General features: G+C 38.6%; 5 protein-coding genes, 1 long non-coding RNA gene and 2 pseudogenes across 17 annotated transcripts; 5 read left to right on the top strand and 3 right to left on the bottom strand.

Annotated features, from left to right (window-relative positions):
• Positions 1-48,743: 48,743 nt before the first annotated feature.
• Positions 48,744-174,479, bottom strand: LOC117312133 (uncharacterized). Its single transcript, XM_073804636.1, has 12 exons — positions 174,321-174,479; positions 173,418-174,015; positions 170,063-170,173; positions 168,575-168,726; positions 159,245-159,377; positions 158,213-158,317; positions 156,274-156,351; positions 151,855-152,029; positions 150,368-150,475; positions 139,557-139,837; positions 54,050-54,162; positions 48,744-49,334 (listed from the first exon to the last, which is right to left on the bottom strand). The coding sequence occupies exons 1-3, from the start codon at positions 174,477-174,479 to the stop codon at positions 170,133-170,135; spliced, it is 798 nt and encodes a 265-aa protein (XP_073660737.1). The 3' UTR covers positions 48,744-49,334; positions 54,050-54,162; positions 139,557-139,837; positions 150,368-150,475; positions 151,855-152,029; positions 156,274-156,351; positions 158,213-158,317; positions 159,245-159,377; positions 168,575-168,726; positions 170,063-170,132.
• Positions 84,567-85,358, top strand: LOC101322476 (ER membrane protein complex subunit 3 pseudogene; annotated as a pseudogene).
• Positions 112,507-114,019, top strand: LOC117312087 (sperm-associated antigen 17 pseudogene; annotated as a pseudogene).
• Positions 173,936-254,398, top strand: GOLIM4 (golgi integral membrane protein 4). Of its 11 annotated transcripts, none has more exons than XM_073803879.1 (18): positions 173,936-174,122; positions 186,467-186,706; positions 216,723-216,797; positions 218,355-218,468; positions 219,551-219,600; positions 221,251-221,304; positions 222,626-222,776; positions 226,714-226,796; positions 227,624-227,707; positions 231,115-231,273; positions 233,451-233,783; positions 235,654-235,895; positions 236,591-236,670; positions 238,568-238,671; positions 241,852-242,019; positions 242,346-242,414; positions 252,260-252,340; positions 252,681-254,398. In XM_073803879.1, exons 1-18 carry the CDS (start codon positions 173,936-173,938, stop codon positions 252,828-252,830), a joined length of 2,424 nt encoding a protein of 807 aa, XP_073659980.1. In that variant the 3' UTR covers positions 252,831-254,398. The 11 variants fall into 11 exon arrangements, with proteins under 11 accessions (XP_073659980.1, XP_073659978.1, XP_073659979.1 ...); XM_073803877.1 differs by having other exon boundaries at positions 238,568-238,677; XM_073803878.1 differs by having other exon boundaries at positions 236,591-236,673.
• Positions 254,399-263,685: 9,287 nt separating this feature from the next.
• LOC117312217 (uncharacterized) lies at positions 263,686-497,569 on the top strand. The gene is made up of 6 exons (XR_004526492.2): positions 263,686-264,237; positions 358,423-358,502; positions 389,880-390,048; positions 476,689-476,863; positions 481,616-481,718; positions 497,527-497,569. It is a non-coding gene; the product is annotated as an uncharacterized lncRNA (long non-coding RNA).
• LOC101330771 (acidic leucine-rich nuclear phosphoprotein 32-related protein-like) lies at positions 348,909-375,037 on the bottom strand. Its single transcript, XM_073803883.1, has 7 exons — positions 374,843-375,037; positions 367,163-367,307; positions 363,793-363,886; positions 358,369-358,484; positions 355,786-355,907; positions 352,374-352,571; positions 348,909-349,078 (listed from the first exon to the last, which is right to left on the bottom strand). Exons 1-7 carry the CDS (start codon positions 374,866-374,868, stop codon positions 348,967-348,969), a joined length of 813 nt encoding a protein of 270 aa, XP_073659984.1. The 5' UTR covers positions 374,869-375,037; the 3' UTR covers positions 348,909-348,966.
• SERPINI1 (serpin family I member 1) lies at positions 439,615-508,048 on the bottom strand. Its single transcript, XM_004313927.4, has 9 exons — positions 507,564-508,048; positions 467,174-467,441; positions 465,522-465,752; positions 463,242-463,436; positions 461,329-461,533; positions 454,907-455,004; positions 441,766-441,852; positions 440,298-440,387; positions 439,615-439,939 (listed from the first exon to the last, which is right to left on the bottom strand). The coding sequence occupies exons 2-9, from the start codon at positions 467,421-467,423 to the stop codon at positions 439,863-439,865; spliced, it is 1,233 nt and encodes a 410-aa protein (XP_004313975.3). The 5' UTR covers positions 467,424-467,441; positions 507,564-508,048; the 3' UTR covers positions 439,615-439,862.
• An 81-nt stretch (positions 508,049-508,129) lies between these two features.
• On the top strand, positions 508,130-547,653 carry PDCD10 (programmed cell death 10). 2 transcript variants are annotated; one of them, XM_073803882.1, is made up of 9 exons: positions 508,130-508,575; positions 508,953-509,117; positions 524,497-524,707; positions 532,076-532,129; positions 536,887-537,004; positions 538,178-538,304; positions 543,669-543,747; positions 544,050-544,132; positions 547,167-547,653. In XM_073803882.1, exons 3-9 carry the CDS (start codon positions 524,612-524,614, stop codon positions 547,246-547,248), a joined length of 639 nt encoding a protein of 212 aa, XP_073659983.1. In that variant the 5' UTR covers positions 508,130-508,575; positions 508,953-509,117; positions 524,497-524,611; the 3' UTR covers positions 547,249-547,653. The 2 variants fall into 2 exon arrangements, with proteins under 2 accessions (XP_073659983.1, XP_004313973.1); XM_004313925.3 differs by lacking the exon at positions 508,953-509,117.
• The last annotated feature ends 29,063 nt before the right edge of the window (positions 547,654-576,716 follow it).

The following is a 576,716-nucleotide window of genomic DNA, read 5'->3' as shown; positions in this document are numbered from 1 at the left end:
TTATATTATTATAGATGGTTTATTACCAGAAGCAATCTAAGCAAAACTCCATCAGATAGATGTTACAATTTGTATTTATTTCTCCCAGCACTAAATGATTCTTCAATTTCAGAACTATCATTAATTTCTTATAAATGCAAATCTTTATTTCTTATTTTAATCTACGATGATTTCTCTGACTCTCCAGAAGATTAACTTTTACACAAAATATTCAAATAGCAATTATAAATGATACTTTGTTTTCCCTGGTCAATCTATTAGCTATTACACATAAACTATTTAAAAGGAATGGGTGGTCTCTATTGATCAGGGATATAATGGACTAATAATGTAGTCCTCCTTCCTTTTAAATGACCCCCTCACAACTCTAAATCCAATCATTAAGGAAAACCTTTTCAGTGCTTGTGACTATCTTTAAATTGTTTTGCCTACCTCCTTAATCCTCTACTTTTATTATATTTTCTTTCAGAATCTCTGCGAAGACCTAAGTCACCACATTGACCTTAATGAAGAGAAAGCTGCAGCCATTTATTCTTCACTTATTTTTTACTGCCGTCTCAAAGCAGAAACACTTGTGAATCTTTACCTGATGATACATACTCGAGAGCAAAGGAGGCAAACAGCTCTGACCATACTCCAGGATCATGTGTTTTCCTGCTGTTAGTCCATCCTCACCTGAACCTGGCCTCCCAAGCCCAGTGCAGTAGCCAAAGCTCCACTAAAATCATCCAGAAATCGGGGCTTCCCTGGTGGTGCAGTGGTTGAGAGTCCGCCCGCCGATGCAGGGGACACGGGTGCGTGCCCCGGTCCGGGAAGATCCCACATGCCGCGGAGCGGCTGGGCCCGTGAGCCATGGCCGCTGAGCCTGCGCGTCCGGAGCCTGTGCTCCGCCGCGGGAGCGGCCACAGCAGTGAGAGGCCCGCGTACCGGAAAAAAAAAAAAATCATCCAGAAATTGAGGACTTCACTAGAGCAAATTCTCCACCATTCAAAACCTCCCAGCCCTATATCCTCTAAAAATTAGAAGACAGAGAAATAGAATCTTCAGAATTCCAAGCTAACCAGCCTTGAGTTCTATCTGTCAGGTCTATCAGGCTGACATCCTCCCTGGCCTAAGCAGCATTCATCATCACCATTTTGTCTTCACTGCTAATCTCTTTAGCTTAAGATGGGAGGTCCCTTATGAATATGCTATTGATTCTACACAGAAAAACACTGGTTGATTTAGATCCTGTGTCTTCTTTCTCTAAAAAACAAAAAAACTAGTGCTAAACACATGTTCAACATCAAGTTACTGATAGTGACATCAACAGCTCAAAAATAATGGAAATCACACTGCTTTGAAGATACCGTGATGAAGAATTCATGAACTCACTCCACAAAATTCCCTCGAGCATCCACAATGTGTGACCAGTTGTGTCAGGGCTCTGTGATACAGTCAGAAGTGAACTGTCCTTGAAGCCAATGAAACTTAACCTTCAGGGCCTCTCACTAGCCTGGGCTGCTTCCAGCCCTGGAAGAAGTTTAATATTTTCACATTGGCATAACTTTTTGTAAAAGTTGCAAATATAAGAGATATTTGTACTCGTTAGGAGGGCCTCCCAGATTTTATGTCTCAGGCTACATAAAAACTGGGATTTACCCCTGATATCCAAGGAAAAGTTACACAGCTTTTCCATAGGCTAGGTGTTACATGGGTCATTCATTTACTAACTGGAAAACACAAAGGGCACCAAAGTGTATCCAAATAAATGTCTGATATAAAGCCTTACTTGAAAGAGGCAAAGCTAAATTAAAGTCATTTCTCCCTGTCATGTCTGGGTCAGATAAACTTCCTTTCAGGAACTTGGATGTCTTCTGTGAAATCTTTCTTGTACAGGTTAAAAGAGTTCAGCCTTCTCTCTTCAAAGATAATTGGCCTTACTAGTCACCATCCTTTTGTTTATCAAAATTAAATTAAGGTCAGTATTACGGTACTAAAGCAATATATTACTTAGACTGGGGATATGGGATGGGAGGAAATAGAGACGATTGATAATGATCTTCAATTATCAATGATGCCACCTTTCTAAGGTCAAAAAGTCTAAGACAAAGATGAGGTAAGTTTCAGATAAAGGTTTTATAATAGATTTTTTTAATTGAAAAACTATTTGAATAAGTTATGAGGAAAGCTATTGTCTCCCTTCCTGAAAATACTTAAACACAGATTTTCTGATCTTCCACAGAATCATGAATATTCCAAAGGAGAATCCATCCTCCAATAGGTGTTTTTTCCTTCCAATTTACATATTTTTTGATTTTTTAATTTTATTTTTTTACATCTTTATTGGAGTATAATTGCTTTACAATGGTGTGTTAGTTTCTGCTTTATAACAAAGTGAATCACTTATATATATACATATGTTCCCATATCTCTTCCCTCTTGCGTCTCCCTCCCTCCCACCCTCCCTATCCCACCCCTCTAGGTGGTCACAAAGCACCTAGCTGATCTCCCTGTGCTATGCGGCTGCTTCCCACTAGCTATCTATTTTACGTTTGGTAATGTATATATGTCCATGCCACTCTCTCGCTTTGTAACAGCTTACCCTTCCCCCTCCCCATATCCTCAAGTCCATTCTCTAGCACCAATTTACATTTTTAAAAAGTAATCATAGTTTTACGCAGTAAAGGAAGCTCCTAGATTAGTGGTTCTCAAAATGTGGTCTCTGCACCAGCTGCACCAGCAATACCTGGGACTTGCTAGAAATGCAAATTCTTGGGTCCCACCTTGATGTACTGAATCAGAAATTCCTGAGGTGGAGCCCTGCAATCTGTGTTTTAACCAGCCTTCCAGGCAATTCGCATGCATGCTACAGTTTGAGAATCACACCCTAGAGACCTACTGAAGATCGACCAGATCAGTAGCACACATACCCTTTCCCTACGGTCATAAGAGAACTAGCTAACTTCCAGCAATTAAAGAATTTTATTTTACTCTAAAAGGTCTAAAAAGGTCAAAAGCCAGATCCAGTTTTGTCCACAGTGGCAGATTCACAATGTTGTACAATTTGCAGTCATGAAATATACATTTCATTCACACATGTCCAGCAACAATCTCAGTTGTAGCTCCACATCCCCAGTGATCCTCCAGCTGTGACAAAGAGCTGATCATCTCTGGAATCTGACAAATACCAAAGGTGGAGAATCACTGCTCAGTGAATCTATCCCATTTCAGAGTCTCAGGAACTGCTGCTATAATCCCGAAACTGCCTCTAAAGATCATTGGAGGAATAATAAAACGGGTAACACCCCAAGTCAAGTTCCTGGTTTACTGGATTATAAACGAGATAAAATGTTGAACTGAGGAGAAAGTAGTATGTAAAGAGGACTATTAAAAAAACAGCACACTGTAGAAACAGCAGGGAAAAAATGACAGTCATGTATTTGTTCAGGTTTCAAAACACAAGTAATAGCATGAGAAGCTTTGCATAAACACAAGTTATGTGCAAAATTCTGCTTTTGATAAAAGGTGATAGTAAGTAGGTAAATGCAATATGTAATCATTCAACAATCATTCATTAGGACTCACTACTGAACTCCCATGGCTGGACAAAAAGCATAACCCCACCTCTAACTCCAAGGCTTATATTAATCTCCTTACAAATCTACCTCTCTGTATATTGTTTCCTCAGGATAAGGACCATTTCTATTAGTCTTTATATCCATAGTATTCTGCACAGTATCTGATACACGGTTGGTGCTTAATAAATATATATTAAATCAAGAAGTATCTGCGATCGGTCATCCAACACAGAAGGACACGGATTTTCTGGACCACCATGGGCCTAGGGATCTTGCATAGACTCCGTAGTCAGTTCAGATGTGAAGGACCTTCCCTCAAACAAGGCTCCAAGAGTTCTCCTGAACTAAGGGTAGTTTTGGGGCTCCAAAGAAATAATCAGTAAGAGAACCAAGTCATTGTTGGGGGAGGGACACTTTAACATTCCCTTCCCCCACAACGTCCACAAGACTCCCCAGAACTATCCCAAATAAAAACATATAAGCCATAGGTCTGGGATAAACACCTTGTCTCCCTTTCCAAACGTGCTGCCACGCTAACCATTCATACACCTGAGTCCTGGGGCCCCACAGTCTGGCATAAATGCATTCAGAGAGGACAGAAAAGACTGTTGAATATACAAGCCTGCTGTCCGACTAAAGATGCTCTTGGAATGTTTTCTCTTCTCCCAACTCTGTTTCGATCCCACAAGTCCACCACATTCAGGTCATATCAGGTCCTAACTTGTTATTCTGCTTGAACTTGGATCCCAAGACATGTGCCAATTAACTCGTGTTTCCCGTTTCTGACCATGTCCAGGCAGCCCTCCAAGAACCTGTGTGCCAGCCAGCTGCCACGAGCAACTGCCCTCCCAGTCTGCCCCATCAGGCACAGAGCAGAAGTTCCTCCCAGGTCACTCCCTGGCCATCCACACTCTGAGGGATGACATCAGAGGAGAGGGAAGCCTTGGCATGGAGCCCGATCAGGTTCAATGACAGGCCTCTTCTCTATGTCCCCCTCAGAACTATTGTGAAAGTGAGCAATGATCTTAAACTGAATCACACTAAAAAACTGTGCAGCCAAATCTAAAAAGTGTAATCGCAACCAAATATATACAATACCCTTAATATAAATAAGCATTAAAAAGACTAGAAGAACTTGAAACCAAATGCTAACAATAGTTTTCTCCAGCTTGTAGGATTATGTCTTTTTGTTTGTTTGTTTTTTATACTTCCTTTATTTATTTTACAGATTCTCTATGGTGAGAGTACATATATAACTTAAAAAATTATCATTTTAAAAAATGCAAAGGGGTTTCCCTGGTGGCGCAGTGGTTGGGAGTCCGCCGCCGATGCAGGGGACGCGGGTTCGTGCCCCGGTCCGGGAGGATCCCGCGTGCCGCGGAGCGGCTGGGTCTGTGAGCCATGGCCGCTGAGCCTGCGCCTCCAGAGCCCGTGCTCCGCGGCGGGAGAGGCCACAGCAGTGAGAGGCCCGCGTACCGCAAAAAAAAAAAAAAAAAATGCAAGGGCTGAGTCTTAAGTTCAGTCTTTAAGGAAGTATGAGTCAGACAGGCTGTGAAAGATTTTTATCTGTTTTAGAATGATTAACAACAAAAAAATAGGGAAAAAGTCAATATGATATAAATATCTTTTTCAAAAATAACCATCCCAAATACTTAACAGTGTATGTGATTTGCTCTAGATGCATATGCATTTTTAATATACTTACATTGTTTATCTTCACTCTAAGGAAGTCCAGGGTTGCTCAATAATAGACCTAATCACTCTAATATTGAGACATTGGCAGGAATTGATTACTGAACATCAAATTTTTTCCAAATATGCAACCCTCAGTCTTAGATTATTTTTTACAGTCCCTCCCATGTGGGCTTTTCTCTCTTCTCCCCAGACTGGATCACTAAAGCCTTGTGGAAAGGTGGGAGAAGAGGATGGAGAAGAGAACTACCACTAAGCATCTAGAATATACTAGCACTGTGCTAGATACTTTAGACACATGATCACGGTACTACTAGAAGGATCTAGAACACAGATTTAATATCTGTTCAAATGAAACTCCCTAAACAGCTAGCTCCTCTACACTTCTAGTCTCCTATGCTTTAGGGTAGAAATCTCTCTCTTTTTTAAACCAAGTGTGCCTGATTCTGTGCCCAATGTGTGAGAAATACTAGTAGGAAAAAAAGGAAAGAAGGGAGGGAGAAAGAGAGGGAGGGGAGGGATGGAGAGAGCAAAGGAGTGAGGGAAGGAGGGAAGAGAGAGAGAAAGGGAGACATCTGTGATGCCTGATTTATATGAATATAGCAAATAAATGCATGTATGTGTATGTGTGTATATATATATAAACTAAATGCATCAGCCGTGAATGGATTTAATGTTATTCAGTCCTTTTTTAAACAACGGTCAGAGAATGAAGAGAGACTCCACTCAAAGGCCAATTTTAAAGTGCAGACAAACTAGGATTCCTGGCCACTACTCTTTCACAGAGCAATTGCTAAGCAGAAAACATACTGGTACTATCATTTATTTCCTTATGAAACCCTCTTCTACAATTCTTACCCACAGTGATCACTGCCTTTCCTGAATTCTTACTTCACTTAGGGCCTAACTTATATTACGAAGCAGTCCATTACATACTATTCCTGGCTTCTCTTGTTCTTTCTTTTCTCGTGTTTTAATGTTCTCTTTCCTACAACATTACACAGTCATTGAGGACAGAGGCCACATCTTGGCATCTTCCATCACGTCCAGCTCCTAGACATCTACCTAGGTACCCAACAAATTGTCACGTGAGCCCTAGCCCTATAATTGTCCCCTCCTAAATGTCCCATGGCACACTGTTTCTCCCACTGTCAACACATGTATGACACTAAGCCTTGTCTGTCAGCTGTTTGGGCATAAGTCTGTCTGTTCATGATGCTTTAAACACCTTAAAAGGGCAGAATCAGTGCCTTATTCATTTCTGCAGGCTCCTCTGGGCTTCACAGTGCAACTGGTGCATCATAGGGACTCGATATATATTGATTGGCTTAAATAGATTAAGGATGGAATTCTGATGTATCCTCAAATCAGCAATGGATAAGCCGGATTTCCCAAGGACCAAAGGGAGGTCAGAGATTCACCATCCCCTTTCGTGGGATTTTTTTTTTAATATTAATCACACATTTTAAAAAGCCACATAGTTTACTAGAAGAAGCACAAATGTTGGGGTCAGACAGCCCTAGGTGAAATTAGAGCTGCCAACACTTTCCTTTTTAGTATTCTCATTTTCAAACGTTCACTTTGGCAGCAAAAGTCCTTTCTGGATCTTTAAGTTTGTAATTACCCTTTAATTAATTACCCTTTGTAATTAATCTTTAATTACATGAATTAAGGATTGTAACAATTTAAGAAATTAATGAAAAAAAACTTGAAAAAATTGTTCTACTTGTTCTTCCCCTGCTCAGCCACCTCAAATAACCACTGTCAGCCATCTAGTATGTTCAGTTCTCTTTCTTTTTATCTGTATCAATATACATGTGTCTGTGTGTCTGTGTGTATATATAGCCACACATTCTTTTTTTGCATTTTTACAGAAATAGGTCCATATTAAATACATATTGTTGTGTTACATTTTTACACTTAATTTTTATCTATTTCAATGTTCAACGCCAATTTACAGTTTTTCTCGCATTTTAATAGCACTGATGCTTTGTAGTTAGGTGCCTTTGGAAGGATGATAGAGGCTCTGGGCCTCAGTTTCCGCATCAGTAAACTGGAAATAGTATCTTCTTCAGAGATGGGGTAAAGATTAAATAAAATAATGTTTGCAAGACTTGTGGTTGCCAAGGGGAAGGGGGGTAGGGGAGGGAAGGATTGGGAGTTTGGGATTAGCTGATGCAAACTATTATACATAGGATGGATAAACAAGGTCCCACTGTATAGCACAGGGAACTATATTCAATATCCCATGATAAACCATAATGGAAATAAATATGAAAAAGAATGTATATATACGTATAACAGAATCACTCTGCTGTACAGCAGAAATTAACACAACAGTGTGAATCAACTATACTTTGATAAAATTTTTAAAAATTTAAAAAAAGTAATGTTTGCAAATCAATTGCTACACAATTGGTGCTGAATAAAATATAACTATTGTTGTTGCTATTATTATTACCTTTGAATCATAGCAATTAGACTGAGAAATTCCTAGCTTCTTTCAGTGCTGATCCGTAGTGGGATTTTAGGGAATGAACAGGAGAACAAAAACTGCACTATCCTCAATGTCCTAATTCACTGTTTGCAGGAGGACTTCCTTCCCTCACTTACCAAACAGGAAGTCACTGGGCTCCGTGGGAATTTAGATTTGCTCCTGGTGCCTCTGTTCCCTCAGGGCTACAGAAGTGTAAAGGTGAAGAGAAATATCTCCCTCCTAATCGCCCTCCAGGGAATCAGCCACACGAGTTCACCTTTTCATTAACCAGAGCCTAATATACAAAGACCTGCTCACAGCGGTAGCGGCTTGACAGTAAATTGTGACAAAAAACAATACCCACTGGCAGCACCAGTCTACAGCTGTTCTCCCTTCCGCATCTGCCTTCCTGCCACAAGAAGTTGAGCCCTGCACGTCTAAGAGAGCATCTCAATACGTACATTTTAAATCAGATCTGAACTGCTGATCAAAACTGTTTGAAGTTTTCCAGATGCAAGAACATTTATTCTACAGCACTTCTAAAAATAAGGGGGAGAAAAGCCCAGAGCCTGTCAAAGTTAATTAGATTCATACAAAAAGCTTAACAGTCCCATGCAATGTTTTTACTCTATTACATATAAATGTACAATAATTCCGTGAACACTGCGTTTAATATTTTAATTAAGGTTATGCTTTGTATAAATATCAACTCATCATTTACTGTGGCTACAGTCCTATTTAAATGAAGTCAATTTGACAGTACATTCATGAAAAAGAGAGCCTTTTAAGAGTTTTGCTCTTATGTGGCCTAGAATACTAATGGAGGTTAATTGTCAAAACAAGCTCAGCAGACTTCAGAATTATCTTCACATTTTAGCGACAGAACAACGTAACCACATTTTTATGTGACCTGCTGACCTAATACCGTGAATAACATAATGGCTATTATAAATCCCCATGTCTGCTTCCTGAAAACTAGAGAGCTCTCCTTTTTAATATTTACATTTTGCGGCTGCCCTTTAAACAGACACCCTTTAACTACTGTATTTGCGATTCAGATGATCAGATAATTAGATGTAAGATTAGATGCAGTCTGTGCCTCTGCAAATCACTACTTGGTGTGTAACAGAAAATATCAAATTAAGTTTTCAGAGGCAGGGAAATTTCAAGTCTGCAGTCATTTTAATTCCATCTGAGGCAAGGATACAATTTATTACTGTATTCAGAATTCATGTTCTCTTTTTCCAAAACACCTATTTTAATTAGAGAACAGAGACCTGAAAGAGGAGAAATAGGAAAAAAAGGCCTTCTAGTGCCCCACAGGGATCACTCTCTACTCCTAGAGACAGTACCTGTTCTGAAGTCAGCAGTTGCCCTGGGTGAATATCAAAAGATTAGATTCAGTGAGCCTTTTCCTATCAAGTGGCTCTCAGGGCCTGCCAAAGAGCAGTAAGGCATCTCCCGTCTGGCAAATACCCACACTGCTTTTCTTCTCTTTGCTACTGGTTTTTCATATTCAAATTTCACAAATCACTGTCTTCCAAAATGATCTAGTAGTTTGTCTCATCAAATACACGAAGACGCAAAAAAAATCTCATATTGCCAACTATATGTACTTTTTATAAATAGAAGAGAATTTTTAACAGAATAGAAACAGGACGTAAAAATAGAGAAACTAGAAAACAGATGGTAACAAAAGATACCAGTATTTATCCCTGGGTGCTATTAACAGGGAAGTGCAAAATAATCAGCCCATTTTGGATTCTTTTAACATTTTGGAATAAAATAAATTCTTAGAGCTTCTACTGAAGTCACAGGTCCTTTAAAGATAGGGGATGGGTGCGTGGTGTTTAAAATTTCTAGTTCACAACTGCCGGATGAGAAATCCAAAGCTGGAATCCTCCACTAAGGTATGACCACGATAAATCTGACCCGGAAATCATTTGAAGGCTTCACTTCATCTAGGAATGATGTTATTTGAAAGTTGGGGTTAAATTAATTTAAAAAGTCACTCTATTTGTTCATTCAACAAATATTTTTGAAATGCAGGAAAGCTTTCAAAAATGAATTATCTGCAATGTAATTCCTAGGGAAAAGAAATCTCCATAAATAACAAGAGGGCAGGAATAGCTTGTCATAAACTTTTTTAATATTCCTCTGATCTCTGAATATAAGGGAGACATGCTAACATCTTCAAGGGAACCTGAGAGAGAAATCTGGTTCAAACTAGAACCAGAACCAATGACCTTGACCCCGTTTATTACCTGATGCATAACTAAAACAGACCACACTTTGCATATCCACTTCTAAGTTTAGCTTCTGCTGGACAGAGACCTTAACCCACCATTTTTCTCTTTTGCACTCACACGGGTGGTTCTATTATCTTTAACTGTGTGCTAATTATTTCCGAAGTATGCATAGATCCTATTCCCCAAACTAGATGGTGAGCAATTAAAAGGCAAGGGGATGTCGTTTGCATGTTTTTATTTCCCTTCATTACTTTACGTTGAGCAGAGCAGGCACAAAGCAGAGGCTTCATGCAAGGGACAGAAGGGAGGATGGGAGGGAAGAAAGAAAAGCAGGCAGAAGAGAAGCAGGTTTTGATTCCAAGGACTTGCTTATCAATATCCTTTCTGTCTCTCTAGTTTTTATCAATGGCCTCAACATTCTACTAAGCATCCTCCCATCTTTGGTTCTCTCTGCATTCCCCCTTTTCACCTACCCAGGTCTTTCTCACAGTTTCTCCCTCATGACTCTTGTCATTTTCATTTCCTTACCTAGGATAAGCCATCATTCCTTTGCCTAAACTAACTCAGTTGCTGCCTAACTGGTCTTCCTGTCTTCTCTCTCCTTCAAGGTTATGGTGCTCTTTCCTCCTCAAAAGCCTTTGTTGGCTTTCAGAAAACACCACACATTAGATGTAGAGCTTCTCTGTACTACCAACCACTGTTCTCTGCTCCTAGGACGCCTGTCTCCCTCTGCTTGCATATCTCCATCCGTCAAAGCCTCCATCTCCCCTCCAAGGCCCAGCCCAAATGCCATCCCTCCAGGAAAGCCTTGTGTGTTCTCACAGAGCCCACACTCATTGCTGCCAGCTCTCAGCTCTGGTAGAAATGCCTTGTACCTCCCAGGGGCCCTTATGGTGTCTGCTACCGTCAAATCTCCCTGAGGATCCTGCAAGCTCCTTTTGAAAAATGCATCACATCTTTGGAACCCATGCAGACCTTAGTAGTCTGCTTAGTAAACATTTGTCTAATGACACCCACATGCACTCGGAACCTCAGAGCACACACTCAGCACCAAAAATCACAATACTGATGAAGGAATCATAATTTAAGAATTGATTGTAGGAGACCATTGATATTATTCTTCTCCTTGAAAGCCCATAAATATCTCAGCCAATTCACAATCTATCACTATTTAATATTCTTCAGAGAAAGTAATTCAAATGTTTTAAATAAAGAGCTATTTACATTTTATACATATTTTCCAGACACCAAACCAAAACATTTCTACAAGCACATAACTGTTTGCTATAAACATAGCAAGCTAACATTTTAATTCCTCTCCCTTTTTCTCGATCCTTTTTTCACAGTGTGTTTTTCTTGTCTAGACAGTTCCTTCTGTGCCTCTTTTATATTCTGATGTGCATTAGCACCCCGACTCTTCCGCCATCCCTGAGATGATGTTTTTTCAGCCTAGGAGTGATTCTTTGCTCTTCCTCTTTCTTTCCGTCAAGTCCCGAAAATTCTTTGTAACCATAGCTTGTGTACTTCTTTCACATGACTTTTTTCCCACTGCTCTCTAAAGACTCTTACTGTAATGCATTCAGGGGTCAGAGGTACCTGTAACTCCTCCGCCCCACTTCTAGGCCTGCAACATCTCTTGGGTAACACTTTCCAGTGTTTAACTATCCTACCAGAATATTATTCCTTATAACCAATCTAAATCTCTCACACTGTAGTCTGCAGTTTAAAGACATTTTCTCCTCCTTTTCTAACCTTGGTGGATGTGGCGCACGGTAATTTTCCTCTGCATAATTAGCAGGGGGGAGTTCAAAGTATGTCCCAAGAAACTCTTTTGATATTATTTTTGTTTTCTCTTGGACAATATTGCCTTTTCTATTGTTTATCTGCTAGAAAGAATATGTTAACTTCTGTCTCTGCGAATGACGTCCTATTTCTTTTACCCTGTCTGCACAGTTATCTTGTCTAAGCTGATGGTTCCTGTACTAAAAGTCTATGAAGGATCGAAAGATTCACCTTAAAGCTTGGTGAACTGTGGTTGCTAATCCACCCTCCACACAGCATGGTAGTATGGCCAACTCTCCTTAAGATATGTGTGATCTTAATGAAGAAACGGAGAAATCCAAAACAGCTTATTAGCTTAGAGGATTTACATGTATTACCAGCACATCTGAGGTGTCCAATTAACACTGTGTTCTCATATAATATACCAACCAAGCCCTACTAGAGAGTTCAGTCACCTGAGTCTAGAGATTCAGTCCCAGACAACCCTGGACACTGTACTGGCCTCATGAAATGTCCTCATTAGATGGGAGAAGATTAGAGGATGCACTCCTTGAAGAGCACCATGGAGGATCTATAATCAGGTGTAGAAGCTTTCTTGCCTTATTTCCTCCAACAAGACATGGCTACACAAGAATCCTTTTGGAACAGTGGATCATTCAACTCTCTTCCCTCAAATTTGAGGAACAAGGAAAAGTTAACCAGAGCTGGAATTTTCCCCAACAGATTATTTGGAATAGAGTAAGAAGGGACTTTGCTGATGACACCCACAAATTTAAAAAGCAAACAAACCAATAAAAGCCCTTCATGGGCAGTCAAAGATCTGCTTATAGCTCCTGAGATCCACTAGAATGGACTACATGTTCTATTCACTTGCTGTGTCTTGATCACAATAGCCCTCGAGGATGAGCCCCTGTTGTTATCTATCCATCATCCCAATAAATAACAAGGCCAGTCTGATAGACTTAAGCTTCTGAAAAATAACCTGACTTATCTTCTGCAACTAAGCAAAGAGGTCACTCCCCAGCTTAATGTTGCTCTCATGCACCAAACTGCCCTCTCACCTCGTTGGGAATGTCCATTCAAGTTAGGAGCCCTGATGTTCACACCACCACGTCACTTACTCCACCTGATTGGCACTTAAGTCCAAAGTACCAACTGGGACTTCCCTGGTGACACAGTGGTTAAGAATCCTCCTGCCAACGCAGGGGACACAGGTTCGAGCCCTGGTCCGGGAATATCCCACATGCCGTGGAGCAACTAAGCCCGTGCGCCACAACTACTGAGCCTGTGCTCTAGAGCCCACGAGCCACAACAACTGAGCCCATGTGCCGTAACTACTGAAGCCCATGCACTGCTCTAGGGCCCATGTCCATAAACACTGAGACCGCGTGCTGCATCTACTGAAGCCCACGTGCCTAGAGCCCGTGCTCCACAACAAGAGAAGCCACCATGATGAGAAGCCCACGCACCGCAACAAAGACCCAACGCAGCCAAATAAAAAATTTTTTTAATAAAACAATAAAAAATAAATTACCTACTGAACACTTACTTAGCAGCCTAATTCCCCTTCATTTTTCAATCCAATGACACATGTAAAAAACTTCTGTACATGTTTGTATTTTCATAACCAACCCCAGACATACTGCTTGCCATTTCATAAAAACATTTAGAGAAAAATAAAAGATTTCATGATTTCTCCAAAGTTAATAAAGCAAAGGATGTTCCAATGAAGTAATTATTTTCTACTTACTTGCCACATAACTTTTCCTTCATAATTGTTGAAGGACAACAATTTTCAACATAATTGTTGAAGGACAACAATTTAAATTATATATACATATATATTTATATGTATATATACATGTACACACACACATAAACACACACACATATGTATCAAGAGCCCTGAAAATTTGACTCAGGAACTCCACTTCCCAGAATTTACTCTCAAGAAATTATGAGACTTCCACTCAAAAGGTGAGACTTCCACTCAAAAGGTGAGTTACAAAGATGTTCATCATATTTTGTAACTGTAATAACTCAAAATACCAATGATACGGAGAGATTAATACATTATAGTATAACTACAAGATAAAATAGCTTGCAGCCCTAAAAAAATTTTTTTAAATAATATTTGACTCAGGGAAATGCTTATGATTAAAGTTAAGTAAAAGCAACAGATACAAAGCAATGGTTAAAAGGGATACTGATTTAAAAGAAAGAAAAAGATACATGTTCTTTACTCTGCATGAAGATTCTAGGTGGAAAGTCACTCACCCCAATATTAACAATTGCTATCTCTAGGAAGCAGGTTTACAGGGGATTTATAATTTCTTATTTATATTTTTATATACTTCAACTGGTAAATAGTGAATGTGTTTTATTAATTTTAATCACACATTTCTCTACTTCCTTAACCCTTCACACTCTAGGATCCCTGCAACTGTTTATACCTAGATTCTAGGACACTACACATGGAGTTTGTCCAGGACAGTCCCTTCCATTTTTGCTTATTGTCTTGTCATTAACTACTTCCATATTCAAAGGGGTCCTGGTTTACATAATAAATTAACGGTGACCCTATCCTAACTGAGTTTTTAGGATTAGGGATATAAAAGGTTCCAGGAGGGGTAAAAGACTCTAATATACAACAGTCTTATGTCTAAAGATATGCTAAAGCCCTATTCCAAGTATAGAGGGAGGGATTGAGAGAGAAAGGCTTCATCTCTATTTATCTGTATTTCTCCATTTCCTAAGAGATTAAAGATAGCTTTTTATCTCCCTTGAATTGTCCTTAACACTAAGGGCAGGGACTAGGTGTGACCTAAGCTATCGATACATGATAGCAGTATAGACACCCAGTTATTGATGCTTCTGCAAAACTTGCATTTTTTTTAACATTGGAAGAATGAGGGCTTTCAAAGCAGAACAAATACTCTCTACTGGTATGTGGAGCATGGCTGCTGTGTTTTAGTGTCTCAAGTTTGTTGTAAATAATCAGATAAATTGCATGCAGTCTCAATTTCCACAGAAATTAGAAAAGTAATTATTATCCTGTATGTTGATACATGGTTTTATTTTCATTCTTCTAGTTTGGTCGAGGAACCTAGAATCCTAGGTTGGTCTAGAAATATATAATTTGTTCTGTTTTCTAGCCAAAGTTAAGGTTAATAGGTTATAGATCAGTATTAATTACTCTAAAACTAAAATCAGTATCTGCAGAAATTTTTCTTCAAAAGGCAATTGGAATTTGTTTGTCTGTTTCCCCTTTTCCGCACCCCTTTCAGGAGGTAATCTGTGCAACTAATCATTTGGCTAGATCTTCAGAAAAAGTTCTTATTAAAATAAACCAATCCATGAGAGCTTCTTTTGTATTTTTTTATTGCCAGGATGACTAACTAAACCAATATCACTATGACCATGCAACATGCTGGTAGTTTTCCAAATTTTTAAACAAAATAATTTATTTTATTGTTTGTCGCATAGTCTTTTCCAAAGACCCCACGTGTAAAAATAACTAAAGCTGAAACTGCTTAATTTTACCCTTCAAGTCTTTCTCTTCCTTCACCACCCCCTGCCACCCAACCAAGTGCCCTGGCACCTCCCATGAACTCCGAGCTTCAAGATTTGGTGGAGAAATAAATTATGGTTTTCCTCATAGTGGGCTGACTTAACTAACTTCCAAGCTGATTTTTAAAGCATACTGGTCTTGCTAAAATTCCCAACCGGAGAAATGACTTGAAAAACACTACTGAAGGATATACAGTCAATCTCTAAACTACATCTTGGATCAAGTCAGACTACATGAAGTTCACATACATAGAGCAGATTAGCTTAGCCTTTCATAATAGTGCCTTTGCTGAACAGACATTTAATAATAACTTTTAGACTTTTTTCCTAAGGTTGTTTTAAGAAAGAGCATTTGCATCAAAACGTATTGTTGAAGGAATTGCCTATTAAATCAATACTCATTATTTATGGTCCCATGTGAAAAATGTCTTTTAAAAATCAGCACTAAGGAAAAATTCCCCTGAGGAACCTATTTACTTTCTAGTCTGGGATAACGACAGTGACACAATGGATCACATCTCCTTTGTCGTCTTGGCTGCCAAGAACCTCAGAGCTCAATCTAAAGCTCAGTGGTAACATATAACGTTAGATCCTAGGTCCCATGCTTGGGCTCTGCTGTGCCACAGTGCCAACTTTCTACTTTTATTTACATTTTATTTCTTTCATTATTGGTATTCTAATTGTAAACTCCTTCAAATTCCTGATGCAACAAAAAATGTTCATGAGCCATTAATTAACACTGTAATTGTATGAGTACAAATCTGCAAATCCAGCTAACGGTATTATAATCAAGTCCATCATGTGCACAACCTTATCATTAGGTTTTGTTGGATGGCTTTTGAAAATACCATTTATTTCTTAATTGTCTTCAGAAATATCTCCAAGCTTCCAAGATGATTACCAAAAATGGTTCTATCATAACCTACACACATTCTCTCAAGAATCTGGAATGTAATTAGTCTAGGATTAAAAACCTCAAACTGGGGCTTTCTTACTATCTCCTGACATCTTGAGATTCAATTCCCCTTCAACTATCGTTCTACCCTTTCTAATGTGAAGACCATTCTCCTCTTTTAATGGTAAGACTAATCTCATAAAGATCATTTAGTGCTTACTCTGTACCAGGCACTGTTCTAAGTATCTTAGTACCTAACTAAATTCTCTTACCTAGTTTTACCTGGTTTTAGAGAGGAGAACCCTACAGCCAAGTGAAATAAACTATCTTACCCAGCGTCACACAGTAGTAAGTGGCCAAGCCACGATCTGAACCCAGGTGGACTAACCCCAGAATTCATGCTCTTAACCACTATTCCATACTGCTTCTCTTGAATAGGATGTAAAAAAACAAGCTTGAATTCTGCTGTAAGGGATTAAGTGAAATATTAATAAGAAAGTTCCAATAGCTTGACTTATTATATTTTGGAAGGAGGATACCAGGAAGAGTTCTGAAAATAACTTTAATGGCTTCCAGCATTTCATTTCCTTAAGCAGTCTTAAGTGTGAGGCTGCCTGAAGATAAGAATGGGGAAGACATTCTAAAGGTTCCTTCTTACTCAGTCACTATAATTTTTATACTTTTGGATGAAAAGAGTTTTATGCAAATCATGGGCAATTGCCAAGCCTCTGTTTTTTTGTTTTTTTCTTTTGCGGTACGCAGGCCTCTCCCGTTGCGGAGCACAGGCTCCGGACACGCAGGCTCAGCGGCCGTGGCTCACGGGCCCAGCCGCTCCGCGGCATGTAGGATCCTCCCGGACCGGGGCACGAACCCGTGTCCCCTGCATCGGCAAGCGGACTCTCAACCACTGCGCCACCAGGGAAGCCCCAAGCCTCTGTTTCTTCAACTCTAGTCCTGTATAATTTTTGAAAATAAGCAAGTATGGTTACTATAGCAGACGATAAAATATTATTACCATTCAGATGATATTTCTGTGCAAGGGTAGGGGTGGCAATAAAAGGCAATAAAATGGGGGAAGGCCATTCTCAAGAGATAAAACTCTTTTGAACATATTTACTGCAACCAGGGAAAATAGACCAACACCCAAAGGAATATGGGAAACTTTACACTACATTTAAGCACAAGCACATTTTCTACTTCTTAATTTAAAAAAGGAAAGGACAGCATTAAAATGCGCATACATATAAATAAGCCATTTATTTACTCCTACTAATTAACATCTCTTGAGATCTCCAGGATCTCTTAACTTCTCTAGGGCCTCTCTCAAAGGATGTTCTCAGGGCAGGAGAACCAATGATTCAAAAACTTGCTGAGTCCAGAGGGAGAAATGTCAGAGAAGAAAAGACACCCTAAAAACAAACATGTTAATTAAAAACATGAGATAAACACCAGCATCTTCCACCTCTACCCACTACCCCTGGGAGGCCAGGGAAAATAGTCTTCCTGCTTAAAACTTTTAAAGGGCCAAATTAGTATGAATTCTCTAGAAACAGTTAACATTTGCTCCACGGTCATTACCACCAAGAAAGGCAGCTCCTAAAATGAGAACTAAAGAGCAGGAGTAGAAATTTCCAATTGCTCAGATTTAAAATATACGAGACTAAATGAGTGTCACCCCCCCGCCTCCACAAAGAGGGTCTGGAAATTCCCTTGGTTACTTCCAGTGGAAAAGAAGGAATAAACTAAGATAGGTGCGAGGCATCCAAGAGGAAATGACCGAGGATGGGAGAAGCCCAGTCAGGAACAGAGGAGGCTGGGTGAGGCAGTGATTCAGTTAGCCACCGGAACACGGTCTTGGTAGAGATATGGCTCTTGCTGGTTGAGAACTGAAAGTGATGAGGTTCAGGACACATTGCCCCAAAGTATAGTATCTTGGCGTATTGAATATTTTAAGCTGAAGAAGTTTGAGAAAAGAGCAGAAGCAAGAAGGTTCTCTGACCTTAACCCTCCACCTTCCCTTCACCCCCGAAGCAGGTCTTAAGACCCTCCTGTGACAGGCACCCTCCCTATACCTAGAGGAAAAATGAACATCCAAGATGCCAACATGCCAAGTTGGAGACTTTGAGAAGAATCTAAAGGAAACAGCCTCACTAAGTTACCACATTTTGTTATACTTATCTGCTACTCTGTCTTACCATATCTTTCCACAAATGTCCGCTCTTCATCAAACTTAGCATAAAAACACTCAGGTTTATCATTTCTTTGGGTCTTCATTTCCCTATGAAGGCTGCTGAATCACATAAAACTGATATTAAGTAAGTGTGTATGCTTTAGTCCTGTTAATCGTTGTTAGTCTCATCTTCAGACCCAGCCAAGGACCCTAAGAGTCAAGGAAAACTTTTTCCTCTTCTACAAAAGTATGGGGAAGGAGAAAAGAATAGGAAAGAGAAGAATGAATGAGGATAGGAAAAAATGAAAGTGGAAAGAAAATTAAAGTTGAACAAATTAAGTCAAAGAAAAACTTTTTATGGTACCATTTTGGCTTTCTCATTAATTTTCCTTATAATAGATATATATTTTTTAAGTGTCAAAGAAGCAATATTACAAGTTTACTATAATCTTAAGGCATGGTCTTGGGATGCAGACAATGCTGGGATCAGGTCCAAACTCTCTCACTGAGTAGCTGTGTGACCTTGACAAGTTACTTAACAGCACTGATCTGCAAAATGCTGATAATAAGAGTAATTAGATGACTACTATTTTCCATAAATCTATTTTCATATACATATTTGTGAAAAATATAACAGTAAGTTATCTACAATTTTACCTGTGTAAAATAACGTTTCACCTAGCATCATATCAAAGCAGTTTCCACATTGCTAAGACCTCATACACGTAACTTTCAATGCCTCCCAAATTCTGTCAAGTAGATGCATCCCGTCCTATAGGCTTCTTTCAGCTCCTTTCTCTAAACTAGGCAGTTATGAACATCTTCATGCTGATGTCGTTTCCCCATATTTTACGTTATTCCTTTAGATGAGAAGAGCTTCTCTATAAAAGAGCACTGATTCAACAAAGGGTATGAACGCTATTCTTTAACAACAAGAAAAGGAAGTAGAAATCCAGTTCTGCCCTTACTAATCTAGAGAGTCTGATTACACTAGTATTCCTAATTATCAAGATCTGTAACCAGTTTCAACTGATGACATTTTGTCATCCTTACAGAGGCTCCTATGTTCTTCAAAAACTATCTTGAGTGAATTCCAGATTCTAGATCAATAGTTAATTCACGCACGTTCCCAGCATTCTCACCCTAGCTTCACAGATTAACATACTTGCACATACACAGCACGAGGCTATCCAGTCAATATGAAGTGAAACACTGCAGCTCAGGGTATTCAGCCAAAATGCAACTATGAGATGTTTGCCGTGGCAGCTTGTGTATTATTTAATCGAGATCTTTATGGCAACTTTTCCATTATGGTTTTTGATAAGTACAATCAATAAGAATATGTACACAGATCGATCATCTAACTACTTTGAATTGTCTGGAAACTTGGTTGAAGTGCAAAGAAAACTAAGAACTATAATCAGTGTAATTGGTAATGCTGGAGGGAAATCAGACTTGGATGTTTTAAGTATGCAGGTGTGACACATGACTTCCCATCTATTCTCTACCGTCCCTGCAGGCCTGCTGGATTAATTTTAAGTCGAAAGTTCACCTGGTATTTTTAAGGAAGCCGTTACTTCCCATATTAATATCTGCTCCTTCATATTACTAATAGTTATCTGCAAAGATTACTTCTACCTCCTGTCATATATATAAATCTCATACTAATAGCTTCTTGGGTAAATAACATTGGGAGGGTTTTACTCTGGGTTTAACCACAAACCTTTGAAAGGTCATGATAGGCAAGATAGAAACCAAAACAAGAACATAAAACCAATTTCTAAGTTTATGAAATACTTGTGTCCATCTGGATTTTGCACAGGATCTTTTTTTTTTTTTTTTTTTGCGCTCTATGCGGACCCCTCACTGTTGTGGCCTCTCCCGCTGTGGAGCACAGGCTCCGGACGCGCAGGCTCAGCGGCCATGGCTCACGGGCCCAGCCGCTCCACGGCATGTGGGATCTTCCCGGACCAGGGCGCGAACCTGTGTCCCCTGCATCGGCAGGCGGACTCCCAACCACTGCGCCACCAGGCAAGCCCTGATTATCTATTTTAGAGCACTTCAAGTTACTCAGTGAGATAGAGAGGTATAATCCCATTTTACAGATGAAAGAAATAAAACATAAAATGTGATTTAACATGCATTTGAGTCTTATTAAGCCATACATGAGAGCATTTTGGAATAGGAAAAAAAAAATGAACCAAACAATAGATAAATCATTTTTGCAGATACCATGAATGGAGAACATAAGTCAGAGTCCTACATACTCTTACTGAGATAAAAGTCTCCTATTCTGGAAAGAACACTGTATAGTGGAAGACGTCCAGGATTTGGAATTCAAAGTTTCTGTGTGGACTCCATAATTCATCTGTGTGACTTTGTCAAGTTCACAGTTATCCTAACCTCTTTGAAGATTCCTTGTCTATAAAACAGGATTATATCTCTTTATCTCACTGTGTTTTGTGATAATTAATAACATTTGTGAAAGCATTTGTTCAATTATAAAGAAATTCATGAATTCTAATTATGAATGTTGTTTCTTTCACCTTCTCCAAATGTCAGTAGCATTTCCACTTCAGAAATCAGCGTTTCCTACATCTTCTCACTGTCCAGCTCTGCGCGGATGGTTCACAAACATAACACAATTTTCCTTTGTCCCCAACTCCTGCTTTATTCGATGGAGATTAACAAACACCAGTTTTATCCACGCAGTAGATGCTTTCTATGGATTTATAGGTTGAATTGTGAATTCTTTCTATGGATTTGTTTTCCTCAAACATTTCAAAACACTAGGCACAGAGAGTTAAGATAAAAATTCCAAACTTTAAGGCATTCCCCCATCTGATGAAGGAGATATCTAAATAAAAATACATTTACCCAAAAATTTGATCGTGAATAAGTATGCAAGCTAGTACTATGGGCACCTAGAAAACAAAGCATTTGAACTTTACCTAGAGGTCTCAGAGGCTTCGCAAAGAAGACCCTTAAAGCAGCGGTCCCCAGCATTTTGGGCATCAGGGACCGGTTTCCTGGAAGACAATTTTTCCACGGACCTTGGCGGGGGGCGGGGGGAATGAATGAGGCTGTTGGGATGAAGCTCTGCTCGCTCGCCCACCGCTCACCTCCTGCTGTGCAGCCTGGCTCCTAACAGGCCGCGGACCCATACTGGTCCCTGGCCCGGAGGTTGGGGACCCCTGCCTTAAAGGATGAGTCCCAAATGTTCCCATTCAAAATGGCCTTGTCACACTACTTCAGAATATTTCATGATTAGAAATAATTATGTGAATTTAAACAATCTCTACCCTCATAAAGGCTAAAGGTCTTTAAGCTTAAGTCTCCTAAAAAGCACATGTTGCCACCTACACCAAGGACTACCAGGAAAGAGGCAACAGGCATTTGTACAGAGTTAAACATTCCTCCACCCAAGGAGGCAAAGTGATATCTGTAGCTTGGGCTTTAAGACTAGACAGAGCCACTTTTTTGCTCTCTCTTCACAGGTTTTACATTTTGACCTCGGATTTTCAAGTGCCGCCTTTTCTGATACAGTCAAACCTCACACCTACATTCCTCCCTCATTTCATTTCTCCTCAAAGGCAAAACGGTGAAATATGAAGTGACGTGTTACTCTGTGATAAACAATTACACACAGAGAGAAAAGTGAGGGCAAAGTGCATGCACATCCTAACAAACCTGTGTACCAACCACCCAGGTCACGGTCATCACCCCAGAACTACCCCTAATACCCTTTCATAAGACCTTCCCCCCTCTCTAGAGCAATAGTTATCCTGACTTTATGGTAATTACTTCCTTGTATATCTTTACAGTTTCATCAGCTTGTTATGCATCCCTAAACACTGTAGTTCAGTTTTGCTTTTGAATTTTCTATAATTGTAAATCAGGAGAAAAATGAAGAGACCAGACAGATAAGCTCCATACTGAGATGCTTTCGTGATGCTATGAAGTACCAGTTTCCTTCCATCCCACCCCATCATGTTCTCCAAGCAGACTGATGTCAGAACTTATTGTCTGGGGTATAGCACATGAATAGCTTGCAGAGTTTTAAAACAGTAAAAGAGGATGGTTTTAGAGGGAAAAAAATGACTAAAACAGAGCCAGTCTTAACATCTAACCTTCAGGTTGTACAACTTTGGGAAACTGATGTAACCTCACTGAAGTTGAGTTTTGCCATCAGAAAAACAGGAGAATAATGGTGAGTGACTAGCAAGGTGCCTGGCATATCATAGGTTCTCCCTAAACATGTGTACCTTTCAGCCAAAGCCACCAGAGGTCGACTCTAGCATTACACTGACCACCTTCCTCCTTCCTCTACTGTAAGCTCCCTGTGGAACAGCATCCGCTTCCTACTCGTCTTTGCATTCTAGTGGCTGGTGTTAGGGGTGATGCCCCACTCTTTGGGGATTCGCATGTTGTCATCACTTGAATAGGGACAGTACAGCTATTTCCAAAAGCAATGGATACTACTGTGGAGCATGTGCAAAGCAATATAGCAATAACATGAATATTAATATGACTTTTTTTTTTTTTTTGCGGTACGCGGGCCTCTCACTGTTGTGGCCTCTCCCGTTGCAGAGCACAGGCTCCGGACGCGCAGGCTCAGCAGCCATGGCTCACGGGCCCAGCCGCTCCGCGGCATGTGGGACCTTCCCAGACCAGGTCACGAACCCATGTCCCCTGCATCGGCAGGCAGACTCTCAACCACTGCGCCACCAGGGAAGCCCGACATTATTAATTTTTTATTTGTTCAACAAGTACTTGTTAGCAACTACTGCATGCTAGATACTTTTTCAAATGCTGGGGATATAGCAGCAAACAAAACAGGCAAAATACCTTGCCTTCATGAAGCTTACATCCTAATGCAGGAAATGGACAATAAATATTGAATGAATAAGATAAGCAAAATATATAGTTTCTGAGATAGTTGTAAGTGCTATGAAAAATGTGGAATAAGGAAAGGGGGAGAGGAATGGTCAAGATCTTGGGGAGTTGGAAGCTTTACTGAGAAAGTGACACTTAATTTTTCATTAAAAGAGGTGAAAAAGGAAACTTTGAATAGAGCTATAATCACATAAAGTAACCTCCCCCTTCCTCAGCATTTTAGTTTATTTGTCCCTATGGGAATGAGACAGTGGAGACACACAGTAAATGTGAATGAAATGTTACACCACACACTCCACAATTCACCTAACAAAGGTGTATATTTCACTTTATTTAATAAAAATAGATGAAAAGATTCTATTCTTTCCTTCTCCAAATGGAGGAAGCAACCACAGACACACACACACACACACACACACACACACACACACACACACACACAGAGTGTTGCAGTGTCTAGGGACCTAAAATACACTAATTTTCAAAATCTGATAATCCGGTTCCCATAGCAACCATAAATCAGTCTTTTGAGGGACACAGAGGAAGGATATTCTGGCTGGAAACAACATTCTTTGACCACTGAGAAAAATGAAAACAAAGTCCAATCATAACAAACCAAGACGGCATTATTTTAAAGGTCCCAAGTTTCTTCTCTTTGACTTTAATGCTAAAACAGGCAGGCGTCCATCCGCATGCTCAGGAAATCTTGAATTCCAAGGAGGCGCTGAGCAGTGCCGCCTGGCCAGCTGCCAGGGAGACTCCGGAGGCGCTGTGATTGCCTATCGACCCTGTGCCCGCCTCCCGTCCTCACAGGGTGGGTCAGTGGTGAGTTTGTACCAGGCACTGGCCATGCTCCTCGGGGCAATCCCATTTCCTGACAAATGCAGCACGATGCATTTTCACAGCACCCTTCATCTCTTTCAGAATTCAAACGCACATCAACAGAGCTGTATTTCCACACACTCCACTGCAAATAATTGCTAGAAAGCCTTCGCACAAGATTCGAGTCTCTCCGGATTTGCTCAGGAACAATTAACTCTACTAAGGCAATGTGAATGTCTCCTGCTATGTTACCCCAAACAAAATACTGGAAACTTCAAACATTTGTTAGTATTCACCAACTGGCAATAAAAATGAAATAGACAAAATCAGGGCTAACATTGCTAGAACAGCTTCTAGGACTTAACCCCGTTTGCTTCGGCCAGTCACAAACAGCACTTTGTAGCTCTTTATTGTTAAGCGTAGAATTTACCCAATTCACTGGGTTTAAAAGAGCATTCATCAAAGGAAAGTTAGAGTTCAATCTAATTTTTTCAAACACTCCCTTCTAAAATTCCTTGACACAAATTCATTGAGTTCTCTCCAGGGATATACCTTCTGCATCTCTTCGTTAGCTTTCCAGCTGCTGTCCTCTGAGATGTATCCCTTTGAAAATTCAGTTCATTTCATTACATCATGATGATCCTTCTCACGTGAGCCTCCTTGCAGGAATTTTCAAGGAATTGCTCATCCCAGCATCTCCTGTTCTTTAACAAACTGATTTCTTCTTCCAGTCCACTCCTTCCTCCATTCACATTTCCAGTGCAGTAGTCTCAACAGGTAACTTCCCAACAGACCACCCTGATTCTAGTTTCTCCCTTGTCTTCTCTGTGCCCGAATCCATCTTACATATGGTCCTCAGAGTCCTTTCCCACAAATTCCGTTTTATCTCTGCATTCTGAGAACAGCAGCCTCCGGGGGCATCCTTCTCCCACTTCTGCCCTTAGAGAGCAGGAGACAGAAGATCAGCATCACTGTTGCCCGATACCACTTAATTAGCTGGATGAAGAGCACCCCCCATATTCTAGCCTAACCAAACTTCTCTCAGGTTCTGGAAAGTACCAGACTCTTTCATAACTCCACACATGCTGGTTCCTTTACTTTGAAAGCTCTTCCCCCCTGCTCCCTGCACCCGGCTAATCCCAACCTATCTTCCAGCTCAGTCTTGCCATCACTTCCTCAGGGAGATGCCCTGACCTCTCTGCACAGAACTGTGGGCCTCTACTCTCCCTACAGGAGCGTGACTGTTTGTTTCAGTGCTGGTCTCCCTTACAGGAATGCAATCTTTTTGGGGCACGCACTCCACCTCTCCTGACCCCATTGCAATCCCAGCCCATAGCATATTGTCTGACACACAGTAGGTGCTCAATGCATAGTTTTGAATGAATGAATGAAACAAGTAAGCTTTCTGTTATCTAGCTTCATGTTCTTTTCAATACACTGCTGTGCCTTTGAAAGAGAAAGTATCCAAATGGAAGGTGTTACCAGTGGTCATGTAGGGAACAGCTTGGTCAGCATGACTGCAGGGGGTTTTCCTCACTCAGGAGGCTCCTGCACGGTGGTCTGACCTGCTGAAGAAACTCCTGAGATGATCTCATATACTTCAGGTCAACACCCAGGGGTCCTACTACCCCTAACCCAGACCACTACTCTCAGCAGAGGTTCTTAGCCATGAGAAGGCAGAGTCCCTCCAATGCCTTACTTCATCGTCAGCCGGAACACAAGGATGTTAGAGTTCTGGCCATCTACCTTCATACACAGCGTAAGACCAGAGTTCCTTGAGAGTATACTCAGCTTACGACACAGTGCCAGACACAAAAAATACTGAGGGAAATCTGATGCATAAATAAGGGGTTCCTTTAATTCAATGCTCAGTCCTCTCCCCATCCTAGTTCTTTCTTAACTAATATGCTTTAGATTCACCCATACTTTACTTCTGTTTTTAAACATTTTAATTAATTAATTGATTGATTGATTGATTGATTTTTGGCCGTGCTGGGTCTTCGTTGCTGTGCGCGGGCTTTCTCTAGTTGCGGCGAGTGGGGGCTACTCTTCTTTGCGGTGCGCGGGCTTCTCATTGCGGTGGCTTCTCTCGTTGCGGAGCACAGGCTCTAGAGCGCAGGCTCAGTAGTTGTGGCGCACGGGCTTAGTTGCTCTGAGGCATGTGGGATCTTCCGGATCAGGGCTCAAACCAGTGTCCCCTGCATTGGCAGGTGGATTCTTAACCACTGCGCCACCAGGGAAGTCCCCTCACCCATACTTTAAAACAACCATAAATATTCACTCGACTCTCTATCTCCCCCTGACCACCATCCTTATTCTTTGGCTTCAATCAAGCCCCTTAGAAAAGTGGTCTCGACTTGCTCACTCCACTCTCAGCTTCCATTCATTCCTCAGGCCAGGATCAAGATCTGGACCCCAACACACCAAGGCCACCAGCAAACTCTTGTAACAAAAAAACAAAGGATACTTTCTAGCTCTTACGTGGCTTGTCTTTCCCGTAACATTAATACGACTCATCTTCCTCTGGTCCACCTTAATTTTTATGACCCCCTCCCCCCTCACAGATGTCCTCCCCTACCCTTCTGACAATACCTATTCTGTATTCTTCACTAACTTTTTGGTTTTTTTGGCCAAATTTCCCTTAATCATTATAATGTTAGAGTAAAGCCACAGCTATCGAATTTTTTTTTTACTACAAGCCAGTCTACTACATATACTTTAATATATTAACTCTTTATGACTCACAACTACCCTATGACTGAAATATGTGTCATCTCCATATTATGGATGAGGAAACTGAAGGACAGAGAGAATAGGTAACTTGCCCTAGTAACTGGTGGAACTAGGATTTGAACCCAGAGGCAGAGCCCACACCCTTATTCTATGCTGATCCTTTCAATGATGGTGGTCCTCTAGGACCCCTCTGAATCCACAGACACTTCCTGAGTGAGCCTACCCCGCTCCCTGGTTTCACACTTGTATTCCCAGATAACCCCAAATCGATTGTTCTAGTCCACAGCTGTCTCTCATCTCAAGCTCCACACAGCCAGCTGCCTGCTGAGCACATTCAAAACAAACTCATCATCTTTGACCTGCCCTCTCAACCTGCTTCATTCTCTGCATTCTTCACTTGGAGAAGACACCACTGTGCACCCGGTCACCTACCCTGGAGATGATGATGTCACCCTCTCTCCCACCCACTCCCTTGCCTCCCACATCCAACAATCAGCAAGTTAATCAGTTCAACTACTTTCTCTCCAGCACCTTAGTTCAGATCTTGATCATTTCTTATCACAACTGAGAGCCTCTTCATACAGCTGCCAGAGTGATTTCTCAAAACCACAGCTGTTCTTCTCAAGGCTCCACTGACAATATACTCAGTGACTCCTCATTCCTTTAGGATAAAATTCCACCTCCTCAGCATGGCATACAATGCCTCTTTGATAGGCCATGGCCAATTCTCAAGCTTTGTTCCGCCTTAGATCCTAATCCCTATAACCCTAAACACAGCATGTTTGTTCTGTAGTCCCCAAAACCTTTTATACATGAAACATACTCTACCTGAAACATACTTCATCACCCTCCTTCCCGTCATCACTCACCTACCTTCTCACTCTCAAGACACTTCACGCAGGCATCTCTATGGCCAAAGAAGCTGGACCATGTGCTTCTATAGCCCCCAAGCTCACTTCTCTCCTTGCACCTATCATACTGAATGGCAATTACCTTCTTATTTGCTTTTTTACATTAGACTGGACTTCTCTAGAGGAGTACAGAGGAAACATCCTATACCTCTTTGCATTAAATAAGCATCTAAGGCAAGGACGCACACAAAGTAGGTGCTCGATAAATCTTTGTCAAATGAAATAGCAAATGAAAACACAGTTTTTGGAAGCTGGTCCTGCCCCTCCCCCTGAATTAAGTAGGCTGATGGGTACAAAGCTAACTGCATCTCAAGTGAAAGAAGCAGATGGCTTTAAATTACATCAGCTCCAGTCAGGGAATGTATACTCTTCCTTTCAAAACACTCTTAAATTATCACTCTCATTATTGATCCTTTTTTCTTTACTGAAAAAAAAAGGTTACTTTAAAAGGTTTAATCTAAATAGAGGAGAACAATGAGAGCTCTGTGGCATGAAGATAACTCAAGTACATCAGTGCTTCACTGATATAGCATAATTAAGAAATGAACTGATTCACATGAAATAATTTTCTGGATTAAGATGCATTTTTCCTTAAAGCATCAAATAAATGTTTCAGGTTCTTTTTTAATCCTTTCTGGAAGAAAATCATTCTCAAATATATTATATACCTCTCTACTTTCATAATCAAAGAACATTTTAAAAAACGCTCATACGATAGTGAGGACAATATTAAAAAGTAAAGCATGGTCCCATTTTGTTAAAACATAAACATACATATTTATATTTACATTTGTATTTATATTGTGTAGCTTTTTCAAAATGTTAACAGTGGATATCTCTGGTTGTGAGACTATGAAAGATTTTTATTTTGTTACCTCATCTGTAGATTCTAATCTTTTCTCCATGAAATGTATACGTTATATAATAAAATTAGAGACGTCAAAACAATTAGGACTACATTGAACTTAACATTTTATTGACAAGATAAATCTACCATGATCAAGTTCCATATTTACTCATTGGTACACTAAATAAAGTGAACAGGATGCCTTACCTAACCTAATCCAGAATATAATGCTTTCAGAGATCTCGAGAATATATTCTAGTTTTTTTCGGCTCCTCTTACTATCAGTCTACAGGCATATCTTCTTTTTTACTATCAATTCCTGCTTCTAGAAGTCCTCTCTTCCTCTTTTCAAATATGTTATTTGTAAATCTGCAAAAGTCATTTGAAAAATAGAGTGATTCTTACTTGAGAACTTGAAGTTTAAAATCCAGCATTTTCTGAATAGAGACTTTGTGACATCAGTTTGCACTTTGTATTTACTGTACTAGTTAAGTATACGTTTGGGCTTTGGAATGTAGTTCAGTTTCTAGCTCCAGAGCAACTAGCTATGTGACCTTGGACAAGCTACTCAACTTTTCTGAGCCTCAGTTTTCTCATTTGTAACTAGGGAAAGCAATACAATTGCATATGTTTTCTGTAAAGGCTAAATGAGATGATGAGGTAAAGTACCCCACAGAGTTAAAACAAATAACAAGTGGGGCTTCCCTGGTGGCACAGCGGTTGAGAGTCCGCCTGCCGATGCAGGGGACACGGGTTCGTGGCCCGGTCCGGGAGGATCCCACTGAGCCATGGCCGCTGAGCCTGTGCGTCCGGAGTCTGTGCTCCGCAACGGGAGAGGCCACAACAGTGAGAGGTCCGCGTACAGTGAAAAAAAAAACAAAAACAAAAACAAGTACCCAATATGGGTTAGCTGTTGTTATTCGTGTTACTATTATTATTCACTTCCTGATTCTCAATTATTTTCCAGGCAGATAGGCTGCCAGAAAATTGAGTTCTAGGTAAGCAAAATAGTTCTACCTGTAACCAACTGGTTACAGAAGTAAGAGTCACCTAAAAGCCAAGTCAGGTTAATCTCATCCTTTGGAGTAGGAAAAAATGCGATAAATTTGTTATTTAGCAATTTAAAGCTAGTAGATTAAATGTTAAGACTCTAATTCTGAGTTAGTAACTATAGGTCTGAAGAAGCCATGTTTATGGCCTCCTTGTTCCTGAATATGGTTATGTCAGTTAATCGTGAGCCAGATTACAAGACTGAAGCCCATGAGGCGAAGCTACCTCTTCCCCCTTGCTCTGGGATGCTTCCAGAACCTTAAACAAAGGACACTGCCTGCATCTTTTTTTTTGGACCATCAGTGGAATAAATCATAGCAACCCAGATAGAGCACACAATGACATGTTTTTAATGAAATACAAATGAACCATAAAGGTTCTTATCAGAAATAATTTTGTGGCACTGGTGGCCTCAACAGTAGTCTTACGAAGTTGTCTTCAAGTGGCTCTGGTCAGTAATATACGTCAGGTCAGAAAACTATTTCAGAAGCAAGTTGAATTTTTTTAAGTATTTATCCTGAGAAAAAAGTAATAGATGTTCATTATAGAAAAACTGGCAAAAACTGAGAACTGTAGATGAGGGGATAAAAATTATCCATAATTCACCACCAAGAGATAAAACACTATTAAAACATTTTGATGCATTTCCCTCCTTTTGTGCTTATTGTCTTTATATTTATACATTTCTGTATAAAATCATGTTGTTACATTTGTATCCTGCTTCTTTTTTGACTTATAATATAAGCATTTTATAGAACGTTAAAATTCTTTGTAAACATCATTTTTAATAGCTGCATAAATGTTCCACCGTAATGGATACACCATAATTTACCTTACTGTTTCCTCGCTGTTGGACATTTAGGCCATTTCCACTTTTTTTGCTAACACACAGAAATTTTAAAGATGGTTTTCAAAAGAAAACAAGTTTCCTTTCGTAGGCAAATGAAGTACACAATGAAACAGACAGTGATGATATGTTCGTGTAATAGATTTCACTGCTAGCCTCCGGTTCAATCAGAATAGGCATTTATCTTTCCTTCAAGCAATAATTAATTTTAATTCAGAGTTTCCATTCCTAGCTGCTTTCTCACAAATATGTTTTCCATCTCACACAACTGCAAAGGCTCAGCCATAAAGCTCACATTTTTGACAGCTGGCATTTAATTTGTCTGTAGGTCAAAAGCCCTACTATCTCTTGTTGCCACACAGAACAGAGGCAGGAAGCCTCACCTGCAATCCTGCCCATGTGTAGCCCCCCCTCCCTTGTGAGACTATTTATCTCCTCTTCATGTTCAATTCTTGGCCAGTCTGTCAGATGTAAAAGTGTCTTCGTTGGGCTTCTGGGGTCCTTTAGAATTAACTTTTCTTCCAGGCCCTTAGGTTCTCCTGAAGTATCTGTCTCCACGGGCACCAGAACCCCCTACCAAGGGACTCTACCCCACCTTAAGAGGACCCCTATTTTCTTCAGAACGGGCTTCTTTCCTGCTAGGCTAGAAAGTCATGCTAGAAACATAAGTGCCCCACCTACGCTACCAGATGAAGAGCTTAAACTCTGAGATAATTGAAGTAGTCAGCAAGAAGCGAAGCCTTGGGGAGGCCATTAATAATGCAACATGTGGTCATGCAGATTCTACATACAAAAGAGAATAGCACAAGCATATTTAATTTGAAATGCAAGGACTACAGCAAAGTGAGTTAGGAATTTTGGTTGACTCTCCTTGGAAACTAAGAGCTTACCAGAGTCTAAACAGCTATGGATCTATCACAAATGCAATCTCAAAAATGTAGCGGCTTGTTGGAGTCAAAATAAGGACTTCACAGAACCAAATAAAATTTATGAAGAAAGTGAAATAGGAAAGTTTGTGAGGCAGAGGAGAGCAAAAGACTCCAAAGTCCACTTCTATTAATATCAATCTAGTACTAGGGGATCCAGCAGACTGATCCTAGCCAGACCACCTTACCTTTCAAAAGACCAGTTCACCCTCTGGAAGTAGACATCATAAAAAGTAACCAAGGGCTTCCCTGGTGGCGTACTGGTTGAGAGTCCGCCTGCCGATGCAGGGGACATAGGTTCGTGCCCCGGTCCGGGAAGATCCCACATGCCGCGGAGCGGCTGGGCCTGTGAGCCATGGCCGCTGAGCCTGCACGTCCGGAGAGAGAGGCCACAACAGTGAGAGGCCCGCGCACCGCAAAAAAAAAAAAGTAACCAAGAGTAGGACCAAAGAAGTTTTATCCTTACTTCACAGAGAATAAAATTGGAATGAATAAAATATCTAAATTGTAGAAATGGGTTTTGCTTTGCCTTATCGCTATCCCTAAATAATGATTTTTCAACATTAGAGGCATGGTACAACTGCACAGAGTTTGTTGTTCAGATGAAATAAAATGAAACAATGTAGAAAACCCTTGTCATGTTGCCTGGCATGGAGATCCTGCTCAATGGATTCCATTGTTTCTGCTTCTTTCATACAGAAGCAATGGGCTTAAGAGAATAACAATAAAACTCATTTTCATGCATTACCCTTAAAGGACTATCTAATCTCTATTTTCTGATTATTAAAATGGGAAATTTTTTCTTTCTTTCTTTCTTTCTTTTTTTTAATTTTTGGCTACACCATGCAGCATGCAGGATCCTATTTCCCTGACCAGGGATTGAACCCGTGCCCCCCACATTGGGAGCATGGGAGCATGGAGTCTTAACCACTGGACCACCAGGGAAGTCCCTGGGAACATTTTTCAATGATAAAATCTGCTTTTTTTTTTTTTTTTTTTACTTTTGACAAAGTATATTATAAAATGTTGGGATTTCAGATAAAAAACATCCATTAACATTATGATAATGTTCTTTTTTACTCTGGGGAACAGAAGAAGCTGAACCTTCCTTCTTTACACCACCCAACATCCAGAATTTAAACAAACAAAAATAGGTGGGTACTTCTTTGCTTAAAATCAATTCCTCATTTTATAAAAGAATGGTATGAATAAAAAAACTTCTAAAAATTTAAATTATCCTGTGAAAATCAGTATGTTCTTCAAATATCATATTTACAAATATAGGTTAGAAGTATCTGAATTTCTTGAGGCCAAATTGCTTTGGAGTTCAGAATTTTTCAGATTCTAGAAAGGCAGTATGGTACATATGTGCCCAGAAGTGTCTAGAGTCACACCCTAACCAAACCCATTAATATTTATTTAAAGAAACTTGAGGATTCTCATATTGAATAAAATAAAGTCTATAATTAGACTCACATCAGCTCGGTGTAGGTTTTGCCACCAAATTAGTTTATGACAAATAACAGCAACAACCAAAAAAGTACCTGCCAATATTTAGAGCTTTTTGGATTTCAAAATTATGGATAAGTGATAATGAAAATATTTTTTATTTCAACATACACTGTCAGGTAAACCAGACTAGTGTGTAAATGTAAGATGGGTAAGTAATTTAAGACATAAAAAGGGCAGCTTGTGTGCTGATATCATGCAGACAAAATCTACTGGAAATAGAAATAACTTTTAGGAAAACTACAAGACAAAAGAAGAAATGGTGAAACCGAAGCACGTACCTCCTAAAGCAAAAGAATTTCAAGAGCCTCTAGTGCAGATTTGGCCTGTAAAAGTATCACCTTGGCGTAAGATTTCTTAAAATCTACTCTACTCTACCACCACTAACCAAAATCTTCTGGCAGTGAGTCTGAAGCCATTTTTTTTTTTTTTTTTAATAAACAACAGAAATTTATTTCCTACAGTTCTGGAGGCTGGAAGTCCAAGGTCAGGGTGGCAGCAGGGTCTGGTGAGGGCCCTTTTCCAGGCTGCAGACTTCTCGTGAAGCCATTTTTTGAAGGCGAAAAAGAGTACTTGGAAACTGAACACACAGTGTGGGCAAAGCCCATAGGATTCACTTCCAGAAACTGACAATCACACAAACCTAGTTCACCTCACTCTTCAGGTTTATAAACACACAAAAATCACATGGTAAAAAGGATAAATGAACACATGCTCCCTCTTATTACTGTTTTTGTATAATCTGCATCCTAATATTACTGCCAAACCCCAGGATTAAGAATAGATCCTTAGGGCTTCCCTGGTGGCGCAGTGGTTGAGAGTCCGTCTGCCGATGCAGGGGACGCGGGTTCGTGCCCTGGTCCGGGAGGATCCCACGTGCCGCAGAGCGGCTGGGCCCGTGGGCCATGGCCGGTGGGCCTGCGCGTCCGGAGACTGTGCGCCGCAGCGGGAGGGGCCACAACGGTAAGAGGCCCGTGTACCGCAAAAAAAAAAAAAAAGAATAGATCCTTAGCATCCCAAATGATCTTGGATCTTCCTGGTGTTTAATGCACTTTGATGGTGTAAGGCTTCTGGATCCCCTTGATGTTAGACTTTATATCTCTCCATCTCAGTTTTCTCTTAGAAAATCAAATATTTTATCTCTATAAGCAAATGAGAGTGTTTCACTATTATCAACCAGAAACATTCTTTAGAGAAAAAGGATCCTTTAACTACATCTTATCAGGGAAGGCTTAACATACAATAAAGCCAAACAGAAAAAATAATGTCTTGGGCAGACATTTCCCTACATTTAAGGGACCAATGTTAAATAATCATATATAACAAATCACATTAGGGACATATTTTAAGGCTGGTTAATCCTTGAAGAACAGGTAGTGGTTTGACCAAAAAGTTCGTTCATGTTTTTCCGTAAAATGGTATGGAAAAGCACGAATGAACTTCTTGGCCAGCCCAATATCTCTTGGAACATCTGTTTTAACAGATAAAGGAGAAACTAGAGACCAGAGATGTTATAGTCTCACCCAGCTAATAAGTAGCACAGCCAGAACAAGAACTCCCAATGCTTACCAATAAGTTTGGGGTACCTTTTTATCTACAAGGGTGCAATAGAGGGGCTGCAGAAACAGATTATCTGTGACCAGTTTAAATCCAAGAAACAATTACTGGGCTCACACTTTGCCCTCGATGAAATTAAAATCTAGCTGCAGAATTAACATGGCCAACTAAATAAAAACTGACAGAAGACACTCAACAGGACTTTAGGAGACCCTAGGATTCAGATGAGGGAGAAGGGGGGAGACTTTTCTGGTGGGGTTGAAATGGGACAATGCAACAACTTACTGGGAGCACACCTGGCCACGACAAAGAATCCCTCAGTTGTTCAGTGAGCCAAAACTATATTTAGAGCCTTCACAACCATCCTAGGTCATTACAGTAGACTATGAACTTACTGGTCCCTTAAATTTTAATGAACCTGAGCCCTTTTAAAGGTGGCACTCACAGCAACTTTAGCTGTGAAACAATTAAAAGGTTAATGGTGTTTCTACTATAAATAGATTTATGAAAGGAGAATGCTGACTGAGTCATTTCCTGGTCCCAACTTGCTACTGTCAGTTGAATTCAAGCAAGATGTGCTTTACAAGAGATTTAAGGCATACCTTTTAATGGCTGCTGCCTATTGTGTTTCCTATTTCAAAATTCATTTCATATTGCATATAACATGCCTAAAGCCCAGTACAAATACTATTCTGTTATCACATAATAGGCCAGTGTGTATTGCTGTGTCTTGAGTTTCTACTTGTTTTATTTTACATGTGGTATTTCAGTCCATTGAAAGGAAACCCGTGTTCATTTTTGCTCATCCTGATACAGAGAGAGTTCAAAAGTTCAAAAGATAAGAAGTGGTTCTCAGCATGAACAAACCGTGAAAGGCATTAGAAAATAAATTTTTGATGTCAAGATACATTCCCAGTTTATTCACGCTGAGAACAGTTTTCTTATCTTTGGGACTTTGTAAGCTAGGACAGCCAAAATTTGTTTAAACTCCACAATAAATAAAAAAAGCAATACAATTTGACTGTTATGCTATTGTCAGATACCTTTGTCTATAAATCAAACCCTTTACAGTATAATGAAAATCTGGAAGTACTTCAAATAAGATTAGTGCTTTAAGCTCCAGAGGAAAAAAAAATTCAAAATTAGGTTGCCTTTCTCCTGATCCTGCTCAGAATCCACTACGGTAAACCATGAAAATAGTGCTCTTAATAATTCAGAGAAACCACACCTCAAGTCTCCTCGGATGGCCTCTTCCCTCAAGAGTAAAAGCCACTAAAGCTCAGAGTTACTGTCGATTCTTAATTAACCATATCAGTGAGGAAGAACACTTCACACCACTGAAAACTGTCCGCTGAAGAGTGACAGAAAACATTTCCCAGATCATGAGTTGACAAGCCACATAATTTATGTACCAGGAGCTGACTTTACAAACAGTTGGCTGGAAAAGTCTTTACTTATTCCGAACATGTCCTCCTCATTATCACAGGGTTATCAAATAGATTTCTTCAAGAAAACTAGAGAGCTTCACGCCAAATACGAATGACAGCTCAGATTGCTGGGACAGACGGAGAGTCAGCTAATCATATCTGAGGGACCTGGAAGTTATCTGTGAAATAGATGACTTTTGTGCTGGGAAGTTCATTGAGAGTAAAGGAAAGTGTGGAGAACACTGGGGGCCTCTGGGGGGTACCCTGGTGAGGGGAGAGTTCCAAGGGCATGGGAGCAATGATGGCAACACCATTTAACCACAGTATCTGTCACCCCATGGAAGATACTCCGCCCTTCCAACAGCCTCTGAGGCCTTGCCGTGCTCTGCTCTCTTCCTGTAATGGATGCTCTTCTGCTTTGATTCCTACCTCGCCTTCAAATGCCGCCGCTTCCATGAAGCTTTCCATGATTTCCTCTCATGAGTTTGGTTTCTCCTTCCTTTTTAATTACATTCATACTTTGGTCTAAGTCCTTTATGGTACTTAACTATCCCACAACAAAGAACACAGTTTTAGAAGTTGCTTGGGGATGGGGACTTTATCTTGCCCATCTTGACAATCTCCACAGAACCAAGGAAAATGCCTTGGCGATTGTGAGTTGATCTTAAAGTATGCCCCATCTGTAATTAATGCTGCTGGAATAGGACAGCAGGAAGTCCTTTGTCCTGTCATGTCTGGCAATGGGAATAGTGAGGCTGAGAATGATGGCAGACACTAGTCCAGCACAAACTCAGACACATGCAACCACTCTCCAGGAGTCTCCACTTCTGGTCACCATAACCGCAAGTGACGGCTGCCACAGGTAAGCTCTCAACTAAAACAAGGTCTTCCATCAAGTGTGTCTGGGTAACTCTAAGTCAATTACTTTTCAGTAGCGACAGCCTCACTTTCCATGTTCCTCTTTTGTTTAACGTTCTTGAGGCCTTCCATGGCATTTACACTCCCTTTTTCCTTCATCTCAGGCAGTTTCTTAATCTCCTCCTTGGGTCCTTTTTCATCTGTCCTCCTGTCATATATTACAATTCCCCAGGTTCCTTCTTCGGTAATCTTTTCTCCTCACGTTTTATACATATTTGTCTCCTGCTACTTCAACACCCAAATATAGCTCTAGCCCAGGCCATTTTCCTAGCCTCAGGCCCTTCTGTGGAGCTTCCCCAGAATGTCTCCATCTGAGATCCCACAGACACATAAGTGCCCACAGCGTCACTGCCGAACTCACCTTCTTCTTGCCTTTCCTGTGTTTCTGATTTTCTCTGTTACCCAGAGGTCACCTCAAGTCTTCTTTCTCTCTCATTCCATTTCTTCCACACATTCACCAACTTTTCTTTGGAATCTGTCCCCTCTTTTCATCACCACCACTATTCCCTTTGTTAATAAGACTCATACCACTTCTCCCTCTACTACTGAAGGAACCTCCTAATTAGACTCCCTACCTCTGGCCTCTCCCCTCTCCAGGCCATTCTTCATTCAATAAACACAAATCTGACTAGGTCCCTCCCCTGCTTTCAGTCAGTCACTTCCTGGCTCCTCCCTGGTCTACTGCTAAATCCAAAGCTCTCAGTTTGATATGTAAGGTCCTTCCTGAGCTCTAACCCCTCTCAGCTGCCCTAAACCCATTTTCTACTGTGGCTCCTTTTATATTCTTCCCTCCAGACATACCATTAAGAAAATGATTTATGGTTTTTCTTAAAGGAGAGGAGACCTCCTTCTTCCTGCACATGCTCTTCTCACCAACTAGAACCCACCAGCACCACCTTTATCACCTATCTAACCTTTACTCAATGAATCAGCTTAAGAAAAATACACTCTTGAAAACCTACACTGAGGCCCTGGATTCTTTCTTCCCTCCAACTAGGTTATATGTTCCATCTCTGCAACGTTTTTTTCTTTTGACAGGTTCTAGTCTGTTCATTGATCTCCCCCCAGGTCTATGAGTGGCTCAAGGACAGAGCGTCACCTTATCCTCTCTGTATCTCCAAAGCCCAGCAAAGTAGTTGACATTGACCAACTATTTGTTAAATGGAAGTAACAAGAAAAAAAATCAGCTACACATTAAGCAACTAGGTTAGTGATTTGATTTCAGCTTCAGTGGAGGAAAGACAGATACTTGGGATTTGAACATAGCCCCTTGAGTCAGCTCATTAAACCTCTGTGTTCATCTAGTTCCAGAGTTTCCCACCTATTGAAAAAGAATTGGAAAAACAAGTGCTGGATTTAGCAAAAGAGAACAAAACTAGATTTAAGCTTTAGCAAAGCTCACGATGTTGAAATTGGGAAGAAAAACGTTAGGGGTGTTGGGAGACAATTCTTCAAGGTCTCTTACATTTCTTCATACCTTGTGAAGATGCTTTGATGGCTTTTGTTCTAGAAGGATGTCTGTATATAGCAAACAGCTTTGGAAGATTTAGAGAGTGTGTCCTGCCAGGGCTGAGGACAGAGTTGTTTCCTGAGCAGGATAATAAAGACGATGTCTCCCTCTAAGGGCAAAAGTTGGGCAAGGTTGCTAACAGCCCCCTTATAAGGTTGGAGATTTTTTAAGGCCCAGGTTCCTCAGCTGCGACATAAATCCACTATGTACACAGTATCCATTTGGGCCACTCCTCATTGCCCCATGGAATTGGGGGTGGGGGGGATGGAAGCCTATGCAAACATGAAGCTCACACTACCTGCTCTGGCTTGATTAATAAAGTCTTTTGTCTCTGACCAGGAGCCTCATATCTTCTGTCAGCAGCCATGTACTGTGGCAAACTAACTTGTTACCTTGAAGGTAGAGTAAAATCTTACACACTTCAGAGTTCCTGACAAGGAGAAGGGAACTAAAGGAAATTTTTTTAACTATTTGATAAATGTTTATGAAATTGAATACTACCAGAAAGATAAAATCTTAAATAGAGTATAATTAAGAGCAAGTTAAGAGCAAGAATCTACAGTCAAACAGTCTGGGTTCATAGCCTAGCTTTTAAAATTATTAACAATATAAACTCTCCTGAGCTTTATACCTTTATATGCAATTTCTCCAGAAAACCTTAACTTCTCTAGATCTCAATTTCCTCATTATAAAATGTGGATACCAGTATTACCCTCTGATAGGGTTGTTGTGAGGATTAAATGAGTTAAAATATGGAAAGTACTTAAATTGTTCCTGGCATTTAATAAATGCTATTTAAGAATAATATTCTGATGCTCGAACTTTACTCCATGGACAATCAAAGTTTTTAAGAAAGGAAATGATGCTAGTAAGTCTTTGCTTTAGAAACCAACTTTGATGAAAGTTAAACCATATATATAATAAAAATAAAGAGGATCCAGAGAATATGAAACAGAAGACTAACCAAGAGATGACTATAGCAGCCTATGAGTAAAAATAGCTTGGCTGGGCTTTAGTGCTGGCAATGGGGAAGAGAACTAATTCAAGAGATATTTCATTGCTGGTGTTTCTAGAATTTTGGTACCCGATAGGAATATAAAAATTAATTTCTAGTTATCCAATTGTCATATAAAAAGACCTTTCCATAATCATCCCACCTAAAGCTCATAATATAACTACAAGGTAAAGTGGGAGAAAAGTGACAGATAAAGGATTTCAAATACGAAGGGAGGGGAAGATGAGGGAAGTACCTCAGAGGGACAGAACGTTGATAACTAGAGATTATCTAAGGACATTTTGAGTCTGAACCCCACGGTGATGATAAATCTATCGTTGAAAATGCAAGTATGTAGCTCCGAAGAGAACGGGGCTAGATGTACAGATCTGGGTCTCACCAGAATAGAACATATGATAGAAGCCAGTGGAAAGGAAGCGATAAACCAGGTAAAGTATATAGAACGGGAAGAGGAATGAGGATAGAAGGTGAGAGAAAGCAGGGGCCGGTGCAGGAGAACTACAGATGATACGGAGTGTACAAAGGAAAGGAACAAGTGCAGCAGTGGAGAAGTGGGAAACAGGAATAGGCAGTAATACCACATACTACGGGAAAATGAGGGTAGGGTGAGTCCTGGAAAAAAAGGCAGCCTCTGAGAAGGAACTTCAGCCAGACTGCAGTGGTTTAAATGATCAATGATAAGATCACTGATAAGCATCAAAGAGCTGTTCTTGAGAAATTGAAGATGAAGGAGAGAAGCAAGGTCAAAACAGATCCACATATAGACACAAACATATAAACATGGAACAGAAAGAGATGTAGATAAGGTGACTTGGACACATTGGGGAGAAGAGAAAAAAATAGTAGAAAGCAAAGAGTTGGCAATAAAAGAAAGAAAAGAGATGACTAATATAGAAAAATTTTAAAGGTGGGATGTGGAACATATAGGGAAGGGATTACCTTGAAGAAAGTAGAAAGTTATTCCCATGAGACACCTAAGAAAGAAGTAAAGATACAGAAAACAACATTGAAGCTGAGAACAGGGAGCCTGACAAAATATTATATATTAAATAATATAATGTCAATCTCATCGATAAAGTATGGGTTGAAGTCGACTGCTAAAACTACATGGCCGAGGTGAGGCTCAGGTCCACTAGAAGCAATAGGAGAAAGAGTAAACTACTGCTAAATATAAGCAGGAGGGTCTGGGAGGCTGGTAATTTGAGACCCTAGGAAGCCTAGAAAGGAGAGGTCAAGGGCAGAGGGACCATCACAAGTAACAGTGATTATGAACAAGTCTCTGGGGTTGGAATGGGTCCAAAGCCCATCCCGCCACTTCTCAGCTGTGAAACTTCAGACAAGTTACTTAACCTCTCTCTCTGCCTCAGTGTCCTTATCTGAAAAATAGAGATGATAGTATTATCTACCTCAGAGGATTGTTGTTAGGATGAAAGATATCAATAAATACAAATTACTAGAAATAATGCCTTGCCCATGGAGAGAACACCCAGCCTTCTCTCCTTCACTTTATACTCAGTGTGGCTGACTTCATGAAAAAGGAAAATATTTTTGAACTAAATTACACTGAGTAAATGACAGACCACAGACCAGTCTTAAATTATTTGTAAATTTAAAAGTGGACTGTTATTAGCCCCAGACGTCTCTAATTGGCTCAATTTCAGGCTTTCTCAGAAGTAAAACACAAAACCAAAATAAAACAAATTCCAGCATGGTGTGATTCTGAATTATTAAACCTTTTTACCTTTCTCTACTTCTAAATTTATTCATTATTTGAAAATCTAAATCTCTGCCACTCTGACCACAAGTTTCTACATCAGCTACAGAAGGCTGAGGTTAAACAGTTCTACAGGCATGTGTTGGATGTGAGGGTCGAGTGGATAAACTGTATCAGATCAGGCACATTTTGGATTTGTATGTCAACCTGTATTGGATACCTACATTAGGGAATGGATGTGCGCTGTCTTAAACAGTTTAGGAGACTGTTGAGTCACAAAGTGACCATACCTTTTTAAAATCCCCCCCAAGTGTCAGAGAATGCCAAGTATCTCAAGTCCCGGGAGCTTCAGCTACTGGATCTGCCTTTATAGACTTCTGCCTGTGTGATATCTGTCTGCAACACTCTCATGTTTACTACATCCATCATGTTGTATACAATAATTATGCAAGTGTTTACAAGAGAGCATCACAAAGGATAAATTTAATAGAGTGTATTACAGCCAGTCATTTTCCTTTGATGTCTCAAAGATGTGGAGTAGAGTTTATTTCCATCTATTTAATCCTTGAGAAAACATTTGCAGAGTACCATTAACATAAGTAAACTCTTCAATACCCCTTTATCAAAATGCTATCACCGGGACTTCCCTGGTGGCGCAGTGGCTAAGAATCCGCCTACCAATGCAGGGGACACAGGTTCAATCCCTGGTCCTGGAAAAGTCCACATGCCTCGGAGCAACTAAGCCCATGCGCCACAACTACTGAGCCCGCATGCCACAACTACTGAAGCCCACGTGCCTAGAGCCGGTGCTCCGCAACAAGAGAAACCACCGCAATGAGAAGCCCGCGCACCGCAACGAAGAGTAGCCCCCGCTGGCTGCAACTAGAGAAAGCCCGCGTGCAGCAACAAAGACCCAACGCAGCCAAAACTTAATTTTTTTTTAAATGCCATCACCGGTTACAACTCTCCAATTCGTAATATACTTGCCATGGATAGCTTTCCCTATTCCACGATTCCCAGTTTAAGCCGAGCCCATTGCTTTAAGTGTTTTAAGTGTCTACAGCCATGAGAGAGCAGGAAATTTCTTATGAAGAGTCTCAGTGAGGAGAAAAAGCAGATCTTCCTTGTGTGGAACGATCTTACCCACCGCAGGACAATCAGCACCCCAACCCGCCTCCATACCCAGCACCAAATGCCAACAGAACCCTATAGCTTTCACAACAGTCAAAAAAGCCCCACAGGTTCCTCAATACGCACTAGGTAGAAGGTACTAGCCAGCCTCCCACTGAGAACCCCCGGCACTGATTACAAAGAACTTCTTAGAAACACTGGCTGGGCCTAGGTGTTCTGAAAGGGATGATATTTGTTAAGAACTCCAGCACTGGAATTCAAACTACCTGGATCCAAATCTCACAAACTCTTGGAGTGTGAACGTAACCTGACTGTGTCTCTTTCTTCATCATAAACGGAGATGATAATGATGCCTACCTTGTAGGGCTATTTCCAGGATAATATGAAATAATACATGTAAAGTAGTTAGAAATTTGCCTAGCATCTAACTAAGAATTCAAAAAGATTAAGTATTCATTACCTGTGATTTCCAACGTGGAATTACATAGGAGGTACGTAGGCGCTCTTTGTGAAATACTGACTTTATGAATCTGCCTAACCTTAGTTATACGGGGTTTCCTAAAAGTGATAAGACAAGGTTATCAGATCAATTATCATTAGAGTTGGAGGACCTGTAAGTCATACATTACATCTTTTGCTTCATTAGTAAAATCTCCTTTGAAAAGGAGCTTACCTGTGGAGTAATGTACCGTAATACAATGCATTACGTTTAGGCTGACTGTTATTTAGCTGCACAGTCATTTCCTCTTTTCAGTTGTCACCCCGGCTCCAAAATCTGCTCAAGTACAAGATCAGCTACACAAAATTTTTACCTGTGTTAATGACCTATAAGTGCCAGTCAGTAGGATGATGTGTTCTCATTAGTGGTCCTCATCTCATTAGAAGCCTGCTCTCACTGATAATGGACCTCAGAGGTCAATAAAAATCTCAGGAAGAATTCTCTTTAATTTAATAGATGGACAGGTGTGTGGAAGCCAAGTGCTATACATGGTTTTATTGCACATGCCTACAACGATTGCAAAGGCATCTGCAGAAACCTAGCACTAAATCCCAACATGGTTCCTGCTGAAGAAACCATTAACTCTAATACCAGGGTTTCCCATCCAGATTTCAGAAAGTACTAAGAGTCATCAGAATGATCTCAATAACTCCAAAAAAGAGCATCTCTATTAAACACCCAAGAATTTATATTGGTTTTAATATCCAATCTCATCTCACCTGATAAATGAATGAGCTGCAGCAGCAGTGTCCTTTAAAAAAAAATGCAATGTCATCCTTCCAGCCTTTTCAACAAAAGTATCAATACTGAAACATGAGTTAAAATATCTAAGCAATATGAAAAGTGAGGTGGTATTTCAGTTGTTTTTCAGTGTCCCTCCCCCAAAGGAATTTTTCTGTTTCATGTGCATGGGCCAGCCAGGGTCCTAATAGGCCAGCCAGGGTCCACTTCAATAACAGCGCTTGTAAAAGTAAGAGCATGGCTAGCCAGCAAGCATGCTAAAAAAGCAGGTGCTAAAAAGTGGAGGTTTATGCATGTACAAGATACCCAAAGTAAGATGTGTTTCCTGAGATGAACTGGAGAGGAAACGCCTATTCAGATAAACAAGACACATCTTATCAATGTAAAATAAATCACCTACCCAGAAATTTCTTGCATTTCTGCCGAAAAACGTATTTACAAACTATGTAGGCAAGTTGTTCTGCGATACCACCTCACTGTGGCCATGTCTCAAGATTTATGGTTAGTGACATTTGCAGTAACCAGGTAGTAAATCGAATCTCACATGAGAAGAATGAAATATGGAAATGTAAAGTGAATCCAAGAATAGTATTTTTTTGACAAGAAAAAGTCAAGACCCAGAAAGGTATGGATGGCCTTGTGTACTCCTCTAAACCATTTTTCTACTATAAAGCATTCACATTTCAGAAAATCAAAGATGAAGCAAAGAAGTAGCAAAGACGTTTAAAGGTTCAAAATACCCTGGCGTCTATTCATAACCGCTCAGGAGCAGAAAGGAAAATCAGTTAAATTTGGCTTCTCTCTCAGATAGTTCGATGATGATCCCATGATGCTACAGAATTTAATGCAAACTTCTTCCGCCGGTCAAGGCGACCGGGCAATTGGGAAAGATTCACACTTCCCCTGAGCTTCTCACTACAGCTCACACAGGGACCAAGAACGAGTATCTCCTCCCTTCTTCACTTCTAATCTGCAAATGAAACCATGACCCACCCTCAGAGGATGCGTTTCAGTCATCTTCCTACTCTTTAGTTCTCTCCTAACCGGGCTGGCATCTAAGTGGCTGCGCATTCAGCCCTTGACATTCTCTCTTCCCCAGCTCCTCACTTCGGCGAATGAGCCGGGGTTCGCCTCTCGTCAAACCTGTGGAATAATCCACTCCTTCGGACTCGGAGATACTTCTCAAAAAAAAAAAAAAAAAAAAGACTCTCTCTCTCTCTCTCTCTCTCTCTCTATATATATATAAACTTTGGTCTCTAGAAAGGGCATGTCAAGTAACGATTTCATTCAAAACCCTTTCAGAAAGTGGAACTTATTATTAGCCAGTTACTCTTCCAAACAGGAAATTAACACACACACACACACAATTTGCGGGAAAATTCTGTCAGGCGCTGAGAAAGTATGTCAGGTGGAAAGCACCCAGCCCCCCCGGGTCTTCGTCTCTGACCCGAGGACCCGTTGAGGACAGCGTTCCCGCCGCGCTCTGCCTGGGACTGCTCGCCGACCCCGCCCGGTGCCCGCCTGCCCCTCCTGCCCTCCATCCCTTCCGGGAGGGAACGGCTGCGGCCGCCAGGGCTGCGGCAGGTCTGGGGTCGGCGGAGGCATACGGGGCCGGCTCTCCCCCCACGTCCCGGAGCGCGCGGGCGCCACTTACATGCCCGGACGGAGATGAAGGGCTCTGCCTGGCGGCCAGCCGGCGGCCACCCAAGCTCACCAGAGCCACACCAGAGCCACAGTCGCCAGGTCACCTCCGCCGGGCGGAGCTGCTCCAGCCGCCACGCCGACTGCGCGCCGCGCGCCACTCCGGCTCCGCAAGTCCGAGCCCCGCGCAGAAGTTGAGCTCGCTGGGCGGGCAGAAGTTGGTGTGCGGGCTCGCGGGTCCAACGAGATGCGTCTCCCTGCGGAGGGCGCGAAAGCAGCTCGGCCCCACTAGGCATCACCCGCGACGCGGAGAGCGCAGGCGGAGCGCCTTGGCGACTCCCCGAGGCGCCCGGGGCCGCCGAGATGCGCGCCCCTGCTCCGCCGGGAGCGACTGGCAACCTGCGAGCCCAGCAGCCCCGCAGCTTCCTCAGCCTCGGTGCCATGGAAACGCGCTCGCCGCCCTCCGGGCCCGGCCCCTCCGGAGCGCTTAAAGAGACAGCCCCGCCGCCACCGCGGCTCGACTAGCTGTTGGGCGCCCCCCACCCCCGCGCCCTCCTCACCCGCTCCTCTCTCCCGCGCCGCCAGGAGGAGGCGCGGCGGGGGCTGGACGCTGGGGGCTGGAGGGGCAGCTAAGAAGATATTTAGGGGGCTCTGCTCAATCCTCCCGCCTAACCCTGCTACCTACCTCTTCCTACCCACCCACCCAAGACACACACCCAAACCTCGCCAAAGAGACGAAGCGGCTCTGGCTTCCCCTCACACACCAACCTGCTCAGAACCAAGCCAGCTGTACATCTGCCACAAACAGAGACCAAAGGAAGGCCGACTTTTGATTCTTGCTTGCTCCGCTCGCTCCCAACCCGAGTCTTGGGAGTCGGTCAGAACACAGGCCCGGGAGGGGGGCGCGGGTGGGGGCGAGGTCGGTTTGAAGTAGGAACCAAACAGCAGTTGATTGAGTCAAATCTCCTGCCAAATCGACAGTTGCAGGGCACATCGTCGGCTCATCCAGAAATCCTCGTTACTCCAAATGGGATCATCTCCCTTCAGTTTATTTGGCCACCGTCTATCTCACCCCCTTCAGGCACCAGAGTTATGAGAAGGAGCCAACCCTTTTCCAAACCTACTCCCTCCTTTCCTTCAAACCAGCTCCTCTTCCCCCAAATTTGCTGAGGAGCAGTCAGTTGCGAGCCCCCAGAGCCCTTCCAGAAGGGAACGGCGTCTGCTCGGAACGGGAGGCATAGGCTGCGGTGCTGGCCCGCCTGCCTGGGACGCATAGCCAAGCGCCGCGCGGTCGCCAGCAGCTCCGGCCCGAAGAGATGCCTCTGCCCGGCGCCAGCTGCTGTCTGGAAGACCACAAACCTCTGGAGTCTGATTCGTGAAAATAAAAATCTATGGTGCATTGTGCCCTCCAACAAGGACAGCCCGGCTCCGAAGCCATAATCTGTTCAGCCCTGCAGGAAACAGATCAATCTGCAGCGGGACAACTTTGTTCTCTGATTCCTAAACTTACCAAAAGTGGCTCTCCAATGACTCACTCATGGTCAAACATTTAAAGTGGTACCACCTGATTTCCTCAATCCTAGGAGCCTTAAAAGGATCTACCCCAAATGGTGTTTGGGGCTTCCCTTTGCCCTTCATAGCTGAATTAACCATCTGGCTCTTAGTTTCAGTCTTCTGAGCCATTGTTCTCCCTTCTTTTCTTTCTTCTTTTTCTGCAACTAAAGAAGCAACTGGGCATTTACAGGGGAGACTGGGGAACAAACTTTTGGGGTTTCTATGAAAAGAAAGAAAAAGATGAGGGTGCGCTAGAACCATTCCACTCCTGAATTATTTCGCATTCTGTGACTTTGCCCTCCTTGATTTGGGGAGCTGGAGCTCACACCACCCTGCAGTCTTCTCTATTTCTCCTAGACATATTTATTCTTTTTACTTTTTCTTAAATTGAAGTTAAAGTGAAAAATCATAAATATACAACTAGATGATATCTCTATCTTTTGACAGATGTCTTTAACAAACAGAATTTTGAAGCAATTTGCACAATAGAAATCATTATTTGAACCCCTTATTTTATAAAACAGGGATTCATTCTTTCTTTTTTTTCTAAATGCTTGTTATACATGAACCAAACCTTCTCCAATCACGGAGCGGATTTCGGGAAAGTGCTGACATCTGTTGTAGAAATGCATTGTCACTCGGCTAACTCTTAATTAGTTCTGATAATGACATGCCCAGCATGGGTCGCTGAAACACATCGATAATTTTAACATCTATTTTTAACTCTTAGTTTTAACTCCTCCTGAACCTCTTTGTCACCTTTGTTACCAAGTGACAAAGTTGAATGCTTAATTTCACATCCTCTTCTTTCTCCTCTCCCTCTTCTAGTGAGGTGCTAATGAACAGTGAAATGACCAAGGGCAGGCAGGGCACAGTGAGGGCGGAAATAAAGAAAAGGAAACTGGTAATTCACAGTAATGGTGATTCCTGAACTGTGTGTACTAACTACATAAGGTGAGGCTGTTTTTCTTCCCTTCTGGATGTAAGTAGAGGTGAAAAGATTAACTCTTCCCATTGATGCAACTTTTAGTTTGTCTTTGGATGAAACCTAAAGACTCCGGGTTATTTCAATATAGTTTGATCTTAATTGTTTTAATGAAAATGTATAGCACACCCAAAGATGACAGTATAGCTTAACTGTACCCTGAAATTCATATGATTTGCTAAGCCTTTCTTTGCTTCTGGAATAGTTTTAACTCCGTAGGGCTCTATCTTCAACTAATCTCATTCTCTCCTGGAGTGTAAAAAGTTTCTAGTCATTTTTTTTCTTTATATTACAGAAAGCCTTGCATAAATAATAGACCTTCGTTATTACAAGGCTAAATTTTATGTAAGCCACAGCTGAAACTCAGAACTATTTTAAGAGCTAAAGAATAATGGGGAAATACAGGAATGTATGTAAATTATCTGATTGCATGGTTGTTTAATAAAGGGCATGCTTAGTTTGGGTACAGGGGAAGTGAATCAGTAAGTTGAAAATCCCAAATTAGAAAAATTTCCTTTTATGTACATTAGTTTAAAACCATGTTTATTATAGATGAATATTTAAAAGCACTTCGGATGTGACGCTAAATGTGATTAGTGTATATTTCATAAAGTGAGGTTGATTTCGAATTATTGTAGCATGGATAATAATATAACACAATGCCATGTAAGCAATTACCATTAAATGAAATATACTCTTCCAGCATAGGGATTTAAAATTTTCCATGAACTGGGAAGCCCTAATTTGAACTCAGCTCTCCTTCTGCAGTCTGTTCATACAATTTTAAAATAACTGGTAATTTGGTTTTATTGGCTGGTTATGCTATTCTCTTAAAAAAGGGTGCATTATGAAACCTGTTAGTTACAGTCTTACACAGTAAAAAAGCAATGCAGTTTGGTTTGGGGATGCTATGAACACACAACATGAAGCCAGATACAGACAAAACCATTCATTCAGCGTTTATTGCCCAACATGAAAGAAATTTTAAAATTTAACAAAGCAAGGGAATGAGCCACATACACAAAGAATCAACTTTTTAAATCAAGAGAGAGAGAAGTTTTGTGATGATGGCATCCGTTGCTCAGACATAAATTTCATGGAGGAAAAAAACAGACACATCATGAATTGGGTTTTATTTTTGTGAATGGTATTTTACACTGCCAACCTGAACAGGTTTTTAAAAATGGGTTTGATATAGCAGACAAATGTTCTCTCTGAGAAGAGCCCAAAGGATTTGGGGGAACCTCCGGTGGGAATGCCACATGCTACCCCACTCTCTCCAGACCTGCATCAAAGGAGTGATAAATCTAACTAGCTTCTCCCTTGTAAGGAGGAGCTGGGGTAAGCCAATTTCACGCTTTATATATGCTCGTTGTAAAAAGGAATGCTTACCTAAAAAGAAATATATTCTGACCAGATGTTCCAAAATCTTCCTCAGCTGCTGCTTGAAGCTTTACAGTCCCCGCATACTTTATCTTCTCGTCTATCTTCTTCTAATTGAGAAATTGTTGATCCATGCAGTTCGACAGGCAGGCTGCTGCAAAAACCTTCCTGCCAAAGCTTTTCAGCCCTGCTCTCCTGCACACAAAAACTTCCAGTGTCTGTATGGGGACAGGAAAAGAGAACAGGCCACTTCATCTGGCAGGTGTTGTGGGTGGAAAGAGGAGGAGGTCAGAAAGCAGTTCTTCAAAGGACAGATTCTGTCACCTGAAAGTGTAATAAATTGCCATTATAGAAATGCCTACAAGCACTAATGAGCCATGTACATTGAAATCTTGATGTCAGGCAAAATAGAATGAAACTCACCCAGGAACCAACTGGGATTGTCACACCAAGATGTGAATAATCATTCTTGCTTTGGTTTCATCTGCCACTAAATTTTGTCCCTACAAACCAACAGCTCTCTTTTTAAGGAAAGTGATAAATTTAGCATAAAACTCCTAAGATATCTGTCTAGTGATTAATACATAATTTCTCAGTACTGTGCTACTCATTGGCCGTAAAGACTTGACCAATCAGATGGGCGTTATAATAGAATTACCAACTCCAGAATTATGTATATTTATTAGAACATAATTAGAAGATCAGCCCAGATAAACATTTGACTTGTACTTTTTTGGAAACTGTACTTTACACAGCTAATTTCGTGTGTGTGTGTATGTTAAAAAAAAAAAAACATGTAACATTAAATTTATCTCTTAACCATTTTTAAATATACAGTTCAACATTGTTAAGTATATTCGCGTGGTTGTGCAATAGATTTCTAGAACTTTTTCACCTTGCAAAACTTAAACTCTATTCCCATTAAACAGGAATTCCCCCTTCACCTCTCTGCTCAGCCCTTGGCAAACAACTTTCTACTTTGTTTCTATGCTTTTGACTACTTTAGCCACTTCATGAGTAGAATCATACAGGTTTTGTCCTTTTATGACTGGCTTATTTCACTTAGCATAATGTCCTCAGGATTCATCCATGTTGTAGCATGTGACAGATTTCCTTCTTTTTTAAGGTTGCATAATATTCCATTATAGGTATATGCCACATTTTGTTTATCCATTCATCTGTTGATGGACATTTGGGTTACTTCCACCTCTTGGCTATTGTGCATAATGTTGCAATGAATGTGGGTGTGCACGTATCTCTGCAAGATCCTGCTTTAAATTCTTTTCGGATATATACTCAGAAGTGGGATTGCTGGATCATATGGTAATTCTATTTTTGGTTTTTGGGGAAACCTCTATACTGTTATCCATAACAGTTGCACCTTTTTATACTTCCACCAACAGCGCACAAGAGTTCCAATTTCTCTACATCCTCGCCAACACTTATCTTCTATTCTTTTGACAGTCACCATCCTAACGGGTGTGAGATGATATCTCATTGTAACTTTTATTGCATTTCTCTTACAATTTGGGATGCTGAGCATTTTTTCATGTGTTTGTTGGCCATTTGTATATCTTCCTTAAAGAACTGTCTGTTAAATCCTTTGCCCATTTTTTATCAAGTAATTTGTTTTTGTTGTTGAATTGTAGAAGTTCCTTATATGTTTTAGATATTAACCCCTTATCAGATATAGGACTTGCAAAGATTTCCTCCCATTCCTTAGGTTGCCTTTCATTCTGTTGATTGTTTCCTATGATGCACAGAAATTCTTAAGCCTGATGTAGTCCCCTTTGTCTATTTTTATTTTTGTTGCCTGTGCGTTTGGCATCATGCCCAAGAAATCACTGCCAAATGTAATGCCTTAAAGTTTTCCCCCTTTGTTTTCTTCTAGGACTTTTATAGTTTTAGGTCTTATGTTTAGGTCTTTAATCGGTTCTGAGTGAATTTTTGTGTATGATGTGAGATAAGGGTTTAACTTCAGTCTCTTGCATGTGGATATTCAGTTTTCCTAGCACCGTTTGGTGAAGAGGCTGCCCTTTCCCCATTGTGTAGTTACGGCATCCTCGTCAAAATTGTTTGGCCATATGTGCAAGGGTTTACATCTGGGTTTTCTATTCTATTCCATTGGTCTATATATCTGTCTTCTTGCCAGAACCATACCATCTTCATTACTGTTGGTTTGTAGTATATTTTGAAGTCAGGAAATGTGAGGACTCCAACTTTGTTCTTTTTCAAGATTGCTTTGACTATCTGGGGTGACTTAAAGCTAATTTTTGTATGTAAAGAGCTTCTTTACTATTATTTGCATAAATCCCACTTTTCCTAACATTTTTTTTTTCTGTCAAAGAAGAAAAAGTGAATACAAAAATCCCTTCCCTGGAAGCTTTTATTCTGAATTCCAATTTTTAATGTCTGAATGCCTTGGGTAACTGATCAAATCCTAACAGCCACTGTCAATGCCTCAACAACTAACCATGCTAATGTTGACTAGATCTAATCCTAAAGAACACACAGATGGAGCAACACAGCCTGCTGCGTGCTTCATAGTGGGTCCAGTTATTTAGGCCCTGGCTGCAATAAGCTACTCATACTGTGCCATTAGCTCACCTTTTATAAACTAAGCATTCACAACCAGGAAAGATCAAAATCAATCATTGATAGTATAGAATTTTCCATTCCTCTCCAACTCAATATGGATAAACCAGAGGAGGGTTTCACAAGAATGAATCACTGAGCATAGTAGTGACACATGAACCTCAGTGTAAATAAGGAAAAAATATCCCCCTAAGGAAAAATTCTCAAAGCTAATATGGTCTTGAGCCTATCCATTTAAACCCCACATAAGAAGATAGGAAACGTTGTCGGCTATTCTCTGGAAGGATAAGCCCAAGTTATAGCTGAGGCTCTAAATCACCAACCCAAAGCTAGTGTATTTGAAAGTTCACTATCCTCCACTTTCATACAAACACAGTACACGCTTGCTCCTGGAACATTTTCTGTAGTTTTGACTGTGTGTTTTCTGAAGCATATGAGACAGACAGCTTCAGCTACGGTGCTATGGTATACAAAGTGCAGTCAGCACACTATCAAGAAAGTGAAAAGACAACCCACAGAATGGGACAAAATATTTGCAAATCACATATCTGATAAGGAACTGGTAGCCAGTATATATAAATAATGCTCACCACGCAACAATAAAAATGGGGAAATGATTTGAATAGACATTTCTTGAAGAAGATGCATAAATATCCAATAAGCACATTGAAAAGATGCTCAATATCATTAGCCACTAAGGAAATGCAGTTCAAAACCACAATGAGGTACAGCTTCACTCCTACTAGGATGGTCATAATCAAAGAGACAGTAACAAGTATTGACAATGACGTGGAGAAATTTAAACCCTCACACGTTGCTGGTGGGAATGTAAAACCGTGAAGCCACTTTGGAAATAGTTTGGTAGTTCCTCCAAACATTAAACACAGAGTTACGAGATGACCCAGCAATTCCACTGTAGGAGGATGAGAAACATATGTCCACACAAAAACTTGTACAAGAATATTTGTAACGGTGTTACTTATAAAAGCCAAAAAATGGAAAGAACATAAATGTCCATTAGTTGATGAACAGATAAACAAAATGTGGCATATCCATACATCATAATATTATTCAGTCATAAAAAGGAATGGAGTATTGATATATTCTACAATGTGGATGAACCTTGAAAACCTTATGCTAAGTGAAAGAAGCCAGATACAAAAGGCCACGTACTTATTTATGATTCCATCTATATGAAAAGTACAGAATAGAAAAATCCATAGAAACAGAATGTAAATTAGTGGTTACCAGGAGCTGGGAGACAGTGGGAAATAGAGAGTGTTCATGGGTACAGGGTTTCTTTCTGGAGTAATGAAAACACTCTGAAATTAGGTAGTGGTGACGGTTGTATAACTTTGTGAAAACATGAAAAAGCACTGAGTTGTACACTTATTCAAAGGGTAAATTTTATGACAGGTGAATTATATATATTTTTTAAGTGCTGTTTGCTGACCGGTGCCAAACTGCAACGTGTTTCATACTCGTCCCTGACGAGATGAGAAGCTTTTGCCAGAATGAAAGTAGACTGCATCACTAAGTGCACTATTTAGTTCAGCTGATATATTTTAATGGCAAGACTTTCCCAGTGAAGTATGCAGTCCATTGATTTCCTTCTGAGGTAGGCTTGGGACCAGGTAATGAAGAGTTCACAGATCAGCTACTTTGAGTAAAGCTGCTGTAAGCTGCACGCCTGACTTCAAGAATGTGCCTGCCAACGGTTACATGACACACTGAGGAATGAATGAAGACATTCACAACTTCTGAGAGAAACCGTTCCAAACCCATGTCCTATGTATCAACTGCATGTGGTAACAAAACTTCCGTTCATCATGCCTCTATATGTGAGGCAATGAGTCCCATAAGAGAATTGAAGAAGGGGAAAGAGTGGAGGTTGGAAACTGGAGGGAGAAGGGAGGGTGGAGGCGGAGGAGAAGAAGGTAAATAAATAATAAGGCAGGTGCTACACGCACAAAGAGTTTACTTTCTTCTATGGAAGTCAGACATGTGACTTGTCCTATGTGATTAGTATAACAAGTAGCAATAAAATATAGAGGAGACGGCTTCCCTGGTGGCACCGTGGTTGAGAGTCCGCCTACCGATGCAGGGGACGTGGGTTCGTGCCCCAGTCCGGGAAGATCCCACATGCCGCGGAGCGCCTGGGCCCGTGAGCCATGGCCGCTGAGCCTGCGCGTCCGCAGCCTGTGCTCCGCAACGGGAGAGGCCACAACAGTGAGAGGCCTGCGTGCCGCAAAAAAAAAAAACAAAAACAAAATATAGAGGAGAAAGGGGTTAGTTTGAGGGAGGATATGCTTTGTATATGATCTGCAAAGCCTTCCAGAGGATGTATACGGGGTAGGTGATAAAAGATGATTAGGAGATCAGCAGGCACATACTTCTGAATACAAAAGACTAGAACCAGAGTAAATTAAACCAGAAGTCCTTACATATAAATTGGTGTTTGTCAAAGTGTGGCTTCCGAGCCAGCAGCATCAGCATTGCTTGGGATCTTGTTGGAAATAGTTCTCAGGTCCATCCCCGAACTACTGAATCAGCCAGTCTGGAGGTGAGCAATAGCAATTCGTTTTAACGAGCCCTTCAAATGATTCTGATGCACACTAAAGCTTGACAACCACTGTTTTAGATAAACGTAGCAACTAGTTTAAAAAATAGATGCTCTGTCCTGAAAAAAATATAGTGTTTCAGTTTAATACAGTGAATTGATCATAATATTTTACATCTGTTCCCTCCCCAAATTTTACTAAATGAAGAGTAAAGAAATGTTTTTAGTTACTATCCTCCAATACGAACGAGAGAGGAGACAACTAGTCAACTATTTCAAGAAGAGTTTGGAAGATAGAAGCCTGATGCAGGATTACTAACTGCATTGGTAGATAGAAGTCACGAAAGTTACAAGGTAGGTGCCTGTAAAAGGCAATGCCTAGGAGGAGAGAAGTGAGCTAGTTCCCCAGAGAGAACATCTGAGAAATCTGGTGCTTGAAGAAACCTGGAAGGAGTGAGTGATGCCTAAAATGAGGGGTATGCTTGTAAAATATATTGGGTAGTTGATGTTCCCTCTCCTTAGACCCCTCAAGACCCAGGTGATGTATTCTCTGAAAAAATTGAATTACAGGGGTTTATCCTTGACACAGTGGAAAACAGAGGTTGGCAGAGGGCTAACGCAAGAGCACTAGGTGGAACGTCCACAGAATAAACTGAAGCCCTCTCATGGCCCTTCTCACCTGTGGTCCCAGAAAACCTATATCCAACTGTATATCATGCACCATGCAGGAGGTTGGAGGACTGTTTTCTCGAGACCCCAGTAAAAAGGTCAGTGATTGATAATCTTCCAGTTAAGTCTACCACTTGACTACACCCACCCACAAAAGCAGAACTTCTTTCTAATAATCTTTGTAGTGCTTACTCTTAAACATAATCAGCTAAGGGTCACCAGATATAAAGAAAGCTTCCAGTATGTAGAGACCACATGAAAATAACAGATAAAAGAAACCTGAAAGAAAAGGAAAAAAATCCCCTGCCTCCCAAATTATAAATATTATCTTAAGAAAGTGGATATATTACATTCACATACACAAAAAAGTGTTTTGCTATGGAAAAGGAACACTGTGAGAAATATCTTTTTGAAATTAAAAATAGGATAACTGCAGTGAAAAAACATTCCATAGAAAGGTTAGAGAAAATCAAGGAAATCTCTCAGAAGGTAAAAAGAGGGACAGACGGACAGAGGCAGGGAGGAAGAGAGAGAAACTAGGAAATAAAAGGAAATAAAATGAGTGGATTAATCCAGGAGAAGCAGAAAGAGAGGAGAAGAGAAAACAAAGGTGAGGAATCATCAAACAAAAAAGCTTAAGAACCGGAAGACGTGAATCTCCAGATGGACCAAGTACACAGAGTTTGTGGGACAACAACTCACAGTGATGCATCATCTTGAAATTCCACAACAGCAGAGACAGAGAAAAAATTCTAAAAGGGACAGAGATAGTACAATACGAAGGACATCATTCAGAATAGCATTGGGCTTCTGAAAACAAATACCAAGTGATATAAAATAGGGGAATAATAACCTCAAAGTTTTGAGGGAAATGGTTTTCAACCTACAATTCCATACTAGTCTGAACTATCAATCAAGTTTAAGAGAAAGACATTTCAGATATACAAAAGCTCAAAAAAACTGACCACTCACATATACTTTCATAGGAAGCTAGTGGAGGATATATCCCAGCAAAATGAGGACGTGAGCTAAGAAAGGAAAATACGGAAACCAGAAAATATGGAAAAGAGTATTCTCAGGAAGGTGACAAAGGGAAGTTTTACAACCCAAACTGTGAGCCAAAATTAAAAAGCCTCCTACAGCCAGCGAGTAAGTAGAGAATATAGGAAAAATCTCTGGAAGATAAAAGGGGAGGAGGGTCATTTAATGTGTTTGGGAGTTACAGAAATGATTTCTAGGCATTAGAACACTTGGGGAGAAAACTAACTACTGATCAATGAGCAAAAAACACAAGAAAATTATTAACTGAAGGAAAAACAAAGTTTACTGAGAAAGTAAATATCCTGACATTATTTGGTGTAGTTGCAAACAATATGCCATCTATAAAATAATGCAAATATTGACACAGATTTGTGAAACAACTACTGAAGGCATAGTGGAAAGCAAGGTTTGGAGTGAGGTATAATGGATCCAAAATAGGGAGGAAGTCCATAAATACTGCCTAATATGATACATTAAGAAATAATAGAATAGGCTACTCTATCAGATAGATGTATATGTATGGAAAAATAGGAGAATGTTATAGAACAGAAAGAGAAAGGAGAGGCAGGCTATTGTGTAGTGTGATCAGGCCTTTTCTATGTAGATATCTGCATTCTTAGAAGGAGGCAGTCACACCCAACCTGAGGGACCAATATTACAGATAGAAGTAAGAGCAAGTGTTAAGAATTTGAGACAAGAATAAACTTAGTGTGTTCTAGAAAGGCAAGAAGACTGGTAAGCATTGAATGAGGTCAACAGTATGGGGAACAGTAGATGAAACATATCCAAATGGGAGGAAAAGCATTGGAGCTTCATGACCTGCTGTGTCTAAGAAGATTCCATGATTCAAAGAAAAACAAAGCAATACCATACCTGTTTATTTTAGTTCACGGATTTCTCCTGCCCTGCATTCTTTATCCTACCTTCTTTACCACTTTAGTACCATCAACCATTAACACCACCGGGCCCTGTAATTGTAGTAAACACTCAGAGGGAAGTTCTTTTGACTAATATATCTGAATCTTTTGCATGTCTGGGAATTAGTTTATTACCACATAAATCATGGCCTCTCTGTTTCTCTACTCCATTTTGCATTTCTCAATGTCATATTCATCATCCCAAGTTCCTATTTGCATTTGAAATAGTAGTAACCTACAAGATTTCACATTTTCTGAAAATACAAGACTCTTGTGTAGAGATTATAATGAGGCTGGCTGGGCAATGTTCTATTATTAGTAAGAATTGTGATTTTTAGAGTTGTGGGTTAATTGCTAATAACTGTATGCAGTGTTTTCCCTCAAGATGTTTTCTATTACAGTAATTAACTGAGCAGCTGGGAGAGCAGACATTAACCATTTGTCTTCACAGTAGCCCTCACTGGGGACTCTCCCCAAACCTCTGCACATGACTTTATTTGCTGTTTGATGGATAATGTAAGAGGGAACCATAAAAGATATAGGATCTTCATACTTTGGAATGAATATCCAATTTTAAACAATTTTTTCTTGTTGAAGGGATTCTTTCTCACACCTGTGATGAATAGATTACAAGAAACATAGAATGTATTTTAGATATATGGATTTATTTGACTAGTTTTTATGTGCCTATTTCTCTTCGTATCCTCACATAATGAAATTTTGTCACAGAGATTGTGTCAGAAGCCTCAGCTACACTGAAGACACCATTGGTTTATCTGTTTACAAATTAGATTGGACCAGTGAAAGCTGGCTGATACTGAAGAAATCTGTTAAGAGCCACCTTGCCTGATAGCCCTGTTCTTTTTCATGACACATGAATTCCCATTTGATTATCAATGCGGGATCCTGATTTTAGTATCCTGAATCTCCCTCTGGGACTCTCGGCGCTTCCTTGTGTGAATTCCTGTTTACTGTGTGATGTGGCCCTGCTCTCAAGACTATATGCCAATCTGATGCTTGACCCCAGGTTCTCCCAAGCAACTCTGCTGTTGTCTGGACTCCATCAATGCCAAGTTATTTTCTACATCATGCCTTTTGTTAATGCAAAGATATTCTTCTGTTTTGTTTTGTTTTTGTTTTTTATAGATAGGGAACATTTTATTTAACATTTTTTTAATGAAATGTCCCAAACCACAAGCAGAGACTAAGTACAAAAATAAATAAATAAAGCTGTGCTTTTAGGAAATCGTTAAGTATATAATAATTTTTTGTCTTCTCTCTCATTGAATAAAACAATACATTTACTACTGTTCAGATCTCATTGCTTTTTTACCTTGTTTTTCCAGAAGCTACAATTTTCTTTCTTCTTAAAATGACTCCATTTCTTTAAATCCAGAAAAGCTCTGGCTTTATACTGTCTTAAGTATTTGGTTGTAAGAGCCTCAATAGAAAGAATGCTATCTGACTTATATTAATTCCACAGAAGTCACACAAACAAGAGTAGCCAGGCCCCCTGGCAAATGAGGCAGAGGCCACAGCTTTCCTTCTCCTTCCGGAAGGATACGGGACCCTGACCTCTATGCTGTGGTCGCTGGAGGCTCAGCATAACTTACTGGGGCCACTCCCTCAGTGTCAGTGCTCAAAAGAGAGATCCACCTGCTAATTAGAGACCACGTCCTGGGCCTGAATTCTGCAAGTCTCAAAGGCCCACCTGGTACTAGGAAGAGTATCATACACTGAGGGTTTGAACCTAACACATCTGGAGGATAATGGGAGGGAAACTTCCACACAGACTTAAATAGTGGAAATCCCACAAGAGCCTGGGCCACTGGCTGGAATGACCCTGGAGACTGGATGATGAGACACTCAGAGTCGGGTAGAACTTGGACTCTGGTTACAGAGACATTCAAGAGGGCAAATTGCAAAGTAGTTAGAGGCAAGAGATCAGATAGAGAAGTGTAAGACTGTGGTCTCAGGGCCAGCAAGAGCTTCAAAAAAGGTAAAGCAGTAACCTGGGTGCCCTCATGGAAGTGGAGTTGCTCTGATGACTTGGTTGCGGATGAGGGAGCTCTGAGTCACTCTGCCTCTTCTTTTAGAAAATCTTGACTCCATAAGCTGGTTCTCTCTGTACATCATTCAAACCTAAATGATGCTATCTTCTTACTTTTTTATAAACAGTGCCTTGCAATGAAATGCTTTAATCAATCCTTTTTGATTTACTGGTTGGTTGAACCAATTTTGGAAAAGCCCTGCAAAACACGAATTAAAATACAAGTTGAATTTAGAAAATATCAACTTGCATATTCCAAAGAAGATAAGCCCTTCTTAACTCAACCTCACAATTTTTCCTCATTGCAAACTCCTTCTCAATACACTCATAGCAATAGCTAATATTGGAAGGCCAAACAAACAAAATCTGCAACATTTTCTGTCCACTTAAAATGAATTTCATATGCTAAAAATTTTTTCATATTAATATCCAAGTGTTTCAATTTTACTCTCCACTTCCTCCATCTAAATTTATTGTGAGCTCCTTAAGATGAGAAATATCTTATTTATATCCTTCAGAGTACCAGACTGTATCAGGTGAGGTCATGTTGAGTGATTGAAGTGTTTTACCTAAAACTAACGTTTTCTTAAGGCCAGCCTAGAGAACCATTTAACAAATGAGCTGATTTATACTGCCATTATTATGTTAGTTAACAGATAAAAAAAAGGATGCATAAGATAATAGCAATGCCTCTCTGGGCTAAAATATAAACACCATCCCACTTAAGAAATGAGAACCAAGGACAAGTCTTGGCATTTATTGAGTCCTTCATAAAACAAGAAAACACATGAGATTTTGCTATAATTCAAGAGCCATTCTTGTCAGTGCCTTCAAGGATAGAAATTAAGCTATATTAAAGCTTGTCTTGGCTCAATTATAGAATGAAAGTGAGGCATCTATGTCATGGTTCCAGGACAGGTTTCAAATCAGTTTGGATTCAGCGGCTTGGTTCTTATTAGGACTTCAGGGGACAGCCAAGAATTACATTTAATTCATTATCTTGTTCTGAAAGTGCTACAGTGGCTGCTACACAAATTGAAAGCAGCATTTACACGGGCTAATACCTACGGTAACGTTCCAATTTATCTTTTGGGCATTATCACCTCCCAGTGTCCCTCTTTGAAAGTTTGACATGTGCCCTGAATTCTCATTTTGTAGGATGATAGATATTCACCCTGAAGAGAACACTGAAGAACCATGTTAAAATGCTAAGAATGCTACCTGAAATGCATTTTCTTAAAATTTGAAAATAGCTACAGTCTTGTGGCAGAAATGGTGTTACATATATACTTGCCTTCTAGGCAGTCTAATCTTTCTGGGCGGAAGCTGTGGCATTATTGATTTAATTCATTGCTGTTGGACTCATGTCCAGCAGCCTGGTGTAGTTTCACAGTGGAATTATTGGTTCCCTTTGAGAAATATTCAAAACCACTGATTTTTGTTTTCCATTGTTCTTAAAAAGAGAAAAAAAATAGACACTATGTTTGTCTCTGTGATGTGAAAGTAAATATAACCTGTTGAAATTCAAGATAGGAAAATGTTTCTTTAGGAAACTAGGAGGGATGATACAGGAAGAAATGTTGCCCACATACAGAGTGGTATCTAATAGTTCATTGATCTCATTGTTTAGCATCCCCTTTTAGAGTGTGCATTAACAAAAACCCTGCATGGATATTAAATTGACAGTATAATCTTAGAGTGTTTTATGTAACTAGACACTAGCAATAGCGAATACTGTATTGACTCCCAGATTTCAGGCAATGGAACTTCAAGCGACTCATATTGATGCTTTATATTGACATAAAAACTTTCTTCCAAAAAGTACAAAGCACTTTCTTAAAATTGCCTTATTGGGTTTTGTAACAACTCAGCAATGCACAGTATCTGAGACCACGGTGTGTTGAGCTGAGATAATACCTTAAGTTTCCTGATTTCTAATTTAGTATTTCAAACATTTAATCATTAGACATTCTTTCAGTTTCCAACAATGCCAAAAATTATGCATTCTATACAAGACTTGAGAAAGGTTTTACTTCAGAGATGATCCTTTTAGAGTCCACAAACCAGTAAGTAAAAGTTTAAAAATCAATTGTAAGAATTCAAGTGACTTCTTCTTTCAGCCAAGGATGTAAGTCTATTATATTCCATCCCAAAGAAGAATAACACAAATGTTAAGGAGAGATGAACAAAATAAATATTTTCCAATAACTACACAAAATATTCCAAAAGTGTAGCACATTCTCCACTAATTCAAAATGCTTGACTAATCTTTTAGCTGCAGAAACATTTCACCAGACTTTAAAAAAGCTAAGAATCAGCCATATTAGGAAGTATTTAGGATCATTTTGATATAGATAGCAATTGGAAAAGTAGTTCTTTCTTTTGGAAGGTAATCATGTCATACTTTCTTATAACATTATTTCTAGCCTTTGACTTAACAACATGCAGTGTCTAAATTATAAAATCTGCCACCAGATGTAATGAATGCATCCAGAAATGAACACTAAAAGAACAAACTCTATATACAGGTGCAAGGTAAAGGGAGACTTGGAGGTTCAAAAGCAAGGTATTTGAGTCAAGACCTCAACCATTAATTTGCCTTCTTATTTTGTTGAGTTTAATACGATAAGCTGAGGTCTAACCAAATGCACTGCCCTCCTCTGCTCTTCTAGAATACACGTTCCCTTATTGCCCTCTTATTCACTTGGTCTTTTAAAGATATTTACATCAATGGGGAGGAAAAACCCTTTCCTAGAGCTGGCAGCTGACGGTTAGCATCTCACTGAAATTTCACACAGAGGAGCATTAAGCAAGTTCTTTTACCTTCAATTTTTTTTTTTTTTTTTGCGTTACGCGGGCCTCTCACTGTTGTGGCCTCTCCCGTTGCGGAGCACAGGCTCCGGACGCGCAGGCTCAGTGGCCATGGCTCACGGGCCCAGCCGCTCCGCGGCATGTGGGATCTTCCCGGACCGGGGCACGCACCCGTGTCCCCTGCATCGGCGGGCGGACTCTCAACCACTGCACCACCAGGGAAGCCCTTACCTTCAATTTTGATAAGATGCATGATAGCTTCACCAACCCCTGCCATTACAATTTTGTTTACCCTTTGGACTAAAACACAGCAAAGAAGAAAAATGCATACATTTCGTTTAGGTTCAAATGACCTCACACTAGCACAATCATGTGCCATCTTTGCCTTTTCTAGATTCCATACACTTTTTCTTTCATTTGGAACAACAGTGTGTTTGGTTAATAACCACACTGTTTTCTGCTGTTAAGTGAACTGAAGTACCATTAACACATATTAAAGTACCATTGATTCCATTAGTGCCGACAAGCACTAAATCCCAATTTCTTTTTTAAATAAGCATTTAGACAAATGCAGATGTCCTTTATGAACAAGTAACATACTGAGCAACCCTTACTGCAAGAGTTTAATATATGAAGGATGTCTTAAAGAACAAGTTAGCATCTTAAGGAGCTGAAACGCTAGCACTTGGGTACCATGAAGGACAAGTGAAGGAATTAATATGAATTTTCTACACATACAGGAATCTATCCGAAGGGCCATTTTTTTCTCTCTCAGATTAGAGTCATAATCACTCTTGACCTTCATATGTCTCTGCATTTGTATACTGTGACACAGATAATACCACAGTAGTGAAGACACGCAAGCTATAGAGTACAATAGACCAATTTATGAATGAAGAGCCTAAGCCCAGGAAATGGGCATGGCTTAGATGAGCTCTTACTCTGCGGTTTAATCCTGGTCCCCATGATTAGATGCCCCCACAGAATAGCAGAGCACTTTCAACTCGAAAGAATCTCACAAGGAAGATAATTATGTGCCTGGCCATTAGGCCTTCTTGAAAGATGTGCCCATTCTAGGAAGCTTTTCCGTACCCAGAGAACTTAGAAATTTTCAGCATAAACCTTAGAGCCAAATTTGCAGCAAAAACAAGTATGTTTCATCTTTTGTATTAATCTCACCCCTAAGCACTGTTCCCCTTTTTCTCTTTGTTTTTCATCTCTTCTTTACCTATATCTAGTATGGACTGTGCTATTTGTATGTATTCCTTGAAATCTGTTTTTTAATATTTTTTTTGAAATAAAGATGAAGATAAAGATACAACAATGAGAGATATTAGCTGGTTGTGCTTGCTCCTGAATTTGCATATTCTGGAACAGTGCCTGAAGGAAAGGAGATGCTCAGTAAACATTTGTTGAATAAATGAAAAAAATGGTAGATGACAGATAAGTAGAGATGGATGGATGTATAGATAGATAGATAGATAGATAGATAGATAGGTAAAACCGGTAGGAAGCCAGGAGGGAAGGAAGGGTAGAAGGGAATGCCCGTGCATTTAGGTAGATGTACGGGCTCACAGCTGTGGAGATTCTATCCTACTTAAATGAGTTTGACAGAGTGGAGGGAGGATGGAAGCAGTAGAACACTGAATGAAATAGCTATGCAAAGTGAGCAAGTAGCCTTCTGCAGTTCTGTGGTTGCTAGACACAAGACTCTCTGTCAGAAACAAGGGCCTTTATTACTCACAGCAAAAGCAATAGCAAACATATCAGTATGTATGTGCTGGTTCCCTAAGCTCCAAATTCCACAGGGCTATACAGAGAGTCAGATAGAACTTGAACACGGAGTGGAGTGTGTCACAGGAGATGAACAACAAGCTTAGGGAATCCATCACTTTTATAGCAAGCACTTTTATATGGTCTAGAAGGAGAGCAGATGTGTCGTAGGACCTGTGATTCATTACCTTGCTTTCCAAGATTGCCACTTTTAGGATTCCCAGTCCAGGAAGATGAATAAAAAGGGCAGAGGCATAATGGAAGATACACCTGCTACAGTACGTAGTTTCAGAGATAAAATTGTGTTGAGCTACAATGTATGATCAAGAGATAAGCTGTGATTGTGTGTGCCATCGGAGCTAGAAGACATGCTGAGAGGTGATTGGCCAAATAGATGAATAATAGCAGAAAGTTATCAGCACATTCATCATACGGAATAGCCTTAGACAACTTGGAATACAGAGTAATGTCTCCACTCAAAAAAAAACAAAGTGTGTATTATGGATGATTTGTACACAGACATAGGCACATATGGAACGCATTGGAGTGTTACGTAGAGTGTGACAAGAGGTGCTGGCCTGGAGTGACAGGGGAGTGAGGGAGTGTCTTCGGGTATAATTGGTAGGTTGCTTCATTGGAAAACACTGAAGCTAAAGTTGAGTTTATTTCCTGGTTGTTCAAAGGAATGGTTCCATTGTAAAGGTTGGGGGAGTGAAGGTAAAGTTTGGGCATCTATGTCCACAAAGTAATGTTCTCTCACCAGACCTCTCTGGTGCCTCATGTGAGCTTTCTGCAGGAGGTTTTGCACTAAACCCCTCCCTGGACTCTCACTTCAAGGTTTTCAAGGTTGTCAGTATCTGCCTCCGTTCTTAAAGAAGCTTTGAAAATATTCTGAGTATATTCTCTTTAGGAAAAAAAATGTGCCTCACTATGTTTGATTTTGACATGTAACTACTTTCTGAAGGATTTTGTTGGACAGTGGGGAGGCTGGAAAAGGAGACACAATAATGAAATTTAAAAAGAACACCTTTTTATCTCTCAGGGTTTTAGTGGTTTGGGTTCATCTCCTGAAATTCTAACTTCTTTTTGATATCCAAATCTTAATTTCAATTCATTGTCTTATCAAAAACAAAACAGAGACCATGCTCTTTCAGCTGAGGGATAAGCAGCAGGCTAAATGAATTTCTCTGCATACTTCCCTTGAAGTTTTTGTGGTCTCTAGTTAATACCTTGCTATTCAGCTTGCTTCAAACAAACAAACAAACAAACAAAACCCCCTCAAAACTCCTATAGCTTCACACAGAAATTCAGGTGGAGTAACCGAAAAACTTTTACTACAAATCTTCCAGATTTGTATTTCTACACAGGTTTTTCTAGGTCCAGGATGCATCTGTCAGCACATTTACTTTTTTACTTCCGTGGGCTGCACGTGTCATTTCCATCACTGTAGGTATGGGGGGGGGGCACATCCTAAGTGAGTTATAAGGGTCTCCCAGACTGTGCCTCTGTTCCTCGCTACTAACTTACTAGAACTGCATGAACCAAGCAGTTGTTTGGGTTTGAATTTTAAGATAAAATAATTACAAATCTCCAAGACATTCCACAGATACAATTTGATAAATATGCCCATGTTTGTTTACAATATGTTAGATGACTTCGTTCATTTAGCTGTAAATAAATAAATCTAATAGTAAAAATTCCAGAAAGAAGCAAACAAGAAGCTAATTATTATCCGTAGCACAAAATTAGGCTTCTTACTTCACTCATAAGTCTGCTTTTATCTTGAATCTCACTGAAAAGAGCCTTGAATGTCTTCACATGGCTGTAGACCTGGTGATCATTCTGTCCGGCATGGCTTTACTTCTACTTAGCCAAGGGGTGCAAGGTCTTAAATTACTTTAATTTGTTTAAGTTTCAGAGCGTCTTCTTTCAAGTTATCCTCCAACTGAAACACCCTGAAGTGGAATGTCTCAGACAACAGGGTGAACACCTTCAAAAGTGCATGAAGTAAGAAAGGAGTAAACGTCTGTATTTTCCACTTATACTTTTTCTAATTAATTATTGATAAATAACAAGCTCAGATAATAAACTACACAAAAGTTTGCTCCATACTTACTTAAGGGGAAAAAAATCTATAATAAGGCAAAAAAAAAAAAACCTACGTCTACTTCTCTTTCTTTTTTAAAATTTTTATTGGAGTATAGTTGCTTTACAATGTTGTGTTAGTTTCTACTGCACAGCAAAGTGAATCAGCTATACGTATACACATATCCCCTCTCTTTTGGATTTCCTTCCCATTTAGGTCACCACAGAGCACTAAGTAGAGTTCCCTGTGCTATACAGTAGGTTCTCATTAGTTATCTACTTTATACATGCAGTATAAATAGTGTACATATGGGTACATATAGTGTATCAATAGTGTATATATGTCTAATTCTCAAACATGCTGGTCAGAGGCCAGAGTGGCAAAAATCAGTGAAAATTAAGTCTTTCATTTCTTTACATAGGACAGTCTCAACTGACTATTTTCTTATTAACCCCTATGCAAAACTGAAGAAGGTAATAGTCATATGATGACCCTTTCTATAATAGGTTTGGTCTCCATCCAATGGATAGGCTTTCGAAGGCCACCAAAACCAGTTAAACAATTGCTGAACTACAAAAATGAGCCTGCTACTCAGGGGGAGCCACGGGGATATGGGCCAGCAGGAGGCAGGGAATGTATCTCTTGCTCGAGCTCTCTCCCTGTCTCTGGCTGCTTGGAGTTATATGCAAAGGCCAGACTTTGAGCATCCCTCTGTTTTCACAGTGCTTTCTCTGGTATAGGGTTCCTCAACCTTGACACTATTGACATTCTGGGCAGGATAATACTTTATTGTATGGATCTGTGTAACAGCATCCCTGGGCTTTACCCACTAGAAGTCAATAGCATCTCATAAGTCATGACTATCTAAAATGTTTCCAGACATTGCCAAATGTACCCTAAGAGGAAAAATCCCCTCCCTTCCCCCACTTCCACCCCTACCACTGAGACCAACTGAGAGCTACTCTGTCCAGGTTTATTAACAGTTTCCTCCCATTGCCCCTTCAGTCCTAGGGGTAGTAACACACCCCTCATTGCCAACACTGCAGTGCCTCTCTATCCCTGGTTGGTTCCCTTTGCTTTGTAAATAGCCCTTTTGTAAAAATTCTCCTCAGTTGCCTCATCTGAGTGTATTATGTGTTTGCTACTGGGATTCTGACTGATATACTCTCCATCCTCCTCCAATCCCACTAATCTACTTACTGTCCACCCCAGAAAACGTGTTCACTTTCTTTGAGTTCTTATACAAGTCCTGCTTATAAGAGAAACGAAGGCAGCATTAATTGAGAGCCCACTACCTGTCAAATACGGTGCTGGTGCTTACATATTGTGGTAAACATTAGTGGTTGACTGTGTCACCAGCATCCATTTTCTCCTTCCAAAAAGTACCTTAATTTGGGTTCAAGTACCCACCCCTCCCACATATGACCCAGGTGCTTCAGGCAGAGCTGGCCCTTCTGCTAGCTTCAGAGACTGATTATTCTAAGGATAATCCCTTTGTCCCTGAAGTGACGGGCACAGGAACCCAGGCCTTGAGCAGTCAGTGCACTGCATTAATTGAGAGTTTGACTCAAAAATGAGCATGTGTTACAATTTGGTCAAATGAGACAAGAAGAGAACTTTGATGGGAGTTCTGGGAAAGATATTTCCTCACTCCGAAGATAGAATCACCAAAAATGTCCTCTTTTTCTCTGAATTTTCTTTGTCTAGGACTCTTGCAGCCATCAGTACAGCTATGAAGAAGTCAGCATGGGCAGGAGGTCAAAGTCAGAGAATTACAAAAGATTAAAAAAAAACAAAAACAGGGCTATCAATTCAACCATAATTGATCATTGCCAAGTTTCTGGACTTTCTCAATTATGTTTCCTATATATTAAAATTTTATTCATCTTGAAGAGCATCTGAGTTGGGTCGTCTGCCACTTGTAGCTAAAAGCCTCTTGGCCGAGACATTCATTCAATTCATTCAACTGAGACATTCATTCAATTCATTCAACAGTTGCTTATAGACCAGTATAAGCACTCACTATAGACCAGGTCCAGTTCTGCAATGACCCAAAGAGACCAAAATTAATGAGTAGAGTTATGTAGTTAATTTTTATATTGCTCTAAGAGCTAGATGTAAGTGTCTGAGGCTGAGAGAAGAATTCTCAGCTGAGAGGTGTTAAATGACTTGTTTAAGGAGAACAAACTAGAGAGTGTTGGAACCAGATGAGGTCTGTCTGACCACATGGTCTTTCTAGTCCACGCCTCTCAGTGTGAATCATCCACGTTAAACCATTCAGCTGCCACTTACTCTAGACCAGTGTGCATTCAGAACAGACATAGTTAGATAACCCAGGAGTCTGGAGCAGTTTCCATGAGTTCAGGGGAGAACTAAAATAGCTGTGGAGTTGCCCTCCCCTAAGGACTTGACCCAACCTTGGTTCTCACTGATTCAGAGCTCTCTGAGTCCTGTCTATATTCTCCACTTCATAGCATCAGAGTAAGCCAATGGCTCTCAACCTTCTGCTTTCTTGTAGGGGCCAAGAGAACATCTGCAGCCTTTCCAAGTCACATGGAACTTTACACAATTATTACAAGCAGGACACAAACGTCCTGCTTCCACTTTTACTCTATTCCTACGTTTCAACGGGAGACCAGAGTACAGCTCTGCTTTCAGATTTCCTCTCAAAATGGCTGCCACTGCCCCAGATGTCCTCCGGGGTATTCAATCCAGAGAAAGAACGGCATTGCAGCCATGTCTCACCAATTACCTCCCCTCATTTGTGTGTGTGTGTGTGTGTGTGGCACGCAGGCCTCTCACCGTTGTGGCCTCTCCCATTGCGGAGCACAGGCTGCGGACGCGCAGGCTCAGCGGCCATAGCTCACGGGCCCCGCCGCTCCGCCGCATGTGGGATATTCCTGGACCGGGGCACGAACCCGTGTCCCTTGCATCGCCAGGCAGACTCTCAACCACTACGCCACCAGGGAAGCCCCCACCTCCCCTCATTTTGTAGCCTTTTCTCCTTCCCTTTCCTACATGAGATGAAAGGGGCCGGCTTTACACATCTTTGGGTTTGTCAAGTGTTTTTCTATTTCACATCCCCGACTTTGACCTTTGCTGGGACCACAGGGCGGACCGTGTGCAGAGAGAAAAGCAACTTTTCTGATAATATTCCTCATGAAGCATTCTAAAAATATTTCCCTCATATCATTACAAATGCCAAAATACTGACGAAGTGGAATTGTTTCCAAAATAAAATGAGGTTGTATAAATGCTGTTGATAAAATGTAAGGGACCGGGCTTCCCTGGTGGCGCAGTGGTTGAGAGTCCGCCTGCCGATGCAAGGGACACGGGTTCCTGACCTGGCCCGCGAAGATCCCACATGCCGCGGAGCGGCGGGGCCCGTGAGCCATGGCCGCTGAGCCTGCACGTCCGGAGGCTGTGCTCCGCAACGGGAGAGGCCACAACAGTGAGAGGCCTGCATACCTCAAAAAAAAAACACCATAAAACGTAAGCTCTCACAGTATCATTGTTAAGTCACAAAGGAAACAGTCACTTAGCCCTGTATTCCAACTCCAATATATTTCTGTACTGAAAACAAATTATGAAATTTAAAGATGCCAACTATATACTGCTATAGTCTGGAGTAAGAAACCACTCGATAGATTATATCAGTAAGTTATTAGTAAATCTTTGACTCATCGAATTACACTTTAGAGTGAGATGCTCTTATGGGTTCTCAGTCAGTGGCTCTCGGCCCTGGCTGTACAACAATCATATGGGGAGTATTGAAATCACACTAATGTCAGGCCCTTCAAACTAATGAGAATTAAGGGTTCCTTCTTGAGAAGAATGATATCACATGAAAGAAATAAAAGAATCTAAGAGTTATCAGTATACAATTTTAACTTTTAAAGTTAGAGCTCCTCTGGAAAATCAGGACCTCCACATAGGTGAGTAAACTACAGTAAAAAACCTGAGGTCACTTGGCCAGGCTATAATCTTATTTTGGGGGCTGGAAAAATAAAAAGTGATTCTATCTAGACATAGTTTCATTCTTAGAGAAAGAAATATGAAGACTTTGCCAGATTTGTCCAAAGTTTTCCTCTATAACTCACATTCTACATTTCTTGGATTCCACCAGGACTGTCAAAGGCAGTGACGGTGTCCCTGCCGGAATCTCTGCCCTCTGACTCAGGCATCTCGGCATCAACACACACTTCTCTGCCCCTCACCCAAATGAAGGCACTACTTCAGACAAGTGTGAAGTAGTTTCAGTTCCTCCTCACACTTAGATTGGCCTAACACATGAGCTGATCAAAAACACAGATGCCTGAGATAGAAATAGCCCTGTCTCCCTGGCTCCCAGGGCCAGAGATAAATGGAGTGGAGGCCAAAGCATCAAAGGAGGTGCTGTTGGAACCAGCATCCCAGCAGCAAAATGAATTATCGCTGCCATCCAAAACGTGTCCAAAAGAAACCAGAGCTTAAGGGGAAAGGAAGCAGGTTTTTTTTATCCCGTGACGCCATAGATGGTGGTGAAAACAGCTGTGCTTCCTCCCCTTAGAAAGTCATTTTAGCATTAGATTTTCCCTAAGGAGGAAGCAGATGGAGAGAAGCTTGACTTGCACATATGTGACTGCTGCTGGCTTTCTTACTGCTGTTACTGACCCCAGATTATATGGAGAAACAGGGCTTTGGAGGAGGGAAAAGATGATTATTCAAGAGGCTCTTTTCAGACCTACTGACCTAAAGCTCCAAGGTGCATTAATATTAGGGGTTAACTGTGTATTCTTTGAAACTCTTCTAAAGATGGTGGCAATAGGCTATCACTTTGTGTGAAATGATGATACCTCCTGATTCCCTAATAAACATGACAGGCATGACAGGTGTAATAGGCAAGGTAGCTACAAAGATGAATAGCATAGAGTTCCTGGCCGCAGAGAGGTTATAGTCAGGTTTTCTGGCAGCACAATGAATTGAATTATAGGCTATGTTTTGGCATAATAACCAGCATATTTTCTTTTTGCAGACGGAGTATTTCTCACCCTCACATTATCCTACAGAGAAGCACCAAGTCTGTGCTGTGCATATTACTGAGAAGAGTGACATAATTGGGTGAAAAAAGCAAAGAAGAAAAAAAGTCTTCCTTCTTTCTGACTTTGCTTCCAAAGATTTAAGCCTAAAGGACATAGTGAGCTCCTATAATGGATAAAATATTTGCTTCAAAGATAAAGATTCTCCTTTTCTTTCAGGGAGGAGAGATGAAAGGGGAAAGGATGAGGGCAGAGAGTTTAATGAGAAAGGGAAGAGAGGGCCAAATCCACTAAAGCCATGTGAACTGAAATATATTTCCAGCAAAGGGCAACTATGGCATTGTTCAGGCATCTGGGAGATGAATGGGAGCTGAATTTTCATCCTCAGACTACCAGGCCTGCAAAACATTCCACACTCTCAAGATAATGCTAACAGTTCCTGCCACTGGTAACTGCATCTGTAGAGAATTTCGCTTCATGGGCAACCAGCACTGTGTCAAGAGGAAACACAGCAGTTGACATCTGTCCCAATCCAGAGACTTAGCTTTTACCCTTCTTATGTGCGTCACATAAACATACCTTTGCTACATCCCAGAGAATGAGAGTGGGCACTGGTACCCAGCAGGGATTTAAGGAACCATAGGAAGTTTTTACACCTACTGTTTAGCAATACTTGGAAAAATCTGGTCAAAATCCTTACTCCCCTGAGTAAGGAGACTAGTAAATATATGCCATTATAGGCATTACAGAGAGAATGATATAAGCATGAGTAGAGTAGAATGGGAAAGAAAAAGAAAGGGTCATCCATGTTTCTGGGACAAGAAAAGGAACCACTTCTTTGAGGAAGTGACACTGGGCCCCAGTCTAGAAAGATGAGTGGGTAGAGGCCCTCCAGGTGGAGAGTGAAGCAAGAAGAGCATAGAATCCAGACCAGTAGAAGAGCCAGAAAGTTGTATGAAATAAAACTCAAAAGAAGGAACATGGAAGTAGGGGTAAATCACATCAAACACATCCGAAAATTCCTAAGAATCTATTGGACATGAAAAGTGTCCTTTAGACTTAGCCATTAAGCACTGGATTTAGCCATAGGAGAGCACTGGTGACTCTTGTCAGAGCAATGTCAGTAGATGGCGAGGTTGGAAGATAGACTGTGCTGTACTGAAGAGTGAATGAGAGGAGACTGAACAGTGCACATGAAGAGCAGTGGTTCTCCAAGTGCATCCCCTGTACCAGCAGCATCAGTATCACCTGGCAACTTGTTACAAATGGAAATTCTCACACATACACACATATTCCCCAGCCAGTAATCTGGGGTTCACAAGCCCTCCAGATGACTCTGATACTTCCTAGGGTTTGAGAACCACTGATTCCTGTGAGGAACTTGAAGTGGTTATTTAATAATAGTGAGGAGGAATTTATACTAAGTCTTTACTTAAGAATATGGGGTGGGAATAAATTAAGAGTTTGGGGTTAGCAGGTACGAGCTACTATATATAGAACAGGTAAACAGCAAGGTCCTACTGTATAGCACAGGGAACTATATTCAATATCCTGTAATAAATCATAATGGAAAAGAATATGAAAAAGAATATATATATATATATATATATACATGTATAACTGAATCACCTTGCTGTACACCAGAAACTAACACAACATTGTAAATCAACTATACTTCAATTAAAAATTTTTTAAAAAGAATATGGGGGGTGAAACTTATATTAAGATCATCCTGATAACCAGTGAAATACTTCTTAATGATTTTTCATAACGGTTAAGGAAGCTCATCCAAAAGATGAGATCAAGATGAGATCAGTAATAGGTACATAAACGCAGGAAATTCCTAAGAACAGATAACTGAGGAGTTAAGGGACCCACCCCAAATCCAGGCAAGGTGACTCAGGGGAATTTCCAGATGGCAGACCTAAAATTTATTTGATTAAAGGTAACTGATGTTTGTCCTTTCTGGAAACAAGGATCTGAGGGTCCATATAAAGCTTTCTAGGCAGAATGGAGGGGCAGGGAGAGTGTGGGATGGTGGGGATTACTGGTAAGGAGATGGAGGAGAGCAGTAGTCCAGATGGTGGGGGTGGAGGAGAAGTGAGTGGTGATGAAGCCAAACTAGCAAGAGCTGAAGCAAGGACAGAACAGCTGAACGGCACTAATCAGTGTTAGGAGGGCCCCTACATTGTGGTCTGAGTCAAGGTCACCAGCCTAGAGCACCTGAGACAACTTAAGTCTACTCTGGGCATCTGGGCTGGCTCTAGCATCATGTTCTGATTGCCCAGGACCCTATAGTTCCTACCTAAATGGCTCCAAGTTTGCCACACTAGTCTGTACTGTCTCTTCCCTGGGTCTCACCTCCCAAAGCCAGGCAGAGGAATGGCCGGTGGGTGGCTGTTTGCTGGTGGAACGGATGAACTTGTGCTTGTGTCAGTTGAGGTGTTCACAACATACATGTGAGATGCTTGGCAGGCCATGGAAAGATCCAGGGATGAAAAGAGATGGGTCAGAGGCTGGCGAGCATAGGCATGGAGGCTGGGAGCCATGAAACTGGCTCCTCCCCACAAGGAAAGTGAAGAATTCTAATCCTAACCTGGCCTTCTAGATTATAACAAAGGTACATTTGTCAAGGTAGGAACATTTGTCAAGGTAGGAAGACAGAACATATTTTGATCAATCATATATTAATTTATTACTCCTAAACATTTACATGGTACGTGGGCCCCGATTAGTACCCCCGTCTCAGCCCCACACGGTTAGGGGTGGGCCTGCTAATACCAGGGATGGTTAGTCATAGATATTCTTGTGATAAGAAATATTTTCTATTATAAATTAGTATATTGGCCTTCTTACTTGTAAAGAAATCCCTAATGGGTCTCTTGATTGTGACCCACTTCCTCAGCATCTAGTCAATTGAGTCCCCTAGTCCTGTGTCCTTGAGAATGAGATCCAAACCACGGGCATCATATAAGACAATGGCACCCATGTGCTTTGCCTAAGTGCTGGCTGACATCTTGAACGACATTGATCTTGTCTATAACTAGGGTAAGAAAGAAGGGCAGAAAAGAGGGATAAACTAAAGGAGAGCTGAAGCCAGATACAAAGAACTCTTCTTCCTAACACATAAAAAAGAAAAATGCCAGCCATTACTCAGCCTCATTTTTAAGGTTTTAGAATTAATGGTGAAAAACAAAAGTTCTGCTGCATCAATCTGGAAAAAGCTGTTATCAAGTACTAAGTGTCCCTTAAATAAAATTATGGAAAATTGGAATAGAAATTCAATATATTGCACTCATATATATATATAGTATTCATATATATTTAGGAGGCATAAAAGGAATGTGTTAGTATCTACCTGAACTCTAAAAATTAAGAATATCCTACTGAAACCATTTCTTTACTGCCTACCAGAGACCACTTAAAGTGACTAAAGCTGACAACATCTGTGGGAACTGTAGTGCTGTTAAGGCCGAGTGCATGTGGAATTGCCCCAGGGCTGAGGCAGGGGGCAGTGGAGATCAGTGACAACTCCTGCCAGCAGAGGCAGATCATCTGCACTGTTCTCCTCTGCAGACTCTCCAAGCTGAGATTGTTTTAAATGGGAATTGTTTATCATAACGGTAGAAAATTTTAATACTTTTCAAAGCCGAAAGGAAGCAGTTAGAACTTGTAACATGTCAGAAGAGTACATTGGTCTCTGGCACACACAGCTTGAAAACACAATTTTTCCATCTGAGCGAAAACTCACAAGGAGTATTTTAGACCACAGCTCAGTTTCTCACAGATAAATATTTGGGCACTAGCGGCTACAGATTGATGGAATACCATCCCTATTTGTCAACTCTAATTTTTAGAAAGATCCCAAATATTAGCTACTCTACCCTGTGCCAATTTCATTTGAGACAGTAAGCAGAGAGTAGAGAAAAAAAAAGTAACAAATAGGAAAGGGGAAAAAAAGTATAGGCAATATAGTAACACTAATAATATCTCACACTTGGATATAAAGATTCTCCATTTAAAGGATCTTTACATAAGTCTGTTATTTGTTTGTTACAACTAGTGCATGAGGTTGATATTACTACATTCATTTTACTGAAATAAAAAAATCTGCACCCAGAGTTAAATGACTTGTCCAAGATCACACAGAACAGCTGTGTGAAGATAGAGGCACAATCAGTGAAATACTTTCCAGGCCTGCAGTCATGAGATTAATGGTGATGATACTTAGCATGGTTTGATGGATTGTTATGGGTTGGGCATTATAACATTTAATCTTGCAAAGCAATGGGATAGGGATAGTCAATGTCTCAATTCCACAGACATGGGGATAGAGGCTAAGTAACTGAGTCACCCAAGCAGCAAAGAGTCAAGAAGCCAGAACTGGCCTGTTCTGCCTGCCTTTATTCATCATTACCGCCCCATGTGCGGTGCAGATAGGTGAAATTCACCTACCTATCTTTGGTTTTCAAACATTATGAAGGAACAAGTCACGGTCATCTTTTTCTTTTCCTTCATGTTAGTATTCTTTCCTGTGCCTCTACCTTTATTCCACACAAGTCAACCTCTAACCCTTTTAAAATAAAAAATAGCTTTCTTGGTGCACTTGGGCCAAACATCAACCTCTTCAACATTCCCGGCTAGAATTTTCAACCATCCATCCATTGCTCTACATTTCCCTCCAAGATCTTTTCTTTATACCCTAAGCAGTTAAATATGGAATCTTTTTAGAAATGCATTTTCCTATTCCGCTCTACATATACTCTGCAGAAAAGTCAGTGTAAGGTAGAGACTGCCGGTCACCTACCAATATCTCTAAGTCTTTCCTTCTTCCATACAAATAGAGAACTGGTTTCGTGACCAGCTAAAAGCTGTATTTCCAAGCATTCTCAAGATAGGGATGGTCATCAGACACAGTTTGGGTGAAGAAAATGTAAGCAGATGCCTGGAGATATCTAGAAGAGCTTTGCTTTGCTGATAAAGACACCACCCTTTCTCCATGTGGCTTTGTTCCTCCTCCACTTGTAATGCTCAGGAAAGGCTAGAGATCAAACATCTGGGATTCATGAGGTGACCAGGCGGATAAAAGTCATAAGCCAAAAATGGAGGAGCAGAAAGAGAGAAAGCATCTAGATTCTGATGTTAATGAGAGCCACTGTAAAAGTCCTGGCTGGCTGATCCTGGTCTATTTTCTATGAGAGAAAAAGAAACCTTCATTTGGATAATCGACTATGATCCCTTTTATGCAGTTGAAAATTATCTGACACAGTGTGTTAATGCTCAGATAATAGTGTAGCCACACCGGTACAACAACAACAAGAACAAATCTAATAGCAACGAAATCAACAGCAATTATGTCAGAAGAGTACACACTGTGGTCTCAGGGGTGTGAGTTTAGACTCCAAAAATGAGAAATCAAAGCAGATTCCTAAGGGTATGTGGGAAAAAGAGACATTTATTTATTTATTTATATTTACTAGGTCTTTCTTGGAGTATAATTGCTTCACAACACTGTGTTAGTTTCTGTTGTACACCAAAGTGAATCAGCCATATGCATACATATGTCCGCATATCCCCTCCCTCTTGAGCCTCCCTTCCACCCTCCCTATCTCACCCCTCTAGGTGGTCACAGAGCACCGAGCTGATCTCCCTGTGCTATGCGGCTGCTTCCCACTAGCTATCTATTTTACATTTGGTAGTGTATATATGTCGATGCTACTCAAAAAGAAACATTTATTGACAGAGATATAATGAATAGAGAAAACAAAGGGACATTACAAGAAAACACAAGTGTTAAAAAATGATGTAAAGTATACAACAAACATGTCTATTTTATTCCTACGTAATTTTCCTATGCATGTTTAAGGCCATAGAGGACTAAAGCAAATATCAATAAGCTAAATTCTCTGGGAAGAACTCTGCTTAAAGGCAAAATTATGAATTTTGGAAATGCTTCCACTGATGCCCTTAATTTCTTTCCTACTTCCCTACTGATTTCTGATAACCTCAGCCCCCTCCAAAACCTCATGACTTCTGATGTATCAATAGTATCTTAAATGTGTGTCCTCTGGCTCGGCCAAGGAAAACACCCAAAACTCATTTGTTCCATTTTTCAAACCTTCGGGACTCTGCACTTTCCTAGGAAGGACATGGATATCCTAAAGCTCCCTAATATATTAATTAGAAAATATGCCCCCATCCTCCACTTGTGTAAAATATCCATGAACACTTAACACGTGACTAATCACAGGAGTTTCAAGGCACCCCAATGAGGCTTCCAGTTCCCATTTTAAGTGACCCTCTGTAGACAGCTGCCTATTCCCATTTGCAGAGCCAGCCCTGTCGCCAAAGGAAGCCATCATGCAGGTGATGATGTGACAAAATAGCATCTATCACTGACCCCTGTCCCATGGGCAAACTCCTTCAGGATACCCCAAAGTTGCCCTTTCCTGAACTTTTCCTTCTGAGCTCTGCATGGGTCTCTGGTGGCCACTGCGTAACTGCAAAACGCTCTTACTTTGGTCTTTTAGCATCTAATCCTAAGCTTAGAAAATCAGAATTTTCTATAATTCAATGCACCATTTTCCTTCACTGACTTTTGCATCGTGTTAGTTATTACACTTGTTTTTGAGTCCCTTAGGATGTATGGATTAAAATGACTATGAGAGGAACTTTCATTTCTATTTAATTGTAAGTTACTGGTCATACAAGTGGCCTAGGTAATTGTTCACATGAGGTATTAAAAAAAAATCCATACTGTATTTTCCCAGACCTAAGCAGATCTGTATGATTTTCTCTTACTTTGATATGCACTTCTTTTTCACACAGACCCTGAACTAAATGACCTTGCCACTCTAGTTTAAAGCTCTAACTGGGAAAAGAGTTTTTTGCTCTTGAGGTTCTTTTGTGACTTTAGCCTTTATTTTTTCAATTGATTAATGGATGAGAATTTTGAACATTCATTTAAAGTCCCTATGATGGATGATTTTAAAAAATCAAATAATTCTAATTCCATATGGTTCTTCTTAATGACTCTTTATAACTGCAGCTATTTTATCCATTGTTCCCACTTCTTTCTCCCTTCCGAGAATGAAATTCAGCATTTGCTAAAGCAAACTACCCGATGAACAATTACACTTAACGTGTATTTTCTCTTTTTCTGTCTCATAGTGTATTGAAGTTATGGATTCAGACAGAATCTCTTTGTAAATGTGGACAGCAGGCTGCACTCTGTCTTTTCGTGCTGTCATATTCCTTTGTTGATATCTCTGTTTTAAGATGAGTTTGCCCCATGCATCACCAATTGTCTTTTGTTTTCACGCTGCAGGGAAGACTGGGCTAATCCATATGTCACTATGAAACTTCAGGCCTCTCTGTTTGACAGGTAGCAAGGCTGACAGCAATCTATTGAAAATGCATTTCAGACTATCACTTATTCAGTCTAATTTACTCTTAATAAAATGACTTTGAAGACAAGGGGTCCACTCTGTGTTGGTTTGCTTCTTTCAGGCAATTGCATTTTGAGAAAGATGCATTGACAGTTTTCACAAATATAAAATGATGAAATTCCTTTAGGAATAAAACAAGATAGCTTCACAATAAGTAGCCTCTTTTAGCCTAAGTGATCCCAAAGCACTCTGGGAACTGTGGACATTCAGATGACTCCCTAGGGTAGGGAAGCATCTAGACATTCCTCCAAGCTTTAGAGCAAGACACATTCTATTCTGTGCAGTGGAAAAACACAGCACCACCCCCCATGCACACACACCTTTGCAAAACAAGGAATATTTATGTACTCTATGTATATATATGTGCATGTTACAATTGCTGGCCAGCCAAATTTGACAAAAGAGTATACATACGAAATATTATAAAAATATATACACAAAACTGAGTTAACATCAAATTATTTCTTAACATGTCTTCCTTTTAAAAATTCACTTCCTGCTGTGCATTTATTCATAGATCATTTCTTTTGCCTCCAAAGAAGAATCAAAATAGTAAATTTTAACATCTATTGTTTCTTTACCCATTTTCCATCCCCTGGCAAAGTCTTTAATCACTCAGTACCCAGATCTCCAAATTTGAAAGCACAAATCCTTATAGATATTTCCTCATATGAAGTTTTGACTAAATTTGGCCAGATAGACATTTGATCACCCAGTAAAAAATGTTAATTTATAAGGGGTGTGGTATTTTTTAAGCCACTGAAATATTACTAACAACAACAAACAACCCTCAAAGTCTCTTAAACTGTCATCAACAACATAATTGTTAATTATGTTGATTGAAGAAAACACTATCCCACAGTTAGAAGATAATACCAAGAAGATATGTTCATTTCATTAACTGTTTTAATCATTTAAATGGTCACTCATACTATTTTTGCTATATTAATGATAGCTAAATGTTGAAACGGAAAAAAATTACAGTTACATTTTAAAACTAGAGAAAATGGTTAATTTTACTCTTCTGTTTAACTAGGATGCTGGATGCATACATTTGTTTTCACTTAATCTTAATTATTACTTTGGGAAGAGGGAGCTATTGTATTTCTATTCTTGACATGATGTTCTGTAACAAGGAAAGCTTTAGCACTAAGAAAAGGACAGTGAAGGAAACACAAGTGAAAATGACAGTGTCCCTGAAAATATTCATGTTCCTCATTTTGTAATGTCCATCATAGTCTTTTATCCAGAATCTAAAGAGCAGAAAATAAAAAATAAAGATTGTTTACTGAGAAAGGTGTTCTCTCTCTCTCTCTCTCTCTCTCTCTCTCTCTCTCTCTCCCCCCCTCTCCTCTCCCTCTCTCTCTCCCTCTCTCTCTCTCCCCCTCTCCCTCTCTGTCTCCTCTCTCTCTCTCTCTCTCTCTCTCTCTCCCTCTCCCTCTCCCCCTCCCCCTCTCCCTCTCCCTCTCTCTCTCCCCCCCCCCTCTCCCCCCTCCCTCTCTCTCTCTCTCTCCTCTCTCTCCCTTTCTCTCTCTCTCCCTCTCTCTTTCTCTCTTTCTCTCTCTCTCTCTCTCTCTCTCTCTCTCGACAAAATCCAAAACCAAATATTCTGGGAGGTTCGAGTGGGAATTTTAATTTCTGTTGAACTGGCACCTGGGGCTCTGCTTTATCATCTCGTAGTAGTGAAACCTTCGGGCTTTCTTGAAGGTGTACTGAGGGCCGAACACTTGGAATATAATGTTTTGGTGCCATCTGGTGGATAGTTTTCAGGTTAGCAGCTTCACTTGAGAATCATGAATTGTTTCCGAGGAAGGACAGAGGGAAGGACCAGAGGAAGGAAGGAAGGAATTATTCATCTCCACTAGTCATATAATGTGGATCCCTCCATAAGACATGCTGGGAACTACTGGGAAGGAGGTGGAGAGGAGGTGGCAAGCAAGACATGGGCAGAGGGGAGCCAGTGATGATAAAACCAAACCAGCAAGAGTGAAGCGAGATAGGAGCAGCTGGACAGCCCTTATCAGCACCAGGAGGGGTCGCACGTCGTATTCTGAGTTGAGGTAACAAGCCTAGAGCACCTGAGCTATCTGAGGTCTACTCTGGGCAGCCAGGCTGGCTCTGGGATCTGCAGGAGGGAGAGGTTGAATCTGAGGGGCTATAGGGCATGTCCAGTGAACAACTGGACAGCAGCCCTTGACTGTCAGTCTGTGATGACCCAGTTTTCATACAGGATAGGAACTGAGCCAGGAATGGGGAAATTAGCGGTAGGGTACTGGTGGGATAAAGTGTAAGTCAAAGCTAAAACTCCATTACCAAAAATCTTTGAGATCTGAAAGGTGATTTAACTCAAAATTCATGGTCTTCCCTGCTACTCTCAACCCAATCCTTAACAAAACAAAACAAAACAAAACTATTGCTAGCCTTCCTTTTTTCAATGATTGCAAACCATCCAGTTTCCAAATCAGAAACATAGAGTCTGCTTAATGCCACCCCTGTTTCTCACCCCTCATATGGAGTCAATCCCAAAGTCCTGTTGATTTCACCCCTTAAACGTCTCTTGAATCCCCCCATCTCCCTTCATCACTGCCACCCCCTGGTTTAAGCAATGCCTCTCTTACCTGGCTGACTGAATAATCTACTTCTTCCAACTACTTCCACTTCTCTCGCTTCCAATCTGTTCCCCACAGGGCAGCTAGGGTTGTATGTTCAAAATGAAATCTGAGCATGGGGCCACCCCTGCTTAAAATGCTTCATTTTAAAAGTCAGAACCCCTTGCCTTTAGGATAAATATCTAGCTCGAACATGTACAGCAAGACTCTGCATGACCAGGCCCCCACCTTTCCAGTCTTGCTCTGTACATTGCCCCACTCCGGTATGCTCAGATTTAGCCACTCAGGCCTTTATAGCCCATTCTTCTTCCTACCACAGGACTTTTGCATATGCTGCTCCTATTGCCTGGGCACTCCTCTCTTCCCACTTCATCTAGTTAACTCTCATTTAGCTTTCAGAACTTGGTTCAAAGTCACTAATTCTCCCCTGGCCTTTCAAATCAAAGCTCCCACTTTAAGCTGTAATAGCTCAAATTTCCATTCATTTAGGTAAAAGTCACACTTGCAATTTTAATCTTAGAAACTATTTAAATATCTATCTCCCTCCCACCTGGAGAATATAATTCCCATGAGGGCAGAGACTGCATATATTTTGGTTCACCATTATATATCCTGGGACTAACACAGTCCCTGGATTAATAACAACTTGATAAAAAAAAAAAGAGAGAAAGAAGGGAGGGAGGAAGGGAAGAAGAAGAAAGGAATGGCAGGAAATTATTAGAAGTATTATATAGTGAAAAACAGTAAGTTTTTCAAAGATTGATGTACAAAATTAAAATTTTTCTTATGCAGTCCATCCTGAACCTTCTTTATGATCCAACGTGTATTATGAATGCCACCTATAACCCCTAACAACTAAGGGCCCTGCATAATGCAGTAGTTAGGCATGGTCCTGCCCAGGTCAGACAGCCAGATCTAATCCCATGTCCTGCCCTCTCCAGCTGGAAGAACTCAGGCCACTACCCTCACCTCTCTAAGGCTCAATGTCCTTATGCATAACAGAGGGATACTCACAGTACTTGCCTCACAAACTTGAGAAGAATAAATGAAGTAGTCCAAATGAAGCACGCAGGAAATCCTCAGTCAATACTAGCTTTAACTTTTACCTGTAATCAACCTCTGCTGTAACACACTGTCACTCATGAGTATTAGCTCCAGACACATTTCTTTTGCCTCTGGTTTCCCACTCCTTCCCCTTCCCACCATCTGGGCCTATCATGGTAAAACCCTCTTCAAATTCCAAGGCTTAATTCAAATGCTGCCTCCTTTCAGGAAGCCTTCAATGCCCCTTTCATAAAAATCCACATATATTTAGTTAATGAATCCTATGTTGGCCCATTCATACTTTGTAAACTCATGTATGGTACTTACAATAGGTACATGGGAAAAGCATCAAATTGTCAAATTTTCATTTAAAGAAACATTCTTAAAATGTATCTATAAAAACAATGTATCTATAGTATAAGGTGCCTAATTTGGAACTAGATAAATATGTCTTTTCATACAATCCTCTCAAACCTGTTATTTCCAACTGTGGTAATAATAATGACATTTTTAAAAACACTTACCATGTGCCAGCATGGAGCTGTTTTAAAACCTATCCCAGAGGACTGTCTGGGGAAGTAACAGGACAGAAGGCAATAGAGTCTGCTCTGTGGACCTCCAGAAGAAAAAAGAAAAAGAAAAGAAAACGGGGACTGAGGGAGTGAGGGAGAAAGTGGCAACTGGAAGACAAGGTACGGCTTGTACTGGTAAGTTCTCATGGGGGCACCGAAGGATATATAAAATGGCCAAGGAGTCATCCATACTTAACTGCCAGGCCCAGTGTGCACAATGCCATCTTACAGCAGTAGCAAACAAGGGAGAGCTTTCCTTCCCTCCTTTCCCATCTTTCAGATGAAAGCGAGGAGAAGATTGAACTATAAATCAAATTTGGAGTTTTTACTGGTATGTGGGATCAGACCATATTCAGAATTAAGATTATGTTTGCAACCTTGAAATCTGAAAAAGGTCTTAATATCTAAAATGAAGTCGAAAATTCATCCATCAGCCTGTGTTTTCAACCAGCAGCAGAAGAAGGACTTCTCTTCTAAATAAATTTTAAAAGGATAGTAGGAAGTTAAAATAAGGATGATTTCTAATTGTATCTCATGAATCTTGCTTGTTCATCATACCAGATATACACATATTATTTACTTTAATTCTCATAATACTGAAGTAGGCTTAGTATTATTAAGTACCATTCCCTGTTTTTTTGTGTTTTTTTTTTGCGGTACGCGGGCCTCTCACTGCTGTGGCCTCTCCCGTTGCGGAGCACAGGCTCCGGACGCGCAGGCTCAGCGGCCATGGCTCACGGGCCCAGCCGCTCCGCGGCATGTGGGATCTTCCCGGACCGGGGCACGAACCCGTGTTCCCTGCATCGGCAGGTGGACTCTCAACCACTGCGCCACCAGGGAAGCCCCCATTCCCATTTTAAACATGAAGAAACTGATGCATTGAGAGTTTACATGTTTCCTCAAGACTCACAGCAAATAAATGTGTGATTCACGGTCTGAACTCAGTAATTGAAACCAGGTTATGTTAAACCACTCTGCTATAGGCACCTCGATAAAATACTATCTTATGCAAGGAATTAAGCATTTTAAGTTTATTTTTTATATCCATAGTTCCTTGTCTTCCCTTAAAACGGGATTCTACACCAAAGTTCATCTTATTGGCTGACTGAAATTTTTGGAGGCTTCCCTGGAAATCTCAGTGCCTGGGATCCCACCTCCCTAGGGCACCATGAAGTCATCTCTCTCCTCTCCATCAACCAGAGGCTGCTATGAGGCTGTGGGTAAAGATCTCTATTTCTATAGAGCGCACAAAATTATCTTCCTTTCTGAACCCAGGAAAATCCCTTTTTTTGTCTCGGCGAACCTATCTCTTCATCTAGTTCTCTTCTCCCAAGTAGGCTGGGGCCGGTAGTTCTTTGTACCAAAAGTTGGATTTCCTTTAGAAATTTGGACGTCTGGCTTCTCTGGGCTCACAAAACGAAACAAATCTGGGGCAGCGCAGCAGATGCCTTCTTTATGCAAACCACATGCCCTCCACTCACCACAGAGCCATCCAGCTCACTCCTCCCATCACTTTATCTGCCAGACCCTTCTAAGTGTTTGGATTTGTTCATCTTGGCTTAGACTTTTGGAAACAAAATCCAGGAAGGTTTGCTGTGACTTCTTTGGGGAGTGTCACAATCCTCCTTGGAAGGGATGAAGCAGAATAAACGACCTGACTTTCTGGATGACAGGGAGAAAAGATTCAGGGCAAGAGAGGGGGGAAAAAAGTCTCAACATTTCTTCTACCTGCTACTTCTCCCTAGTAAAGGAAATGTACTTTCCTTCTTGTACTGCTGTGTTTCCTTTATGAAATGCACACCTGCACCCAGTGAAACGCAATGGCTATATTCAGCGTTGGGCAGCATAAAAAGCAGGTCTTCAGTAAATGTTTCCTGAATCAAGTGCCCCAGTAGATTAGTACAAAAGTATTTAAGATCGGCATCCATGCCTAAACACAGACAAGAATTTGTTCGATAAATGTTCTCTGTATCCAGACTCCCACAGTGCTAACAAGTTTGCCAACTCCCATCCTTTGCAGTTGCCAGGTATACAAATGAGAAAGACAGATTTGATCTGTGGGTAAATAATTAGTTCTCTGGGCCCTAGAACATTATTAATGTGTCATCTATACAGATCAAATCCACACAAAGTAACAAAGGATTCGGAGGAGTTTTGTGGGTAAATTCAGTAACCTGGCATTTCCTCTGGGTAAAGATGCTCCTGACTTGTCAATAAAATAAGGGCTTGCGGGCTGCCCAGTGGTCCCGGGCTCGCCTGGCTGAGGGGCGTGAGAAGGCTGGGAGGCGAACTCGACGAGAAGCCCCACGCCCCAGTGAAAATCAACTCGGCTACAGCAAGCCGGGAGCTGGCTCTCTGTGAGGATGGAAGGGCCCGAGCTGCTACTCGACTCCAACATCCGCCTCTGGGTGGTCCTGCCCATCGTTATCATCACCTTCTTCGTGGGCATGATTCACCACTACGTGTCCATCCTGCTGCAGAGCGACAAGAAGCTCACCCAGGAACAAGTCTCCGACAGTCAAGCCCTCATTCGAAGCAGAGGCCTCAGGGAAAATGGAAAATACATTCCCAAACAGTCTCTCCTGGCACAAACACATTACTTCAACAACCCAGAGGATGGATTTTTCCAAAAAAACTAAAAGGAAGGATGTGCCTCCTTCTCCTGTGAATGACCCCCCTCCCCGCTATGCTCATAGACATGATGAAAGGCAAAGCCACATGTGTCCTCCCTATGATTCTTATTGGTGGATGGCTCAACATGACGTTTTCAGGCTTTGTCACAACCAAGGTCCCGTTTCCACTGACCCTGCCTTTTAAGCCCATGCTACAGCAAGGAATTAAACTACTCACATTAGATGCCTCCTGGGTGAGTTCTGAATCCTGGTATTTCCTCAATGTCTTTGGGCTTCGGGGCATTTACTCTCTGATTTGGGGCCAAGATAATGTTGCTGACCAATCGCGGATGATGCAGGAACAGATGACTGGAGCAGCCATGGCCATGCCCGCAGACACCAACAAAGCTTTTAAGACGGTGGGAAGCTTTGGAGCCGACCGACCACCAGTGGGCACTAGATGGCGTCAAAGAGGAGCTCGTGGCTGAAGACCTCCACTTTGAAGGCATGTTCAAAAAGGAATTACAGACCTCTATTTTTTGAAGACCAAGCAGGGTTTAGCTGTGTCAGGAACTCAGAGTAGCGCTTAACCTTGTAACTTTTGTTTTGAGCTGGAGCCTCTCGGAATAAAAAGGGGGATGCGCGAGCTGGCGGGTGTGCAGCAAGGATTGTTCTTGTCTGAGCCGGCTTCCCCTTTATGTTTGAAACCAGAGGAAACATGAGGAGTGTGTGCTGGGTGACTTGCCCAGAAACAGCTATTTTTGAAATACTTTAAATTTCCCTTCTGGTGACTCGAGTAATAAAAGTAAGACAGAGGGGGGAAACTCAAGCTAGTGATAATGTATAAAACTCAGCAAAAATTCAGAAATTTCATAAAAAGTGTTGTCAATTAAACCTAATTATTATGTACCGTCATTCTGACTTCTAAACCATAGTAAACTCCTGTTTTTTTGGGATCCAGAAAGAAAAAGAAAGGCTCTGGTCTTCGGTTACATTTCCCACGTAATTCAATGTATGCATATATGACCCAAGAAAGAGAAAATGATAGAAAGGAAATGCCGAAAACAACGAGCGCTCTATAATATGAAGAAGTTTCAGAGGATCCATTGCCCTCACAGTTAATTATAGGCTGCCTCTCCAAGAATCCTCTCTAATGCTGGCTTTTGCTACCAGTCTAGCTCAGCTGAGCAATACACTGCCAGCTCTCCAAACCACCTTCCTTCTTCCTTTTTTACTTTTTTCCACAGGACAAAAATACTTCAAGGATTAAATCATATGTGGCCTTTAAGAACAAATACTAGACCCATTATGTTTTCAGATCTCACTTGCTGTTTGGAAGCCCAGATTTTTACCATAGTAGTTGTACTGGCTTATCATCCGGGTTTGGTAAATACAGTAGTAGGTAATGATAATAACTGGCATTCATTGATTATCTATCAAGTGCTAAATATTTTGCACGTGTTTTAAATATTATATCACCAAGTCTCACAACAACTCCTGGGATCAAATCTCAAAAAGGCAAAGTGACTTGTTCCAAGTCTCACAGTAATTGAACTATGAGTTAAAAGCAACTCCTCTGCTTTTACCTCATGGTCCAATCCACATAGTATCCCTGAACCCAAGGCCTCCACGGGAGTCTTTAAAACACTCTACGGAGGCACAGAGAAGAGTTCCGGCATTATGGCTTTTGATTAAGGGATAGGAAGAAGATACTTTGTTCCTATACTTGCTTGAAGGAAGAAATGAAATCTGAAATGCAAGATCCGTAGGATTCATGGCAAAAAAGCAGTTTGAGTCAGGGAAGGCAACCCAATTACCTCTGATGTTAGCCTGAAGCCACGCCCTTGACTGAGGCTGGAAGTACACATAAGGTGCTTTCGTCTAATCATTTTAAAGTACTTAATTAGCATCGCCTAATTACACATTTTAGCATACATGACCCGTCTTTCATTTTATCTTAACTCAGAAACAAGAATTACTGAGGTCAGGGCTTCCCTGGTGGCGCAGTGGTTGAGAGTCCGCCTGCCGATGCAGGGGACATGGGTTCGTGCCCTGGTCCGGGAGGATCCCACATGCCGTGGAGCGGCTGGGCCCATGAGCCATGGCCGCTGAGCCTGCGCGTTCTGTGCTCTGCAACAGGAGAGGCCACAGCAGTGAGAGGCCCACGTACCGCAAAAAAAAAAAAAAAAAAAAAAAAAAAAAAAAAAAAAATTACTGAGGTCTTCTGAGAACAGAAAAGAAAAAGAAAAGAAAATGAGATCCAAATTTTTTAAAATAACAGTTACAAAATGTCTTACTCAGAAAAGAGAGATTTATCATTATGTATGTGTAGGGATACTTTAAGCCTCAGAATAGGGAGAAAAGTGTCTAGGTTGAGATTCAAATGCAGGTTCTCTAAGTATTTCAAAGTTTGGACTGTGGTCTCTGGAGATACATGGCAGGTAGGTTGTTCTTTCACATGCAAATCTAGGTTAGGCCATCAGATTTCCTGAATTGAGATTGAAAGGAGAATGAAGCTGGGGAAAAATGGGAAACTTTGGGCCAGATAAACAGTTGTTTCTCCTCAGACTAGAAAAAAAGTAATAGAAAAGAATTTCTCGAAATGGGCATCTCTTACCACTTGTATCAGGTCACCTGGGAGTGCTTATTAAAAATACAGCTGCCTAAATACTAACAGGCACAAAAGGGGAAATCGACAGTAACACATTCATAGTAGGGGACTTTAACACCCCACTTTCACCCATGGACAGATCATCCAAAATGTAAATAAATAAGGAAACACAAGCTTTAAATGATACATTAAACAAGATGGACTTAATTGATATTTATAGGACACTCCATCCAAAAACAACAGAATACACATTTTTCTCAAGTGCTCATGGAACATTCTCCAGGACAGATCATATCTTGGGTCACAAATCAAGCCTTGGTAAATTTAAGAAAATTGAAATTGTATCAAGTATCTTTTCTGACCACAACGCCATGAGACTAGATATCAATTACAGGAAAAGATCTGTAAAAAATACAAACACATGGAGGCTAAACAATACACTACTTAATAACGAAGTGATCACTGAAGAAATCAAAGAGGAAATAAAAAAATACCTAGAAACAAATGACAATGGAGACACGACGACCCAAAACCTATGGGATGCAGCAAAAGCAGTTCTAAGAGGGAAGTTTATAGCAATACAAGCACACCTTAAGAAGCAGGAAGCATCTCGAATAAACAACCTAACCTTGCACCTAAAGCAATTAGAGAAAGAAGAACAAAAAAACCCCAAAGTTAGCAGAAGGAAAGAAATCATAAACATCAGATCAGAAATAAATGAAAAAGAAATGAAGGAAACAATAGCAAAGATCAATAAAACTAAAAGCTGGTTCTTTGAGAAGATAAAAAAATAGATAAACCATTAGCCAGACTCATCAAGAAAAAAAGGGAGAAGATTCAAATCAATAGAATTAGAAATGAAAAAGGAAAAGTAACAACTGACACTGCAAAACTAAAACAGATCATGAGAGATTACTACAAGCAACTCTATGCCAATAAAATGGACAACCTGGAAGAAATGGACAAATTCTTAGAAAAGCACAAACTTCCAAGATTGAATCAGGAAGAAATAGAAAATATGAACAGACCAATCACAAGCACTGAAATTGAAACTGTGATTAAAAATCTTCCAACAAACAAAAGCCCAGGACCAGATGGCTTCACAGGCAAATTCTATCAAACATTTACAGAAGAGCTAACACCTATCCTTCTCAAACTCTTCCAAAATATAGCAGAGGGAGGAACACTCCCAAACTCAGTCTACAAGGCCACCATCACCCTGATACCAACACCAGACAAAGATGTCACAAAGAAAGTAAACTACAGGTCAATATCACTGATGAACATAGATGCAAAAATCCTCAACAAAATACTAGCAAACAGAATCCAACAGCACATTAAAAGGATCATACATCATGATCAAGTGGGGTTCATTCCGGGAATGCAAGGATTCATCATATACGCAAATCTATCAATGTGATAAACCATATTAACAAATTGAAGGAGAAAAACCATATGATCATCTCAATAGATGCAGAGAAAGCTTTTGACAAAATTCAACACCAATTTATGATAAAAACCCTGCAGAAAGTAGGCATAGAGGGAACTTTCCTCAACATAATAAAGGCCATATATGACATGCCCACAGCCAACATCATCCTCAATGGTGAAAAACTGAAACCATATCCACTAAGATCAGCAACGAGACAAGGTTGCTCACTCTCACCACTCTTATTCAACATAGTTTTGGAAGTTTTAGCCACAGCAATCAGAGAAGAAAAGGAAATAAAAGGAATCCAAATCGCAAAAGAAGAAGTAAAGCTGTCACTGTCTGCAGATGACATGATACTATACATAGAGAATCCTAAAGATGGTACCAGAAAACTACTAGAGATAATCAATGAATTTGGTAAAGTTGCAGGATACAAAATTAATGCACAGAATTCTCTTGCATTCCTATACACTAATAATGAAGAATCTGAAAGAGAAATTAAGGAAACACTCCCGTTTACCATGGCAACAAAAAGAATAAAATACCTAGGAATAAACCTACCTAAGGAGACAAAAGACCTGTATGCAGAAAATTATAAGACACGGATGAAAGAAATTAAAGATGATACAAATAGATGGAGCGATATACCATGTTCTTGGATGGGAAGGATCAACATTGTGAAAATGACTCTACTACCCAAAGCAATCTATAGATTCAATGCAATCCCTATCAAACTACCACTGGCATTTTTCACAGAACTAGAACAAAAAATTTCACAATTTGTATGGAAACACAAAAGACCCCGAATAGTCAAAGCAATCTTGAGAAAGAAAAATGGAGCTGGAGGAATCAGGCTCCCTGACTTCAGACTATCCTACAAAGCTACAGTAATCAAGACAGTATGGTAGTGGCACAAAAACAGAAATATAGATGAATGGAACAGGGTAGAAAGCCCAGAGATAAACCCACACACATATGGTCACCTTATCTTTGATAAAGGAGGCAAGAATATACATTGGGAAAAGACAACCTCTTCAATAAGTGGTGCTGGGAAAACTGGACAGGTACATGTAAAAGTATGAGATTAGATCACTCGCTAATACCATACACAAAAATAAGCTCAAAATGGATTAAAAACCTAAATGTAAGGCCAGAAACTATCAAACTCTTAGAGGAAAACATAGGCAGAACACCCTATGACATAAATCACAGCAAGATCCTTTCTGACCCACCTCCTAGAGTAATGGAAATAAAAACAAAAATAAACAAATGGGACCTAATGAAACTTCAAAGCTTTTGCACAGCAAAGGAAACCATAAAAGACAACCCTCAGAATGGGAGAAAATATTTTCAAATGAAGCAACTGACAAAGGATTAATCTCCAAAATTTACAAGCAGCTCATGCAGCTCAATAACAAAAAAACAAACAACCCAATCCAAAAATGGGCAGAAGACCTAAACAGACATTTCTCCAAAGAAGATATACAGACTGCCAACAAACACATGAAAGAATGCTCAACATCATTAATCATTAGAGAAATGCAAATCAAAACTACAATGAGATATCATCTCACACCAGTCAGAATGGCCATCATCAAAAAATCTAGAAACAATAAATGCTGGAGAGGGTGTGGAGAAAAGGGAACACTCTTGCACTGCTGGTGGGAATGTGAATTGGTTCAGCCACTATGGAGAACAGTATGGAGGTTCCTTAAAAAACTACAAATAGAACTACCATATGACCCAGCAATCCCACTACTGGGCATATACCCTGAGAAAACCATACTTCAAAAAGAGTCATGTACCAAAATGTTCATTGCAGCTCTATTTACAATAGCCCGGAGATGGAAACAACCTAAGTGCCCATCATCGGATGAGTGGATAAAGAAGATGTGGCTCATATATACAATGGAATATTACTCAGCCATAAAAAGAAACGAAATTGAGCTATTTGTAATGAGGTGGATAGACCTAGAGTCTGTCATACAGAGTGAAGTCAGTCAGAAAGAGAAAGACAAATATCGTATGCTAACATATATATATGGAATTTAAGGAAAAAAATGTCATGAAGAACCTAAGGGTAAGACAGGAATAAAGACACAGACCTACTGGAGAACGGACTTGAGGATATAGGGAGGGGGAAGGGTGAGTTGTGACAAAGTGAGAGAGAGGCATGGACATATATACACTAACAAACGTAAGGTAGATAGCTAGTGGGAAGCAGCCTCATAGCACAGGGAGATCAGCTCGGTGCTTTGTGACCACCTAGAGGGGTGGGATAGGGAGGGTGGGAGGGAGGGAGGCGCAAGAGGGAAGAGATACAGGAACATATGTATATGTATAGCTGATTCACTTTGTTATAAAGCAGAAACTAACACACCATTGTAAAGCAATTATACCCCAATAAAAATGTTAAAAAAAAAAATACAGCTGCCTAAGCTCCATCTTCAATGTTCTATATCCGGATCTCTGGGGGAGGGGCCTATGAAACAAAATTCTTAACCAGAACCTCCCTAGTGATTCTAATGCACAGTAAATTCTGAGAATCTCTGGTATAGAGAATATTTAGAACATTTATTGACTAGAATGGCTTGTCTCAAACCATATTTTGATAAATGGCAAAAATTAGTGTTGGTGATAACTCATGTTAAAATCAATTTTTGAAATATACATATCAGAAAAACACTGAACAGTTATTTGTCATCATTACATGATTGTCATTACATGACAATCTCCCCCATAAGGAACAGTGTGCAACATAAGAGAACACAAGGAAAGCTCATGAACAAAATCATGTGCGCGTAGATATGAAGAGTTGGATGTGCCGAGTTTTGATTAGACACAATTTGCTAACTACCCATTGCATTCTATCCATCCGTTTTTATTTGATTATGTTTGGTTATGCATTTGAATGAACCAGTCCCAATCCTAGCGCTAAGGCCAAAAATAATGGTCAGTATCTGTAGAGCAATTCTCATTCTCATGTAAATCTCATGCTTCACACCCATGAGATTACGTAATTTCCACAACCCGCGGAGGTGGATTTCATCATTAGCCCCATTTTACAGATGAAGAAGCTAGGAATTAGACAAGTTAAATAATTTGGACATGCTCACGCAGCCTAAGGAACTGTAGAGCTTGCACTCAAATCCAGTTCTGCCGACTCTAGCCTTAAGATGAACTTCCTCCTAAAAATAATTTCTCCCTCCTCTCTACCCCATTTCTCACTCTGAGCCATATATCACTGTGGAAATTCCACCAACCAGAATTCTTTTCTGGGGGGAATGGTATTGCTAATCAAACACCAGAATTCTTCCTTCTCATTAAAACACTGATTGGCCAGGGATGCTAGCTGTCGGTCCTTCATACCTTACTGTGCGTGAGTCATCAGCGGGTCCTGCACCACTTGCTGAACTAGATGAAAGGGAAGTGCACTGAGGGGCAGAGGATGGAGGCGTGGTCACGGGGGCACTGCCTTGCTCAGGGAGGGGTGGCAGAATAAAACCCTCTTACTCCTGAGGAAAGTTTGCAGGTCCTGACTGCTTGGGGTCCAGGGAAACGAGGTGAGAATCTGTAAATGTGCCTCCTGTGATTTGCCTAGGTCCTATTTGCGTGAAAGTAATGTTCTACTTTCAAACAATGTTTAAAGGACTTGGGCTTGAGACCTAGCTCTGCCATATTGCAAGTTGGTAAAGTTGGGCAAATCTGTCCCTATTGTTGGAACCCTCACTTGGGAGTCATGTTTTTTAAGGTCTGGGCCTGTTTTTAACAGTCTTAGGGGAGCACATGGCCCCATAATATGTAAGATACCATGGGAGTAGGCTAGCCTTATCTTAAGCCTGACTCATTTTTATGGAAACTTTCACTAAGATTTTATTGATGAGAACCCAACCTACTTTTTCAAGATTGTCCCTCATAGCTACCTAATCTTATCTCTCCTGTGTCTCTGCCAGTTGCCACATCCTATATTCCAAAATGAACAGTAGTAAGTAGAAGCTTCTGACATTTGCCTTTTCAAAACCTCATCTTTCTAACCTCCACAGCATATAATGTTATCAAAAACAAAACAAAATTTTAAAAAATACATAGCCTAAAACCAATCTCAGCTTTTTTCAAATTATTTAGTTTTTATATAAGACACAGGAAATGTGGTTCCCTTCAAGGGCCATAAAAGGATATAGCTAAGGAAAATACAGAATATAGTACTAGTAGTCTAAAGAATTAGTGGAGAATATAGAAGATCTCAAGTTTTAGGGTCAGATGGCCTGGGTTGAACCCTGTTTAACCATTTACTAGATGTACACTTGGGTAAATTACTACCTCCACACTTCAGTTTCCATGTCTGTATTATATACCCACTTAGGGTACTATGATGATTAAATGTGCTAATTAAACGTTTTTTAATAAAGCTTACAAGTAAGCTTTATACTAGTAAGAACTCAATAGAGTAAGAACTAAAGTAAGAACTCAGTAGGTGGTGGCTAATACTATTAAGAGATATAAGCAAAGGACAAACAGCAATATTTCTTTCTCTTATCCGTCCCAGAGTTACATATCTTTACCCACTTACCAGGAAGAATTATAGAATACTCATAATAGTCTCCTTTCTCTACATGTCTTCTTATGAGACCGTGGGTAATCAAATGATCCATTTCAAAAAAAATGAGACAATAGGAATAAAATTATCCTAGCAAGCTCATCTAATCTTTCTCAATTTCCTTTTCCATAAAAAGGAGCAGGAACACCTACCAGTGTTTTATAGATAAACTTAGTTCACATATGCAAAAATGCTTCATAAATTACACGATACAGTATAAGTTATTTATTATTTGGGATAGAAGTGGCTGAAGATATAGGACATGGTTTTTTGTTTGTTTGTTTGTTTTTTGCGGTACGCGGGCCTCTCACTGCTGTGGCTTCTCCCGTTGCGGAGCACAGGCTCCGGACGCGCAGGTTCAGCGGCCATGGCTTATGGGCCCAGCCACTCCGCGGCATGTGGGATCTTCCCGGACCGGGGCACGAACCCATGTCCCCTGCATCGGCAGGTGGACTCTCAACCACTGCGCCACCAGGGAAGCCCATAGGACGTGGTTTCAAATATGAGAACAAAGCACACTGAATAACTGCCTCATCACAAAGTGGCATTTTCTGTATAATTTTATCCTTATTAATAACTCAAGGCTAACCTACATCACCTTTTTTAAAAAAACTTACCAATGGCAATGATAAATTATGAGATTAAAAATATATTAACCACTGGGAAAGAAGAATTATCACCACAGGGTCTCATTTCTTTATAATATAGTTTCCCAGGTATGTTTGATGAAGAGAAAATCAGTCACCTGCCAGCACCTATATCAGCATTCTGGAATAGACCTTTGACCAACATCCTTCCCCCAAGAGACAACAGCTCCTGAATTACATTCCACAATTAGTACTTAAAGATAACATGGACATTTGCTTAGCTTTTAATATTTAGATGAAAAAATTTCTGTCAAAGGGGTATTTTACTAGCACCAATTTGAAATCTTATTTATTTAATTATGTTTTACAATATAATGAAATCTGGCAAAGTGAGCAGTTCTACAGAAGAATGTATTTTCATCTTATGTTTTTACCTAAAAAAACCCAAAAAACCCACAAACCTAATACTAAATAAACCTCCTTCTAGAAAGGCTATCTTGTGTCTGTGTAGAGCCCAGGTGGGCTAGGTCCCTGACTAGGTCTTCACTAGGACTCACTTTGCCAGGCTGATGAGAATATTATAGACTGTACTTAAAACTTGAATGTTTATGTATCACAGTTTATTTATTGAAGGAGGTGAAATATTTTTAAACTCTCACTCTCGTTTTATAGAGGGCACAATTTTCCTTGGAGAGAAAGACTGTTACTAGCATGAAAATTAAAAGGTGTGATGATTTAAAAATAGCACAGTGGTGAAAAGAGCAAATTCTAGGGTCCCACTGCCAGGGTCTGAATCAGGCTCTGCATGCAATAGCTGTGTGACTTTAGGCGACTTTCTGAACCACTCTGTGCCTTGGCTCTCCCATCTTTAAACTCTTGTAGCATGTATACACAAACCCTTGTAGCATGTCATAGACTTAATCCTTAAGCTGAGTGGTTAAAGATAAAGAACACCAAGGGCAACAGTGAGAATTTATACACAAGCATGAACTCTTTGTGCAACCAATTCAACATGATACTTTTCCTTTCCACTAAGAAGGCAATAGCTTATTCAGCTTTGCTCAGTGTAGGCTTTTTAGTTAGTGTCTAATATTAGAGCTAGAGTAATTTCTTTTAGGAGAGAAGTGAAAGTCATTACCATGTGGTAGCATGTTTTAGTGGTGTTTATATACACAGTGTTTGCTCCTGCAAGCAGGTTAACAAAGCTGTTTTCTTCCTGTTGGTTTCAAGAACGTCTACACTGAAAGAACTGTGAGCATTTATATGTTGTCTTCTGTGGGCCCTGTACTCTCTGAGAATTACGTTTTACATTTCACAGGTAATCCTTCCTTCAAGGGGGGTAAACTCCTGCCCATGGACCAAATCGAGCTCACTGCCTATTTTTATATAGCCTACGAACTAAGTATGATTTTTATTAAATGGGTAGGGGAAAAAAATCTAAACAATAATGTTTCATGACACATGAAAATTACCATTTTGGTATTCATAAAAAAGTGTTATTATTCCTTTACATATTGTCTATTGTCCTGGGTGCTTTTGTGCTACAACAGCAGAGTTGAGTAGTTAGGACAGAAGTCATACGGCCACAAAGCCTAAACTATTTAGTGTCTGGCCCTTTAAGAAAATGTTGCTGACACCCCCCCCCCCACACCATTTAGCCTAAATCTATCCTAGAAAGAAAGGAAGATTGGCACTCTAACAAGATCATAGCCAAGGTTTTCCTAAGTAGAAGATAAGCTGGTATTTATCTGATGACTGTAGAATAATCTGCTTCAAGAGAGAAGGTAAAGAGGACCAGTTCTTCGCCAACTGAGAACTTCCACTTGATTTTGCATCATAAGAATTTTCCCCAAACTGTCTTCCTTACAGTGGTAATTTGATCCTAATTATACAAAATGGGGACTTGCGTTGGTTATTCCATCATAATATCACAAAGACAGCAAGTCAGAAATTCAGGCAATAAAGAGCAAATCCAAGCCCGCCCCATATCCCAGGCAATTGATGACATGTTAAATGTCTGCCAGGTTCCAACCTCTTCTGGGAAAGTGGTGTAGAGAATCCCTCCCCTAGGAAGAATTGCCACGATGGGAACCGTTTAACATTCATCAAGTCACCTTCTACTCTGTTCCAGGCATTACTCTGAATTCTGAGGCTACAGGGATGATCAGAAAAGCAATGACCCTGTTTTCATGGAACTTAAAATGCAATAGAGGCAACAAACAATAAACAAATGAATAAATAAGAAAAGGCTGAAAAGTGCTATAAAAACGCAGGGTATAAAATACTGTATGATTCTGCTTACATGAGGTATCTAGAATAGGCAAATTCAGAGAGACTGAAAGAGAATAGTGGTTGCCGGGGACTGGGGGGAGGTGGGAATGGGGAGTTTATATTTAGTGGATAGAGAGTTTCAGTTTTGCAAAATGAAAAGAGTTCTGGAGATGGATGGTGGTGATGGCTGTACAACAATATGAATGTACTTAAAACCACTGAACTGTACATTTAAAAATAGTTAAAATGGTAAATTTTATGCTATTTGTATTGTACCACAATTTTTTAAATTGGGAAAAAAAACACTAGAGATAAAGAGATGGCCTAAAAGGGGAGGGGGAAAAAAGACAGGTCTCCTACAGAAAAAAAAAAAAAAAAAGCACATTCAGTTTCTCATCAGAACACCAGATACTAGAAAATAATGAAGAAAAAATCTATTCAAAATTCTGTGTTAAAATTATTTTCAACTTAAACTTCTATACTCAAATTATTAACTAACTGTGAAGGTGGAAGAAAGTCATTTTCAGGCAAACACATGCACAGGGAGAGTGATGGTGGCTGGCCAAGTGGCTGCTGCTCATGTTAATGTACTTTCAGCTTAAAAAAACATTTAGAATAGGTGATTTATTCACATGCTTTAAAAAAATCAGAATTTATAAAAAGATATATGGTAAATCTCCCCTTCCAATGCTCACCTCCATTTTCTCAGGTGTTCTCACTGCTCCTTCCCAGATGGAACCACTGTTGTTGGATTCTCATGTAACTTCCAGAGTATCACTATGCATGCATAAACACATCTGAATATAGATTATTTCTTTTTCTTCCCTTCCTTTAAATGCTTGGTTTAAAAGGGGTAATTAGGTATGGCCTGAGTAGCAGGAAGATTGAACCAGATGAAGAGGAGAACATTCCAGGGAGAGAAAAGAGAGAGAGAGACCAGAGGCTCCAGGACAGAAATTGGTGTCTTGTATCTAAGGATCAGAAGGAAGGTCAAAGTGATGGATGCAGAGTGGATGAGGGAGGGTGTGGCAGAAGAAAAGGAAGAAAAGGAAGAAGAATACATCATTCCCCCTAGAATAATAGTGCATAGCTGTCCAACCCTGTCTTCAATGAGAAACTATCTACCATGGTAGCCATCCCTGCCCATTATGTGCCATTATGATAGTTGGACCTCAAAAAGAGGATCCCATGGACCCCAACTTGTTCCAGGAAATAGCCACCTCCAGAACACCCCTGCTCCCAACACTAAACACATCTTCCTCTTTAGAAATGTCCCTGGGTGGCTCACTTGCCCCCTGAAGCCAACCAAGGAATTATGAGTGTGCCTGGAGTCCAAGCAGCAAGTCCTCCTCACTTGCAAAAATCCCACCTCCAGAGAGTGTTTCCAGTCAGAGACTGTGTTTCCTCTCTTTACCCTGTAAACGTATTCTCCTTTCTACCACCTTAGAACTCCTGCCGAAATGAAAGCAATGACAGATGGGTTCCCTTGCCCAGTTTATGAATCAACAGCCTTTGCTCATTTTGTCTCTGATGCAGTTTTGTCTTTGACATCATGAAACAGTTCCACCTTGAGCCTAAGTTCAGGGTCCTATCTTACCCCACCTCCCAAGATGAAGAGGGAAGAGGGGAGAGAGAAATCAGAAGATGCTTTTTTATTTTATTTTATTTTATTTTAGTATTCTGTGTTTCTTAAACTCTACTATCTCCCAATACTATTTCCAAATATTTATTTTATTTTAGTCCCAAATTTGGCATTTAGAGAGTTCATTTTTTTTTCAGACTGAAAAACTCTATTTTGTCCAATGCATACATAGACATAAACTCATGTAAGTTTCCAAGCTTTACTTAAATAGTTTTCTGATGTGGTTTCCATAAAGCAATACTATGACTCAGTGTTCATATTTAGAGAAATGATGATGATTTCTTTTAAAATTCTAATTATAGTTTAAATGATCTAATTGCTATTCAAAATTAGACACATTATATGCCCAATTCAACATACTTCTTTAAAATATTGCCAAGGATTAAAATAAATTATAATGTACAGTGCATAATTTCACCTTAATTACGTATTTCTGTGATTAGTTTCCAGATTCACATTTCTGTTATCTTTGTAAACCATCTTCCTTCTCCACCATAATTCTTGCTTGATAAAGGGGTAATGCTGAAAAGATGAGACTCTTAAATTTTTAAAATGTTTTTTATTATTAAGTAATGGGTACTTATAAAAATTTAAAACAGTATGGAAGTGGGTAAGTAGGAGGTAACATTTGTCCCTGTCCCCATGAATTCTACTGCCATTAAGTAATCAAGATATGATATGTGTGTGTATTAAATTAAAATCAAGAGTGAGACTGGGAAGAGTTTAGCCAACTGTAAAATTAGAGGGCACACAGAATACACAAACCACCCTCATTTCTGACACCAACTGCAAGTTTGTGGGGATCCCAGAACCACCCTCAGTTTTGACAATTTCTAGATGGACTCACAGAACTCACTGGAAAATGTTATACTCACAGTTACAGTTTATTACAGGGAAAGAATACAGATGAAAGTCAGTCAACAGAGGAAGCACACAGGGTGGAGTCCAGGGAAGTACCAAACATGGGGCTCCCACTGTCCTCTCCCCATGGAGTCAGGGCACATTACTTTCCTGGCACCAATATGCGACAAAACACATGGAGTGCTGCCAAAAAGGGAAAGTCAGCCAGGTCTCAGTGTCCAGAGTTTTTACTGGGGCTCCATTACATAGATATGATTGATGGGCTCACTGCCCATGTGGTTGTCTGACCCAGCATAATTCTAAATGACATTGCTGGGTTTTCTAGTGTGGCTGGCTCCACCCTAAGACTATCTGGGTATAGCCAGTGCCCACTATGTAGCATAGTGTTAGACTATCTGGTGAACCAAGGCCCAGGAAAATAAAGACACTTTTTTCAGGCCTGTAATTCCAAGGGCTTAGTGATTACCTCCCAGAAGCCAAGGTCAAAGGCCAGAATGCTTTTTGAGCAAGGTTAAATTCTTTACTACACAGGCTTCCTAGTGGGAAAAAAAAAAAAAATTAGAGGAGCAAAGCATCCAAACTGATTATTTTCAATTAATTTCAGACATTATTTAATGATGTCCCTTAAAGGAGAGAACCAGTAACTGTCTTCTTGCCACCATACAGAGTGTAAGGGATAGTTGGGGAGAACATATTTATTTGTTTTATTCTTTTCCTCTTTGTCATAATAGGTCTCTATTTCATTTGATTCCCTTTCTCTCCTGCTCCACTTCCACTACTGTCAGTTCCGATTACTACGATTAGTCACTCTGAGGTAGGGATCACCTGTAGAAATACCCACAGAGGTGAGTAAAGGAGTGAAGCTCCCATTTGATAGTGGTTCAGCGTTGATATACTTCATTTACATATTAAACACAAAAGAATATCCTTCTTTTCCATAAAGGAAATGGGTTTCCTCACTTTTCCACTAACCCCTCCTTTCTTCTTGAATGGTTTAGCTCTCTCAGCAAATATTTTATTTTCTTGCTTTTGATGGAGCTCGCAGAGAAATAGCTCTCTGCTACAATACAGTCAAAAGCTAGGGCATGTAGAATCTTGGCCCTGACTTTTACTCTCAGACTCAAGTCAACAATTCAGGGTTTGGGCTTCCCTGGTGGCGCAGTGGTTGGGAGTCTGCCTGCCGACGCAGAGGACACGGGTTCGTGCCCCAGTCTGGGAAGATCCCACGTGCCGCAGAGCGGCTGGGCCCGTGAGCCATGGCCGCTGAGCCTGAGCGTCCGGAGCCTGTGCTCCGTGACGGGAGAGGCCACAGCAGTGAGAGGCCCGCATACCGCAAAAAATAAAAATAAAATTCAGGGTTTGGCAATGCGGTCCCTAAAGCACATATTCTCATCTAAAGCTTAGCTCTAGCTGACAGTTACAACAGTGAGAATCAGAGAGCAGTTTCCCAAGAAAGGTAGAAAATCTGAAATCACTCCATTCATTCATCTATGTGAAATTCACATAGCATAAAATTAACCATTTTGAAGTGAACAGTGGCTTTGAGTACTTTCACAATGCTGTGCAGTCACTACCTCTATCTAGTTCTGAAACATTTCCATCACTCCAAAATAAAGCACCATACCCATTAAGCAATCACTCCCTGTTCCTCCTCCTTACAGCCACTAAAAACCACCAATCTGCTTTCTATTTCTACAGACTTATGTACGCCAGATATCTCATATACATGGAATCATATAGTATGTGATCTTTTGTGTCTGGCTCCTAAAATTACTCAATGTTAAATGTGGTCACAATACCAGAAAACAATGAACAACAACACTGGGTTAGATAAACCAAACACGTGTGAGGGAGAGTATGGCCCACTTGCTGCTAGTTAATAGCCTCTGCCCTGATACAAAGAGTGATAGAAGAGGGCTTCCCTGGTGGCGTAATGGTTGAGAGTCCGCCTGCCGATGCAGGGGACGCGGGTTCGTGCCCAGGTCCGGGCAGATCCCACATGCCGCGGAGTGGCTGGGCCCATGAGCCATGGCCGCTGAGACTGCACGTCCGGAGCCTGTGCTCCACAATGAGAGAGGCCACAACAGTGAGAGGCCCGCGTACCGCAAAAAAAAAAAAAAAAAAAAGTGATAGAAGGGACCATAGCTAGACATTGATTAAGAAGAAGGAGCCTGGAAAAAGATGTTCTCTAGGAGGACAAGTTATTAAGCTAGGTCACCAACGATTCACAAATCCGGTCAAGAACAATCAAGGACACAGAGTTCAGTAGAGAGAGCCTGTTAGAATCATGGTTTAGACAGCCAAGCCAAGTACAGTGTTCTAGAAAGTCCTGGAAAGTAAAGAATTCAGGAACTTTATTTGCAACAACTTTGTGTCTGTGTCGGGGGGTGCTGGAGACACAGTTTGAGGCCAGTGAATCCCCTCAATCAGAATGCATAGGTTAAACAAAGCTTTTAAAAGGTGTTTTAAAGCACGTTATACGACCTCAAGGTTGTTGACCTGGTCATCTCATGCCAATCAGTAGCTCTGATTGTCAATCATGTAGACTCCAGACTTGAAAAGCATGCAGGATAAAAAGGGAAGATTATGGGGTAAAATAGAAATGTTAGGGATGATGCCAGTTGGAACTCAATGTGAAGCACAGCCTTGCTTTGATACTTAACATTTTAGTCTCAGTTTCTCCAACAGAAAAATGAGTGTAATTACCCATTGTGCTGGATTGTTGTTAGAATGATGCATATTGTCTATGCAATATATGGTGCAAAATGAAAGGCAGTAGGTATGAATTATTATAATAATGAGACTGATATTGATGAACAATTTAAACCACTAATTTTAGGATAGACATTTGCTCTCGGACTTCCTCTCTGTTCCCTGCTGCGTGCAGGTGAAACATCATACACAGGTAAGGCAGTTCCTCAAAGGGCTGAGTAGGTCGTCATTATAAGGATAGAAATGCATCTTACAAAAGGATATGAAGCAACTGTACCACTAGTTCAGGGGAATGGTCATGGGTTTTTTAATTAAATCTAAAGTAATTTTACTCATTGGAAAGGATGACAGATGGACAGTGTGACCCCCTGTAATCCTTTTTAGCTGTGGAAATGGCAGTTGGTTGGAGGGATTAGGCCTGTCAGTGTCACACTGCCAACTGGACAGATCTCAAATTTAGAAGGACAACTCTTGTGACAGACTAAGTAGGTCAAATTTTTGTGGCTTTTCTATAAAGTCCTCTCTGCCAAACAGAAGGTGAAGATTCAGGGGCGCTTGTTGGTTTGACAAAATTTAGATTTAACTTTTTCAAATTCCTTTAGTAATTATGTCAAATTTTAATGGTAATAGAGAATTAAATCAACATGTCCAGAGTACAAACAATATCTTGGTCTATTTTAAAGCAATTTTGCATCATAAAGAAAGAGATTTAAGACATGATACCAAGTCTCAACTATTATATAATCTTACATCATGTATTTTTTTTGAAAAATGCAGTGTGCTCTGTATAATGTGGAAATGAAGGGTAGGACCATCTTTCACTCCTTAAAATTCTATTTTATGATTAGCTTTGTGTACATTAATGATAAAAGTCTAACATCCTTTTCAGAAATTGCGTCTAGTGAGTTAAGGAGAAAAACGTCTGATTTCTAGAAATCAATATATCAAAGAAAAGAAAATCAGGTCTGAAACTGTCATTTCTCTCTCAAAAAAGGAAACCCATGGATTTGTCACGTGCAGTCCTTTCTTTAGGGATTTCTGTGGTCCTTGGGTGGATGTTGACAAGATGGATGTAGCACCTACAGGACAGATTGGGACCCAGTAATTTTAAGAAGCAGGGATCTTAAGGTGAGCCAGTTTCTGTTAGATCCTCAGCCTCAAGAAATTTATATGGCTATTGACTGGGCAGGGGTAGAAGCAAAACTGCGGGGAGTAAATTCCTAGTTTCTGATTGATTAACTGATTGATTGCTTGATTAGGCTAGGACTAGCAGGGGAGCAGGAAGCAGAAATTATTTAAACAAGTATTTCCAAAAATATAGCACTTACTACAGGCATTAAACAGGTAAAATTAGATCACATAATACATGTACATTAATAATTTTAATTAACCTCTCTATGACAAACGACACTGATTTTCTGTTTATATTGGTGATACATAATTTTGTTTTACATTTACTAGGCTAAGTGAAAAAAGTTTTATAAAACATGACAAAAATTATGAAGGTTGTATATGAATGACTGGTTTGTGAGACATTTATTTCAACTTAAATAGCAGATATCTTTTTTTTTTTTTTTTTTTTTTCGGTACGCGGGCCTCTCACTGCTGTGGCCTCTCCCATTGCGGAGCACAGGCTCCGGACGCGCAGGCTCAGCGGCCATGGCTCACAGGCCCAGCCGCTCCGCGGCATGTGGGATCTTCCCAGACCGGGGCACGAACCCGTGTCCTCTGCATCGGCAGGTGGACTCTCAACCACTGTGCCACCAGGGAAGCCCCAGATATCTTGTTTAACTGAAGCATGTCTAACCTTAAGAGGCACTGGGCATGTGAACTGACATTCCGAGATTCTGGGGTAAAAACCTGTCAGAACCACTGGATTTGGGGGGAGGTTGATTGGGATTTTTATCTTTGTGTATTTTAATTTTTATATCCTATGAATATAGCCCAAAAGATAATAAACAGAAAAAGATATCATTTTCCCAATATCCAGGATGAAGATGAATCAGAAAACACCAGTACAACTTGATGCCTTTGAATATTAGCTAGAATGAGATATAATAGAAGTCAGCTACCATAGCACATGGTAGATACAGCTACCATGGTAAATAGATATCTGTATCTACCAAACTGATATTTTGGTATTTGCTTAACAAATTTACACATTATGAACTGAGAATTATATCTACAGTAATATAAAATCAATTCCCAATTAAATACTATGTTTAATCTAATTCAATTATGTTAATCTTATTTCAAAAATGAATTCATGTGATGGCTTGAGATACAAACAATAGAACAGAATATTTAAAAGGTGGCTGAGGACACTGGCATAAAGGAAAGATGACATGAGTGGGGTGATGTACAGCTTGCATGCGGTGTGGTCCATGCTGGAAGCGGACTGCAAAGTTGGGTCTGAGCTTCCTAACAGCCAAAACAAGTACAACTGTATAATTAGTTACAGCAGGGGTGGCAAACTATGGCCCTTTGGCCAAATTCTATCTGCCAGCTGATTTTGTAAATAAACTTTCACTGGAACACAGCTGTGCTCATTTGTTTCTGTATTGTCTATAGCTCTTTGTGGGTTACAATGGCAGAACTGAGTAGCTACAACAGAGACAGTACCGCCTGCAAAGATGAAAATAGTTGAACTCTGGTCTTTAAGAAGAAGTTTGCCAACCCCTGAGTTACAATATTACAGTATCTAAGACATTTTTTAAAAATTCCCTGGCTCAGTGAATTTTTTAAAAACCTGTTTTTCATTATTAAAAGCCATTGATATTGATTAAAATTTTAATAAAATTGATATGATATTTTTGCCATGAAATTTACGTTTATTTTTCCATACCAATGGCTTAGTCTTAAAAGGGACTGCCTCCACAGGCCCAGATCTAAAACAAATCCGTTACCTAACAGTTATCCTTTACACAGAATTTTCAACTACAGTCTTCCACCTTTTAAGCTGCATCACATTAATCATTAATTTCAGAGGAAAGGAAATCTCTTATTGAAGGACATTTCCTTCTGCTCAGTCTTAAGGACAGATCAACAGCAACAGTCATATGATGAATTTAGGGCAATACACTGGAAGAAAAGGATGAGAATGTCAATAAAGCTTCTTTTAAAATCTTTCTATCTACTTGGACTTCAGAGAAGGCAGAAAGAGAGAGTAAAGTTCACAGTTCTAGCTGTGAATATGTGAAGTGTCCCTTCTTAGTTCTGACTTCTAGAAAACTAAATTTGAAGCCCACTTTACTACCTGAGCATACTTTTCTGATCCAAGAGTGGACCTGACATAGGCTGGATGGTCAGATTCTCTCTCCAGAGAATTGAGAAGAGACTGGGATGCTGGCGCTGAGACACATCGGCAGTGGCATCCAGAAAAAGGAGCCTCAAGCTTAAACACTGAAACTTCCCTGATGCCCGCCTCACTGAAGCCTGGTTGTTCAGATCTTCCTTAGATCCTGATCCTTTCCTAATGTCTGTTACTTGTATCCAAAGGAACTTTATTTAACTTGCCCAGATGGTACATTTTCAAATACTTAAGGGTATTTATCATATCCCTCTAAACTTCCCTTCTCCACATAAAACATAATTAATCTTTTCTTCAAAATTATTCTCCTGGGGGAGAAAAATCCCAACCGTCTAAAGAAATGAATTTTTTAAAATAGACCTTAATCCCAAATCCAGACCCCAGCCTCTTTAAAATCTTGTGTGGAGAACTGAACACAATGCTTCAGGCATTGTGTGATTAGCAAAGAGAAGGACAAGACTATCACCTCCTTTATTCTAAACACTTTACTTCTCTTAATGCAGCCATAGGTCATATTTACTTTTTTTGATAGCTACATCATACTACTGACCTTACATTTAACTAAATCAAACTTGTTTTTATCATTAAAGCTGATACTCAATTTTGTTATTTTTTAATCCAAATATATAAGTGTGTATTTATCCCTAGCATATTTGATCCTATTAATATACTCATTTTTCCAGTTTGCCAAGACAACTTTGGATTAGTAATAACTAATTATATAGTTTCTGTGTGATAGAAAACATGTTAAGCATTTTATATCTTTTATATTATTGCATTTTTTCACAACAATCTTACTGGAAATGTGTTTATTTGTTCCCAGCTTCCACCACTCTCTACCCCCTCACACTTGGAAAGAAAAACATAACTCTTTTGATTGAAGTTAATTTTCTTAGTGGAGGTGAACAGCAATCTTACCATAATGGAATTATATAAATAACTGTATATTAAATAAATAAATAAGCTTCATGAAAAATGTGTCCATACTATGTAAATAGATAAGAACAGGTAGGAAGGTCATAATTAAAAAGATAATGAGATGCCAAAGGAAGAAGAAATAACTGATAAGCTGGACTTCATTAAAATTAAAAATTTTATGCTGCTAAAGACAGTGTCAAGATAACTTAGACAAGCTACAAACTGGGAGAAAATATTTGCAAAAGACACATCTGATAAAAGGCTGTTATCCAAAATATGCAAAGAACTCTTAAGAACTCAACAATAAAGAAAACAACCTGATTAAAAAATTAACCAAAAACCTTAACAGACACCTCACCAAATATCTACATAGGACACATAAGCATTTGAAAAAATCCATACCATGTCTCATCAAGGAAATGAAAATTAAAACTATGAGATACCATTACATGCCTATTAGAATGGCCAAAATCCTGAGCACTGACAATACCAAATGCTGACAAGGATACGGAGCAACAGGAACTCTCACACATTGCTGGTTGGAATGCAAAATAGTATGGTCACTTTGAAGATAGTTCGGTGTTTTCTTACAAATCTAAACATATAATTTTATCATATCATCCAGCAATTGTGATCCTTGGTATCTACTCAAAGGAGCTGAAAACTTATGTCCACACAAAAACCTGCACATAGATGTTGATAGCAGCTTTATTGATAATTACCTGAACATGGAAGCAAGCAAGATGCCCTTCAGTCGGTGAATGGATAAACTGTGTGTATATATATATATATATATATATATATATATATATATAGACAATGGAATATTATTCAGCGCTAAAAAGAAAAGAGCTATCAAACCATGAAAAGACATGGAGGGAACTTAAATCATATTACTAAGTGAAAGAAGCCAATATGAAAAGGATATATACTGTATGATTCCAACTACATGACATTCTGAAAAAGGTAAAACTATGGAGACAGTAAAAAGATCAGTAGTTGCTAGGGATTGGGGAGAGGGAAGGGTGAATAGGCAGACCACAGAGGACTTTCAGGGCAGTGAAAATATTCTGTATGATACTATAATGATAGATACATGTCATTATACATTTGTCCAAACTAATAGACCAAGAGTGAACCCTAAGATAAACTATAGACTTCGGGTGATTTTGATATGTCAATGTAGGCTCACCAGTTGTAACAAATGTTTGACTCAGGTGGGTAATGTTGATAAAGGGGGTAGCTATGTGTGTATGGGGACAGGGAGTATATGAAAAATCACTATACCTTCCTCTCAGTTTTGCTGTGACCCTAAAAATGCTCCAAAAATGAGGTACTTTTTATTAAAAAAAGAAAGGTAACGAGATTAAGAGAGGTTAGGTGACTTGGCCAAAGTTACAGAGCCAGCAAGTGGTGAAGCTGATCTTTAAAACTGAGTCTGACTCCAAATCCCATGCATCTAACTACTACTATGTTCTGGTGCCTCCAAAGTTTAGCCAAACAATTGCTTCCTAGATGTCAGTTTTCTTAATCGTTAAGTTTTCTAAGAAGATTTTCTATATATTCATTTATATCATTGATTTAAAAAAATACTATATAGAATAGAGCCCAGTGGCAAGCTTCTAGAAACCCTGTCTAAAGCTGACGTCTTTATTTTAATCAGTACCCCTGGGTACATTAAATTCATTTATTGAACTATTATCTACTCTGCATTTCACAAACTTTTCCATAAGGATGAAATAATTCTTTTTTTTTTTTGAAATAATTCTTTTCCAAACCCTTCTTTACATCGAGTTACATTACACCTGCTATTTTTCCTTGATAGAACAATCAAATTATCTGCCAAAAAGAAGTTGTATAACCTTTCTGGAAACCAATTTAAAAGTATATACCAAGGCTCACAAAAACCATCTTATAAAATCTCCCTTCAGGAATATATACCAAGAAAATAATCCAACATTATGTGCATAAATCTTTTTCTGGATTTTACATTCTTTTATATTTCTTCTATTTCTGTGTTATTTATAAAGGTTAAAAAAGCAAACATAAAAATAGAATTATAAATTACATTATAGCACAAAATGAGCTACTATACAGACTTTTAAACAATGATTTTGAAAAATATATATGGACATGGGCAAAATGTTCATGATAAGACAAATGAAAAATAAGAATGCAAATAGTATAATCTAATTTTATAAGTATATTTAACATGTATAAATAATGGTATTATATGTATGTGTAATAACTAAATAGACTTTCCTATGCTTCATTAGTTTGTAGATCTAATATATATATATTATATATATATATATATATATATAATATATATATACACAAATTTGTATTACCTAGTCTCCTACAAAATTGTCCCTGAGTATTTCTGAGAGTAACCTGGAAGTGTACATGAATATGTTCACTTTAACTACCACTATGCACTCCTTCACAATGTTTTCTTTGGGACTGCCCTACTGAGAACTGAAGTTTCTGCCAGGAATTGCCACCATTACCTTTTATCAGACACTATTCCCAAATGACTAAATAATGCTCAAAAAAAGAAAAGCTGTACCCAACAGCCGCAAAGGATAATAAGTTTCACCTTCCCCAAAATGTTCTAGATGCCTGTTTTCATGTATTATTTTCATGATGGTTTGCTGATTGTCTGGAACCTACAGCTCAGACTATTGGAAGACTTAGCAAATCACTGAATCCCAAAAACGTTTGAACTCTCAGATATTTGACAAAGATTGTGACCTATATTTTCTCAGGATTTACGCTCAGCACTTGTTTGGACACTGAGCATCTCATGTATTTCATGGCATCAGTCAAGGAACAGTGTTGAGATTATATCACCAAGACATTTGTTCATTTGCCTGCAAGATATTTCTAAGATAATTATATCATCTATTCAAGCTTGTTCTTCCCAATAATTCACATCACTAATCATTTTTTCCATGAACCATTGGAAAGTAGTAGCTGGAATCACATCTTTTAAATTTTGGTCGAGCCCCATAGGAACGATGAGTACCATCTTGACCTTCTCTTTCTTAGCCATAAAGATATGAAATATTATTCTGCTCTGTACAGTTGTATAGGTTGTACACTGCTCAACAGAAGCAGCACAGTATCTAAGGGAGTATCATTTACATCCTAGTCACTATAGATTTACATAAAATGTTTCATTATAAATAACTACACAATGGAAGTTATTATATATTGTTTTAAGAAGTACAATATCTCATAGAAGGAAGTGACTTTGTCTAATTTGCAAAAAGGCATTGCACAGACCTTCAACAGCCCTAGGACTGATTGTAGTCACTTTTAAGTCCAACTTGGAATGGCCCTAGCTAACACTTGAGTAACGAAGAGAGACTGGGTTTATGTTGAATGACTCCACTAACTGAAACAGAGAGGGAAAGGAAGAAAAGGATAAACTACACTTCAGCATTGGAAATATGAGACTGGAACTCAGTAGAAAAGTAAAGTGTGCAAGTCTAGGGAGTTGAATTTGTGAGAGTGAATGAGACTACCCAGACGATGGGCAAGAATATACTCAGGAATAAGAAAATCAACAACTTGCCCCAAAGAGACAGAAAGGGAAAAATGTAGTGAGAAACACAAATAGAGAATGGTCAGGATATTAAGAGGACTAGAAGAAAAAGTATCATAGAAACAAAGGGAAACTCTTAAGAGAAATAGGCAATCAATACTATCAAGAGTAAAGGTGAGTCAAGGAAAATAAGGATTGGAAAGAGGTCATTAGCTTCCATAAATACAAGGTCTTTGGTAGCTTCAGCAAGAGTAGATTCTATGGAGGGATTGGTGTGGAAATTAGATTGCAGTGAGTGAGGGAGGAATAAAAAGTGAGTAACTAGTGGTAATAAATGTAGCCTAGATTCTTAAGAAATCTGGTTTTGAATGAAGAGAGATTATTATTTCAAATGCAAGTTCTCATGGAAAAAATGCTACATTAGAGGTTAATTTTCTAGGTCAGCCTACAGCACTTATCTAGTTCATAATAAAATGCAGAAACTGCAGATTTATGATTCAAGCTGGAGGAGAGAAATGCTGTTGCAACACTTGTAATAAAACAAAACCAGAATAATAAATCTTAACAATAAACTGTTTTCTATGTGTCTTGAATGCTGGTAGGTGGGGAAGATATATTTAATTAAAGAATTATGACTTCGCAGATATTTTTATGTAAGGATTCTGATATGGACTTCCAGAAGATCTTAAGGTCTTAAAGTTTTTTTCACTGTGTTTAATTTCAGTTCTAAACAAATGATCATGCTTTACTTTGATTCTTTGTCACTGGCATTAGTTCCATAGTTTCCAGCTCTATTTGTCTCAAGATAGACTGTCTAAAGCCAGTCTCAAGATTAGTGTGGAGAACAGAAGTCTCTGTGACTCAAAGGCATTTATTTTTTTAAGGAGCTTCCTATCCAAGGTGACCAAATCTTGAAACAGCCTAGATTCCAATTTTTACTTAGAAAGAAAAGGGTAGAAAAAGCAAAATGGTGCAAGATGGGGTCAAAATTGCAAGTGAAGGAAGAGTGAGAAGAAAAGGGGCAGCATTCAATTGACCAAGAAATTAATTTTCCAGAATAGATGTCTATTAATAAGATAATAAGAGTCTCATAAGCTCTTACCATGCTGCTGCAATAAGATATTATACTTCAACTGACCATTGGGTAAAATGAAAAGTGATGAAACCTAGCTACCTCTATTGTCATGGAGAGAAAAGTCAACTGGCAAGGGTAACTTCTTGGATCTTAATGGTTTGTAAGCTACCGGAAAACTGGACTCTTTGAAGACAAAACTGAGTGTGGTAGTATTTGGAAGACTATAAATATGAGACATTACAAAAAAAAAAAGAGTTGACCAAAGTAAATTATTTAAAATCTGCAATTACTGTACTACTGTTAAGGATCTCAACTTGAAAGCATTTAATGGGCCTGAAGATATTAACATCAACAGTTGCTATAGAATATATAATAAGAAATATTAAAGTAACAATTTAGAAGAGTCTGTCTTACTTCCCCTATCCTTCTCCCCACGCCATCTTCTCTCCCCCCACAAACAAACCCTCCAGTCTCAGATCCCTCACAGATGAATTCTACTTAATATTTAAGAAATAGATAATACCAGTTCTACACAAACTCTCAGAAAATAAAAGAGGAGGAAACACTTCTCAACTCATTTTATAAGGTCTGCATTATCCTAATCTTAAAACTTAATAAACGCATGATAAAAAAATTTATGCACCCATATCCTCATGAAAATAGATGTAAAAATCTTCAACAAAATATTAACAAATGGAATTCAGCAATATATAAAAAGATAATATAGCTTGACAACTGGCATCTTTCCCAGGAATGCACAATATTAACAAACTAAAAATGGAAAATCTTATGATCATATTAATAGATACAGAAAAAGCATTTATAAAATATAAGCCTATTTCTGATTTAAAATTCCCACCAAACTAAGAACGAAAGGGAACTTTCTTAATCTAACATAATATTTAATAGTGAAAGAGTAAAGATTTTTTTCTCTAAGATTGGGAACACGGCAAGGATATTCACTCTACCCTTACATTCAGCATTATACCCAGGGTCCTCGGCAGTATTATAAGGCAAGAAAAAGAGCTAAATGGCCTATAAACTGGAAAGGAAGAAGTAAAACTGTCATTATTCACAGGCACCATGATTGTCTATGTAGGAAATCTTAAGTCATCTACAAAAAAACTGCTAGAACTAATAAATGAATTTGACAAGGTTGCAGGACACAAGCTCAGTAAATAAATCAATTATAATCTATATACTAACAAAGAACAATTGGAAACTGAAATTTTAAAATTTTGCAGTAGCATCAAAAATATAAAATACTTAGAGGTATATTAACAATAATGTGCAGAACACATACATTGAAAATTACAAAACATTGCTAGTAGAAATAAAAGAATCCCTAAGTAAGTGGGGAGATACCAATTTTGTTAAGGTGTCAATTCCCCCTAAATTGATCGGTAGATTTAGCACAATCTTAAACAAAATTGTAGCAGGCTCTTTGTTGTTGAACTTGACTAGTTCATTTTATAAGTAATGTGAAAATAAAATGAAGAACAAAGTTGAAGGACTTTCACTGATGTAAAGATAGAAATATAGATCAATGGAACAGGAAAACAATGTCCATAAATGGATCCACAGACATATGGACAATTGATTTTTGAAAAATATTTGAAGGCAACGCAAAAGGTAAAGGATAAAACTTTCAACAAGTGGTGCTGGAACAACTAGATAGCCATAAGCCAAAAATCAACCTTGATTGTTACTTCACAACATATACAAAAATTATAGTAAAATTTATCATAACCTAAACATAAGAGCTACAACTATCAAACTTCTAAAAGAAAACATAAAAGAAAATCTTTGAGGCACTGGTTTAGGCAAAGATTTCCTACTTGAGACTCAACAAGCATAAATCACAAAAGCCAAAAAAAAATCAATAATTTGAACTTCATCAAAATTTTTAAAACTCTTACTTTTTATATTATTTTTTTCTTCCAGTTTTATTGAGATGCAGTTGACATACAGTGCTGTATAAGTTTAAGGTGAACAGCAGGATTTTACTTACACACATTATAAAATGATCACCACAATAAATTTAGTGAATGTCCATTTTCTCATATAGATACAAAATAAAAGGGAAAAAAAGTGAGAGTAGGATGGAGAGACGGGAGTTGGGAAGATGTCACCAGGCAGGCCCCCACAAACTGTTGCTGTAACCCCTGGAAAGAAGAAAACACAACAAGATGAAGAGCTGCATGCTCCAGCTCCACCACCACCACCAGTGGCTTCCTTCATCACAAATGAAGTAGACATGCGATATTACAATGATTTGCTGAATCTAATTCCAGAAGAATTCATTTCTGTGCCCTTGATACTGCATTGTATGCTGGAACAGGTTGTGGCAAGTGAAGAAGACCTTGTCCCACGGAGTCTGGCAGAGCCGCCTCCCAGAACAGATGGGCTGGACCACAGAATTGCAGCTCCCATCATGTCCATCCTGCCCTCTCTCTGTCTGACAGAGAGGGAGAAAAAGAATCTCCATGAAATATTCTTATCTGAAGAGGAAAATGAAAGCAAACCAGTGCCCAGAGGCCCTCTCCTACTGAACTATCACGATGCCCTCGCCCACAAGAAATATGTGCTAAAGGACCTAAAGAATTTTGACCTGGTTCAAGTTGAGCAGAAGATGCAGTCTAAGTTGCCACTGTGGGAATTCCTTGAATTCCTTCTGCCCTCCGCCATGGAACAGCACAAAACGTCTAGCTACAATTCATGAGCTCATGCACTTTTGTACAAGTGAAGTTTTGAGCTGGAATGAAGTAGAACGAGCCTTCAAAGTGTTTACTTTTGAGAGCCTGAAACTCTCTGAGGTTGATGAAGAAGGGAAACTGAAGCATTCTAGAATGATGTATGGGACAGATTCTGAGATGTTCAACATACCATGGGACAACCCTGCCAGCTTTGTTAAACAGATAAGGCAAAAGTACATCATGAAAATGAATACCCAAGAGACCAGACATCAAACAGATAGTGGAATCAAAGACAGAATTTTATTTCTGGATCAGAATTGGTCAACATCTATGCCAGATGATGAGATCAACAAAGAACCTTCCAATCCTAGTCATCCTGATACTAACAATATGAAGTATCCTGACCTGGATAATAGGAAATCCTTAGACTCTGATTACAGAGAACCATCAGCGCAGAACAGCTTGAAGTCGCAGCTCCAACCTGAGCCTTTGAAGCAGACCGTGAACAATGAGATCAAAGATAAAGCGGTCACAAATGCTGATCCTCTTGAAAAGAAACCCAAGAAGATGACTGTGGAAGCAGAGTTACAGGACATAAAGAAAATGCAGCAACACAATCTAATGGACTGGAGTTTTACTGAACATTTTAAGCCAGAAGTTCTGCTTCAGGTTCTTCAAGAAGCCAATCAGCAATACAGGTGTATTGATTCTTATTACCACACCCAGGATAACTCTTTACTGTTGGTCTTTCCTAATCCAATGAATTTGCAACGTCTGCACTGTGAACATTGGAACATTGCTCTTCCCTGTAATGTTGGATTCAGGAATTATTTGGAACTTGTTGCAAAATCCATTCAAGATTGGATCATAAAAGAAGAAGCTGTATATCAGGAAGCTAAATGGCTGAGGAAATCAGTAGGACCAAGAATGAGCTGGAAATAAAATCTTCTGCTGGTACCAAAGTTTCTTCTACTAGCAAAATTTATTCTATTAAAAAATCTAAAACTAAGTAACCAGTTGAACTTATACATAAGTCCAAAGACATTCTATTTATTAATTTAATCAAGACAGTGAACATTTCAGGATTAAAAAGAGTTGTCCACAAAATTTCTGTGACTCTCACTTTCCCTAAAAAATAGAATAGCTGCATTCTAAATATGATGAAAATATTTGTTGTATATTGATTGATACTTGGCTTATATTGACCATACTTCCTGCCAGATCTGAAAGATTCAATCTATTCAGATCCAGTGTGATGCTGAGAAATGCCAAATGTCTTTATTTTGCTGGGATTGATAGGTTCGCCTAAGTTTTGTTGGCAATACATGAGTTAGATTCAGAGTCAGTATGTCTCCATAAGAATCATTATGGCTTCCGAAGTGAGATTAAAACAAGACCTTCCTTAGAAGAGTAAACAAAATAGTCCCGAGACTAACTGGGAGTTAGAATTTAAAAATGAAGGAAAAACGGATTATTGGGGGCCTGTGACATGGACTCGACAGGATGTTGGATCAATAGATATTTTCATTTTTGTTGTTGTCAATTTTCATGGCTTTGATGCTGTCGGTCAGAGAGAAGAGGGTGAGAAAAAGAGGAAGGATACTTGATAAATAGTGAAATGTTGAGGTAATTCATCTGGAAAATAAAGATATTTCACTGGGTTCATAAAAAAAAGAAAAGAAAAAATATTTCCCTTGTGATGAGAACTCTTAGGATTTACTCTCTTAACAAATTTTATATAGACATACAACAGTGTTAATTATATTAATCACATAGTACATTACATTCCTAGTACTTATTTATCTTATAATTGGAAGTTTGTACCTTATTGACTATATTCCCTATACTGTACATTGTGGCCCCATGATTCATTTATTTTTAACTGGAAGTTTGCTCCTCTTAATTTCCCTCACCTATTTCACTCATCCCTCTCCCTCCCCTCTGGCAGCCAACTCTCTTTTTGCAGATAACATGATTGTCTAGAGCTAATAAATGAGTTTAGCAAGGTCATAGGATACAAGATAAACACACAAAAAAATCAATTACACATCTAACAAAGAACATGCAAGAAACAAAATTAAAAACACAATACCATTTGTAATTGCCCCAAAGAAAATGAAATACTTAAGTATATACTTAAAACATATAGAGAATCTATGTGCTGAAAATTACAAAATGCTGATGAAAGAAATCAAGGACCTAAACAAATGACATACCGTGTTCATGAATTAGAAGATTCAGTATAGTATAGATGTCAGTTATACTCAAATTGACCTATAGGTTTGATGCAATTCCTACTAAGATCCTAGCACATATTCCCATAGACTTAGACAAGATTATTCTAAAATTTATATGGAAAAGCACATGCCTAGAATTGCTAAAGCAATCTTGACAAAGAAGAATAAAGTGCAAGGAATCACTCTATTCAATATTAAGGTATACCATATAGCTACAATAATCAAGACAATGTGGTATTGGTGGAGAGGTAGCCATATAGATCAGTGGAGCACAACAGAGAGCCCAGAAATAGACCCATACAAATATTTTTAACTGATTTTTGACTAGTTTGTTTTCTGTATCTGAGAGTCTGCTTCTTTTTGGTTATACTCACTAGTTTGTTGTATTTTTTAGATTCCACATATAAGTGATATGATAAGGTATTTGTCTTTCTCTGTCTGATTTATTTCACTTAGCATAATGCCCTCCAAGTCCATCCATGTTGCTGCAAATGGCAAAATTTCATTCTTTTTTATGACAGAGTAGTATTCCATTGCATATATAAACCACATCTTATTTATCCAATCATCAGTTGATGGACACTTAGGTTGCTTCCATACCTTGGCAATTGTAAATAATGCTGCTGTGAATATTAGGGTGTGTGTATCTTTTCAAATTAGTGTTTCTGATTTACTTTGGATACATACCCAGGAGTGGAATTGCTGGATCAATTAATATATTCTCATGGGGTAAAAACTGGGGTAAGAAACTCACATTGCACACCAGACTGCAGCTTATCACCCTACAGAGTCATTCTCTGAAATACTTAAGGGCAAGAAACAAGTGAATAGAGACTTAATTTCCAGACATATTTCTTAAAGGCACCAACCTAGTTATTCCTCCCACTCTTCACCTCCACATTCAGGGTCAACATGTTTGGTTAGGCAAGACTACTCCCTACACCAATGCACTCAGACAAGAGGTGGGATGAAATCTAGACTACGCTCTATTCCTCAAGCTGTGTACCCAGGTGTTGCCTCTTCCTGTAGGAGCTGCCTTTGTCTCATTTTCACATGGGTGTTGTTTGGGCTGGAGGAGATTGGGGCTGCCAAATAAAGTTAGTTCCACCACCCAGTGTCCCTTAAATTGACCAAGTCTTCTCTAGCGCTCCAAGTCAGCATCATGTCTTCACTTACCCAGACCACTGAGACAGCCTTCTATTTGCAATGCATACATACAAAATTATTTAGCGCAACATACAAAACATTTTGCAAAGTGGCCTCATCTCCCTTTGCTGTCCAACATGCAGCCTACGACCTAGTCACACAGGGCTATTTAACCATAATGTGCTCTTCTGTGCTTCAAGAAAATGGGGCAGAGGAAGCCCAAGGGAGATCTGGAGAATCTGAGGTCAAAGGGACCTGTGACCCAGTTCCTAGATAAAACCAAGGGAAGAGGCTTCAAGATGCCAGCGTAAAAATGTATGTTCGTGTATCTAAGCAGATAGGGCAGTAGACAGCCCTACAGGAGCAGCAGAATGTCTGAGAAGGTAGCGGAAGTAGATGAGAAAGAGACAGACTCGAAGAAACCTATGTACAGAAACAAGCAGATTTTTTTTTTTCCAGCAGTGACTTATGAGGGCCAATGTCCAAACAGCAGACACACAAAACCATCTCAGCAGAAGACAGCAATGCAGAGCGCTAAATGCAGAGGTCTCACTGCAATTAAACCCTAGAGCTCAGACCCAACCAGGGCAAGGGGTGTAGGGGCACTAAAGTGACGAAGGTTAAGTTCTCATCACCAAATGAAATGGAGGTTGAATACAGATATTGATTATGTTATAGAAAAATAAAGTGGGAATTCTTGGACATCTGGGTTTGTGGGCTTAATTGAAAATCATTACTACGTGATTCCTAGAACTTATTAATGTGCCTGGTACATAGCAGGTCCTCAATGATTGTTATTGAAAGAGTGAATAAATCTCATAATAATTATGTTAAGCCACCTCCAAGTTCTGAAATCCTGTTGTGGTTCATTTTCTCCGAATCCTCCAGTTTCCCACTAGGTGGCGTCCATTATCTGGAGTTCTTTCTTTCCTGGTTGCTACGGGGTTCTTTCTCCCCAGTGACCCACGGTTTCTTGTTTGCAGTTGGCCAACGTCTTTTACTTCACTAGACTGGTACATTTTCTTCTTCTGCAGAACTAGTGGGTTTTTTCCCTTTAATCTTTCCCAGGCTGCCTCTCTAACTGCTGAGGGGAAAGACTGAAGAATTTAGCTTCAGCTCGTTTAAATACCAGAGCAGATGCAGTAAACACGTCCATTTCACTTTCTTAAAAATGTCCTTTGGACATAGATTTTGTAGTATTTTTCTCCCTTCTGCATGTATTTATCAGGTTTGTCTCACTTTTAAGCTCTTCATCCCTATTTCTTCATCAGAAGTAATATTCTATTTTAACTTAATTTTTTTTTTAAGTTTTCTATTTAGAACTGTTTGAATTTTGGACAAGAACATAAGAAAACAGTTATGAGAAATTCCAAAGAAACTAGACAATCCTAATTAGAAAACAAGATTCTTGAAATGTAATTAAAATTTTTTGAATATTATATTTTTACCCTCCGAAAAACAAAACTGAGAGAAAAATCTCAGTTACTTGAAGGGGAATAAATGAAGGACTAGAAAGATCAGTGAAAAATCTTGGAAAAAGTAGAGAGAACAAAATAAAGCTTAAATATGTTGAATTCTTCTGGCCTGGACCCTGGTAGAACATACAGGTTATATCACTTAATTGTCAATGAGCTTTGTGGAATCTTGTAGTTTCTGAGGATTCTTGTCCTCATTCTAATCTACACACTCCGCTGAGGCATCATCCCAGGCAATTTTTGTCACCCACAGATTCCAATGCCTGAAGGCCATTCCCTGCTGACTCGAGCCATCTCTCGATCCCAGAACTTACTCCCCAGAAACAGACAACCTAGTACATCTCCACCTGGATATCTCCCATGGAACTGAAATTCAATAGGCTCAAAGCTTGACTCCATCACCATCGCCCTCTGTAGTCCTGTCTGGGTAATGACACCACCATCCACTCAAGACAGAAACTTAGGAATTCCCCTCAAATCTTCCTTTTCCCCACCTCATATCTAGTCAATCAATCAGCCAGTTCCGTCATTTGTATCTACCCTACATCTCTTCTTTGCATCCTTTCCACTCTGTTCCTAATATCTTTCTTTTGGTTTAATATTCATCAACTCTCACTAGGAGTAATGCTGCAAGCTCTTAAATTTCTCTGCCTCACCACCCTCCAACTGCTCATCCACTGTCCCCAGATTGTTCTTTCCAAAACATAAATGTGATCATGCAGCTAACTCCTCTGCTTAAAACCCTGTTCTATCCCTAGAATAAAAGCCCAAAGCCCCGAGTCAGCCCTTGCCTCCTATAATATCATCTACCACTGCTCCTGACCTGAACCCTGCATTCCAGCCTTCAAAACAACTTACATTCACAAAGAGGCCCTACTCTTTCATGTCCTGTGCTTTTATTAATGCTCACGTTACATCCTTTCTCCGGAATGTCCTCTTTCCTTCTTCTCCCATATTTATTTAGAAAACTCCTGATCATTCTTCAACATCCCCTCAATTGATCATTTCTTTCTCTGTTCCATCCTGGTATCTGGCATATAAATCTACTACAGTGCCATTATATTATAATGTCAATACTGTGAGTTCCCTGATAGGAGGGACTGCTCCTTATTTTTGTGTTGTCTAGTGACAAGCACTGTGCCTGGTCCTACTCAGAATATCTCAAACAATGAAAGAATGAGGAGGCAGGATATTAATGATCATAATTTACTGACTGCTTAATGAGACAAGCACTGTGCTCAAACTTTACAAACATTATCTCATTTAATTCTACAGCCCAATGAGGTAAGTTCGATAATTATTCTATTTTGCTGATGATAAGTTTTAGGAAGTTAAAAGATATATGCAAAATCAATATATGCAAAGGAAGGGCTCAGATTCTTTGTTTTGTTTCCTGACCAGAGCTCAAACTCTTAACCTCAAATGTAGGCCTCTTCCCCAAGGACTGAACACAGGAAATACTATTCTGACTGTCAAAAAACTTTTTAAAGTCATGGATTATGCAAGCTAGTCACTTGAGAGTTTTATACTGATTCCAAGAAAAAAGTAAGAGTGACTCTCAAGCATGGTTTGTGAACACTTCGTGAGGGAAGTCTTACTAATGCCCTTGGGCATTACCAGGAAGAAGGATGGTTTCTCTAAGAACAAGTAATCCCAAAGCAACTTCCTTCCCTTCTGGAAGACAGGATTACTTGACAGGAAAACCAGGGAACTAGAGTCGGTGTGTGGGGGCGTATGACTCCCCAGCATCCTCCCCAGCCCTGCCCCACTGCATAGCAGTCATGCCGTTCTGGGTGTTGACCGAAGCTTCAGGGATAAGCACCATTAGGTCTAAACCAGTGTTTCTCTAAGCCCTGGTGTGTAGGACCACCATCTGCAGTGCTTGATAAAAATTAATTTCCCATTTCCATGCCTAGAGATTCTGAATCAGTAGGTTTGGTGCCAAGGAATCTGCCCCCAGTGGAATCTGATAGACCACAGCCACACTTCAGAAATGTGTGCGCAAACCAACCATGAGTGCCCATCCTTTTGCCAATGGGTTAAGACAATCAGAATCAGGTTTTATCCTGGTAATGGTCACCGGTCTCCGTGTAGGGGCTAGGGTGACCAGCTGTCCCTGCTAGCCCAGGATCTTCCTGGTTTTAGCACCAAAAGTCCCATATCCTGGGACTTTTTTTTATTCTATCCCTAGAATAAAAGCCCAAAGCCGCACTCCCAAGCACATCAGGATTGCTGGTCACTCTAAAGGTCACATAGGAGGTTGTCCTAGTCAAACTGAAAGAACAGTCTTCTATTCACACTTTCTCCCCTTTCCACCCTCCCTCTGGACACAGACAAGGAAGCACACTCTCCCCACTGCTGTTGGCAGTCAGCGTATATCCACAGAGGAAACTGGCCTGAGGACAAGACATGGGAGAAGGTAAACTACAAACAGCAGAACAGAGTCTCAGCCCTGGTTGTGCTGGGCCTGGAGTCTTCCCTACCTCTGTGCACTAATAAATGTTCTTATTGTTTATTCCAGGCTGACTCAGAGTTTCACCCTTGCAGGCAAAAACCTCCTAACCGATGCAGTTTGGCAAATTATGATGTTAGGAAGAAATATGACCAAGTCCCTTTCAGACAAAATGAAGATCTGAACTAAAAAACAACACATAGGGTAAATCTGTCACTTTTGAATGTGCATAAGGAATTCCTCTGGGTTCTGTCTTATTGAAAGTTATAGGGGAAATGTGTGAAAACCTGAATCAGTATGTAAAATATTCTCTGAAAGTTGATACCATGGCCTAAATCTAACAAGATTAAATTTAATAGCCATAATTGTAAAGCCCTACTTTTAGGCCCAAAACGGTAATTAATTTCACAAGTACAACATGGCAGAAACATGACTTAGGAGCAGCGCGTGTGAAAGATTTAGGGATTTTGGTCGACTGTAAGCTCAATATAAGCCCAAGGTGTGATGTGTTTGCCAAAGATGCTAATTCGATTGCAGGCTGCCTTACTGGAAGTGTAACAAAGATTTCCCCCAGGCCACACCAGCCTCAGTAACTTTTTATAGAACAGGGCTTTTCTGCTTCTCCAACCACCTGTGTTCTCCTGTTCGGCCCATGAGAATTCTAGATGCCCTCCCCCGACCAAGTCTTTCTGGGACGTTTTTAGAATCTTATTGTAAACTTGTCCCCCTGCTTTCTTTTTGGACATTATTTCTTTTTGGACAGCCTGGATTAATCTGGCTGTCTGCTTTTTACATTCTCGTGTTTAAGCTACTAATCGCTGAAGAGAATCAGATATATGACAGCACTACGAACTCTTCTCGGTATCCCCAGCCAGGCCCTCTGCACTGTTCAGCAATCTTTCATGAGCCCCAGACAGAGCTGTGTCCTATTCCCCATTAATTTTCCCTCCTCTCCTCAAGACACACACCTCACCTCTCCCGGGGATGGCCTAGCCTCTCTCTTCATGAAAACGTAACCTGCATTAAGATAGCCCTTGCTTTCATCGGCTCCCTCAGGACTTCAGCCCCATGATTTCCTGGACAACCGCATGGGGTGTCCACCCCAAACTGAGAGATACAGAGACCTGTAGAGGCCAATAAGCATCTCAAACCGGCATCTTCTGAGCATCTCCACGTGTTCCACGAACCCGTTTGTCCCAGGGCTTCTGTCATTGCAGGGCCACGAACCAAAGTGCCGGCAGGGGTCCTCTAGGTGCCAAGTAAGGCTGTGTCCAACTAACACTGCCAGCTGGTGCCCCCGTATCTCAAGAAGAAGAGCTCCTTCAGCTTGCTGCTAAAAAACAGAGGAGCTGGAAGTGAATGCCTTTTCTCTTTTCCCATTCCCACCTTCACTCTCCCCTCCCCCACACCCACCAGGGGCAAAAAACACTTCTTCATCATTTCACCAAATAAAAAACTCTTCTGGAAACTGACTCATATAACTGACTGCTCCAGAGTCTGTTCCCGAATTTACCCATCGTTCCTAGGCGTGCCTCAGCCCAGCCACGAACACAACCCAGGCCCAAGATTAGTCTCCTGCCCTGGATAACTAGAGGCCAGTGAACAGAAAGTCAAGTTCCTGACTGCACCTTGGAGCCTCCCACCTCAGCGGATAGGGCTCTCCCTGGCTTCGCCACCGCTCTGTGTGTGACACCTCTCACCTCTTCAGAGCTTGTTTCTCTCCAGAATCTTCACCTTCTCTCTCTGGACTTTTTCTTTTTTGGGATCTAGACATCCTCAAGTCTTTCCAACCCCTCCAGAAATAATAAAACAAGAAATTAAAAAAAAAAACCTCTTGACTCAGTAGCACAAACTAATAAAAATGTGTCCCAGAGTAGAATCTCATATGAATCCTCCTCCATAAATGAGCTCACATCTTTCTTTCTTCTTTGAGTATTGCTAGTGGGATTGGCTAAGCAGGGACAGTCTTTCGATGGAGGGGGTGTTGGGGGAAGGACAGAGGGCTCGATGTGAGGAGTACAGTGAAGTGAACAGACAGAGAGGCCCAGGGTACGTTTTCCTGCTTCTCCTCCTTCTTCAGTGCTGGAGTTGGGTCGCAGAAGAAGAGAACGTAAGCTCAGTCTCCGGAGCCTGAGTGCCCCCAGGCAGGTGGGCACTGAGCGATCCCAGCTTGGCCAGCCCCTTCTGTGTGTTCCTGTGGTGGCTCAGCACTGACACATCTTTGTTCCCTTTAGTTCCTGCTCCTGGGCCTCCACAGAAGGCCACCCTCACCCCAGCAAGGACCCTGATTCGTAGCCTCTCTGCCATCAGCTTAGTTTTTCCAGTGTCACTATGTTGTAGCCCCCATTAGCTTTTGCCCAACTTTCCAATGTCCCCCAACCCTTCTCTCCTCAACCAATTTTGTGTTCCACCGCCACCCCAATCTATGGAAACCTTTCTCACTGAGGTCCCTGATGACCACCTTGTTGCCTAATTCAGTGAATGTTGTCTGGGGCCTTTATTCTTGAATTCTCTACAATATTCAATGCTGGCTTTATTCATCTTTTCTCGAAACTTTTCTTACTTGGCTCCCATGAAATCACTTGCTTTAGTCCCTCTTTCTCCCTCCCAGGTCATTTAATCTCAGACTCCTGAGTTGTCATCTCTTATTTCCGTAAGTATTAGTGTTTCCAAAGACTCTGGTCTTTTCCCTGTATCCTACTCTCTTCCCCCCCGATCCTTGAGTGATTGTACCCAACCCCGTGGTCTCAACAACCACCTACAGACCACCAACTTCCAAAGCTACATCTTTTATCAATCTCTCATCTGAGTTACGAAGCCATTTCCCCCCTAAATATATGTTAGAGGCTTCAAATTGAACCCCAAATCATGCTTCCTCCACCCCAGCCCTAGGCCTTCTCCTCCTGTGATCTGAACCGGTGTTAATGATACTGTGTTCAAGACCTGGGTGCCTTCTGCAACTCCTCTGTTTCTGCCACTCACCCACATTTCTTCTGTGGGTTAAAACCTCATGTCTTCTCTAAAGGTTCAAGTTCCACTGACTGAGTTTAATGCCTTTATCACTGTCTAGATGATGGTGATATACTCCTAAAATGTCTCCTTACCTCTATCTAATGCCCTACCCTCTCCCCACTACCTGGCTATTCTCACTATTACCAGTTAACATTTTTTCTAATGATATGATCATCTCATTCTCTTGCTTCAAGTCCTTTAGTAGTGGCTTCTCACAGACTCCAAGACAAATGCCAAATCCTTTATCAGGAACTGTAAGGCTATTATCATCTGCTATTGCTTCCCTTTCCAGCCTATTTATTTATCAGCACTCCCCAGCTCGGTCCTCATGCTATAGCAAAAAGAAGTTACAGTTCTCAGTACCATGAGAATTATCTAGTACCATGAATGAATAAATAAGTCATTGAATTGGAGAAAAAGCCTTCTTCCTTGCCTTAAAAAACATCAGCTTAACCCCAAACATCCTTGTTAATTGCATACCTGTATGTTTCTCCCAACACTAGATTGTGTGGTCACTAAAGGCAGTAGTGGGTTTTTTTTTTTTTTTCATATTTCTCTCTCTCACGCATAGCCTGGCCTGTTGTACTGTTCAATAAATGGATAGAAGCAAAAACAAAAGAGAGAGAAAAAGGGAGAAAAATGAGTGAGAGAAATAGAAAAGGCGGAAGTGCAAGAGAAAGAAAGAAGAGAAAATGGAAGTGAAAAAGAGAAGAAAGAAAGGAAGGGAGGAAGGGGAAAAGGGAGGAAAGAAAGAAGGAAGGAAGGATGGGAAGGATGGGAAGGAAGGAAGGAAGGAAGGAAGGGAGGGAGGGAGGAAGGAAAGACAGGCTGTCCTTAAATAAGGGCACTATTTTACAGTTGCTTTCAAATCATATTCTGGTCTTGGCCTGACTCTGTTTTACAAACACACGAAGCCCCTAAAGCTTACCATATAATTTTTTAAGTCACGCAACCTTATAAGAGAATTTCTGTTTGAAACACAGAAAGAATACTTTGCCTTAAGCATCTAAGAATCTTTTTGGAAAGTAAGCATCTAAGCATTTGCAGACATCAGGGGATTTTTTTGAAGAAAAGGAGAAAAGGAATTGAGCAGCATCATTAGCTTTGTGTCTCATTAATATCTAAACCAGGTATATCTTTAGCAAACAGGAGAGAGAATATTAAATTTCCCCTGCCTTCTAATTGACTATTCTAAGTACCCTAGACTCCCAATCTAGGCAGAATGAGGAGCCTGGAGTAAGAACTCCTGCAAGATTAAATAAGGTTAGATTCCCTTCCTCCAGGTTCCTCATCTATAACTCACACCATGTAAGAGCCCTTTCCTTTTGTCTCAGGAGCTTCACCTTTCCTCCAGCTGATATGTGGGGCATAGGGCATCCTGGATAATGGGGAACGGATTTGAGTGCCAAAGTGTCCGGGAAAATCCCCCATTGCTAAAAGGCCTGTCATTAGATGTCACCAGCTCATATAAAGATCAGAGGAACTTCCCAGGAGAAATTCCATGGACTACGGTGAAAATTCTTGGGATCAAGATAATGCATTCTCTCTCCCAACAGCACTCATGTAATTTGGGAGCTCATAAGCTGATGTTGGGAGGAAAAATATTACATGTTTGACCTCTAAAGGCCTTGGCCAGAAATGTATACTTTCAAGAGGTTTGATTTGTTCATTGCTTATCTCTTGCTTATGAGGAAGAAATAGAGCTGAATGCTCACAAATGGCTCAGTGAACTACAATCAAATGGGATGAAACATGGCTGCAAACGGCATGAAGTGAGTGACTCAAGTCAAGGAGGGGAATGGTTGGCAGGAGCCAGGGTGTCTTCACTGGGATGGAGAGGGCTTTGGACTTGACTCTGTAGGCAGTGAGAAACTACTCATGGCTGAGATATTAAGCTCAAAAGTGAAAGAGATCTAATTTTAGGAAGGGGATTCTGGCAGCAAGTAGAAGAAAGAGAATGAAGACCAGGAGATCAGTTAGGAGGTTTTGGCAATAATCCAAAGTAGGTATAATAGAGTCCAAATTTAAGCAGCAAAAATGAAGAGTGGTGGTGAAAAGCTGAATGAGAGAAAGGGGGAAATTAAGTAAGAGAAATAGTCATGGTAGTAGGAGACCTTTTCCCGTACTTCACCTGACTCCAACCAAGTTGTCTAATTTCATTAGCTGCTCCCCAACCTTACAAGCATGTAGGGGAGCACATCTTTTCTACTCTCTACAAATCTCTGCATTTAAAGCAGAACTTCTCACCAGCATTGCCCATTAGCAGCATCTTTCGAACCTTTTAACATTAATGATTCCTGGGCACTGTGCCACTTTCTCTCCTTGTTGTCAGTTCGGTTGGGTACTCTTGGTCAGCAAAATCACTGCTTTAAAATGAAATCACATCAACAAATATGTGCTCCAGACATTAAAAAGATGAACACTCCTTAACTCTTCAGGAGCCTTGCCACACCATGCCTTTTTAAATTGTCCCAATACAAAAATAAGCAACATATTTGCCTGTTCAAATATGTGAAATGCACTTCCTGTTCTGTGGTTATTTATGGTATTCTGTTGACTGCTTATGACACATTTTCTTTTGGATATAATTGAAATAAGAATCAGTGAAGAATAATGAAAAACAGAAACTTGCCAGATTACTAAAATGATTTCATATAAAATAACACACTTATTCAGTTACTCTCCCACCTGATGCCTGTCAGAATTACATCTGGTGAGTGTTAAACTCTGGGGCCTGTCTCTAGAGATTCTTATCCAAAAGGATTAGAGAAGGAGCCAGAAACTGAATTGTATTTAGCTTCCCCAGGTACTTCTGATGTGGGTGGCTCACAGGCCATGCTTTGGGAAACATGCATTCTCTGTCTTGTACTTGGTTCATAGTGTATCAGTAAAAGGTGTCCAACTTTTGCTTCATCTACAAAGATTTCTGACTCCTCCCTCACTGAATCCAGGTATCATTAGTTTGGAAATCAGCCTCCTCAAAACCATAAAGAGACTGATATCAGTGAGCACCATGGTGGCATGAAAAGCTCTTTTTATCCCTCTCCTCTTCAATCTACGACATGTGAAGGATCCAGAATCCAACAGAGATTCCTCTGCCCAGCCCACCAGGACACCAGAGAGGTCCACACATCCGTACACCTGAAGGTGGGTGGACTGAAATGCATGGACGAGGCAGACTGGGGAAGCAGTGCAGGCAGTGCCCAGAAGCCCAGCCTCCTGACCGCAGTGGCTGAGCTGCAGCCCCAGAGAACCCAGTAGCAGGAGAGGAAGAGGCACATGTTACTCCAGCCTCCTGGCTACATCAGAACCTGTGAGCACAGTGAGCTGGGCAGTGCAAGCAGCAGGGCCCATGACCCTGGTTCCTCCAGCTGGGGTACCACTTTCAACTCCAGTCCTCCACCACTGCCACTGCTGGCAGCACCCACAAACCCAACAACCCCAGATGTGGTAGAGGTACTGGTGACCCTGACTCTTCCCCCACCCTTCCCCTCCCCTTGCCATGGCATCAATGCCCTCAATCTAGGTGACCCTGGGTGCAGTGGAAGCTCCCGCCATCCCAGTGTCCCCAGCTGCAAAGCCAGCAACAGTAGTGACACTAGCAGCTGCAAGGCACCAGTGACCCAGAGGTACAGGCAATGATAATGATGACACCAGTGACACCTCTGGCAGAGGCAGTAGAAGGTGGAAAGTGCCAGTTCTCTAATATAGCCAGAGGCAGTTCAGGTAAGAGAAATCAAAACTTTGTGCTATAATGCCACCTGCTGAAAATCAAAAGAAAGGTTTTAATTACCAACCAGTTGAGTTGTTAGAATCAAAATTTTAAAAGCTTTATCTAAATAAGGACGGTGTTTGCTGTTTCAAATGTACCAATTGAGGAACAACTCATCAAGCACCATGAAAAACCATGGTAACATAGTTATCACAAAAAGAAAACGACAGTTCTCCAGAAATCAAGCTTAAAGTCACAGAATACTGCAATCTGACTGAAAGAAAATTCAAAATAGCTGTCATAAAGAAACTCAGTGAGCTACAAGAAAACTAAGAAAGGCAGTTCAGTGAGCTCAGGAGTAAAATTAATGCACAGAAGGAACACTTTACTGGAATGAGCTCTTAAAAAAAAAAAAAAAACACCAGAATTTCTGGAGCAGAATAACCCAATAAATGAGTTGAAGAATGCATTAGAAAGCATTGGAGAGAGGACCTTCAAGATGGTGGAGGAGTAACACATGGAGATCACCTTCCTCCCCACAAATACATCAAAAATACATCTACATGTGGAACAGCTCCTACAGAACACCTACTGTACGCTGGCAGAAGACCTCAGATTTCCCAAAAGGCAAGAAACTCCCCAGGTACCGGTCTGTGTGGCTGACAGGGTCTTGGTGCTCTGGCCGGGTGTCAGGCCTGAGCCACTGAGGAGGGAGAGCCAAGTTCAGGACATTGGTCTACCAGAGACCTCCCGGCCCCTTGTAATATCAGTTGGCGAGAGCCCTACCAGTGATCTCCGTCTCAACGCTAAGACCCAGCTCCACTCAACATCCAGCAAGCTCCAGTGCTGGACACCCCATGCCAAACAACCAGCAAGACAGGAACACAACCCCACCCATTAGCAGAGAGGCTGCCTAAAGTCATAATAAGATCATAGACACCCCAAAACCCACCATCGGATGCGGTCCTGCCCACCAGTAAGACAAGATCCAGCCTGATCCATCAGAACACAGGCAAGGGAGGGTGGGAGGGGGAAGCAAGATGGAGGAAATATGGAGATATATGTATACATATAGCTGATTCACTTTGTTATAACACACCACTGTAAAGCAACTATACTTTAATAAAGATGTTAAAAAAAAAAAAAAAAAGAACAGAGGCAACAGTCCCCTCCAGCAGGAAGCCTACACAAGGCACTGAACCAACCTTACCCAATGGGGGCAGACAGCAAAAACAACAGGAACTATGAACTTGCAGGCTCTGAAAAGGAGACCCCAAACACAAAAAGTTAAGCAAAATGAGAAGACAGAGAAATACACAGTAGATGAAGGAGCAAGGTAAAAATCCACCAGACCAAACAAATGAAGAGGAAATAGGCAGACTACCTGAAAAAGAATTCAGAGTAATGACAGTAAAGATGATCCAAAATCTTGGAAATAGAATGGAGAAAATACAAGAAACATTTAACAAGGACCTAGAAGAACTAAAGAGCAAACAAACAATGATGAACAACACAATAAAGGAAATTAAGAATTCTCTACAAGGAATCAATAGCAGAATAGCTGAGGCAGAAGAACGGATAAGTGACCTGGAAGATAAAATAGTGGAAATTACTGCAGAGCAGAAAAAAGAGAAAAGAATGAAAAGAACTGAGGACAGTCTCAGAGACTTCTGGGACAACATTAAATGCACCAATATTTGAATTATAGGGATCCCAGAAAAAGAAGAGAAAAAGAAAGGGACTGAGAAAATATTCGAGGAAATTATAGTTGAAAATTTCCCTAATATGGGAAAGGAAATAGTCAATCAAGCCCAGGAAGCACATAATAGGAACATACATATTGATAATTACCTTAAATGTAAATGGATTAAATTGTCCAACCAAAAGACATAGACTAGCTGAATGGATACAAAAACAAGACCCATATACATGTTGTCTACAAGAGACCCACTTCAGACCTAGGGACATATACAGACTGAAAGTGAGGGGTGGAAACAGAGATTCCATGCATATGGAAACCAAAAGAAAGCTGGAGTAGCAATTCTCATATCATACAAAATAGACTTTAAAATAAAGACTATTACAAGAAACAAAGAAGGACACTACATAATGATCAAGGAATCAAGCCAAGAAGATATAACAATTGTAAATATTTATGCATGCAATATAGGAGCACCTCAAAACATAAGGCAAATGCTAACAGCCATTAAAGGGGAAATTGACAGTAACATAATAATAGTAGGGAGCTTTAACACCCCACTTTCACCAATGGACAGATCATCTAAAATGAAAATAAATAAGGAAACACAGCTTTAAATGACACATTAAACAAGATGGACTTAATTGATATTTATAGGACATTCCATCCAAACACAACAGAATACACTTTCTTCTCAAGTGCTCATGGAACATTCTTCAGGATAGATCATATCTTGGGTCACAAATCAAGCCTTGGTAAATTTAAGAAAATTGAAACCTTATCAAGTAACTTTTCTGACCATAATGTTATAAAACTAGATATCAATTACAGGGAAAAAAATGTAAAAAATACAAACACATGGAGGCTAAACAATACACTACTAAATAACCAAGAGATCACTGAAGAAAACAAAGAGGATATCAAAGAATACCTAGAAACAAGTGACAATGAAAACACAATGAACCAAAAGCTATGGGATGCAGCAAAAGTAGTTCTAAGAGGGAAGATTATAGCAATACAATCCTCCCTCAAGAAATGAGAAACATCTCAAATAAACAACCTAATATTACATCTAAAGCACTTAGAGAAAGAAGAACAAAAAAAGCAAAGATCTATAAAACTGAAAGCTGGTTCTTTGAGAAGATAAACAAAATTGATGAACCATTAGCCAGACTCATCAAGAAAAAAAGGGAAAAGACTCAAATCAATAGAATTAGAAATGAAAAGGGAGAAGTAGCAACTGACACTGCAGAAATACAAAGCATCATAAAAGACTACTACAAGCAACTCTATGCCAATAAAATGGACAACCTGGAAGAAATGGACAAATTCTTAGAAAAGCACAACCTTCTGAGACTGAACCAGGAAGAAATAGAAAATATAACAGACCAATCACAAGCCCTGAAACTGAAACTGTGATTAAAAGTCTTCCAACAGACAAAAGCCCAGGACCAGATGGCTTCACAGGCAAATTCTATCAAACGTTTAGAGAAGAGCTAACACCTATCCTTCTCAAACTCTTCCAAAATATAGTAGAGGGAGGAACACTCCCAAACTCATTCTAAGAGGCCACCATCACCCTGATACCAAAACCAGACAAAGATGTCACAAAAGAAGAAAACTATGGGCCAATATCACTGATGAACATAGAAGCAAAAATCTTCAACAAAATACTAGCAAACAGAATCCAACAGCACATTAAAAGGACCATACACCATGATCAAGTGGGGTTTATCCCGGGAATGCGAGGATTCTTCAATATACGCAAATCAATCAATGTGCTACACCATATTAACAAACTAAAGAATGAAAACCATATGATCATCTCAACAGATGCAGAAAAAGCTTTCAACAAAATTCAACACCCATTTATGATAAAAACCCTGCAGAAAGTACGCATAGAGGGAAATTACCTCAACATAATAAAGGCCGTATATGACAAACCCACAGCTAACATTGTTCTCAATGCTGAAAAACTGAAACTATTTCCACCAAGATCAGGAACAAGACAAGGTTGCCCACTCTCACTCCTATTATTGAACATAGTTTTGGAAGTTTTAGCCACAGAAATCAGAGAAGAAAAAGAAACAAAAGGAACCCAAATCGGAAAAGAAGAAGTAAAACTGTCACTGTTTGCAGATGACATGATACTATATATAGAGAACCCTAAAGATGGTACCAGAAAACTACTAGAGCTAATCAATGAATTTGGTAAAGTAGCAGGATACAAAATTAATACACAGAAATCTCTTGTATTCCTATACACTAATAATGAAGAATCTGAAAGAGAAATTAAGGAAACACTCCCATTTACCATGGCAACAAAAAGAATAAAATACCTAGGAATAAACATACCTAAGGAGACAAAAGACCTGTATGCAGAAAATTATAAGACACTGATGAAAGAAATTAAAGATGATACAAACAGATGGAGAGATATACCATGGTCTTGGATTGGAAGACTCCACATTGTGAAAATGACTATACTGCCCAAAGCAATCTACAGATTCAGTGGAATCCATATCAAACTACCAATGGAATTTTTCACAGAACCAGAACAAAAAATTGTACAATTTGTATGGAAACACAAAAGACCCTGAATAGCCAAAGCAATCTTGAGAAAGAAAAACAGAACTGGAGGAATCAGGCTCCCTGACTCCAGACTAAACTACAAAGCTACAGTAATAAAGACAGTATGGTACTGGCACAAAAACAGAAATATAGATCAATGGAACAGGATAGAAAGCCCAGAGATAAACCCACACACATATGGTCACTTTATCTTTGATAAAGGAAGCAAGAATGTACAATGGAGAAAAGACAGCCTCTTCAATAAGTGGTGCTGGGAAAACTGGACAGCTACATGTAAAAGAATGAAATTAGAACACTTCCTAACACCATACACAAAAATAAACTCAAAATGGACTCAAGACCTAAATGTGAGTCCAGACACTATAAAACTCTTAGAGGAAAACATAGGCAGAACACTCTATGACATAAATCACAGCAAAATCCTTTTTGACCCACCTGCTAGAGAAAGGGAAATAAAAATAAAAATAAACAAATGAGACCTAATGAAACTTAAAAACTTTTGCACAGCAAAGGAAACCATAAACAAGACGAAAAGACAGCCCTCAGAATGGGAGAAAATATTTGCAAACGAAGCAACTGACAAAGGATTAATCTTCAAAATATACAAGGAACTCATACAGCTCAATATCAAAAAAAGAACAACCCAATCCAAAAATGGGCAGAAGACCTAAATAGACATTTCTCCACAGTAGATATACAGATTGCCGACAAATACATGAAAGGATGCTCAACATCACTAATCATTAGAGAAATGCAAATCAAAACTACAATGAGGTATCACCTCACACCAGTCAGAATGGCCATCATCAAAAAATCTACAAACCATAAATGCTGGATAGGGTGTAGAGAAAGAGGAACCCTCTTGCACTGTTGGTGGGAATGTAAATTGATACAGCCGCTATGGAGAACAGTATGGAGGTTCCTTAAAAAGTAAAAATAGAACTACCATATGACCCAGCAATCTCACCACTGGGCATATACCCTGAGAAAACCATACTTCAAAAAGAGTCATGTACCAAAATGTTCATTGCAGCTCTATTTACAATAGCCAGGACATGGAAACAACCTAAGTGTCCATCAACAGATGAATGGATAAAGAAGATGTGGCACATATATACAATGGAACATTACTCAACCATAAAAAGAAACGAAATTGAGTTATTTGTAGTGAGTTGGATGGACCTAGAGTCTTTCGTACAGAGTGAAGTAAGTCAGAAAGAGAAAAACAAATACCACATGCTAACACATATATATGGAATGTAAAAAAAGAAAAAGGTTTTGAAGAACCTGGGGGCAGGACAGGAATAAAGATGCAGACATAGAGAATGGACTTGAGGACACGGGTAGCGGGAAGTGTAAGCTGGGATGAAGTGAGAGAGTGGCATGGACATATATACACTACCAAATGTGAAATAAATAGCTAGTGGGAAGCAGCTGCATAGCACAGGGAAATCAGCTCAGTGCTTTGTGACCACCTAGAGGGGTGGGATAGGGAGGGTGGGAGAGAGGCTCCAGAGGGAGGGCATATGGGGATATATGTATACATATAGCTGATTCACTTTGTGATGCAGCAGAAACTAACACACCACTGTAAAGCAATTATACTCCAATAAAGATGTTAAAAACAAACAAACAAAAAAAAAAACATTGGAAATAGAGCAGACCATATGGAAGAGAATTAGTGAGCTCAAAGATAGAAATATAGAAATGATTCAGGTAAAAGAGGAGAGAGAACTATGATTTTGAAAAGTGAAGAAATTCTACAAGAACTATCCAACTCCATTACGAAAGGCAACAGAAGGATAATGGGAATCCCTGAAGGAGAGGAGAGGGAGAAGGGAGAGAGTTTATGTAAAGAAATAACAGTTAAAAACTTCCCAAACCTCATGAATTAACTAGATTTACAAGTCCATGAAGCTAAGAGATCATCTAATTTTCTAAATGCAAAAAATAACCTTCTCTAAGACATATTATATTAAAGCTGTTAAAAGTTATTGATAAAGACTTTTCAGTTTGGGTGGGGGGGGAGGCAGTAACCTACAAAGGAATCCTATTAGGCCATTAGCAGATTTCTCAGCAGAGACTCTACATGCCAGGAGAGAGTGGAATGACACATCCAAATATTGAAAGATGTAAACTATCAGACAAGAATACTCTCTCCAGCAGTTATCCTTCAGATATGAAGGAGAAATAAAGGCTTTCTCAGACAGACAAAGGCTGAGTTCATCCCCACTAGACCTGTCTTATAAGAAATGTTGAAAGGAGATTTTCTATGGGAAATGAAAAGGTAAAAGTACACAAAACTATTAGTAAGTTGATAAATAGACAGAATCAGGAAACTGCAATTCTATATCAGAATAGATTGTTAAACACATAATTATAGCATAAAAGATAAAGGGAAAGAGGCAGTAAAAATTCTTTAATTTGGTAACAAATGCACAATATAAAAAGGGATAATTTGAGACAACAAAAACTTAAAGGGGGAAGAGTTAAAAGACAGAGCCCATTTGCCAAATGAAGATATGATACTATCTGCAGAAAAGGGACTATTTTATCTATGAGATATTTTATACAAACCTCATGGTAACCACAAAACATGAATTTAGAGCACAGACACAAAACATAAAAAGAGGAAACTGAGAAAAACATCATGAGAACCACCAAACTAGAAAGGCGGACAGAAACACAAGGAAAAAGAAACAATGGAGATATGGAGCAACCAGAAAACAAAAGATAAAATGACAGTACTAAGTCCTCACTTATCAGTAATCACCCTAAATGTAAATGGCTTGAATTCACCAATCAAAAGACACAGAATGGCTGTTTGGATTAAAAACAAGGCCCACCTATATGCTGCCTCTAGGAGACTCATCTCAGCTCCAAAGACAAACATAGGGTCAAAGTAAAGAGATAGAAGATGATACTCCAAGCAAATGGCAGCCAAAAGAAAACAGGTATATCCATACTCAGACAAAATACATGTCAAGCCAAAACAGGTAACACGAGACAAAAGTGGACATTACACAATGATAAAGGGGACAACCCATCAAGAAGCCATAACATTTATGAATACATATGCACCTAACATGAGAGCACCAAAATACATAAAGCAATTGTTAATAGACCTAAAGGGAGAAATTGACAGCAACACAATAATAATAGAGGACTTTAACACCCCACTTACATCAATGAATAGATCATCCAGACAGAAAGTCAACAAGGAAACAGCAGCCTTACGTGAAACATTATACCAGATGAACTTAATAGATTTATATAGAACATTCCATCCAAATGGAGCAAAGCACACATCCTTCTCAAGCACACATGGAACTTTCTCAAGAATAGACCATATGTTGGGACACAAAACAAGTCTCAAATTTAATAAGATTGATATCATATCAGGCACCATTTCTGATCACAATAATATGAAACTACAAATCAATTACAAGAAGAAAGCTGGACATTACACAAGTACATGGAGACTAGACAACATGCTATTGAACTATTGGGTCAATGAAGAAACCAAAAGAGATATTAAAAAAAATACCTGAAGACAAATAAAAATGAAAACATGATATACCAAAAATCTATGGGATACAGCAAGCAGTAGTACTTAGAAGGAAGTTTATAACAACAGGTTAACCTCAAGAAATAAGAAAAATCTCAAATAAACAATCTAACCTTAAACTAGAGGAACTACAAAAAGAAGAACAAATGAAGCCCAGTGTCAGTAGAAGGAAGGAAAAAATAAAAATCACAATGGAAATAGATGAAATAGCGACTAAAAAGACAACAGAAAACATCAATGAAACTCACAGCTGGTTCTTTAAAAAAAATAAACAAAATTGTCATAGCGTAAGCTAGACTTACTAAGAAAAGAAGGGACCCAGATAATAAAATCAAAAAAAAAAGAGGAGAAATTACAAAGGATACCACAGAAATACAAAAGATTATAAGAGAATACTATGAACAGCTATATGCCCACAAATTGGACAACCTAGAAGAATGGATGAATTCTTATAATCAACCAACCTCTGACGACTAATTCATGAAGAAATAGAAAATCTGAATAGATCAATCATTAGGAGATTGAAATAGTAATCCAAACCTTACCAAAAAACAGAAGTTCAGAACCAGATGCCTTCACAGGTGAATTCTACCAAACATTCAAAGAAGATTTAATACATTATTCTTTTCAAACTCTTCCAAAAAAATTGAAGATGAGAGAACACTTCTTAACTCACTTTATGATTTATAACAAAATCAAACAAAGAGAGCATGAAAAAAGAAAATTCAGGCCAATATCTCTGATGAATATAGATGCAAAAACCTCAACAAAATATTAGCAAACTAAATACAACAATATATTAAAAGGATCATACACCATGATCAAGTGGGATTTATTCCAGGTTTCAATATCTACAAATCAGTTAATGTGATATACCACATTAACAAAACAAAGAATGAAAATCTTATGATCATCACAATAGAGGCACTGATGCATTTATGATAAAAATTCTCAATAAAGTGGGTACAGAAGAAATATATCTCAACCTAATAAAGGCCATATATGACAAACCCAAAGCTAACATCACACTCAAATGAAAAATTGAAAGCTATTTCTCCAAGATCAGAAACAAGATAAGGATGCCCACTCTCACCACTTTTACTCAACATAGTATTGGAAGTCCTAGCCACAGAAATTAATCAAGAAAAAGAAATAAAATGCATCTAAATTGGAAAGGAAGAAGCAAAACTCACTATCAGCAGATGACATGATTTTACATAAAGAAAATACCTAAAGACCCCCACCAATAAACTATTAAAAATAATAAACTAATACAGTAAAGTTGCAGGGTACAAAGTCAATCTGCAAAAATCTGTTGCATTTCTATACAATAACAATGAACTAGCTGAAAGATAAATAAAGAAAACAATCCCATTTACAGTCACAGCAAAAATAATAAAATACCAAGAATAAATTTAGCCAAGGAGGTGAAAGACCTGTACACCAAAAATTATAAGACACTGTTGAAAGGAACTGAATAAGACACAAATAAATGGAAAGATTTTCTGTGCTCATGGATTGGAATAATTAACATTGTTAAAATGTCCATATTACCTGAAGCAATCTACAGATTCAATGCAATCCCTATTAAAATCCCAACAACATTTTTCACAGAAGTAGAACAAAAAATCCTAAAATTTGTATGGAATGATAAAAGACCCTGAATAGCCAAAGCAATCTTTAAAATAAAGAACAAAGCTGAAAGTACACTTCCTGCTTTCAAATTATACTATGAAGCTATAGTAATAAAAACAGCATGGTATTGGAAGAAAAACAGACACACAGATCAGTGGAACAGAACTGAAAGCCCAGAAATGAACCACACATATATGGATAATCAATTTATGACAAAGGAGCAAAGAACATACAATGGAGAAAGGACAGTCTCTTCCATAAATGGTGTTGGGAAAACTAGACAGCCACATGCACAAGAACAAAACTAGACCACAATCTTATACAATACACAAAAATTAACTCAACATGGATTAAAGACTTCAGTGTCAGACCTGAAACCACAAAACTCCTAGAGGAAAGCATAGGCAGTATACTCTGACATTGGTCTTAGCAATGTCTTTCTAGATATGTCTCCTCAGGCAAGGGAAACAAAAGCAAAAATAAACAAATGCGACTACATTAAAATAAAAAGCTTCTGCAGAGAAAAGGAAGCCATCAACAAAACAAAAAGACAACTTACTGAATGAAGATTTTTGCAAATCATATATCTGATAAGGTGTTGATATCCAAAATATATAAAGAACTCAAACAATCCAACTAAAAATGCACAGAGGATCTGATTAGACATTTTTCCAAAGAAGACATACAGATGGCCAACAGGCACATGGAAAGATGTTAATCATCACTAATTATTAGGGAAATGATAATCAAAACCACCATGAGATATTTCTTAACACACGTTAGAATGGCTATTATCAAAAAGTCAAGAAACAGGGGCTTCCCTGGTGGTGCAGTGGTTGAGAGTCCGCCTGCCGATGCAGGGGACACGGGTTCATGCCCCGGTCCGGGAAGATCCCACATGCCGCGGAGCGGCTGGGCCCGTGAGCCATGGCCGCTGAGCTTGCGCGTCTGGAGCCTGTGCTCTGCAATGGGAGAGGCCACAACAGTAAGAGGCCCATGTACAGCAAAAAAAAAAAAAAAGTCAAGAAATAACAAGTGTTGGCAAGGATGTGGAGAGAAGGATGCCCTTATACACTGTTGATGGGAATGTAAATTGGTTCAGCCACTATGAAAAACAGTACGGAGATTCCTCAAAAATTAATAATACAACTACCGTATGACGCAGCTAGTTCACTTTTGGGTATTTATTCAAAGAATAAGAAAACACTAACTTGAAAAGATATATGCACACCTATGTTTACTGAAGCATTGTTTACAATAGCCAAGATATGGAAACAACCTAAGTGCCCATCAACAGTTGAATGGATATAGATAGATAGGTGTTGTATATACATATACACACACACACACACAATGCTACTTAGCCATAATAAAGATAAAATCTTGCCTTTTGCAGCAACAGGGATGGACCTTGAGGGTATTATGCTAAAGTCAGATGGAAAAAGACAAATGCTGTATGATTTCATTCATATGAGGAATATAAAAATAAAATAAATAAATGAACAAACAAAATAAAACCAAATACATAGATACAGAGAGAATATAGTGGTTGCTAGAGGGTAAGGGGAATGGTGGGGGAGGGTGAAATGGGTAAAGGGGTTCAACTATATAGAGATAGATGGAAACTAAGCTTTTGGTGGTGAGCACACTATAGTGTATACAGAATATCTAAATATCTAAATATTTAAATATTTAAATAAATATCTAAAATAAATATCTAAATATCATATTGTACATATGAAACATAACATTTAAACCAATGTTACCTCAATTTAAAAAACTGTAAAAGAAAATCTTTTGATATTCTATTTATTTGGGGGAGAAAATTATGACGTCTTATACTGTGGGTAGGGCTGCACGCTAGTTATAGAGACTGGGTGCATCTGTTCTCAGGCAGCTCTAATGCTAACTTTTCTGAGAGTGGGCTGGCTCTGGCCCCAACATGTGGTGAGTTACAGAAAAAGCACTCCATGCTCACGGGGGGTCACACGAATACGGCATCTACCGTCAGACTTAGTCCAGGATCCAAGGGGTAACAAGTTGCGATTCATGACAAGGGTGGGTCTGAAGTCCAGGGCCGAAAGCTGGGTCAGGAACCAGATGAAATGGTCAGAAGATCCAGAGAGTAAAGAGGGAAACCAAGCACAAAAGAACTATAATAGCCTTGTGTGGACCCTAGAGTCATCTGCAGAACATAAACAAACAAAGAAACGAATGTCCAGATCTCCTCCCAGACTAACAAAATCAGTAACTCTGGAGGTGGAGCCATGAATATGCATTCTGAAAGTTCTCCAGGTAATTCTATGTGAAGCCAAGTTTGAGATTCACTCCTCTAAATATCTCCTTTCTCTGAATAACTTGTGGCCCTGAATGATGATGTTCATTGGCCTAGTTGCAAATGAAAAGGCTCAAATTCTAGTGCCTTTGGTTAATACCTATTAATCTTTCAAGACTCAGCTCCAATACTATGTCTGTAATAATGTCTTCCCTGATTCCCAACCCAACCTCTTTGTTGCTCTGTGCTCTATTATACACAGTATATATATATATATATATATATATATATATATATATATATATGGTTCTATCATAGCACCTATAAATCTCATGCACTTTATTTGTCTCTTCCATTTGGCTCCCAGGGGATATGATTTATGTGTCTTTGTATCCCCAGCCCACGTGGCATATAGTCTGGCACGTGACAGACCCTCAAAAAATGTTTATTGAATTCTTAAGAATTTATTTATTCTTAAATACATATTTAACCGCCATGTAACTTATTTTCAACAATTACAAAAGGAAGAGATTGAACTGCATTGTCTCTAAATCTTTATCCCTTTGAGATCTAAAATTCCTGATTGTTTTCCTCCCTATATCACACAAAAAGTATATATATGATCCCAGAAATAATGCTTGAGGCTTGTGTTTCCCAAACTTTACATGCTACTTACCTGGGGATCTTCTTAAAATGCAAATTAAAATTTGGTAGGTCTGGGGTGAGGTTGAGATGCTGCATTTTTCATAAGCTCCCAGGTGATGTCGGTGCATCTGGTGAGTAGCACAATTTTAGGAGATGGAGACTGGTCATAGCCCTTACTGGTGTGTTCACATCATACATTAGAAGGCAGATAAGGTTCTCCTCAGCACCAGACTCCCTGGGTTCAGATCCTGGCCCTGACACTTCTGTGAGACAAGGAATCATCTTAGCATATTTGCACCTCAACTTCCTCATCTGTAACACAGGGACAATGATAGAGTTTTTGTGAAAATAATGACATGATTCATGCAATCCTTATAATGGTGCTTCACACATAGTAAACACAACACATGTGAACTCTACACTTTCACTCCTTTTCAGTCTGCTTGTTTCAGCAGTGATCAGTTCTATAGGCTCAGGAGCCCTGATATTTTTTAATCTTGAAAACAGTAGAGAGAAAATATTTTCCCTTCCTTACATTGAGAAGGTAAATACATCCACACACCCAGAAAGGATCAGAAGAGAGAAGAAAATTTAACTTGTCATTCTCCAGTAACATCATTCTCTGTCTTTTTACTCCATCGCTGCCCCAGTTGCAGCATTGAAAACATTGTGACATTTTACCATTTCAGAAAAGGTAAAATGCAGGGATTAAGATCCATGATAAAAAGAAATTTTGGCCAGAATATATGAACTGACAGTCAGTACAGCATAAATATCAGCACACACACACACACACTTTTTTTTTTTTGCGGTACGCGGGCCTCTCACTGTTGTTGGCCTCTCCCGTTGCGGAGCACAGGCTCCGGACACACAGGCTCAGCGGCCATGGCTCACAGGCCTAGCCACTCCGCGGCATGTGGGATCTCCCCGGACCGGGGCACGAACCCGTGTCGCCTGCATCGGCAGGCGGACTCTCAACCACCGCACCACCAGGGAAGCCCACAAAGACACTTTTAATAGCAAGAGGCAAAGCTCATTTCCTGACACTAAGGTATAATTTAATAGCAAGCATAGGGCTCAGTTTCAGAGATGGAGGAAAGAATCAGAGAGAGAAAAGTAAAGGACAACAAAAACAGAAAATCTGACATTAGTAGCCCTCTGTCAGCATAAAAGGGAGAAAGAGAAAAGGAAGAAAGAGGTTCACAGCAATCATTATTGAGTCCTTACTATGTGCCAAGTGCTTCAGTATATGAGTTTTAAAAAAACAGTAACACTCTCCGTGGAAGATGTTAGGAACCTCATTTTAGAGATGAGGGACTTGGTGTAGGAGGGTTACACCTGCCAGACCTAGATTTGGCAGAGCTGAGATTTGAAACTGCTGCTGGTGGATACTCTACGACTCTAGTTAGTCCCATCTCCTGAAACAAACTTTGAAAGAATCTCCAGATCTGGGCTTTCTCAAGTTTAAATCAAGTTTAAGGTCACATAATAAATCACAAGCTAGGACAAAATGAAGTAGGAATGAATACATAAAACAGCTGAAATTATGCCAAAGATAACATTCCACCTTTTAATAGCTTTCACCAAGAGTAAGTCCTGGGACCCAAACAAGTTAGTCAAACTTGTTACCTACCAGTCGGGTCAGCTTAGTTTACATTTCCCCTGGATTCCAGCCAGGTGCAGAATGGTATGCACTGTCCCTTCTTTTGCTTTAAGGTATATTTGGAGAAGAATGTCTGCCCTGCTGAGTGGTCCAAAGTACAAGACTCACCAGTAACTTGTATTCTGCCCCTGGCTTCTTCTTGTATTGAAACAGAGGCTGTTTGGTTGCCGGCACTGCTTTGATTGGTGTAAATTCCATGGGGCCTCTGAGCCCTTGTTAAGTGAAGGAGGTTAACTCAGTGGCATTAAGAGAAATGCCAGGTTAATTCAGGGTCTTGAAAGATGGCTGATTTACACCCAGAGTTTAGTTAACCTAAAGTTCAGCCTATTTACTTATTTCTAAGCAAAACAGAATAGAGAGCCTGCCCTATTGGTTTGATCTCTATCTCACTGTGAGTCAAGATCCTTTTTATATCCTGATTTATATACATTCACTGATTATATTACCTGCTTTTAATGCTGAACCTAACATGTTGCTTTTGGTTTTCACTACATTGAAAAAAAAAAACTTAGCCCTAGTTAAGACTTTCAGAGAGTCTATTTTTCATGCTTAGAAAAGTACAATTATTTCTTATTCAATTATAAGCTCCTGGATTAGAAGAAAGTCACTAATAGTGATACTGTTAAGGGGATCTAATAACTTGAACAATATTTCATCATTTAGGGGTCTCCTAAATAGTAAACTATTCAAATCTTTTCACTTTAACTTTTTTTTCCCACAGAATATATGAATAAAAGGAAAATAAGTTAGTCATATTCTATAATAATTAGTATGTCAGGAATTTCAACAGGCTGTAAAGAAGTACTTGAAATGGAAAATGACTGCAAATTCCAGGGTTTCTTTTTTTAACATATCCTAGGAATAAGGTATTCTAATGTATAGAGGATTATTGTCTATATTATATAGAGATTAAATATTGTCAAAGAATTACAATTTTCTAGATACTGAAGTGCCTTGGAAAATATAAATAATTTAATCTTTCTTTGATAAGTCAGAGGGTATTTAAAAATCTTACACATTTTTGGGGTCACAATAATAAATACCAATTATCACATTCTAACCTATTACTGCCAAAACACAAATGTCATTATTAAGAGAAATGCCAGGTTAATAGAGTGGCCAATAAACCATATTTTACTGTAACACACAATATTTTTTTTTAACACACAATATTTTGGAAGATGTGTCCACTCTTTGTATTTTCATTTAAACTGTATTATTAAGAAATAACTATTTTAGTGGTCATGAACCTCCACACTTTAGAACTAATCAAATGCAATTGCATATGATTTCTTGCCTCCTGCATGTCGTCATTACAAAAGGGGGATTTGGGGACTTTCCTGGCGGTCCTGTGGTTAAGATTCCATGCTTCCACTTCAGGGGGCATGGTACGATCCCTGGTCAGGGAACTAAGATCCCACATGCTGTGTAGTGCAGCCAAAACAAAAACGGCGGGGTAGGGGGAGGATTTGGCATGACAAATATATTCCTTATTCCTTACTAAAACCCATGTGACATGAAGAGCCAAACCAGTTATGAGCCACGTTTCAAATACACAAATGCAAATCTTAGAGATTCAACAATTTCTCATAAATCAATTCTCAACCTAAGGAGAGAAAACTTCCCATTCAACTTATAACTTGTAAGGAATCAACCAATTTTTCTATAGAAACTGGAAACAAACAGGTATACTTTTAAAATTATTTTAAGTCATTATGACTCCTGAGAGAAATGTGCTTTTGCAATATTACAAAAGGAACCTCAACTTTCTCATTTGGAGGATTTGGAGGATTTACCTGGTAACTAATATTGATATATTGACTATAAAATGCAGCTATTTTGTAAATGGACTGCATTAATGCAACCGGTAGCATTCACTGAATGCAATAAACATCCACCAAACTTTAAAACAGAAATAGTGACTGGAACATGCTCATCCATTATTTTCACAATAAAAACAGACATAGTCTTAACATTTCAGTCATAGAGAGATTTCTAAAATGTTAAATGCTTTTGTAATAAAAAATAATTGGGTGGGGGCTTCCCTGGTGGCACAGTGGTTGAGAGTCCGCCTGCCGATGCAGGGGACACGGGTTCGTGCCCCGGTCTGGGAGGATCCCACATGCCGCGGAGCGGCTGGGCCCGTGAGCCATGGCCGCTGAGCCTGCGCATCCGGAGCCTGTGCTCCGCAACGGGAGAGGCCACGACAGTGAGAGGCCCACGTACCGCAACAAAAATAAATAAATAATAATTGGGTGGGAAGCTGTTTTGAGGGTGGAGAATAATAAAAACATTCTGCACGTCAAATGGATCAAAGGGAAAAAGTCTTGAAAACCACAGCCTCTTAATTATGGAACAATGATAAAAAAAAAACCAGAATTGCTACATAATCATGGAAGAACTTCATGAAACCAGTTATCTGGGAAGTAGTTCTATAACTGTGCTCTCAGCAAGGTCTTCACAATTTATACAAATGTACTGGTTATAGTTCCACATCCCCATTGTCATCTACACTACTTATTTCTATCTTAGCTTCCTGAAGCCAATCTTCAAAATATATATATTTAAAAGTATGTTTATAATTTCAAACATCATCTTCTAAGAATATAATAATGTTTATATAACCAACTTAAAAAGATGTATTAGTTAACCAAAAGTTAAAAATAAAGCATATTAATATTACAATTTTTTTCCCTATTCTTAGTTTTATTTTTGAATAAGCAAGTCATTCACATACTATAAGATTTAGAAGTTAATAATATTTTACAAACTTCTATATATTGTTGAGAGACATGACTATGCCCCAAGCAAGTCCTAAAAATAGTAAACTTCCACTAATATCCTGTCTTGCTTTTCTTCCACATCCTGTTATAATATTTTAGCCCTCTAGTTTTAATTCTGCATCTGTATCTTCAGTATTTTGAGGCACTGCTTTAGCCAATATGCAGAATTTCATTATGACATGCTTTATAAACTGTGTAGCATTTAAATTTATATTTACAGACTTTATGCCATCTCTAGGAACTAAAATGGCTATCAAAATAAATTGCTTCTCCATCTCATCTGTGGCTAGAAGCCAACAGAATAGATAATACAGCTCTACCACATTTGCTGATTTGTTTGGTATTTGGCGTACGATAGCTTGAAAAGTTAATTACTTTTCATGAGTAGATGACTAAACTCTAGATTGTCAGCTCCTATGTTATGGGAATACTTGCATAGGAGAACAAGTATTCAGTACTGGGGCACAAAAAATTTGATAGAAAAAAGCATCACGTACAGAGGTTATTATAATACATTGTTATTAGGGTTAAAATAGAAATGCGAGCCCAATGCTGGGTCAGCTCCACAGTGCTCTATTCCTCTCATATATCTCAGACCTGCTTCTATTACATTGCACCCAAGGAAGAAGGTAAGATACTACCCAAATAATTGAGAAATTATTAATAATTATAAATATGCTAAGTAAAGTAGAAGTGTATTTGGGAGTTCATAACTGAGAAAAACTCATCTGGTATGCCAGTGAAATTTAAAACAAGACCTGAAGGGAATGTAGGACAAAAGAAAATAGGGGAGAGAGGAATGTTCTAGGCAAAAAAAAAACCAGCCTGTGCAAAGGCCCTCAGGCAGGAAGAAAGGGCCCTGAGAAGCTACCTAGGAGCCTACGGCCTAGCATGTCCTCAGCACAATACACAGGGCTTCATTTAGAACCTAAAGAAGTGAAATGCAATGAAAACGTACCGTGTGCCTATCAGGGAATTTGACCACAGAGTCCGGGGCTGAGGTTTGACTAAACCTCTGGGTCTGGTCTTAATGAGTTTCGGTGGCGGTGGGGGGTTATACTCTCTTCAATCCCATAATCTTTGGGAGAGGTGACAGAGCTAAAATCTCCTGCATTCTTTCCCTAATAATAGGGTTTTATGAGCGGACATCTGGGGGAGAGTGAGGTCAGTCCCACTTGCTTCATGTTTGAGAAGTCAGAGGTGCTAGAACATCATGTTTAATGATGCAATCATTGATGATCAATTCCTTGATTAACTGTCTTGATATTAAGATTAAAACAAACTGAAGGAGAGCTACCTTCTAAATAGGAACAGAAAGCCTAAGAATAGAATGAAAGACAAATAAAGCAGCTATTCAAAGTCCTAAGTTGTCCAAACTTCCAATTAATTAAATGTGACAGAAAAAGTCATGGCAATGCTGCTACAGTTATTTATTTTTAATTTGTGTCTCCTACACTCCCAAAATCAATGGAAAAATCTCTAACGGCTGCACTGGTGTGATTACAGCAGAAAGCAGTTTCTAATTTTGAGTTCCTGCTTCTTATTATTCAGACAAGCTTTGGAATTTTTCTCCACAACTTCAATCTTGGTTGCTGCCCTGTTACTTAGCCAACATTGCATGATTTTAATTGAGTATGGCTGTATCTAAGAGGGAAAGGGCACCAACTTTGAAAAGCAAACATACCAGCATGGCTCAAGATTGCTAGCTGTTCTGCTGGCTGATACAAAATTTCTACAAATGTTGGAAACTGAATCACTATGGAATCAAAGTCCCCATTAAAATGCTCTATTTATCATGCTGAATCAATAGGATGCAATAAGTTAATACTGGTTTCCCAATGCAATGAATCATGAAATATTTTGAGGTTATATATTTAATTTCTTGTTCAGTTGAATTGTGAGTTTATCCAATGACTGCATAAGCACTCAATTAGCCTACTATTCTGCGTCCAGAATTCCTGGGACACTCTCCAACACATTTTTCTCTCCCATCAAAATAGTTTATTACTAGGAGGTTATATAACCTAACAGCTTAAGTGATTATTGAAACAAATTTCTTCTTTATGGAATTTAAAATATAAAAATATTTAAATTACAAAAACCTTTTCTTTTCTATAAATAGGTCAGCACCAGTCGCAACTCCAGTACTGTTAACAATAACAACAGTGACAAACAAACCTATATTGCACGGGATTCAAGACCTTGCTACTGCAAAGCCCTTCTCTCATTCTTCTTTGCCAATGGGATCCCATTTTGGGGGGCTTGCCCAAAAATTTGTTAAAAGAACAAAAAGGGAAAGAGAGGGGTGGGGGAGGAAGGAGGGAGATGGAGGAAGAGCAAGAAAGAAGGAAGGAAGGAAAGAAGGGAGGGAGGGAGGGAGGGAGGAAGGGAGGGAGGGAGGGAGGGAGGGAAGGAGAGAAGGAAGGAAGGAAGGAAGGAGAGAGAGAAGGAAAACAGACTTTTCCTTCCTGCCTGGCGCCCAGAAGTGGAGGCTGGCTATGAAGCAGCCATCCTGCAACACTGAGAGGAAACCTCCTATTACAGAAGACTGAAACAAGATGATCCGTGTCTTTGATGATTCCTTTTGAGCAGCTGTGCATCAGTTCTGGACTGCCTCCTCCCAAATTTCTTATTATCTGAGAAAAAAGTAACCCCTTTATGGTCAGGGAAGAGTGGCCAGGATTTGTGACATAGCTAAAAGAAATCCTCACTGGTAAAATACCACTCTACGTGTCCAGTGTGGTTGGGTTACACAAGTCCAGCAAGCATCATTTATTTGTATCCTACACCAGGGGTCTCCAACCCCCAGGGCACAGACGGGTGCCGGTCCGTGGCCTGTTAGAAACCAGGCCGCACAGCAGGAGGTGAGTGGCAGGTGAGTGAAGCTTCAGGAGGTGAGTGGCAGGTGAGTGAGCAAAGCTTCATCTGTTTTTACAGCCACTCCCCTTCGCTCGCATTACTGCCTGAGCTCAGCCTCCTGTCAGATCAGTGGCGGCATCACATTCTCACAGGAGCACGAACCCTAAGCATGTGAGGAATCTAGGTTGTGTTCTTCTCATGGGAATCTAATGCCTGATGATTTGAGGTAGAGATGAGGCGGTGATGCTAGCACTGGGGAGCAGCTGCAAATACAGATCATCATTAGCAAAGAGGTTTGACTGCACAGAGACCATAATAAATCAATTGCTTGCAGACTCATATCAAAAGCCTATCAGTGAGTGGCAAGTGAAAACAAGCTCAGGGCTCCCATTGATTCTGCATTATGGTGAGTTGTATAATTATTTCATTATATATTACAATGTAATAATAATAGAAATAAAGTGCACAATAAATGTAATGTGCTTGAATCATCCAGAAACCATCCCCCTCACCCCCAGGTCCGTGGAAAAACTGTCTTCCACGAAACCGGTCCCTGGTGCCAAAATGGTTGGGGACCGCTGTCCTATACAACCGCATGGCCCTATAGCTGTCAGATGCTAAGCATGTTCTGAGGATTCAAAAATTAGTGAAATATGGATTCTGCCTTTCAGAAGCTTACAACCTACTGAGACAAATTTGTAAACAGATAGTTACAAAATAATGTTACCTGTGAAGTCAGGGTCTCATAAAGGGTGTTCCCTGGGACAGCACTCAAGTTAAAAAATGGTCTGTCATCATATCAGTTTGGGAAATGTACTACATCTTCCCAATGTACTCTGGCATATTAAAGCCTCCGAGGAGTACTGTAAATAGCCTGTACAGCCATTTAACTTTCTTTGACCTACTGTTTCCTAAAACTATTTAATAATAAGACCCTTTCCCCCCACCCTAAGCAGTACCTCCTATTATCCCACAGACTAGTTTAAAAAACACACTTGAGGAAATGTTGCACTAAGTGATTTAATAAAGTTATAACCGTAGTCCTATGGCAAGTGTTACTTGTGGAAATAATTCAACCATATTTAAATTAGTCACATATTAGTCCCTTTTTTAAAAAATCATCTGTTGTGGTTTGAATTGTGTTCTCCTGAAAGACATGCTGACATCCTAACCCCTGGTACCTGTGTATGTGATCTAACTTGGAAATAGGGTCTGTGGAGATGTAATTAAGATACAAGTTAAGATGAGGTCATACTGGATTAGAGTGGGCTCTAAATCCAACCACTGGTGTCCTTATAAGAAGAACAAAGGATACCAGACGCATAGAATAGAAAGCCGTGTAAAGACAAAGGTAGAAATTGGAGAGATACAGCTGCAAACCAAGGAACGCCAAGGAATGCTGTCAACCACCAGAAGCGAGGAGACAGCCCTAGAACAGATCCTCCCTCTGAGCTCCCAAGAAAGACCCAAGCCGTCTGACACCTTGATTCGTACTTATGGCCCCCAGAACTGTGAGAAACTAAATTTCTATTGTTATAAGCCACCTAGTTTGTGGTACTTTGTTTCCTCAGCGCTAGGAAACTAACATACAATCATACTTCCTATTTGGCTTCTATCAATTCTATTTGTTTGATAAATTTGTCTTTGTATTTTCTCCGCAGTCTAGCGGCTGGATTGGGAAAAAGGAAGGGCTTGAAGTCCAAAAGAGTTTGAGCCCTGACTCAACTTATTTTGAACTCTGAATTTAGGCAAGTCACTCAGATGTTCCGATTCTCGGTTTTCTCAACTATGAAATAGGGATAGAAACTTTCATTCATTCATCAAGTCATCCATTCCTTTGGCAAGTACTGATTCAACAGATACTGTCTGCTAAGCACTGTGTAAGGCACACAGATAGATATTAAATAAGCAATTACTAAATTCTGCAAAGGTAAATCAGGTGTTAAGGGAGGGCATAATTTGACCACATAAGCTAACCTTGAGGTGGTTATGAGGATTCGATGAGAAGTACGTGAATGTGCTTTATAATCCGTACTTTAAATATAAACAAAGGTATTATTATAAGTATATAATAATATAAGTAGGATCAGATGGATTAAAGACAATGGGTATCTCTGTTCCCTCTGGTCAAACTGGTAAATATTAAGTAAAAAAAAAAATGTGTTGGTGGGATTTCAGAGGACTGGCAGGAGAAACTGTTGGAGATCATAAGAGGGAATCAAAGTATTTGAGAGATTTGTGAATTTATTCATCATTCATTCAGCAAAACAGACCTGGTCATGCTCCTCATGGAGTTTAGCCAAAGCCCACCAATCATGTATTGCAATTAAGTGAGATGGTTGATAATTGATCCTTTTTTCTTCCAAAAGGAGATAAAATGGATGTTCATGTTGACTCATTAAGTGGTATACATATAGGAAATAATATCAGTATATCAATAACAGGAAGGTAAAGTAGCTATTGGTGTTACATTGGGAAAATGTGTAATAGAACAGAACAGAATAAATTGTCTTATATCAAACATCTCTGAAGTCAGGCAGCTAAATATCTGAAAGTTCAAGTCACTGGTACCTGCATGATGATGGTGCAAAAATCTCCTCAGTAAGCATGTCAGGGGTCGTCGTCTGATTTCTTTTGGAATCAGCCAGCCACTGGAAAGACTCCCCCCTTGGCATCCAGAACACGTGACTCTCCCACTCTCATAAAGTAAGTAGCCAAGAGTTTTCCATGCAAGCACAAGTACTGTCCTATTAAAACTTTATGAACTGACATACAGTCGTCTTTCAGAAACCAGTCATGCAGTTACTCTATATGAAAATTCCCAACACAAAGGTTCATCCTCTAAATAAAGATGATACTGGAGTACAGGAAGAGTCACAGAGCTGGGGCTCTGGATACATACACTGACCACCTCAATCTACTGGCCCAACCCTCGGACTTTCCAGCTCAAGGGTCAATAATTTATCTTTCACTTTGTCCCCACAAAGTTAAAAAAAGAACACACGAACAAATACTAAAACAATGATAATATGTGTTGGTGTAAATAAATACACAAAAGTTTATATTCCTACCTATTTCAAAAAAGGCTTTGGAGCTGGTTTTTTTTTAATACTTTTGATAATAAAATACTTAATTCTGCTATCACAGGACTTATATTAAGTCCTATAATATATTATAGGTTTTATTAAGAATATTAAGTTTTTAATATCACATATAAAAGTTTTAATATTATAACTAACATTTTTTCATGTTAATTCATGGTATAAATTTCTTAAAAAACTCATATTGGATTTCTTTCATCTATTCAAGATTCAAAGAAGAGTAACCATAGCTCCAAGCCTTGCCAGCAATAATTCAAAATAAACTACCTAATCAGCAAGAAGAGATTTGTTTCATGGACTCTGAGGGAATTCTAGTTAACAAGGCTCATACGCCTAATGGGCATCAAAAAATTGTGAGGAAAATATAGCAGCATGAATAGCATTTTAGTTATAATTATATCTACCTTAAAATATCTCAATTATATTTATTAATTACCCTAAGATCATCCATCCTTCTGAAGCTTTTCTGCTATCGTATATTCTGGCCTCTAGATCCTCTTCTTTAACACTTCCATGGCGCTTCTCATAGGGTTGACTGGTCCAGCTGAAATTGAAGTGGGCAAATGGGGTTTGAATATGGGAAAGATATGATTGAACAACAAGAGACAATTTGAGAGCCTGAACATTCTACTCAGAGATGGCAAGTGTGTGTAAGAGAATATGGACATTTAGAGAAATCGCAAGGAATCACAACAGGATCTAGAAGGATCTAGAGACATGTGTATATACATATACACACACATATATACATTCAGCTAAGAGGCAAAATATGATATCTAATTACTGTTTCAAACCTCTAACTTCAGTTATAAAATGTTAGTGTTGAAAAGGTATAAGAGGTAATCTATATACCTCATTTTTCTCAGTTTACAGTCGTCTTAGTCATTTCAGGCTGCTATAACAAACTACCATAAACTGGTCGCTTAAACAACAAACATTTCTCATAGTCCCGGAGACTGGGAAGTCCAAGATCAAGGCACCTACAGATCCAGTTCTGGTGAGAGCCCACATCGCATTTGCAAAAGGCTGCCTTCTCACTGTCCTTGCAGGGCAGAGAGAGAAGGCTCTGTTGTCTCTTCCTCTTCTTATAAGGGCACCAACACTATCAGATTAGGACCTCACCCTGATGACCTTAATGAGCCTCCTCACAGTCCCTATCTCCAAATACAGTCACGAGGGGGGTTATGGGCACAACTTATGAATTTGAGGGGATACACACATTCAGTCCATAGCAACAGGTGTGTAACCAAGACCAGAAAAGGTGAAATTGCTTGTTCAAGGTCACAGAGTACGCAGTTGGTTGGAGGTGGGCAAGCGAAAACCTGAATAGCCCATGGTTAGGACAGGAGCCTAGACATCACTGAGCTTGGAGAAGAGGGACTGACCTGGAAAGATTATGCTCCTGGAGAAAATCCTCCCCTTCTCTTTCCTTTTCTCCCTTCCATGGTCTACGTGCTCCTCTCAAACTACATCACCAGCCACTTAATTTCACTCCACATTGTACTTACTGATAGTGCAAGGGTTCATATTTGTTTGTTTTTTTTTACTGGAAACTAGCACATCAACTAACAGTAAATCTCAGCAATTTTTTACTCATCTGTGTATGTCCAACAATTATGAAGACACGCTCTTTTATTTATTTGATTGCGTGATGAGAATCTAGAGGTTTTTCATTTGCTTTTTTTTCCTCCTGTGCATTAAAATTGTGCACTCTTCAAGGGGAAACATAACTGAGAATGTATATGAACAAACTAAAGTTTGATTTAAACACTACCATTAGTTTTCTTCTATCGACTACTCATAGCTGTTTTTTTTTTTAAAGTAAGTAATTTTTGAACTCAGTATCATCAATATAATAAAATAAAGGCACAGGGCTGGCGTGTTTTGTGGCCCTTCAGCCTGAAAGGTGTCTTGTCTTCTTACTTTTTCTCCTGAGGCTCAGTCTTTGAAGAGAACAAAGTAGTTCTGGAGTTTCTCTTCCTTCCCCAGAGTCATTATCTGAAGAGCAAAGAAAATAAAGCAGAATGTTGCTTCACCAAGGCACTCCTCAATCTTTCATGCTTATTTCGTCTTGTGATAGTGGTGGCGTTGTTCCAGGCTACGGGGAAAATAGGCTCTTACATTAAGTGCTTAAGCAAAGAGTAATTTATTAATACTAACACAGATGAGTACATAGGCGCTAAAAGAAATAAACAAAAGGAAGAAGCCCTTTAGGCATGCTTGCAACAGTAAAGCACTATTCCCTCAAGGGCCACCCTAAGAAACAGTATTTTCTATCAGGCCCTTGTCTCTAAAATTTCACACCTTCTACTGCTTTTTCTCAGTGCCCCAGTTTATTCCTAGGTGAACTAGGCAGTCTCTGGTCAGTCACAACAGAAGATTAGAATTAGAAGTATGTAAAATAGGTTATTTACTGCCTCACCTCAAAATGACATAATTGCTCCCTGAAGATTATCAAATTTAACACTGGTTTAGTTTTTCAGCTTGCAATACAAATTCAATATAGAAATGCCTATCTGGTGATTCATATCTCATCAATCACCAAGGAGAGAAAATTAGCCCAGCTATTTTTTTCTCAGATGTCGGACAACTATAATTTCCACACAAAATTTTCTATTTCAACACATTTTAAGTGGAAATCTTTCTAAAATGCGTAAGAAGTTTTCACAACTCTACCAATAGGGTAAATACAACATAATTTAAGTTGTTACTAATCTCAGGATTATCCAAGTGGGTCCTAGTCTTCCAGATTAAGACACTACTTTGTCAAAGAGCAACATGGCCTCTCTTAAGTGAACTGCAGCAAGCCAGGCAGCTGCTAGGTAGAAAGGACTCCTATGAGTCTAGGCCAGTGGTTATCAGATACTTGGCACCAGGACCTTCAACTGACATGACTATTCTCAGAAGTTCTGGGAAAGATTCCTATTTAACTCCTCCAGAGCAAAGACTTGGCATGAGACCACAGCTACCCCAGAGTTACAGATGGGGCTGTCTCGTGATTCTGTGGGAAATTTGCTTCTTTACTTGGCACGTGCTGCACAGTATGTCATTTTCTGCCCACAGTTTGGTGAAAAGAGAACTCCTCGAAGCTCCTCTTTAAGCATGTACATGCAATGCAAAAGCTAGGGTTCTGAGTGCCAAGTATAACTGAATAAAGGACGAAGGAATAAAATCGTCTATTCTCTAAAAGTACCTTGCGTAATACAACCCAAAGAATGCGCTCTACCTTCAAGCCTATGGCTAGTTCAAATAAATGTAGTCATCACTACCCTTGAATTAAATGGATAATAAAAGGTTATAAACATGTTGTAAAATAATTCAAACTCAGTCATAGCAATGATTTTTCTATGTTTTGGGCAAAGGGTTAATCTCTGAAGAATACCAATAGTATAAATGGTTAAAATACCTATAAGAAAGATACTAATTCAAACCCCTTCGCCTACTTGGATATAGTTTTGTTGACAGATGTTGACAGAGATACTTAAGAAAACATTATGAACAAAAAGATGTATAAATGTTATAGTTAAAGTATAATTCATACACTTCCTTTCCCAAGTTTCTTCATTATACGCTAGCTTCAATTTTTTTTTAATAGTAGGTGTATTTTACAATACTTTGATCCTCTTCAATATTCTGGCATGACTCCCTTCTTCCTAATGAAGCCCATATTTTAGCATTCTTAAGTTTATATATTACAAATGTAAGAGTCAGGTCTCTCAGTTGCAAAATAACAGAAACCCTCCCAATTCAAAGTGGCTTAGTTCCTAAATGGGGAATTTATTGACTCATATAAACGGCCAGTCCAGGGATGCAGCAAACCTCAAATATAAAAGGATTTATGGGCTCAAAGAATTTCATTACAGTTCTCTCTCTCCATCTCTGTACTCTTTCTATATTTCTTTGTCTTCATTATTTAAGGAGATATTTTCCCCTTGGCAGTCAAGAAAGGCACCAGCAGCCTCAGGTCACAAACTCCAGGAAAGGAAACCATTGGCTCTTCTTGGGTTTCATAAAGTCATACCAGATACAGAAACAAAAGCATAGTTTCCTAATGGAACTCAAAGACAAAAGAAGCATGCTGGACAGTAAAATAAAAAACCCTACGAAATTACACTGCAAATTACAAATTAACTTTTTAAGACTCTACAGACAAACATAAGGGTTAGCTTTATCATTTTTAAATTTTAGCGAAAATATCAAATCAACAAGCAAATATTATATGACTGTGTATTATGCTTAAGGGATATAAATGTTATAAAAGTCAAAGTTTCAACCACTGAAGAATCATAGTCTAGTTGGTGGTTGACAAAATTTGATGCATGACAAACGAATGAATGGAAGATGGGATTTTAACCAAGTGCTAAATATTACAGCACATATTATAACCTTAATATTAATTCAGGAAAGAAAGGATGATTGTGGAGTAGAACAATCATTGAAAGTTTATAGAGATGGTGAAAACTATTTTATTTCATAAAAGATGGATTGTCATTGTTGGAAGAGGGTGGGAAAGAGTGAGGGTTGAAGGAAAAAGAATGAAATGGCTCCGAGGTGGGCATTCATATATGTAGAGACCTGATGGTAGACAACAGCCCACTCATAATGGAGAATTCATGTTGAGGATAAGGTAAGATGGTTACAGAGAAGTTAGCTGACGGAAGATTTTAAATACTGGGTTTGAATTTGAACTAGTTATAATTTCTCGATATGTAGGTTTACAGAAGAATAGAGAGGGAAATCCAGCTGCAGGTCATGATATAATTGGAGTTCAGAGGTTGGAATAATATTTCTGCTCTGAGACAGGGGCCGTCGCTTCCATTTATGCAGGTTGTAAGCTGTACAACGCTAGTGGGCACCAACCACGTTGCAGTGTGAACGGTGCTTCTGGAAGTTGGGAAATACACTACCCTTATAAAAATATACGGTCCATCTAGATGACTTCAAGAAACAAAACATATCAATTTGAAGGGTTAGATGATAGGTAGAAGTTACAGAGAAGGTTGAAGAGAAAAGTGGAGACCAGATTATGGAGTGCCTTGAATTCCAGGCTAAGAAATACAAACTTTATTCTGCGTTTAATGCAGGGAAATTGGGGAGCTATTGCAGGATTTTGACTAGAATAGTGAAGTAGCAATCAGTGTTTGAGGAAAATTAAATTTAGGCTACAGGTCCAGGATTGATTCAAGGGGGCAGAAATTAGCAAAATAGAGAACTATGAAAAGATCATTAGAGCAGTGCAGGAAAAAACTGGACCATAAGATAGAAAGCAAAGGAGATCTTTGGGAGGTATTTTAAAAAGAAAAAAAAGATAAAAAGAAAGAAAGGCAAGAAAGTGGAATTTTGTGAACCTCTTACAAAAGAAACATATGCCCTGGGACATATTATTATTATTTAGGTAGAGAATAAAGAACAGAAATTACGTTTCTTTCAAATCGCTCCCAGTGACTTTACTGTTGGCAGTTATATAGTTCTTTAGAGTTTACACAGTAATTTCAAATATATTATTCCATTTGGATAAAGATATTTTTTGAAATCATGAAACTAAGCACTGTCCTAAGCTTATATATAAAGGTAACATCTAAACTACAGAAATTTTTATCCATCACCTATGATAGAATGCAATTTAATATTGCAATGACAAACTTCCATGTGTTTATTTGGACCAGAAAAGAATGGACAGTAATACCAGCATGTCTGAAACCAAACTTTCCATGTACTCTGGATCTTATTTCTTTCTGATCTCATTCTCCTTCAGGGACCTTGTTCCCTGTCTCTCCTCTTCCCATCCCTGATCTTCCCTTCAGCATTTTAGAAAAATATTCTTTAACATATTTCCATTCTGAGTCATCTCTTCACTTTCCATCAATCTAAGCTGCTGACAGCGTAAGTGTATGTTTCATGTCTCTACCTCCTCTGCATTGGCACTTCTCAATCCATCCCACCTCTGTAAGGTTTTCTCCCTGGAGATAACACAAACCTCCTATTTGCTATTTTTGTTGGACGTTTTTCAGTATTTACCATATTTGACCTCTTGGCAGTGGATGATAGTTTTCCTCTTCTTCATTCTTGAAACTCCTGCCTTGGGTTCCTGGTCTCATTCTGTTATCTTGCCTCTGTGACTTTGACTTTCTCCTGTCCTTTCATATTTATAATCCTCCAGGGTTCCATCCTTCACCCTCTACCCTTTCTTTTTATACACACTTTCTCTGGGGAATTTCATCCTCTCCTTCTAAAGCTTATATACTGACCACTGTCAATTCTGTATCTCCAATCCAAATCCAAAGCAGTATATTTACAATTGGATGACCCATATATGCTCCACAAAACATGTCCAGCACTAACCTTCTCACTGGTACCTCAAGTCTGTCCTTCTTTCCATACTCTTTTCAGAAATTATGGACCCACTGTTCACACAGGGATCTAAGGTAGAACACAGAGAACTGTCTTTGATTCCTTTCTTCTTCATCCTCCATGTGATGGTTAATTATATGTGTAACAAAATTGGACCACAGGGTGCACAGATTTTGATTAAATATTATTTCTGGGTGTGTCTGTGAGGGTGTTTCTGGATGACGTTAAAATTTAAATTGGTAGTCTGAATAAAGTAGATTGAGCAAAACTACTTTCTATGGGGCTGCATGTTTGCCATCCTTCCTGAAATTATATTGATTTTTCATAGGAATTCTTCCTAATGACACTCTTGAACACAAATCCGTTTTTCAAGGTCCCTTTCTGAGGATTCCAAGTTAGAACAACAAGTTTTAATGGCTGGTTAATATTTTTATATACCATTTATACCAGAATTTAACTATTTCCCAATAGTTCAGTGTTTAGATTGTTTCTATTTTTTTCTACAATAACTAGCTTTGTAATGATTATGTTTGTATGCAAAAATGTTCTCATGTGTTCTAGATTGCTTTCCATGGATATATTCCTAGAAGGGAAATTACTAAATCAAAAGGCATGAAGGCATATTTTACAGTGCTTGATCTATCTGTATTGCTTTCAAAAATATTTTTACCACAATATGCCAATCTTAATGTAAACATTTTAAAAAACTTATTTTATTAGTTATGAGATTATTAGCATTGTTTTCATTTCTTTGATCGCTGAGATTAAATATTTTCTTACATATTTACTGGTTGTTTACCTTCTGTTTATAAACTTTGCAATTTTAAATTATCCTAGTGTTTTTTAACAATATACATATAATTATATAACTTAAAGTTGTTAAATCTATGTCATTCATGCAATTATTTAATCTATGCAAATATTCTGTTTGCTTTTAAGTTTTTAAAAATTGCTTAAAATACAATAGTTTTGATTTTTGAGTAATCCAATCTATTTGTTTTCCTTTGTGATTTCTTCTAATGCTTCCCTACTCAGAAAGTTGTCCTGCAATTAAAATCAGATAAATTTTACCTTACATTTTTTTCTCGAATTTTTTCTCTCTTTCCTATGTCTCTCTTTAACATTTATCTTGTGAATCCCTCTGTTATTTACTTTGACACATGGCAGAGATCGAAAATAGATTCCATCTTGTGTGCCAAGTTTATTCACTCACTCAATAAAAATATATTCAATGTTTACTATGTACCAGGCACAGTGTTAGGCACCATTGTTAGAGGCAAATGTTGAGAGGGATACTGAAGTCACATTTGAAGTCACTCAGTGGGAGAGTGCACTTAACTGATTGCCAATGGGAGAGAGAAGAGGGAGGGGAAATGTGTGGCCCCGTAGCCTAGTGCTAGGGATTTTGCCCTCTTTTTGCATGTTGTGCTATCAACTCACTCCTTGTAGAGAAACAGATCTTATGATCAGGGGATATGCTCAATAATGTTAAAAACTGCAAATGAGTCAAAAGCATAATATCCTGAAAAGAATAAATAGGTTTTCAGGAGTAAGTAAAAATATCTGCTCCCCCCCACCCCACTGCTTCATTTAATCACTCAAAAGTAGTAAGATATAACAAATTACCTTTTCTATAAGTATTTTAACATGGTTATAATCAATTGTTTGTACAATTTTATGCTCTACCTTTTCCATTTAACATTATAAAATATTTGCATATGCCATAAGCTTCTTAGTAAACATAATATCTGATAGTGATACCTAACAGGTTTCAATGGACAAATTACTCTTTTCAAAGCAGAGTTAGTTTCTTTTCTTAAATAAGTAGACATTTTTACAGGTTCTCTACTTGAGATATTATCAGACAACCATGCCCATTTTTTCAGGTGTACACATTTAATCCAAGTGAATTAATATAAGCACACACTACCTTACGTCCTCAAGCAAATTTCTTTTTCCTTTAGCCAGGCAGTGTTTTCAATTTTCTTCTTTCTGGTAACTCTGAAGACCGTTCATTCCATAATTTATTGAGCCTCTAAAATGCAAAATGATCTATAATAGGGCACTGCCTTAAGAAATCATGTTCCATATATTCTAATATATTTAAATGTAGCCCTTTACATTCTTAACCTACTCCTCTCTACTAGCTCCTTTCTAAAATTTTTAAGTGTACGGTAATCCAAAAACAAAACTCCAAACTCCAAAACCAAACTTCTTCTCAACCTAATTTCTTCCTCAAACTCCACCCAATCTATCTTCCTTCTCAGCCAAACATAACAAAAGCAGAGTCCACTCTTACTATTTCTCTTCCCTTAATTATCTATCACCCATTTATTCCCCAAGTACTGCAATCTTCCACCCCACCCCTAATCAGTTAACTTTACTTGATCTCTCTGTAACTCAATCAGAAAGACTCCCCTCTCTCTTCAAAGTACTCTCTTCCCAACACCTTTGCTTTCACTGTTACTTCTCTCACATACCTTGTTCTTAATCACCAATTCCTCCTTTTATCTCACTAGCCTTTGAATGTACAGTGGAAGCCCTTAACTCCAGGTAACTAATTCACAGGATTAGAGGAGACTCTTCCTCTCTCTGTAAATGGGTTCCTTCCCCACCACACTTCAGGGCTGAAGGCTCCTGGCACAAAAAAGTGAACCTCCAATCCATCTGTGTATACTTACTGACCTATATGCTCAGTCAGTAGAGACAAATAGTTTATTCTAAAAACTGTTTATGCAATTACACTTGCTGTTTTTATTATGTAATTTAATCAAATGTTATATAAACTAATGAGATATGAGAGTAAAAAAAGAGTTGTTTCTATGAAAATTAATATGAGTGGTCTGGAAAAGCTTCATAATGGTTGGTAGCTTCAAGAAAATTTGCAGTCAAATTAGGTGAAAAACAAGGCCAAGAAAAATATTTTTCAAATCTAGACATATTTTACATTGAGTGACCTTACCATGCATGTGTCTTTAAGCTCTTGCACCATTCAACAAAGCTAAAACTGGAATCTGAATGATGCTCTATGGCTTAACAGACGAAGGTGAGCTCCAACCAACAATAGATCCACACACAAAGCAAAAACCTTGACCCTGCATCAAGAGAGAATTAAAGGAAAGTAGATTTATGTGTTTTAAGATGTTTATGCATCACTTATTTTTCCCAGCTGTAACTGACTCTATTGATTAACCTGTCCCAGTTGCCTTGTCTAAGAGGCATTCGTTAGAAATATCTTGATTACATCACGAGGCCTCTGCTTTCCTTGCTTTGCGTCTCCTTGAGAAATTTAATTTCCAACCAGAGCTTCAGTTGAGCCTTTAGACAAATAACACCACAGCTGCAAGCTCTTCACAGAAGGGTCCAAGATTCATTCATCATCACATCTTCACCTTCTGCTGCCCTCACTGCATTGTGTCTTGCACATAGTAACTACTTCAAAAATTATTGAGATTTAAAGCATAATGAAAACGTTAGTCCATAAGTTACAACCCAAGAATTAGAAATCTGGTTGAAATTGGTGTATTACAAGAAAACTCCTCTGTTTTGAAGTCATAATTTACCCCCTCTCAACAATTAAAGGAAAGAAACTCAATCGATAATTATAATCGGAAAACTATCAGTTTTAATTGGGTAGCTGAAGCTAATTTTAAAAATCAACTACAGTTTTCCAGAAATGTACAAACAAATTTGGTGGACAATGACAAGTACCACTACAGCTTTCAATTTTATCTAAATGAAGGCTAAAGTTTTGCTAATCTCTTGAATCCTGTGGGTTTATTCTCTCTGAAGCAATTTCCTCTAAGCTAGATAGGACAGATATGATTATCTCTTCCATTTGACAAATGAGAGAATTAATGGTTCCTGACTTACCCTTGACCTTATAGATAGTTTGTGACTTAAATGGGATTTGTACCCAGGCATTAGGCATCTTGAGTCACCTTTTAATTTTTCCTAAGCTCCTTCATAATTGGGCAGGAGAATCAGGAAGTAAATAGTGAAAAGCCAAACTTTTCTATCCACAATTATCACTCCTCTTTTTACCAGGCTGTCTAGGATTATGCCTTTAGAGTTCAGTCCTTTAACACATTTTCCCACAAAATTCTTGGGAGGAATAATAAGTTAATAATTCATTCTTTAACATCTTTCTATTAATTAATATATCCAATTTGCTTTCCTTCGATTAAGTAATTACCTGAGGAAAAGGAAAGGAAAGTAATGGGTATTTTGAGAAAGACTTTGTTTCTTTTTTTTTTGCATTTTTAAAAATTGAGGTTTCTTGTCCCATTTCTTTTCAAACCCTTATCCTGATCTCCTGTTGAAGATGGAGCCATCTTTGGCTTCCAGGCATCATTCTCCATCTAAGATCAACAATGTGCTTACTACAAAGAAAGCTAATGTTAATTGAAACTGTTTTTTGTTTCATTTTTTTCTTGCTATTTACATTTTGCCTATACCTGTTTGTGACTATCATTCTGTCCCTAGTCCATGAATGTTTTTCTCATGCTTTCAACAGGAAACTCTCATCATCATAATACAATTCCTAGTCACATATCGCCTTTTTTCTGGCATTCCTTTAATCCAACTCTTCCCCATCTCATAAACCTAAATTTACTTATCACTTGTGCTAGAATAACAAATACATCACACAAGCCAAACTTAATTAGCATATTTTCTGAAATTATGTGATGTTGAATGAAAAATTCTGCTAACGCACATAAAAATTAGTATAACTATTCAGACTACGAAGTTGTTTATACGCTGTCTCAGAAATAGCATTCCTGCGAATTTATCCTTAAAAAATATAATTAGCAGATGTGAAAACAAACAAAAAACCAAATACAGCATTTATAAAATACTCACTGTTAATTATTTTTCAAAAAAGCTATCCAAATGTCCAAATATAGGAGACCAGCTAAGTACATGTTACATCATTGAATAGGATAGATAGGTAGACATTTAAAAGTATAATGATTAAGACTATATAGGAAACCAAAATATTATAAATGTGGTGGTAATTAAAAAGCATTATATAAAACAATATGCTGTTTTATAATTTTAATTAAATAAAATATAACTATGCAGATCAGAAATAGATGGTAACACGCAAAAGTGGAAATAGTTGCTGTGCTAAATGAAGGAGTTGTTAGTGAAAATTTTTTTCAGAAATTATTATTGTCGCTACTTTGTATTCTGTTTGCTTGACTTTTAGCTTTATTAATATTTTCAATTAATAAACAGTGTTAATTTCATGTAAAATTTTGAGGTTTAATTGACATATAATATTATATTAGGTTCACGTGTACAACATAATGATGTTATATTTATATATACTGTGAAATGGTCACTGCAATAAGTCTAATTATCATCCATCACCATACAAAGTTACAAACTTTTTTTTCTTCGTTTGATGAGAACGTTTAAGATTTATTCCCTTTGTGATTTTCAAATAAATAATACAATATTGACTACAGTCATCATACTGTACATTATATCCCCATGACTTATTTATTTTATAACTGCAAGTTTGTACCTCTTTATCCTCTTTACTCATTTGCCTCACCTGCCACCCACTTCTGCTCTGGCAGCTACCAATCTGTTCTCTGTATTATGAGTTTGGTTTTTTTTTCTGTTTTGTTTGTTCATTTGTTTTATTTCTTAGAGTCCATGTGTAAGTGAAATCACGTGGTATTTGTCTTTCTCTGTCTGGTTTATTTCACTTAGCCTAATACCCTCAAGGTCCATCAATGTTGTCACAAATGGCAAGTTTTCATTCTTTGTTAGGGCTTAGTAGTATTCCATTGCATATGATACCACATCTTCTTTATCCATTCATCTATCAATGCACACTTAGATTATTTCCATATCTTGGCTATTATAAATAATACTGCAATTACAGTGGGGTTGCAGAGATATTTTGAGTTAATGTTTTTATTTCCTTTGGACAAATACCCATGAGTGGAATTGCTGGATCATATGGTAGTTCTATTTTTAACTTTTTGAGGAACCTCCAAACTGTTTTCCATAGTGGCTGCACCAATTTACATTCCACCAACAGTACACAAGCGTCCCTTTTCTCCACATCCTCACCAATACTTGCTATTTCTTGTCTTTTTGATAAAGCCATTGTAACAGGTGTAGGATGGTATCTTATTGTGATTTTGATGTGCATTTCCCTGATGATTAGTGATGTTCAGCATCTTTTCATGTGCCTGTTGCCCATCTGTATGTCTTCTTTGGAAAAGTGTCTGTTCTGGTCCTCTGCCCATTTTTTAATTGGATTTTCTTCTGCTCTTGACTTGTATGAGTTCCTTATATATTTTCAATATTAACCTCTTATCATATATATGATTGGCAAATACTTTCTCCCATTCCATAGGTTGCCTTTTTCTTTTGTTGATGGTGTCCTTTACTGGGCAGAAACTTTTTAGTTTGATGTAGTTCCACTTGTTTATTTTTGCTTATGTTGCCTTTGCTTTTGGAGTCATACCCAAAAAATCACCGCCAAAACCAATGTCACTTATGTTTTCTTCTAGAAGGTTTATGGTTTCAGGTCTTACATTCGAATCTTTAATCCATTTTGACCTAATTCCTGTATATGGTGTAAGATAGTGATCTAGTTTCATACTTTTGTGTGTTGCTGTCCAATTTTCCCAACACCATTACTTAAGAAACTGTTTTTCCCCATTGTGTATCCTTAGTCCTTTGTCACAAATTAATTTATCATATATGCATGGGTTTATGTCTGAGGTCTCTATTCTGTTCTATTGATCTATGTATCTGTTTATATGCCAATACCGTACTGCTTTGATTACTATAGCTTTGCAATACAGTTTGAAATCAGGGAGCATGGTGCCTCCAGCTTTGTTCTTGTTTCTCAAGATTGCTTTGGCTATCTCGGATCTTTTGTAGTCCATACAAATTTTACAATTGCTCTATTTCTGTAAAAAGTGCCATGGGGGCTTCCCTGGTGGCGCAGTGGTTGAGAGTCTGCCTGCCAATGCAGGGGACATGGGTTCGTGCCCCTGTCCGGGAAGATCCCACATGCCGCGGAGCAGCTGGGCCTGTGAGCCATGGCCACTGAGCCTGCGAGTCCAGAGCCTGTGCTCCACAACAGGAGAGGCCACAACAGTGAGAGGCCCATGTACCGCAAAAAAAAAAAAAAAAAAAAAAAAAAAGTGCCATGGAATTTTGATAGAGATTGCAATGAATCTGTAGATAGCTTTGGGTAATACAGACATTTTAACAATGTTAAATGTTAACATCGTTAACATTTTTATCTTTATTTTTATCTATTCTTATCTTTTTGGTTAACTTTATTTGTAGGTATTCAGTGCAATCGTAAATGGTACTATTTTCTTAATTTCTCTTTCTGATAACTCATTTTAGAGTATAGAAATGCAACCAATATTTGTATACTGATTTTGTTCTCTGTAACTTAGCTGGATTTGCTTATTAGTTCTAACAGTTTTTTTGGTAGAGTCTTCAGGGTTTTCTACATATAAAATCATGTCATCCACAAATAGTGACAGTTTTACCTCTTCCTTTCCAGTATGGATGCCTTTTATTTCCTTTTCTAACCTAATTGCTGTGACTAGGACTTCCAATATTATGTTGAATAAAAGTGGCAACAGTGGGCACACTTCTCTTGTTATGGATTTTAGAGCTGAAAGCTTTTCACCTTTCAGTATGATGTTAGCTGTGGGCTTGCCATGTGTATGTTTAGGAACGTTCCCTCTATACCTACTTTATTGAGACTGATTTTTTTAACCATAAATGGGTTTTGAATTTTGTCAAATGCTTTTTCTGCATCTATTGAGATGATCATATGATTTTTATCCTCCATTTTGTATCATGTTGATTGATTTGCAGATGTTGAATCATTCTTGCATCCCTGGAATAAATCCCACTTGATCATGATGTATGATCCTTTTTATGTATTGTTGAATTCAGTTTGCTAGTATTTTGTTGAAGATGTTTACATCTATGTTCATCAGGCATATTGGCCTATAATTTTCTTCCTTTGTGGTGTCCTTGTTCATTTTAGGTATCAGAGTAATGCTGGCCTTGTAAAATGATTTTGGAAACATTCCCTCCTATTCAATTTTTTCAAAGAATTTGAGAAGGATAGGTATTAAATCTTTTTTGAATGTTTGGTAGAATTCATCAGTGAAACTGCCTAGTCCTGGACTTTGTTTTTTGAAAGGTTTTTGATTACTGTTTCATTCTCCTTACTAGTAATCAATCTATTCAGATCTTCTATTTCTTCATGATTCAGTCTTGGAAGATTGTATGTTTCTAGGAATTTATCCATTTCTTCTAGGTTGTCCATTTTAATGGCATATAGTTGCTTGTAGTAGTTTCTTATGATCCTTTGTTTATTGTGGTATCATTTGTAATTTCTCATCTTTCATTTTTGATTTTATTTATTTTGGCCCTATTTTTTTTCTTAGTGAGTCTTGCTAAAGGTTTGTCAATTTTGTTTATCTTTTCAAAGAACCAGCTTTTAGTTTTACTGATTTTTTAAAATTGTCTTTTTAGTTTCTGTTTAATTTATTTCTGCTCTAATCTTTATTATTTCCTTCCTTCTACTAACTTTGGGCTTCATTTGTTTTTCTTTTTCTAGTTCCTTTAGGTATAAAGTTGTTCATTTATTTGAGATTTTTGTTAGCTGAGGTAGGTCTGTATCACTATGAACTTCCCTCTTAGAACTGCTTTTGCTGCATTACATAGATTTTAGTATGTTGTATTTCCATATTCATTTGTCTTAAGGTATTTTTTTAAGTTTCTCCTTTGATCTCTTCATTGACGTATTGGTTGTTCAGTAGCATGTTGTTTAATCTCCACATATTTGTGAGTTTTTGCACTTTTCTCCTTGTAATTGGTTTCTGCTTTCAAATTATTATGGTTGGAAAAAATGCTTGAAATGATCTTCTTAAATCTATTGAGACTTGTTTTGTGGCCTAAAATATAATCTATCCTAAAGAGTGTTCCATGTACATTTGAGAAGAATATGCACTTTGCTGCTTTTGGATGAAATGTTCTCTATACATCTATTAAATTCATCTGGTCTAATGTGTCATTTAAGGCAAATGTTTCCTTATAGATTATCAGCCTGGATGATCTATCCATCGATATAAGGGGGTATTAAAGTCCTCTATTCTTATTGTATTGCTGTCAATTTTGCCCTTTAGGTTTGTTAATATTTACTTTATATATTTAGGTGCTCTGATTTAGGTGCATAAATATTTACATATGTTATATCTTCTTATTCAATTGACCACTTTATCATTATGCAATGCCCATCTTTGTCTTTCAGTACAGCCTTTCTTTTAAACTCTATTTTGTCTGATGTAATTATAGCTACCCCAGCTTTCTTTTAGTTTCCATTTGCATAAAACATCTTTTTCCATCTGTTAACTTTGAGTCTGTGTGTCCTTACATCTGAAATGAGTCACTTGTAGGCAGCAGTTAGATGGATCTTTTTTTGTTTTTTAATCATTCAGCCACTTTGTGCTTTGATTGGAGCATTTGGTCCATTTATATTTAAAGTAATTATTGATAGTTATGTACTTATTGCCATTTTGTTAATTGTTTTCTATTTTGAAGTTCCTCTCTGTTTTGTTCTTCTTCTTTTGCTCTATTCCTTTGTGGTTGGATGACTTTCTTTAGTGTTATGCTAAGATTCCTTTCTAATTTTTTTGTGTGTATAGGTTTTTTACTTTGAGGCTCACATATGACAGCCTGTGCTTGTGTATGCGTGTGTATATACTGATATATATATATATATATATATATATATATATATATATATCAGTCTTTCATAAGTTGATAGCAAGTTTGAACATATTCTAAAACTCCACATTTTTACTCTCTTCCAACACATTTTGTTTTTGATGTCACATTTCACTGTATATCCCTTAACTAATTATTGTAGTTATTGTTATTGTTATAACTTTTCTCTTTTAAACGTCATACTAGCTTTATATGATTAATCTACTATCTTTACTATATATTTACCTTTACCAGTGAGAGTTTTACTTTCACATGTTTTCTTGTTATGAATTAGTGCCCTTTCTTTTCAGCTTAAAGAATCCCCTTTAAAAGTTCTTGTAAGGTCAGTTTAGTGATTATTAACTCCTTTAGCTTTGCTTGTCTGAAAAACTCTGTCTCTCCTTCAATTCTGGATGATAAATTTGCTGGGTAAGGTATTCTGCTTGGAAGTTTTTTTATTTCAGCACTTTGAATATATCATGCTACTCTCTTCTGGCCTGCAAAGTTTCTGCTGAAAAATCTGCTGATAGTCTTATGGGGGTTTCCTTGGATGTAATAAGTATTTTTATCTTTATCATTAACTTACGATATCTTAATTATAATGTGTCTTGGTGTGGATTTCTTTGGTTTCATCTTATTTGGAACTCTCTGTGATTCCTAGACCAGCATATCTGTTTCCTTCCCCAGGTTAAGGAAGTTTTCAACAATTATTTTTTTCAAATAAGTTTTCTGCCCCCTTTCTCTCTCTCTCTTCTCCTTCTCCAACCCCTATAATGCAAATGTTATTCCACTTGATGTTGTCCCATAGGTCCATTAGGCTATCTTCAATTTTTAAATTTCTTTCTTTTTTGGGGAGGGTGCTGCTCCATTTAAGTTAGTTCCACTACCCTGTCTTCCAGGTTGCTGTTTCTGTTCTTTGCTTCATCTAGTCAGCTGTTGAAGCCCTCTAGTGTACTTTTTCAGTTCGGTTGTTGTTTTCTTCAGTTTTGTGACTTCTGTTTGGTACTTCCTTACATTTTCTGTCTCTTTGTTGAAGTTCTCACTGTTGTTGTTCTCATCCATTCTTCCCTCCAGTTTGGTGAGCATTTTTATGACCAGTACTTTGAACTCTTTATCAGGTAGATTACTTATCTCCATTTCAGTCCTTTTTCTGAGGTTTTATCTTATTATTTCTTTTGGAACATATTCCTCTGTTTCCTCATTTTGCTTGGTTTTTATGTATTAGGTACAACAACTACCTTTCCCAGTCTTAAGGATTGGCCTTGTATAGGAGACGAACCTTTCTAGCTCAACCTTGTCCTAGCTCTTGGTTTTCTCTCAAACATTTTGATTGTCTGAGTAGCCTTATTTATTCTTGATAGGTCCCATTTGTTGAGCATGTGTGGAAAGGAGAAATCTCAGTCAGCCTGTTGGAAGCCAGACACTCAGGCAGCATTTTTTAAAGTATGCCAACATACACAGTCTTATGAATGGCACCTCATTCGTAAGCCCTGCTGGCCTCCAGACCAGGTGATCTGGAAGTGTCCCATGGGTTACAGTTGCAAAAATTGGGGCTTTAGATGAGTGTATAAGCTCCTTTCTGGGACGTACTAGTGAGCTGTAGTGAGGCCAAGGGAGAACGGAAAGATGGCTCCTCCTGCCTCATTCCTGAGAGCTCCTCTGTAGCCTCTAGATGTGTGGCAAACATGAAGCCTGACCCACAAGCTGACGCTCTGGGACAAGTAAACAGGCCTTTTTCACAGGCAGACTTGGGGTGTGTTTCAGTCTGATGTCTGTGCAGTGCCCTGGGACTGGTAGCCTGCCAAGAACTGTCTCTCCAATTGTTTCAGTCCTGTGGGGCCCAGAAATGCAAGCTCCAGCTACCAGAGCCAGGCAATCAAGGATCGTTTCCTGTGTGAATCACGTCTGCCTACAGCTTTAGCGAGGCAGCAGGGGAGTGCAGGGTCAAGGCATGCCCACCAGCTTTATCGAGGCAGTGAGAGAGCACAGGGTTGGGGAGCACCCACTGTTTTTTGCAAGGGAGTGGGAGAGCATTGGCAAGGGACACACCCTCAGGCTTTAGTGGGGAAGCTGCAGAGGGCTGTGATTGCACATGCCTGTGGTGCTAGCAAGGTAGAGGGAGGGTGCAAAAACAGAGAGTGGGGGCTCAGGCCCCTGACCCTAATGCTTTAAGATTAGCAAATGAACCTCCTTCACATTCAGCCTACAAGCTTTTCAAGTTGCTGCTTTTGCGCTGGGTCCCTGGGAACGTTAGTTTGCACACAAGCCCTTTAAGAGTGGAATCTCAGTTCCCTACAGCCCTTTGGGTCTCCTGGATGTAAGCCCCATTTGTTTTCACAGCCAGACGTTTGGGGGGCTCTTCTCTCTGGTGCAGGTCCCAGGGGTTAGGGTGCCTGATGTGGTGCATGAGCACTTCATTTCTCAGGGAAAAGCTCCATATTTGTGAGATCCCTACAGATTGGGGCTCTCTGTGCAGGGGGTGGGGTTTCTGGTGAGAATGTATCTCTCCCTCTCCTACCTGTCTCGATGTGGCTCTTTTATCCTTTGTTGTGGAGGAGCTGTTCAGCTAGTTTTCAAGTCTTTTTCAGAGGGACTTGTTCCATATGTGTGTCCATGGGAGGAGGCGAATTCAAGATCTTCTACACAGCCATCTTGAACTTTCTCTCAAGACTGTGGAAGGATTATTTTAGATTAGTATACTTTGTCTTCAAGAAGGAAAGTCCAATGTATTATATGTACATGGGTGGGTGGTGAGGAGTGAAGGGCACAGTCAAAGGCAAGGATTCTGGGAAACTAAAGGCAATCATTAGGATGTTGGATGCCAGGATTTGGAGTTGAACTAGAGAAGGAGCAGAATAACACAAGACAAATGTTTCTATTTCACAATTTTAATTTAAGCTGAACTTAATCCTGAGGTAACTTGATTCTTCTTATTTGAAAATTTGCTTTACTTTATTTCTAAGTAAAAACATTGATAGTCTCTTTATTTTGACTCAAAATGTTCCTGGAAACTAGAGCATAAAGAATGTTTATGAAGCAAGTTATGATTTCCTTTAGGAACAGTTCTGAAACTGAATATAGAATATCTGACCCAGGACTCAGCATTAGATACATCATAAATATGACCGGCCATGTCTCATGACGATTAAGAAATTACTATAAATACCTACATATAACATATAAAATTAAAATACCAATTCTAGAAAATGGTCATGGATAAACCAAACACCTCTTTAATACAAAGGACTCCAACAAACTATACGTTTAGAGGGGAACATTTAAAGATGTATGTTTCATTGGCCACTGATCTTTTCTGTGGTCCATCTGCTTATCTGAAGTGTCTGAGTTACTGAAGGCAGTGAGCTAGTGAAAAGCTGCCTGAACCAGGCAGCAGCAGATTTGGGAAGTTCGCTTCACTTCTGAGTCTCACAGTCCCTTTCCATTCATTCTAACATTCTATGGAACTAAACTACTTTCTAAAATTAATATGTTAGCTATAATAAACATTAAGCAACAAATTCAAAATAATTTCTTGTGCCATCTTAGAATTTGGAAGACTTTAGGGTATGTTGGAGGGTCCTGCTTTAGAAGGTTACAGAAGTTTGAAATGATAATTTCTGTTTCTTTAGCTACACATCGGTGGCAAGTAGAACCTTCTAAATCATTTTCCTCCATTATCAGAGTGCGTTCACAAAGTATTTACCAGTGGTGCTGATGGTGTGGTTTCTGTTATTGAAAAGCATTTTACTTTTCATCTAATCATCTACTTTCCCCTTTACTCTCCTCTAACTCCTTAAATAGTTCAAAGTTACCCACGTGGCAGCTTAGAGACAGACCAAAGCAAGGCACCAAGACACATTGAGTGGGGTTTCAATTGCTTTGTTAAGCGTTTAGCCACAGGCTTACCTTGTTAATCTGCTAACAATTGCCACCAAGTCATTAGCAAAATCTTGTAAAAAGGAGTTATAAAAACATCTCTCACAGAATCCTCAAAAAGACAGAATACCTTGAATGTAGCTTCCTTTACCCCTTGAAACAGGCAGGTATAGGTGGCATGCAGGAAGCCTGTGTGCTAATTAGGTGATAGCCAAAAGGCAGAGATAAAGAGTGAAGTTTCCTATAGAGAAAAAAAGATAGTTGATTTCAGCAATTTTCACATGAAAAGGTTAAAACTCATTTATTAATACCGAAACGCCATTTAAAATTTTATTTACTTATTTTTAATTGAGTATAATTGACATACAGCATCATATTAGTTTCAGAGGTACAATATAATGATTTTATATATGCATTTATTTGAAATGAGCACTACAATGTCTAGTTAACATCCATCACCACACCTAGTTATATATTTTTAAAATATTATTTAAAATTCATCATCTTAAGTGTTGATTTCTCTTGCAAATTAAAAAATATTGAATTCAATTTGTAAAGAGATTTAAATGAAAAATTTGCTCTAGGATCCTGAACATTATTAATTTAAAGTCATCTATTTTTATAAATTGGCTGTATCTCTTGACTATAATTTTCTTGCCTTCCCCTATTTGGAAAATGAACAAATTTTGTTAGAATGACAAATTTACTAAAACTGGAGAGAATACTAAGGTTCCCAAATGTTGCCTTAGCCCTTCTCAAATGTAAGATCTTGAATCTGTTTAATTTCTTCCTGTCTTAGGAATAAAACATTAAACTGGTGAAATTCCTCAAGATTTACAATTTTTAAATTTTACATACTATATTGTTAAATATATGGCATATAGAAATATAATTATATAATACTATTTTTTAAATGCTAGAAACAAAAATAAGATAGAACTTACAACAGAGCTAGCAAGACCAGAATGAATAGCTCATCTATTACAAGCTCTGCCCAAAGGCAATGTCATGTAAATTCAATTTATAGACGTTGAATAGCTTCCCCAATGTTGGCCTTTGAAAAGCATTACACTGATACTTTCAAGAAACTAGCAGCACACTCCAACCTGAAAAAGTAATACTATGAAGACGCTGCCATTAGTGATTTTATGTACTTCTACATACCCTTCTTGAATTTGAAATAATGGATAAGTTCAGTAATAATTTTTGTTCTCTTTCAAATTTTATGACTTCAATATTGAGTTGTGTTTTATGACCTACACTTATTATATTCTGTAGAGTCAGCCAGCAGCTTTAGGCAAAGAATACCTTCAGAGTCTGAAATCAGACTTTGGGAAGAAATCAGAGGTTTAAAATGAGTAATCATGTATTTTGGAAGCATAGGAATTTTCCAAAGATTTTGAAAAACAACCAAATACTGCATACTGTGTAATATATGAGCAATAATTTCCCAATCCTCTAGACAGCTTCTTTTTCTTTTGTGGCTAGGATAATTATCTATTCATGTACGGGCAAGGATTGTTGCTATAAAACTTAACTTCTTCCAGAGCAGTTTTGGTAGTTTTTTTTTGGAGGAAGAGTTTGCTTAGCAAATTGTACACTGACAACGGTGAGGAATTTTTAGTTACGAGGAATTCTGACAAGGTCACAGGAATTATCCAGTCTCAGTTTCCAGTCTTGAGTCACATTGAAAGAGTGAAATTTAAACAGTGGTAAATTCAATAACAAGTAACGTTACATAATATTTACATGACAGGACAAAAACTAAAACTTCAGACCTTTTTCTCTTTAAATTAGGTTCTCACGCTAATGGACCAGATATAATTTGTTTATATAACTTGCTTAAAAAGAATGAGAACCTGGCTTCTATAGGAGAAAGAGATCAAAAGAGGAAGATTCTGACCTGGGTTATAATCCTGTTGCGCTCCTAGCTTTCAAGAAGGTCTTAGAGCTATCACAGTACTTTGATAAGCTTTGCTTTCTTTATTTACCAATATGTGAGCCAAATATTTAACCTGGCTGTGATGAGATAGTAAATGAAAGCATTTAAAAAATATAATGTAAGTTATTTATTAGGGAAAAGCACATGCCAGGCACATTTAGTTTTCATGGTAATATAAACGTCACAGGCTGGCTAGGTTGTAAATTTGGTTACTTTTATGGCTTTTAACACTAAAAAATTTCTGTACCAGGGGCTGTCTTTAAGTTGTATTTGTGGCTAAACAGATCTACCCTCATTTTGAGTACTCACTGGCCATTATTAATAGTGATAACTAAAATCTGGTTGAAGTATCTTAAAAAGTATGCAGTATGTGATAAATTCCATGACATGACTGAGGCATTTGACAAATATTTACTTTTTTAGAATTTAGGTCAAGAGCAGAAACAAAATTATAATTTATGCATAACCTCAATTTTTTTCCCTCAAGTACATAGAAAGAACAAATGTACTACGGATTTTCTTTGAAGAGGTTTGTAGTTACTATGTTTGTTTTACTTGTTTTTACATAGGGAAACTTTGTTGGCCTTTAAAATGTAACTTAGCAGTGTAACTGATGTATTTTTGCCAACAATAAAACAAATACATATGACAAAATAAATGCATACTTATTTCAGCCCGTAAGATTTGTTTTAAAATTATTTTATTTGCAGACAGGGGAAACATATGAGATCATTTCTTTCCCCTCTGCCAAAGACAAGCTGATTTCCCCAACCCACGTGTACAGTTGAGCAGTAAGTCTAGCATGCTAGCGCGCTCGAGTCTCCGGACTTGTGTCTTGCCATCTATGGGGACACACGCATCCGTGATAGTGCACTGGATGAGGCAAGACTCAGTAGGCAAGGCATCTCCGGTTCACGAGAAAATTGTGCTGACCGTGTAGCTATCCCGTGTGCCTGCCGCATCTGCCCACTGGACAGGGAAAGAAAGGGTGCTTGGTGTAGTGTACACAGCTGTTCCTATCCACTCTCTCCCACTTTATACACTGTACTCCTCTCCCCACGTGCGTTCCAAGGGCAGGATCACAAACACACACACACCCGTATCTCTCCCAGCCGTCACCCGGGACGCGTCTCCCGCGCACTCCGATCTCGCCGCCGCTGGCTCCGCGGCCTCTCCCAGCCACCAGCACTCCACATGGGCGTAACCCCGCGCCAGGCGGCCGCGCGGCCCACGGAGGCCCTAGCCGGCCCCCGCGTTCGAGGGAAGGCGCGGCCCCGGGGTCGGACGGACAAAGCGGGCGTCCAATCGAGCCCGGCACTGCCTCCCCGAAGGGAGGGAGGGGCGGCCCTGACGGGCCCAATGAGCGGGGAGCCCGAGTGGGACTTCCTCCCGGAATCCCGTTGGCCAGAATAGCTGGGCCGTGGGTGACACGTAAGTTAAGTGGGAGGCGGCGGCGGCCGAGGCTCCGCAGCCCCGTCAGTGACACCGGCCCGCCGTCCCCCCAAACCCGGCCGGGGCAGCCGGCCCCCACCCAACTACTCACCCCCGCGGGCCGCGCGCTGAGGCGCCGCCTGGAGCCCGGCTCCCTTTGTTGGGCGCGCACCCCCTCCTTTTGGTGGCAACAAAGTCGCGCAGTGGGAGCTGCCGCGAGGGGGCGGGGAGCGGCAGGGGCGGGACTCCGAGCGCCGCCGGGGGCAGCCGGGCCAAAAAGTGGGGAGGAGGGAACAAGGCAGGCGGCATCTGCGGACCGGCGCGAGGACAGCCCGCTCAGAAGTATGCGGAGGGCCCCCTCCCGGGCCCAGGCACTCAAGGAGAGTCAGCCTCGCCAAAGTTTGGCGGCGGTGGCTGCCCCGGCGGCGTCGATGGCTGCACGCCCCGCGGCGCGCGGAGGCTGAGCGGGCGCCACTTACCCTCCGGCCCAGCTTTTGTGTCTCGCGTCTCCTCCTCATGCTGCGTCCGGCCACCTCCTGCCGTGGCCGCTGCTGAGGCGCCCGCTCGGGCCGAGGGGAGGAAGGGACGGCGGCGGCGGGGACGGCCGCGGCGCGGGGTCCCGACGGGACTATGGGAAACGGGATGTGCTCCCGAAAGCAGAAGCGGATCTTCCAGACGCTGCTACTGCTGACCGTGGTGTTCGGCTTTCTCTATGGCGCGATGCTCTACTACGAGCTGCAGACACAGCTGCGGAAAGCCGAAGCGGTGGCACTCAAGTACCAGCAGCACCAGGAGTCCCTTTCCGCCCAGTTACAAGGTACGGTTAACGGGACGCGCGCGGCCGGTGGCCAACTTTGCCCCGCGCCTCCCGCCCTGACTGGAAAAGTGGTTTTGATGAGCTGTTGGCACCGCGGGCACCACCTCTGACCTTCAGGGACATCAGAGGCAAGCCCCGCCGGACCCCGGAGTGTCAGAGATGACACATCCGCATCCTCCCGCTTCCTCCGGTGGTTACATTTGAAATTGGCAGCGCCAGCCCAGGTTCCACTGGGCGATGGATGGGCGGGTACACACTGAGTCTTTTACCCCAGCCCTTGTCAAAGGCCCGGCTGCAACCCGGGCAGACAGACCAGGATCCCTGCCTCCGCTCCTGCCAGCCCATCCGGAGGGGCATGGTTTCCTGGTTTCTAGGCATTTGCTTTCCACTTGACGTTGTCAGTAGCCTAAGAAATGGGGAGTTTGGCCGAGATTTCTCAAACTGCTGTTTCTTCAAGGGAAATTAAGCCATGACCTGGTGGTCCAAACTAATGGCCCAGTCGAATGGAGCCTAGACCTGCTAGTTGCTTATCTCTGTTAACTCAGTAGTGTGACTTTAGAGATGTTGGATGTGTTGGAAAAGGCCACGCTACTGTTCACCATACTGCAGGTATGTTTTTGGAAAAAGAAAAAAAAAAACTTTATTAAACTGAGTAACTTTCAGTTTGTCCCGGAGAGGTGCAAGAGGAGAAACCTGGTTTTTCACTTTGCCAGACACACAGCAAACACAACGTGAGCAATACCTGCAGAAAGACGGAAAGCTCCTATATTTCTATTTTAGAATCCCATTTAACTTAAATTTCAGGAACATAAATGATGCATGACTGCAAAGTAAGCACCATGTGGCCTTGTTAAGAGCAGAGTCATCCTTTACATATTTTTTGAAAACTTTTTCTTATACTTGTGGTTAGTTTTCAACACTTATGCAGTCCTCTCCCCACCAAAAAAAGTAATAATAGTAAAGGGCTCTGAGTAGTGAAAAGTTGACAGTCCTTGCTGATCATGCAAATATAGCTTATTTCATATTTCTAGGAAGATACAAGCTGCATGGATAGTTTCTGTCATTGTATATTTATACAAATATAAAACAGATACCTTTTCGTTGCTTTAGCTGTTTTGAATGTTTTCTGATTCTTGGTCTTATTTGCTTTTCCCAACTTAGAAACAAAGGAAGTATTTTTAGCTTACTGAAGCTGTATAGCCACAGGCAATGAAAATACATGAGCTGGGCTTTGTTCAAAAGGAAAATCTGTTTTGATTCAGTCTTACTTTAAAAATGTTTTTCTTTAAAACTTGTTGAAATTTACCCATGAGTTATTGTTGGTATGCAAAATATGGATATTTATTTATTTACTTGTTTACGTAGAAGACACCAGCGGCAGTTAGACCAAGGGAAAAACTTGCCATCCAGTAGTACAATGGCAGGACTGGATTTTCACACACGTGACTGGAAGGGTGTATATGGTGGATTATGCAAGGTTGGTGCCTTGTTCTCTTAGTTCAGGAGACTCATGAGAGCAGGTGCTGTCACATTCACCAATACATCCTCAGCACTGCACAGTGCCTGACACTCAGGAGGGGGTCAATGTATATATTTATTCAGTCAACAAACAAAGTTTAACTGTGATGAGAAAACTAGTTCCAATCACTTTTGTCTGCTTTCTCAGACTTCACTTCCTTGTCTGCTTTTTGAAAAAAACCAAGTAACAACAATGAAATATTTTGCCCAAGTAGCACATTTGCTTAAACTCCCAGTGCTGGAACTCATTGACTGAGGAGGCCCTGATTTCTGAGTCATGGCCTTTATTTGCAGTATTCCATTTAGAAAATCCATCTCAGTTTTTTTTTCCCCTTTTATTTGCCTTCTTTTGGTGGTGGTAGTGGGGGAGAGGGGTGGTAAGTGGTAATACAAGACCATTAAAATACACAACATTTGCTTTGCTGCAGGAGATGAAAAAAAATGTTGTAGCTAGTTTGAACAAGTGGCCTTACAGTCCATTTTTTAATTTAGTGTTTTGCCATTTCCTCTTGAATTGTGGTGCTGCACAGTTGCAATATGATTATGTGTGAAGAATGATTTCCCAAGCAGGCTACAGTTTCTTCTTCTTCTTTTTTTTTTTTTTTTACAATTCTTATTTTTTCACAATTCTGTTCTGTAGCATTTATTTTGGATTTCACATCTGCAGGCCATTTAATGAAGATTTTCTGATGGTACGCAGCTTTTGCTTCCCTTTTCCAATGACAAATGACATTTTACTCAGCGGTGCTATGTACACATATAGATTTGTTTTTAGGACATTAAACTCTCCATTCTTAAGACTTGTTTCGTTATGTGAGGTCTCTTGACCTGGCTTGGATTAAAATCAGAGTTAATTATGAGTGTCCTTTTTTTTAAAAAATGCCTCTTGAAAAATGTTAAGTAATTTGGCCATGTAATCTGAAGGTATACATTTGTTAAATGAACATATTTAGGTCATCTTCAGTTTAATAATGGATTGTCACCAGACATTATTCTGAAAGTAGGTTATGTCTAACTCCAAGTGTATTTTGGAGTAGAACAGTTCCATAAATAGGAAATGGCAGGGGTTACATGGGGAAAGTTCCAGACTTTGGCAATGCTCCGTCCACTAAAAACAAATGTCTGTGTCTGCCAGCCTCTCTATCTTCCATCCATAGTGTTTCTTAATTATATTGAGGAGTGGGGCAGAGGTTACCTCTGGTGGCAGAGGCAGTAGTAACAACCTTTGACCAGCGCAGTGTTTAGTTAACTTAAAATTTTTTTAAAAAAACTGCTTTGGGGACTTCCCTGGCAATCCAGTGGTTAAGTCTTGGAGCTTCCACTGCAGGGGGCACGGGTTAGATCCCTGGTCAGGAAACTAAGATCCCACGTTCCTCGCCAAGCAGCCAAAAACAAAACAAAACAAAACAAAAAAAGCAAAAATGCTTTTGGGGCCATGCTCCATTTTCTGTGTCTATAAACAGTGGTTCTCAGCTTTGACTGCCCATTAGAATTACCTGGGGGCAACTCCCAGTTCAATTAAGTCGCAATCTATGGGGTGGAACCCACCTGGCAATCTCCCCAGGTGAATGCAATGTGCAGCTGAGGTCGAGAACCACAGCTCTGTAATCTTAAGACTCAGCTGATTCGCACATTTACTTAGCTGGCTTGGCTGCAAAGACATTTGAGGCTTTTTTCTTTTACCCCAAGCATGTGATTCAAATTCTAGCCCTGCAACTTTTTGCGTGATCTTGGGCCTCATTTTTCTTATTTATGTAATGGAGATTAGAGTGACCTATTTTATAAAATACTGTGAGGATAAAATAATTAATACCTGTGAAGCTCCTAGCACATACCTAGCACATAGTAGGTACCGCTCATTCAACATTAGCTGTTATCATAGCAGTCCCTGTTTGAGATATTTGATCATTTTCTCTTCCCAGGGTTGCCATGGGTAAAATTTTGAAATTGGCAGAATTTGTTTTTATAATTAGCTCCTTTTTTGTTGTACCTAAATGAACATCAAAGAAAATAGGCAGACTGGAATAAATCCAAGTACTTTACTCTGGATAAGGGACCCTCCCTGACAATTTAAATTTAGAATTCAAGTCTGGTTACTAATTAACTCTCTTTTTATATCATGTCAGATTAGGAGAGGGTGTGATTGCCAGAGGTAGGCAGTAACCTTGTGCAATAAGATCTGGGAGAGGGATGTAACTATTTAAATTTTGGGGGGGGCAAACAGTCCCTCATTCTTTTTTTTTAACATCTTTATTGGGGTATAATTGCTTTACAATGGTGTGTTAGTTTCTACTTTATAATAAAGTGAATCAGTTATACATATACATATGTTCCCATATCTCTTCCCTCTTGCGTCTCCCTCCCTCCCACAGTCCCTCATTCTTAAAACATTGTATTATATTATTGCAGTGCTCTTGGTCTTCCCAGTGATGAGCAGAAACCATCAAGAAAAGGTTCATAGGGCTTCCCTGGTGGTACAGTGGTTGAGAGTCCGCCTGCCGATGCAGGGGACACGGGTTCGTGCCCCGGTCCGGGAAGATCCCACGTGCCACGGAGCGGCTGGGCCCGTGAGCCATGGCCGCTGAGCCTGCGCGTCCGGAGCCTGTGCTCTGCAATGGGAGAGGCCACAACAGTGAGAGGCCCGCGTACTGCAAAAAAAAAAAAAAAAAAAAGAAAAAAGAAAAGGTTCATATGATGTCTTCTATGCTCCTATTCCAGATAAGTGTATTACAGTTATTTAAAACAAACACGTTTGGTGCTTCTAAGGGTGACATGGTTATTCAAGTTAGTTGTCCTTTGCATTATGTTCCCTTGAGACATAGAATGGCCCATTTGCCTGAGCATGAAAACATATTGTATCTGGTTTCTTCTTTGTTTTCAACCTACCCTGAATTTGCTTTTTAAAAAAAAAAAAAAATGTTCTCCTTCAGCTCAGGACCAGGCTTTTAAAAAATTCTCTCATCTCCAGTGCTAAGTGCTTGGCATATACTGTAGTAGGTGATCAATAAATATATAGGTCTATACCTATATATTCATTGGCTCTCTGCCAATGAATGTGCTTCTATATGGTGAGCAGTGAAATGTAGTAGATGTGGGCTGAGGAGTCAGAGCTCTTGGATTTGATGTCTTGCTATATATATATATGTATATTTTTTTTACCAGCTGGGTGATCTTGGGTTACTTAACATCTCTGTGATTTGCTTTCATCATATGTAATAATCAGGATAATGGTGTTTATAATAGTTTGTCATAGGATCAGTAGTGTTAGCGGGTGTACAGTGCTTAGAAGGGTGATACTTGCATTTTGGAATACTGGGGAACTTCATGTACAACAGAGTGGTTCACAGACCTCAGTAATTTAGCCCCACGGGTATAGGCAATGCGTAGTAGGGATACTCATTTTCAAGTGCAAAGTTAGGACACACAAACATCAATTAGATGTTGTCTATTAAATGGACATTTTCACTGAAGTACACACATCGTGCAGTTAAAAGGTGAAATTTATCAAGCTGTTTTTGTTTAATTCTGTTCTATTTTAAAAATGGAACAGACATAAAAACTCTTTATGTAAAACCCTGCCTTAAGATTTATTTCCTGAATAAAAGATAAAAGCTTCTAGATAACTTTTGAAAATATGACTCAGTTAAACATTCTGTTAAATATATGTGACATGCACGAATATGTGTGACTCCACACACTGTACCTGCCTTAGTCGGCCCTGTAAATTGGAACTCGCCAATATTGGTTCACCAGGGAGGAGAATTGCTCAGTATCTGTGAGCCTTTTGTTTAAGTCTGAGGTAGAAGACCCAGGCATGTTATACAGTTCACTACATCCAAGTAGATTGGAAAACTTACCTTGACCTTTTAAAATTCCCTCCTGCCTTACCAAGAGCTGGGACAGGAGACCAGGTTTTAGAGACTTAAGGAATGAGTGAATTGGAGTTTGAGAATGACGACTGAAGCCGGGAGGACCAAAATGCAAATGACTTGAGAGAAACTAGAAGACGTGAGAGAGAGAGAAGGGGACTAACATCAGTTTATGACATTTCAAAGCATTGGGGATGATTCTTGCCCACATCTGCATGTCCTAAAAAGAAAGAAACAGGGACTAGCGAAGGGGGAGTGGGTTTGGCATCAGATACTGTTAGAATGCAACTCTGGTGTTTACCAATGGAGTGACCTTGAGCAGGCAGGTAACCCCTCTGAACTTCGCTTTCTTCCTAGTTCGCTGGGGATATTTTGCACACTTGCATGCACTAGAAATAATACATCTAATGTGACTAGCACAAATCCCAGAGCGCATCACTATGACATTTACTAGGTAACCAGGACTGCTGTTGCAAGATTAATATTGGGCTACTTTTTATTTTGCCCACCGTGTATTACATCTAGTAGGTAATAGAGTCATTATCTGTGGTCTAATTGTGGCTCTTTTCAGAGCCATATGCCCACCTTGGCTGAAACTTTTACTTGATTAAAGACACTCTCACTCTGTCTTTTCTACTATATTGAGCCTCTTTTGGTAAGAAAGGACTTGAGAACGCTTTGCATGGTAGCAGCTAAGAGTTCCTGTTTTTCATTTTGACAAATAAGTGTTCTTATTTTATCACTGAGGGCAAAATGTTTTTGCTACTTTTGCCAGTCAGTGGTTTATGGGTTTTGTAGCTTTGTTTGGAAGTGAAATATGTATAACTTTACTGTAAAATAAAAATGGCCAACTGTATTTTTTCTTTCGAGCCACTCTTATTTGAAACAAATTTATTTTGATAGAAATTTGAAAATTTCCTTGAAAGAATTAAATGATGTTAAATACATACCATTTATTGAGTGTCTGCCACATTCAGGTGCTGGGCTTAAGCACTTACATGCATTTTCTCACTTAACCCTGACTGAGCACTTTGGTGTGAAGGAGTAGTCTGCGGCTCAGAGGGGTAAATTAAGTTGCCAGTGTCAAGGTCGAATCTAATGAATCTGCACTTGGAACCCCAATGTGATTTCCTAGCCTGTGTTCTTTCCACAGTACTCCATTGCCCTCAAAATTATTTTAGTGTCTCTGTGACAGTATTAAAGGTTTTGAGAAAGTGGGTTAGGTGGGTCATGTGAGGATTCAAGATAAAATTTAGAATCAGAAGTAACAGGTGTGATTATTTGATGCAGCATTTCCAGAGTGTAGGACATTTGGTGCTGTTGAAAAAGGTGATTTTAGTTGATACTGGAGTTGATTTTAGGTGATCTGCAGATGCTGCATAAAATAACATCAAATCACATGAGAAACTTCTGCCCTTTTGAATTCCCTTTCAGTGTTTTCTTGACAGTCAAGGAGAAACTCTCAGTTTGATACTAGAGCCTCTCTCCTAGATATAGTTGCTCATTTGTTTTCAGAGAGCCGACTTCAGGCAGCCAACAGCCTGACAGCTAGACTTTAATAATTGTTTTGTTGTTTTATTGTATTTAAATTTTACGGTTACTACCCATTAATGGCACATTAAGTCAGATGTTTCATTTACAAAGTAGTAGTATAAAGTTTCCTTTTTAGAAGTTTATGTTAGGGTAAAAAGTGAACATCTGGCCACCCATTGTACCTATGCAGGTTTTGCATGTATAAAATAAGAACTCATGTTATGAGTACCTGCATGTCTGACGTTCAAGAACGCATCACTTGGTGATACAGACACTGAATTTTACAGTTAAGAAAACAATCCTGAAGAGGATGAATCACTTAGCATATGTCTCAAGCTAAGCCCAGAGCCTACATACGCTGATTTCCAGAACAGCGGAGCACTCCTCACTGCGCTCAGCTGCGTCTGCAGACTGGCAGCACCCTCCTCTTGGTCTGAGCAGCATGGGTGTTGCTATTTTTAAACAATGCTATGTATTTCTGAATGGCACACTTGTGTTCTTTGTTTTTATTGGCCTGTGGGTGCTTTTCCAGAGGACATGCCAGACATTGCCCCACACTAATAAGGCTCACTAAATAGGCTCATAGCCTGGAGGGACATGGGCATGAAATAAATTGCTCGTTATAATAGTATGACATTTAAAAAATATTGCTTTAGCTATTTTTCACATATAAAATGTCACAATATGATACGTAGTGAATAGAAAAGTGAAAGATGTGCTGTCATTCTGAAGGATGAGGCATTTTAGAACATTTGAATGACACCATGTCCTTTCCTTTGAGAGTAAGTGAACTTAAGAAAAATATATAATCATTTTAGGAGAGTCAAACATTCTATTTCCCATTTCACCTCTCATTTAAAGCCCTTCTTTAAGTGGAATTTTTGTAAAAAAAAAAAAAATTCTACAAATCAAGGTATGTAAGAGAACTTTGACGTGTTTGTATGCTCTAGACAATAGCTATGATACTATAAAATAAGTATTCTAAATGTAGATTAATATTGGACAGCTGATAAATTGCTTGATTAGTTTGGTTAGTGTAGAACAGTTTATCAAGTTTTACGTTAGTGGGATTTAATATTGTAACTATGCTTCCTACTGCAATAATCTCTCAACCTATTAACAAACATTTAGAGGTAATTTTTAAAAGGACTTTATATCCTTTTTAAAGGTTTGATTCTGTAAAACACATTAAATAGTACTGATGTCAAACATCACTTTTATTAGAAGATGAAAACTATATCCTCTTTACTAGATAGGTGAGTATCAGCTCAAAATCCAGAAGTCATCTAAGTTTTATCCGGGTGTGGGTGTGGCGCCTTGGATATAGTTCCTCAGGTACAACTTCTCAAGTATAGTTCCTCTTCATTGGTAGATCTGTGAAACTAAACCTCAACATATAAGCAACATACAACAGTGGGGCAGGCATACGATACCTACATATTCTTATTCAAAATAGCGGAAAGTGCAAGGTGTGTAGGAGTTGCTGGTCCATGAAAATTCTGAAATCCAGTTAGGCAAATGTTCCTCAACTAGGTCCAGGCCTGGGAATAATTCTCCATGGTTCTTGATTCTACCCTATGGACTACTGAGTCATCCTTCCTTTTTTCATGAAAGGTACCATGTGTTGGCAGCTGAGTTTTCTGTCTGCTTCCTGCCTGTAGAATTTGGGGGATCTATGGCCTTTCTTCATTTAGGACCATCTCCATTCCTTCCAGTCCAAACTGGCAGTGTATCTGCTGGTAAAATCCTCTCAAAATTTTTGTGGGTCTCCTGTGAAACTTGTTGAGGTTTACTCTGTTAGACAAAAAACCACACCCATCTTGGAGATGATTCCTTCTCTACCTTGAGTTTCTGCAGAGGCAAGGGAGAGACAATGCCCTTTAACTTACCAAAGGCCTGTTGAGAGTATCTGTGAGTCACACCCTTAAAGTTGTAGGAGATCCTGTGGTCTGATTGAATAGTACTCTGAGATGCCACGTTTCCCAGGTCTTACCAAAAGGATTTCAGAAGCTGCACCGTTGATCTCATTTTAGACCATGTTTTCTCAGACAGTTCCCTAGAAATGATCTTTGCTTGGAAACTGCTTCTTAACTTTAGCATTGTTTGCTGTCTAGAGAGACTGAGGATTTTCAAAACCTTCAGGTCCTGCTTCCTTTTTTGTTTGGTAGTCCCTCCCCCGATTTATATTCTCATAGTTTGCTATAAACAGCAAGAAGAAGGAACCAGGTAGCATCTTCAGTACTTTGCTGGGAAAGCTCCTTAACTAAATCACCCAGTTCATTTGGCACTTTGTAAACGTCTCATATAAATGCATGGGTCTGCAGGTCATGTAGCTACACATGAGTGTCGTATTGTTAAACCTTTTGCCACTGTGTAATTTCTAGTTTCCAATAAGATTTTCCTCACCTTCATTCATACCCTTAATAGAAATCTCTTCAAAGTCCAAAATTCTGTGAACAATGTGTCCAAGGCACTTTACGCTGTCACTGGCACTCTTCTTAGGCCCACTACATGGTTCCAAAGCCTCTACCACCTTTTAGGTTTTTGTCATGGCAGCACCCCACTTCTAAAATCTGGATTAGTTATCCTGTTGCATAGCAAATTACCCCCAAACTGAATCAGCTCAGAATGAAAAATATTATCTCACAGTGTTTGCTGGAAAGGAATCGACTTAGCTGGGTGATTCTCTGAAGATCTCTGTCTCACGACGTTGCAGTCAAACTGGTGATCAGGGTTGTAGTCATCTCAAAATTTGACCGGGACTGAAGGATCTGCTTCAGAATTCACTCACGTGGTTGTTGGCAGGCCTCAGAAGATCCAATTCCAATCTCACTCATCCAGGCCTTTCTGAAGGCCCATGATTCCAACCTGGAACTTAAAACATAATAGCTGGCTTCCCTCGGGGCAAGAGATCCAAGAGAAAGCTAGAGAGAGAGTGTGTATGAACCCAAGATGAAAGTGAAAGTATTTTAATAACCTAATCTTGAAGGTGATAACTCATCACTTTCTGCCATATTCTGTTCATTAGAATCTAATCACCAAGTCCAGCCTGTGCTCAAGGGCAAGAATAACAGAAAGTAAGGATCACCTGGGGCCATCTTAGTAGCTGCCTCCCACAAGGTGAGAACGACATTGTCATTGTTGGCATTCTTCGAGCACTTGCTATGTGCCAGGCACTGTTCTAAATTATATTTTTGGAATATCCAACATAATACTTTGGTAAAAATGTTCTACTATATATTAAAATGTGATTTACCATTTAATTTGACATATATTAGTGAGAAGTGGCATTTGAAGTCATGGAACTACAGAGGGAAGTTATCTGCTGTTTAAACCATCTGACCTGGAAGAATTAAAATTAAAAGAGATTTCCAGGTATCTCTCTGAAGTATAAACCTAACTAGGAGGCTGTTAGGGGAAATCCCAAAGTGGAAGCCATCCTGTCCTTGGGAAGTTTCAAAATCCATTGACAATTTGTGAAAATTTCCTACTCCTACAAGTGACTGTATTTCTTTGGCAAGTAGATGGGAATGCAGTGCAGTGTGTTTGTTCAAACAGTATTTTCATTTGCTTCTGAACGTTCCTTCTGGTTTCATATAGCCTGCAGTCCTTGGTGAAGACCTCATTATTTGATGATCAGAAGATATATTTTTTAATGGAGTTCAACTGGTCTTAGAAAGATAAATATCATTGATTTAAAGAAAGAGCATTCATTGCATGACTAGTAATTTCAACTTGTTCATTCATCCCTATTTTGAAAGTCAGGTTTTAAATATTGCAATACATGAGGTATTCTTTTGTGATGTCGATAAAATAAAAAATAGAGCATATGAGCATATTATGAAAAAGTCATTAAATGTTTTATGAACAATTGTAATTTCAAATTCACAGTATGGCCTCACTCTTCCAAACATACTTTAATAATTAGAGATACATGAGATGAATATTTCTGTTTTCCATTTGGCTTCCATTGTACTTTCCTAAACATATTTCTGTAAGAAATTAGATCAGGAAGTGGGTAGAGAATATTTTGTCAAAATGTTTGAGGCCATACTTGATTCACAGATCAGGGAGAGTTCTGTTCTTGTCAGTGAGAAGTTGCTGTTGAATTTCTAGGAAATCAGTGATTCTCTTCCTGCTCTCCTGCTATCTATGTGGGTGCCAGATTGCTGCCGTGATCCTCTCTGTTAGGCTAGGTTGCTGGGGACTTCTCTTGGTGATACTCTCAGTGATTGTAAGTCCCTTGGGACATGTGGTCTCTGTTATCTGTCCCCAAAACCAAAATGGGAAAATTCCCTACGTGTTCTACAGTATAGTTCTAACATGTGCAGTGTGGTTCTTAGGGACACTTAACAGGCTGCATATTGTCTTTGTCTCGTTTACCTTTTGCTCCCTGGGTTGGTCAGGGTCCATATGGATTAAGCTAGCAGATGCTCTTTTCTGTTGAAACTGCCCAAGGAAGCAGTAGCTTCTAACCCAGTTAGCTAGAATGATGGTATTTGTGAACACATGTGAGACCCCTTTTTTAGCCCCCGAGAAGTGTTCATCTGAGGGTCCCACGGTAGCAATACTTTGAGCAGAGACCGAGCCTTTAAAGAAAGACTGCTTTGTTTTTATTTCAGGCCTCCAGCTGTTCTCAAAACTGCCTCCTACCTGGCAACAGCTCAGTCTAAGACCACGTCGTGTGTCTTGTTTGTGACCCTCTCTTCCCTGAGGGTGGCATTTTCAATTTGGGATCTGTGGGGTCTATGAATTTTCTGAAAATTTATGTCAATTTTGTATAAGTGCCTTTTTCCAAGACAGACTCTATAGCTTTTATCAGATCCTCAAAGCATCAGTGACCTGAAAAAGGTTAAGAACCCCTGCTTTCGGGCAAATTCCCCTTTCTGGGGTTTTTTAAAGTCCATCTTGGAATTTGACCTCCCCTGGTTCCACGCCATGAACCCTCTAGAAAGTGGCCAGGTTTGTAATGGAGTCATCAGTGCTGAGTGCTATTCCTCTAAAGCCCAAACCCACTCCACCTCCCTCACATGTAAGAATCCTGATTAGAGATTTAAATGACATCTAATAAATTGCATTCCTAGAATCCACTAGTAATTGCTTAGTAAATAATAAATAAAAATGTCTTGCTATCACATGAGGCATTTATGCTTTTCAAATTGCTTTGTATTCATGATATCATTTGGTCCTGAAAACCTGTGATGTTGAGTAAAGCAATATGCAATATTATTACCATTTTGAATCTGGGGAAACAGAAGTCACACAGCAAGACAGTGACACACTTGGGATTAATGCTCAAATTGCTTGAATCCTAACTCAGGACTCTTACTAATTCTCAGTTTCCGAGGCTCCCTCACCCTGGAACTAAAAGGAGGTTTTGACAGCACCTGTTCCAAAACAGAGTTTTTTACTTTGCCTCCTCAGAGTTAAGAGTATTCCCAGATGGTGACGCAGCTGGACTTGAGAACTGGCCTCCTTGGGGTCCACTGCCATCCCCCACCACTTCCCATCTCCGTGTCCTCGGAAGGTGCTGCTGGCTGCTCACGCCACCACTTGCTGCTTCACCTCTGCAGCTTTCTACTGTCACCAGCATGTTCACCGTGTCCCTCTCTGCGTCTCATGCCCTGAAGGATGGAGGCAGGCTCCACAGGATTGGATCCCAGGGTAATAAGAGTGATAGTCAGTGTGGTGAACTTGGCTTCACCGCCCTTCCCATCTCTCTCCGGCACATTGTCCTTGATCCAAAATTAGGGGCTTGGGCTGTCCCTAACCTTCAGATGATTCTTTCTCAGACGCCTCCGCAACCTGGGGTGTAGACATGGCACGGGCCCACACCGGCATCCTGCTAACTTTCACCACAGGCTCTGTAGCTTCACCTTGACTTCACAGGGGGGCTTTGAAGCTCACCACTCAACTGATTCTCCAGCTGTGTTTTTTAGTTTCCAGATGTAGAAGCCAAATCACTCCTAAATAAATCACAGATTGGAAAAACAGGAAAGAAGCTTTGTAGAACCCAGGTTGCAAAGAGCAGCATATGGATATGTTTTGGTTTGGCCCACACAGTGCTCGGAAAAATTTCACGGTAGTTGTCTACATGGAAAAAGAAAGATATTTTATGTGAGCATCCGGATTTCCAACTTTGTCTGAAAAGTCATAGGATCCCTCGGCACTGCGCTGCATTCCTGCGTGGCTTGTGTTTTGAGTGGGGCATGTGGGCTTCCGTTGGCAGACACTTCCGCTGGGAATTCTTCCTCTTGAATACCTCCTTTAGTTTATCAATGAAGAAAGCGAACCTCAGAGAGATCGAATGACTTGACAACTGTGCTGTCCAGTGTGGTAGCCACTGGTCCTGTGTGGCAGAAGCACTTAAAGTGCAGTTAGTGTGTGACTGAGGAATGGAATTTCATTTTTTTTTTTTTTTTTTTTTTTTTTGCGGTACGCGGGCCTCTCACTGCTGTGGCCTCTCCCGTTGCGGAGCACAGGCTCCGGACATGCAGGCTCAGCGGCCATGGCTCACGGGCCCAGCCGCTCCGCGGCATGTGGGATCCTCCCGGACCGGGGCACGAACCCGCGTCCCCTGCATCGGCAGGCGGACTCTCAACCACTGTGCCACCAGGGAAGCCCTGGAATTTCATATTTTAACTAATTTAAACTTAAAATTTTTAGCCAAAGCATTGTGAAATATTTTTCTGTTAAACACAGCTTTATTGCCTTGGTGGCACTACATTTCGATGAAGTCTTGGGTCTCATTAGATCTTATTGGTGTATTGCAGTGCATATATACTCCCTACCTTTTAAAATGTGGCTGCTAGAAATCTAACAATTACAAGCGTGGTTCACGGTGTATTTCTGTTGGACAGTGTTGACCTGACAGAGCTCACACAGCTTGTTGGTGGAAAGTCTGGAATTTGTCAGCAGATATCCACGGTTCTAACCATTCTTTTTCTCTATTACTACACTCTTGCCCAACTTTCCTTCTAATTCTCAAAACCTTTTCATTATACCAGACAATCTCATAAACCCCTGTAGGAGTTTATTTTGCCTCATTTTTGCATAATACAGAAATGATTTTATGTAAATGACAATTTAGCTTTGTGTATTATCAATGATCATATAATAAAGGTAATTTTAAAGATAATATAATTAATATTCATGATATATAAAGACTAAAATTACTTTTCTTATTTTAAGTGACACTGACCGTTTAGTTGTCTCTGAATTATTTGCCTAAGAAAACAATTTTCAACACATTCAAAATAACATTGTATTTGATTTTCGACATAGATGTATATTAAAATGTAGTCTAAAATTAGTTACATATTGTAGCCCTAAAACTAGACAAAATTACTTTTAGACTTAATATATTGCATTCCTATATTTGACATGAGAAGAAAGAAATCAAACACTTCACAAATAAAACAATGGGCATGTGAATAGCCCAATCAAGTCTAACGTTTACTTTCTTTTTTTACATTTTAGTTATTGTGAATTGTGACATACATAAAAGTGTACAAGTTGTAAGCAAGGCAGTTTGATGAATTTTCACAAACACCTTTGTATAATCAGCAACCTGATCAAAACACATAACAATACCAGCACCCCGGAAATTTCCTTGAGCCCCTTTCAGTCACTAACTGTCCCCCACCCCCTAAGGATAATTGCTGTGAATTGATTTTGCCTGTTTTTTTACTTTACATAAATGAAATCAAACAATATATAATCTTGTTTCTGACTTCTTTTTCTTTCTTTTTTAATATTTATTTATTTTATTTATTTATTTGGTTGTGCCGGGTCTTAGTTGCGGCAGGCGGGCTCCTTAGTTGTGGCTCGCGGGCTCCTTAGTTGCAGCATGTGGGCTCCTTAGTTGTGGCATGCAAACTCTTAGTTGTGGCATGCATGTGGGATCTAGTTCCCTGACCAGGGATCGAACCTGGGCCCCCTGCATTGGGAGCGTGCAGTCTTAACCACTGCACCACTAGGGAGGTCACCTGACTTCTTTTTCTTAACGTTGTTTGTGAGATTCATCCAAGCTATTACATGTAGTTATAGATTGTTCACTTCTTTTAGTGTGCCGTCTTATATGTCTATCACAATTTATCCATTCTACTATTGATAAGCATTTGAGTAATAGATCTGCTGCTATGAATGCTCTAGTTCCTTTTGACTTCTTTTTTTTTTAAGGGCTAGCGACTTCTTGATGTGCTTGATGACTATTTTGAGTAAGATAATGCAACTTAAGGACTATTTTGAGTGCATTTGCAAAATTGTTATTTTATTATTTCCCTTCTACTAGTGAGTGCTAATTTAATATCCTTATGCATCCTGTCTGTATGCACTGGACTATTATCAGTGCAAATGTAAAAATATGAGCAAAAATAAAAACAACTAAAACCTAACATTCAAAATGCAAGTATTGGTGTCATTGCTCCGCCAAGGATAAGGATAAGCTGCCCAAGGGTCCGTCCAGATGTGAGCTGACTTGTCTGTTCTCTATTCACCATCATTCGTGCTCTTTTGATACATTCTTTTCCCATTTGTGTTGTGTAAAAGGGTCATTTTTAAAGTAATTATTTTATTTAAAAAGTAGAAATTACAATAGGCCTGATTACCGCCTTTTGCTAACTTACTGAAACAGGTTCACAATCCCCCTGATTTGGGAACACTGCCTCTCACTGGAAGGGTCCAGAGGATAACTGAGCATCTGGGAGCAATGTTACAGAGTTAACTCAAGTATCTGGTGGGTGGTTGAACTAGCGTTAAGAATCTTGTTTTTATATTCTGTGATGCTAGCTTTAGTGCACAATAATGAAAATAAGAATTATTTGTAGTGACTCATGCTCAGCAAATTATTAATATACAGTTTTCACACTGTATATTAGTTTTGCCTTATTATATATAAATGGCTAAAAAGGCAATGACGTTCTTGGAAGTGATTCATGAAAAGCTCATTGCTTTTATAACTTAATTGAATCGTGTTAGGCTACAGTTTGTCTTCATACAAATTATGACAGAAAAAAATAATAAAAGATTTGTGTAAACAAAAATCTACCCTACTTTTTAAAAGAATAGATTTCTAAATCACTTAGCATAAAAAGGAAAAACATCCTCCTAGCCACAGAATTAACAGATGATTCCTATCTTGTGATTCAGGCAGACCCTAAAAGTATTAGTATTCAAAATTAATAAAACTGTACTTACTAAACTCTTCTTTAATTGAAGATTTTTACTAATTTATACTGGTTCCTCCTCCTAACACTACTTAGTTCACACCTGTGAGGTTTTGAAGGGAAGCTATTCAGGAACTGCTCAAAAAACCAGATGAGCGGTTCTGGAGTATTTCAGATTGTTAGGGAGATGGGTTACTTTCATTTCACTTAGAGAACTGCTTGGTAAATTGTAGACACATCTGAGGTTACATAATTATAACTTGAGTTTGTTAAAATATAGTTTATTTGGTATATCATAGTTTATTTCTGAAAATTAAACTTCATAGAATGTCTTTCCATGACAACTTTTTCTTTAAAAATTCCTTTATTAAAAAGATTTCTGATTCTGTTTTCTGGAATAGAAGATAGTCAAAGAAAATTACTATTATTAGGATAGGTAATCCAAGGAGGTGTGGTTTGATGCAACTAATGTTACATGAGTAGCCATATAAAGATACTGAGCATTGATATATTTTTGTTTTGTAACAATTTCAAAATCTCAGTTCCTTAAAAGAACAAGCATATTCATGGTCACAGGTCTGTAGTTTGTTTGTGATTTGACCATTGTGGACTGGGCTTGCCTGGGAGTGATTTGTCTGGATCTAGGCGTAGACAAGCTTGGAACTGGCTCACTGTCATTTCTATTATCCCATTGACCAGATAAGACACGTGGTCAATGCCAACATTGATGGATTGGGGCGTGGAAGAACACTCTGCGCACAGCTAGGCACTACTGCCTATGTGGCAGGGTGTGAGTATATAATTACAGTAGTGAGGGGTGAAAAATTAGGAGTGATGACCCTATGTACCATAGTCAATTTCAAAATTGGTACAGTGTGAGATAAAAGAAGAAAGCTTCCTTCATTTGAAGAATTATTTTACAGTGATTTGACGTAGACTTTTAAAAAGGTTAACATAATTTTAGTCATATTTGAGTTTTCTTGGCAAAAGGAATGAGTTCATGATGAAAAGGCATGTAGCCTAAGTTATAAACAAAAGGCAACGAATATATATTTTCTTTAATCAACAAACTTTTTCTGAAGCACCTGCTGTCCACAGGCTTTCTTGGGGGATATAATAATTTTACAGGGGCTGCCATTAAGAGATAGAATGTAATTGAAGTATCCTTTAAAGCTGAAGGCTTTTCTGTCGGATTTTTATGACTGCTCTTTCAGTGACATAGAATAAGTAGAACTTCTCCACTGAAGTATTTCAACATTTAATATGCTGATTTTAGCAGCAAAAGAAGATGTGATCAAATACAGGATTTAATTTAATACATTGATTTATGTGGGTTAAGAAAAAACTAGAACAATATAGAACATGGACCCATGGATAGGCTTGGACATTTAAATTTTTTTGTAGACTTCTCATGAATATGCAAGTAATGCTTGGTTTTTTAAAAATATCCATTATATATTCACTGGGATTCTTTTCTTTAAAAAAATTAAATGAAAAAATTATTCCAGGGCTTCCCTGGTGGCACAGTGGTTAAGAATCCACCTGCCAGTGCAGGGGACACAGGTTCGAGCCCTGGTCCAGGAAGATCCCACATGCCGTGGAGCAACCAAGCCCATGTGCCACAACTGCTGAGCCTGCACTCTAGAGCCCACGAGCCACAAATACTGAGCCCACGCACTGCAACTACTGAAGCCCGTGTGCCCAGAGCCCGGGCTCCGCAACAAGAGAAGCCAGCGCAATGAAGAGTAACCCCCTGCTCGCCACAACTAGAGAAAGCCCGCGTGCAGCAACGAAGACCCAAGGCACCAAAAATAAATAAACTTAAAAAATTATGCCATTAGTATTTACTTGAAGGTTCTAGTGCCTACTACAGCAGCTATATATTTTTATACCCAAGGTCTTGGGGAAAAAATATGGAAAATTTAGAGAGATGGGTGCCCTGTCTTTTTGTCAGTATTTCTGTCTTTTTAAAGATTTATCTAATTTTAAGCATTTCTTTAAAACACCCTTATTTTTCAAGTTGCATATTTATTAATTCCTCCATTTAATGTGAGATGTATATATATGTATATATATGTAGTATGTATGTGTGTGTATGACTAGTAAGTTAAGAATTGGTCTTCTGTAGTAAGATAATCCTAATAATAATTTGTTTATATTTTTACTTTTTAAAGCTTGATTCTTCATGTCTCGGCTTGAGAATATCAGAACTTTTTTTTTTTTTACCAAAAAAGGGAAGCCGAAGGCTGGTCCCCAGGTACAAAAATACGGCCTTGATTTGGAAATAAATATTTCCTGTGAGTCGTCCTGACATGCTTTTTGTGCATACAATGGAAGCAGCAGTAAGAAAGGCAGGTTTGTTCGACAAATTACTTCTGTACTTTTTGTGAACAGTGCCTGCTCAGAAAATTTTCAGAGTAGGAACATGTAGATTCTTGTTAAGCCCCAGTAAGTAAAACTCTAATACTCTATGAAACCAGTGAATAATTGGCCAGTTACCATGTATTTGTTCTTTAACTTAAAGAAATACTTCCTGTCTTTAACTTTGTCCCTTTGGAAATATGTTGATGTGGAAAGAAAATCTGACTTTATTTTTGGTTTTTCTTATCTCTGTTTTATTACTTAATTTTTTTTAAACTCTGCTAGTTGATTGCTTAAATACTTTTTTTTTTAAACACTCTGGTTGGCACCAGTTGGACCAGATGCCAAAGAGAACATTTCTACTGACTGCTTAATTATTTTGTAAAGGGAAGAGTCTTACCAGGCCCCCACAGCATTTTAACTGCACGAAATTACGATTTTTAACCATCACACCAAGAATTATGTCTTGAATTTTGAGTTGTGTCTCATTCAATCATATCTAATTTCCCCTCCTTCTAGGTCTGTTCTGGTGTTATCCAGGTGACTCAAAAACCTATTGGCATGGTGTAGACTACGTGGATGCTTTTTATATAGTTGTGTTGACTCCACTTTGAAAATACATTTCCTGAATCTTACCAATCTGTGATATTTGTATTTCTAACATCCTAGTCTGATTACCTGTCATCTCTTGACTGGGCTAGTTGCAGTAAGCTCCTGCTTGGTTTTCTTGCTTCCACCCTTACCTCCCACATAGTAGCTCAGTAGTCTATAAAGATTATTCATTGTAAAACATAGGGTAGGTAATGTTATTTCCTATCTCTCTTTAAGGAAAATTTCACTTTTCTCTTACCGCTTGGTTGTGCTTCACCAACAAGTTTCCAACCACATGGGCCTTTTAGCTGTTGCAGTGACACCCCAAGCTCACAGCCTTCTCAGAGTCTTTAAACCTGCTATTCTCTCTACCTGGAATCTTCTTCCCTAAGATCTCTTCATCATTGACTGACTCCCTTTTATTCAGGCCTCAGCTCAGATGCCAACTCCTACAAAGGCAGCAGTGTTAGCTGTCTATTGCTGCGTAACAAATTACCCCGAACTTAGCACTTTCAAGTAACAAACATATGTAACCATTAACTGTTTCACATAGTTTCCTGAGGGTCATGAATCTAGGAGCAGCTTGGCTGGACAGTTCTGGCTCAGGGTCTCTCATGAGGCTGTACTCAAGCTGTTGGCTGGGCTACAGTCGACTCAGGATGGGCTGGGGGAGGATCCACTTCCAAACTCGTTCACATGGTTGCTGGCAGGCTTCAGTTTCTCACTGTTGGTCAGATACCTCTGTTTCACTACAGAACGCCCCTCCATAGATTGCCTGAGTGTCCTCATGATGTGGCATCCCCCACAGAGTAAGGGATCTAACAGAGGAAGAGCCCAACACAGAAGCCAGGCTTTTATAATTGAATCCACTTGCACTGGATGCTGTCAATCACGAGACCAACCCTGGTACAGTATAGGAGGGGAGTGCACAAGAGTATGAGTACCAGGTGGTATGGGGATCATAGGGAACCATCTGGAAGGCTGGCTACTACAGCAGCCCATGGGAATTTCACTGGTTACTTTTGAGAAGCCCGCATCTTTCATATTTTTTACCTCTGAACAATCTTTAGAAGTCATAGCTGCGTATCTTCCTTGATATAAGGGAATAAGCTGAAAAATGATGATAGTTCATTCACCTAAGTACTCTCTATCCCATTATCCTACATTATTATCTTATTTGCACCAATGACTATCTGAAATCCCATATTGTATCTCCTTGTTAATTGTATCTTGTTTGTCTGTCTTCTCTATGAGAGTATGAGACCTTGAATTCAGAAAAACGGGTATTTCATGTCCACTATTTTAATCCTTGGGCTTAGAACAATGCCTGAAATGTAGTAGATCATTTTGTGATAAATGAACACATAGGTTACCTTTTCAACCATTTCGTATGGAAGTTGTTTCTACAGGCATCCCTGTATTCTAAAACTGAGTGTACTGAACATAAATTTCATTAGTTTAAGTAATATTTGCTGAGTTTACCTTATGTAGAAGGCACTGTGCTAGATACTCTGCAGTTACAAATGAAATAATCTTACCCGCAAATGGTCTTTACCTCCAAGGAGTCCTTTAAGTAAGGAAGGGTATGTGTCATATGAGAACAAGTGAAATAACAAAGTAAAGAATGAGTAAAATAAAGAAGAGGGAAAAAATTGCAGTGCGAGAGGCAGGGTGAGAATTGGAGGAGGCTTCACGATAGAAGGCCCTCTTGATGTCTTAAGGTCAGTATGTTATTTTGTCCTGTAATATTGTGTTTCTTTTAGCATTCTCAGAATGTAAGAAGGAAAGAAACCATATTTCCTGAACAACTAAAAAGTCAGGAAGCCTGGTCTACAAGAGTATTATAGATATGGTAAATTGTTTAGTTATGTATTTTTAAAGATCACCTTGCTGAAATGACTAAAAATAAAGGAAATCATGTTTCATAATGTGTGGTTGTCATCATATATAGAGCAGTTGCCCATACTTTAAATAGCCTTCAATCAGTGTATCTTTGCAATTAGTTCTCCAAGTAACAATTGTATTCTTGTATTGTATAGTATTCTTCACTGTTACCAGCTTCTTATGGTAGTCATTCTGTCTCCCTCGTCTTAAAAGTTGCTTCATCTAGGGCTTCCCTGGTGGCGCGGTGGTTGAGAGTCCGCCTGCCGATGCAGGGGACACGGGTTCGTGCCCCGGTCTGGGAAGATCCCACATGCTGCGGAGCAGCTGGGCCCGTGAGCCATGGCCGCTGAGCCTGCGCGTCCGGAGCCCGTGCTCCGCAACGGGAGACGCCACAGCAGTGAGAGGCCCGCGTACCGCAAAAAAAAAAAAAAAAAAAAAGTTGCTTCATCTAATTTTGCTGTGGACTTGAAAGCCCAGTAACCACGCTTGATAGAATTATGTATAATAAGAATAAACGAGACTATGAAAGAGTTTTCAAGTAATTAAGTTTTAAGGGAGGTTTTCTTTTTAGTTTAGCTCTTTGTGGCTCATTTTTTCATCTTTCTGGTACTCATCTGTGTTTTAACAACTTCTCTTAATAGACAAGATGCTATTTTACTTACGTTTGCTGTTGAACTTTTTGTCTCTGTTCAATATATCACAGTTGGCTTTGAAGTCAGACTGACTCATAAGTCTGCCAAATTTTAGTTTTACGTCCTTAAATTGTTGTATATTTCTGAGTCTGATTTTTAAAAAGTTGTATCTTACAGTGTCGATGTAAAGAGTAAATATGTTAAAGGCCTAGAACGTTACTGGCATGGATTTTCTTCCGTCCTCTCTTCCTTCCCCAGTCATCCCCACCAGGTTGAATGGGCTTCACACTCTACCACCTGGTGCCTGGCAACAAATGCCTTGGTAAGCAGCATCTATATGCATGCCACTTTGACAAGGGTGTCCTAGCTTATACCCAGTGGTGTAGAGCTAGACTCGGAGGACCAGTCCTGCAGACAGCTTTCTTTCCTAAGATTGTCAGCACAACTTGGGGAGCAATCCAAGATTGAGTTTCATGGCAGACTGGTACCAGTACCTTGGCCCTATGGAAAATTCACAGTCCAAGATTGACTGTAAAATTAAACTGACTCTCTAAGTATCCTTTAGAGATTTGATACCCTGAAGCAGGTATTAGCTGCTACATGGTATTTCACTCCCTGCCTGGGGTTTACAGCAGTGGAATTCAGAGGCAGCTCAGCCCTTGAGAAGTATAAGGCCGTGGGGCTTTCATGGGGGGATGTATCAGTCCCTGTACATACTCAGAGTTAACAAAACAGTCAGAGCAAGGAATTTTTTAATTAAGTTCTACGACATCCATGTAATTACTTACATTTTTCCACTCCCTCACATATTTTCTCAGTTTATCTACCCTTGTGACTCATTCAGTAGCAAAAGCAGTGAAATCAGCATTCTCTTCTAGTCATCAAGCAAAATGGGTCATCTCCCTGGCCTGCTGGATTGTCTGGTGTGCCCCAGAGAATCTCATTTCAGTTTAGGCCTCTTCCTGCTGCTCTATTTCCTTGTTTCCTCTTGGGTGGTTTCCACTGACCGTCAGGAGCTTCTCACCATGACAGGTTTCTTCACTCCAGGTTGCTCCCTTCTGAATGTTGCATTTCTTGCATTTATTCATCGTTCATGCCTTGAGAGTCCTGCCAAGATTCTGCCCTTTTCTTGCTTTAAATTCAACTGAAATTCACTGAGTACCTATTTTGTACCATACATAGAAATAGGCCCTAATATTTACATTATGGAATAGAAGAGTGAGGTTCAGAAAGGTTTTGTGTTCAGAATGACAAAGGTGGTATATGAGAGAAGGAATTTGAATGAAAATCTGCCCACTCTAAATTCAGTTTTCTTTCCAATTTAGCACAACTCCCATTTTCTCTAGGTGTGCCAGGGCACTGAGAAACTCTGATGATGTGAGCTGGAAGGCTTCATTAGGTCATGCTTAAGTCTGTGCCGCTGGCCATCATCCCTCTGCTGACGCAGGAGGCTGCTGTAAGCACATGTGGCAGATGTGCCCTGGGCACCATTATCTGGGTCCACCTTGAGTCTGTAATGCCAGCTCCTGGCCTGTAGGATGAAGAGAAAGCTGCTGTTTTCAGTGTTGATTTTTTTTTTTTTTTTTTTTTTTTTTAAGAACTGGGCTTAAAAGTAGATTTAACAATTTAGGGTAAAAAAACCTCCACTCACTAAGAGGAGCGAACTTATTAAATGTAAAGAAGTCGGGGAACTCCCTGACCTCAATTTTTTCAGAGTATGGTTTTAATCTTTAATCGGAAAGGTGTTATATTGAATAGATAAGCTTTCCCTTTCAGGTTATAAAGCCATGTGCCTCTGTCTAGGCAGGCCGCAGAAACTGTTTTCTTTTTTTAAATTACTTCTTTAATAACCCTAATGAAAATGAAGGTTGTTTCCGTGAGTTGAAAATTAGGCCATTATTGATTAATTTTATCATTGGAAGAGAATATTAAAAATAATTCATTTTGAGTTTTATAATGTGTTTTTAGAGGTCCTTTGAATCTGTATTTGATGAGGCAGACGATTACGTCAGAGACTTTAATGAAGCTACAGTGTGAACACCCAACTCAAGAAGATGAGGAAACTATGCACTTTCCCAAAATTTGGAATGAGTGTAGACCAGGGTTCAACTCTGGACTCCATAATTAAATACTTGGATGATCTTTGACAGGTTACCTAGCCACTCAGCCTGTTTCATTGCCTGTTTGAACAAAGATTATACTTGCTCTCTGAAGTTATGAGTCTAATGAAAACATCTATTCTGTGCCTGGTACGCAGTAGATGTTTTGAAAAAGGTAGTCAGCTCCACCCCACTTTAATTAGTTGATAAATTACGACTTCTAGAAAAACAAATTAAAATACTCGCCTTACTGGTGGTGAGTTAGTAACTTCATCTTTCTACACAAAGGCTTCATAGTTGAAAACTAGCTATATTACATCAAAGTTTTCATATAACACCAACTTAGAGCTTTATGTCCTATTTTTATTTTCTAATGACACCCTTTTAAGATCTCCATTAGGGAAAGTAAGTTTAGCATATTAAAAGACATGATGCTTTTAACAGGCATTCTTATTTCTCTCATGAAGCATATTTTGGAACGATCTTCGAAAGGCTGCTGCTTCAATCGTTAATTCATTTTACTCAGAGACTGTGAACATCAAAGCAATAAAATTCAGTTAAGTGGAAGAGTCAGGAAATAGAATATTCTGGTGAATTCAGTTGTCAGTGCTAAATAAAAAACATATTACCTTCTCCACCCATGTGTTTTCTGGTGTCTGTATTTAAATCATTCTATTGAATTTGAGGTTGTATTGAAAACTCTGTACCAAGTTATTTTTCTGGTAAAAGAGAAATCAATTAAAGAAAATACTTTTTGTTTCATGTTATATTATTGAAAAGCATTTCAAACTGTATTAGTTGCTTTACTTCATTGTTAAGAATGGCCATCATTAAAAACAACAGTTCTCCTCTAGGGATGAAAATGTAGATCAGATATGAAGGTTCAACTAGATGTATATTGTCCCTTGGCCATGGCAATGAATTTATCAATAGATTTTGATCTTTCCCTTTCTTTTAGAACATGAATACAATAAAAAAATTCCACTTAAGTTATGGTAAAATGAGCATTAATATAATTAATTATTATGATATAAACTTAAGAGTAGTTTATGGTTGTGTAGAAATTTGAAAAGTGCAGAAAAAATTTTGAGACAAAGTCACTCATAATTCTTAACAACCAGCACAGTCTCTAAAGTTTTAGTGTTTAGTCTTTATTTATAGAATCAAAGACAAATGGATGTGCAGTTTTCTTTGACTAGTTTAAGCTTTTTAAAATCTGTTTAACTTGATGTTTTGCTTTATCTAGTCATATTTCCACTTTAAGTTTTAGAACAATTTACAAACGGATGAAAAGAACAGAAATGAAACTTCTCTTCGTGGCTTAAAAAATCTGTCCTTAATCAATATTGCATTGGGGAAACAGAAAAAAAAATAACAGATTATTTTTAAACGGTTTTCAGTCTGCAAGAAGTTGACATGTAAAATAGTAAATCAGGTACCTGCTTTCAGAATTCGGGAAAAAAGTTTCTCTGAAAAATAGAACCATTCAGAAGCCAAATTTTAAGAGGTTTTTTTCCACTTATTTTCTGACTTGGAGTATTGAAAGAAAAGTTTTAATCACAGTAATTTTTTGTTGGCTTGCTTTCAGGTCTTTCCATCACAATAAGGAATGTAAGCCTAACAGAAAAACGCAGCCATGAATTATCAATATTTTCTTTATCTTACATGGGGTAATTTCTGATAATTGACTTTGTAAGGAAAATCTTGTGAAAATTCTTTCAATTCTATAATACAGTATTATCAGATACATATTTTCATCAGATATATATCATACATAGTGATACTTTATAAACTCATTTAAATTCAGAGTGAGAAATTAAGCTCATAATAACATCTTTTATTTCTTAGTTATGAAGTTAAGGAATTAAAAAGTTATTTTTGTATATTCCTAGTGAAACACCAGGCCAGAAAATATTAATGTGCTCTTGTTAGATTATCTATGTTCTTTTCAAATTCATGAACTCTGAAAGACAAAATGATGGAAATACTCCCTTTTTGCACCTCAGATAAATATCATGTATATTTGGCATGTTGATAATGTAGAATTGTCCTTTCTGCCTTACAGGAATCGGTAAGGGCCTAATTTTCCCCCTCAAATGCCTGTGTTGTTTTCTCTCATGCTTTTAGTATGGGGATGATTTACTGAGTTCTGACAGTACATTGGCAACAATGTTTAGATCAGAGGGTTTTTTTGTTTTGGGGATTTTTTTTTGGTTTTTTATATCGTGTGCTTGTGTGTGTGTGTGTGTGTGTGTGTGTGTGTTTGATAGCCTCAGAAGAAAAACTTTAATAACTGTTTAGTGCTATTTTTTTGTTTGCCTACATATACTGCTAAATGTATTTATGCTTAATGTGTATTTCTAGGTTTATTGTTTTGGATCAAGAGCTACAATTCCTAATTGATAAATTTGTGGTGTTGAAGGGATAGACTACTTGGGTACTGTAGTTTTTATTTCGGCATTGAGTAAGTAACAAAATAGCACAAAATTATCTTCATTAAAAGTAGAACTCAAAAGTGGGTCCTTAAAAATGTTAAAAAATTTACCTAGTGAGTCCCCAAGATGCTAAAGCAAAGATGAAAGAACCAAGCATGAATATTAACTAAAAATTGTCCCAATTCTCCTATGATAATTCATATTCAGCAGTAATTACAAAAAAACCCACAACATTTCTTTTATCTGTATACTTAAATTCATACAGCTTTATGGTGGGGTGATGGGCATGTTGTATCAATGATTTAAAGGTGAATTTACAGATAATAATTTCTTTCTCACAATCTCTTGAATGGCAATCAAAAAATTACCGTAATAAATGGATTCCTTTTCTTATGAAGTATCTCCCCAGAAATTCAGAATAATGGAACAAGAGTACACTAAATCACTAAAAAGTTTAATGCTTCTTAAGTAAATGTCTTTTCAGTACTGAGCTAATGGCTAAAGAAAGGTCACTGGATCGTCTAATGAATAGATAGGAGTAATTTCTAATTAGCACCTGTTCCGCCACAAATTACGTGTGAATTGGGTGTAAAAAAGCTCTTTGTATATAAATTGTAAAGGACTATAAAAGCATAGTTTTGCTACCAAAAGTGGGTTTTTTTAAAGGACACTGTTTTCCCCTGAATATATTAACACTCATCTGCAAATGTATTTAACCTCTTAGTGACAGGTTTATCTACAAGGTGATAAAGAATAGAACCGAGATCTTTAGTGGAATAACTGTTTGCTCTTCCAGAGAAATTCTGATTTACACTTTGTCAATGGGGAAATAGCATAGCATCAGAGGTGAAGTGTTTATTATGCTAATGAATCTTGTTTTAAGTTATGGTTATAATTAGTTTTATTCTATATTGCTTGAAAATCAAAATGTAGTGTAATAATAAATGTCAGCTACCCTTGTCCAAATTACTATAAATATCGAATTGTTGGAATCTGGAACCAGTGAGGTTATTCTGTGCCTGCACTTCCTGTTTTCACCCACCTCCCAATTACTTGCAGCTGTCAAAATAATTTTAATCATTTTCAGATACTTTGCAGAAGAAAAGGGACTTAAGCCCTTCAGCCAAAAAAGATGTTGCCCCTCCTCTTCTGGTCTTCTTTTATAACCCCGCTGGGTCCCCCTAGTCTAGTCAGGCCAGCATTCTTTCTGAGCATCACTATTATGCTGTAAGATCTTAAACATTTATCCAGGTCATTCCACAGTTCTGATTCTGTGTCCTTGCTTGTTAAACCACATCAGAGAATCAGAGAATCTTAGAGCTGGAGGAAGCCTCAGAAATCAGTTGCTAAGCCCCTTTATTTTACCAGTGATGAAATGTATGACATTAAATAAATACCTTTCAGATTAAAAATTAAACCCAAATCTCTGGACTTCTAGCCTTTGGCCTGTTCCACCAGGAAATGTTGCCTGCAGATATGTGCAAGTAGACACATGCAAAAATCTGCCTATTCCAAAGAATACCTGATATTTGCATTCTCCCACCTCTGTGTCCAGGCTGTTCACCACATATGCTTGGTTATGCCCTAGTATGGGAAAGAGCAAATTGAAACATGAATCAGGCAGGGAAAAAAAGGGGCAAGCATGCTCCTTAGACCTGTTTGCAATGGGAGTAGCAATTGTAATTGTATGCACTTTACTGCTTTTATTAGTCATTCAGTATCAAAGTTCATTCAGTATCAAAGAAGGATAATGTGTCTGTATCTTTTAGAGTTGTACCTGTAGAAAAGGAGAGCCCTACCATAGAACACCTTAAGTATGACACAGGGTCTTAGTTTATATATAATGGTTTTCAACTTATTGAAAATCATAGGTGACAGATAAATCTGAAATAGTACTCTTTTGTCAAAAACTTTTTCCTAAAAAATCAGCCTTTCCCAGCATTCTGCTAAATTGAATCTTTCTTAATCAAATGTATTTATATTTTTTAAAGATTTTTTTTTTGATATGGACCATTTTTAAAGTCTTTATTGAATTTTGTTACAATATTGATTCTGTTTTATGTTTTGGTTTTTTGGCCATGAGACATGTGGGATCTTAGCTCCCCGACCAGGGATCAAACCCACGCCCCCTGCATTGGAAGGTGAAGTCATAATCACTGGATGGCCAGCGAAGTCCCTAGGTTTATTTTACTGAGAATATACAAATCCACTTTGAAATGATTAGTGTATCGCTGATGCCACCTACTCTTCTCCTTTGCTTTAAATATGCATATTTAGGATTTTAGCATTGGAAGGACCTTGACGACTCAGATGTCCAACTACCTCATTTTATTGCTGAGGAAACAGAATTTGAAAGGTGAAGTTTCTTAGATGTGAGCACAGAACTGGTTAGTGTCTGGTAGCATGGAGCTCAGGAATCTTGGCTCAGGCCACTGTTATTTCCCCTAAATTACTTGAAAAATTCTCATTAAATTGTCTCTTGGCTCCATCTGTTTCTGGCTGTTTCTCTGTCAGTCTGTCTCTTTTTTCCTTCTCTCTCTTTTTTTCTTCTTCCAGGCTAATCCATCTCAGTTCTTCGTAAGTCATTTTCAGTGGCTTTAATGTGAATACTAACTATGGAACGGGTTGAAAAGAAAAACTGGAAGTTTAACTCTAATTAGAATGCTGGTATCATCAAAGATTTTTTTCTTTCTTTTAGCATCCAGTTATATATGCACCTTTCTACAGATCTGGACTGTCTGTTGATTTTACTCTGCTTTCAAAGATCCCCATGTGCTTTGTCAATTTAAACAATATAGATATTAGATATATTGTCTCTACCTTTCATAGAAAACCTTTAGAGGTTGCCAATGAATTCCTATGCTTATATTGGTATAAGTCAGCTGTATCACATTTAAAGTTTCTTAAAGCTGGACTCTTAGGAATCCATCTTGATATGTAACCAATTACAAGTTTTATATGTAAATTTTGTGAAATAATTGGTATGAAGAGTACACTGTTAACGTCACGTGCTGATTATCGTGGATCAGTCATTTAATAAACCATCAGCAGAGGTATCCACTTTGTACCAGACCCAAGGCTAGGTGACAATCTGCACAGATTTGACTCTCTCATAAGTAATTCCACAAAGTCGTAGGAGTGACAAATCTGTATGTTAAGTATTATAATAAGACCACGGATAGGGATTTGCTTAGGCCCCCATGGAAGAATAGACGTGGGGCATCCATACTGCCTGGAGAAGCCTCTGGACCACAGTGAAGGTGGACGCTGATCTCACATGTCGGGTTTCGCATCGTGGATGACTGTTTACGTGATGGAGGCCGATACAATCGCAGTACCTCAAGGGCTACTCACCAGAATTTCACAAAACCCTCTGTGTCCTCCTCATGTCACATCATCATCAGAAGTCTCCTGCTGGCACCCTAAAATCCACACGTCCTGATACGTAATATACCCTTTCTTGTTTTTGTTTTTGTTTTTTTGCGGTACGCGGGCCTCTCACTGTTGTGGCCTCTCCCGTTGCGGAGCACAGGCTCCAGACGCGCAGGCTCAGCGGCCATGGCTCACGGGCCCAGCCGCCCCGCGGCATGTGGGATCCTCCCGGACCGGGGCACGAACCCGTGTCCCCTGCATTGGCAGGCGGACTCTCAACCACTGCGCCACCAGGGAAGTCCTACCCTTTCTTAAAGGATGAAGAAAAGATAATATTTTTATTTGACCTTGGAGGGTCTCAATCAGTGAGCTCAGCCTTTTACTCTTAAGGTCTTTGACGGGCCGTGCAGTGAGTGGAGATTAAAATATGACTGTTGCCCCGAATCAGGCAGTGCCCAGGATTTCAATGCAGGAGACATTCTTATTTAGAGTCACATATGATCTTAGCAAACTGAAAATATTCATTGTTCTGTAGCAAATATAAGGAAAGAAAAGAAATCATACCTAATTATACTCCTCTCTCAAAAGAGAGCTTAAAATGTCCAAAAATGGAAAGAGAATGCAGGATATCACTAAGAATTTTAATCAAACTGGTGAAGCAGGTTTTAGACATCTGGTGTTGACTTTGTCCCCACAGTATCTTACCTTCTTAAGTTCCCTCAGTGGTAACTGGTATAGGTAGTTAAGCAGTTTAGTTGTGGGACAAAAAAAATATGTCAGGAAGCGTACGACGTGGCTGTGGAGGGTAGGCTGGCATTTACCTCAAAGGGGTCCTTGTGTTGGGTCTTCTTAGACTTGTAAGTGATAATGAAATAGACCTTCCCAGCAGTGACCTTCTAGCTACTAGCAACTTGAGTGTTTCTTAGATTACTCTTCCTACTTCCCTGCACTATCTTGGTATCCCTCTCAAGCATTAAACGTGTCCAACGTGGGATGCAGGGTGCATGATGCCCTGCCCCCACCCACAGAGCTCCCACTGTCCTTCTTGGTCCTGGACCCTCCTTTCACGCAGTAGCATAAACCGGAAATCTTTGCACCATCCTTGGATCCACTTTCGTAACGTACTTTGAGTCAGTCACTGAGGCGTTTTGCATTTATTGCTTAAATACATTTTGCTTCTGTTCCTTCCCCTCCCTCCATCAATGATTACGGCATCTACTTGAATATTATAAAGCTAGATTCCCTTACCCCTGCAAAAGTACTCCTCAGAAAAGAGGGGGTCTTGTACTGGAGTGAGCATAAAGCCTCTGCTATTTCTGGGAGCCCTCCCAGTTGCTTCATTTTAAACCGCAGAGCGCTGTGTGAAGGAGACACATTGGCCCAAAATGGCCTCGTTTAATGCGACTAGATATTTATGAAGGGCACCTGACAAAAATCTTCTTTTTTGGTTTTAAAGGATGTGGCAGCATTTAAGATAGTGTGGGTATTTATTCCCAGGAATGTGATCTCACAATGGTAAATGCAAAATATCTTTATAAATAAGCCTTTTCACTACCCTCCCCCCACCACTGCAAAAACAAAAGAAAACAAAAACACCCCCAATACGTTCAGGAGTTAGGGCTACCGAAAGCATGAATCTGCACCTCCAAGACAAATGGAGATGTCAGCTATCCTAATTTTTACCAAATATAGGTGACTTAGGACATTTCCAGTGACCGCATCAGACAGAGATTCCACTAATGCTGTATTCCAGTGAAGATGGGTATGCTTCAGAAAACTGTCAGAGGACTAAGATGCTGACCTGAGGTGATGCAGACGCAGATGTCAGACATGCCTGTGAAGAGTTTGAATCAAATTGGGGAGACGCGGATGGAGGGACAAAAGTGACCTATCTAAATGTTTTATATTTCACTATTAATTTCACTTATGTAACTGAAAATAACAAGGACCGTGATCTTATGTAAACACTTGTACATTCAGAAAAGTACATGAATCTTAAGTATGGAGCTCAGTGAATTCTCACAAAGCAGACTGTGGAATCAGACCAGGAATCAGACAGTTACCAGCACCCAAAAATGCGCCCTCCTGCGCTCTTCCAGGAACTGCCTGTCCACCTACCACTGCCAATAGGCACGGTGTGAACAGGTGTGTCCTCCTCTCGCCACGGAATAGTTTCGCTTATTTTTGAATTTTCTGTAAGTAGACTCATTCAGTAAGCGCCACTTTGCTGTCTGGCTTCTTGTCTCAACATTATGTTTGTGAAACTCACATGTGGCTTCATTCGGTTTCTCCACGTTGCTGAGTGGTATTTCATTTTATGAACAACCACACCTTATCCATTCTCCGGGGATAGATGTTTGTGTTGTTTCCAGTTGGGGAGTGTCGTGAAGAGTCTCGTTCTTCCGAGTCTCCTCTGTGACTTCTGGTGACCGCATGCCAGCATTTGCTTGGGTACCTATGTAGGAGTGGGATTATAGACCACACAGGATACCCCTCATCAGCTCCGACGGGTGCTGGCAAACAGGTTTCTGAAGTGGTTGTACCAAGCTCCACGCACATCAACAAGGTAGGAGGGCGCCTTTCTGCATATTCTTGCCAGCTTGGTACTTTCTGTCTTTTTTATTGTAGTCATTTTGATGGGAGAATAGTGGTATTACGTTATGATTTTAACTTGATTTTCCTGATGACTTAACCCAGCTGACCACTTTTTCAAATATCTAACCACCATTAGGATATCCTTAAGTGTCTGTTCATATTCTTTTTCACTCCCCACTCATTTTCACTTCTCTAAAATTTTGTATATTCCAGTTGGAAAAGAAATCAACTTTTTTTTTAATTGGATTATCTTATTGGCAAAACTGGAGATCATCTTATATTGGGGCAATATGGAAGTCATTGAGGTGACCTCTTAACTGATCCATCACCTTCTGCTCTCTCTCAGATGCTCTACTCCGTCTTCCGTACTACTACCCATAAAGTTATTTTCTATATGCAGATCTGATCAAGTCAATTGTAGCCCTATCCCACTCATTCTCTCCCCTCCCTGATTACCTACCTTCCTGTCGACGCTGTGCTAAACAGAGTGTTTCCAGAACCCGCCTTTGAAAGGTCATGGGGAGGAGGAGTTGGGCGGGTTCGAGGCACACTTGCTAAATATTCAGATTATCAAGGCTCTTCCCTGGAAATTCTGATTCAGTAGCTTCCAGTGGGGTCAGGAATCTGTGTGATGAACAAGCACTCCAGGTTTCTCTTATTTTCAGGGAAGTTTGAGGAATACTACAAACAGGTTGATTTTGGTTTTGCCTCAGTGCTCTTACATGTTCTCTGTCCACTGTCTGGGTTATTCTCCTCCATTGGAAGGAAACATCCTCACAAACGTTGCCTCTGGGAATCCAGATTGACTCCTACAGGCTGAGTAAATCACTCTGTAGTCAATGAAGTCTTACCCCCGGTCTTCCTCATAAACCTAGTCCACGGTGGCCTTCCCCATCTCAGCTGATTGCATGCACTGGTTTTACCTTCAGTTTAAATTCAGAATCGGCTGCAGCTTGCACACGGTCCTATTCTCCCGTTACACTCGGGTCTGCGTGACTGCACATGCCTGCTACTAGCTAGCTTTCCCGCTTGCATCTTGCACCCATGTGGTCAGAGTGATCATTATTTTAAAATCTAAGTTAACATCACATGTTCCTGCTCAGAACGCTCCAGTGGCTCCCCATTTCTCTCAGAGTAAAAGCCAAGTCTTCATGAGGTCCTACAAGACCCATCGCCATCTGCCCCCTTCCCCACCTTCACCCTTTGACCTTCTAGGCTCACTCTGCCTCAGTTATTCTGGCCTCCCTGCTTTTCTTAGAACATCCCAGGTATGGTTGCACTGTAGGGCTTTTGCACTTCCTGTTCTATCTATCTGGAACACTTGACCTGAGGCGACTGTAGTACTAACTCCTTCACCACGTTTTTCAAGTGTTGGCTCAAACGTCTCCTCAGTGAATCCTGTCTTGACCACCCTATTTAAAAGTGAAACGTGATCCATCCTTCCCACAACTCCAATCTCTTATACTCTGTTCTTTTCTCCCCGTGGCATTCACTAACTTCTAGTGTACTCTTAATTATGTTTATCATTTACATCTTTCTGCAGAATATGAGTTCCCCGAAGGCAATATTTTCTACTGTTGTGCTCACAATATATTCTCAAATATCAGAACAATGCCTGGCGTATAATAAATGCTCAGTGAATATTTGTTTGATTTGTGGATTGTAATATTCAGGATGCAATAGAGAAGAGGCCTTACATAGTATCTCTTTATAAGCCAGGTTTTTTATGAAGCCATTTCCAAGATATGTTGCATACCTTCACATTTTGAAATGAAAACTTGACACTGGCAGTTTGGATGAAGATGGGGTTGCTTGTGTATTGCTTCATTGGTTTGAAGGAGAAGCCAATTGCAGCCCAGCTCATGCTCCCTGAGTTGTGTGTATTCTCTGAGATACAGGTTTATACAACAGGGTTGATACTTGAGTCCTGGATTTTAGGTTTTTCTCTAAAACATGCCAGCAAAGATGCTGGCATTACTTGAAGTGTCCATAGAAGCAGGTTTCCATGAAGAAATCAGGTAACTTAAGAAATGTCTTTTACGTTTGGATCAAGCACATCGATTTTGAAAAGTTTATGCATAAATTCTTAGTTCCATTATAGAACCAATGTGCTTTTGCCTATTTTAGCCCATCTGAAGAGCATTCTTATATACCCTTGCATCAGTTTTGGGTGACCAGAAACCTAATCCTCTCTCTCATGCATTATTTCTTGAAATGCTGTGATGCAGTCCACCTGAAATCTGATTGCTAGATAAGCATATTACTCTAGAGGGTCTATGTATATACATCTGATGTTAGAATAACTTTTACTTCTCTTACTGTGAATTCCTAAGTTTCTAATATATACACATATGTACTTATTCATGCCTTTGAGAATGTAACTTTTACTTTGTTGAGTCCCGTATTTTCATGGGACAGGAGGATAATTTTTCTCTTAGCTTACCAAGAGATTATATGTAAAAATCTGCTGGCTCAGCAGGCCATTCTGTCATCCTGGCTTACCTAACCTTTGGTGATCTCTAATTGTCTTCTTACTGTTTTTACTGTCTTAGCCTCCTCTCACAACCCAAATTTGTTGACTAGAAGCTTTTTATAAGAGTAATGCCTGTACTTTAGTGTCTCCCAGGGGGCCTGGAATACTGCTGGTGCTATGATAGCTCTGAGCAGCTAAGAGTAGAATTATTTCATGAGGAGTGAATAGATTTCCTCTAATAGTAAGAATGATTATTAGTAGCTCACCACTTGAAAGAATGCCAAGAAGAAGACTTGTGTGAAGACATATATCTTAAGTCAGCTAATATAATACTTGTTTGAAAAAGCCAAATCTCAATTAGATAGTGTCATGAGGGAAAGCCTTTGTATAGTTTTATCCAAAATAAGAAAGGCAGTTAGGCACCAATTCAAATCATGTTTAAAATTCCATTTAAATGACTTCATAAACTGTATGCATTAGCAAACTTAAAAATAGACACTTTATGAACTATTATAGGAACTTTAGTGTGCAGTAAAAAAATAAATACAGCAGGGGCTTCCCTGGTGGCGCAGTGGTTGAGAGTCTGCCTGCCGATGCAGGGGACGCGGGTTCATGCCCCGGTCCGGGAAGATCCCACATGCCGCGGAGCGGCTGGGCCCGTGAGCCATGGCCGCTGAGCCTGCGCGTCCGGAGCCTGTGCTCCGCAACGGGAGAGGCCACAACAGTGAGAGGCCCGCGTACCACAAAAAAAAAAAACAAAAAAACAGCAATTGCCACGAAGTAGAAAAATACCTAATCAGACTGTCCCTTTTTTCCTCTCAGCATTCTGAAAACTTCTATATTTCAGGGCTCTGATTTAACTAATGCTAATCTTATGAGCCTATACATCAACAGATAAATTTATATTTAATCTCTATTCTGTCATCTGTCTATTCTCTGGGATATGTGAGTACTAATGAGCCAACAAATATGGAAATTCAGTTAAAAATGCTGGGACTTAAAGGATGGCAGGCAAATGAGGAAGAGAATGAAATATCTTCTAAATGCATTCATTTATTTCTCAAGTATTATTGAATACCACTAGATATTAGGAGCTGGGTGATTGGAACTGAAGTGGTAGTAAGGGCTGGGAATATAGAAGAGAAGGAAAGAGGAGCTAGCCAATCCCAGCCTTCATGGCACACATAGTTCATTCATTCATTCATTCATTATCTGTTGAATGCCTGTAACTCACTGTAACAGGGATACAACACTGAAATAAATCAAACGAGAAATTCTTGCCCTGACTGAGCTTATATTCTAGTGAGATAGAAAGGCAATAAATAAGGCCCCCAAAAGTAAAAAAAAATTAATAGAAAGAGTTAAGGACTAAGGAGAAAAATGAAGTGGGGAGGGAGCCTGGAAGTGTTGAGGGTGGGAAGCAGGTGGCAGTCTTAGGTTGTCCAGGAAAGGATCTGATGAGAAGGTATCTTTCTAGTAAAGACCTGAGGGAAGTGAGGGAGCTAGTCACACAGATGCCTGGAGGAGGAGCAGCGGGGCTGCCAGGAAGAGGCAGTGTGAGGTGCTGAAGTGAGAGCTCGCCTCGCATGTTCGGGGGATGCTGAGGAGGCCGCTGTGGCTGGAGCAGGATGGACGATGGGGTGAAGCCTCGTGAGGGCTGTGGGTTTCGCTCAAGTCGTGAAGGGAGGCCATTGGGAGGTTTTGCCCCAGGCCTGCGATGTGACCAAGGGAACTAACCATAATTCAAATTCAGCCATCAATGGTCAAGCAGACCGGAAAGGTTGAATTGTACTGGAAGTTGTAAAACCGGAAGGGGGTGAGAAGCCAAAGCTGGACTTAATGGTTTAGGAGTTACCTGTGAGAAAAACGCTCCATGAGTCAGGAGGATGGGGCAGACTTGGTGGAAAGAGTGGGGTGGAGACACCAAAGTAGAGCCTTAGGGGTGCCTTTGCCCACTCACGGGGGCTGCAGGGGGATCCAGTGTGATCCTCAAAATGGTAATAGGTGTCCCCCTTCTTTTGTCTTTTTACTTGTTTTATATGGGTTGTTTTCTAAGAAGATCTTTGGTATTCTTTCTCAGACTTCTTATGAGGTGAAATGATGAAAGAAGGAAGGAAAGATAATTGGAAAACTGTATCTATGATGTTGTCTTCATGTTAATTACCAGCTCATTGTGCAGCGGAGGAGGTGGGTGGGCAAGTGGCTGGCCTCCAGCCCACTTCTGGCCAGTTAGAACCACAGTTGAGAACTGTTCGTAAAGACATAATAAATATCTACGATTTTAGGCCTAAAAAACCAAAATAAAGCAAAACCTCAAGAGTATTATCTTCTGAGAACTATAGTGATTTCAATTTATTTTCCGTTTTTGTCATCGCTCTTGCTATCCTACTTAAGTATCTTCAGCCACAATTATCAAAACACTAATTTGTTCATTTCAAGTTTTATCACCTGTAAAATGATAAAGGTACTCGCAAATCAATGTTTTCACAAGTTGAATTGTGTGCCTTTCATACCAAGACTCGGTTGTGTGTTTTGTTTTTAAAGATAAAACCCTGTGTTGTCGTCGGGACTGAAAGCAAAATTTCACAGGCTGTTGCTTCTGCCAAAGAAACCTTGCCCTCTCTTGGCTTAAGGTGTTAAAACACTTAGCAGTGTTTTCTGTCTAATTTTATTTATTTTTATTTTTTATTTTTTGCGGTACACGGGCCTCTCACTGCTGTGGCCTCTCCCGTTGCGGAGCACAGGCTCCGGATGCACAGGCCCAGCGGCCATGGCTCACAGACCCAGCTGCTCCGCGGCATGTGGGATCTTCCCGGACTGGGGCACGAAGCTGTGTTCCCTGCATCAGCAGGCGGACTCTCAACCACTGCACCACCAGGGAAGCCCTTCTGTCTAATTTTAAACTGTTGTTTTCTAATTCTGAATTGGAGCAGTTTGTCATAGATGAAATGTCATAGATATATATTTTACCCCTAAGTGGATGCCTGCACCTAATTTCTCTGTGCCTTTTGGATGGAAGTCAGAGTTAAAGTGGAAAATTACTGTCGGAAGCTGGCATATTTTTAAACTCTTGAGTGAGTTAAGGGGGGAATAAAAACTCTTTCCACCCTTGACTGCATGGAAAATATTAAACTCCTTGTCAGTAAGCAGGGGAGATGATGAGTATTGTGGATTTTCATCCTTCTCTCACGAGTTCTTATGATTCACATCCTATCCCTGTTGTAGTGTTGGTCTGCATTAACGATCTTGAATGCTGAGACTGAACCATTATTTTTATACTTATTTTTTCTTTAACCTGATGGGTGCTTTGAGAATATTAATTATACACCTTTTTTGTTGCAAAGGATCTAGCAGTTTGGCTTCATCTTGACTGATGCCCTTGACTTCCGAGTATAAATAGAAAAAGAGATAGGTGACAGGGATTGATTAGCAATCCTCCTTCTGAGCAAAGCAGTAAACCTATCTAGATAAATAACCAGCCCCAAAGCCTGGAGAATGCATGCTAAAGAATTAAGGGTAGCGTGTGTGTGTGTGTGTGTGTGTGTGTGTGTGTGTGTGTGTGTGTGTGTGTGTGTGTGTTTAATTGATAGGGAAATTTTCTAGAAGAGCCACAAGAACACAAAGATTCTATCTGGTCCATTTTGCTGTTCTTCAATTGTTATTAGAAAATAGGCTTATAGGTTTTACTAAGCTATTAGAATGATTATTCGCAACCTCCCCCCTTTTTAAGGGAATTTTTTTTTTTTTAAGTAACAGGAAACTGAGATCAGTATTTCATTGCTGTTTCAAGTCTCTCTCTCAATGTATATGTGTATTACTTTGTTATTATTAGACTTTAATTGTAGGGTTGAAAGAGCTCAGGGAATCACCTGATTGATTCTCTGGCACTTTGAAGCCATCACAGATAGCTGAAAAAATATTTTAGTATTTTTCTGGCACTTATTCTGTGCCTTGCCGTGTTTGAAGCACTTCACATCAATTAACTCATTTAGCCCCGACATCCACCCAGAGGGATGGGCACTGTTTTTATTCCCATGTACCATATAAAGAAACTGAAGCACAAAGAAGTTCGGCAACTCTCCCCATAAGGAATGAATCTGGGACTTGAACCCAGACACCAGAGTCTGTGCTCTCGACCTTTACGTACCGCCTGCCTCTTTCCTTCTCCCATTCCTTCTAGAGTTGCTAATTCTAAGGGTTAATTTTTACTCTCACTTTCCTTTACCTAACGTGGTTTCCTCAGCCTATAGTTTAAGGTTCCTTTTCGGTTTGGGTGTTTTGTTTTTTTTTTCCTTTTTCTGAGCACTTCTCCAGCTTTCCGTCAGTCACTGCTGCTCCATTCTCTCACCTTCCTCCTCGGTGATGTTCTCAACCCTCAAACCATTTCTGAATTCTTAGGTTATATGTCAGGACTAGAAGCTGGTGGCTGTCATAATGACCAGTTCTGAGTAAGATAATATTAATAGTACAGTTACCTCACGGTTCCTCACATATAGCCTCTATTCCTGTTTACCACATCTTTTTTCTGCTGCATTTGCAAAAGCACGTTATTCATGCCTTAGGTCATGCTATGAGTGATGCCATTTTATGGATTCATGAATAGTCTCAGATTTCCCAAGACCTTCGGATGTGGACTGTAATCCATAAACATGCTCTCCTCTTTGTGGACATCGTATAGCATCTCTTTAGGTGATCTAGGAAAGTTTCTAACTGTGTGTCCTAGGATCTTCTAGCTCTTGAGACACGTTGCTCTTAAGATGTCGAATGTCTAAATCCCCATGATACATACAACTGTCAAAGACAGTTTGGTCGATGGGGACTTTGGACCAGCCGGTGGCACGTTATCCTCCTGGCTGAATCGCAGGGAAGAGAGTAAAGCACGGAGCACCGTCTCCCCTGCCCCCCACATAGAGCGCTCCTCACTCCAGTCCCCACACCCGCTCTCCGCTAGGTGGAATCTAGTGGACCCTCCGCCCTTATTGAGGATGAAATCCTGCAGGTGAGTTTTCTGCTGCCTAAACCAAAGGTAAGCGTTCCGCGGTCAGCCACTGCTGCTCCATTCTCTCATGACGTGCCACGTGACGTTGAGTGACCGCTGCCACATTTTATTAAGTCAGGAAGGATTTCACAGGATTACAAGTTGTACCTACAACGTTTGCCGCCATCCTTACCCTTCTGTGACAATAATTAACATCTAGAGTCTGAGGTGGCGGCGGATGGTGGGAAGCAGCCCCCCACATGTGTTTTCTTGGCTGTGCTTCTGCTGGGTTTTGTTGTTGTTGTTATCTCGGGTGTTGCTAGGCTGGATTGTCTCCCCATAAAGGTCCTGACCTCCCTTCAGGAGCCCCCTAGACTCAGGACCCCTGCTGCCACTTTTGACTCCATTAGAGCAAGATCTTGACTACTTTGCCTGTTGACCCTTCTTTGAAAGTGATGTACATGCTTGCTGAAATTGTCCCGTTAGTGCACCCAGATTCCCTGTTACCCGGCATGTTTATGTTCCTGTGACCTTCTTCCCAGACCATGGGAACTTTGGCCAGTGGATTGGAGATGAGGGAGTGTTGTTCCTTCCAGCTGGGGAGCTTAGGTGTTCCCATGGCATCCTGTTCTTGCCTGTGTATATCATGATCACACCGTAATTTATCTATTCCCCTGCGAGCCTCCACTACCTGGCGGAAATTCTCAGACTATGGGCAGGCAGTTCTGGGTCTGGCTTGGTGAGGCTCCCCAGCTCTAGTCTTTGTTTTCCCTCCCTCGTTCCAAATGTCATTCAAGATGGTAGTGTTAGTACCAATCCAAGGAACCTCTTGGTGTTAATAGGCTTTCAGGAATTGGCCGAGAGACTTATCTACTGTACACCTATATGGTTGAAAAAAGTCTAATTTCTCAACAGTGGACTTGGAGCCAAGCTTTTTGGAGCACAGCTGCCTTTAGTCCAGTTCCAACACCTCTGTGTCTTTGTCCCTGTGATGTCTTCCAGCAGTGCCCTTCTCCTGTGGGGCTCCCATCTACCAAATCGTTCTTCACTCCCAAAGCCAGCCAAGAGATTGTCACCTCTGAGAATCTCCCCTCACTCCTCTCCCATCCAGAGCTCACCCCTCTCTTTCACTGGGCTTTTAGTATGCCAAATGCATTTGGCTCTAATTATTTAAAATTACCTAATCTATCTCCTGTGTTGGACTAGAGCTTCTTGAGGCCAAGGCCCATGTCTATTCATTTTGCATTTCTGCTCCTAATAGGGTGCCGGGTACATCGCAGCAGCTCAATAACTGGGGAGTTGGATTAGATCCCTTTGTAACAATAGCACTGGGGGAGTGGGAGGGATCATCTGGTGAACGGAATAGGAACCCAAGTGGAGAAAGGGAATGGAGCAGCTCATTATTTCGATGACTAATGGGAGGCTGAATTGAGGGGAAAGATGAGTTTGGGGCAGGCATGCCATCAGGGGATGACACCATACCAGTTTGGCTGGTGGCAGGCCTTCTAGGAGTTCTGGGCTGAGATGTTAGCAGAGGTGTGAGGAGAGCTAAGGGCTGTGGGAGTCGTAGATGGAGCCCTGGGAATGGCAGGTTTCTATGGGACACCAAGATGAGAGATGCGGTGTTGGGAGAAGGGGAAGGACCCTGGAGGTGATGGGTGTGTTGGAAGGAGGACAGAGATAGCTGGTAACTGGCAGGGGTGGCAGTGGGGAAGGGGCGGGGGGAGGGACGGGGCAGGGGGTCCAGCAGCAACAAGCAGATGTCAGGGAGGGGAGTTGCTGCGACCATGGCAACTCTAGGCGGCCGGCAGTGTCGGGCAGCTGTTGCACTGGACGGACAGTCAGCGGCTGGTGATTGACTTGTATCTTAGGTAGTCATGGGGAGCTAGGGCTGGTAACAGAACCAAGTGACAGGCTTGGCTGAGCTTGCAGGGAATGAGATCATTTGGGACCGTAATGCTGAACAAACAGGATTAAAGGGCGCGTCAGAAACGTAACTTTGTTCTCTCCTTCTCTCCCCTATTCCAACCACTCCGCGGAGCTGGGTTTTCTGTCCCTGCATGAAATCTAAGACAGACTTCACTACTTTACAGCTTCTCTCAGATCAAAGAAAGAAAAAAATCTTTCGGTAACTTTTAACCATAAACACAGTCTTGGTTTAGTAAGGATCGTGTCTGGTCTAGTCCAGTGCAGTAATACAAATTTTTTTCATTTAAAGGTAAAGCTTTTCCCACTCTTGCAGCTCCCGTTTGCTGTAGATGTGAAGCCTGTAGTGTGGGAGAGAGTCCCGATGGGCTTCTGCCTATTTTCCCCCTAACACATCTGCTCTCTCTCCTGCACTCCACGGGCAACTGCAGCTACTTCAGAGTAGATGGGGGAGGTGGGGTTGGTAAAGTGCAGGAAGGTCCTACAGCAGGACATCAGTTTGCCTTGGGTTTCCTGCCATGGCAGATGTAAACCTGACTTGTTCCTTTGTGGGCACTTGTATAGGTTCTTTAGTGGGGAGAGTCTCTCCCTCCTTCATCTCTGTGGCTATCTTACCTAAGTTTTTCCTGACATGGCGGAATCCACCCCTTCTTTCAGCAAGCCTTAGTATGCTGCTGAGGTTTCCTCACCCACCCAGGCATCTTTCACTGAGACTCACGCAGCTCATGTTGACTTGGCAGTACTTATGGGATATCTGGGTGGAAATCCTCTCCTAGCACCTGAGAGAGAGGTGGGAGTTGGACACACAGATGTGAGGGTAAGTGCCGTGTAGATGTTGGCTGAAGTCGTGAGCGTGGACACGCTTGTCCGGGAAGAGACCTGGAGCCTCACACAGACTCATGTTCCAGAAGCATGAGGACAAGAAGGTGGAAGCCTCTTCCAGAGTGTTGGTTTTACAGAGGGGCAGACTGCATAGGAGTCAGCCCAGTATTAATGCCTCTTATCGTGTCCATCTTTTACCAAGAATGTGGAACTTAAAATGCATACGTTTTAATTTTAATTGTGAAAGGACTCTAAACTGTCTTCTTCCTGTTTTGAAAATTGATGTTAATTTTACCTTAGAATTTCTAATTCTTTGAAGATAAGTTTTAACTTTTTTTTTTCCAGTTGTGTATGAACACAGATCAAGATTAGAGAAATCCTTGCAAAAGGAAAGACTTGAACATAAGAAAGCAAAGGAAGGTAAATAAATAATGTAATTCGTGTTCTGTGTTTCTATCATACTCTTCTTTGAAGCATCACGTACTTGCTTTACTATTTTTTTGCTAAGAAATTTTTCAGATCACCCAAAGTCAGTTTCATTTGGTGGATGGAGAAGGAGATACCAAGCAATATGCTATACATTGCGACAAAATAATTCCTGCTCAAGACTAGATTTAGAATCTTTCATTCAGTTGGTGCCACTTTGAGGTCATTCATATATTGGTTATATGTATTGCTTCGGAAATAACACACAGTTTTTCTTTGAATATTATCAATGCATACGTTACTAACACCTGACTTCCGTCCACAGGCATCCAGGAAAAGTAACAGCATGTGTTGTCCAGAATATGACAAACGTTATATAAACGTATACGTATACATGTACATTTAGAACGTAATGAATTGATCTTATTGTACAATGTCTTTTAGGTTATACACCTGTTTTCATCTTGTGGTAAAGGCTTTATTGGCACAACTGATTGGTTTGGTTTGAAAAATCAACATTTAGCACAGGTATTAGGCAATGCTGTTGATTTTTATCAGAGTTTTTCTATAAAGCATGGAGCTTATACAGGTTGTGGTTTGAAATTAGCTGCATTCTTTTTTTTTTTTTTTACATCTTTATTGGAGTATAATTGCTTTACAATGGTGTGTTGGTTTCTGCTTTATAACAAAGTGAATCAGTTATGCATATACATATGTTCCCATATCTCTTCCCGCTTGCGTCTCCCTCCCTCCCACCCTCCCTATCCCACCCCTCCAGGCGGTCACAAAGCACCGAGCTGATCTCCCTGTGCTATGCGGCTGCTTCCCACTAGCTATCTACCTTACGTTTGGTAGTGTATAGATGTCCATGCCTCTCTCTCGCTTTGTCACAGCTTACCCTTCCTCCTCCCCATATCCTCAAGTCCATTCTCTAGTAGGTTTGTGTCTTTATTCCTGTCTTACCCCTACGTTCTTCATGACATTTTTTTTTAATTCCATATATATGTGTTAGCATACGGTATTTGTCTTTCTCTTTCTGACTTACTTCACTCTGTATGACAGACTCTAGGTCTATCCACTTCATTACAAATAGCTCAATTTTGTTTCTTTTTATGGCTGAGTAATATTCCATTGTATATATGTGCCACATCTTCTTTATCCATTCATCCGACGATGGACACTTAGGTTGTTTCCATCTCTGGGCTATTGTAAATAGAGCTGCAATGAACATTCTGGTACATGACTCTTTTTGAATTATGGTTTTCTCAGGGTATATGCCCAGTAGTGGGATTGCTGGGTCATATGGTATTTCTATTTGTAGTTTTTTAAGGAACCTCCATACTGCTCTCCATAGTGGCTGTACCAATTCACATTCCCACCAGCAGTGCAAGAGTGTTTCCTTTCCTCCACACCCTCTCCAGCATTTATTGTTTCTAGATTTTTTGATGATGGCCATTCTGACTGGTGTGAGATGATATCTCATTGTAGTTTTGATTTGCATTTCTCTAATGATTAATGATGTTGAGCGTTCTTTCATGTGTTTGTTGGCAGTCTGTATATCTTCTTTGGAGAAATATGGTCACCTTATCTTTGATAAAGGAGGCAGGAATGTACAGTGGAGAAAGGACAGCCTCTTCAATAAGTGGTGCTGGGAAGACTGGACAGGTACATGTAAAAGTATGAGATTAGATCACTCCCTAACACCATATACAAAAATAAGCTCAAAATGGATTAAAGACCTAAATGTAAGGCCAGAAACTATCAAACTCTTAGAGGAAAACATAGGCAGAAGACTCTATGACATAAATCACAGCAAGATCCTTTTTGACCCGCCTCCTAGAGAAATGGAAATAAAAACAAAAATAAACAAATGGGACCTAATGAAACTTCAAAGCTTTTGCACAGCAAAGGAAACCATAAACAAGACGAAAAGACAACCCTCAGAATGGGAGAAAATATTTGCAAATGAAGCAACTGACAAAGGATTAATCTCCAAAATTTATAAGCAGTTCATGCAGCTCAATAACAAAAAAACAAACAACCCAATCCAAAAATGGGCAGAAGACCTAAATAGACATTTCTCCTGCATTCTATTTTTATTTATTCATCTTTTTGGTAAATCTTGAGATTGAAGTGAGATGTTCCGTCTGATTACCTTGGTGTGAGGTAGAAGGAGGGAGAACAGAGGAGGGCAGTGTGGGCTAGGATGTTTTACTGAGATGTTTCAGATCATTAAAATGCTTTGATAGGATTTGGATTTCCCTTGTCTTCAAAAGCAGAGTGATTTTATAGAGCCATCTAGTGGATAATAAAGCCTTAAGAGCATTAAAGATGGTTTCCACGGCTTGATTTCCTTTTCAGGTCCTGAATGATTTTCGTGTGCCATCTAGTGGCTGGCAATAAACCATCTCTGTCCTTAGGTGCACTTCATGTTTTTTTTCTCCTTCATTTCAAGGACAGTTCATCACCAAGTACACATTCTAAATGCACTTTTAATCAGTTGGTTATAGTGTGTATTTTGTTGATACAAGATTCACAACTTAAAGGTAAAGAGGAAAATTATATAACAGTTTTTTTCAACTCGTGCTAAAGCATTAAAAGACAAAGTATATAAGTCACCAAGTAGATTGTCTTAAACCTGAAACATTTTTTAGGTCTGAGTAAAGTACGCCTATGTTCTTTTAGATGTCTAAAAATGCCACAGTGAATTAACTTATACTCTATTTTCTCCATTTTGTATTTTCTAGATTTTCTGGTTTATAAATTAGAAGCACAAGAAACACTAAATAAGGGAAGGGTGAGTTTTTTTTTTTTTTCTCCCTTAATTTTTTATTTCACGAAACTTGCAAGAGGGGCAAATATGGTCGCAAAACCTTTTACTCTGTTGATCACTAGGACTGAAGGGCTGAAATACATTTCCGTCCTTCCCGCCCTCCCTTCCTCTCTCCTTTCCTTCCTTCCTTGCCAAGAGATTCTCAGAGGAAGATCTAAAAACTGCTGTTTTAAAACCTACCTTCCTTTGTTTATCACATTACTGTGATAGTGATAAATTGGAAATAGCCTTAATGTTCAACCATAAACATAATCTCTTCATAAAGAGATTATTTTTATTCACTTATTTATTCATTTGTAGTCTCTCTTTTCTATAGAATGTGATATTTATTTTAATTTGCCTTTGCAGGACGTTACTGTTACTTGCATAGACATTGCTGTGTAATGTCTGACACGGTACCTGGCCTAGAGTTCCCATGTTCAAAAACATTTGTGGAACGAATGAATATATAAATGATATTGCCAGTTTAAAAAGTTTTTAAGTCCAAATTAACTGGAGAAAAACAAGTTTTTCTCTTACTCTAAGAAAAATATGTGAGCATTGGTTGCATAAAGCATTGGCGTTTTGGGGTATTAAAACTGAGAAGAGTCTGTTCCTTGAATAACTAGGAGGCTGTCAGCTTTCGACTCTTACCTGCTTTTAAAAGCCCTAGCCAGAACTGTGTGTATTCTGTTGTGCATTTTGTAATGCAATTTATTACAAATTAAAATGGTAAAGTGATAAAATAAAATGATAAAGCAAAAATGCAGTTCATTTTAGAAGCTGCAAGAATATGAAAGAAAGAAAGAATTGAGGCTGTGCTTATACCGGTGACGGGTAAAGCAAGGAGTGTGGCACATAAGATAGAACAACACAGCAGTCTGGGGAGAGAAAAGTTTCAGGTGGTTTGTGGTTTGCACACTCACTGGTTATGGTTGCCCAGGGCTGGACTTGTGTGAGGTCCAAATGTGAAGATGCTCCACTGGCACACAGAGACACACTGCTGGAGCACGTGCTTCAGCCATAGGTGTAGGCTCAAGTTTTGGTCCTGGCTCTGCTACTAAAGGAAATGTTTGCCCTGGCCTGTTCCTTAGCCTTTCTGTTTCTCACTCTGTGAGTTGGATTCTAGTTGGGGTAAAGTCACGTATGTAGAATTTCTTACCCGCTGAAGCTCGAGGCAGGAAGGTGCCTTTTCTCTCCCTTCCCGGAAGCCATGCGAAGCTTGTGAGGCCTGGTTTATCTCCTGTTCCCCTTGGAGCACCGGGCACGATATATCAGCCATGTGCGGTGCTGCATCTCAGGACAAGTTCCCCTGTGCCTCTGGCCTCAGTTTTTCTTCTCCATATGAGAGTGGAAGTAAATCACCTCCAAGGGCCCTGTCAAGCTGCTGTTTCATAATTCCATGTCCTGATTTTTCATTATTAAAGTCTAGCAAACTTAGAGGAATGTGAAAACTTCATTTCTGCTATTAAGTAAAGAGATGGCCTCAGAATTGTCCTGTTTCGAGCTTAGAGTTCATTTTCACTTAACACAAGTGAAATGAGTGAAATCCTTCCATTAAGACCTTTAAGCTCTGGTTAGCAAAAGAGCCAAATTTGTTATTTTTGTGTTAACTGTTTGCTTTTCAATTTACAGCAAGATTCTAATAGCAGGTACAGCGCGTTGAATGTCCAACATCAGATGTTAAAGGTGAGTAATTTAAAGCTGTTCTTCGTAAGTGAATCAAAGGATTAACTAAGTAACTTAAGTGATCAAGGAAAGTTTACAGAAAGTTGATTTGTGTTGTGATATGGTATATTAAAGTCATTTCTGGCTAAAAGTGATATATAATTATAATGCTCCATCATGTTTATCACCTGATTTCAAAGAACATATTTAGCTCATTACACATTTTTTATAAATCAGGCTCTCTGGTCACCTAATTTTTAACTTTGTTCTCTATCTTTTAAGGATTTTTGTTTGTTTTTTAAATCTAATTTCTCAGAGTCGTTTTTCTTAGAGATTTTCTTCTATCTTAGTCGCGCTGGAGGCAGTAGAAGTATTAAAATGCTGCCTTCCTGTTACTAATGTGCAATAAATGTTCTGCCTACCACAGGAGCACACTTTATGTTTAAAGATTCTCCTTCCTTGGTTCTTGGATAAAACTCATTATTGTGTCAGGAAAATTGAAAAAAAGAGAGAGAGAGAGAGATGCATTATTTCTGTTCAGGCCAGAAGAGATGAGCAGCAGACATTATGCCACCCTGCACAGCAGGGAAAAAAACCACGCCACTGTCTTCAGCCCCTACCCCCCAGCTTTTTGTTTGGTGTTGTGTTTTCTCCTATATCAGTAGGGCATATGCTTTTTATTGAAACCGGCATCTTTCCTATTATCAAGAAAGCAATACATGAATTAAAGCAGACCACCCTTTCATATTAAGCATTTGGAGACTGTAGAATTTATCTAGATTGTGATTACAGTGTTATAATCAGGAGTAGTGTAAGTAAGAATCATTCTATAAACAGTCGATTTATTACTTCCCCCAAACGGAAAAAAGTCTTTTTCCCCGCCCCCCTTCTTTAAACTGGGTTACCAGGAAGGCTGAAAATCAAAGAAAGGAAATAAAAAATGTTGCTGGGAAAACATCGGATTGAAAGAGGCAGTCTAGAGTATCCATGGAGGGGTAATTTTTTCGTTAGCTTTACCCTGTTTCCACAGTAACTTGAGTCCCTGGGAATTTCCCCAAATCCCTTCCTTTTCCATCTCTCATGCAAACTGCCAACTTCTTGTTTTTCCCGTTAATGTTAAAAATTCAGGAGAAAATTATTTTTGGCCATGATCCCAAACTATTCATTTGGAATGGAAGGGAAATGGAAGGGAGCTGCACAAATTCAAAGCAGTCTGAGGAAAACGAAGCCTGCTTCTTCATTTGTGCTGACTTTCTGGCAAGAGAAAGACTACGCTATTGAGAGACAGATTCTGATATAATTTAGAGAATGTACATCCCTGCTAAAGTTTTCATCTTTGCAGAGTCAACATGAGGAGCTAAAGAAACAGCACAGCGACTTGGAAGAGGAACACCGCAGGCAAGGAGAAGACTTCAGTAGGACATTTAATGACCACAAGCAGCGATACCTGCAGCTTCAGCAAGAGAAAGAACAAGAGCTTTCTAAGCTAAAAGGTATTTGGAAACCTAATTAGTCAGTGTGCATGGAAATGAATACTCATATTAACGTTTGAATAGAACAATAGACTTTTGTTTTATTTTGTTTGTTGCTTGCTGATTGATTACCTTACATGTGGTCCTTTACCAGTTACTTCTTACTTCTTTATGAAGTTTCACACTTATCTCTTTGGGTTTGTTTAGGGAAACAGAATAGAATACTTAGTGTTTCTCAACGGGGCACATTGGCCATGTTGGGCAAGACAGTTCTCTTTTTAAGTGTGTTGTGAGACATTTAGCATCTCTGACCCCACCCACAAAATGCCATCAGTGCTCCCCAGTTACAGTGATGCATTTCCAGATCTCCACAGGGGCATAAAGACTCCCTGTTGATCGGTAATAGTAGCTTCAAAAAGCTCAGGCTCTGGAGTCAGACTGCCCTGGTGAATCTTGGCCTCTTCAATGACTAGTTTATATATGACCACAGGCAAGTTGTGTAGCGTAAACCGTCCTCATCTGTAAAAGCGGGATATTCATAAAAAGTATCAACCTTGTAGAGTTGGGATGAGGATTACATTATGCAGAGCACCTAGAACAGTTACTGGTACGTGGTAGACCTTCAATCTATATTAACCACCACCAGCATCAGCATCAGGTATTTTCATAGTAATGTGGAACAAAATATATCACTTCTGAGTACATGTGAGTTCTGGAAAAGGGCAATAGCATATTCTACAATCATCTATCCAGGTACTAAATAAGTCTGAAGTGTGAGATTTGGTTTAAAAACATACATGGTGCTTGCAGAAACACGGGTGAAATCCTGGTGCTTGCAAAAACACGGGTGAAATCCTGGTGCTTTGCAAAAACATGGGTGAAGAACAATTTCCTGGTTTTATATAAAATGTCATCATAGAAAGAAACCATGTGAAGGGTCCTTTGGATTTTCTATACTTATTTTTTGCAATGTTTTGTCTCGAAGTGTTCCAAAATAATAGGCTAAAAACAGTATTCCAAAATAATAGGAATACTTTGTTAAGTATTCCAAAAAGGCACCTGGGAGTTAAATAGCCACTGAGGCAGTTTACAAAGGGTTGAGATGGTCTTGATGGAGCCAGATGTCAGCAGAATGATACCCAAGAGATGTAGACATGTAGGGGCCTTGGCTTGTTGGTGGTGAGCTGGGTGGTGAGGAGTCAGTAAGGTAGCAAAATAGAGAAAGGAAGAGACTAAACACTGAAAGCCCTTACAAAGGTGGTAAAAGGAAGAGAGAACCAGAAGACTCCAGTGCGCAGACAGCACTTGCCACCCTGGGGATGCTACACCTTTGTGTGGTGAAGGAGGACATTTGACTTGTAGGATCCACTGTTCAGCATTTTCAAACCTGAGCCAAGCTGAGGAAATATATTTAATTATATTGTTATGAAGGAGATCCATTAAGGAGTGAGAAGTAAAGTTTTCTAGGTGTCTGACCTTGGCATGCTTTACATAATTTAGTTCATTCAATTTTAGTAATAGCCCTAAAAGGCATATTATCTTGTGTCTACTCTATAGTTACTCCTTTCTTTGAAACCAAGTCCATGTATAGTAAAATGTTAACAAGAAATCAGAACCATGGAAAATACTTGTCTGTGAGTTCTGCATACTCAGATAGTTCAAGCCTGATGGCCTGGAACCCAGAACAAAAGTAGAAATACAGCAAGTGATAGGGCTCTTGTCATCAGAAGAGAGAATCTACCAATACCTTGGTGGGTGAGGGAGCGATAGAGAGAGACAGATGGAGACAGAGGGCAAGAGAGAGAGAGAACGGTATTTTTGATATCAATTAACTTTTGGAAGAAGTTTCTCAGAGAGACTTCAAACAACTTAATGTGACAGTGCCTTTGACGACACTTTGATAAGTGATTTTCACATCAGCACTTTTGTTTGATTATGGTCCCTGATAGTAAATTAAAGATAGATGCATCATGGTAGACGCGGGTCTGTAGCGGCAAACCTATGACGTGTGTAGTCCGAGTAGTCTTTGGCAGGTTACTATGACACGAGGAGGGAGTTTAGAATTTAGAATATGGATAGCTATGAGCTGATAGCATATATAAACTTAGATGATTATTCTTCCCATTATCGTTATAATAATAGCTGACACTGAACAAATGTTTTCCATGTGCCAGTACTGGGGGAAATTCTTTGTACAGGTATCTTATTTAAGTCTCATAACAACCTGCAAGGTAGGCATTATATTTAGTCTAATTTAACAAGTGAAGAAATTGAGGCCTGCTAAAGTTAGGTAACTTGCTCAGGGTCGCACAGCAAAGGCACAGGAGACACCGTCATTAAGGTTATAAACTGAATTCCTTTAAAAGTCAGCCAAGTTCGGGTATTTCAAGTGCATGTGTGCCTGTGTGTAGACTGAGGGCCCATCCAGCCGATGACACACTTGTGGTCCTCTTCAATTGCCACAGTGTCCCGTTTTTGTTTTGTTTTGTTTTGTTTTTTTTGCTGTACGCAGGCCTCTCACTGTTGTGGCCTCTCCCGTTGCGGAGCGCAGGCTCAGCGGCCATGGCTCACAGGCCCAGCCGCTCCGTGGCATGTGGGATCTTCCCAGACCGGGGCATGAACCCGCGTCCCCTGCATCGGCAGGTGGACTCTCAACCACTGCGCCACCAGGGAAGCCCCCGCAGTGTCCTGTTTTGACCTTTGAGAAAATCCAGTATGACATGTAGGTGGACAACCCAACCACTGGCCACATTTCCCACCTTGTTCTTGATCTCTCCCCAAACCCAATCACGAAGCCAGTGCCCGGGGATCAAGCAGGGACGCTAGTGGAGTGAAAGTGGATAGAAAGTATGAGGCGGGATGGTGACTGGAACTTTCCTTCTGTGCTGAGGGCCACCCTGGAGACATAAAGGTCTGCCTGCAGCAAGTGGCTGCCACTTTGGGGACGGTTTGCCCAACACAGTGCAGGTCCACACCTGCTGCTGTCCCAGCATAATTCTTAACAGCACCCCTTTCACTCTCAACAGTATCTCCCGTTGGAGATGAGTCATTATGGTCACGCAGCCACCATTTAACTTCTGCTGAGTGCTGTCACATGAGAACTGGCCTAATGTTGCCAGAATCTTATTAGACCCAGATTCTGGATTTTTAAATGGTGACAGCTCTTCAAATGTGGAAGACACTCTGTGTAGGCCAACACTGCAGGGGCCAAAAAAAATGTTTGCGTGTTGTATTTAGCCCAAGCGCTGCCAGTTCATACCATCCAGATATTGAAAATGTGGGAAAATTAGCAAGAGGTTGTTCCCCGAACAGTGGAGCTTGTGGTTCAGGAGGTTTTAAGACTTCACTCTGATTGCTACAGTCTCACATGGTAGCCCTGGAAAGAACTGTCCTATAGCTATTGGAGGGAGAATTTGGATCCGTCAAGAACTCAATGGTGGGAGAAAGAAAATATATTTAGAAGTTTTGAGCAGATGGGGTGTCTCTCTGTCTCTTGTTTATTTCTTGAGTTGCTTTTGTAACTGAAATACCTTTTGGGGACTGTGGAAATTATTCATGCTATGAGAAATGTGGTTTTGCTTTTTGATAGCCCTGTTTTTAATTTGTGAAGAGATCAAAATCTTAGATGACCCCTACCCATTACATTTCATTCCTAAGGGTTTGCTTATTAACAGAAACATTTCATTTTTAGCACAGGACTAATTAACAATCCTTAGCTTCTACGACGTGTAGCTTGTTTAAATGTATTGAAACCACTGAACCAGATTGTATTGGGTTGTCCAGCTGAATCCATGCCACATCCCAAAATGGTATAGGTTTTGTTGATTTGGAATATGGTACTGTCAAAGGTCAAAACAATCCTAGAAAAAGTTATGTGAGGCTTTAGATGTGAAAATAATAGAATCAAGAGCCCAAAAGGCCCAGGGCTTTACGCATGATTTCCCTTTTTCTAAAATAGAATCTGTGTACAATTTGAGAGAAGAGAACAGACAGCTGAGGAGAGCGCATCAGGACATGCACACACAGCTGCAAGATGTCAAGGTAAAAAAAACACCCAGCATTTGACTGTTTAGTGTTTGCCTGCTTTACTTTGTAGAGTGACCTTAAAAGTCGTTCCCTACTTGACATGCTTTACAATGCGCACTGTTATTTTGGGCTTTGCATAAACCAGACCAGGCCCAATACTTTTACCACTTCTGTATCATAAGCTAAACGATGGTCTGGAAATCCCAACATTTCCATTAGTACTGAAATGATTCTTTTGCTAGATGGTTCAATCTTAATAAGCTTTTTTTTTTTTTTTGGCAATACAGAAATACCTTTAATATCTTAAGTGAAAAATAAGTACGTGAAGTAGAATTCAGGCTATTATGATAGCTATACACAATTACGTAGAGAAGACCGAAAGGAAACATATAAAATCGTTTGTAACTTATTTAAGGATAGTGGGATTATATATTTCCCCATCTATTTTTCAAATATTCTGCACTATTGTTATAATGTTTTTATAATAAAAATGTTAATTCAAATATTATTAATAATATTTTTCACTTATTTCCAGTATGGCTGTAACGTTACAGGTTTTTAGATTAATAAGCTTTTTATTTACAAAGGTTTATTAATAACAGGTATTTTTCTTTGTGTGTTGATTTCACTGTAAGTGATTGTGATATTTCGGTAGCACATTTTAGATTGTGGAATACATTAATCATAGTCTTCCCTCTACAAAGATTTTGGAACTTAACAAATACTGCACAAACAAACAAACCAGCAAGCAAGCAGCATCTGGGTGCTCATGCCACTGTCTGCCCAAGAGGAGTTTGTCCTAGAATGTTAAAACTCAACCTGTAAAATTCTTTTCTGTGTAGCAACAGCATAAGAATTTACTCTCCGAGCATGAACAACTTGTAGTGACTTTGGAAGACCACAAGAGTGCACTAGCTGCTGCACAGGTTAGAAGGGTAGCGGCCTCTCTGGGTTCTTTTTAAGTCTGCTTAACATTTCTGAATTCCTCTGTGCGTGTAGTCTCTTAAAGGCCAGGCTTCACTGAGTTCCTTAGGACAGAGCTTTCCTGATCCTGAAGATCATGCATGCTTTCAAAACTCGATCAAGAGAATATTAAATAAACCTTTGATTTTTTTTTTTTTTTGCACTGGCAGTGTGGTGCATATTACTTTTTCTACCCTCCTCCAGCCCCTGCATGCAGTAGTCTAATACTTGTTTCAGTCACAGAAATTATCCCACATATGTGGTCTTTTGCCACCGTGTGACCTGTATTGACGCTTGCTATATAATCTGTAGGATTTTATGATGCTAGCTACCTAAATAAATTATTGTCAAGCTCTATATTTTATTCCTCCCTCCCTTGCTCCCAGCTTTACAGCCCGCACACACTGCTTTGGGGACTAGGCTTATGTGTTGTTTGGTCAAATTACAGGAAATAAGAAGAGCTCTCAAGTCAATAGAGAAGGAAAACGAGAGTCGTAAGCTTCATTTGTTCAAAGCCTAGAACAGTCCTCGGCACAAGGCAGGCCCTCAGTAGACACTTAATGAATGAACAAGTGAACAAATACAAGTGTTGGAGAGCTTATTAAAGTAATATCACATTGAGTGTTATACAGCTTTCTAGTCGAAGCAAAGAAATAAGAATGGCTAGTTTAGTTGCTGTGTCTTCTTAATCACCGGTCTTCACTTTTCTTCTCTTGGAAGAATTAAAAGAAAAGGGCAAAGGAAAACCAACTATCTGTGCTTACCAGGAGACCATGTATTATCTTTTGTCTTTATAAAATTATTAATAGAATCATATGCTGGGCCCTGATTCGTCTCAGAGGCTGTGGCATCTGTGTCTCTGGGACCCTTTTTCAAGGCAGTCATTGATTATCTCCTTACAAAACTGTAGCTGTGTGGTAATTTTTTTCCATGGGTATAAATTAAATTGACTTTAGAGGATATTATTACATTCAAAACCTTCTTTATAAAATTTTTTACCAAGTATTATTATTTTCTGTGAGGCTGCTTTTCATACTGAAAAATGTGACAAACCAATTTGAATATTCTATGTACTATAATAGCCATAAATATTAGACTAAGCAACAATTTGAAAATTCAGAAAAATATAAGTAAAATAGTTCATTTAATGACCAAAGCCAGATTCTGTCGTAAGCATCCTGGGAGTATTGCCGACAAGGTTTTGCAACAGAAAAAATATTTTTATTTAACTTACCTATAATTTTCTATTTCTTTCAATAGCTTTTTGGTTCTTTTGGGTGGGGCCTCCAAGTTTCTCCTGCTCTTTTACCCCCGTATTAAAACTTTCCCCAGATCTGCTCAGAAAACAACTGCTATTTCAGGCATCTACGTCTCTCATGTAAATCATCTTACGAGATTCTGTCTTGACAACCTGATTTTTTTTTCTTTTTTTTTTGCGGTACGCGGGCCCCTCACTGTTGTGGCCTCTGCCTTTGCGGAGCACTGGCTCCGGACGCGCAGGCTCAGTGGCCATGGCTCACGGGCCCAGCTGCTCCGCGGCATGCGAGACCTTCCCGGGCTGGGGCACGAACCCGTGTCCCCTGCATCGGCAGGCGGACTCTCAACCACTGCGCCACCAGGGAAGCCCGACAACCTGATTTTTTAAATGGAATAATTAAGGGCGGGAGAAAGCAGGAACACAGTAGAATTTGAGAGTTTACAATTTATCAGGGATTATCATAATAACTTTATGTACAGAATTTTATTTACTATTCACAACCTACTGAGTTATATAATACTGTATCCTTTTTATATCTAAATAAAGTAAGGTCAAAAAGGAGTACTGTAGCTGGCCCCAAACCATTGCCCAGAACCAAGCTGGAAGCCTAGGGACATCAAAGTCACACTTAACTCTTCAGCTGGAATTTGTGGAGACTCCCTGTATCACAGTTACCTGGGCCGTGCTCCAGACCTACTGAATCATCATTTCTAGGGTGGGGGGTCCAGGAGCCTGCATTTTTAACATGATCCTTCCATAATTTAACATGAATCTTAATGCACGCTAGTATTTGAGAACCACAGCATTGCTGCCTTCAAAGGTTATGTATCTAGGAGGAGGAGAAAGAAAAAAAGACTAGAATATTTATCTTATTAAAAGTATCATTGTGTGGATGTCATCTTTTTTTCTTTGACCTCCAAAGTTGGTTTGCAAATGTTTTGGTAGATTTCTGGGCTAAGGGCCATTGTTAGCCGTTTGGCACGCCTTTGTTCAAATGATAAAGAAGCACTCCCCTGAGACAGATTTAGCAAGCAGACTTCTTCACCTCTGTGTGAATTAGAAAAAGGCAGAAAGGGGGTGGGAGAGCACTGTACAGGTGCACAGCTGTGGCCGCAGGAGCACGACTCACCAGCCTCGACTCCCCGTCTGCTGTGCACACTGAGGGCGGCGGCCCTGGCCAGCAGGCTCTTTCTTTCAGAAGAGATTTCTGGGTTCTTTGTGTTCATGGAAGTGTGTGTTTACACACACAGTATTTCTGTTTTAGGGTTACGGTTTTGGTGCGTATGATGAGCTAAGTATAGTCTCTTGGTTTTCCTACTTAAAGTGTTTAATTTTTTCCATCTTTCTAGCTTCTTGTATTAAAAATATCACACACACACACACATACACCCTATCACATATACACACGGGTACACACATATGAGTATATGAGTATATTCTAGACCTATGCCTTCATTAGTGCCTTTGTTGCTCTAGAAGAAAAGGACATTCAGAATTGAAGAATAAAAATCCAGCCTCATTTCATGCCTATGCTATTGCTTTCCAAAACTGCAGAGCACAATACAGGAAGCGTTCTGGAGAGGAAGGGACCCTTTGTGAGCACGTATTGACTGGAAGAAGAGGGTGGCCTGAGTGATTTTACATATATATTCAGTTACTTATTTGAAGCCTATGGTTCTTTTCTGCTGAAAAGTGTTACTCAGACCATATTGGTAAAAGATAATCTGCACTTATATTTACATAATTGTGCAATTTTAAAATAGAGTTTAATGTCATAAAACTGATTGCATAGCTGTCTTACTTTTAATAATGATATTTAGACTAGAAATTTATATATAAAAATCCTGACTTAGTTTAATGTAGCATGGGAAACTAACATCTGTCTTAGATACTTTTTCTCTGTTCCCTTGAACTCTAATTTGCATGTGCTTATAAATGGTTGAGCATGTCCAAGTAAGTATAGCTAATGCATGGAAACAGTCTGCGTATTCTTCCTTTCTTGCATTTAGGTATAATATTTTTGTCCAGTCTTCCAGTGAACCATCTATGAATGATATCCTTTTCCCTCCTCAAATTGTGCAATTTGCATCCAATTGTGCAATTTGTATGCAGACTCAAGTTGCAGAATATAAACAACTGAAAGACACTCTGAATAGGATTCCAAGCTTTCGAAAACCAGAACGAACAGAGCAGCAGAATATTACCCAGGTGGCACATTCTCCACAAGGTGACAGCGCAACAAGGGACAAGTTACCTGGAGAGCCTCGGGAGGTAAGAGGCATGAACTGGTCATCTGTGGTCAGGTCGCTTTCCCTGTCAAGCTGTCCTCAGGTGAACTGCTCTAAATATTGCCAGCTCTAACTGCAGAACACCGGTTCTCACATTTTAGCATATATCAGAGTCCCTAGCAGGGCTGTTAAAACAGGAATAACTGGGCCCCAGCCCACAGTTTACAGTTCAGTGAATTTGGGGTGAGGCCTGAGGATTTGCATTTCTAGCTGATTTTGCTGGGCTGGGGACGCACACTTTGAGAACTGCTGTTCTGTTTCCTGGAAAAGACTGAACTAGTTTTGTCTTTCTTCATGTGGGTATATTTGTTTGAAAGGAGCTGTCATGTCTGAATATTTTAGGGGTTTTTTTGGGGGGGGGTAGAGTGAGAAGGTTAAATGATCATGAGGATATTATATGACAGTCAGCCCACTTAAGTATTAAAGCTGATAATATATTTGAACTCGATGCTGTACTTGGTCCATACAAAATATGTCAAAGTTTGTATTATATAGCCTTCATACAACTACAAGAGTATAAGTGCTAGTCACAGAATCTATTTTTTGTATTCCTGTTCTTCATAAAATTAAGCCTTGTTGCTTAAGAATATCTCCCAAGTGAAACATCAAAAGTGGTGTCGCCCATATGATTAATTCTTACAGAGTTGTTTATGCAATCACACCTGTAATAAAAATGGCAAGTATGATTATCTTTCCCCCGACAAAGTCGTTTTAAACAGTGAATGTTTGAGAAGACTTTCCCCAACTCACCTTCTCATCACCTTATGGGAATAATTAAGTTGAAGTGAGTGGACTTCGTTTGAATCTTCAGTCTGAGCAAAGCATTCCTTCACAGGTTCTGTATCCCCCTGGATGCTTGTTCTTTGTCTGGGTCTTACGTTGCTCCTAACTTAAGAAAACACAACCAGAGCCCTGGTGTGGAAATTGGTTCTATTCTCTATCTAAGTTTAACTACCAGTTTACTGGATTAAGCTTTTAAAGACTCAGACTTTTTAGTTCTTCCATCTGGGAGGTGGAGATAATAGTCATCTGCTCTAACCTTTCTCACAGGGATGTTGTGGCGATAAGTGACAGGTGTTGGAAAGCACTTAGGGCCCTTCAGAGAAATATTTCCTGTAAAGCCAGGGCAGTATCGATTCAAACTTGTCAGGTATGCAAGGACTTGGTAAAATGTACACCTCCAAAAGCCGTCCTCAGATGTCTGAGAAAGGACTTTTTCCCTTGGCTTATTTGTTTACGTATACAATCCAGTTTCTAAGTTATGTTTCTGCTAATTTAAGAACAGGGCTTCACATTTATTTCAATTATGGGACAGCAACCTGACCAAAGAAAGTATTCTTTCTGCTAAAGAAGGTTGGTGGGAGGGAGGATAGTGACACATTTTCCTATTGATATTATACCATCTCTCTTTTGCCTCTCTTTTCTAAGTAATGAAGACCGTATAGAAATCTCTGAAACTTGCAGAGAAAACTGATTTAAATCAACCAGTTTTAGAAGAGGAGTTCTCTGTGAAAAGACACATCTTTTTTTTCTTCAGAGTTTTCTGTGTTAATAATATAAAGTACTCACAAAAGACTTCCTCTGGTTTACAAAGAAATACCACTTTAATACGTCAGAAATGTTTAATTGTACCTGATTTAATGGGCACTATTATAGCCAACATATGGGTGTCCATTAGTAATGGCATTCTTTTTTTTATATTTGCTAACAGAAAACAAAGCTAGCTCATCCTCTACTTGATCTTATCCTTTTCTTTTCATATAATTATTGAAAACAAAATTTACCTTGAAGAAAATTACGTATTTGATCACTTGAAGTATGAGGGTTTTTCCCTTTTTATTCTAAGGGAGAACAGGAGTTAGATTGCTTTTGAGGGTAGGGTCTACTGAGATGTGGTCACTTATAGGCTTTACTTTTAGGTTATTTACGGTATTCTTTCCACGATGAAATTTTGCTTACGTTGTCTCTATTTTGTAGGTGAGATCACACAGTGAGAAGAGTTAAGTGACTCCACTGCAGCCATACTTTTCAGTCAGGACTCTATATTTCTAGACTCCAGGATTTTGCTTATGTTGTAACCCCGTAGACATGGTAATAAAGAGATTCTATCACTGCTTTCGAAATAGAAGAGTGTCATTTCCAGTGATGTGCTTGGCCTAGGTGTCCCGAAATAGCGAAGTGTGGCAGAACCATGAAGCAGTCCCTGGAAGAACGGAGGAAACAGAACCTTACCCTCCCACCCAGAAGGAGGCAGGATTCCAGGCGCCCGCAGAACTGACCCGGCGAGAAGCGGGCCGCGAGGAGCCCGAGGGGCGGCCGGTGGAGGAGGAGCACAGGAGGGCCCTGGAGGAAGAGGCGATGGAGCAGGTCGGGCAGGCCGAGCACCTCGCGGAGGAGCACGACCCATCGCTGGAGGAGCAGCGGCATCGGGAGTGGGCGGAACGGCGTGAGCGGAAGGAAGCCAGGCTCCTGGAAGGGCAGGCTCGCGCTGGGGTACGAGGTCATCCAGCCAGTTGCCTGGGATAAGGGGTGCGCCTTTGTGTCTACGTGCAGTTGACCCTTGAGCAGGGCAGGTTTGAACCTCATGGGTTCACTCCTACCAGGATTTTTTCAGTAGTAAACACTGCAAGATCCGCGGTTAGTAGAACCTGCACGTGGGGAACTGCCCAGAGGAGCCCCTATAGGGAGGGAGGCTATGGAGGAACCCTATATACAGGGGGCCGACTGAAAGCTGTAAGAAGATTCTCCACTGCACGGAGGGTCAGCGCCCCAGCCTCCCACGCTGTTCAAGGGTCAGCTGTGTTAAGGAAAAAGCCCTCGTGTATAACAGTCTATAAAATAAAATTGGGGTGATCTTGCTAAATGTTACATGTACCTATTTAAATGTTCTTTTGTGATGTTAGTAGCATAGCTACCTTATCCCAGAAAGACGGTTGGGGAAAAGAGAAGGTGCTATGCGTGTGTGTACGTATTGTCTTTGTCAAGAGTGCGCAGTGAGAGAGACTCAGTCACACCCCTTTAACAGAGTAGGAGAGTAGATGGGCACCTCATCCCGCACCTTCCAGTCTGTGCTCGAGCCCCGTGGGCATCTTGAGGCCGAGAAGTGACGCATTTTCTGTGATCAAGGGTACTTTTCTCCCTGTTCACTTACTTACTGTCAAATCCTGTGTTGGCTTTTGCACGCTCACCTTCAGGGTGGTTAGCAAGTCATCAGAAAGCTGACTTAAGGACATGCCACTAGGTGAGTGAGTGTGTTTAACCAGTCTCTGCTCAGGCTCCACCACTGAGCACTCCCCTCTCACATAAGTAAGACCCATAAAAACATCCATTATTATTATAAATGAGACTTAAAAGAACTGAAAGCAACCCTGAGTGCAGCCAGGTGTACCTTCCTTACACAACCTCGAAGGCGATACCTGACGGTAGGCTACCTGGCCCTTACGTGGACGCTGGTCACCTTTTATTTATAGCTCTGAAGCTTTGTTTGGCCTCGAACGTTCCAAGACTTCAAGCCGCTAGAGGCTTTGGCTGGGCACGTGTGAAGGCCCCCCTGCGGGTGCACTCTTAAATTGTTGCAAAGGTGGCATGAAGAAGCCTCTCTCCCAGTCTTGGGTCCTTCGTAGCTTTCCTCAAAGGTAATTCCCCACTAGGTTTAATTTCCCTCAACCATGCACCCTGTTTCCTTTGGTGAGAACTGTGTGGACTTGTATTAGTTGGGAGAGGGGGGCGGAGGAGGGAGTGGTAGACGGCTTAATGGAAGCAGAGTTTAAGAATTCCTGTATCAGGTTTTCCTTTAATCAGAAAGTTCTCTCTTCTCATCCATTTTTGGTTTCTTTGAAGAAAAACGGTTCTCTGCTTTTCCACCCTAATCTGAAATTTGACTTGTTTTGGCTCCGCTTAGCCTGAGATTAGTATATGCACTGCGAGAGTTAATTAGCTTCCCTAGGTCTTTAGGCTTCATGGGAAAGCCTTAGCCTCAGCCTCAGCTCACAAATCGCCCCATTTAGTCTGAGGTTATTACGTGCCCACATATACCAGAGCCTTCTGAGCATAAATTTAATTAGGGTTGAAACATTTCTTCTGTTGCGTCCTCCTCCATTTGAGAGGGAGCACATTAAAAATCTGCCTTAATGCCAACAAATGGAGAAGACCAGTTGCTGAAAGAAGCCAAGGGTGATTCAGAGCGGTGGGAGACAGGAGTGGAGTCCAGCCGCGGGGTGGCTTTGGACCATTATGACAGTTGACCTGACAGATAGGTGTTCACAAACCAGCTCTGCCTTCTGCGCGTGTCGCGCGAAAGGGACGAAGGGAGGACCCAGGGGACCCGACAGTTCTTGCTCTGCAGCGACTCTCTGTTCCCCAGGTGTATCCCTCGGGCAAGCCGGTCGCCAAATTCCAGTCGCCGTATGAGGAGCAGCAGAGGCTGGCAGTGCGGCGGGTGGAGGAGGCCCAGCGGCCGAAGGAGCGCCACGAGGCCCCGCCCCAGCAGAGGCTGCAGGGGCCCTTGCCGCACCAGCACCAGCCGCAGCTCCTCGCCAGGGAGACGGCCCAGCAGAGGCAGGCTGGGCTCGCCGAGGGCCGGCCGCAGCGCCCGGAGCAGACACGGTAGCCTCCTGATGGGCCTAGGCAGCCCGCCTCTGGCGTTCACAAGCAGGATAGAGACGGCTTCCTGTATTTGTTACCCGTGAACTTGAGGGGCTCCTGTTGCTCGTGTAGCTGAGGCAGAACCACTACCTGAAAACTACATTCCAAACATTGAATTTTCAGAATAATCAACATTTTTTTCCCCTGCTTAAAAATGACAGTGTAGGGCTTCCCTGGTGGCGCAGTGGTTGAGAGTCCGCCTGCCGATGCAGGGGACACGGGTTCGTGCCCCGGTCCGGGAAGATCCCACATGCTGCCTAGCGGCTGGGCCCGTGAGCCATGGCCGCTGAGCCTGCGCGTCCGGAGCCTGTGCTCCGCAATGGGAGAGGCCACAACAGTGAGAGGCCCGCGTACCGCCAAAAAAAAAAAAAAAAAAAAAAAAAAGACAGTGTATGTCTCAAAATAACTTATCAGGTTTTGTGCTAACTTCATTTTATTTTATCATTTGAAAGGTATTTTATCTTTTATAAGGCATGTTTTGAAAGTGTCTGGAATCTTTATTAAACCTAATTGGATAAGTTTAAGAAATATTTTTATGGCTTTTCAAAAAGTGTCGAAAAATTCATTGATAACTCTCTTTAAAGATAAATGACTTACGTCAAACTGTGCTACTTAATTTGTGTCCCTGAGGTGATGATTGTTTGTTTCCCTTGCAGGCAGCAAGCTCGTTATGATGCTGTAGATAATGATGTTGTTCAGGGAGCAGAGGACCAGGGCGTCCAGGAAGAGGAAGGAGGTGGTGAGCTTCTTAGATGATGAATGTTTTAATAAAACTGCTTGGTAATATATAATATCAACTCAGAGTTATATGTGTATCTGCATACTCTCTGAAAGTAGAGCGTTCCTGTGAAACCTTTTGTAAATTGAAATGGTGTAAAGCAAAGAAGCAATTACCATAGGACACATCTTGCTAAGGGATACACAGAGTAAATCGAGGTAAATCGAGCGCAGGTGCTCACAGGCACAGTTCAGAGCTCTGGGGGCTGATGCTGAGCCGCTGAGTGTAGGTCCTGGGGAAGGAGCTGGATGGACGATGCCACTCTCACTGCTCTGCTCTGGGTGTGTACGGTCTCCACGAGACTCTCTCTCTCTCTCTCTCTCTCTCTCTCTCTCTCTCTCTCTCTCTCTCTCTCTCTCTCGCTGCAGAACCAACACTAGTCGCTATTTTTGCTTTTCACCTTTTTCCATAAAATTGGAAATCCTCTTCCGAATTCTTTCGGTTACCCAAAACAGGTACTAATGTAGGTCTTTCGGAAAAGTGAGGTGACATAAAACGAACTTTCAAAAAGCGGAGGATACCTGTACGTACTACCATCTGTCTTTTGTTGTTGTTGGTATGCTTTTCTTAATCCTCCCAAACAGTTCACATTGGTAGCCTAAATCACGCAAGATAATCCGTTTGTTCTCTGACATTTTAGAGAGGAAATGGTAGCTTAAGCATTTTGTATGCTAAGTACTTATTTCTAACACATTGTCATAGGACTGTTATACTTTGGGAAACTTCTACATTTTCTTCTTACCTTGGAGGTGTTTAGATTATTGCCTTGAAAGTTTTTCAAATTAAGTCAGTAGTAGCTTTCATTTGCAGGGCGCATCTATGTGTCATTTATCAAATACCGCTTACTGTGATGATAGGACTAGACAGTAACCGTTTCCCTGGCAACACTAACACTTAGCTCTGTATCCTTTCCTAAAGAATCTAAAGGAAGGTGATTACCCAAACTCCCTCTACAGCCTGTTCTGATATTTTATAGCCCTTATCGTCAAGACGTTGTTTTCCTTATGTCCCCCCATGCAGCACTTTAAGCTTTTTTGTTCCATTATCAGTAAGACTAGAGAACCATTTGTTCTCTCTTTTATTTAATGGATCCCTTGGTGCGCTTGAAACCTGATGGAAAGTCACCTGCATCTTTATTTTCTACAGGCTGAATACTCTCCCTATACTTAACCTTTCCTCTTGCATCTTACCGAAAGAAGTTATTTGTTCCTCTCTTTGTGTGCTCTTATCTATCAATACATTCTCTTAGTTGAAATAATTTTGTTCAAAATGTAGCAAGTAAATGTGTGTGTGAGTATAAGCATGCAGTGCTTGTGGCATCATCATTACCGCCAATTCAGAGAACACAGGACGACGGGCTGAATTTGTTTTTTTAGCTCCACAAATGGGGTTGTTATTTCTTTCATTTCCTGAAATAGCATCAGTTTCTTCTTTCAGTGGCTTGCCATTTTCTCTGACATTACCAAAAATTAGTTGATAATTTTAGCGATGTCCAATTGACTGGGCTTTATCTTATCAAGAAAGTTTTGATCGTTGTTTTTGGCATAATGGGGGGGGAAAATGCCGCTTTTGTTGTAAACATTTGTTTTGGGAGAGTTAGAATGGTGTCACTTACCCACACTGTCTCTGTAGACACAAGGCCTTTCCACACTATCTCTGTAGACACAAGGCCTGGGGAAAGGGCATAACTTTTCCAGAAAAGCTGAAACATACACCTTATCTCGAGCTAACCTAGCTGGAGGAGAGAGCGGGTGAAGTGGTCTGCAGGAAAGCCCGCTGGTGACTTTGCTTTGCTTTCAAAGGGAGAATCCTGTCTGGTTTGTTTGGACTGATATTAGTTCCTTTGATTTGCTAGCCTATGAGAGAGACAACCAGCACCAAGACGAGGCAGAAGAAGACCCAGAGAATGGACATGAGCTTCAAGAACAAGGGCCCCACGAAGCTGACCCAGAATCCGAGGCAGGTGTAAGTGTCCTCTCTTCCGGTCGTGACACTTGGGAACTCACAAGGCAGAAAGGAAACGTGAAGGTTTACCTGACACCGTGACTCTGGCTCCAGATATGTCTGTTATTTCATCAGCACAGAAGGAAGGTGGCTTACACAATTATATGATATGAGCAATGTTGTTAACTGTAAACCATGGGGGGTGTGTGTGATGAGAATGGGTTAAAGGTTGCTCTGGGAAAACATCCAAGGAGTTTCCCTCTGGGGACTTTCAGATTAGTCAAATTAAAATAGAAAAGCAAAAAAGAGGCATTGAAATATGTAGTAGCTCTGAAAGATGAAAAAGAAAAAAAAAAAAAAAAGCAAGTGTGGGAGTTGGAGAGAGAACCAGAGAAAGGAGATTAACCACTATGAAGCATGTTGAGCAGTCTGCTAGGGTGTGAATGTGTGTCATGTGACTCTCTGTAATCTCCCAACAGTCCAGTGACTATTTTAATAAATACACAGATAGGATTGTGAGGTTTGAGAAATGAAAGAAAAAAATTTCCCAGACACCATGTTGCTATAGAAAAGTTAGAATATTAGCAGTTAGAGATATAGTAACCAGAAATGTTCTTTTTGTTTACTCAAAAAGGACCAAGACTCCCAATTCAGTTGGGTGGTCTGTGGCCTTGGCCTTGCCTGCAAATGAGTGTGTCCTTATGCTTATGTGTAGGTGATTTTCACAGTGTAAAATCCTAGCTCTCCTGTCATCTTTTGCTAGGAATTCCACCACCATGTTAATAAAATTCAGTCTGTGCTATCCTGTGGGCCCTGCCTGTCCATATTCTTCCTTGATAAACATTGAGAAGGTCTTCCTGACAGATGCTTGAAGCCACCCTGATGGAAACAGCTTTTGCACATAACTTGCACTGAGCGGTGGCAGAACACATTTACCCACCAGCCCCTGAATTGGCATTTCTCAGAGTATGCTCCAGGGAACCCTAGCCCTGAAATATTTTCAGGAAAGAGCAAGAGCTATAGATAGCAGGAGAGTGTGAGAGCGTCAGAGGATGTGAAAGAGCAAGAGAGTGTCCATGAGAGAGCAAGAAAGCGAGTGTGCAAATGCCTGAGAGCATCCTGAGAGCAATGGAGGGGACAGAGGAAGGGTGGGTGTTCCAGTCACTGACTTTGGGAAACGCTGTGTGTTTCGATTGCTTACCTGACTGCATAATTCTTTACTCTCCTTTCATCAGTTGACTTGCTCTAGATAACACGCTGGGAAACGCTGGCCTTTCTACCATGCCTTCTCTTAATTAGAAATTATTAGTCTGCTTGTCCCTCTCTTTGTCTCATACTTTATCCATTTATTTTTAAAGTAAAAACATTTTTGTCCAGCTTTACTGAGATTTAATTGATCATCTAACTATTTTTTGAACGTAACAACTGTGCCTATTAAACGTTTTTTACTACTTGGTTAGAGTTGGAACTAATGTGTACATTTTCACGTACTTTTGCAAAAGACATCTTGTACTTTTTTTCTGAAGAAAATGTGTTACATTTTTCCTATATTTCCACACAGTTTATTGATAACGTACAACAAGTGATCCATATAACAAGATTGTGGAGTAATTGGAGTTTAGTGTGAAGGTTATGATTTGTCACATTCCCAAGAAAAGTGTGATTTTGCTCTTGAACAAAGTACATAGCCAGGGATGTGCAGATAATACATCAGCTGAGACTGCAGCGAGCTCTTGTACATGGTCAAGGCTCTGAGGTGAATTGAAGTAGAATTTTGTGGTCTGGAGACTGAATCTCACTCTGAGGCTTTACCGTCTCTGGGAAGCATTTGCTGCTTCAGTGAAGTGCCCTATTGATGACCCTGGTGTGATCAGGGAAGCTCTTGCAAGCATCGCCATTTCTGCCCAGCTCAGGCTCTAAGATCTGAATCTTTATGAGGGCATATGTTATTTTGAAAGGTGCTTTGGGAACATAAGTGGGACATCCAGATAGTTCTAAAGTTGATAATGTGAAGGGCATTCACTGAACACAATAACAGAATCACTACTTGAGAGGTGGGGTGGGGAGGGGGAGGTATTTTTCAAAATATATTGCCGGAGGCTGGGTTAGCCCAGTCCCTTTTCTCCTGTCTCTTGCCAGTGCAGCCTCTCTCAGCTTCATGGTAGTGTTCATTATAAAGACATGTGGGGGCTTCCCTGGTGGCGCAGTGGTTGAGAGGCGGCCTGCCGATGCAGGGGACACAGGTTCGTGCCCCGGTCCGGGAAGATCCCACGTGCCACGGAGTGGCTGGGCCCGTGAGCCATGGCCGCTGAGCCTGCGCGTCCGGAGCCTGTGCTCTGCAATGGGAGAGGCCACAACAGTGAGAGGCCCGTGTACCGCAAAAACAAAAACAAAAACGCACCTATTTGGGCTTCCCTGGTGGCGCAGTGGTTGAGAGTCCGCCTGCTGATGCAGGGGACACGGGTTCGTGCCCCGGTCCGGGAGGATCCCACATGCCGCGGAGCGGCTGGGCCCGTGAGCCATGGCCGCTGAGCCTGCGCGTCCGGAGCCTGTGCTCCGCAACGGGAGAGGCCACAACAGTGAGAGGCCCGCGTGCCGAAAAAAGTAAAAATAAAAAAATAAATAAATGTGATCCACACTAGAACGTGATCGTCTACTTGTGAATTAGCCTCCTCTTGTCTCCTCGTGGGCCCTCTTCTTGGGTCCTTTCTGGTGTGGGCTTCCTCTCTCCTCAGCTGCTTTTCACTCACTTACATGTAACAGCTGGTTTTGCAAAGGATAACTCGTCTGTCAAAAAAATCAACATACCAGTGAAAGAAGTTACTATTTGCCTATCTAAATCTCTCGTTTTAATTATTTCTCCTACTTGGTCCTTTGGCTTTCATTAACTGTTTTTCTTGTCATCTAGTTATGTTCATATTCCTTGTGATAATTAGAGTTTTGAGAACTATTTTGGAATCGCTTGCAGGAAAGAAATGCTATTTGAACTTAATTCTGACGCATCAGTCTCTGACACATAAAGCAGAGGCTTTATCTTTTGACAGTGGGACGAATACTTGTGAGTCTTGGCAAGGATAGATCTGAACAATCTGGTGAAGGACAATTTCATTTTCTGCCAGTGTCTGGCCTTTCAAATGAAATTAAACTTGATCCTGGAATTTGAAGTGGTGGTTGCTTTTCATTAAAATTTTACAGAGGGCAGCTGTAGAGGACATAAACCCAGCAGACGACCCTAATAATCAAGGGGAGGATGAATTTGAGGAAGCCGGGCAAGTGAGGGAAGAAAACTTGCCAGATGAAAATGAAGAGCAGAAACAAAGTCACCAAAAGCAAGGGAATGCAGAAATGGAGGAGCATTTGGTGGTAAGCAGATGCCATGAAGGAGGGTGGTTTTAACTCGGGTATTTCAACAATGCCTGGTTTTACGCAAAAGGGTAGCCATAACCTCATGGACAGGAGGTTCACCTCTTTGGGTTTTTGGGGGGGTCATCATGTGAAATGCCCACCCTCAGAGAGAGCGGGTGATGGGCATCCTGGGCTTTGTGTTGAGAATGGTTAGTCATCATTTCCTGGCCCCTGATGCATTGAAAGTGTAATGTTCATGGTGGCCTGCCTGTTCTTTGTCCCAGAGGACTGGACAACCCATCTCCAGTGTTCGGTAACCTGAGCCTCCCCTTTTGTTTCAACAGATGGCAGGAAATCCAGACCAGCAGGAGGACAATGTGGATGACCAGTACCAGGAAGAGGGAGAAGAGGAGGTAGGAAGGGGGAGGGCAGGAGGCCAGACTGTTTGGGGCCTCACGCTCGCCTGCAACAAACCTCGGCCGCGCGGGCTTCTGTAGAAAGGTTCAGAGAGCCGTAGGCTGGGTAAGGAAGGGTGGTTTCAAGGGGAAACGGACCAAGGCTGTGGAGACATTTGGTTAGAAGATAGCAAAAATGTGGTGATAAAATCCTCCTCTCTGGTTTACCCTAGAAATTTTGAATTGAGAAGACACTTGGCCTTCCAGAAATGGCGAACTTAGGTTTATGTGATCTTTGTAAGAATATTTTCTCCTGTCTCTTTCCCTCACAAGAAAGAAAAGCAAAGCTCTGCACACTGAGGGTCTGGACTATCCCCAGAGACTTTCCCTATAGACATGTCACAGTGCCTGTGTCACAGGGGCACCCCCAGACACTTAAAAAATTGTATAGCCTCTCCTTTTAGCCTCTGCCCTTCTAAGAATTTAGCATCTTAATCAAGTTTAACAAAGAAGCAAAGGAAAAATATGTAAGGAGCTCTGTTGAGTAAAATGCACTTGGGTGGAATTTCTTAGCATTTCATTTTAGTTTGCTTCTTACTGTAAACCTCTGGCATATCGTTGTTAATTAGGTTTATAGAGCATCTGCCTTGGTGCCACAATCATGTAATTGACTGATGAACGCTGTTGGTTGTAGCTGGTTAGTCACGGCGGGGTACTGTATGGACCGCTGAAGCTCAGTTCTCGGGAATATGATACGGATGAGGCCAAGGCCCCATGTTCAGTCTCTCTCTGGACCAGCAAACGGACCAGCAGATTAAAGCCCTGGTTCAGAGGCACCTCTCAGCCAGGCCTCTTGCAGATGTGTGGCTCTGACCCTAAGGGGAACGGCAGGAGAGGTCGGACAAATGGCAGCCTGAACAAACCCCCCCAACCCCTGAGAGCCTGCTCGGAAGGCACGAGCTGCCACACTCACGGGCATGGTTCCCTTGACTAGGTCTGCCGCCTCGTTTAGATTGCATTTATCAGCTTTTCAGAGCTGATGCTGAAATTTGTGTTTATACCGGGAAAACAGAAAAGAACCTCATTCTTTGCAGTCATTGGCAACATACACCTCTAGTCACGTGCAGTCTACCTGGCTTGATCTTCGTATTCTCTCTCCTTTTTCTCATCCTGCTGTTCATCCTAATGAAGCCCCTGAGCTGTGTTATCAGAAGAGAGCGTTAGAGAACCCAGCAGCCTTGAATATTAAGACGTTTGGCAAGAGAAAGATATTCATCTGGACCTCTCTTGTAACAGGATGTCTAGACTAATATTACTTTGTTTCATTATGTCAGATGCCAGGAATCTTTGGGAGATTAAAAGACAAGAGATTCACCTTGGCTCCTTTTTAAAAATTCAGAAGGGTAAACATAAAATTTTAATCAGTATTTACTGATTTTTTTTTTAACTTCTATATTCTATCAGGTAAGGTGGAGAGAGAAATCCTGGGATCCAAGAGGGATCAAAGATAGAAAGAAAACAAAGGCAGAGAGGCGGGAGGGAAGGAGGATGATGACCAGGCAGAGCCTGGTGCCTGACGCCGGGCAGCTGCTCCCCAGGCCTCTGTCCCTCCTCCCTCAGGGGGCCTGACTGACTGGAGCCCTTCCCCCTCCCTGCGCCTGACCCCTAGTTTCCTGCCCAGAGCTCCTAGCTGTGGCACCCCGTCCCCACTTCCTAACCCTCACACAGAGGCTCCAGGTCACCACGCCCTCTCATTTAGGGTGGTTGCCACGTGAGCTCTCAGCAGAAGACCAGCGTGCCTCTCTTCTTCCCTGGGTACCTTTCCCCTCTGCCTGCTAAGCGCCCCTTGCTCAGGCTGTGTTATATTTTTCTGGTAGTTCCTGTGGTGATTAGTTACTGGATTTTCCCACCTCTTTCCATTGTTCTCAGCTCTTCCCTTGAGGAGGGAGAAGCACTTCCATATATCAGGCAAGGACTAGTAACAGAGACAAAGTTCTCAGCAGACTGCAGCAAAAGAAGAAAAACAAAGGGATGCAATACGTGAGAACACATAGCGTGTTGTTTACAAGTGCTGTGTGTGTGAGCACTGAAAACCATAAAACGCTGTGTGATTTGTATCATTCTTGTCTTCCTTAAGCCTCAGAGTCTTCCACTGCCCCAGCTGACCCCTGGGATGTAAGGCCCATTGCTGCCGTCGGGTCCCCTCCCTTCCAGCCCACAGTCAGCCTGACTTCTGTCACATTTGCTCCTAGGGAGGAGCTGCATCTTGCCAGGGTTATACCTGTTCAGAGGTACAGCCCATCAGACTGATTGAACTATGAGAGTAGAGGACCCAAAACAAGTGTGCATTCTCCCTGCCTTCTCTTATCTGAGTGCAACAGTGTTATCCTTCTGAGACATAAAGATGGATGGCTATTAACACACATTCATTGTTTACTGTTTGGGATCCTTAGAGTCAAAGACATTCATATGGTGAGCCCATCCTCATGTTGCTTACTTTACAGATTTTTAATATGCTTATGAGCAAACGAGACAAACTGTGACATTGCCAAAAAGTACTATGTGTACTTTAAAATTATTTATTTCTTCGAAGATTTTTAATCACAGTTTCAATTTCAGTGCTTGTGATTGGTCTGTTCATATTTTCTATTTCTTCCTGATTCAGTCTTGGTAGGTTGTACATTTCTAAGAATTTGTCCATTTCTTCCAGGTTGTCCATTTTATTGGCATAGAGTTGCTTGTAATAATCTCTCATGATCTTTTGTATTTCTGCAGTGTCAGTTGTTACTTCTCCTTTTTCATTTCTAATTCTATTGATTTGAGTCTTCTCCCTTTTTTTCTTGATGAGTCTGGCTAATGGTTTATCAATTTTGTTTATCTTCTCAAAGAACCAGCTTTTAGTTTTATTGATCTTTGCTATCATTTCCTTCATTTCTTTTTCATTTATTTCTGATCTGATCTTTATGATTTCTTTCCTTCTGCTAACTTTGGAGGTTTTTTTGTTCTTCTTTCTCTAATTGCTTTAGGTGCAAGGTTAGGTTGTTTATTCGAGATGTTTCCTGTTTCTTAAGGTAGGATTGTATTGCTATAAACTTTCATCTTAGAACTGCTTTTGCTGCATCCCATAGGTTTTGGGTCGTCGTGTCTCCATTGTCATTTGTTTCTAGGTATTTTTTGATTTCCTCTTTGATTTCTTCAGTGATCACTTCATTATTAAGTAGTGTATTGTTTAGCCTCCATGTGTTTGTATTTTTTACACATCTTTTCCTGTAATTGATATCTAGTCTCATAACGTTGTGGTCAGAAAAGATACTTGATACAATTTCAATTTTCTTAAATTTACCAAGGCTTGATTTGTGACCCAAGATATGATCTATTCTGGAGAATGTTCCATGAGCACTTGAGAAAAATGTATATTCTGTTGTTTTTGGATGGAATGTCCTATAAATATCAGAATGTGTTACTGTCGATTTCCCCTTTTATGGCTGTTAGGATTTGCCTTATGTATTGAGGTGCTCCTATGTTGGGTGTTGGGTGCATAAATATTTACAATTATGATATCTTCTTCTTGGATCGATCCCTTGATCATTATGTAGTGTCCTTCTTTGTCTCTTGTAATAGTCTTTATTTTAAAGTCTATTTTGTCTGATATGAGAATTGCTACTCCAGCTTTCTTTTGGTTTCCATTTGCATGGAATATCTTTTTCCATCCACTCACTTTCAGTCTGTATGTGTCTCTAGGTCTGAAGTGGGTCTCTTGTAGACAGCATATATATGGGTCTTGTTTTTGTATCCATTCAGCCAATCTGTGTCTTTTGGTGGGAGCATTTAATCCATTTACATTTAAGGTAATTATCGATATGTATGTTCCTATTCCCATTTTCTTAATTGTTTTCAGTTTGTTATTGTAGGTCTTTTCCTTCTCTTGTGTTTCTTGCCTAGAGAAGATCCTTTAGCATTTGTTGTAAAGCTGGTTTGGTGGTGCTGAACTCTCTCAGCTTTTGCTTGTCTGTAAAGGTTTTAATTTCTCCATCAAATCTGAATGAGATCCTTGCTGGGTAGAGTAATCTTGGTTGCAGGTTTTTCTCCTTCATCACTTTAAATATGTCCTGTCAGTCCCTTCTGGATTGCAGAGTTTCTGCTGAAAAACCAGCTGTTAACCTTATGGGGATTCCCTTGTGTGTTATTTGTTGTTTTTCCCTTGCTGCTTTTAATATGTTTTCTTTGTATTTAATTTTTGACAGTTTGAGTAATATGTGTCATGGCGTGTTTCTCTTTGGATTTATCCTGTATGGGACTCTCTGTGCTTCCTGGACTTGATTAACTATTTCCTTTCCCATATTAGGGAAGTTTTCAACTATAATCTCTTCAAATATTTTCTCAGTCCCCTTCTTTTTCTCTTCTTCTTCTGGAACCCCTATAATTCGAATGTTGGTGCGTTTAATGTTGTCCCAGAGGTCTCTGAGACTGTCCTCATTTCTTTTCATTCTTTTTTCTGCTCTGCGGTAGTTATTTCCACTATTTTATCTTCCAGGTCACTTATCCGTTCTTCTGCCTCAGTTATTCTGCTATTGATCCCTTCTAGCATATTTTAAATTTCGTTTATTGTGTTGTTCATCATTGTTTGTTTCCTCTTTAGTTCTTCTAGGTCCTTGTTAAATGTTTCTTGCATTTTCTCTATTCTATTTCCAAGATTTTGGATCATCTTTACTCTCGTTATTCTGAATTCTTTTTCAGGTAGACTGCCTATTTCCTCTTCATTTGTTAGGTCTTGTGGGTTTTTATCTTGCTCCTTCATCTGCTGTGTGTTTTTCTGTCTTCTCATTTTGCTTATCTTACTGTGTTTGGGGTCTCCTTTTTGCAGGCTGCAGGTTCGTAGTTCCCGTTGTTTTTGGTGTCTGTCCACAGTGGCTAAAGTTGGTTCAGTGGGTTGTGTAGGCTTCCTGGTGGAGGGGACTGGTGCCTGTGTTCTGGTGGATGAGGCTGGATCTTGTCTTTCTGGTGGGCAGGTCCACGTCTGGCGGTGTGTTTTGGGGTGTCTGTGGACTTATTATGATTTTAGGCAGACTCTCTGCTAATGGGTGGTGTTGTGTTCCTGTCTTGCTAGTTGTTTGGCATAGGGTGTCCAGCACTGTATCTTGCTGGTCGTTGAGTGAAGCTGGGTGTTGGTGTTGAGATGGAGATCTCTGGGAGATTTTCGCCGTTTGATATTCCATGGAGCTGGGAGGTCTCTTGTGGACCAGTGTCCTGAAGTTGGCTCTCCCACCTCAGAGGCGGAGCACTGACTCCTGGCTGCAGCACCAAGAGCCTTTCATCCACACGACCAGGTACGTGGGGAGTTTCTTGCCTTTTGGGAGGTCTGAGGTCTTCTGCCAGCGTTCAGTAGGTGTTCTGTAGGAGTTGTTCCACGTGTAGATGTATTTCTGATGTATCTGTGGGGAGGAAGGTGATTTCCACGTCTTACTCTCCCACCATCTTCCCCCTTTCCCCGCCATCTTCCCCCTCTCCCAAAATTATTTAAATGTTTAAAAATATATAGAGACTAAATGACCACTTTGCAAAACCCGAGTGCTCAGTTTCTCCCATCTAACTGAAAACAGATTGATCTGAACGCTCACGCAAGAGCAGGTACAGGGTTTCCTGGCTCCCTTTAGTGGTATGTCAGCCTGTGAATCACCACATCAAGAAGCTGTCCAGATAGCAGAAACTCTCCTATTAAATATTCGCTGGTAAGCAGGGGTGTTCACCACCATAGTGGACATTGTTGGAAGGCCCTTCCATTGTCACATCCCATACACTTCTTTGGATTCCAGGATTCTTGACTACTTAAGGTGCAGCCTTCTGGTTCCTGGCTCATCCCGTAACACCTTTGATGCATCAGAGAAAGGGGCGAATACATACGGGGACTGGGTAACTAGCCAAAGCCCATTTCAGGTTCAGAAGATCTGTTTTATCTTGTTTAGTTTTCGCTATTTATTAAACTTTGCCACATCACATAGGGACCATTGCTAAAATGCCTAAAACATTAGATTTCAGTAATGAGTAATGAGGAGCGGTGTAGGAATATATTTAACAAAATGTTTGCGTCGGCTTTAGCTCGATAGTAAAGAGGGTCAAGTGTGGAAGACATAATTGGCGTGTCTACATTGTAAAAGAGTCGCATTTGGCTTCTGGTTATTAGTGTAAGCATATTTTAAAATGAGAAACTCCATATCACTTGGTCCCATTTTAGCAGTGCCTTTAAGATGGATTTGAAGTACTTTTGCCCCAAACATGAAGCATATATTACTAGAATAGAAAAGGTACATTTATAAATTTGAAAAACTACAAAATTTTCTTTTGTGCAATCCCTAAATTGAAAAGTAATTTAAATCAGTGGTTCCCACCTCAGATTATATTGACAACTGGTCAACAACCTAAATTTCCTACAATAGATCCCAAGAGAAGAGAAGACAGAACTCATAAACAGGTGTTTATCTCTCTAGCCAGAGACATTCATTGTCACTCAAGCGAATGGCTCTCAGGCTTTGCTGTGGCTAAGAATCACCTTGGAAAGTGTGTAAAAAGTACAGATTCCTGGATTAGACCTTACCCTTGGAGATTTTGATCCTGTCTGTGTGGGGTGTAGGAGTTGGAGTTTTTCACAAGCCCCCCAGCTGATACTGATGTTTCAGGAGCACACTGTTTAGAGAAGCACGCCTACGACAGGTCAGGTCTGTAGCTAGACTTTGGGAAGTCTGAACCTCCTGAAACTTCCATGCAAAATTATGTATACCTATGCCCATTTACTAAAGATTTCCTAACCAAAGTGTTAAAAGGGTCCATGACTCCCCCTACCCATCCCCCACCCCCACACACACAGAGAGAAAATTAAAAATCACTGCTTTTTATCTAACCCTTTCTTTGATAGATAAGACATTTGAGGTTCAGAGAGGTTACATAAGTTTTCAGAGTTCACACAACTTGTTATTGTTAGAACCATGATTAGACCCCACCCAGGTCTGCTTTTAAAAGCTACCATGATTAAATATACTAAGCACAGTAACTAAAGAGCTGATATGGGCAAGTTTTTCTTTATAGAAGTTAGTCAATACAGAAGGAATGATGGAATTAGAAAGACACCCGTTTTGTGACTCCTAATTAAAACAGTTGATTTAAGAGCAGTCATCAATGGATATCACCAGATAGATGGAGGTCAGGGGATTTTACCATGGAGGGATCAGGCTGTAGCTATCTGAGCTCACTGGCCAACCTTAGCTTCACTAAAAGTGGGACAAGCATTATATGCCTCCTGATGTGATGAAAATATGAAATCTACAGCATCACCTCTGAAAAGTCCTTATTTTGCAAATTGAATCTGAATTCATTCAAGCCTTTAAGCTAACTTCCTTTTATAAGAAATGTGGAGGCTAAAAATATGAGTTAAGTGATACCTTAAAGAAGCAAGTAAATCCAGAATGTGGGTCATTTTACTGGACAACAATTCAAGATAGCATTAAGGGAAAAAGAGGGGAGCGGAAATGGTGTTAGATGTGGCCTTTGTTTGGATCATGATTAGAACAAACCAACTATAAATAGACATATTTAAGACGATCAGGAAAATGTAAGTAAGGACTAGACACTAGATGATACCATGGAATTATTTATCAGACGTGATAATGGCATTATGGTTATATAAGAAAAGTCCAGTGTGTTTAGAAATACATTCCGAGATGAGTAGGGGTGAAATTACATGCTATCTAGAATTTTAAGAATAAATTCATCAGAAAATAAAGAAAAGTGATAGGTGATGCAAGTGTGGCAACACTGAGGTAACCTTTGAGCCTTGGTGATGGCTGTACTGAGTTTATTGAATTATTGTCTTTATTTGTGTGTGCCTGAAAATCTTCACAGTAAAAACAAGTGACCTTATAGTTCATACAACCTGGAGAGGTGAGGAGCGAAGGTTTTAACACAGGTCTGTCTGACCCCACGGTCTGCGTTAGGGGGCTGGCAGACTACAGGTCTGGGCCTATTTTACAAGTGAAGTCTTATTGGGACACAAGCCATGCCTTTTGGTGTACATGTTGTCTAAGGCTGCTGCTGCACTAGAGTTGGGTATTTGCTAGAGACCTTATGGCCAAGAAAGTCTGGATATTTACTCTCTGGCCCTTTGCAGCAAAAGTTTGCCAACACTGGTCCTTTTCACCATACCACAGTTTCAAGGCAGTTCCCTCCCAACCCCAACTAAAGCATGTTTAGTGTTCACTAGTATATTTTCATTATTAAGGCTGTAGAAGACACGTCTGTTCACGGAAATTGACTGGGGACACTTCAGCAGTTTTCAATTAGTGAGACCTTAATATAGTCTGAAATAAGTGCTTCACTGTTTTTGTTACAATGTCCTGGGAAATGCTGTGATGAGATTCCATGACTAAGGGCAGAAGGGATGTCATTGGCCACTGATAGAAACTGCAGGTAAAACAGAGGTGTCTTCTTTATAGCTCGCTCTACCAGGACACATGAATACAAAGTATACTCTATACCTGTCCCCACAATGTATTTATTTGGTGCCAGTGTGGTGTAGGGGCTGAAAGTCCAGCCAACAATTGACTGGTTAGAAGAGGTTCGTGAAGGCTGGGCTCTGTTAGGGCATCTTTGAAGGGTCATCTTTGTAAGCTCCTAACAGGCCAGGGTCCCTCCAAAGTGAGTCTGGTGGGTTGCAGTTCATCCTGCTGAACCTGGGCTGGACACCTTGAGGCAGCCCTTAATTAGTCATTCCTTAATTATAACACCTGCATACTTTCCTCCCCCTGCCCATTTCTGGGATATTTATCACACATACACCCCGCCCCCCAAAATTAGGTAATTTTGTGTGTTATTCAAGAAGACTTACTTTTATGCCGCTCTCCTCAGAGAGATCAGGGTTCTTTCTGGTAACTAGACACTGCATTATGCTTAATTGGCAGTCAGCGATTTTTTGAAATGTATTCAAATGACTTAAACCTTTTGGCATGTGTATAGTTTTCAGAATCGTTAAGTTAGAAAATATTTTACCCTCTATTTGTGTGGAATGTGATCATTAAATAGAGATTATTTCGCAAAAATATTTGGATGCTTTCTTTGATTTGCATTTTGAAAAAAAACAATCGGAATCAATGACACATAATAGTAGTAGCATACACGAAGAAAACTACTTAAAACAGAAATGTGTTAGAACACTAAAGAGATGTAGGGATTTGAGGTAGCTTAATAACTATTTTATGAAGAAATTGAAATGATTGTATTCTGTGTTCTAGATCTTTTAGCCAGAGAAGTTTATTCTTAATTATAGAAACATATTTACACAGGTTTTCCTCGGTTTTCTACTACATTATATATAGGTAGTGGTGCCTGGTTTCTGTGCCTTTACAGAGCAGCTATATTTTGCATTGATTCATTCATTGACTCATTTCATTCAACAGTATTTATTAAGCAATTGCAGTGTGCCAAGTACGCATGTAGGCATGGAAGGCAGTTAGTTGAGTAAGACAGATGGTTCCTGTCTTCACAAGAACTTACATTCTGTCAGAGCCTTCAGACTTCCAACAGTTCTCCCATTTAATTTTATAAGGTGAATTTCTTCAGGTGTTATACTTGGAGTGTTAAACAAATCAGAAACACAAAGGTCCTAGATTCTGAATCACATTGATTTTTTTTGTAGTAGGTGTATTATACATTTCTTCATGGCTAATAGACCAGTCAAATCTCTGACTTTCTTTTCAGATTTATTTTTAGTTTGATTTTGTCTCTGCTGCTTTGAATGAACTTTTGGGAAATCAAAACATGTTGTTGCAAGTGTTGAAATGATCAAGGTGTCACCTGATGTCTCTGGTTTGTTTTAGGTTCAGGAAGATTTGACTGAGGAGAAAAAAAGGGAATTGGAGCATAATGCTGAAGAGACCTATGGTGAAAATGATGAAAATGTACGCGTAGGATCTACCTATTTCTATTGCACTTGTGTGCCTGTGCGCGCAAGTATGGGAGATACGTATGTATAGTTGGAAGGATACCAGTGGGTACATCTAAGGTGCCATAGAGTTTAACAGGCCAACCTAGAACTAGGAAAATCTGTGACAACCTGAAGATTAGAAATGACTGTAGCACTCTCGCCTGTTGGAATATTTTTCTTCACTTGTTTTCTTTCTCCAAAAATGAGTAACTTCATACTGGTTTTTTGGGGTGTTTTTTTTAGAGGGAATTATTTATACCACTAACTCTGTGCCCTCTCTCTTAGTTTTCCTTTTTTTTCTTTTTAACTTCAAGGCCGATGAGAAAAACAATGATGGAGAAGAGCAAGAAGTTCGAGATGACAACCACCCCAAAGGCCGAGAGGAGCACTACGAGGAAGAAGAGGAGGAGGAGGAGGATGGAGCCGCTGCTGCTGAGAAATCTCGGCAAAGAGCTGAAATGTAGCCGTGTCCGATTTCACAGACAGAGGTCAGCCGACGGATTCTTTTCAAGCTGCTCAAAAATAAATCTGCCTACTGAACTCTAGGATATTTAACTATAAAAATTAAGAATTTAGACTTCTTTTTTAACTTTTGTATTAGAAATGCTCATACATTTATATGAATATATTTTGTTAACCTAGGTTAGAGCTTCTTTTTATATTCAAGCAAAACATGAACGAGAAGAAAAACAATAAAGCAGACCTTAGGCTCTGAATCTCATTTTTCATAGATTATGTGATGTTGAAGAAGACATTGCTTTTGTATATGTTTCAACTTGTTCCTTCTCTGTCTTCTATGTTCCAAGCATTCTGTTGTTTGCCTTTGATGAAATGCAGGATAGAGAATACTGAAAAATGCTGTACAGACATTAAGGAGAATGGCCAGTTTACTAATTGCTGCCTTTCCGAGGTTCTTATGCATAGTTCTGATAGAATTTTCACCAGTCTGTGTATCTCTAGCATAAGATTCATGGACAGAGTGACATACAGTTAGAAAGACGTTTTTGCTATAAAGACATTTTTTTCAGGCTTTTCAGATCAGTTAGAAAAAATGTTTGGCTTAAAATCACAGCTCTTCCTCTTGAGAGGAATTAAATTTAAATGTGAGATAGAACTAAAACTCACTTGACAGTATTCTAGACTTAGATATTTCAGGATTCAAACAAGGTATGACACATCAGCGTATTAACCTTTTTGAAGGACTGACGCCTTGTTTAATAACTAATTTAGTGTGTATGGGTGGCATTTTCCACGTGAGCACCCCTTTTTTTTCTGTAGTCACCCAGTGATAGCTTTGTTTTAGTATCTAATTCTCCACAGTAATATATATTTCCCCTGTGAGCTCTGTGCCTCTGTATGTAATCACTGATGACAAGCATGAATATGAAGACATATCAAATTGTACAACGGAATAGGGTATTTTTCAAAAACGATATGGTAAAATACACATGGTGGTATGGTTGACCCTCATGACTTTTCTCTGTGCTGGGAATGGGTCTACTTTATGCCCATGGATGATAGACTTTTAATGATTATGAATTATACAAGTCCCTTAAAATAAAAATATTAAAAATCAAAAATTTCCCATGGGATAGAGACATATTGCAGTCTCCAGTATAAAGATTTTTAACTAAACAGAATTAGGTTATATCATTCTTCTGTGTGTGGTTTTATAATAGTACTTTCAAATCAATAAAAACAGATTTCAATTTCTACCATTATCGTATGAATGTAATTTTATTTTTTAATAACCACACTCATGTATGGTTTTGATTAGCCCAGTTGAGTGATTATGTATGTATGCATAGGAATGTTTTGTTCAAATGTATTTTGGGTTTTCGGTAATCATGAATCAAATCTTACCTTTATGTATAAAAACCCTTTATGTAATGTAAAATGTATAATATTGTACATAATATTCAGAATACAATTATTTTGGTAAATTAGTTTGTATTTTTAATGTCCCAATTGCAGTATTTAATTATTTGAAACTTGGTAATAGTCAATAAAGCTATAAAAAGCAAGTGATAAATCTTTGAAAGTATGTGATTTTTTATTAGTTTCTGATCCTGTAACATTATTCAGTTCTTTTTCATAAAAGGAAAAAATTTTAAGGGGAACCAATGTATATTAATGAATTATAAAATGCCTTTCCCAATCCTTCTCGACTTGGATTGGCACGAGTTCCGCCCCCCCCCCCCACCACTTTTCTAAAGGAAGAGCTAAGAATTTTTATTTTATTTGAGCTAGTTCTGGAGGAAGAAAAATGAGAAATGTAAGAGAGTGTCATGTGCAAACACACAAAAAACAAAAAAACTACTGAATCCTCCCTGGGAAAGCAAACGGAACAATCGCAAACCATTCTACTCTGTATGGCGCCAAGTTATAGGGCTGTTTAACCTAATGTGTGGAAGAGAATCACCCAGAACTGATCCACTTTAATGAGATGAGCAGCAATAAAATGTCACTTGTATTTACCTTGCCAATTAATCTGTGACTTTTGGTGCAACCCATATGTCAAAGGATTTGGTACCAGTGACATAATCAGAAGGGGAAAAAAAGTACTTTTTTTAAGGCCAAGTACAGTGGAGTACAAAAATGCTGCATTAGTACGGATGTAATGACTGGATATTTATGAGTGACTGAGTAAGATCTAGGAGTAAGAGTATAATCTGAGCCACGTGGAGGTCACAGTGACTCACTGTTATAAAGGAAAATGATGGACACTTACTGAATGCCTTCATAGTGTGAGAAATGTGAAAAAAGGACCCACTTTATCCCCTCAGTGCTCCTTTAAGTTTGATGGAATTCCTTCCTTATCTTACAACCAAAGAATTTTGATTTCTTGAAGCTTTGAGTTGTTTTGTTTTTAATTCTCATTACCTTGTGGTACATTGTCGTGTGGCATGTTGCACAGCATTTAAAAAAAAAAAAGGTCAATTTCTACTCTTGAATTATCTTCTTTTGGCTTCCCTTCTACTATCTATTCTTAGTTTTCTTCTAACCATCCTGGCTACTCTTTCCCAACTTTTTTTTTTTTTTTTTTCAGGTATCTCTTCTTCTGCCTGCCCCTAAAATATCTGTTTTTCAGCTTTTGTCCTGGAGCCTTTTCTCTATCTAGCCTACTTCTCTGTCATGTCTTGGACACATCTCCCAATCCATCTCCTCAACCTAAGCTTTCTATGACCCGTCCTACCTTAAATTTATAATTTTCAAAGTTGAATTTGCCTTCTTTCCTTCCTAAAACTTACTTCTCTTTCTAGGTTCTGAATCTCAATTCACTTAAGTTTCCCAAAACAGAAGCAAAGTTTGTCCTTGATTCTGTCTTCTCTCCCTATTGATGCTACCAAAATATCTTTACATTTGCCCATTTTTTTCATCCCTACTGTCCTGGCTCAGGTCCTTGTTATCTGTTACCTGGACTATTGTAATAGTCCCCTAACTTGTCTCATTTACCCTCTCCTATCCCTAAAATCTGTGCTAGTGTGATATTTCTAAAGATAACACTAACACTACCCCCCATTATAAAATTATTTAATAAATCCCTATTGCACATAGGAAAAGTTCCAAACTCCTTAATATGACTACATAGTTCTTCATAACCCATCTTACTTCTTCAGCCTTATAATTTGTACTCTAATTCTGAATCATAATAAATATGACTCATCTTTGTCAAGCACCATTGTCTTAGTAACCGGCCTTGACTCCTGTCTTTGGGTGGGAAGTTGATTTTGACCAGAGCCAATAATATTACCCCATATCCTGGGACAAAGTGCTTGATCCAAGATGGGCAGGTGACCCAAGACACACCAATTCAATTCCTTCCCTGGGATTTTGGTTGGAGGGCAATTCTCCGTGGTGTTTCTACACATACTGTGACAGCTTTTATCCTGGACTATCTTTTCAAGGATATTTGCCTATCAAACAGCCAGACATTAGAGATACTAACTCCCTGTGGGTCAGAGGACATTTTTGTTCCCTGGCTAGAATAATAAAGATAATGTCTCCCTGCAGGGTGAAATCTGAGCAGGTTTGCTAGCAGTCCCTCTCTAAGATCGAAAGTTTCTTAAGATCAGAGATCCTTAGGGGTGACACAAGCCCACTGTGGGTGCAACATCTACCTGGGATGCTCCACATCGTCCCCATGATGCTAGGGGACCAAGGGGGAACTGATGTGAACAGTAAGCTCACACGTTGCCCCGCTGTGCCATGAGAATTACATGTCTTTGAGCCAGCAGTCTAGAGTCTTCTGCCAGCATCCATGTAACTATGACAGGCTAACTTGTTAGCTTGTAAGGTAAACCTCAGACCCTGCACAATTACTGACATCTTTGCAGCCTGGAGCAAATGGAAAATAGCACCTCTCCTTCCTTTTCGATAGCAAAGCTACCGTTTGTAAATTCACATCACTTGGTATCTATTTTCTTAGTTGTGTGGAGAAAATAATCTACAGAAGTAGAGAATAAACCTCACCTGCAAAGACAAGCAAAAGGCAGGGGCAGAGATGAAGAGAACTGTGTCATTTTTTTAGTCTTCATGTCTTGCTATCCCTGATGCCAGCCAAGTAGACCCACAGGTTGATTAATGAGCCAGTAAATTCTGCTTTTTCAGTTGAGCCAGTTGGAAATGCATTTCTGCCACTCACCACCTGAAGATTCCTGACTAATACTTGACTAACGTTCAGTTCCTTTAAATCACCATGCTCTCCTCTATTATGATAAATTTGCTACCCCCAAACACTGTTCAATCACTATTCACTCTCCTCTCCTTTCCCTGGCTCATTGCTTTAGGTCTCACCTTAATACCAATTCTGGGAAGTGTCTACTTCTCACCCCCATCCCTGTCTAGGCTGAATATCTTTTCTATGTCCCCTTATAGCATCCTGCGTTTCATATCGCAGTACCTCCCACAGTACATGGAAATAGTCTATCAATGTGTCTATACTCTCCTTGACATACACGTTCTGTGAGGGTGGAGAACTTACTTCTCTTGTTCATTGTTGATATCCCAAGCACTTCAATAAATATTAACTAAATGAAATCTTATAATCCTCATCTATGAAATGAGAGTATTATTTAAAGATCATACAACACGTAAGTCACAGAGCTAGGATTTCTTCCCGGGCGAATCTGATTCCAATGTTAATTCTAAATATAGCCAGGGTTGTATGGATCATTACCCACTGTCACATTCTGAGTTTTCTATATTAAGAAGATGTGTTTTAAATTTGGCAAAAACAAATGTTACAGAAGTAAAAAAAATACAAACAAAATAAACAACAAACAAAAACGAGTGAACTCTCAGCCATAGGGTCTTGAGGAAGAACCCTATTCCAAGAAATTGGAATTATTTGCCCTGAGAAAGATATGGTCAAAGGAAAACGTAACACTGTATGTCTATCTTCTATGAAGCATCAAGTATAGCATGAAGGATAAAGAATTTCTTGAGAAACAAGTGAATGGAGTTGTGAAACCTAGAGAGGTTTTCAAATCAGAATATATTAAGTAATTACGATTTACAAGAGCCATGCCTAAGCCAATGAACAGATGGAATATCCTCTTAGAATTTCCTTGGGTCTTGTCACTATTACGGCAGGGCCAGTTGGTACTATGGAGTAGGCTGTGTCCATCCATTGCTTGTCGTTTTGTCTTCACACCATTTCCTCTTCTGTTCTTCATCTGTAGAAAGGCTTAACCCTGTAACCACTGGAGTGGGTCCCAAACCAATCATTGTACCTCATCTTCTGGGATTTCTATACTGAGGTTAGATAAGAGAAATGATCTCTTGGCTGCTCTAGTGATGAGAGGAATCATGTATTTGGAGCTTCCAGGAGTCACACTCCTTATGACATGGAGAAAACTCAGTTGCAGCAGAAAAACTGAAGCTAACAGAGAAAGAGGAACAGGATTGGGGTGTAGGGGGGAGCGCAGGAAAGGTGGGAAAGGGAGACAGAATCATAAAGAAAGAGAAGAATGGTGTTCAAATTCCCAGGTTCTGACTCCCTTTAATTTTATTTGCCAATAAATGTCTCTCCCTCTTTTTCATGAAACCAGTTTAAGGTTCTTTTCTATCAATTACATACTAAAGAGTACTGACTTACTTCCAGATTACATTTTTACTTATGGGATGAGAGGAAATACTCTCATTAACTTTTAGTCATATTGCGCTAAATGTAGCAAGTTTTAATAAATAATGGCAGGCTTTTTGCCAGTCTCTTGATCATCATTTTTTCTCTTAGATCTGTCTCTAAGCCCAGAGAATCTATCATAAAAGCTTTGGGATTACTGTAATGAAGTTAATAATGCTCATATATCCCCATCTTGAGTCTATAAGATGGGCAAACTTTTTCTGTAAAGGGCCAAATAGTAAATATTTTGGTGTTGTGGGCCATAGAACCTCTTTTGCAACTACTCAGCTTTGCTGCTGTGCTGTGAAAACAGCCAGGGTAAATGTGTAAAGGAATGAGCATGGCTGTGTTCCAATAAAACTTCATTTACATAAACAGCAGGCCAGATTCAGCCTATAGACTGTAGATATCTAGTCTAGATGATCCAAATGCTTGCTGTAAAAACAATTATTTCAATAGAAAACAGCATTTTGAGATTTTCTGGTATCGAGGCTTCCTAGTTCTTTCCTATAATCCCTTCTATTTTAAGTTGGCAAGCACTCAACATTATCCTAGCTGCTGCATTTGTACACTATTTTAAGTGATTGGAAATGAAGTACTTTTGTCCTTTACCATCTTGGCTGACCTTGTTCTCACCATTCTCACTATTCCCTTGTTCTCACTAATGGAGCCTGAAATTAAACGTCATTTCTGTTTATCTGTTAACAACATGCATAGCATTCCCCATAAAGTACATGTCTCTTAAAGAACTGATTCACTGTAAAACCGGGGTTTGAGCAAGATGAGATGACTTCTTTTGGTCTGGTGTGTTCTTTCTCCTTCTTAAGACTTACGTACGGGAAGCAATTGCCGTGGCTGCCCATTAATACATTAACAATCATGAAATTTGTGATCTCAACTCCAAGAGTTTTTTGCATTCTGTAGGTGTCTGATTACTGTTAAGTTGATGCATCCTAGTGGAATTCGACTTTTTTTTCATAAAGGCAATGTAAGCACATTTTATATTCCCTTAGCCCCATCCAATTATCTTCTGTGGTGGTTTTAAGATTTGTCCACAAGATCTGACAGTTTTCCTTCAAAAGGTGGAGTCTAGTTTCCCTTCCCTTGATCGTGGGCTAGACTTAGTTACTGGCTTCTAGCAAATAAAATTAAAGGGGGTTGATGGTGTGTGACTCAGAAATTTGGTCAAAAAAGACAATGCAGCTTCCTCTGTGCCATCTCTTAGAAGCCAGCTACCATGTCATAAGGGTATTCAGACAGCCTTATGTTGAGACCTACGCCCATGTGGCAAGAAATTGAGGCCTCTTGGCAACAGCCACATGAGTGAGTTTAGAGTGGACCCTCCAGTCCCTGTCAAGCCTTCAGATTACAACTTGATTGTAACCTCACTAGAAACCCTGAGCCAGAACTACCCAGATAAGTCATTCCTAGATGCCTGGCTCACACAAACTACAAAATAATAAATGTTTATCATTTTAGATTTTGGAGTAAATGGTTACACAATAGTAGACAACTAATACATCTTCTAAGGGTATTTATGGCTCCAAGCAGAGAGGCCAGTGGTGAAGGCAATGTGCAGCTACATGGTATAAATAAGCATCCAGCCAGTTGCTCAGCTGGAAGCCAGGCCCAGATGTGCAGGTGAGGGAAGACAGAGTTCAACTTAATGAGTTGAATAAATTTAAGCCAATTTATTTGTTCAAAATTATTAGATTATTTTTGCCAGATATCAGTGGCCTCTAATACAGTGGTTCTCAGCCTTAGCTACATATCTGAGGAATTTCAAAAGTATCAATAGTGATACCTGGATCCCACTCCCAGAGACTCTGAAATAATTGTAGTAGGCTGTAGTCTGGGTATCAGGATTTAAAATTTCCCCAGGCATTTCTAATGTACAGCTAAGACTGAGAACTACTGCTTTAAAAGTTAGAAGTTGGAAAGCGTAATGTTTTCCCCCAACGTCTCTCTATCGGATGGTAAATTACAAAGAAATCAAGTCTCAGACCAAATTTGCAAAGCAAACATTTAGAGGTAAGCAGAGACAGACATCAAACTTCTCTGAAGTCTCAGTGAAGTCACAGATACCTATCCTTTTAGGCACTCCAGACAGCCATGAGGCATAAAGGATTTGCTCATGCACATCCTATAATACTCTAGGGACAGAATTCAGCTAAACGTCTGGTCAGATCCTGCACCTGACAATCTTCCTTGACGAGGCCCATGGTCTTCTGCAATGGGTGATGGGCTCACCAGGTGCCCAGTCCTCTCTGCGGGGGGTGGGGGGAGGTGCCTGGGCAAGACTTCTTCCAGGTCACTCACATATTTTGAGCACCATTCATTTCTACAATGAAAAAAAAAGTCTTTAATATCCATGATCCCAACTAAACACATACTGCAGATTTGAGCTGAAGTGAGTGGAAGATCTTGTGATAGCAGCCTCGGGAGTGTGGGCTGATAAGGGCACCAGCTTCTCAGCCCTGGAAGCACATTAGAGCCACCGAAGAAACTTTGAAATAAAGACCCCAATACCAACCCCACTCTAATTTAATCAGAAACTCTGAGGGCAGAGCCTAGGCATTGGTATTTTTTAAAAACCTCTCAACAAATCAAGATTGGCACTGGACCCTGAAGGGGCCGTAATACACACAAGGGAGTGTTTTGGGTGAAGAAACTCTTCTAAGTTCTGATTGTGAGAGTTGTATACAAATCTGTACATGTATTAACACTCATAGAACTATACAACAACAACAAAGGAAAAGGTCAATCTTATTGTATGATAATTTTAAAAATAAAATATTATACCTATTAATTCTTTATAAAAGTCTCAGAGGCTAATGTACAGCTAGGGTTGGAAGTCACTGGCTTAGATTCTTTCAAGGGCGGATCCACCATCTCTGAGACGAGCATTCACAGTTAGCGTACCACCAGCGTTAATTTCTTAAGTTAACAAACCTCCCCTCACCGTACATATGCACATGTCCACATATATAAACTCACCACATTGTCTATGCGGAAGTATTTTAAAGTAAATTATAAATACTGTAATAGTGAGGTAGAGCTGTCTTTTGCAGATTCACACTGGGGAATTTCAGAATATTACAGTGCGGAATTACATGAGTTAATAGTTCTATTAATCTCTGCACTTGGAGAAAAAAACTCATAATGCAATTGCTTTGCCTCAAAACAATGTTTCTCAAACCCATAAACTGCGGTCTTTATAGAATAACAAAGAATCCCCAAAAGAGAGTAGTTCGGCAGTTTAATTAGTTTCATTTCTGAGTAGGATCACAGGAAGAAATAGAGACAGTCTCTATCACAAAAAGGTGTGCATGAATATGTGTGTTTATATTACATAAATGAAACAAAAGTTTCAAGAAACAACTCATGCCTCTCTTACTTTATTCCATGGCAGTGTTGGTCATGACTCAGTATCTTGCTATCATGATGCACCAATGGTGAGAAAATCACAGTTAAAACACTGGGAGAATATAACCAGGTGCCTATGCTTCTTCCTGCCACCAGGCAAGGAGACAGATAAGAATTTGACCACTGGCTGCACCATTCTCTAGCTTTCTGAAGTTAGACAAATTTCTAGATCTTTGTGTGCCTCCATTTGCCCACTCACAAAATGGGAATAATAACAGAAAACTTCATGCTGTGGTTGCGATCACTGAATCCTCATCTGACAAACTCAACTCTTAAGTTTCTCTCCCTCTACATTTAAGACTCACGGAAAAAGAGACAGGACATGGACACCCTGAACTATTTCTGAGTTTGGAGGCCAAAAGGCTAAACCTGAATTTATCGTGTTTTTCCTTTGATGAATGATGAAAGTCTTATATGTGAAATATCCAAAGGTCTAAAAACCAGCATGAATTCTTTAATCTCCAATGATTTGAGACACTCTGGTTGGCACTCTGCTTGGAGGAAGAAGAATAAATTAAGCAGTTGTTCTGGCCAAAGACAACTGAGCAGTGATCTAAGTTGATCTGTACCATCCACATCCTTATGTTAAAATAACCAGGAATATTTCACTTCTATAAATTTGCCTTACGGAAAACCAACAGTATATAAGGGAAAATGAGATGATTTTCCTAGCTAAAGAAAAAGGTGTGCAAACAGTCTCAGTGGAAGGGCATGGCCACACAAACAGTTCTGGTTGAATTCCTCACCATTTACTCACCCCCAAGGCGTCCCAGGGCATCTGGGGACCTAACCGACTAAGCAGAGTTTATTCACATATTCACCAGGGCACTTCCTAAAGCTTTATAGACATGGGAAAATATGCTATATGTATAGAAATATAAATCATGCAAAATACAAGTGAATACTAAGAAATAAATCACAAGGCAGGCAACACAGCTACTTCGTTCAGCCTCTCACTTCTGTTATTTTGGGCAAGGGCTGGGGGGTGGGTAGATGGCGGTTGTCTCACCGGCAGCCAGTCCTGCTCTTAATTCACACCTTGGGCAGAAGATCTAATTCACTAGCATGTGCTGTTCAGCCTAATGTCTGTTCAGGCCAAGACCAGAAGCTTCTCCACGTCCTGGACGAAAACAGTGACCCTGATGCAAATTTCGCGGCTAAGTTGGCGTAGGTCAATACATTTAAATCTCTAAACTGGCATTTAGATTGCAAAAACTATCAAAAAGATTGCTAATCCTGAGAGAAAAGCAGGTGTTGGTTCACAATTCTGGGAATCGCCCCACCCCACCCCGGGGTGAAATCTGAAACTGGCCCCTGTACACAGAGGGCGGGGAGAGACTGCCACTCCAGATCGGTAAGTGGCAGCTTTAATGAGCAAGGAAACTTACATTGGAGGCTTGTCTCTGGCGGCCGCAAAATGAGCAATCTCGGCACCGGACCGCCAGAATCTTAAAAGTTTATACAGGGCTTCCCTGATGGCGCAGTGATTGAGAGTCCGCCTGCCGATGGAGGGGACACGGGTTCGTGCCCCGGTCCGGGAAGATCCCACATGCCGCGGAGCGGCTAGGCCCGTGAGCCATGGCCGCTGAGCATGCGCGTCCGGAGCCTGTGCTCCGCAACGGGACAGGCCACAACAGTGAGAGGCCCGCGTACAGCACAAAAAAAAAAAAAAAAAAAAAAAGTTTATATAGAGGCTTTAACTGGGGTCAGTCACGTTTTCAGTCCGGATGGTCTCAACACCACATTGCTTTCTCAAAGCTGCGTCCTGGAAAACAGTTCCTTGTGTGGGAAAGCCGGGCAGAAGGTACTTTCCAAGGGCGGGGAGTGGGTGAGGAGCCGCCGACTTCCGGGTCCAGCTTCCGGGTCAAACAGCGATCACATCCTCTCCACGACCTCCTTCAAAAGCCGGAGCAATAGGTTCTTTGAAGTGAGACAAAATTACTAAGGGAGCTAAAGAGCACAAACCATGCTTAATAAGAATGAAACTGAATTGGGAGGAAAATTAGCTATAACGTACATTTAGAAAGGGAAGAAACGTCAGTGTTGAACCTGAAAACGATAATTTTCAAATTACGCCTGGGGCCACGCACGAGGGGACTGCAAAATGAAATCTTGGCTTCTCACTTTGAAAATGCACTGGAGTTTGACATGAACGTACACATTTGACTTTTGCATTCTGCCGGTTGGTTACACCACAGGACAGCCCAGGTCAGGGACATCTGTGTCTGAAAGCACTGGAAACCTTCACCAGGTCTCTCGGAGTCTTTCTGGTCCAACATCTCACAGCGTTGCTATAACTTCAATGAACTATATAACAGGTAATCCTCACTTGTTCTTTTTCCTTTTCCTCCTTGGTTTTCTTCTTTTTTTTTTGCTAACTAGCGTACTAAGATTTGAAATGTCCTTAACTGAACAGGAGGACTTGAAGGCTTCAAGTCCTCAATGAGGAATGAGTGGTTTAGTACAGGGTTCTGTCGGGATGAAGTTGGTTATCCACCTCCGAAATCTCAGGTAACTAAATGTGTGTCACTGAATCCTGGTGGTTTGGGGTTGGAATGCTGCTACGTGAACAGCCAGAGAATGCTGGCTGCCTTGAGGCTGGAGAAGGAGGAAGGAGGGAGCAGATCGATTTGCCTAAAGCCTGCTCGCCTTGTTTGCCTTTAGCTGTGAGTAAAGTAAAAAAAAAAACAATTAAAAATTTTTAAAAAATTTGCATTAAAGTTCAAAGATTCTGACCCTTTGCAAAGTCTAGGAGTGGTACTTTTATCCCAGTGGATTGCAGACCTTGATTTCTTAAATGGATTACTTAGTAATTTTGTCCTGCACCCCTACTTTGGTGTGGGTTTTAACAACCCCTAGGAGCCTCTTCTATTCTGCCTCTTCATAGTATCTTGGCTTCCATTGTCTCAGAGCTGTAGGAAGGCACATGGGCAAGGTCAAAGCTAATGGAATGGAGACCATGATTCCGATTCCTTTCCTCAGCTTTTTATACTTTCCTCTGCTTTTTACTCCTTGGGCTCCACGTCTATAAATATTCCTGATTTTGAGGACAGACATCTGAATTAATAAAAACCTGTGTATATGCACATAGCACAGCAGGGACATATGTGGGCTTTAATCCTTTGGCATTTCCCTGTTTTCAGCTCTTGAACTGACCTTTGCTTCCTGTTCAGAGGCAAGCTTGGCTGAGGCCCCTTTCCTTGCCATCCCACCACCTATTATTCTTACCTCGTAGCCTGGTAAAGGCAAGATTCTGTGAGCCAGGATTCAGTGTGAAGGACCAGCTGACCACTGGCCAACATCCCATGGTTTCTTGACCTTTGTACTATTTTTAAAAATTTGATACCATAAGGGAAACAAATAAGACAAAATTTGCATTAAGCCAGGAACCGGCTTCTGGAAGGAATCTTAATGTTATACTTCTTTGTTTTTAGATAGCTTAGAAAAACAAACATCCTATGGCTGGAGATCAGTACTAATTTTTATATAATGTCTATGTTCTAGAGAGTTTCCTCATTTAATATAGAGCTCTCGATAGCCATTTAAGATGGCCATAGACATTAGTAAATATATTCCAGAAAAACTTCACAGTATAGCATTAATTTTGTTTATATCTGAGAGCCTGATATAAGCATACAATCTGTTTTAATGAAGAGGTAACTCGACAAGCTCATCCACATATAGAATTGATGAATTAAGAGGGACTACAACATTTACTTTTGTATATTCCCCAGCCCACAATTTTTTTGAACATATATCACTATTTTGCCTTTTTAAAAACAGTATCGTTGTGAATTACGAGTCTGTAAATGGTAATTGTTTGGTTCTTCTTATTTTGAGGTTTATTAAAATGATTGTACATCCTAGTTTTTTGACATGCTTTTTTGGTTCAATGTTATACACCTGACATTCATCCATATTGATGTATATAAGTGTTCTTCATTCAGTTTTGTTGATGTATAGCCTGCTTTTAAAATTTATTCATTCATGGCTTTGTCCAGGTATTTTGGAATAAAGGAATAGAAGGGGGAAAAAAGGAAATTCAGATTTTTGAGAAGAAATTTTAGAGAGCAAAACTTTTGCACATAGGGACGTCACCAGCCCACAATTTGAGATCATTCAGTTATAATACTACCTCTTTAATACTTCCTTTACCTTACATATGAAAAATTAATGAACTGTAATTTGTATTTTGATAGTTAGAGTAAAGAACTAGTTGTCACCTGCATCTCACACACTTCTCTCATCACTTTCTCTGTGTTAGTTATTTCCCCAGGGATACAGTTCCTGTATGTCTTTAAATCTATAGGTGATGCCAACAGCAAGTAAGCTTTTCTAGTGACTCATACACGCTTAAGTCCCAAATGAAAAATTTGAAAAAAATTTCAGCTGTAAATATTACTTTTATACCAATTGAAAAATCATGTATTTCTTCTCCCTGTTGCTTGGAAATGGCACTCAGCCTCTTAAGTGGTAGCTCTTAGAGAGCCAAGAAATTGCTAAAATAAGAAAAATAATTAGTAGTTCTAGGTTTCAATTAACACTGTCATTATATTAAAGTATATTTAAGTTGTATTTTCAGAATTTAAATGCACTTGCCAAGTAGTATCAGAAGCAAAATCTAAATATGAATAATTTTTCTTTGTCCTTATTTCAAACTGAAAATATTCCTGGGACTTGTGCAAGTAAATAGAACAAATGGTTAAAGTGTTTTGTATAATTACAAATGGCTTCATGTAGTCAGAACTGACTTGAGCAATTTTTTTGTCAACTTAGTTTAAAATAATTGCCCAAAATTCATTATTCAATAATTTAACATTTAATTAATAAATTGATTAAATGTAGCTTTTGAAATTGTTTCCAAAGCACTTGTATTATCTTTTAAAAACAACCAAGAAGGAAAGGTCATTATTTTGAAGAAAAAATGGGGTAGGTCTGACTTGCCTTTGACTAAAGTTTCTATCGAATGAATTGTAAATATGAGAAGCCCAAAGCTTTATCTGTTAGGCAGGAATTAAACAATCTATTGTTAATGTTAATGGAAAAAATATAGAACTAGTTCACATCACTATATAGCAACAAATCATTAACTGGCAGAAATTAAGCTTATTAAAAAACTTAAATACTGCTTCAAAAAGTGGTCATTTTAGATAAATTAAGACCATGTATGTTTACAACAGGAATAAAAACAGTGATATTTATAAAATAGTTTTCCTTGCTGATATCTCAACAATTGAAGCAACAGCAAATTTCTATCTAATAATGAATAAATACTAAAATTTGACTTTAGTGTCTACCTTAGTTCCCTCGGGCTGCCATAACAAATTACCACAAACTGGGTGGATTAAAACAATAGAAATTTATTCTCGCACAGTTCTGGAGACTAGAAGTCTGAAATCAAGGTGTCTGCAAGGGTTGTTCCTTCTGGAGGTTCTAAGGGAGAATCTGTTCCTTCCCTCCCTCCTGGCGTCTGGTGGTGGCCGGCAATCCTTGGCCTTCCTTACATTGTAGGTGCATCATTACAGAATCTACCTCTGTCATTACATGGTGTTTTCCTTGTATTGTCTCTGTCTCTGTGTAGGCACACCACCTTCTTATAAGGACAAATCTAATCTAGTATGACTTCATCTTAACTATTTACATCTGCAAAGACTATTTCCAAATAAGGTCATATTCTGAGGGTCTGGGTAAATATGAATTTTGGGGGGACACGATTCAATTATTCAACCCAGTATCTCAACAACTGCAAAGAAAAAATTAACAGTTCAGAAAAGTGGCTCAGGGCTTCCCTGGTGGCGCAGTGGTTCAGAGTCCGCCTGCCAATGCAGGGGGCACAGGTTCGTGGCCTGGTCTGGGAGGATCCCACATGCTACGGAGCGGCTGGGCCCATGAGCCATGGCCGCTGAGCCTGCGCGTCCGGAGCCTGTGCTCCGCAACGGAAAAGTGGCTTAGAATATATTTTTGGTACTCATGTACTTGAAGTGGCAGTTAAGTAATTTTGGGGGGGAAGTGCGTTGCTTAGTTTTTATTGAATTTTATCAGACTAAAGAATGAGGAAGTAATAATACTTACTATTTTTAGGAAATATTGGCATAGTCTCCATATACTTTATTAGAAAGAGCCAACAAATATTTATTGAACTTTTACTATGCTCAAAGCACCATTTTATGGAATATCACTTTCATTTATCTGAGACATGATTAATATTGATTAAAATATTTATCATATCTCTTCTTGATTGCTTGCAGTACATAAAGAAGGACATGAGGTATTGGCAAAAGGAAAACAGAAAAGATATAGTACTTTTCTTGAAAAGCTTTTAAATAAAGATATACTATATTATAAAGAGAGAGGGGCAGTTTGGTAAGTTGGGGCATTACAGGCTGCTACTGACTAGCCAGGTGAGTCAACTTCTCTGCATCTCAGTTTCCTTATCTGTAAATGAAGGCAGTAATACTTGTACCTGCCTCCCAAGACTTTTAGGAGGATTAAATGAGTAGATGCATGAAGAGTGTTGAGAACCATGCCTGGACACAGGAAGCTTGGTATAAGTGTTAGCTACTGTTACAAGAAAAACTAGTACATGTAAATATTTAAGAATAATGCAGGGGCTTCCCTGGTGGCGCAGTGGTTGAGAGTCCGCCTGCCAATGCAGGGGACACGGGTTCGTGCCCCAGTCCGGGAAGATCCCACATGCCGCAGAGCTCCTGGGCCCGTGAGCCATGGCCGCTGAACTGCGATTCCGGAGCCTGTGCTCCGCAAAGGGAGAGGCCACAACAGTGAGAGGCCCACGTACCGCAAAAAATAATAATAATAATAATGCGGGACAGTATTGGAAAGCCTTTTGGGCCCCAAATATTTTCCAGAAAATGGTTTCCAGAGAACACTGGATAACTTGGTAGTAATAAACAAATTATTTGTGAAGATTATTGATTTTCTTGTTGACAGGAATCGTATGTCTATTTCAATGTAATGAGTGGTTTTTGCTTGAATAGTATAATAATTTATTCTGGAGTTGAGTTTCCTGTTAAAAGTTAATCAGAAAAATAAGTAAATGGAAAAACTTTTGAAGAATTTGAATTGTATTGTTTTTCTTTTTTATATCATGTGGGTTTATTTCCCTGTGTGAGGTCTTCTGACAATGGTCACGATAAAAGTCTGGACTTTCTGTTTTTTACCCCACTTTAAAAAAAAAAAACACTGAAATAGGAAATAAGACAAAATAGGACAGTCACCTTGAGCATACCCTGGTCATGGGTTCTTGTCTCTAAAGAGGAAGCTTCTACTGCCATCGATTTCTCAGACCAACTATACTTCCTTGAACACCTACTGCCACAGACAAAAACATACCGAACCAGAGCAGTTGAATTACCCTGATTTTAATGTTTTCTTCCCCAAATCCAGCCAAGACTAGTAGGGGAACTGAAATGAAGGCTGAGTGACCATAAATCTTGCATGAGTGCAACTCCACCATTGGCTGTTGGGCAGTGCATTTTGTTTTGCATTGACCAGCAATATTTAAGGAGGAAGTGAATCAAGGTGGTTAAGTCATGCAATACCTGCTGCTATAGCTGTCATCTGCTCTGTATATTTGTTAAGATGCCGCTGAGCTGGGAAACCTGCGATAAGCCAGGTTCTACCAGTCGCTGGAGGATGGTGGGCCAGATAATAACGGAGCTACAGTTTCACAATGTCTCCAACCAGAAAAAGGCTACACACTGCATCCTTCTCCTATGTGCTTAAATGTGTCTTCATTTTCTTCTACCACATGTACTTCCTGCAGGTGCTTTTTAGAGTTGCTATGAAAAGAAGAACAGGACTAAAGTGTCCAATATTGTCCCAGGCAAACATGAATGTATGGTCACCCAACTTATTATATGTCATATTAGATCCTTGAGGGTGATAATAAATATTTGCTTAGGAAGGAGATAGTGTATAGCACTTGCAAAAAATGTTTGGAACACATTGAGGGTCTAGGTGGACCACTGTTTGTGAAACGTTTTATGAAACAAAACATGTTTGTGAAATGGATTTAAATGTTTTCTTAGAAACAATGGATTCTGCATCTTCATCCTCATTCAGATTTAAAAAGAAACTACGTAAAAACCAAAGGAGGGAATTATCACTTCTATATCAATTTAAATGCCTATGGATGATGTTCAGTTCTTTACTGAGGACCTTAATTGTGTAATACAAATCTTTGGGATTAAAGGTTTCTAAGGGTGACTGATATCCCATTAACGTTTTAATAATGTTACAATACCTCAGGAGGAAATTAGGTCTGTCCCTAAAGATCATTAGAACAGTCTGCCTATTTTGCTTACATTTTCATCATGGTGACTTTTGATTCTAAGAGTCTTTTATGGTTGTTTCAGGAAAATGGTTTATTGTAAGTCCCATTCATTTATGGGTATAAGATCATTTAAGTGCAGATTTCCCTGTTGCTGGAAGTACCCCTCGTATAATTCTAGCAAGTGTTCCCAATTTTATAAGATGATAATGAGAGTTTAATGGCTCTCTACCCCCTGGAGGAAAAACGGTTTCTAGCACATTAGAGATATAAGGACTTTGCTTTCTCAGGAAAGATAAAAACCAAAATTGACCCCATTCTCAGACTTTAATCCTCCAGTGGTTAATTGGATATTATTCTTAGCATGTTTCAGTCTGTTTTCAATGCTTTCTTATCACATCTGCTGTAAACTGCTTGATGATTTTAGAGATATTAAATTATGGAAAATATACGCATCTTCAAATAAATAAAACTTATTATCTGCCTTTCCAAACTAGAATAGACCCAAAAGGAAGGTAGAGAGGAAATAAACCCTATGAAGGTTCAGGGTGTTGTCCTCATCAGTGTAGGTTATAGGACTCCAGTGGCCTGTGGCATGTTGCGATATCCTCTCAGAAATAAAGAACAAATGGTTATATGTTGCACCTCTCCCCATTTAGAAGGATCCGTGATGCTTGGTAAGCCACTTCAGCTTCTGGAGGCAGTATATTCCGAGGTTGGAATATGATTCTAACTCACTTACCAAGTGACAGAAAAGGCTGCGAGCACTGATTGAAACGTGGCCTGGGAAAGGTTTCTGCGGCAGACCCAGGCTGTGGTACAGGATGTCTCCTGCTGGAGCTGCACCACCCAGAGCCTCTTTGGTATTAGAGGGACCATCTGTGGGAAAAGATAGTTAGGGTTCGGGAATCTTCTCTAAGGAAACACTACTTAGAAATAAAAAAAGAATGAGTAGGAAGAGGAAGAGCAGCAGAAGAGGATCCTATACTTAGATGTTTCTCACCATATATATATATTTTTTTTTTTAATTTTTCTAAGTGTCCGTGCATGTGACTCCTCACCATGGCTTTGCCAAAGCTATCCTTTTACAAACTAAAATTTGCAATATCAATCTAGTATGGACACATGACAACATTTCCAGAGAGGTGAGCTGCTTGGCCCTCAGACATCAATAGTACGTCAATTCAAATATGGTTGAGAGTAAGAAGACTTATAGTAGTTTTATTAAGTAGCTTTTCATAGGATATCTAACAAAAGTAAATCTATTGTTTCTCACAATACTAGTTTTTTAAAATATTTTTAAAATGTATTTATTTATTTTTGGCTGCGTTGGGTCTTCGTTGCTGCGTGCGGGCTTTCTCTAGTTGTGGTGAGCGGGGCCTACTCTTTGTTGCGGTGCGCGGGCTTCTCATTGCGATGGCTTCTCTTGTTGCGGAGCATGGGCTCTAGGCTCATGGGCTTCAGTAGTTGCAGCACACGGGCTCAGTAGTTGTGGCTCACAGGCTTAATTGCTCCATGGCACGTGTGATCTTCCCAGACCGGGGCTCGAACCTGTGTACCCTGCATTGGCAGGCGGATTCTTAACCACTGTGCCACCAGGGAAGTCCAGCAATACTAGTTTTATTATAAAAAATTAAATACAGCTTAAATGTCAAGGATAGGAGAATGGTTAAGCAAATTGCTGCACCTTCAGACTTCGGGGTACTACGTAGTAATTAACAATAGTGTTTAGAAAAAATGCTCATGTTAAAATAAATATATATATTCTTACTAAATATAATCTCTCTCTATATATCTATATACATATGTCATACTATGTATACAGTAGGTGCATAATAAATTATTAACATCATCATCAACATATTCATGATAGCAACAAAGAACAAAAATATCAATCATTTATTCATTCTACAGATAGTTTATTGATAACATAATGCCTAGGCACCAATTGTCAATATAGTATCCATGACAGTGGAATTTTTCTCCTTTGTTTCCATATTCTCAAAGCCGAGAATAGTGCCTGGCACATTTTTAGGAGCTCAGTAAGTATTTATTAAGTGATTTCATTCAATCTTTATGACAGTATATGAGATAGTTCTTAATTGTCCATAAGTTTCTTTAAAATACTTTATCCTAGACAGTGGACTGTAAGTGTGTATATTGGTTTTTACTTCTAATCCAAAGACATTTGGTCAACAATTCAATATTCAGATCGGAAATACACAATACAGAGGTGATTGGTAATATTTGAAAGGCGTTAACCAGGAATCTCTACTGCAGGGCTATCTATACCAGGTTTCAGATATCACTATGTGATTTTTTTATTAGGGAGTTCATTAGTTAACATAAGGAATATTAGTGCTTATTTCTCATGGGTGAAATGAGTGGTGTTCCAACTATGTTGATCAGTTAGAAATACTTTATATTCACCTGTAAATTTGCATAACGATGTATTAAACCTGGAAAGCCCAGCAGCCTAACATCTCCGGAGTAGTGTTTTAGATGTCATCATCTGTTCCCACTAGAAGGATAGTCGATCCTCATCTTAGAATAGTGTTAACATCTTTGCCTTGGAGTGTAACTTCCAAGAAAACTGCTGGGAGGTTACCTAAAGAGACAGAGAACTGGTATTCCTGGTCGTCGTGAAATATTCGTATGTTTGACAGAAATTAGTCTGAGCTTTGCTCTCATTGCTACAGATCTTTTGACAGCCAGAATGTTGGCGAGGAGTTCTAATTATGGTAGATTACCAATATTCACCAAAAAGAACCTGAAAATTGTGAGGACATATACTCAGGTCAGATCACAATAGACAAATGTCAGTATTATCCCCACTTTATAGATGAGAAACTGAGGCTTAGAGAATTAAGTGATTTGTCAAGGTGACAAAAATAAGTCAGAGGCAGAACTTATTGAGATGGGATTTTAAATATCATTCTAATGTCCTTCTCCTTGTACTTAAAACTACTAAAAAAAAAAAAAAGATACCAAATTGTATTATTCTAACCATGGGGGACAAATAACACCAAACCAAAAATTATTCATTAAAAAAACCAAAAGGAATTATACCAAAAATATTACTAATAGTGGTTTTATGGGCAATTATTTTTCTTTCTACTTTTCTGTATTATACGAAATTTCTGCAGCTAGTATTTTTCATTTATAAAGAGGGAAAAACCCAAACTTTATTTTTCTTTAAAAAAATGTCTGGCTAAAGCAAACTGTTCTATTGATGTTCCTCAAAATAAGACATGTAGAGATAAAAATACATTCATAGGCCAAATAAAATTCTTCTTGTGTCATAGTCCTAAAATATACTTATGCTGTTGACAGAATTTTTGAAACTCACACAGAATCCCAGCCACTGTATTATTTTTTCTGTTGTTAGAATATTTTTAAATTTTCTAAAATTCATTTTGTAAAAACAGAATATTGGTTTTATTGACTAAAATATAGTGTTACTCATTATTTCAAAACCACATCGGAAGACAGTGTTGAAAAGGAGTAGAAATAAATCAAACCTCTACATTCTACTTTAAATTTCCTTTTGCATAGTTTGTGTAAATATAATAATAAAACGCATTGCAAATCTTCCTAAGGACACCCTGGATGAAAGAGAGGGTTATATTTATATTTTCTGTTGTTGTTAATAATGTGAGAGCTCTGCTATGTTTCACTTAAATGCTGTTTGGAATTTCCAAACTGATGAATTGGAACATTATAAATATGTGTGTTATTGACATGACAGGTAAATAACACCAGTATAGTGACAATCATTTTCCAAAATTGTTTTCAGTAGAGCAGTTGCACACTAAGTTTTGTATTAAGTAACTTTGCAATGTGTGAGATATTTTAACATGTAGGCTTTTGGTTATGCTAAGAAAAAAAAATGTAAGCCAATACGATAGTAGGATTTTGTTTGTAAAATAAGGGGTGGGTGGAAAGACCACCTCTCTTCTTCTGATGCTTCTTTCTCCACTTATATATGTGTATAATTATTTATGTTTACATGTGTGTGCTTGAACCACATTTTTGTATTATTTTGATTTATTTCAATAAGCATATTGTCTAATGTTTGAGACATGTTCTGATCTTGGTAACAAACAACAACAACAAAAATATTATAATACGAGTTGCTAGAAATGCTAGACAATGTCGTTTGGACTATTTCTATTTCTTCAATACAAAAGTAAATCAATACACTGATTATGTCATTCACCTAATATATTAACAGGTGTATAAGCCCTGTTTTTTTGTGGTGGTGGTGGTGGTTATAAAATATGGAAGAACTCATCTGAAACAAAGAAATGAATGAAATTGCCTTTAGCACTGCCAGGGAAGGAGACTAGCCTCAGTGAGGGTTCATCTGACGTATGAGAGCATACCTCTGGCCAAGATGGGTCACTGAAGTCTCTACCATTGTTTAGATTCCAAAGATTTTAAAGTTGCCTGTTCTAGGATGTGAGAATACAAGCCTGGGGAAATAATAAGCTAGTCTTTGGCCTGTTAGAGTAAAGAATGTCTGCTGGACTCCCTGGGATGCTAAATACCTTCTCACCATTTCACTGTACTGCTCCCTTGGAAGCCCTTCCATATGAAGCAAACATTATACTATGAACTTAGTCATAGAGCACTTGCGGTCCATTAAAATTCTGCTTAATTCCTGGCCAGCCTAAAAAAAAAAGAAGTTTTATGCCATAAATGAAAGTTACACTAATTTTTTGCTTAAATAACTATGGAAGAAAGGCACTTTATCTTTTAGATATAAATTTATCTGATTAGTTCTTTGAACTAACAATACCAATGGACTTGTTTTCTGTTCTATTAAAGTTGGAAGAACTTTCAAAGTATAACTAATTTGTATCTTGAGTTCTCTTTTAGTAGAACTAATAACTATTTTTCAATGTTTTATACATTTCTTTAGCTTGTTTTTAAGATGGCTTTTGTGTGTGTATTGCATTATTTGTTTTGAAAGATTAATCTCCAGTTCCCCAAACATGTCTTAGACTGTATTGTGTCATAATTCGTTTTTGCATATTTCTTTCCAAGTAGATTGTTAAATTCCCCGAGGGGAGAGATGATTTCTAAATTTTTTAATCTTTATAATACCACTAATAGAGTCCTATACCTAGCTGGACTTCAACAAATACTTGCTAAATTTAATTGAATTTACAGATTTAAAAAGAAAGGGAGAGAGATTGAGAGGGTTTGAGAGGGAGGGGGAGAGAGAAAAGTTGGAGAGAGGCAGAGGACAACCAAGATATTAATAGGGGGAAGATGCCCTTTTAGAAAAGGTCAGAGGAAGTGGGATTATTTTGCTTGTTAAGGAAATAACCTCGTTATAGGTTTCACACATAAAAAATTAAGATGGGCTTCCAGAGTAGCAGGCAAAATGACCTGAGATAATGAAAATTTTTTTTGACCAGAAAAAGGGTTAGAATGGTAGCCCAAAATAAATGAAATGGCAGTGATCTCTATGCTTTTGACCTCCATTAGTGTTTAGAGAGAAAATTAAACCAGATGCGAGAAAGATTGCTTCCAGTATGGAGAGAGGAGAGAACAGGGAGGATTCACAGAGGAGACAATTAAAAGGGTCTAGAAGAATCCTACAGACTTGGGCCCTCAAAGAAGAAAGGGAGGCAGAAGGCCTGAAGCAGAAGGTTCAGCATGAGCAGAGGCCTAGGACTGTGGTGGTGGAGGGGTGTTGAGTAGGGTACAGCTGATACACAGGTGTATCAGGGTTTGAACCCAGGGCCAAATGTTAATTCTCTTCTGTAACTTCAAACTTTCCTCTTAAATGCTCAGAATTCATTTTCCCCGAGTCTCGTAGTGTCAGAGTATGAAGTTAATGGAGATGGTTTTTGTATAGAATTTCTAAACTTAGAGAACGGATGGAGTGGGAAAGTCAGGTGGCAAAACTTCTGGGGTTGTCAGTGTTTGTAGAGACCTTCTGGTTCTCCTCGCTCCTTTCAAAACTGTGCCCATTAAAGCTAAGAGAGGTTAGACAGCGTGGAAAAAACAAACAGCTGGTTGGTGCAAGACCCCCATTGGTCTGCTGTGCGCTCCACGGACCTTTCTTTAGGGAGGGCACAGTGGTGTCATGGGAAGAGCCCGGACTGTAGAAGGCTGACAGGGCTAGGTTCAAACCCTGTCTCCATTACTCATTACTACATGCGAACTAGGAAATTTCACTGAAAGATGGAGATAAACTTATTTGCTTCATGGATTTGGTTGTGATGAAACACTATATCATAGTGGTTAAGGATGTGATAAATTTCTGTGCCTTGATACCTGCTATGGACTGAATGTTTATGCCCTGCCCCCCCACCACCACCATGTAAGGACACAATGAAAAGACCTCCATCTGTGAACCAAGAAGCAGGCTCTGGCTAGACATCAAATTTGCCTCCACCTTGATCTTGGACTTCCCAGCCTCTAGAACTCAAAGACATAAATATTGGTTGTTTACGCTACCCAGTCTATGGTTTTGTTATAGAAGCCAGAACTGACTAAGACAATGCCATCATATCTAATGGGAGGATAACAGTACCCACCCATAGAACTGGTGTAAGGATTAAATTGGTTAATTCCTCAAAACATCATTAATCCATGGAAAAAATTTTAGGACAGTGCCTGATACATAGTTAGTGCTCTGTAGGTATTAGTTATCATAACCATCATCATTATTGGAGCAGGATCTAGGGTTTGAATCCTCCTTCCATCACTTCTTATTTTGGGGACCTTGGTGAACATCTCTGTGCTTCAGTTTCCTCATCTGGAAAAAGTTAATAACAGTACTTGCTTAATACGGTTATAGTAATGATTAAACAAACAAATATAGCAAAAGGTCTAGGGCCTGCTTGGTACATGCTAAACACTCTATAAAACTGAGAGCTGCTATTAATTGTCTGAAAACCACCAAAAGATTGCCTTGTGGCTGTCATTTAATATGTAAGTGATATAATTTGTAGAATCTACAAAAACTGTAGAATGACAGGTTTAGAAAGAGTTTTAATGTAAATATTGAGATGAACTAAGGAGAAACACTTAACACACAAAGATCTGAGTAAAGAGTGATGCAAATCCCAACTATTCACCATATGAAAAGAGATGGCATTTTTAAAAACATTAAACTGGTACCAGTAAGTGCTTATTCTGAGGAATTAATAATTGCTTCTCTTTGCCCTGAGGCTCTTCTCTCATTAAAACCGAAGCAATCGTAGCTTCAGGGGAAGGTAGATACTCCAAAATAATTGCTCAACTTGGAGCAATTTTTAAATAAAATTATATAATATTTATATACATATTTTTTTTAGAAAAAAAGGTTTATTTAAAAAACTAAACAAATGTTTTTGAATATAAAAAATGTATTTATAGGTTTTACAGTCACATGGTTCAAAAGTCAAGAAGTATAAAAGAATATCTGGTGAAAATTTTTCCTCCCTCTTCTGAACATTATTCCCCCACTTCCTCTCTGCACAGTCAGTCAGTGTTATTGGTTTTGGTGTAACCCGCTAGATATATCATGGAGATTTTACACATCAGTACATGAAAAGCCACATCATTACTTTTCATACTTTCATTATATTCCATTCATGATTTACCATAATTTTTATTTAACCAGTGTCATATTGATATTCATTTAGGTGGTTTCCAAATTTTCACTGTTACAAGCAATCCCATAATGAATAATTTCATTAAAAACTCATGTATCTGTAGTATAAATTCCTAAAGGGAGAATTGCCATTCAAGGCCATGTGTTTTTAAAATTTGGTAAATATTGCTAAATTATCTCCCACAGAGGTGGTACTAATTGATATGCCAACTGGAAATGTATAGGAAATCTTCAAACTAGACTTTTTTTTTTTAACATCATTATTGGAGTATAATTGCTTTTCAATGTTGTGTTAGTTTCTGCTGTATAACAAAGTGAATCAGCTATATGCAAACATATATCCGCATATCTCCTCCCTCTTGCGTCTCCCTCCCACCCTCCTTATCCCACCCCTCTAGGTGGTCACAAAGCAATGAGCTGATCTCCCTGTGCTATGCAGCTGCTTCCCACTAGCTATTTTACATTTGGTAGTGTATAAATGTCAGTGTTACTCTCTCACTACATCCCAGCTTACTCTTCCCCCTCCCCGTGTCCTCAAGTCCATTCTCTATGTCTGCGTCTTTATTCCTGTCCTGCCCCTAGGTTCATCAGAACAGTTTTTCTTCTTAGATTCCATATATATGTGTTAGTATACGGTATTTGTTTTTCTCTTTCTGACTTACCTCACTCTGTATGACAGACTCTAGGTCCATCCACCTCACTACAAATAACTCAATTTCCTTTCTTTTTACAGCTGAGTAATATTCCATTGTTTATATGTGCCACATCTTCTTTATCCATTCATCCTATGATGGACACCTAGGTTGCTTCCATGTCCTGGCTATTGTAAATAGAGCTGCAATGAACATTGTGGTACATGACTCTTTTTGAATTATGGTTTTCTCAGAGTATATGCTCAGTAGTGGGATTGCTGGGTCATATGCTAGTTCTATTTTTAGATTTTAAGGAACCTCCATACTGTTCTCCAAAATGGCTATATCAATTTACATTCCCACCAACAGTGCAAGAGTGTTCCCTTTTCTCCACACCCTCTTCAGCATTTATTGTTTGCAGATTTTTTGATGATGGCCATTCTGACTGGTGTGAGTTGATACCTCACTGTAGTTTTGATTTGCATTTCTCTAATGGTTAGTGATGTTGAGCGTTCATTCATGTGTTTGTTGGCAATCTGTATATCTTCTTCGGAGAAATGTCTATATAGGTCTTCTGCCCATTTTTGGATTGGGTTTGTTTTTTTGATATTGAGCTGTGTGAGCTGCTTGTATATTTTGGAGATTAATCCTTTGTTAGTTGCTTCGTTTGCAAATATTTTCTCCCATTCTGAGGGTTGTCTTTTCGTCTTGTTTATGGTTTCCTTTGCTGTGCAAAAGCTTTTAAGTTTCATGAGGTTCCATTTGTTTATTTTTGTTTTTATTTCCCTTTCTCTAGGAGGTGGGTCACAAAGGATCTTGCTGTCATTTATGTCATAGCATGTTCTGCCTCTGTTTTCCTCTAAGAGTTTGATAGTGTCTGGCCTTACATTTAGGTCTTTAATCCATTTTGAGTTTATTTTTGTGGATAGTGTTAGGGAGTGTTCTAATTTCATTCTTTTACATGTAACTGTCCAGTTTTCTCAGCACCACTTATTGAAGAGGCAGTCTTTTCTCCATTGTATACTCTTACCCCTTTATCAAAGATAAGGTGACGATATGTGCGTGGGTTTATCTCTGGGCTTTCTATCCTGTTCCATTGATCTATATTTCTGTTGTTGTGCCAGTACCACACTGTCTTGATTACTGTAGCTTTGTAGTGTAGTCTGAAGTCCAGGAACCTGATTCCTCCAGCTCCGTTTTTCTTTCTCAAGATTGCTTTGGCTATTCGGGGTCTCTTGTGTTTCCATACAAATTGTGAAATTTTTTGTTGTAGTTCTGTGAAAAATGCCATTGGTAGTTTCATAGGGATTGCATTGAATCTGTAGATTGCTTTGAATAGTAGAGTCATTTTCACAATGTTGATTCTTCCAATCCAAGAACATGGTATATCTCTCCATCTGATTGTATCATCTCTAATTTTTTCATCAGTTTCTTATAGTTTTCTGCATACAGGTCTTTTGTCTCCTTAGCTAGGTTTATTCCTAGGTATTTTATTCTTTTTGTTGCAATGGTAAATGGGAGTGTTTCCTTAATTTCTCTTTCAGGTTTTTCATCATTAGTGTATAGGAATGCAAGAGATTTCTGTCCATTAATTTTGTATCTGGCTACCCTACCAAATTCATTGGTTAGCTCTAATAGTTTTCTGGTAGCATCTTTAGGATTCTCTATGTATAGTATTATGTCATCCTGAAACAGTGACAGTTTTGCTTCTTCTTTTCCAATTTGGATTACTTTTGTTTCTTTTTCTTCTCTGATTGCTGTGGCTAAAACTTCCAAAACTATGTTGAATAATAGTGGTGAGATTGGGCAGCCTTGTTTTGTTCCTGATTTTAGAGGAAATGAATTGTTCTCATCAGTGAGAACAATATTGACTGTGGGTTTGTCATATATGGCCTTTATTATGTTGAGGTAAGTTCCCTCTATGCCTACTTCCTGGAGAGTTTTTTTTTTTTATCATAAATGGGCGTTGAATTTTGTCAAAAGCTTTTTCTGCATCTATTGAAATGATCATATGGTTTTTATCCTTCAATCTGCTAATATGGTATATCACATTGATTGATTTGTGTATAATGAAGAATACTTGCATTCCTGGGATAAACCCCACTTGATCATGGCGTATCCTTTTAATCCTTTTAACGTACTGTTGGATCTGTTTGCTAGTATTTTGTTCAGGATTTTTGCATCTATGTTCATCAGTGATACTGGCCTGTAGTTTTCTTTCTTTGTGACATCTTTGTCTGGTTTTGGTATCAGAGCGATGGTGGCCTCTTAGAATGAGATTGGAAGTGTTCCTCCCTCTGCTATATTTTGGAAGAGTTTGAGAAGGATAGGTGTTAGCTCTTCTCTAAATGTTTGATAGAATTTGCCTGTGAAGCCATCTGGTCCTGGGATTTTGTCTGTTAGAAGATTTTTAATCACAGTTTCAATTTCAGTGCTTGTGATTGGTCTGTTTATATTTTCTATTTCTTCCTGGTTCAGTCTTGGAAGATTGTGCTTTTCTAAGAATTTGTCCATTTCTTCCAGGTTGTCCATTTTATTGGCATAGAGTTGCTTGTAGTAATCTCTCATGATCCTTTGTATTTCTGCAGTGTCAGTTGTTACTTCTCCTTTTTCATTTCTAATTCTGTTGATTTGAGTCTTCTCCCTTTTTTTCTTGATGAGTCTGGCTAATGGTTTATCAATTTTGTTTATCTTCTCAAAGAACCAGCTTTTAGTTTTATTGATCTTTGCTATTGTTTCCTTCATTTCTTTTTCATTTATTTCTGATCTGATCTTTATGATTTCTTTCCTTCTGCTAACTTTGGGGGTTTTTTTGTTCTTCTTTCTCTAATTGCTTTAGTGTAAGTTTAGATTGTTTATTTGGGATTTTTCTTGTTTCTTGAGGTAGGATTGTATTGTTATAAACTTCCCTCTTAGAACTGCTTTTCCTGCATCCCGTAGGTTCTGGGTCATTGTGTTTTCATTGTCATTTGTTTTTTGGTAATTTTTGATTTCCTCTTTGATTTCTTCAGAGATCTCTTGGTTATTTAGTAGCATACTGTTTAGCCTCCATGTGTTTGTATTTTTTACAGTTTTTTTCCTGTAATTGATATCTAGTCTCATAGCATTGTGGTCAGAAAAAATACTTGATTCAATTTCACTTTTCTTAAATTTACCAGGACTTGATTTGTGACCCAAGATATGGTCTATCCTGGAGAATGTTCCATGAGCACTTGAGAAGAAAGTGTATTCTGTTGTGTTTGGATGGAATGTCCTATAAATATTACTTGAGTCCATCTTGTTTAATGTGCCATTTAAAACTTGTATTTCCTTATTTATTTTCATTTTGGATGGTCTGTCCATTGGTGAAATGGGGTGTTAAAGTCCCCTACTATTATTGTGTTACTATCGATTTCCCCTTTTATGGCTGTTAGTATTTGCCTTATGTATTGAGGTGCTCCTATGTTGGGTGCATAAAGATTTACAATTGTTATATCTTCTTCTTGGATTGATCCCTTGATCATTATGTAGTGTCCTTCTTTGTCTCTTGTAGTAGTCTTTATTTTAAAGTCTAATTTATCTGATATGAGAATTGCTACTCCAGCTTTCTTTTGATTTCCATTTGCATGGAATATCTTTTTCCATCCCCTCACTTTCAGTCTGTATGTGTCTCTAGGTCTGAAGTGGGTCTCTTGTACACAGCATATGTATGGGCCTTGTTTTTGTATCCATTCAGCCAGTCTGTGTCTTTTGGTTGGAGTGTTAATTCATCTACATTTAAGGTAATTATGGATATGTATGTTCCTATTACCATTTTCTTAATTGTTTTGGGTTTGTTATTGTAGGTGTTTTCCTTCTCTTATGTTTCCTGCCTAGAGAAGATCCTTTAGCATTTGTTGTAAATCTGGTTTGGTGGTGCTGAATTCTCTTAACTTTTGCTTGTCTGTAAGGTTTTAATTTCTCCATTGAATCTGAATTAGATCCTTGCTTGGTAGAGTAATCTTTGTTGTAGGTTTTTCTCTTTCATCACTTTAAATATGTCCTGCCACTCCCTTCTGTCTTGCAGAGTTTCTGCTGAGAGATCAGCTGTTAACCTTATGGGGATTCCCTTGTATGTTATTTGTTGTTTTCCTCTTGCTGCTTTTAATATTTTTTCTTTGTATTTAATTTTTGATAGTTTGATTAATATGTGTCTTGGCGTGTTTCTCCTTGGATTTATCCTGTATGGGACTCTCTGTGCCTCCTGGACTTGATTGCCTATTTCATTTCCCATGTTAGGGAACTTTTTGACTATAATATCTTCAAATATTTTCTCAGACCCTTTCTTTTCCCCTTCTTCTTCTGGAACCCCTATAATTTGAATGTTGGTGCATTTACTGTTGTCCCAGAGGTCTCTGAGACTGTCCCCAATTCCTTTCATTCTTTTTTCTTTATTGTGCTCCCTGGCAGTTATTTCCACCATTTTATCTTCCAGCTCACTTATCCATTCTTCTGCATCAGTTATTCTCCTATTGATTCCTTCTAGAGTATTTTCAATTTCGGTAATTGTGTTGTTCATCACTGTTTATTTGCTCTTTAATTCTTCTAGATCCTTGTTAAATGTTTCTTGTATTTTCTCCATTCTGTTTCTGAGATTCTGGATCATCTTTACTATCATTACTCTGAATTCTTTTTCAGGAAGGTTGCTATTTTGTCTTCAGTTATTTGGTCTTGTAGGTTTTTACCTTGCTCCTTCATCTGTAACACATTTTTTTGTAGTTTCTTTTTTTCTTTTTTTTTTTTTTTGATGGCTGGTTCTGTATTCCTGTCTTATTGGTTGTTTGGCCTGGGATGTCCAGCACTGGAGTTTGAAGGCAGTTGGATAGAGCTGAACCTTGGTGCTGAGACGAGGACCTCTGGGAGGCCCCACTCCTATTAATATTCCCTGTGGTCTGAGGTTCTCTGTTAGTCCAGTGGTTTGGACTCAGAGCTCCCACCACAGGAGTTTGGTCCTGACCTCCGGCCTGGGAACCAAGATCCCACAAGCTTCATGGCATGGTAAAAAAAAAAAAAAAAAAAGAAAAAGAAAGAAGGAAAGAAGAAAAGGAGCAGTACAATATCAAAGAATTAAAAAATAAAATTAGAAAGATAAAAAATATATTAGGAAAAATAAAACTACAATTGAAACAACTGCAACAAGGTAAAATAAAACCACAACAGAAAAAGAAAAAAAAAAGGAAAAGGAGGGAAACAAGACAAAGGAAGAGAACAATAACAAAATATAAAGAATAAAATAAAATTAGAAAAATAAATGATTTCTTAGAAAAAATAAAACTAAACGAATCAATGGCAATGAATCAAGAAGGTAAAGGAGAACACCAATCTAAAAGAGGAAGAAAGAAAAAAAAAGCCTTGGCTCTGGGGGCGGAGTTTAGGCAGGGGTGGAAGTTAGGCAGGGGTGGGGTTTAGGGTGGGGTGGGACCTAGGCAGGTGTGGGGGGTGACATTTGAGTGTGGGGTGGGGTCTAGGCTCAGGACCCAGGTAGCTAGAAAAGGCCCTGGGGGTGGAGCCTCTGCTTCGGACCTGGGGAAGGGAGAGGTAGTGCATGGAAAGGAGGGCCTCTGGAGTGTGGGGTTCTGGAGTTTGGAGGTAGGGCCCTGAGTGAGGGCGTGTGGGTGGGGTTTAGGCCCAGAGCGTTGGAGGGGGTCTCAGAGGGTAGAGGTGGGGCCCTGGGTGGGGGTGTGGGGCGGGACTTGGGCTCTGCATGGCAGGAGGGAGGCTCCGAGGGCAGAGGATTAGGCCCAGGAGCCCAACAGGCTTCCTGGTGCCTAAGTGGACAGGGAAAGCACTGGCCCCGTTCCCTTCCGTTCCTTCCCACCCCTCCCCCACCATCTCCCCCAGGGTCTCCCCCTCGCTGCTGGACCCCTAACCGTGGGTGGATCCTTCCGGGTGTAGGAACTCCTCCCCTCCCCCAGCCACTCCTCAGGGGTGCCAGTCCCTGTAGGTCTGGCCTTTACTTTTGCTCCCCCTTCCCTCCCTCCCACTCCCTCAGGATCCACGTGCCTGGAGGGGGCCTCGGTGGGTAGAGCATCAGGCCCGGGATCTCAGCAGGTTCCTGGGGTCCCAAGTGGGTAGGGGAAACCTGGCCACGCTCCCTTTTGATCCTCTGCCCTCCCAGTGGTTCCCCAATTTCCCTCTTCGGGCATGGGATCCCTTCCCCTCCCCCAGCTGCCCCTTAGGGCCGCCAGTCCCATCCCACCTCCACTTCTCCCTCTTCACTCCCACCACACCCCACGTCCTACCTGGCCGCTGGGGATTCCTCCTGTCCCCCACTGGTGCCTGGTAGGTGCCCTAGTTGTGAGGAGACGTGAATTCCGCATCCTCTTAGTACGCCATCTTGACTCCGCCCCCGAGACTTCTTAAAGTCTACATCAAGCATCAGTTTTTGGCTTCTCCAACTTGATTTGAAATTCAGGAAAGAGGAGGGGTGGGGACAATGGAATTATCATTCAAACAGAATGTCCAGTCTGGTGCTCACTGCCTGACCATTTCCTGGTGAAGTGACGAGCCTCCAGAGAGTTCCCAGTTCCCATGGCTCTGGATTGCACATGGCACGCTGGCAGTAGCTGGACAGAGTTTCCAGGGCTCTGGGTCTGAGAGCAGCTTTGAAGGGTACCCCTCACACAAACGAGGCATGGAAGAAGCCCCTGAGAATTTCTGGGACTCACATAAGGCTCAGAAAATGCTCAGAGGAGCAGGGAAAAAGAAGAGGAGTAGATCTGGGACCAGGGAGCTGCAGAGAGCAGAGATCTTGTAATCAGCAGTGATGGCCAGTCTGCTATTATCAGTAACAAGTGCAGAAGGGTACCTGACAGCACCTGACAAGTCTACAGCCTTGTAGACTGTCTTCTCCTGGGCCAAGCGAGGGGGACGGGGACATAGAGGATGAGATAGCCAGCCAGAGACCAACTAGGACCAGACACCCATCCTCTCTCTAATGACAGAATAGTGTATAAACTTGAATCTCACCTGGGGATAGGACAAGCACTCTAGACTTTTCTGCTTCATCTCCTCCTCTCAGATATTGCTTTAGCAATTTGCCCAATGTCTTTACCTTGGATCTCTCATTTCACTATTTCCTTAGGTAATTTATTCCTAGCTGCAGACTAGGATCTACTCCAACTAATTTAAACATAAAGAGACTCATAAAACAGTCTGGGAAACTCACAGGAGCTCCAGGATTCCTGGGAACTAGGCTGAGATGTAAAACCAGCAGCAACAAAGCCAGCAGAAAAGACCAATAGCAGCCATAGTCACCATTCTTATCACTCATACTGCAGGATGCAGAGGAAGGGATGTCGGAAACTCAGCTGCAGCTATCCTAGAAGACCAGGGACCTCTCCACCATGCCTGGCTGTAGTAAAACTTCTTCCTGTGACTGGCAGCTGCTTCTCGTTGCTGTTGGAACCAGGCCGCATGTGGAATGCTAGCCAGAGGGTGCCTGGTCTATAGCACAAGACAAGCAAGATAGGTATCAGAATGGGTGTTGCATAAACAAGAGCGTCTGCCCCACTGTGACCTTCGTTGTTGAAGAGTTCCAGATCTATCTGTATCTACGCCTCAGATCTGCGTTTCCAACTTCCTCCTAGACAGAGAAAATGACTGCTCACGGTGTGGAAGCAACACCTCTTTTGAAGTAACACTATTTTTTTTAGTGATTCTTTCCCCAAAAGCTAGCCTTGTCCTCTATATTTAGCATTTTTAGATGAGGTCTCTGAAGACATGTTCTCACCACCCCATTTCTGAGTTTTCATTTTGAACAGGTTCCCCTGAGGTGCAATCGTTCCCCTGAATGCCAATATCGTAGTTACTGTGCTTCAGCTGGAAATGAGTGAAAGAATGAACATTTAAAAAAAACAAAAAAAGGGCTTCCCTGGTGGCGCAGTGGTTGAGAGTCCGCCTGCTGATGCAGGGGACACGGGTTCGTGCCCCGGTCCGGGAAGATCCCACATGCCGCGGAGCAGCTGGGTCCGTGAGCCATGGCCGCTGAGCCTGCGCGTCCGGAGCCTGTGCTCTGCAACGGCAGAGGCCACAGCAGTGAAAGGCCCGTGTACCGCAAAAAAAAAACCCAAAATAAACCAAAAAAAGACATTTGAATTCTGAACCAACACATGAAACACAAGATGATTAACCATTTAATGTTCTTAATGTTCTCCTCCCCCACTAAACTCAGACTTATTTATTTTTTGTGGATTTTCTGCCAAGGTGGATTTACAGGGGTCCACCCTGGGGGTCCCTTGATAGCATACAGAACAGTGGTTCCCACCAGGTCTGACCAATTTTCTAGAATATTCTGTTCATGGTCTCTTTCTACAAGTCATTTCCTCATTTACCATGTAACTTAGCTTCTTTTTCTGTTTCCTTTCTCTTCATTCACATATGTTCAAACACTTCTTTTATCCATTATTTACTGTTCTGCTGTCTTATCAAGTAAGATAAGTGTCTGCCTATATACATATATACATATATATGCATGTATCTACACATATAAATACATATACATACATATATATGTATATACATATACACACAATATATGTATGCATATATACACATATATAGGCATACCTCTGAGATATTACATGTTTGGTTCCAGGCCACTGAAATAAAGTGGATATCAATAAAGCAAGTCACACAAATGTTGTGGTTTCCCATATGCATATAAAAGCTATGTTTACATCATACTGTACTCTTTTAAGTGTGCAATAGCATTATGTCTAAAAAAATGTACATGCTTTAATTAAAAAATAATTTATTGCTGAAAAATGCTAACCATTATCTGAGCCTTCGTCTAGTCATAGTAGCAACATCAGTGATCATTGATCACATATCAGCATAACACACATGATAATAATGAAAAAGTTCAAAGTATTGCAGGAATTAGCAAAATATGGCACAGACACTAAGTGGGTAAAAGATGTCAGAGAAATGGCACTGATAGACTTGCTCGATGCAGTGTTGCTACAACCTTCAGTTCATAAAAAATGCAATAAAGTGAAGCACAATAAAATGAGGTATGCCTGATATATATGCAACAACCATAGCAAAGATTTATTCTCATTCATACTGCATATCTCATATAGGTCGGTAGAGACCTCTGCCCCAACTTTTTCATTTAGGGACTTCGGCTGTGGCATTTGTTCTGGGAGGGAGACAACTGGAAGGCCATCCCTGGGCTCTTCTATGCTTCAGCCTGTAAATAACACAGGGGTTGTGCACAGTTCATTGGCCGGATCTAGGCCAATGGCTCCACCTCAGTGCAAGAAGGCTAGGACATGGGGACGAAGGCTTGGGGAGCAGCAGCATTTATGCTTCAGCTCATGTCAGAGGGGAAGGAGGAAATTAGTATTCCTAGGCATGCCTTTCAGCTCCATCCTCCTCCCTTTCACACACCCACACAAGCATAGAATCAGAGAGCATAGGGTATCAGATCTAGACAGCCCACCCCGCCCCCATTTACAGATGGGGGAACTGAAGCAGAGAGAGGGTTGAGGACTAGCTCAGCCTCCACAGACGACTCCCTGCTAGGCTGCCTCTGCCGGCTGCTTTCCAATGTAGCAAATTCCCCTTGGTCTCTCCTGGTTTGTTCATTGGCTCCCTCTCCCTTGTAATTTTTATTTCATTATTCTCCTCCCCTCATCCTGCCTCACCACATATTTTAACTGTGACCTTTACGTTGAAGAGTTCCGTGAAGCGTATCTGAGCCTCACATGTGCATTTTCAACTTGCTGCTTCTGAACTTCTTTTGGTGGCTCAGATGCTCCAAATAAACTTTTATAAGTACAATTTTATACACAGAAGGCAAGAAATGGACACACACTGCAGTAAAAGGAATCCTGTGAGATACAGGTGTAAAGGGAACCTTTGTCCTGAGGGCTGGACCATAGGTTTTCAGAGTCAGTGCAACGAAAAGCATGATCGTGAGAACAGAGGGTTTCATTGAAGCATCTATGCAAGTGCCTTTAGATGCAAGAAACGCAGCAGCTTATATTAGCTAACGCTATGAGCATCGTTGTCTACTTTTTCATTTTAATAGCTACTGCAGATTTTTGAAGCACCTAGTATGGTGGAATCAGAGGCTTAGATGACACAAGCTAAAGGTTACTGGTGGTTGTGAAATGTTGACTTCTCCCTCTTTGCATTTCACCTTATTTCATTTAAAGAAAATATTGTGTATCTTTTCTTTGGTTACCTGCCTGTAGCTTTTGAAAAGCTTATTCTAACAACTGCATTGGCATTTTGCCCGCTTGAGGTCCTCAAGTTAAATGATACTTCATGAAGTGCAGTCTTTCTCCCACTTTCTCTCTCTCTCTCTCTCTTAATTTTCTTGGCTAACGTGCACTTCAGTCTTGATTGTTTAGTAAACTTTGTGAAGAATTATTTAAGGTCTTGGATATTAGGAATGGTGCATTAATTACTTCATTTTCAAGAAACAAGACTTTTAAAAGAATGGAACATGAGTAATTTCTACTTACTATTTTTTAAAGCTTCTCTAGAAAATGCCCTTTTCTCCCTAGGCATAGAAGCTTGTTTAAAGCTACAAGGGTGAGTGATTTTATTTTCACTATGGGATTGCTCCTGCAAAAGCCAGATGTTGATTCTTTTGTCAGATGTACAGTAAAGTCATTTTTAAAAACTTGTTCCTTCTTTTACTTTAAAGATGAGCATTTTAAATATGTGTTTCTGCTCCTTCTGATAAATCACTGCCTAACTTAAGTTCTCTACATCATTTCATACTTTTTTTGTGTGTGGCAATAACGAGATAGAAAAAGCATTTGGAGAAGTGAATACAAAAAAGACTTCTCTTGTGTCGAATCTTATAAATATTTTTCCTAAGGGCTTTAGTGAAGCCATTTTTCACAAAGCCCTACCAGTGAGATAAAGAAGTTGCAGAAGAGATTTTTAGTCAAAGAAGGCTTTTTACTTAATGAAACAATAGCAATCTGTATCTATCCTGTAATTATTGAGGAATAACAGAAAACAGTATTTCTCTCTAACACAGAACAGCACATTTATATGACTATATGACAGGATAGCTATGCATTTTAATTATAAATATATACTTCAGACACCACTGAGGCAAGTGCAAATTGGAACATTTGTGGAAAATGATTTGGCATTCTCCATCAAAATTTAAAATACACATGACTATAGATGCAATATGTTGGGCTAAATAAAAATTATGGTACACCCATAGAGTGGATTACCTTGCTAGCATAAAAAAAGAGTGGAAACACTGTATGCACCACTACAATATGATTCCAATGTGCTTTGTTAAGTGAAAAATCAAGGGGTAGAACAGCATGTAGGGAATGTTACTGTTTGTGTTACAAAAGGAGAAATAAGTAAGTGTATATATTTATTACATGTAATATATTGTTGGTATTCCAAATTATATTTGGGAAGACATCCCAATAATCCCAAATAATATTAGTTGTATGTGGGGAGCAAAATTAGGAGGCTGGGTAGAAAATTGAGGAGGGGGAAGTCTTTTACCTTGGTGTTCTGGTGAATGTTCAACAAGTAGGTGGGGTTGGGGGATTAGATTTATAGTGTTTGCCAATTTCTGTAGTGTAAATGCTCCCACTGCATCCACTCCAATACATGAATGTGATGTCCATACATGGAGAGTTGGGAGGAGATACTCAACAGCAGCCCTGTGATCCAGCCTGAGCCATCTCGGGCACAACCCTGCCGTTCACTCTTTACCATGTTGCACCTTCTGAATTTTGAACTGGCTTTGAGATACAGTTGACATAAAACAACGTGAATTTATGATCTATTTAGAAATAAGTAAAATTTAAAATCTAAGTGTTCATGCTATTTGTTATCTAGTAACCACATGTTTTAAACATCAAAACCAAGGCTTTGTAACAGCAAGAACAATAATAATGAACCTAAGAAAAATTATGTATTTTTTCACTAAACTTCAAATATTACTATTAGTGCTAAAAAAAAAGGTAAATCTGAGAATTTTGAAGAGGTTCTGAGATTTCTAGTTTTGAAATATTTAACATCATCTTTATTAAATTACATAAATATTCATTAGTTTTTGTTTGACATGTAAACAATCCTGGCTCAAATGGAGAGAATTATCTTAGTGAGCCTTTTCATGTGCGTTTCCTATACTATTTCTAGGCCTGAAGATTCACACTTCCTGGTACTTGATACTATTTTTCCTTCCCAAGGTTTTTAATTCTTACCCCACATGGAAGGGAAAAACAGAAATTTAGAGGGCGTCTCCTGCAGCCTGCCCATAACTAACTCCTCTGCAACCCACATTTTGTAAGCACTCTTCTCTAGCTTAAGAGTACAAGTATGTTCATGCCCTTTCTCTTTTTTTAAATGAAATCATCTGAACCGTCATGTAATAGGTTTTCAAAAAGTTTATTATCCCTAATTGTTTCCCAATGAATCAAGAACCCCAGGAGCTTACCCAACCTAAGGAACCTAGATTTGCTTCCAAATGTCTCAAGGAGAGACGACCATAGAAACAGTTCACTCAAGTTTGGGGATGCCATCTCTCCTGTTGCTGCCACACTGTGTTAAAATGAGCTAAAACTAGTTCTGCACAATACAATACATCCTTGCTTACTCCTGCAGTAATGCTTATGTTAATCACACCCATGCCTACCCCAGAAGTGTACCGTTTCGGGGCTTCCAAGATTTCAGCTTTTTCATTTACACCTTGTAGTGAAAGCTGTTAGTGTCCCATGTACCTTTACAAGGCTGGTGTGTTCATCCCACAGCTGTTGTGAGTTTGGATTGCTAAGCACTCAAAACTGCAACCTTCTCCAAATACTGACCTTTGAGATATAAGAGCATCTTGTCTGGGAAGTTACACTTGAGCCTTCCAACCCTGGGGCAACCCATAGGCAATCACACTGACTGATACTAGAATACAGAGGGCCAGCTCCCTTGCCTCAAAATGAACTGACTCTGGAGCCAGCAAAAGGCCTAGAACACAGTAGAGATTCAGTAATATAAGGTGATGAATGAATAAATAAGAAGATACTTTAATATATATTCAAAGCAAATATTTCACTAAGACAATGTGTCGTTATTTTCTTCTTTGGTTGCTAAGTTACAGAGCATGGTAAGGCAGATCTTCCCGTTAAAAGCTTAGTAAAAGATTTTGTTCATGTTTTCTTTAAGTACTTTTAAGATTTCTTTTTCTACAATCAACCTACACCTGGGTTTGTTGTTGTTGTGGCTAACTTGGGACATTATACCATGAGAGCTTTATATTTAAGCTGTGGTGGCCTCCAAATTTGAACTCAGCTGGAGCAAAACTTAAACAGAGCACTTTTTCTTTCTTGGAGGTGGAGTGGGGCAATGGTGGGTGAATGGGAGCTGATTTACGTTGCCTCGCATCCATAACTCCTATAGAAGAGGATAGAATTTAAGCAAAGGTCAGTTTAAACCTAACACTATCCCACAAAGAAAAGGTGAGGGAGAACAAAGTAGGAATTTTTTAGGTAGAGGGAGTATCATTACATGGACTCTGAGTTTGGGAGGATGAATATTTGAGCAGCTGGAAAAAGGCCAGAGCTGTTAGTAGTGGAGATGATAAGAGGTGTGAGATGAAACACGTGAGATAAGCAGGGGTCAAATCACGCAAGATCAAGGCAAGAAAATCTAAAATATAAATGTGACATGACAGCATTATTTACAATAGCCAAAACATGGAAACAACTTATGGGTCCATTGACAATGAATGAGTGAAGAAAATGTGGTATATATAAACAGTGGAGTATTTTCAGCCATAAAAAGAAGGAAATCCTTCCGTTAGTGATCACATGGATGAAGTCCAAGGGCACTATGCTAAGTGAAATGTCATACAGAGGAAGATAAGTACTTTATGGTAACACTTATATGTGGAATCTAAAAAAACAACTCCTAGAAACAAAGAACAGATTGGTGGTTGCAAGGGGGTAAGGGGTGGGGGAAATGGGTGAAGGTCAAAGGGTACAAACTTCCAGTTATAAGATGACTTAAGTCCTGGAGATGTAATGTATAGCATGGTGACTATAGTTAGCAATACTGTATTGAAAATTGCTCAGACAATAGATTTTTTTTTAATTTTTTTTTAACATCTTTATTGGAGTATAATTGCTTTACAATGGTATGTTAGTTTCAGCTTCACAACAAAATGAATCAGTTATATATATACATATATTCCTATATCTCTTCCCGCTTGCGTCTCCCTCCCTCCCACCCTCCCTATCCCACCCCTCCAGGCGGTCACAAAGCACCGAGCTGATCTCCCTGTGCTATGCGGCTGCTTCCCACTAGCTATCTACCTTACGTTTGGTAGTGTATATATGTCCATGCCTCTTTATCGCTTTGTCACCGTTTACCCTTCCCCCTCCCCATAGCCTCAAGTCCATTCTCTAGTAAGTCTGTGTCTTTATTCCTGTTTCACCCCTCGGTTTTTCATGACATTTTTTTTTTCTTAAATTCCATATATATGTGTTAGCATACGGTATTTGTCTCTCTCTTTCTGACTTAGTTCACTCTGTATGACAGACTCTAGGTCTATCCACCTCATTACAAATAGCTCAATTTCGTCTCTTTTTATGGCTGAGTAATATTCCATTGTATATATGTGCCACATCTTCTTTATCCATTCATCCGATGATGGACACTTAGGTTGTTTCCATCTCTGGGCTATTGTAAATAGAGCTGCAATGAACATTTTGGTACATGACTCTTTTTGAATTATGGTTTTCTCAGGGTATATGCCCAGTAGTGGGATTGCTGGGTCATATGGTAGTTCTATTTGTAGTTTTTTAAGGAACCTCCATACTGTTCTCCACAGTGGCTGTATCAATTTATATTCCCACCAACAGTGTAAGAGGGTTCCCTTTTCTCCACACCCTCTCCAGCATTTACTGTTTGTAGATTTTTTGATGATGGCCATTCTGACTGGTGTGAGATGATATCTCATTGTAGTTTTGATTTGCATTTCTCTAATGATTAGTGATGTTGAGCATTCTTTCATGTGTTTGTTGGCACTCTGTATATCTTCTTTGGAGAAATGTCTATTTAGGTCTTCTGCCCATTTTTGGACTGGGTTGTTTGTTTTTTTGTTATTAAGCTGCATGAGCTGCTTATAAATTTTGGAGATTAATCCTTTGTCAGTTGCTTCGTTTGCAAATATTGTATCCCATTCTGAGGGTTGTCTTTTGGTCTTCTTTATGGTTTCCTTTGCTGCGCAAAAGCTTTTAAGTTTCATTAGATTCCATTTGTTTACTTTTGTTTTTATTTCCATTTCTCTAGGAGGTGGGTCAAAAAGGACCTTGCTGTGATTTATGTCATAGAGTGTTCTGCCTATGTTTTCCTCTAAGAGTTTGATAGTTTCTGGCCTTACATTTAGGTCTTTAATCCATTTTGAGCTTATTTTTGTGTATGGTGTTAGGGAGTGATCTAATCTCATACTTTTACATGTAGCTGTCCAGTTTTCCCAGCACCACTTATTGAATAGGCTGTCCTTTCTCCACTGTACATTTCTGCCTCCTTTGTCAAAGATAAGGTGACCATATGTGCGTGGGTTTATCTCTGGGCTTTCTATCTTGTTCCATTGATCTATATTTCTGTTTTTGTGCCAGTACCATACTGTCTTGATTACTGTAGCTTTGTAGTATAGTCTGAAGTCAGGAAGCCTGATTCCTCCAGCTCCATTTTTCGTTCTCAAGATTGCTTTGGCTATTCGGGGTCTTTTGTGTTTCCATACAAATTGTGAAATTTTTTGTTCTAGTTCTGTGAAAAATGCCAGTGGTAGTTTCATAGGGATTGCATTGAATCTGTAGATTGCTTTGGGTAGTAGAGTCATTTTCACAATGTTGATTCTTCCAATCCAAGAACATGGTATATCTCTCCATCTATTTGTATCATCTTTAATTTGTTTCATCAGTGTCTTATAATTTTCTGCATACAGGTCTTTTGTCTCCTTAGGTAGGTTTATTCCTAGGTATTTTATTCTTTTTGTTGCAATGGTAAATGGGAGTGTTTTCTTAATTTCACTTTCAGATTTTTCATCCTTAGTGTATAGGAATGCCAGAGATTTCTGTGCATTAATTTTGTATCCTGCTACTTTACCAAATTCATTGATTATCTCTAGTAGTTTTCTGGTAGCATCTTTAGGATTCTCTATGTATAGTATCATGTCATCTGCAAACAGTGACAGCTTTACTTCTTCTTTTCCGATTTGGATTCCTTTTATTTTCTTTTCTTCTCTGATTGCTGTGGCTAAAACTTCCAAAACTATGTTGAATAAGAGTGGTGAGAGTGGGCAACCTTGTCTTGTTCCTGATCTTAGTGGAAATGCTTTCAGTTTTTCACCATTGAGGACGATGTTGGCTGTGGGTTTGTCATATATGGCCTTTATTATGTTGAGGAAAGTTCCCTCTATGCCTACTTTCTGCAGGGTTTTTATCATAAATTGGTGTTGAATTTTGTCAAAAGCTTTCTCTGCATCTATTGAGATGATCATATGGTTTTTCTCCTTCAATTTGTTAATATGGTGTATCACGTTGATTGATTTGCATATATTGAAGAATCCTTGCATTCCTGGAATAAACCCCACTTGATCATGGTGTATGATCCGTTTAATGTGCTGTTGGATTCTGTTTGCTAGTATTTTGTTGAGGATCTTTGCATCTATGTTCATCAGTGATATTGGCCTGTAGTTTTCTTTCTTTGTGACATCCTTGTCTGGTTTTGGTATCAGGGTGATGGTGGCCTCATAGAATGAGTTGGGGAGTGTTCCTCCCTCTGCTATATTTTGGAAGAGTCTGAGAAGGATAGGTGATAGCTCTTCTCTAAATGTTTGATAGAATTTGCCTGTGAAGCCATCTGGTCCTGGGCTTTTGCTTGTTGGAAGATTTTTAATCACAGTTTCAATTTCAGTGCTTGTGATTGGTCTGTTCATATTTTCTATTTCTTTCTGATTCAGTCTTGGCAGGTTGTGCCTTTCTAAGAATTTGTCCATTTCTTCCACGTTGTCCATTTTATTGGCATAGAGTTGCTTGTAGTAATCTCTCATGATCTTTTGTATTTTTGCAGTGTCAGTTGTTACTTCTCCTTTTTCATTTCTAATTCTATTGATTTGAGTCTTCTCCCTTTTTTTCTTGATGAGTCTGGCGAATGGTTTATCAATTTTGTTTATCCTTTCAAAGAACCAGCTTTTAGTTTTATGGATCTTTGCTATCGTTTCCTTCATTTCTTTTTCATTTATTTCTGATCTGATTTTTATGATTTCTTTCCTCCTGCTAACTTTGGGGTTTTTTTGTTCTTCTTTCTCTAATTGCTTTAGGTGCAAGGTTAGGTTGTTTATTCGAGATGTTTCCTGTTTCTTGAGGTAAGATTGTATTGCTATAAACTTCCCTCTTAGAACTGCTTTTGCTGCATCCCATAGATTTTGAGTTGTCGTGTCTCCATTGTCATTTGTTTCTAGGTATTTTTTGATTTCCTCTTTGATTTCTTCAGTGATCACTTCGTTATTAAGTAGTGTATTGTTTAGCCTCCATGTGTTTGTATTTTTTACAGATCTTCTCCTGTAATTGATATCGAGTCTCATAGCGTTGTGGTCAGAAAAGATACTTGATACAATTTCAATTTTCTTAAATTTACCAAGGCTTGATTTGTGACCCAAGATATGATCTATCCTGGAGAATGTTCCATGAGCACTTGAGAAAAATGTGTATTCTGTTGTTTTTGGATGGAATGTCCTATAAATATCAATTAACTCCATCTCGTTTAATGTATCATTTAAAGCTTGTGTTTCCTTATTTATTTTCATTTTGGATGATCTGTCCATGGGTGAAAGTGGGGTGTTAAAGTCCCCTACTATGAATGTGTTACTGTCGATTTCCCCTTTTATGGTTGTCAGTATTTGCCTTATGTATTGAGGTGCACCTATGTTCGGTGCATAAATATTTACAATTGTTATATCTTCCTCTTGGATCGATCCCTTGATCATTATGTAGTGTCCTTCTTTGTCTCTTCTACTAGTCTTTGTTTTAAAGTCTATTTTGTCTGATATGAGAATTGCTACTCCAGCTTTCTTTTGGTTTCCATTTGCATGAAATACCTTTTTCCATCCCCTTACTTTCAGTCTGTATGTGTCTCTAGGTCTGAAGTGGGTCTCTTGTAGACAGCAAATATATGGGTCTTGTTTTTGTATCCATTCAGCCAATCTGTGTCTTTTGGTGGGCGCATTTAGTCCATTTACATTTAAGGTAATTATCGATATGTGTGTTCCCATTCGCATTTTCTTAATTGTTTTGGGTTCGTTATTGTAGGTCTTTTCCTTCTTTTGTGTTTCTTGCCTAGAGAAGTTCCTTTAGCAGTTGTTTTAGAGCTGGTTTGGTGGTGCTGAACTCTCTCAGCTTTTGCTTGTCTGTAAAGGTTTTAATTTCTCCATCAAATCTGAATGAGATCCTTGCTGGGTAGAGTAATCTTGGTTGCAGGTTTTTCTCCTTCAACACTTTCAATATGTCCTGCCACTCCCTTCTGGCTTGCAGAGTTTCTGCTGAAAGATCAGCTGTTAACCTTATGGGGATTCCCTTGTGTGTTATTTGTTGTTTTTCCCTTGCTGCTTTTAATATGTTTTCTTTGTATTTAATTTTTGACAGTTTGATTAATATGTGTCTTGGCGTATTTCTCCTTGGATTTATCCTGTATGGGACTCTCTGTGCTTCCTGGACTTGATTAACTATTTCCTTTCCCATATTAGGGAAGTTTTCAACTATCATCTCTTCAAATATTTTCTCAGTCCCTTTCTTTTTCTCTTCTTCTTCTGGAACCCCTATAATTTGAATGTTGATGCATTAAATGTTGTCCCAGGGGTCTCTGAGACTGTCCTCAGTTCTTTTCATTCTTTTTTCTTTATTCTGCTCTGCAGTAGTTATTTCCACTATTTTATCTTCCAGGTCACTTATCCGTTCTTCTGCCTCAGTTATTCTGCTATTGATCCCATCTAGAGTACTTTTAATTTCATTTATTGTGTTGTTCATCGTTGCTTGTTTCATCTTTAGTTCTTCTAGGTCCTTGTTAACTGATTCTTGCATTTTGTCCATTCTATTGTCCATTCTATCTCCAAGATTTCGGATCAACCTTACTATCATTATTCTGAATTCTTTTTCAGGTAGACTGCCTATTTCCTCTTCATTTGTTAGGTCTGGTGGGTTTTTATCTTGCTCCTTCATCTGCTGTGTGTTTTTCTGTCTTTTCATTTTGCTTATCTTACTGTGTTTGGGGTCTCCTTTTTTGCAGGCTGAAGGTTCGTAGTTCCTGTTGTTTTTTGTGTCTGTCCCCAGTGGCTAAAGTTGGTTCAGTGGGTTGTGTAGGCTTCCTGGTGGAGGGTACTGGTGCCTGTGTTCTGGTGGATGAGGCTGGATCTTGTCTTTCTGGTGGGCAGGTCCACGTCTGGTGGTGTGTTTTGGGGTGTTTGTAGACTTATTATGATTTTGGGCAGCCTCTCTGCTAATGGGTGGGGTTGTGTTCCTGTCTTGCTAGTTGTTTGGCATAGGATGTCCAGCACTGTAGCTTGCTGGTCGTTGAGTGAAGCTGGGTGCTGGCGTTGAGATGGAGATCTCTCGGAGATTTTTGCTGTTTGATATTATGTGCAGCTGGGAGGCCTCTTGTGGACCAGTGTCCTGAAGTTGGCTCTCCCACCTCAGAGGCACAGCACTGACTCCTGGCTGCAGCACCAAGAGCCTTTCATCCACAGGGCTCCTTAATTTGGGATGATTCGTTGTCTATTCAGGTATTCCACAGATGCAGGGTACATCAAGTTGATTGTGGAGCTTTAATCCGCTGCTTCTGAGGCTGCTGGGAGAGATTTCCCTTTCTCTTCTTTGTTCTCACAGTTCCCAGGGGCTCAGCTTTGGATTTGGCCCTGCCTGTGCGTGTAGGTCGCCGGAGGGCATCCGTTCTTTGCTCAGACAGGACGGGGTTAAAGGAGCCGCTGATTCGGAGGCTCTGGCTCACTCAGGCCGGGGGGTAGGGAGGGTCACGGAGTGTGGGGCGGGCCTGCGGCGGCAGAGGCCGGCGTGACGTTGCAGCCTGAGGCGAGCCGTGCGTTCTCCCGGGGAAGTTGTCCCTGGATCCCGGGACCCTGGCAGTGGCGGGCTGCACAGGCTCCCCGGAAGGGCGTGTGGCTAGTGACCTGTGTTCGCACACAGGCCTCCTGGTGGCGGCAGCAGCGGCCTTAGCGTCTCCTGTCTGTCTCGGCTCCCCACTTTTAGCCTCGGCTCGTGCCCGTCCCTGGAGCTCTCTCAAGCAGCGTTCTTAATCCCCTCTCCTCATGCACCAGGAAACAAAGAGGGACGTAAAAGTCTCTTGCCTCTTCGGCAGGTCCAGACTTTTCCCCGGACTCTCTCCCGGCTAGCCGCGCGTGCACTAACGCCCTGCAGGCTGTGTTCACGCTGCCAATCTCAGTCCTCTCCCGGCGCTCCGACAAAAGCCGGAGCCTCAGCTCCCAGTCCCGCCCGCGCCGGCGGGCGAGCAGACAAGCCTCTCGGCTGGTGAGTGCCGGTCGGCCGGATCCTCTGCGCTGGAATCTGTCCGCTTTGCCCTGCGAACCCCTGTTGCTGTGGTCTCCTCCGCGGCTCCCAAGCTCCCCCACTCCGCCTCCCGAAGTCTCCACCCGCGAAGGGGCTTCCTAGTGTGTGGACACTTTTCCTCCTTCACAGCTCTCTCCCGCTGGTGCAGGACCCGTCCCTATCCTTTTGTCTCTGTTTAGTTTTTTCTTTTGCCCTAACCAGGTACGTGGGGGGTTCCTTGCCTTTTGGGAGGTCTGAGGTCTTCTGCCAGCGTTCAGTAGGTGCTCCGTAGGAGTTCTTCCACGCGTAGATGTATTTCTGGTGTATCTGTGGGGAGGAAGGTGATCTCCGCGTCTTACTCTTCCGCCATCTTCCATACAAAATTTCGACAATAGATTTTAAAACTTCTCACCACACACACACACACACACACGCACGCACGTGTGTGCACGCGTGCATCAAATTATAACTATGTGAGGTGACATGTGTGTGGATTAACCTTATTGTGGTAGTCGTTTTGCAATAAATACATATATCGAAATCATTATATTGTACATCTTAAAATTACCTACTGTTTTATGTCAACTGTATCTCAATAAAGCCAGGGGAAAATCGACACGGGCCGATTTGAATCTAGCAAATGATCTAGCTGCTTTGTGGAAGATGAACTGACGTAAGAAGCAATAAAAGCCTAAACCAGGGAAGTTGCCGTGGGAGTAGAGGACGGATGAAGAGATAGATTGCTAAGACTTGAAATCCTTTGGTTGTTGGGAAGGAGAAATAAGGAGGAAAAGGTAACCAAAATTTTGAGCCTGAGTTGGTTGCAAAGGAAGGAGGAAAGAAGAGCAGTATGAGAGGAAAGTTGGTAGGGGGCTGTGGCATATCTGGGCAATTTAGAATGTGTGGCTGCAATTCAGAAGACGGGATAAGAGAGAGAGAGATTTGGGAGCCATCTTCACAGATATTATCCTGTGGTAACAGTAAGGTCAGAGGGGTTCTCCCAGAGAGAATGAATATTGAGAAAATAGAGAAAAGCCCCAGATTCCCAATATGCAATTATAACTTGGAGTTTCTGTGCCTTATTACTAACATGTGTGACTGATAAAGTCTGAATATTTATTTTCCAGCTTTCCAGTTTAAGCAGAAAGGAGAAATAATTATTTTAGAGTGCTTGTAGCTTGCAACATGATTAGAAATTTAATAGTACATTTATGAGATGTGGATGTTTTGTTTTGAGAAATGCAGAAAGCAGGTCAGACAGAATAAATATTGCTATAAATAAACATACAATAGGCAACCCCAAAGCATCCTGATTTTGGAAATCAAACCATCAAGCATCTAATACTTTTGGCAGGAAGAGAGGAGATGGAGGCCAAATGAGAATTGGAAAGAACAGATGGCTGTCCTCAGGTGATAAATATTTAACACGAACTATAGCAGGCATTCTCAGTAGGCTGACAAGATCTTAATGACCTAAAATTTATTTTAACTTTCTCTACTTCGATGAAAGGGAACACCCACCTCCTCGGGCAGCGTATTGTGATAGATATGGCTTTGAATATAAAATATTGACCTGAGCCATATTGACAAGATGGAAGAGGGCTGCAGGGCAGAGGCTACCAAACTTTCTCTACTCATGGGGCCCTTAGTGTCTCAGTATTTCTTTTTTTCCACAGCATCCTTAGGCCAAAATAAGTACCTGAGAGTTCAAAGTGTAAGTAGTTAGATCCAAACAACTTCATAAGTATTTATGTCCTAGCAATTTAGTAGCCACATGAAAAAGTAATACACATAAATTGAAAGAAAATTATTTTATATCATTCTTGAATAACCACAGTTACCTCCTAATGGGATGTGTGCATCTGTGGGGTACTGTACAACTTCTCAGACCTTGGAGTCAGACTGGATCCCACTATCCTCACTTCCTGTTCCTCATTAATTTTTCTGCAGTACTTGCTGCAGAACCCCAGCTTCTAAAAGATGATTTCATCCAAAGGAATGTTGTGTGGTCTGAAAATTACTTCAAGCTTGTCATTCATGGGCTGTCTGACAGATGCTCAGTATCACTGTGTTTCCATTAAAAATGTAAAAATTCCACAGCTCCCCTATAAATCTTCTGCCACCTTGAGATGGCACACAGTTAAGGAACTGCAGCTTTAGGGAATTAGGAGGCAGTCACAAATCAGAGTGGGATCAGGAAACAGAACATTTAGATCATCTCTTTGGATAATCAAGTGGTTTCCTCTCTGTGAGAAACTAAGATTCATTGAGTTCCTAAGAGGCCTCATAATTTGTTCCCAGTTATGCATTAACATGAGTTTGCATAACTCCCTTTCTAAAGAATATAAATAGTTTGCAGGATAAAACAATAACCTCTTATCCTAAGATCCCATGAGAATTCTTGAGTAAAATAAGATCAGATTATGTCAGTGCTTTCGTGGGCAGAATCCAGGACACGTGTAGGTTGGACAAGGTGTGATTTGTTCCTCTTGGAGTATATTGAGCTGTTCCTCTGGTGCTTTGTTAAAGGACACAGTGTCAGAGCTATTATCTACTACAGGGGCCAGGAAATGACTCTGCGTCTAATCACTACCAAGCCTGGAGATATTTTACTAGATGAATGAAATATTAGGCTCCTATGTCACTTATTTGTGCTCCAAATTGGATCCCAAAGTTAAATCCTTGTTTCCTATTATTGCTTAACTTGCTTTTTTTTTTTTTTACTGCTATGATAACAAATTCATTGTAAGCTATAATTTACCAAACTGTCCAATATAATCATTAGGTAGAACAACAAGTTTACCTCTAGCTCCTAGGACAGTTATGAAGAAAATTACTTCCCTTTTCCCATTTTCCCTGGAATCAGCCTGATTCTAGAATGTGTCATCTGTGAAAGGAAGAAGGAAAGGAAACAATTACCTCCTTTTTTCCGAATGTCTGCCTATTTTGTACTCTGCACTTTTGCTACTTTAGTGAATTGAGAATTCGCAAGAACTCTTGAAGTACACAGAACAGTCTCTTTTTAACTGGTGAGGAAAATCCTCCTGAGAATTAGTAAATGCTTGAGTGGGAATTCAAACACCAACATCCATGTTCTTTTTACTATATACCGTCCCTCTCTTTCTAGGATACTTGGACAATGCCACCAAATAATGCAAAGTCACATCTGATCTATATCCTTCCATTCTGCTACCACAAGCCCAGGATCGAGCCAAATTTGGGTTCAGATAGGGTTACAGGTTGGGAATGTCCCAACAGTCACTGTGCAGAAGTTGTTCTTTTTGTGTTCCCTCATATCCCTGAGTTGAAATCATAAGGGTACCAACATGTAGAACCTTCACCAAAGAATCCAAAGAAACATGGGCCTGGGGAAGACTGAGTGTGGTACTGGAAGAGGCCTTAGAGGTCACCTAGTTCAGTTCTATGATATTATAGATGAGAAAAGGAGGACCAGAGTAGTTAAGCTACTGTCTTAAGTTAGTGCAGACCTGGGTTTAGAACCCAGGTCACCTGACATCAAACCTAGAGTTCTTTCTACCACGTCACATAGTCTTTTGTCCATCATGGGCTTCTTTTCTTTTTGAGCAACACACTAATATATGTTCATTATAGAAAAAAAAAGAAAATATAAATATGTAGTAGGTAATAAAAATAGAATTTACCCAGATTCCTACCACTCAAGATAAGCACTTCTGTTAAGACTTCTTTCTATGCGTATATGTTCACATATATTTTTAAAATGTAATTATACTGTGTATGGTAGCTAGTAATCATTTTTTAGCATAATATTTTATAAATGCCTATATAAATAAATATACCAATATCATAATTTTTTATATCCCAGCATAGTATGACATACAAAAACCTTTTTTGTGGATGTTTAGGTTCTTTCTAACTCGTTGCTATTATAATACTATTTCCATAAACCTTATTATGTAAAAGATAAATATATCTCTTATCAATCTATCAGTCTATCTATCTATCTACTGTATGATTAGTTTCTTGAGATATATTCCTAGCAGTACAACTCCAAGAACAAAGCATATGTGTTAGAATCCTCCAGAGAAACAGAACCAATAGGTTTTATATGTAGAAAGAGACTTATTATAAAAAATCGGCTCACAAGATTATGAAGCCTCGGAATTCTCAAAATCTGCAGGTTGATTCTGCAAGTAGAAAACCCAAGAGAGTCGAGTTTGTGTTTCCAGTCAGAATGCTGGCAGGCTCAAGACCCAAGAAGAGTCAATGTTTTAATTCGAGTCCGAAGGCGGGAAAAAACTGTCGTCCAAGTTCAAAGGCCGTCAGGTAGGAGGAATTCTCTCTTACTCAGGGAAGGTTCAGCCTTTTTGTTCCATCCAGGCCGCCAATCTGGCTACCACATAAAATTATCACAGTATGTGAACAGTTTTTAAATTTCTGATTCATATTTCCAAGTTGGCCTCGGAAAATTCCGTCCTATTTCAAAAGGCAAACTCTGGCACTGGAGTATGTCCACTGTCCCCATCCTTACCAACACTAGTCTTATCGATCTTTTGAAATCCTTGTCAATATGCAGTCAATCCTAATTATTCATGAATTCTGTATTTGTGAATATGCTTACCCTTTAAAGTTTATTTGCAATTCTAAGGTCAATACTCAGGGCACTTTCCTGGTTGTTTGTGGACACGTGCAGAGTGGTGAAAATTTTGAGTCACATATGGGCAAACAAGGCCATCCTCTGCTTTCTTGTTTCAACTTTCATACTGTAAACAAATGTCTTTTTCACAGTCAATGTAGTGCCACAATTTTCACATTTTTGTGCTTTTGTTTGGTAATTTTGCTGTTTAAATGGTCCCCTAGTGTATGCTGAAATGCTGTTTACAGTTCCCATGTGTAAGAAAGCTGGGATGTGCCTTCCGGAGAAAATACACATGCTAGATAAGTTTCATCCAGGCTTGAGTTATAGTGCTGTTGGCTGTGAGTTCAATGTTAATAAATCAACAGTACTATATATCCAGAGAAACGGAGAGGAAATTCACTGACCTGTATGTGAGGCTGCTCTGGAAAATGCAAAAGTAACATCTACAGTTCATGACGAAGCTATGGGAAAGATGGAAAAGCAGCTAAATTTGTGGATTCATGAGATGATGACTGATTAAAAGAAGCATAGTAGACAGCATTGTTGTGAGGTTGAAGGTCAAAGAAATTTATGGTCATGTTACCCAGCATCAGGATAATGTTCTCAGCTAGTGTTTTACTATAAAGAAACACTGCATATGATTAAATAAAGTTATATATTTATCAGTTGAAGAAAATGTTGTGACCAAAAGCTTGCAGGAACCTGATCCTCTATTTCCCCCAGGAGCAATGGCTCAATATACATTTATTCAGTGTTCCCAGTGACTTTGTAACTGTGAACTGTGATTTCCTCTTATTTTAATTTACATGTCTTTTATGGTAACTGAAATTAGCCTTTTTATCTTTAATAACCATGTATATTTTTTCTTGGTCAAAAGGCAGTATAAAGTAGTAGTTAAGAATGTGTACAATGTCTGAAATGATATCCTGGTTCCACATTAACTTGATATCAAGAAATCTGGGTTCTAAAATGTTTTCTTCCATACATATGTGACTGTTATTACTTTCTGAGCTTTTCTTTTCACTTATATAAAATGAAGGTATGAATTTTTCCAATTCTAAGGTCTTTGGTTTTATAATCTATAAAATAAAGGTGTCATATTCCAGATCAACTCTAAATTTACTTCCACAATGTGCATTTGGAAATCAATGACTATTATAATCTTTCTAGAGGCAGAGCTTAACTGCTGGCATAGTATCTACATTCTGCAATTCTATTTTGAAGGTCTGATGTGTCTGAAGAATTTTAGAGTGATACTATTTCTGGGAGTTGTTTTATATATCTAATTTTGGATTGTTGGGCTGGCCTAACTTTTTGGCATTTGTTGACTCAAATTACTCAACAAAATTTGGATTTTTATTTTATATTATTACAATATTATTATATTATCTCTACTGTTATTTATGTTGTCACTGTCTCTAATTGTGCATAATTACACTGGAGACAAATATGTTTACTTCTTAACGTAGTTGACTATCACATAATTGCTGCTAATAAGTGAAGTACTTTATGATAATTTTAGCTAAAGAAAAATACAATCACCAAAACTAATACTTAAGATACTCAATCTCCAACTAAAGTAAAAATAATCTTTAGTGTGTAGTATGCAGAAGAGAAAACAGAAGACCCTCATTCGTATGACAGAATTTGTAACTATTCCCCAAGATACCAAATTTTTTATCTGATTTTCTACACCTTTCCATAAAATCAAATGTTTCTTACTCCTGCCTTACTCAGCTGCCTGTTCAAACTTGCTTTCTTATAGTCAGACCCAAAATCTATACTCACATTCTTTGTACATGTTGTGCTCGGATATCTCATGTCTACAAGGATACATAATAAGTTCCCAGAAGTTGCCAATCATGAATCATAACATTTTCTTAGCATTTTTTTTTCAGAATTTTCAATGATGCTTAGATTAAAATGGTCAGACATTAATGAAGAAAATCACACATTCTAGGAAAGGAATTGATTTATCTAGATGTAGCGAACATTTCTCATTTGTGGCTGTCTGGTATCTTTTGAGTACCTTCTCTATATTTTGATAATTTCCCAAACTTTGAGTTTTGTGTCTCTAATGGAGAATCAATTTCTAGTCTCCTTTACCCCGGACTAAGGGCATAGCATCTAGAGTCTATCATCTACACTCTGGAAGACATGCAAAAGTAAGCAACCAGAGTATGTAAAATCCATTTTTTCTGGAATGCTAGCTGGGATATGCAGCTTTTGGCAATAGAAGTTTCTTTATTGGCCAAATCTCTGTGTGTTCCTGGGTGCTTGACCTCTACCCTGTTTCACTAACCTGTGTAATGAACCTACGTGTTCCCTAATATCTTTTAGCAAATTGTTTCTCTACTTAGATTAGGCAGAATGTATTTGGTTATTGCAAGTTAATTAAACTATGTAAAGTTTTTATCAAAATGCTATACACATAGTTTTTAAAAATAAAAGGATTATAATAAACGTGAATCATCTTTCTATCTTTCTTCATTTCCAATCCCATTACCCAGAGACATTCATTTTCAACAACTTAGTTGATTGGGCTGGTATTTTCCTCTCCTCCATATATAAATTTTATATGTATATAACTCTTTATTTATCACATCTAGATATTACCTGTTGACTATGGATTTCTTTTTTTCACATTCACCTCTCTTCCCTTCCTCTATCTTCTCCATATCATTATAAAATATTTGCTTAGATCATTGGTCAGCATTGACTATGTAGATACTGTTTATTAATAAGCCAAGTAGTACACTGTTGTTATATTTTACTTTTTTTTAGCCTTTTGCTTTTCCTGGACTCAATAATTGCCTTGCTCCCCCTTTGTTTTGTTTGATTTTCAATATATCTTTTTAAATTCTCTGTGAGAACACTCAAATACTAATTACTACAATTTTTTCAAATGTTCAGATAAATCAGTAGTTTGGAGGCCTTACCCTTCTTCACTGTTTTAGTCTTGGTTCCCTTCTAGCCTAAGGCATGGTTGTCCTGGTGGGACTCCATTTTGTAGCTTTCTTGTGTTGGATGCTCTATTTTCTAGGCACCAGTCTGCCTCTTTCTTGTTTTACTGCCACATTTTGCTAGAGCACATCTTACAGTATCTTCCTGAAAATGAATATATGGGATTTTGAGTCCCTGCACTTCTGCAAATTCTCTATTCACTGCTCACACTTGATCATTTGGGTATAAAACTGAGTATTTTTTCCCATAGCATTTTTCTGTGAGCAACACTTCTCTTTTTGATAAGAAAGAATCAATTTTCTCAGTTGTTTTTTACTTGTCATCTTATGCAAATTAATTATTAACTCATGGCCATTACTGAAGTGGGTATAACTGGTGTCTGCAATTTTAGGTTAGTATTTTCATATCTGAATATATTTTGCCACCTTTAAAAGGAGCTAAGTAGTTTACAGTGTCAAATTTGTTAAAGATTTTGCATATCATCAAAATAATGTGAAGGATGTTAATTTACAGCCCTTCGGCTATCTTCTTCCAGACCCAGGAAAATTTAGTGAACTATAAGAAGAATTGGACTTATAATTTGGTATCTGTTGCCAGTTGGGAGGATTAGAACTCTGTTTTGGATGTTGTCGTTTCTAGCAAAATTTGCCAGATAAATGATGAGGTGCACAGGTGTTATGATGACTTTTTTGTGCTTACTGCCAGAACTCCTGGCTTCTCCCATTAATCCAAAGACTTTTTGAAATGAAAATTCCAAGAACATTAACTTTATTTAAATATTAAGATAAAAAATGTTAAATAAAATATAACATGTAGTTTCTATCAAAGTGAGCTTTGATCCCGAAGAAAATTCTGGGTCAAGCTGTATAAACATCTCTATGAAAATAGCAATCCTTAATGCTCTGTTTTATTTTTACATATTACATCACTCCGTGTTCTGATATATCCTTATGCAGCATTGTACTCAATAAATGAGAGGAGGCACTCAATAAGTAATAGTATATAGAGCAAATGAATGATGAGAGATGTGGTAAATGTTTAAATAAGAAAGTTCAGAGTTTTTTTTGCAGTGGAACTCATGTAATGATGTAAATTCTACGCTAATAGTAAATAAGAAACTTTCAGTATCTAAATACTTCACTCTCTCCTCCTCCTTTTTTTTCTCAACATCTTACTCAGGCACTGAATTATATGTCTTGTCACCATCTCTGCCACTTGGTTGTGAACTTTAGGTCTGTGATTAATTCATCTTTTTATTTACCTCAGGAGCTACCATTTTATTCTGCACACAGAAGGTGTTCAGTCTATGTGTATTAAGTCATTAGTGAATCTTTGGCTGACTGTCTACCAGGTTCAACACTGTGATAGTACCTTTCCAATAAAGGAATAAGAAATGGAAGGTACATGGTAAAAGACATTAAGGTAAATGTTTGGACAATAATGTACAGAGAGCATGGATAAATAATAAGGGTGCATCTTTTAAGAATTCACCTAAAAATTTCACAAGAGTTTAATGCCTTTGAGTTCTTTGGCAGATACTTTTAAATAATACAAGGAGGATATTGATTTTAACCAACAAGGGACTCAATTAGTGCCCTGCTTTTGTTAGGATTAAAACAATACCATTCAAAGAATGTTCTTTCACAAAAGCCTTTTTAAAGAAACATATAGGCTTTTTGAAGCCTATCCAAGCAAATACTTGAGGTTAAGAAGCATTAGAAAGTTGAAAAGGTAACTTTTTCTTCATGAAAAGATGAAAAATGAATGATAGAATCTGAGTAAATGTAAATATGTTAATTTGAGGAGAAAGTTAAAAAACCAGAATGCTAAAGGATGACCTAGGTCTTGGACCCTGATGTCAGGGAATTTAATTCGTCTGGGAAACCTACTTGAGCTCTGTTTGCTCTATCATCATCTCATTGTGTTTGCTCTAACAAGAGTACTGGCTCATTATAATTTCTTATAATAGCACTGATACGAAGCATCATGAAATTCACCTCTAGAAATAGTGCCTACTCAAATTGCCATCTTTTCTTGCTCACCTCTTTCTCTCAATCTCCTTGGCTGCTAAGCAAAATGCAGATTCCTTGAGGGCAGGGCTTGCTTACTTTACAGAAGCCTAAAATTATGCCAAGCACATAGGGCATTAAGAAGTAGTATTGCAACCCTCAGAATGGGAGAAAATATTTGCAAATGAAGCAACTGACAAAGGATTAATCTGCAAAATATATAAACAGCTCACGCAGCTCAATATCAAAAAAACAAACAACCCAATCCAAAAATGGGCAGAAGACCTAAATAGACATTTCTCCAAAGAAAATATACAGATTGCCAACAAACACATGAACGAATGCTCAACATCATTAATCATTAGAGAAATGCAAATCAAAACTACAATGAGATATCATCTCACACCAGTCAGACTGGCCATCATCAAAAATCTACAAACAATAAATCCTGGAGAGGGTGTGGAGAAAAGGGAACCCTCTTGCACTGTTGGTGGGAATGTATATTGATACAGCCACTATGGAGAACAGTATGGAGGTTCCTCAAAAAACTAAAAATAGAACTACCATACAACCCAGCAATCCCACTACTGGGCATATACCCTGAGAAAACCATAATTCAAAAAGAGTCATGTACCACAATGTTCATTGCAGCTCTGTTTACAATAGCCAGGACATGGAACCAACCTAAGTGTTTATCAACAGATGAATGGATAAAGAAGATGTGGCACATACATACAATGAAATATTACTCAGCCATAAAAAGAAATGAAATTGAGTCATTTGTAGTGAGGTGGATGGACCTAGAGTCTGTCATACAGAGTGAAGTAAGTCAAAGAGAAAAACAAATACCATATGCTAACACATATATATGGAATCTAAAAAACAACAACAAAAAATGGTCATGAAGAACCTAGGGGCAAGACGGGAATAAAGACGCAGACCTACTAGAGAATGGACTTGAGGACATGGGGAGGGAGAAGGGTAAGGTAGGACAAAGTGAGAGAGTGGCATGGACATATATACACTACCAAATGTAAAATAGATAGCTAGTGGGAAGCAGCCGCATAGCACAGGGAGATCAGCTCTGTGCTCTGTGACCACCTAGAGGGGTGGGATAGGGAGGGTGGGAGGGAGGGAGACACAGGAGGGAAGAGATATGGGGATATATGTATAACTGATTCACCTTGTTATAAAGCAGAAACTAACACACCATTGTAAAGCAATTATACTCCAATAAAGGTGTTAAAAAAATTTTTTTAAAAAAGTAGTCTTCAATGTTGATTAAAGTGGGACCTTTTTCTATTCCTATTCTATTTGATTACTTACAAGTTGCTATTATATGCATCAGAAATTCAGTGGTTATGAATTTTGTTAGCTTCTGAACTGTTTAGGAGACACTGAATGTTGTCCCTGGATCAATGAGTTCAGTTAAAGGACAGAAGCTATGACAAAGGGTCCGATCCCTTTAGTTACTGGTTTGTTTTCCCTTCACACAGGGAAAGTTTGTATCCTGATATAAACTGTACCCTATTTCCAGGTAGGTGATATGCAAATATATGTGAATGGTTCAGAACAATTTGCCTGCAAGTCTGAAAAAGCAGCTCCAGTTTCATGACTCTAGGTTAATAGTGTAATTTTTGTAGAAGGACAAGACTTTACCAAAGCCATAGTCACACTTACTGAGCAACAGGGTCAAGTTTACAGCTGAATAAAAAATTACCACCTCCCTTTGTCTATTGGTTGCTTATAAACGTTACAAAACGGGAAACAAATATATTTTGTGTACTCTTAAAATTTTAATATGGTTCTTTTCTTCCTGAACTTTTACTAAAAGGGTTAAATGAGAGGCAAGTATGTCTATTTATTAATGATATCATTACTCAAAAATTATTTATTGTAAAAAGCATTTCCTGCTACTCTGTGCAAATTATAAGACAACACCAACTTTGGAAATTAGTTAAGCCTTTCTATCTAATTTCTCTGCTCCAGTAAGCATGTTGTAATGTACCTATATGGTAGTAAAGTATTGATAGACATAGAAATAACTATTTTTAAAAATTGTATACTGGAATAATCTAAATGAATGAAAAGAAGAGTACTATAGTTCAAATGGTATCTGCCATTTTCAAGTTTTAGAATGTTAAAATATTTTTCTAGGATGATAAAGAAAATTAAAGGTAATTTTCTTTTTAATCATGCTTTCTTTTGATTAAGAAAATAAATGTTGGGTATAAAAATTAGAAAAGCAGAAAATTATGAAGAATAAAGCTAAAAGGCCTACTCATATCCTGTGATAAGAATGTAACGTAAACATTTTTAGAGAGCAATTTGGAAATAACTATTTTAAAAAGCGTATAATCTATATAGCGGTCACCTTCTAGGAATTTAAGAAATAACTCTCTCAGCAAGTGAAGAAATATCTGTAAAGACAGCCTTGAAACATTTCTCTTTATAGCAAAGAGCACAAACAAAAATGGCTCATTAATAAGAATGTGGCAAAACAAGTTATGGGTTTACATTATTTTGAACTTGAGTCATTCAACAGATTCCTATGTTAGGGCTGTCCTATGCTCTTAGATATAGCAGTAAACAATTTGTTTTAGCCAGTGAAGCTTATGTTCTAGGGATAAAACAAACAACAAATATAATAAATTAGTAAATTATATAGCATGGTAGGAGATGAGCAATGTTATGTAATCAATAAAAAGAATGAAATAGATGGGGGAGATGGAGTCAAGACGGCGGTGTGGGAAGATGCTGAGTTAGCATCTCCCCACAACTAGGGCACCTGCCGGCCGCTGGTGGGGGACTGTGATGCCCAAGGAGATGGGAGGAAACCCAAAGTGAATGGTAGGACGTAAGGGGACTGAGGGGGGAGGAGAAGTGGAGCCCACACAAGATCAGTGCCCCTGAGGCCAGGGAGATTAGGGGAGGCAGTGGAAGGGACTCTCTGGGAGGAGCAGGAGAGGAGCAGAGGGCGATCACCAGGCCCACTTGGGCCAGGGAGCCTGCTGATCTCCCAAGCCAGTAACCCCGCCCTCCAAAGCCCTGTCCAGGACACATGGGTCCTGGGGGCATAGGAGGGAGGCAGGGGAGATCAGGAGAGACAGGTGGGAGGGGCCATACAAGAGGAGTGGGAGAGGAGCAGAGGGTGATTGCCTCTCCCACTTGGGCCCAGGGAGCCTGCTGAGCTCCCAGACCGGTCCCCTCCCGCCCCCAGCCACATTGTTCCTGGGGGCATAGGAGGGAGGAGCAGGAAAGGAGAGGAGGGCCTTTGTCCCACCCACTTGAGCCCAGGAAGCCTGCTGGGCTCCCAGGTGAGGTGCTCTGCCCTCTGAGACCAGAGGTGGGGGGCATGCCTGGGCCCCTTCTGTTCCTTGAGCCTAAGCCCCACCCCCCAGAGCCCCTAGGGCCTTTTCCAGCCCTGTGGGTCCTGAGCATTGGCCCTACCCACCACCCAAAGCTTGCCCTTGCTTAGGCCCTTGCTTAGGCCCTGCCTTGGCCCTGCCCAGCCAAGGCCTCCCCCCCTTTTTTTTTTCCCTCCTCTTTTTTACTATTGTGGTACTGATGTACCTTCCAGTTGTTGATTCATTATATTTTTATTTTTATATTCTTTATAACGTATCTGTTAGTTTTCTGGTCTAATTTTATTTTTTACTTTGTTATTCTTTCTTTTCTTTTTGGCCACCCCACGCAGCTTGCAGGATCTTGGTTCACAGATCCTGGGTCAAGCCGAAGCTCCTGCGGTGGGAGCTATGAGTCCAAACCACTGGACTAACAGAGAACCTCAGACCCCAGGGAATATTCATTGGAGTGAGGTCTCACGGAGTTCCTCATCTCAGCACCAAGACCCAGCCCTACCCAATAGCCTACAAACTCCAGTGTTGGAAGCCTCAGGCCAAACAACCAGTAGGACAGGAACACAATCCCACTCATTAAAAAAGAAAAAAAAATGAGATGGCAAAAAAATATGTCACAGGTGAAGGAGCAAGGTAGAAACCTACAAGGCCAAATAAATGAAGAGGAAACAGGCAGTCTACCTAAAATTGAATTCAGAGTAATGATAGTAAAGATGATCCAGAATCTCGGAAATAGAATGGAGGCATGGATTGAGAAAATACAATAAATGTTTAACAGAGATCTAGAAGAACAAAAGAACAAACAGGGCTTCCCTGGTGGCGCAGTGGTTGGGAGTCTGCCTGCCGATGCAGGGGATGCGGGTTCGTAGCCCTGGTCCGGGAGGATCCCACATGCCGCGGAGCGGCTGGGCCCGTGAGCCATGGCCGCTGAGCCTGCGCGTCCGGAGCCTGTTGCTCCGCAACAGGAGAGGCCGCAATAGTGAGAGGCCCGCACGCCGCGATGAAGAGTGGCCCCCACTTGCCACAACTGGAGAAGGCCCTTGCACAGAAATGAAGACCCAACACAGCCAAAAATAAATAAATAAAAAATAAAAATAAAGGAATTCCCTTAAAAAAATTAAAAAAAAAGAACAAACAAACAGAGATGAACAAGACAATAACTGAAATGAAAAATACACTAGAAGGAATCAATAACTGAGGCAGAAGAATGAATAAGTGAGCTGGAAGACAAAATAGTGGAAATAACTGCCGAGGAGCAGAATAAAGAAAAAGAATGAAAAGAATTGAAGACAATCCCAGAGACCTCTGGGACAAAACTAAATTCACCAACATTCGAATTATAGGGGTCCCAGAAGAAAAAGAGAAAAAGAAAGGGTCTGAGAAAATATTTGAAGAGATTATAGTTGAAAACTTCCCTACCATGGGAAAGGAAATAGCCACCCAAGTCCAGAAAGCACAGAGAGTCCCATACAGGATAATCCCTAGGAAAAACACACCAAGCCACATATTAATCAAACTAATAAAAATTAATTACAAAGAAAAAATATTAAAAGCAGCAAGGGAAAAACACAAAGTAACATCCAAAGGAATCGCCATAGGTTATCAGCTGATTTTTCAGTGGAAACTCTGCAGGCCAGAAAGGAGTGGCAGGACATACATAAAGCGATGAAAGGGAAAAACCTACAACCAAGATTACCCAACAAGGATCTAATTCAGATTCAATGGAGAAGTCAAAAGCTTTTCAGACAAGCAAAAGCTGAGAGAATTCAGCACCACCAAACCAGCTTTACAACAAATGCTAAAGAAACTTCTCTAAGCGGGAAACACAAGAGAAGAAAAAGACCCACAAAAACAAACCTAAAACAATTAAGAAAATGGTAATAGGAACATACATACTGATAATAACCTTGAATGTAAATGGGTTAAATGCCCCAACTAAAAGACACAGACTGGCCAGATACAAGAAAATGACCCATATATATGCTGTCTACAAGAGACCCACTTCAGACCTAGGGACACATACAGACTGAAAGTGAAGAGATGGAAAAAGATATTCTATGCAAACGGAAATCAAAAGAAAGCTGGAGTAGCAATACTCGTATCAGATAAAATACACTTTAAAATGAAGACTGTTACAAGAGATAAGGAGGGACACTACATAATGATCAAAGGATCAATCCAAGAAGGAGATATAACAATTATAAATGTTTATGCACCCAACATAGAGCACCTCAATACATAAGGCAAATTCTAACAACCATGAAAGGAGAAATCGACAGTATCACAATAATAGTAGGGGACTTTAACACCCCACTTACACCAATGGACAGATGATCCAAACAGAAAATAAATAAAGAAACATAAGCTTTAAATGACACAATAGACCAGATAGATCTAATTGATATTTGTAGAAAATAAATGAACATAAATAGAACAGAGTAGCTGAATACACTTTCTTCTCAAGTGCACATGGAACATTCTCCAGGACATCTTAGGTCACAAATCAAGCCTCAGAAAATTTAAGAAAATTGAAATCGTATCAAGCATCTTTTCTGTCCACAACACTCTGAGACTGGAAATCAGTTACAGGAAAAAAACTGTAAAAATACACAAATACATGGAGGCTAAACAGTGTGCTACTAAATAACCAAGAGCTCACTGAAGAAATCAAAGAAGAAATGAAAAAAATACATAGAAACAAATGACAAGGAAAACATGATGACCCAAAACCTATATGGGACGCAGCAAAGGCAGTTCTAAGAGGGAAATTTAAAGCAATTCAATCTCACCTCAAGAAACATGAAAAATATCACATAAACGATCTAACCCTACTAGAGAAAGAAGAACAAAGAAAACCCAAAGTCAGTTAAAGGGAAAGAAATCATGAAGATCAGAGCAGAAATAAATGAAATAGAAACAAAGAAAACAATAGCAAAGATCAGTAAAACTCTAAGCTTGTTCTTTGAGAAAATAAACAAAATCGATAAACCATGAGCCAGACTCAACAGGAATAAAAGGGAAAGGTCTCTCATCAATAAAATTAGAAATGAAAAAGGAGAAATCACAACCTACACTGCAGAAATACAAAGGATTTTAAGAGACTACCACAAGCAACTATATGCCAATAAAATGGACAACCACGAAGAAATGGACAAATTCTTGGAAAGGTACAGTTTTCCAAGACTGAACCAGGAAAATTCGAAAATATAAACAGACCTATCACAAGTAATGAAATTGAAACTGTAATTAAAAATCTTCCAAGAAACAAAAGTCCAGGACCAGATGGCTTCACAGGCTAATTATATCAAACATTTAGAGAAGAGCTAACACCAATCCTTCTCAAACTCTTCCAAAAAATTGCAGAGGGAGAAACACTCCCAAATTCATTCTGCAAAGCCACCATCTCCCTGATACCCAAACCAGAAAAAGATATCACAAAAAAGAAAATTATAGACCAATATCACTGATGAACATAGATGCAAAAATCCTCAATAAAATACTAGCAAACAGAATCCAACAGCACATTAAAAGGATCATACACCATGATCAGGTGGGGTTTATCCCAGGGATGCAAGGATTCTTTAATATATGCAAATCAATCAATGTGATACACCACATTAACAAGTTAAGGAATAAAAACCATATGATCATCTCAGTAGATGCAGAAAAAGCTTTTGACAAAATTCAACACCCATTTATGATAAAAACTCTCCAGAAAATGTGCATAGAGGGAACCTACCTCAACATAGTAAAGGCCATACATGACAAACTCACAGCAAGCATCATACTCAATGGTGAAAAACTGAAAGCATTTCCACTTATATCAGGAACAAGACAAGGACGTCCATTCTCACCACTTTTATTCAATACAGTTTTGGAAGTTTTAGCCACAGCAATCAGAGAAGAAAAAGAAATAAAAGGAATACAAGTTGGAAAAGAAGAAGTAAAACTGTCACTGTTTGCAGATGACATGATATTATACATAGAAAATCCTAAAGATGCCACCAGAAAACTACTAGAACTAATCAATGAATTTGGTAAGGATACAAAATTAATGCACAGAACTCTCTGGCATTCCTATACACCAACAATGAAAAAACATAAAGAGAAATTAAGGAAACACTCCCATTTACCATTGCAACAAAAAGAATAAGATACCTAGGAATAAACCTGCATAAGGAGGCAAAAGACTTGTACTCAGAAGACTATAAAACTCTGTTGAAAGAAATCAAAAATAACATAAACAGATGGAGAGGGCTTCCCTGGTGGTGCAGTGGTTGAGAGTCTGCCTTCCGATGCAGGGGACACGGGTTCGTGCCCCGGTCCGGGAAGATCCCACATGCCGCGCAGTGGCTGGGCCTGTGAGCCATGGCCGCTGAGCCTGCGCGTCCAGTGGTTGTGCTCCGCAACGGGAGAGGCCACAACAGTGAGAGGCCTGCGTACCGCAAAAAAAAACCAAAAAACAAAAAAAAACAGATGGAGAGATATACCATGTTCTTGGATTGGAAGAATCAATATTGTGAAAATGTCTATACTACCCAAAGCAATCTACAGATTCAAAGCAATCCCTATCAAACTACAACTGGCATTCTTCACAGAATTAGAACAAAAAATTATACAATTCAATTCCTATGGAAACACAAAAGACACTGAATAGCCAAAGCAATCTTGAGAAAGAAAAATGGAGTTGGAGGAATCAGGCTTCCTGACTTCAAACTATACTACAAAGCCACTGTAATCAAGATGGTATGGTACTGGCACAAAAACAGAAATATAGATCAATGGTATAGGATAGAATGCCCAGAAATAAACCCACACACATATGGGCACCTAATTTACGACAAAGGAGGCAAGAACATACAATAGAGAAAAGACAGCCTCTTCAATAAGTGGTGCTGGGAAAACTGGACAGCTACATGTAAAAGAATGAAATTAGAACACTACCTAACACCATACACAAAAATAAACCCCAAATGGATTAAAGACTTAAATGTAAGGTGAGACACTATAAAACTCTTAGAGGAAAACATACGAAAAACGCTCTGGCATAAACCACAGCAAGATCTTTTTTGATCCACCTCCTAGTGTAACGGAAATAAAAACAAAAATAGAATGGAACTTAATTAAACTTAAAAGCTTTTTGCACAGCAAAGGAAACCATAAATAGGACAAAAAGACAACCCTCAAAATGGGAGAAAATATTTGCAAATGAAACAACAGACAAAGGATTAATCTCCAAAATATACAAACAGCTCATGGAGCGCAATATCAAAAAACCAAACAATCCAGTTAAAAAATGGGCAGCAGACCTAAATAGACATTTCACCAAGGAAGACATATAGATGGCCAAGTGGCACATGAAAAGGTGCTCAACATCACTAATTATTGGAGAAATGCAAATCAAAACTGCAATGAGGTATCACCTCACACTCGTCAGAATGGCCATTATCAAAAAATCTAGAAACAATATATGCTGGAAAGGGTGTGGTGTAAAGGGAACCCACCTGCACTGTTAATGGGAATGTAAATTCATACCACCACTATGGAAAACATTATGGAGGTTACTTAAAAAACTAAAAATAGTACTACCATACGACTCAGCAATCCCACTACTGGGCATATTAACCCTGAGAAAACCATAATTCAAAAAGAGACATGTACCACAATGTTCATTGCAGCTCTATTTACAATAGCCAGGACATGGAACCAACCTAAGTGTCCATCGACAGATGAATGGATAAAGAAGATGTGGCACATATATACAATGGAATATTACTCAGCCATAAAAAGAAACGAAATTGAGTTATTTGTAGTGAGGTGGATGGACCTAGAGTCTGTCATACAGAGTGAAGTAAGTCAGAAAGAGAAAAACAAATACCATATGCTAACGCATATATATGGATTCTGAAAAAAAAATGGTACTGATGAACCTATTTGCAGGACAGGAATAAAGACGCAGATGTAGAGAATGGACTTGAGGACACGGGGAGGGGGAAGGGTAAGCCAGGATGAAGTGAGAAAGTGGCATGGACATATATACACTACCAAATGTAAAATAGATAGCTAGTGGGAAGCAGCCACATAGCACAGGGAGATCAGCTCATTGCTTTGTGACCACCTAGAGGGGTGGGATAAGGAGGGTGCGTGGGAGACGCAAGAGGGAGGAGATATGGGGATGTATGTATACGTATAGTTGATTCACTTTATTATACAGCAGAAACTAACACACCATTGTAAAGCAATTATACTCCAATAAATATGTTAAAAAATAAATACTAGTATAGTTTTAAATTTGATAGAAAGTGAGGATCAAGGAGTGCATGCAGCCCCTACTCAGTAATAAGGAGGATTATTCCATGGCAATCTTGGTAATATTATGAAACATAAATGGAAATTATGGAGTGTTTGAGGTACGGTTAGCGTAGCCTAATAGTACAGGGCAGCTGTGCTTCATTGCTAAAGACAAATACCCCCTGGGAATAAGTGCTATTCTGCTTCACAAATGTTCAATCAGTCGATTTTAGAATATGGGAAATCAGCCACATTGAGTCTTAGCACATTGAGTCTTAGCCCATAGCTGGAATTAAGTGACACAAAACTATTCAAGCCATTTTACGAGCGTGACTTCATTCAGGTAGTTCAGCTTGTGTGTTTCATGAATACCACCTTGGGGCTGTTAGTTTGCAGAAGGATTTCAGTTTTACAGTTAACACAAAAATTTAAATGCCATATTCAGAGGACATTTATAAGAGTGTTCTTTGCTGTCTCCGTCATTTCCCACCCATCATCGAAACTTGACAGGTAGCCTTATGATGAATACTTTAAAGGACTGGTAAGGTTATCTTTCACTAGGAAATGCCATCAATGGAATGAATCAGATTTTGAATAAAAGCCAGAGCTTTAATTATGGATGATATTAGGAATACTATTCATATCCTGGGTATGGCAAAATATCTTGGTTGACACATTAATGAATAAATTAAGTTTATTACAGGTTTTCTGGAAAGGATTCTGATTTCTTTTTGAGGTTTCACTTTACCTGATCTCAATAATGATACTAATAGTAATGATAGTGAGAGCTAACTTAAAGTAAGCATGTACTATACGAGAAGCTGCTAAATGTTTTATATGATTATTTATTTGACAAAAAACACATCGTGTTAGGAGGTAGATAGTGTTGATATTTTCATTTTATATGTGAGGAAATGGATACTCTGTGTATTAGTTTTCTGTCGCTTCATAACATATCACCACAAGTTTAGTAGCTTACAACAACACCCATTTATTAGCTCACAGTCTGTAAAACAGAAGTCCAGGCATGGCATGACTTGGTTCTCTGCTCAGGATCTCACAATGCTAAAGCCAAGGTGTTGGCTGGACTGCTTTTCTCATCCAGAGCCTCAGGGGAAGAATCTCATTCAGACTGTTGGCAGAATCCAGTTCCTTGAGAATGTAGAACTAACTGAGCTCCCAGTTTCCTTGCTGGCTGTCAGCTGGGGTCACTCTCAGCTCCCAGAGGCTGCCCACACTCCTTGCCATTGTGGCTTCTCCATCTTTAAAGCAGGCAATGGGAATGTCTCATGTCAAATCTCAGACTTCTTTCTCTCTGACTCCAAGACCCACATTTCAAAGGCTCAGGTGGTCATGTCAGGTCTATCCCTTCTTAAAGTTTACTAACTTTCTTAAAGCTAGCTATGCCGTGTGACATAATCTAATCATGCCAGTGATCCTCCTGTCATGTTCACAGTTCACACCCACACTCAAGGGGAAGGGCGTTATACAAGGGTTGAGTCATCGCAATAGTAGGTGCCTACTACACCCTGATAGCATAAATAACTTTCCTAGGTAACCAGCTAAAAACTGGTGGCACCAGGATTTGAACTCATGGCTGACCAACTCTAGAGCTTTGCCCATTTTTCCATATTGGCCCTGATTTTTTAATTTAAAGCTACAGATTAGTGGGGAATGTCTGCCCATAATATTGCTATTGAATGGTACTCCTTGGAGTTCTGGAGTGAGTGGTCCTGACCAGACAGTATTATCTCTTGCCTCATTCTAAACCCTTATCTATTTCATAGTTTTTAAATTTGATCACCATGATACATGCATTTAGTTTAAAAAGTAAGAGGGCACCATAAAGTTTATTTTTATTTTTTTCTTTTAAAACAAATCTAACTTACAGAAAAGCTGCAAAATTTAGAAACCCCATATACCTGTCACCAAGGTTCCCAATTGCTAACGTTTTACTACATATATCTTATCAGTCTGTCTCTATACATGCATATTATTTATTAAGAGCTTTATTGAGATATAATTCTCATGCCATAAAGTTCACCTGTTGAAAGTCTACAATTCGATAAATTTTAGTCTATATACGGAGTGGTGTAATTTTAGAATACTTCTGTCATCCCCCAAAGAAACCTTATATCCATTATATAAGGATGTAAGGTTTCTTTCCCACTTAGCCCCAACCAACCATTAATGATCTTTCTGTCTCTACAGAGCTGCTGATTCTGGCATTTTCATATAGATGGAATGTGCTGCTGCTGACTTATTTATCATGGCATTCGTTTAGGGGAAAAACTAAACCCAAAGTGGTCCAAGTCCCAGTTTAACAAAGAATGTAATTTTAAAATCTTTTACAAAGATTTGTTTCTAAATCCCTCGATACATAATTCCTAGGACTTCGGGTTTCTAGAATTGACGTATTAAGAATTTACCTATTTCTCTGACTTCAATAAATTTTTAAATATCTTCAAAGTTTTAATGTCTTTATATATATATTATTATGATTCAATAGGCTTTAGTGTTCTTAGATGTAATATGAATTGATGACAGTTTTCTTTCTTATTTTCTCTTTATACACCATGTAACAATTCTTTAAATATATAATCAAAATACAAGCTCAAAAAAAAAATGCGGTCTTTAGTGACTGGCTTCTTTCATTTAGCATGTTTTTGAGGTTCATCCATGTTGTAGTACCTACCCATACTTAATTCCTTTTTATGGCCAAATAATATTCTATTTTTACATTTTGTTTATCCATTCCTTAGTTGATGGACAGTTGGGTTGTTTCTACTTTTGGTTATTATGAATAATGCTGCTATGAACATTTGTATACAAGTTTTGTATAGACATATGTTTTCATTTGAGGGGGGTAGATACCTAGAAGTAGAATTTCTGGGTCATATGGTAACTCTATGTTTAACTTTTTGAGGAGCTGACAATCTGTTTTCCAAAGCAGCTATACTATTTTACATTTCCACCAAGCAATGTGTGAGGGTTCCAATTTCTCCACATCCTGGTCAACACTTGGTATTGTCTATCTCTTTAATTAGTTTTCCTAGAGTGTGTGCAGTGGTATTTCATTGTGATTTGATTTGCACTTCCCTAACGACTAATGATGTTCAGCGTCTTTTCATGTTCTTATTGACAATTTGTATACCTTTGTAGAATTGTCTATTCAAGTACTTTGCCCATTTTTAATTCAAGTTGTCTTTGAGCTGTAAGTTCTTAATACATCCAAGAGTTCTTTATGTACCAATAGTGTCTTTGAAGCGTAACATTTTAAAGTTTTGATGAAGTCCAATTTATCTGTATATTTTTTTCTTGGTGCCTTGTGCTTTAGGTGTCATATCTAGGAAAACATTACCTAACTCAAGGTCATAAAGATTTACACCTTCGAGGAGCGTTACAGTTTAGTTCTTACATTTAGGTCTTTGATCTGTTTTGAGTTAATTTTCATCACGTAACATAGAAGTCCAACTTCATTCTTTTGCATGTGGATATTTGATTGTCCCAGCACTATATGTTGAAAAAGATCGTTTTTTCCCCAATTAATTGCTTGGTATTCTGTTGAAAATCAATTGTCCATAAATGTTAGGATTTATAACTGGACTCTAAATTCTATTCTTTTGATCTATATGTCTCTCTTTATGTCATTACCACACATTCTTGATTACTGTAGTTTTGTAGTAAGTTTTCAAATTGGGAAGTGTGAATCCTCCAACTTAATTTTTCTTTTTCAAGATTGTGCTGTCTATCTGAATCCCTTGTATTTCCCCATGAATTTTAAGATCAGCTTGTCAATTTCTACAAAAAATGCTGCCAGCTGGGATTTTGAAAGGGCTTGCATTGAACCCACAGATCAATTTGGAGAGTTTTGACATTTTAACATTAAGTCTTTCAATTCATGAACATGGATGTCTTTCCATTTATTTAGGTGCTCTTTGATTCTTTTCAGCAATGTTTTGTAGTTTTCAATGTATGTCTTACATTTCGTTATCTTTACTCCTAAGTATTTTATTCTTTTTTGATACTATTATAAATGAAATTGTTTTCTTAACTTCATTTTCAGATTGTTCATTGCTAGTGTATAGAAATGCAACTGATTTTTGTACATTAACCTTGTATACTGTAATATCGCTGAATTCATGTATTAGCTCTAATGGGTTTTGGTGAATTTCTTAGGATTTTTTACATAAAAGATTATTTCATATGCAAATAGAGATAGTTTTATGTCTTAGTTTCCATCTGGAAAAGCCTAATTTACCTGGCTAGAAACTTCCAGTAATGCTTTTATATTAAACTTTTTTTTTCTTCTAGTCCAAGATTCAATCCAGGATTATGTGCTGTATTTATCTATAACAATTCATTTGTTCACCTCCAATCTCTTTGTTTTCCTCAAGGTTTTCTTTTCTTTTGTTGCCTTGATATTTTATCAGATCCAGGTAATTACTTTAGGTAGGAAATCCACAGAAATTGTTCTGTGTTCTCAGTGAGGCACATCACGTTGCTTTGCCCCATGGGCAAAATGGTGTTAACTTTGAACATTTGGGTAGAATGATATCCACCCAATTTCTTCACTGTAAAGTTAATAAATAAGTGTATACATCCTGTCATTCAACAAACTTTCATCCACTTGGCTTAACATCCATTAGTGATTCATTCCCAAATCAGTCATTGCTATGATAGTTGCTAAATGGTGCTCAGTGCAGATCTTGAGACTTCTTAGCCTCCATAATCACATGAGCCAATTCCTTATGGTAAACATATATACAATTATTTATATTTATATTTACTCTATTGGTTCTATTTCTCTGGATAATGTTGACTAATACAAATTTATTAAATTTCTAAAGCTCTTTTATTATTCTCTCAATATCTTTTTTAAATAACTTCTTGTTTTATAAACATTATGTTTTACTTTATATCTCTGGAGAATTAATTCCTTTTTTTTTTTTTTGCGGTACGCGGGCCTCTCACTGTTGTGGCCTCTCCCATTGCGGAGCACAGGCTCCGGACGCGCAGGCTCAGCAGCCATGGCTCAGCGGCCCAGCCGCTCCGCGGCATGCGGGATCTTCCTGGACCAGGGCACGAACCCATGTCCCCTGCATCGGCAGGCAGACTCTCGACCGCTGCGCCACCAGGGAAGCCCTCATATTTCCTTTTGTTCCCTAATTTGTCCCTCTTTCCTAGAGTTTCATTGTTTTCTTTGGCTTCTTTGTTTTTTATCAGAAGCCCAAATGCCTGAACATTCTTTCCTATCTGTTCATATTTAAGAAAAAAATCACTAGAATACTGATTCGGCATGCATAGGTGAAACTTATCTACTGGTGAGGTTACTATAAGGTGATCTTTAGGGGTTCTCCAAATGTAAGTATTTATCTATCGCTATTTCTTATTAGGCTTCTCAGTTTCCCCAGAAGAAAATCGACCTTGCTTTCCCCTTGAGGATGAGGTCTACTGCCAATATTTTGAGAGACATGCTATGAAAGGAGCTAGAGGGTATTATAGACTAACCATTTGTGTCTCTCCAAAATTAATGTTGAAGCACCAATCCTCAATGTGACTATACTTAGAGATAAGGCCTTTATGGAGGTAACTGAGGTTAAATGAGGCCATAAGTGTGGGGCCCCAATACTGTAGGATTAGTGTCCTACTTTATAAGAAGAGACATCAGAGAGCTTCTTCTCTCTCTCTCTCTGCCATAGTGAGAAGGCGATTGTCTGTAAGCCAGGAACAGAACTCTCACCAGAAACCGACCCTGCCAGACCTTGATCTTGGACTTCTACACTACAGCACTGTAAGATAATACATTTCTGTTGTCTAAGCTACCCAGTCTGTGGTATTTTGTTATGGCAGCCCAAGCAGACTAATACAGAGTGTCTCTCTTTCTCTTAATACCTGTTTTTAATATGATGCTTTCATGCCTCATATGTTGCTTGGCTATATATATCTGGTGCTATATCTGGCTATACCTTGAGTTTTCTGCTAAGGAAAGGAAGGGGTACCATGCCTGGCTGCGCTGGGTGTGGGAATGGATGCGGAGAGTTAAGTGCCACATCTAAATACTTTCAACAAATTCTCCTGTTTTCATCCCTGCCCTGCAACCTTCCCATCAGAGTGACAACTCCAGTTTATGCTTGTCTGAGGTTTTGCAGCTTAAATTATCTCATTTCTAGAGAAAATTTTTTGCCGTCTCTTTCTACTGCTGTTTCCTGTCTTGCTCCCTTTTTCTTGGAAATATATGCCTTTTGAAATTTTCTAATTGTTGTTTTCTAATTGTCATTTTCTAACAATCATGTTAATGGAGTCCCTTGTAGGGACGGGACACCAAAAGATCATGGGCTTGATCAATGTTACCAGTTCCCCAATCCTACAGAGCCATTTACTGGGACTGAACAGCATGAGCTTGCAGGATGAACAGTTTGCAGGAACTGGAGAAAGAGGTCAAATCCAGGTCAGAACTTCGACTCCAGGGAAGGGAATGAGGAAGCCTGTGTCCCATGATAAAGCTTATATTTAGACACTGGCATCTTACAGGAATTATTATTGGCCAGACAGCGCTAAGCAACAGTGATAAAGAACAAAAGAGGGCTGCCGTCTGGCTCTGAGATATCATATATGCCCTCCCCTAACTCTCCTCCTCCTCAACAGCAGAGAAAGAAACTCAGAGAAGGTGAAGGGAGAAATGTGGGCAGAGCAGACTATACCTCTTCTTTAAGCTCCAAGAGAAATAGACAGCCTGCAAAGGGGAAAAGGAAAAAGGCATTAAATTAGATAATGAGGCTGAATTTTAAGAATAATTGGTACTGACTCTTTAAATGCGAAAATGAGACTATTTAAACAATAAAAAGGGACTAAAAGATTATGGACTCTGGACAAAATATATTCAAGAGAGCCACTATCCAGCCAGAAAGGGATTCCCACATGGCTCCAGTAGAGGCAATTATTTTTTAAATATTATGTTTATATACAAATAGAGACTAATAAACAGTTTATATATATACTCTGGAGTTTACATGTACTCAGATCAAGAAACGAGAATAGATTTTCAAAGTGCTCTAAATTCCAGTTTCAAATTCTTGAGACAAAATAGTTGGGTCAGGAATAGACTGGCTTAGGCCAGATATCTACCCATAATCCAATTAGGTGGGGTGGGAGGATGAGGAGAGAGGGCAAGTGTAGGGGCGTGAAATAGAAATATTACTCTGGGACCTTTTTTTTTGTTTGTTTGCGGTACGCGGGCCTCTCACCATTGTGGCCTCTCCCTTTGCGGAGCACAGGCTCTGGACACGCAGGCTCAGCGGCCATGGCTCATGGGCCCAGCCGCTCCGCGGCATGTGGGATCTTCCCGGACTGGGGCACGAACCCGCGTCCCCTGCATCGGCAGGCAGACTCTCAACCACTGCGCCACCAGGGAAGACCCTGGGACCATTTTTATATACGATTCTCGGAGTAGGTAGAACAGGGCCTGGGAAGACATCCTCAAAAGTAGTGCTACAGCTAAGTGTCCATCTGCTTGTTGGCAATGACGGCATCAGAGTTAAAGAATCAAATCCACCAGAAGCCAACATACTTTCTTTCCCTGTGCAAAGTAATTGTGCGATCAAGCAAAAATAACTTAGCCATTTGCTCCAGGAAATTACTGTTACTGCAAGCTAAGATGGTGAAACAACTAAAAACTTGCTTATGAAGACTAGTATTTTACTCATCAATACTTTTACATCCTCACATCGCTATGCCTTCCAATCCAAGTCTTTCATGTCATAAACTTTGCCCAAACCCAATCAGTCCTCCTCCTTGACAATATCCACCTAAACTCTCCCAGCCTAAGTCACAAAACCTTTCAAATATTTTCTACTGGCTTCTCTTTTCTAAGGACACTATTAAGTTTCTATCAAGGTGATATTCTCCCTCATTGCAGTAAATCTGATAAAATAAGCTTTGCTTTAGCAATTGGTTCTTCTGGGGGTCTCCTTGAAAGTCAACAGCTGACATTGAGAGCTATGATTTCTGATATTTCTCCTGTTTCAAATTAATTTCCATATTTTATTACTATTTTCTTCCCTGAGAAGTTATACGTGGTTGATATTTGCAAAGCAAAAAACATAACTTTTGCAGAAAAACTTATTAAAAAGATTAATTGGTGAGAAATTATATCCTGAAGAGAAATACATTTGTCTAAACCTAAACATCAGACAATAGTCAAGTCTACTCAAAATGTTAATCATCTTTTTAGTTGAAATGTAGGTCAAATAGTCATAAAAATAACAATTGGACAGAGTTGATAATTAAAGAATCACCCATGAGAATTTGTATAGCATTAATATCAGTAGTTAAAAAACAATAGTAATCAAGAGCATTGCTACTACTGCCAGTTTTGTCTAATTTCCCTTTTAAATAATTTTTGAGTACATTTTTTCCTGGTGTATTTTTCTATTCCTCCTAATCATTGACTTCCCACTTGGTAAATATTAGTAAAGGGTAAAGTCTCTGCAATTTAAAAATTTAGATGGTGGCCCTTTTTGTTTTTTTCATATTCCAGTACTCCTATTGCAACACCGAATACAACGTTCAGTATTGTGTCACTGCCACCATTATAACATCATCTTTATTTTTACTAAACATAGAAGCATATTCATGACCATATATCAAAATCTGATGCCAAACGAGAACAAATAGGATCGGCTTCAGTTGGAGTTAAAATGGGCAAAATTTCATGTGCAACTTGTTCTTGTACATATCCATCAGAGAGAGCTAATAGTATTGTTTCCCCTTCATGTAGGCCATTATCAGTAAGAAGAACACAGGAAACTGAGTGGAGGTTGGTTTATAAAACATCTTTCCAAAGAATTAACTAAACCACAAAATTTCACTCTTTCTTTCTAACCAGAGCTGTGTTGTAATAGCATCATACGTTATTGCATTAAGTATCACTTACACGCAAGGCCCAGGAGGTGTTTAGCACAAACTTTTTTAAACCTCAATTTACACTCTCTGGTTGGGTGACCTTGGGCAAACAAGTAAAGTTATTTTTTCAGCCACAGTTACCTCAGTTGCTATATGTGAAGAATAATATCTGGTTGTTATGAAGATTAGAGAAAATGTCTTACAGCAATGCCTAGCTCTCAATAAATGGTAGTCGTTGATAATCTATTCAATACAAAAATGAAGCAAAATAAAATTCAATATATAGGCACACAAGACTAGAAGGGGTAACACATTTTGCCAGTGAAGAATTTGAGAAATGTGTTTTAAACCTGGAAGAGCTGAGTTAACTTATCACAAAGGGAGCATCTGTAATGAAAAGGCAAAAAGCAAGATTTTAGCAGCTAGCTCAAGCCAGAGGAGAGGCTGGCCTGTCTCACATGTCTTGCATCATTCATTAGGAGATTCTGTGCTGGGAACTTTGTCAGATTTTGTATTGTGTAACAGAAAAGAAGATATCAAGTTTGAAACTTTTCTTTCTATTTTGATCTTTAAATATTACCATATAAATATTTGAATGGCTCGTTGAAACAAGAGAAAGCAAATTCTAGAAATGTAATTTTTAAATTTTAGTCACATAGGACACATAGCAGAAACTTCGTACAGAAAAGCTTTTTCAAATCAAGAACTTTGTGGAATTAAAGGCCTTGAATGGAACCAACTTGTCAGATCCTTCATGACTCACAAAATTGAATTTTTTTACTGAGATGGCAAGACCTCGACCACACTTGTCTTAAAACCTCAGGGAGGGCAAACAAGTCTGTTACTGATTTGTTCAAGGAGGTGATAATTCAGATTCAAACTGATTATGAGTGCAGTTGGGCTGCCAGTTTGATCTGCAGCTGTGTGCACTGCTGGAGCTAAAACATGACTAGGCATGTCTGCAGGACAAGTGGCGCAACTTCACCAGGAGTCTATTTATATTAGGAATGAAGTGCCTCATAGGAGATAAATCATCCTAAAGGGAAGAGGAGTTGGAGGCGTGGGGCTGGTCCAATGGCAAAGACTTATCACCCGACAGACAGTTTTGTGTATAGCATGGTTTATGTTACTTAGGCTCTCAGCCTCCTTCCCAACCTTCCTCCAATTTCCTGGAATTCACATAAGTTTAAAGAACTATAAATCTTTTTTTTTTTTTTTTTTGCGGTACGCGGGCCTCTCACTGTTGTGGCCTCTCCCGTTGCGGAGCACAGGCTCTGGACGCACAGGCTCAGCGGCCATGGCTCACGGGCGCAGCCGCTCCGCGGCATGTGGGATCTTACCGGACCGGGGCACGAACCCGCGTCGCCTGCCTTGGCAGGCGGACTCTCAACCACTGCGCCACCAGGGAAGCCCCCCAAGCAGTCTTTTTTGTTCACCCATGTGTCAAAGCATAATAACACCAACAAGTGAGAAGAGGGGGCGCAAACCCCATCCACTACCTCTACTTCTGCATGAAACATGGACTGTCTTCACTGAGTGAGGACTCCAGGGAACCATGATCCCTTTGGCCTTTTCAGGGTTCTAGGCAGTGGTGGCATCCCTGTGAGGGTGATAGCAGTGACCGTTGAGCTGAGTCAGCTGTGAGCCTTGGATGTTCTCAGATGTGAGTCACTTTCACCTGACTACACAGATACAGCACAGGCCCCAGAAGCAAGAGAGGAAGAAAATGGCTCATATTCATTATTTAACAAGTAATTGTTGACTAACTGACAAAATTCCTGGAACAGCTGGACAGTATAGGGTGGGACAACTTCGCAAGAGCCTGGAGGTCCTTCAGTAGGCAGTGGAAAGCCAGTGCCTATGAACTAGGGAATATATTTCTTAATGTCAATTCCAGGAGGCAGGGGTCTTGTCTGTTTTAATTACTCCTGTATCCCCAGACCCTGCACTGGGAACAGATACATAATAAGAACTAACAAATATTTGTCAAATTTGTTGAATGACTAATATCTCATTTACTATCCTAGGCAGATTGTTTGATAATACATGGTGTAATTGTTAATTTTACGTGTCAACTTGACTGAGCCACTGGAGTGCCCAGATACCTGATGAAACATTTTTCTGGGTGTGTCTCTGTATCTCAATAAGAATAACACTTGAATCAGTAGACTGAGTAAAGCAGATTGCCCTCCTCAATATAACCCTCCTCAACAAGGGCTGGCCTTGTCCAATTTGGTGGAGGCCTGAATATAATCAAAAGGACTGAGTGGGAGAGAATTTACTCTCTCTGCCTGATGGGCTGCAGGCTGGGATATTGGTCTTCCCCCGCCTTTGGACTTGGACTCAAACTGGAACTATGCCATTGGCTCTCCTGGGACTCCAGTTTGCCAACTGCAGGTGATGGAATTCTCACCTCCATAATTACATGAGCCAATTCCTTACAATAAAACTCTTTGTAGATATAAAAATCGGTTCCGTTTATTTGGAGAAACCACACTAATAGGCTTGGATTATATGTAGATTATGCAAATAGCTACTGTAGAGAAACCCCATTTTGGTTCTAGGTATTTACACAGTAAGAATCTCTGCTGCAAGCAGTTTCCTGCAAACAATTTCTCTGTACAACTAATTGGTCATAAGACAATTTTGCCGTAAAATATACAATAACAAAAATAAAAGGACATTAAAAAGGACATAATGAAATATAAAAAATAATAAAATTTTTAAAAGACTTTACTGTGAAAAATGCAAAAATATTTCGATTTATTTAAAAAGTGTGTAGATTCATAGTTACAGCTGTATTCGGGTACATCTTAGAGAAAACAGTGATACTTTCTCATAGTCAATCATTAAGGATTCAGTATCTAAAATCAGAATAATTTTTTTATAATATTAAAAAATCTGCTGTTAGAGTCTTCAGATTTACCTGTAAATCTGAAGTAAAACAAACAGAGGGAGACACTGCTATTTCTTATTAATACATGTAATATATATAACTGGCAGTACGTATCTGGACTACATTTAAATGTTCTGTCACAAGCCCAGTCCTTATATTTCACCAAATCATCTAAGCCAGAATCTGTGCCAAATACCTAAATTCTGTCTACATCAGAATCTAGATAGAGGGCTTCCCTGGTGGCGCAGTGGTTGAGAGTCCGCCTGCCGATGCAGGGGACACGGGTTTGTGCCCCGGTCCGGGAAGATCCCACATGCTGCGGAGCAGCTAGGCCCGTGAGCCATGGCCGCTGAGCCTGTGCGTCCGGAGCCTGTGCTCCGCAACGGGAGAGGCCACAACAGTGAGAGGCCCGCGTACCGCAAAAAAAAAAAAAAAAAAAAGAATCTAGATAGAGCTTGAGTCTTCGTTTGCCTCCAGCTTATAATATTGCGTGATAAATTTGGTACAGACAGCATTAGAGAGCAAGCTGTTGTTGAATGTTGTAGCTAAAGAATGGATAATTAACGCGTTTGAAGACTGTTGTGAATTATTAGTGGCATCTTTTATATTTGCCATAGCTTGGTAAATTTTGGTTTTCAGGGGTGAGAGGGATGACTGTGCTCAACGAAGGATCTGCAAACTGATGTGTTATCCTTTTCTAGTATAGTGTGCAGTCTGGGTTTACACTCTTATTTCACACTTCCAGTAAGTTTATTTATCACCGTATTTTTTTTCAAGTCCATATACATAGTTGTTATCCAGTATTTTAAGACTGCCACGTCTCCCTTGTCACTGTATAGACCATTATGAGGCCCAAGATTTATATAACATAAAAATGGGAGTACTGCATCAATGGAGAAATGAAACTAGACTGTCAACTATTTGAAACCAAACTGTCAACCATTATTTTATCTTTAATGAGAGAATTGCCTTTCAGCCAATTTGTTCTGCAGCAAAACTGCCCGTGGCAAAGATCTTTACTGCAAAAATACTGGACACATCTCACTTCCTATTGTAGAATTCTGTGAAGTCAAAGGAAACAGAATCCAAAAACTTACAGTGCAATTTCACGGAAATAAACATTTTCAGAAGAGATTCACAGAGTTTGAGGACTATGAACTAGTCTTTGAGATACGATAGCTGTTCTAGGGTACAAGTTGTATTGAGCATCATTCTGTTTCAAGAAGGGACCATTAAGTGGTCAGAAATTATACCCACCCAGATGATACATTAATATCGCTGAAATTTGGGAGCACTTCACTCTGTGGAAGTGTATTTTCTTTCATGACACTGATGAGATCAAAAGGGAGAGGTATTTACCTCTTAAGTAGTGATGTAGTCCCTGGGTCAAAATTGAGATGTATCGTGACTGAGTAGTCCCCACATTGAGTAAAGTGTTTTTTCTTCCTCTGTTTTCAGAAAGAGTTTGGGATGCATTGGCATTATTTCTCCTTAATATTTGATAGAGTTCACCAGTGAAGCCATCTGGGCCTGGGATTTTCTTTGTGAGAAAAATTTTAAATTACTATTTTAATTTCTTACTTGTTATAGACCTGTTCTGATATTCTATTTCTTCTTGAATATGTTTTGGTAATTTGTGTCTCTTTAAGGAATTTGCCCATTTCATCTAAATTGTCTAATTTAGTGCATACAGTTGTTCATAATGTTTCCTTATACTATTTTTAATTTTTGTAGGTCTGCAGTGATGTTCTTTCTTTCATTCCTGATCTTGGTAATTTATGTCTTCTCACTTTTATTCTTGGTAAATATAGCTAAAGCTTTATCAATTTTGTTGAACATTTCAAAGAACCAACTTTTTGGTTTCTTTGTTTCTCTTTATTGTTTTTCTGTTTTCTATATCATTGATTTCTGCTTTGATCTTGATTGTTTCCTTTGTTCTGTCTGCCTTGTGTTTAATTTACCCTCATTTTTCTAGCTTCTTGAGATGCTTAGGTTATTGATTTTAGATCTTTCTTCCTCTTTAATAAATGCACTTAATGCAATAAACTTCCCTTTAGCACTCCTTTAGCTGCCTCCGACACACAATTTGAGAAATCTTATTGAGAAATACAATTAATGAAATTAAATACCTACACTTGTGTTTCTATTTACCAAAAGAGAGAAAAAGGGGGAAGAAAAATGCCAGATTTATTTGAATAACTTGCTCTGTTTGGTTAGTAACTTCACTGTTCAAATAAGAGAGGAGAAATTAGTGAGCAGTACTCTCATACATCAGTGGATACTGATAGCACTAATAGCAACCTAGAGGTACGTTTCCTGCCAGGGCATTGCCGGAGTTGTCACTGTCCCATAGTAGCAGTTCTTTCAGAGCCAAGTCCTTGAAAAACCAATTAAAGAGTGTAAATATAGTTGCTTTTTAGGAAGCCTTCCCTCCTTCACTCCTGTCAACAATACAGATTATGGCTTTTGTGTCTGCTAATAATGACAGTATTGGTGGATCAGGCTAGAAGGAGAACGAACTTAATACAACACAAAGGAAGAATAGGAATTAAATAGTGAAACTTCCTTTCATCATGTGATTACTTCACCTTGAATACTAATCCAGGCAGCTGGATTCTGCTGGAAAAAAGTCCTTTTTGCAGTCACCAGAATGAGCCTTTAAAATATATGTCAAATCACGTCACTCCTCCACGCAAATCCCTCCAATCACTCCCATCACACTCAGAGTGAAAGCCAGAATCTTTCCACTGGCTTACAAGACCCTGCATGATCTGGCCTTCCACTGCCTCTTGGGTTTCATCTTTGGTTTCTCTTGCCTTATTCACTCTGCTCCCGTCCCAGTGGCCTCTTCGTATTTCCTCCACCATGGCAAGCATCCCCCCAAATACGGGATTTCTATGTGCTGTTCCCTGTGCCTGGATTACTTTCCCTCCACATATCCATATTGCTCGCCTTCTTAACCTCCTTCAGGGCTTTGTTCAAATGTCTCCTTCTAAGAGACTCCTTCCCTGATTACCCCTTTAAAATTGAAACCTATACTTAACAATTCAGGTACCCCTTTAGTGCTTTATTTTTCTCCTTAGGGCTTATGACTCTCTAAGGTACTACCGATTATGCTTATTTAGTTTATTGTCTAAATGGCTAAAGGGAAGTTCCATGGGGCACAGCAGCTGTTGTCTCTTTTGTTCCCAGCTATATCCATGGCACCTAAAACAGTTCCTAATACATAAAAGAGATTCAATATACTTTGATGAATGAACAAATAATTGAATGAATACCATGAAGATCTGTCTAGGAGTTGAATGTGTTGAAATTGCTTCTCACAAAGCCAACAACATTAAAAAGCTTTTATAAATCTCCTGAACATGAAATTTGTTTGCTAGCTTCCATTCTATAGAAATCCAAATGCGCGGTGGGTATTAATTTGCAAATTCTGCAGCTCTTTGTTTCTCTAAGTCACAATTCTGCTCTGAGCCCCTACCTGGCCAAAATAGTAGGAAATATCATTCATCACTGGCCTTCCCTCTCCTCTGCCAGGATGTGTAAAGGTCCTGGGAATCTAATGAGGTCCAGAAAATTTGGAAGGGATCTCTGGTTTCTTCTCCTGATACACCTGCATGCTGCCTTGGAGACAACCTGCTGGGCTGGGTCTGTGCCAAGCTCTGACAGCAGAGACTGCCAAATTTAGAGCCTCGATGTCTTGGATCTAGGCTCCCTGGGTTCACTGTCCTATCACGCCTCCTGCAGTTTTGCTACCTTCCATGGTTATTGTGAGTGAGCGAGGTGTATGCTAATTTTCACAAAACCTCCAAATACCTTCCCCTTTGAAATCCAGGGCTGCCAACACCTTTTCCTCTCCCCTCTGTAGGAGTCCTGTGTGATCTTTCTTCAAAAGCCTTTAAGAAGGTAATGTTGGTTCCTCTCATGTAGGATGAGAAAAGGAGATGCTGAAACAGTCAGATTTTCTATTTAAAAAACCATTTTGTAATACATGATTTCCTTAGTTTTACTAAAAAAAAGGTGAGGTTAGGGGCTTTGCTAAGGGTTAGCTGAAAATCACACAAGGACACACTTCCTGAAATAAAAGAGAACATTAGGATTGAATGGCTAAAGAAATCTGATTCATACAAAGATTTTTAAGAAAACATATAATGAAAGGTGATAATACAAATTAGAGATTTAAAATAAGTTTCAATCTCTCTTTCTCCATAGATAGATAGATAGATAGATAGATAGATAGATAGATAATTAAGTGTCAAAGCGGGTTCTGCATTCAATGCCAGTGTGCAAACTGTTAATTACTGGTTTGTAAACAATATAATACAAAGAAAGTATAGAAAATGAGAGTAAGTATGTAGAAAACAGTATAGCAGTTGGCATGCCATGGTATCCAAGTTCATGATCAGCAAACTCTTCTTGTTTAATAGGATGTAGACCAATATAGATGTTGTTGAAGTTGGGTGGTGATTTGCTTGTGGTTCAGCTGCATACTAGTCATGTGTAACATTTTAAAGATATTTTGTCAGCTATAACCCAAAAGTGTATAGAAATCTGAGAACAGGTATTAGATATTTACAACTTGTTATTTTTAGTTTTTTTACATTTTAATTCAGAATTTTAAAATTTACAGTTTAATGTTGTTAGCAAAATTTGATAATTAAAATTTATATTATTTACACTTAACCCTAATTTACAGATTACCTTTTTCTGAGCCTAGTTCACTGAATTTCTCTTTTTTTGTCAAGAAAAAAGACACTTTTTTCTGAATGTGGCAATAAAATATGTGATTACTAACAAAAGAAGACCAGAAAACTTATACTTGTTTTAATTGGAAAAATGATGTTTTATGTATGGTGTTTAATTTCGTGGCCACTGTTGATAAAGAAGTACTAAAACCTCGATGTGTTACTTGTGAAGATGTACTGGCTAAGAAGTAATGAAATCATAAACATTTAAGCAAGATTTGCACTCGTGGCATAAAGAAATATGCTTAACTGTTTGAAAGAAAAAATATTGAAAAGCTGACAGAAGTATATGTTCACTATTTCACACAAAAACATTCTATTTCACATATGAATATTAGTGGTATATGGGTTACCTATAACGTAGCACTACATACAACTGCTGAGGCTTAGCAAAAGACTGTGGTAAAGATTTTTGCTTGGAAATTTCAGGTGTCTCTACCACAAAGAAAGTAGCTAAAGTACTTTCTAATGACCCCACAGCCTATTCAGGAATGGGTGAAAGATATAGAAAACCAAGTCAGAACAAATAGAGCTAGCAAAGTATTTTTGACTACAAGTTGATAAATGAACAGATATTGCCATGCGACAATTCTTTATATATATATATATATATACACACACACACACACACGTGTGTGTGTGTGTGTGTGTGTGTGTGTGTGTGTGTGTGATTTGAACATAATGGTGACTATTCTGCCAGCAAATGTGGTTCAGAATTTAATTTTAGTTTGGGAATAAATTCTGATGACATAGCTGCAACGACAGGAAAATAATCAGAGTACTTGCCCAGATGAAGGAGTTTGTGCCAGAATGTAAATCAACTCACTGTTTCCAACATTAATGAAATCTCACCTCAAGGGAAAAAAAAAGTCAGCTGAACTAAACAGCAAGCTAATTAGTAAAAAATGTGAATAAGCTAAAGGTATGCTAAATTCTGGACTATTTCCTTTATTATATGACAATAAGGAAGCTTATTGTAAACAACACCTATACATGCTCCATGGTTATCCAGGGGGAAAGTTCTACCAAGAATGCTTGAGTTATGGAACAAACTCTTAACGTTTCTACAATGTAAGAAACCAGTTTGGTCTCAGCTTTTTACAGATCTTCAACAAGATGCCAGGCTTGTTTCTTTGTCTGAGATCTGAGATATTTTAAATGATATTTAATTTTTCCATGCAAGGAATCAAATGCAACATGTTTTCCAGTGGAAGATGAGACCAAAGCCCAAAATGGAAACTAGGAGCTTAGAATGACAGTCTCTATAGATTGTGACAGCAAGTCATGTAATTGAACAATTTTCCATGAAGTAGGTGATGACCTTGATGAAGCACATCAGCTAAATGAAATTTCCATAGGTTATTTTTAGAGGTGGAAAATGAGGAATGGGGCATGTTTGTAGAATATGGGTATACGTCTATCACATAAGAAATTACTCTTGTTCTATTCACCTTTGCCTTTTGTTCTATCTTGCTTGGCTCCCTTCTGTTTAATTTCTAGAAAGATTAAAATAGCATATATAAAGAATGTCATTTAGTATTGATTACTTTTCTTTGCCAAGAGCATTCCCCTTTTGTCATTCTTGTTTTTTGGTAAATCCAGTTTTTTTTCCTCTCTGTTGTATGTGCCTAGATAGTCCTTGTTGATGATGATGATGATGGTGATAGTGATGATGGTGGTGGTGGTGTTGATGATACTGCTGTAGATGACTATAATTTAAAAATCTTAAATATGTGTCTCTTTTGTTCTCTTCCTGGAATAGCAAATTTTACATTCCAGGGCACCATTTGACTATGTCACCGAAAGTGACGCATTTAGTCTTTTGAGATACCTTGGTATAGTGGCACAACAACTTTAAAAATGGCATTTTAGTGGAGAAGAATATTCTGTCAAGAACTATAGCTATGTACAAATTACTGCTCCTTTTTACTTTTTTGTTCTCCAACAGTAAGTTTCTCTGTAGTTAAAAAAAAAAGTCTGATTCATTTACTCATTTAACAAACTCTTGAATCCTGTGAAGGTTTATTCTGCCAAGAGATGTGGTTCTCTCTAACCCTTACGCTCATGAAAAAAGGAATACTCATGACATCCTGATGATTAGTGCAGGTATAGGGTGCCAGATCCTAGCTTAATGGTCCATTAAGCAGAAATACTGGTATTTAGAGATTCTGAAACAAATCCTAGTTCTAATTTTTTGTTCTGTTCTGTAGATGAGAGAATAACAAGCCCTATTCCCCCACATTTCATCTTGAGTCAACGCCAACCACACACACATGCACCTTTGTCTCCTGCCTCCCTCTGGTCACCCTAATGTGAAATGCATCTCTCCAGATACTGCACTTTTGTAGGTTTGAAAGACGTCTGCTACTGAGATGATATGCCGGTAGGGAATGGCAGCGTCCAGGCTTTACATATATCGGGTTGAGGAGGATGAAATTTAGGTGTAGAACACAGGTGAAAGCAATCTTGCCTTCTAGGCAGCATGTGATCAGTTTTTTACTAGGCCTATTGTGAAGTCCATTGTGATTGATGAAAACACACACTGGGCTCCTGGAAAATGTCTATAAAATGGGGTCCTGGTAGATTTATAGTGAAAGCTATGAAGACTGGAGGTGATGTAGCAAGAGCATTGGTTTGGGGGTCCTAAGACCTGGGATTGAGCCAGCACCCACACTTAGCAGCTGGGTGATCTCAAGAAAGTCACTAGAAGTGACCCTGAGTATCGGCTTCCTGAGCCATGTAATGGGAATAATATCACCTCATGGACAAGTTATGAAGATTGCCTACAATGAGTTATGAAGAAATGTTTTACCAGTATACACAGATACATTGCTTCATAGTAATGGGTACTCAATTTCTCTCATGAGTTCATTTTGCAGTTTTCGCCTAAGGCTGCTATGTCAATCAGTAGCTTTCAGTGAGAAATGGCCTTCCTTAAACATTGTGTAATTTTCTAGACTTTTCTTGGCATTTCTAGTCCTTTTGAATCTTTCTTTTGGGTTCCCCCAAAAGACTCTTTTCAAATCCAATTTGAATGCTTTCCGGTGCATCCGCCTTTCCTCTGCTCAGGCATCTGCTCTTGCTGTGAGCTCCCGGCTGGCTGGCTCAGGCTTTACTCAGGCCTCTCATCATGGCCCTTCTCCTACTTGACCTCTGGTGCCTCTGGATAATGTGTTCTCTCCTCCATTTTCCCACCCAGTCTCAGAGTCTAACTTACCTTTCTTTCCAGTTGGTTAGATAATACTACACTGTTCACTTTCTTCTTTCAGAGAAGAGGGATAACATTGCCTAGTGGAGACGTTTAGGTCTCTACTGAGAGCCTTCTTACAGACTTTCCACACAGACCCACCTCCAGGCTACTCCACCCTTACTTTCAGTCTGCTGCAGTTTTCCCTGGTACAGACTACACTGCCAAATCCCATCTACCAGGCCGGGGGATTATTCTTTCAGGGATTCCACTGGGGTTCTCTCCAGTCTAGGGTCTCTTGTCCCTCAGTAGAAACTAGATTCAGGTTGTCTTCTATAAGCCTTCTGGGTTCTATGTAAATCAGATTATGTGGCTAGATACTGGTGGGTATGCCAATGAACTCCTTGGCAGAACCTTACCTAAGACCCCCATTCTCTAAAAGTAATTTGAATGAAAATAATGGACTTGCTTGGAGAGTAAACATTACATATAGCTAGATAGACGGTATCAGAATATGTAACTCCTCAAAAAAAAAAAAACTCCTTTAGTATTAATACAGGTCCTGATGGATTGACTTTGTTGTTATTATAAAAAAATCATTCTATTCTTTGTCTCTGGGAGCAATTTTTGTCTTAAAGTCTATTTTTTCTGGTATTAGTGTAGCCATTCCAGTTCTCTTTGGGTTACTGCTTGCATATTAAATCTATTACTGTCCTTTTACTTTCCATCTACTTGTATCTTTGAATCTAAAGTGTATCTCATATAGACACATACAGTTGGACCCTTTAAAAAGATTATCTGCTTTTGATTGGGTATTTAATTCATTCATAATTAATGTAATTACTGATAAGGTAGAATAGTAAGACATGGCCAATCAACATCTATTATTCAACCAATTGAAAAAAAGACACTATCCTCTCCACCTTTACGTGAAGACCCAGCCAATGAAAAAATAAAATATTTCAGTTCCCAAATAGCATAACCTTGGTAATTTTCTTTGTAATTTTTATTTGATCAGACAGTCCAATTGAGATCTGACTTTCATGCATCTTTTCCCAAATAAACGTTTTCTCAATAATTTCATCTGAATCTTTGCATGACAGTGAAGTAAATTCTTCTTTACTTGTATAAAAGAACTTTAAAAGGGAGCTTGATATCTATTTAAATAGAAATCCCCTGCATATATATAACATATTTTAGAGTGAAACTACATTTATTACATATTAGCTAAATACTGTTCCCTGCATGAAACTTTGAATCTGAAATTTACCACCTCTCTCTTAAAATATATTAGCAAATATTAGCTATGTAATAAAGATATCCTAACAGAGACAGCTGTTGGGAGATGGAAAGGGGAGGAAAGGTAAAGTGAAAGACAAAAGAGAAATTATATTCCTCTTTCAAATTGAGAAAGTAAAAGATACCGATTGAATATTAATTATAAGTTTGAATACAAAAAATGATATCCCAGCATAAACTAAGATTTTTTTTAACCAAGAGAAATAAAACAGAATTAAAAAGAGAAAGAATCTACCATGCAGTTCAGTGTTATTTAATGCACCACTTGAAATTCCTTGTACACAGTACACATTTTCAAAATACGTGAGAGTGGGACAATTTCTCCACTTTTTTTGAGGCACATACTTTCAACATAGAAAATATTTGAGGCTTATGCCGTTGAACTTAGCTGAGCAACAGAGGGTGTGGAGCTGCATAAGGTAGTGCTTCTGAATTGATGTTGGTCCCTAAACGATCTGACAGTCTACAAGAGGGAAAGACCATTGTATTGAAAGGAGCATTGAGTTCTTTTAGTCGTAATATGTTACTTCAAAGCAAAGTAGAAACCTTATTTGTGTGACTACACTAACCCTTTTTGTGATACTCTAATCACTCACTGAACAAGGTCACCCTTTTAGTTCTCACAATGATGGATTTATAGAATGTTAGTGTTGGACAGTTCATTGAAGACCTTGAAACTCAACTCCACATTTTGCATATGAGTAAACTGGACCCAGATAGATGAAGTGCATCCCTCCAGGTTTCAGAGCTAGTCCATGGCAAAACAGGCATAGGAGCCCAGTCCCATAGCCTTTCCTTGACACCAGCAGTTCCCACCCCTGGTTGCACATTAGAATCACCCAAGGAGCTTAGCAAAAATAGTGACACCTGAACTTCACATAGACCTGTTTGAAATCTCTGGGGGATGGAACTAGGGCATTAATAGTTTTGAAGGTCCCCAGATCATTCCAAAGTAAAGCCAGGACTGAGAATCACATTTATGCCACTCTCTTGCAGAGTGAAAATATTTACAAATATTAGCTCATGGACCAAAAATTTTTTCATGAGTTATTTTGCTTTTGCTCTCTTAGCATAAATGATGAAGCATCCATTGCTTTAGGGTAGGCAGATAAAAACCAAGGACAAAAGAAATCAGCGTTCAGCCTTGATTTTCAAGATAAACTTTAAAAAGTATATAGAAAAGTAATCGTTTTAAAAACTAGATTTTCAATGGCAAGAACTAGGCAAAAGAGTTTTCTGAATTCCAAAATCTTTAAGTATCAAAAGTCAGATGCCGATGGACTCAGGCATGGCGTATAAGGGAACCACAGGAGAGAAAGGATTAAGGATATGTTGAAGGAGTCATTTCCAACCACACAGAAATTAGAGTAAAAACAAAAATGATGACCACTTTCCTGGGCTGGTGGGTAGAGGGCTCAGAGAGAATTGGAAGCAAACAAGAGATACACATCATAGGCTGGTTACCTGGTATATTAGGGTTCTTCAGAGAAACAGAACCAGTAGGGTGTGTGTGTGTGTGTGTGTGTGTGTGTGTGTGTGTATTTACTTACTTACTTATTGATAATGTATTTGTGTATTTATTATTAAGGAATTGGCTCATGCAGTTGTGGAGGCTGGCAAGCCCAAAATCTGCAGGGTGAGCTGGCAGGCTGTAGACCCAGGGAACAGCCAATGTTGCAGCTCCAGTCTGAAGCCCACCTGCTGGCAGAATTTTGGGAGGTGGGTAGGTGGGGTGGGGGTGGGAGGGGGAGAGTAGAGGAGGTGGTCTTTTGTTTCATTCAAGCCTTCAACTGATTGGATGAGGCCCACCCACATTGTAGCCAGTAATCTGCTTTACTCAGAGTCCATTGATTTTAATATTAATTTCATCCAGGAAAAAAAAAAAGAAACCTTCACAGAAACATCTAAAATAATGATTGGCCTAGTATCTGGGCACCATGACCCAGTCAAGTTGACACAAAATTAACCATCACACCCAGTATATGTCCAATTGTGCTTATACCACACCTACTTCCTTCTCTCTCCTTTCCACTCTGCCCAGTCAAGATTCAAAGGAGAAGAATATCTGCTCCCAGTTGGATCTGAAGGTCCAAATGCAAGAAAAACAAACTTAAGAGACAATTTGTAGACTGAAGCGCCAATATGAGGCTCCTCAAATCCCAAAATCTTATCTACTGCTAGAATTACATTTTAAAAATATGATGGGGTAGAAGTTACACACGTGGTAGCATGGGATCTAAAAATCCCGGCATAGAGTATTGTATATTGTGGCTGCTAAATAAATGTTAGCTGCCCTAAGAATATTATAAAATATTGGATTATTATCTAGTGAACCGCCCAGTGTTACAGCTTTTAAATCAGAGGTAGATTACATGTGCTCTTTTGTGTAGGTTAAAGAGCTGTGGAGAGTTAAGTGTGAGGTATGCATAAACCTTCACCCAAAACTTAGAACAATAATGCATGATACAATTCATTTGCTTTTTATAACTTTATTTCCTCTCACCAGTGGGCCATTTTCTATGTTTATCCATGATAATGTACTGAGAGAAAAAACACACAGCTTTTTAAAAATGTGTTTTAGACAGATAATGGTTTTAAAAGCAAGGGAAATATATCTAGTCATTGAACAGGTGTGTGCTTGCAAAAGCAAAATAAATGACCCTTTTAAAACACAGTTTTTCATCAAAATGAGTTTTACTTCTAAAAACTGATGGTGATTTACCCTGTGGATACTTAATATAAATTCATTTGAAAGGCATCCTAGATCTTTTTACCCAGTGATCAAATGCTTTGTCTTTATTTTTATTTTAAAAAGCTAAAGAGAGAAGCCATAATTCTTCTGAATAATACAGACCAATATTCAGCTCTTTGCTTGAATTTCATAGCTCTGTGTGAGATAAATGTACATTCATATTGGTTCCTTATTTTAATCCTTAATTTGCACAACAAAGCTTTGCTGTGTTATTAGCTTTCTGTGTTATACAATAGGCAGAGAGAATATCATTAACTGTCTCTGACCAGATTGGCAATAGATTGAGAATCTGTAATAGTGGGATCTATAGAACTTAATCAAGATATTGTTTTGATTGTTTATAGATTTTTACTTAGGTAAAATTCAATTTAATGTTTAATACGAAATCTGTCAGCATATTTGTATGTATATATGCAAACACGTACTCTAATATTGAGAGTAGAGTAAGATTGGCATGCTATTAAAATGGTATTTTGGGGACTCCCCTGGTGGCACAGTGGATAAGAATCTGCCTGCCAATTCAGGGGACACAGATTCCATCCCTGGTCTGGGAAGATCCCATATGCCAAGGAGCAACTAAGCCTGTGAGCCATAACTACTGAGCCTGCACTCTAGAGCCAGCATGCCACAACTACTGAGCCCACGCACCACAACTACTGAAGCCTGCGCGCCTAGACCCCGTGCTCTGCAACAAGAGAAGCCAACGCAAGGAGAAGCTCGCGCACCACAACGAAGAGTAGCCCCCACTCGTCACAACTAGAGAAAGCCCGCGTGCAGCGACGAAGACCCAACGCAGCCAAAAATAAATAAGATTAAATCTTTAAAAAAAAATTATATTTTGGCTGTAGGACTCAGGAATGCCAGAATCCTTCCCCAGAAAAATACCTCCGACAATTTTCTGGAAGGTGATAAATGAAGAGAGCAGTGACTAGTTAAACAAAATAACACTTTATTATAAATTAAGTCTCTGCCCCAAAAGCCATTGGCAAAGTCTAGTAAATTACACTGGGATTTAGTAGAACTTTCACCCCAGTTAGATATGTGAGTGGGTGCCATCCTACTGAGCCTAGATTTAATATTTAGGCAGTGACCATCTTTACAAAACAAAAAGCTACACCTGCCAGCCCAGGAAAGCGTGGAGACAAGAAGCAGAAAAGAGCATCTGCTGTATTTGTGCAGCACTGAGTAGGCCTAGACCACCAGGCAGGCACCCCTCCCAGACCAGGACAGAGTCTCCTGCTGAGCAGGAGAGTGACAGAGGCAAAGTGTGCGTGTGTGTGTGTGTGTGTGTGTGTGTGTGTGTGTGTGTGAGAGAGAGAGAGAGAGAGAGAGAGAGAGACAGAGACAGAGACAGAGACAGAGAGGGATAGAGACAGAGAGAAAGAGAGAGAATGGGGAGGGGAGGGAAGGGAGGAGAGAAAGCTGGAGCCCTTACCACTTTCCAAGTGCAGAAGGAGGAAAATTAGGAAAAGGAAAATCAAAGCCCCCTTGAAAGCTCCACCCCTAAAAAATGCAGTGGAATCAGTAATCAGTGTCCAAGCAGTTCAGCCCTCTTGGCCTGGAGGAAGAGGGAGGACAGAACTTCTAGCTTGATTTGGTCAGAAAAGAAGCTGGAGCAATCTCAAGGCTAACCTCTCTCCCACTGAAGAATTCTTGTCTCAGTGAGATTTTTGGTATTCATAAAATATTTTTTCAGCCCTATAATGTTTCTTTAGATACAAGTTTTTTCCAGCCCTAGAGATTTAACCTCAAGGAGGATATACTCGAATTTCACACTCGTCCACTTAATACTCATTGAGAACAAAGTTTTGTTTTTGAGAGGTGTAAAGAAGAATGAAGATGAATCCTGCTCTTGGAGAAACTTGCATTTTAGACATTGTCAAAAATAACTAGACTATAAGCTATAGAATGAAAAGTACCTTAAAATATTTATAGCTCAAGGACACTGAGAGTTTGGAGACAAAATTTAAAAAATTTAGCAATAGTAGATTTCACTATGACATTTGTAGAGTATTATAATAAGTTTTGGAATAACCTTTTAGAAATTCTGAACAGATCTCATAGAATACTTCTTTTGAAAAGAAAAGAAGCAGATAAGCAAATATACACCTGCACAATTCAAATACTGATGCATCTCTCCAAAGCTCTAAAACTAATTAGAAATTTTGTTTCATGACTGCGTTTAGCCTTTAAAAAGATAAGCATCTATTAACACAGTTTGGGAATATAATGACAAGCAATTAGTTGTAATTGTTCTGGAAAGAAATAATAACTGGAAGCAGATGACTTCTAAAGGAATTGAAAAATAAGCTTGCTAACTTAATTCTTTTTTTTTCCATTTTTATTTATTTATTTATTTATTATTTTTGGCTGTGTTGGGTCTTCGTTTCTGTGTGAGGGCTTTCTCTAGTTGCGGCAAGCGGGGGCCACTCTTCATCACGGTGCGCGGGCCTCTCACTATCGCGGCCTCTCTTGTTGCGGAGCACAGGCTCCAGACGTGCAGGCTCAGTAGTTGTGGCTCATGGGTCCAGTTGCTCCGCAGCATGTGGGATCTTCCCAGACCAGGGCTCAAACCCGTGTCCCCTGCATCAGCAGACAGATTCTCAACCACTGCGCCACCAGGGAAGCCCCTGCTAACTTAATTCTTAAAATTTGATACAGGGAATTCATTTGAGGAATCTTCCTCTTTAGGTGTATATAAAACTTGAAGAAGATAAAATTATTTTCTTACTCTGGGCTTTCTAGTTAGCTTTTTTACCCTTCTTTCACCATCCTCACCCCACAGAATCTTCATTTAACCATTTACATTTCCCTTGTAATGTAAGAGAAAATATCAGGGTACTTTTAAGAACCTGGAAGCTGAGAAAAAATCCCTACAAGATGGAATTAATTATACTTATTTGAAAGGTTTGAACAATTAGTTGGAAACTGCAGAAGGCAGATAGCAGTTCAATACAAGGAAGAACTGCCTAAAGATTAGAATGGATCAAAAATAGTTTTCTCAAATATTTCTAATCCCTCAATTTGTTCAAATGTGAACTGGAAAGTCTTTTACAGGTTAATGTAGAGTTGATCCAAGCATTCATTGGATATTGGTGAGGACCTGGACATGTAGTTGATATGTAAGGTTTCTTCATATACTGAACGAGCTTCTCTCCCTGAAATTATTTTCTAACAAAGGAGTTATTTGCACTGTGCCCTCTCTCAGAAAGCTGTAGGTGTAGGATCTACACAATTAACTCTGCCACTGTTTTGAACTAAGCCATTCAGATAAACATGAACCTATACACATGCGCCATTCAGGGTAAGAATGAAATTGGGACACAAACTTAGATATGAAATTAAGTGGCATTAGGAAATCTTTTTATGCCAATCGCCCCGTGTATTGAAGAGGAACTGAATATTTCAGAAGGATGGATGTACCTAAAATTTTTTAGAATGGGAGCTTGGTATGGTTCTATTGAGTTAAATAGAATATGGCCAGAAGTTACCCATCTTTGGCACCTATGCACAAAATTCCCACAAACATAGCTCTACTGCTGCTTAAAAAAAAAAAAAAAAATCCTTGCATATTTCCTAACAAAGTATGTCTGCTAGTATGTTTAGGCTGTGGGAGTGAGTGGCTCACATCTCTGGGTGTTATAGAAGATGCAAGGAAGTATTTTACACCGGTCAAGTGAACAGATTTATTTGAAATAGTAGCAGTACCACTCCTGGACCTGTCATTGTTGATAGCTATTAGAGCTGCTGGCGCCACAATGAATAGGTAGACTCAATTTTGGGTTTCACTTTTATTCAGTCCATTGGCCTCGGTCCAGTCGGTTCCCTCTGGCGTAGGTAAGCATCACCAACTTAAGTCAACCCCCTCTGGCCACACTTCCCATAGAATCTGTACCTCTTAAGATCAGAAAATCAGATTGCAACTCAACACAAGCTATCTCTTAGAAATAGTGTGATATATATCTTGAGACCCTTGCTTGCAGTGCATTTGGCCATTGTTCTTCATAGCTATCCACCCAGCACCTCTTATGAAGCCCATGCTTTTCCTTGCAGTTAGAATGTTTTTGCCTGCAGGTAATAATTCAAACTAGTTTAAACAATAAAACACTTTGTTGGCTGTCATAACTCCCCAGTTTTTCATGCTCTCATAACTTGTGTCTATTTCTAATACTATTGCTCTAATTAAAAAATTTTTAATACATTTCACCTGAAGTATTATAATTGTGTCCTACCTGGTAATTCTAGTACCCCATTCATGGTTTCCTATAATAGGCATTTATCCATTTATTCAACATTTTGCATGCCTACCCTGCTATTTGGGGGGCGAAAACACACCATTGAATAAGTTAAATTGCAGTCCCTAAACTTAAGGAGCTATATTAGCTGGGAAAGGCTAGGCTATGGTACAGCATCAAATGGAATTCTATGTAAGATGACTGTAGCTCTGCCCCACATCATATTCACCCCAGGACCTAGACTGATGGAGCAGCCTTTAAATGGAAATTTGCCTGCTGGTGTGGCCCAAGGAAAGACAGTGTGACAAAGCACAAACTGGTTCTCAGAGTTTCTGCCTATAAGTGACATATGTCAGACTCACTTATATTTCACTAGCCAGATCAAGTTGCTTGACATATCTGACTTCAAGGAGTAGCAGAAGTATATACTTCTTCCAGGGAGGACAGTGAATACTGATAACAAGTAAAACAATCAAGCACATGACCTTAAAATTTAGAGCAGGGGTCAGCAAACTAGAGCCTGCCACATACTTTCGTAAACAAAAGTTTTATTGGGACACAGTCACACCATTCACTTACATGTGGTTTATGGCTACTTTTGCACTAAAAATGGCAGAGTTGAGTGGTTAGGACAGAGACCATATGGCCAAGAAAACCTACAATGTTTATTCTCTGGGCCTTTACTGAAAATGTCTTCCCAGCCTGAGTTAGAGAGGCAGAAGGTTACATGTGTAAACATCTAAAATGAAATGTGTCCCACTTTCTTATTTGCGTCATGATTAAAGGCCCTGTTTTTCTGGAAGCAAGCAACGTCTAAAAATTGTTTTTTAATCAAGTTGAGGCATTAATGAGAAAACATACCATAAGACCAATATTTTTTAAAAAGTACTTTGGAACTGCAGAGGAAACAGGTCTGATTGAAAAGATGAGGAAAGATTTTTGGAGGAAATACAATCCAAAGCAAGCACTGAAAGGAGAAAATATGTTCTCAGGCGTGCCTTCAAGGGAAAAGTATTGCAGAAAGAAGCAAAAACTTGAACAAGGGAAGTTTAAGGTATGTTCAAGGAATAGTGAATCCTTGATTATGATTAAATGCTAGGATTTGTGATGGATTATGGAAGATGAAGCTGTCCCTGGAAACACAAAAATACCATCTTGAATTTTAAAATTAGAACCAAATTATTAGAAGAGGCAGCAAGAGTGTTGAAAGGTGTTCAGGGTTTGAATCTTGGCTTTGTCATGTGATAGTTGTGTGACATACCTTTTGTGTCACCGACCTTGAGCAAATTACTTAACCTCTCTGAGCCTCAGATATTCCTGCCTAGGAAATAAGAATAACTCGAACTTCATAGTTTTTTGAGGATTTAAATAATGGATACATAGTATCTGTCCTATGCTTGATACATAGTAGATGTTCAAAAATTATAGCTATTTTTATTAATATTACTGTTTAACCCATTGTCAATATGCTTCTCTGACTTTTGCAGCCAGCCCATTCCTAACTCACATACAATTTCTGGTCTTTGTGCCCCTTTTCATGTTGTGTCACCTGTCTGGAAGAGTCTGCTATTACCTGCTACCTGTGAAAAGTCTACTCTTCTTCAATATCCATCTCAGATAGCTTTCCATAATTTACAATTAAATCTCTTCCACTTACTCATATAATAGATATTCATAACACATTTCATTGAATTTTAGGTCTTATGTGTGTGTTGTCTTCAATCATTCATAAGATTCTTGAGGAAAGGAACTGTGTCTTGGTGTTGTTAGAATCTTTGTTATATAATTTTACAAGCAGCATTCACTCTTGGCAGAAGGATACAGAAAATATTTTATTTATTTCATGCTAGGATCCCTAGTTAATCGATAAACCATCTTGGGAAAACCTTAGTTCTGCAACTAAGTTGGTCTTTATAAATAAGGACAAATATAAGGTCATAAGTTGATCTGGGTGTTGACCTTTCTCTAAATTTTGAAAGCAATTAAATTGAATTGTGTTCTTTATTAGCATGTAGGGAAGGCAATTTTAAAATCACACTTGTGAAATTCTCTGATCAAAAAGAAGCTTTATCATTATTGTTTACTTTCTGAGTATTTAATGAATAACAGTAAGGCTTAAATCTCTGTTGTGTGAGAAAATCACTAATAAGTGACAGAATGTTTAAAATGAAGAATTCAGTGAATGTGGCTGAAAATTGTACAAGGTACTTCCAGTTGTCCCTTTTCCTTTTGATACGTTCAGATATTTAAAGCAGTACACTCCAAGCACACTCAGGCTTATAGTCCTGAGAGTGGACCAGATGCATCCCTGGAGCATGGGAAAATCTTAGAGCCCTTATTCATGTTAAATTTTTATCCCATCATTTAAAAATCTCTAATTTTATATTTTAAAATATATATTATATTTATATAGTATTTTATGTATATAATTTCTACATAAAAATTATTAATTAAATACTAAATTAACTAATAAAATAAAATAAATTAAATCATTTAAAATGTGTGTGCTCAAAATTTATTGATTGATAGGGTATAGAATTAAAAAAATGAGATAATTGGTTTAAAGGAAATCAATATACATAGATACATAATGTATATATATATGTTGCAATATTCAGTCATGCATTTCTTGTTTATTAATTTTTAAAGACAATAGTGATTGCTTTCTTTCTATACAGATAGCATTAGGACACAATACATATTTTGGAAAAAATATTGGTTTCTGGTGGTGAAGTGTCTTGTGGTAGCTGCAGGATCCCATCCAGCATTTTTAAGTTTGGCAAACAGGAGAACACTCTAAAGCAAAAGTTAAAGAAAAAATAAAAGTAACTATACTGAACAAAAGCATTGTATTTCACTTACTCTCTTTATAAATGAGTAGACTTTGCCTATTGTTACAAGAAAGATGAGTGGCTATCACTTTATTCTGTTTTCCTTGTCTCTGCAATGAGGTTACAGTAAAGTATTATTCACGTTCACTGAGGTGATGACCCTCCCATAGCTTGCCCTCTCAGTGAGCTACTAGATAGTTCAGCAGATTCTAAGTATTGAGCAGAGGAGTGGAACTGCATAGTCTGTTTTTATAAAAGAATGTCATTCCAGTTTTTACAAAGTCCTATAAAGAAAAAAAAATCAATGAGTGGATTTAGCCAACTAACCATAAGAGAAAGAATGAGGTCACAATATATGTACACATTATAAAGTTAAAAGTTTTGGGGGTTTTTTTTTTAGAGTAAAGCAAGTCCAAGTTGTTTAGTGATAGTTAAGGAAGAATTCTGGCTGAGAGTTATAAGAAGGGGTGGGAAATAATTTTGTGCTGAGTGATTTTGCCTTGACAGAGAGCATTTTTTTTTTGCGGTACGCAGGCCTCTCACTGTTGTGGCCTCTCCCGTTGTGGAGCACAGGCTCCGGACGCACAGGCTCAGCGGCCATGGCTCACGGGCCCAGCCGCTCCGCGGCATGTGGGATCCTCCCGAACCGGGGCACAAACCCGTGTCCTCTGCATCGGCAGGCAGACTCTCAACCACTGCGCCACCAGGGAAGCCCCAACAGAGAGCATTTTTGAAGCTCACATTTCCAATTTAGACAGTCACTTCCAGGTTCAGGAAGCAGTCTTTCATGTCAACCGAGTTAAACAGTAGTTGTATGCCTAGCAGTGTTACAAAGCAGCATTTTCTTTCAAGTGGACAGCTTTCCTGGTTGGGGAGTTCTGGGGGCTCAGGCCAGAGGAAATGCATGGCTCTGGCATTGGCCCAGGCTGAAAGATGCTGAAACCTCTCAGGTGATGTGCTGAGTCAACTAATGATGGTGCCAACCTCCTCAAATGCTCCCATTGGCTGCATGACTTTCTTAGCTCTAAATGCTTTCTGCACATTATCTCATCCTCACAACAATTCTGTCAAGTTAGTTTTTATCCCCCATTTTAAGTAACTTATCCAAGATCATAAAGCCTGTAGGTGACTGAGCAAAGATTAAAAGCTAAGTCTTCTGGCTCCAACGTTCAGACTTAGCTGGCAGGAACTCCTAGTCACTTTCTTTTTAAAAAGTCAAACTATGGTGAACTAAGATAACACTGACTTCTGAAGAATGGTAGAAGAGTTTGCCTGTGGGTGTCCCAGAAAGTGGACTGCCCTCTACCTACTGGGACTTATACTATTAGCTCTATCGTTAAGTCCTTTCTCTTTTGAACTGTGCTGTCTTCTTATTGGAGGATCTGAAACAAAGGAGGAAGGGAAAGACAGTCACAATTCTAGGTGTCAGTGATCAAGAAAAGCTTATACTTAAATAATTCTGATCGTGATGTAAAGGGCCATTGAAAGTTTGGCCTAAATCCTCGACAGAGGCAAAATGACAAAATGAATGACAGTGACAAAAATGAATGCTGTTATAATCCTCTTGTGGAATTTTGGCTAGATAACTAAACCCAAATTTGGATCAACTTGGGACTTCAGCTTAGTTCCTTAGCAGGAGTGGATACTTAAATCCTTCCCTCATACTTTAAAATGACCACGTCTTTCTGTTTAAAGCAACCCTGCACTACCTCAGTCAATACAACCTGGCTTTTTATAGCGTGAGTGTCAGTATATATCCACTTTGGACTCAATCCAATAGAGTGAATACTAGGAAAATGGAAAACCTCATTATATCGCTCATTCTCACATAATTCTATACCACATCATGAATTCTGAAGACAGATTTATAGTGAGACCTCAGGGCATATCAGATTTCAGATAATTAATCTAACACTACTGTTACAAGGAATTCTTTGAAGGGAGGCAAGTGACTGAGTTGGGACCAAGGTGTTTTCTAAAATCCCACATATAAATTAACCAAACTGAAATATAATACTAATAAATTATCTCTATGACTAGAAGTGTGCTTTTTTATGAATAATGTTGAAAAGTCCAGCTAAATCTCCTCTGACTGTAGGAAATAGAATTTTAGACTTCAAAACATGATTATGGTTAAATATTAGTTCAATATTAAAGCAACTGTGCTGCTAGTTTTCACTTATGTAAAAGCAATTTGAGAATTTATTGTCACAGAATATGAAATTTTGCTTTCAGACTACATCAGAGGGAAGACAACGGCAGTAATGAGATTTATGTAGTACCAACAGAGATTAGAATTTTTACTTTGACAATTTTCATTGTTCATCACGGGTTGAAGAGTCTAATATTATACAGGCCTCTGGAATACAGTTGCTGTCTTGGGAAAATGGCAGTGTGAGAAAGGAAGGTAATGAGAACTGTCTTTTGTTGAAATTGGATGTGGAGGAAGCACTATAATCATAGACTGGAAATGGAGTCTAGAGATGATCTAAGGCTCTGTATGACGGATTCACACTGAGAGATGAGATGACTTGTGGTCATCTGGGGGCAAATATAGGTTCTAGAATTCAGTGGCTTGTTTTCACCCTTTTAATTCCTGTAAGTACACTAATAGTGGTGCTGGGAATTAGCTGGAGATAAATATTACCATATTACCATATTACTTGGTGCACACTCCAACGTTGTTTAGATTCCATTATTATCATTAAGAATGTTCCCAGTAGTGACAAAGAAATAAAAATGGTTTATTCTTGGCAGGTTTTCCAGCTCTTTCCACCACTAGAGTAGATCAAATCAATTACTTTTTTGTATTCACATAATTAATGGTGCCCTTGTGGCCCAAAGGGATGAAAACAAAGCCAGAGAATAAACAATTTATAAGATGGTCATATGGACCTTGATAGGAACCTATATTTAGAAATTTTTAAAAAGATATAGTATCTATTAAACATTATGAGAGAAAATGCATAGGATTTGAAAGTCTAAAATGAAACATCTTAGTGTATGTAAAGTCACATTACAGGAGGAGCCTAAAGTTTGTACAGCAGTCATAAATTAACTGAGAGAAGAGTGTATTAAAGATCAAACTCACACACACAAATCAGTTCAAAGTTCTTTAGGTGAGATTAGAAGCATGAAAAGTTCAACACATAGTAAATAAGATAAATACTTGCTGAGCAGATTTAATTAAGAGGGGAACAACTGTTAAAAGTATAATATTCAATGAAGTACAAAAGGTGACAAGGCGTTTGGGGCCTCACCGTTTCCGGTAGTTTTGGTGAAACTCACAAGGGTTCCTCTTGAGCATAAGGGATTCCAATGGCGTGCACCGCAAACTGGAGAGCCCAGCCAGAGTCTCAATATGGTTTTCAGCCAAGGATAAATGCTGTATCTGAGGTATCTTTGGCAATTGTTTGAAAGATGTGAGATGGTTTTTGTTCATATTTAAAACTCTGCAGCTGGATATAAAATATAAACATCTTGTCATTTGTCTCCTAAAGAGGATGGTAAACCACTAAATCTTGCAAAACACCAGCATGCCTCACCTAGACCATAGCCCCTCAAAGGTGTGACAGTGATATTTTCTACAAATGTGGTTGGGAAGAAAAGAGAAATATGTATATTAAAATATTAAGAGAAAATAAGCAAGATATATAAGACTGTAAGCTTGTGTAGGGCAGGAATCTGTTTCTTTTCCCAATGTATACACTCAGTACCTGGCATTGTATTTGGTCCATGGTGGATTCTCAATAAGTCCTGAATGAAAGAGTGAAGAGCTGCATGTAATCTCAGCAATATAAAAGTTCACCCAAAGAAACATAATAACTTCTGAAGAGTATTGCCCCTAAGTAGTGAGATTCTAATTATTTTCCTTTCTTTCTCCTTTTCTGTAGTTAAATTCTATATTGAGAAATAGCATTTTAAATCACAAAAAAAAGGCCTTTTTATACCAAAGAAAACTAAAAGCTATCCTTAGGAAAAGAAATGTGCGTTAGGCATTTAGGTTGAATACATTTTCCTGACAGATAATGCTTCTTCATATTTTTGCCTTAAAACTGTAATTGTATAAAACCATGCAAGTAGAGACAATAATTCCAAATCTATCACTGAAACCTTACCTGAAGGAAAAATTCCTTTATAAGCTGAGGTTTAATACCCTGAGACAGGGTACTTATTTATGAACCTCATACCCCACAAAGACATTTAGTAAATAATTATTGCTAATGGTAAATATGGTGCTAAACAGAGAAAGGACAGCCACAAAGCAGCATGAAAAACACAAATTCAGTTTGAACCCACCCAGATTTCATTGTAATTTTTCACATCCATTATTATCATTTTTCTTGTTTTCTAACATTCCCTCTCCATATGGATATTTTACGGTCTTTTAATCATATCTTTGATAACTTTAGGTTTCCACTCTTTCCTAGGTTATACATAATCTTTATTTATTTTTTTAATAAATTTATTTTTTATTTATTTTTATTTTTGGTTGCGTTGGGTCTTCGTTGCTGCGTGCGGGCTTTCTCTAGTTGCGGCGAGCGGGGGCTACTCTTCATTGCAGTGCGCGGGCTTCTCATTGCGGTGGCTTCTCTTGTTGCGGAGCACGGGCTCTAGGCATGCAGCCTTCAGTAGTTGTGGTATGCAGGCTCAGTAGTTGTTGCTCACGGGTACTAGAGCGCAGGCTCAGTATTTGTGGCACACGGGCTTAGTTGCTCCACGATATGTGGGATCTTCCTGGACCAGGGCTCAAACCCATGTCCCCTGCATCGGCAGGCAGATTCTTAACCACTGTGCCACCAGGGAAGTCCCTATACATAATCTTTAGATGCACGTTAGTACTATTGCAATTTCTAATTGAAAACCCAGCCCAAGCAGATCCTGTCTCTCTGTCCTCCTTGAAATCTGTTGTTTTCTCATCTGCTAGTCATTCTCTCATTTTCAGTGTATACCCTGCCACTTTCTCAGCCTCTCAGATTCACCCTACCATAGATCCTTAGTCGGATAATGTTAGGGGAGACGAGTGGCAAACCAAGTGTGGTTTTTCACCTGGGGCAGAAGGGAAGGAGGCTATGAATATATATGCATCAAGTTTCTTTTCTCTTGATACACTGATTTGACAGTTGTAAAGTTTGAATTGCAATTATATAATTTTATATGACACATCCTATTTCTAAAGAAAGAAAGGCCAAAAGAATACATCTAGAGAATACTAAAACTCGGTCAAATCTTTTATTCAGTCACTGGAGTTTCTCTCTCTCTCTCTTCTTTTTTATATGATAGCAAAGATTTGGAAGTTTACTGATCTAGATCAAGTCAAGTTCACATACTCCAAATTAATGGTCTTCTAGTTCAGTGTTTCCAAAGTAGGCTATGTTACTGTTAAAATTCGTCGTTGTTGTCTGTTTATTTAAATGTGTATTAGAAAAATATAACTAATGCATCACTATTTTATCCCTAGAAGAGAGTCTGGGGAGAAAAAAAACTGAACAAATTAACATCAAGTAACTGAATAAGTTAAGGTGGCAGTGATATTAAGATTCCTCTGAAATTTTTTATTTAGGTGTTTTTAAATTTGTCATTTGAAAAGAACATTAGTAAAATCAAATGCTATCCAAGTCTGTCTAAAGTTGGGAAGGGGCTTTGAATATGACCGAAGATACCCAGGGACCATTGCATATTCTGACACTTCCTCTGTCTGCCTGACTGTTTCCCTCTCCTGTGCAACTATGATGATCTGTTTGTTTTTTTTTTAAACATCTTTATTGGAGTATAATTGCTTTACATTGCTGTGTTAGTTTCTGCAGTATAACAAAGTGAATCAGCTATATGTATACGTATATCCCCATATCCCCTCCCTCTTGCGTCTCCCTCCCACCCCCCCATCCCACCCCTGATGATCTCTTTTTGTTGCCCTACCTCAGCCCAGCTCAGAGATGTATCTTAACCTGCTCTGGGATTTACCCTTCCTTCTTGTGGCTGCTTGATTTCCTTCATCTCCTAATTCTCTTCTGAGAATCTCTGTCTGCCTCTCTGATGGCTACCAGAGCTCACTCCAGCTACCCATCTGCCTGGTGAAGCAAAGGGCAGCTCGCCACAGAGTTCTCAAGCAATCCTGAGCAAAGAGACAGATTATCTTTAACTTCAGTAGCTTAGGGTCCTTGGAATATCAAGGAGGCCATATAAATTTTAAAATTTTTAGTTTGTTTTTGTCACTGTTCTGATTGGCAACCCCTACCCCTCCATTAGAATGTGACCCTGAAGCCAAGACTCTTGTCAACTACCTGTAGAGTCTTTCCCCACAAGTGTTCAGACAATATGACAAAAAATCACTAACTTAGAATGATAATGTATATATAATGTAATTGTATTTCCAGTTGACAATGCAAGGAACACAGCTGGCTTTTCTGCCAATATGTTCTATGATTACAAATTACTCCCTTAATAATTGATAATAACAGTATTAATTTGACAAAGAATAGATTTTTTCCTCTAAAGTGTGACATTTTGATTTATAAATTTCCCTTTTTGCCTTGCCCAGGCATCGCTTAGCACTCTCACTAAGACCTGACCACATGCGAGGAGCCACAGTATGAACAGACAATGGTCACGTACCCATAGAGCAAAGACTTCACTTTAACTTAGTAATTGGACATGCTAGGGAGCAGATACCTTGGCAATCTTGCGGCACTTAAATCCACCAGTGAATTATCCACTAACCAGAGGGTTTCAACTCGAATTAGTCTTCTAAGAATCCTGTTAAAATTTGCAACTTGATAAGGGTCCCCCAAATCCTGAAATGAAAGGTTCAAATTCTGAAGGAAAAACAAATAAAAAGAAAAAGCAAGTGCTTTATCAACTTTTAAAAATAGTTATTAAATTAATATGTGTTGTATATTTAAACCAGCAGTTTTTACTATTTTGTTTTTTGGTCTTCTAAAATATTCACACATCCAAACACAAAATTATTGCAGAGCTTCTCAAGGTAGGGAGGGAAGGTGAAGATCCTGACTGGATCCTGATTAGAATTACACACAAGGTTGGTGGGGGGGGGGTGTATCAGGGAGAGAGGGAAAGACCCTCAAACAGATTCTGAAACTTCTAGGGGTACATTACTTCTAGGGGTAAAAAGTAGAGGAGGTAAAGTTCTGTTTGGCTTTAAATGATTAGTTATCTTTAGCCTCCTTGGAAATACTCAGAAATCACATTTATATACATTTCAGAGTAAGATACCATCATTGAAAAGATGGAAAATATGATTTTATTTAAAAATAACCTGGGATACATACATAAGGATGACTTGGCATATTTCAGAGATAGTGGGTATTTTATTTTTACTTTTAACATCAGTCAACTTTGATCTCTTTTTACACGAGCCTCTCACCGCTGTGGCCTCTCCCGCCGCGGAGCACAGGCTCCGGACGCGCAGGCTCCGCGGCCACGGCTCACAGGCCCAGCCGCTCCGCGGCATGCGGGATCCTCCCGGACTGGGGCACGAACCCGCGCCCCCCACATCAGCAGGCAGACTCTCAACTGCTGCGCCACCAGGGAAGCCCCAACTTTGATCCCAAGGAAATTAAAACCACTCTCAGTGGTAGCATTGCTCTTGTAAACTCTATTGCTAAAAGTCAACTTAAATTTTTGTTTCCAAAGTTTTACCATCAATTTCTGTGAATAGAAATTATTGCATAAAATGACATTTTTTTAAAAAATTGAAGCAAAATAATTTACTATTTTAGGGAAATATCGATATCTATCTAAAAAGATAAGGTCTTAATATTTTTAGACATTAAACATTATAAAATTTGTTACTTTAAATTTTATTTTCCCAAAATATAAAAGGTCTTAATTTAAAATAAAACCAAAGAAATATTAAGATATTATATTTATCATTTCTACATTAAATATCACCTTCTCAAATAGAATTTTTTGACCACTATTTCCCAGTAAGGTTTTCTGTGATAGTTTAAAGTTTATTTAGCCATTCTCTGCCAGTATAGTTATCTAAAGGCCAGTTAAACTTTCTATGATAGTTTATTAGGAAGGTTCCATTGGCCTTTACAATATATCCATGGTTTAAATGACAGCTATAAAGAACGAATGCATGTATACACTGGAATGATTACCTCTAAAAAGAATCCTGGGAGTGGAGGTCAAAGTTTTAAGTGTATTGTTTAAATTTTTCAAATAAATAAATAGGAGCATTGTTTAAATTTTTAAAGAGTAGAATGTATCCATCCATTATATAAGAATAATTAAAATTAATTTTAGAAAGAAAACACTGTACTGGGAAACAATATTCTATTTTCCTGTCTTCTGCTAATTAGCTGTGTGACCTTGGGCAAATCATTTCTCTTTCTAAACTTTCCTTTCCTTTTTGAAAGGAAGGAGTTGGGACCAGACCCTCCCTGAAGCTCCTTCCCACGCCCTAATTCTATAATCCTACAACATACAAGATCAATCTGTAAAACAAAAAGGGCAACAGGAGATCCCAGTAAGTCTCATTTGGGGAAGATTTCCTAAAATCCTCACGTACAATTTGATCACTTCGAAGAAAAAATATTGACATCTTACTCTGCTATAAAGAAGTTGATTTATTCTTTTATTGCTACCAATGGCTTAGTCTTCCCAGTTAAATCTTCAGTCCTCTGCTTAAACATGACTTGCTCCAACTGGAATTAGAAGCTTGAGTGATGGCAGCCCCATAGATTGGTAGTGGTCGGGCTAACTACAGGGACTGTTTCAATGCCAGTGGCTCAGCCAGCGGAGTCATTTTCAGCACCAAGAAACCACAGCTCATATCCTTCACTGGTGAAAGTTTGATTTGTTCCAGGATAGCTCTGTTCAGACCCAACTGGCTGCCCTGAGTCTTCAAAAATTTTGGCTTACTGCATTGTTCAAAGGATTCAAGATTGCATCATAAATTCTCTCATAAGGATTATTGTTCAATATTTGACTTTTTTATTATCAAAAAAACCCAATTTCATTCTCAATTCTTTTAAACTTTTTCCAAAGTTCAGCAATATCAAGATAAAATAAAGATTAGAAAATAAGTAGCAAGTCTTGATGAAGAGAAGGGATGGAAAAAGAGACGGAGAGCCCAAACACCACTATTTTCAGAGAAAGTTCTAAAGATGTGCTTAAAGTTTTGATGTTTATGCTGGCAAATACCCTTAAAAAAAAAAAAAAAGTGTCGTAATTTAATCAATGAGGGAAGTAGGCTTTTTTTTTCTTCTTCTGTTTTTATGTTCTCACCTTGCAGTCCTCCCAGTTTTCTTGCAGCCATGTTTCCCATTTGTTTTTTTCAAGGACTCTTTTCCGTGGAGGCAAGGTACACTCCTGTCTGAAGAACAACTCTTCCGCAGAGGGTCCTGAGCAGAAATCACAAGGTGAGATCTTGGAAGTAGGTTTAGGAAGACAGGATTGACAGCCTCACTGGATGCTTGGCCGGTTGTTTTAAACTTCCACTAGATATTTGGATTGAGGGAGACAGGATTGGACTCTTAGGCCCACATAGTGTGAGCAGTAACAAAATGTATTTATGCGACTTAACACACTCTTGCTTGCCTGCCTTAACTGGGTTGGGGAAGAGATGGGAACAGAAAAGATGCCAGGACTTGACCACTTTGTACACTTTCTAATTGTTGAAAATCATTTTCCCTGAAATTTGCTGAATAACTTTCCTCTCATGTCTTCCAAACAAAACAAAGTGAAACCTCTGATTTGAGAACACTAAATCAGATGTGCAGGTATGACAAGAGTAAATTAATCACGAGATGATTGTTAAATATTTAAGCCACCCAGTTCCTTTGTTTCTCTTCCTGCCGCAGGAAGCCTTCTGGCATTTCTGATGGGCTGACTTCCTAGGCCCTCCCATCACAGGATGAGTTATACAAGAGAGAGGAAATAGCAAACAAATCAGCAAGTTTATTCTTTTCCATCTGTTTTACTTTTTTTAAGTTTACAGTAGAGTGAATACAGTTATCAGGAAAAAAAATAGGGTTGCAGATTATTTTAATTTAAATTGTTCACAAGTTTGCTATCTATGGTCTAGGTTTCCACAGAGGATCAAATGTCAGCTTTAGCTTAAATTCTCACCTATAGATTTCTTTTTAAATGCAGTTTAGCACATTGCTAGGAAAAATGTCCTGGCTAAAATATATAATATCTGTATTCTTTATTAGACTCTTTAATTCTGGGCAAATATTTTGAGGTTCAGAGATAATTTGATGATTTTCTAGAGTGATTAAAGGGGAGGAATGACCTCTATTAACTGTTCGGAAAAGTCAACATGTAGAGTTAACTTTTAATCTTACATAAATTACTTCTAGCCCAGGCAAGTGAGAAAAATCATCAGTATAATGGTTTTAATTTTCATATAATTTTCTCTTTAGGGATTATGAAGTCACTCCTGACTTTCTTTCTCTTTTGTCTCTCAATGCAATTAGCCACCTAGTCCTACCAGTTTTCCCCTTGAGAACCTATCCCTTCCCTTTCAATGTCCAGACCCTCGTATCTTGCTACCTGAACCGTAACTACTTTCTCTTGGATCTCCTGGTTTGCAGTCTTCTCTCCTTCAACATAAATGACACAAATTGCCACCCAGCTCTCGTAAAACACAGCTTTTACAACAGGACTGACATATTCAAAACATTTCAGGTTTCTTATTGCTTACCAAATAAAGATGAAAAAGCCTAGTTCATCAGGCAAGGTTTTCTACTATCTTATCCCAATCTCCACTTCCAAACTCATTTCCTACTATTTTCCAACCGCATTGTGTTCCAAATCGGGTTTGCACATAACTTCCAGGGTTAGGGAAAGGATATCTTGTTTCCAGTCTGGAGTTAAGTAGCAGGTACTTGTGTGACTCCAGATGATTAATTTTAATTTTCGGAGCCTCGGTTTTCCAAGTTTGCAAAAATATGGGGAAGACTAGCATCAAGGGCCCATCAAGGGCTGAATTTGGTGAGAAATTATGTTTGAAGTTGATAATGTTTTATAAAAAATACTGATTTCTAATACTTTTACACCAACATAGGCTTCTTATTGCCATAGACCCCTACACTCTTCTCATGCTACCCCAGGCAAACCTCTTTCAGCTCTGATGCCAACCAAGGCCCCTGACAGCAATCCTAAACTAAATGATTTCAATTCCCTTCAAACTCTAATATATTGTATTTCTTGAGTCAGACCTGGCACCATTTGTACCCCTTTCCCCCCAACTTCATTTTTCTGGAATTCATGATTCCCCTAATTTCAAAGGTGAAAAGAGCATAGAAAAGATATTGAAGGTATCAGGAACAAACTTTGCTTTTGTGGCAAGTTCATCTGGACTGTGATGGGAGATAATGAGTCTGTTTGTGAAGGATTTATGGAAGGCGATAAGAGCAACAGTCCAATATTCCATTATTGACAAAAACATCAGGTTTTTCATCAGGCACAGGTGGAAGCCAAGAATCTAACCTGTCCTTTTAGACATTTCTCTCATAACAAACTGTAATGTTGCCACCCAGGGAATCACTTACCCCTGAAGGTGGTAGTGTCCCAATCACTTTACAAATAAAATATCCTTGTGCTAGGAAATGATCTTGTTCATTGATTAGGATGATTGGAGTTAAAAGTTGTAGAACTGGAAAAACTGGAACCATCACCTAATTGACTGGGGAGATTTATTGTCTTTAATACCCCCCCCCCCAATTTGGTGGCTTTCTTTGTGCAATAGATGCCCCAGAGTTATTAAACTCTGCCCTGTATTGTTTGTTTGAGTTCTATCGATCTTCTGTTCTTTCAATTATTTCTTTCTAAAGCAGCTTTCAAAGATTTCTTTGAAGTCGGAAGCCGAAGGTCTCTTCCACTGTGAGGAGTTCTATTAAATTGGATTCTTTTTTTTAAACTCAGACCTGGTTGATAATTGAAGATATATCTTAGCAGCTGAGAACTGAAGTCTGGAATATCTGGCAGCCCAGGGATGTTGGCTTTCACCTGCCATCTCTGAGCTTGTTCTTTGTCCCCTCCCTGGATTAGTAACTCCTAACAGCAGTGACTGAATTAACTTGCTGGGAGATTTTCAAACAGAAAGAATCTATTCTCTAAAAGAATTCTGCCAACAGTTTGCTCTTTTGCTTCGTTTAACTGGGAGGAGTTAAGTCCGTCTCTATCTGGCAATCAAAGCCTTGGGAAATTGCTGTTTATCACACACCAGCTAACCTTTCTTTTCTTAGGGACTCTTCCTGGATGTACAGTTTGAGCAACTGAGATCAACTGAAGTAGTCTTATGGGTGTTTCAGGATCTAATCTAGAAAGAGGGTCATTCTTATCAGAATGCTTCTGAAATGCACTTGTTCTCCATCTCACAAAAAAAAAAACCCCAAAAACAAAGCAAAAAAACCAAACACTTCAACAAAATTTAGGGCAACAAACAAAGGACATCTATTTTCTTCACGGTTTGAGGTGGTGGGATTTTCCACTGTTTCCCATCCCCTAGATCATGCTCCATTCTTTTTACCACTTGCAAGAGAATGGGTGTTGTTAATGATTTGTAGAAGGAAAATGTGCCTTCTCTCTGCAGAGCAATGATAGCCTCTGCATAAATGGCTAGCATGGTCATCACGAAGGCTCGGTTTGCTGAGTGACGACCTCAGGGCATGACTTGGCTGCTTAAATCAGGGAAGGAGGGAGACCACAGGACTCTTTACACATGCTCATTTTCAGTTTACACCTAGATTTTATTCTTCTGTCATCTCTTCCAGTTTCTTCAGTTCTACAGTTCTCTCTAAACCTCAGCTCTTCACCTGTGCTCCACAGCCTCGTTGTGCTTGCACAATTATCAACCACTCCCCTCACACACACTTACACACACACACACACATGCACGTGCATGCACGCGCATATAAATGCCAACACCCTTACTTTCTCAAGTTTTCACTTCCTATTCAAATGTCTTCCTTTCCTGCCTCTCCCCAAGCCCCCTAAACCAGTGTTTCCCATAGCATGGCCCTCAGATCATCTGCAACAGAATTGCCTGTGATAATTTTAACAAATGCAGATTCTAGGGCCCCACTCCAGACTAACTATATCAGATTATTTGGGCATGCTGCCTGGGAATCTGTGTTTACCACACACTTCCAGGTAATTTGTCCGTACACTGAAGTTTAAGAGCCAATTAAACCCTGCCTTCGTTAGCCCCTGATGTAACCCTTTCTCTTTCTTTTGCTGATGAACTCTATGCCCGTGACACACATGGCCTCCACGGCCTCTGGTCTCCTTCCTTCCTAATTCCCCATAATTTCTTTTTTATTATTTATTTATTCATTTAAAAAATTTTTTTACAGTAGGCCCCTGTTATCTATTTTAAAAATAGAAGTGTGTACATGTCACTAATTCCCCATAATTTCTTGCTCTTTGAAAAATATTCTAAGTTCTCCAAAGGGAAGTTCTAATTTACCTCTAATAGTACTATCTAATAATGTTTTATTATTATAAAATAAATTAATATAATATAAATCATTATAATATAAAATAATGTTTTCTTACATAAGCCAGTGCTTAGCTGCAAATAGATATGGCAGAGTTAAAACGTAAGAAAGAAAATGATATTATTTTAATCACTCTTTGTCAACTGAGTTTGAGTGAAAGAAGAAAGACATTGGTGGGTAAAGTAATGCAATGGAGTGGGGAAATGGGCAGATGAGTACATCTAAAGCAACTTTTCTTAAATCAATATTACAATTGTACGATAGACAATGTATCTGCAAGTTTGCAAATACAGATATAAGGTAGCCAAGATACTTGATGTTTTGTAAAGAATAAATACTCACTGCAGCAGGAATTATGTCTAATATTATTTCATCAGCTTATGGGGGATGCAAAAGAGACAAGAGAAACGCACACTCTCTGCCCTTATACAACTTATCTATTGAAGCTACTTATAGAAATCAAACATTATGTATATTGGGGCTGCAGATAAAAAATTCTTCATACTGTCACACCAGTACACTTGTAAAATCTGATAGGATGAAAAAGGAATAGTAAAACATTGGTTATTTTACCAAATTTAAAATGCTTAGTGAACATACTAATGAGACTACCTGGTTTATTTAGATTATTTTTTACGCTTTTTAAAAAACCGATGTAGGATTAATCAGCTTAAAGGCATCCACTGAAGTGACAGTGTTATTCATGACCATAAAATTCCAACAAAGATCATTGGTTAAGTAAAGTTAATAATATCCTTATGATGGAAAGATCTGCAACTTTTAAAAAACTTGTTTGGGGTAATGTTAAATAACATGGCGGAAAGAAAGACTCACAATATAAAGTGAAAAAACTCAAGAAACACAATTGTTCACATAATTTTGTAAAGAAATATATACATGCTTTTCAAAAAAAGACTAACTGGAAATAAAAGTCACAGTGACTATTTCTGGATAATTGAATTACAGGTTCTTCTTTCTCTATTTTCCAATATTTAATACTGAACATTTATTATTTATATAATCAGCTATAAGAATATACTTTTAAAGGTGGCTTCACTATATTAACAACTCTATGGTCTTGAAACGGGAAATTTTTCTACCTGCAAGTAATACAGGTTTTTAATCCCCAAGTAATGTCTTGTGATCCTCAAAAAACATCCACTAGGAGCATGTACGCAAAGACCACACACTTCTGTTCCTTTACCTTCTCTTACTCTTGGGCAACGCAGTTGACTTCCTTGGATGTCATTTTGTTCTACCTTGTGCCAAGTAAGGTACTTAAAAGAATCTGATGGAAGCTTTAAAATAAGAGAGAAGAGAAATATCATCTGGCAATATATAGTTCACTTACTTTTATGGGTGCAAGTAATGCGAACCCATCCCAAACATTCAGCCAAATTGAACTCCAATTACCTAATGGTGCGCTCATAAGCGTTATCTTAGTCCAATCTAAATTATGTATTATTCAACTTTGCATCTCCAACACCTGCAACTGATTTATGTTTGATGACAAATGACAGCAGAAATAAATATATTACCCATTCATGAACCCATTTTACACCACCTGTGATAAACTGTCCTTTAATATTTATTGACTAGCTCATAAAGAATCTCATTCCATTTTAGAAGAGTTGTAATTGTTAATGGCTCTTCATTATATGGACCCCAAGTAATCCCTCTAAGTTAGTCCAGTTGTACAAGTTCTGCCTTTTGAGGCTACACAGAAGAACCCCTCCACATGTGACTACTATTTTAAGTGTTTGGTAATAGTTGTCATCTTCTTTGTCATTTAGTTATTACTCACAGATCATGGTTTACAAATTATTAAATATCCAGGGAAAACATGGTTCTCCTTGGGAAGAGTTCCATTTTATTGACATTGCTCTTAAAATGTGTAGCCAGTATTGAATGAAATATTTCAGGTCTGGTCATCTTCCTTTTCTGGACAGTATATTACTGACCAGAATATGTGCCAAGATCACATCTAGGGCAATTTTATGTTGTTTACTATTACTGAGGTTGTAATCAATCAAAATTCCTGTATTTTACATAGCTTATGATAGTTTCAAGGTTAACACAAACAAAAAGGCATATTACTCAGAACGGAATATTATGTTAAATACATACGCCATAGCTTCATTCTTCTGTTAACCAGTGTTATGCACATATATAAATGAAACCGGAATATTTGATTTGAAGAAATGTCATATTTATAATATTTGGAACAACTGCATTCGTTTCACAGAGCAGCATTTTGCATAGTTTATGCTTTGCTTGAGCTGTACATTTGTTTGACTGATACTAACATGAAAAACATTTCCACCATTAAATAAGCTTATGAGGCTCTGGATTAAACCGAACTAAGCATTTCTCTTACTACAGGACTTCTCTGAGCCTTAGTATCTTAGCATATATTGTGAGTCTGTACTACAAAGTGTTCCCCTGGACTTTTAAACCATAGAACCTTTTATTCTTAGAGCAGCACATGGGACTAGTGCATCCTGTAAAGCAGAATTTGGGAAAAGCTGTCTCAAAATAAATTGGGAAGAGGTGGCTTTTTAATAATCAATTAGCTTTGATCTTTTACTTCATTACTTCATCACTGAATGACCTTAGTTGTTCCATAACTATTTCAATATCTTCATTTTAAAAATAACAAAAGCTCTCTCCCTCATTAAGAGCAACTTTAAAAAGTTAATTAGGGCTTCCCTGGTGGCGCAGTGATTGAGAGTCCGCCTGCCGATGCAGGGGACACGGGTTCGTGCCCCGGTCCGGGAAGATCCCACATGCTGCAGAGCAGCTGGGCCCGTGAGCCATGGCCGCTGAGCTTGCGCGTCTGGAGCCTGTGCTCCGCAACGGGAGAGGCCACAACAGTGAGAGGCCCGCGTACCGCATAAAAAATAATAATAATAATAATAAATTAAATAAAATAAAAAAACAAGAAGCACAAATACATTTCAGATTATTGAAAAATGTAGTCTCTGGCCCATTCTTGGTTGTTCAGTTTACATGTTTATGGAAGCTTCTTTCCCAACCTGTTATGTGCTTTTGGAATTTTTTGCTTGCTCCTATCATAGAATAAAAATTTCTTAGAAGTTAAATTTCCTGTAGTTGCCACACCCCATTTACCTTTTGGTGCTATTTCATGAGACTCTTGCTGAGAAAGGATCTAAGCTAAAGCTGTATTTGAGAATAAAGTTTCCATTTTTCAATTGACATCTAGTTTTATACAAAAACGTGTCTTTTTTTTAAACTCTTTCATCTTATTTTATTTTTAAAATTGCATCCATCCTTTAATATTCATTGCAAATGCTCTCCTCCATTATTAAAATTTATTTATTTTATGTATTTATTTTTGGCTGCCTTGGATCTTCATTGCTGTGCTCGGGCTTTCCTCTAGTTGCAGCAAGCCGGGGCTACTCTTCGTTGCGGTGCGTGGGCTTCTCATTGCGGTGGCTTCTCTTGTCGTGGAGCATGGGCTCTAGGCACACGGGCTTCAGTAGTTGTGGCATGCAGGCTCAGTAGTTGTGGTGCACGGGCTTAGTTGCTCCAAGGCATGTGGGATCTTCCCGGACCAGAGCTCGAACCCGTGTCCCCTGCATTGGCAGGCGGATTCTTAACCACTGCACCACCAGTCCCTGTCTGTTTTTGAAAGGAGTTATGAGGTTGATTTTGGGATTTCTGACATTGTAGGAAAATGAGCCTTTGCATTTCTTTGTTTGTATCTATGTAAGGCTGTCAGTGTGTTGCAGTTCTGTGACTGTTGTTTCTTCTTAAAGGAATAGTGAATATTTGTGTCTTACCCTGTTCTTTTTTCTTTTTTAATTCTGATGGACCAATTGATTAATCCATTTGTTCAATAAATATTTTTGAATATTTTGAATTTCAATCCATTCATTTATTCACAAATATATATTGTACCCTTGCTATGTGTCAGGCACTCTGTCAGACACTGAGGATACGAAGTTAAATAAAATATGGCATTTGTGCTTGAAAAACTCATTTTCTGTAATTTGGGAGGCAGACATATAAATAACTCATTTTGATCCAGTGGGATGAGTGGAACAATTTTGAAAGAAGGAAAAGAGAAAAGGCCTGGTTGATTCCACTTAGATGTGTTAGAGAGAAGTCTTGGAAGTGGTGAGTTTACGAGGAGAAAATTTGGCCAAAGGACATTCCAGAAAGAAAGGAGATAAATCTTAGACTAGGGACAGAATTTGAACTCAGTGGGGCAAAAGGAAGGGACGCCATTTTTGTTTCTCTGGTCATTTATCTTTTCTACTCATCTTGGTCTCTTTTGTCTTCCTTCCTCCACCTCAGATTCTTTCCCTTGCCTCTTTGAGTTGGGACTGAGAGTACCAACCTTTTATTTTGCCCCCAATTACAAGGATAGGTTTAATACACTTATTAAAAGTTTATACACTTTTTAAAATACACTTATTTAATAAGTGTATAAAGTTTATACACTTATTAAAAGTGTATTATAATTATACACTTATTAAAAAGTGTGAAATCCAAGATAAAACACATTTTTAAACTTATCATTAGGTAAAGGGCTAATCAAAAATATTTACCAGGGATGATATTCCAGAGTCTGAACGTGAATAAAAAGTTCTGTTCCTCAAGAGAGCCGAGCCAGTGTGTGACTCACTCAGGTCGGAGGTGTAGGATGAATTAAATGGGTGAATCTCCTGACTGCTTGTGTTTTGACCTGAAGAGCTGAATGAAAGAAAATGCTTAAAGTCTTTAAATGTAAATACCTTTGTATAAAACAACAATAAACAAATTATAAACACCAACTTTTCCAATTAGCGGAGAGATAAATGATACCTTAGGAATTCTGTCATAGTCCTACACACATTTTTTTATGGCTAACAGTCACTTAAGACAAATTCTCTCCCAAGGTAAGGGTGTCTACAGATTGCAGATCTTAGAAAAGTAAATCTAATGGTACACACGAATACATGCTTATGGGATATGAACGAGAAGGTCATCCCCAATTTTGGAATATCATTCCTAGTAGAGCTATCATTGCAGATTTGGCACAAACAAGCCTTAAACTCCATACTGGTTTTTCCATTGATCTGGACCTTCCATTTTCCCTGAAATTGGTGGCAAACATATTAAAAATTCAAGTTCTTTAATCAATTTTACTCACTTTGAAATAATACTCAAACATTTCACTTAACAACAGTCCAGTTCTCTCTGTATTCCCATTGTTATGCCACTGGGATATAAAATGTCTTTTTCGCTCTCCTATATTTATTATTCACTGTTATTCTTGCACTTTTCCCTTTCTCCTTAGCAATGGTTATATGTTTCTCTTTCTGTCATTGGTGCTATATAGTATTTTAAGCCAATTAAAAAATATCTAAATATGCTTTTTCATGTTAAGCAAAACTAAAAATTGTATCTATTTCTGACCTCTTTTTACTCTTTGGGGATCATTTTTCAGACTCCAAGAATCTTAAGAGACAGCATTCTGTATTTATGACACAGTTATTATGTAGCTCTACAGCAATTTTACTTACAAGAAACTGACACTTCTTGTATATTGAAGTTGCCTTCATGAAGTACAATGTAAAAATGTTTTTCATTTTTCATTCATTAACTGATGTGCTATAGTAGAAGAGCATAGCCATTACATCATTTCAAAAAATAGCACTACTGTGCCATTAAGAAAACAAAACTGTGTCCTATTATCAAGGAGAAAATTATTCCTCCATCTGCTACTAAATAACAAATCAAGGACTTTGTCTCAATTATGTGAAAAAGTCAGAAAATATATGCCTTTCAGTTCTTTTACACTTGAGCAATTCTTTAATAATTTGGATACTGTTTCTTGACATTACCAAGGAATACCTTACCATAACAACAAATTAACAAACATTAGAAGAACAACATTACATTGTGCAAAATTTATTATTCCTGAGGCAGGTAAATCCTACTATCTATGACCAGAGTTTTGGCCAACAATCAGGGAGAAAAAAATGGGGCAAAATGGAACAGTATTTCAGGGGATGAACAGAGGATAAAAGTTGAACTGACTTTTTGGATTCACTTGTCTTTATGAAACTATGCTAGCCATTTTCTGCCAAAATGAAATCAGGAAAATAAGGGTAATGAACATGACTGAATCTTTCTTCAGTGACTGGTGTTCTGTGATTCTAAACTTCAGTGGTGGTTACACAGTGATGAGAGGCTGACTCGTAAGTGTGAGAAATGGTCTTATTTTGCTTAAAGCAGAGAACAGGGGGGAAAAATAAGTTCACATAACCAAAATATCTGATGAGAGAGATCCGGCTGATTGGGTTTTCAGTACACTTTTCTTGTGTAGTGCTACAAGACCAAGCCCAGCAGCTTCAAGGTAAAATCACGTTTACAGGTAACTGAAAATTATCTCATCATCTTAGTTTACATTAGCAGATTTGAGAGTTTAACTTAGTACTTGCGCCATTACCCTGACTACTACTAGACATTTATGAATAATAGAAGGTAATTAAAACTTCAGTAACACAAGTACATACGCAAATAACATCCCCACTATTTCTTTTTCTCTTTTTTTTTTTTTTTTTTCCTGCCAGAATGGAATGAATTGAATTTGGTGTAGAGTTTCAGCTAAGGACAGATGATCTGAGAAGATTCTAACCAGTAGATGACTAGTCTGACTCTCTTTCAGTGTGATATCTTTTTGTGGGTCCCAAAGGCTGGATTCCTTCTCTCACATTCATATACGCTTCCTGGGCGCCACACCAGAGGGCAGTGGTGAAGGGCAGTATTCTGGAATCTTGCAGTAAAACCTTTGGGACATTCTGAAAATCTTCTTTGTTCCATTACTTCTATCTTAAATTCCATACGGAAGTTCTCTTTGGTCTGCTTTTTTGGGGAGAAATATCAGCAAAGAAATAAAATTTCTGATCCTTTAGTTTAAAAAAAAGAAAAGGTAGATCACCCTCAAACTTCTACTCCATCTGCTTTAATGCACACATCACTGATGTCAAAACTGCAAGACCTGTGAGTCTTAGGAATCTACAAACAGCTACTGCTGTGACCTCAGGTCACTTAGCACCTCTGGTGGTTCCTTACCTTTAATATTCAGAAGATGATGTGGACTCTGCCTGAGTGAAAAGGTTTTCTGTTTTGTTTTGCAACATTATTGCCATGATGACAACTATTACTAATATAATAATTTTACAGTTAACATTTCTTGAGCACTTGCTATGTGCTAGGCATTGTACTAAGAACTTTACGTCGATTAACTCATTTAATCATTACAGTCACCAAACAAAGTGGGTAGCATTATTATTTTGATTTTAGAGATGAGGAAATTGAGACCCAGAGAGGTGGCATAACTTGCCCAAGTCACACAAGTAAATGACCAAGTGTTCTTAATTACTAGGGTTCAAATAAGATTCAGATAAGCTACCGTGATTCTTTAAATAACTGTAAATCTGTATCATTTATTAGGGTGCAGTTGTTAGTAAGGAAAATCATTAATATTGATCTTTCTTATTCTGGTTGCTCCACTTAACTACAGATAAATAATTTACTAGTTAATAGAACATGTAAATCTTAGCACTGACTGTTTACTGAGGTAAGCCTTTAGTAGTAGAACCTATGAGAACACCATTCCAGATAACATCAAGCTGTTTTTAAAACCCTCTCCTCTTGCCCCTCCCCAAAAGAAAATAAAGCTAGACTTGCAGTTTAGTTGGTATATTGGTTTACTCATTTTTAATCTTTCTGCCTGCAGTGAACAAACATAAATTACAACTCTAAATCCTTATGAAAGAGAAATTAATTTTATTAATGCTGTAGTATAAAGCTGCCACAGAGGAGGTGCCATGGCTAAAACTGTACATTTGTCAGGAGTAACTTATAGTGTCTTTAAATTAGGTGGTATTATCTGAATCGGCCATCTATTCTTTGTTTTAAAAAGTGTAGAATGGCCAACAAGAAGGAATCGGGTGAGCTGAGACTGCAGGATGAAAAACAATAATAATATAATCTATTAATTCATGAGCCCCTTTCATTGGAAGATTGCAATGTCCTTTACAAACAGGAATTTATAAGCCTCATAAATTGTCGGCTGCAACAGGGTGCTATCTGTTTAATTCAAATGTCAAGTTGGTGATTATGTAGCTTTGTAAGGAGAGTGAAGGAGAAAGTGGCAGATGGCCTAGTTTCTGAGGTGAAGCCGAGCTCTTGAGGTGCGGGAGGCTATATTGGACACACACCAACCAGAAGGCCAGAGGGCACCTTACAGACACCCAGCATTGTCTAAATTGCATTGCCTATGATTCCATTTCTAAATGTTCCATTTACATTCAGTGCTGCATCATGAGAGCTTTGTATTTCGAAAGGAAGAAAAAGCTCAATCATATTTTTCAGTTAGCAAAGGACACTCCCCAAATCCTCAAATGCTCTCTTTCTCCTCCCAAAATATTGAGCTAGGTTCTCAAATCTAGTGGAATCTTGCTAAACCCAGGCACTTCGTAGGTTACTGGCTAGAGGAAAATTACCACGGACTCTAGAGCATTAAATTTGGGTGAAAGGAGATATCAATCCAGCCTCTTTGATTTCTTTCACCATTCTTCTTATCTTTTAAAATCCAGAATCCCTGTCCTCTCTATGTCTATATTTAAATGTATTCATTTGTAAAACGGGTGATGATTTTACTATCTGCATGCTAGAGATGGTGATGAGATAATATAAAGTACTCGGAAAGGAAGTTTCACGAAATCAAGAAGTAATTTGGTATCATAATGTGTTAGTTTCTGGAATGGCAGATTTGGTATACCAAGTTATTATGTTCAAATTTGGGATGGCTCTAAATTAATTTCCCAGAACTAAACCCATAAATTGAGTAAATAATCATATAGCAGTGAACTGTTCTAAAAAACCGTGTGTTTTACAGATATCCCTCAAATTTTAGTATCCAAGGCCCAGATTGTAACAGATATATCTGAAATTATTTAGATTGTTGATTCTAAAAACATAGCACAACTAACTGTAATTTTGAAAAATATACAACTAAAATTATCATTTCTCTATTTCTATCTGAATGGGTCAGGTTTTAATCTTATGCGACGTTGTATTCTTATGAATTTTGCTTTACCCTGTTGTTCCAACCCCATGTGCATTCTTAGAAACACAAATAGGTCCCCACATTAAGGTACAACAAAAGTAAAAGAACAAACATGTATCAAACTTCTCTAGAGGGAAAGCTTGTAAACTTCAGTACCTATTAGTGAGTTCACTGATATATAGAAATAAGAAGTTATATTAAGATACCAAAAACAATGAAGATAGACTAAGATACCTCTATGTTCCATTAACAAAATTATATTTAGAAATTCTTAGAACTTTACTGTAACCACATATATAGCTGTTATTCAGAAGATTCCCAATACTTAAGAATGTTTTACTATAGAAACATAGATCAATGGAACAAGATAGAAAACCCAGAGATAAACCCACGCACCTATGGTCAACTAATCTATGACAAAGGAGGCAAGGATATGCAATGGAGAAAAGACAGTCTCTTCAATAAGTGGTGCTGGGAAAACTGGACAGCTACATGTAAAAGAATGAAATTAGAACACTCCCTAACACCATACACAAAAATAAACTCAAAATTTATTAGAGACCTAAATGTAAGACCAGACACTATAAAACTCTTAGAGGAAAACATAGGAAGAACACTCTTTGACAAATATCACAGCAAGATCTTTTTGATCCACCTCCTAGAGTAATGGAAATAAAAACAAAAATAAACAAATGGGACCTAATGAAACTTCAAAGCTTTTGCACAGCAAAGGAAACCATAAACAAGACGAAAAGACAACCCTCAAAATAGGAGAAAATATTTGCAAACGAATCAATGGACAAAGGATTAATCTCCAAAATATATAAACAGCTCATGCAGCTCAATATTAAAAAAACAAACAGCCCAATCCAAAAATAGACATTTCTCCAAAGAAGACATACAGATGGCCAAGAAGTACATGAAAAGCTGCTCAACATCACTAATTATTAGAGAAATGCAAATCAAAACTACAATGTGGCAACACCTCACAACAGTTAGAATGGGCATCATCAGAAAATCTACAAACAACAAATGCTGGAGAGGGTGTGGAGAAAAGGGAACCCTCTTGCACTGTTGGTGGGAATGTAAATTGATAAGCCACTATGGAGAACAGTATGGAGGTTCCTTAAAAAACTAAAAATTGAATTACCATATGATCCAGCAACCCCACTACTGGGCATATACCCAGAGAAAACCATAATTCAAAAAGACACATGTACCCCAATGTTCATTGCAGCACTATTTACAATAGCCAGGTCATGGAAGCAACCTAAATGCCCATCGACAGATGAATGGATAAAGAAGATGTGCTACATATATACAATGGAATATTACTCAGCCATAAAAAGGAACGAAATTGGGTCATTTGTAGAGATGTGGATGGATCTAGAGACTGTCATACAGAGTGAAGCAAGTCAGAAAGAGAAAAACAAATATCGTATGTTAGTGCATATATGTGGAACCTAGAAAAATGGTACAGATGAACCAGTTTGCAGGGCATAAACTGAGACACAGATGTAGAGAACAAACGTACGGACACCAAGGGGGGAAAGCTGCGGGGGGGTGGTGGTGGTGGTGTGATGAATTGGGAGATTGGGAGATTGACATGTATACACTGATGTGTATAAAATGGATGACTAATAAGAACTGCTGTATAAAAAAACAATAAAATAAAATTTAAAAAAAGAATGTTTTACTACTCCCTATGTTGTTATAATTTTGAAAATTCAACCACATACGACACTACAAAGGAGAAGAATATAGACACTAAAGGACAACATGTGATTAGGTAGATCTTGTGAACAGAAACAAAACTATAATAAAATTCCAAATGAAAGTGACAATCTGTTAGGAAAGTAGTATGACTAAGACTCATTTCATGATGTGCAGAAACGTGATTGAACAAATACTGGCACTAAGAAAACGTCTTTTCTTTTTTTCTTTCCGACCTCCCTCCTTCCTTCCTTCCTTCCCTCTCTCCCCCTTTCCTTTCCTTTCCTTTCCCTTCCTTTCCTTCTTTCCTTCCTTCCTTCCTTCCTTCCTCCTTCAAAAGTTGAAGGTTAAAGTTTAAGTTGTAGCCTGGCCATTACTTTTTACACTGTCTCTAAAATAATTTTATAAAACTTACTAGTTTAAAAATAATACTGATCATAAAGATCACTTTTTCACAGAGCTCACAAGTAAACTTCCTCTTGGTATAGTGTATTCAAGGGTGTTAGCAAGTAGGAAAAATAAAGTTTATAATTGTTCACAGAACTTCTACCCATTTAAAAACTATTGTTTCACATGCCCAATTTTAATTATGACACAGTTTATAACATTAAAATCAACAAAACATCTGGACACTGCTTGAGATGTACACAGTTTGCTAACAAAAACAAAACTTCTGTAATAGAACTGCTTCAGCTTCTGAACCTCTTCCTAAGCATCATTCCTACATTAACTATAAGCAGTAAATTTAGGGAGCTATAAATACGTTTCATACACTCATGAAACCACAGTGTATTTCATCCTGAAAATTGAAGGTGCAAATCTCACTTTTTTAAAAGATGAGAGCCAACTTCAACACTAATAGAAGGACAAAAAAACTCAAGAAACTTGCAACCCCCCTAATTGTATATTGTCTAATTATCAGCGTGCTTTGAGAAATATTTATGTAACAGCTCTAACGCTTAGGAGTGAGGAGAAAAGGATTGGGTTTTGGCCCTCTTATTTAATCTCATTTGTGGCTTTATTGATCTAGTAGAAGTCCTGTTTTGTGCTAGTAATTTCATTTAAATATAATTAATAGGTACAAACTAATATTAACTAATAATTCATGGATATTAACTAATAGATATTTCCTTTTGTCTGTCTTAACTGTTTTTCCCCCTGAAATTCACACTCGTTCTCTTAAAGAGCCCTGTGTAGCTATAAATGTACCACTACTAGACAGAGGTCCAGCTCTCTCTGTTACAGTATTGATCACCTGAATTGCATTTGTAGCCTGTTGCCTGCTATAGGGGAGACGGTGGCTTCTTTCTCCAAGCAGCCATCATCAGTAACAAAGGTTGCATGATTTTACATTTTTAAATGAAATTTAATACAGGAATACTACCTATGTTTGTTTTTTTGTTTTCTCTTAAGGAATGACTTGAGGCTACTTTTTAGCATTTCATTTGCTTACCTTTCAGACATGTCTTGCTGGTGCATAAAGTTCCTCTGGCCTTCATAAGGCTATTTTTCTGAAGACATTTTTCATCCTCCTCCCAGGAGGGGCTATGAGAGCCGTCCACCAAGAATCTGCAGCCTCCTTTGGGGGTCTTCCATGTATTCACTGTGACCAAGGAAACAACCTGTTACCTAGCAACCTGGCCCTTTAGGAGGTATTGTTACCAATCTCTCAGTGCTCATCTAAGGAATTCCTGTGCTCCTGGAGCAGCTAACGGTGATCATTTTTTCCAGTGAGTTGCCTAAACTGTGGTAGAACTGAACCTTGACTATAGGAACATAAATTATAGCAGAGGGAACAAATGGCCCTAGCATCCCTGAAAAGTATGCTGTCTTCAGCTCCATTGTTTCTTGAATTGTTTGCATCTGGCTTGAGTTTAGTTGAAGTGGTACTAGTGCAATGTATCCCTCAGTATTTGGTTTCGTGCTTCTCTCCTGTAGTTTCAGAACAAGCAGAAGAGGCAAAAGGGAAGCTATCTAATTCCAGCTTGAACCTTGCTCAAATAAAACACCTTTGAATTGAAGGTACGGAGTTCTGCCTTGTTCGGCACAAGGAAAGAAATAGCAGATTTTCGTTTCAAAGCAAATTTTTACAACTTGTCACAGAAAAGGGCGAGAATATTATATTATATTGTATACTTGTTTACTGGTCCAAGAAGTCTGCTCAGAGTGCCTGATATGTGTATAGATAGCGCTGTGAATTTTTAACTTCAGGAGCTGATAAAACAAAAGTTCTCTAAACCTGTTACTTGCATGCCTCCCTTCCCCCAAATAGAAAAATGTTAGCTCTGCTTTTGGGTACTGAGAATTTGTTGTTTGCCAAAAGCACAGTAAACACTTTCATAGTCTTTACTGCTTTAGAGAACAAGACATTTAGGAAACCATTTTATTCAAAACTTCATTTGAAAACAAGATATTTGGCATGTCGGAAAAAACATTATGTTTCCTTTTCATTCCTTTTTCCATGCAGTGGTAATCCATCCATAGACTAACACTATTCAGTAACCTTAGAGATGTGCTTCATATCAAGAGTGAAAACACATTCTCCTCCACATTATGTTACTGTTAGAACTTTAATTTTACATACAAAATGCTTTAGGCTGAAACTTAGCCTAAAAACTTTCTATGCTAAAAAATATAATTTAACATATTTGATAATGATCTACAAATTTACTTGTTTCTATTCAAGTTAGTATAATTTTTTAAAAAAACTATCAAATATCTAAAACATTACATCTCAAATTTTCTGGATGTTTTTCCCATGATAGGGGTAGAGATGCCAAATGTCAGACATTTTTTTATCCTTGTCTTTTCTAAGCAACCTCAGAATTTCCCCAAGTCCAAAAATTGTAGACTAATGTTATCCCAAAATGAATTAGGTAAGATAAATAAATCAAAAACTGGTCTTAGTTTATCTTTTTAGCTTTCTAGCTCCAAACAACTATCCCATACCTCCACTGCCTTGGGCAAAACCTATTCATACTCCAGTGTTTCGATTCCGACTTTTCCAGAATCCTCAGATCCAGTGTCTCCCCCAGTCTCCCAGTTGATCCTCACCTTCTTCTCTCTCTCCTAACTTCCAAGATCTCTGCTCCCATCCTTACTTTCACTTAGCAATCAGAAAAGAATTTCCAGAGGGTCCCATCATCCATTTATCCACCTACTCTCATCTACCTGCCCATTTACTCTGCTTTCTTCTCATTAACAGGTATGACATCAATGCTTCTATCTTCATTTGTGGACTAGATCTTATCACTTCATCTCTACTCAAGACAATTGATCCAGAAACTCTTCTGCATCATCAATTTCTCTGCTCTGCTGCCTCATTCCCACAAAGATATAAACATGCTGTAATTTTTCCCATTTAAAGCAGAAACAAAACAAAAATGCCCTTTGGTCTACTTCTCCATCCAGCTTTATCCCGTTGCTTTACATCCATTACAACATGGGGGAAAAGCTTTGCAAGTATTGTCTATGCTTGCTGCATCCAATTCTCTTTCCATTTGTCTTGAACTCACTCAGGTATTGTTTTCACTCCGCTACTCCACTGAAACTACATTTAGCAAGGCCACTAATGACCTTCAAGCCACTAAATTCACTAGTTCTCATTTCTTTGATCTATCCACTGCATTTGAAATGTCGAGTTACTCTGTCTTCCCTGAAGCACTCTCTTCATTTGGCTTCTGGGACCCCACACTCCATTGGTTTTCTTTCTACTTTGTAATCTCTTTTGCTATTTCCTACTCATCCTACCAATCTCTTAATACGGGTGTGCCCATAGCTCAGTCTTTAGATTTCTTTCTCTCTTAACTCACTCTACTAGTGACTTATCCAGCCTCATAGCTTTAAAAACAATTTATATGCTAATGATTCCAATATTTATAACTCCATCCGAGACCCTTCTCTGTCTCTTGAATCCCAGACCTATATATATATATATATATATATATATATATATTTTTTTTTTTTTTTTTTTTTTTTTTTTTCCGGTACGCGGGCCTCTCACTGCTGTGGCCCCTCCCGCCGCGGAGCACAGGCTCCAGACACGCAGGCTCAGCGGCCACGGCCCACGGGCCCAGCCGCTCCACGGCATGCAGGGTCCTCCCGGACCAGGGGCACGAACCCGCGCCCCCCGCATCGGCAGGCGGGCTCCCAACTACTGCGCCACCAGGGAAGCCCCCAGACCTATACATTTACTTGCCTACTTGAAATTCCTCTGGATGTTTTATAGTCACCTCAATCTTAATATTCCCAAGACAAACTTCTAAATCTCCTATCCAGATCAGCCCCTTTCATACCCTCCATCTATTCAAACCCCAAATCATGGAATCATCCTTAACTACTCTCTTTCTTTCAAATACCACACCCAATCCCGGATGAAATCCTGTAAGCTCTACCTTCAAAATATAGTTAGAATCTGACCACCTCTCATGCCCTCCATGGCTACTGTGAGACCCCATATTTCTTATTTATTTATTTATTTATTGAACTATAGTTGATTTATAATATTGTGTTAGTTTCAGGTGTACAGCAAAGTGATTCAGTTATATTTACACATATATATATTCAGATTCTTTTCCATTATAGGTTATTACAAGATATTGAATATAGTTCCCTGTGGTATACAGTGAATCCTTGTTGTTTATCTGTTTTATATATAGTGTTGTGTATCTGTTAATCGCATACTCCTAACTTATCCCTCCCCCACTTTCCTCCTTGATAACCATAAGTTTGTTTCTGAAGTCTGTGAGTCTGTTTCTGTTTTGTAAATAACTTCATTTGTATCATGTTTTTAGTTTTCATGTATAAATGATACCATGTAATATTTGTCTTTCTCTTACTTCACTTAGTATGATAATCTCTAGGTCCATCCATTGAGAAGGTTGCTGCAAATGGCAATGTTCCATTTTTTATGGCTGAGTAATATTCCATTGTGTGTGTGTGTGTGTGTGTGTGTGTGTGTGTGTGTGTGTGTTTGTATATATATATATATATATATATATATATATATATATATATATATACACACACCACATATTCTTTATCCATTCATTGGCACTTAGGTTACTTTCATGTCTTGGCTATTGTAAATAGTGCTGTTATGAACACTGGTGTGAGATCCCATATTTCTTAACAGTATTATTACAACAGACACTTCACTGGTCTCCTGCTTCAGACCATACTACCCACATTCTCTCCTCAAACACAGCACCCAGCGTGATTCTGTTAGTATGCAGTCATTCTTCTGATCAAACGCTTCAGTGGTTAGCTGTCTTACAAAGAAAGGATCAGCATCCTTACAAGGAACTACAAGGCACTGATGTATCTGATGCTTTTTAAAAAGTAATATCTCAAAATTAAAAGTACTTTTGAAATGTCCTCAAAACAATCAAGATTCAAACTGAGTAAAGTCCTTTGATAACTTCCAAGTTGACTAATATCAGTTAAGGACAGTTAAACAGTTGGTACATGATGTTAGACAACTAACTTTTAAAAAATCCTTCTACTTTTCTCTTAAGCTTCAGGACCAGTTAAAAGAAGTATCCCAAATTTGGAATGTGAGCTATTTAAAAAAGGCTACTGTTTACAAGTACTCCTCTGTCTGATGCAGTATTTTCTCAGTATTGTGAAACCAAACCAAAAGATAAAATTTGTGTGTAGCTTAAGACAGTGGCAGCAGGCTAGTTACCAGATCCCTAATATGTCCTCCAAAAATGATACAAAACAAAAAGAAGAGAAAATATATCTACACAAAAACTGTGTAGGAAGTGCATATTTTCCTATAGGAATGTGAAGAATAACTGATCGGAAAACAAGAGAAAAACTGAGAAAAATTCCACGGCATTTCTAACACAGATGTATGGATCCTGTCTCACATTCTATTCTTTGGGGAGAAAATAATCATGGAAAAAGCCTTCATTTCCTTCCTGTAAGGTTAAATTGGAGACAAATTAAGGTTTTGCCCTTTCTTTTTCCTGTGGTGTGAACAGTTGTGCTTAGTGTAACAAAATTTTTAGGACCTGGCCGGGGTCTGGCACATAATAGGTACTCACTGGTGAGGTGAAACCAGGGAATTGGGAGTTCTTCGAGAGAGTACTTTTCTAATTAGCTGAGAACAAGATCTTACCTCCAAAGAGAAATAGGCAGAACAAGGACTTCAGCAGCACCCATTAAAAAGTAGACTAAGAGAGTTCTAAACTTAAACTGAGAGAAATAGTTATTAGGCAATAATGATTAAGAGAAAGCATGAGATAGGTCAGGTTTCTGTCATTTTAGATCTTTTTAAATATCCTTGCTTCATGAGGAAACTTCTTTCATAGTTATACAAGCATATATATATTTGCATATGTATGTTTATATACAATACAAATTTTTAATCAAAAATTTAATTTACTTAAAAGTAGCTAATACTACAGAGTCATATTGTAAAATGGTAGTTTCAATTCTGAGTCTTTTATAAATATGCAAAAATTTTTAATTAATTAATTGGCATTGAATTAACAATTTTTTTTCCAAATGTGGTAACTAGAAACAACAAAAATACTATGTACTTGCATCATTTCTTTTTTTAATAAGTTTATTTTTTACATCTGTAACTCTATTTCTCTTTTTTTTAGTATAAATTTATTCATTTATTTATTTATTTATGGCTGCATTGGGTCTTTTTTGCTGCGCACGGGCTTTCTCTAGTTGCAGCGAGTGGGGGCTACTCTTCCTTGAGGTGCGCGGGCTTCTTATTGCAGTGGCTTCTCTTGTTGCGAAGTACGGGCTCTAGGCATGTGGGCTTCAGTAGTTGTGGCATGCAGGTTCAGAGTTGTGGCTCATGGGCTCAGTAGTTGTGGCACACGGGCTTAGTTGCTCTGTGGCATGTGGGATCTTCCTGGCCTGGGGCTTGAACCCGTGTCCCCTGCATTGGCAGGTGGATTCTTAACCACTGCACCACCAGGGAAGTCATCATCATCATTTCTAACATGAAAAATCTATTAAATAATCCAAATAGGAAAAAATTATCTTAAAATACTCCATTAAATTAACAAAATGTCTCTGTTTAAAAAAAAAGCCCTATTATGTTTTCTTTATTTTCCCTGTTTGCTCTTGGCTTTGCTGATACTAACTTGTAGACTAATTTTTGGGTCTTTGGCAGTCAGTGCTCTGGAGTTGATTCTAAGAAGGAAACAGGCTGCTGGAGTGTACATAATGGAGTAGGAACATTTTATTTATTTAGCGGAGTTATCATCCTGAAACTCACAGAGGGCTATAGGGCATGTCATGCTAATATAACTCATGTGTTATAGTACAATAACGTCATGTATACACAAGGGGTTTATGTGAAATATGAAGAAAGGCTTTTTTGCTTTCAGATAAATAATGGGATGAGTTAACAGCTCAACTCTGAGAGACCTAAAATATGATTACAGGATGGTTCTGATAAAAGGTGCAAGAGAATAAACTAAATAGTATGTGAGGTTGCCTCAAATCTGATGTTATTGCACTGCTGACTCTTGGAATATTAAAATTTTTCTCATGCATGTATCGTCTTTTATAGCCTAACACATGCTAACTGGTAAATTCTAGAGACTATACTCTCTACAGTAGAAATGGCAACGAGCCAAATGCCAATGAAACTCATTTTTTAAAATTTACATTTGCAAAAAAATATGATATAATATGTACCAAGAGTTCTACTTTGTTTAGCCAATGCCTGTTAAAATTACTGATGTTTCCCAGTCATAATGAGTTGCTTCTTTGGGGGAAAGGAGATTAATAGATGTTCAACATTTAATGAAACCACTGTATATGCTATACTTTTATTGTACTCTAGCTTTTATCTCCAAATTTTGGCTAATATACTGATGTTGGCATATATCATATCAACTTTTAAAAATCAACTTATTCCTAAAAACTCATAATATTTTTTCTTACTTTTCTTTTTGAATTCAATTAACCTGTCATTACAAGTAAAATTATTAAGTGCTTAGTGACAATCTCCAACAATAAGATTCCATTTCTGGCTTTATTGTGCTGAACGCTTTGCTTTATGTTTTAATGTGAGATATCTAGTCTGGCAGAAATAAGTCTAAAGGCATCAAGTCATTTCGTTGAATTTAAAATCATTTCAGTTAACTGAAACCACTACTTAGCCTGGCAGCTCTGAGAGAAATGATTTAAAAGAATTATTATGATAAATACCAAAGAAAAATTCAATTATATTTAAAACATTTATTCTTATTTTCTTCAACAAATAGGATTCGCTGTTCACTATATTTTCCAATGGCAAAATTTGACAGCATAAATATGGTAAATAAGGCCAAAATGCTGAATGGTCATTGCTCCTTAAATCATAGGATAAATCAATTTTTATAAAGAACTGTCATTTAAACAAATTATTTTTCAGATTAATTAAAAATTCTCTCATGGTTTATAATAAAAGACATTTAGCTTCTACCGTGTGTGCTAGGCAGCATGTTAGGTGACAGAAGTACCATAGTAAACAGGTCAGACTCCCTTAAAAAAAGAAACTTGTAAAGGTGAAAGAAGTAATAGGAAATTATTAATTTGCATGAAAAGTGCTACAATAATAGTAACCATAGAACAGTTAGGAATCACTTAGGAGGAGCACAATGCACTGGGATGGCAGAGTGTTAAAGATGACTTTCTGGCATCTAGGCTGACACTGGGAGTTGAGCAGGAGTCAGGTAGGCAAAGAAAAGGATGGGAGTGTTTCCAGAGAAGGAACAACATGGGCAAGGGGCTGGAGGTGAGAGAGCATTGTGATTTGGGCATCTTTGGTAATTTAGTGTGATTAAAACCAAAAGCTGTATATGGGGGAGAGGGAGGAAATGGGATGAATTGGGAGATTGAGACTGACATATATACACTACTATATATAAAATAGATAACTAATGAGAACCTGCTGTAGAGCACAGGGAACTCTACTCAGTGCTCTGTGGTGACCTAAATGGGAAAGAAATCTAAAAAAGAGGGGATATATGTATATGTAAAATTGATTCACTTTGCTGTACAGCAGAAACTAACACAACATTGTAAAGCAACTATACTCCAATAAAAATTAATTTAAAAAAAGAAAGAAAACCAAAAGCTGGTTCTTTGAAAAGATTAATAAAATCAATAAACCTTTATTGAGGCTAAGAAAAAAAAGAAAGGAGGCAAATTACTAACATCTGAAGTTAAAGAAGGGACATCACTTCAGATCCCATGGATGTTAAAAGGATAATACAAGGATATGAACAACTCTCTGCCCACAAATTTGATAACCTAGATAAAATGGGCCAATTCCTTGAAAGACACAATATGCCAAAAGTCACAGAAGAAGAAATAGACTATCTGAATAGACCTAAATCTATTAAAGAAATTTAATCAATAATTAATAACCTTTCAAAACAGAAAGCACCAGGCCTGGGTACTTCACTGGTGAATTCTACCAAACATTAAAGAAAAAATTATACTAATTCTGTGCAATCTCTTTCAGGAGATAGAAGCGCAGGGAATACTTCCTAATCCATTCTATGAAGCCAGCATTAACCCTAATGCCAAAGCCAGACAAAGACATTATGAGAAAAAACAAACAAACAAAAAAACTAGAGACCAATATTTCTCATGAACAAAGATGCAAAATGTCTCAAAATGTTAGCAAATTGATTCCAACAATGATAAAAAGATTATATACCACAACCAAGTGAAATTTATCCCAGATAGGCAAAGTTAGTTCAGCATTGAAAAATCAATTAATGTTATCCATCACATCAACAGGGTGAAAAAGAAAAACCACATGGTCAAATTAATAGATTCAGAAAAAGCATTTGACAAAATCCCATACCATTCATGATAAAAACTCTCTGTAAACTAGGAAGAGTGAAGTATTTCTATAATTTAAATTTTTAAATCTGTTTAAGTAGTACTTTTGTGGTAAGTTGTATATTTAGAGATTGTTTTCCAACTTAAAAAATTAAATCTTCAGATTTTTCAGGAAAGTAAATATATGATGATGAAGAAGATAGGTAGGTAGGTGGATAGATAGATGATAGATAGATAGGTAGGTAGATAGGTAGATTTTTTAGTCAGGTTTATTGAGGTATAATTTATATAAGATAACTTCATTTTTTTGGCTGTTCTGTTGTATAAATTTAAAAAAACACATACAGTCATGTAACCACTACCACAATCAAGAGGAAAGCAGTTCTATGATAACTCAAGTTTCCTTTTTGTATCATTCTAGTCAATCTCTTCCCCACACCTCCATTTGCTGGCAACTACTGATCTGTTTTCTGTCCCTATAGTTTCTTATTTTCCAGAATGTAATGAAAATGTAACCATACTGTATGTGACTTTTTTTTTTTTTTTTTTTTGCGGTACATGGGCCTCTCACTGTTGTGGCCTCTTCCGTTGCGGAGCACAGGCTCCGGACGCACAGGCTTAGCGGCCATGGCTCACGGGCTCAGCCGCTCCGCGGCATGTGGGATCTTCCCAGACCGGGGCACGAACCCGTGTCCCCTGCATCGGCAGGTGGACTCTCAACCACTGCGCCACCAGGGAAGCCCTGTGTGTGACTTCTGAATCCGGATTCCTTCTCTTATTATAATGCATTTGAGGTTTACTGATATTGTTGCATATAGTGGCAGTTGTTCCTTTTCATTTCTGAATAATTGTCCATAAGTATATGGACATTTAAGTCATTACATAGACCCAGGAGTGGGATTATTCATTTCCCAAGTCAAAGTGGGCCTTAAATTCAATTTTATTTCATTGCCAAGATTTTTGAAAATTGTTTCAATAATCTTTGCCTTTCCAAAGTTGAAATTTATGAGTGAGATTATGCCTATATACAAAAGAAAAGACCATATTATGTCAAAGTTTAGAAGGAGATGGTTTTTCAAACAAACAATTTGGTTTGAGGAGGGGTGTGTGGAAGAGTGACCAGGTACTAGGGAGGAAGGTGTCAGGGAATGGATGGAGTTATAAAAGGTCAGATTCAAGGTAGCAGGAAAAATTCACTCTACCACTGAGGTCTCTAGTGAAAGCCTGGGAGGTGTTGTGGGAAATAAGGGTTATGCCAGTGTTCAAAGGGTAATTTACAAAAAAGTAAAATCATGATTCTCATACAGATTTAAAAATGAACGTGTGTTAAAATTTTTTTTAACTCATTAATGATAAACTGGTAAGATGTTACAGTCAGTTTAAAAAGAACTCTAAACAGTTATATTTATAAATCTGGAATATTAAAATGAATGTGCAAATAGACACAAAACTAGCTTCTTCCACAGTGAGTGATGGAAGTCAGTTGGACCTCTATGGAACAGAATTTGCATGTCGTGTCTATAGACAAAAATTATTCTGCATTGTACCAGTTATTTACAAAGCACGGAGTTGTAAAATACCTCCCGTCAAACTGGAATCAGATAAGACAGAAAGGTGTGCTCTAGACAAGTGCCAGGCAACCACCTGCCCACTGGTCAAATCTGGCCCACGGTTACCTTTTGTAGGTCCTATAGTTAAGAATGCTTTGTGGGCCTCCCTTGTGGTGCAGTGGTTGAGAGTCCGCCTGCCGATGCAGGGGACATGGGTTCGTGCCCCGGTCCGGGAGGATCCCACATGCCGTGGAGCAGCTGGGCCCCTGAGCCATGGCCGCTGAGCCTGCGCGTCCGGAGCCTGTGCTCCGCAACGGGAGAGGCCACAACAGTGAAAGGCCTGTGTACAGCAAAAAAAAAAAAAAAAAGAATGCTTTGTACATTTTTAAAGGGTTGTAAAAGCAAACAAACATTGGTAGAAAGGAAGAATAAGCTAGAGGCCTATGTGGCCCTTATAGAAGAAGTTTGCTGACCCCATTTTTTGGCCTTTGCTCTAATGCAGAGGTCAGTAAAAACTATGCCAGCCGCCCAATCCAGATGGCTGCCTGAGTTTTGTAAGTAAGGCTTTATCGAAACATAGACACACACACACATGCTTTTTAAAAATTTACTGTCTATGGCTGCTTCGGTGCTACAATGGCAGAATTTAATAGTTATAACAGAGCAAAGCCAAAATATTGACTCTCTGATCCTTGATAAGAAAAGTTTGGTTATGCCTCCTTGGACAATACATGGTTCTCCAATGAAACACAAATTTATTCCTCCTGGGAAGATCTTTTAATTTTACTGTCTCTATTTTTTCTTCTGTTTCTTTTGCTTGGTTTATCCCATTTTTTCCTTCCTGTCATCCATAATTCCTTCTCATATTTTTCATCCTTTTTAACTCTTTCTTTCTCCATTAAATAGCCATAACCTGGAACTAAAATATATTTTTAAAATAATTTATCAAATGAAATTTTAGATTCCTCCGTAAATCTAAAGTAAAACTATACCTCTTTTTTTCTCACCACCTCCAATGCTCTAAGAGCCTAAAATTACTTGGAAGTCACTTTTCACTATGTTGTAAACATGTCTGTGGGTCAGTGACCCTTCACGAAAAGGACCTCTCACCTGAGAAACGAGAATCAGGGGTCCAGTTAGTTGCCTTCCCTTTTCCAAGCAAAACAAGGAACATTTATTGACATTTCAGTAAGTGAGAATTGAGAAAGTGACTTAATATAATCTGCTTTGAATGGCTCTTTACTTCCACTGGTATGTACATAAAGCAGTGTGAAGTTGAGATTGACTACTAAAAGTATAATGTCAGCATTTTAAATATAAGTGTATAAATACAATGTGATATAGATGATATCATAAATATAAAGTGTAATGTCGGCATTTTTAAAACCACAATATTCCCAAGCAGTGAGGAGATTTACAAGGACATGTTTACTGTCCCTCTCCCCTCTGCTGATTCTCTTTTGTCTCCCTAATCCCATCGTAGTCTCCTTTATTTTATCATTTACCCGTGTACATGTCTTAAGTGTCATTTTTCTCAAAATGCCATCCTTGATCCTCTTCTCTTCTATGTCTACATTCTATGAGCGTTCTCATCTACTCCTCTCATTTTAACTACCAGCTAATGATTCCCAGTCCATAACTAGAGCTGTAGACGTTACACGTATATACGCATAACATATATATTAAATTGTCATCTCTAGTTCAGTGATATTGGGTTGAACTCAACACAGCATCTCCCAGTCCACCCCATAAATTTATTTCTACATTCTTCCTCATCAAGCATAAACTTAGGAAACAACCCACACTCCTTTACCCCTATTTTCAATCAATCTTAATTTTTTTTTATTGCAGGGGGGAGGTATACTGGTATCTGCAACTTACATTGAAATACATAAAAATGATAGATAGATGAAAGGATTGAGAGATGGATAGATGAATAGGTATGTGATAAAGCAAGCATAATAAAATTTTAATTGTAGAATTAGGTGGTGGTTATATGTGTACTGACTGTAAAAGACTTTAAACATTATTGAATGTTTCAACTTTTTTCATTAAATGTGTTAAAAAAATATTCTTTCAATTTGCCCCCAAAATATCTTTAGTGACTGCTACTGCTTTAGCCTAAACTCTCATCATCTCTTACCTAAACTATCATGTTTGTCCCTATTGGGTACTCCTAAAGGCAAGTTCCCTAAAATGTTGCTACTCACAGTGTGGCCCACAGACTGGTGAGCAGCCAGCACATCACCTGCCAGCTTATAGGAAACACAGGTCCCACCAGACATACTGAATCAGAATTCACAGTTAAGAAGATCCCCAAGTAATTTGTATAAACTTTGAAGTGTTGAGAAGCTCAGCTCTATATGGTAACTCTATCCTACATCATTGCCTTGCCTCAAACCCTTCAGTGGTTTCCCATTGCTTACAGGGTGATACCTAAGACCCTCAGAGTGGTTGCCTGTTGTGAACATTTTGAATATTTCCAGAGCACATGTGTTGTGTCTCATTCTGACTCCCCCTTCTCTGACACTCTCCACATACCTTAACTCAACCTAACTCTGTCCTGTTTGTCCTTCAAGATAATTTAGTCCACATTGCTTTCTTATTACTTAGGCAACATCTTTATTGTAGCCCTGTATTTTACATTTTTTTGAAATAAGAAGGTATCTGTTAGTTTTCCCACTAGGCTGTGAACCTCAAAAAACAGAAAATGTATCTTATTCATGATTCTATTCCCAAGTATTTGCACAGTTCTTGTTGCAGATGTGAGCTATTTAACAAATGCTTATTGAACTTAACCCAAAAGCAGCTGACTATCCCTTCAGGTATGTAGTTCAATGTGGAGTGGTGGTTCAGAAAGAGATTGCTAAAAGATAAGCAAACAAGTAAAACCAATTTTTATTTTATTATAGCTACACTCATTTAGCTATATCTACCTATCTACTTTAAGATAGGTAGATATAGTAGCTACCTATCTATATCTACATTCCAGATTCTGAATTTATTCATAAAAGACAGCTATTTCATTAAACATGTGTATTCTGAGTTCAAATGAAAAAGCCATACAAATTCACTCACTATGTATTTACTGAATGTCTATTAGAACAGGGCTAGTCTTACTGAGATGTAATATTGCTTTTGTTGCACTTAAAGAGGTCTTCTAAGTGCTTGTTTTCCAAAAGTTATAGAAATGATATTTCATCAGTTTTCATGCATAATAGATGAAAATACAATGTCATATTTATCAACAAAAGCAATGAAATGTCTTTTAGATATTCATTAGGCAATCAGTCACCCGTCAACAAAGCATAATTCAAATCTCATTTTGACTTTTGCCCATGAGATTATTACAACTAAATAGAAAATCAAATGTTTTGGGTATATACGTTTTAGTAGAGTAAATCAGAGCTGAAAGTAAAAAAACAAAAAGACTAACAATTCCTATCCTGGACCATGAAAAAAAATTCTTACAGTTTAAACCCTAATCCCATTCACCCTCCAATAAAGAGCAGTTTTTAGCCATATTAGTAGTATAATAAGATATATTTAAAGTTTTTTAAATTTAAGTATGTTGGCAGAATTCATCTAACTTTGAAATAATATTTTAGATGCCAATCACATAGAAGTAAGTAAGCTAATTATCATTTTATATAGAACGAATAAACTGAGAAATGGAGATTCTTCCTTCCAACCTCCTTCCTTCCACAATATTTATTGAGTGGTTATACTGAGGAAAACATTGTGCTATACTAGCCTCCAGGGATTCAAAGATAAAGCATTCCTTTATTCATTCCACAAATATTCGGCACCTTCTGCATGCCAGGCACTGTTCGAAGCCTTAGAAATACAGCAGTTAGTGAACAAAGCGCCTGTGCTCTTGGAGTTTATATTCTGGTGCGTGAGACAGACAAGTAAACAAATGGGTAAGGAGTACAGTTACAGACAGGTGCTCTGAAAAGTAAAAGACAGGGTAATGGTATAGAGTATACAATGTTGGAGAGTGGGGCAAGGATGACAGGGTAATAGTATAGAGCATATAAGGTCGGGGAGCAGGGCAAGGATGCTATTTTAGGTAGAATAGCCAGGAAAGTCCACTCTGAGAAGACAGTATTTGAACAGAGTACTGAAAACACTGAAAAAGTGAGCAATTTGAAGATTAGGAGAGGGGAGAGGTATTCCAGCCAGAGGGAACAGCAAATATAGAGACTCTAAGATGAGACTGAGCTTGGGGTGTTTTCAGCAAGGAAAAAGGGAAGTTGGAACGCAGGGCACCAGGTAGAGTGTGGTAGGATGAAAGGTCTGGAGGGGAGGCATGATCTGAGGATCCTTTGAGGAGTTTGGATTTTATTTAAAATTGGCTGGGAAGCCACTCAAGAGATTTAAGCAGGGAAAGTTTGTGAAATGATTCTCTTAGAAAGATCACTCCAACTACCATGTGGAGAAGGAACCATAGAGAAACAAATGGAAGCAAAGAGTTTGGTTAACAGGCCATTACAACAGTTCAGGAAATAAATAATAGTGTCTTAGATTTCTCTCCACCTAGGTAGAGAGAACTGGTTAAATTGGAGGTATATTATAAAGGTAAAGCTGATAGGATTTGTATTGGATTTAGATTTAAGGGAATTGAAGGAGAATAGTCAAAGAAGACTCCTGTGTTTAAGTGATGAAGTGACTAGTAAATAGTGAGCTAAGATAGTAAGTGTAGGCAGAAGTTTGTGGGAAATTGAGATGATATAAGATGCCCCTTAGACATCAAAGTGGAAAAGCCAGGCAGGCAGTTTGATGTGTACAACTGGAGCTCAGAAGACAGGTCAGGGCTGGAAGAACAAATTTGGGAGTAGTTCACACATAGATGACATTTGAAGCCTAGGGGCTGGATGACATCAGCTAAAGAAGAAATAAATAAAATAAGGCTTAGCACTGACCCAAGTCATAATATCTAGAGCCAATGAGAAAGTTTGAGAAGGTGCAGCCAGTGATATAGGAAGAAACCCAGGAAGCAGATCAGGTTTCATGGGCATGTTACCAGTGCAGCACACAGTGCTTTGCACTCAGAAGGGCCCCAGACTTGGTTGCTAAGCTGCCACCAATTCTTACTTATTTTATCTTTGAACTTGTGTTTTGTAGGTGAAGTCTGATGGGACAATGGAGCATGCCAGCGAGGAGAGACGATACACACATTATGTGTATCAGCCATTCCTTGACACCCCATTCATATTCCTGATGCCCCATGAGCACAGAGTTCTAGGGGACCCATGATGCATTGGGTGTTCAATGAGGCGCCAATCAAGTACGTGTAAGTATATTACACCGACAACAGAGCAAGTGGTGGTGTTGGTGCTGACAGCCTTGAGAGGCGGTGCTTTCTGTTCAAACCAGAATTTGCTTTTAAAACAGACAGAAGGCAGTGGTGATCTAAGAAGCATGAACAACCAAAGAACCCTATCCGATCCTTCCTTACTTATGTTACTGCTGTGATTGAATTGGGTCCTGCTGCTTGCTGCGTACAGAATCAGTTACATACTGACAAACGGTAGAAAGGAAAGGTGCTTTTAATCAGAATGCCGGCAATCTGCGGAGACGGTGGACTCAAGTGTTCCCCAAAAACCGCCTCTGAAGATTCTGCTCGGCCATGAAAGTTTTAAAGGAAAGGAAGGAAGCAATCTCAGTTAATCATTGAGATGAGGGTCAGAGTCATCGCCATTCCCCACTGTGTGCAGGCTTGTCACTCGTGATCTTCCTCTAGATGTCATCTTGTTCACAGAACTTGGTCACACAGTTTGTTTGGAAGATTACTGAAGGGGAAGCTAGGGAAGACATCTTGTTATCTGTTAATTACTTATTCTTCATTTCTACTTCTTTGATCTACGGAAAGAACTGACCAGTTAGGGAAGGTATTTTTTTATATATATAAATTTATTTATTTGTTTTTATTTTTGGCCGTGTTGGGTCTTCGTTGCTGTGTGCGGGCTTTCTCTACTTGCGGAGAGCAGGGGCTACTCTTCGTTGCGGTGCGCAGGCTTCTCATTGCGGTGGCTTCTCTTGTTGCCGAGCACGGGCTCTAGGCGCGCGGGCTACAGTAGTTGTGGCTCGCGGGCTCTAGAGCGCAGGCTCAATAGTTGTGGCGTACGGGCTTAATTGCTCCGTGGCATCTTCCCGGGCCAGGGAAGATGCTAGGGCCAGAGATGAGTAGAGCATGGAGGTGCTTGGTTTAAAAGTTAGTTACAATATAGTTTTGTTAAAGTGACAAGAAAAGGGGCTTCCTGCTGAGGGTCGTTTCCTGCAAAGAGCTGCTTACATTACTTCCCTGTATTAGCCAACCACTCACCCTGAAAAAGGAAATGTAGAAGGAGCGGGAAAGATAGAGGAGGCCATAGAGACTTTTCCTTTCTCATCCATAAGCCAAAAATAGAGAGTATTGATCGAATGCATGCATTTCAAGAAGTGAAATAAAAATAATTAGATTAGTCTTGTGCAGCACTTCCACTGTTCTGGAAAAAATTAAAAATATATATGCGTGCATGGACTACAAAATATGAATTGTGTAATTCATGCGAGTTAAATGCTCTTATATTTTCATTAAATCTGGCATTGCATAATGTAAATTTGAATGGTAAAATTCATGTCGATAATTTAAATTCTAAATTTTTCTTTATTTATGAACAACATAGAAAGCAAATTTAAAAAAACATGACAAGTTGAGGGAGAGACAGTGGAAGAAAGGAAAAAGCTTTATAATTTACTACCTTAGGGCGTTTTTTCCTTGCTTTTTGAACAAGGGAGCCCACATTTTCATCTTGCTCTGGGCTCACAAATTATGTAGCTGGTGCCGCCAGAAGAATATGGTGTCCTGGAGTCCAAGTGAAGAAAGTGCTTCCAGGAGGAGGGAGGGATCTGTCAACTATGTCAAATGCTGCTGAGAATTGAGTGAGATAAGGACAGAAAATCAATCATTACCTTTGGCATGGAGACTATCCAGTTAAAGTCAATTCTGTCAGAGATGGTGAAGTATATGTATATAATAATTTAACATTAGTAAAAATAAAGGGGGAGATTTATACACTCATTTTTATCTGTGATGTTTTCTTTTAAATATATTAGCATTATTCTAATTATGTTTCAAGAATAAATTAGCATTTGTTCAATGATAAAGTGGAATCACCCTAAAACTGAAACAACTTAAGAAATATAATTAAATTATTACTGTTTATATCTTCTATTGTGGCAGGTTTAAAAATGTTATTTTCTTTCTCTTTATTTTCTTTCTGTTTTTATTTTTCGCCTTTACTTTCAAGATGCCTACACAAAATGGAGTAAATTATGATTAGATCAAATTGGCACAAAAAAAGTTTGTTAAATAAAAACATGTATGTTTCCTACATGAAATGTAGTTGTAATACAACGACCAAAACCCTGCCCTCTTCCTTATTATTATTACCGTAAAAATACAATTTTTGAGTTTATTCTGTAGTACCTGAAGTCAGCCACAAGATGGCAGATGTTACCATAGTCAACAAATCGTTACTTGAAATTGGATATAAGATCACTTAAAATTATGATTCTGCAGAAACATAAAACCCTATTGATTCATTCTCCCCACCCTTCCTGCTCTTGAAGAACTCATTTTGGGGGCTTGAAAAAGCTTTCCCATATACATATACAAGATGGATAATTCAGAAAGCAATTCTGGAGTCCTATCAGCTCCATAAAACATAATATTAAATCACAAAACTGAGTAACAAATTGCATTTAAATGACTGTGAAGATGAATGGCAGTGTTGTACTGGAATGTTTTCAACCAAGGCCAAATGGATAACCACATTGATCTTGCATTTTATATCTTACAAAGAAGGACATGATGTAAATAAAGATCACAAAGCAAAGCTAATATATTTACTGCTATGTTAAACTAGTTACAGAGGATTAAAAAAAACTTTTTGATAAATTGTTTGTTCATTTGATTACTATGTTGGTTATTTCTTCCTTATATGTCAGTTGCAATTGAAGAGTACAGTGAGGAGGAAGAAACCTGAGCTTTTAAGATAATGTTATCTGCAGAGTTTAATGCTGTCCCCCACATATAAAGATTGAATTTTAGAATCTGCTAGAGATTATAATTCTAACTAATCAAATTCCTTTTGTGGGGTTGCACATTATAATACTTATATTTTGACTGATAACTTGAAATATATTTAAGCAAAAGGTGAACCTTTGTGAGTTTGTAATTTTCCTAAGGTAATGCAAGTACTACTCTTCACTTATGAAAAAGGGATTTTTTTTTTCTGTTTGACTATTTTGTGAACATTTTATTAAGATAGCTGTGGATATCCTGCAATATTTCATACCAGGTATCTTTTTTTTTTTTTTTTTTTTTTGGAAAATAGTGAAAGAACAGGAATTGATTAGCATGATGGGAAATTTTGGAACTTGAAAATAAAGAATCAGGGTCAGAAAATAAACCATATTCCCTACTGGAATTCTGCGTCACTCCTGACACTCTTTCCTCTCTCATTCCATGATATGTACTCTCTCCTTTATTTTCCTCCCATCTCTCTGCCTGCCCCTTCTCAGTCTCTTCCCTGGGTTCCTCTTCTGTCTCTTCTTTAATTCTTTGGCTCTCAACATTTTTCTTATCACTCTTCACTATTGATTTATAAAATCTTGAGCATTTAATTCATTACCAATGTTTCAACTGCAATGAACAACTAGCTTCTCTCCAAATCCTATGAGTCAGCATCACATAGGGGTTATATTTAAGCTCTGGCATTAGACTGCTTAGGCTCAAATACTAGTTTGACCACTTAATGGTTAGGTGATATTGATAAATTACTTAACCTCATTGTCTTAGTTTCCTGTCCTGGAATTTTAGAATGATAATAACTCTAAATCTTGTTGTTAGGTTAGAATGAAGCAATTCATGTAATGCGCTTAGCACAGTATCTGGCAAAAAGTAAGGACCTAATAAATATTCCATCTAGGGCTTTTTCTCAGAAAATAGAGCCATATACAATGGAGATCCTCACTCTGATGTCTTACAAAAAGCTTAAGATGATAGATCCAAATCTTACAAATCAATATATTACCATCCCTAAATCAGTTTCCCCAAAGATGGGAAAACTTTACTGTTTAATATTTAATATTGTAGAGTTTTTCCTCTAAAGTCAAGAGCAAAGGTACCTACCATCCATAACATTTATCATTATGTTGCAGATACTAACCAGTGCAATTAGACATGAGAAAGCAATTACTGAACTATGAATAGGAAACAAAGAAGTAAAACTATGTTTATTAAGAGAGGATGTGATTATACAGCTGGAAAATTCAAAAGAATCCATGGAAAAATACAATAATCAACGAGAGAATCTCGATAAAATAACAAGTTATAAAATGAGGATATAAAAATTAATAGCATATGTATGTATATATGTTTACAAACCTATACATAAACATATATTTGTATAAATAAAAAACAGTTTGAATATATAATTAAAGAGAAGACCCCATTTATGATAGAAAATAAAAGAGAAAAAATACTTTAACATAAAGTTAACAAGAAATGTCCAAAACTTATATGAGCAAAACTGGAAATTTCTTTTGGAAAAAAATAGATCTTAATGAATGGAAAGACATATCAATTCTAGGAGAGAAAGAAAGGCCAACATCATGAAGATGTCAGTTTTCCCTAATTTAAGGGCTAGGAGTAAAAGCCACTTACAGTACTGTAAAGCCTCTGTAATTCAAACAATTCTATATTAGCACATGAATAGGAAGACAAACCAAAGGAAAAAGAGAAAATCCAGAAATATATCCAATTGCATATGGAAATTAATATACATTATATGTGGCATCACACATCACTGGGTAAAAGATGGACTTTTAAATAAATGTTGTTCTGATTACTGGGTAGCCATATGGAGAAAAATTAAATTGGATCCATTTCTTACACCATAAGCCAGGATAAATTCCCAACAGATCAGATATTTAAATCAAAGGTATAAAAAAGCACCATGCATATATTTGAAAAAGCACTTGTGAATTCCTTTATAATCAGGGGATGAGAAAGCATTCCTAAATATGACTCAAAATCTAGAAGCAATGAGAAAAAAGATTGACAAATTTTATCAGATGAAAATTAAAAATCTTTTCATGGTAAAAATACCATATCAGACACAAAGTAAAAAATACAAATAAGAGCCTGGGAAAAAATATTTGCAAAATATACAGTGAAATGTGTAATGATATATAATACAAAGGTACCTCTAATATATAAAGAGCTTCTAAAAACTGAGATGAAAAAGGCCAAGAACAGATCTACAGAAAATTCATAGAAAAAGATATGAAAATTACTCTGAACTGTATGAAAAGTTGCCCAACCTCATGCACAAGTTGATATAATTGTTCACTGGGTGATGGGTACATGTGTGTTCATTATATACATGTATATCCAAATTAGATGGTGTCATTCATCTGATTGGGAACTTCAGGTGGCTTCTCACAGCCTACAGTAAAAAGTCCACTCCTTAGCATGGCATTTAAGACTTTTTAGAATCTGAGTCTTGCCTAGTTGTTTAGCCAAATCCCTCACTATTACCCAACTCCACAACATTATGTTTTGGTTGCATCAAAGGTTTTGTTATTCCCCAAATGTGGCATGTATTTTTTCATCTGTCCATGCCCTTCAACATGTTATTTCTGCTGTCCACAGTGCCCTTTTCTCTGTTCTCTGCTTGGGAAAATTCTACCATTCTTCAAAATATACTCAAAGTTCAAGTATTTGAACTTGCTTGCTCCTTTGAGTTTCCATGACACTTTCCACAGGCATCTATTAAAGCCCTTCTTACACAGTTCTGTAATAATTGGCTTTGATGTATGCCTCTGCCATGGATACAGGGTACTTTCTTGCCCGTTTCTTTAGTATTTCTACTACTTAGCACAGTGCCTGGCCCGGAAGAGGCATGGAATACATTTGTTGAATAATATTTTTATGCACTTGCCAAAAGACTTCAACATTTCCTATATAAATCTTTCAGGACAGATGTCAAGGGGAATAGAAGCTAGAAAATAGATGTCTTGCAGACTTTGTTTGCTTAGCACCCTGAATTTTGGCTATCAGTCAGGACTTTTAGTTAAACAAAACATATTCAGCTCAAACTAGCTCTGCAAATGGGCAGTGTATTTGTTCTGAAAGGCAAACCTTGGAAAGTAGATTTAGCTTCAGAGACAATGGATCTCTCTCTCTCTCTCTCTCTCTCTCTTTCTCTCTCTGTCTCTCTCACACACACACACACACACACACACACACACACACACACACACACACACACTTCTTCCCATTTCCAATTGTTGTCTTCATCATCTTAGGCTGTGATATCCATGAGGCAGGAACTGGTAGCAGATAGTTCGGGGCTTATATTCTTATAGCCTTGTAACTAACAAGGAACAAAGCTATTTCCTGCCAGATTCCGTTAGAAAAATTTCATGAAAATACTCCGATTGGCCTTCTAGCACCCAGGCCCCATCCTGGGGGTTGGGATAATGTGGTCAGCAGCCCCTGTCATGTGGTTCCCATATGAAGACCATATTTTGGAATGTGGGAGAAGCAGCTCCCCAAGACAACAAAGATCTTATCTGGACATGCAAAGGAATGACTCTCCACCATACCTGTGAAGAAAATAACAAGATCCAATGTTGGAATGATGTTATATAATTTTATGATTAAAATTTTCTTATTCCTGATAAATAAATATTGTAACTCAAATACATGATAAAATATATCAATAAAATAAACAACTGATCAGGAATCTTATTTGGACACTTTCATCTTTTGCTTCTCCTTTCTAATTATTATTTTTTTTTGTTCTTATCATCTAATTATTTTTTTAAATAAGGATACACCCAAAGAGTAAAACTCCTGAACCTAAACTTTCTAAGTTTGATACTTTTTATTATTTTATTCTTTGTCAACCATATACTCTTTGTTCTTTCTTTCACTGAGCATATTTCCCCCAAAACCAAGTACAGTATTCAAAAAGAAAAGAAAAAGTTGAAGAGAAAAAAAATTTTATCTGTGAATAAGTTACTGCTCAAAGATGTTTTGAGAGTAGAAAAAAAAAATGGAGCAACACGTCCATGATATTCACTCTTAACCACATTTTCTGATAGCACTTGTGATGCTGTTATAGCATCACACTGCTCCCAGAAAACTGGATGGCTGGGCAAGTATTACCACCCAACTCTGGGAACTACAGTTAGGAAATGTGATCTCAACTGGTGTGGTAACCCCAACAAGCAGCTTTCTCTTGGATTTATTTGGTCCACATACATTTGATTGCCCATAATGGGCAAAGAACTATCCTAGGAATAGTGGGTAAACGAGAGAAAATCCTCAAAAAGTTAACCCTCCATAGGAAGAGAAGTGTTGCAAAACTGCTAAGTAGGATCTTGAAATAAATAACTTTTCTTAAGCAAATTAAACCCTTAGTGCAAAGATATACTTATTTTGCTTATCTGTATTTTTGTTACAATGAACATATATTTCAAAGATAAGAAAACAAAATTAAATGAAAAGTTATTGTAAAATATAAAAGGGTATGTTCACCATCAAATATGTCATCAAATAGGTACAAATCCCATTTCAGCCAGTCACCAGCTGTGTGAATTTGAGCAAGTTAATCAATCTCTCCAAGGTTGGGTTTCTTGGGCTAGAAAATGGAGCTAATAATTCCACCTGCCCAGTGAAGCTGTGAGTATTAAATAAGATAAAATGTAATAAAGTGCTTAGCACCATGACTGGAATATAGAAGTTGCACAGAACAGATTATGTTCATGATTCTTGATATAAATTTGAAAGAAAATCTCATTTGAAGCTTAGACAAATGCAAAATCTAGGAACAAGTGGTATCTAACCCAGTTTATTCTTTCCCAATAATTGAGCAAATATGAATTCTCTAGACTCTTCCAACTTTATACTGAACCCTCTTGCAAGACTCCTAGGGGTCTCCAGGGCTTGGGCTACTGTTGCCACATGTTTTATTTCTAGTGGCAGGAGCTGGCTAGAACTTTAGAGATCCATAGAACCAAGTGAACTTTGTCACCGAGAGAACCCATCCTGGTTGCCGTCTGCATGTTTTCCTCTAACTGAATCTCAAGTGGGGGAATAAAATGGTGACTTTTCTCTTTCTCCTTGTTCCTACAACTTTATTTTTTCAAAGGTATTCAGAGCAGAAGTGGTGGATGGTGACAGCCCCTTGTTTGCCTCTTCTTTTGTCTTCCCTCCACCCTCCTCTCTTATCCCACAGTTCTGGATGGGCTCTTAGTGTTTCTTCCACACAAAGAGAAAGTCAGTTGCTGACTCTCCTTCTACTCAGCTGTCTCCAAAGTTTTCTCACCGCCAAACTGGGCTTTCTTTGGAGAGGGACTTCTTCACTTCTTTCTCTTGTCCAAAATCTACTTAAAAACAACCAAAAAAGTGCATGCAGTTTTATCTTCCTTAGAAGTATTCAGCCAGTTCAGACTGTCAAACTCTTGACTTAAGTTTATTTTTCCCTGACTCATTATTTGAGTAATTTTAGAGATGGAAGTCGCATTCTTGTATATAGCAATGCAACAGAAACAAAACAAAACAGAATTCTCACTAACAGAATTCTTGGAAAACAGAATCGATGGCTCTCCAAATATGGTAGCTTCTACTACTAGTTCTTCTATTAATGAACATTTAATGAGCACTTACTACTTGTCAGGCAGGGCACAGGCATCATTTATTTAATCATTTTAACAACCTTATGAGTCATAATGATCTTCCCCCCATTTTATAGTTGAGGAAACTATAGCTTAGAGTGGTTAAGTAATTGGACCAAGGCCACCCAGGTGATGAGTGATGGAGTTTGGGACATACTAATTAAAATGTTGAGCTTAATGGATTCTATGATTTACTCAGACAGGAATATAGCCATTGAACTAAATGTTTTAATGTGTGCAAAAGTCCATTCACAAAAGCATGAATTTAGCTCTAAAACCTGTTTGCATTGAATGAACAACAAGAGCCATTTATCAATGAATTGTAGTATACTACTCTTTAAGCTTAATCTGTATGACCTACCGTTCCAAGTTTGAGGGCTTCTCAAACTTTAGCACTGAAAAGGAATTTAGAATCTACTTCAGTGTTTTTCCAACAATGCTCTGGGGCTGTCCAACCCCTCAGGGACTGTCTTGGAAGAAGGGGAAGGGTTATCTTTCACACCTGGTGTTGTTTGGATGCATGATTACTTGATCCTCTACATAATAATGATGTATAGATCATTTTATTTTATTATTTTTAAAATAAATTTATTTATTTTATTTATCTATTTTTGGCTGCGTTGGGTCTTTGTTGCTGCACGCAGGCTTTCTCTAGTTGCGGCGAGCGGGTCTACTCTTCGTTGCGGTGCGCAGGCTTCTCATCGCGGTGGCTTCTCTTGTTGCAGAGCACGGGCTCTAGGCACACGGGCTCCAGTAGTTGCGGCTTGCCGGCTCTAGAGAGCAGGCTCAGTAGTTGTGGTGCACGGGCTGAGTTGCTCTGTGGCATGTGGGATCTTCCTGGACCAGGGCTCGAACCCATGTCCCCTGCATTGGCAGGCGGATTCTTAACCACTGCACCACCAGGGAAGCCTTAGATCATGTTAAACTACTGCTGTTCTGTAACTCGTTGGTGAGTAACTGGTAGTTCAGAGAATTTGGTGAAGCATCCACCAAACCGATTATCTAAATGTTTAAATTTTCAGTCAGTTTTGGTGGTAGTGTGACTTTGGTTGCCTGACTTGACAAGGAACTGGCCCTATTTTAATGTCAACAGTATTGAAGCATCAGACAAGCAGAAGGAACAGTCAGGAATTTGCTCTTTGGGGGCAAACCCTCTCAAGAGGACACACAGCCTTCTCTTCAATGTAAGCTGGACCTTCAATGGGGAGTATTTCTTAAGTTTGTTTTTTCAACTTTAACACATTTTCATAAAGACAATTGTGAGATTGCGGTATGGGAACTGTATCTCAAAAGGTGGTAGTAAGTACCTAGTTATTTATGCAGAAATCTTGGAGTACTCAAGGCTAGTTTCACAGCAAATAAAATATTTTTTAATTATTCATAGTAAAGTAACAAAAACAGTACCTTCAAATTATGACTGAAAAATTAGCTAGCATTTATTTCGCCACTCTCCATTGTTAAAAAACAAAATTCAGCTGAGTAAATTTGAAGATGTAATTGGCTTTATTCAGTGATTCATGAATTGGGCAGCATCCTGTCTAGAAAGTAGAAAGGAGCTCCAAGGAGCTCTAGCAAGTAGAAAGGAGCTCCATTTGTACGAAATGGAAGGCTTTTATAGGCTGAAGGGGGTGGGAAAAGGAAGTTTCCAACAAGAAGTGGATTTGTTCAGGCAAGGTTACCTTCCTTTAGGGGAGAGACAAGAGTCTGTCAAACAAATTACCTCACTAGTGCTGATCAGGTAATCCCAGGTTGACTGGGGAAAGGTCACATTCCTGGGAGAGGGTGAAACTGCAGTTAGTTTAGTTGTTAGGTCTTGGTTTGCTGTCCTGGGGCAAGTGACTCCATTTGGGGCCTGTTGTTCATTTTTATTTTTTTAGCACATGTTAGCTGTATTATTTTATTCTCACAATGCCTATGAACTAGGTATTATCATCATATTGATCTCGGGTGACCTCAACCTGCAGCAGCTTGGAGGATTTCGGTTTCTGGCCAGAGACTGAAGTCAGGCTGTAGCAGTGAGAGCGCTGAATCCTAGCCACTAGAGGGACCAGTGGTCAGTGACAAGGCCCTGGCCCGTCAGCTGTGTAGAAATGAATTTCCACATAGAGACGGAAAGTAGTGAAACAAGTAAAGTGTTTATTAGGAGGAAAAAGGGTATGTGTGGGTAGATACAGGTGAACTCAGAGAGAGAGTGGCACCCTCCTGGTAGTTTGAATCACTTATGGGGCATTTCTTCCGGGTTTGCTTTGGCCAATCATCTTTCTTTGCCTGGTTCTGAGTCCATATTTGGTTTGTCTCAGGGTCCTCCCACGTGTGCACGTGCATCTCTTAGCCAAGGTGGATTCTAGTGAAGAGGCCTATGGGTAGGTTAACATCCCTTACTATGAGGTGATGCCCCCTCTCTTTAGACCTCCGAGGAGGCTTTCTGTGCATTTATAGTTGGGAAGGTATCCTTGACCTCGAGAATGAGAAATATGTGGTCTCTATCTTTTATCTGGGAGGGCTCAGCTCTTCTCTCACTCCTGCTGTTTCAGAGTATCTGTCCACAGGGGACAAACTCCAGCTGCCCAGCCTGGGACCCATCTATCTCCTGCCTCACTATCAGTTCTTGTGCTGCTTTAACTGAGGCCTGGAAAGACTTCACCAACAAAATTCCTAACCATTATGTCCATCCTTGGCATCACATGGATTTCTAAAGGGGTAAAGTTCAGGAAAAGAATGAAAATTGAATTAATAATTGTGTATATGAGTATTTATGTAATTAGAATTATCTTCAATGTCAAGTAACATAAAGTTTAAAATAGAGCCCCCTAACTTTGTAAAGACATGATTGAGTGGGAAGGGTAGTTTTCATTTACGTAAGAGAATACTGCAGCTGTTCATGATGTTGTGAATGAATAGTTGTAATGAAAACATATTTATTGACAACCATCACAGTCTGCTCTAATATATTCTTTTACATTTTGGATCAGTTTTGTTAGTAAAGGGTATTTGTTCCACTTCAAAGACAGATGATGTATTACCATTCCCTGCTTGCATTGACAGGGAAGGAGCTTTTCAGCTCCGACTGGCAAGTGAGAAACCACCAAGGAGACAGACAAAATATTTGTTTTGAACCCAATCTCAGTAACGTCTTTATTTTACATTAGGAATTCAACTCTTAAGTTTCAATTGTTGCTCTTTTCCCCCAGGGCTTGTTGTATCCTTCCTTCCTGAAATAACAGCAAAGGGATGCAGGAATGCATGTCAGGAAGGCAGAGACGCTTGGGGACAGTCATTGATTGCAGGAGCTTTCCAAATAAAATAACAAAATATGGGCTTAGGGAAAAAAGATACTTGAAAAGTTTACATAAATCTTTTTGACCTAGAGTAATTAGCAATAACTTTTAATTGCTTTTATTAAAAGTTTTTTTAATTACTTCAAAATTTCCTAAATTGCAAATTTTAAAAACATCAGTGCAATTGAACATCATATGTTTCACAATGACTATACTCAAGAATAATTTAGGAAAGTATTATCAGAAGATTTGTTAAAGTTTAAATATGGGTAGATATACTATTTAGTCCCTATGTGTACCAGAAATATTTCTGCTCTCTAGTAACAAATCTGCTTGTCTGGATTGCTAAAATAACACGCTTGAATAATTCCATGCTGTGCAGTCACCACAGAATACAACTCAAAACACAGCTTTGTCAGTTACTAAATATCTGCTTTTAGGAACAGAATGAAGGGTGAGAGTCTTACCACCTGAGGCTTGGCCATGCCCACACCTCAGTTCTTTCAAGCGTCTTAATGACCAACAGTTGTCTTGTGAGCCCCCAGAAGAGGTGAGTGATGTAAGACTCAGGCAGGCATTGTGATACTCTGGCTGGGAGAGGAGACTTTCTTCTATGAAGCAGGAAGGGGGAAGAAGGACCTTATATTCATTTATAAAAGAGCAAACTTCAAAAATGCTACTGGAAATGTATACTGAGAGCATATATTTGAAAGAAGTTCCATTTTTGGTTTTTGTCCAGTGGAATATTACGGACCTATCATTTTATTGAGAGCCCAACACTTTTTCTCTAACCAGCAGGGTATAGGAAGCATTTTTCCAACCAATATTTGGTGTCCTCTTAATCATTTTAACCTGTTCTAAAGCGTAAGAGTTCGTGTATATGCAATAAAGCTGAAAAAAAGTTTGTGTTTGTCACTAATATTTTAACTTATTAATAATCTAAAAGGTAAAATCAATGTGATACACCATATAAACAAATTGAAGAATAAAAACCATATGATCATCTCAATAGACGCAGAAAAAGCTTCTGACAAAATTCAACACCCATTTATGATAAAAACTCTCCAGAAAGTGGGCATTGAGGGAACCTACCTCGACATAATAAAGGCTATATATGACAAACTCACAACAGACATCATTCTCAATGGTGAAAAACTGAAAGCATTCCCTCTAAGATCAGGAATAAGACAAGGATGTCCACTCTCACCACTATTATTCAACATAGATTTGGAAGTCCTAGCCACGACAATCAGGGAAGAAAAAGAAATAAAAGGAATACGAATTGGAAAAGAAGAAGTAAAACAGTCACTGTTTGCAGATGACATGAGAATATACATACCTAGAGAATCCCAAAGATGCCACCAGAAAACTACTAGAGCTAATCAATGAATTTGATAAAGTAGCAGGATACAAAATTAATGCACAGAAACCTCTTGCATTCCTATACACTAACAATGAAAGATCAGAAAGAGAAATTAAGGAAACAATCCCATTCACCATTGCAACAAAAGGAATAAAATACCTAGGAATAAACCTACCTAAGGAGGTAAAAGGCCTGTACTCAGAAAACCATAAGACACTGATGAAAGAACTCAAAGATGACAGAAACAGATGGAGAGATATACCATGTTCCTGGATTGGAGGTATCAATATTGTGAAAAATGACTATACTATCCAAAGCAATCTACAGAGTCAATGAAATCCCTATCAAATTACCAATGACATTTTTACAGAACTAGAAAAAAAATCTTAAAATTTGTGTGGAAACACAAAAGACCCTGAATAGCCAAAGGAATCTTGAGAAAAAAAAACAGAGCTGGAGGAATCAGTCTCCCTGACTTCAGACTATACTACAAAGCTACGGTAATCAAGACAATATGGTACTAACACAAAAATAGAAATATAGATCAATGGAACAGGATAGAATGCCCAGAGATAAACCCACACACCTATGGTCAACTAATCTATGACAAAGGAGGCAAGGATATATAATGGAGAAAAGACAGTCTCTTCGATAAGTGGTGCTGGGAAAACTGGACAGCTACATGTAAAGGAATGAAATTAGAACACTCCTTAACACCATACACAAAAATAAACTCAAAATGTATTAGAGACCTAAATGTAAGACCAAACACTATAAAACTCTTAGAGTAAAACATAAGAAGAACACTCTTTGACATAAATCACAGCAAGATCTTTTTTGACCCACCTCCTAGAGTTATGGAAATAAAACCAAAAATAAACAAATGGGACCTAATGAAACTTAAAAGCTTCTGCACAGCAAAGGAAACTATAAACAAGATGAAAAGTCAACCTCAGAATGGGAGAAAATATTTGCAAATGAATCAATGGACAAACGATTAATCTCCAGAATATATAAATAGCTCATGCAGCTCAATATCAAAAAGGCAAACAACCCAATCAAAAAATGGGCAGAAGACCTAAATAGACATTTCTCCAAAGAAGACATACAGATGGCCAAGAGGCACATGAAAAGCTGCTCAACATCACGAATTATTAGAGAAATGCAGATCAAAACTACAATGAGGAATCACCTCACACTGGTTAGAATGAGCATCATCAGAAAATCTAAAAACAATAAATGTTGGAGAGGGTGTGGAGAAAAGGGAACCCTTTTCCACTGTTGGTGGGAATGTAAATTGATACAGCCACTATGGAGAACAGTACAGAGGTTCCTTAAAAAACTAAAAATAGAACTACCATGTGACCCAGCAATCCCACTACTGGGCATATACCCAGAGAAAACTATAATTCAAAAAGACACATGCACCCCAATGTTCATTGCAGCACTATTTACTATAGCCAGGTCATGGAAGCAACTTAAATGCCCATCAACAAATGAATGGATAAAGAAGATGTGGTACATATATACAATGGAATATTACTCAGCCATAAAAAGGAACGAAATTGGGTCATTTGTAGAGACGTGGATGGATCTAGAGACTGTCATACAGAGTGAAGTAAGTCAGAAAGAGAAAAACAAATATTGTATATTAACGCATATATGTGAAATCTAGAAAAATGGTACAGTTTAACCGCTTTGCAGGGCAGAAATAAGAGACACAGATGTAGAGAACAAATATATGGACACCAACTGGGGGAAGCGGTGGGTGGAGGGGTAGTGGTGTGATGAATTGGGAGATTGGGATTGACATGTATACACTAATATGTATATATTAGATAACTAATAAGAACCTGCTGTATAGCACAGGGAACTCCACTTTGCTGTACAGTAGAAACTAACACAACATTGTATAACAACTACACCTCAATTAAAAAAAAACTTGATTATATCCTGAATGTTAGTTTAGTAGAAAGGAAGATATGTGTAACACGAATAAATAAGAATAAATGCAAAGAGTGGAAAAGTACAAGAAGTTTTACTGTGATGTATCTTGTACATCTTACTTATTAGTGTGTGACTGAATCAGTCTTATGTGTAGCTAAAAATATGAAGAGATTACAATTAAAGTGTCAAAAAGTATTTACAATGAGTTTAATGCTGCTTTCTGTTTCTGGAAATTTCCCTCGTGTTCCCCCCCTCCCCTCCGGCCTACTGGAAAGAGTTCATATATTAGAGCGCTAGTTCATAAATTGTCATTTATATCATTTTATTTTTGAGAATTTTAGCAATGAAATGTACTTAAAATTTTGACCCCACTAGTGTAAAATCTAGTCTAGATTATAATATGTTGGCTTAGAAAACTTATTGGATTTTTAATTACAAGGGCAATATATAATTTTACCAGAAAGTGTTGCATAATAGTAGTGATAGCAGACATCCTTGTCTTTTTGCCACTTCAAGTGGGAATGAACTTAAAACTTCAGCATTCAGAAAAGTCAGTGACGTTTTTCTTTTCTTTCCCTTTTTTGTTTTAAAAAAATAAGGTGCCAGTATCCACACTTTTATACACTGTAAGTTGTCTTCCCCATCTTTTTCATGTTTATCCTACTTTAATCGCTTCTCTTTTTCATTGGAATGTGAATATCTTATTTATTGCAAATGAGTGAATAGGTCAACCTCAGTAAAGGGGGGAAAATGAGAAGGAGGAAATAATGAAGAAGAAAAGAAGAGGGAGGAGGAGGAAGAACACTGGCAGCCATTCATAAAAAACTCCCCACAGCATAGCTTATATGGTCAACGTATTCCCCACTCCTGCAAAAAAATACCGCCAATAAGGTTTTAGACCATGGTCTTCCAAATGTTTTCACATGTATTCATAAATAGTTATGTAGACTTTCTCTCATTAGACATAGGCATATTTCTCTATATGTTTATGCTTTTTCACTTAGTATGTTGTGGGCATTACTTAATGTCAATATGCAGAGATCTAAACGACCATTCTAAATTACTGAATGTATGACTATACAATACATTGTTTAACCAGGCCCTTCTTAATAGATGTTTGTAAAATTTGTTCAGTTATTTTTCTATTGAGAACAATGAATGAACCTACTTTTACATACATTTTTGCCCAACCGCCTAAACAGTTCCTTAAGATAAATGTTAATGAAATTAAGTTTTTAAAAGTGTGTGCACTTTAAAAAAACAACACAGATGGTCCCCGAGTTATAGTAGTTCAATTTACGATTTTTTGATTTTACGAGGATACAAAAGCTATATGCATTGAGTAGAAACTATACTTTGAAGTTTAGAATTTTGATCTTTTCCTGGGTTAGCAATATGTAGTATGAGAGTCTCTTGTGATGCCGGGCAGCAGCAGGAGCCACGGTTCCTGGTCAGCCACGTGATCATGAGGGTAAACAACCAATATACTTGCAACCATTCTGTATCCACACAGCCATTCTGTTTTTCATTTTCAGTACAGTATTCAATAACTTACATGAGATACTCAACACTTTATTATAAAGTAGGCTTCGTGTTAGATGATTTTGCCCAACTGTAGGCTAATGCAGTGTTTTGAACGCGTTTAAGGTAGGCTAGGCTCTGATGTTCGGTAGTTTAGGTGTATTAAATGCATTTTCGACTTACAGTATTTTCAACTTATGATGGGTTTATAGGGGTGTAATCCTATCGTTAGTTGAGAAAGATCTGTATATACATTTCAGTCTTCCTTAAATTCTATACCAATTTACACCCTTACCATTAGTGAAGAGAATTTATTTATATACACCTTCAGATAGATAAAATTTATCTATCTTTTTATTACTCTTAGCAGACCTCTTTTTAGAAGTCTGGGAAAGCAGGAAGAGAAGAAAAGAAAAATGTCCACAAAACTGTTGTGATCCTTCAGTCTATTTAGGACTGAACTGATGACTTACATCAATTTTCAGTTTATACATTTAATTTTTCCTGGGGAAGTTCTTCAACCTCTTCTGCAAAATTCAGTTTTAATTTCTATTTGTCTACATCCTTTCATATGTGATTTGGGTGCAGGCTATTGAATATAATGGAAGAAATTTCTTAGGCTTCCCTTGAGCTATTTCATAGTTCCTACTTTAATAGACAGGAGATAGTTAAGAAATAATGATTCAGCTATTTCCTACAGATTTCACAATTCTACATTCAATAAAGAAAATGTGAGTTCCTGGAAGGTATGGTATTTGTGAGGTATTTAAGGTCAGTTCCCATGGAGGGCCTGGACATATCCACACCCAGCTCATAGAATTCCATGTTGCAGAATCTGCTAGTTTGGTGAATTGGCAAATGCGATTTGAGCATCACCATGTGAGTTGGAGGTTCCTTTAGTGTCAGAATATTTTATAGTAAAGTTTAACTGTTGACTAAAATGGCAGCAATGTTTTTTCAGTTTTGGCAGTCATGAAGGGTAGCCTTGATGGATAAAATCTTGCTTATCTCATGATCTGGATTATGAATGTGAAAGGATATTACTAAAACCAAAAGCATAAATAGGCAATATGTTGTTCCACCTTTAATTGGTTTACTTAATGAATCATAGTGGTGAATTCCCTAATGCTGAACCATGAGATGGATTTTAAAATATAGAGATAAAATAAATGGATAAGATGATATGAGTGGGATATATTCAACTTTTGAGTACTTATCCTAAACTGAAGAAAATGTCTCAGAATATTTAACCAGAATACGAAACATTAGAACTATGAAACTGTTGCTGCAAAACCCAAGCATTGCCTGTTGGCAAGGGTGGGGATTTCGTTTAGAATGGAGCAGCAGGTACAGGTGGAAATGTCTTCTCTTCAAGGGAGTTGGGACGGGGGACAGGAGATGATAGGCAAATAAAATATTAATTTTTCTGTGTTAGTAAGACACATAGATTATAATATGATTCTTACAATAGTAAGGTAATATTTAGAGGCATGGGGAATCATCAAATAACATTAATTTAAAAGTGAGAGTGAAAGGATAGAAGAAAAACTTAGGAGGACTAGCAAAAGGCTTAATATGATGAGCCAGAACATAGGGAGAGATAAAAATAGAAAAATTAATAAATAGTAAATATTAAATATGATGAGACTAAGACAAAGCTATTAATCTTCATAATAAATTCAAATGAACCAAATTTCCCTATCGTGAAACAATGAATATCAAACTGAATTTTAAAATATGCACAGATATATGTTGTCTGTCAGAAACACACCTGAAATAAAATGAAGACAAAAGTTGAAAAGAAACGGATGTTCAGAATCACAAAGACAAATGCAAATAAAAATGTAAGAAGGGCTGACAGTATCGATACATCAGATGAAGCAAGATACACAACAAGTGCATTAAATGAGACAAAGGGATTATTTTATCATGGTAAAAGCTAAAGTCCAAAGCAAAGTTTATATCTTTATTCACCAGGCACACAGCATCAAAAATACATAAAGCAAAATCCTTCACAAATACAAAGGTAATTTAATCAAGTAAAGCTGCAATGCATTAAAAATAAGGTCAGCAGACTCCTTTTCAAATATTTACAAACACACACACACATATTTAAAACATTTGTATTTTACTGACAGAGAATATGCATTCTTTTCTCATATCTTAGAGCATATACAATTGTGAATCATATTTCGTCTCACAGAGAGCAATTGAGGCTATATTCTTCAGTCAATCCAATAAAACTAGGAAGCAACAACAAAATCATGAATAAATAACCAAAAGTACTCTTCTAAACAACCACCAGAATATAAATCAGATGGTAATTAATGGCAAATTAATTTTATGAGCACCTCACTTCAAAATGTATAGAACTGTGGCCTTGAACATTTTTACATCCACAAAGAAAGCCTGAAATTTAACAGTTAAGAATTCAACTTAAGGAAGGAGACGAAGACTAAATTCTATTATTCTGAGAGTTGAGCAATTTTAGGCTTCTGGTTTATCTAGTATATTTAAGGTCATAGTGCACAGAATTCATGGCAGGCCTGGCAAGGATTCAGGCCTATTTTTGACGATTTTTCTGGTGCAAGCCGCAGAATGAGTCAGGCTGCTCTGGCCCTGCAGAGCCCAGGGTGGATTCCCCACTAGGAATGGAGAAGAGGTGTCTCAGTCCGGTGTGGGGACTCTTAGGGCATCACCCCACATCGAGTGCTTCTGAACCACCAGCAGCCTTGGCCTACTTGCCAGTTCTCCTCAAGGCCCCCTGCAAGACTTTCAGGTAGGAGGCAGGGTTCTGGGAGAAGCTGCCTCACCCAAAGGTGGAGCCCCATGTGAGCCAAGAAAGGCCAGATGCTGCCAGGGATGATTCAGGGATGAGGTCACTTTGGAAGAGCTCCAAGCACTTTTTTCCCTAAATCATCATCTACACTTTGGCAGCTGGACATGCACCCAGGGGTCTGGGTGGTTCTCAGCACGATGGTGCCGGGGCTGGGGAGCTGCTGGAGGAAAGTTACTGCTGCAGTGGTGCAGGTTGTGCCTTGCACCAGTGCCCACCAGGGGCCAGCCGGACCTTCAGTCCAGCCCCACTCCACCTGCCAAGTGGTCCCTTGGTTTGCCCACATCTTCATTCCCACATGAAGGGTCACCTTCTGATTTGCACAAAGGTGTCTTGGGCAAAGAACAGCCGGGGTGATGGTGATAGTCAAAGCTTGCAGTACAGGTCAGATGCTGCCACCCTTCTGGTCCCAGAGAGGAATTTAGGAAGCCATCCAGATATTGAAAAAATGAACTGAGGCAATGGTCCGGCTCAACCTTCCACAAAGAGGTGGGGACCTAGAGAAGGGACACAATGTCTTCTGGAAAGTTGAAGTCTGGGAAGCCACAAAGGCAGGGGCTTAGGGTTCCCTCCTGTACTCCACCTTGCTTCCTCTAAAAGAGGACACGGTCTTTTATGTCACGATGCTGTGCCAGCAGGTGTTATGAGGCTGTGCCGGCAGGTGTGAAGATGACCTCCACTGTCTGAGCTGTGATTCTGGGATCCCTCGGCCTCCAGCCATGAAACAAATGGAGCTGGCCTCCCCTTTAGCATCACATGCATCAGATGTGGCCTGAGCATGTGCAGAGCCCAGGCCTGGAGCTTCCCATCACATCAAGGGCTGCACACACTGTACACAGTGCCACCTTCCACTGGTTTAAACAGCCAGCTTTGAAAAAAGGCAGAGCTCTTCTAATCCTTTGGAACCCAACAGATTCAGTGTACCATGCAGGGCTCTATGGTATTCCAGGCGCTTGCTACCCAGTCCCAAGACCAGAAGCATCAGCATCCTCAGAGACAAGACCCCCAGGTGACTGGTGTGCATGTACAGATTTGGGAAGAACTGCCTACCAGACCGTCTCCTTTCTAAGTTAGAATCAGGCCAAGAAAAGACATGAAATTGTTTTAAAGCTAAAATCTTGGAGTGGTGTGTGGTTGCCAGCTCTCTATCTTTCTCTCCGGCTTAAGTTCCTGCAAAACTCTTGAACGCCAGGTCCTATGGAGGACTGAGAATTGCTGTCAGCATATGTGGCTTGTTTCATTCCTACCTGCAGCCCCAAATCTGATTCTAATGTCTGTAGTTCTCAATGTTCTCTGGGGCCCTGCTGTTTGAAGAATGTAATGTAAATGCCACTCAGTTGGACAGCAAAGGACTTGCTCCTGATGAGTTTATCCTTTTCAGAACCCTGAACTAGTTAGTTCTCATCTTAAAAAATGTCAGGGCTTCAAATTCTAAATTCATTAGGAAACACCACCTTACACTCAGTGCTTCCGTTTTCTACACTACAGTGACCTGTCAGATACGTCACCTGTTCATCTCCCTTCTTCTGAAGGTAACAATCTCTCATAAGCAAGCCAAGATTTAACAAAAATGCAGAAATTAACTGCTCAGGAAGGGGCAATTTTATTTGTGTTTTTTTAATGTTCCTAGGTTTGATTTAGACAATCTATTATATTTCTATGGCATGGTTTCAACAATAACAGCATACACTTTAATCATCATTTTGTTTACAGTGAAGTATAGATTAGTAAATAGTCCATTCATTGTGAGGAAGATTTCCAGATATCTATTATATACATGTGCTTGGTGAGACTAGTTTTAAGGACCAGAAAAGTATCCTTTTAAACATCACATTTTCAAACTCCCCAAGGCACTCAACTTTCTCGCCATGATACCGAAGAAGTGAATAGGGTATTCTATTTAACCAGCTGAGTTCTCATCTCTGTGGAGTCACAAAAAGGAAAAACAAGGTTTCTCTCAGTTTACAGTCTAGAGTCACATCCGCAAAATAGAGAAAATTGAATATTATCACATGGTTGTACTGCATAGCTTGAAGGTCAAAGAAGAGAGAACCCATTACTTGCTGGAGGAATCTGCATACATAACGTGTGACTTGAACATTCCACATAAACAAAGTCAGGGTACTCAGTGAATGTGGGTATGGGAATAATTCAATGTCAGCCATCTTCTGTGTGCAGATAAACTCCAAAATGCCTTTTCCAGCATTTCTAATTTCAAATACCTTCTTTCTCGTCTAGCTAAAAAAAATTTTCAGGATGATGTCCTACTCATGACAAATATACTGGTTAGGGACCAGGGTCCATGTCATGGGGCTGGGAATGGAGAGAAACTTGCAGGCCATATCAAGATACCCATCACATACACACAGAATGAGGAAAGCTGGGATTCAACTTTTAACAGTATAATAGATCCTCTGATTATCAATGTAATACGTATCCACTGCCAAAAAATAGAAAATACAGGAAAATAATAAAAGAAGCTATTTGATTCTGACATATTAATCAGAGACAATTGCTATAAGCATTTAGGACTATATTTACCAGGATTTTGTGTGCATTTATATTCAAATATAAATGCCTGTACTCGTATCTTACTGCGAATTCCTGGAGTCCCAGGACCGTGGAGGAGACAGAAGAGGGATAAGGAAGCTACAATTCAACCAGTCTCTTTCGGTTGAAGTTGCTTTGTCTTGCATTGATTTTCGATGCTATCATTTTGATATATGGTATGACAAGTTGCCTTCTTTAGCGCCATTCAGTGTTCGCTATGCTGCCTACCCTGTTCTAGGTGAGGTTTGACAAATGTGCACACTGTTCAAAATGGAGTCTTAGAGTTATTTCGTGGCCTTTAATTTAGTCAGCAAATAAAAATTGGGAGTTAGTTATTTCTTAAAAGGTTTCAATGTCTATATCTGCTTCAATATGAGAAAAATGGCAAGTCCTGCAAGATGTAGTTCTGATGTAATTAATATAAACCTTTTTACTGGGCTTGTACACCTCTTAATCCCAAATCACCTGTTTACTGCAGAATGGGACTACTTGACAGAGAACTGATGTCTTAAAGACATCATTATTCTAGACCCTGTGAAAGAGAGAAATCTATGACTAATGTGGGCCTTGACTCACAGGACTCACTGTCTAGAATGGGAGCTGTGCCATATGGAATGTACTAATGATGAGCTTCACGACGAGTATACATTCCAGAAAAATGCAGAGGCGATTTGCCTTTATGACTCACTGAGGAATCCCAATTGGTCTTTTTGATTCTCTTGGGCATCATGTTCCTCAGGAAACCTTTTCTCTGAGCCCTAGTTTAGGCTAGAGACCCTTTCATGGTACTTCCATTAGGCTATGCATGTCTCTATCATTATACTAACTCCATTTTTTTCTTGTATCGTTCTTCTTTTCCAGATTATGAGTAAATTGAGAGCAAGTAGTAAAACACTAATTTTTGCATCCCTGGGAAATGGCGTCTGACACATAAAATTATTGAATAAATGCTATTGGGAGTTATGAAGTCCGGACAAGTTCAGGAAGGTGTCATTTTGATTTTGAGGTACCAGCAGGTTCTTTAAGAAGCCAAAATTTGGGAAAGCAGTTATAGTATAGAGCGAAACGAAGGAGATGATCCAGGGGCTCAGAATGTCATGGCTCTGAGGGTATCAATCCTCTCATCCACAAGTGGGATGCCCTGACTTGCCTCAGTACACAGTGAAACTTGACAGGTGGTTTAAGAGATACTAGATTTATTAAATTTTTTTTAAGTTGTGATACAAATTTCAAAGACAAGTTAATTTTAGACAATAGCCTTTATTTTAATAAGACAGTGAGGCTGGAACAATAACACGTCTTTCAGAATTTTTAAAACAAGTGATTTTTCCAAAAAATAAGTGATTTTTAAAAATAATTGAATGGTCTCTAATTATTTAAGGAGATTATCTTTCCCAACTTGATATCCTTAAAGTGTTTTGATTTTGAGGTGCCAGAAGGTCATTTGGGGGTTCTGGTTTTATGGGTTGATGGAAATGGAGTCTATTAGGCTTTAACCTCTACTTTAAACTTTTCAGAGACAGGGATCTTACTCTGTATTTGTCCAGACTTCAGCTTTTTATTAATGTAAGTGAGACTATTCTCCTTGTGATTGATGGGAGAGACCAAGAAATATGATTTAATTTTAGGTAGCAAAATTTTGGCAGCAAACTATCAAATAAATTCACTCATTAATTTATCCAACCACCCATCTATTCATAATGGTTCTGCCCTGGAAGCTGGCACAATGGATGAACTAGGAAGTGTATGGTGTAGAGTGGTTCAATAGCGTCTTCCTGTTTAATATTTATTGGGCGCCCTCAGTGTGCTAAGTAACCCACAGAATACAGATTAGATCACAGTTCTTACCTTCAAAAAGTTAAGACATAAGGACCTCGTAAAGTCTCTGTGGAATGAGGCAAACTGCCAAACCAAAAAAAGAAAAAAAACTAAAAAGTAATGATTCAATTTTACTCTTGATTCTTTCTTGCTCAGTCTGAAGAAATAAATCTGAAACAGAGCAGATGGGGCATATCCAGCCTATGTTCAGTTACCAGGCCATTGAAGTAGACCCATCCATCTGCAAAGGACTATATTGAGCTGCCTTTATGGAAGAAGCTGCCTTGATTTGTGTTTTAAGAGATAATAAATTTCATCAATTTTTTAAAAGTTGTGATACAAAGATTAAAGAAAAGTTATTCTAGATACTTGCCTCTATTTAATTAGGCAGTAACCTGAGTTAGAAAAAAAATCCTAAAAAAATAAAATAAAATAAGGGCTTCCCTGGTGGCACAGTGGTTGAGAGTCCGCCTGCCGACTCAGGGGACACGGGTTCGTGCCCTGGTCCAGGAAGATCCCACATGCTGTGGGACGGCTGGGCCCGTGAGCCATGGCCGCTGAGCCTGCGCGTCCGGAGCCTGTGCTCCACGACGGGAGAGGCCACAACAGTGAGAAGCACGTGTACTGCAAAAAAAAAAAAAAAAAAATCCTTTTCTAAAGGATATTTTAAAACAGCTGAGTTTCTAAATAATTGATTCATAAGTAAAGACATATGAAGAGGGTGAAATCTCTAAGCCTGTGGTAAGAGAAAGCACCTTCCCCTTCATCCTTCAGGACAATTGTCTAAAGCACAAACATATTTGTAATAGAAATTTGGATTTATTCTATGAGCAATAAGGGACCATTGTTAGGTTTCATCACAAGATAATCTCTAACAGCATTGTCAAAAATGGCTCCTGGGCACTGAAATGAGTATAGCCCAAACTGAAATGTCCTGTAATTATAATACACACTAGATTTTGAAGACAGTATGAAAAAAGAAATGAAAACTATCTAATTGATATATTTTCATATTTATCACATGTTGAAATATATTTTGGATTGGTTGGGGTGCAGTATGTTATGAAATTAAATCCGAACTCTTTTATTTTACCTTTTTTTAAATTTTGATTTCGATGCTCCATGGAGCTTCTGGGATCTTAGTTCCCCAGCCAGTCAAACCCGTGCCCCCTGCAGTGGAAGTGCAGAGTCCTAACCACTGGACCACCAGGCAATTCCCTTTTATTTTACCTTTTTAATGTGGCTATTAGAAAAATTCAGAATTGCATATGTGGCTTACATTATATTTCTTTTGGGAACCATTGTTGAATGTTGAGTGAAACTTTTCCTGTTGCCCTGAAATTGGCCTCTAGGACGTACAGATCAGGACAAGAAGTGCTAATTAGCTCCACATTCCAAAGACAGCAGCCAGAAATTGGGCTAAACAACGACCCTCTAAACTAAGATGTGGGGAAACAATTTCTTCTACAATCCCAACTTCCACCAAACAATACACTCCCAAGGGCAGTGTTTGTGGAGAGAGACTTTCCCCCCTTCTTCCTGTGTGCACATTTCATCCACCTTCAAGCCAAGCGATGAGGCTTGGAGGTAGGAGTTGGGAATAAGGCCTTGAAGGTCACTGCAAGAGACAGAGCTACGCGTTTTGCTTCCATCCCTGGCTGAATGCTTGATCAGTGGCGGGATCTTGGGACCACACTGATGCATCAGAGTGCAGTGGAGAGCGTGGTGGAAGAATTGTTCGGAAAGCTTGAAAGTGACTCTTGGACTGAACCATGGAGACTGGTCTCTCCTACTAATCTAGAAATGCATGAAAGCAGGAGGCTTGCTGTAATAGTTTGCCCAGCAAAAGGGACTGTTCTGTGATATTCCTGTAAAGAAAAGTCAGAGGGAGGGAGTCATTCCCCAAGTCCATGGCCCGCAGAAAGAACAGAAGAGGACCACTTTGATTCCCAGGGCTTCCTGTGAAGGAGCATGGAGGTTAGAGGAGGGAGCAGAGTCTATAGGGTTGCCCAGGCATCCTGGCCAAGTGAGGGAACGTTCCACCTTACCAAGAATGCTGTACTCCCTCTTTTCATTTTCCCAATGCTGCTTGTATGCATGTGTGGGAAGCGGGGTGATGGTCAAGGGAGGTCAAGGTAAATCCTGTTCCTGAATAATTGACTGTTCTTTTTATGATATGAAGTACTTAGCATTGGTCCTCACCTATGAGCTCTAGTCCCAAGCACTCAGCCCTAGTCCCAACATCCTACTACATACTCACTTGTGTCACTGCCCTACTCAAAGGCTTTTAATGGTTTCCCATCATCTGCAAGACAAAATTGTAATTCCTTAGAAGATCATACTTAAGGAATTTGGTCCGTACCCAGCTTTCTGGCCTCTATCTGTTAACCCCAGTCTTTCTGTGCTTTAACCTGATAGAACCACCAGGAGCTGCTCACTTTTGCTTGAAATCATGCTTTCACTCATTCAGCAAATATATATTATCTCTTAGGCATCCAGGCGCTCTTCAAGGCATTAAGGATGTAGGAGGAAAATCAGACATTCTTCCTTTCAACACAGAACTAACAGTCTAATAACTAGGATATTTTTTGTCCTGGTAAAATTCTGTCCCTGCTTCTTGAATATGTGTCTCTTCCATCACAGCTTAAATATTGTCTCCACTGTGAAGCTTTTCTTCAGATGGGATAAAGGCTATCTGGCTCCGTACTTTGTATCTATTGTTTGATGGAACCTTCTATTACTTGATTATCTCTCCACCTAGTCTGAGATCTCATCGAACTGTGTTTGATCTGTCTTTGGATCTACAACATCTGGCACGTTATGGGTGCTTAAAAAACACATGCTGAAATGCCTTAACCTTATTGTCATTTATTTAATTCTCTCTTTATTTCTTACTTTTGTATTTTCTCAGAGGTTATGTAACAGCCAGAGACTTGGCAAGCCAAGTTTAGTTTAGAACAGTTACACAATCAAAATATGCTTTAAAGAAGTCTGTTCCAAGTAGCATTGGTCGAATGATTTAACATATTTCTTTCTGCATCTAAACAGTGAAGTCATTCCTGTCTTTTGAGCAAAAAGTGGAGTACATAGCTCCCAGAATTATTCTCAAAATTAAGGATAAACAGCTGCTATCATTTTGAAAATATAAAACTATTTTGACAACCAGAGGCTCATTTCAATGCATACAAAAATAGACCTATATATAATTAACCCAGACTTGCATGTTGCTAAGTTATAATCACTGAGTCATTGATTAAGGAGTGGCTTACATCTGGGACTTAACTTGAAAACAAGATTTTCTACCATTGAAATGGTTATTTTCCGTTCTTCAGTATTTGATAAAAACTAAAGTAATACAAGATTTCAAATGGCAATCCATGACACTTTCAAAACCAGCAATTGAACTTTATTAATCTACTCTACTAGTGGGACTGAAATAAATAGTTACGTAATTGATTAGAGCCCTAGACAACCTCAGAATTTACAAGGCACAAAAACATCAGAATGATCCCAGGCATCTGAAAGTGGCATCAAAGGAATGAGGGTCCCAGCCTCCCAAAGTGCCTGGCAGCTCAGCACAGTATGGGGGTTGTAGAAGCAGCAGACAGGATGGGACCACAAGGAGGAAATCTTGTGATAAGATTAGCAGAAATCTGTGTATAAAATCTACCAAGTACCAACAGAATGATGGCCAAGTCAGGAGATGACAGCATGGCTGGATTATGACGTAAGGCCAACTATCCACAGATACCTCAGCCGCTCTGCTCTGTGCATGCCTCCTGGCTCTCAGATGCAACTCCAGAACAATGTCAGGGAGTGAATCCCGAAATGAATTAGATTTATTTTTACCACCTGGTGCGATGGGCTTGAAGTATAAATCAAGTTGACTTAGAGGAAAAAAATAACATTTCTTGCCTACTTGAGTTTAGAAGCTGCTGTGTAAATATGTTGCACTATATTCCTGTGCATTTGTGTGTTTTTCTTAAGGATATATTTCTAGAAGTGAAATGCTGGGTCAAAAGATATGTATCTTTCACATTTCAGTAGGTACTACCAAATCATCCTCTAAATTTTTATTTTTCTACTAACAACGTACAGGAGTGCCCTTTGTGTGATGCCCTTGCCAATATTTATTAATAGCTTCTAAAGATCCATTTACTTCAAATATTTCCTTTGGTTTATTTCCACAGAAATATCTCTTTTGGTTTGCTTCCAGAAAAGCCTTGCCCAAAGATAATTGCATTTAGCTCAATTTCATTCAAATCCAGTGTCATTAATTCATTTTTATCATCCATTTCCTTTGCTTTGAGGACATGTAGAATAGAGGTGGAAGATAGGAGAGTAACATTCACTAGGTGGCTGCTTTGAATCGAGCACTTTATAAATAGTATTTCTCATCCTAATGACGTTATTTCAGTGATTCTCAGAGTGGTCTCTAGGCAAGCAGCATCAGCATCACCTGGGACCTTTGTAGAAATGAAAATTCTCAGGACCTACCCTAGACCTGCTGAATCAGAATCTCTGTGGAGGGCCCAGCACTCTGTTTTCTCTTTTTCAAGCCCTTCAGGTAATTCTAAGGTACCGTACATTTTGAGAATCACTGCATATGCCCATTTCAAGGAGGAGGAACTGAAGGACTAAGTAACTTGCTCAAGGTCATCAGCTATGACTTCAAAATCAGCACAGTGCTTCCTGCTTGTGTGGAGGTAAATGTTAATAGGATCCAAGGTATGAGATATGCTGTTGGGGGAGAACAAAATGGTAAAGTAAGACAGAGTAGAACTTTGAGGAAACCAAGCAGCAGCAAAAGCCTGTGGATAATCCTCATGGTCAGGCATTACCAACAGAGGAAGCTGGGCTCCAAAACTAGGAGAGGGAGACAGACTTTCCCAGTATATCCGTTGGGCCTGAAATTGACCCTGCAGCTATGACTCCTTTTATTCTCACAAAATATGCCAGAAATGTGGATCGTAGATAGTATGCAGGGCATAAGCTCATGATTATGGGTTAGAATTATTGTAGTCCTGAAAACACAGCAAAAGACAGAGGCAAAGTTGGAAGAAGACAAATTTATCTTGAGCTCAAATTAGGGCATCTTTGTCAGAGATGATTATTCGTCCCTGAAATGTTTTTGGTTTTTTAAAAAGCAGAAAATATTGCGCTTTGTGTGGTAAAAAGGTTGGGTCACAGAAGTATGTGGGAACTAGAAAGTTTTGGGCAGAGGAGAGAGTTCACTGTAACTCACTGTTAAGTACAAAAGAAAATAAGTTCTATGAGATAGAGACTTTCCCTAGCTCTCCTTGTTTGCTCACATAGAAATATAGCTCGAGCTGTAGAGGGTAACTGGCCGCTCCTCATTTCATTCAGGAATGTAACCTTGGAAAAGGAGTCCATTGGGTAGATTCTTAATTTCAAGAGCCCTTTGAATCTGGAAGTAGGGTAAATACAACTTTGGCTTCTTATCATGTACCTGAGTGCCCATACCAAGATCTCCTGGGTTGATCTCCAGGAAAAGGCAGTGTTTTTCTTTTTTCACCAAATCATAAAATATCCAGAAAATTTTTTGATCAGTTTTGGGGAAAGTGATGTGGGTAGCAGGGTATTATACAGTGGTTCTCACACTTAAGTGTGTATCAGAATCACCTGGAGGGCTTGTTAAACACAGGCTGCTGGGCTGGACTCCCAGAGTTTCTGATTCTTTAGGTTGGGGGTGAGGCCCAAGAATTTGATTTTCTAACAAGTTGCTTGGTGAAGCTGATACTGAGAACCACTGGTGTGGGGAAAAGAGTCTGGGTTTGGGAATAAGATCACCTGTGTCCCTCTCCAAGTCGTAACGTCTAATTTCCAAATTCCCTTGGACAAATCACTTAACCTTCCTGATTTGGGATTTCTCTTTTGTAAATTAGGCAAAATGGTAATAGCACCAAATTAATGAGGTTGCCCAGAATTTGGGGGAGGACAAAATGCAGTGATGCAGGAAAATGTTTGTGAATATTGGATAATAATTTGTGTGTGATGGTTAACTTTAGGTTTCCACTTGCCTGGACTAAAGGATGTCCAAATAGCTAGCAAAACATTACTTCTGCATACATTCATGAAGGTGTTTCCAAAAGAGATTAGCAACTGAATCGGTAAACTAAGTAAAGAAACCTGCCCCCATCAATGTGAACAGGTATCATCAATCCTTTGAAGGGCCCTAATGGAACAAAAAGAAGGGCAAATTCTCTCTTCCTCTTCTTGAGCTGGGATGCCCCTCTTCTCCTGTGCTTGGACATTGCAAGTCCTGGTTCTTGGACCTTTCAGATTCAAACTGAATTTTGTCATCAGCTTTTCTGGTTCTCCAGCTTGCAGACAGCAGACTGTGGGACTTCTTGGCCTCCATGACCACATGAGCCAATTCCTATAATAAAGCTCCTCTTATATATATATCTCTCTCTATATATTCTATTGGTTCTCTTTCTCTGGCGAACCCTGACAAATACAGTGTGTTTCTTCCACTTTATTTTTACAGTTTAAAACAAAACAAAACTCCTCCATCCACAAATTTATCTCCAGATGGCTCTGCCTTGCTTTTCTCAGGGCTGATGTAAACCAGAGTAGGTGAGCAGCCTATCACAATGGTAAATTGGAAATTCTGGTAGATGATATTTGTGGCCTACCCAATAGCCAACTCTTTCTCCTTTTTTCTTGTTAACAGAACATTAATTTTGTTCAAGAATGGGATAGCTTTGTGCTCAAGGACAAAGAGTCCCTCCCTTAGCCCAGGGATGTGAATTGGTCTAAGCCCATCTTGGCAACCTTGACTTTTTCTCAGGTGAATCATGCTAAGAGGGTCAAATTCATACATTCAACTTATATTTATTCAGTGCCGAGCATTGTTCTTGGTGCCAGAAAACAAAGATGAATAAGAATGAGAGGCCTATGTTGAACAAATAATAACAAGTAATTTCTGCCATGAAATAAAAGTACTGTGTGCCATCAGGCTATGTAATTGGAATTCTAACCTGTTCTGGGGGAAGCGAGAGGAAAGGGGTATTAAGGAAAATTTCCGTTAAGTGGTGCTTTAAGAATTAAGGATGGATAGGAGCAAAAATATTTCAAGCTTGTATAAAGGCTGTGAAATGGAAAGAAACTTTGCACAATATACCGATTGGAGATATCAAATGGGGTCAGATATCAAATGGGGTAGTTTCTGTTGGAAGTTTCAGACTTTAACCAAAGGGAAAAATGGGAAGTCACTGAAGGATTTAAGCTTACTCATAAAAACAGATTTGCATTGAGAAAAAAATTACTCTGGCTACCCATAAAGAATGAACTGAAAGGGGACCAAATGGGCATGTGAAGCCCATTAACAGACACTGCAAAAAGAGTTGGTCAGAGTTTGGACTAGAGCTGCTCAGTCCAATATGGTGGGCATTAGCCACATGTGGCTACTGAGTACTTGAAAATGTGGTTTGTCCAAATTACAGTGTGCTGTAAGTATAAAGCACACACCAGATTCCAAAGATTTAGTAAGAAAAAAAGAATGTAAATATTGCATTAATAATATTTTATATTGATTACATGTTAAAATGATAATATTTTGGATATATTGAATTAAACAATATATCTTATTAAATTTAACTTCACCTGTTTCTTTTTACTTTTTTAATGGAGCTACTGGAAAATACAAACTTATACGGGTGACTTGCATGTGTGGATTACATTATATTTCATCAGACAGTGCTGATCATTGTGTTGACAATGGAGATGGAAAGAAGTAGACATGTTTGAAAAGTATTTAGGAGACTAAATTGAGTAACTTGATGATTTATGGTGAAAGAAAGGATTATCAAGGATCATATCTCTGTTTCTGGAATAAATAATTGGGTGGATATATCATTTCTTGCAATATGAAATGATGAGTTGGACTGAGGAGAATATGAAAGGTAATGTGTTACATTCAGTCACATTGAGTTTAATGTTCCCCCAAGCAGATGCCTGAGCGGACATATGAATTTAGGAGTTGGTGAATGAAGCTATGGGAGTGGTTGAGTTTAAGGGGAAACTAATAGTTTAAAGAAAAAAGGAGAAGACTTGAGAAGCAGCCACCAGAGGAATAAGAGGCAAACTAGGAGAGCGTTATCAGAATGAGTGAGATGTCACCATATCAAAGACTATTGAGACAAAAATCACAGAATGTTGATAGCTTCTGAAACTCAGTGATGGACACATGGTATTTCATTATTATTATTCTCTATTTGTGTATTTTAAAATTTCCGTAATGAAAAATTGCTGTTGAGTTTTCTAGAGACCTGGGAAGACAAGGGCCAAAATGTGTTCTTTGGGGGTAGATTCAGGCTAATCGTCCATACATTTCTATGAGTTAAATTGTACACATTTACAGTTCAATTAATGAGAAAACAAACAGATGCAGATCTTAAGGCTCAGGGAGGCTTGTCCAATGAAGAAATACCTTATGAACATTCTTTTTTCCATGGCCATAGCAGCGTAACCGCACGTAATTTGGGAAGGGGTAATGTGTGAAATGCAAGTACTCCTTGTACATGGGCGAGAAAGAGGATAAGAATAAGAACATTCAGATCATGTCCTATGAATTTTCATTCCATCCACTGCCCCAGAGGAGGAACAAATCATAGAGATGTAAAAACTTAGGTTTCAATAATATAATATTCAGTAGCTTAAATAAAGGCTAATATATTCCAGTTTCAGAATTTCCTGTTAGTAACATTTTAGCCAGTGAGTATTATCTGTCTTTGTGCTCGGTATATTATAATTATTTTGATTATGAGTTCAAATTCCTGGGATTTTGAGTATAATGGTTCTAAATGTCAGTAACCAATAGATCATGCTTCAATATTTTTTTTCTTCTCTAGGCATGAGCAAGACTAGAATTCTAAGAGCAGTGAAAGTAAGAAAAAGCAAAGGTCTAAGTTACATAGATTGCATTAAAAATTTTAACACAATGTGAACTCTAGGAAAACTTAAAGTTCTTTCAAAAATGTACTAGAGGGCTTCCCTGGTGGCACAGTGATTGAGAGTCCGCCTGCCGATGCAGGGGACGCGGGTTCGTGCCCAGGTCCGGGAGGATCCCACATGCCGCGGAGCGGCTGTGCCCGTGAGCCATGGCCACTGAGCCTGCGCATCCGGAGCCTGTGCTCCGTAGCGGGAGGGGTCAAAGCAGTGAGAGGCTCGCGTACCGCAAAAAAAAAAAAAAAAAAAAAAAAGTACTAGAAATATATCTTTTTGTGGAGAAATATTTTGTCTCAATATAGGAAGAAAATACACAATTCACAAACAGGACATATGAGAATTAAGTATTGAAAAAAGTTTAAGTTTGCAGGCTAAGTCTGGATTATTCAATGAATGCTTTTGAAACAGCTGATCAATTATTTGTAATAATCTATAATAAAATAGATTCCTAGCACCATATGTCCAAATATACTAAAATAAACTCCATATGGGTTGAATATCCAAATGCAAAATGAAACAGAAATGCTAAAGATTACATAAGTGATTTTATATATATATATATATATATATATATATGCAGAAAACATAAGGAGAAATATTGATAGATTTAACTATAAAATTCAAGACTAAAAACACTCTAAACCAAAATAAAAGACAAAACACAACATGAAGGAAATATTTACAACATATGAGAAAAGGTTAATGTATTTAATATCAGAATCTTACAGAGCTATAAGAAAACAGATAAATGTGTAGTTAACATATAGACAAAAGACATGAAACATTTTCCAAAAGTAAAAATAGTAAAATTCCATTACCTGTAACAATTGGAGATTTTTTAAAAGCAATAAATGATACTCTGAGAACATGGGCTGTCTCATAGTCTGTTGATATAACTTAATATAATCTTTTTGGAGAGCAATTTCAAAACATGATTAATCCTAAAAAAAACAGTGTATAGTTTTGACCCAGAAATTTTACTTATAAGACTATATTCAAGGATATTATCATGGTTATGTATAAAAAATACATGTACAAGAACATTCATTAAAGCATTATTTAAAATTATGAAAATTAAAACAGCCTACATTTTCAGGAAGGTAGGATCGATTAAGCAAAGCATGTTACAGACACACAATGAAATGCCATTCAGGAAAGATGTAAGGATAAATATTTAATATTCTGAAAATATGTGTATACTTTTTAAAATGGTAACAAAATATATGTGGTGGTATGGTAATGAAAAATTCTTTTTTCCTTTTGGCTTGTCAGAATTTTTTAAATGTTCTTTTATTTCTATCTTCAATAATTTATAAAATTATGATATAGTTCAAACATACAGTAAAGTAGAGTATAACAAAACAAACATCCCAGAACTGAAAACTCAAAATGCCAAGTCTTAACAACTTTTTACAATGTCAATTTCAGAGGATTTTTCCCTTCCCTTCCCTTCCCTTCCCTTCCCTTCCCTTCCCTTCCCTTCCCTTCCCTTCCCTTCCCTCCTCTTTCCTCTTTTTTTCCTCTTTTCTTTCTCTTTCTTTCTTTTCCTTCCTTCCTTCCTTATTTCCTTCCTTCCTTCTTTTTTTTTTGGTTATTTTTCGGAATTAAATAATATTTGCACTTCAAACCATAAGGAAATAAGAGGATTAAACAACTTAAAAATTCAATTATAGGAAACAACCACTTTCTGACATTGGACTGAAGACAGCACTAGGATGCTTAAGGAAAGGTAGATGAGCCCTAGAGTCACCTATACTTGCTGCGTAAAGGTAATTGCTGTACTGTAGTACACATACATCTGATATCTTCCTCCCTCGGATACCCTTCTTGATCTCATTTCTAGCCTTTTTAATTGACACAGGCTTTTATATTTTTACTGTGTACATCCATTTAGTACTATATGGTACTGCTTGGCTTATATGGCTTAAAATTTTATAGAAATGGTATCATACTATATATTTTTTTGTTCAATACTATGTTTTTGAGAATTTTTTTCATAGTAATCCCTGAAACTCTATTTTCTTTAACTGACACATAGTGTTAAATTGTATGAATCTGTGATAATTTATTCATCCATTCCTGTTTTGATGGACATTTAGTTCATATTTTATACAATAAATAGATATTACTTTTACAAAATCACAAAAGTTATTGAGATTATTGAGCAGTAGTAAAAAATATTACATGATGGAATTCAAATAATACATTGGCTACAATATCATGCAGGGATTATCTGACTTTGCCACTAAAATGTAAATATTCATGGATAAGTTCCCCTTATATAGAGATAAATTCTGTTTAAACTCATAACTTAAAATTTTTTCATCTTTAATTTTAAAAGACTAATTACTCTCCAAAATACTAAAAAGAATGTAAAAGAAAATACAAAAACCTATTTTAGCTTCTTTGTAATGGAAGTTTCCTAGGCAATCACACATCCAGCAGAAAGAGATGGTTTTAGCCTTTTTTAAAGGTCAACTGAATTTTAATGTACAATTTACCATCAAGTTGACATAAAGCTACTTATTTTTCTGAACCTAAAGTTAGGAATAATTCTCACTCTTCTATCCTAGGGGCCCGGCATATAATAGATGGCCAGTAAATATTTGTTAAATAAATTGATATTGAATATATTGATTTTGGCTTTGAGAGAAGGTCTGGGAGAGGGCATGCTGGTGTTAAAATGTAGAAATTTCAGAAACACTTGGGTGTTTTATAATAAGGAGTGTGGGCAGAATATCTCTTTTAAATTGGTATTTTCCTAGAAAATCTGAGACATGATTTTGGTAGATTACAATAGATTCTTGTCTGCCTTGCTGTCCCTTTCACTCAGTACCTGCTAGATGATGTTAAAGCTTCAATAAAGAAGTATCAGATGGCAGTATATTGGCATATAAATCAACTCCCATTTAGGGAAATATAGATATATTTATATACATATTATATTCTGTATAGACTAGCTTTTTATTAGAAATTTCAAAAAGTTGATGTTATATTAATTCTTTAAAAATGTTATAGTTTCAGTTTTATCATTGATAATTTCTTTGCTGTTTACATTTATTCTTGTTTTCTTTAAGATACATTCAGATATCTCAGTCATGTTCTCAGGTCACAACTTCTTTATAGACAGTACACGTTTTCCCTCTCTGAGCTGCCTTATATTTTATTTTCTGTTAACATAGTGATTGTAATGTACAAGCAATTTTGAAAGGTAATCTTGAAACTGATGTCCAACTATATGGATGGAGCCACTCTTTCAAATGTGTTGGTGAAAATTTGCTGCAGATAAATTTTTGAAGACAAAGCATTATGTTTTGTGCATTTCATTTTCACTCATTCATTTGCTCACCAGCATTTTGGAGTGCCTAAAATGTGGCAAGTTTTTTAATAACCCTACCGACTTATACTTAGTAGTCCTGAAGCCTGGGTTCTATGATTCCATAACCAACAGGCACTGGTGCAGTGATTCAGAATGCTGGCTCTGAAGAAGGACTCCCCACAACTGACATTTTAGCTGTGTGACCCTGAGCACAGTATACAACTGCTTCAGGCATCGGTTTCCCATTAATAAATGGAAATGAAAATAGCACCCAGGATTAAGAGGATGATATGGTACAACATATAAAGCACAATGGCCAGCACACAGAGAGTGCACAGTAAGTGTCAACACGCTGACGAAATTGATAATGATGGTTATGTTGGGCAAGAGCTGTACTTCTCTGGGTCTCTGTTTCTTTAACTACAAAATGCAGATTGAACCAGGTTCTCTTTCAGTGCAAATAATTGATTATTTAGGGGCTGGGTTGGGGGGCATCTAGCACAAAACTTTTGTACCTCCATTACCTTAGAATAAATTAGGCATCCCAGGAGGTCTTTAAGGGCTGGTCGGAAGTGCGAAGTACACAAAGATAAAAATTCTGTTCCTGAGATGTGCACAAATTAAGTTTCCATAATGTTTACGTTGCCACATCCGTGGCTGATGCCAAGTCCTAGCAATGGTCATACTTTCTTTAAACCAGTGAAATAAAAAGCAATCTCGGTCAGGGTCGAAGCTGAACAGTCACCATTAGCACCATTAGAGGAAACACTGATTACATTAAGGTCTGCCTTGTAGTCATGCACAGTCATAATGCCAGAACATTACTACTTGGTATATTACTCATAGTATTATAGGCTGAATGTGTCAGGATTTTAGCTCTTAAAAAATAGAATTATTTATTTTTGAAAATCAGTTTAAAATACATGTATCAAAGATCACATTCAGTGATCTATTATTTTCCTATACTTTTATTAAAAACTGTTCTATTTTTATTTATTTTTTTTTTAAATTGTTCTATTTTTAGCATCACCACTGCAGTATTTGGGCAGATTGTTTTAGGCTATTGCTTTTATTTGTTTGTTTTTGCTTGCCATTTTGGGTTTGGGGCTTTTATCAGTTCTGTTTTGATTCTGAAACTTATTCTCAGAGCTGAGTTCTTATATTGATAGCTTGAACTCCTCTCTCGGTGGAAAAATGCACCCAAAACTGCTAAATTGCCTGCAAGTCTTTCCTCATCTTCTCTGTTATCACTTAGAGCTTCCATTGCATGTTGTATTTTCAAAGTATTTTAGCACTGTTTTCATTTGTGTTATGCCTGTGAAATGAGAATGCCATAAATACCCCCAAAGTAGGCTAGTTTATAAAGGATCAGTAAATATCTTGATTTTTAAGAGAAAATAAAGACCCAAACTAGAAATCAGAATAACAGGTAAATATATTTCAATAAATGCAGCATGAAAATGAGTCTAAAGGAAGTGTTCCTTGCAGCGGAAGAGGGGGAAGGCTAATAACAAATGCTATTTTAAAAAAATGCTTTAATAGGCTCCTGTTTAGACAATATTTTTTAAATATATTGCATACAATAACATGCAGAAATCTAAAGTTTGCACGGCTTAATTAATTTTGACAGATACCCACCCTGAGCTTCCCTCTCTCACACACCTCACACAGGATTGTAACTGCCTTAGTATATGTCTGTCTTTCCTCCCACCTCTTTCTCTAAGAGTGTAAGCTCTCTGAGGATAGGGACTGAACCAAGCTCTCTGGCTTCCCTGTGACCTCACAGAGCCTGCTGGTTCTCAGTCAGTAATGAATAAATTTAAAAATGAATAACTATTCATTAATAGGATCTCCTATTATCCTGCCTGACTTCTTTTCCTGGTGGCTCAGACCTGGGAAGAAATGATGGGGGTAAGGATTGTTAATACCTGTAGCAGCCTCAGCCTGAGCGTGTGGGAGGGCGATCTATCAATCAGGTCTCTTCTTAAGTGCAGTTTAAAGTTCCTGAGAGAGAGAATCAGGCAAAAGATGCAGTGTCCTGAGGATGACTGGTCCAGGAAGCAAAGAACTGTTTCAAGTATGTGGTTCTTGGAGTCAGAAGCAGAGAGGTGGTATAAATCCTATTAATACCTATTAGTTGACACAGTAGGCCTGTGCAAGGGAGCTGCATAAGGTGCCAGCACTTGAAAATCCTTCCCGAAAATAATGTCCTGCATTATTCAACAGTTTCTAATGAAAGCGACCTCACAAAGATCGAGCATTAATGTAAAATAAATGTGTCTTGATGATTGCAGACCACCTTGTATCTGGGATGAGTATATTACATAGTGTATTATTTTGATAAAATGTCAAGGACGAGAAAAACGGAAAAAAGGTGAAAAGGTATATACAGCATGCATATGAGAATAAATCAGTTATATGTATGCTTAGAAAAGTCACAGTAGACTAACTGCTATAATAAACAAACAAACTCAAATGTAGTGGCTTAACTCTACAAGTGTTGGTTTTTGCTCGTGCACAGGTCAAATGAGTCTTCCTGGTCCCTTGGCTCTTCTGGACATCTCTTCTACAAGTGGCAGCTCAGGGAACCAGACTCCTTCCCTCTTGGAGTTCTTCCAGCTCTTAGGGCCTGAGCCCCCTGAGAGATATTCCACAGCCAGTCAGCAGATGAAGGGAGAGAAAGTGGTGAAATGACATACATAATTGCTCACATACCTTTGGCCAGAATTTAGTTACTTAGCTGCACACCACTGCAAGGCAAGCTGGAATCTGCTGTTCCCAGGATAAAAAAGGAACGAGTGATGAAAAGTTAGCCATTTTTTTGCCAAAGGACTAGTCCTGTCTTTTGCCTTCTATGAACTGTTAGGTTTGGGGTTTTGAGGTGCCTTTTGAGCACCTTCAGTCCACGCCCCTCTACCCCTGGCCTCTGGCAGCCACCAATCTGTTCTCTGTTTCTGTGAGTTCAATCTTCTCAGATTCCACATGTAAGTGAGATCATGCAGTATCTTACTTAGCATAATGCTGTCAAGGTCCATCCATGTTATAGCAAACAGCAGGATTGCCTGCTTTTTTTATGGCTGAATAATATTTCATTGTATGTATACATCATCTTTTCTTTATCCACTCATCCATGGGTACTTTATCCATGGGTACTTAGGTTATTTCCATGTTTCAGCTATGGTAAATAATGCTGCAATGAATATGGGGGTGCAGATATCTCTTTGAGACAGTAATTTCATTTCTTTTGAAAGTATACCCAGAAGTGGAATTGCTATATCATACAGTAGTTCTAATTTTAAATTTTTGAGGAACCTCTCTTCTGTTTTCCATAGTGGCAGCACAGGTTTACATTCCTAACAACAATGCACACGTGTTCCCCTTTCTCTGCATCCTTGCCAGTACTTGTTACTGCTTGTCTTTTTGATGACAGCCATTCTAAAAGGTTTTGCTTTGCATTTCCTTGATGATTAGTAATGTTAAGCACTTTTTAATTTACCTGTTGGCTATCTGAATGTCTTCTCTGAAAAAATATCTATTCGTTTCCTCTGCTTATTTTATAATCATATTGTTTGGATTTTTTTTTTCTGTTATTGAGGATTTTTGTTTTGATAATTGTTGTAAAATTTTTAAAAATCTAATTCTCTGAGGAAAATATCTTCTGTTTGACAGTAACTGACATTCTTACTTTAAGAGGAAGCCACAGCAGGAACCTAGGTCAGACCAAAGAAGATGGTTAGGGTTGCAGGGTGGGTATGGGAATGTCTCGGACCTAGTTTAGGCGGCCAGTACTTGAGTTTATTCCCCAAAGAGCAAAGAAGCCGGTCAAAGATGCAAACACTACCAGATGTGAGTGGGTGGGCACAGTACTCCATTCCTACCTTAGAAAGGTTACCCAGGAATTGGTGGTCCTGGTGATGTTTTTGGAGAGAGATCTCCCCAAAGTTGGAAGACCATGAGGACTGTGAACTTGTTCTTGTCTACTTCCAGCCAGGTCATTGCCCAGGATCAGCTTATATGTCTGTCCATGGCTAGAAATCTACCACGTAGGAACTCTGTCACCTTGTAATGATGTAAAACCTCTGGCCACAGAAATTCTTTCTGTGCCAGCACTGGAGTAATCTCTGTTCCCTGAGTCTGAATGTCAAGGCCAAGGAGTTTGCCATGTATGCCTGGGCTGGGACTTCCCACAGGTAGGCTTAGCTGTGGCTATCACAGAGGAGAAGCTGTTTTCCTAACTCCGGAGACTAGGTTTGGGGATCAAAACATGCTTTACTAATGGGGACAGAACTTCTAGCTGACAAGATAAACTCATAGGATTTGCTGTATCTCTATTCTCCATTAAAGTATTATAACTTTTTTTCACCTTTTCCTTTTTTACAGACCAGGAGATCAATAGACAAGCACTTCTTTGTTGCAGTAAGTTATGTGCTGAAGCAAATAAGTGTGGGATTCAATATGATTATGCAGCCACATGAGCATTACTTCAGAGAACATCTCTTTAGAAATGTTTTCTGTCTCCAAGTAAACAATTTCTTATATTTCATTGACATTAACAATGAAATGGTTGGTTTGATGAGTTAAGTAAATTTTTCAAACCGAAAAGAAAACTGAAATCATGCATTTTGGCAGGTTTTCTTTCAGTTTAGAGGGAAATAAATCAGCATATCTAGTGAAAAAAACAGTCATCTGAAGGGCTTTGTTACCTCCTGTTTGAAATTTATATAGTCTGGACCTCTTTACCCCCCCTTCCTGGTGAACTCACCTTTTCATCTATGCCCAGCTGCACCCAGTATGAGCTGCTATCCTAACCTCATCTGCTTAAACAGTTGCTTCCTTCAACTGGGTTTCAAGAGCTTTAAGAGTCTGTTGGCTCTGTGTCTGATTCATCTTTGTAGCTCTTTGTAGCATGATTAACTAGTAATTAAGTGAATAAATATGGAGAAAATTTCAGTAAAAGCAAAAGTGATGACCAAAGTTGCAGGTGGCGAAGGCTTTCATATAACTAGTTACAGGGATTTGCTTTTTAAAATTTTTAAATAGAAGTATAGTTATGTATAATATTATATTACCAGTAGTTTCAGGTGTACAACGGGATTTGCTTTTTAAAATGTTTTTTTTAATGAGACATTCCTTTTTAAAAAAGGACAACTTTTTTTAAAAAAAGCCTCTAAATCCATGTATGCAAAACAATCAGTCCCTTGTAACTACAGCCTAAAATTTCTGAATATAATATTATTTTACATGTTCAAAACATTAAAAGAACTTTAATAAATCACAGGTTGTCCTCTCTACCAGTAATGGTAAAAGTGATCTTGAAAGAACCAACTAAACTCACTTTTCCCCATGAGTTTTTCATTATAGTTGAAACCGAGGTTCATACATTCCCTTTTAATCTGTGTGCTTTGACTATGGGATGTGAATCAGGAGATTTTCAACTGGAAGTTAACAAGAATGAGTAGTTCACTTATAATTTTTGTTTTGAGTATATTACCAGGAAAGAATTTTTTCCTTTTTTTTTTTAATGGCCCACGCTGTGTTTGTTTGTTGTTTTTTTTGTTTTTGCGGTACGCGGGCCCCTCACCGTTGTGGCCTCTCCCGTTGCGGAGCGCAGGCTCAGCGGCCATGGCTCACGGGCCCAGCCGCTCCGCGGCATGTGGGATCTTCCCGGACCGGGGCACGAACCCGTGTCTGCTGCATTAGCAGGCGGACTCTCAGCCACTGCGCCACCAGGGAAGCCCCACGCTGTGTTTTTCTCACAATTTTATGTCCATCCTGGCTGGCAGTGGAGTCTTCCATAAACATCAAAGGCATCATAGAACTGGTATAAAGAGCTTTTATTGCATCTTTAACCTGGAGTTTTTATTTCCAATGAGTCCAAAGTATTATCCTACTTGAAATCTGAATCAGAAATAGGCTAGATAGGGCTTCCCTGGTGGCGTAGTGGTTGAGAGTCCGCCTGCCTATGCGGGGGACACGGGTTCGTGCCCTGGTCCAGGAAGATCCCACATGCCACGGAGCGGCTGGGCCCGTGAGCCATGGCCGCTGAGCCTGTGCGTCTGGAGCCTGTGTTCCGCAATGGGAGAGGCCACAACAGTGAGAGGCCCGCGTTCAACAACAACAACAAAAAATAGGATAGATAGAATTGTGTCATAAAAGTGAAGATGATTTTATTTAAGAAGAATGAAAGATTCTTACTCTATTCTATGAAAGTTGTCATTGAATGCCAGAGGCTCATTCCAGGGTGTACTTTTTATAGTTATGTTTAGATTCGAAAAGATAGACGGTAAAGCTACCAACTGCTTTGTGCCTATTGTGAGAGTTTTTTTCTCACCTAACTTCTTTAAATGTTGAAATAAAAGCAGTTACTACACTTATCAGTTTATGAGGATTACAGTGACATCTTGTGGCATGTTATTTTCCCTTTTAAAACTTGCCCAGGTAAAAGCTAACACTTTAGTTCTTGCTAAAGAATTTTAGCTTTATTAATGTAAGAGATATTAATAAAAAAACTCAGAAACTACTATTTGAAGTAGAAGCCAAATGAACAAAATGCATTCCACCTTATTTGGTTCAAGTAAATATTTCTGAATAATTTCAATTAGAAAAATACTTTCTTTCAGAAATACCAAGATCTAGCATTCATTTAAAATTTTCTTCCATTGACATCATTATGACATAGGAAACGCCCTAGAAATCAATCCATGTAAAGACAATGAAATTAAAAATTAAAAGTCTGTTGCTAAGGAACTATTGTGTGATTATAGCTTCTATAGCTTATGAATTGTTAAGACCAGCTAATTATAAACAATCTTATTGGAGGAAAGATTTTTATTGGAAGAAAAAAAATTTTCAGGACAAAATTAAACCTCTGGCATTTAATCTGATAATTATCAGCCTCCTCATGGATTGCCTCTAATTAGCATGTACAGTATGTAAGGCGAGAATGTTAAGCTACATTAAGAGATGTAATTTTTTTAAAAAAAAGATAAACTAGATTTAATATCCCCACCCTCCCACTCTGCCCTCCTTACATGCATTCTGGTCATTAACAGTCACTTCTATGTGATGGATGTCAGAAAAATTCTTCTTTCAGATGTTTTTTAATGACCAAGTTCAGTCTGCTTCAGATACTGTGGAGTCATTTTGCTGAAAATAATTACCATTTGCAAGTAGCTTGTGAATATTTGCTGTTCTACTCCCTTTTTCCTTTCCTCTCTCACACACTCTCCCCTCCCCTCTTTTTGAATTTGAACCTCTAAATAACCCTTCTGAGAGCCAATGAAAGCAATCTCCCTGGGAATTTATACGTGACAACATTTCCACTCGCTATGTACTTTAATAAATGTGATTCCTTCACAAGTCTTGCTGTGAATAATATGCTAGTTCATCCAATTCAAGACATCAGTTGTAGGACACTCCTTTGTTTTACGTACAGCTTAGAAAGAAAAAAATCACTTTCAGTAAAACTGTGACATGTTAAACAGAATGTTTATTTCAAACTCATTTGAAACATTAAGTATATCTTCCATTTAGACTTATTTAAATACATTTTATTGTAGATCATACCTATGTATATATTAAAAAGAAAATATAAGCAAAGTAAAATGTTTCTAAAATACAGAGTCCGGCTCCAAGTCACTCTCTGTGCAGTGATTGATGTCCACGTTTGCCCACACCATTATCCTCTACAGCACTAAGAGCACTGGTGACACAGTCATGCCCGTAGTGCAACTTCTGTCTCTAGGACTTTCTTCTAAGCTATTGATAAGTATTCCACGAGTTTTGAAACTGGCACTTTATCTGACAGAAAAATCAGTGAAAGGTTTTCAGATGATAACCAGGATTCACAATGCTTCTTCAAATAGCCATTATGATTCTTTCTCAAATGGTTTGTGGACTGAGAAGCCAAGAGATTACAGTCAGACAGCCGTCATGCAACAAGATTACTGTGTGCGCGGGCAAGGCCGTCTAAGTCTTGGTTGTTACCTTCACCAGCAACTGTAAGACACCATTGATCACTCCATTCCCTTAATGTTAAAATGTGAAAAATTATATGCCTTAGAAGAGCTGAAATATGGTAATGTTAATGCTAATTGCTAGCCTTTCATGACTGACTGCCATGTGTCAAGTACTTATTATATTCCTCATACACATTATATCATTTAATCCTCAGATAATCCTATGAAGTAGGTGTTACTATTTGAATATACAGATGAAAATTAAACAATCTTGTTCCAAGGACAGACATCTAGTAAGTGGCAGATCTGTTTAAACTTGGTTCTCTCTCATGCGCACAGCCCATGTTTTTCCATAGGTACCTGTTTATAAATATTTAAGCAGAAAATACTTGAAGGGAGGTGACTCAATCATATAGAAAAATATGATCTCTCCATCAGCAATTTTCCTTGAATAACCGATAAAGAGCAATTGCGTGAACAGGTGTCAGATTTATATATTTGTGAATTATCACAAAAGTTTCAGAAAAGGGGAGAGATGAAACACTGTCTCCTATTCAAAAAAGAGAAAAAACTGCTGTATCAGCTAGTAGCTGGGATGACTGCTGAAAAAACGTTTTCTGGAACATGCCATATGTCACAAATAACCATGTAATTTTCCCCCAAATAGACAAAAAAACTCTGCAATTTTCAAAGAGAGGAAAAGTGTGTCTATACTCAATACATAATAAAGGGTGAATTTGGACAAAGGACAGTACGTGTTCTATTTGCATTGGTTTTGTTTTATTTTATTAAACACCTTTTTCACAAATCCATGCACCTTTGTCTCATCAAAATCAGAAGCCAATATATATATAATGCACCTTTAGCTTTTAGCTTATTAATGTTAAACTATCTTCTCTAAGTAAACGGATTATTTTGTGGAAATATCTCTTCCAGTTTTCATAACACACAGTTTTTTTCATTAGCTATTTTTATGTGCATGTAGACGCTTCAGACTCCCTCAAGAATAACTTAGTTGGCAGACATGAAACAAAGCAGCTGAGTTAAGTTTCATATTCTCTAGGTTTGCTCTCTTAGAAGAAAACATAGGGGAAAATATCCTGATACTGGTCTTGGCAATAATTTTTTGGATATGATACAAAAGCAAAAGCAACAACTGGGATTACATCAAACTAAAAAGCTTCTGTAAAGCAAAGGTAACTATCAACAAAATGAAAAGGAAACCTACAAAATGAGAGAAAATATTTGCAAACCATATATATGACAAGCAGTTGATATCTAAAATATATATCCAAAGGAAAAGAAATCAGTATCTTGAAAAGATATCTGTAACTCCCGCGTTTATTGCAGCATTATTCATAATAGGCATAAAACAACCTAAGTGTCCACTGATGTATGAATGGATAAAGAAATGTAATATATGCATTCCTGTGTAACATATGTATATATACAAATACACACAAATGTATACACACACACAAAGGAATATTACTCAGCCATAAAAAGATGGAAATCCTGCCATTTGCAACAACAGGGATGACTCTGAAGGATGCCATGCTAAGTGAAATAAGCCAGACAAAGACAAATGCTGTATGAACTCACCCATAATGCAGAATCTAAAAATAAAATAAAATAAAATAAAATAGTAGAATACAGAGAAACAGAATAGAATGGTGGTTGCCAGGGCTGAGGGGGTTATTTATAATAACAGAGATAAACTCAGAAGGCCTTGTGCTATGTGAAATAAGCCAGACAAAGGATAACAAATACTGTATGGTATCAGTTGTATGCGAAACCAAAAAAAATAAAATAGACTCATAGAAACAGAGAGAAGAATGGTGGTTTCTAGATGCTGGTGGGTGGGAGAAATAGGGAGATATTGATCAAAGGGTACAAACTTTCAGTTATAAGATGAATAAGTTCTGGAGATCTAACGTACAGAATGGTGACTATAGTTAAGAATACTGTATCGCATGCTTGAAATTTGCTAAGACAGTACATCTTAAGCATTCTCACCACACACACACACACACAAAGGTAACTGTGTGAGGTGATAGATGTGTTAATCAACTTGATTGTGGTAACCATTTCACAATGTATACATATATCAAATCATTGCATTGTAAATTTTAAATATATATAATTTTGTTTGTCAGTTATACCTCAGTGAAGCTGAAAAATTATTTAAAATAAAAGCAGATGTATAACTGTTATTGATTCCCCCCCCAAAATATAAGAAAAATAGAAAAGTTTTCATAAGCTGGCTGTGCACATTGTGTGTGTGTGTGTGTGTGCATGTGTGTATCTGTGCTAACATACATTTTAAAGGAAATGGAACTGAACTATACTTTTTCATTTTTCTCCTCAAAAAATTAAAAATATAACTACCATGTGATCCAGTAATTCTACTCCTAGGTATATATCTGAAGAAAATGAAAACACTAATTTGAAAAGATATATGCACTGCGGTATTCATAGCAGCATTATTAATAATAGCCAAGACATGAAAGCAATCTAAATACCTATCGATAGATGAATGGATAAAGATGTAGTATATGTATATGTATGGAATATTACTCAGCCATAAAAAAGAATGAAATTTTGCCATTTGCAACAATGTGGATGGACCTAGAGGGTATTCTGCTAAGTGAAATAAGAGAAACAAATACTGTATGTTATCACTTGTATGCTGAATCTAAGAAATAAAACAAACGAATATAACGAAAATGTAACAAACTTACAGATATAGAGAACAAACTAGTGGTTACCGATGGGGAGAGGAAAGAGGGCAGGGGCAAGATAGCGTAAGGGCGCTAAGAGGTACAAACTACTATGTACAAAATAAATAAACCACAAGGGTATATTGTACAGCAGTGGGAATATAGCCAATATTTTATAATAACTTTAAATGGAGTATAATCTATAAAAATTTTGAATTCCTATGTTGTATACCTGAAACTAATATAATATTGTAAATCAACTATACCTCAATTTAAGAAAAAGAAACTAAAAAAAAAAAGATTTACTTTTTCAATAGAAAGGAAATTATTGAAGAAATTATAAACAAAATCAAACAATAGGAAAAACTTGGTACTATCAAGTATTCTATTTTTAAGCACTCCACAAACATGCTAATAACAGGGCAGAATCCATTTTCATTTAAGGGACATCTAAATTGTATTGAAATATTTTATGGTAAACATTCTGAATGGTAGAGTTTAATCTTATGTCAGCTAACACAAATTGCATTTTGGGCTTTATAAAATGCACAATTGCATTAGACAAGCCACACGCTTGTCTAATAATGTTTACTCTTCCTTATAGGTAACTCATTTAGTTGACTGATGGCTACACAGGTATAGCAATATATGTAATGCTTAAGAAGTAGTGATGGGCTTCCCTGGTGGCGCAGTGGTTGAGAGTCCGCCTGCCAGTGCAGGGGACACGGGTTCGTGCCCCGGTTCGGGAAGATCCCACATGCCGCGGAGTGGCTGGGCCCGTGAGCCATGGCCACTGAGCCTGCGCGTCCGGAGCCTGTGCTCCGCAACAGGAGAGGCCACAACAGTGAGAGGCCCGCATACCGCAAAAAGAAAAAAAAAAAAAAGAAGAAGTAGTGATATGGTAATAAAGGACATCACAAACTCAGAATATCAATACTGAATCAACATTAGTTAGCCCAACCTGTGTACATTATAAATGAAAACAAGAACACTGGTCTCCAATAACCTCAGCTTTATGAATACGTCTTCTGAATATACAAGCAATAAAAGATTCAGTGATAAGTATTGTGTCCTTGGATACTCATAAATTCTTTCATGGGCATTGCCTATAAATGTCTTTATATTTTTAAAAACTGTATTTCAAGTGTTCTAATATGCAGAGGAAGTCTGCATTTTTCCATGTGTAACAGAAAAAAAAACTTTAGGGTGAAACCATTTTTTTCTTTTTGTATAAATTCATAGCACTCTTAATGTAAACTACAACCCCAACTCCTGAATCTCTCCAAGTTGCATGAAAATTATACAGTTTTTCTGTTTCCATAGTAAAAATATCAAACATGTAAACCTATGTTAAGTGGAGCTTTGCTACCAACCTGAATCCGTGGGTCAGCAGCCATGGCATCACCTGGGAACTTGTTAGAAATATAAAATCTCTGGTCCCACTGCAGATCTACTAAATGAGAATTTGCATTTTTAATAAGATCCCCAAGTGATTCCATTACACATAAATTTGAGAAGCACTAATTTAGGATACTTCATTGATTGACCTAATTTTCTATAAATTAACCATATTTAAACAACTAGTGTATAAGTGTTCCATCTGTATCCTTTATTTTAGCAATATTCAAGATTTAGTGTATAACAAAATCACCAAAGGAACTTGTTTAAAAAGCAAATTTTCAAGTTTTTTCTCCAAGTTTATAATTCAGTATGTCAAGGATCAGGCCTGGTTGCTTCAAACCACAACTCTCCTGAACAGAATCAAAGTTAATAATAATATCAATTCTTCTTAACAGCTCCAAACCATAGCAAAATACCTAACACACAAGAGAGTCACATACAAACTGTTTCTGTTAAATTTTGAAACGTTTCAAACTTTTTAAGAAATTATTAATCATAGAATCAAAAATTTGGCAATAAATGGACCTGGTTCCATTCATGGAACACGACAAGACCATTCTTTTTTTTTCTTCCCCCCCAAAGGAATGCTATTATTTCAGCCACAGGATAACAAAATAATTTACTGGAGAACTTAAGAAATTGACACTGTCCCCATTGGAATCGACTACTCTTATACTAGAAAATAAGAACAAAATATTATGCAAAGGACTTATTACAACTCTCAAGAGGTCTCAAACACAAATGCATCCTGGAGCCATCAGGTAACCAATGGGGAAACAAGGAATGTGTTATTCCAGTTACAGACATTCAAGTTCAAAACATGAAAACCTCTTGCACAGAACAAACAAAAACATCCCTGTGGGCAGCTCTCAGCCTATGATCTGCTAGTTTCTGGTATCTGTACTAACAGAGTTTTTCTAGTTAACTCTCCAGTGACATACCAGAGGGCATATTTTTATCATTAATTTGCTCATTTGGCTTATTGGGGCACTTTTGGGAACTATGTTACAGTTCAGATTTTACTTGCCACAGCAAAACATGGTGATATATCAGGCTCATAGTCTACATCACCCTTATAAAGCCAATGATCTTTAAAGACAAAGTCAGTAAGCTATAGCTATAATCTATGGGTTGGCATAGCCCTATTTTTTTCTAACAAGTTTTGTGATGGAGCCACACAGAAGATGTTCAGTGTGCAGGTTTTTATATTACACTATACACTGTCTTCAGAGAAACAGCAGTTAGAATTTTTGCAGAGTACCTGTCTTCACCTCACTTGTTGTTGCTTGTTATGTATAAGTGTATGATGCTAATTTACTTTGGTGCTTTGTTTCTGCATGATTATAAAAGACTTAAGATGTCCAGAAACATCATTGTTTCCAAATTTCACCTAGAGGTATCTTTATACTACAACTTCTAAAATGAAAAACAGAGCTGTTCACACGTTCACTATGTACTTTTATTTTAAATTCTAGCACAACAAACACAATGACATGAGAGGATCATTACCTCAATAATACGGATAACATTCCTTGAGAAGTTGGCTTATAATTTACATACATTGCTTTTATCAGGAGCTATTTTAAGTATTATCTTAAGATATATTGTAAAACACAAGTCTCAAATATATACCAGTTGCAAACATAATGTGCTTAGTTACTATTTTCCTTATTATTTAAATAAAATGATTTAAAGTTCCTCAAAATCATGCCCACTGGTGTTCATGGTTTCAGGATGCATGACTCGTCCCATGAATAGGATTGTACCTGCATTGGGTTGGGAATGAACAAAAGAGGAGTTGAACAAAAGATATTTATTTTCCTTCTTGCTTACAATTAGCAGTGTTCTAATTGTACATTATAAATGAAAGCAAGAACACTGGTCTCCAATAACCTCAGATTTATGAATAAACTATAAGTTTTCTGAATATACAAGCAGTAAAAGATTCAATGATAAGTATTGTGTCCTTGGATACTCATAAATTCTAAAGATAAAAATGTAAGTAAATTATTTTCATTTAAAAAATCATTTGAACACATCTGATAAATAATGTGGAAAATGTTTTCAATTAAAAAAATGATTTCTTTTTGGCTTATTAAAGTTCTGTTCTCATAACAGACTTACCTGTTCTCCTGTTCCTAATAAGAAAGAAAAATGGATGGTCGACAATAACTTGAGGATACAGCACAGCCATCCTGCTAATTGCAATCATTCCTGTAACGCAGAGAGAAAGTAATTACATGTCTGTGGATGTGCGGGGACTAATGAGTAATTTCTCCAAACTATCTATGTTTAATGCAAAGGTAATGATTTACACGAAACAAGATTTTAAAGACTTAGAGAAAAATTGTAAATGTGTTAACATTTCTACTTGATCTTAAAAAAAATCAAATACACACACACACACAGTTCCCTCCCTATAGAACAATTTATTTTGCATGTTACAAATTTTTATTCTCAGATAAATACTTACAGCTTTACTAAAATGACCTTTGAGTCAAGGAAAGGGGAAAAAAAAACACCGCAAACAAGCAAAAATCAGTTTCTTTATATTCTCAAATCATTATTTCTTTTACATGAAATGGGGATTTTTACATAGCAAGTCACCAGGCTTCTAGCAAGTGGCCAGAACAGCAGTGATTAAAGAGAAAATACAGCAGGGAGAGATGCAGTGGTGTTTCCTACAGCTGGGAAATTTAATTCCCTCGAGATCCTTATTGTGGGATAATCATTTTATACTTTCTGCAGGGTGATTTGTTGTCAGGAAAAGGCCAAGATTAAATTATGTAAGATTTTAAGCTTTCTCGGTGCCTGAGACTACTGTTTCTATTTCCTCCCGAAAACACCATTTTAACTGATGAGATCCTTTTAATGGACAAATGTATGCAGAAGTTAAAAAGAATTTGCGCAAATATGATATGTTGCATTTTACCGGAGAAGGGAAAAATCCTGCCAAAATTTCATGACGGCTGTTGAACATGATATTGAAACAAATCCAAAGAAACAAATGAAAAAAAAAAGAAAAATCCTTCTTGCTTAACTAAGGAAGTCAGAACATTCAAAATAACCAAGGACATTTACCATTTTGCTTTGGACACGTAATTTAGGTAAATTTAAAAAGAATTTTATTTAAAATTATTTTATTATTAACTTAAAATTATGTATTGCATGCTATCATGCACTCTTGTTTGTACATGTGCTTTTTAAAAACTCAAAGCTCTTCACTGACAAAATTAAGAACTAACTTCCAAAAATAATTAAGTAGAAAGAAAAATGATTAACTGGGCAGCAGGGAAATATTTAAAATATTTAAACAGGCAGCACAGCAGGAAAATCTATTCTGCAGAGCTGACAATCTTCTCCTGCCTCTCATTAGAGACGGGAGTTACTCTGTATGGGGCACTGAAATGAGTGCATGCTTCATATCCTATTTGGAAAATTCTAGCAGGTTCATCATTAGCTTGACTTCTAAGTTAGAGCAGGGTCAGTTTTTTGGCTTAGTTCTAAATGATCCCCATTCCCCACCCAAGATGGCTTTAAAAATACAAATCTCAAAAAAGTGAGAAGATTTTGGAAAACAATAGTTTGGCACCTGAAGCAGCAGCAGCTTCTGAGCCTTCTTCATTAACCTCTATGAAGGACTTGTGAATTGCTTTAGAAAGGAAAATCTCTTTGTTATCTGCAAAAAAGGAGATAACAGAAGCATTTTTTCGGTATCAGAGAAAGGGAAGCACTTTTTCTTTAGTTAAACAGATTTGAGAAATATAAGTGATATAAGATACTGATATAAAACATAAGAGATAATGTTGTAAGATTACATTCATGATTTGAAAGAACCATTGAAGATGTATTTTCTGTTTTGTCCTTATTTTATATTCTCTTGTTGATTTTCTCCTTCATTTTTATTGGTAATTTTCCCATCGTTTATTTCTTATATTGCCAGGAAAAGCAGAAACGTGGCTCTGTTTTTAATAGCAACCTCAAATTAGTTCATAACTCAGGATAAAACTTCTTACATGTTTCTCCCTAACTTGAAATTTCAAAACATAAAATGAAAACAGAAATCCACGTATAACCAGAATAAAAAGTTTTTAAAACTCTAATCTCTAATTACTGTGATAATAGAAATATCCTTGGCAAAGGAAAACAAAATTGACTTCTAGGTTGTAGAAACAGGAATATATTAAAAAGCTATTTCCCATTCCAATTAATTGGTTTATCTGAGGATTCAAAAACATGCTTTATCCTAAAGTCAGAGGAAATAACACATTTTTAATATTAGGAGGACTGTCTTTCCCTTTGAATTGTCTTTCTAGTTATGCTTACTTTTAAATTAATGGCTGTTACAGGCTGAATTTGTTCTCTAAAATTCATATGTGGAAGTGCTCATCCCCAAGGTTTCAGAATGCGACTGCATTTGGAGATAGTCTTAAATTTAAATGAGTCATTCGGGTGGGCCCTAATCCAGTATGACTGGTTTCTTTACAAGAAGAGGAAACTTAGGCACAGACAGGTACAGAGGGAAGACCAGGCATGATGGTTAATTTTATGTGTCAGCTTGGCTTGGCCACAGTGCCCAGATAATTGGTCAAACATTATTCTGGATGTTTCTGCAAAGATGTTTTCTGGATGAGATTAACATTAAAGTTGGTGGACTTTGAGTAAAGCAGATTACTCTCATCATGTGGGTGGGCCTCGTCCAATCAGATGAAGATTTTACTAGAACAAAGACTAGCTTCCTCTGAGCGAGAAGGAATTTTGCCAGCCTTCAGACTCCTTCCTGTGTCTCTGGCCTGCTGACCTACCCTGCAGATTTTATATTTCCGAAGTCTACACAATTGTGCAAGCCAATTCCTTAAAATAAATCTCTTAATCTCTCTCTCTCTCTCTCTACATATATATATAGACACGCAAATGCATATATCCATCTCTCTCCATATATATATATGTACATCCATTCATCCTGTTGGTTCTGTTTATCTGTAAAACCCTGACTAATACAACATGGGAAGACATAGGGAGAAAATGGCAATCTATAAGCCAAGAAGAGAGGTCTCATAAGAAATCCACCCTGAAGACAGCTTAATCTTGGACTTCCAGCCTCCAGAACTGTGACAAAATAAATGTCTGTTATTTAAGCCACTCAGTCTGTGGTGCCTTGTTACGGCAGCCCTAGCAAGGCATACAGTACAATAGCCTTCAGTCTTGGGTTTCCCACTTTTCCCCAAGATTAAAACAAAACAAACAGAAGATACTTCAATATATATAAAAAGGAAAATAGCACAAGAAGCAAGATAAAGGATTACTCAAGTTTGTACCGTTTTTTTTTTTCTAATCCCAGGAGGTCTACTTCAAATTTAAGATAAATAACTTTGTTGCTCATGCCCAGCCCTATTTAGTAAAAGCACAATTGACTTCCCACTAAACTACTTAGTAATACTTTCAAAGACACATGATTATCTGATACCGATAGAAAACGATGTTCAACAACATTTTTGGTACACCTGTTGCAAAGCACCTGCTTATTTTGAATAAGCCCCAAGACAAACTGGTGGCATCTCTGAATATATTTTAATAGGGATACTCCTTCCTCAGCTCATATTCAGCATTAAGATAGAAGCACTGCATTATGAAATTGTCCATCTCACAGATTATGATATTTTCTTCTAGAATGCATTTGATAACCAGAAGAAAAATTAAAAGCAGTAAAGTTTTACATCAAACAATTAAGTATAATTAGCTTTCTCAAATCCAGATGACTAGGTTTTTTTAGCAAATAAAAAGAAAAAATATCAATTGCATTAAGTAACTAGTCAAACTAATTTAGTAGGCAAAACAAACACTAAATTCCAAGACAGTAAAACGTAACTATTTAGTAGTTAACAGATGCTATATTATTTTCAGATTCTGATGCCCATTTTCATCAGTCTGCCAGTTAAGGTAGAGTCATGCATCAATGGCCCTAAATGCGAAAGTGACAGCACCCAGTTCCTAAAGGATAAGGAGTGTCCACATTGCCAGGTAAGCCCTGTTCAGAAATTTGAGGGGAGGAACTTCCCTGGTGGTGCAGTGGTTAAGAATCCGCCTGCCAACGCAGGAGACACGGATTCAATCCCTGGTCCAGGAAGATCCTACATGCCGCAGAGCAACTAAGCCCGTGAACCACAACTCCTGAGCCCGCGTGCCACAACTACTGAAGGCCGCACGGCTAGAGCCCATGCTCCGCAACAAGAGAAGCCACCGCAATGAGAAGCCCGCGTGCAGCAACAAAGACCCAATGCAGCCAAAAATAAATAAATTTATTAAAAAAAAAGAAAAAGAAATTTGAGGGGAGTTTTCAATAACACCGAATGATATTTCAGACACATTAATTTGCACAAAGGAAACTGCCTCCAATATCCCCTGAGCCTGATTTGCTGACTGTACTAAGCACCTTCAAAGAAGGAATCTCCTCCCTTCAACCCTGGCGTCTGCCCCAAGTATACCCTCCCCTAGACCCCAAACCTCTCATGTGCTCTCATTTACCTCCACAGAACGGTTTTGAGGGGAGGGATGCTGCAAGACATCATGGCAGAAAGATCAAGAAAGCAAGAATGCCGAGGGTTCTTCCCAGAGAGCTAGTTATTTAAAAGATAATGAAATGGACAAACCTATAATGAGATTCACAAAGAAGAAAGAGAAATTACCCAAGTAAACAATATTAAGACAAAAAAGCGGAACATACCTAAAGATAACAGAAGAGAATTTTTAAAAATCACAAAAAATACTATATAATTTTCTGCAGGTAATGTTAACTTTAAAGGGTATACTTTATTTACTATGCATTGTATCTATTTATAATACACAATTTGGTAAATTTTGATAGCTGTATATATCTATGACCCCACCTCTACAAATAAGATAAAGAATATTTCCAACTCTCCCCACAAGTTTCTTATGCTTCTTTATGCAGATAACTTTGAAATAGAAGATTTGCCATCAACTACAACTTCATAAAAATATTTAAATTATAAAGTTGAATCAAGGAAAAAAATAGAATGAATAGTCCAGTAACCATTACAGTAGTTGAATCAGTAGACAGAATCTTCCCCTATCCTCAAAATTAAAGACTCCACGCCTAGATGGTTTTCTAGGAAACTTTAACCAAACCTTCTAGCAACAGAATTTTCTGAGATAAAACTATTCCAGACTCTAGAAAGAGAGTAAAAGCAATCTAAGTCACCTCTGGGTCATCTTACTTGCTATTAAAATTTAAAAAGGACTGTCTAAGAAAAGAAAATCATAGACCAAACTCACCTATTAATATGGAGGTAAAAGTTCTTCGAAATCAGAAAATTAAACCCAGCAACACATACAAACAACTTTTTTAAATGAGTTTCTGGGGATGTCAGTGTATCATGACACAGCAGTTAAAACTACTCTAACTGCCTCCCGTTCACATTAAAGCTTCCTCTGGGATGATCATCAAATACAAACCAATTCATGCTACTCCCCTACTTAAAACCCTTTATCACCTCTCCTGCTAGCTCTACCTCCCATCTCCCCCTTAGTATATAACACACCTGCTCAGTATGTAATATGAGGGCCTCCGTGAGGTTGCCTCTGCCTCTTCCAAATAGCATTCTTCACTCTGCACACTGTGCTCCAGATTATTTGAATGGCAATGGCCTGATCATACCACACTTTATCACTTCTGTGTCTTTGCTTCCCCAGAAACTCACTGAACCCTTGTACAGTGAGACACCTAATCTACTTTTAAGGCTCAGCTTCAAACCCTACCAGGACTTTCCTGCTCTCTCCTGATTCCCACCCTACGACTAAAGTAGAACTGACCACTCTTTCCCACTGAACCCACGATCTAATTCTATTTAAGCCTTCATAATATATCATATTCACATTGCTATCTCTCTCTTCCTGGACTGTCCACTTCCTTCAGGCAAGGATTGTGTCCTTCCCCTAGTGCCCCTGGCTTCTGGCATTTAGGGAGCTTAATGAATGAACTAACCTAAGTAGAAGGAGTTTGCTGGTAACGTGTAATTTTCCAGTAGTTAACCCAACATTTAGTAACTGTTGAATGAAAGGTGTTAGTTATTTCATATTGTAAGACTTTGGGTGTTGTCACTCTGTGGGCACCACGACCACAATTCTGTTCACAATTATGGCTATAAAGTTTATTCTTGTAATAAATAAAATATGTGACACTAACTAAGTAGATGGTCTAGGAAAATTGATGGAAAACAGCCCCAGAGAGAGAAAGAATACAAAGACCACACACACACTAGAAAACTTAAAAATCTAATTGAGTAGAAGAGCAAAGGGTATGGGATCTAACAGACCACTGTCATCATATATATTTCAAAGACAGCAAAATCAAGATTGAATCCAATGTTCCAACTCCTGGGGGTGACTAACTGCTACACCAAGGACAGCAAATGTCTCCAGTTGTAAACAAGACTTCACAACACTTAACCTTCAGCAAAACACCACCCCTTTGGATGTACAAGTAGGAGAAAATGTAACAAGTAAGAAATCACATCATGAACACTGAGGGAACAAAAGAAAATGAAACTTTTTTCTCTAGGCACAAACTTCAAGCTGTCACATTAAAATAAAATATAAGCTGAAAGTAGTTTAAGCAAGAATGTGTCTGCTGCCACATCTTAGAAGGAGATCAGATCATACAGGAATACAGGCAAGTTCATAGCTTCTATGTTTGGCCTCCAGTATTGCTCATTCTTGTGTAATTATATGTCAATCAAGGCCATCTTTCCTGCCTTGCACTTATTCCCTGAGGGCCTGGACCCTCCTGTCCTATTTATCTCCTCTCCCTATCCCCAGTTCCTTGCGCACTTCCCGCCACCAAGTACGCACTCAGGTATTCAAGGAATCATAATATAAGGGGAGTTAAAGAGATTTACACTGATGAGTTTGTCTTATTTGTTAGAGAAAAGTTAACTATTCTCTAAAAATGGAAATAAATAAATCAATGGCAAACAGAACTACCAAAAAAAAAAAAAAAACCCACACACTGGTCCCAAGTAGTCTTCTTCTGGCCACAGCAGACATTGCCGCCAAATAACTGGTCCTACTTTTCTCCAGGCAGCGTGGAGCAAGGCTTTTCACGATGGATAAGATGGAAACAGTGCCAGCAAACCCTAGGTTCCCCAGAGAAGAGCTGGGCAGTAATTCAAGCTCTTCTGAAAAAAGCAAGGCCAAATACTTAGGCATTCGTTCAGTCACTGAGCAAATATTTATCAAGTACCCTGCTCGTATGAGGTATCGTGCAGGGCACCAAAGGCTCTAAGTACCTGTGATTGACATAACGCTGGCCAGATGGCCATTCATGCAAGAGTATGCCACTACTTCCTTTGTGGCACTGTTCCTAATCAGCCAATTTTAATGGATTTCTGCATCACCAAGGACATGCTTAAAATAACAGAATGAACGGAGTTCCATAACAGAACCCTAGGATACCAAAAATGTCTCTGTCTCTGTACTTTAGTTGCTAAAATACTTTTAGCTTTGGCCCCACCCATGAACTTTAGAAAGGTTTTTAGAATTTGAGCTCCTTCAAGGTAGGAATAGTGTTTGCTTATTTGTTTCTCTGCATAGATTTTGTTATAGACCAGCAAATATTCATTCATTTATTCACTCATTCGTTTATTCATGTACTGAGCACCTCCTATGTGCCTGACATTGTTGATGCACTGGGTATACTATGGTGAGCTAAATAGTTCCTTCCGAATGGGGGAGAGAAGACATTAAATAACAAGGACAATAAAAAAGCAAATCAGGGCTTCCCTGGTGGCGCAGTGGTTGAGAGTCCGCCTGCCGATGCAGGGGACGCGGGTTCGTGCCCCAGTCCGGGAAGATCCCACATGCCGCGGAGCGGCTGGGCCCGTGAGCCGTGGCAGCTGAGCCTGCGCGTCCGGAGCCTGTGCTCCGCAACGAGAGAGGCCGCAACAGTGAGAGGCCCGCGTACCGCAAAAAAAAAAAAAAAAAAGCAAATCAATAAATGACCACAGTTTCAGGGTATGGTAAGTATAAGAAATAATATAAAGTGATGGGTTGGCTGGTGACTAGGGAAAGGAAGAGGAGCTACTTGACATTGGATGTTAGGAAAGGCTTGTCTGAGAAGGTTAATCTGAGCTGAGACCTAAAGAATACAGACGAGCCAGTCCCAGGCAGACTGGCGGGAAAGGCTGGTGCAGAGGCAGATACAAGCCAGGTGTGTTCAAGGACCCAGAAAAAGCCTGTGTGGCTGGAGCATGGGGATTGAGGAGGGCCAGAGGCTTGAGAGAAGCCCCCAACTTGGAGCAAGGCAGAGCCCAGCACCATCTTCTCAGGACACGCACCCACCCAGCATCTATCCTGCTCCCCACACCATGCTGGGCTCTGAGGACAGAAAGATGTCTATGACACAGTCCAGGCTTCTGAGGGGCTCCGAGCTCAGTGACAGGTATAAGAACAAACAATCCAAGGAAAAAGTAGAACTTGTGAGAGCACTTTGCACCATCAGAATCCAGATAAGGGAAAGTAAACCATCTAGGAAGGGCAGGACGTCAGGGGAAGCTTCTCAGGGATGCTGACATTTGGACTGGTTCTTGAAGAATAAGTGGAAGAGTGAAAGAGAAGGGGACAAGGGCATTCCAAACAGAGAATTATATCTGCAAAGTGAGAGAAGCAGCGGTGAGGACCTGAAGGTACAGCTGAAGCTGGGGCTAGAAGGAGGAGGGGAGTGGCGGGGGATGTGCTTGATTTTAAGAGCTCGGACCATGATGCTAGAGAGCCCGGGCTTTGGCCACAAGTAACAGGACATGACGGCTTTGATTTTAGAAGATATGGGTGGCAGCAGCTGAAAAGCGTGAATTGGATGAGCAATCAGCTGGGGGCAAGAAGATCAACTGTGTCAGCTGTTGCAACAGTCCAAGCAAGAAAGTGGGGTAGAACTGGAATTACGGTGCTGGAAGAGAAAGACAGCTCTCTGACTTACAGGTAGAAGGAGAAAGAGAACAAACAAGGGCAGGATGTAAGAGTCAGTCCAGCATAAATCTAAGCGCTTGAGTCTGACCTGAATATGGCTTTTGCTGTTTCTTCTTAATTCCTTTATTTCATTGGCTCCTTTATTAAAGCTCATGCTTCGTGCTGAAGGATTTAGTACTCTCTCTTTCCCCTTACACCTTCCAAGAGGATTATCTATTAATCCAAATGCTGATGGTCCTTCATTTCCCTTACAAAAATAGCCCTACTCTATAACAGGATCTTCGCTGCAACTAGATGAGCATTTTAAATAGAGCCTGAGAAGAAAATGATTCTCAGCACTCTCTAGATTCCATGTTTATCGCATGAGTCTTTACTATGTTTTATGTTCATGGAATTTAGCGTCAAAAGCAATGGACATCAAAGTGAGGTGAAAAACACAATAAATACAGAGCATCTCATCTTATTTGTTCCTTCATTCAGGGAGTACGAAGCAGAAAGCACGGTGCTGGGTGCTTCTTAAACACACACAAGGATCAATTATGTGGAAGTTTAAATTCTGGTGGGAGATATCCAATGCATAAGTAATGATAATATGAAATTAAATGTGGTATGTGGCATAAGAAAAATAATAGAATATTGTAGTATTTAAAAAGGAGTGATTACTTCTCGTTGGTGTAATCATGGTGGCTTAATAAAGTTGGAGATATTTGACCTGAGGCTCAGTTCAAAAGGTATTTCAGGTGGGAGAAATTTCATAAAGATGAGGGCTGGGGGGATGTGAGGTGCAGAGCGAATGTTCAGTTTGGCTGGAGCACACGCTGTGTGTAAGGAATCAGCCAGAGATGAGGCTGGACGGAGCTGAGGTCTGAACGCCCTGCCGAGCGGTGGACGGTGCACAGCAGACCGAAGGGAGGCTCTGAACAGGAGCTGGAATGATCAGAGAGTGAGTTTTAAGGTGATTAATCTTGGCAGTGGTAGATAAGACAGATTAGATGGTAGAGAGATTGGAAACCGTTTAGGACGCTATTGAAATAGTCTAGGGCAGCAGTAATGAGAGTCTGAAATGAAAGTAGATGCCATGGAACAGAAAATGAAAGCATGGATTCAAGAGGTCTTAGCAAAAGACTCTCAAGTCATTCCGTTTTTCAGAAGCAAGAGAATGTCATGTAGGGTATTTTTGGTCCACTGCTGAATCACATTAACTATTTTTAAAGAAAGATAAAAATCTCATTACATGATTTTAGAATGTAGTAGTGTCCCAATAGTACTGAATTGGTTTCTGGGTACTTTCGAGTTTTCAAATTCTACTAATAATGTTATTTTTAAAAGATTTCCCCAGTTTTTACATAAGGCTTTTAATTAAAGAAGGAATACATACACAAGGTAAATTTCCAAGCAGTACACAGTGGTCTATGAAACGAAACCCCTGCTCTCATCTAAGAGCCTCTGGCCAGTATTCTCGAGGCAACCACTTCTATCATTTTCTAAGATGTTGTTCAAAAATGTTCTATGGATTTAGAAGCTTAAATACATGCTTATGAGGGGGGTGATCTAAGGTGGTGGTGTACAAAGATCCTGAGCTCACTCCTCCCACAGACACACCAAACCTAAAGCTACATATGGAACGAGTGTTGAAAAAGAACTAATAATTAGCGGACCAACTGGAGGCACCACAAAGGATAAAAGGGCCTCATGGTAGGAGATGCAGAGGGTCAGTCCCACCAAAAACTCCATGCCCCTGTGCAGAGACCTCCAACAGGGAGGGATCTCATAGGTCCAGAGCTACACCCTGAGGAGCAAGGTATTTGTGCCCCACGTTGGGCACCCCAACCCTAGGGACCTGCACTGGGGACACGAGGTCCCCAAAACATCTGGCTTTGGAAACCTAAGAGGTTTATGTCCAGGCCACCCAGGGTAGAGACCTGAGATACTCCTTTGAAAGGACTTGCACACTGTCTCACTCATCCCAGGACCCAGTACAAAGGCAGCAGTTAGAGAAGTGCCTGGACCATATGTGAAGGAGGTTCATTTGCTCATCTTAAAGCATCTGCTGGAGGGGCAGGGACAAGTTGGGACTTTCTTTGGGGACAGAGGCATGGGTGAGCGCCGTTTTTGCACTCTCCCTATACCTTGCTAGTGCAGGTGGGCACACACAAGCATAGCCTTGCTATAGCCTTGGGTGTGCCCCATTCCCAGCGCTCTTGCTCTCCCTCGCTAGAGGCAAGGGTGTGCCCTTCCCCCAATGCTCTTCCCTGCTAGGGGCGAGCACAGTCCACACAGGGGGCGCCCCTTGATTGTCTGGCCCTGGTGGCCAGAAGGGCTTGCATTTCTGGGCCCCAAAGGACTGTGACAATCAGAGAAACAGTTCTGTGCAGGCTATCACCCCCCGGGGCACTGCACAGACAGCAGACTAAAACCATCCCCAGTCTGTCTGTGAAAAAGGTCCATTTCCTTGTCTTGGAGCTGCAACCCGAGGGACAGGCTACAGGTTTGTTACACCTCTAGGGGCTACAGAGGAGCTCGCAGGGAACGTAGGCAGGGAGATACCATCCTTCAGCCCTCCCTTGGCCTCGCCACAACTTACTGGTACCTCCCCAGAGTTTATTCATTCATCTGAAACCCTGATTTTTGCAAACTGTCACGCAGGAACATGTTCAGGTCTGGTCTGGAAGTCAGCAGGGTTTATAATTGTGGACCCACAGGGCTGCATGGATTTGCATACTTTAAAAGCTGCTGCCTGAAGAGCTGGCTTCTAATCAGCCTAAAACCAGGTGCTGACTGAGCTCCGTCTTATTGGAACACTGCTGCGTCTTCACACACTGTCCACACCTGGGATTTATCAAGTATTAACCAGGCTACTTAGACAATCACAAGGGTTCAGGAGTCAACCAAGAGCTGGGGAAAGGTTGAACAATAAGGTTCATCTCCTACACGTGGTCATTTCATCAAGACTGGGAGAGGCACCTGTTTCGCTTAATTCATAGAAACAAACACAGAGAGTCAAGCAGAATGAGGGAGCAGAGGAGTGTATTCCAAATGAAAGAACAAGACAAAACCCCAGAAAAAGACCCATTAAAATGGAGATACAGAGAATAGATTGGTGGTTACCAGAGGAGAAGGTTACCAGAGGAAGGGGGTGGGCAAAATTGGTGAAGTAGGTCAATTGTACAGTGACAGACGGTAACTAGACTTAACAGTGGTGATCACTTTGTAGTGCATACAAATAGCAAATTGTGTTGTACACCTGAAACTTATGTAATGTTAGCTACCAATTTTACCTCAATATGAAAATAGAAAGAAGAAAAATACATATAGTCTCTTCCTCCATCTTTTGACCCAATATGCTCCCTCCCATTCTCCCCTTTGATTTTTTTCCTTTCTGCTTCCGTAATGCTTTCTCTAGTACAGAGTTTCTCAACTCATTGCTATAGAAATTTTGGGCTTGATAATTCTTTGTCATGGAAGCTGTCTTGTGCAGTGTAGATCACAGGGATGTAGAAGCATCCCTGGCCTCCACCCAGTAGATGGCAGTAGCTCTCCCTAATTGTGACAACCAAAAAGGTCTCCAGCTATTGTCAAATGTTCCCTGAAGGGCAATATTGTCCTGGTTAAGAACCACTACTGCAATAATACATTTCTATCACTCTTCCTTTTATTAAATCCAGCTGTTTATGTCTTTCTCCCCACGAGTCTATGTGCTTCTTCAGAACAGGTAGGATATCTTAATTATTTCTTCATTTTTGTGACCTAGTCCTTTGCTCACACTATCTGCCTCACAAAGAGTTGTTAAATGAAAGGAATAGACATGGCATTGAATAGAATTAATCTGTATATCCTAAACACCATGAAAATTCTCACTAAAGTAGAAAGTAATAACCAAATACACGCTAATAATTTTCCTGGGTACTTGTGGGGTTACTGAGTGTCATAAACACTTTAATCATCAAGGTTTTCATGTCATTTGGGGAGGCAAAGAAGTATACATGTGAACAGGACACCAATCATGTAAGGCAGAGCATACGGTGCCCCAAAATAATGCAGGGAATAAAGGCTATTGAATTTAGAGGAAGCAGAGAGGAAAGTTTTACAGCTGCGTCACTAGAAAGTTCTTGAATGAATGATTCATAAAGTAACGTATGTATTTGTGTATATGTGTGTGTGTGAGTGAAAGAGAGAAAGAGAATGAAGACTGTATCGGTTGCGGTAGCTGGCATGCTGGGACTTCTAAGACTGTGGCAAAACTAGAAATTTAAGAATCAAAGAATTCCCACTGAAAACTTGAGAAGCTGGTTTTAGATCAGTTATCCTGAAGACCTGAACTGGGTAGTGTTTGAGGATGACCAGGTACTGGGAATGCAGCTGTGAGCAAGATGCTGAGAAGGATTCAGGTCTGATGGAGGTTTGATCAAAGAGCAAAGACTTTCTGCTATAGACTCTATGAACTCTGAAAGAGCCTAGTGTGATTTCAAATCTGCACTCATATGTACATTTATGCCCTATTGTCTCTGTACATATAGCAAAGGCAATTAAATATTACCTTATGAACCTTCCAGATACGTCAAAAAAGTTGACCTACACTGACCACAGTAATTGATTTGCCACTGCAGTGATACTCCTTCGGGACTGAAAAGCAGTAAATATTCTATGTGTGTGAGATAACTGCCTAAATGTTTGGGTGACACACTGAGGAATCTCTAATCAAACTGAAAACAGAGCCATGGTAAGAAAGCAAAATATAATTATTTAGTTGGAATTTGGCCAATCTAGCATTCGTTGAATTCCTAAGGAAAGGAGCATAAGAATTTTAAATTATCCTGTGCTTGAACCACAAATATATATATATTTCTGCCTCAAGTACAATGTACCCATTACCCTTTGAATCTCCACTTATTCTACCTTCATGGCTCACATCCAAGCTCCTAGGGCTCTGAACTCTTGTTTTATCTTGATATCAGTCTGTCTTTATCTCATCAGAAAACATACTGTTTTATTTCCCATGTTCTATAGAAATGATGAAAATTATCATTAGCTAAGCTAACTAAATCTTACACTCACAGGTACCTTAATTCAATACATGTCTTGGGATTAGCTGCTTTAAAAATATTTCCAAAAGGATTTTACATTTCTAAGTACTTTAATGTTCCTAATATGTTAAGATTTTTATCCTGACCAATTAGGGCATCTGTATCAAATAATTTAACTGGTTGTTTTCCCTTGGGATATTTTAAATAAATTACTCAACACCTGATATGTCAAGTATATTTTGAAGCTACTTCTTCAAAACCACTGTTCTTTATTGAAGACTTAAGATAATAGTTACATCATCTCACAGGTGTTCTTTTTAAAAGCATCTAGTTCTCACAGCAGGCACTCATTTATCCTCTCTTCCTTCTTTCTTTCCCATATGATTTATTATAACCGGACATATTGAGATATTCAATCAATACATTTATTGATCATCTGCTCTGCAAGGCATTCTGTCAGATGTGATGGGGAATTCAAAGATGCATAAGACAGGTCTTCTGGAGAATATACTCTGCTATCAAAGATAGACATGGATCAGAATAATACAAACAATGTTGTGACTGTATAGTTTTGCTTGTAGAAGTTAAATATATTTCTTATATTTATCTGGCAACTGATAACTATATTTTACCTCAGAACTCCTTAATAAATAGAGGTTTCACCACCATCATTTTAAAAAAACTTTATGGAATAACATTTTTTTTAAATTGGTGTTTATTTCCTACCAGACAAGGCTGTCAAATTTGCATTTTTGATGAAAACTTCAGTTATTCCAAGAGCCTTCAGAACATGTTTTAAATCAATTTCCTGTTCCACTGTGAACCTGGAGAACACAGAGGGGAAAAAGTATTTAGTTACAGCATTTTAAAAGTATTTAGTTACAGCCTTTAAAAAGTATTTAGTTACCCTGCTACCTGGGACAGGAATAAAATGTTAGATATGTTGATTTTTAAAAGTCTGTTTTATAGAGGGTATATTATACTAAAACTGGATTTTGACTATAAGTGGTATTTGATTGTTATTGTAAAAAAAGGGAGCATCGAAAAGAATAACATAACAGAATAGTATTAAATTATTAAGTAGGAAGCCAGATTGGTCTTAATATGGAATCTCTCCCAATGAGATTGTATCAAACCAATGAATTGTATCACCCATCTTTCCAGTGAAAGATATGGACCGAGCATGGCTGTATTAACAAGTGCAGTTTTTAAAAGCAAAGGCTTTTATTACTTTTTTATAAAAAGTGAAAAACTGGTTAGAACTAAATATTTCCTTTTTTAAAAGATGTTGCCTCCTAATCAATACAGATCATAAATATAAGTTTTTAGGCAATGGGCTGTGTCCTTAAAAAAGCTAAGTCTGTAATAGTCACTAAACATTACTTTAGCATCATTTCTGATGTCTGGTTTTAAGAAGAATGAAAAGAGAATGATTGCTATAAACAAGACTCAGACACCAAGAGGAATAATCAGGGGAAAACCAACAGATGAGTAGAAGTATAACAAACATATTAGACTAAGTACTAAATTTTATCTATTTTAAAATAGATACTATTTAAGTACTATTTAAAAATAAGTACTATTTTTATCTTACACTTTAACTTGCACCTAACATTGTTTATTTTGTTTTCCACAAAAAAAGCGGATATTGACTGTGAAAGTAGAAAAAGGGGATGAGTAGGGAAATACATTGGAGAATATATTCAGTGACTTGAATGAATTCTTAAAGTGTTTTCTCTGTGTGCTTTGTTATTTATTTGTTTGTTTATTGGTCACATATGTAGCTTACTATATAATAGGAACTGTTCCAACAATATAAAACAGATTAATTTAACAAAAACAGATTAATTTAAATATCACTACAGCTCTTTGAGGTAGGTATTATTGTCCTCAGTTAATATTTGAAGAAACTGAGCAGCAGAGAGATGGAATAACTTGACCGAGTTCATACAGCTAGTAAGTGGCGGAGTTGAGATGTGGATCCAGGTAGTAGTATATATATCCTGATCTACCTAAAATAAGAAAGTGAAGGAAGATTTCAGTAAGGGTTCTTTTTACTTCTTGAAAGCAGCTTGGTTTGTTTCACACTTTTTAGGCTGTTTAGGTGACAATGCTATTTTAGCTAGATTGAATTTGGGCAAGTTCTCTAATTTCTGAACCTTGGTTTTGGCATATGGAAAATGGCAATAATAATGCCTACTTCACAGTATTGTTGAGGGGATTAAATAAGTTTTCTAAACATCTTAGGATGATGCTGGCTTGTAGGAGGCATGCAGTAAAGGGCAGATATGTTAAGAGTACTTACCATATTGCAGTTATGTGTAACATTCACATTATTATCGATGTTAAGGTGTTGAATATTTGCATTTTAGTAGTGGTGGAGTAATTTGATTAAATAGGTGTACTAATCTCTGCTACTTTAACTGTAAATTTGTCAGATCTAGTGTTTTTTTCATTTTAATATTTGTAGTATCTGGCATAAGACCACATACGTAGGGTGAAGTGAAATAAAATCTAGGTGTCCACGAGAGTGTTTGTTTAAAGTTGAAGACAAGATGTAAACAATTTCCACTTATCCATTCCTTGTCTTTGTTCCTTATCAAACTATTAAAAAATCGCTATTATCCATATACTCTCTCTTTCCTCTTTATATAGACTAATATTAATATAAATAATCATTATCATCTCCCATATACTGAGTGTTTACTATGTCCCAGGCACTATGCAAATCCTTTTATGTCTAGTATCTCATTTAATCATCCCTGTGATAATCTCACACAATCCTATGAGACAGGTATTGTTACCTCTATTCCACAGAAGAACAAACTGAAGTTCAGTAAAGCTAAACAACTTCCCTAATCACACAGCTAGTAGGTGGCAGAATAAAGATATGAACTGAGATCTTTCTGACTGCGAAGTCCTCCCACCCTTAATCACTATAATTCCAACAATGGCTTATTTAAAAACAAACAAACTACAGGAAGATTTTACATTTCACCCACTGATTTTAAAAATAAAAAGCCACAATGCTACTTTTTTAAAACCAAAAGTCATGGCTGTTTTTGTAAAGGCATTTGATGTAATCTTGTATTTGCAATTTTTTATCTGAATAAATTAAAGAGGTATGCGGAGGGCAGAAGCATCGGAGACTAAGCAGGGACAGTGTGGAGCAAGTGTTAGAAAAGAACAAATATATATTACACATAAGGAGATTTATAAAAATGTGTAAGAATTAATCAAATTCTTTGAAGAAAAACCTAATAAAAGCACTCATGATAAAAAATAAAATCAGATGGCTTATGCACTGGTTTTCTTTAACAGACATGAAACTGAAGTGCTTTATTAGTAGACAGTCACTTCAAAATAGCAGGATGGTTTCTGGTTACAAAATAGAGAACACTTATCCTTTGATTTCTAGTACTCTGATCACAAATGAAAAACCTAAGACTACAAAGGTAAGAGTGGAAAGATACTACAGCCAGGTACATCTGCATTCCAAGTATTAGAGATTTCATTTTTATTTTATCAATAGAAAGATCTTTTTATACCTAAGCTGTATCAGTAAGACTGAAAAGTAAGAATATACAATGAAGAGGGTAATTTCATTAGAACCAAGTTTAAAAAAATCCTACTTAGGGAAAAGTATATAAAAAGATTGATTAACAAAAGATAAATACTAGGACTTAAAAATAAACAAAAATAGTAATATTAGATAATAATTATATGATGCTTACTTTATGGCAGGCATCATTCTAAAGTGCTTTTTAGATATTTTACATATATTATATATATATATATATATATATATATATATATATATAATATATACTTTTACATATTAGCCAAACTATTTTTTCTACCATGGATAAATTTTCTACCATGGATAAATTGGAAGAATATTTGGCAATCTCATTTAAATCTTAGAGGTGTATGACTGTGCATAAATCTTGTGGTATTTCACTGGATTTGGTGATATCACATAGAAATAGCAATCTTACCCTCTTCTGAATAGATTCTTGTATTTTGGATAAAAATACAATTTCAATTCAGCAACTGATTCCTGTAGGATTTACTGTTCAGGGGAAAAAATATTAATATAAAAGTAATTGCCTTTCCCCCCTCCCCCTCCCCCCAAGTACCCTATGCCTCTTAAGGGAAAGTATTTTAAAGCAACTTGTATAAAATCTGGTATAATAGAAAGTAAAAGTACCTGTGAAGTAGGACAAGAATGTGGTCAAATTCAGAAATGCACAGTTGCATTTTTAGAGTAATGTCTCCATGTGAAAAAACTATACAAACCCTTTAAGACAGACACTTGAGTAAAGCTGGAGCACAACTATTAGAAAACTTTTACCTTTGCTAAAATTGAGTCACATAAATCACTTCCTTCACTGAACATTTGGTGGGTCCTAATGCTGTAAAATGGAGGGGTGGATAGTTCCCATTGATTATTACCAACACATTGGTATTTGGAAACACTCAATCTCTTAAAAAGGGACACCAAATTTATCTTATCTAGCTACTTAGCCTCCCACTCTATGCATTAGCCATGCAGAAGGAGAATTCATGGAACTCCTGGAGAAATGGATACATGGTAATTAACCATGCCTAGTTTAGTAACAGGCATTAATATGAGCAAGCAAGCTAAACTCTTTCATAATTGAAGAGTATCTCTTAGAGAATGAAAATTTAATTTTCTTCTGCTGCCACATTCAGTTTCTCAGTGGACAGGACCCGAAGGCCACATTTTCTAGTGAATGTGGTTGAATTACAATATGTGATACTTACTAAACATTCCTTTAGAATTCTTTTAAAATACTCTTAAATAATTTTGCATCCCTACAGAATTAAGGCATTTGGAGATGCTGCAGTCAATTCATAGAATTTAATAAAAGAAGCATTAACTCTCTACTGAATTTCTCATATTATCAAAAAGAATTCCTTACAAAAATGCAAGGGAAAAATACAAAATTAATGATAAAAGGTCACTGGATGAAGGTTTAAATCTGATTTAGTTATTTACATCTAATTAATATTTAAAAGTAAATTGTTCTTTTAGAGTTAAGATATATTGTTCATATATTAAATATGTAGATGTCAATTATCATATATTAAAAAAAAAACCTGGTTTTGTATGTTAGATATTCATTGGCTACCTCTCCTTGAGAATAGACTTACAGTGAAATCTTTCTACATAAATGTATTGTCATGGTAAGTTATGCAAGCTAAATATCTTAGCTAAAAAGAAAAAACATTTGGACTATGATTACCTTAATTTTTATATGTAGACTGAGAAGTATATGGCTATATACTATATATGGCTGTATATTATGAACTACATTAACATAATGCATCAATATACGCATATTTCTAGCCAAAAATGTCTACAGTTCCAAATAGCTCTCCTTCATTAACATAATGTAGCAGACATCAGCTAAGTTTTGGAAAAATAAGCATTCATATAAGATGTAATTTTAAATGACAATTCCTGAAATTAGAATAAATATGAATGAGTCAATGAGGTTTTAGTAATTCAATTTTTTTTTTTGCGGTACGCGGGCCTCTCGCTGTTGTGGCCTCTCCAGTTGCGGAGCACAGGCTCCGGACGCGCAGGCTCAGTGGCCATGGCTCACGGGCTCAGCCGCTCCGCGGCATGTGGGATCTTCCCGGACCGGGCCACGAACCCATGTCCCCTGCATCGGCAGGCAGGCTCTCAACCACTGCGCCACCAGGGAAGCCCAGTAATTCAATTTTAATACTAATATTTATCATCCTTCAATATTCATACTAATTAATCATATTTGTGTAATTTTCTTACATGCAATGAATATTGGAACTCTACTTCCACATACACACACACGCACATGTTTATTGGCTGTTTGCGTGTTTTGTTTCTAGCCTAGAATTTATATATTATGTTTATAAATTTGGTTTGCTGGTCTAGCTCCCCTATTACGTTTTAAAGTATTCAAGGGCAGAATAATATCTTTGGTTGGGTTTGATTTTGCAAACACACTGTATCTCTAGGATAGGAGAGAGAACTGACTTTACCCTAGAAGAATTTACAGAAGGAAAGCAAGACCTACAAAAAAGGTAATTTTGTTGTGGGGTGGTAATGTAAATGTACTGTCATAACAGGGAGGTGCATAAGTGAGGCAAAGTGAGGGTCACCTGCTCCATCACACGGTTCATGGAAGGCTTCCTAGAAGAACTGGTGCCAGACCTGTACGCTGAAGGCTAAGTAAATAACATCTGGCAAAGTTATGTGAGGAGGGCACTTTAGGCCAATGCAAAAACATACGTAAAGGGCTTCCCTGGTGGCGCAGTGGTTGAGAGTCCACCTGCCGATGCAGGGGACACGGGTTCGTGCCCCGGTCCAGGAAGATCCCACATGCCGTGGAGCGGCTGGGCCCGTGAGCCATGGCCGCTGAGCCTGCGCATCCGGAGCCTGTGCTCCGCAACTGGAGAGGCCACAACAGTGAGAGGCCCGCGTACCACAAAAAAAACCCAAAAACAAAACAAAAATCCATACATAAAGACCCTGAGGCATAAAAGAGCCTATGGTGTCTGTGGCATAACTACAAGCACAGGGATAGTACCTACTACAAAAAATTGAACGTGGTGAGTGGCCCGAGATAGGGTCGAGGAAGTGGATGGTAGTCAGAACATCAAGGCCCTGCACGGAGATTTTAAGCTTCTTCCTACTTATTTATGGTTGCATCTTGGCACCTAGCCCATGACTTGCTTGCACTTCTTACAACAAAGTAGAAGATTATTTTTTCTCCAGCTATTATCAATTTAAATATGAATGAAATACAGAAGACTGTAGATGCAAATGATATTCAGAGACAATCTGTTGAAAAATCTTCTAAAATGAAGCTAAGAATATTGATTCATATCTGAAACTAGGTCTTGATAAGTAGTATAGAATGATCAATGAGTCAGCCTGTGTCTCTGGGCAGGACTGAATGAGTATGAAAGAATACTTTTTAAAAGATGGAGGAGGTGGAGGAAGAGAAAGAAGAGGAGGAAGAAGAGAGCAACACAAGACAGAATTCAACAGCAGTGGCAAGAGTTTCTCTGCGTCAGAACCTTCATTGATACCCTCCCTCCATGCTATCAGAGAGAGTCACACAGGAACCTCTCACCTGGGGAGGTACACTTCCACTTTTTGCTTCTTCACAGAGTTTGCCCATTCTTCAATCAGCTGTGCTTTGACCAATGGCTCCAGAGTGGCCAGTGGAACTTCCTGTCTGGACAAGACCAGCATCATACTTATCTCATCCCCCTCATAGGGTATTTCCAAGACTTGGTAGATACCACCAGCTTCATTGGAGCCGTCACTAAATTCCCCTAAAAAGAACAGAAAGGTGATAAAAGGCCCCTATCAAGGCTTAACTAAAATGTTTACATTTGTTATAACTTTCTTCCAAAATAGTGTGTAGAATATAAAAAATTCAGGCATCTGAGAAGAAGAGGGTTTATTTTAAAGTAAGCCCTGAAATTCAAGTGAATCCTCAGCCCTACAGAATTTATTTTATTTTAGGATCCCCAGAATTGTTTCACATTTGTCATATCATGTTCTCTAGATTTACTTTTTATTTTTAAATGAGATATCTCAAATGAATATATTTTAAGGATATCACTAAAAAAGTGAAAAGTCATGATTAGAAAAATAAAGCCCTGGATCCAAGCTGGATGTAAATCACATTTACCAATACCCACCTGATTTCTGAGAAGGGAAAAACTGACTACATAATACCTGGTACTCTATTATTACCGCAGCTAAAAGTTTTGAGGCCAAGGTAGCACAGCCAAAGTGAAATCTACTTCATTCGGCAGTAGTTATCCAGAGCATTTGTGGTGATTAAAATCTCCAAATTAGGTAATTAGGTAAATTAGGTAATTGGCTTTGTGTTCTATGAACTTAGCTAAGTTGACCAGGCTTTCACTAAAAAAAAAAAAAAAAAAAAAAAAAAAAAGTCTTTAAAACAAATGGTCCTGCCACTACTTTCAAATTTCCCCCATTTTCAAAACAAACATAATGCTTTTGTTCTGAATATTTTCATTTAACTGATCTAGGTCCTTTAGATGTCACATTAAACATTTTGGTTCTCAAATAAATAGGTATTTCCCTTTCTTATTTTGACTGTTCATTTGATTAACTGTGATTATAATATTTTAATTTTACTGTGTACCTTTGAATAGAATAAAATATTAGTTCTAACATATACTTAGCTTGCAATTACATTTCTGCTTATGACAATAAATAATTACAGTTCAGTATGGTATGGAGAAAGGATTAGCACCCTAAACTTCTGAAAAGGCCAATGAAATATCCCTGAAAACAATGCCAAGGATGCTGACCTGTATCACAAATTATAGACTCTCAGTAAGTGAAACTATGAATGAATAATTACGCCTGACCAAACATAAACAAGTCTGAAAGCAAAATTTTAAAGGAATGCTTATAATTCAAAAAGTAGGGCTTCCCTGGTGGCGCAGTGGTTGAGAGTCCGCCTGCCGATGCAGGGGACACGGGTTCGTGCCCCGGTCCGGGAGGATCCCACATGCCACGGAGCGGCTGGGCCCGTGAGCCATGGCCGCTGAGCCTGCGCATCCAGAGCCTGTGCTCCGCAACGGGAGAGGCCACAACAGTGAGAGGCCCGCGTACCGTACCGCAAAAAAAAAAAAAAAAAAGTGATGAGGTGTCCAAATCAAGAGCTGGTGGAACATATGGCTCACTGAAAACCACCCCAAAGCGAATGACTTTCTGGAGTGACTCAGAACATTCTGACACAGGTCAGGTATTTTCACATGAATAAAGCCACTCTGTAGGTGTAATCAACTTCATAAATTAAGAAACATATTGGAAAACTATCAAAACATATCATATTCACTCAGGATCTAATTAGAGGCCTGTGAAAATGGGGCCAAGAAAATTGAATTGTAGCCCAAACCAGATTGTTGAGAAATCTGAGTAACGAATATTTCATGTTTTTTTCTTAGAAATTTGTTGATACACTGCAAGAAGAGAGAAATAAAAGCCAAACTGTCTTACCATAATAAAATTCTCCTTGTTGATACATCATTGGAATTTGGACTTCACTTTCATCATCTTTAGTGAAGGAAAAAGTTCTGGTATTTTCAGGTCTAAATTGTGACTTCCAATTCCCTTTGAAATAAACAGCATTGATGAGGGCCAGATGAGTGACGGCGTCAAAATCCCTTGGGGATACCAACTCTTTCAACAGACCTATTCAGGAAAAAATGAATGGATGAAAATTCATATTAAATTTGAAGGTGAAAGGAAACCAAAAGATTATCAAACTACCATCCAAGAGAGTGCTTGAGATGAACTTTATATCATTATAAAATTTACAATAAAAATTAAAAGTATCTAACTTTAAAAGGAAAAAATGTAACACACACACACACACACACACACACACACACACACACACAAATATACTTACAGACTAAGGGCATCTAAAATACCGTTATACACCACCTAAAATAACACTAACTAGTAGTATCTTGACATTTGCACAAACTACAGAACCACATACAACAGAATCTCAGGCTTTACTACTTTCTAGTTGCAATCTTAAGACAGATTAAACATTCAACAGATATTTCTAAGTTTATTCTTGAACAATGTACATGATCAAAATGTCATCCAATTCAAACTTTTCCCCCATGTACATTGGATATCTATCAGATATAACAACTGCTTTTGATTAGGTGAAAACAGATGAGTAAAAGCCAACTTAACTAATGATACCTTAATTTTTATCACTTATAATGTTCCTTTCTAAATCCATTTTGAAAGACATTGGGACTTTATTAATGGCTGAAATTGTTTAAGAAGAGTTTGGAAATAAACAGCTTTCAATAATCCAATCTAATGCAGCTGAATTATTATTCTTATTCTTTGAATGTTAAAAAATAACCATGTTTCTTTTATCTTACATTTTAATTTCACAGTTAGAAAAGATAGGACCACATTCACTCCGTATTCTCTCATTTTATTAGTCATAGCACGTCTTTAGGTACTTAAGAAGGTGCCTCAGCATTTGGGGGAATATAGAACAAAGGGTATGGGATGATGGTCTTTTGTTGTTGTTGTTCCAGCATAAAATGTATTAGATTAACATTATTTTCAGAGTTTTGACAACATGAATTAATTAATTTAAGGAACAGCCATAGTAATCTACTTTCAATTTGGTCTCATTTTTTTATTCTAATTTCAATTATTTTGTTGGTAAAATCGGAAAATAAAATGGTAAAATATGAAACATTTGGAGAGCTTAAATAGTTTTTTTTTGTTTTTTTTTTTTGTCGGTACGCGGGCCTCTCACTGTTGTGGCCTCTCCCGTTGCGGAGCACAGGCTCCGGACGCGCAGGCTCAGCCGCCATGGCTCACGGGCCCAGCCGCTCCGAGGCATGTGGGATCTTCCCGGACCGGGGCACGAACCCGTGTCCCCTGCATCGGCAGGCGGACTCTCAACTACTGCGCCACCAGGGAAGCCCCCCTAAATACATTTTAAAAATATGATTTAGAATTAAAATTTGAAACAAATGCATCCTTTTCTAATTCCTCTCCATTTGTTTGGGCTTAAAATGGGCTGCTCTTTTTTTTAAAGGAATCCTGTACAAATTTTTTGATTAGCAATCAAGTTCTGTGGTTTAAAAGCCAACAAATATCTTTAAACTCTCTTACTCTATTTTAATCATATTGGTAAGAGAGCCAGCAACTGTGATTCTAACTAGTATCTAACTTATTAAATGGTCAGCCCAAGCAAAATTCCATACAGTAGTTAAGATTACCATTCGAATGAAACTCACCAACTGGAGAGCACAGATTTCATATTAATTTATCAGTACCAATATTCTATACATGCCAAAAGAATCAACTTTTTCTCAAATATTTATTCATAAACAATGCTTCTAAAATAGGCTGTAATCAGGGCTTCCCTGGTGGCACAGTGGTTGGGAGTGCGCCTGCGGGTGCAGGGGACGTGGGTTCGTGCCCCGGTCCGGGAGGATCCCGCATGCCGCGGAGCGGCTGGGCCCGTGGGCCATGGCCTCTGGGCCTGAGCGTCCGGAGCCTGTGCTCTGCGACGGGGGAGGCTGCAGCAGTGAGAGGCCCGCGTACCGCAAAAAATAATAATAATAATAAAATAAAATAGGCTGTAATCTATACAAAATAATTAGTAGATACTCAACTAAATGCAATGTAACATTCAAAATGTAAAAGGAACGAGGGGACAAATAATTTCAGAATTAAAAGGGAGTTAAAACTAAGCTATTAGAGAAAGAAAGGAACTAAATGACTTACTATTTGTATTATTCTCCACCCACTTATTGATATGGTTGGCCACAGCTACATTTTGACCGAAGTCCACATGATTGACTTCTGCGTTAAAGTACTTTTTTATCATTTGCAAAAACTCATCATTGATATGAAACCCATTTTGCACAAAGAGAGCATTGGCAATTTTCATCACATACTGACTCTCTTCAGCAGTCACCATGTGAGAAAGATGCTTCAAGAAAGAAAATTCTTCACCTGCAAAATGACAAAAGATAAGTTTATTAGTGGAACAAACACAGTGAAAGATCCTGGAGAGTGGAGGAGCACGAAAACACAGCAAGGGGGATTAATAGAACAGAGGCCCAAAGGAAAAGCACTGGCTTATTCGCCGCACTGACATGGTAACTCCGGAGGTTCCAATATTTGTGCTGTTTCTAGATGTTCAAATTAACTTTTTGAAGTTTAGTATTATCAACTGATATTATTTTCATTTTAATTCACTTTCTTGGTAAAATCTATAAAGTAGAGATACTTGGATTGTTTTCTTTCAAAAGACTTAGGTTACTTTAATTAAATGAGTTATTTTAGATGATCAGAAATAATCTGTTTCTGTTATCAAGTTTAATTTTCTAGTTTAAAAATCAAAATATTCCTTTCAATTTTACTTTAAGTAGACTTTTTTTTAACCTTACAACTAGAAAATCCAATTGAAATTGTTTTAGTTCTCAACTTTTTAATGAGTTAATTCACATGTATATTAGAAACATTAAAATAGAAATTATACATCATTGAAAAGTAATTACAAAATACGTTTTGGTTAGAAATTTTCTCCAGTACAAAAATTTTTCATGATAATACAACATTCAAAAAAACCTCTTGGGACTTCTCGGGTGATGCAGTGGTTAAGAATCCTCCTGCCAATGCAGGGGACACAGGTTCAAGCCCTGGTCCGGGAAGATCCCACATGCTGAGGAGCAACTAAGCCCGTGCACCACAACTACTGAGCCTGCGCTCTAAAGCCCGCGAGCCACAACTACTGAGCCCATGTGCCACAGCTACTGAAGCCCACACACCTAGACCCCGTGCTCCGCAACAAAAGAAGCCACCACAATGAGAAGCCCGCGCACCACAACAAAGAGTAGCCCCCGCTCACCGCAACTAGAGAAAGACTGAGTGCAGCAACAAAGACCCAACGCAGCCAAAAGTAAATAAATAAAATAAATAAATTTATAAAAAAAAATTCTTGGATGCCATTTAAATAATGAAGGTACTGTTGGTTTTAAGTAAAAATTTCTGATATTCTTAGAGCATAATGGTTTTTTTATAGTACTCATCACAGTTATAATTTCTCATTTATTTATGTGATAATTGATTAATATATGCCTCTCCCTCTAAACTGGAAACTCCAACAGAGCAAGAACATGTTTGCTTTTGTTTATCATAGTGAGGTTTGTTTAAACAATAATAATAAAAGATACAATTTCCTTGGATTAACTCAGCCAGGGATACAGCTAGGAACTAAGAACTTTCTTGGGTTTCCTAATGGTTCTCTTATCCATATCACCTCAGTGAGACCTCTTTCTTACTCTTTGTAAATACTGCTGCCTCAGGCATAAGGCAACATAACTGAGTTGAATGTTAATGTCAAACCATCTTGAGAAATTAAGCACACTTACCATTTTTCAGGCTATCATATCCCATTGAATGACGGATTTCTTTCAGGGTAGACCCTTGGGCCCCAAGTTCCATCATTCCCATTGCAAGGGTGACACTCAGTGGAGAGAAGAGAATATTTTCATCTTCTCCAGTGGCTCGAAGATGGTTATACATATTCACTGACAACTCAGCAATGGTTTCATCAGTGAAAGTGGTCCCTGATGCCAAGCTTTGCAGAACCAGCAAAGAGAAGAGTCCAAGGAAAGCCATGTTGGAATAGTTTCAAGCCTGGAGAACAATATTTTACATATGAATATTAATTACCTCAGAGAAAGGGACTGAAAGGTAAAAAAAATAATTTCATGGCAAAGTTGTAAGTAAACCAAAAGTTTTTAAACATATGGAATGTTAGTGTCTCTATAACAAAAAAGCCCATTAAAGGATTTGTTGGAAGATCCTGTTAAGTCAATTAATAGTCAAATGAGCGAATAACACTGCCAAGTCCTGAGGATACTCCCAAGAACAAGATAGCCCTGGTCTCACCCTCATGGGGCTGAGTATATATAGATATATATTCAACAATGTTTGGTGAGGCTAATTTATCAATTTTCATGGCCTCATCATGCATATTTCAGTCATGACTTTGAAACAATTCACTCTAGTGTACACTAAACTACACAGGGACAGGACAATTAAGATGAAAACCAAAAGGTATTCACAGGGTTTAAGAAGAATTAGTGAAGTTAGGCATTTGAAAATGCCCCTTTACCCATTTACTACAATTTATGAAATTAATGTACCATGCAACTGGGTTACCAACTAGTGGGGAGAGATCAACACACATTTGCCAGGAGCCCCAGTTTATTCAGCCCAGACTGCAGAACCCACAGGAAGTGGTAACTCAGAGAAAAAGCAGATTTGGCACATCCTTATGTGGTTTTCCTTATTTATTTATTCCCTAGCAGGCTGCTGCCCTCAGTGACCATCTCTGTGCAGGGAGACGCCTCCCTCTTACAACAATGTCCTTTCATTCTTAGACTTACATGACCATTTCAGCTTACATCAATACTCCAGTGATTTTATTTAAATGACTGTTCTAAATATCAAGCTTATCTGGTACTTGAACCGTGTTCTCTCAGGAAGAGAAAGCAGTGTCAGTGCCCAGATATCTCAGAATAATATTCCTGCCGTTTGGCACACCAGCATTCCACACGCTCTGTCTCCCCACAAACAGTCTGACTGGCACACATTGGGGACAGGAGTCCCTCTTTCCTCACATTCTCACACTTTGTCACTCTAGGCATCTGAAAGGTAAACTGCCGATTCAAACAGTTAAGCAGCTTCCTTGTTCTTGATCTTTAAAAAAAAAAAAAAATCATTAAAACAACAGGTAAATGGGCATCATCAGAAAATCTACAAACAACAAATGCTGGAGAGGGTGTGGAGAAAAGGGAACTCTCTTGCACTGTAGGTGGGAATGTAAATTGATACAGCCCCTATGGAGAACAGTACAGAGGTTCTGTAAAAAACTAAAAATAGAATTACCATATGACCCAGCAATCCCACTACTGGGCATATACCCAGAGAAAACCATAATTCAAGAAGATACATGCACCACAATGTTCATTGCAGCACTATTTACAATAGTCAGGTCATGGAAGCAACCTAAGTGTCCATCGACAGATGAATGGATAAAGAAGATGTGGTACATATATACAATGGAATATTACTCAGCCATAAAAAGGAATGAAATTGAGTCATTTGTTGAGACGTGGATGGATCTAAAGGCTGTTATACAGAGTGAAGCAAGTCAGAAAGAGAAAAACAAATATCGTATATTAACATATACATGTGGAGCCTAGAAAATGGTACAGATGAACCGGTTTGCAAGGCAGAAATAGAGACACAGATGTAGAGAACAAACGTATGGACATCAAGGGGGGAAAGTGGCTGGGGTGGGGGGGGTGGTGGTGGGATGAATTGGGAGATTGGGATTGACATGTATACACTAATATGTATAAAATGGATAACTAATAAGAACCTGCTGTATAAAAATAAAATAAAATTCAAAAACAACCCAGGTAAAGTGATATTGAGCAAACACATTTGGAAAACTGTATTTTGTTAGTATGAAGCATTAACAGTCTCCACTACTCAGTTAACAGAGTGCACACATGTTTAACCTAAGAGCGGTGCATTTCCTACAGGTTTTTGAGTCAGAATGTCCCAATCAGCCCTGTAATATTTCTGATTCCAATTTCAGAGAATTTTGCCTGACCACTTTGCAAGTCCTTCATATTTTTGGGTTCAGTTTCAGGTATCAGTTTTTTGTCTGAGAAGTTCCAAGTCCCCCTGTATCCTGCCCCCCACTTTTGTATTAAGGTTTAAATAATTCTTGCTTGTTTAGGAAGGTAAAGCTCAGCCTATATGTAAATATGAACTCTCACAACGGTGAGGAGGCTGAGAATAGCTACTGGCGGGAGATGAAGTACGTTGCTGCAGAACAGAGTCTGCAGTGCAGGCAGCATCGGGACAGAAGCCAGATGCCAGAGCACGGCTGTCCTGCTCGTCCGCTGGCCTAGGCCATTGATGGGAGGCTGCTGTGACATTCTCTCTTCCTCTGTCCTCTCCAGGGAAAGTGAAGTGGAAGAGATGAGTTTTCTCTCTCTCTAGTTTCAGATGGAAGAAATATAGCACGTGCTCTTCTAAGTTGAAAGAGAACTTAAAACATATCCGGTATTTAATACTTAAGATGTAATAGTGTTTAGAGGAACTCTGAAATCCAAGTCTGGTTCAAAAGCCCCTGCTCTTCATCATGACGCTATGCTGCTATCTGACGTGCCATCTTCACTCTACCAAGCAAAGACTGGTAGAAAGAAATGCTTTCATTTAATGTTATCTAGTACAAGACCAAGAAATTAAACTCACTGTATGAGAGTAGTATCTGTCATTCAATAACACAACTATTGCAAAACCACTGCATTTCACATGAGGATTACATTTTAAGCTAATAAAAAGATTTCATTCATATAAAACAAAAACCTATTGCCAACCAATAAGCATCTCAGAAAGTAAGGCCAAGTCTATTGTGTTTGTAGGCATTTTTATTTATGTATGTACCATGAGATAATAATAACAGCTGGCATATGATGTATGACCTGTGACAAGTCATGTGCATTCTTTCAGTCTTGGCGCCACTCATGAAATGAAGATACCAATCCCTACTCTGCACAATTATTAAAGAAATAAAGGAGATAGTGTGTGTGTCTGAAGCACTCATTTTAAGCTACAGGTTATACTAATAAAGGACATTATCATTAAAAATATGTTTTCTAGGTTTGTATACTTGCTAATTCAAGCAAGAGGCTATAGAGTCAAAATGAGTATTTTATGATTCCTGTTGGCCCATGGAATGTAGCACCATTACCCATTCACTCAGCCAAAACTGATAGAGGTATCATGAAGATACCAAAATTTATAAGGACAGGCTCTTGTCTTTAGGGCACTTACATCATTGTGCAGCAGGGCATGATCCATTACAGTGGTTCTTATCTTTTTAAGAAAAGAGATGCTTTTAAGAATCAGGTGAAGGGTAAATCATCTCCTCAAGAAATGCACACATGTGGAACAGAACATTACATTCACTGGCCAGGATTTTGCTGGCCTCGGGTTAGGAACCCCTGGTCTACAGCAGATGGTCCAATGCAGGAAGGAGAAGTGTTTGGTGGACCCACAGTTCTGCAACATTGCCTTACTGGGGGAAAGAGATGTTAAAACCACTCATGTCTCTTCAAGCTTCTAGAGGATTCCTGGAAGGAACACCCGTATGTTTGTGAGACAGGGCTCTTCCCAGGGTAGCAAGCAGCAGGACACTGAGTCATATTGGGAAAGTCCTTAATAAAGATTTAAAGAACTCTGCTCTGGAAACACACATTTGAATTATGGTTAAGTGATCTTTCCTTCTTTCAAAGGAAGTCTGGTGCAGCCTTTTTGATCCCACCTACTCCACCCCTGGCCCTGGCCCCCTTCACCTCTGCCACCCCAGACTCCTCCTTATGAGTGTGTTTTTTTTTTTTTAATATTTATTTATTTATTTGATTTTGGCTGCGTTGGGTCTTCGTTGCTGCACGCAGGCTTTCTCTAGTTGCGGTGAGCGGGGGCTACTCTTCGTTGCGGTGCGCGGGCTTCTCATTGCAGTGGCTTTTCTCGTTGTGGAGCACGGGCTCTAGGCATGCGGGCTTCAGTAGTTGTGGCATGCAGGCTCAGTATTTGTGGCTCACGGGCTCTAGAGCACAGGCTCAGTAGTTGTGGTGCACGGGCTTAGCTGCTCCGTGGCAGGTGGGATCTTCCCGGACCAGGGCTCGAACCCGTGTGCCCTGCACTGGCAGGCGGATTCTTAACCATTGCGCCACCAGGGAAGTCCATGAGTGTTTTTTCGTTTTGTTTTTTTCAGAGGAGAGGGGACGATTTCCTTTTCCCCTTCTAAGCATAGGCATCCTCCACGGACCTATGCCTGGCCCTCTCCTCTGTAATGCTCTTCTTACTGCTGCTCCTGTGAACTTCTCTCAAAACAAAAAGGTGCTTCAACTATTATCCCTATTCATACTATTCCCAAATAAGTAAAATTCTAGCTCCGGCTTAATTTTTATCTTCATTTCCGACGTGCATTGCAAACTGTTCTTGCGATATTTAGTCTTTTACTCTTGCCAGCACTTTAAATTCAAGGTGGCTCAGATAAGAATCTTTGTCTTATCAATCACACCCACTCTTTTTTATTTCCTTAAAACATCAAAGTCTTTGACTCTTCCCCATCTCTTTTCCCCTTATGTTCAATGAACGTCAACCCTTATTCCATACCGCATCCCTGACACTTCTCCTAGCCATCGTCCATGGCCATTGCCCTGGTCATGGTGGCAGTTCTTCCTCTTAATGCATTCCCAAGGACTCTATCAATGACTCTCAGCCGTTCTCTGAACTCCAACATTTGCATATCCTCCAGATGAACTGTCTTGATGTGCTCTTATGAACAGATATTCTTATATTTACAAAACCTTAGGCTTGCCCTTATGCCTGGAGACTAAAGCCCCAAATCTTGAACATAACCCACTGCACTGTGTTCCAGCATTTCTTTCTATCCACTACTCTCCTTCCTGGATGCTGCAGTTCTAGCCAGAATCCCCTTTGCAATACATATCCCAGAATTTCTCTCTCCTGTTGCCGGCTTGTGGAGTTTTCTTGCTCTAACTGCTTCAACCTGGTTCCATATGTTCAAATCCTAACCACTCCTCAAGGTTCTGCTCCACTTCCTTTTCTTTTATGAATACCCTGCTAGGTCTTCAGTTAAAACAACTATTTCCCCCTTTTTTGAAATCTTGGCATATTTTATCTCTACCTCTCCAATAGCATGTACTACTGTTGCCTTCTATTACAGATAATTCCATACATGTGTCATCTCGTCTCCTAAGCTTTTTGAAGGCACAAATGGAAGTGCATCCATCTTTTTTTAAAAAAATTAATTTATTTAATTTATTTATTTTTGGCTGCATTGGGTCTTTGTTGCTGTGCACGGGCTTTCTCTAGTTGTGGTGAGCGGGGGCTACTCTTCGTTGTGGTGCACAGGCTTCTCATTGCGGTGGCTTCTGTTGTTTCGGAGCACGGGCTCTAGGAGTGCGGGTTCAGTAGTTGTGGCACGTGAGCTCAGTAGTTGTGGCTTATGGGCTCTAGAGCACAGGCTCAGTAGTTGTGGTGCACAGGCTTAGTTGCTCCACTGCCTGTGGGATCTTCCCGGACCAGGGCTCAAACCCGTGTCCCCTGCATTGGCAGGCGGATTCTTAACCACTGTGCTACCAGGGAAGCCCCTGCATTCATCTTTTATATCTTCGGATATGTAATGCATTACACATAGTAGGTGCCCAATAAATATTTGTTGAATGAATACAGCATGAGATATAAAGGCCCACACAGCTGCATTAGAAGGAACAGCAAGAGGGGCTGCTGCTTCTAAATTCTCCAGGCTAATTTAATTTGAGCCCACAGGTAGTAGCTCATTTCCATTTTTTATTCCCTTGATAAAGTGTTTCCTTATTGAGTATGAGCCTGTCTTTCCAGCCTGACAAAGTGGCACTGTCACCAATGTCGGCATAATGCAATGGCTGGACATGGGATGCATTAACAAACAAGTATACCACCTTGAAAAACTGCAAAAGGTGATGATACCCAAATGTTACTGTATTAACATTCATCTACAAAATGCCAGGGCCCCACCATTAATCATAATAATCAACGCGTTCTAAAATACGTTACTCTCACACGGAGCGTTACTTTGTAGATTCATTACTTTCAAGTTACTGAATAAAATGCCTTTACATAAAAGCAAGTGGCTGCAGTACCAGACTAGCAGGAGACTGTGCTGTTGTGCTAGAAAAGGCAAAGGCAGCTGAGCTGTGAATAAACCACATTCATTCTTGCAATTCTCCTCCCATTGCCAGTAGTAAGGTAGGTTATGGGCACGTGTACGTGAGTATCCTGCTTCAGAAAACACTTCATTGAAACAGGTCGGAGAACTAAATCTTCTGGTAATCGAGGTATGAGGAATCACAGAGCTAAAGCTAGAACAATAAAAAAAGATAGTTTTTTTTAACTTCCTTGGTAATTAGTCTTATTTATAGAGAGGCTGATTATTCATATATGAAACATTTCTTTTTAGATAACCCAATTATTTGAAATTTTAAAAAAACGGTTTCATAATTTTGAGTTGAGAAAACAAGGGAGGTGCTCTTTAGAAGGTGAGACGAAAAGCTGAAGAAGGTCCTTTCTTCAGCAGGCAACAGGCATGGGAAATAACTAAGGAGAAATGCCTAATGCAAAGAACACTGTCTTAAAGCCCTCTGGCCTATTAATTCTCAGATTTTTGCATGTAAAGGACTAGTAATGTTTTAACTGAGGGAACCGATATAGGGTTGCTAAATTTTTATTTTACCAAGTAAATATATTGGGATGGGGGCAAAAAAAATTAACAAGAATAATGACTCTTACAATCACATGAAGGAATGAACACATCAATCACATGAAAGAATGAACACAGCAATCACATAAAAGAGTGAACGTTTCAACATGAAAATAAGACAGTCATTTAAAGTGGATATATTTGAATTCATGAAGGTTTTGTTTGTTTATTTGTTTGTTTTTTCCCTCATGGGTAGGCACTGAGTGTTTGGAAATCACTACTCTAATTTTGGTTAGCAGTAGCTCACTTGATGAAATTTGGAACAAGTTGAATTTTCCAGGTCTGTGTTTCCTGATTTATTAAGAGAAAGTGTTAACCTAGATCAGCAGCAATGAAGCTGGAAAATTTTTCAAAGAACTTGTCACATACAAAAAAAAGAAATCATTACCTTGTGAAACAATATGTATTTAAGCAACCTATAATTTAGCAAATTTCCTCAACTGTAACATGCACGGTGTTCATCCCCACCCCCAATTTTACCTTTTCTGAAATTGGAGTAAGTCTTATAATCAATGTCCAGCTGGCCCTCAGACAGAGAGGCAAATTGTGTGACTGTTCCCATTGCCTGTATAAGTGTCATAGCCTGGAAAAGTGTGAACTTTAGGCTATTTGTCTATCCTTATTCTCTCAGCTGACTTATTTCCACTGATGCTGGCTCCCATAATTAAGTTTTTTGCTTCAACTTGGATCTAGAATTATCAGGACCATACTATGATGGCAGTACTTAAAAGAAAGAGGACCACATACAGGGACGAGAACAGAAAGGAGAATGTAACCTACTGTAAGTGAGGCAAGCATGCATCACTAGAGAAATGAACCAACTGATTTTCTTGTAAAACAAAAACCAGATTTTTTTCTAAAGCACCCAAGAACAGAAGACACGTGTAAGAGTTAATTTGCACTAGTAGATAAATCTTTTGTCCTTGGGATATATACAAAGAACTGTCTGTTGGATCCCAAGCAGTACAATTAAAGGCAGAAGAATTTGCCAGATTTCTCAGGATAAATCATAGTGTTTTCAAAGCAAGAAAAGGTGAATTACCTATGCATGCTTTGTGAAGGACTATTGTTCAGGTGCTAAGCTGGCAAAAGCTTGCTGTTAACTTTCAAGATTAGCTGTATACGTACATGGGGATGGATAAATCAAAGAATCAAATGGAAGTGTAAAGAACACATCACTATTCTTTGAAATGCCTTAAGATTACATTTTCAATCACAACAGCACTAAAAAGTTTTGATCAGAAAATACATTATGGGGCTTCCCTGGTGGCGCAGTGGTTGAGAGTCCGCCTGCCGATGCAGGGGACGCGGGATCGTGCCCCGGTCCGGGAGGATCCCACATGCCGCGGAGCGGCTGGGCCCGTAAGCCATGGCCACTGAGCCTGCGCGTCCAGAGCCTGTGCTCCGCAATAGGAGAGGCCACAACAGTGAGAAGCCCGCGTACCGCAAAAAAACAAAAACAAAAACAAAAACACATTATGAAAAGTATAATGTCATATGCATGATAAATGATGGCCCAATGTAATTCAGAAGAACGATAAGAAGACTTAGATTTAAACTCTGATTATTAAGGGAATAATATGCTATGGTATGAATAAATATATTCCATTGTGCTATTTTTAAAGAGAAGTGTATATTTTTTTCCTTTTAAAATGTTCTTTGTCCTAAAAAAGGTGTTATGAAATTGAGATGTGTCTTAAAGCCAAGAGGTCAGAAACAAGGAAATAAGAGAAACAAAGAGGTTTAATTCTGTAATTGCAACATCTATGAAATTCTGATGTAAATGAATTAATCTTCTCGTCTTTTTCTTTCTTTCGCTTCTCCCTTCAGCTATTCAGCCCACTGTGACCCTTTTCAATAGTCTCTTAACTTAGAGTTTTCAATAAGATACATCTTTAGGTTCTTTTTCCTGTTCTATTGAATCAAGCAAAAAAGAAAGCTCATCGAGTATCTCTCAAACAAGGAGAAAATGGCCAGGCAAATCAAAGAAGCAGAACTAGGGAGAAAGTAACCTATAAAGATTTCTACCCTAAAACAATTATAAAAGACTCGGAAATGGACCAAGATGATTACTGGGCATCTTCAATGAAAAACTATACATTACCTAGAAATACCCTTCCAAGTTTTCTGACTACGGGTTTGGGCCCTTCATAGGCTTTGAACAATTTTAAAATTCTCTAAATTGCAGAGAATTGATAGTGATGCAAATGTCTATAAAAATGCACAGTGTACATGGATGGTGGGATGCAACTGATTATTGTCCTGTGGATATTGACCAGTTTTGCACCTGTTAAACAAACATATTTCAGTATTCCTGACAGACTTATGTATTCATCTGCTTTCTGGAGTCTCTCGTGAATCGTTTGTAACATCTTACTGGATCTCTCACTAATTAATGAGCTAAATAAAATCTCTGACATCTGTTCATTTTATATTTGTATTAAAATCAAGACTATAACCTTTTAAAAAATAATTTTCCTTTAATTTTTTAAATCAAACTTAGAAAATTTTCTTTTAAAAAATGTTTAGGACTTCCCTGGTGACGCAGTGGTTGAGAGTCCACCTGCCGATCGATGCAGGGGACACGGGTTCGTGCCCCGGTCCGGGAAGATCCCACATGCCACGGAGCAGCTGGGCCTGTGAGCCATGGCCGCTGAGCCTGTGCATCCGGAGCCTGTGCTCCACAACGGGAGAGGCCACAACGGTGAGAGGCCCGTGTACCGCAAAAAAAAAAAAAAATGTTTATTTTCATGGGATACCTCAATAATCAGAATAGGAAAGAACTGCAATATTAGCCTTTTCTGAATCACTGAATATTCCTTAATTATTGGTTGAATCAGTATTGTACCAGTGGTATCCCAAAGTGATTTGGTAGAATTCTGTGGCTTGGAATTACTGATCATATAGCAGCCAGTGCTGAGCTGGCTCTGCTATAGGTTTAAAGTTCTTGAGTATTTTGCATGCATCCAAGAGGTAGATTAGGGCTGGAAGAGTCTATGGCGGGCTGCTCATTTAGGGACTAACTAGTCCTAGAAATGTGGAGAAATAATCAAAGGAAGCTACAGTGCCAAAACTTCCCAGAATTTATAAAGTGCTTTGGTATATATTAATATAATTAATATATAGTCCTCAGGCTAATTGGAATGAAGATGAACAGTAACTGAGAAGCTTGCCTTTCTTTGGAAGTACCGAAGGCTTCCAAGGAGTTTTTGAGTTTTCCCAGTAACCTCCCTGGGCCACATCATCTATCTCGTAGGAGATAGGGGCTATAAACCTTCAAGAATATTTCACAACAAAAATAGCCTCTTGGCTATTTTTTTTTGGGGAAATTGTTTTGACTCAATAAATTGGGAAATTGTTTTGACTCAATAAATAAATGCTGGATAGATAAATCTCTGGCCAAAAGTTTTGGGAAATTGTTTTGGGAAATTGTTTTGACTCAATAAATAAATGCTGGAAATTGTTGGGAAATTGTTTTGGGAAATTGTTTTGGTAAATTGTTTTGGGAAATTTGGGAAATTGTTTTGACTCAATAAATAAATGCTGGATAAATAAATCTCTGGCCAAAAGTTTTCCTACCTTAGGCCATAAGAAATTCTCAAATTAAAATCCAAAATATTTGATTACTCTGTATCCTTCAGAAAGTTAGAAAAATGTGGTCCAACAGAACTCTCTGCGATGATAAAAATATTACGTATGTGTTCTTGTTCATAAGGTAGTCATTTGACACTAGTAACTATTGGGTTTTGTAATGTGACTAATGCAACTGAGGAACAAGAATTTTACTTTTGTTGAATTTTAATTAATTTAAACAGCCACATGTGGCTAGTGGTTACCATATTTGAAAGTACAGAGCTAGAAGTAGGCTAAACAGATTTAGTCTTCAGTAACATTGATTCCTGACCATAGTACAAGTGTTTGAATCAAAAACAGAAAATCAGTCGCGAGAGCCTCACAAAACGCGTCTCTTTTTAAAAACATACTCTCTTTCTTTGAGAGATCTCAACTGATAAGGAGGCTCCTTTTGGAATTCCAAAGGCATTTGGTTACTGCTGGTGACTACTGAGGAAAACAAAGTCAATGCCCCCAAGAACCAGTGAGCTGGCAGGTCCTTAGCCCTCCTGGAACTATGATTTGGGCTCTCCATTAAATGGTAATGAATGATTCTGCTTGGCACAACTGGGGGAGACTTCCTACTGGCCAGTGAAAGACTTCCTTTGGAATGTGCTGTTGGGAAAGCTAAACAAGTGACACACAAGCCCTTAGGCAAAATTCAGTGAACAGTTTCAGAGAGACAGGTTAAAAAGTCATCATCTATCAAGGTCATGCATGGCCCAAGGCCATTTTGGAACTAAGCCATACATTAATGGTCTCAGCTTACCCATTAATGTTTTAAGAAATCCCTCTGCTTGCTCTCTTCCCTGGCCTGAAGGTTTAGCTGTTTACAAGATTGTACCTTTCTGCTGGAAACACCTTGTCCAGCCCCTCATTTTATACATGAGGAAGGGAAGTCATTTATATGGAACATCTTCTTGTACACAAAGGATATTTAATGAGCTACTATGGATGTTTAAAAAAAAGCCCAAAACTTCAAATGTGAATACAGAATTTCATTCACTCGTACGATAAATATTTATCCTTGACAACTAGTTACTAGGGATGTAGAGGAGAACAGGGTGACACAAGAGATGCCTCTGGGGTATTTTCCTTCATGTGTTAGGTCTACATTGTTCAAAGAGATATTCACCTTTTTATTCAGAGCTTCAAAAATATTTGATTTTCTAATTTTTCAATATTAAAATGTTGCTTGTGTAATAAAGTTTTTAAAAGTTGGATGTGTCCCTAAAAGTCTAAAAATACCCAGATGTAAGGTTGCTTCTCAATTATTTTGCCAGTGGAGGGAGTAGTAGCCTGACTCATCTTTCAGTCATTCACTAACACTTGAGTACACCCTGAAAGGCTGAGAAATGAGGTGAAAAATCCCGAGAAGTTATTTGGTGCACCAACCTAAAGAAAAAATTCTCACAGAAAGACTTTCAGAGCACTCAAAGCCAGTTTTAAACTTGTCTTGATAATTACAGTCAGAAGTGTAAAAACACTATTGTAATGTGATGATATCCTAATAGAGGACAGTAGTGGTTAGGGCTCCTGGCCAGACACACCAAAGTATCCCAGATACTAGGTATTTATACTCGTATTTTTATTAAATTATATTTGGGTTATAATTACAGTGTTTCTGTTTCTCCTTCTTCCCTCCCTCCCTCCCTTCCTCCCTGCCTCCCTCCCTCCCTCTCTCTCTTTCTTTTTCCTTCTTTCTTTCCTTTTCAGATTCTCTGTCTCTCCCCACTATAATGCAGCCCTCACGGCTGTTGTTATTTTGCTCCTTTAGCTTTACCCTCTTGCCTTGTTTTATAAGATTGTGTGTGAGGGTTTGGGGACATCTAAACTCTCCTGAGGCGAAATGCATAGGTTCACTTTGCCTCAGTGTCTGTTAAGGCCACACAAATATACTTCCTTATCTTGGCTAATAACTATAACATTACCAAGACCTGCTTGCTCTTTTAGTAAGACGGTTTAGGCTCATGGGATTCTGACACCAAGGTGAATAATGAAGGATATTAGTATTATATCGAATCCTGTGAAACTGCCATTTTTGGAAGTCAAAGTGGTCAGATATCAGCAACTTCATATGCTTCAACCTACTCCTTACTGAGCATCTATCGTGTGCCAGGCTGAAGATTAGAACATTCATAGGCTGCTTTGTGACTTAATATTTCATACAGTTGCTTCACTGTTTTGAGAGGTCACAATATCTCATATTTTTAAAATGCATCCTATTTAAGAAATCTGGAAAAAAATATTATGATTTTGTCTTAGAATTCTTTTCTCTTCACCTTGTGCTGGAAACGCTAGAAACTGACAGAAGGAACTCTCCAACTGATACAAAACACCAACCTAAATTAAGTGTCTCTTTCTTTAAAAGAAAAAATACAAAATCCTCATGGCTCATACTTTCTGTACCCTGTGGAAATTAAGTTACATACATTCCTTTTTAAATGGTCTCTTGCTGGACTACAGACTGTGGGAAAAGTGAAAGCAAGAAAGAACATGTCAAAAAATAATTTCACTACTTTGTTTTTTAAACTCTTATAAACTTAAAGTACAAAATTTTCCTGATATTGACTAACATTGTATTAATGCTGTTTGAAAATATCCACCTGTTAACTCTATTTATAAACCTGCCACACTGTAATAGGGGATTTCTAACAGTACTTTGGTTTCCTCTTCCTGTTCATCACTGTGAATGACTGAAAAAGCAACTTGTAATTTTTATTGCTGAGTGTGGGCAAACAAGTAGAACATAAGTATGTAGATATAAAGGGCTCTATGAAAGCATTCTGGTACACTTCCCTGTGATTTTCAGAAAAATATTTACAATATAGTAACAGCTTTAGGAAGTGTGTAGAAAGGTGAATCAAGGAAATCAGCCAATGTAAATGTTGTACAGACAAAAAATAAAATAAAAATAAAAATAAAGGGAGCTAGTGTACTTCTTCTCCACAAGGCAGAGTTAAACTACCCCAAATGGTAATCAACCTCTCTTCTTTTCAGAGCTCTGTAGAGATATAGGCTTAATTCGTTTCTTCTGAATGTCTTCCAAATTTAATAGTCCTCACTGATAGGAAATGGTCCCCATCAAGCTCCTTGCATAGCACCTTAAGGCTTTTCCCATTACTGGACAGGTAAGATGGGAAGGATTTCTCATGGGTCTTATATCGTGAGCACCAGCGCTCACTGCCCTGACCTGTTAGGGTGCAGCTCTCTTCCTCTGAGTTAACTACTGAAGGATCCAGAAGAGTCTGGTGAAACGCAGGCAAGGATACTGGCTTTTCGCTTTGTTAACTTGTGGGTTGCCTCTTACATCTCTTAAGCATTGTCGAAAGTTAAAGCTAGTTGTGTCAGAGAGATTTCAGAGTATATTTTTAGGACTCCAAGATATGTGTCGGAGTCTATCTTGCAGATGAGACTTGTCTATAAGTAAATTGGAATAAAATGAAATCGCTCTCTCAACTTAGCTTTTTTAAAAAATTCACATCATTGGCCTTGCAAAGAATGACTGAATGATGGGCATCCTGAGCCTCGTAGGTTTTACACTGCAACAGAGATTTAGAACTATCATTTTAAATATACAGTTTTACAGTCCCAGTGAGAAAAACAATGAGAGGCAAAGCTCAACTTGAGACAAGTGCATGGGAGGCCACCCAAATAGAATGGGATATGTTGCCCGATTTCTCACTTCTAGGATTGCTTGAGAGTCTACATATGACTGGTTGGGAGCTTGAAGACTAGGTTCAAGCTAATAAACTTCAAGAATATGATAGGAATATTTAAGTTTCAAAATGAAAAGGAAAATTATTCCCATAAAATATATCCTTGACCTCAATTTTCTCCCCAGGGACCAATTAATTCATGGAATTCTAGAGCTGAAATAATAACATAATGGATCAGCCATCTGGACGTAATACAAGTTATTGCTAATCCTCATAACAAGCTGGAAGGTAGGTGAAGGTAACCCCGTTTTGTAGCTTAAGAAACTGAAACGTAGTAAGTTTAAGATATTTTTACCATGTTCATAAGTTTACTAAGGAATAGAAAAGGGATCTGAACTTTTGCCTGAAGGCTTCAAATTCCTTGCTAATTTTACTGTGCCATGCTGTCCGTGTTGGGCAGGAATTCCCTCTACAAGACTGACTCTGCTTGAATTCTGTGTGCCAAATAATGCTACAACAGGCTTTAAACATAACTTATGTTAATTGGGATCTTAACCTGTTACATAATACATTACAATACTTAAATTTTTTAAGCTAAAAAAATTAAATAGGTAAAACATTCAGAGTACAAACTCAAAAGGTATGAAGAGGCATAGAGTGAAGATTCTCTTTCCCACACTCTCTTGTCCCTTAGTCAGCCAATTTCTCCTGGTGGAACCAACCAGCGTTATCTTCCAGAAATATCTTATGTATATTCAGTATATGTATTTCCCATTTTCTTACGGAACATAATATACACACGCTGGTTTGCAACTTCATTTTTTCATTTAGCAACATATCTTGGAAAATATTTCCCATCATTACATAAAGAACTTCCTAATTTTTTCTTTTACCAGCTTCAAAGCATTTCACTGCATGGGCATGTTATAATTTACTTAATTAGTCTCCTACCAATGGGAATTTAGATTATTGCAATCTTTTACTATTACAAATAATGAGGCAATGAGTAATTTCAGAAATACATCATTTCACAGGTGTGCAATTATCTCTGCAGGATAAATTCCTAGAAGTTAAGTTGCTAGGTCACAAGACACATGTACTCGTAATTTTGATCAGTGTTGCCAAACTGCTCTTCTTAGAGGTTATATCATTAAAAATCCTAGAAATATGCTCATAAAGAAACAAGGAAGGTATACACTAAAGAAAAACTGAAACGTCGCTGAGAAATAGACGCAAAAAGAATAGAATACTTAATCTCCTACAGGGTATTCTTCCTAAAATAAGGACAGATGAACATGTTAAACAACACCGTGGGGGTGTAATTGACAAGATCCTGATGACGGGAAACTCCATAGGACAACTGATTCAGTTTCAACAAATAAAATGTAGAAATAAAGGGCAGTGGGAGGCAGGGAGGCAGATGGCTTTAAAAAGATTTAGACAACTGTGGCTTCCCTGGTAGTGCAGTGGTTGAGAGTCCACCTGCCAATGCAGGGAACACGGGTTCATGCCCCGGTCCGGGAAGATCCCACATGCCGCGGAGCAGCTGGGCCCGTGAGCCATGGCCGCTGAGCCTGCGCGTCCGGAGCCTGTGCTCCGCAATGGGAGAGGCCACAACAGTGAGAGGCCCGCGTACCGCAAAAAAAAAAAAAAAAAAAGATTTGGACAACTAGAGAAAGCCCGCACGCAGCAACGAAGACCCAACGCAGCCAAAAATAAAATAAATAAAATAAATTCTTAAAAAATAAATAAAAAATAAAGTTTATGTAGAAAAAATCAGAAAGCAGGAACGGCAAGAAAAACTCTGAGGAAAAAAGAACAGTGATGAGATACTAAAATGTATTAAAAAGCTATAATAATTAGAATAGGGATGGTGAGAAATATAATTTGGTATACGATAGAACTTAGCATGTCAAATCAGTGGGGTAAGAGAGATTATTCAGTAAGTGATAACTCGTGTTAGGAGAACAGAATATCCAGGTATTAAAAAATAAAGAAATGAATATTCTAATTTATTATTTTGAATCAAGATAAGTTCCAGATGGACCAAACTTTAAAAGTGAAAACTGAAACTTGAAAATTCCAGTGAGAAATCATGGGAATTTTAAAACATACATTCATAAGTAAATATATATATATATGCATATATATGGTTCATGCATACAAACATATACGTATATATATATACACACATATGTATACATTATATATGTATAGGTTGCATATATTTATATTGTACTATTATTTGTATACATATATATAAATATATATATTATACACACATGTATTAGACACACAGTGTTGAAATGGAGAAGGCCTAAGTGTGACAAAGACCCAGGAGCCATTAAAGAAAAGATTAATAAATTTTACTAAATAAAGATAAAAATCTGCACAGCAAAAGCCATATGAGAAAAGTCAAAAGACAAGTGACAAACTGAAAAATCTTAAATTACAGACTAAGGCAGGGGTCCCCACCCCCCAGTCCACCGCCTGTTAGGAAACAGGCCACACAGCAGGAGGTGAGTGGCGGCGAGTGAACGAAGCTTCATCTGCCCTCCCCATCGCTCCCCATCGCTCACATTACTACCTGAACCATCCCCCACAATGTCCGTGGAAAAATTGTCTTCCACGAAATCGGTCCCTGGTGCCAAAAAGGTTGGGCACTGCTGGACTAAGGGATAAGTTCTCTGTTCTGTACAAGACCTCTATAATTCAATAAACCCAACAAAAATCCTATAGAAAAATAGGCAAAGGATATGAATAGACAGGTTACCAAAAGAATGTTAAACAGCTCTTAAACACATAAAAATATGGTCAAACTTACTTATCAGATTGATAAAAGTAATATTAAGGCCTAAACTACGCAGATATAACAATAAGGCCTTGAAGTCTTAGGACCACTTAGGACCACTTACTACAGGCACATTTCTTATGAAGATCAGGGTATTAATGTAGTACCCAGTGTTAGAGATTCATGATGATGACCTTGAACCATCTCAAAAATATTAACTTATTCTGTTTGGTAGATTCTGGAGGGATACAAATAACATACAGTTAGGTAAACTACCATAAGGCATCTGAAACAAAATACTGGGATATTTACTAGGGTACATTTCAATTGTCTTTTTCTAGACACACAGGAAAACAAATTCTTCCTTGGACACAGCTAACTATGATATTACTGTAGGTTTAAAGACAAATAATAGGGAGTTCCTTGGTGGCCTAGTGGTTAGGATTCTGGGCATTCACTGCTGTGGCCCAGGTTCAATCTCTGGTGAGGGAACTGAGATCCTACAAGTCACGAGAAGAAGCCAAAAAAAAAAAAAGACAAATAATAAATCATCATTGGTGTGCTTTTGTTTTTAACCTGCAAGTCAGATTTTCCAAGCTTCAATCAATCTGAATTGAGTAATATCTAACTTACCTTATGATTATTTACAAAGGAATACTTTCGTGGGTTTATGCCCTTATTGTAGAACATGGCCACATGTCATATATCAAAATTACTTGCCTTAGCATAATTATGTCAACGGAGTGAAATTATGTTCACGTTTGAATCTGCAAGGCTTAATCATGGCAGCAGTCAGCACCATCTGTTGATAGCTTTCCTTAGTGTCTGTGGCAGGAAGGCTCTCTGAGGTCAATATTCTTTTTGGTTGTGGCTCTCTTTGCTATTCTGTACTTTTTAGCCATGTAAATGGATGACATTTTAAAACTCTTTCTGTTTTTTGCAATAAACCTACTAGGCAAAAAAAGGTGCCCTCAGGTGGGTGAGTTATTTTAAGATTGAGACTCTAGTATGATTAGATAGTGTGTGTATAGCCTCTAGGGATAATTAATATCATTAACGTGAGGCAAAAGTCCTGGAATAAATGGCTTCTGGGAGAGCATAATTTATTCAAAATGATATGACTTTAAAATGTTTTTATTGTTACCTATTATTAAAAAGAAAGATGATAAAGCTATTTCTTTAAATCAGCACTTCTCAGTGTGGGGTCTGCATCAGAATTTCCTAGGATGAGGTGAAAATGCAGGTTGGAGGCCACATCACCAACCTCTTGAATCAGAAATTCTAGACATGGACCTCCGTTGCCTGTATTTTTAAGAGATATTTCAGGACACAATCAAGTGTGAAAACCAAGTTAGTAGGATATCAACTAGGATATACGTGTCAGTAAAACTGAGGTTAAAACTAGGCACTGGTGGCGTGAGAGGCACACTGTTTACATTTGTTTCTAGGACTATTGTTTAATATCTATCTCCTCCCTAGACTGCAAGCTCCATGAATTACATCTGTCTCACTCAGGACTGGCTGGACTTAGCCCATTGCTTGGTCTAAGACTGTCCTCAACATTTGCTGAGTGAATGATTTAAGTATATTGTGCCCACTTACAGGTGAGCAAACTGCGACTTGAAGAGGGTAGACAGCCCAACACCACTCAGATGATAGAGATCTGAGTGACAACTCAGATCACTCAGTGATAGCCGCTCACTGGCTCCAAACCCAGGCCCCTTCCTTGTCACGGGACATTCAATGTGGTCGTAGAGGGGACCTATATTAGCTTTGCCGGTTAAACACTCAAATCCACAAAAACCCCTATAATGGAGTTTATTTAGAAAATAAAAAGTTTTATAGTGTTTTAGAATGTGTTAATATCCTGGAAAGAAAAAAAAAAACTCAGCATAAGGGGATAAGAGAGTGAGGGGGTGTGAAGGACTATCACAATTTTAAATAAAATGATTAGAAAGTCTTTACTGAACAAGTGATTTTTTTTTGAACAAAGTCTTCAAGGAAGAAGCAAACCACTGATACCTGGGGTTGGAGGCCAGGGATCAGCAAAAGCAAATGCCTGAGGAATGAGTGTGCCTGTTTAGTCCAAAGATCAGCAAGAAGCCAACACAGTTAGAATGGAGAGGGTGAAGAGGAGAGGGGGTGAAACGTGATCATAGTGAGTTATAGAAGAACGGGAAGAGGGGACTCAGAAACTGAGCAAAGACAACTCTTTGGAAGAACAGAGAAATCGGGCAGCAGCTGGGTGGAGAAGGGGTGAGTCAAGAGGGAGTTTTCTTTGGGCTCCCCTGGTGGCATGGCAGTTAAGAATCCGCCTACCAATGCAGGGGACACGGGTTCGAGCCCCTGGTCGGGGAAGATCCCACATGCCGCGGAGCAACTAAGACCGTGCGTCACAACTACTGAGCCCGCGTTCTGGAGCCCACGAGCCACAACTACTGAGCCTACGTGCCACAACTACTGAAGCCCGTGCGCCCTAGAGTCCCTGCTCCACAAGAGAAGCCACCGCAATGAGAAGCCCATGCACCACACAGTAGAGTAGCCCCTGCTCTCCGCAACTAGAGAAAGCCTGTGCAGCAACGAAGACCCAACACAGCCAAAAAAAAAAAAAAAAAAGAGGGAGTTTTCTTTGTTTGCTTGTTTGTTTAAGGTAGGAGAAGAAACAGGATGCTTGTTTTCTGGTAGTAATGCTCTAGGGGAGAAGGGGGAATTGATGATTCAGGAGAGAAGGGCGTTGCAGGAGCGGGATTGTGAGGTGAGAAGGCTGAGGACCTGTGCCCAGGGAGGGGGTGGCCTTAGAAGCACAGACAATTCACCTACAGAAACAGGAGAAAAGTTAAAGTATATGGGTACAGAGCTATTAGGTGGTAGTTATTAGGTGGTAGGTACAGAGCCACTGTGGTAGTGGGAGGTTGCGCAAGTCTTTTGATGGGTTCCCTTTTCTCCACGAAATAAGATGCAGGTTCATTAGCTGAGAACAAGGCTGGGAGCAGGTGTAGAAAACCCGCCTTAAGAACATCTTTCACTGCAAATCTACTCATACGTAAGCACCGTACTTGATATTTCTGCTTAAGCATATGAAAATATCTTATGCACATACTTTTGCCAATGCAGTGTTACTCATCTTTGGTTAGAATTAGGTTGGGAAGTAAACTGTACAAGTAATGACTTGAAATATAAATTAATACACACTGAAAATCTTCTCGTCTGCTCACGTTTGTATTGCAAATATATTCTCTCAAAATTATTTCATGTTCTGAATGTCACTGAGAAATTTAGTAGATCACTGAGCTGTACCGCAGAGGTGGGTTTCCAACCATAATTTAATTGGAAGGGTCATAACTAAGTTTCACCATATAGGGCTGCCAGATGTAATCAATGCAGTATAAGTTTGAAGAAGACATTGAGTGTGTCGAAGCACATTTTATAAGCAAGGCAAGCTATCATTTATGCAACAGAAATCACTCTAATGTCATGAAATTAGGACATCAGTAGAATATACAAGTGTTGTAGAGTTAATGAAAAACAAGTAATTTTGGTTGAAAGATAGCATACCATTTAAAGACATACATAAGTCAGATAATAAAGGTATTACTCATCGTTCCTCCACCCTACCATATCAATCAAATCCGTAAGGCTGACATGGCTTGAAGTTTTTATGCCAATACAATTGATGATACAATTGGAAACTGATACAATGGGGAATTTAGTTTTATTAACAGAGATTCTGGGCAAATTCCTCAGCCATAAAGTAGAGGCCCATAAAATTTTCAACCTGGGGCCAATGCATGGTTTAACAAACTGAAATCGGCATTACTGAATTTTCAGCTTGTTATCTCGATTCTTAAAGTCTCAAAGCTCCTGCAACTCAGTGGCTAGCCTTGCAATGGATAAACCTAACAACACCTGTGATCCCCAAAGTTTATCATTCCGATGTTTGAAGACAGGCTCAGAACAAAAGATCACAACTGAATAAACCATATAAAAGGCATTGTCTTCTCCCCCTCCAGGTCAGGTTGAAGAGGGTTCTTGTACAAGCGAAGAGTTCATCTGCCCTAATTGTGCATCAGTAGTAGCTACTGTACTAGTATTGCATCTTGCTCAAATACAGATGCATATATTACATATGCCACCCAAACAACGGCATCCAAAGCTAAATATCCAAGATTATCCACCATGCAGGGAATAATCATCGGGTTTTACTCTCCCTGGACTTGGCTACAGTTATTTGCAGAATTGTGATGAATGAATCTAAGAGTTTAATGCCTTAAGTTCCCACAATGTGGAATTCATCCCCCTCATGGACTAATCTGGACTAATCTGAGCACATGTGCGAAACCAGTGAAGGAAAGGCAAACTCAGATAATTTGAACTGCGTGATGTGTGGCCAGATTAGATAAACTGAAGAGAGAGATTTCACTTAAAGGGTTCAGCAGGTTGGGACTTCCCTGGCGGTCCAGTGGTTAAGACTCCATGCTTCCACGGCAGGAGGCATGGATTTGATCCCTGGTTGGGGAACTAAGATCTCGCATGCTGTGCAGCCAAAACAACGACAACAAAAAGTAAATAAATAAAAATTTGAAAATTACTGTAATTAAAAAAGAAAGGGGGTTTAGCAAGTTAAGGGTTGTAAAGTAGTCAAGAGCACGCACACACACATACACACACACACAATTTGGAGCCAAGCTACCAGAACTGAAGAATCTCCTGTTGCCAGCTGGAGAATTTAAGCTGAGACAGTATGTTCAACCCAGGAACAGAGTGTGAGAGGATTGGAGGCCACACTTGTTCTCTGGTCAGTTGCTTTCTGCTGCCCTGGTGCTAGGCAGGCGCATCTTCTCTTGACATCAGTTATCCAGCCACCCTTCTCCAGCACCATTATAACTTTGGTAAGGTCCGACTGGTAGCACCGCACAGAGGAACTGTTGAGGCCAGCCAGCTGGACCACAGAGATGTACGGGCGACAAGACTAACTTAAGCTTTCCAGTGAAGCAGAATGCAAGTAAACTCTACAACAATTCCCAAAGCAAAGTTAATGTGAAGAAAATAAAGTTTACTTTTAAACCGCAGTCTGTAAGTGGCCTTTCACTGGTAGATGGGATCTAATTGCTTACAGAGGAGTGAATAAAAGGAACTGTGAGGATGCTGGGCCTCAAGGCCAGTTCTGTGGTACTCTTGCTGCCATCTTTAGAGGTCAAGTTACCACCCTCCCTGCTCAGAATGATGTCCTTGGCTTTTTTCACCTGGCTAACTTCTATTTCTCTTTCAAAACTCACCTCATTGAAGGCGGCCTCCAAAAAGTAATTTTCATTTTTGTATGCACAGTGCTCAGTGCAGTGCCTTGACTAGAAAATTCTAAATAGATATTTGTTGAATAAAAGAGAGAGATAACTATATGTACGGAATATGAATGAAAAGAAAATTGGATTAAGTATGAGAAGACTTGAACTTTAGCTCTCATTCCACCACTCCCTAGCAGTAAATCTTTTACTCTTGCTGGAACTCTGTTTCCAAGTCTATAAAATGGGAATCATAATGCCTTCTCCTTCTTCTTTGTAAAGTAGCTATGAGAATGAAGCTGCCGTGGTGAGGACCTAACAGGACACATGACTTTATAACGGGTAGCCTTGGGCAAATCACAGAAATGATGGGCATTTATTTCCTGTGTCAAGGGAGGATCAAAAAAACTTCCCTATTTCTTAGCATTTTTTTTTAAATAAAGGGCCATTCAAATGTTAGAAAATGTTAGAACTTTTTAATTTATTTATTTTTAAGTTTAAATTTTTAAATTTTAGTCTTGAAATAATTTTGGACTTAGAAAGAAGTTGACAAAGTACAAAGTATTCCCATATACTCTTAGTTTCCCCAAATGTTAATATCTTACTTATAACTGATACATAATAATCAAAATCAGGAAATTAACATTGATATAATACTACCAACTGATCTATAGACCTTACTCAAATGTTTCCAGTTATCCCATTTATGTCCTTTTCCTGGTCCTGGATTCTATCCAGGTTCTCACCTTGCATTTTGTTGTCTTGTCCCCTTAGTATCCTCCAATGTTTAGAAAAGTATCTCATGGGTGGATACATTAAGACAATGCAAATATCCTATTTCTCATTATACTTTTGGCCACTCATTTTAACATCCATGTGTTATTCTTATCTGCAACAATGAACATGGTGTTTGCCAAATGGTGATTTTTTTACTTCTGTCATTCTTTCTACATTCATCAGTTGGACTTCTATTGTAAGGAAGAGCTATCCCTTCTCTCGTTTTTAGTAATGTATTCAAGTTACTTATTTGTATGAGTATGGACTCATGGGTATTTATTTTATATGCATTACAGTCCATTGCTATCATGATTTATTTTATTTCTCAAATTGTCCCAGATTTACTATGGCCTTTTTAGATGGTTCAACTCACATACATCAATGCCTTGCTAAAAATCAATCCACCCCAAGAAATGCCTGTTTTTGAGATGTGGCATAGGAGAAAAAATTAAAATGTATAGCTAGAGAAGGAAAAAATGTCTGGGGTACAAAGGACAAAGGGTACTGAATCTAGATCCTGGCAGCTCCAAGAATGAAAGACAAAAGACCTATAAGGATACAGAAGCTCAGGGTACCGGATACCCCTGACATTTATACTCTGGCTGGAGATTTAACACCTGGCAATTGGTAAGAAGGGTGTTAAGAAATATTTCTATCTCTGGATCATCTGGATATACAGAGGCCAGCCAGAAGCCATAATTACAAGTTCAATAACTTTAACTCATGGGTGGGTGTGTCCGTGTGCGCGCAAGTGCGAAAGGGCAGGGTGCGGGGAGAGATTAAGATATCACCAGTTTAGGCTACTGTAATGAGAGGGAACTTTTTGAAAACAGATGAGATCAACCTTGAATATGATTTGTGTAACACAAATCCCTGTGCAACAGACAGGTGATCATGTTTGTTCATAAAATCACTTATTAATTCATCCCACAGACTCATACTCTGAATGTTTAATATGTTCCTAGCACTGTGCAAACACCACGGATATAAGCAACAATTAAACACTGTCTTCAGTGACCTTGCAGTTCAGTGGAACTGAGGTCCTTTCAAAAAGCTGCAATGTTTCAGGTGGTCTTAGAGAACGCTTTGGGCTTCATCAGTAAAATGGGAGAGTTGGTCTTTGATCTTTAAGATTCTTTCCAGCACTGAAGTCATTTGATATTGTAATTCACTAACTTGATTATTTAAAAATTACCGCTCAATGTGCCTTTTGTAGCAACACTAAACAATCATTGCATGGTTTCTTTTATTTTTTAAAAAATATTTTTGCCTAAAATTGACAGTTCTCTGATAATGAAGGCTTCATTTATCAGTTATTATTCCAGTGACATTGGTTCTAGGCAAGATTTAGACGTGTTTCTCAACCTTTGCCTCAACACACCTGAGGAATATAATATACTTAAAAATAGCCACTCTGTAGCAAGCAGTGGAGGTGAGATGCAAGTGCAAGGAGTTTGAAAAACACTACAGAAATTATTCTAATGCACCTACCTCACTGTCTCCCCATTCTCAATATTCATGGGGGCCCAGGGCTTTTGAGAATCACGTGTGCAAAAAAAAATCAAAATTACTATTTGAAAAAGGCATTAGGGTTTCCAGCATTTATTGAGCACCTGCTGTGTACTAGGTACTTCCTATGACTTTTTTTATTAACCCTCTCAGAGTGTCACTAGAAAGGAACTCTGCAAAAGGAGAAACAGAAGCTTATCTACTCAACAAATATTTATTAATCATCTGTTATACACCAGGGACTCTTCTTATCACTGTTGGGATACAGCAGTGAATAAAATAGACAAAGTATATGCTTTCAAAAGCTTACAATCTAGGGGCTCAGAAAAGTTGAGTTAACTCACCCCAAATGAAGATGAGATTTGAGACCAGTCCATGTTTCACATATTATACAACACACTTCCAGAGGCCCCTCATCACTGCCTCCTCTTCTGAACAATCTGGCTTCCTTCAAGCACCAACGTCGAAGATAGATTGTTTTTCACTTTAAGCAGATAGCAGCTACTATGTACTGGGCCCTGGACATAGTACACAAGGTGCCTGCCTTACGGCGTTTATATTAACCAAATAAACATACATATAAATGTCTAATTGCAAACTGCGCTAAATGCAATGAAGAAAAATTACAATGTGCTATATGATAGAATCATGGCGGCCTACTTTAGAGAGAGGACCGGGAAAGGTCTTTCTGAGCAAGTGTCATTTAAGCTGAGCATTGCAGGATCAGTAAGAGTTAAAGAGGAAAGCAGTATTCTAGGTGGAGGGAACAGCACAAAGCCCTGAGGTCAGGAAAGAGCTTTGTGACCGTGAGGAACTGACAGAAATCACTGAACAAAAGGGAGAGAAGACGCTGGCTTACGTAGGTAGGGGCCAGGACATATAGGGTCTTGTAGGCAGCAAGGATGTTGCATTCTCTCCTAAATGCACAACAATTTAAGAAGCTGATATTTACAGAATGGATTTCAAGGGAGTCCAGAAGTAGAAGCCTAAGGACAAATTGGGTGGTTATTGCAACAATCTAGGTGAAGGGAGTTAGTGGCTGGATTAAGGTGGCTACAATGGAGATAGAAAAGAAGTAGACAGAGTCTCTATTCTTACATAAGAGATAGACTGAATAGGACATAGGTAATGGAAAGGAAGGACAACTCCTTGGTTTCTCCTGGACCAAAAAGGTGGGTGGAGGTGCCCTTCACCAAGATGCAGAGGTTGAACTAAGAACAGAGAGGAGTGAGAGAGGGAGATCAGAAATTTTGTTTTGGATAGGTAAATCTGAGATGCCTATGAGATATTCACTTGAAGAGGCAAGGAAGTACAGTTAGATAAATGAGGTTAGAGTTCAGAGTAGAGGTCTGGGATAGAGAGACATTTGGGAGTTGTCAGCACATTTAAGACTATCAGGAAGGATGAGATTTCCTGGAGAGTGTGGTGAATAGCCTGCCTATGGCCAAGCTCTGGAAAAGTCCAATATTTGTAAGACTTAGGAGGATGGAGCAAGAAAATGACCATCCACGTGAGCACAGGGCCTAGCAGGAAGCAAGGCCAAAATGCGTGTTTATTACTAGCCTAGAAACAAAACCATCTTTTAGTTTCTGTTGAAAAAACACTTTCCCAGTTTGAAACAATTATATCTAGGTCGGAATAGCTGATGTACTATGTTAAACCATGTGAACTGTCTTTTTCTTTTTTGTAGGTCAAAAACAGTCAAATTTGGGCATTTTTATAAAGTTCAATCTTATACAAACATAATTTGGAAGAAAATCCATTTGTATCACAGGACAGTATACAGTTCTAAAATGTTGCCCTTTCACACATGAAGAGTAATCTTTTGCTAACATTAGAAGCTTCTTTATTACCTTAGCTATTATAAAAGTTATTAAAACAAATCATACATGGTAATGTTGCATAGCACTTAACCAAATAATTTTACCCTGTCAATCAAGCTGACAGCCTGAAAATGCCATTGACAATTTATCATTGTATTCTGACTACTGACAACCCCAATACTACTACTCCCTGGGAAACCTACACGTCCATCAGGGTAAGCACTTGCAATTTGACACATCTCAAATTTTCTGTCTGGTTTAAGAAAAATCTGACTTCCTGCTTCTTTCTACAGGGAAAAAAACATTAATAGGAAATTAATAGACATGGTTGACAGCTCTATAATCTAACCTTAGTCTGTAGGGACTATGCTTTGAAAAACTATTCTCATATAGCTTGAGTTACTCTGTATAATCACAGGTCTCTCTCATTTTACCAGATATATTCCAAAAAATTGTTAATAATTCAATATATTTTCGATTTACCAAGGACTCATGATTTAAAGCCAGGATTACAAACTTAGATGTCAGATATGTGAATTGGGCCAGTGTAATAGAGAGGAGTGGCATCTGTGGCATATAAAGAAAAAGAAGTTTTTTCTAAAACATAAACTCTGCAAAAACAATTCAGTAGGGATGAGGTGAGGTGGGAGGATTTCAGTCTGTCCAGCTGGAAGTTTGAGATATCTGATTTAAAGTAACCTCGCAGTGGATTTTTTGGTAGGATCACTGGACATCCTCCAGTTTTGTCTGAAGTTAGAATTTTAAAATATTGCTTTCGTTATTTTTAAAATGGTAAGACCTATAATTGTAAATGTTCTCATTTTTTTTTAAGAATGCTGGAGACTTTATAGTTGCAGAATGCAAGGTGTATGACACAAACGGTATGCAGTAACTATGGAGAAGTCTATAGAAATACACAGAAGATGTTGGTCACTTCTGAAGTAATGAATATAAGCCACGCTTAGGCTTAAAAAAGATGCAAACTTGGTCCTATGTGGTGATACCTGAGATAACCTACACAACTTTTTGTGCCTCATTTTCCTCATCTGTGAAATGGGGACTAAAACAGTACTTGTCTCATAGGATTATTATAGAAATTAAGGGGGATAGTGTATGTATATAAACATACTAGCACAGTGCACAGGTCGAGGTAAAAGTCTAGTCTCAAAAAACAGTAAAGTACTCTGGATCTCCCTCTGCACAACACCCACCGCCTCCTCAAAGCTTTCACCCTATCTTCACACACTAATAACAGTCTCTACACGAAATGCAAACAAGTATCAGGAACATATGATTGCAAACCCATTGCTCAATGTGGCCTTTTCTATTTCATTAATTTCTGTGTGCAGTCATCCTGTTCTTATTTTCCCACACCTAACTGTGCTGATGAAATTATACTTCTCGGAGAGCTTTCTAAACCCAACCAGGAAAAGAGAAAGCCGTCATATGCACATGTCTAAAGTAAATAGCCGTCATATGCACATGTCTAAAGTAAATATCCCAACATTAACAACCATTATTTTAGATATTCAGATAAATACATATATGTAACTACACATATAAAAAGCAAAACTTTGGTTTTCTTAATTTCTCTGAAAATAAGTTGTCCTGGCTGGGTGTTTTGCCAATGATGGGAATTTACTACTTATGCACCAAAATTTCTATTACCATTTTCATGAAACTTAAAGAAAACATGTAATCTACTTTTTTCTCAGAAAACTGGAAACATAACAATGTATCCTCTTTGTCACTCTGAACTTACTGTTCTTCACTCATCCAACTAATACCCACTGAGCATCTCCCATTGTCCTAGGGCTCATGTGTCACAGGACTTCACTGAGGTTTCAAGACATGTACTTTTCAGATAACGAAGCTCTTTTAGTTCCATTGTTCTTTTTCCCCCTCCCATTTATATTGAGAGAGTTTATATTATTGAACCATTGCTAAACATACAAATTAAACAGTTTATTAAAAGTAAACAGGCTATGAATAAGGGCTGAAGGGGCTGATGAATGCATAAAGTGAGTTTTACAGTAAGAAATTGGCTGGATTAGAAAGCTGGGTTCTAAGGTATGTTTTGGTTGGGATTCTGCATCCATTTGAAAAATGAGATCTTTCTGTTAAAGGTTTTCACTTACAACTTATTCTAAAAGGGAGAAAGAAGAAAACATTTCTTGAAATATCAGCTGGCACACTATTATATTTTAGGTGAAACTGGGTTTATGGTTTTAAGTTGTCAGCCACATAATCAGAAGACTGTCTTTACTTGTTTAAAGACAGCAATTACTACAGTTAATGATTCTTAGTGATGGATTATTCATGCTAGTTAGCTAGCTGAACATTATGTTTCTATAACAGTAACAAGCATAATTAATATGTTTTGTGGCAGTTAAGAAGCAGGTGTCAAACCAAAAACTAAAATTTTCCAATTAGGGTGACAGAAAAAGGAAGGTGATATGAAAGTAAACTACAGCAACTACAAAAATTTTAAGACTGAAAAGAGAGGAAATGAGACAGTATTTTAATTAAAGTTGACTTCCTTAATCTAAGAGCAAGGGGACAATTTTTACATAGTGATGTATCAATGTCTCAATAAGCCATTACTTTTTATTACAAAATGAAGCAAACTGAATGCAGGTGAGTGAACACAATCCTCTTAAGACAAACAGATTTAAATGCTTCAGCTGATTTATAATTGTTACTACATTTTTTAGGTTTCTAAACTTATTTTTTATTGTGGTAAAAAAAAAATCCATCTTAACATTTTTAAGTGTGTACAACTGTTACTTTTTTTTTTTTTTTTTTTTTTTTTGCGGTACGCGGGCCTCTCACTGTCGTGGCCTCTCCCGTTGCGGAGCACAGGCTCTGGACGCACAGGCTCAGCGGCCATGGCTCACGGGCCCAGCCGCTCCGCGGCATGTGGGATCTTCCCGGCCCGGGGCACGAAACCGTGTCCCCTGCATCGGCAGGCGGACTCTCAAACACTGTGCCACCAGGGAAGCCCAATTGTTACTTTTTGAACTACTACGATTATTCATTCTCCTCTTATTACTCAGACTCACAATTTTCTTAGCCATTTTTCCTTAGCCATCTCCCTTACCTCATCCCAGGGTTCACACACTGAAATGCCTACAGAGGCTGGGGTGGGGGGCGGGCAGGGGAAAGGCAAATGGCCCCAACGGGCTCAATATAAGACAATAGAGAACGGCGGTGACTGTGGAGAACTGGCATTTAAACACACACACACGCACGCACGCGCGCACATACCTGTGGGCTGACTTCTGACTTGTTTTGTAATCCTTGGGGTAGAGCTAATAAAGGGACAAGAACTGTGGATTCCGATCCCAAATCTTGAATCTACATCATTGTTGCTATCACCCCTGGGCCACTGTCATCACTTCTGCTTCTTCCCAAGTCCACTTTTGTCCTTTCCTTATTCTTAACGTCACATGTTTATTGGCATGTTTCCCTTGAATCCAAATCTGACACCAAAGGCCATGTTTTCTTTTTCAGATTGTTTTATGTATTTTAATTCTATATGACCAGTACAAACAGATTCATGGCTATTAAAGCTTCAGTGTGGATTACATCTTTACCAATATAAATTATCCTTTTTGACCAGACTAAAGCTTTTTACTTTGAATTCTGTCATCTTACAAATATGCCACCTACACTTTAAAATTTATTTTTGTCTATTATTGCACTGCCATCCTTCTACTTTAACTGATATTATTTTGCTTAGCTTTGTCTCTAAAAAACTTAATAGTTTTTGTTTTCCACCCAGCATGGCAGGTTCTACCTTTCAATAAGAGACCAAAACTATTGATAATTGCAATATGTTTGTTTCGCATTTTGTCATGCTTCTTATTCTTTTCTTTTTGCATTGATCGCATTTTTTCCTTTTTTCTTAAATATAGTTTTTCTATGAATGTGAAGAATAAAACAACATTTACTGACTCCACAATCTGTAAAATGAGGCATGTGATATTCTTATACATCTCTCTCTGTGTTTTTGAAGTGACCTGGGGTACTGGACCCATAATATTATTATTTTTTCTACCATAAGGCACCTTGTAAGAATTATTTTTAACATCTGAATTGTTTAAAAACAAAATAGGAACAACTTATTTAAATGTCATTTGTTTCATCATTTTATAGTTCCTTGAATTCAAACTTGAATTCTTGATTTTGATTATTTGGGCAGCAAAGTATGCATTTTTTGTTGTTGTCGTTGGCAGCGGTGGTGGTATGTGTATGTCTGCCCTTGTATGGCTGAGAAGATCATTCTTTTGTTCTTATGCATATTGAATGCTAGCTCAGCTGGAAAAGCAAGTTTGAATCGTAAACTTATTCCACTGCAATTTCATAGACATTATTCCATTACTCCTTATGTCATTAAATGACACAGAAGTCTGATCACAAGCTGATATTTTCACTCCCTTTATTTTTTATCTGTTTGGAGTTCTTTAGGTTCTTTTTCCCCTTCATTTTAAAATTAAAAAACAAAACAACTTTACCAAAGTGTGGCTAGATTGCAGTCTCCATTAATTTTTCCTGGTGTTCTGAGGACAAAAGATATAAAATGAGAGTATTTCCTTTTATCTGCTAGTTCTGGGTTTATCTGGGTTCCTTATAATTCAATCTTCTATAACTCTTCTTTATGTTTTTTAAAATCATTTTATATTAGATTCACTTACACTTTTTACAGGTTCGCTTTTAAAGTGTACGATTTAGTGGTTTTTGAAAGCTGTGCACTCACCACCGCTATCTAGTTCTAGAACATTTCACCCCAGAAAGAAACCCCATAACCATTAGCAGTCACTCCCCATTCCCGCTGTCCCTTAACACTAATCTACTCTTTGTCTTTATGGATTTGGCTACTCTGGATATTTTATATAAAATGAAATGTGGCCTGTTGTGTCTGACTTTCTTGTTTAGCATAATATTTTCAAGAGTCATCCACGTTGTAGCATCTATCAGTACTTCATTCCTTTCTATGGTTAAATAATATTCTATTGCATGGCTATACAACATTTTGTTTATACATTCATTTATTGATGGACACTGGGCTGTTTCCATTTTGGGGCTATTATGAATAACACTGCTATGAACATTTGTGTACATGTTCTTGCGTAGACCTATTTTTCTCCAATTCTATTAGGCTTATGTCCTGATCTTAAGGAGAAATATTCAGTCTTTCACCATTAGGAAAGATGTTAGCTGTAGGTTTTTTGCAGATGTCCTTTATAAGTTGAGGAGGTTCCCTTCTATTTCTAGTTTGTTGAGTTTCATGTTTTCACCCTGAAAATCTGTTGGATTTTATCAAATGATTTTCTGTATCTATTGAGATGATCATGTGTCTTTTGTTCTATTGATATGGTATATCAATAGATTTTCTGACTGATTTTCATGTTTAACCAACCTTGCATTCCTGGAATAGATCCCACTTGATCATGGTATATAATTTTTATTTGTTGCCAGATTTGATATAAGGATTTTTGAGTCTATATTCAGAGTTTCTATTTCTTCTTGTTTTGATAGTTTGTGTTTTTGTACTAATTTGTCCATTTCACCTAGGTCAACTAATTTATTGCCATATAATTTTTCATACTATTCCCTAATACTATCTTTTATTTTTGTAAGGCTAGTAGTGATGTCTCCTCTTTATTATATTCACTTTTAAATATCATTTTGCTCTAAGTTTTAATAAAGTATCTTAATTTCTCTTTTAATTGACTATCATGGCTTCCTACAATATTTAATATGCTATTCAGTCTTTATTAATTGTATTTTAAAGTCTGGGCTTTACTATTCAGTACATTTATGTTGTTTGGCTCTTACATCAATATCATTGTCCCTATACAATATTTTGTGCAACTCTTGAAAATTTCTTACAATAAGATGACACCCTTCCCAGTTTCTTGAACTTTTATTGTAGGGGTAGGGAGTACTTAAATTTAGAGATTCTAATCCCCATTTGAATTAAAAGTTATAGTTCACTTAAAATAATAAATCATAATAAAATAAAATCTAACCTTTAATAAAATAACATTTAATAAGCATATAATACACACCAGGTATTACAATGCACTGTATGTGAAATCTCTGTGTATCAGTATAAACATCCCTGGAGTGAAGTTACAGATTACATAGCCAAATTTGAACCCAGTTTTGCATGACAACAGAAACCACGTTCTTAACCAGTGGTTGACAAACTTTTTTTTTAAAGGGCCAGATAGGAAATATTTTAAGTTTGTGGGCCACATGGGCTTTGCCACAGTGACTCAACTCTGCTGTTGTAGCAAGAAAGCAGTCTTAACAATATGTAAATGAATGCACATAGCTGTGTTCCAAGAAATCTGATTTACAAAAAAAGGTAGTGTGCTATAGGCCATCGGTTGTGGTCCCCTGCTCTTACCAGCACACCACACTGGCCTACTTCTCAAAGCCTTCCCTGATTACCACATAGATCAATTTCTTCTGCTTCTTCTGCTTCTGGACATCTACCATAGTAACTGTTGTAATACCATCATCCTAAATCATATATCCTTGTTTTTATATATGTCTTGTGATGTCTTCTTTTGTTAACTATATTGACAAAAGCTTATGCCAAGGAGTTAAGTGGTTTTACATATCGCAATATTGTGTTGTATCTCTCTATAACACCCAACCCCATGCTACAGATTATAGTAGTTTAGAAATTTACTTGAGTATATCTGGAGAGTTTTGCCTCTATAAAGCCATTCATCTAAGTTCACATAATAGAAATGTAAAGACTGGACAATAAAGATGTTGATATGGAAATGCAGACAACTGCTGTATAGCCAAGGTTCTATGGTCAACATCTTTGATTATGAGTTTTTTTAAAGTAGAAAAAATATTTGTTTCCATTTTCTCAGTTTCAATTTTCTTCTCAGACTTTCCTATCTCAAGGAATCCTAATTTATCAAAACTATAAGTCCATGATGTATTATTCTAAGAATGAGTAATAATTTAGGTAATAATCAAGGTATAGCTGTTGATAATATTTTTCACATTTTAGAAATGGGTAATAACACCATTTTCCAGGATTAACATTTTTTAGAATGAGTTCCTTTCTATGAAACAATGGCTTTGTGGCTTTTTTGGGCAGATAGCATTTGTTTTAAGATTTTTTTAATATTCAATTGTTCTTTCATTTACATTATACCCATATTTTTAATTCAGTCTATAAGAAGATACTTTGATACCTTGAGGCTCAAAGCAGATTTAAAACAGAATTGTCCTTTCAAGTGTTACTGAATACATCTGTAATGAAAAGTACAGGACAAGTATTATATGTGGTATGGGCTACAGGATCTTTTAACTAGAGATGCCGTCAGTCTCTGAGAAATGCCTTTGCCCAGAGACTTGAAATTTGGTAGTCACAGAAGTGAAAACTTGGTGTAAGAAGGTGAGAGTTTTCTAACCCGGAGAAAACAAACAAACAAATGAACAAACAGGAAGCATAAACATCAGTCGGAACGAGAAGGAATACAATTTAAAGTTAGCATGGTTTTAATTATCAGACTATGGCTGAAACTATGGACTGGTTACCCCAAAATCACACTCGAACCACTGTTCCCCTGCTTCATCCACCACCAAGGCCCAAAGTCCCTGATATCTCAACATCCCTTAAAAATAGGGACAGCTACATGCCATGAGCCAGTAAGTCCACAGTCGACATTTGCTAGAGGTCACTGGGAAAGCTTTTACTTCCTGATTAAAAGAGAAAGACTCAGTAGGCACAAGCCTTTCCTCATTCTTCCTGCCCTGAACTAGAATATGATGTCTCGATCTGCAGAAGCATCCATCTTGCATCAGGCACAAGGTGTTGTGAGGACAACACCCTGACAACATTAAGCCTCTAACCAAAAAGGACACAACCGCTTTCCTCTAGACTTCTTGTCCTGGAAAAAGTAAATCCCTATTATTTTATGTCATTGTACATAAAACTTGCAGCTGAAAGCATTTCTAATTGATACGTACTTGAAAACCACTTTTTAAATTGTCAGTTACTTTGGGGCCACATAATGTGAGTAAAAATTGGCTTTTAAGATAACCTTGGACAACAGGATTTCTTTCTCTTTCAAAATGTTTAATTTCATATTAATAATTACTAACAAAATCTGTTATATTAAAAAATGAATAGTTATTATTAGGTCTTCATAATTTTGTTATTGACATTTTATTTTTAAAAGAACAAATCAAAAACTCTGAAATACAGAAAAAGTTACTTTTCTGGCTTAACATACCTTGTGCTCAATACCTCACAATATAATTTTTAAAAGTTCCCCGACTTAGCAAGGACAAAAATTATACCATTGTTACACAGCTGTCAGAATACTGGAAGTGTATAAATTTCATCCAGTATTATACGTCAAATGACGTATGGTATAAATCCAATTTAACCTGCCTTAGACATAGAACAAGAGATTTAGGATACTATGTGAAGGTTTCTTAACTGGAAGGCTGAATGTATGTAAAAAACATTAATTGCTTCAATGATTTTAAATTGCTTTGTGAAGTACACAACAATTAAATGCTCTGATAATTGATTTAATTCAAGTGAGTGGCAAAAATCATACATCATAATACAGTATTTATAGCATACTACTAAAAGATGAAAAAACAATAAAATTAACTCTTCAAGTTACATAGGATTAAAAGACCTCAAATAAAACTTAGGCTCAGAACAAAATTTAGGTTATCAAGAAAATGGCAGAAGCAATCCAATATTGGCAAAATATCAAAAGTATCTTGGTGAGCTCTTTCGGGTCCATTCAAAAGAAGCTAAGACACTAAGGGGAAAATAGACTACAGGTTGACAGGTACTCACTGAATTGCTAGATTGTGCAATAGAAATCACTTTCTGACACTTGAGTTACTGTTACTGGGAACTCTGGTATATCTGGGAAAAACAATACACTTAGGCAAATGAGGTTATTAAATCAAAGTAAATTCCATCTGCCTTTCTTCTCACACTAAAATTATGAGCTGTGTGCTCAGAAGGCTCCTTTCCTAGGCTGAACCAGAAGGGGGCCTTGAAGCACTGGCTAGAGCTGGAGGTCCCATGCACACTTCATCAGCTATGCTGTACGGAAGGTCAGCACTGAATACTGTCAATGCCAAATCTCAGAACTCATCTCTTCCCCATGCTGGCTCAAAGATGACAAATACCTGAATAATTTAGATTTAATAAGCCTGAATAAGGTCTCCCATTGTAACCATTTCACTGAAAACAGAACATTCAAGAGCAGTTAAGTTTTAGTTAAGATAAAGCCTCATGTTACGTTTATATACTTTTCTCTAAGTCTCTATGTGTCAAGAAAAAAAGTCATAAAGTGTGTGTATATACACATAGTACGGAATGTTACTTAAAAGTACATCTTTAAGTCAGCAAAGTTCTAGAGACAAGGAGAGACCACACAAATTTCAAATGGCATTGAATTAATAAATTTACATTTAAAGTATACACACATGCAAGGTTGTAGTTAATAGCAATGTTTACTCCATTCAGAAATCCAACAAAATACAGTGATATTTATATTTCGCTCAATATAAGCAACTGTTGTGGGCCGAGGGCTGAATTTAGTGCTAAAAGACATGTTTAAAAAAATTCAGTTTTCTAGGTGTACTTGTGAAAAATGTAAAATGATGCTTCTTTACAGGTTGTCAACTATAACTGTTACTGTTAAACTATTATGTGTAAGGCTCTCAAAGTAAATACCAAGATAAATGAAACTCAGTCTTAATTCTGAAGATACTAAGCATCTGGTGAAGAAGACAGGAACTCACCTAACTCTATACAAGGCACTATGCTAAGCATTTAGAGTAACGCCAGCGAACCACGAAGAAGGAAGATTAATCAAACATCAGTTCTAAGCCAAAGTGTATCTATCGCATGCTAGTAAAGGCATATTAAAAAGCAAACAAATGATAGTTAAATATCTGCTATTATTAAATTTACTACTAAAGAACTATTTACAATTAACTAGAATTCTCCAGGTCTTATAATAATAAAAGAAAAATCACATTTGAATTCTTAATTCTAACATTAATCAGATTAATTTGTTTCTGGAATAAATGCCAAATTCCACATGTGCTTAAATACAATGAGTCTGGCTCTTTTTTTTAAAAAAAAGAACAATTAGAAAAATGGAAGAGCGAATTCAATTTTTATAGAATAAAGTATGCTTTTCCTAGATAAGCTTCTACAAAGGTATCTTACTGGAAGTAAACAGTGGTGAGCCACAGGCTTCCTTGGCTGTAGAATGCAGACCTTGAGTATCACTGGTGGGAGAATCCTTTTCCTTACCTATAACTGCCTATCTCTGGAAGGATTTAGAAATGTTGGCACATGAAGTTGTAGGTAAGTCTTTGCAGTCCACATAGTCTGAATCAAATTGGGCTCAAGTAACACTTTTGCAAAGGTTAACCAGCACAAGGTCATTCTCAGAAGCCCTAATGTATAGCACTTATTCTGTGAGGGCAACTGACTCTCGTTTGTCAAAGTGCAAGATGTATCAATGCGTACATTAAAGAAGTATTGGTCCCCACTTCTAATTCAGTAAGGTTATAGGGCAAGTTCTTTCTGCTGAGCATCATATAAGGTGCTGAGAACAAATAGGAGATAGGAAAGAAGCATAGTGTCTAGGAACTAATAATTGTTAAGTTAAAACACACTGATCCAGACTTTAAGGACTAAATTCTGAAAACATTAGACATAAGATTGAAAATAAGACAGAAACAAATCTTTACCTTTGTATAACAATCTTGCTCCCCAAAGCCTGTTTAACCTTAGGAGATGACTTTAAAAGGCAGCAGGGGCTGGGAGGGGAGGGTCCTGCTCATCTTTAGTGTCTGGTTCAAGTACCTTTGCTATTAAGGGGGAAAACCTCAGTTTTTACTTTTAATATTATATCCAAATAATATTAAGGTTCACTTAGAAGTGAATGTATACATGCAGGATCCTTTTCACTTTGCTTCAGTAACCCATAATTATTCAAAACCTAATGAATTAATGTCAGTCTGACTCCAGTTAAAATGACAATGTAGGAAAGTACTGTCTCCCACTATGGGTATAAGCCTCTAGAAATTAATAACTGGGAAAACAGGTCATGAAATCACTTACAGGCATTCAACAAAAAAAAAAGGTCAAATCTCTTGCTCTCTTGCTAAGGGTATGTGTCTCAAACAGGTTTCTTCATATCTATGCCCCCTTGTACGCCACCTCTCCCCCACTGCCGCCCCCCAAAAACCATTTGATCTTGAACCTTTACGTCTTGCTCTTTTGTACTGCATGCATCAGTGAATCCTCCTGTTAGAAAGAGAAACCCATGCCACTCAATTATTTTTACTCAATAGGCTTAGAGTTAGAATTATAAATTTTTAAAAAAATCCAAAGTATATTGTAATTTGAAATTAACCAAGTCTTTCAGCTAAAGAACACTAATTTCATGAGCATCTTCCACTTGAGAGACATTCTGCACTCCGTTGGTTTTCTTCTTTCTCATCACATGCATACTCTGATAGCCATACACAAAGAGTAAAAATCAAGCACAGAATAATATGCTTTTAACCTAGGTAGTACTTCACATAAAATTGTAAACTGTCATATGATGAACATTTTCAACACCAGTAATGTACAAGAAGTCTTCAGCTTATCTGCGATTTAATGTGAACACCAATTTAAAATGTGTCAAGAGTTCAAGGTAACAAATACTTAAGTGCCACACACTGCCAATGATTTTCTTCCTTATACAAAACATGGTTTTCTTACTCTCAAATGTTATAGGAAGCCAATCTCTTTCACTGACACAATAAAAAAGATCCATATCTTGGAAACAGGTGAAAAATCCAGTACTTTAATACCACAGACTCATTCATTCCTAATGAGATTCTATCCTTTTTGATACTTCAAAGCAGAAGACCTATAAATAGTTGGGATTCAAAGTACATCTGAATTTCGACGGTTTTGGTATTTATTTTCTATCTCACTTACTTGATTATTAACTGATTCCCAATCAAACCCTTTCAAAAAGATCTTCTGATAAAGGCCCTGAAAGAACTTCATTGCCAGTATTATTATTAATTATTACATGGGGGAAACGACCCAGTGACAGCAAGTATTCAATTTCACAGAATGAATCAGTAGCAGAGCCTGAGAGAGAATCTGAGACTCTGATTCAGGATGATCTATTTAATCAGAAATAACAAGGGCAAACACAATCTTTTCCAAGCCTAACTAACTATACCCTAGTACCCATTTTTCACCCTAAAATCATTTTCACAGGGTCATATCAGCTATGTGGATTAAGACTCTCCTGTGATGTAGCAAAGATAAAATCCCATCCTTACCATGGCTGCTAAATTTAGTGGCTACTGTTGCTTTTTCTTTTTTCTAAGCTCTTTGCTGTTTCTAATACTTACCTGATCTACTTGAGGACAATCGAAAAGCAGCTGTTTTTCTAAGATCTGTCCCCCTATATATTCCTCTAGTGGGTGAGAGTATGGGAGGGAGTGTTGGAGTATATACATTGATAAGTCACTTAGGCTTATCAGTAGTAGCACTCAGTAGGATTGAACTTGAAGCTATGAAGAGAATTCTTTCCAGCCATTTCTTTTCAAAAAGGAATTTTGTATCACAGAAATAAAATCCCTAAATCATGAGTAAATCAGCAAACCATGAAAACAAAACAAAACAAACAAGAATAGAAGGTAATTACTCCATTTTAGTGACCCTAGTTCAAAAAAAACAAAAAACCCAGATTAAAGTATTCAGGCAGACTCTGAAATATACAACTGTCACAAGGAAAGCATTTCAGAGGAAAATGTGCTGCAATATGCTACTATGATTAAAAGCCATGTAATCTGGAGAACCTCTGTGACAAAAAGAAAAAGAAAATGAACTAGGCAAATAGCTTTTTACAGTTTTTTTCTAAAAAAAAGGCTGTAATTTTGTCATAGTTACACAAAGGTAGATGTGACTTTCATCTTAGTATTAAAACATATTTTCACCTATTGGTGTTTAATTACACTCAAAGGAATCACACGTGGTTTAATACTAAGAATAAACTATTATTTTATGACACTATTACATGTGTTAAGCCTGAGCCCATCATAACACATACTAAGGGAAACCATTTAGCATACACTGTCTAAACAGAAAAGATCCTTGCACAGCTTTTCTGGTACTTTTGTTTTTTTAAAATGTACAAATATTACTAGACACAAATGAGAGAATAAGGAGCAGCTGTGAAGTACACCATACGTTCCCACTGTAGGCTGAGTCCTAGTCTTTGTTCCGATAGTTTAAAGCCACTGGAAGGAAAGCGAAGTGTCTCCATTAAAAAACAGTTTTACATTATTGCTGGCAAAAGTTATACTTCTGATAGGTTCAGTCATCGTGATTATTCCTGACTGTATTTCCTTCTTTAATAGACATCTCTTTCAATTCTAGGAACCTGCAGTATAACCACCCTGGAAAACAGGTCGGTAGCAGGGCAATCTGATAAAACAACGTGAAGGATAGATAGTAAAGAAGAATGCTAAGTTATTTTCCTAGTGAAACAGTTCTGAAGTAATTCTCTATCAGTGACAAAATTTTTGTTTTTTACCAGCTACGCACCTATCCAAATATCATCCACCTTGTCCTCAATTAGCAGTTTCCTCAATATTAAAATTTCCCAGAATAGTTTTAATGGTACAACTCAAGCCAAAAACACTAACCACGCCCTTTATACCCTGAGTCAAGCCACCTTTTGCTTTTTATCCCCCCGCAAACTCCAAAAACGTACATCTTTCACCTAAAAGGGTTTGCACCAGTTCCCTAACCCGAGTCAGAGACTCTTTTTGGCTGTGCCTTGATAAAATTCCTATTGGAAGACGCTTTCTCCCGGGCAGAGGAGACGCCCATAGAGGCACCCACGCTTACCTCCCACACACCTGCAGCCCCTGGCGGGATGCTGGAGCAGAGGCTCCGAGGACTGCGCTCCTCTCCTGTTCCTGCTCTCCTCTCTCCCGGGAAACTACAGTCCAGGCTGCGCCTTCTGCTGCTACAGGGACCTAAGCTCCGCCTCCCCCTCCTCTAGTTGGCGAATTCGGCAGCTGTTGCTCCTCCCCCTGCTGTTCCGGCTGTTCCCCTGGCTGAAGGCGGCGGGAATCCCCTTCCCTGGTACCTTCGCGCTCCCCGCACTTCTGCAGCTGCTCTGCCGCTTCCCTTCCCCGGGGACCCCTCTCCCTTCACTCAGTGGCCTGACACCTATAGCAGCCTCCCGCCCCGTCCGGGCACCTCCGCGAGGAGCCCAGGCTCAACCTATCCCTGCCTGAGCCGCAGGTCTCGCCGCTCGGTGTGCCTGGTGCTTGGCCGCTTTCGGGGAAACTGCTCCTCCAGCCAGGGTGAATCCTCACACCGCGCCCTCCCTCCATCCTGCCTATTATTCCCGCGGCTTCCTCTCCGCCCGCGCAGCTCGACCGCCCCACGTTCCCCACTTGGAGTTCTCCCCCCACCCCGCTTCCTTCCTCGGCTCCGCTAGCCCGCCCCCACAATGGGTGAGTCGCCTCCCGGGCCGACCCTGCATCCTGATTGGCGCAGGTGAGAGCTGACCCCTCCCTTCCTCTTCTTTCCGTGCACCCTCTCTCTTTTTCTCACCTCCTCCCGCACAGACAGGGAACTCTCCTACTATTGGCTAAAAGTGTCCCCACCCATCGCCTAAGGCTCCACCGCATGGCTTGACGGGAATTGTAGTCTTGCATGTGCAGGAATTGCCGACAACACCGGCGAGTGGGACTACGAGTCCCCATAGGCCCCTGCGCGACTCCGGCAGGGCAGGATTCCGGACAACGCCTGGTTCCTCTCGGGTCCTTCCGGCGTCGCCGGAGTGAATTGATCTGGGAGTTGAAGAGGGCTCCAAAGGTGGCAAGTGAAGTCACTGCCTCAGTTGCCGGTAAGGTGTGGCTGTTCTGTCCCAGTCACCGTAGTCCCGCGCGGAGCAGAAGAGCTCTAGGGTCACACGGGGGTCGTGGCTGAGGCACTCGGGCTTGGTTCTGGCAGGCGGAGCGGACGGGGCTGGGAACGGGGCCCTATGGGCGTAAGCGAGGTTACCCTACGCGAGTGGCGTAAAGCGGGTTTGTAAATGCCGCCTGCCCTGCTCGGGCCTGAACGCCTCCAGGAAGTCTCCTCTAGGTGGGGGCGGGAGGGGAAGGGCGAGGTTGGCCTCTGGTGCCCCCGGAGGAGGGAGAGGGCGGATGTGCCTGGGGTGGGGTCCTCTGAAGGTGTGGCTTGGGGCGGGGAGATGAGGCTGCTGTTTTCCCCCTGCTTTAGAAATAGGAGAGGGAAGGAGTGGAGGAAGGAAGGGGCGCTTGGAGTCTGCTTTTGAGGTGACTCGGGTTATGCCCTTTGAGGGAAGAGGAGAACTGTAGAAGAGTCAAATGTTGACAGAGACCTACGGATTCAGTACCAGTTTCATGACGTGGTCCCTCTAAGGAGGTAATTTTACCCTAAGTAGAAAAGCTTAACGCTATAAAGATGTAATTCCTAAGATGTATTTACTGTTTACTGTTTTCAAAGAGCATTCACAGTTGGATGCTAATGAGGAAACTGAGGGGATAAATGACGTGCCCAAGGTCACACACGTAGGGACAGATCGTCTGAATCTAATCTAGTTGTAATCCAGCTTCTGCATCGGAGCTGCCGCACCAGAAAGGAGTAGGGAGTTTGTTTTTTTTTTTGAAGAGGGTGGAGGAAGTTGCAAAGTAATGAATTTTAGGTATTTCTAAGAAGCCATCTGTGAGGTGAAGAGTTTTTTTGAGCTGGAGAGAAATTCCTCAGCAAAAGAAAAGCACGCACTCTAACCTGTTGGAAAAATAAGAAGAATCAGTTTCAACTTACCTATTTTTTTCCTTTTATTAGAGGTATATTAAATGATGGACTGTGCTACCATTTTAAAGGGTAGTTGATGGGACAGGAGAAAGTCAGGTAACAATACAGCTCATCCTTACTGGTGAAAAATATTCCTTTCCCTTTCTACCTTAGTCTTTACTCTGTTTTTTTACTTTCAGCTGAGAACAATGGGATTAGGATTCTTTCACGAAACTTATTTTACACTTTTTCAAATAATGCAGCAGCAAGAAAGAGTTTATTTCTAGTTGTGCTCATTACTAGAAAAGAAGATACGTTGCATTTCTTGGAGGTAGCATCACATTTTTGTTGATTTTTATTTACTTCCCCTCATTTTCTGGGCTCGTGTGTGTGTTGTGTGTGTGTGTAATTAATAGCATCAGGCTCTTGTATATTCTATTTTTCTTAGCATCATCTATGAGTTTTAACTCATCCTTATTTTATATTAAAGAATGGAAAAATGGACATTTGTGTTTTATATTGAGCAGAAAGCAGTGTGCTTGTTCCAGTCTTACCCATTGTTGTGACCAATTATAATTACAGTTCACATATATTATTATTAGACAGTTCTTTAATAGAATTTTAGGAGTATGTTCATTGACATTAAGATCTCTTCCTGGTAAGTTTATAGCTAAAAATCGGGTATCTACTGATAGCAGGTAATCAGTCATGGTTTACTGTTGTATAAGTTGACCATTTAAATAGGCAGTATTTTGAATGTACTCTGAAATTATTAAAATTATCCACAATGTGTTTAACTTTTGAATGCAAAAACACTTTATAGGATCAGAAATACTCTTACATTCCTTTTTGATTGAAACTCAGATGGTCTGGAAATTAATATGACTTTTAAAATGAAAGAGAGGTATGATGCTATAGAATGAAGTAAAATAAAAAATAATTAGTACCATAAGTAAGTAATGCAGTAGACAAGGAAGGAAGACTGACTGAACAAATGGAAAATTATGTGGAGGTAACTGTCTCAGTGCTGTGTTAGAAGGGTGCGGTAGTTTAAATAGACCATAAACTGAATATGAGTCAGTTATGGTAAAGCAAGAATGTGAAAGTATTTTCTATATGGCCATGTAGGCATTTGCTTTTTGTTGGAGGAAGTGAGAAATGAGTTCTTATTTTTGACATGCAGTGAGGAGGTTGTGGAATGACTTTTGAACCAAAAGCCAGGAAAACTTGGAAATTAGTAAAATTAATATAATGCACTTGTCTAGTGAGTGTTAATTTTTGTCCTTGGTTCGATTCTACACCAACTGCTCTTCATCTCTGAGCTTCATTATAGTACTGATATTTCACCAATGGCGAATGGTGAGTAACGGAATGGCGGGATAATGTTTCTATTGTATTTATCATCTTTCAGTCACATGCTGGAGTACTGTGGTCATTTTGGAGCTCTGCACACTGAATAACTTAGGGCTCACAGAATGATGTGTACGCTTATATTTTTATAGTAGTTTGCAATTCACCAGTGTCCACATTTATTGTCATTTTGGGTTTTGCAGGAGCCTTGTGTGAACTTTTGGACCTCATCTCTTATAGGGCTTAGGTTGTGTCCCATATACATGATTTTTTTTTCTTTAAGGATGTAAGATCTGTAAGAACAGGACTGTTGTGTTATCATTGTGTTTCCCAGTAGGTAAAATAATTGAGTACCTGTTTACAAAGAGAATAAAGAAGTTCAGATTGGTTAAGTGCAAGATCACGGAGCTAGTAACTGGTGGGACCAAGGCATAATCCAGGTCTTCTGACTATAGATATTTAATATTGTGGAATAAAGACTCAGTTCCCTTAGATTATTTATTTTACATGAGAAAAAGACTTAAAATGATTTAAATATTCAAATACTGTTACCCTCTTACTCAGTTTAATGCTCACAGTTTCTCTTGTCTCCTATCTAACTCTCCATCCTTAACCCCAGCCTTTCTCATTTACCGTGCTTTTCAATTACTACCTACAAAAGCTCTTCCCTGACCTTTGTACGCGTTACATCCTCTTGCCTGGGCTGCTTCCGCTCCCCTTCCCAAGTCTGGCCCACTCCTAGTTAATTTTCAAGTCTCAGTTTAAATGTTATTTCTCAGGGGAACCTTCTCTGACCATTGACCCCTCCTTCCCCAAACTACAGTAAGTTCCCACTATATCTTCACCGTACTCTGTAATTCTTTGTAGCATCATCACAAGAGGAACTTAATTATTTCTGTGTTTATTTGGTAAATGTCTGTCTCGCTCACTAGATTGTAAGCTACCTGAGCAGGGCCCTCATTTGTCATGTGCCTTACCTCACTACTTATACAGTAGTGTCTGACACAAAGTTAACTACTCAGTAATTATTTGCTGAATTTATGAACAAATGTAAGTGCATTCATGCACAGTGCCTCCAGCACTCTACTAGGGGCAGAAATACAGAAATTAATAAAGGAGACATGTTCCCTACCTTTGAATAAAAAGGAGTTATTTTCAGAAGTTTAATATAAATTGTAGAAAGATGTTTGTTCTTCCTTAGAGGTCTGTAAAATCAGGGTAGTTTTCTATGTGGACATGGCAAAGGAATCATTTTCTATTACAGCAAAATTTCTGTATAACAGCATTTTGGACACCTTGTCACTATCCTGCTTTTGCAAGCAACATTCATTATAACAGAATACAGATGTGGAAGAAACTAACTTTCAGTGGATTCTGTTCTTCCCTAATGGTATCTCATTCTGTCCTCAACAAAATTCATGCATTTTCCTTTTTTCTTTGTTGTTTTGTTTCATTTTTTAACCACAGTATCTTCCTTTGAGTTTTTACCTTTAGTATCACCTGCCTTAGGCAAGGTGACTGTAAAATTGAGTAGTACTTATTTCAAAGGAGCTTATAGTTTGTGCTTCTTGAAAGTTTTCATATTTGAGTGAGTCTTATGGTAATATCTTATTTGCTTTAACCTAGATACTTATGAGAGTAAAAATATTATTTTCAAAACATGCAGACTAAATTCAGGAAAAAATTGTGTCAGGTTTTGGTCCTGAAAACAAATTCTCTGATCTTTCACAGTACTGTAATAATGGCATAGAATAAATTCAACAGCTCTGTGTTGCTGTAGCTTTGCCTGCCTTCATGAATTTACCCATTTACTCTTCCGCAAGATATTGTCGAAAAGTGATTGCTGATATTTGGCTTTAAAACTTGGTAATGCTCCCAGTTTTTATTTTTAAATGTAAGTCTTTGATAAGTCCTAAATTTAATTTTTAAAAAGTAAGTCGCTATGTTGTTTGAATCTTGGATAAAAAATTGATACTGACCTAGCATACTAATATGTGAAAGATAAAACTGAAGTACTGCTTCTTATATCTTGTTGGGTTATTAAGGTTGATATGATTGGTAATGTATGCCAAGAATTTTAAGCTAATTCCATGATAAACAATTTTTTTCCATAATATAAACTGCAGAAGTGATTTAGATGTTAAATAGTGTCATCGATGGTGTGTATTATTGCATTTGAAATGTTATAGAAAGTTGCAGTCTTAGAGATTTATGTTTTAGCAATCTGCACGTGCACACACACACACACACACACACACACAATGTAAAAAGTGAAAGCATCTTTATTGTAGCAGTTAGAAATAATTTATTGGCAGAAAGGTAAACAGTATAGTTTGGTGGTCCATTTTCGTCTGTATGAAAATGAAGAATTCAGTTTTCTCATTTTAGCTATACAATTAATTGCATCTTGGATGTAATATAATATTAGTTTTATTTTTCAAGATCACCCTTACATTTTTGGTATGTATAATCTTTTTTTTTTTTTTAACCACCCAAAAAGTGAAATAAATATTCAGTCTCACTATGCAGTTGCCTAGAATCAGGTGTTGCTATTAAAAAAAAAGAAAGAAAGAAAAGAGGATTTTTTATCAGCAACCTTATGAATTATTGGGTAACAGCAGTAGAGCTTATTAAGTGGTAGTCACTACTGTTTACTTAGGCCAGTCCTTTGGAAATAAGTTTACCAGAAGTAAGTTAGATTGCATAATAATGATACTTTGGTTCATTCATTTATCAAATATTTATTGAATATATATTATGTATAAAATTGCCTTAAATCTTCTTTGTACCAACCCTATGATGTAGAGGCACTATTATCCCCAAGGTAAATGAGAAAACTAAAGTACAGGGAGGCTAAGTAACCTCCCTGAGGTCACACAACCACTTATTGCTTGGAATTAGGATTTGAATCCATGCTGGCCGAGTTAAGACACCATATTTTTAATCATGGCAGTAAAATGATGTTAGTGATTGAGCGCCATTGGAGGGCAGTTAGAGTTGCAGTTACAGAAAGGTTGTATCTTAGATGCTAAGGTCGGTGTGGCAGGCAAAAATTACTTATCTTCAAGCTTACTCTAAAAAAAACATTTAGGAAGTTACCACATTGGAAACTAACAGAGCGTCAACACATTTTTCCTCTAGCATTGGAATAGAATTACTTTTCCTTTGAGTGCTGGATCAGGTATTTAACTTGTTATTCAGAGATCATGTTGGAAAAGAAATATGTACATTATAATACATAATCACTGTGATTATGTGGAATCACAGTGTGGTGAGCTGCTCATCATGAGGGACAACTATGGCTCTCAGTCTGATTGGGGGGGCAGCAGATCCATGTCTTTATCTCTTTCATTCTGGGGCTTATATGCGTGGAATGGAATTATGATCACCTACCTATTTCAATAGTTCTCTTTTTTGTTGTTTTCTTCAAAAAAATTGTTCAGCATGTTCATTGAATTTGCATAGAAAAGTGTATATATAGTATGACACAGGTATGCTCCCTGGAGTTATGTGAAGTGGCAGCTTAACATGTATTTATTTACTGTCTCTCTTCCCTGCAAGACTGCACACCCTCAAGGGCATGGACTATATCTGGCTTTTCATCATCACATCTCTAACACTGTTGCTGATGTAGACTGACTATATAGAGTACTGAGCTAGGTACTAGAAAATAGAGAACAGAATAAAATTTCTCTACAGTGTTTATAATTTGGTGGATAATAGGGGATGGAAAGACCGTCATATGGACATTTAGCCATTCTGATATATTAAGTACTTGAACATGCATCAATTCATTTGATAATTTTGGGTCAGAGCTGATAGGAGGGGGGAAAATGATAGTTTCTCTAAATTACTTTCTGGTCCCTGGCACTGAAACATGCCTTCCTGCTTTATTCAACCATCCTGTCTTCAGGATGAACTGGAACTCCAGTGGAGTTTGGAGTTCAGGAAGGACAAAATCCTAAGATGTTACACATCTGCTGCCTTCTTAGACTTCATTAGGCTTGCTGCAACCAAAGGCATTTGGGAATGGTAAATGAATCAGACATGGCCTCCAGATTTCATTTGCTCCCTATACCAGTTCACATTGTGGCAAGGCTTTCTAATTTAATTACAAAGCATTTTGAATATGGTCTTTTATTCAGAAGTAGATACTTGTGGATGCCTTCGTCGGTAATCAAATTGGCATTTTGGCAGTATTTTCAAAACTTGAAAGATTTCTGAGGTCCTACCTTAATTTTGGTGTGCTTCCTTGAAAAATGAATTACAGTTTTGCAAGTGAAGGTCAGGTGGAATTGTACGTATGGTTTAAGCAGAGACCATTCTATCTCCCTTATTTCTTCTTGTGACTAATAGAATTTTTATTTGAGATCAGTTGGGAACTAAAGGTGAGGTTAAAGTTCATCATCATGATAGAATCTTGTCCTTATTAGCATCTGCTGGTAAACAAATGAGTCAGAGTCCATTTATCATCTGAGGCTAATAATTTTATCAACGTTTAAGTGCTTTGTGGCAGTGTTGTGGTGCAAAGAAATTTGATAAGGTAAGATAAGAAAATATACATTGCATACTGTAGAGAACCTTAAGCAGTAAGGAGTCATTAAGTAAGATAGTAGGTATATAAGATTGTAAGTGTTACAGAGCAGGTAAGCCTGACCCATGTGGTACAGTCTCCTTACATTGTACTTCCAAGCATAGAGAACATAGGGACAGTATGAGAGCTTGAGTTTAATTGAATTTCTAAGGGGTTTTAAAGGAAAGCTTTAGCATTATATTTGAGAAATTAAAACATCACAAATACTAATAAAAGGGAAAATGAAAAGATGTACCTCAATTAAATGCTAAATGACTGTTCAGTTAGGCATTATTTAATTCATGAACCACTAGATTAAGAACTTTATGGGCATAAGTGAACACATTCAAGGGAACAGATTTGTTTCCTGCCTTCCAACAAATGTTTTCATTTAAATTTTGTCCAGACCAGAATTTAACAAAAATTTAGGCATTCGAATAGGAAAAAAAATTGAGGATTGTCACAACTAAAGAGACGTGTATCCTTTTCCCTGAACCTGTTGTGCAGAAATATCTTAAAAGCCAGTTGTTGCTATTTTTGTTGTTCCCATTTCCCATCAGCTAATTCAGAGGTAGCAAGCCTTTTGATTCTATTATCTTTTGGTTTTCCTATATAGATTATCCCCCTTTATGGATTATCTTGAGAAAATCTTTGATCACATCTTGATTTCACTCTGCTACTGAGCCTACTTCTGGGCCACGGCTTTCTTTATTAAATTGCTCTATGTACATTAAGAGAATAAAAGGTAATTTTAACACAGGCTTGCATTTGATGATCACATTCTTTTAAGGATTCCTAAACTATGTAATTTGATTTGGATGATATATGTAACTTTTTTGGGTGGCCCAAGTAATTTATATATGCCTCCATTTTGGCAAGTGGGGGAGAAAAGGTTTTAAAAATATGCTATGTGGGGCTTCCCTGGTGGTGCAGTGGTTGAGAGTCCACCTGCCGATGCAGGGGACACGGGTTCGTGCCCCTGCCCGGGAAGATCCCACATGCCGCGGAGCGGCTGGGCCCGTGAGCCATGGCCGCTGAGCCTGCGCGTCCGGAGCCTGTGCTCCGCAACAGGAGAGGCCACAACAGTGAGAGGCCCGCGTACCGCAAAAAAAAAAAAAAGCTATGTAAGTGGCCTTTATGACATTGTTATATCAGTATTAGGCTATCCTTGTGTGTGCTATGCAGGGACAGGACTAGGGTAGGCAGGGAGGGTCTAGGGTACAAAATTTAAGAAGGCGCTCACTCTCTGTCAGGCAGGTGAGACCTTAATTTTGTGCTCTAGGCATCCGGTTTGCCTCACCCTAGTTCCAGTCCTGATGCCATGTCAGGTTCATAGAATCTTGGATAAAACATTAATAACTAATAATATGAATTGAATGTTTATTGTGTGTCAGACGGTGTAATGAGTACATGCATTTTGTACTCTTAATTCTGTGAGGTGAGTACCTCAATCGTTATTTCCAGTAATTTCTCATTGAGTTTAGAAAGAGATTAACAAATGATATCACCCACCTGAGCAAAATTCAAACTTAGACCTTTGTTTCAAATCTAAGCACTTACCTACTGCTCTGTACTGTCCATCTGTAGAAAAACCTAATTACTTGTCCATTTTATGATTTCTGTATTAAGAAGCTACTCCCCCAAATTTGGAAGTTCTTACACTGACATGATGCAGGTAACTTTTAAAGTGAGTGAGTCAGAGGTCTCAGCAGCAGCAAATGGAAGATCCACAAACTTGTGCTGCTGAGTACCCTAGGGCGACCTTGAATCAGAGCCACATTCCCACTGGCTTCCATCTCCAAACACTCTGCGTGGAGTCTGGGGGTCTTGGCTCTCAGCTGCAGGACCAGTGGAGGACACAAAGAGCAGGGCAGGTGAGCCTAGAAGTAGATCAGTTTGGCAGACTAAGATGTCCTGTACAATAGGTTATAGTAGCTCAATTGCATATTTGTTTAAAATATCTGTGACTAGTTTCTTAATGTGAATTTCTGGGGACTTTTATTTCTAAATTGTGAAATTTGGAGATTGGACTAGATAATATATAGTAATGTATACTAATGGTTGTTATCGCTTTAAAATTTTAGGGTCTTTTTTTTTTTTTTTTTTTGCAGTACACAGGCCTTTCACTGTTGTGGCCTCTCCCATTGCAGAGCACTGTCTCTGGACGTGCAGGCCCAGCGGCCATGGCTCACGGGCCCAGCCGCTCTGCGGCATGTGGGATCTTCCCGGATCGGGGCACGAACCCGTGTCCCCTGCATTGGCAGGTGGACTCTCAACCACTGCGCCACCAAGGAAGCCCCAATTTTAGGGTCTTAACATTTAGGTTTCTTAAATGCATGAGCATGTGACAACAGTACAGATAAATTTACTGGTGCGAAATTGAGATCTGGAACTATCTGAATTATGGAAAAAATCTGGGTCCGGATATCTTTTGCCAGTCCTTATCCTTACTATTCGGACCACTCACCTTTGTTCTTACGATGCTTTGTTCATAATGCTTGTGTAGTGATTGTCCCTAGAGCAGTGATTCTCAAATTGTGGAGAGAGGTGTTTAAGGGCTCCTGTGAGAGGAAGGGCTGGTAAACCATAGTTATTACTTAATACATGTATTGAATAAATGCACAGTTGAGTGTGTTTTATCTCACATTTAGGATTTGATAAAAGAATTTATTTGAAAAACAAAACAGTTCTGCTGTTCTAAGGTTTACAATCACTTATCTTCCCCCATTTATCTGGTTTTCAAGAGTCCTTGACTCCCCTGGCTAGATGGTTGATTGTACAGAGGACCTGACCTCTAGAAAGAGATCTTGTCATACTAGATTAAAATGTACTTAATCATAATAGCTAATATTAAATAATTACTGTGTTCCATGTACTGTTCTAAACACTTTATCTGTAATAACTTGTTTAATCTTTACAACCTTAAGAGACAGATACTATTGTTGTTCTCATTTCATAGATGAGAAAACTGTAGCACAGAGAAGTTAGATAACTTGCCCCAGGTCACAGAACTAGTAAGTAGTAGATCCAGGATTGATTCCAATCGAGTCTGGTTCTACAGTCACTATGCTTGTCACTTACCTCACTAATGACAGTGCTGTTAATGTTGACTAAGTATAGTAGGCCCTCCCTTTTTCTGGCTATAGGTTCCAAGACCCCTAGTGGATGCCAGAAACCTCAGATAGTACCATCCCCTCTATATACTGTTTTTTCCTATACATATGTGTGGTAAAGTGTAATTTATAAATTAGCAAGAGACTTTTTTTTAAGATTTTTTTGATGTGGACCATTTTTAAAGTCTTTATTGAATTTGTTACAATATTGCTTCTGTTTTATGTTTTTGGTTTTTTGACTATGAGGCATGTGGGATCTTAACTCCTCGACTAGGGATCGAACCTGCACCCCCTGCATTGGAAGGTGAAGTCTTAACCACTGGGCCACCAGGGAAGTCCCAGCAAGAGATTAACAATAACTAGTAATAAAATAGAGCAATTATAACAATGCACTGTAATAAAGTTATGTGAATATGGTCTCTCTCAAAATATCTTATTGTACTGTACTTACCCTTGTGATGATGCAAGGTGATAAAATGCCTGAGTGATAAGATGAAGCAAAGTGAATGATGTAGGCATTGTGATGTAGTGTTAGGCTACTATTGACCTTCTGATGATACGTCAGAAGGAGGAGGATCAAGCATGATGATGTCAATGGTTGCATGTTGGGAGCAGACGATATCTATGGTTGGGGGTCTCAGGCTGGAGGGTGTGAGATTATATCATGCTGCTCAGAATGGCGAGCAATTTAAAACTTATGAATTGTTTATTTCTGGAAATTTCCATTTAATATTTTTGGACCGCAGTTGACCTCAAGTAAGTGAATCTGGATTGGTGGGGGTGGGCACTGTATAATTCAAACAGCCCTATTACTGTTTTCCTTTAGGTAACATTGTGAACTTTGAAGTCTTTCTTAGAACCTTAACCCTCACTTAACCCTCTATAGAAAAATAAACAGTAAGTTTTAAATGACTGATTTATAAGTATATGTTTAGAACCAGATCTGCTTAATAGTTAAGGAACACTTGTCTGTGAAAGCTATATGGAGTTTAACAAAGAATGATAAAGTAAATGGAGTTAAATTGCTAAATTTTACATTTAGGCATTTTTCCTTCGTGGGTCATTGTGTGCTAATTTGCCAGTGTTACCTATTTTCAAAAACATCTTAATTTTCAGATGTTGTTTTAGTTAGAACCTCTATTATTTCTTAATAACTCAGGAAATGCTTGTTTGGTCAGTCATGTGTACAGAGATATTAGAGATTATATCTTTTTTATCTTGTTTTTTTTTTTTTTTAAAAAAAAACAGTTGGTGGTATCCAATTCCTGGAAATTGTGGTATAACAGAGGAGGTGCCTTTACAAATCTGACTGAGATCAGATCTTCCAGTGAAGTGATAATTCTTTGCAGAATGTATACTTTCTTTAAATAGTTACTTAAAAGTGCAAAAATACAGTGCTTAGTAACTTAGTAAATTAAAGTGATTTAATATAGAGGCTTTATGTTTTGATTTAGAAATTACTTCATCTTTCGATCTAATTATATCACTTTCAAGTATACAGCTCAGTTTTGGTCCATCTTAAAAAACTAAAGCATAGATAGGTCAAGTGACAAGATGGTTTATAATGACAGAATTTGAGCCCATGTTTTCAGATCGTTCTTACACTCCTTTCACATATCTCTGCACAAATTGTGCATTTATTATTTTGGAGAAGCCTAGAAAAAATTGATACATGTAAACAGATAGAGTGGCAAAATGTAATATATTACACCTACCATTAAGAAGAGATTGTTCCTAGAGGTCCCTAAATGCAAAATTCTATCAATACTAAGCTGACAGCAGTGCATGTTCAGGGAGGTTGAGTTACACGTTACCTTATTCAAGAAGAAAACTGTTAGAATGAAGGACCTTGAATTATAGAAAATATAATTTGCAGAGGAAGGAGAGAGATGTAGGTGTATCCTGAAGGTTCAAGCTCATTTTGGTCTAAGTAGGATCTCTTACTTACCCTGTTCCTCTGCCTGCCTTTTTCCTAGCTTCCTCCTCTAAACCTTTTGTCTCTTGTTTGGAAGTGGCTACAATATTTTGGCATGAGAAGGCCCTAAAAGGTAGGTTGTGATATCAGATGCCCACCTTTCCAGCTATGTGAATTGACCAGATTGATCTATACCCACTTTGGAATAAATTCAGTTTCTGGGTGTGATTCGTGATGCCGGATGCTTAAGAGAAAGCAAGGGGTTGTCAGTTATTTGAAACCCTGAATCAACCAACTATTGAAGAGGATCTCCTTATTGGAATTAGTGAATTTTTTTAAGATCTGATGAGATCTTTTTCTTTTTTAAAAATTTCCCACGAGATTACTTTGGAACCTTTAGGAGATACCTGTAATAAAATTTTATTATCACTGAATTTTAGAGTACCATGGCCTTTAAGATGATATAATTTTTACCCCTTTCTGTTTCTGATGAGGAAACAAGGTCAGTGATTAAGTGAAACTTCTACAAAGTCAGGACCAAAAAACCCTGTCTCAGGTACTGAGTCAAACTTAATTTTACCTATGTCTCAAGACTGGCCTTAGCAACTCTATTTTCTGACTCTAGCCACTGTTCTTTGCATGCCAGTGATTTCCAGCCGGTTCTGTTCACAAGAATCATCTAGGCTGGCTGTTAAAATACAGCTTCCTTGACCCTTTCTTGGAGATTCTGATTGAGTAGTCTTGGGGATTTGTGTTCTTAATAGGCCCTGAAGTGATTGTGATGCCTTAGGTCATCCAACATTTGGAAACTGCACCACTCTTCCACTCTTTCTCATAGGAAAAGTTTTGCTTTCTGATAAAAGTTGGGTGATTTTTTGGATATTTCTTATGTGTAAAGCAAGGTTAACCAATGTTGGAGATGCTTGCACTTTGAAAATTTTGTGAACTATTAAATTATACACCAGTTATGTCCCTAGGATCGCGTCCTGGTAGCCTTAATAAAATTGAGACATTAGAATTTATAATCTCTGTTTTATTTTCTTTGGTTTTATTTGGTTTTCATGTAAATTTCTGTTGGAATTCTGGTTTTATTTGCAGTTATCTGATGCTTATATTCTCTTAGCTTACTATAGTAGGAAGAGCTTGTGATAGCCAAAAGAAGTAAAAACTGGTAAATGTAACTGGGTCCAGACTTTGTTAATAAAATTATTTAGATTTCTGGGTCTGTTTTTGTTTTGCTAGCCTTGATATTTGAAAAGTATTAGCAAGACTGATTCAACTTATAAATTGCCCATCTCTTAACTCACTGATTTATTCGTTCAACAAACGTTTATAAAGTGTCTACTATGTACCTGCTATGCTGACTGTAATGGCTATTGGAAAAAAGAACTACGCTTGTAAACTGTAACATGAACTCATGGGTTCTGTTTACTGCTAGAATAAACAAACTTCTTTTAGCTAAATATTATGGACAGTTTGGAGAGCCAACAAAAATAAATAAAACTTCCCCTCTTTAGGGAGAAAAATTAAAGGGATTATAAGAATACAGGACCATGTAAGGGGGCTAAGTACTAGATTTCACTATAGAGAAAAACAAGACAAATAGACCTGCCTACAAATATTTTTTAAGTGTAGAATTTACTTTACTTAGGAAGCTTCTGTTTCTCCCCAAGAACTGCATACATCAATACCAAGAACTTCCCTTTGTTCACTCATTTTATTTGTGAGTAAATAGCTTTGGCTCTGTTGTGCCCAGATGGAATAAAGTGAGGCTGTTTCAGGAAATGCTGATTCTGAGCCTTAAGATACACCCAAGTATAGTTCTTTAAATGAACAGACTCCTGTGGGTTGGTTGGGTAGTGCAGGGCAGAAACTCCTAAGACTGAGTTTGGCATTGGAGTGGCTTGGAGTAATTGGCAGGTTGTCCATTAAACCATTTCAAATGAAGAAGCATGTAGAAGGAATGACAGCATATTTTAACTTGAAGTTGAATTAAAATTGGCAGAACAATTTAATATTTAAAAAGCCTTATTGGAATTGTTGATTTTTAATCTCATGTAAACACTAATGAAACTGTTTGGCCCCAGCTTGTGAACGTGTGTTCTGAAAAGGCCAGATGTAAATTGGTTCTTTGGAACATTTTCCCATAGGAACAATATTTAAAAAGGTGGTTAAGTGTGGAGTGGGCCAGCCACCTATGTAGCCCATAATGTTGCTATAATATTATCTTCTTGATGACAAATAGTAGCTGATAGTCCTGTAAAGTTAGTTTAAGAAGCAAGAAATAAATATATATATATTTATATGTATAAAAATAAATGTATATATACAGAGGGAGAGACAGTTGACTTAAATCATAAATATTTTAAGTGAAAATTTTCTGATGTGGTACAATACTGTGGTATTGTACTGATGTGGTATAAAAAAAAAAATGAAATAGCTCTTCAAGTTCTGTTGTTGGCCCTGTACTGCTATTTTTCACTTTCTTTTTTCATAGATACTGATGCTTTTTATTTACTACTTATACTGTACATCCAGTATCCATCATTTTCATTTTGACAGCACTTCAGCCCCTCTTCTTTATTCCAAGTTTATTATGAAAAGGTATTCACAGTTAATTTTTAAGTGGAAAAGCAGATTACCAAATGGCTTATTAAGAAATCAAATAGGAACAGCAGGGCCAGAATTGATATTTATCTGCTTGCTCTTGCTTATTATTCAGGTCCTGTTGATCTAGATGCACTAGATTTCTTAAGTTTTCCTTGCCTTCAACTTCTGTTCCTCCATTCTTTCCTTAATGCTGTGACCAAAGCAGTCTACTTAAGTACCAATTGTCTCATTAGGTAATGATTTTCTCTTGTCCTATAGAATAAAACTTAGGAATTGGCCTTTTCTTCCTTTTATTTATTATTTATTTGGTTCTGTGAAGTCAGGGAGCAGATTTAAGCTCAGAAACAGGAAAGACTTTCCATGTTTAGAACTACCAGAAATAAGGCTAAACTGTTTTTGTAAGTGTTGAGTTCCCCTTCGCTGGTAGGGATAAATGGAAGAATAGTAAGCAGTTCTCAAACGGGACAGGTTATTGGAAGTTTTTAAAGCTATGAGTACTGGCCTTTGTAGCTTTCAAACTGCTTAGGTGTTCCACAGTCTGGCTCAGATAATGTTTTAATGATTAAGACCACACCTTTTTCATCCCCCATTGTATCTTGCATGTAGTAAGTGCTAAACATCTATTTATTCAGTGAATGAATAACTTCTGGACATTTTCCTGGGTAGATGAGGTTCTGGGTTTTCACTTCATACTTTATTTTCTGATTTGGGAGTGTCAGATCTGTATTCAGAGCACAGGGATCAAGTCACAGGCCTCTGCATGTGTGATCTTTGGCAAGTTATTTATCATCTCAGAGTCTACATTTTCATCTGTAAAATTAGAATGACAGTTACTCTAAGGTAAGTTATTAGGACTAAATGCATGTGAAATATGTTTTATAATCTGAAAATGCTTTATAAATGGTAGAAATTATTCAAAAGTAATGGCTTTTTGTTTAACATGTATATCATTTAATATACAGGTATGTTACTACTGTTACTCTTTCACTTTATAATTAGGCTCATATTTCAGCCTAGCAAAGGAATTAAATACAGTTGCTTTCTCTTAAAAAGCAACACATTTCTTCAACTCCTCAAAGCAAAATTTCTCTCTTATATTGTTGAATTCTCAATATTTTATTTCCAAACTACCAGTGTCTGGGTTTTTCTTCTTAGTCTCTGTGTCAGATTTGGACAAAGATTCAAAAAATGCCACTGGCAAAATTAAATAATATTAAGTGAATTATTTAATTAATAAATTAGGTCAATTTTTTTCCCAAATCACATTTGGTAGAATTTAAAATTTTGCCTTAAATCTTTGATGCTTGCTATGTTTTGGTTATTTTTTAGGTGACAAAAATCAATGAACAATTAGCAAAAGAATTTTAATGAAAATGTTAAACACCTTAATTTTTTATTGTTAATTCTAGCATAGTAAATCTCTGTTCTTTCGTCCCCTTTAACCAGGTCAGCATATGTTTTGTGCCCTGTTCTTTTGTCACAAAAAAGAGAAGAAAGGCTGCAGTGAATGAAGATTCCTCTGCATTTTAGCACTGCTTTTTCTACTGTAGTTGGCTTTTGAATGAGGATGACAATGGAAGAGATGAAGAATGAAGCTGAGACCACTTCCATGGTTTCTATGCCCCTCTATGCAGTCATGTATCCTGTGTTTAATGAGGTAAGTGAGTAAACATTGCTTCATATGATCTCTGCAGTTCCTTAATGCTTGCTTCATTTATTCATTCGTTTGTTCCTTCGTATAATAAGTACTTACATAAATGGACTCCATCTGTGTGTTAGGCATTGTGCCAGGCATGAACATAAAATATCGAGGGAAAAACCCTGACATTTTGTTCCTCCTCTGGAGGTTTCACTATAGTGGGGGAGAGAGGGACATTGAACAAAAGAATACAAGTAATTATATAAATGAAAAATTGTGGTAAGTGCTAGGAAGTTTTTTTTTTTTTTTAAGTGTGTTAAATAAAATAGCGGGTAGGACCTACTTTAGGGGCCAGGCCTCACTGGTAAAAGAGACATATATGCTAACATCTGAAAGAGATAAATAGGGTTAGAGTGTTGAAGAGTTGGGGAGTAGCACATTTTAGGCAGCCAGAAGAGCAGGCACAAAAATATCCTAATGAGTTATAGTCAGTAGCAACAAACATAATTTTACTGATAAATGGAAGATACCATTCTTCGTATCTAGAGAATATATAGTTGCTTTTGTATTTGAGGAATTTTCCAGGACTTAATAATACCAATACATTTTAGGTTTTTCTTTTAAGTTTATATGCTAAGGTATGTAGAGAATTTTAGAACTGGAAGTTCCTTAGAGATAATTACTCCCCTCCTTTTAATGGTGAACTGATATCCTGATATGTGAAATTATTTTGCTTTAAAGTTTATTTCTTTACATAAAAAATTCTGGAAGTAAGTGGTCCAGGAGTAGTAGTATTATGAGTCAGTATCATCAGAAACTCAGGTTCCTATCTTCTGTTTCATCATCCTAGTGCTTGCCTTCCATTATCAAGGTCACTTCAGTGTGTAGGATGGCCGCTGCTATTTTGTCTTAAGTTGTTGTCTAGAAGGGGTAAAAAGTGGAGCAAGGGGTGGGGAGTTATTTCCAGCTGATTAAGCTTCCTTAAAGTAACCTTTTTGCAAGTCCTACATAAGACTTCCATTTACATCTCATTGGCAAGAGTTTAGATTTGTGACCACACCTAGCTGGGTGGTTAGGAAATTGAGAAGTTTACTAAAGAGGAAGCAAGGAGGAGGCATCTTTTGAAAACCTGTCCCTATTATCCTGCTACCGTGGTAGCATTGGAGGCACTCTTTTAGGGCTGGTTATATCCATCTCTGGCGGCTGTAGCCAATGCTCCAGTAATTCTGCCATTTTGTTCTAACACTTTACCCAGCCATTGCAAGACTACAGTTATTGTTGGAAGCAAGTGCTTCAGTGCTGTTCAGTGAATGTAATGCCAACTGTTAATTTGTCAAGTACTCAGCAAGGGTCTGGAGATATGGAGAAGAAAAAGTCGGCATACTTCTTCCCAAGAGTTGTAGGGAACACAGATGTTTAAGCAAATACATTATTAACTATTTAATTATTCTTGTACCAGGTATGAGGTAAGGAGAGGGTCACTGAACGGTAGGTGAGTAACCTATCTTGACATTTAGTGTTTGAACTTCTCATGTTCTTCAAGAACCATCATGACAGTTCCACCCAGAGGTGCTCCCTCTTTTCATGTCTATATAGCTAACTCTGTAGGCTATTGGATCAAGTTGTTTGAGGGCATTTTCTGTATTTATCTGGTATTTTGAGTCTTTATTTGAAGGGAGGGCAATTTACATTGCAGAACTTCAATTTGATCCTCTGGTTAATGAGGGAGGAATGAGAAAAGCTTGTTTCCTAACAATTTGAGTGACCTTTTCCTACATATGGTAAAATGATTTTATTTGAATCTTGACTTTGGAAAACTGTTATAAAAGATGTGGGATTCTGGTAAAATGAACTGTTGGGATTAATACTAGTATACCTCTTATAATTGATTCTTGTGTACAAAAAATTAATTTGAAAGAAAAAGAAATGGCTATGAAGGGACTAGTAAATCTCTTCCAGAAATCTGAGATCTGAAAACATACATGGGTTAATGGGCCCAGAATTAGAACATGTTGCCAAATGATTTATAGTTGCTTCAAGAACTAATTGTTAGAAGTGAAATTTGAAAATGAAATGTCTGGATGAGGCCGACTGAGAGATACTATGTTAAATTGTCAGGATCTAATTCTCACATTGAATTTACTGATCTAACGTCATGGTATCAAGCTTTTTTCTTTTTTAAATACTAGCATTGTTCTCTGACATTCTAGTGTATTAATGTACCATCTTAAATAAGATACCTAATCAGTTAAACAATATTTAACTATAGTTCAAACATGGATTTTTCTATAAATAGTCATGGGGAAATTAGAGTTTAGTTTGGCTCTGTTTTTCTCTGCTTTGCAGATTTAAAGATAAAATGGATGTCAAATTAATTTTACAGAAAATAGCACCACAGTAGGGGTAAAGTTTTACTCTGAAGCTAAATTGATTCACTCAGTTTTATCCACAGTGTACTGTGAGAGTTAAAAAGCTTGCATTCTCACCTTAACATTACATTCATAATAGTAACAATGGTAGCCCGGAAGTCATTTTGCAGAACAGATTTTTAGGTAGTAGGACATCCTTACACCTGGGGAAATTTTAGTACTGTTACTGCAGCTCATAGGGGAAAGTTATTTATGGCATTCTGGGACCTAGATGCTTGCTAAACTTAATGAAGCTATGCCAGCACAGCTGAGGAGTAAGCTTCTCGTTTAATCAGCTGCTGCAGAGTTCAGAGTCCAAGTATATTGCATGTGTTGTAAATGTACTGTGAAATAGGTGTCCTGGTTGCATGATGGAATAATGAGTTTATAGAAACCTCATGCCAAGTCTTAGATCAGGTTTTTATGTACTGTATTATCTTTTGTTGATTCTTTGTATATGGAGGAGGAAAGATATATGGTTCAGTTCTTCATTCCAGGAAAAGACATATCATGTATCTTCTTTTCCTATGACTTTAAAGGAACGTTCTAAGGTGAAATATAATTATAAATATAATTTTTCCTATTGAAAAAATCAAACCTCAAATTTTGAGCATAGTAAATATACACTTCTCCACAATGAAGGCATGGGTTTCACCTGCAATCCCACCATCGAGAAGCCATCATAGTTAATATTTTGCATTGCATTTGATTTACTCCTCTGCCACTTACTATGCTATATAATCTTGTCTTAGTTTCCTAATCTGCAAAATGAGGATAAACAATTTTACTTAATACTCAGAACTCTGGGAAATAAAATGAGTTGATGTTTTGTAATGCCTAGAATAATACCAGGCGTGTACTATTAGTAGTAAGTATTAGCTATTGAGTCTTCCACATAATTTTCTGACAAATTGCGATCATACCCTAGAGTTTTGCATATTTGTAGGCAGTGTTTTAGTGGAATATTTTTATACTAGTTAGATGGCTCTGGTTACCTTTTTGCCAGACAACTTGGCAATGCCAGGAACTTTTAGCACCAGTTACTGGACTTAATATCAATCTGTACAAAACAGATGATTGCATTTTGCTTCTCTGTGGACTCGTAAAATTTAACGGGTGGCCTCTTGATTCCATCTACTTCTGTTTTTCTTCTGGCTTTTCTTTTTTTTCCTTTTTTTGACCTAACTCACCTCATTATCATTTGAATCACAAGAGGTGTTATGTTGGAGTTTTTATTCTTTTTATTCTTGACTCAGTTTAACTCTTTTTAAAGAATATGATCAATAATCTTCGTGGGGGTGGGGGGGAGGGTGGGAAGAAGGGTAAGGGATATCAGCATGTGGAAAATATACCTAATTTTGAGGAAGCAAGATTTATAGACAATTTGGAACCAACTAATTAATTATTTTGACCTAAAAAACAAAACAAAACAAAAAAACTTCTGAAAGATTTTATGCAAGACTGTTTAAAACTTGAGCAACCAAAGGGTTAAGTGGATATATTTTTTATAATTATGGGTTTAAGAAACCAGCTTGATACTAGAAAATAAGGTATAGGAATGAAATGATATTTCTGGAGGGAGCAATATAATAAATGAGCTCTTTGTGGAATCAGAATTACTTACAAGCTTTTAAAATATTTTTATAAATGACCCAGAAAGTTAAATTTGACAAGTTTGCAATTAGTTAATAGTTAAGTGCTCTCAAAATCTATGAAGAGTCAGTTGCAGGAGGAGTTCACACAACTGAGAGTACGCAGAACGTGAGGTTGGGGTGAGACCTTAATGTTGGGCTCACCCAGCCTGTCATTTCCCTCCAGTTGCACTTCCCTCTCTTTAGGTGAGGGGAAATGTTATGCGCCCTTTTCTCTCACCCTGATTCTCTTTTTTTTTTTTTTAACTCTTTTTACTTGTGACGTAGAAGTTCTACATGGCAGAGACCCAGGAGTGCCTCTCCATGTCCCAGTATCCATTATCATATGCCCTCTCCTTCTTTGGACTTAAAACATGGTGTATGCACTATCAGGTACCACTGAAAAATGATTGCATTGGCTCTTTAAACATACCCTAGTCAAAGACCATTATCCCAAAAGTTGGAAAAATACTGGACCCATTAGTAAAAGTATTGGAAACAAAGTGGATATTATTTGTCTGTTCCAAACTGACATAATATCATTATGCCCCCTTGTGTTACCCTGAAGAAACACTAAGGAAGATGATTTTAAGGGACCACATTCTTCAAGGACCAGTTCAGATCTCATCTTCGTACTTCCCTTTGTACTTTAGCTGACAGTGATCCCATCAGTTTCCATGTAGCTACCTACTTAAATTAATCTTCTGGGGTTCCAGGACTATAGTCTATTTCTTTGTATCTCTCACACTGACTTATCTCACATGGTAGAAACTCAGGACTTTGTTCGTTCTTAAGTAGCTGAAGAGATTCAGTAATAGGTTAGACTCCAGTCCAGAAAGGGTGAGTACGGGGAGGCAGGATAGCATGAGTGGCTTGTGTATGGGTTTTGGAACCAGACAGATCTGGTGTGAATCCTGTCTCTGTACTTATTAGCTGTTTTATGTTGGGTAAATTTATGCAAACTGAGTTTCCTCCTGTGTAAAATGGAGATGCTGATAGCTAGTTACAGATTTATTATGAGGATTAGAGATACTCTCTATAAAAATACTCTATATAATAGTCCATAATATGTGCTTAGTAAATGGTAGCTTTTATTAGTCTATTACCAGAACTGATACTGTCATGAAAGGTACAGGTAAGATGAACATGATTTTATTATGGAATCATCTATCACATGTAAGAGACCTAAAATAGAAGCACTTTTTAATAGGGCATGTATAAACATATCTTGCTACCTGAGTATTACAGGCTGAAATTATAAATAGATTCAAGAACAATTTAGATAAATTTATGGATGAAAGATTAAGTTTCATTCAGAATATTTTTTTAATGTATGTATGTGCCTCTGTGCCTGGTACTTCCTGGGCAGTGTTGATATCATATGAGTAAAAAAGCCCGGTGGGTTTATTGCAAGATGTTGTGGGTAAATAATGTATCCCCAAATGACTCTTAGCAGAGTTCTGGTCAGGTGCTTCACAGCTCACAGATTTGATTCAGTACGTTAAGTCTGACCTTTCTGTCTTTCCTAAGGTGTGTGTATATATATATATATATATATATGTATGTAAACTTAATCTAGCAATCTAGAGATGTAGATGTCTGTCTTGACCAATTTTATAGTTCTTCACCGACTTTTGGGGCTTCTTTTACTTCCCTTGACCATTTCACATACCAGTCAGGGCAGTACAGAATGAGTTAATAATGCCAGTACTTGAAGGCACACATCTGACTCAGACCTTTGACTTGTCAGAAGAGGTCAGAGGGTGGTGTAACCCGAACAAGGAAATGGGTTCCTATCTGGGAGGAAACACTCATCCTGCTGTCGGCCCCTGCCTCCCTTGCACAACATGAACGTGAGATCAGAAGAGCTGTATTGTTATTTTACTATTCATTGGGATTTATTGTGATTAAATGAATTTGGTTCGAAGAAGAAAATTTTAATTTTGGGAAATATACCTTCATTAATTAATATACCTACCTTATGTAGTTGCTTATTTGCTGTTTTTGCCTACCTGGGTCCTCTTGTGTCTTTCCTTTGACCCACAAGGGCAATGTTAGATTTTACAAGATTTGTAGAAGCCAAGTTAAATACTAAATTAAATGGCCCATTGTTTATTTTTGGAGATAAATTATTTGGCAGATTTTGTTGTTTTTGCCTTTTGCTTAAGGTGATAACTCGTAAGGAGATAAGGTTCTTGGCATTTCTGTCTTGTTTAGAAAATAAATTGATTTAAACTGTTGGAGATTCATTAGGGGTGTGTGTGTGTGTGTATGTCATTTATAAAGGGAAACATTTTCATTGCCTTAAGGAATTGAAAGGAATATTTATTGTATGATGTGATATATAATCATAAGATTTTTGTAGAAATATTCTACTTGCATAAAAATCTACGAAGGTTACATTGTTTTTGAACATTTAGTATTGTCCCAAATAAAAAATATTTATGTTGAGTTTGATTGAGTTAACTGGCCTAATTCTTAGGGACTAAGGAAATCTGATTTTAACTGAAGCTAGTTATTTTAAGCCTGGCAGTTAACTCTTCAAAAAATGGAGTTTTTTAATGAAATTGCATGCCTTCAGCTCACTGAAAAGCAACTTATATAGTGTCTAATAAGGACATTTATCTTTCAGAATTGTAAACCTTACACATTCGACATAAGAATTAAAAGCATTTGAACTTTTGACTCATGATTTTAGGTAACCATTTTTTAATCCTGGTTAAAAAAAAAAATAGAGGACAGATAAAAGCATCTCTGAAATCCAGATGATCCACAGTCTTCAATTTAACTGTCAAACCTTTTATCAGTGCTATTTGCTAACTAATAAAAAAGATTAATCTCAGTTTAATGCCTGACTGAAGGGATTGAAAAGCAATTTTAAAAGAGTACGGTAGTAAATACAAAGAATCTTAAGTAATAGATATTTTCTTTGTTTTGGTCATTTTATAGTCAGTACACACATAATTTGCCATGTATTTGCAACAGAGCACTGAGAGTTAATCTTGAACCCTCCCTGTTTTCAGAAATTTAAGTGAATATGTTTATTCTTTCTATAGGGACTTAATGTTATTTTGTATTCTGTGCTTATCTTAAAATAAATCTATCTTTAAGGTACAGTATTTTTTTTAAAGGAATAAGAGACTGATATACATGCCTTAATTTTTCATGATTTTAATGAAAATTTTAGATTGCCTGTCTGTTTGAAGAATTATGGTGATTTAGAATCATTAGCAAGTATTTTTGTTAATCGATGAACATATCAATGTGATTACTGCAGAATGAAATATCAGAAATATGCTTTTTCCAAGAAAATCGATGTTAATAATGATTTAAAATTTTCATTGCAGCTAGAACGAGTAAATCTGTCTGCAGCTCAGACACTGAGAGCGGCTTTCATTAAGGTGAGATGCAGATAATTTATTATGATTAAAAAGTATGTTATATATAAATCTAAATACCATGTGATAATTGCCAGTTTATTTCTTTATTTTTTTAGTGAAAACCTGTTTTGTTTGGTTTTTTAGTGAAAATCTTTTCAGTCATCTTGTGCTTGTTTTAGTGTACTCTTTAAAGCTTAAAACACTCGTAAAGAGTGAGCTGGAACAGGCGCTGTTTCCTTAGCATTCAGCTTTTGTCACTTCGTGCTTTTGAAACTGACTTCTTCAGAGTGTTCTCTGTTTAGCTTTAGAGTATATTTTTAAATTCTGTTCTATTTGACTTATTAAAACTTTCATAAAGTTATAACTCAAAGATTTTCTTCATATTGTTTACCTATAAAACGTAAGTATAAAACAGCATTTTTGAGTGGGGAAATAAGACCTCTGTGTATGTCAGATTAAGGATATTTTGAGAATATACAGCTGAGTCACTCGAATGAATTTTTTCATTGTCTCTAGACCTGAGATGTTCAATTGATAATCACTAGCTATGTGTTGCTGTTGAGCACTTAAAATACAGCGAGTTCAAATTGAGTTGTACTCCAGGTATAAAATACACACCAGATTTTGAAGGTGAATACCAAAAAAAAGAATGTATACAACTCAGTAATAAGTGTATTATGTTGATTACATGTTGAAATGGTAATATTTTGGATGTACTCTTAAAATAACTTCACATGTTTTTTCTTTTTACTTTTTAATGTGGCTACTAGAAAATTTAAAATTACATAGGCTCCTCATTGTTTCTTGCATTATATTTATTGGACGACCCTACTCTACATATTGGGTACAGTCTTTCATATAAAAATTAATCCATCCCATCCTAAATACATATCAAGACACCCAAAGTCTTAATTTTTATTTACTTTTTGTGTGCTTGCTCCCATCAATAGCTAAAACAAGTTATATTTCAAGGAAGGTATTTTAATGTTTAAATCTAGAAGAAGTTTACAGTTGAGTCTCATTGGAGTTGAAACTATAAATCCATCCAGCTTGATTTCTTTTTATGGCAAAGATTAGTTTATTGATACCACTCTTAACTGATAGCACGAATAATGTCATTAGACATCTGCGTATTTCACTAGAAGAAATTACATTGTGTGTGTTGGATTAGAGCTATTTTGATTTGTTTAATACTCTAAAATGCAGTGCCTGTGTACACATACATACTAATTTCATTAGAATATATCCTGCCAAATCTTTGGGTTAATGAAAAGAATCAGTGAAGCAGCACCATCCTTAGTGGTTTTTTTTCTTCTTTCCATTAAGTATCAGTGTGGTTTGGAAGGGTATATTTGGTCATTAGGGAGGCAGGATGGGGACTACTTTAAGCATCTTTGTGGCCAAAGAAAAGAAGGAAAAGTGATCTGTTGCACACTGTAGTATCGATAAGGCAAAAGTCAGTTTTTTAGCTTTTCTGATATCAGGAACAGAGAGAAATTTCTCCTGTGTGTCCTCATAAAGAAGACCCTCTCTGAAGTAGTATATGGTATATACTCAATGACATCCATAGAAGAGATAAAATAATGAATTTCATTAAGCTCTTTCTTAAAATATCTTTATATATAAGCTGATGTTTTAACTCTAAAGTACAGTTAAAAAGCAAACTGTGTTTAAAGTATGTGATTATTATAGATCTGGCTTAATACATGGGTAATTTTATCCACGGCACTGATTCTTAATTGGGGATAGTGGAAGTTATTTGGAGGAAAATAATATTAGTTTTGCATTGATTTATTCTTAATTACTATATTTAATTTGTTAGAATTTCAAATGACTTTAAAGGAGGACATGCATTAAAAAGTTTAAGATTTTTGTAATTTTTACACTATAAGTTACTTGAAAAAGATTAAAAAAACCTTGTTTCATGTTTCTTGCCCAGCCATATATCCATATTTATATCCATATATATATATTCATGTTTCCAGTTCTTGGTCCACAACAACAGTAATATTTATCAAGCTTTAATATCTAGTTTTGTTATCTGGAGAAAAAGGGTTAAAATAATTTTTCCAAAGATAAAACAATACTAGTTAATATTGTCTTTTATGATATCTATCCTGCTGTTGATTCCTCTTCCCTCTGGGAAGTTCTGATAGTGTTGAGAATCATTGCTCCACAAGAGTGGATGTTAACTGCCTTTGGGATAGTTTTCTCTCACTCTTGGATTTTTCAGAAAAGTTGGACAGCAGAGTTTAAGGTTGTATTCTGAGGGATATCTTGAAGGTATAGATAGAGTCTCTGATTTAAGGGTAGATATATTTGTTTTGTCAACTAGAGTCACTGATTAAATTTAAGGCTTTTAAGATTAAAAAAAAATAGCTAAGATGCTAGACTACTGTTCCCAAAGTATGTGCCGAGGCACTCCAGGACCATGCAGCAAACTCAGAGTGGCATCGTGGGATATTTTAAAAATTTGAAGGAACACAGTGATACTCAACATTAGGTTGACACTGTGTGAATGAGTCTCTTGAAATAGTTTGCAGCTTCAGCATATTTGATTGGGCTACGTTCCTTTCAATGATGTCATATCTTTGTGAAACTGGACTTTTGGCCACTGCTATTGATAGAATGCAAGTATCACAAGAAAATCAATGTACAACAGGAAATGAGGGTGGAAGGGTCTAATTCCAACATTTGAGAAATTGTGCAGTGCCCAACAGGTGCACACGTCTCGTTAGGGATTGTGGTTATTTAAGAATAAAATAAAATATTTTTCTTTCAATTCATGTAATTTTAAAGGTTACTAAGTTGTTAGGATGTAAGTATTCATTAAGTTGTTTGTACTTTACTTAATACGCAGCACTGTTTGGTATTTCTTTTGGTACTAAGAGCACTGTGAACAAGAAAGTTAGGGACCTCTGTAAGAACTCTGTAATGCTCCAGCTTTGGCATTTGGGGACTGCAAAAGAACTTGGTATTGAAAACTTTGTTCTCAGGCTTTCAGCATTTAATTCTTTCAGTAGCTTATTATAACTTAATCAGAGAGGCATTATTTTTCTTTTGGCATTCTCTGGAAGCACATAGAGAATGCTCCCCTGCTTTCCAAGATAATTCATTATGTAGGTAGATTTAATGCTACTTAGAGAAGATAAACCACTGTTATCAAATAGTGGCTTATTTAATTAGTATACTATATGTTATTTTGTGGCAGTTTACCAGATTAATGATGTTGATACCGTCTTAAGCCACATTTGTACAGCTTTGCTTTTAATGGCAAATCTTATTTATTAAAGTAGATTCTTCCTTAAATATATTCATGAGAGGAAAAATCAAAACAGGTTATAAAAGAAACGGAATTCAGTAGGACATATTTTATTATTATTAATCAACTATCAAAATGATTTTCCTGTATAGCATTTGACAGCAGTTAAAATGGTCCCGGGATTGAGATAAATGTGTATATTTTTTCTCCTTTCATTCCATAACCTTTCGGTTTTTGGTACTTGAAATTAATGAGAAGCAAAAGTTGTTATAATGTGAAGAGCAATAGGAACCAAATAAAGCTGAATCTGCAGTGATACCAGATTGAGGAGGCAGAGGTTAAACATAATTGGCACATCAGGAAGCAAATAGATTGCTATCTGATAGATCATAAGTTGTGTTTCTGTTTGCTATTTAATATCAGGGCAAAAAAGATAGGAAATCAGCAGCATAATGATTAAAATTGGCAGGCATCCTAAAAGAAACAGAATGTGATTATAAAATTTTTTAAAATAAAATGGGACAGAATTACAAGGGAAAACCAAAATCTCGAAAATTAACTTTGGTAAACTCAGAACTCTTTACGCTCAATCTTGAAATGACTAGAAGATTTTAGTACCGTAGAGAGTGTAAGTAACATCGAATCAATGCAAACTCATTAGTGAAACAAGCTCAGGAGGTAGTAAAAGGATTAATGATGTTCTGAAAGCTAGTGAAGGAAATACTCTTGCTGCAAAAATAGGAAATGAAAATTGTTGTGTGGGAATGTAGTTAAGGGATCACATAGCTTCAATAAAATCTCCAAAAGGGGCTTCCCTGCTGGCACAGTGGTTGAGAGTCCGCCTGCCGATGCAGGGAACGCGGGTTCGTGCCCCGGTCCGGGAAGATCCCACATGCCGCAGAGCGGCTGGGCCCGTGAGCCATGGCCGCTGAGCCTGCGTGTCCGGAGCCTGTACTTCGCAACGGGAGAGGCCACAACAGTGAGAGACCCGCGTACTGCAAACAAAACAAAACCTCCAAAAGACGGGTTATTTTTTTGTTTTGGTTTGTTTTTCCTGACATTCTGTTAATTTAAATGTAAAGAATCTGCAAAAAAATATTGTGAGATGAGTTACTGCTTGATCCTCAAGTCGAAATAGCTAAAAAAGCTAAAAATCTTCAGTGTCTTTAATCTATTGAAAAAAGTAATTGAAGAACTACCAGTATATAGATAATCTTTATTTCTACGTTTGTTATTAGTTTAATTGCAAGAGAGTGTAAATGAGAAGTAGGAAATGTTAAATACTTTATGTTGAAATGGAAAATGGGACCGTGTCTGTAATAAGAAGTTACGGGTGCACAAGCTGTACCCAAACATAAGTGAGTGCCATCACGACACCTGCTTTGCAAAGATTTCTGCTCTTATTTATAAGTTGATCAGTTTAAGGAGGTCCCAACAGGTTCTAAACAATTAGGTTTTGGCTTTGAAATGCTGATTTAGTTTCTATATTTCAAAACTAGCTTCCTCTTTCTTATAGGCTGAAAAAGAAAATCCAGGACTCACACAAGACATCATTATGAAAATTTTAGAGAAAAAAAGTGTAGAAGTCAACTTCACAGAGTCTCTTCTTCGAATGGCAGCTGATGATGTAGAAGGTAATCAGAAAGAGTCTTGTTTAGTTCCTTACAGTTGTTGAAAAGCTTTTCCTCCAGATCTTTCTTATTTGATAAAAGGGACTTCCTCCCCTTCTCCCTTCCCTCTTATTGTTATTGCTATTGTTTTGAAAGTGGGAAAAAATAAACCCATATAAAATAGAAATGTAGTTCTTATTTTTATTTTATATTTGTCAGATTTAATTACTTGAAGTAAAGCATTTGTTTATGCTGCATGCTTTAATTTTTTCCCCTACTGATTAATATGTTTGATGAGTTCTAGTTTCACCAAGAGACAAGCTGTTTGGAATGGTTATTTTATTTTGTGTTGACTTTATGCAAATACCAGTTTGAAAATAATGAGTTTCTTCTTTTTAAACTTTAGTATTGCGTATTTTTTTTTCAAACACAGATTCGAGAGAACAATGTAATAATCATCCTTTTGGCCTCTTTTCACATTTTTGCTTTTTTAAATAATTAGAAATGGGTTTCAGTTAAATTTAGTTTAACTGAATTAAATTCAGTTCCCACTAATTTAGAAAAACATAGAGGTATAATTTCCCATGTTTATTACGGGAGAACAAAAGTAGATGTAGATGTTTTTAACTGATTCCATAAATTATGAGAAAGTCCTCATCATTATTCTAGATTTGAGCATCTGTAGCCTGTTAGGCTGAGTTATATTGAAGAGTTGGTAGAGTTGTAATGTTTCCAAGTCTATAATGAATCTGGTAGTACATTCAGTATAGAGGTTTTTATTAAACTCATATTCCCCATTGCCATTGTATTTGTTACAAATATTACTTACTTTAAGGTTTCCTTGTGAAATTTAGCTTGAAAGGCCTGAAAAACTTGATTAAGCCTCCCTTTTAATTTTTATTTATTTATTTATTTATTAATCTTTTTAATTTTTAAGGTTTCATGGGTTTCCATTTACCCCAAATTGAAAATGTTCAGTCTTTCATTTTCTGATATTTTATTTGGAGGGAGCCCTAATATAATTACAGAACTAAGTTGAACGGTAATGACTTCTGGTTTGCAACCTTGTCTTCCCTAATTATCTGGCCTTTATCTCCCCACTCCCCCCCCCACCTCCTTGACCAACACATTGGAAATTCTTAGACTTGAATTTGGCAGCAAGTTGCATGATTTTTTTTTTATTATGTATTTTATCAGAGTATATGATTGAACGACCGGAGCCAGAATTCCAGGACCTAAACGAAAAGGCACGAGCACTTAAACAAATTCTCAGTAAGATCCCAGATGAGATCAATGACAGAGTGAGGTTTCTGCAGACAATCAAGTAAGCAATTTTTTGTTTGGTTCTTATTTTTTTTAAGTACTTCAAAGGAACCACTCATTCTTTATGTTTTACTTTGGTATGATATTAAATTGAAATTAAAAAATTGAAAATTTTAATTGCTGCATTTTTATTATTAACTTCTAAACTGTGCTTTTGGCTTCTGAGTACAGTAACATTTTTTTAGAATGTTTAAAAACAGTGAAATGTGCATAAAACTGGAATGCAGTTTGAACTTCGTGAGAAATGGAAAAATGTAAATGTCAGATTAAAGTGAAGAGAGGAGTTGGATAAATTATAGAGATTGATAACAGAGGATACCAATATTGGTTTTTATTTCAGAAATGGTACAGGTCATTAGCATAATAATGTATGTACCCTTAGTGATAAATAGCACTTTCTAATGTTGACCAAATGGTGAACCTCCAAAAATCCTTGCCTTTGGGATGTAGGTTAAAAAAGGCTGAGAACTGTGTGAGGCCAGGAGGCTGGTTGATGGGCAGCAGCAAAAAGGGTCATTCTCAAGCAGGGGCACGAGTGCCTCAACCCAGGGGCACTCTCCTCGGGGGTGAGAGGGCAGAGGAATGAGGGGGAAGCTCCAAGCATAATTTCTAGGTAAGTATTTTCAAACTAAAGAGTCAGATAATTTTCTTCAGCCTCAATGGGTAGAAGACAGAGAAAGCCGGGAATAACTGTAGTGGCACTATCAATGCAACCTTTTGGTGAAACCACAGGTAGAAATTGCTAGAAAGGAAGAACTTAGCACAGATCTTTTTCTGGAAGAAGCTGCATCATACATTGTATCTTTAAAAAGCTGAAAGAGGCTGCCTTGGAATAAATATTAGCATGCTTCTCAGGGGAAGAGTATTCCGTGTAATTCACATTGCAAAATTCTATTTTAGCTATTTGGCCACCTATTTTGAGTGGGTTAGAGGGAGGAATATGACCCATTTTAGAAAATAACGGTGATAGGTGCCAACCCAGCTATCAAGGAGTGACCGTCTTCTTTTTGGTCCTCTAATTGAAGATCAGAAAGTACAAAAGACTTCATTGACTAGCCAAAATCCATGTCACAGGGGATAAACCCTAAGGTAAATATTTTACCTTTATTGGAAAGCCCCAACTTTCTTTAACAGTTTTTAATACAGCTTTTTATTTTCAGTTTGGTATAAAGTGAACACGTTTGGCCCATAAAAGGATAAATTATCAGTGATCTCAAACACAGCTGTTTAAACACTTAGTTCTAAAATTTTCAAATAATTTAAGGTTTAATTTATTTTGGTGATCATATGCTACATTTCTGTAACTTGGTTTGAACCTAAGCAGACTGACTCCAGGGACTTCTCTGCTGCTTCCCAATTATAGATTCATAACGTTGATCTAATCTGGTGATTGAAGAAAAGAATGTTTCTGCTGTTTGGAAGAGGTGTGGTAAAGGACATCCTATCTAGGTGTCAGTAGGAAAGAGGCAGAATGGTGTTGTTGTAGTTGAAGCTCGGATAGAGATGGTAGGTCCGGAGCCCTCATCTTGCTACTTTGATACTCTCTTTCCATCTTAGGAAGTCCTGGAGACATCTCTGCTAAACCCAGTGTGGCTCTAAAGAGATACCGTTTGAAAACCAATTTATTAATAGCCACATTTTGATCAAAAGGGAGTTGAGGTCAAGAGCCTAAGAGTCTTGTCCTTAGTCATTGACAAGGGCTGAATTGGGGTCTTGTCTCTCATTCATGGGGCAGTAGTAATATTTCATTTCTGTTTTCTGAAGTGTACTCAGCCAACTGAATTAAGATTATTGGCAATTAAAATTTATTTCATATCCATTTTAGGAGGGATAATTTGCCATGGAAAGTTTGTTGATAATGTGTATTGTTTCTGAGACTGAAATTCAACCATGTGTGTATTAGCGTGGATGGCTAAGGTATAATTATTTGTATCACTGATATATATTGATAACTTTTGATATATATTGTTACCAGTGTTAATTGTTTGACAAATTAGTGGATAAAATTGCACAAAAATATAAAATGGTTTATCCTTCAAGCACAACATATTGTACAGTTATTATTTTTCTTTAAAATATTTTACTTTCTCATATTTAAGGTGGATATCCTCTTCTTTCAAAATATTTTAACAATATTTTTCAATAAGCATGGATCAAATACCTACTATACCAAGTACTGTACAATATGTTATAGGAGGAAAGATTCCTGTCAGCTAACAAATATCCATATATTTTTGTATATATCAGCAGACTTAGGTTTGACTCCCCATTCCAGCGTTTTGCTGTGTGACCTTGGATAATTTGCTTAGCTTCTGTGATTCTAGTTTCTGCCTGTGAAGATGAGGGTAATAGTTGTGAGAATTGAAATGATATACATGGTACCTAGCACAGAACCTAGCATACACTCACAGCACCTAAAGCATTGTGAAATAAGATTTTTTTTCCCTCTCTCTATGAAGTTGATTAGGAAAAATGATCCAGCAAACAAATTATTTTAAAAGTACTTTTGATTAATGAATGTGTTTGACTACATTTGAGCTTATGCAAATATTTTATAAAATTCATTCTTAGGATACATTCCAATTAATGGATGACTAGTGGAAACTGGTGATTTAATAGTCCAGAAAGCTATGCATTTATCTGTTTACTCTTTTTTTTTTTTTTTTTTTTTTTTTTTTTTTTTGCGGTATGCGGGCCTCTCACTGTTGTGGCCTCTCCCGTTGTGGTGCACAGGCTCCGGACGCGCAGGCTCAGCAGCCATGGCTCACGGGTCTAGCCGTTCCATGGCATGTGGGATCTTCCCGACCGGGTCACAAACCCGTGTCCACTGCATCGGCAGGCGGACTCTCAACCACTGTGCCACCAGGGAAGCCCCTGTTTACTCTTTATAATCTACATTTGCATATTCAGAGGTGAAAATTTACCAGTGTTTGGTTTTGATGCTGGCCTCAAAATAGCTTTTCCAGAGGTGTCCAGTCTAGACCAAACTAAACATACAGTGTAGGAATTTCCTTCCTTTAGAGTGTTTGTATAAACATAATTATACAAATTTGGTGGATACAGTTAGAAGCTTTACTATTCCATGCAATTTTTTTAATAAGATGTATTATGTTTCTTCTGATGCCTGTGGTCCTCTCTTTCAGCGTATATGTTCCCCAGAGTTGCCCCCTTAACCCCTTTAGCAACCTGCAAGTTGCTAAAATTCCTTTCTGTTTACACATACTATATGTACTGTATCACAGAATCCGTTAACTCCAAACTGCATATAATTGCATTATAATTATTTTACCCTCAGGTTTTCCCCAGTTCTTTATTTTGTTTAATTGTCTGAAGTATTTTGTGTGTGTGTGCCGGTATTTTCTCTTATAGGAGACAAACCCTCTGGTAGTTACTAAAATAATTTAGCTTCCCTCGTGCAAACCTTAGTGCCATAAATGAAAATGCTGTTCCATGTACATACAGATGACATAATATTTGACATAAATTGCTGCAGATTGTTTTAGAAAAGGCCAGGCCTAGGGATAAACAGCCTTGGTCTTTATAAAGCTCCGTGGCAAATAGTGGATCAAGGATTAGCTCTAGGTTCTGGGTTTCCAAGCAGTGGTTTCCAAACCTGGTTCATCAGCAGAATCACCTGGGGAGATTTTTTACCCTTTTCTTTTCAAGTACATACAGACTCCCAATATTCATTAAAGTACACAAGAAGGTATGGTTGTGTATAAACAGCTGTCTGATCACTATAATTTTCTTTGTTGTATCCCTTTTGAATAAGCTTATTGTGGGTTTGAAGAATCTTCCATATTCAGAGATTTGACATTTTTTATTTGTTGAAACTAATTTTTCTCACATAATGGGATGGTCATATGACACCATTTTATTAAGCAGTAGGGGGCTTACGCCCATCACAGCAATACAGAAGGATTCAACTTTCTCAAAAACATAAATGAAAGGAATAGTTAATGTAACTTAAAATTGTTATTACTAGAGGCCAAAAAACAAAAAAGAGTGGACAGATGTAATTATGTAAATTCATTATCCTGTTTGAATATCTAATGTTTTAATGTTTCAGCCTGATGCCAATATTTGAAATACAAGAGGTAATAAGGAAATAGTTATTGAAATATTTAATAAAAATATCATTACTACTTCAGAATAGGCTAAAATACTTTTTTATACCAAAATTCTGTATATTTGTAATTTTTAGAATTTCCATATGCTTATTTACTAGAAATAAGCTGTGAAACACACACGTACACACAAAAATCTGGACACGGAGCCTTTTGTTTTCTTTAAATAGTATAGCTGAAATGTTTTAGGTGTGAAATAACTGAAATCTTAGATTTGTGACTAAAAAGTAGGTAATAAAAGGTTATGTTTGGGGTGGTCTAGGTTGATGTTTTACTAATTCATATCTTCACACTTGCATTGCATTTGAACAGTAAAAGTTTTTGTAGCAATTAACAGCTAAGAATGGATGTGAAAAAGAGAAGGTTTGCCTTAGAGACTGAGAGGCTATTTGAGAATGCAGAATTATAGTAAGTTCAGTTTGCCAAAATATTACTATGAAGTTAGAACATGGAAATTGAAAAGGGCATAGATACAAAAGATAAGAAGACTTTTTAGAAAATGGTACATGGATAGGAAGAATAGTCAAGTCAGATGAGAATTATTGATTTCTTCTCTCTTTCTTTAGAAAGGGGAGAAAAGTGCTGATACATATATACTCAAAGGATGGTTGCTGAAAAGGTTAAGGTAGAAGAGTATTCTGATTTTGTCTCCCAGAAATTTAAATATATTTTCTGAAGGAAATAGTGTCAGCAAAAGTTTGGAAGAGAATAGATGTGTCTTAAGAGAGAAGAGCTACATCTGAGGAGGAAATATTTTAAACATCAGAACTATGTTTGAAACTATGTTTCAAAACTACATCAGGTCTGTAATTTGGTGTTTTAAGTACAGAAATGAGTTACATGTAATAGCAAAATTTCATATAATTGTTCATGAAATAGCAAAAGTGGATGATATGGTTGCTTGAATTCACCTACATGAGCCAGAAAAAGGAAGAATTGTAACCGGAAAAGGTGAGAGGCAGAGGTATTTTCTTATAAATTTGAGTGCGTAATGCTGAATGAAATGTTACTGATTTGGGAAAGCTGATGTTAGTTGTGCAGTGTTTTGTCAGCAGTGCAAGAGTAGCTGGGATCACAGGAGGGTACAGGCCAAAACCCTCATTCAACTAGCCAGTCAAGTATTTGTGCTTGATGCAGTGTTCATATGGTAGTAAACAGTGCAGTGATTCTTTAAAAAAATGTAGGCTTCTTTCAAATGAAACTGATTTTAAGAAGATTCTTTTTTCCTCACCCAACAGGGATATAGCTAGCGCAATAAAAGAACTTCTTGATACAGTGAACAGTGTCTTCAAGAAATATCAATACCAGAACCGCAGGGTAAGTTTAGTAGAAGCCTTGCAAGCTGCCGCCCTAGATATTGGTTTACACTTAGTCATTTTACTGAATTAAATAATAAGACTGTTGAACTATTGGAAATGGTTTTGTATCATTAATGACTGGGTTTGTCCTTGCATTTAAATATACTGTTACATATATTTAAGTAAATACTCCTAAAAATGCTTATCTGTAATATAAGGTACGTTCGTATTCTGTGTAATCTCCTGTCTTTGACTTTGGCTTTTGTGTTAACTTCTCTTTTTTTATTTAGTATTTTTTTAAATTATTTTTGATGTCTGCAGGCACTTGAACACCAAAAGAAAGAATTTGTAAAGTACTCCAAAAGTTTCAGTGATACTCTGAAAACCTATTTTAAAGATGGCAAGTAAGTATTGTCATTTATCATCCTTTTCTTTTAAGAATTAGAAAATTATGTGGTTTTATATGATACTAAAATCATATAAATTAAACCCTTTTACTATATTATTAATACTTACACCAACTTACTAAGATAGACTGTTAAAAATAGAAAGGGAATGGTTGATAATCCAGCCATGACTCTAGTCTGGAGCAGGCGTTGCAGACTTTTTCTGAAAAGGGCCAGATGGCAGATATTTTGACTTGGTGGGCTTGTTGCAGCTGCAGCACTTCACCTCTGCTTTTGTAGTGCAGAAGCAGCTGTAGACAGTGTGGAAACAAGTGGTATTTTTGTGGCTGTGTTCTAACAAAACCTTACTTATAGATACTGAATTATATAATTCAGCTGTCACATCATAATATTTTGATTTTTAAAAAAATTTTTACTCTTTCAAATGTAAAGTATTCCTAGCTCGCAGACCATACAGTGAGTGAGATTTGACTTACTGGCCTACTTTACCAACCCCTGAAGCAGTGATTCTCAAACTTTAATAGCCTCAGAATCACCTGGAGGAGGGCTTGTTAAAGACAGATTGTTTTTGGGTTCCACCCAGAGTTTCTGATTCTGTAGGTCTAGGGTGGGCCCAAGAATTTACATTTCTGAGAAATTTCCAGATGTCATGGATCCTGCAGGTCTGTTAAGAACTGCTGCACTATTGTTAAAACAGTGGTTTTCAATCCTGTTTGCACATTACAGTCACTTGGGTTCAGTGTTTTAAAATCCCAGTGCCTTGGCCCTACCTTCAGAGATTCTGACTCCATTGGCTTGGAATGGGGTCAGGGTTCAGGTGTGTTTTTGTAAAAGTGCTTCACGTGTTTTTAAAATGCTGTAAACGGTTGTGATCCACTGTCCTGGAATAGGGAGGGCTTTCTATAAGACAGGAAGTATATACTAAAAAGGTAAATATGACATTATTTTAAAATTTACATACATTTGGCTGTAGAACATTCTAGAAAGCCAAGTAATCTTATGTGATTTATGTATAATACACATGTACATATAATGTATAAACTGATGCAGAGGCTATGTCTTCTGCAGCTTCATACCTTACAGAGAATTCTTTGTACCTCAAGTAGAGTTTTGTGGACAAGACCAATTTCCTACAGTGCTTGAAGCAGAAGAATAAGTGGTGATTATTTCAGCTCTAATTGGCAGGGACCTCTAACATCCTATCCCACCATTGACATTTTAAGATCCCAATATCCATGTCAAACTATTACAATATTACTGTAGTAATATTAAAAATAATAAAAATACATTAGAATGGTATATTGATTTTCATAATTATTTTAAATAGTTCAAACAGGTTGAAATATTTACATTTTATTCTAACTTAAAGATATTGAGCTAGATATTATTAATGGTTTTGTGTTGTTTCATACTACTATTCAGGTTGTCTAGGGGAAATGTACCTTGTTGACTTAGTTTAATAAGCTAGCAGGTGTGTTCTGAAAATAAACTTACAACTATTTTTCCTTGGTCTCCCCTGCTAAGCCCAAATAACCAAAAAACACATTAAAAGAATAATTTGCATTAAGAAAATTATTTATGATACTGATTAATTGAGAACTATCGTGGAATAAGCACACTGAAAGGTATAAATTCATTTGGAACATAATTTTCATTAATCTGAAATTACTCACTCTCATTCCTGTTTGTATGTTAGAATCACTTGGGTTCAGTTTTTAAAACTCCTGGTGCCTTGGTGCCATAGTTATTTTTAACAGTTTAAACAGGCATATGGATTATTCAAGCTCTCTACTACTTTTTCTCCAGCAGCTTGTTTAAATTACCATTATTTGCGTATGAATAATGTGCCACAACTTTTGTCCCTGTTTCCTCAAAATTGAAAATTATTAATAGAGCCTGATCTTTGAGCCATTTTTCAGTAGGAGGATGAATTTGCATTGATTCATCTAATTCTTCCTAGTCCCCCTTTTTTGAGGAATGTTTAGGATGAAGATACAGTCAGCCCTTAGTATCTGCAGGTTCCACATCCCTGGATTCAACCAATTATGGATTGAAAATATTTGGGGAAAAAAATTCCAGAAAGTTCCATAGCATTTATAGTGTATTTACAGCTATTTACATTACATTTACATTGTATTAGGTATTACAGGTTAGAATCTAGAGATGATTTAAAGTGTACTGGAGGGTGTGCATAGGTTATGTGCAAATACTACACCATTTTATGTAAGGGTATTGAGCATCCACAGTTGTTGGTACCTGAGGGGGGTCCTGGAACCAGTCCCTCTTGGATACCAAGGGACAACTGTACAAGCTTAGCTTTGCTACTGAGAAACTGATAAGGCCACGCAAGGGGACTAGGGCGTCACCTCTGTGCTCCAGGTCATATGAAAATGGACTGATAGGAAATATGGTGCAGCATTAAGTAATTTTTTAAGAACATATTTTTATATATTGTGGACTCATAAATATTGAAACCATATGATTATTTTCTTTTAAAAGTATATTCTAAAAGTAAAATCCTCGTTTTTTTTTTTTTTTTGAAAGAAGGTAAGAGATTGGGATGAATCAGATTCAAAATAATGAGCTTTTTCTTAAGTATTTATCATGCCCATTGATATACAGATTTTGAGACTGAGTATAATGTTTTAGCAGATGTTTTTTTGGTAACTTCTGTGAAACTGCAGCTGGAGACTATGTTTGAATCCTCTTCTTTGGCCAGTTATTTTTTTGACCTATAAGTGAACTCTGGTTGTTGAGGTGCCACCCATTATTAGCAGCCCACCAACACCTTATTGCCAGCCAGAACCACTAGGGGGCAGTAATTCCTAGATAGTTTCAAATGATGCAGGACCCTTCAGTTCCAAGCTGGGATAAAATTTGTGCTACTCAGTACTATCTTGCCTTTTTTTTTTTTTTTCCTAAATTGATTTTATTGCTACTGCTAGTAGAGCATTTTAAGTATAAAATATTTTTAAAGGATGATTTTTGGGGGGATAAAATTAATTGTTTTTTTTTTTTTTTTTTGAAACAGGGCAATAAATGTGTTCATAAGTGCCAACCGACTAATTCATCAAACCAACTTGATACTTCAGACCTTCAAAACTGTGGCCTGAAAGTTGTATATGTTAAGAGATGTACTTCTCAGTGGCAGTATTGGACTGCCTTTATCTGTAAATTTAAAAGTTTGACTGTATAAATTATCAGTCCCTCCTGAAGGGATCTAATAATCCAGGATGTTGAATGGGATTATTGCCATCTTACACCATATTTTTGTAAAATGTAGCTTAATCATAATCTCACACTGAAGATTTTGCATCACTTTTGCTATTATCATTCTTTTAAGAATTATAAGCCAAAAGAATTTACGCCTTAATGTGTCATTATATAACATTCCTTAAAAGAATTGTAAATATTGGTGTTTGTTTCTGACATTTTAACTTGAAAGCGATATGCTGCAAGATAATGTATTTAACAATATTTGGTGGCAAATATTCAATAAATAGTTTACATCTGTTAAACATTTCTTTACTTGAAAAAATGCATATATATATGTGAATATATATATGATCAGAAGACCAAGACGACTTGGTGTAATGTGTAAAGAACTTCTAACGGGAGCTTATTAGCAGTTTATCAGATAATAAAGCAACAAGAATTCCTATTTTTTTTGTCCTTAATCACTCTGGGCAAAAAGTAGTTAATGGAGATATTTTTGTTAGTTATTATATTTGAGGTACTGAGTATTTTTCCAGCCTTTGTTTTAAGAGACTTATGAGAAGGAGATAGCAGTTTATAGTGTCTTCACACTGTACTGCCACTTTTGAACTCTGCAGTGTAAGATTGAGTATTTCTGGTTTGCTGGGCCCTAATAAGCTTTGCGCCTTTTTTCCATAAATAGCCACAACTAAGTTGACACTATACCAATGCTAGTTGGTTTGAAATTGTCAAGAGTGTTAATAATATTATATACACTCTTGAAATATGGACAGTTTTGTTTTACCATAGAGAAGTTTTAAGGAAATCATGTATCAAGTATTCAGGTTAAGTGATTTCATTTTTCAATTATAAAATAAAGGAAAAAATCAGAATTTATCTTTTATAAAGATTTTAAATGTTAAACTAAATTTCTGTTGGCAATATAAATTTTTTTGCTATGATGCAATTTAGTTATTTTTTAAAATTCTTTCTCCCATTTTAAAAAACAGACTTTTAAAGAATTACTCTCATTAGCAACATAAAACGAAATCGTCCTGTTAGATGTAAACAGGAAATATGTGGAGGGAAGCAAAAAAAAACAATAGACAATTGGATGAAATCTCATAATTTATGGACATTTTACTGAACTGATTTTTTTCTTCAGAGATGCATAGCTAGTAAAACACAAAGAATTAGCGATTTTAATACTGTTTGGTTTTGGCATAAGCTATTTTTCACTCTTGGAAGTAGAAGGATGGGTATTTGCAAAATAGACCTGTGAATATATGAAGAAAAAAATATACTGGTTTTCTTTTTTTTGAGCAGCAGACCTTTCTAAGATAAACAAGTACTGTCTTTCTTCCTCTTGTCTTTACCTCCTTAAGAGACCTCATTAGTTACCAGCCATGCCCCAACTCATCTGTTTTTATAAGTCTTGTGTCTTTTTATTCTACTATGCAATATATCTGGCTTCTATTTTCATGAAATTTACCTCCAAAAAGGAGGTTTATTCTCAGGATAATTCAGTTTCTTACATGATCCTAGTGGGTTTGTGTTTTGGGGTCAAGGAGGAAAGGACCAGTGTGGCCCCAGTCATATACAACTCCAGAGAATAGAAAGGTGGCTACCAAGCAAAGGAAGAGAGGAGACATTTGTTGAGCACCTCTGTGTCAAGCATTATTCTAGATACATTAATTTAATTCTCTTAACACTCTGTGATTTAGCCATCTGCCTTACAGTTGAGGAAACTGGCTAAGAGAACTTAGGTTACAAAGCTGGTAATTGCTGGAGCCAGGATTTGAATTCAACATTTGTCTCCAGACTCCGTGCTCTTTCCACTGAACTATACTTCATCCATTGTCGAAAATGCACCACTTAGAATACTAATTCCCTAACACCAAGCTGACATAGCTGTCCCTGGTCCGTGGGGAAATGAGAAAAATTAGGATAATGTGATGTCTTTTTCATAAATCTAAATTTATTCATTTTAAAGGACCATACTTTTATTTAACATCATTGCTATGCTTGGGATGTTTAATATGCCCTCTCCTCACAAAACAAAGTGATATAATTGTAGATGGTGGTAGTATGGGGTTTTTTCATGATTGCATTGTAATAACCTTGTTTGGCAAAACATGAGATTAGTAACCCAATGTCAGGCCTTCCTAATTGTTTTTCTAACTTTTTATATGGAAATAATTTCAAGGGATTTCAAATTTACCAGATATTGGCAAGAGTAAGAATAGTGCAAAGAACATCAACACATCTTTTATTCAGATTGACCTATTGTTAAGATTTTACCATTTTTATTTTATCATTTGTTGAGTTGCTTACCTTCCCTTAATCTCCTTTACCCTGGGTCATTTCCATGGCTGCCTTTGTCTTTTATGGTGTTGAGCTGTTTTTGAAAAATACAGTCTTCTGTCTCCTCCCCTATCCTCCGTTTAATAATAGAATGTTCCTCATTTTGGGTTTCCTCACGATTAGATTCAGGCTATGCATTCTTGGTCAGAATAACTACACGGTGTCCCATCTTCTCCTCACTGTTAATTTTGGTCAGCTGGTCAAGGTGTCGTTCAGTTTCTCCAATGTATAGTGACTTTTTTTTTTTTTTTTTTGCCATACGCGGGCCTCTCACTGTTGTGGCCTCTCCCGTTGCGGAGCACAGGCTCCAGACGCGCAGGCTCAGCAGCCATGGCTCACGGGCGCAGCCGCTCCGCGGCATGTGGGATCTTCCCGGACCAGGGCACGAACCTGTGTCCCTTGCATCGGCAGGCAGACTCTCAACCACTGCGCCACCAGGGAAGCCCTAGTGACTGTTTTTTACCTTACACCTGATAAGCAATCTGTGGAAGGCTCTTTTTAAGTCCATGCTTAACATCAACATTTTCCCCCCAATATTTAGCATCCATTGATGATTCTTGCTTATTCTGTCTTTACTTTGACAGTTACAAAATGGTGATTTTCCAACTCCAGCATTTCTTCTTACGTACCAGTTGACACAGCGTTCTCTGTAAGCCTGAACCCTCCTTTCTCTCCCATCCTTCCATTCATTAGTCCATATCTGTCCACATGAATTTTTATAGTTACTGTTGTTTTGGACTCCTGTTTTTCTATTTTTTTCAATGGCTTATAATTCATTACTTACTTTGGTACTTAAAATGGTCTGAGATTTGACCAGTTAGGAGTACCTTCCATTTCAATCTTGTTTCTATGTCCTTGTGGCTTCCACTACCTTTTTTTTTTTAAAGGACATTATCTTAAATATGTCCCAGGATCTGGAATCAGCAGTTTCTCCAAGGAACTCTGGGGAATGATAACCGATATATAGATCTGCTGGCTGCTGTGTAGGCTCATTGCTACTACGTGTCATTGCTACTGGGTGTCGTCTTGCTTCTAGGCCTATTCAGACAGAACTAGAAAATGTGCATATACAGACATACACACATGGATATGCATGTACACATACATTTTACATGTCATAGGCACATGATGTTTGATTTCAGAAATCATGAGTTCACACTAGTACCTCCAATTGCAGTCCATCTTCATAGGGGTCTTTCTTGCTTTCCCCATTCCGTGTTTCTGTGTCCCTTCTTCCTCAGAATCCTGGCTCCCTGAAAAATCAATTCATTCACTTTTTCAGTCCTACAATACATCTGAAACAGTCTTAGAATTTCTTTTGCCCTATCTCTATTAAAAGCACACTTAAAAGACTACAGGACTGTTTGCAGTTCTTTCCCTGTCTGTACCCTGCCCAAGACTAAGAATGTGTAATTACATTTTGTGTTCATGAATTACTTGGATTAATTCTTTTTTGTCCTTCACTGTGATTGTTATTTATTTGAAATAAATTGGGTTCATTTGTTTCAGTTTTCTTCCAGGTTTAAGGTTCCTTCCCCTTGCCCATCCCTACACACTTCCCATCCTTGTAAATTTAATTTTATTCATTTAAAAATACATAGAACATTAGCATGCTTCTAAACATCAGAACTATACCAAAAAGTACCCTAGAGAAGTGACACTCTTACCGCTTCTGCCCCATTCCCCACCCTGCCAGTTAAGTATCCAACTCCACTGTTTTTTGGTGTTTATCTTCTGTGTTTCTTTTGGTGAAGAAAAGTAATGACAAATGTGTTTGCTCATTCCCCCCCCTTCATTCTTACACAAAAGGTAGCATTCATGTAGGGAAACCAACCCTCTCAGTTTGCCTAGGACTGTGAAGTTTCTTGGGACACAGAATTTTTAGTGCTAAAACTGGGAGAGTCGGACAAACTGGGAGGGTTGGTCCCTCTATATACATGCCTTTTTTTTAAAAAAAAAACTTTCTATTTTAAATTGGAGTATAGGTGATTAATAGTGTTGTGTTAGTTTCAGGTGTATAGCATAGTGATTCAGTTACACATATACATGTATCTATTCTTTTTCAAGTTATTTTCCCAATTAGGTTGTTACATAACATTGAACAGAGTTCCCTGTGCTATACAGTAGGTCCTTGGTTATCCATTTTATTTTATTTTTTTAACATCTTTATTGGAGTATAATTGCTTTACAGTGGTGTGTTAGTTTCTGCTTTATAACAAAGTGAATCAGCTATACATATACATATATCCCCATATCCCCTCCCTCTTGCATCTCCCTCTCACCTTCCCTATCGGAGCGGCTGGGCCCGTGAGACATGGCCGCTGAGCCTGCGCGTCCGCAATGGGAGAGGCCACAACAGTGAGAGGCCACGTTAAAAAAAAAAAAAACCCATAAAAGATTATTTTACTCACTTCAATAGAAATGCACATCTAAAAACCTAGAGGAAATGGATACTTTCTTAGAAAAACGTAATTTAACAAACTGACTCCTGTAGAAAGCTTAAAAAATTTTGCACACTTGCAAAATTCAAAGTGATTTTGAATCACTTTGCCCAGCTGCTCCGTGGCATGTGGGATCCTCCCGGATGCAGGGGACGAACCCGTGTCCCCTGCAAAGACAGGCGGACTCTCAACCACTGCGCCACCAGGGAAGCCCTCTTTTGTTTTTTAAACATTTTTCTCTGTCTCAATAGCTATTTCTTTGTTATTATTACTTACTCTGTATATTTGTACTCTCTCCCCCTCCCTTTTTTTATTAAACTGGATAATCCTTTATCTATGTTGTTCCTGTTTTTCCAGGATTTTATTCATTAATTTTGTGTACAGTTTTTCCTTCTCTACTTCTTTAATTTTAATTTCTGCTCTTATATTTATTATTTTCTTCCTTGGGCTTTTGTTTTACTTTGTTGTTCTTCTTCTAGTTCTTTCAGTTGGGAATGTAATTAATCTTTGTTTTTTTATAGATACACGTTATTTAGTGCCATGAAATTTTCTCTGATCACTGCTTAGAATGTATCCCATAGTTGTATTTATTATCATTATTTTTTAGAAATTCTGTAATTTTTGTTTATACATCCCGTTTTGCCCGAGTTAAGTTTATTAGAATATCTTTAATTTCCAAGTAGAGGATCATTTTTGGTTGCATTTTTAACTTCTAGTATTATTGCATTGTGATCAGCAAGTACTGTTTGCAATAACTTTATAGTATCTGCTGATACTATAAGCAGATAGTATATCTGCTTTGTATTTACTTTGTATATCCCTGCGAATGTTTCATGTATACTTGAGAAGATTGTATTTTCTCTATTATTAGTATGTAGTATTCAATATATATCCCCGCCAAATTACTTCCTGTTGTTTAGTTCTTACATATTTTTTATTTGGCTTACTTGACCTGTCTCGTAGTGTGTGTTAAAGTATCTATTAGCAGTGTGTTTCTCTGCTTCTCCCTGCATCTCTTGTAGTATTTGTTTTACATAGGTGGTTGCTGTGTTATTTGTTGTGTAGATATTCATACCTGTTACATCCTAAATGTGAATGTGGATTTTAACATTATAAAGTGTCCTTTTTCTCCCTCTTGCTTAGTGCTTTTTGAAATTTGTCTTTTGACCTTGAGTTAAACCCATTCAATTTATTGATATGACTATTATGTTTGGGCAAATTCTGTTATATTATAATTTCTGCATGTATTATGTTATAATTACTGTGTATTCTTTTCTACTTGGTTGTACCATCTTTGCTTTTTAAAAAAATTCCTTTTGTATTTAGGAAGGTTTATATTTTTATCCTAGTGGTGGCTTTGTATTAATATATTACAGAATTTTTAACCCCTTGTTTTTTTGTTTTTTTGTTTTTTTTCTTTTTTTGTTTTTTGCGGTACGCGGGCCTCTCACCGCTGTAGCCTCTCCCGTCACGGAGCGCAGGCTCCGGACGCGCAGGCCCAGCGGCCATGGCTCACAGGCCCAGCCGCTCCGCAGCATGCGGGACCTTCCCGGACCGGGGCACGAACCCGTGTCCCCTGCATCGGCAGGCGGACTCTCAACCACTGTGCCACCAGGGAAGCCCTAACCCCTTGTTTTCTTACTTAAATTTTCATTATCTGGTATGTCAGTTTTAAATCATATCCTTTAACGCTCACCTATTACCTAAATGAGAGTCAGTGTTCTTTTTCTGCATTTCCCTTGTTCTCTCCCTTCTCTTATTTCTAATTACATTTTTCTACTTTATCAGAACACAGAATACCTACATGGTTTTCTTCTACCTTTGTTTCCACCATCATTTCAGTCTAAATGAAGTCTACAATTAAATATATGAATGCTCACAAGTTGTCCCTTTGCCTAAGTTTTCTCAGTTGTCTGCTGGTTGGATGAAGCTCATCCTCTAGTAGCTTTTATGCTATATATTTATATAGTATCCTCTGAGTTCTTGCAAGTTCAACATTATTTTCCTATAGTCTTGATACTTAAAAGAATATCTTGGTTGCATATAATATCCTTAGTTCACATATTCTTTCCTTAAATTTCTTGAAAATTGTAGCTTCGCTATTACCTTGCTTTGTATGTTGTTTCTGAGATGTCTGGTGTTGATCTCTCATGCCTTTACATTGTTTTGTCTTTTTTGCCTGGAAACCCTAGGATTTTTTCCTTATTTTCAGACTCTGGTAGTTTTATTGAGATATGTATCAGAGTTGGTCATTCCAGGTCAATTTTCTTGATAACTAATATGCCCTTTCTGTGTGTAGATTGAGGTCTTCCTTTATTTCTGTAAAGTGTTCCTGGATTACAGTTTTAAATATGAATTCTATTCCATTGTTTTGTCTTTCTGGGACATCATTTAACATGTTGAACTCTCCTTACCTGTCATCCACTGTCTTTTTTTTTTATATATATACTCCAACATCTTTACTGGAGTATAATTGCTTTACAGTGTTGTGTTAGTTTCTACTGTATAACAAAGTGAATCAGCTATATGTATACATATATCCCAATATCCCCTCCCTCTTGCATCTCCCTCCTACCCTCCCTATCCCACCCCTCACCCAGAAATCCCACTACTGGGCATATACCCTGAGAAAATAATAATTCAAAAAATTCATGTACCACAATGTTCATTGCAGCACTATTTACAATAGCCAGGACATGGAAGCAACCTAGGTGTCCATTGACAGATGAATGGATAAAGAAGGTGTGGCACATATATACAATGGAATATTACTCAGCCATAAAAAGAAATGAAATTGAGTTATTTGTAGTGAGGTGGATGGACCTAGAGTCTGTCATACAGAGTGAAGTAAGTTAGAAAGAGAAAAACAAATACCATATGCTAACACATATATATGGAATCTAAAAAAAAAGAAAGAAAAAGAAAAAATGGTTCTGATGAACCTAGGGGCAGGATAGGAATAAAGACACAAACGTGGAGAATGGACTTGAGGACACGGGAAGGGGGAAGGGTAAGCTGGGACAAAGTGAGAGAATGGCATGGACATATATACACTACCAAATGTAAAATAGATAGCTAGTGGGAAGCAGCCTCATAGCACAGGGAGGTCAGCTCAGTGCTTTGTCTTCCACTTCCTTTGTGACCTTTTTTTACTTCTTTATTTAATTATTTTCCTGCTTTTCTTCAAGATCCTGTTAAATTTTTATCCAAATCTACTCTCTCAGGCACTTTGTAATTTAACCTTTATTTCTTTTTTTTTTAAATTGGAGTACAATTGCTTTACAATGGTGTGTTAGTTTCTGCTTTATAACAAAGTGAATCAGTTATACATATACATGTTCCCATATCTCCTCCCTCTTGCGTGTCCCTCCCCCACTCCCTATCCCACCCCTCTAGGTGGTCACAAAGCACAGAGCTGATCTCCCTGTGCTGTGCAGCTGATTCCCACTAGGTATCTATTTTACATTTGGTAGTATTTATAAGTCCATGCCACTCTCTCACTTCGTCCCAGCTTACCCTTCACCCTCCCTGTGTCCTCAAGTCCATTCTCTACATCTGCATCTTTATTCCTGTCCTGCCCCTAGGTTCTTCAGAACCATTTTTTCTTAGATCCCATATATATGTGTTAGTCTACGGTATTTGTTTTCCTCTTTTTGACTTACTTCACTCTGTATGACAGACTCTAGGTCCATCCACCTCACTAAAAATAACTCAATTTCATTCCTTTTTATGGCTGAGTAATATTCCATTGTATATATGTGCCACATCTTCTTTATCCATTCATCTGTCGATGGACACCTAGGTTGCTTCCATGTCCTGGCTATTGTAAATAGAGCTGCAATGAACCTTGTGATAGATGACTCTTTTTGAATTATGTTAACCTTTATTTCTGGTGTAATTTTTTTGTATTTCTTTCCCACATTCAACCAACTCTCATATCTCCCTATTTGCATGCATTTGAGTCCTTAGTACTTGTATTTCTGATTTAGTCTACTTTTTCATATATCACATGCTTATTTGAGGATATTTTATTTAGTTGGGGTATACTGACTCAGTTTTCTTTTAGCAGCTTCTTTTTTTTTTCATTATTTTTTCAAGGTAGGGGGATTTTCAGCAGCGAAAATGAATTGTGTTGCTGTTGGGGAAAGAGGAAGCCCAGTGTGCCTTGTTTCTTTTCTATTACCACCAGATACTTAATTTCCCCTTCTCATTTTCTTCTTTCCTTCTCTGCCTCATTCTTCTCTGGATGCGGTGCTTCATCAAAGCTGTCACATCCAGGGCTTCCCTGGTGGCACAGTGGTTGAGAGTCTGCCTGCCGGTGCAGGGGACGTGGGTTCGTGCCCCGGTCCGGGAAGATCCCACGTGCCGCGGAGCGGCTGGGCCCGTGAGCCATGGCCGCTGAGCCTGCGCATCCGGAGCCTGTGCTCAGCAACAGGAGAGGCCACAGCAGTGAGAGGCCCGCGTACCGCAAAAAAAAAAAAAAAAAAGTCACATCCAGTCCTGCCTCTTCCCTGCAACTCGTGCTGCAAACTTTCTATCAAGTACCCACCTCTTTTCAGAATACTGGCTTTTAATGTTGCACTTTCTCCTTCTAGAGATGATTTTACCTTTGCTTTTTCTAAGTCCTCTTTTCCTTTCTGCTCCTTTTCAGAGGCTCTCTTAAACTTCCCCTTACTTGCTCTCCCTGCTCACAGGCTTGCCAGCAGCAGGAGAGAAGTAAGAACTCTTGGATTTTTCTTCTCGAATCACAGGTGATTTGAAGGTCGCAGTGTTTGCTGTCTCCTAGTAATAATGAAGGCATAAGTCAGCTAAGGTTTCATTTAGTCTTACTGAATTTCTCGTTTCAAATAGGAGAATGTGTGGGATATTAAGAATCAGACAGCCACCATTGTTCTCCAAACCTGGAACTTCCTTTTCCAATATTTCAAATAATTTTGCTGGTTTGTGAAATTCAAAATTCCTGAAACCTATGAATTAAAAGACTGAGCTTTAGGGCTTCCCTGGTGGCGCAGTGGTTGAGAGTCCGCCTGCCGATGCAGGGGACACGGGCTTATGCCCCGGTCCGGGAAGATCCCACATGCCGCGGAGCGGCTGGGCCTGTGAGCCATGGCCGCTGAGCCTGCACGTCCGGAGCCTGTGCTCCGCAACTGGAGAGGCCACAGCAGTGAGAGGCCCACGTACTGAAAAGACTGAGCTTTAGAGGTAAATGAAGACCCTGTGTTTTGGGAGGACAGATTCAGGGGAAAGCTGTGGGCTCCCTCAATCCTCCCAGTCCCCTTCTTCCACAGTGAGCACTGGTAGGAAGTAAACTCCATTTCTCTTTTCCCCAGTCTTGGTGCTCTTGCTGTTAACTGTCAGGTTAACCTGGGAGACAATTTTCTATTCTGAGAAGGTTCTAAATTGGCATACTCATGTTGGCTAAAATAGGATACTCCTGGGCTTCAAATTAAGAAATAATATGTCTAGAAAGTCCAAAGACTGTTTCCAGCCATCCAGTGAACTATGCAAATCAACTGTGGTAAATGTAAAAGCACGCATTTTGAGTAAAGCCTAGTGTTATTAATGAGGATAAGCCCACTTGTATTAGTCTAATCTGGCTGTCATGAAATACCATGAACTGCATGGCTTAAACAACAAAATTTCATTTTCTCACAGATTTGGAGGCTGGAAGTCTGAGATTAGCAACAGAAAATAAAATCAGGGAAGAGAATGCTAAGTAAAACTATTGAACTGCAGCTATGTTAAGGAAGACCTAAGATAGATGGTCTCACTTGCTAAAATTAATACTAAAGAAAGGAGGGGGGACCCCATGAAAAAAACACACAAGAATGTAAAAATGAATTTGCATACCGTGGCTTTCAGCTACAAGATATTAGAGGAAGAAGGAAAATGGCCTGGAAGATGATTCTAAGTAACATTGCCTTATAAATGTGCTGAAATGTTTCACTCAGTATGAAATAATAAAGATATATGTTATTGTTTTGTAAAGATGCTAAATAAGAGAGCAAAGAGTGCTTCAGAAAAGATCTCATCACCTGGGCACACTGCATGAAAAGCTACAAATTATCAACAGGATATTATTCTAAATGGAATTTGAAAAAGAAGAAATTACATAGATTGAATTCCAAATGAAATTAAGAGTTGGGGAGGGCGTCAATTATAGCTGAATACTGATCTATTTCACCTATTTTCTTGGTTGGCATTTATATTTGACCTCTTTTATAATGTTTATGCATTTCTCTTTTCTATTAAGCTTTTTCCAGAAATTGTTTGAGAGATTTTTATGATTTTGACAGTTTGACATTTACATTCCAAGCAAAAGGGCTAAGCTTTTTCAAGCATGTGTTACTAAGGACTTTGAGAAAATAAACCCAGTCATTTGATACCACTGCCAAGAAATAGCACTCATCCTTCTAAATCAAATCAGCTATTCATAACAGCATATTTAATATCTCATTTCATCTATAATTATCCTACAGAGTCTGGCTTTGCAAGTATAGTTATAAAGTTATTCTCTGAATACCATTATACTCACTAACATATTTCTTTTTTTTTTTAACATCTTTATTGGAGTATAATTGCTTTACAATGGTGTGTTAGTTTCTGCTTTATAACAAAGTGAATCAGCTATGCATATACATATATCCCCATATCTCCTCCCTCTTGCGTCTCCCTCCCACCCTCCCTATCCCACCCCTCTAGGTGGTCACAAAGCACAGAGCTCATCTCCCTGTGCTATGCGGCTGCTTCCCACACGCTATCTATTTTACATTTGGTAGTGTATATATGTTCATGGCATCTCTCACTTCGTCCCAGCTTACCCTTCCCCCTCCCCGTGTCCTCAAGTCCATTCTCTGCATCTGCATCTTTATTCCTGTTCTGCCCCTAGGCTCTTCAGAACTTTTTTTTTTTTGATTCCATATATATGTGTTAGCATATGGTATTTGTTTTTCTCCTTCTGACTTATTTCACTCTGTATGACAGTCTCTAGGTCCATCCACCTCACTAAAAATAACTCAGTTTCGTTTCTTTTTATGGCTGAGTAATATTCCATCGTATATATGTGCCACATCTTCTTTATTCATTCATCTGTCGATGGACACTTAAGTTGCTTCCTTATCCTGGCTATTGTAAATAGAGTTGCAATGAACATTGTGGTACATGAAACTTTTTGAATTATGGTTTTCTCAGGGTATATGCCCAGTAGTGGGATTGCTGGGTCATATGGTAGTTCTATTTTTAGTTTTTTTAAGGAACCTCCAAACTGTTCTCCATAGTGGCTGTATCAATTTACATTCCCACCAACAGTGCAAAAGTGTTCCCTTTTCTCCACATCCTCTCCAGCATTTCTCATTTGTAGATTTTTTGATGATGACCATTCTGACCGGTGTGAGGTGATACCTCATTGTAGTTTCGATTTGCATTTCTCTAATGATTCGTGACGTTGAGCATCCTTTCATGTGTTTGTTGGCAATCTGTATATCTTCTTTGGAGAAATGTTTATTTAGGTCTTCTGCCCATTTTTGGATTGGGTTGTTTCTTTTTTTGATATTGAGCTGCATTGGCTGTAAATTTTGGAGATTAATCCTTTGTCAGTTGCTTCATTTGCAAATATTTTCTTCCATTCTGAGGGTTGTCTTTTCATCTTGTTTATGGTTTCCTTTGCTGTGCAAAAGCTTTTAAGTTTCATTAGGTCCCATTTGTTTATTTTTGTTTTTCCATTTCTCTAGGAGGTGGGTCAAAAAGGATCTTGCTGTGATTTATGTCATAGCGTATTCTGCCTATGTTTTCCTCTAAGAGTTTTATAGTGTCTGGTCTTACAGCTAGGTCTTTAATCCGTTTTGAGTTCATTTTTGTGTATGGTGTTAGGGAGTGTTCTAATTTCATTCTTTTACATGTAGCTGTCCAGATTTCCCAGAACCACTTATTGAAGAGGCTGTCTTTTCTCCATTGTATATTCTTGCCTCCTTTATCAAACATAAGGTGACCATATGTGTGTGGGTTTATCTCTGGGCTTTCTATCCCATTCCATTGATCTATTTTTCTGTTTTTGTGCCAGTACCATACTGTCTTGATTACTGTAGCTTTGTAGTACAGTCTGAGGTCAGGGAGCCTGGTTGCTCCAGCTCCGTTTTTCTTTCTCAACATTGCTTTGGCTATTCGGGGTCTTTTTTGTTTCCAAACAAATTGTGCAATTTTTTTTTTTTTTTTTTTTTTTGCGGTACGCGGGCCTCTCACTGTTGTGGCCTCTCCCGTTGCAGAGCACAGGCTCCGGACGCGCAGGCTCAGCGGCTATGGCCCACGGGCCCAGCCGCTCTGTGGCATGTGGGATCTTCCTGGACCAGGGCACGAACCCTTGTCCCCTGCATCAGCAGGCAGACTCTCAACCACTGCGCTACCAGGGAAGCCCAAATTGTGCAATTTTTTATTCTAGTTCTGTGAAAAATGCCATTGGTAATTTGATAGGGATTGCATTGAATCTGTAGATTGTTTTGGGTAGCATAGTCTTTTTCACAATGTTCATTCTTCCAATCCAAGAACATGGTATATCTCTCCATTTGTTTGTATCCTCCTTAATTTCTTTCATCAGTGTCTTATAGTTTTCTGCATACAGGTCTTTTGTCTCCTTAGGTAGGTTTATTCCTAGATATTTTATTTTTGTTGTTGCAATGGTAAATGGGAGTGTTTCCTTAATTTCTCTTTCAGATTTTTCATCATTAGTGTATAGGAACACAAGAGATTTTTGTGCATTAATTTTGTATCCTGTAACCAAATTCATTGATTAGCTCTAGTAGTTTTCTTGTGGCATCTTTAGGATTCTCTATGTATAGTGTCATGTCATCTGCAAACAGTGACAGTTTTAACTTCTTCTTTTCTGATTTGGATTCCTTTTATTTCTTTTTCTTCTTGTATTGATGTAGCTGAAACTTCCAAAACTATGTTGAATAGTAGTGGTGAGAGTGGGCAACCTTGTCTTGTTCCTGACCTTAGTGTAAATGGTTTCAGTTTTTCACCATTGAGAACCACGTCAGCTGTGGGTGTGTCATATATGGCCTTTATTATGTTGAGGTAAGTTCCCTCTATGCCTACTTTCTGGAGGATTTTTATCATAAATGGGTGTTGAATTTTGTTGAAAGCTTTTTCTGCATCTACTGAGATGATCATATGGTTTTATCCTTCAGTTTGTTAATATGGTGTATCACATTGATTGATTTGTGTATATTGAAGAATTCTTGCGTTCCTGGGATAAATCCCGCTTGAATATGGTATATGATCCTTTCAATGTGCTGTTGGATACTGTGTGCTGGTATTTTGTTGAGGATTTTTGCATCTATGTTCATCAATGATATTGGCCTGTAGTTTTCTTTCTTTGTGACATCTTTGTCTGGTTTTGGTATCAGGGTGATGGTGGCCTCATAGAATGACTTTGGGAGTGTTCCTCCCTCTGCTATATTTTGGAAGAGTTTGAGAAGGATAGGTGTTAGCTCTTCTCTAAATGTTTTATAGAATTCGCCTGTGAAGCCATCTGGTCCTGGGCTTTTGTTTTTTGGAAGATGTTTAATCACAGTTTCAATTTCAGTGCTTGTGATTAGTCTGTTTATATTTTCTATTTCTTCCTGGTTCAGTCTTGCAAGGCTGTGCTTTTCTAAGAATTTGTCCATTTCTTCCAGGTTGTCCATTTTATTGGCATATACTTGCTTGTAGTAATCTCTCATGATCCTTTGTATTTCTGCAGTGTCAGTTGTTACTTCTCCTTTTTCATTTCTAATTCTATTGATCTGAGTCTTCTCCCTCTTTTTCTTGATGAGTTTGGCCAGTGGTTTATCAATTTTGTTTATCTTCTCAAAGAACCACCTTTTAGTTTTACTGATCTTTCCTATCATTTCTTTTTCATTTATTTCTGATCTGATACTTATGATTTCTTTCCTTCTGCTAACTTTGGGGATTTTTTGTTCTTCTTTCTCTAATTGCTTTAAGTGTCAATTTAGGTTGTTTATTTGAGATGTTTCTTGTTTCTTGAGGTAGGATTTTATTGCTATAAACTTCCCTCTTAGAACTGCTTTTGCTGCATCCCATAGGTTTTGGGTCATCGTGTTTTCATTGTCATTTGTTTCTAGGTATTTTTTTATTTCCTCTTTGATTTCTTCAGTGATCTCTTGGTTATTAAGTAGTGTATTGTTTAGCCTCCATGTGTTTGTATTTTTTACAGATTTTTTCCTGTAATTAGTATCTAGTCTCATAGTGTTGTGGTCAGAAAAGATACTTTATACAATTTCAATTTTCTTAAGTTTACCAAGGCTTTATTTGTGACCCAAGATACCATCTATCCTGGAGAACGTTCCATGTGCACTTGAGAAGAAAGTGTATTCTGTTGTTTTTGGATGGAATGTCCTATAAATATCAATTAAGTCTCTCGTTTAATGTATCTTTTAGAGCTTGTGTTTTCTTATTTATTTTCATTTTGGATGATCTGTCCATTGGTGAAAGTGGGGTGTTAAAGTCCGCTACTATTATTGTGTCACTGTCAATTTTCCCTTATGGCTGTTAGCATTTGCCTTATGTATTGAGGTGCTCCTATGTTGGGTGCATAAATATTTACAATTGTTATATCTTCTTCTTGGATTGATCCCTTGATCATTATGTAGTGTCCTTCTTTGTCTCTTGTAATAGTCTTTATTTTAAAGTCTATTTTATCTGATATGAGAACTGCTACTCCAGCTTTCTTTTGATTTCCATTTGCATAGAATATCTTTTTCCATCCCCTGACTGTCAGTCTGTATGTGTCCCTAGGTCTGAAGTGGGTCTCTTGTAAACAGCATATATACAGGTCTTGTTTTTGTATCCGTTCAGCCAGTCTATGTCTTTTGGTTGGAGCATTTAATCCATTTACATTTAAGGTAGTTATAGATATGTATGTTCCTATTACCATTTTCTTAATTGTTTTGGGTTTGTTTTTGTAGGTCTTTTCCTTCTGTTGTGTTTCCTGCCTAGAGAAGTTCCTTTGGCATTTGTTGTAAAGCTGGTTTGGTGGTGCTGAATTCTCTTAACTTTTGCTTGTCTGTAAAGGTTTTAATTTCTCCATCAAATCTGAGTGAGATCCTTACTGGGTAGAATAATCTTGGTTGTAGGTTTTTCCCTTTCATCACTTTAAATATGTCCCTTCTGGCTTGCAGAGTTTCTGCTGAAAGATCAGCTGTTAACCTTATGGGGATTCCCTTGTATGTTAATTGTTGCTTTTCCCTTGCTGCTTTTAATATTTTTTCTTTGTAATTAATTTTTGATAATTTAATTAATATGTGTTTTGGCATGTTTCTCCTTGGATTTATCCTGTATGGGACTTTCTGTGCTTCCTGGACTTGATTGACTATTTCCTTTCCCATATTGGGGAAGTTTTCAACTATAATCTCTTCAAATGTTTTCTCAATCACTTTCTTTTTCTCTTCTTCTTCTGGGACCCCTATAATTCAAATGTTGGTGCATTTAATGTTGTCCCAGAGGTCTCTAAGACTGTCTTCAATTCTTTTCATTCTTTTTCCTTTATTCTGCTCTGTGGTAATTATTTCCACTATTTTATCTTCCAGATCACTTATCGGTTCTTCTGCTATGGATTTCTTCTAGAGAATTTTTAATTTCATTTATTGTGTTGTTCATCTTTGTTTGTTTGCTCTTTAGTTCTTCTATGTCCTTGTTGAATGTTTCTGGTATTTTCTCCATTCTCTTTACAAGATTTTGGATCATGTTTACCATCATTATTCTGAATTCTTTTTCAGGTAGACTGCCTGTTTCCTCTTCATTTGTTTGGTCTGGTGGGTTTTTACCTTGCTCCTTCTCTGCTGCGTATTTATCTGTCTTCTCATTTTCCTTAACTTACTGTGTTTGGGGTCTCCTTTTCGCAGGCTGCAGGTTCGCAGTTCCCATTGTTTTTGGTGTCTGCCCCCAGTGGCTAAGGTTGGTTCAGTGGGTTGTATAGGGTTGCTGGTGGAGGGGACTGGTGCCTGTGTTCTGCTGGATGAGGCTGGATCTTGTCTTTCTGGTGGGCCGGTCCACATCTGGTGGTTTGTTTTGGGGTGTCAGTGATCTTATGATTTTAGGCAGCCTCTCTGCTAATGGGGGGTGTTGTGTTCCTGTCTTGCTAGTTGTTTGGCATAGGGTGTCCAGCACTGTAACTTGCTAGTCATTGAGTGGAGCTGGGTCTTAGTGTTCAGATGGAGATTTCTGGGAGAGGTTTAGGCGTTTGATATTACGTGGAGCCGGGAGGTCTCTGATGGACCAATGTCCTAAACTTGGCTCTCCCACCTCAGAGGCTCAGGCCTGACACCTGGCTGGAGCACCAAGATCCTGTCAGCGACACGGCCTCAGAAGAAAAGGGAGAAAAAAAAAAAGAATGAAAGAAAAGAAAGGAACAGAAAGAAAATAAGTAAAGTTATTAAAATAAAAAATTTAAAAAATATTATTAAAAATTAAAAAGTAATTAAAAAAAAAAAGAAGAGAGCAACCAAACCAAAAAGGAAATCCACCAATGATAAGAAGCGCTAAAATCTATACTAAAAGACAAACAAACAAACAAAAAATAAAATGGACAGAGAGAACCCTAAGAAAAATGGTAAAAACAAAACTATACAGACAAAAGCACACAAAGAAGAATACACATACACACTCTCTGAACCTGTTCCCTATCTGCAAAGCAGAGTCAGGGTTAGCAGTCTGTTTTGCTGGGAGGATAAGTGCATGTAAAATGCCAAGCAGGACCCAGTGGGACTCCTGGACACAAAAAGCACTAACATATTTCCTATGTTTCCCTTTTTTTTCTGATAGTAACCCTACATGAGTTACTTGGTTTCCTCCAGACTCCTCTCTTGAAGGAATGCCCCAGCCATGGTCATTGCTGAAGGAAAGGGATCTTGGCTATTTTTATGTGACCCTCCCTATCAACACTGATTGGAACAGGGGTGGAAAGCTTATCCAATGGCAAAAATTACTGGGGTTGGCCTTTGAGATAGCCAGTCTGAAGTACAGCTGTGCTCCACCATGATAAGCCGGGCCACTTCAGACCCTTGCTCTAAATTCTAAACTAGGTAATTCTGAAAATTGCTTGGCAGTGGGAGAGGAAACTAAAATAATACAATGAAGCCATGAAGCAGAAGACATATGGGCCAACATTAGGAGGAAACAGAGACCACCAGTAAGGATGAGGTGGAGAAAATTGATCAGAGGATAAGTTGTCAGTTTGTAGTGAAAAAGTAGGGTGTAGAAACACAGAAACAAACAGCAGAAGAGTTGCTCGAGTTACATTTAGGTGAAAATTCAATTGACTGCTATTGAGATAAGATAATCCAATTCCCAGACTTGGTTTTGTTCCAGAATAACCTTCCAGTACTGCATCAGACTTGGCACTACTGTGAAGGCATACCTCGGAGGTGTTGAGGGTTCAGTTCCAGATCGCCACAATAAAGCAAGTCATAAAAATTTTTTGGTTTCCCAGTGCATATACAAGTTATGTCTACACCATACTGTAGTCTAGTAAGTGTGTGATAGCATTATGTCTAAAAAAAAAAAGTACATGCCTTAATTAAAAAATACTTTATTGCTAAAAAATGCTAACTGTCATCTGAGCCTTTAGCGAGTTGTAATCTTTTTGCAACAGTAACGTCAAAATCACTGATCACAGGTGACCATAACAAATATAATAATAATGAAAAAGTTTGAAATATTACAAAAATTACACAAAGACACAAAGTGAGCAAATGCTATTGGAAAAATTGCTCAACACAGGGTTGCCACTTTGGCTTTTACAGCTGGGAATCACCCAGCACCCCTCCTCCCACCCAGGTGCCCAAGACCGTGTCCATTCTCCAGCACAGCCTGCCTCTCATAGTACTGGTTATTCATTTCTCCAAAGTCATTTGCAACAGGGAAGTACAGGTGCTTGAATTGTGGCAGTCCTTAGTCAGACTCTCATTTTTCTTAGGTCCAGTATACATAAACTCCTTATAAGTCCTGGAGTTAATATGGCAAGGGAGATTCACTTGAAAACCTACTGAAACAGCCGTTAATTTTTTTCTAGCCATCTTGCAAGCAGTTTGGGTTTCCTACCCAGCATCCCTTCCCTGTCTCTTCCTTGGTAACAAAACCCTGTTTTCATACAGAAGAACATTGTACCCAACACCAGGCAAGATAGCCTGCATTTCCCAGACTGCCTCATAGGCAGAAATGACCACATGACAAATGACACGATTCTGGCCAATGAAACCATAAGTGGAAGACTGTTCGGGGCTCTGGAAAGGCCTTTGTTTTTACATGATAAAATAGGAAACGCGTTCCCTCTTCCCTTCATCCTCAGGAAGTTCATACTGGAGTCACTTAACCAACATCAGCAACTGCCTTTTTCTAGATTTCTAGCTATATTAAAACAAAAAACAAAACAATTCCTGTTGCTACTTGCAAGCTAGTACATTCCTAATAGATACAAACAATTAGGAAGATGATAACATTTGTCTTGTTAGAAAATACTGGAGAATACACAAGGTTAAAAGCAATAAGCACAGTTTTAGACTTGCTGGACCTAGGTTTCTGGGAACCAGCTAACTGTGGTGTCCACAAACCTTCATTTTGTAAAACATGCTGTATTTGTGAAGCACAATAAAACAAGGTACGCCTGTAATTCATTACTTCTCCAGGAGTGCCCAGTGTATCCCTCTCTTCCTCTTTTTAATCACACTATATAACAAACCCCCATTACTTGACTATGTAAGTGAGTTTGGTTTTTATGACCCAAATAGCCTGACCTACATTGCCTAATGGTAGTGTTTGGGTAGCTCTCTTTGTGGAGTATTGCTATTTAGGTACTCGTATTTATTTTCCTAACGAGGTATTCTCATAGTGTCTTCAGTACTATGAGATGCAGGCTGTGCTGGAGAATAGACACGGTCTTGGGCACCTGGGTGGGAGGAGGGGTACTGGGTGACTCCCCGCTGTAAAAGCCAAAGTGACCCCAAAGCCACTGGCTTCCCTAAGTGAGGATGTCCTCACACACTCAGCTGGGTGACAGTGGGTGCTTCCCCTGCTGAAGCTCAAATCCTGAAGTTTGTACTTTTATCTTGAAAAAATTTTAAAGCTACAGAGCTGTAAGAAGAGTACAATAATATCCATCGATGTGTGTAAGTGTGTATTTAGAGTTGTTATATATGATCATTATTGTTGAGCTAGTTGCAAACATTACAGGCATCATGACCCTTATCCTAACTACATCGCCATTTATCTCTAAGAACAAATACATTCTCTTACATAACCACGGGCCAATTATCAAATTTGGAAAATTTCATATTGATTCAATACTATTTTCTAATATACAGTCCATATTTAAATGTTGCCTTTCCTCCCAATGCTGTTCCCTCCCTTCACTCAACCCCAATTCAAGGAGCCAATGTGGGATTATGAGTTGCATGTAGTTGCCTTGTGTTTTCAGTTTCAATGATTCTTTATCATTTCATGACATTGACATTTTGGGAAGAGGATGGTTGGATGTCTTACGGAATTCTATCTATTTGGATGTGTCTGTTTACTCATGAATAGATTCAGTTCTGGGTTTGGCAGGGATATTGTGGAAGTGATGCTGGGTCCTTCTCGGCACATCACATCCAGATGCACATGATGTCAGCCTGTCCCATTACTGGCGACATTAACTCCAATAACTTACTCCACTGCAAGGTACCCCTTTTGCTTCTGTAATGTAAGTAATCTGTGAGGAAGATACTTTGAAATTGTGTAAATATTTTATTTTTTAAGAAACTTTAATCAATTGATGATCTTTTCCTGAATCAATTATTACTAAAGTTGGTTGTGAAATAGTGATTTTCTAACTCTATCATTTTACCTCTTTTTATTCCCTACCTGTCCACTTCCTTCCTTCCACCCTTTCCTTCCTCCCTTCCTCCCTCCCTTCCTTCCTTCCTTGTTTCCTTCTTTCCACTTTCTTCCTCTCTCTCTCTCTCTCTCTCTCTCTATATATATATATATATATATATATTTGTATCAGTATAGAATCATGGACCCTTCTTAAAAGTCCTTTGTGTTACCCATTCCTGTCATTATTCATTTTGTTGCTCAAATTGACTCCAGTTTGGCCAGTGTGAGTCCCTTTTTGCCTTCACCAATTTCTTTTTGATGTGTCTATCATTTTTAAAGCTTTTTTTTTTTTTTTTTTACTTTCTAGCAAACAAGATATCCAAGGTTTGTCTCGTACTATTCCTGCCCTGGTTCTGGAATCATTTAGTTCTCCAAGGAGGATCATATTTAGAAATGAAGACCTGGGCTAAATGTGCTTATTGCATTTGAGTTGTCTCAGCAGTCAGAGCTAGGAAATAAGTGTGTGTGTGTGTGTGTGTGTGTGTGTGTGAGAGAGAGAGAGAGAGAGAGAAATTAGTTTAGACTGATATCTTCTAATTCCAATGCAACAGCACAGAGTTCTTCTCGCCTCTTCCCATTCCATATTTGTATCTCCCTTCTGCTACAGTGAAAACCCTGATTCCTAACAAAATCAATGTTCATTTATTTGTGCAACCCTGTAATACACACAAAATAGTTTCAGAATAGTTTCAAAATGTCACTGCAATCAAGAAAACTATTAGAGTTCAAGATTCTTTGTAGTTCTTTTTGTCCTTAAATTGAGGTTATATAGTCAAGGTCCTATGCTCAAGCATTCTCTGGACTGGTTTTGTTTTTTCTTTCCTTGTGGTTATGTTATGCATTTGGCTGGGTACACTTGTTTCTATTTGTGTTCAATTTTCATTTTTTCCCCCATCTTATTTAATTATTTTTATTTTTTAAAATATTTAAACTACTAAAATGATTTCTGAAATCTAAAACATACAATAAGAGGTTTCGGAATTGTGTTGATGCTTATTCTGGATTTTTCTCTCCTCCACACTTATCAAATACTCTCTCTTGTATTTCTGATACTTTTCTGGGATAAATAAAAACCATCATCAGCTGTCAGCTTTATTACTTCAGTTGTCTCCTAGTTGATCCTGCCTCTTTTTTTTTTTTGCGGTACGCGGGCCTCTCACTGTTGTGGCCTCTCCCGTTGCGGAGCACAGGCTCCGGATGTACAGGCTCAGCGGCCATGGCTCACGGGCCCAGCCGCTCCGCGGCATATGGGATCTTCCCGGACCGGGGCACGAACCCGTGTCCCCTGCATCGGCGGGCGGACTCTCAACCACAGCGCCACCAGGGAAGCCCCTGCTTCTTTTTGACCCAGTAGTTCTGAATTTTAGTTGTACAATGGAATCATCTGAGGAACTCGAAAAATTACTGGTGCCTGGATTCCACCTCCAGAGATTTAATTTTTTTAATAAATTTATTTTTGGCTGGGTTGGGTCTTCACTGTAGTGTGAGGGCTTCTCATTGCAGTGGTTTCTTTTGTTGCAGAGCACGGGCTCTAGGTGCATGGGCTTCAGTAGTTGTGGCTTGTGGGCTCTAGAGCACAGGCTCAGTAGTTGTGGTGCATGGGCTTAGTTGCCCCATGGCATGTGGGATCTTCCCAGACCAGAGCTCGAACCCGTGTCCCCTGTATTGGCAGGCGGATTCTTAACCACTGTGCCACCAGGGAAGCTCCCCACCTCCAGAGATTTTAAATAATTGTTCTGAAGTGGAACTGGGCATTGAATTTTTTTAAAGCTGCCTAGATCACTTAAAAATTACCTAGATGAGAACCACTGGGCATCAGTGATCTTCCATGAATACACATCTCATCATGTTACATCCTCTGCTTAAATTTTCCATAGCTTTACTGCCCTCAGCATGACTACCTGGCTCCCCAGCACAGCTGTCATGATCTAGACCAGCTCACTTCTCCAGCCAGACCCCCACCCCTTCCCCCAACCCTCCTTCCCTATGCTGTATGAGCCATCCAAACTAAATTATTTTTATCCCCAGGAATCCACCATGAACTCAGTCACCTCCAGACCTCTGCACATATTGTTTCTTCTATTTAAACCCCCTTCATCCTATTCTTTATATGGCTAATACCTACTCATCATTTGGAAGTTATCATAACTATGACTTTGTTTTCAATGCATCTTCCTTTCGCCATCTTTCCAACTCTGGATTAGGAGCTCCTGTATGTTCTTCCCTGAATCCACCTCTTACCCTACTAGATTGTAAGCTTCATGAGAGTAGGAGCCAGTCTTTCTTTGTCACTTTATAGCACCAGTGCATAACACTATGCGTGGCCCACACTATCAATCAGTGTCTGGGGAAATAAATGTGTGGATAAACAAATCCATTTGAACTGTATTCTTTTGACAGAATCCATTTGCCATAATCAACTGCTGAAATCTCCACTGCTAATCCAATGAGAGAAGCAGGTAGTGTTGGGCTCAGAGTGTGGCAGGTGGGCAAATGCTTGACTGACAGGTCCATTAATTGGTCCATATGATAATTTAATTTATCATCAAAAAAGTATTTATGATGTCAAAAGACGTGTCCTGGGTACTGTGGGTACAAATGCAATAATATTACCTAGGACATGGAATATTTTCTCTTCCTGCAGAGCTCACAGGGCTCTTAGGCTTTCTCCTCTCCTTTTTCTTAAAATTAGGTACTGGAAGAGAACTTAAAGATCATATGATTTAACCTTTTAATTTTACAGATGAAGATTCTGAAACTGGAGAAGTTGAGTAACTTTCCCAAGGTCATGCAGCTGGTTATGATCATAGATTTGTATCATTTTTCTCCTTAGTTGAAAATCTGACTCACTTCCCTAAATTTAGCATCCCACTTGGTAAATCTGTGTTCCTGACCATTACCACTGCTGTATTTTCCCAATAGGTAGATAAGCTTTTTCCTGAGCTAACTGGCCCCCTACACACACACACGTCTGTAGAGGACATGAACAGAGTAATCAAACCTCCTGCCATCTGCTCTGAACATGCCTAACTCCCTGCCCCATTCCAGAGTGCATTTTTAAAGCTTGCCTTTAAGGGCCTCATGTTTTTTCAGACATTGTCAAGAATTAATTGTGAAAATTATAAAACCAAAATATGTTGAGTAAATTAAGATCCATTTTCTCTGACAGCATTTGGTCTAGGCAATGATTGCAAACATTCCATTTGCATTTTCCAAGATGCCTTCTCTATGGGTACACGTACAACAATTGATTTAGGAGTGTATTTCTGATATTAATTTGACCGTTGCTGTTTCTGCTGCAGAAAAATAGAGGCCTGTGGTCTTCAGGGCTTTCATCAGAGCACCGTGTCTGGGAGCATTATGTTCTGTGAGAAATATTGTTGTGGCAGTGTTCTCTCTGGGGATCACAGCTTTCAATCTTTTAAAGTGCAGTTTGTCTCAGAACTTTGATTTTTACAAGTTTTGACTTTTTCTATTTCTTTGCTTTCCTAGACAGAATTTCTTAGAGTAAACAAAGGTGAAATGGCAGCATTTTTCATAGGAGTGTGGATTTTTCTGATTTTTCTTGTGTGTGATAAGTAAAGGATTGGTCCGGGGGGGGAAAGAAAGTATGAAACAGATAAAAAATATATGTTTGTTGCCAATTCATTCCTCTTTCTGCGATCTCCTTTTTATTTATTAAAACATTCATTCGGGGACTTCTCTGGTGGTCCAGTGGTTAAGACTCCATGCTCCCAATGCAGGGGGCCCAGGTTTGATCCCGGGTCAGGGAACTAGATCCTGCATGCGGCAACTAAGACCTAGCACAGCCAAATAAATGAATAAATAAATATAAAAAAATTAACTCAATAAGTATTTATCAATATTTTGTGCCTACTATGTACCAAGCACTGTGCTAGGTGCTTAATATTATATAATATTATAATAGTATATTATATTCGATATAATTATATAATAATAGCATACTATTGTATTACAATGATTATATTTACATTTTTATTAGCTTAATAAAAATAATAAATATATTAATAACATACATTTCTATACATAAACAGTTTTTCTTGTATTACCATATAAACAATCGTAGTAATTTCCAAGGGCTGCCATAACACAGTACCACAGACCGAGTGGCTTCATTAAACAACAGAAATTTATTATCTCACAGTTCTGGAGGCTGGAAGTCTGAAATCAAGGTGACAGCAGGCATGCTGCCTCTGCAAGCACTAAGGAAAGATCTGTTCCAGCCCTCACTTCTAGCTTCTAGTATTTCCTTGGCTTCTAGCAGAGTAACTCTAATCTTCACGTGGTACTGTGTGTGTGTGTGTGTGTGTGTGTGTGTGTGTGTGTGTATGTACAAATTTCCTCTTTTTATAAGAATACCAGTCATACTGGCTTAGCGGCCAACCTTACTCCAATATGACCTCATCTTAATTTAACTAATTGGCTCTGCAATGACCCTATAACATATAAGGTCACATTCTGAGGTATCAGGGCTTAAGACTTCAACATACGAAGCAAGCCATAACAGCAACTCCAGTGCCACCTCTTCCAAAGCCATCTTTGCTCCATTCACAATGCCCCTTCAAATATATTTAAGCAATCTCTTTCTTAACCAAATCCACGTAGTACTTCATCTATAACATTTATTTTACCTACATGATTCATTTTTTAGACTTTATGCCCTTTACTGTTAAGACCCATGACTGATAAGCATTGGTATCATGACGATGATGCCCTACACATGTTAAGTGACATAAAAGTATTATAAAATGAATGAATGAATCAACCAACAAATAAACATTTACATAGCTCTTTCTGGTGGGCAAATGTTTTCACATACATGATCTTCTTGGAGGCTTAAAGTGAGTCTTTGAAGTGGGTTTGTAGGAATTATTATCTCCACTTACGACCAAGGAAATGGAAGCCCAAAGGTAAATGTCCAGTGTTACATGGACATGGTAGGACTACATTAAGATCCAGGTCTCCTGACTCTGACCTTAGAGCTCTTGTTCCCTTACATTTTATCTCTTCTGGAGATATTTTTATCTCTCAATTACACCTCTGCCACCCCAGGTAGTGACCAGCGCTGTGACTGCCCATGACCCTCCCTTGCTTTGAGACAACTTGTCTAGAAGCTCCCAATCTTACACTCTTACGTGGTTCCTCCCCCTCTGTCTTTCTTCTCCTATATGCATATGCATATGTATATGTATATGTTTACATGCATGTATCCTCCCTTAAGGCTAAGCCATCTAGAGAGTAATTTCCTTCTAAAACAGAGTTTTATAAACAAAACATCTGATTCTGGGGATTTGGGCACTTGAAGAGTAAGAGGCTCATGTTATGACGGATAGTGGTAACACTGTTTTGGTGATGGTGAAGAGCTATTCCTGTTGTTATTAAAAGTAGGTTCAGGGCTTCCCTGGTGGCGCAGTGGTTGAGAGTCCGCCTGCCGATGCAGGGGACACGGGTTCGTGTCCTGGTCCGGGAGGATCCCACATGCCGCGGAGTGGCTGGGCCCGTGAGCCATGGCTGCTGAGCTTGCGCGTCCGGAGCCTGTGCTCTGCAACGGGAGAGGCCACAACAGTGAGAGGCCCGCATACCACAAAGAAATAAATAAAAAAAAAAAAAAAAAAAAGAGTAGGTTCGGTGCCAAGCAGACCAGATCCATTAGAGGAGACTTCTGTAGCTGCCATTATCTCTAACTAATTCTAAGGCAGAAAATGTTTTTTCAAAGTGTTAAGTATAACACACACACACACACACACACACACACACACACACACACACACACTAAGCATTGTTTTTAATAACTAACCTTGAATATATTGATATGGCTTTGATCTCTCTGGGATGGATTTAAATGTAAGAACTTCCTAGGAGCAATGAAGATGGTTATAGAATCTCAGCTTCAATAGAAAATGTCATGACATGGATGATTTTGCTTCATTCTGTTTTACAATTACAATATCCCAATCTCTCTGTGAACTCCTACCCAATCTTTCTGAGTTTGCAGGGAATTTCCCTTTCTCTGACTGTGTACTAATATTAATGCTAATTCATGTGCATAAAGTTTTACAATTTACATACAGCTTTCATCATATTATCTCATTTTAACCTTAAAACTATTCTGAAATAAACAATATTACTGTCTTCATTTTGAGAAATGATTCAGCTTGCCCAAGAAATAAAGGATTGAAAGTGAGAGAATTAAGACTTAAGCCCAGTGTACTGAGTCCAAATTCTTAAGTTCCTTTGACTTTATTACCAAATATATGCTTTCTCGTTTCCCCACTTTTCACACATCTCAGCTCCCAAACTGGATTAGAATTTACTATGGTGTCTAGCAGATTACTCTTTACAGAGTTCTACACTGTGGAGTACATAGAAGGATCCGAGTTTTGAATTACAGCTTTGCTGGGTGATCTTAGACAAGTTATTTAATCCATCTAAGCCTCAGTTTCTTCATCTGTAAAATGGTGACCATAATGGTGCCCACATCATAGAGTTTCAAAGAGAATTAAATGAAAAAATGTGTCAAGTCTTAGCAGAGACCATACTATGATATTATTATATTATATAATTTGCAAGTTGTGTGAAGTTGGGCAAGATACTCAATCTTGTTTGGTACCCTCATCAGTAAAACAAAATTGGGAAGATATCAAGTGTCTTGCAGCGATACCATGAGGCTTCATAAAATTACATTTGTGAAAGTGCCTAACACAGTGTTTAGCATATACTGGGGACTCAATAATTGTTAATTTCCCACCTACCTGCTTTCCTTCTTTCTTCAAGGAAGAAATCAATAAATGTTTACTGGATTTTCGGTGACTCCTTTCATGCAATGATTTTGTGACTACTTTTTAATGGTTCTATACATGGATGCAAGTGCTCAATATCAAGGTGACTTTGACAAACTGTTCTCAATCTCCAAATGGAATAAAATGCAGTGTCCTCTTAGATCGGAAACATAAAGGAATTTGGTAGTTCAGAGTAATTGCCCAGAAAGTGGCTCCCTTGTGGAAATCCCGCTGACAAACAACAAGCCCATGTGGGACTTTGAACGTGGACACTGGATTTCAAAGACAAGGATTTTTATGTTAAAGCAAAGAGGGCTCAAAAAGTGATTAACTGTTGGGAAGGCCTATCAGAATTTGCATAAAAAAGATTGAATTTGAGAATATTTTTAAGCACTTATTCTCAATATTCAGTTCAGTGGATCATAAGTATCTACTGATAATATAAAAATCGCAGTTGCTTTTTTCAAATGAGTAGGAATGCTTAAGTCAAAAATTAGGATTTTCCTAATTTTACCTTCCACTTCCATATATTTTATTTATTTATTTATTTATTTATTGCGGTACGCGGGCCTCTCACTGCTGTGGCCTCTCCCGTTGTGGAGCACAGGCTCTGTACCCGCAGGCTCAGCAGCCATGGCTCAGGGGCCCAGCCACTCCGCGGCATGTGGGATCTTCCCGGACCGGGGCACGAACCTGTGTCCTCTGCATCGGCAGGCGGGCTCTCAACCACTGCACCACCAGGGAAGCCCCACTTCCATATATTTTAAAATTTGTCTACAACTGCTTGCTTAGACTAGAACTTGACATATATCAATTTGCAATTTATTGCAAAATATACATTTAGTTATTTCAGGATATCATTATTTCATGAATTCTCAGTGTTTAAATACTTGAACAGCCTGAGAAATGCTGTTATAAAAATATAGTTTTCTTACATTAGACATTGTTCAGCAGATCAAAAAAAGGAAATATTTTGTTGCCTAAGAGTTAACAGGGGACCTGCTTTGTCCAAACGTAAAATTAACTTAAAACCAGCGTTTACTGTTATATGTCTCTGAGCAACAGTGAGCACAGAGCTGTGTCTAATTCATTTTTGCTTTTCTGGTGTCTAAAGCAGTGCCTGGGACAGAGTAGGGCCTCAACACGGGAGCATCTTACGTAGAAATTGCGTGTATAAAAATAAATGCTTGGGCTTCCCTGGTGGCGCAGTGGTTGAGAATCTGCCTGCTGATGCAGGGGACATGGATTCGAGCCCTGGTCCGGGAAGATCCCACATGCCACGGAGCAACTAAGCCCGTACGCCACAACTACTGAGCCTGTGCTTTAGAGCCCACAAGCCACAACTACTGAGCCCATGGGCCACTACTGAAGCCTGCATCCCTAGAGCCTGTGCTCCACAAAAGAACCCACTGCAATGAGAAGCCTGTGTACCGCAACGAAGAGTAGCCCCCGCTCGCCACAACTAGAGAAAGCCTGCATGCAGCAATGAAGATCCAACACAGCCAAAAAATAAATAAAAATTAAAAAAAAAAACAAATGCTTTGTTTCAAAAGTGCTTGAACAGTTTATTCTAAGAGCCTTGAAGATACAACCTCAAACTTTGTTTCCCTCATTAATTTTTTTGTGTGGAATTCTGCCTCCGTTTTGGACTCAGTGCCACCCATTCCCAGGACCTGGCACTGAAAACTCAAAACTATAGGAGAATTTCGCTTTCAGCCCATCCTATTTTACAAATGAGTACACATGACCATACCACTGTGTAGTTTATACAAAACTCTGCGTTGGGCAATGTAGGGCTGTGGGCGTTAGTGAGGTACCATCCTTGTTCTCAGGGAGTTAATGTTGTGGGAGAGAGATAGATACAAAGGCAACTAA

The sequence above is a fragment of the Tursiops truncatus genome, chromosome 4 (genome assembly GCF_011762595.2).
Source record: "Tursiops truncatus isolate mTurTru1 chromosome 4, mTurTru1.mat.Y, whole genome shotgun sequence".
In the NCBI taxonomy this organism is placed as follows: Eukaryota; Metazoa; Chordata; class Mammalia; order Artiodactyla; family Delphinidae; genus Tursiops; species Tursiops truncatus.
This window is presented reverse-complemented; position numbering and strand designations above follow the sequence as displayed.

Coding starts and splice junctions, on each gene's coding strand:
- GOLIM4 (XM_073803876.1), top strand. CDS start 173,936: ATGGGAAACGGGATGTGCTCCCGAAAGCAGAAGCGGATCTTCCAGACG. Junction 174,123..186,466: donor CCTTTCCGCCCAGTTACAAG/GTACGGTTAACG, acceptor TTGCCTCCTCAG/AGTTAAGAGTATTCCCAGAT. Junction 235,896..236,590: donor CAGCGCCCGGAGCAGACACG/GTAGCCTCCTGA, acceptor TTTCCCTTGCAG/GCAGCAAGCTCGTTATGATG.
- LOC117312133 (XM_073804636.1), bottom strand. CDS start 174,479: ATGCCCCTCCGGATGGGCTGGCAGGAGCGGAGGCAGGGATCCTGGTCT. Junction 174,016..174,320: donor TGGCGCTGCCAATTTCAAAT/GTAACCACCGGA, acceptor ATCGCGCCATAG/AGAAAGCCGAACACCACGGT. Junction 170,174..173,417: donor TCAGCGCGCGGCCCGCGGGG/GTGAGTAGTTGG, acceptor TTTTCTCTATAG/GAAACTTCACTCTTTATCTC.
- LOC101330771 (XM_073803883.1), bottom strand. CDS start 374,868: ATGCACCAGCAAGACATGTCTGAAAG. Junction 367,308..374,842: donor CAGCAAGACATGTCTGAAAG/GTAAGCAAATGA, acceptor TCTTTCATTCAG/CTCTTCAGGTCAAAACACAA. Junction 355,908..358,368: donor AAAACTGGGAGGACTGCAAG/GTGAGAACATAA, acceptor CTTTCATTTCAG/GATTTGGGGGACCCTTATCA.
- SERPINI1 (XM_004313927.4), bottom strand. CDS start 467,423: ATGGCTTTCCTTGGACTCTTCTCTTTGCTGGTTCTGCAAAGCTTGGCA. Junction 463,437..465,521: donor GGTGGAGAATAATACAAATA/GTAAGTCATTTA, acceptor TTTCCTGAATAG/GTCTGTTGAAAGAGTTGGTA. Junction 440,388..441,765: donor AGAAGCTGCTGCTGCTTCAG/GTGCCAAACTAT, acceptor TCTGCGTTACAG/GAATGATTGCAATTAGCAGG.
- PDCD10 (XM_004313925.3), top strand. CDS start 524,612: ATGAGGATGACAATGGAAGAGATGAAGAATGAAGCTGAGACCACTTCC. Junction 524,708..532,075: donor TGTATCCTGTGTTTAATGAG/GTAAGTGAGTAA, acceptor TTTTCATTGCAG/CTAGAACGAGTAAATCTGTC. Junction 544,133..547,166: donor ACCTATTTTAAAGATGGCAA/GTAAGTATTGTC, acceptor TTTTTGAAACAG/GGCAATAAATGTGTTCATAA.